A 571753-nucleotide genomic window follows, 5' to 3' on the forward strand; every position below is an offset into this window, starting at 1 on the left:
TGTTTGTTTTGAGACGAAGTCTTGTTCTGTCTCCCAGGCTGGAGTGCAATGGCACGATCTCAGTTCACTGCAATCTCCGCCTCCTGGGTTCAGGCGATTCTCCTGCCTTAGCCTCCCAAGTAGCTGGGACTGCAGGCACCTGCCACTACACCCAATTAATTTTTGTATTTTTAGTAGAGATGGGGTTTTGCCATGTTGGCCAGGCTGGTCTCGAACTCCTGACCTCAGGTGATCCTCCCACCTTGGCCTCCCAAAGTGCTGGGATTACAGGCATGAGCCACCACCTCCGGCCCTGAGATTGTTTTTTTCATCTATAAAGTCAGGAAAATGATACTTTCCTCTGAGGTCTGTTATCAGTATTAAGTGTGATACTTGTAAGAAAAGCGTATGCTCAACAAACGAGTGCTATCATCATTTTATCATGGCTATTTAAACAAATTAATGTAGAGTCTGTTCAGAACTAAAACTGGATCTCACAGCTGATAGCTGTTTTTGTACTTTTCCCACAACATTATGCTGCTTCTAGTCATGAATCAAATCACTGGATGTAAGGGTTTGAACCTGGCATAAACTGATCTTGGTTCAAGTCCTGGCTCCTGGTGCTTGTGTGACCTTGGGTGAGTGATTTTTTACCCCTTGAAGCCTGGGTGTTCTCTACTATAAAACAGATGATAATAATCACACCTTCCTGATGGGTTTTTTATGAAAGTTTCATGGAGCAATGTAGGTAGAGCCTGCAGTGCCGTGTCTGGCACTAGCTAAGCACTCCATGATTGTTTAAGATTCTCTTAATGCTGGCCAGGCTCGGTGGCTCATGCCTGTAATCCCAGCACTTTGGGAGGCCAAGGCAGGTGGATTACCTGAGGTCGGGAGTTTGAGACCAGCCTGGCCAACATGGTGAAACCCTGTCTCTACTAAAAATACAAAAAATTAGCCAGGTGTGGTGGCGGGCGCCTGTAATCCCAGATACTTAGGAGTCTGAGGCAGGAGAATCTCTTGAACCCAGGAGGCAGAGGTTACAGTGAGCCAAGATTGCACCACTGCACTCCAGCCTGGGCGACACAATGAGACTCAGTCTCAAAAAAAAAAAAAAAAAAAAAAAAGATAAAAAGATTCTGTTATTCTTACACTGGCACCCCCACAGTGGACAAAGCAAGTGGCTTCTGCAATTGGCATCCTTACGACAACACGGTGAGGTCAGAATTTTCACTCTCATGGCAGAAGTAGAAGCTGAGGCTTAGTGAGCCTCTGCTCTCGAGCTCAGTGGAGGAAAGTGGATGCTGTTTGTCTCGCTGGGGCTAAGCTTTTTGGAATGCAGAGGCTGTGTTACTCTCCCCAGCCCAGGCTGTGAGCACGGTGTCCTGCCCACAAGCTTCTAAATCCATCAGCTCCTCCAGTCCCACAAGGCAAATCCCCTCCTCAGTTCCCCCAGGGTGAGCCCCAGCATGACACTGGTGCAGGACACTGCCCTTCCGTGCCTCAGTTTCTCCATCTAAAAACAGTTGTGATAATTTCAGCCCTGGCGTTGGTATCAAAAGACCTAAGTGTGAATGTTGAGTTGGAGTGTGAATGTTGAGTGTGAATGTTGAGTTGGAGTGGCCTTGAGCAACTGACTTTTCCTTTTTTTTGAGACAGAGTCTTGTTCTGTCACCCAGGCTGAAGTGCAGTGGCACGAGCTCGGCTCTCTGCAACCTCCACCTCCTGGGTTCAAGCGATTCTCCTGCCTCAGCCCCCCGAGTAGCTGGGATTACAGGCATGGGCCACCATACCCAGTTAAGTTTTGTATTTTTGGTAGGGACAGGGTTTCGCCATGTTGGCCAGGCTGGTCTTGAACTCCTGACCTCAGGTTATCTTCCCGCCTCAGCCTCCCAAAGTGCTGGGATTACAGGCATGAGCCACCGCACCCGGCCTTAACTTCATTTTCTTAGTTTCTGTGTCTCTACCTGGAAGAAGGGGCTAATGGTAGAATGTGATAACAGGATGTTAAGTGAAAAGGGAGAGCCCCAAACAGTAATCAACATGATTCTAACTACATTTTTAAAAGTCGACCTACGTGTATGTGTTTGTATCTACTTTCTCAAAAATACAAAGAAAATCAAAATGTTCCCAGTAGTACTCTCTGGACACTGGGCTCATGGGTGATTTTTGCTTTCTTCTCTATATGACTTTTGTACTTTCCTGGTTTTTCTTTTATTTTCCTTTTTTGGGCAGGGTCTTGCTCTGTCACCCAGGCTGAATGCAATGATGTGATCACAGCTCACTGCAGCCTCCAACTCCTGGACTCAAGGGAGCCTCCTATCTCAGCCTCTTGAGTAGCTGGGAGTACAGGCATATGCCACCATGCCCAGCTAATTTTAAGTTTTTTTATAGAGGCAGGATCTTGCTATGTTGCCCAGGCTGGTCTTAAATTCTTGGCCTCAAGCAATCCTCCCGCCTTGGCTTCCCAAGTGCTGGGATTAGAGGCATGAGCCATAGTGCTTGGCCTAGTTTTTCTATAATGAGTATGTGTCTCTTACAATCAGGAATTAGTAATTGAAGTCATAAATAATAGTTGCCCTTACTGCCCAGGGTTGCCTGAGGATTGCCTGTGGACACCCGTGAGATGGCCTCTGTGAGCAAGCTTGTGTGGCACTGACTGCTTGCCCTGCCCTCCTGGGGTGCTGCCAGGCTGGCATCAGTAGGTCCCACAGGGCTTGCCCTTTGGCTGGGGGCAGAGGGACCTACTGCCCCCATGAAGATATGATCTCATCGAAGCTGAAGATTTCACCCAGAAAGGAGAGGAAGGAAAGAAACTGGAAGCAAATACCTGATTTCTTTTTTTTTGTTTGAGACAGTCTCACTCTGTCTCCCAGGCTGGAGTGCAGTGGTGCGACCTCAGCTCACTGCAACCTCTGCCTTCCGGGTTCAAGCAATTCTCCTGCCTCAGCCTCCCGAGTGGCTGGGACTACAGGCATGTGCCACCATGCCCAGCTAGTTTTTTTGTATTTTTAGTAGAAACAGGATTTCACTATGTTGGTCAGGCTGGTCTCGAATTCCTGACCTCAGATGATCCACCTGCCTCGGCCTCCCAAAGTGCTGGGATTACAGGTGTGAGCCACCATGCCTGGCCACAGATACCTGATTTCTAATGCCAGTCCCCTCCCTGCCTCCTTGGGCCGAGCACTTGGCTTTTCTGGCCTTAGTTTCCTAATCTGTAAAAGAGGATGAAAGGGTGCTTGCCACACCGTTGAGGGAAGGGGGTGCATGTAGCCCCTCGGACCCTCGGCTCATTTGGATTAGGAGTCAGAGAAACCAAGTAAGGAGCGCACCTGGCGTATGGCCAGACCCAGGGAGCCGGTAGCACCGGGTATTCTAAGTGCACTTCAGGGGCTGTTAAGTGATGAGGATCAGATGTTCCTCCCATCCAGCAGGAAGCAGGGGAAGGTTCTGATGCCCCAGTCAAGTCTGATTGGCTGTTGGGGGCGAAAGGTGTGACTGAAGCACTGACAAGGTGGGTGGAGGCAATAACCTGTAACACCCCCTCTGGCTTGGAAAGTTTTGCTTCATCAACTACAGCTGGAACCTCCTGGGGCAAGGCAGAAGGGCCAGAACAGGGAGGTCTTCTACTGAGGGGCTGTCGTCGATGTCCTGAGACATTTGTGGAGCTTCTGGTATACACAGTGCAGACAGTTTCTCCTGAGAAGCTGATTGTCTAAAAGTAACACAAACCCTCTTCCCTGCCACGTGCCCCCGAAACGCCCATCAGAAACCTGAATGGCTTCCCGTTGCCAAATGAAGCATCCTCACCCTGCACATTAGAACCCCCTGCGGAGACTTCATCCTGATGCTCAGGCTTTATCACTTACAGGGGTGAGATTCTGTCGCTGGTGTTTTAAAAATCTCCCCAGCACCTTCGGGAACTGCTGGGGGTGGGGGACCTACTGAATCCACTCAATGAAATGGTGGCTTTGCCTGCATCTTGCCTCCCCCACCCTTGAATCACCTGTGAAAGATGTGATGTCACGTCTTTGATGCGCTTAACATAGAGCTTTGTTGGAAGAGAAATCATTCAGTGTCTTAAATTATCGTCTCATCCTTTCAATAGGCCCAGGGGTTACCAGCAGGTGCTCTGGGGGAGGAGGGGAGGCACTGCTGCATCTGATGCTGTCTACACTCCAGTTCTTCTGACCCTTCTGCCTCCCTCCCCCATCCTGCCCACAGACCCTGCCCTCAGCCAAGACAGCTTCCCGTTTTCAAGTCAGTACTCTTCCCTTTTCCCCATCGTCTGCATTTCACAATATTCTCAGGCTGAGTTTAAATGCCACTTCTTCCCGGAAGCCTTCCCTCCTTCACCCACTGGATCTGGGATTCTGTGCTTTCCCTAAGCTTCTCCTACTCTCAGTCATAATGATCTACTTATCTGCTCATTTCCTCCACTGAACTAAGAGTTTCTTGAGGCCGGAGTGCACATCTTGCCTTTCTCCCTTCAATGTCGAACACAGTTAACAGGTGCAGGTGTCAATGAAGCTTTGCTGAAAGAATGGCTGCATCTCATGCTCTTTGAAGAGACTATGTATTTCTTGCCATCAGAAATAGGCAATCAAAAGTGTAGAGTAACAGCTGTTTCTCATGGGGGCCTGTTCTACAGATCCCCCTTGGGCTCAACACTCGGTGAGCAGGGATCAAGAGGTTATTGCTAGGACATCAGTTTCAGGGCCTAGACCCATCACTCGCTAGGCCAGACCTTCACGTGTGACATCCAGCTGTCAGCAGGAAGAAGTCAGTCTCCACTGCCTCCACAGTGTCTGCTGCCACATTGTCAGCCGTGGGAACAAGAAAAAGCAGCCCCAGAATGTTTCCTGCCATCGTGCATGGATGACACCATTGCACATAAAAGCACTAGTGCTCCATTATTGCGGTTGGGCCTCCTGAAAACCCCTAGAGCTGGACAGGGCAAGGGAGAGGCTTCCCCTGATCTTCAGCTGAAGGGCTAAGCATGACAGGATGCCAGGCTTAGAGCCCAGCTGGCCTGGGTTTCTGACCCATTGAGTCTGCCATGCCACAGTGCTCCCTCACCTCCTTTGATCCTCCTGTATGCTGGGCTGGAGAGAACAGGAAGGGCTACTGACCCATTTTTACAGAAGCAACCCTAACGATTTGAGGAGTGGAGTCTAGCACAGGCTCAGCAGGTGGAGGAAGAGTAAGCTGTCAGGAAAGCAGCAGGGGAGAGTAGTAGGGTCCTGACTTGTCTCAGGGTCTCTGGAAAGTTGGGTGTGGCCTCCAAGGTGAGAAGATAGGTGTGGGCCACCACCAGGCCATGACAGGCGGGCAGTATTGCCCAGGCTTCTCTCTCCAGTCTGTCCTGTGTAGCATCTCCTTTGAGGGTCAGAGAAACCAGAGAGGGAGGCAAGCTGGGGTGGGTCTCATTATAGAAAAGAGAAGACTGGGGCTAAGAGGGGATGTTCCTGCCAGCATGCCAGCCTCTGATGCCACCCGAAAAACTGGTGGCACCACCTCAAACTCAGCAATGGCCTTTTCAAACCTGGCTCAGTACAAACAACTCCCAAACCATACACTTTAGGAAAACTTCAAAAGAGATTCTAAAAATTATTTCTTTGGGGTTATACATTGCTCAGTGGCTTGGAGGTCCTGATCAGTCTGCTGAGAGAAGTGGATGCCTCAGTTAATCAGGTGTTACGGGATTCTGGAAAGCACCAAAGGTGGGGCCTCCAAGCAGGAAGAGGAAAGTTTATGCTCCTCTTCTTCTTGAGGTGCCTCCGGCTGCACCTGGGAGCTCACAGTGACTGGGTTTCACCTGCATGAAGTGACGTGGCGTTTAGCTGATGGAGGCACAGGATGCGGGGGCTGGGTGTGCTCCTGTGTGTTGGGGAAGCTGAGCTGCCAGGCCCAGGGTGGCAGGTGCCCTGTGGACCAGGTCAATCCAGTGGGGGTTACTGAAGATGAGTGAGGAGCTGGGAGGACAGGAAGCTCCTGAATGTTTCCAGAACCCCTGTAGCTCTAGGACTCACCTGGGCCAGGAGGCCTAGAATGAGAGACTTTCTGGGCTGGAAGGAACCTTAAAAGTCTTCAAATCCAACCCCCAATTTGAAGTCCTAGTGGAGCCCTCTGGGTTTGCTTGTTCACCTCCAGTGACGAGCCTGGACAGACTACATTCAAACTGGCACCCCATCCCTTCCACCCGGTCCTGTTTCTGACCCTGGAGAAAAAGAGGGCAGGCCTGTGTCCAGGTCTCCCTGGAGGCCCTGCAGAGATCTTCCTAGCCCGAGAGCTTCTCTGATTGGGTCCTACAGTTCCAGGCCTGGTTCCATTTTCTTCCCATTTGGTGAGAGTCCACCTCAACATTCGGGGCTGGAGTGGCTCACTGGCCTCCCGGTGCCGCATGGTCTGTGCAGAGGGGAGCAGCTCTGCCTGTCTCTTTCTGGACCCTTTGCCTTTGTGGGCCCAGCCCACGTCCTGCCATCCTAACCGGATGGCCAGCCCGAAGTCGACCCCTCAGTCTTGCTTGGATCGTGCCAGCCTTCTCCCATCTTTGTGCCCTGAGGTCTTGGGTGCCAAGGGCAGGGCATCACAGTCCTCTGGCTAGCTCCTGTCTGAGTTGGAGCTCCCTCAGGAGCCCCGCCCACCCTAAGTGCTGGTCTCCACAATGCACTTGAGAAACATCGTGTCGTCCTTCACATAGGCGTGCTTGGGTGACTGCAGTTTGCTGAGGGGAAAGAAGAGTGGGCAGCCACTGGCCACATTGGTTTCACTCTGGGGCCTCTGGAAGGATGCTGAGCTTAGGTCAGGCCGGAAGGCGTCAATGGCGTGCTCACGGTTGTTCTGGTCCAGCAGCATGAAGGTGACCTGCAGGGAAGGGATAGGTGGGAGATCAGGCCCTACAGCAGCAGCGCAGCTTAGAGGCCCAGGCTTGGGCTCACAGCTGTGCTCCACACCTACTGCCTGTGCAGCCCCTCGGACCCTCGGCTCATTTGGATTAGGAGTCAGAGAAACCAAGTAAGGAGCGCACCTGGCGTATGGCCAGACCCAGGGAGCCGGCAGCACCTGGTATTCTGAGTGCACTTCGGGGGCTGTTCCATGATGAGGATCAGACGTTCCTCCCATCCAGCAGGAAGCAGGGGAAGGTTCTGATGCCCCAGTCAAGTCTGATTGGCTGTTGGGGGCGAAAGGTGTGACCGAAGCACTGACAAGGTGGGTGGAGGCAATAACCTGTAACACCCCCTCTGGCTTGGAAAGTTTTGCTTCATCAACTACAGCTGGAACCTCCTGGGGCAAGGCAGAAGGGCCAGAACAGGGAGGTCTTCTACTGAGGGGCTGTCATCGATGTCCTGAGACATTTGTGGAGCTTCTGGTGTACGCAGCGCAGACAGAGGTTCCCCTGAGAAGCTGATTGTCTAAAAGTGACACAAACCCTCTTCCCTGGCACGTGCCCCTGAAATGCCCATCAGGAAGCTGAATGGCTTCCCGTTGCCAACTGAAGCATCCTCACCCTGCACATTAGAACCCCCTGCGGAGACTTCATCCTGATGCTCAGGCCGTATCACTTACGGGAGTGAGATTCTGTCACTGGTGTTTTAAAAATCTCCTCAGCACCTTTGGGAACTGCCGGGGATAGGAGAACCTACTGACTCACATCCAGACCAAAGCGGCACACCCGCCCTGCCCCACCTGTTTCCCCAGACCTGAGGTCTCTATTCTTGACACCCTCCACTCATGCAATGCTGCTGTTTACCCACAGGAAATGCCTATCCCCCAAACCCCTCTATAAGAATTATGGTGTTTTTTTTTTTTTTGAGACAGAGTTTCGCTCTTGTTGTCCAGGCTGGAGTGCAATGGCACAATCTTGGCTAACTGCAACCTCTGCCTCCTGGGTTCAAGCGATTCTCCTGCCTCAGCCTCCCAAGTAGCTGGGATTACAGGCATGTACCACCATGCCCAGCTAATTTTTTGTATTTGGTAGAGACAGGGTTTCACCATGTTGGTCAGGCTGATCTTGAACTCCTGACCTCAGGTGATCCACCCACCTCGGCCTTCCAAAGTGCCAGGATTACAGGCGTGCGCCACCACACCTGGCGAATAATTTTTAATAGATTGTATTTTTTAGAGCAGTTTTAGGTTCACAGCAAAATTGATTAGAAAATACAGAGTTCCCATATACCTCCTGCCCCCACCCAATGCACAACCTCCCCCACTATCAACATCCCCACCAGAGTGGTAGTTTTGTAACAATTGATGAAGCTGCATTGACACATAATTATCACCCAGAGTCCACAGTTTACATTGGCATTTACTCTTGGTATTTCACCTTCTATGGGTTTTGACAAATGCATAAGGACATGTATCCACCATAACAGTATCAAACAGAATAGTTTCACTGCTCCCAAAATCCCCTGTGCCCTATCCATCTCTCCTGGACCCTACTCTTGGACAATCACTGATCTTACTGTCTCCATAGCTTTTGTTTTTGTTTTTGTTTTGAGACCGAGTCTCACTCCATCCCCCAGGCTGGAGTACAGTGGCGCGATCTCAGCTCACTGCAACCTCCACCTCCTGATTTCAAGCGATTCTCGTGCCTCAGCCTCCAGAGTAGATGGGATTACAGGCACACATCACAATGCCCGGCTAATTTTTTGTATTTTTTGTAGAGACAGGGTTTCATTATGTTGCCCAGGCTGGTCTCGAACTCCTGGGCTCAAGCGCTCCACCTGCCTCGGCTTCCCAAAGTGCTGATATTACAGGCGAGAGCCACCACGCCTGGCCTGTCTTCATAGCTTTGCCTTTTCCAGAATGTCATATAGTTGGAAGCATTCAGAACGCAGTCTTTTCAAATTGACTTCTTTTACTTAGTAATATGTGTTTAAGTTTCCTCCCTGTATTTTCATGGCTTGATAGCTCATTTCTTTTTAGCACCGAATAATACTCCACTGTCTGGATGCACCACAGTTTATTTATCCATCCATCTACTGAAGGACATCTTGGTTGCTTCCAAGTTTTGGCAATTATGACTAAAGCTACTATAAACATCCTTGTGCAGGTTTTTGTGTAACATAAGTTTTCAACTCCTCTAAGTAAACTCCTTTGAGTCCAAGGAGAGCAATTGGCTATATCATTTGGTAAGAGTGTGTTTGGTTTTGTAAGATACTGCCAAACTGTCTTTCAAAGTGGCTGTACCATTTTGCATTCCCACCAGAAATGAATGAGAGTTCCTGTTGCTCCACATCCTCGTCAGCATTTCATACTGTCAGTGTTCCAGATTTTGGCCATTCTAGTATGTATTAATATGTAGTGGTACCTGCCTCCTTCCTTTTTCCTGAAAATTCTGCTAGTTCAGGCTAGCCTCACGGCACCTCCTCCCAGAAGTTTTCCTTATTTACCCCACGATGTGAAGGAGGAAGAAGAGTGGGCAGCCACTGGCCATTCATTCCATCCCTCCCTCCCTCTTTCCTTCCCTTCCTTTCTTCCTTCCCTTCCTCCATTCCTTTCTTTCTCTCTCTCTCTCTCCTCTTTCTTTGAGGCAAGGTCTCACTCTGTCACCCAAACTAGAGTGCAGTGCCAAGGTTATGGCACACTGCAGCCTCAACCTCCCAGGCTCAAGCAATCTTCCCACCTAAGCCTCCCCAGTAGCTGGGACTACAGGCATGTGCCACCATGCCCAGCTAATGGTTTTTATTATTATTATTATTTTTATCAATAAAATATTTTTAATGCCTACAATTTCTTGTATACATAAATTGCAAAACTTTCACCTGTATATGCGAAAGTATATTCTCTCGCAGGTCAACAGCACCAGGAAACAAGCTAAGCTATCTAAAGATTTTTTTAACTTGATTTGTCCATTATGTAAAAGACAGGATGCATTTAATAACTCCAAAGAAATCTCTATCTCACTCTTACTCATACACTAAACGTCTGAATATTTAATCACAGCCACTCAGAAAATACATAGTAGTCTAATACATTCAATACATTGAAAATAAAACAACCAGTCTCTCTTCATATATTTATTCTCTTTCCAAACATGTTTTGGTCTCCTGCTATATCTCGGAAATTTACCAATAGCTGTTTTTAAGTTACAAAATACAAACAACAATTTATTTCTTGGAGAAAATCTTGGGGATTACATTAAAAATGAAAATTTGAGTTCCCACATTCTTTTTTTTTTTTTGAGATGGAGTCTCGCTCTGTCACCCAGGCTGGAGTGCAGTGGTGCTATCTTGGCTCACTGCAACCTCCGCCTCCCAGGTTCTAGTGATTCTCCTGCCTCAGCCTCCCCAGTAGCTGGGATTACAGGTGTGCGCCACCACACCTGGCTAATTTTTTTTTATTTTTAGTAGAGACGGGGTCTCACCATGTTGGCCAGGCTGGTCTCAAACTCCTGGTCTCAAGTGATCCGCCCACCTCGGCCTCCCAAAGTGCTGGGATTACAGGCTTGAGCCACCATGCCCAGCCAGATGGTTTTTATTTTTAGCAGAGATGAAGTCTCATCATGTTGCCCAGTGTGTCTCAAACTCCTGAGCTCAAGCAATCCTCCCACCTCAGTCTCCCAAAGTGCTGGGATTATAGGTGTGGGGCACTACACCTGGCCATGAATTTTATTTCTATATAACCTTCAGGAAGATTCCAGACATTTTATCTCCTAGACTCATGGAGCTGGAGGGAGCCCTAGTTACTAGATCTGATTGTTTTATAAAAAGGGAAACTGATAACACAGAGAGGGTGGGGGACTTGCCAGGTCACATGGCCAATTCATTGCCAAACCAGGACTAGGACTCAGGCTTCCATGCTCCCCACCTTACCCCCATCACCTCCACGCCCGTACCTTGTTCCGGAAAGGCCACGGCAGCAGCGCATCATACTCCCCTCGCATGAGCACGATGAAGAGCGACAGGTGGGTCCTCTTTCCAGTGCCATCTCCATTCAGGTACAGCCGCAGGCACAACTTGTAGCCATACTTGGCAGTGTAGAAGGCTGAAACGCAGAAGCCAGAGGCAGTTGGGAAGTGCCGGACTTTGCAGATGTGGGACTGGGATCCAGCGGTCAGGCATGCCCAAGGTCAGCGGCTCAAAACCATGAAAGATGGGGTTAGAGCCCAGCATTCTTCTCGAGTAGGGTGTCAGACAGGAATGGGCTCTTGGGGGTCATCTAGCTCAGTGTCTGTCAGCTGGCCATCCAAGTCATACACTGCCGGGCCCCACCCTCAGAGTTTCTCACTCAGTAACCCTGGGGTGAGAACTAAGAGTTGGCACTTCCAGCAAGTTTGCAGGGGCTGCCAATGCCGCTGGTCCTAGGACCACACTCTGAGAACCACTCATCTAACCAACCTATGTTTTACAGTCTGGAAACCAAGCTGAGAAAAAGAAAGTGGCTGGTCACCATCTCACAGTATGTTGGGGACCCAGCAAGAATGAGGGGCCAGGCTTCCTGCCTCCCAGCAGCGGTTTCTTTCTGCTGCCCTATGCCAACTGGCTGGGGTCCCCTGGAGGCTGAGGGTACATGGGGTGACTCACAGTTCTGCCCTATGCCAACTGGCTGGGGTCCCCTGGAGGCTGGGGGTACATGAGGTGACTCGCAGTTCTGCCAGCCATTCTCAGGTGGCAAAACCCTTTGAGGGCTGAATCATCCCTGGTGAAGATGCACAGAAACCCCCTGGGCAGCTAAAGGGGCCATCCCATGAGAGCATGTCCTCTGGCAGAGCGCCCTTCTGGGAGAAGCTGACTGGGGACATGAATCGGGGGCAGGCAGGAAGTGGGTGGAGGAGGGACAGGCTGGCAGTCTGACTCATCTCTGCCCATTACGTTTTGGTAGAACAGGAAGCGTGAGGTACTGCTTGCTTTTTCCCTCTTTGAAAAGAATTGAGGGGAAAAGGCCTACAAGTAGGGCTCGAGGCCACCGCATGAAGAGAGCTGTCCCAACACAGCGGGATGAGCGCTGCTCCTGCAGGAAAGGGGTCCCAGCCCTGCTCTGGGATTGTGACACACTCCGCTGCCTCGTTTAAAAAAAATTTTTTTTGAGAGGGTCTTGCTTTGTTGCCCAGACTGGAGTGCAGTGGCACCATCAGAGCTCACTGCAGACTCAAACTCCTTAAGCCATCCTCCCATCTCAGCCTCTCAAGTAGCTAGGACCACAGGTGCAGGCCACCATGCCTGGCTAACTAAAAAAAAAATTTTGTGGAGATGGGATCTTGTTATGTTGCCCAGGCTGGTCTTGAACTCCTGGCCTCAAATGATCGATCCTCTTGCCCCAGCCTCCCAAAGTGTTAGGATTATAGACATGAGCCACTGCACGCAGTCTGCTGCCTCATTTTTTGTACAAATATATGCACAGTTATATTAACAGATATCAGTTAAGAGAAACACTTGCCAAGTAATTACTTTATGCAAGACATTGTGCCAAGCCCAGGGGCCCCAGAAATGAGTAAGACACTCATTCACATATGCTAACTGCAATCGTACACAAGTGCATGTGTCTTACTCAGTTCTCTAATCTTATTTCAGACTGTCGGCTCTCTGAGGCCACGGTGTTCACTTGTGAACATCATCATCCACATCCATCTCATCTGCACACACTGTGGCCCACAGCACACTTTCCTTCACATCCCAAACCCATGAAGTGGGCAACAGTTTTGATTCCTATTTGCAGAATGGGACTGACATTCAGGGAGGCGAAAGGGCCTGAATGTCAGTCAGCCTGGGCCACTGCTGTGTGTGGCTGAGAGCCACAGGGCAGAGCACGGTTCACCCACCAACCTCAAGATCCCAGCATGGTTCCTGGCCATGGTGAGTGGCCTGAATGGGCACTGGCCTAAACTGGACACAGCCTGTCTGTTACAGAGCTGGCTGTTTTCACTGCTTGCTTCCTGGGTCCTGTGGGGCCTGTTTCCCCAAGCAGGTCTCTGTGTCCCTGGGAGGTGTTACCTGGGGAGAAGAGGCTGACGGTCCTGCCACAGGCCGACTCATGGCACCGCCTGGTGACGTTGGTGATCTTCCACAGGAAGGTGCCATCGAAGGAGGCCTCCTCCATGAGGCGCAAGCTCTGCTCCAGCTTGCCCAGGGCCTGGTCTTTCTGGGCCAGGGTCTGCTGCAGCTCCACCACCTGTAGGGAAAAGTGTTCAGCCAGGAACACCAGAACCTGGCTTGGGGATGGGATGGGAACGGCGGGACGTGGAGATTGATCTGCCCCAGATGTGCTATCCTGACCACGCCTCACTCAGGCGTGTGTCTGCATCTGAATGTGCTGCCCTCTGCCTGGCCTTCCTTTTCCTTATCCACCAGGAATCCAGCTCATATGGCCCCTCATCTGGGAAGCCTTCAACCACTGTCCTAGCTCAGCTGCTGTCTTTCAATATGTTCTTACAGAGCCCTTACAATGATTTTATGAGACATATTTTTCTACCTTCCCTACCAGATGTTCTCCTCCACCGAAAGCTGGGCCCATGCTCATTTTGTCTTTGTGTCCATGCCTTACATAGTGCCTGGTATGTAAAAGTAGAGCTGGGAAGTTTGTGGATGAAATGAAGATATAATTGTGGCTTTCAGGAAGGCTGCCTTTTAACTGGAGCAAGAGTTACATAAATAAAGGCTAAAGCCTCAGCCACTGCAACTCAGCACCTGGCCCTTCCAATAGCTTTCCCCAATAAAATGGAAAGAATACAAATTTATTCTTGGGTGTGCTCAGGTAGGGAAGCCATGAATGGAAGTGAGCATCCTTAAAGAAAATTTAATCGTTAATTTTACTGATGGGGAAGGTCCTGAGAGGGAAAGTGACTTGCTCAGACCCACACGGCAGGTGGCTCTGAGCACCTGCTGTAACGGTAATTGTGAATGGTGAGGCAGATAATGGTAATGGTGAAGCAGGAACTAAAATCCAGGCCTAACTCAATATGAGACAATGATGTAATGTTACTGCAAAAGAAGCAACATTAGAATGGTGATTGGCTACATTAAGAAAAGTATAGGCCAGGCACGGTGGCTCATGCCTGTAATCCCAGCACTTTGGGAGGCCGAGGCAGGTGGATCACGAGGTCAGGAGTTCGAGACCAGCCTGACCAACATGGTGAAACCCCTAAAAATACAAAAAATTTAGCCGGGTGTGGTGGCACGCGCCTGTAATACCAGCTACTCAGGAAGCTGAGGCAGGAGAATTGCTTGAACCTGGGAGTGGAGGTTGCAGTGAGCCAAGATCATGCCACTGCACTCCAGCCTGGGCGACACAGCAATACTCTGTCAGAAAAGAAAGAAAGAAGGAAAGAAAGAAAGAAAGAGAGAGAGAGAAAGGAAGGAAGGAAGGGAGGGAGAAGAGAGAGAGAGAGAGGGAGAGAGAGAGAGAGAGAGAGAGAAAGAAAATAAAAGTATAAGCTCTAGAATAAGGGAGGAGACAGCCCTGTTGGACCAAGAACTGTGGCTAAGTGGATTATCTGGAGTCAGCCTGGGACCACACTCCAAGCATACAGAATTCCTTGGAGACTGAGCCAGAGCATAGGATGGCAATGTGAAGCAGCATGCTCTGAGGAAGAGGTGAAGGCGCTGGGGCTTTTAGCCTGAAAAGGGAAGCACTCAGGTAGGACAGAATCCAACTCTGCATCCCTGAAGGGCTGTCATGGGGACTAGAAGGTGGATTTGTCTTGTGGGCTCTGAGGGGCAGGGCCAGGAACAATGCAGGGAAGAGACAGGCTGATTTTAGCTTAGTATAAGGAAGAACTTGCTAAGAGTGGAATATGTCCTGCACTGGAATTAGCTGCTCAGGGAGGTGGTGTCTTATGACAAAAGTTCAAGCAAAGGAACCGAAGCACTGGATGGGGGGCCGTGACCTTGACTACAGCTTCTAACTCAGTGCTCTTCCTGGAAGGGTGTAGGGTAAAGGGGAGATACGTTTTGATGGTGTGACTGCTCTAAGCAGGATGAATGATTAGGAGGAAGCCTTTCTGCTGCTCTGGAGACAGGATGGGGCTCAGCCAGGCTTGAAGGCAAACTTGCCTCCCACACTCACCCTCTGCTCCAAGCTCAGGATGCGCTCACGGTCCAGCTGGCTCTGGTGGATGGAGGTGGCCAGGGCCAGGTGGGAGGCCTCCACCTCCTTGTTGAGAACAGCAACAATATTCTCAAACACACGCAGCTTCCCCTCCAGCTCAGCCAGAAGCTTCTCCTTCATGAAGTGCTGCAGGGCCAGCTCCTCCTGGCTCTCGGAGCAGGGTGCCCGGTAGCAATCGACCTCCAGGTCCCCCGCCACTTCCACGGCTGCCTGCAGCTGCAGGTCTGACAGGTTCTGCTCCAGGGCCATGGGCCCAGACTCCAGGCCACAGCCCAGCCGGGCCTTCCACTGTTTCATGAACCCCAGCAGCAGGTTTAGGTGGGAGGTCTGGGAGGTGACCTCATGCTCTTGCACAGACTGTGGGCTTCCCTGACAAGAGAGTGGGGCTGATCAGTGAAAACAGAGGTGGAGTGAGGACAGGGGAGCAGTGGAGTGCCCTGCTATCAAAGGTCACCAAGGAAAGTCAGATTCATTCACCCAGCAAAGAGGGGGGGCTTTCTGTACAGTGGGAGGGATTCAGAGGAAGACCCTGGCATCAGACCTGCCCACGATGAGCCACATGCATTGCAGCCTCTAATTCTGCCCTGCCCTGGAGCGCAAGGATGATTCAGGACCATGGAGAGGGGCGGTGGGGGTGGGGGTCATTTTGGTGATGTTCTGCCTATGCTTAGGTGAGACATTAAGAAGAACTTCCCTGAGTACTATGATGACTTAATAGTAGGCTCTGATGCTTGGGAAAGTCATTAGAGTCATTAGTACAAAGGACATCCAGATGAGTGGACTGATGTTACGGGAAAATCATGGAGCGGCTGCAGTGGGGAGACCTGGAGGTCTGCAACCATAGCGGACAGATCTCCTTTCTCACACTGAGATGCTTACCTTGAAGGAGCAGCCGACACCTGCAAAGGGGCACCCAACTCCAGCCTCGGCCACCTCGGGGTGAGCCTGGAAATAATAATCACATCACTGAATGTTATAGCAATCCCTGTGGCTACCCTGGGGGCTCTCTTCAATGCACCAGGATCCACCAGGGCAGGAGATGGCTTGGGCCACATGACTTTGCACGTGGCTGTTCCCTTTGGCTCTCTCCTTTCCACCCTTCAAGATTCCGCCCTTCCATGACCATCGTTCAAAACAGGACCTGGGCCCTTACTGTGATCCTGGGCAGCTCTGCTATTTCTCCTGTCAGGGCACAGTCCACACAGCTCCGTAATCATCACTCACTCTCTGGTTGCCCCAACTGGTCGGGGGGAGCTCTGTGAGGGTCATGGCTGTGTTCCCAGTGCTGAGGGCAGTGCCTGGCACAGCTGAGACACTCAGAACACACTGATTGCATGAGTAAATGCCTCCCTCCTCCTGAAGTTCATGGAGAATCTTGGGCTCACAATTCCCATCTGCATCGCTCCTTGGTCATCTATCCTTGACTGAGATGTGTCCACTCTGCACCACTTTCCCTTCCAGATAACATCCAGCCCGAGGGAAGGGATACAGGAGGGTCTCAGTGCTATTATAATAGCAATTTGACCCCATTTTAATCTACTTAGGTCTGAAGTGTTTACCAAATGCTTTCACGGCCATAATTCTTTCTAGGGCTCCTTACAGCATGGTGGGGAAGAGAGGGTGGGTTTTTAATTCCTATTTTACTGATGAAAAAACTGAGGCTCACAGAGGGGAAGGGGTTTGCCCAAGGAGGCCGAGCTGGGAGGCAGCACAGCCACAGGGCCCCTCCCACACACATCACTACCTCTTAACAGGAGTCAGCCCAGGAGAGATGGGAGAAAAGTTTTTCCAAAACATATACAGTCATGCAACAGGAATATGTTCTGAGAAATGTGTCATCATTGTGTGAACATCATAGGATGTATTTACACAAACCTGGATGGTATACCCTGCTACACACCGAAACTCTGTGACAGCCTATTGCCCCTAGGCTACAAACCCGTACGGCACTTGACTATACTGAATACTGTAGGCAATTGTTAACACTGTAAGTATGTGTGTATCTAAATAAATCTAGACATAGAAAAGGTACAGTAAGAATACAGTACTATACTCTTCTGGGACCATCGTTGTATATGTGGTCCGGTGTTGACTGTTATATGGCACATGACTGTATCTTCATAAAGGCTTGTATCCAGAATATACAGAGGACTCTTACAATCTAATAATAAGAGACAAATGACCTAATAAAAAATGGCCACAGCCAGGCTCAGTGGCTCAACACCTGTAAGCTCAACACTTTGGGAGGCTGAGGCAAGAGGATTGCTTGAGGCCAGGAGTTCAAGACAGCCTGGGCAACATAATGAGACCTCATCTCTATTTTAAAAAATTTTTAAATTAGCCGGTCTTGGTGGTGTACACCTATAGTCCCAGTTACTTGGGAGGCTGAAGTGGGAGGATCGCTTGAGCCCAGGGGGTCAAGGCTGCACTGAGCTATGATCACATCACTGTACTCCAGCCTGGGTAGCAGAGAAAGACCTTGTCTCTCTTAAAAAAAATAAGTAAATAATGAACAGATACAATCTATGAAAGTATCTTATAAAGTTAAATCATACTTATAAAATAATTTACTTATAAACCATACTTATAAAGTTACCATACAATCCATACATTTCACTCCTAGGAATTTACCTAAGAGAAAGTAAAACATATGTCTGCACAAAGGTGTGTATGTGAATGTTCATGGCAGCTTTGTTCAAAGCAGCCCAAATGTGTCATCAGCTGGTGAGTGGATAAACAAATTGGTCTATATATACTATAGAACAACCAAATGGAATTAAATACCAGCATAAACAATAACACGGATGAACCTCAAAAACATTATGCTAAGTGAAAGAAGTCAAAGACCAAAGACTACATACTACCTGTTTCCATTCTTACGAGCTTCTAGCAAAGGCAAAACTAGAGTGACAGGAAGTAGATCAGTGGTTGCCTCCTGGAGCTGTGGGTGGGGAGGGGATTGACTATGCAGGAACACAAAGCAGCTTTATCCCGTGCAGAAACGTTTGCCACTTGACTGTAGTGGCAGTTACGTGATTATTTATATTCATCAAACTGTATACTTAAAATGAGTGAGTTTTATTGCATATAAATAATATCTTGATTCTATGAGCGCTTTGTTATGTATTTATTTATTTTTTTTGAGAGAATAATCTCATGGAACCACGTGAAAGGGGATTTGGATGAAAGCAGGAGAGGACAGAGGTCTTTCGGACTGAGCAAATACAAAAAGCCACACTAGTTATTATTCTTTAAAAGTAACATAAGCAGAGAGCTGTGGGCTTAATGAGTACAGTTGGGTTGAGACACAGAACACAGCCCAGCAAAGGCCACCCTGCCCCCGCCCCCACCCACCAACTGCCCAGGGCTTCAGGGACAAGTTGTTCCCAATAAATAATAGAAAACAGATGTTCTATGGAAGGCAGGCAGAGGGCAGCCTTGGCAGGGAGACCGTGCTGGCTTCGGGAAGTCTGTGGTGATGAAACCTCCCCGAACATGTAGCTTTTGACATGTGAGAACAGTGGAGGGAAGATGCTATGTGTAGACCTGGCTCCTGGGTGAATATACCTGGGGGAGCCTTTCAGGTCCCACCCCTCCCCACAGGTCCATGATTCCAATACTCTGCGGTTCTAAGGCTCAAAGCTTGGTGGGAGAGTCATAAGAACATGAAAATGATCAAGCTAAGAGTGAAATTCCAGACATCACCCCGCAGGTGGAGGGGATGTGTCTTTCAGCAGTGGAGCTGTCCTGGTGTTGTGTGAACAGCAAATGTCTGTTTCAGGGAGTGAAATGCTATTCAGATGTAGGGACATCCTTCTGTGATGCGTGTACAGATGTGGACTGTGATGAGCCTTGAACAGTTGCTGGAGAAAGGGGCAGGGGTGACTTGAGAGGCTTTCAGAGGCTTCTCCATCATCATTATTCATTCCTTAGAGTGCATCGGAGTTCAGGATGTGGCCTCTGGAGCCAGCCTTTTGGGGTTCAGAGCTTGTTTCTGTCACTTCACATACTAGCTTTGTGGCCCTGGGATAGTTACTAATTCCTCTGTTCTGCAGTTTCCTCATCTGCAAAATGGGGATAATAATAATATCCCCCTTATAGGGTTATTGTGAGGATTAAATGAGATAATACATGTAAGCACTGGTATTAGTTACCCATTGCTGCTGTAACAAAATACCACAAACTTAACGGCTTAAAACAACACAGCTTTATTATCGTACAGTTCTGGAGGCCAGGGGTCCTAACATGGAAACGTCAGTAGGACTGCGTTGCTCCTGGAGGCCCAAGGGGAGGATGGCTTCCTCCCTTCCCCAGCTTCTCAGGGCTGCCTGCACTCCTCGGCTTGTGGTCCCTTCCTCCATCTTCAAAGCCAGCAGTGGAGCATCTCCCCTTCTCTCTGACTCTCGTCTCCCTCTTCTGAGGACCCCTGGGCCTTCTGGATAATCCAGGGTCACCTCCCCATCTCAGAATCCTTCATTTAATCCTGTCTACAGAGTCTGTTTTGCCATTGTTATGGGCTCAGCAACCCCCACCCAAATCAGATGTTGAAGTCCTAACCACCAGTATCTCAGAATATGGAGATACGGCCTTTAAAGAGCTAATTAAATTAAAATGAGGTCATTGGGGGTGGGCCCTAACGCAATGTGACTGGTATCCTTTTAGGAAGGGGAAATTTGAAGAAGGACCACATGAAGACATAGGGAGGGGACAGCCATGTCAAGGCAAAGAGAGAGGCCTTGGAGGAAACCAACTCGCCAATACCGTGCCTTGAACTTCTGGCCTCCAGAACTGCGAGGAAATACATTTCTGTTGTTTACACCTCCCAGTCCGTGCACTTTGTTATGGCAGCCCTGGCAAATGCACAGAGCCATGTGAGGTCACATACTCACAGGTCCTGGGGATTCACATGTGGACATCTTTGGAGGACATTATTCTGCCTAACACAGTGTTCAATAAATATGACCCATTATTACTACTAATAAATTAATAATAAATTATTAGAAATAATGGCTCATATTTATTGAAATTATTCAATACTACTACTGAATACTTGTTGAATAATACTGCTACTAATAAATTAATAATAAATTATTAGAAATAATGGCTCATATTTATTGAAATTATTCAATACTACTACTGAATACTTGTTGAATACTACTGCTACTAATAACACTAATAATTCTAATAGTAGTAATACTACTAGTATTACTACTAATTAGTATTCTTATTCCTGTGGATTAAGCACTGCCCCGGGACATCTCCCAGTCCCAATCCCCCAGTGGCTGTCATATACATGTATCTCATTTAATCCTCACATCACAAACTCTTAATAGTGAATTCTCTAAAACTCCATTTTCCTACTGGATTTCCTCAAGGTGGTAAGGAACATTCCTAAATGAACAGGACCAAAACGTGTTTGAATGTTGTCCCATAGGATCCCTGTGACAATCCTCTGAGGCAGGCAGGACTGTATTAGTGTCACCTTAACACCGGCAAAAACAGAGGGAATGGCTTAATGTCATGCTGAGCTTGTGAGCGGAGGAGCTGGGCATGCCTGTGCGTTCTCTCTCATAGTTGTGAGCCCCTGCACGGGCTTGCTGCTCTCCTGGCACTCACGTAGACACTGTCCCATCAGATCCTCACAGCCATGAGGGGGAGGTTGGGGCTTTAAGGTTCTGCTTCCCTAGGGTAGGTGGAAAAGCCGAAGCCCAGGGGCGATCAGTGACTTGCAGGACGCAACGGGGCAGGTGAGGGGAGCCCAGGAGCCTGGAGTCTGTGTGCAGGCTCCGTCCTCCCCACCACAGTGTCCTTGCCTGGGGTGGCCTCACTCGAAGGCCAGGGACCAAGGCGACAGGAGAGGGAATCAGGAATCAGACTGCATTGCAGGAGAAGAACAGAGGATCTGTCCCGGGCCAACCCTGTCTGATGTCACAAGTGGCCCCTGTGTGAGTGGCCTCACTGCTTGCAAATTGCTAAAAATAAAGTGTGCAGTGGAATTTCCTCCGAGGAGGAGACAGAAAGAGAGAAAACAGATTTCCAGCCCTGAGGGAACACTCGTTCTTCTGTCTGGGTCTGAGGAGTCTCTGCGTGTGTGGTGTTTCCGGCCACCCTGGCTACCCAGGCCCTTTGTGGTGGGGTCACAGTGGGCCCTAGTGGGGGGCCCCATTCTGAGACCTGGGGCCTCCGGGAATGTGACTGTTAAGAGGGTGCTGGGAGCATGACTGCCACCTCTGCAGCCCCTGCACAGAACAAAGAGGATCTGAGCAGGCCAGGCACTGCCTACTTCCACACTGGGCTGAGGTCAGGGATGCCCAGAGGGGCTGCTGTGGCTCAGGTCTCAGCTGGTGCTGAGGGGGTGCTCTACAGTCACATGGGGAGCTTGGTCAGTCTGCCACTGTCCGCCCGTTCCTGCCCTCCTCTGTAACTGGGCCAGCTTACTCTCTGTCAGCCTCTGCTCAGCTCGACTGTTGCCTCCTCCAGGAAGCCCTGCCTGATTCTCCTGGTTGAACATAGTCTTGCCCATTCCTGTTTTTCCCACAGCACTTGGTGGACTCCTGCACTAAAGCCTGACTGTGTTATTTAAGCAGGTATGAAACATTTAGGGGAGGATTCCTTGTGTAGAGGCAGCATAGAGAAGATGCCACCAGCTCAGGAGCCATGGGTTAGAGCCTGGCTTTACCTCCCACTTGCTGTGTGACTTTGGTCCAGGCACACCTCCTCATGGAGCCTCAAAATATTACCTATTGGTAAAATACGGCTATCACTACCACCCACCACACAGGATGTCACAGGATTGGGGCGATTACAGATGAACACTGTCAAGCTCAGAAGTATAAGGTTTGGGGGTTTATTCCCAGGTATCACACTTCAAGGAACACAGATAAACAGAAGCGCATTTACCCTAAATGCACAGAGACTGGGGAAAGACTGCTTCCCATGTCTCCATAGAAAGTGTCTTTCCATGGAGGCAGGACTGACTCCAGGGATAGGAGGCTAAGTTGCCTTTTGTGACCTCAAGGGAGACAGACTTCAGCTCAGTACAAAGAAAGAGGAGAATGTTGCATCAGTCAGAGGCTCCCAGGGTAGGTGTCGTTGTTTCATGGAGTAATGACCTCTCTGCCATTGGAAGGACATGGAGCCACATAGCATGAATCCAGTACAGAACAGAAATTGGACTAGACAGCTTAAACCCTTGTCACTTTCTGACTCTAGAAAAATTAAGGCTTTACTGTGAGCTACTGGCAGTAGTTGTCAGCTTGCCTTTGACCTTCTTGAATGGGCCTCAGGAGGAAGAGAGTGGGAGAAACAATCCCATTTGCTGATCCTCAGCAGACAGGACTGAAGATTATCTTCCAGCCCCGCTGGCCGTCCCCTCCTTCACTGTCACTTCTACAGGAAGATCACACCAGGCAAGTATCAAGTCTCTAACATTAATCAACATTAGTCAACATTAATCCTTCAATATCTGCTTCTTACATGAGGTAATCAGTCCATGGCTCTGGGCACTTCTTTGGGAGATAATCATCTAATGAAGTCAGAGTCTGAGGACAAACTGATAAGCAGATGGCATGGGAAGTGTTTGCAAGGAGGGCTGGTCCTCAGCCCTCTACCCTGCCTCCATTTCCCAGGTTGCCCCAGATGTGCAGGCAAACTTAGGAATTACCACACATGCAAAGTGTTGATTTATCATCAGCCACTTTCCTTTGGTCAAAAGTCCCCCAAAGTTCCCACTGGGGCAAAAGTCAGAGGAGTCCCTGGTCCTTCCCCTATGTGGCTTTGTGTAAGTAATCAGACCATGACTTACCACCCCTCCCCACCCCAGCTTTTCACCAGGAGTCCATGACTCCACGAGGTGGGGAAGCCAGCAGGGAGGGGAGGGGGCTGATGCCTCTCAGAGGTCTGCCTGCGTTAAAGAAGCCTTCTTTGCTCCCAAATACAGGCAGCTTCCTCTCCCATCCTACAGCCTGTTAGGGTGCCTGTAATTCTACCATGAATTATAGTCCCTTCACTTGGCTTAAGGCAGCAAGTTTCAAACTGTGCTCTGCAGGGCCCTAGGAGTCCCCAGAACCTCTTAGGGGCTGGGATAGGAGAAAGAAATGGGGCAATTAACAGGTCGGGGCTCCAGGGTCCCCCTCCATCAGAATGCTTCTACTTTCATCTGATTGAAAAAGATGAAAAAAAGCCATTGGATTAGGAGATATTAAAATATCTATGTGATCTAAGATTTACACAATAAATGTATATTAATTTTGTTAAGAGGAAAGAATAAAACAAGCTAAAAACAACAGTCCTAGAGCATTCAAGCAGGTAAGGGCCTTTTGCAGGTGAGGCACAGTGGCTCACAGAGTTGAGGGTCTGCTTGTGTCTCACAGCCCATCCACCAAGAGCCAAACAGGGAGGCTCAGGGAGTTACTCCACGGAGCAGCATATCATATTAACTCTTACCACGTTGCAGAGTGTAAAGTTCCAAGAACATGCATTTGATCCTTACTCTTACTCTCTGAGGGCCTGCCGATGGAGAGGCTGCTGAGAAGCAGATGGGAGAGTGCTCAAAACCAGCTCTGGGTGGGAAAGGAAATTCCCCGAACTCTCTGAATGAGAGGGACCACCTCAGAGAAAGCAGAAGGAGGTGTGGACACTCGCCTGCCTCTGGTCCAACGATAGGGGGATAGCTGCCCTGCCAGCACTGCTATCACGGTCTGGACATCACAGATCCTGGAAAGGCCTTGCAGAGCCGACTTAATATCCTCATTTTACAGATACAGAAACAGGGTCTGGGAATTGTTGCTAGCCCAGCAGAGAATTATGCAGAACCACCCCTGGACATCAGGCTCCTGATCCCTGGGCCACAGTTTGCTGCAAGAAGAGGGGTTTGGCTGAAAGGAGCCAGGCACCTCTCAGTGGAGGTAGAGAGGGTGGCCGAGCAATGAGACTCCTCTGCAGGTCTCAGGGCCCCGTGTGTAAACAAGAGGATTTGATTTTGAGCAGTGACTCCTGCCTGTTTGGATTCGTGGACCAATACGAGTGTGTTTTTTTAAAATTGAGAGATTAACAAAGAGATTGCCATCTTTTTAATTTTACTTAGCAAAGGCTTTGCCAAAAACTATCATCTACGATTACATCCTTTCATTTATATAAAGAAATGCATAGGACAGACACAATCTCAGAGTAAAGGTTGGTTTTATAAATGGAAAGAATTTAGTTTACATAAACTGATTTATAGAATTGCCTTATTTTTATCATTTTGTCATGAGCTGGTGGGAATGGATCAGTTCTGGACAGCACGTGGAACATCTGAGCAGGACATGTAACCTATGAGGGTCCTTCCAGCTTGGGAGGGCCAGGGTTCTAAATTGTAGCTCCTGAAAATGTCTCTCTGGCCTATCACACTTCCAAATGTGTCTCTTATTCCTAGAAGCACAGTTTGGCAGAGCTCAAGAGGTAAGCTGATAATGGTCTCTCCCCGCCTAAAGGCAAACAGAGGCAGACAGAACCATCTAGATGAGGAGTTTGCTAACCTTTTTTTTTGTAAGGGGCTGGATAGTAAATATTTTGGGCTATGAAGTCTTTGTTGCAACTACTCAATTTTATATAATTTTCATGTGTCCCAAAATATCTTTTTTTGTTTTTTTGAGACAAGGTCTCATTCTGCTACCCAGGCTGGAGTGTAGTGACACGACCATGGTTCACTGCAGCCTCGACCTCCCCGGGCTCAGGCGATTCTCCTACCTCAGCCTCCACATTAACTGGGACTACAGGCACGTGCCACCATGCCAGGCTAGTTTTTATATTTTTTGTAAACATGCGGTTTCATCATGTTGCCCAGGCTAGTATCAAACTCCTGGGCTCAAGCTCTCCACCCACCTCGGCCTCCCAAAGTGTTAGAATTACAGGCATGTAATTCTATGTAATTCGAATTCTAACACTTCAGAATTACAGGCATGTTTGTCATATACCAAGGGGTTTATATTTGTTATTATAAGAACTTTTTTGATTATTATTGATTGGGGCTCATAACAATCCTGTGATGCAGAAAACATTTTTGCAGACAAGCAAGCTGTGGCTTGAGAACACTAGCAGCGCAGCAGGCCACACAGTGAGAGAGTGGCCTCACAGCCTCGAGAATTACAGGTCATTACGCATGGCCTATCATTCTTCTGATTTGTTCAACCATTTGAAAATACAAAAACCACTCTTAGCTCGTTGCTTAGGTGGTGGGCCAGATGTGGCCCATGAACTGTAGTTTGTGGACCCCTGGTCTGGACTGTTCTCACCCTAAGTCTATTGCCAGGTGGCTTTAGGCAAGACACTTCACCACTGTGAACATCAGTCTCCTTACTCCTTATAAAGCGAATTCAGTCTGGACTCGGTACTAGTTGAGAGGTGCCTACCAGGGGCGGAGTGGGCAGCTGTCTACTTGGCCTCAACCTGGAAAAATCAAGACAACGGACAAATGCCTTTCCGTGATGTGCCAACGTACCTTCTCCTGAGTTCGAAGACGGCTTCCTGGGCTTATAGACTGGAGGTCTTCCCCTCTGCATTTGGAGCAGATCTGATCCTCGCCGTTCCTGGGGAAACATGGACAAAGCCTTGGAGAGAGGCACTACAGTTCCCTGCACCATCCACTCTCCTGACAGCTCCAGAAGCCTCAAGGATCAGCAGGGTGGTGATCATGTAAGTCCACAATCCCAGAGCCACAGTTCCTAAATCGCAAAATTGCCGAGCATCCCACATTTTTTGGTAGTTTGCAGCGAGCTTCCTGGGCTGCCAAACCTGCCCTGACTGCACTGACCGGAAGCTATTATAGCCCTTACTTGCCCCACTTAGTGTGAATATATATATGTTTCATTGCAGAAACATTAATGTGCTTGATTACAGGGTGCTGCCGCATTCCCTGCCAATTACATGATGCCCTGATTTGCTTTTCTAAAAAAAATTCTGAATTACAAAACACATCTGATCTCAGGGGTTTAGGCAAGAGATTGCTGACATATGACTATATTTGCTCTTCTCATTTGGTCCTCCATTTGGTTTTGGTCTTATATGTTTAGTAATTACAGAGGATCATGGCCTATTAGGACAAGAAAGGGCCTCAGAGAACATCTGGCCTGGAAGTTCTTAATCAGGAGTGGGTGTCAGATTCTAATGGGTAACACCTGGGTACCTGTGGTTTTTTGGTCTGTTTTTTGGGGGTTTTTCTTTTTTTGAGACAGGGTCTTACTCTGTAGCCCAGGCTGGAGTGCAGTGGTGTGATCTCGGCGCACTGCAACCTCTGCCTCCCAGGTTCAAGTGATTCTCATGCCTTAGCCTGCCAAGTAGCTGGGATTACAGGTGTGCACCACCACGCCCAGCTAATTTTTGTATTTTTAGTAGAGATGATGTTTCACCTTGTTGGCCAGGCTGGTCTCAAACTCCTGACCTCAAGTGATCCTCCTGCCTCGGCCTGCCAAAGTGCTGGGATTACAGGCATTAGCCACTGCGCCTGGCCAGCAACTGTGTTTTTACAAAGCTCCTGACCTGCTACGCTACAGAGATAGCCTATTTTACAAGTGAGGGAATGAGGCCCCAGAGGGCATGTGGATTGGTCAAGGTAGAGTGAGTCAGGAGCAGAGCTGAGTAGAAGCTCTTTAGGACTTAGGCCTCAGGCCTCAGCCCTCCAACTTCCAATCAGCTCCCTCCTCTGCCAGGTTTTGGAAGGAGGGAGAGGGGAAACCAGGAGACCCACCACCAGAACCTGAGCTGAACCCTGACAATCCGCTTGATGGTAAAACCAGTCAACCTCTGCTCCTCCACCCCCCGGCTGGCCTTTCCACCGCCACAGCCTCTCCTCGCTATTCTCACAGCCTCCTCCTTTGTCATCATGTTTGAACTTCTCACTTGCCTGATTCAGCTTTCCCACCTTCTTAAGCTGTAAAACCGCAAACAAAAGGTCATCACATGAGGCAGTTTAAGGGCATATTTGCCAGGAAACTGACCAAAGCTGACCTAATCTATTAGGCCTCAGTGTTCTCATTTGTAAAATAGGATCATAATAGTATCCACCCCTCTAAGCTGTGCTGAGGACCCGAGGGCAGAGCATTTGGCACACAGTAGGTGCATAATTGCTTAAAGAGGGATGTCCACGATAGTACTGATGTCATGCCTTTCTGGGTTATTAATATTTTAAATATCATTAAATACACAAATATATATCGATCTCTTTGTCCCCTCCAAAAGGGTTCCCAGCAAACACAGTCTGAGGTGATGAGCAATGCTGTGGAAGGAGAGATATTCGTCTAACAGTTTGTCATTCACCAAGAGGTTTATATTTGTTATTATAAGAACTTTTGTGATTATTATTCATTGGGCTTCATTAACAATTCTACGACACAGAAAACAGCTTTACAGACAAGCAAGCTGTGGCTTAGGGACATTAGCAGAGCACCAGACCACACAGTGAGACAGTGGCCTCACAGCCTCGAGGCTCTCCTCAGTGTGGATGGCTTTCCCCTGTGGGAGCTGACACCTTTCTGTGGCTTCCTCTCCTTCCACCACAGCCAGAGGGGCAGTGTCAGGGAGTGTGAGAAAAGCGTGTGGAAACTGAGGCCCAGACAGGAAAAGTCACCTGCCTGAAGTCACAGGCTCCTCTGCCCCTCACCTCCCATCAGAGGTCCCTCCCTGGCACCCACTTTCTGCCCACCCTCCGCTCCTCCATCACCTCACCTCGGGTTCTCAGAGAGACAGCCTGTACAGCAGAGAGCCCTGGGCTCCTTTGGGTCCTGGCAGACGGTGGGAGGGCACCCAAAGGGAAACTCATTCTCATCAGGGGCCGGGCGAGGGCTGCTGCCTGAGCTGGAGGCCATCTCAGGGTTCCAGGCTGGCCAGAGGGCCTGTTTAAGTTGCTCCAGGGCAGGGGACTAGCCTTGTGGAGTCCTAGCCTGGGCCTCACTCTCTGGTGAGTAGGAGCTCTGATGACTTTATCTTCTTCTCTCTGGCTTGTGTGGTTCAACGTCACAGCTGAGTCACAGCAGGGATGGAGCAGGAATTACCCTTTGTGGCGATAAAAATCCCCTGGATGGTGACTGAAGGCTTTAGGAGTGTCCAGTCATTTTTTTTTTTTTTTTTTTTTTTTAGAGTGAGAAAAAGCAAGAGAGCAAGTCAGAGAAAATGACCCGTGTCACAGACTCTCAGAAAGCACAGTGAGAGTTCCCCAGGCTGAGAATCGCAGGCTGCCGCTGGCTTCCCCCACCTCCCTGGGCACTTCGGAGGAGAGGGCCACAGCTGGCCCCTGGTCTGTGTTCCCTGGCACCTCTGAGCAGCCTGGAATTCTCAGTAGGGGTGCTCACCTTCCTGGTGGAAATCCCCAGGGTGTTGGAGGCAGGTCCAAAATTTCAAGTTCTAGGCGCTTTTGCTCTGCTCTGAGTGTCTGGGTGACCTCAAGGAGAAGTCACTTCCTCACAGTGGGTTCTGATGACTCCATCTGTAAAAAAGAAGTTGCAACAGGTGGCCTCTGAGCTATAAGATTCTGGGACCCTATCTTGCCTGGGACTGAGGCAACCAGAAGGAGCAGGAAAGCCCTGATGAAATCCAAGGCCTAGGACCACAGACTCCTCAGGGCCCTCCCTGCACCACCCCACTCAGGAAGTCATAGGTGGCTACATGCTCCGGTCAGGTGCCACCACTTGGCTGCCTCAAGGAGAACAAAGCGCTAAACAAATACAAGATCACAGCAGCTGGTCTCAGCAGCCAAGTGGGATGTAGATCCACGTTCGCAGGAAAAGTGCACTGTGGAAACGATGGCTCCTGGCATGTGTACTGTGTGCTGAGCAACAGTTTCCCTCCAAATCCTTACAACAACCTGCAAGGAATTCTTCTGCAGCTGTATATAGGGTCAGAGAAGCAAGATGCCTGGTCCAAAGTCACACAGCCTCTGGTAGTGGAGTGGGAATCACACCAGAGCTGTGGGGCCCCAAGCTCTGTGTGCTTGGGATGGAGATCAGAGTACCCAGCTCTTGCCTCATCTATCAAATGGAGAAGACGATCCCTACACATCTTTCCATCCTGCTCAGCTGCTACAGAGGTTTTGCAAACTTTCACAGTGGTTTCAGATCATGGGTTTTGAGGTCAGACAGAGCTCAGTTGAAATCCTGGGTCCACCACTTACTAACTGTGGGCCCTGGGACAAAGTCCTTAACTTCCCTGAAACTCAGATTCTGCATCTGTAAAATGGGACAATAATACCTATTTCACCCAATTGTTGTGATGACTAAATGAGATTGTGGGTCAAAGTGTGGTGTGTAACCCAAGTGAAGTACTTGAATGACATTTGGCTCAGATGGTGACTACAGGCCTTCCAGCTCCTCAGAGAAAAGGATTCAAGTGGTGCATTATGCTTATACTGTGTTTTCATGTCTATCTACTGGAGCCTCAACAGGTGGGCAGGGCAGGTCATCTGACCTGAGATACATTAAACTGCCCACCTGCCCTGGTGTAACACCAGGGCTGCCACAGGCTGGTGGCAAAGACAGCACGGCATCTTACGGCCACGGTGTACATCAGGACCTCCACCCCCATAACAAACGACCTCCAGGCCTGCATCAAGACTATCAGAAGACACTCCCTTTTAACTGTGTACCCCATACCTGCAAACTTTCCTGCAGCCCTACCTGTTCCCTCCTTCGCCTGGTTTGGGATAAAACAGGCACCCAAGACTTCTCTCCCCTCCGGCCTCAATACCACCCTCTCTACCTGCTCATTCCCACGGACATCAAAATGTGCCCAAGCTGCTCTAATAAGAAAAGGGAAAAATAGTACTACTTTTGGGTATTGTCTTACGTAATTTTACAGACATCATCTCATCTAATTTTCACTCTGTGAAGCAGGTATTGCCATCATCATCCCCCACTTACAGATGAGAAAACTGAGGCACAGAGAGGCTAAGCGACTTGCTTAAGGTCTCACAGCTAGTGAGTGGGGACTCCTGAACCCAGAGCCAGTCCTGTAACCACGCACGCTTTTGAAACACTCTTTATTCTCGTCTCCAATTTCTACATCTACTCTCTCCTCACTTAACGGTAGAACTTCTAGAAAAGATTGTCTATACAGGCACTTGGATCTCCAGGAAATCATCTCTCCAAGTGTATATGCATGTCGGGGACGCCAAATGCCCTGGGCCCGCCCCAGTTTCTATCCAACCAGTCCTCCTGCCAGCACCTGACCCGGCTCTCAGCCCTTCCTTCCGGAATCCCTTCCTTTCCCCGGCTTCCCGCATCCTCTGCGGGGAATTCCCCCCGCGTCTCTGGTGGCTCCTTATCCGTCTCCTTGACCCCTTTCTCTTCCACACTGGGCCTCCATCGGCTCCATCCACGAGGAGTCTCTCTGCGCCGCGTGTCCCCATCTCCCACTCGTCCTTCGGGGCGCCCCTGCACCAGACCCCACTCCCATGGGAAGTCTCCGTGGGCCGCCCCATGATGAGGCTGGGCGCCCCGCTCTGTGATTCCTCGCGCCTGCCGGCGCCAGCACAGCCCCCGCCGCCCGGCTCTGCAGGCTGAGCCCTGAACCCGGTCCGTGAGCCCGCCCGAGGGCGGGGGAGTGTCGCGTCGCCACCTCGACATATCCAGTTGCGAGCTCAGCGCTGGGAGCCAGGCAGCGCCGGTGCCCGCGGAAAGAGGAATGAGCCCCTGGGGGGCCGGGGCGCCCGCGGCTGGGCTGGGGGCAGTGAGTCCAGGGGCGGGCTCTGCAGCCGAGGTGCCAGGTCCCCGGTTGCGCCCGGGGAGTCCCCGCCTCAGCGAGCGGGAGCTGGAGAGGGGCGTTCGGGGCGAGGAAGGGGGCCAGGGAGCCACCCTGCGGTCCTGGGGCAGGGGTGCAGGGCAGCCAACCTCGGCACCGCCTCCACCACCTCCTACCGGCGGCCTGGCCGGGAGCTTCCGGTGGAGTGTGAAGGACGCAGCCGCGCGGGCGGAAACCGGGAAGGCAGGGCCGGGGCCGGGGGCTGCTGCTTCCCAGACTGCCGCGGGGCGGGGCGAGCGATCCCCATGCGGGGAAACTGAGTCAGAGGGCCGGGTCTGCGGCGCCACGGGCACTGTGCGCCCAGTTAACTGACACGCGTGCACGCTGCTCCTCCGCGTGCGGGGCTCCTGGCACCTGGTGCAGCACCTGCGCGTATTTAGCGCTCAGTAAAATGCCCCCTGAAAAAACAAACACAAACCGGGAATTGGAGCCCCCACCCTGGTCCCCTGCCTGCCCGAAATCCGAGTAGTGTGAAGGCGAAGAGGAGTAAAACCGCAGTCTTACCGTTCTTGGATTTCTCCAGAAGATCCTAGCACAGTGCCAGGCTCGCCCAAGCTTATTGGGCTGGAGCAATCAAGTGATAGTACTTGATAGTACTTGATGAAAATGATAGTACTAAGTGGTTCAAGGCACTGTGCTTTTACTGGGTATTTTAAGGAACCGTTTCTGTTTTCGTCTAAACACACACACACACAGTCGCTAAATCCTTAAGAATATATTAATCAAAATAGTTATGGAACTTCGTGTTGGGGTAGAATTTTAGATTAAAAGCTACACAACCTTTATGTTTGCGAACTACCAATTTGACAAGGGCTCCTTCTCTGTCAGATGTCTTAACCTTGTAGGACTGATGGTGGAGGGAGGGATGAGGCTGCCCACCTTGTTGGTTTGTTTTAACACCTCAAAATCTCTTTATGTGTTAGGGTCCTTTTTTTTTTTTTTTTTTTTTTTTTTTGAGATGGAGTTTGGCTCTTGTCACCCAGGCTGGAGTGCAATGGCCCAATCTCGGCTCCTTGCAACTTCTGCCTCCTGGGTTCAAGTGATTCTCCTGTTTCAGCCTCCTGAGTAGCTGGGATTACAGGCGCCCACCACCACGCCCGGCTAATTTTTGTATTTTTAGTAGAGACGGGGGTCTCACCACGTTGGCTAGGCTTGTCTCGAACTCCTGACTTCAGGTGATCCTCCCACCTTGGCCTCCCAAAGTGCTGGGATTACAGGCATGAGCCACCGCGCCCGGCCTAGGGTCCCTTTTTATGTCCTGACTCTCAACTGGATTGTAAGAGCAGGGAACGATCTTTTACTTGTTTTTTAACCTGGCATGCGTGTAAGTCTCTCACTTATTGGAGGCAGAGCTGCTGTCCTCCAACTTCTGCTAGACAGGCGGAAGCTGCAGAACACAGGGTACTCTAGTGACAGGGGGACCTCAGAGGCCCACCTGGGAGGGAGATGCTGCTTGTGGACAAGCAGGGGATCTCAGGGGCCTCTAAGAGAGAATTTCTGCAATCTATGGGAGGTTGTCCAGATGTGGCCTCTGTGGGGCCTTTCAATTATAGGGGAAAAGGATTCAAAGAGTTAAGTGTCTATTAAACATTGATGGACTCGGCCGGGCGCGGTGGCTCACGCCTGTAATCCCAGCACTTTGGGAGGCTGAGGTGGGCGGATCACAAGGTCAGAAGATCGAGACCATCCTGGCTAACACGGTGAAACCCCATCTCTACCAAAAACACAAAAAATTAGCTGGGTGTGGTGGCGGGCACCTGTAGTTCCAGCTACTCGGGAGGCTGAGGCAGGAGAAGAGTGTGAACCCAGGAGGCGGAGCTTGCAGTGAGCTGAGATGGCGCCACAGCACTCCAGCCTGGGCGAGAGTGTGAGACTCCATCTTGAAAAATAATAATAATAATAAAATAATAAATAAATAAATAAATAAAAATTGATGGACTCTGAGTCAATTAGTCTGATAGTTTTCGCATCATCAGAAAACATGTATTTATCTTTGACCTTGCCTTTTCCTGGGTGTTGTGAAGTTAGAAATAACATTCCAGCAAAAATTTGGGAAGAAATCTGGGGTTATTTGTTGAAGGGAGTTTCTAAGTCTAGTGATTCTCCCTAACTCAATAGGTTTCCGGATTTTAAGAAAAGAAACAAAGCACCTCTGAAGTTATTTGAATTCTAGGCACCAAGCAATCCCTGGGGTTTTTCTAGTTGTTTATGGGACTAGCCACTTTGAAGGCGCAATGGGGATTTCAATTTCTGATGGAAGTGCCAGTGACACTCATGGTCAGGTGATGTGGTTCAGGGGAAGAGCTTGGCAGATGGATCAGGGACATGCTCTAAGATGCTAATGATGAGGAAGACATTGATACTAGCCAGCTCACTGCCTCTCTTTGTCATCTGTAGCTACCCATGTGTCCTGTTCTAAGAGACTGGTTTTTCTGTGTGGCAATTCTTTCTTTCATGGACTCTGGAAACAACGACTCTTCCAAAGGTGGGCACACTGCACAAGGGCCTTTTGAAGAAAAGTTTCTCAAGGATTTGGGGCCTATAAAAGCCATTCTCCTCTGTCCCACCCACCCCTTCCTCTCTGCCCTAAGCCAGTGTAAGTGAAAAGAGCAGGCAGTCTGACCTCACTCTCTTCATGTGCCACATCCTGTTTTCAGATTAATGAGCTCATTTGCTGGAAATTTACCAAGGGAAATAGTTTAATTTTGGAAAGTACCAAAAACTTATCTGTAGTCATTCAGCTTCATTTGGGGGGCTCTTGAAATGGAGGGGCATCACCAGAGGACCTCTGAATGCCCAGGGAGCAGCAAGGCAACAGAAATTGAAAGCCGAGCCCAGTGAGGCTGAACCTGACTCAGAAAGGAAACAAAATCTTTTGGAGGCCACTCATGTCTACCCAGTTGAATTTTTTTTTTTTCTAAAAATAACTTTAAAAAGAGAAATAGTTCATCTGGCCAAAGCCTCATATCTGGTGGTCTGACCATGGAGCCATGACTGAGGAACAAGAAAGTGAACACAGGGAAGTGGGCAGCGTTTGAGCCTCCGCCCTCTACCTTCTTGTCCATGTATTAATATGTTTGGTTTGTTCTAAGAGGCATGGGGAGGCTTTCAGTCTCCAGTTTTGCCCCAATCCCTTAGCAATCCGACCCTTGACATTGAAGTTGTCTGCCTAACCTAGTAGCCTTTGTGGCTCCTGCAGCCAGGGGGATTCTAGATAATTACAGATTTGCAAGCCATTCTGCATTGGAGATGATGAGATGATGGAGCACAAGTGATGTGCACCCTAGACTTTGCCTCTAAGCATCCAATCACCTCCTGGCCTGCACTGTTTCCCAGAGCAGAGATTTATAATCCATTCTAAGCAGAATGAATGGAACACGTAAGTGAATCCAGCTGGCTAAACACAGCCATTTGGGCAGGCTCCTATTTGTCAACAGCCCTTAAAATGTGGAGCCCAGAATGGTTATCACTCCCTCAACCCCAGTCAGCCCTTCAGTGCCTTCTTCTCATTACCAGCAGCACGCCTTGTCTCTGTCATACGGCTTGTGTTCAGTAAAAACAATTAGTGAACAGCTTTTCTGTTAGCATCATTTTAATCTGCTCTGATAACTTCTGATTCCTGAACCAGGAAATTTAATTAAACAGATGATTACAAGCTGTCAGCAACCTATCAGATTAGAAGACCAAATGGTACTGGGTTCTTCAATCCAAATTCAGTATCTCCCTTTGGTACATTACACAGAACTGGTATCAACAACAAAACAAAGAAATAAAACATGATCTTATAAAAATGATAGCATAACACGTGTACTTTTTGCTATGGTCTGATGATTAAAAATGTCCCAAATTTCCTTCTGTTAATCTCCATCTTGGTTCTTATTACACTTATAATAACTAGCGTTTTTTAAAACGTGCCTGTTTACAGGTTTTTTTTCTTTCTACCACAGAATTATGAATACATGAAATTGTAGGAATATATGAAAATCTGTATAGGAATATATGAAATTAGATGAATTAAAACCATGAAAGTAAAGCTGTATCTGATTTCATTGTTGTTTCCCCTGGCTTAGCATGATGCTAGGTACATAGGAGACATCACTAAATATTTATTCAATAAATGACTAATATGCAAGATGCTATTAATACAAATTTTTACTTATGGTAACAATAGTTAATGATGATTTCCCCACCACCAGAAAACATTTATTAAGTATCTTCAACCTGGCCTTTTCCTGCGTGTTGTGAAGTCAGAAATATCATTCCAGCAAAAATTTGGAAAGAAATCTGGGGTTGTTTGTTGAAGGGAGTTTCTATGTCCAGTGATTTTCTCTATCCCAAGAGATTTCCAGATTTTAAGAAAAGAAACAAAGAACCTCTGAAGTTATTTGAATTGTAGGCACCAAGCAGTCCCTGGGGTTTTACTAATTGGTTATGCACTTTGAAGGCGCAATGGGGATTTCAATTTCTGATGGAAGTGCCAGTGACACTCATGGTCAGGTGATGTGGTTCAGGGGAAGAACTTGGCAGACGGACCCTTTGATAGGGACATGATCTAAGATGCCAATGATGAGGAAGACATTGATACTAGCCGGCCTACTGCCTTTCTTTGCCATCTCTGGCTACCTATGTGTCCTGTTCTAAGCGACTGGTTTTGCTGTGTGACAATTCCTTCTTTCATGGACTCTGGAAACAAAGACACTCCCAAAGGTGGACATGCTCCCCCAGGGCCTTTTTGTGGGCTACGGAATTATTGCTCTTTCTTCACACTCACCTTTGGGAGGCTTGGGTTCCCTGGCCACTGGCTAGTATAGCACAAGAATAACGTGGTGCTCGAACTCAACAGCTGTTAACATCCGGCTGAGGAAGGGTACAGTGTGGAGGTTCCCATCTCACTCTATCTTGAGGACTCAGCCTAAGAGAGAAAAATCAAGGAGTGGGGAAACGTGTTACTCAGAAATCAGAAGATTTGCTCTGATGTTGGAGGACTGCGGGGGAAAGTTCCTCCCATCCTTGAACCTTATTTTTCTTACCTGCAAAGTGGGAGAATGACTTCAGGGGAATCCTTCAGCATGAACCATTTAATTCTTTAAACTTTAATCATTCAAGCCCTGGTCCTGGGGAAGGGGCACATTTTCCCACCTGTCGAGGGGCTGTTCTCCCCACCTGTACTTGGGGTGGTACCAGGAACCCCTATAACGGATGCTGGAAGCTTCCACTAGAGGCACGGTCTTTTTGGACTCCAAACATTTTGTGCGTGTTTTTTTTTAAGGGAAGCTATGTGAAAAACCTCCTCTGATGGATTTCTTTCAGAGCTCAGGCCAGGCGAATTCCCAGCACAAGCCAAGGCTTGGGAGTAAGAATATGTCGCAGAAGCAAGAGGCTAAGAACCAGGGTGCAGCCCTCACTCTCTCAAAGAATGCACAAGCTGGGGGTCGGGAGGGTTGTGAAAGTGGGGTTGATGTTTGCTCATCTCTTCTGACCTCCTTTTCTTACAAAAGGGGAAATGGGGGCCCAGAGAGAGAAATGAACTTGCACAGTCAGTCCAAGGTCCAGAAGCCTCTTCCTCTGTGTTCTGGTGCCCTGTTGTCTTAAGAAATCTTAGTAATAACTCTGTCCTTTTATTCCTGCATTCGTTTCTCCTTGGATATGTCTCCACAAGACTGAGTTTCCTGAGGGCCAAGAAGCAGGGCACAGACATCTCTGTAGGCTCCTTTGTGCCTAGCCTGCATCTTATACACAGAGGGGGCCCAGTAATTATATATTAAGAGGGACTTCTTTGCCGTCATAAGAGGATTCAGGGATGCCAGGAAATATTAACCCTACCTTTCACACCTGTGGGTTACCCAGATGTATTTAACAAATATGTGTTTAGCTTCTACCATTAGCCTTTTTGCAATTTTTTTTTTTTTTTTTTTTTTTTTTGAGATAGAGTCTCACTCCGTTGTCCAGGCTGGAGTGCAGTGTTGTGATCATGGCTCACTGTAGCCTCCACCTCCTGGGCTCAAGTGATCCTCCCACCACACCCTCCCAAGCAACTGGGACTACAGGCATGCACCACCACGCCTGGCTAATTAAAAAAAACAATTTTTTTTTTTTTTTTTTTTAAGAAACAGGGTCTCACTATGTTACCCAGGCTGGTCTCAAACTCCTGGGCTTTAGCAATCCTCCTGCTTCGGCCTCCCAAAGTGCTGGGATTATAGGCATGAGCCTATAATCTTTTTGTAAATTTTAAAAAGAATTCTAGCATATATATCTAGCAACACTTTCTGGAGATCATTGTCTTAATCATTTCAGATCTGTACTTGTAACATTTTAAAATGCAAGATCAAATAGATAAGAAAAGCCATTCTGTCTGACTGCCATCCTTGGTTATTATCTTCTGTAATCAGTGCCCAGCTGCACAGCCAGAGAGCTGTGGGTAGGGCCCATGGCTCTCTCTGGCCCCTGTGATTGCTGAAACTGGAACTGCTTGGGGAGCCCTGGGGCCCTGGCTCCAGCTCCTGCTCAGTCCTGCTTCTCCTTTCACAAGGAACATGTCTACACACCAGCTCTCCTGAGCAGCCTTGGAACCCCTCCAAGGACAGCCCTGGACACTGGCCAAGGGGGAGGGTGCCCCTGGGAAGGACATATCTATCAGGAAGCAGAGACTGTGGCAGGCAGGCACACACATGCACATGCTCGCAGGATGGCTGGCTTATCCAAGATTTCAAAAGAAGTCGGAAATCTGGATTTTTATGTGAAACGACTTGATTTTTAGAACACCCTATAAGCCAAAAAATAAACCCAAACCAAATGAGCATCCCTATGAACTGTGTCTGTGGGCCACTATTTGTGACCTCTGGTAGAGCCTGGCACTCCATAAACACAACAAAAGCAGATGTGTGAACATGCCCACATGTAACTCACCCGGGCTGTTCACATTGTTCATCCAGATGTGGACCCTGCACACACATAATAGAGACCTTCATTGGACATTGACACACACATAGTATCTCCTGGGATGTGGTTTTAATATTTGCACTTTCCAGCTAAGGAGACTGAATGTCAGAAAGATCTCTAAGATCATGTCAAAATCTAGGCTGCCTGACCACAAAGCCAGTGTTCTGAACCGCTGCACAAACCAACACCCAGATGCCTGCACTCTGAAATAAAATTGCCTGTTACTTTGCATCCTTCTCTAAACTAAGCTTTATGAATTTAGAGACTGTGTTTCATTTGCTGGTGCAACCCATCACCTGGCACTATGCCCAGCGGAGCACAGAAGGCGCTCAATACGTACTGGTGGGATTGTACCCACAGGCTCATTACAAACGTGTACAGACAGGGCACATGTAAACCCACATAGCCCCACCATGCTGAAGAACACGTGCACACCGACGTTCCCACATGCACACCGCCCACCTCCATCTCCTACCCGCCACAGCATTGGACCCTAAGCTGGGGCAGCCCAAGTTTCCCCTGCCAGCCCCCTGCCAGCCTTGCCCAAAGCCTTCAGAAATAGTTTCCTGGAAATCTCAAGGCGGCTGTGGTGTTCTTTTTCCTAACTCAGGAGACAACTCAGCAGTTTTGTTTTTCAAAGTCTGGGACTCATAAACCTGGAATCCTTTCTTCATTTTTTCCACTAGAATTTTCCTTGGCCTGTTGCCTTCCCCCAGGGCCTTGGCTAGGAGGTTACACTCGGAGCGCCCTCTGCCGGGCACTGTCCTCCCAACCTTGTGGGCAGTTGCAGATGGGACCTGCCCCAGGCTGCTTTACAGATGGGAACCTAAGTCAGATGGTGGTAGTGGGGAGAGGTTAGAGGATACTGGCCCATTGCAAGTGTGTGTCAGTGTTGTTACTAGCAAGGGGTCTTTTGTGTTTTTTTTTTAATGTTTTTGAAAATAAAAGAATAAATAGCTTCAAGAGCTCAGATGAAGGCCCTCTGCTCTCCCAAGGGCCTCTGTGTGGGGCAGATGACAGAGGTTTAGGAAAATCACCTCATTCAACTTTATTCTTGGGTCTCCATCACATTTAATAAGTGAGGGAATGGAGACACAGAGAGATTTTGGGGGAAGAGGTGCGAGGAATATTTATTGAATGGCTGCTATGTGCAAGGTATACTTACAAATCTCTGTCATTTCATCTTGGCAAGTAAACCTGTAGGGTAGTTGATTTTGTTTCCATTTTACAAATTAAGACATAGAGGCTCAGTGAGGTCTCTCAAGGTCAGAAAGGGAAGAGGAAGAGCTAGGATTTGAATCCAAATCTTCTTTTTCTTGGCTTCATAGCCTCCTGGATTTTTTCCATTTGGCTGCAGGTCTGAGTTCAGTGGGGCCCAGGGTGGAGCCTTTATGGCTGGACTCATCAGAGGCCAGGGTTCCTTGGCCCTGCTGCCCAGAAAGGCAAGTCTTTCTCCTTGTACGCTACCAGAGAGCAATCTTCGGGGGACACAGTCTTTGGGGGACACAGGGGAATGGGTCAAGCAGCCCCACCAGGACTCAGAGCTGGGAATAGGCTCCTGGGACTGGCAGCTGTGCTGAGGCCCCTTAACTAACAGTAAAAAACAGGATCAAATGCCTTTATCAACCAAACACATGAGAGGCTCCAAAGGGCAGGGTTTTTTCTGGGAAAGAAAGCAGGTCCTGAAAGGTTTTTGTTTTGTTTTTCTTCCTAATGGGACCCTACATTTTACCAAGAGTTAGTCACTACCCTCCCTAATCCATCCTCCATCCTGCAGCGCTGTCCAGAAACTTTCAAAATGTCTCAGTTCCTTCAGGAAAAAATCCAAACCCTTTATCTTGTTCGTTTTCGGTCTGGCTTGGCCTTATCTTCCACTTGTCTCATATAAGCAAACTGCTTAAAGGTCTCTGTCTGCGCCTCCCTTGAGTCCCACTGCTGGGTATTTGCTCACGTTACTTCTCCTCTCAGAAATAACTTCATTTCAGTGTATCCAAACCTTAGTCATTCTTCCAGACCTAGCTCAGAGGCCATCTTCTCCATGGAGCCTTCTCCACTGCATGCAGCAGAAATGATCCTGCCTTGTACTTGTCTTATAGGCACATGTTGTAGTTCCCCTAATAGACTGAATCCCTTAAGAAACAGTGTTGGATTCATCTTTGATTCTCCTATATGGGTATGAATGTGTGTGTGTGTGTGTGTGTGTGTGTGTGTGTGTATGCATGCACACGTCAACGGTAGTTTGAGAAGGGGAAACATGGTGAGCTTTGTCTCATGATAGCATATACCAGCCACCCAAGAAAACTTAACAATGATATGGGCACCATTTTAGACAAATAAGACAAAGGAGAGGTGGCTCTGCTCAGATCAGCCTCAATTCCTAAAGTTGGTGTGGGCAAAGAACGCTGTTCCCATGGACTAGAAGCAGGCCATGCACAAGAAAGCTGACGTGAAAGCCCTCTTAGTTTTGTCCAGAGGGGAAGGGTGACAAATTGAACGCATTGCTGGATTCCTAGGGCGGCAGAAGGAGTGAACGATGGGATACAGTGCGGTGCAATGAACGTGGAATGGTGAAAGGTCTTTAGAGACTGGGGGAGTGGCCAAGCACAGTGGCTCACGCCTGTAATCCCAGCACTTTGGGAGGCCAAGATGGGTGGATCACCTGAGGTCAGGAGTTCAAGACCAGCCTGGCCAACATGGTGAAACCCCATCTCTACTAAAAATACAAAAATTATCCTGGCATGGTGGCGCACGCCTGTAATCCCAGCTACTCAGGAGGCTGAGGCATAAGAATCGCTTGAACCCGGGAGGTGAAGGTTGCAGTGCGCCGAGATTGCGCCATTGCACTCTAGCCTGGGTGACAGAGCAAGACTTCATCTCAAAAAAAAGAAGAGAGAGAGAGAGTTTGGGGGAGTGTCTAAAAAGCCCATGGACATGCCCATGAAAGAGTCCGAGTCTGCTTTAAAGCCCTTGAAAGCCATCTTATGGTAGTACTGGTCAAGTAAGCTCTTCTGCTCCCCTTTCTTCTACCTTTCCTCCGTACCAATCCCTCTAGCACTGGAGAGGTCAGAAGTCACAGCTTGCACAGCAATGTGAATATACTCAACACTACTGAACTGTACACTTGGGAGTAGTTAAGATGGTAAATTTTATGTTATGCATTTTTAATTTATTACAATCTTAAAGAAAGAAACAGCCACACTAAGCAGCCTTAGTAAGCTGAGAAGGAAAGTCCAGGGAAAGAAGCAGCTGCCCGTGACGCTATTCCCAGCTATAGGGGTCCCACCTGCAGCAAGCCCTGGTTGGGAGAGAAGATTGTATTTTAAATCAAGTTGGGAATTTTGCTTTTGTATGGGACTGAACATCTAATTTATGAATAGAGTTGTTTGGTGACTGAAGTGATCATAGGACTTTTTAGTTCCTAAGAGTGATCACAACAGTCATAAGATGCTTGAGTTTTCCTTAAAGGACAGAGAAAGGACATCTCTCCCTTCCCTTTGAATAAATCTTTATAGGGAGCTGGAAGGCAAAATAAAGTTGACTTATGAGTATGCACAGTGAGTCTTATTTACTTAAGTTAGCAATTATATTTGCTTTTGTAAAATGGGATCTCTTCTTCCATTATATTTTTCTAATTGGTGTTGTTTGTTTCTATCACATCTTCCAAAGCAACTAAAATCCTGGGCTCACCTCAGATAAAGGCACTTAACCATTACCTGAAAGATCAGCTGTGCTTCAGGCTTTAAACCCTTAACTGCTCGGTATTCTCATATTCACAGGTTGAAGGACTCAGTATCAATGTGCCTTTGTTGCAAGTTCTTGTATGACAGTAAAATTATGGTTCTGATGTTCTATTAATTGTCATAGACTTTAATTTATAGCTACCAAGTGTCAGGTCTTGTGCTTAGGATACAGAGAGGAAAAAGATACAGCCCCTGTCTGCCAGGAGCTCACAGTGGGATAGAATGCCATGATAAGAAATCAGTGAGAAGGCTGTGGGTGGCAGGAGCTCCAGCACAGGTGTGTTTCCAGAGAAGGACTTACAGGAGCTTGTCCTGAGAGTACCCTTGATGCTGACACTGTGTCTGGCCCATGATAAGCTTCCTGCCCCAGGCCATGTGCTTCCAGGAAGTTATCCTTGCTTAATTCTATGTCTACTCCGATTGCTTCTTTACTCTATCATCTTGGCACTTTGCAATTCAGCCTTGTGTTCATTTACCCTGGTGCTGCAAATATAGGGAACACAAATAATGTGCAGGATACTGACATGCTGTGTATCTCAGGGCACTCAGAAGAGCTGAAGCTATGATTTGAACCCATAAAGTTTGACATCTGCTTCCCATTCATAGGCAGTTATTACAAAGTGGCAATCACTGCCTTTGTGATGATCATAAGCATTTTTCAGGTTCCTACCTAGTCTTTAAAATGATTCTTTTTACAGGCTGCATAATATTTCATGGAATATGCATTCTGTCATTTACATGTAATTATGAGTAATAATTACAATTTCCCGCTTTTGAACTATTAGTTTATGTCAGGTTTTTTATATCACACAAAGTACTTCAATAAATTACAGTGCATTGCTTTATATACCATAATTCTAGATTCATAGTAATTCTAGGCTAATTCCTACTTGATATCTCCACAAGGATGTCTAAAAGGCTTCTTAAACATAACAAAGCCCTGACAGAAATCCTTCTTCTCTTCTGTATTAGCTTGTGAGCGCTGGGTAACAAAGTGCCACAAACTGGGTGGCTTGAAACAACAGAGATGTATTCTCACACGGGGCTGGAGGTTAGAAGTCTGAAAGCAAAGTTTCGGCAGGGTTGGTTCCTTCTGGCCAGCTCTGAGGGCGGACCCGTCCTGTGCCTCTCTCCTGGCTTCAGGTGACAGCAGTGGTTCTTTGCCTTCCTTGGTTTGTACATGCATCACTCCAATTTCTACCTCTGTCTGCATGCGACCGTCCTCTCCCAGTGTCTGCATCTTCACATGAGGTTTTCTCTGCGTATCTCTGTGTCTACATTTCCCTCTTCTCATAAGCACACCTGTCATTTTAGATTAAGAGCCACCCTATTCCAGTGTGACTTCATCTTACCTTAGCTAATTACACATGCAACAAACTTATTTCCAAATCAGGTCCTACTCTGAGGTACTGTAGATTTGAATTTCAACATATCTTTTTAAGTGACATAGTGTTCAACCCATAACATCTTCTTTCCTTGTTTTCCTAAATGTGTACCTTCTCCTGTCTTCCCCAGCTGTGTAAATGGCATCTGCAGCAGTGCAAGCCAGGAATCCATGAGTAATCCTTGACTCCTCTGCATTCATTACCCCACCCTGATTCCTTCAGCAAATCCTCTCAGCACCACTTCCAAAACTATCCTGAATTCATTCCTGTTTCTTCATCTCCATTTCTTCCTTTCTAGTTGAAGCTACTGTTACCTGTCACATGACAATGGCACCAGCTCCTCACTGGTCTCCCCTGACTCTGTTCTCATCTACAACCTGGTCTCACACCCTTTTGCTTAATACTCTCAACTGCATAGAACCCAAACATCTCACCAGTTCTTACAAAATCCCAGTGATCTGGCCCCTCTCACTTCTCTGACCTCATTGTCCATCACTTGCTTTCTTCGATCCAGCCACGTCAGCCTTCTCGGTGTTCCCTGGACCCCTGGGTCTTTACATGCACCAGCCTGGACCTTCATGTGGTTGTTCCTTCTTGTCAAGAAAATCTCAGCTTAAATGTCACCTTATTTAGTGATATTTGATAAACCTTCCCTAACCATCCAATCTAGAGCAGCCACTGAGTCATTCTATATCATAGAACTTTTAAAAAATTCTCTGCAGAGGCCAGGCGCAATGGGTCACACCTGTAATCCCATCACTTTGGGAAGCCTAGGCGGGCAGATCACTTGAGGTTGAGAGTTTGAGACCAGCCTGGGCAACATGGTGAAACCCCGTCTCTACTAAAAGAAGAAAAATTAGCTGGGCATGGTGGTGCGCACCTGTAGTCCCAGCTACTCAGGTGGCCGAGGCAGGAGAATTACTTGAACCTGGGAGGTGGAGATTGCAGTAAGCCAAGATCACACCACTGCACTCCAGCCTGGGCAACACAGTGAGACTCTACCTCAAAAAAAAAAAAAAAGAAAATTCCTCTGCAGAGAATTTAGTAAATATATTATTTTCCCTCTTTCGGTGGGTATTTATTGTCTTTTTCCTCAATTATAACATAACCTCCAGGAGAGCAGGGACTTTGTTTATCTTGATTACACCATCTAGAACTGTGCCTGGCATGCAGGAGGCACTCAATAAATATTTATTAAATGAATAATTAATCTTCCACAGAAGATCTTTGTGTACCAACTATTTTTTTTTTCCTTTTGGGAATTTATATAAATCATTCAACAGGAGAAGGATTACTGGATCAAGAAATATAAACATATTTTGGCTCCTGAAATGCACTGTCAAATTGCTTGGCAGACAGGTAAGATCAGTTTTCATTTGTTGGGCAATCTTTCAAATCCCAAGTGCCAAGACAGTGATTTCTGGTATGTGGGAGAGGGGGGAAGGGAAGGGAGAAAGGAAGGAGGGAGGTAGGGGAGGGCAGGCATAGGCCGAATCAGAGCTGCTGTCCCTGGTGGGTCAATGGAACTAGAAGCAGCAGCAGCAGTAATCAACCGAGCAGGCCCACCCTCCACGGCGTCTCAAAGGCCCACGCAGGGCAGGAAAGATCTGTTGTATGAACTTGGGTCTGGCCACAGAAGCCAGAGTGAGCAGAAAAGCTGACAGGTGCACCTGCTCTTCGGCTTGCTGTTTAAATCCTTAAGGCTGGGTCAGGGGCCAATGAGCAAGTGGGAGTGAGGACACAAAGTGAGGCTTGGATCTGGTACTGAAGGCTCCTTTGCAGAGGCTGTTTCTGGGTTGCAGCTACTCTGCTTAGGACACAGGATCTGGAACATTAAGTTACACAAGGACCTCTGTCCATAAACCTCCAGGAACACAGAGGCCTCTTCACGTAGTTCTGCTGCTGCCAGGCCCATTCAGCAGCACGCTGGCCCTGTATTCCTTTGCTTCCTGCTCGGCCACTAGAGCAATGGCATAATTTTTAAAAAGTGAAATAACATGAATAACATTTGCTAGGAACATTACAAAAAAGGTGAAGTTAAAAAAAAGAATCCCTAAGAACAAATACATAGAAGCTGAGAATAAATTAATCACACTAAGGTACCAGTTGAGTAACCCTTATCCAAAATGCTTGGAACCAGAAGTGTTTCAGATTTCAGATTTTTTTCAGATTTTGGAATATTTGCATATACATATAATAAGATATCTTGGGGATGGGAGCCATGTCTAAATACAAAATTCATTTATGTTTCATATATACCTTATACACATCCCCTAAAGGTAATTTTATACAACGTTTTAAACAATGTTTCACATGAAACAAAGTTTGTGTTAAGTACTTATGTGTGGAATTTTTCATTTGTGGTGTCATGTTGGTACTCAAAAAGTTTCAAATTTTGAAGCATTTCAGATTTTGGATTTTCAGATTTGGGATGCTCAACCTGTAATTATAAAATGATGGTAATTAGAAGAAAAAAAAGAAAAATTATTAAAACTGTTCAAAAGTTAACAGGATGACCCATCCCAGACCTATAGAATAAGAACCTGAACTTTCACAAGCTCTTAAACAACACTTCTGAAACTTTAACATGCCTATAATTTTCCTGGATATCTTTTTTTTTTTTTTTTTTTTTTTGTGAGATGGAGTCTCACTCTGTCACCCAGGCTGGAGTGCAGAGGCGCAATCTCGGCTCACTGCAAGCTTCACCTCCCGGGTTCACGCCATTCTCCTGCCTCAGCCTCCCGAGTAGCTGGGACTATAGGCGCCCGCCACCACGCCTGGCTATTTTTTTTTGTATTTTTAGTAGAGACGGGGTTTCACCGAGTTAGCAAGAATGGACTCGATCTCCTGACCTCGTGATCCACCTGCCTTGGCCTCCCAAAGTGCTAGGATTACAGGCGTGAGCCACCGTGCCGGGCCTGGATATCTTATTAAAATATAGATCTCTGAGCTCTGCTCCCAAGATTTTCTGTTTCAGTAGGTCTGGGGTGGGGTCTGGGAATTTGCATTTCTAACAAACTCCCAGGAGGCCAGGGACCACACTTTGCATACCATTGTTCTAAGGCTGACAGTCCTGAGGACCAAAAGAGGAAGGCAAATGGGAAAATTTGAGGCACTGGAGGAGGTTGTTTTTTAAGATAGTGGCCTTTTTCCAATTTTTAAAAAAGCACACCAGGCAGTCTCTGTCTATGGTATCTTAGCACAAAGATGCTTTTGGTTTTTAATGCTATGTTTATATTTGTGCAAGATTCTACATTTTAAAATTTCTCTCACTTGTTTGATCTTATTTCATCATCCTTGCAACAAATCTGTAAATTGGGTTGGGGGAAATTCTTTCATTATTTTTAAAAGATAGAACTGAGGCCTAGAGAGTTAAGACAGCTGGAAATCACACACCAGCTGACTGCCACAGATTGTGGGCTCCTGAGTTGGCACTAAGGTGTTTTTCCTAATCATTATAACCCGTTAGGGCTGATAATGTTACTTCCGCTTTCTAGATGGGCAAATTGAGACTTGATGAGGTTCAGGAACTCTCCCAAGGCCACAAGTCAGAGCAGCTCCTCTGTTTCATGGTTCATTGTCTTACTTCTTCACTGTATCACTTCCCCATAGTAACTCCTCCTTTCTCTCTCTGTCAGTCACACACACACAACATAGCCAAACCAATGAGCCCTTTTTAATTTCGACACCCAGCATTTATTTAATGAACAGACCACAGTTTGGCCTTTTGCTTTTAGAGGTGAAAGGAGCAGGCAAGAAGAGGATGAATGACGACCAGCCTTGCCCCAAGGCCCCAACAGACTCAGGAAACCTTTCTGCCTTCTCCTCCAACTCTAAGCATATCTCCTTTCCCTTCCTCTTCCTCTGCTCTCAGAGAATTACAGTCTAGTCCTGGCTCTAATTTCCTAAAGGTTCTTTATTTGGAAAATATATTATTAAGCCAAACAATCCTTTCCTTAACTCCAATTTCTCTTGTCTCATTCAGTTTCAACCCCCTCCCACCGACCGCCCTCCCAACACCAACACACATACACACACACACACACACACACACCCTTCCAGCCTAACAACAACGACAACAAAACCCTCTGATTGCTCCCAACTCATCTGTTAGACATGTTAGCCCTGGGCCTTACCGCCAGGCTTGGGTCTCTGCTTGCCCTGCAGGCAATGTTTCTATTAGGCCCTGAGGAGACACCAGGCTGCATATAGGAAGGCAGAGGAGCCTGGTGCTGCGGGTTCTAGCCCCAGCTCTGTTGTGGAACCCTCTTGGTGAGTCCTGGCTCCTCCCTGGGCCTGCTTCCTGGTCTGTGAAATGGGGAGGCATTGATGAGATGATCTCTAGAGGATCTTTAAACGTCAATATTTTATGAATCTAAGTAGGATGTTCACAGGTAAAAAATTATTGAATTTACCACCTCTAGTGTGCCAGAGAGGTATTATTACCCAGCCACAAGTTACTTTTATTGTGCCAGGCACTGTGCTAATCATTTTATGTGCATTATCTGTATTATCTCATTTGAGCCTTGCAGAAATCCTCTGACTTGGGTATTATTAGTATTTCTGTTTTTCAGATGTGAAAACTTCACCTTTTTATTAAAGTAGTCAAGTACATGTTTTCTTGACTATTAAAAGTCTCTCAGCGCTGAAGGGACATTGAGCCCCCTACCTTGAATTGCCCAGAAACATCCCTGGAAGGTGGCAGCTAGACTCTGCTCAGAGGGCCCCAGCAATAAGGAACTTGGACCTGACTCTATTTTTGAATGGCTATGGCTATAAGAAAATGCTTCTTCACAGGGAGCCAAAACTGGTGTCTCTGTAACTCCTGCTCATCTCGGTGGTGGGAAGAATGCAGTGTTCAGAGGCCTCACTTGGGCTTCTGTCCTGGCCCTTCCATTTATCAGCACCATAATCCTAGACCAGCTGCTCCTCTGGACCTCCATGTTCACAGGCAAAAATGAAGGAATTGGATGAGATGAGCTCTAGGTCCTTTCTGGTGTGGGCATTTTAGATTTGTATAATTCATGACTGTGCATGTAACATACACGTATCTGACTATAATGATGGAAACAGAGGAGGAGTGGACTTTTGGTGGCGGGGGGCCTCTGTCAGGTATGCAGCTGTAAGCATGGTGTCTGTATGTGCATGTTTCTGGGACAGGGGTCTGTGAAAGAGAAGAGTGGCCCTGGACAACTGGCGTGAGGCCTTGGTGTCCCTGGGAGCCATTCTGGTGCTCAGAGCCAGGCTGGGGTGTTCTCTGTGTCTGATGTCATAGAACATCAACAACAGACAAAATGGATCAATACTAAAAACGACTACTCTATAATCATGTTTGAGCAGGATATAAAAACAAGAACATTGTCCAAACCACAAAAATGACCACACACACCCTTTTCCTGGCTAAAGTGAGTAAGTGCTGCTACTTTTCCTCCCAGCTAGAAAAGAAATAAGATACTGGGTCATAGGATTGCCCCTGCTTCCTGAACGCATCCAATCCAGAGTAAAGTTCCACTTCTTTGAGGCTTCTCCCAAATACTCTATCACAAGTACAAATCCTATAATAAGGCTTTTCTAATGCACTCTCACCGAGAAGCCTTATGGTCCCCATGGTGTGTGTTCTCCCTTGTTGCAAAGACTCAATAAACTGAACCTTGTTCAGTTGCAGGTATTCCTGGTTGTCTTGATTGGAGGGAACTGATATGTCTATAGCTTTCATTAGATTCTGAAAAGGATGTGAATGTGGCTGGAGAAAATCCCACAACCCATGCTGATCAGTCCCACTTTAAATTCATGACTAGAAACTTCAAGTGGACCCTTAATATGAAGAAGCAAATATATTACAAGTCCTTAGTTGATTCAGCCTCCCTCTCTTTTAGATAACTGTCTCACCCTTCTTTCCTCCTGTCACACCTCCAATTGCTCCTCCCTATCTTCCATCTCAGGTGATGATCTTGCATCCTACTTCTCTGAGAAAGGGACTTCCACAGACTCTCACCACATCTACCCCTTGCCAGCGTCTGCTGCATGTGTTCAGCTTCTCTGCCTACAACCATGGGTCATGGATCAGGGATCGGTATGCTGCTGCCCAAGGGCTAAATCCAGCCTGCCTAGTCCATGCCCATTCTTTTCTGCATTATCTATGGCTGCATTTGTGCTACAATGAGAGAGTTGAGCAGTTGCAATAGAGACTTATGAGAATTATGGCCCACAAAGCCTAAAATATTTACAGATATTTTAATGCATGGCTCTTCACAGAAGTTTGCTGACCCCTGGCATAGGTGAGCTAGTCATGTTCTTATTTAAAGCCAAGTCCTCCACTTGTGCTCCAGATCCCATCCACTCTTACCTCTTCAAGGACATTACTCTAGTAATTCTCCTTTCTCTCTCCTGCATCGTCAATTATTTACTCTTTACTGAGTCATTCCCTTTAGAACACAATGTGTTATTTCTTCCATCTTAAACTTTCCTTCACTCTACTCCCCTCAATCCATTTCTTTGCTCCTTGAATGAGTTGTCCATATTCCCTGTCTCCAAATCCTCTTCTCCTATCTACTCTTAAACTCACGCTATTCAGGCTATTCTTCCCACTACTCCACCCAATTTGCCCTGTCAAAGTCACCAATGCTAAACCCAATAGCCAAGTCTTTATCTTACTTCTCTCTGAAGCATTTGATACAGTTCAACACTCTTCCTCCCAGAACCTCTTTCTTTTGTTTGGCTTGAGGGGACCTCATCTCTTGTTTTTTCTCCTAATTCAATGGATCCACTATCTCTTTTCTCTAATAACTTCATCTTGGAATGCTCAAAATGTCTATCCTTGGTCTTCTTTTTTTCCCCTCCTCTGTCTGTATTCACATCCTTAGTGATCTTAACTAGTCTAATGGTTTTAGTATGCTGATGATTCTCAGATTTATATTTTTCAGCCCAGAGCTCTCTCCTGAACTCCAGAACTATATGACCAATTGCCTTCCAGACTCCTTTACTTGGATGTTTAAGATTTCTTCTAAAACTCAACACATCCCAAACTGAACAGATTCCTAACTCCCCACAACCTGCTCCATCTGCAGCCTTCTTAATCTTAGGCAACTCCATATTTCCAGTTGTTCAGGCCAAAAATCTTGGCATCATCCTTGACTCCTCTCTTTCTCTCACACTTATTTCTACTCTATCAGGGAATTCAGTTAAACCTACAATATGAGTCCCTTCAATTAAGCCTACTGTATTAGTCCCTTTTGTATTGCTATAAAGGAATACCTGAGGCTGCAAAATTTATAAAGAAAAGAGATTTATTTGGCGCACGGTTCTGCAGGCTGTACGAGAAGCATGGTGCCAGCATCTGCTTATGGTGAGGCCTCAGGAAGCTTACAATCATGGTGGAAGGGAAAAAAGAGCCTAAGTGGCACATGGTGAGAGAGGAAGCAACCAGCTAGAAGGAGGTGCCAGGCTCTTTATAACAATCAGATCTCATGGTAACTAACAGAGTAAGAACTCTCATTACCATGGGGAGGGCACCAAGGCATTCACGAGGGATCCACTCCCATGGCCCAAACATCTTCCACCCAGCCTCACTTCCAACACTGGGGATCACATTTCAACAAGAGATTTCGGGGGACAAATATCCAAACTGTATCATTTACTTTTAAAGTATATCCAGAATTCAACCACTTTTCAATACCTCCACTACTACCACTCTGGTGTGAGGCACCGTCATCCCTCACCTAGTTTATTACAGTAGCCTCCTAGCCGTTCTCTTTACCCTTGCCTTATTTTCAACACAGCAGTTACAGTAGTCCTTTAAAAAGGCAAGACAGACCATGTCACTCTTCTTTTCAAAGCCTTGCAATGGCTCCTTTTTCCTTCCAAGTAAAGCCAAAGCCTCTTCCATTGGCTTCATAATCTGCACCTGCCACCCCTGCTTCCTTGCTTTTCCTGTGACACACCAGCATGCTCCTGCCTTAGGCCGGACACCATGTACCAAGAGTGCCAGGAACACTCTCCCCTTGGCTAGCTATGTGGCTCAATCTTTCACATCCTTCAAGTCTTTGCTCAAATTTCACCTTCTCATTGAAGCCCACCCTGACCTGGCCACCCTATTTAGAACTGCAACCCCTCCCCCGACCATTACCAGTCTCCTTTAGGCTGCTTTTTCTTTTTCCCATTGCTCTTACCACTTTCTGAGATCCAAGACTAATTGCTTAATTATTCTCTTTATTTTTTATTACATATGTCTCCCAGTTGGAATCTATGTTCCATAACAGCAGGGATCTTGGTACCAAGCACCTAGAATTGGGCCTAGCCTACAGTTACCAATCAATACATGTTTGTTGGATGTTGCTGAATACATTAGCATCATAGGGTCTGGAAAGAAAGACTGAATACGACTTTGGTCCAGAATTTCTCACTGAGAAATACGGAGCGAGGCTGCTTGCCTCAACCTTGGCTCACAGACCTCCACATATTTTCTTAAGACAGAGTATCTTAAACGTCAATCACTTGCATGCCAACTGCATGATTTTTGCCCTAAGAATAATCTTACTTTTATTTACTCAATACTTTTTCTTAAATAGACTTACTTCTTGGGAAATAAATTTATTTTGGAAGAAAATGTTATATCATGGCTTTGATGTGCTACTTTTTAAAAATACACGTTAAAATAAACATATGGCCACTAAAGTGAACAATGTGCATCATATCACCTAAGAACATCTTGCTTACCCCTGGGGAAACCTGCCTTAAGCATTCCCCCTTAACCAGAAAGGTCCTCCTGCACCTCCCACCTACCCAAATCCCACTGTCCTTCTCCAGGAAGCCTTGGCAGCTCTTCCAGCTTACTTCTCTGTGCTCTCTCCATACTTACAGACAAAATATGTAAGCCCAGGCCGGGCATAGTGGCTCACGCCTGTAATCCCAGCACTTTGGGAGGCCAAGGGAGGTAGATCACCTGAGGTCAGGCGTTTGAGACCAGCCTGACCAACATGGCGAAAACCCATCTGTACTAAATACAAAAAATTAGCTGGGTTCGGTGGCACATGTCTGTAATCCCAGCTACTTGGAAGGCTGAGGCAGGAGAATTGCTTGAACCTGGGAGGCGGAGGTTGCAGTGAGCTGAGATTGCGCCATTGCACTCCGGCCTGGGCAACAAGAGCAAAACTCACTCTCAAAAAAAAAAAAAAAAGAGAGAAAGAAAGAATGAAATATATAAGCCCAATATTTGGATGCTTATATGCCATTTGGCTTTTTCTGTTTCACATCATAAGATTATAGAACATCTTCTTAGCTACAGATAAAAGAGACATTAAAGTGTCCAATTCCCTTATTTTATAGGCTATCAAAGAGATTAAGAGGCTTGTCCCAAATCACTGCCAATTAGGGCCAAAGCCAAGACTAGAACTTGGGTCTTCTGATTCTCTATACTGTAGGGGAATCCACAAACACTTATTGAGTCCCTATGATGTGCCCAACATTATGCCAACTACAGGAGATACTGGTGAATAGAACAGACTCAGACCTTACCTATGTGGAGCTTTCAGTGTGGTCATGCTAAACTAATAATTCAATCTGATTAAGTAAATCATTGCAAGAGCACAAGTGCCTTGGAGGAGAAGTGCAGGGTTGGGTAATGGGCCCAGCCTGGTTTGGAGGGTCACAAAAGCCTCACTGAGAAAGTATGTTCAAATGCATAGGAGTTAGCTGAAGAGGAGCTGGCAGATATTTTAAATGGTGCCAGGCTAATTCACAAAAGCTTCTTTGATATTTGACAGCTGCATTGTGGGTTAATTAGGCCACTGTGGCCTGCCCTATTTGCCAAAGTGCTCAGGGAAAAGGCAGTCAGACTCCTGTGCCTTCGAAGCAGCACCAGTGGTTCCCTCCTCCCAGCAAGGGAAGTGACAGGAGACACCGAGAGGCCTGCTCTGGAGGAGGTTTCCTCACCCCTCGCTGACAGGGAGTGTGGGCATCTTGAACATGACACATTGGTTGTTTTTGCCAAGGGAGTGCCTACAATGTGAGCTTTGACATTAGAGAAAAATAAGTCCTTAGTCCCTGGAAGTGGAAAATCTTAGTGTTATTTACAAAGGCACACTAAAAGGCCTTGTGTAGCTTCACTTAACTAGTAAAAAGCAGACTCTTCAAAAGGAGATGCATTCCATTCTCTGTTAATTACCGTTATATCCGGAGGTCATCTTCATGTTTCCTGTGATAGTTCAGTGGGGCTGGTTAACCTGTGTCTAAGAAACTTCTACTATATCCTGCCTTACTGTTAGAAAATTCAACCCAACAAGCAATATGTAGTGATGTGGAACAGAGATGTATTTAGACTGAGATAGAGTCTTGGGTTTGATTTCCAATTCTTTTCCTTACTAGGATGGGAAAACTGCTTTACTTTTCTGAACCTCAATTTTCTTTTATTTTTTTCTTTTTTGAGATGGAGTCTCACTCTGTCACCCAGGCTGGAATGCAGTGGCATGATCTCGGCTCACTGCAACGTCCACCTCCTGGGTTCAAGTGATCCTCCTGTCTCAGCCTACTGAGTACCTGGGATTACAGGCTTGCTAAATTAGCCTGGCTAATTTTTATATTTTTAGTAGAGATGGGGTTTCACTATGTTGGCCAGGCTGGTCTCGAACTCCTGACCTCAAGTGATCTGCCTGTCTTGGCCTCCCAAAGTGCTGGGATTACAGGCTTGAGCCACCACGCCAGGCCTAAATCTCAATTTTCTTATCTGTAAGATGGGGATGATAATGATAATAATTTCTGAATCTTGTGAGAGTCTTGAGACATTAAATGAGAATATATGCGAGAGCTTTTTAATATGATCTGAAGTGCTGCAAAATGTCACTTAAAAATTAACTTCTGTTATGAATCCTCTTTTATAAAGCTCAAACTGAGGCTCAGAGAGAGACCTGGTTAGGGCTGGAGAAAGGTCTCCTGATCCACCACTCAGTTTCTTTTCACCAGGTTGCTGCACTGGGGCCTGTCTTTTAGTAAAGCAATTGTTGGTGAGAGCAAGTTCCTGGGGGAAATGAATATGTGCCGGGAGGGAGGGAAAGAGAGTAGAGGGTCTCCCTTCAGGGGTATGGAGAGGGCAATGGACGGGGAGAGGGCAGAGACAAACCCACCTACCTTCTCAGTGTGCTGAGGGCTCTGAGGCTAAGCCTGCTCAAGGTTAAGGTTCTCTACTGCTGACTTTCTCCATCTCTCTCAATTTGCCTGTCTTTGTGTGGTTGAAGCTGATCTAGCATAAAATAACAGGCTTTTTAGCACAGTTTGAAAGCAAACTCAGCCTTTAATGATCAGTTTCCTGTTCCTTGGTATTTTCTTTCAAGCAAAGGCCATGTTTTTGTAATACTCCCTTTCAATGGACAGTTCTTTCGGCCCCAGCAAACATTCCTGAGTGGTAGGTTTGAGGAGGTGTTCCAATTTATTGTTTCCGGTGTCCAATAGCCTTGGAGGAGTATCTGTCTTCATGCCCTCCAAGGCCATGTTATTTCAGAAAGTTACACTGTTTAAAATCATTCTCTAATAAAAGCGAGTGCCACTAATTCTAAGTAAAGTGAGCTTTACAAATGAGACCAGCTGTGAATGTTTAAAAAAAGAAGAAGAAGAAGAAAAAAAAAACGAACTTCAACAACAGGAGTCCATAAGTGCAAACTGTATGCAGTCGAACTTCAGGAATTTTAGCATCCATTTAAAAAGATATCTTCGGCAAATTCATCTAAATTAGCTAAAAATGCTTGACACGATGAACATGTTGTGTCTCTAGGCCAGTATTCAATCCAGGTCAAGGAATCTAAAGGGTAGATGTACCTACCAAGAAACAAAGTGTTTGTGAGGTGGCCACAATACAGAAAAGCTGAATTTGATTTCTTTTTTTTTTTTTTGAGACGGAGTCTCGCTCAGTCGCCCATGCTGGAGTGCAGTGGCATGATCTCGGCTCACTGCAAGCTCCGCCTCTTGGGTTCACGCCATTCTCCTGCCTCAGCCTCCGGAGTAGCTGGGACTACAGGCGCCCACCACCATGCCCGGCTATTTTTTTTTTGTATTTTTAGTAGAGACGGGGTTTCACTGTGTTAGCCAGGATGGTCTCGATCTCCTGACCTTGTGATCCGCCCGTCCTGGCCTCCCATAGTGCTGGGATTACAGGTGTGAGCCACCGCGCCCAGCCTGATTTATTTTATAAGAGCCCAGCTGTGGTCAGGTCCCCAGGGGTCAGGCTGTCTGCCAAATTCTTCTGTACCGGCCTCTCCTGGGGAGGGTTCACAAACCCTTAAGGAATTGTGAAGCTGCCTGGGGCTCCCATATTAAAGGCAGAAATGACATCTATTTCAATGACTAGTTTCTAAAAGCAGATAAGACAATGCATATTTATACATTTTCCTCTTTACAAACAACAGTCTGAGAACTATCAAGGGAGCTGGTGTGGTGGTTAGGGGAGGTCCGGTGAGTACTTTCAGATTCATCATCAGGTCCAGACACTCAGATGGTTAATCAGGCAGCTAAGTCCTCAGCTGCCACGATGGTTTTAAATCATTCTTTGTTTGACACTCATATTATTTCATTTATGTTCAAAATGGCTTGTTGGTTAAGAGCAGGGCCATAAGAAACACGTAGTGTATTTAATAATAAATTATACACACTTTTGGAGGGAAGATCAGCGACTGAGAAACATTGGTGACTTACCTGAAACTGAAATTGTATTTTATCTGGAGGGCTTCTTTACCCATAATTAAGTACTGTCTTCCTTTTACCAGCTCAGCGTTAGTACAGGTTACCTTCTTAATGAAGGTAATCTCAGAGTCTTTCTCAGCAACAGCTTCCCCTGAGAGACACGCAAGTCAAGTAAGGTTATAACATTCATGTTTTAATGTCACAATGATAAATTCTCAAGTTTTCTGTTTCCTCATGGCTATCGAGAAGTTCATGGCTAGTGGACAGCAGTGATATCCATGTGGTTAAGGCTTCAGTCTCTGGAGCCAGACTGTCTGGGTTGAACTCTAAGCATGCCGCTTCCTGGCTATGTGACTGGGAAAATGATTTATGTTATCTGTATAAGGCCTTAGACCCTCATCTTAAGACTGGACATGATAATAAAACCTATCTTGTAGAACCATCGTGAGATTAAATGGGTTAATATATAAAAAGTGCCTGGAACATAGTAGGAACTATGTAAGTACTTATTATTACTCTTATAGAACCAGAATTAAAAGAACCTCTCTATAGTTGAACAATATTCATCTCCACATTACATAGTAAAATATAAAATTATTTGGTAGTTGGCAACTGTCAACTTTGTAGAAAAGTATAAGATGTGAAAGACTTGGAAAATTTCAAAGATAATAATTTTGGGATTCCCAAAGAACTCACAAGTAGCCAGTTCCCCTACCTGGAATGCATTCCTCCCCATGTTGGCCTCTTGAATTTCATTTATCTTAAAAGTCTCCTTCAATTCTCACAATATCCAGTAAAATATTCCTGGATGCTCTTTGTTTTAAATATCTTTTGGTCTCCTCCTTACCTCTTTTACACTTGAATTTCTATCACAATGTTTTGTCCCACATCTGTCCTTCTAGCTAGACTAGAAACTTCTTAAGGCATGGACTGTGTCTGATTTATTGCTAGGACTGATATTTAACTATTAAGCTTTGGCAGAGTCATCTTAATTGTTAAGTCCTGAAAAACTTCTGAACCAATTGGCAAATAGTGTATAATAGAAATTGTGTAAATGGTAAACTTTCATTAGTAATATAAATTTCAGTGTATACTCATTAGTTCAAGCTGATTTCTTAGGCTGCCCTGATGGTGTAGATTCCTATTACGTCAATATCTGAGCAACATTACCAGTACTATCTGCCATTTCAGCCTCTGTCGTAGTAAGCAGTGTGGCTGTGTGGGGCCTTACTATTTTTTAAACTTCTCATCATGGAAAATTTAAAGTATATTCAGAAGAGAGAACAGGCAACTACCCTGGGCTTCAATAATAACTAAACTTTTATTCTTCTGTATCCTCACCTATTCTAAGCACTCTGTGCTTTGGAGAAATACCAATTTATCATTATCCTCAAACTACAGTTTGCCCTTGATTCTAAATGGTTTATGGTCACTGTGCCACAATTCTTCTGTAAGTAGTGTGTGGTATTTTTATATGTATAAAAATTCAAAATTTATGTGTTAAAAATGAGCCCAGAATAAGGAGATGAAGTATGCCAATGTTTCTTAAGATTTCCTTTTAAATATCATAAAATGCATCTTTGGATCTACAGGAGAACAAAGAAGAAATGATACTAATAAAAAAATTGTAGCTTGGGAATCATCCGATGCTATGAAAAATTTAGAACAGTCTAAAATGTCTTGATACTATGCAAGAATCAGTATCAAATAAAACAAATAATTTGTATTTCTGGAATGAAAAGCACTTTGTTATTTCAGTAAAAAGAGAATGGCTTATTACTGCTTGTAATATGAATATTGGATGAAAATGGTGCTCAAACGTTGGACTGTAGAAAGATCAAAGTTCTAAACACTTATTTCATTAGAATGGCAACTAGCCTGCAAATTAAAAAATTGTGACCATCAATGAAGAAAAAAACAAAATAACATCACAAATAAATTTCATACAATGAAACTTTCAAAATAACAAAAATTAAAAAAAAAACTTATCGAAGTGTTAATAAAGCAAATACAAAATTGAAAAACATTACTAGGATTTTAAACTCTAGGGTATGGTTAGTAATAATCAAGCTGGGAGGCTAAGGAGAGAGGATCCCTTGAGCCTAGAAGTTTGAGACCAGCCTGAACAACATAGCGAGACCCCGTCTCAAAAGAAAAAAAATCAAGCATTTTCGGACTCGAAATATTTGATAGAATTTCAAAAGAGAAAAAAATTTTGTATAAACATACTATTGCAATTTAGCTTTATGGTCCTACTTATTGCAAAATTTATATCAGTCGAAATGAGGCCAGGCGCGATGGCTTGCACATGTAATCCCAGCATTTCAGGAGGCTGAGGCGAGTGGATCACTTGGGCCCAGGAGTTCAAGACCAGCCTGGCCAACATGTAAGACCCCATCTCCACTAAAATACAAAAATAAGTCAGGCGTGGTGGTGCATGTCTGTAATCCCAGCTACTCAGGAGGCTGAGGCAGGAGAATCACTTGAACCTGGGAAGCAGAGTTTGCAGTGAGCCAAGATCATGCCACTGCACTCCAGCCTGGGTGACAGAGTGAAACTTCATCTAAAAAAAAAAAAAAATGTAATCCCATTCACAATAGCCACACACACACAAAAATCCTAGGAATACAGCTAACTAAGGAGGTGGATGATCTCTACAATAAGAATTACAAAACACTGCTCAAAGAAATCAGAGATGACACAAACAAATGGAAAAACATTCCACGCTCATGGATAGGAAGAATCAATATTGTTAAAATGGCCATACTGCCCAAAGCAATTTACAGATTTAATGCTATTCCTATCAAAATACCAATGTCATTTTTCATAAAGTTAGAAAAAAACATTTTAATATTCATATGGAACAAACAACTTGAATAGCCAAAGGAATTCTAAGCAAAAAGTACAAAGCTGGAGGCCTCCTACTACCTGACTTCAAACTATATTACAAGGCCACAGTAACCAAAGCAGCATGTTACTGATACAAAAAAAGACATGTAGACCAATGGAACAGGTTACAGAACCCAGAAATAAAGCCACTATCCTAAGTGAATTAACACAGTAACAGAAAACCAAATATCACATATTTTCACTTATAAGTGGGAACTAAACACTGAGTACACATGGACACAAAGAAGGGAACACTAGACAGCAGAGCCTACTTGAGGGTAGAGGGTGGGAAGAGGGTGAGGATTGAAAAATTACCTATTGGGTACTATGCTTATTACCTGGGTGACAAAATGATCTATATACCAAACCCCCACAACATGCAATTTACCCATGTAACAAACTTGCACAGGTATCCCCTGAACCTAAAATAAAAGTTGGAAAGAAAAAGAAATTGGACAATTACACAATTAAAAAAAAATTTTGCTGAAGTTTGAGAAAAATGAATTCAATGAGAAATATTTATATGAACATCTTTAAAAAATGTTTCTCCCCAAGTAGAATATAAGCTTTAAAAAGGCAGGAGCTCTGTCTTATTTGAGTTGTATCTTCTGTGTCTAATATAATACCTGGCGGCACATAGTCAGTACTAAATAGTTGTTGAATGAAAGAACGAATGAATGAATGAATTCTCACCAGTTTTGTAGATATCCAGAAGGGTTGCCTTGTACTTGACAAAAACATTTTCTACGGTGATGGATGTGATGCTAACTTTATAAGCTGGTAAAAGACAAACAAAAATGAAACAATTCAGTCTTAATACTATTAATGCTATGTCCAGTAGAAGCCAGAATTTGTCAAACATGAGAAATGAAGCATGGCAAACTATTATAGTTCTTATTTCCTCCAAGAAGCCTTCCCCAATCCCCTCAGTCTGATTCAATCTCTCAATCTATTAGAATCATTAGCCCTGGCCAATGTTATAGAAGAGGCTGATTAGAATAAGAGACATATTTAATAAAATAGCAGAAGCACATAAAACAAACAAACAAGATAAACCTTTGTTAGATGTTAAGTTCAGAGGCTGATCCTTTAAGATGAGTGGAATCATGCCCATGGGCATCTTTTGAAGAACCCCTTCATTCTCTTTTCCATGGCCACAGAGGAGGGCTTATCTCTCATTCAGGTCTACCATGTGAGCTTTCTTGGTTCCTTGCTTTGCTTCCTCATAGTTTCACTGGCTTTAATCTTTGGTTTTTAGGATGATTCTGTTTTCTCACTCACCCTTGCTTGGCAACTACCTAACATGAGCTGCCCACAATCCTGTTTTCTCTTCATTCAGACATCAATGTTTGATGCATAATGTGCTTGACCTCAGGTCTGGAAAGACCAGCTTGAAGGGACCCATTCTTTCTATGTGGCCTCAGAAGAGATTTATTTTATTTTTGCTTTTGATCTTTCTATTTTTTGTTTTGAAATTAGTGACCTAAAAGATTTGTTCATTCTAGATATCCCTCAAGTCTTTAAGTCTATCCCAGATATAGATCGACAGATTGAGAGATAGATAGGTGAACTCATCATGGCAGAACCAGGGGCTATGTAAATTAGTGGCTTAAAATGCATGAAAAGTGTTCTTTCAGATTCATAAGTCTTTATAACGGACATGGGCAATGTACTTACTATGTGGGCCTGGGTAGAGAGATAGAACTACTTAATTTTGTTTCTATTCTGTTATTCCAGTTATAGCTTGTGGTCCAGAAAAAGCCAGCTAAGTCTTTTCTTGAAACAACACAATAAACCCAAATTGCATTTATTCTCTGTGTTAAAATAGATTTCTGATATTTTAGATTTAAAATAGTTCTAAAATGGAGGGAAGAAATAATTTAGTGGAATTTTTGTTTGTTAAAACAATATAGTATTCTCAAGTCTTCATGTATTTAACAAACTGCAGTGGGCCTAGGCTGAATCAGGCAGCTTTTTAGCTTTTTTTTTTTTTCCAAAATCAAGATAAATTCAAAGGAAAAAAATGTTATTAATAATACAAAACTTATTCTGTTGCCTGAATTACTATTAAGAGAATTCAGTAGACTTCGATGGAAAAAATACTGGAGATCAGGATGCATCTTAATTCTATTACTTGCTTTCTGCATGACCTTGAGCAAATTATTTAATCTCCCTGAGCCTCAGTTTCTTCACTGGTAAATAGTGATAATCCTCTGTTACTTTTTTTGACAGGGTCTCACTCTGTCACTCAAGCTGGAGTGCAATGGCTTACTGCAATCTCCACCTCCCAGGCTCAAGCGATCGTCCTGCCTCAGCCTCCGAAGTAGCTAGGGCTACAGACATGAGCCATCAATGCACAGCTAATTTTTATATTTTTTGTAGAGACAGGGTTTTGCCATGTTGCCCAGGCTGGTCTAGAACCCCTGAGCTCAAAGTGATCCACCTGCCTCAGCCTCCCAAAGCGCTGGGACTACAGGCATGAGCCACCGCACCCAGCCCTCATGAAGTTCTTAGGAGACCGTTTCCGTAAGAACAAGAACCCTTTCCATTGCAATGAGAAACTGTCTATGGAAGCTGTTGCTAAACACAAAGTGCCAAATTGGCTGTACTTATTTTTTTAATCTATAAATAACACCCTTCAAATTTCTTTCTTTCTTTTTTTTTTGGTGGGGGGGGACAAAGTCTTGCTGTGTTGCCCAGGCTGGAGCGCAGTTGTATGATCTTGGCTCACTGCAAGCTCCTCCTCCTGGGTTCAAGTGATTCTCCTGTCTCACCCTCCTGAGTAGCTGGAATTACAGGCATGCACCACTATGCTTGGCTAATTTTTGTATTTTTAGTAGAGACAGGGTTTTGCCATGTTCACCCCAGGCTGGTCTTGGACTCCTGACCTCAGGTGATCCACCCACCTCGGCCTCCCAAAGTGCTGGTATTACAGGCATGAGCCATTGCGCCCAGCTCCACCCTTCCAATTTCAAAATGAAAAAAATGATTTGAGATAGTGTACAATATGCTTTCTCTCTCTCAAAAAATGCCAGCAATAAACATCAAAAACTGAATAGAAAACAAAGGAGCTAATTTTATCAGGAACTGAGACAAGGCTACAACTGTACTTGAACACTAATTTAGCTCTAAGCTCTGGACAACTAGAAGGACTGAGATTTGCTTTTTCAAATGGAGAGCGTCTCAAACATGGATTGCAATCTTGAATATATTAAAAATTATTTGGTATTTATATATTTACCCTGAAGAGATTTTTTAAAAACCAAACCCCCTAAACCACCTTTGCCTCTGCCTCTGGTCTATCAATTGGAAGAGTACAGAATTGAAATCTTATACCTCTGTGGCTTCTCAAAAGTTCCCTTTGACTATGTTTTAGTGCCTGTAATTGAAAAAGCTCTATTGCGGGAAAGTATCCTGGCTGGGTATACATGTCACTTCTATTATTTATAATGAAAATCACATTTCTTTGCTGAGGAATAAAAATTTTGCATGTTAGTGCTAAAAATCGATGGCATTTTCCTTCAGGGGATCACATGGAATGTTGTATCCATATAATCACTATATAAAGTTTTTGATCTTTCTAACTGAACACGTATTCATAAAATTTCGTGTTTAAAGGAGCTATATTGAACTTTTGAACTCACCATATGCAATCTCTGGTTTACATGCTGTTTGTTTTCTTGTCTCTGCAGAGATTGTCAGATCCAATTCTTTCTGCATTTGCCCACAATCAGCTGGATTTTGTGAAAATTGGTAAAAATAAGGTTAACGGAAAGAAGCAGACACTCTTTCTAGGAGTAAACACGGTTTCTCATGAGCCCAGAGACAACCCAATATAACCTTACAAATGTCAGACTTCTAAGACCTGCCCATTTTCTTTTCTTTCATAAAGTGAAACATTACATAAAGCAAAAACAAAACAAACAAAAACAAAAAAAATCTTGAGCATGTCACAAGCTTGTCTAACCCACGGCCCGTGGGCTGCACATAGCCCAGGACAGCTTTGAATGCAGCACAACACAAATTCGTAAAGTTTCTTAAAATATTATGAGATTTTTCTTGTGATTTTTGTTTTAGCTCATTAGCTATTGTTAGTGTTAGTGTATTTTATGTCTGGCCCAAGACAATTCTTCCAATGTGGCCCACTGAAGCCAAAAGATTGGACACCCCTGGCATAAGACTTATTGTTAGACTGGGTGGCTACTCCACATTCAGGTCGTTAGAAATGTATGTGGTTCCCTTGATGAAAGGGGGAAATTTTTCCATTTTCAGTATAATCAGAAGTCCTTTGAAGGACCCAAAACGATATGTGACTGATTTATAGCTATAAAATGGCACAATAAGTACCCAGAAAATGTGTAGATATTGAGGATTTTGAAAAAACCAAAACTAACTGAGACCCTCATGGAGCCAGCTGTTGATTACTGGTGAGTTCTGGATCTTTTCCTTGGCCAAGAAAGCTTTCTTCAATTTAGGAAAGACTAAATGGAACTGGACAATAAACAGAATTCATTAACTGGGAAGTATAAGAGAAAAGAAACAGAAGCTAGTGGTTCAGTGCTGAGCCTCTGGTCCTATGTGATAAAAAGACTAGGTGAAAGTAAAATTTCACATCATGTTGCCCCTTTAATATCCAACAACCCTCTCGATGGTGTTTCCTTGCCTCTGTACAGCATGAACTATCAGGTTGTTCAGGAACTGTGAAAATGCAGTTTTACAATGCTCAAGGAATCATTAGCTTTCAATTAGCTGAGATAGCATTTCTACTTCTGAGAAAGAACAGTTTACCAAACAGTGTCCCCCAGATTAACCTCAGGTTATGAATGACTGCTTTAAATAAGCATGCAGCCTAAATATGCTAAATAAAGTTTACCTTCTACACACTTGCACACGGCTCCTTCACAGACTTTCTGAATTTTGATATTGGAAGTGCTATAAAACATGGTACACTGTTTATCTGTGGCAACAAAAGTGTGGTTAAGAGAAGTGGTTTGATTGAAGAACAACACATTTACTAATTGGCAAGTCTCTTACATGGAGCCTCAGAGATTGCTTATTTTAAACCCTTCTTTTTATAGCTAAGGCCCAGGGAGATGAAATTATGAACTGGCTGTCCTGGGAAGTGTTCCGCTACCCTCAGAAAGATCTCCCCTTTTTCGCTTAGTTCTGTGCTTGAAATACTCGTTTCTCAGAAATAAAACATTTGATGCTTCTATAAGTAAGAGTAAAATAAATTATGTTGCATGAGGATCTTTTGAAAGAGTTGGAATTGTTTAGGGTGGACAAGGGAAGAAAAGCATATATCTATGTATCTCTTTATATCTATCTCAAGGGGAAGAGGGACTATGTATGTTCTATGTGATTTCAGAATATAAAACTAGAATGAATGGGTGTCAGAGTTTTGGTTCACTTTAAGAATTTTCTAACAAGTAGAACTGCCCAAGGTGGAGTCATCTGTCTTGTGAACCAATAAACTCTCCAACCACATAACATTCTCAAAAGTGGCTGAATAGTCAAATGTGGGATCACCCATTCATAAATATTTATTGAGTTCACATTCTATACCCGACGCTGCGTTAGATACTAGGGACACAAGAATGAAAACACCCTGGGGTTGATGAGAAAGACATACAAATAATTGAATGCAATGTGACAGCTGCTATAACAGAGCTATCTGCAAAGTGTAACAAGAATATAGATGGGCTAGAAGTTGTTCTGGGGGGATTGAGTTGATTTCTCTCAAAAGGAGAGATACGATTTATCTGTGAACACCATAGATAAAACTGAGGCAAAGAATATTGAAGTTGGAGGCACTTTAATCCAGTTATTTTAAACATGAAGAAACCGAGGACTGAGGTGAAATGGTCTGCTCAATGTCAAGAAGTAGTTTATGTACAATATTTTGTATGCAGTAGTTTGAAAGTTCAAACTGGGACTTTTATGAAGAGTGGTCTCTAAGAGAGGCAATACATAAAATTTACAGGACTCTAGTGGATTTCTAAATGTTCTGGAAAGAACACAAAGTATTCTTCTGAAGAAATGCTAGCATGGAGTTGATTACCTGGTCTGTGGTATTCATACACTGTGAAAGTGGCAGGACTAAGAAACCCAACTTCAAAGAGTTCAAATATCCGGAATCGTACACAAAGGAAATCACGGGAGGGAATCTGTTTAACAAATTCAAGAATTTAAAGAAATGATGGAGAGACGATATTTATAATCTTTTAGCCTGTATATTTTGAATAGTAATAGTAAAGGAAAAATGGTTGGAGGTGGAGCTTACCGAATTCAGTTGCAGAATAACATGTCCGTCTTTGATTTGGTAATCAGTGAATAGTTGATCCACCCCTTCCACAAGCTAAGGGGGAAAAGAGAGAAGCTTGAATTTCATTTCATTATCTTTTTGTTTAAATGCATTCACCTGTTGATGAGATGTCACATTGCAGGGATGTGATCTGTAATTCAAAGAAATGGAAGAGCAGTTCCTCTTCTTGAAAAAGTCTGAACACATTAGCATATAAACTCATATTTTTCAGAGCATGCTAGTGTATGCTTCTGCTTCACTTTGATAAATCAAAACTTAGGTTAATTATGTTTTGAAAAGAATATTCTGGCCAGGCCTGGTAGCTCACGCCTGTAATCCCAGCAGTTTGGGAGGCCAAAGCCAGTGGATCACCCTGACGTCAGGAGTTCGAGACCAGCCTGACTGACATGGAGAAACCTCGTCTCTACTAAAAATACAAAAAAATTAGCCAGGCATGGTGGTGCATGCCTGTAATCCCAGCTACTCGGGAGGCTGAGGCAGGAGAATCGCTTGAACCCAGGAGGTGGGGTTGCAGTGAGCCAAGATTGCATCACACTCCAGCTTGGGCAACAAGAGTGAAAATCCATCCATCTCCAAAAAAAAAAAAACAAAAACAAAGAATATTCTGGGTGATTCTATAAAAGTGGTATATTAAAATGAAAGAAAGTAAAATTGTCTATAAAATAATTCAGAAAAGAAAACAAAGCATTCACAACACGATTTAAAAGAAAACACATACAGCTTTTAAGTCTTCTTCATTTGCACCGATTCCAGTAGGCAAGGAGATGTCCATCACTGCATGAGAGGATCCAGATGATGATTCTTCCCTGCTGGGCTTGTAGCTAAAATAAAAAAAAGGTTAGAAAATGTAATAAATAAGTGAATAAGATTCTTTAAGAAAGGACAGTGTTCCTCAGTAGACCTTAATTTTTAAATTTGGGTCTCCATTTATTTGCTTTTCTACAATGTATGTGTTAAAATCTCTGACTTTAGAGTTGCAAGAGATCTTTGAGTCATCTATTCTCTTTCCTCACTTGATCAATAATCTCAATAGACCAATCTACTGGAACACAGAAGTCATCCACGCCAAGCTAACTAGCTGGGGAAACTCAGGATGAGAGTAAGGCACTGGTTCAAGGTCACACAGCTAATTCATGCAGAGCTGCAGAAGAATCCAGGTCTTTGGATTCTCACGTTAGTTCATTTTCTAATGAAGCATATTCCAAGGAAAAAATCAGTTGTATGTTGAAAAGAGATTCAATGAATATGTCCAGGAAAAGCTGGAAGAAAATACACTAAGGCCAGGCACGGTGGCTCATGCCTGTAATCCCAGCACTTTGGGAGGCCAAGGCAGGCGGATCACTTGAGGTCAGGAGTTCAAGACCAGCCTGGCTAACATGGTGAAACTACGTCTTTACTAAAAATACAAAAAAAAAAAATTAGCCGGGCGTGGTGGGACACGCCTGTAATCCTAGCTACAGGAGAATTGCTTGAACCTGGGAGGCGAAGGTTGCAGTGAGCCGAGATCATACCACTGCACTTCAGCCTGGGAGACAGAGTGAGACTCCCTCTTTAAAAACAAACAAACAAAAAAAACCCACTAAATATTAGTAGCTACTTTGGATGGTGAGATTATAAGCAATTATCTCTTTTCTTTTTCATGCTTTTCTCTATTTTCTAAATTTCCCATAATAGCTACTTTATGTAGAAAATGTTTCAAGGACTATCTTTTCAGTAGGAATTCTGCTAGTAGGAAGTTAAGGAGAAATGCAAAAAGGGCACAATGGGAGGGTTTTGTTTTTGTTTTTGTTTTGTAAGAGAGAAAAGAATACTGAAATGGAGAATCAGGAAACTTGGGTTTATTCCAGTTCTGAGATTCCCACAAATCATTTCCCCTTTCTAAGCTCATTTTCTTATTTGTAAAATTAACTGTGAAGAAGTATAAGCTTGTGTTTTAAATTTATCTTTATAATTCCCAGGCTTTGGTTTTGGGTGGCAGAGGCTTAGAGCTACCATTAAGAAATGTTAGAAGACATAAAAGAGACAGGCTGGCGGGGCTGAGGCTGGAGCAGGGACAGAGAGAGTGTGGTTCTGTAAAAGTTGATTTCAGGTTCCAGCCTCACCTCAAGATGCTTGAAAGGCAGCTGGATGTTTGAGAGTGAAGCTTGGGAGAGCAGTCAGGATTAAAGGAAGAAATTAAAAGACAGCTTCATAAGGGGGAAAATGAATTGATCTCACCTACAGGTATGAATGTTGATGGAAGAGGAGATACTAAGCAAGTTAGTGAGGGGTCAGGGCATATCTTTTCCTCAATGACACCTCATAGAGCATATATAATACAGTCCCAGCTGGGTGCGGTGGCTCACACCTGTCATCCCAGCACTTTGAGAGGCTGAGTCAGATCAGCTGAAGCCAGGAGTTCAAGACCAGCCTGGCCAACATGGTGAAACCTCTTGTCTACTAAAAATACAAAAATTAGCTGGCTGTGGTAGCTCACACCTGTAATCCCAGCTACTTAAGAATTGCTTGAGGCTGGGAGGCAGAGGTTGCAGTGAGCTGAGATCACACTAGTCTGGGCACTCTAGTCTGGGCAACAGAGCAAGACTCTGCCTCAAAAATAAATAAATAAATAAATAAATAAAAGCAGTCCCCATTAGAAGTTATAGATGTAATATTTGCCACAATAATGAAAAGTATTCTAAAATCTCTGACTCATAAAAATTTAACCCTATTCTTCACCAAATTAACAATTTAGAACAGAATATAAAACACTTGGAACTCTAATGTGACATCTGAACATCTCCCTAATTGGATGGGTAGAAGCAGAGAACTCTTGCTCACAGATGCAAACACTTTGTCAGCAGGATGGAAAAGGGCCTCCCGAGTGGAGAGTGTCTATGAAAAGGTTGCTGGAGCCTTGATGACTGGTTGCCATGGAGACCGTTTCAATGGTGGAACAGAAATCCTCCTTTCAAGAAGCCCTTTGCCTACTGCCAAAACCAGCAATCTTCCCCAAAGGCATTTTGTTGTGAGGGAAATGAAATCCTTTTTTTCTTTTCTTAGGAATACAACAGAGAGGTTGTAAAAAGGTAAATACACGAAAGAAACCCTCTGAACACAGAAACTTCATGCTGGCATTTTTTAATCAGGAGAGAGAATATTTGAAGGCAAAGAAGTTCTTACATGAATAAGTACTACACAGTTCCTTTTGGAATTTACCCAACCCAACTTCAGTGTCAACAGAGCCAAAAGCATATTCCACCCGCCTTTCTGGAACATTTTGTCCCCAATTTGTAAAAACCAAAGGATAGACTATTCAAGATTGCATTTTCCTTGCTTTCTTTTGTATATTGATAATCTGGAATTAGGCCTCCTGACAATGAAGTCAAATGAATGAATTTTTGATAACAGCCTTTTTCTGTACGGCAGAATTGTGGACAATTAGAACTGGCAGAAAACTTGAGATAAGGTAGTGCAATATCTTTGCTTTATAGAAGAGGATCGGAGAAGTAAACTGATTTCCTGAAGGTCCCTGGAGTTCTTACTGGCAGAGGCTATCCCACAGGTGTCTCACCCTATCAGAGAGCTCTTCTTTATAGCAAGTCTAGATGCCTCCCTGTAGGGTCCCAGGTACTGATTTGAGCTCTGCCCAGAAGTTTGCTTACACTTCCTTTTGACAACTGTTACAAATTTAAAGGTAATGGTGATCATGCTCCTCCCCAGCTGGTAGGTGCCCAAGGGTAGGAATGGCATTTAGGAGGAAAGAAGCTGCCTGGGAAAGGGTGACCTTACTGGAAAGACGTTAGGGAATGAGGAAAGATGTTTGAACGGGAACAGAGAGGAGGGACTGGCCACAGAAGGAAGTAGGAAATGCTGGAAGGAAGAAATGCTGATGAGGAAGGAAATAGGGCTGAATAGTGAAGGAATCCTAAGAAGCGATTGGGCTTAGGACATACAGAAGACTGGGAAACAGCTGGGAGGGAGGCAGGGAGAAACTATGTGCTGTTCCTTGGGATTAGTGGTCTTAGATTACACTGATTGAAAGACGTGGTTTAGACTGAGCGTGGTGGCTCAGGCTTGTAATCCCAGCACTTTGGGAGACTGAGGTGGGCGGATCACCTGAGGTCAGGAGTTCAAGACCAGCCTGGCCAACATGCTGAAACGCCATCCCTACTAAAAGTAACAAAATTAGCCAGGCATGGTGGCATGTGCCTGTAATCCCAGCTACTCGGGAGGATGAGGAAGGAGAATCTCCTGAACCTGAGAGGCGGAGGTTGTAGTGAGCTGAGATCACACCACTGCACTCCAGCCTGGGAGACAGAGTGAAACTCCATCTCAAAAAAAAAAAAAAGATGTGGTTTAGATACTGGATTGAACATCAGAGGTTGGGGATTTGAGCCCCTGGCTCTGCCTCTAACTCTGTGAGCATTTGGCAGGTGACTTTATATCTCTTTGGGTCTTAGTTTCTTCATTTCCAAAACAAGAGGATTATGATATCATCCCTAAGGTCCTTCTCAGCTCTCATCTTTTGCACAACACTATTGAATTTCCAAGTTATCCACACTGGGTGCATGATTATAAGTAAAATCAGCAAAATGCCATCCATAGATATCACTGTTATTGACAATACAAGAGTTAAGAAAATAGAACACAATAGAAAGGACTGAGGGGTGATGGAAAGAACAGGGAAGAAGTCTGTGTTTCAGTCCTGGCTCTACCACTCTCTGATCACACTGTGTGATCACCAAAGCCAAAAGTATATACATATTTTCAAATACCTACATATTCTTTTCTTTTTCTTCTTTTTATTTGGAGACAAGGTCTCAATTTTTTGTCCAGGTTGGAGTGCAGTGGCATGGTCACAGCTCACTGCAGCCTCAACCTCCTGGGCTCAAGCAATCCTCCTGTCTCAGCCTCCCGAGTAGCTGGGACTACAGATGCGGGCCACCATGTCTGACTAATTTTTAAAATTTGCTGTAGAGATGGGGTCTGGCTATGGTGCCCAGGCTGTTCTTGAACTCCTGGGCTCAAGCAATCCTTCTCCTTGGCCTCCCAAAGTGCTGGGATTACAGTATGAGCCACTGTACCGGGCGAAAAACCTACACTTTCATAAACGTTTTAGGATGGTGGCTGTGATAAGCAGAATAATGGCCCCCAAGGGTGTCCATGTCCTAATCTCGTGAACCTGTGAATATGTTACCTTATGTGGCAAAGAGAACTTTACAGATGTGATTAAATTAAGGATTTGAGATAGGGGGTTATTTGTGTAGGCCTAATGTAAAGACAAGAATCTTTATGAGGAAAGGAAGCAGGAGAGTCAGAGAAGGAGGTGTGATGATGGAAGCACGGGTCACAGTCAGAGAGAGATTGGAAGATGCTGTGACACTGGTATTGAAGACAGAGAGGGGCCACAAGCCAAAGAACAAAGGTAGCCTCTAGAATCTGGAATAGGCAAAGAAATTCTAGAGCTTCCAGAAGGAATACAGCCCTACCCAACTCCTTGATTTTAGGACTTCTCACCTCTAGAATTGCAAGATAGTATAACTGTGTTGGTTTAAACCATTACATTTGCAATAAATTGTTACCTAGCAATAACAGGAAACTAATACAGTGGCCAATTGAGGCCTCTGTATTTAGTCGGGAGAGGGTTTAACATCAATGGTTCTCAACCCTGGCTACCATTAGAATGACCTCTGGAGCATGGGACATTTGGACAGCTCTAAGAGCTCTCCAGCTGACTTCAATGTGCAGCTTGAGTTGAGAATCTAGCTGATAATGGATTTTGTTAGGTAAATGTGATTTTTCTAAGAGAGTAGGGGCTGTTTTTGAGAGAATCTTTTATATTTTTTTCCTAATTTTTTTAAAATCACATCTCTATCCCTCTGAAAGACAGAAAAAATTAATATTACACTGTTTGAATCAGAAGACAAAACAGAGAGAAAACTATTATGAGCAAAACCAAGGCTGTTTTTTATGGTAAGTAGTTATTTAAGAATATATATGTTCTGCATTTTTAAACAATTGAACAATTTTGTATCTTCTGGACATACCAAAATTTGAAAATATGTAAAGAAACAATACGTTAAGAAAAATGAGAACTTGGAGTCTATACTCCCCTTTGTGGAAATAGGCTCACCTGGCACATGCTACTATGCGTTTGTAATCAGAGTTTCCGTAGCCTCTGTAGTGGGATGCTGGCACATAAAACAAGAAAGCAAACAGACAAATATAAGAGTAAATTGTTTTCAGCTGCTTTGGAACCTGTCAGAACAGAATCATTAATGAGCAAATCTCTGAACACACTTAAAAAATGATTTGTGATTTGGAAGTTTAGATACTTTCAGTGGTTCTAATGGAAATTCATGGCTATTGACAATACCAGGAAGTCTTTAAATAATTAATTTAAATAATTAAAGTCTTTAAATAATTAACAGTTCATTGCTCTCAAATAACTTATAATTTAAGGAAGAAATTATTAAAGATAAATATGTATTGGTAATATGTTTGGGGGATGTTGGAGGGAGGAAAAACAGATGCCTTGATTTGCTGGTAGTTGGGAAGTTTCCTGTAGAACAGGCTTCTGAGCAATAGACGGAAAATATCAGGGCAGAGGCAGCAACATTCATTCTGACCCTGGAGGCAATGGGGAGAGGAGGAGGACTGGAGTGTGCAAGTGGACTTGCTTTTGGACCAGGAAGGGAGAACCAACCAGCAGAGGCATGTGAGGGCCTTGGGTTAAATAAAAGGGTCGGGGGTACATTTAAAGAAAGGGTGGTAAGTACAGGAGAGACTAAGTTAAAGATGGAGGCAGAGAAATGTTCATTTTCTGGACCCCTTGGAATACAGAAAGGCTAAGGGATGGAAAACTAACAGGGTGATAAGAGAATTCAAGGTCCCAGATTGGAAGGGTAACACAAAAGTAACAGAAATTCCTGGTTCTGGAATTAGACCTTAATGTGGCTTTACAACTAGTTACACTCTTTAAAAGTAACACAGTCAGTCAAAACAATTTATTGATCGATACCAAATACATTTAGCTTAGTTATTGTTATTTAATATTAGCTTCCGACTATATTAAAAGATTTATCTATTGTAAAAAATGGAAGTAATATTTACTTGGATGTCAACCTGCTAAAGTATTTGATTAAGAAATTTTGCTTTTTGAGTAAGCACATTTTTCCTAATCAGAGAAGCTCTCTATTTATAAACATGATTTATGTTTAGCCAAAATTACAGCGTAAATCCTGCTGTTTTTACCTTCAATATCCTGAGGATCAATTTTCAAATAAAAGCTGCAAACTTCCTCAGAGGTACTGGTTTTGTGAACTACAGTTGTTACCTACATTGGGGACAAGTAAGCAAGAAGATTCTATTTAAAGTGGGAAAGTGAAAAAGGTATTATGGCAACACTGCTGCTGCAGATGGGATACTTGAAGGATCATTTTCATAATCTAGCACAAATGGTGTACATTAGTGACTCATTTTTCCAGCAGCTGGACTTTAAGCAAACTCCATGATCTAAACCTGAGAGGCCCAAAGTAAGCAAAAAATGACTTCTGGCCAGTCAGAATCTTGGTCTAAATTCCATGCAGTCAAACCTGGGCACCTTACTCTACAGGAGAGTTCCCAAGGTTCTTGTTTTGAACCTTTCCACTTTAATTTTACACACAACACCACAAGGCTAAGAAGTGTGGGTTTCTTCCAGCCACACACCATCATGGCAAACAACAAATTATAGCTGTGTATGAATGGGCAGAGGTGCTGCCAGAAGTAGATATATTGACATCAACCAGAAGTGGAAGAAAAGTGGACAATCTCTGCTCCCCCAAATAAATTTACAACAGTCCTTGAAGGAATTAATGTACTAAAGATAAGAGCATGATTAAAATTATTAATAGGATGTTAATTTATGCTCAGAACATGCAATTTAAGAATGCATGAACATACTTAAACAGCCTAGAAAAATTTGCACCTGCCAGCCGGGCATGGTGGCTCACGCCCATAATCCCAGCACATTGGGAGTTCAAGGTGGACGGATCACTTGAGGTCAGGAGTTTGAGACCAGCCTGGTCAACATGGTGAAGCTCCGTCTCTACTAAAAATACAAAAATTAGCCGGGCGTAGTGGCATGTGCCTGTAATCCCACCTACTTGGGAGGCTGACGCAGGAGAATTGCTTGAACCTGGGAGGCGGAGGTTGCAGTGAGCCAAGATCGCACCACTGCACTCTAGCCTGAGCGACAGAGCAAGACTCCATCTCAAAAAACAAAAAAGAAAAAAAAATTGCAACTGCCAAGTGGCTAAAATGAAGAAATAAGTCTTTATGAATAACACATAAATCCCCCAAAATGCTGGATAAATGAGATGGGATAGAAAACATATATATACAATGCACATATGTACACATATATATGTATATACGCATATGCCATATGCCATATGCGTATACACATATATAATCATAAAATTATATATCTCTATAAATATATATAATTTCTATAAGTATACAGAATGTATACATATAAGGATTAAATTTTTGTGTGTGTGTGTGAGATGGAGTTTTGCTCTGTCGCCAGGCTGAAGTGCAGTTGTGCCATCTCGGCTCACTGCAACCTCTGCCTCCCGGGTTCAAGCGATTCTCCTGCCTCAGCCTCTGAGTAGCTGGGACTACCGGCGCTCACCACCATGCCTGGCCAATTTTTTTGTATTTTTAGTAGAGATGGGGTTTCACCGTGTTAGCCAGGATGGTCTTGATCTCCTGACCTCGTGGTCCGCCCACCTAGGCCTTCCAAAGTGCTGGACTACAGGCGTGAGCCACTGCGCCTGGCCAACATTGTTATTTTCAAAAAAATTGTGAGGATAGTTACAAAGATTGCTAGAAAGATTTACATAAGTGAGTCCCACTTTAGTCATGGTTACCCAAGCCCAGATTTCTGTGACTTTGTGGCAAAGCTCCTAACTTTTATGTTACCTAGTACAAATGGACACATAACTCGTTATTGGATATCAATTAAATACTTACATGTACTGTAGCCAAGCCACTGCCAAATCCTGTACTGACAATGAGGTCATCATTGAGAAGCACCTGGAAAGATAATAGAGAAACCATGCTTTCTTTCATCATTTGATAGGGAGGGAGGACAGAGCTATGAAAAGTGGGCTGACACCCACCAGCCTCCTCTCTCAGAGCTCTTCTGAGAGTAACTGGATGAGACACTGAAAATCCTATGCCCATGGCAGGTGCTAAACAAGGCTGGTATTTCCCCTTTCCCTTGTACATGTAAATAAGATGTCTGAGATCTCCTGAGTGAACCAACAAAAGCAACATGTCAGAGGTCACTTCTGGTTACATTTTCATTTACATATGTCCATGGTAAATCTGGATCTTCATCTCCTTTTGTCAACTGAATAAATTCCTTTCTGTGCCTGGCTCAGGAATCAGCATCCTGTGTGCCAATGGAGATCGTTTTCATTAGAACCCAGAGCAGGGAACCTCCACACAACTTGAAAGCGGGTGCATCTATCTTTGGTCCTCTCTGAGATCCTCCTTTGCACCCCTTTTCCATCTCTTGATGATTTATCTTTTCCACTTGTCACCACCTTTGTTTGTGGAAACCCCTGGTACCCACCCCAAACCACTAGCACCCTACTCGAGCCTGCCAAATCCTTAGTTGCTGCTGCTCTTCTTCCCACTCTGCTAGGAGGAAACTGAAGACATAAATGGAGTTAAGTCATTCTCCTCTCCAGGGAAACTCTGTCATCCAAATGCTCCCTAATTTGTGGAAGGTAGAGGAGAGATAATTTTGAGCCTGAGGAGTTGGCACTTCCTTTACTCCAACTCTCCCGTTTCCTTTGCTTAGCACAATAATGCAAGAGGGATTGGGCATATGTTAAAGTTTCTCAATCCTTCCTTCAAATTTTAGTAAATGTAGGAAAGTAGGTCAACATTCTTGTTCTCCCTGATAGAATATAGCAGCATTTGCTGGAAAACAAGTGTCTTGAGATACTGCATGTGAAAAGCACGCATGACAAGTAAGTTTTGGAAATGCTGTGCACTGTGCCCTGCCTCTGCCCCTTTTCACGCCCAGAGTCATCACACTTAATCACATACATGTTACAGAACAGGGAAATTCTGGATTAAAGAACTTGTTTAACTTAATTTAAGCTAGAGTTTCTCATGCACACTCAACCACCTAACACTCTTTCATGGAACACATTTCAGGAAATGCTGGAGTAGAAAATTCCACACTGGATAATAACAGCCCAGGTTTTACATGGAAGCAGCATCCTGGGCTGAGGTTTAAATTTTGTTAGGATGACAAGAGGCCTCTTACAGCATTATCCCTATAGAGAAGAATAATTCCAGCTACCTCAGGTAGCTGGACTCTAAATGATCCCAGGGAAAGGAGACATATTCCCAAACTAGGGACCACAAGCACAAATGCCTGCAGAGGCCCGGGCACAAAGCAGGTACGAACCTAAATGCACATGCATACATCCTGTGACTGGTGGGGACTGCAGTAAATTGTAGAAGCCATGCCAATGCCTGGTGCCTTGCTGCCAGGTCTTTTGGTTTATCAAGGGAAGTTGGGAATCAGGTTTTTATTTGAAATATCTGGATCCTTAAATGTTGGCATATATCTATGTCTCTGTTTATATCCATATCCTTTTTTTTTAGTATGGGCTACCAGTTTGCAGTTTTTGCATTAAATTTTATTTCTCTGCTGGGCGTGGTGGCTCACGCCTGTAATCCCAGCACTTTGGGAGGCAAAGGTGGGTGGATCACCAGAGGTCAGGAGTTTGAGACCAGCCTGGCCAAATGGTGAAACCCCGTATCTACCAAAAATACAAAAAATGAGCCCGGTGTGGTGGCAGGCGCCTATAATCCCTCCTACTTGGGAGGCTGAGGCAGGAGAATTGCTTGAACCCAGGAGGTTGCAGTGAGCTGAGGTTGCGCCATTGCACTCCAGCCTGGGCAACAAGAGCGAAACTCCATCTCAAAAAAAAAATTTTTTTTCATGCTTGTTTACTTTTAACAAACACCAATTTGTGAAGGATGTCAACAATGAGGACTATTTCCAATTACTGTACATTTAAATATACTTTAAAATAATGCAAACACAGTAATTAGAAAAATATGTATCAGCAGCTATATGTGGGCAGCTAATATTAATATAGAACCCAGTTTTTCCAACATGTCTTGTTCTTTGTGAAATTTTCATAAGCCATCAAAGTTACCACCTTTAAAAATCCAGCAGTAGCAAAGGACATGGGGCAAGGAGCTGGGGACCCTAAAGGCCAACTCCAACCTGGCCACAGTCTGCATGTATGACCAGGGCTAGAAGGGACCACCAGCAGCCTCCCAGACATGCCTTCCCTCCTACCCTCACTGTACTGCTCTGTGTGCTGTTATCTATGTCTGGAATGTTCTTCCTTTTTCTTCACTTGGCTAACTCATTCTGATTTTTTCAGATTTAACCCACACATCTGGACACATGTGACAAACTCCTTCCATCTTTCAGCCAGGATCAGGAGGGCCCCTCTGTACTTCCATGTACCTATCAAGACTCTTATTTTCCACTATCTGCTTAAATGACAATCTCCCTGCACTACGCTGATTGTTTGTGTTTTATTTTTGAATCCTCAGTGCCCAGGATATAGCAGGCATCCCTGTTTAGGACATAGCTGACACTCAATATATGTTTAAGTAGTGAAGAGATAGATTTATAAAATAAAGAGTGGAACAGATGATTTCAATGGTCTCAGCCAATTGTAAAATACTACACAAAGTTCTTCATTTACCTCTACTGGCCTCCCAAGGAAATTCTTGTCTGTCATTTTATAATTATGTAAGGCACCTTTATGCTTGTAAGAAACATCGATGTCCATATTCAAGCGGAGTTGTTTAACCAGGAGTGAATATTCCGTCAGGCCCTCGATGGCATTGATTGTGTCCTGTCAGCAATCGGCAAGGCATAAAAATATGTTTAGTTTATTTATGTACTCCCTATTTACAAATGCCCTTTTTATGAGAGTGTAGGGCAGCATTGTCTGGAGATGAAACTCCAGCTGACTCAGTAAGACTGGTTAAGAGCCCCATTGTGGAGGTGGAAGAAAGGTCTCTCCCTCCTCAATAAAGATGATGCTGTTAGCAGGGACAGGAAGGAAGTGTGGCCTCAGATCTGGGTCCTCTATATATTCTGCAAATGTAACCTCAGGCAAGTCACTGTTTGCAGAATTCGTCTGAGTCTTTGCACAATTATCTTTTCCTCATCCTTTAGTCTGAGCTTAAGTATCTCCACAACAAGGCCATAAACTCACCTTTCCCATTATTCTCTGTTTTAATGTTCCCTTTTTGCCCTTTCTAGCATTCATCTTAATTTTTAATGCTTTTATTTATAGTTTATTGTTGGCCTACCCCACTGCAATGTAAGATTCGTGAGGCAAGTAGGTAATATATTTTTCTTGGTGCCTGCTGTGGTTTGAATGTGTCCCCCAAAGTTCATGTGTTGGAAAGCTTGGTCCCCAATGTGGCAGTGTTAGGAGGTGAGGCCTAATGGGAGGTGTTTGGGTCATGGGGGTACCACTTTCATAAATGGATTAATGCTGCTTATTATAGAAGTGAATTTGTTATAAAAGGACGAGTTTATACCCCACTCCCACCAACCCTCCACTCTGCCTTCTCTTTGCCCTTCCACCATGGAATAATGCAACAAGAATGCCTTCACCAGGTGCAGCCCCCTGACTTGGACTTCCTAGGACCCAGAACCATGAGGTAATAAATTTCTGTCCATTATAAATTATCCAGTGTGTCATTTTTTCTGTTACAGCAACACACAATGGACTAACGCAATGTCCATTGCATTTAGTAGGTACATAAATATTTGTTGAAGGAATAAATGAATAAACTTTATCTTTCTGGACCTCATCTTTCTCATCTATAAAACTGAGAAACATGGCTAGATCAGAGATGTTAAACAATGTGGCCATTCCCTCTGCCTATATCTATGGCGGCAAATGCTAATCAATAGGGCAGTCTTTTCTGCTAACCCTATAATTGTACCCAAGATAAAACACATTACATGGTCAGTAAATTAATACTGAAGGCCCTCTCTACATCTAAATTACATATATATAAATATACACACTCCATCATTATCTAAACATCCAGGCAACACGGAAGATATTAACATTCAATCTAAACTTTGAATATAAACATGTATTATATGACTACATAATAATTGGTTGTAATAAAAATACATACTCAAATGAGTTTACATTAAATAGCTAGATAGATTAACATATAACAATCAGTATTTCTCCCACTTTTTATTTATTTCGTTGTGGAGAAGGAGCATCAGTACCTTTGTCTACATGGCAACCACTATTTATTACATAGGATATGATATAATTGCCAATAACCTTACTAGCCTTTCATGGTGATTTAGAATCATGAAGGAAGTACTGGGCTTAAAGTCAGGAGACATGAGTTCTGATTCTGGGTCTGCCATGAATTCCCTGAGTAAAACTCCCTGGGCTAATTTCCTCTTCTGTATAATAAAAGTGTTGATGCAGATAACCTCTAGGGGTCCTTCAATTCTAGGCATTATTCATATCTTTTGCATGCTCATTTGGTGGACAAAGGCATGGAGGCCAGATGAGTGTAGTGTGGGAGAAAATAAAAATGTCTACAGGAAGATGAAACAAGACAAAAAAATGTTACCTGGGTTGAATAAAAGCCACCTCCATACCTCTGCTCTTCTGATAGCCATTTGATGATTGGGTTAACATAATTTATGTCTTTCAAGTTCAGACTGGCGAGTAAAGCATAGGCAGTTGTTTCTACCATACGTGCCGTACCAGTGTTAGGTACAGAGCTGTCTTTATGTTGAAGATCGTCTTTCCAAAAACGATAAATGGGTGGATTACCTGAACATCAACAAATTCCATTCATTAATATGATTAAAAATGTGAATTTGACATAATAATTCTACCAGGTGTATTATGGCCTTCCAGTTTCTAGAAGCTACTTACTTTTTCTTGTTAGAGGAACTTCCTGAAGATGACCAATGCAAAACGAGATCCCTTAATATGATGCTACTTGTCTTTACACATTGAGCATCCCTAATCTGAAAATCTGAAATATGAAATGTCCCCAAAATCTGAAAGTTTTTGAGCTCTGACATGATGCCACAGGTGGGTAATTTCACCCCGACCTCATGTGATGGGTCACAATAAAAATGCAGTCAAAACTTTGTTTCATGCACAAAATTATTGAAAATAGTGTGTAAAATTACTTTCAAGCTGTGTGTAAAGTATATACGAAACATAAATGAATTTCATGTTTAGACTTGAGTCCCATCCCCAATAAATATCATTATGTATATGTAAATATTCCAAAATCTGAAAAAAATCTGAAATCTGAAATACTTCTGGTCCCAAGCAGTTCAGATAAGGAACACTCAACCTATTTTTTGTTTTTGTGTGTGTGTGTTTTGAGACAGGATCTTGCTGGCACCCAGGCTGGAGTGCAGTGGTATGAAGGTAGCTCACTGCAGCCTCAATCTCTTGGGCTCAGTGATTCTCCCACCTCAGCTTCCTGAGTGGCTGGGACTATAGGGGTGTGCCACCATGCCCGGTTATGTTATCTAGCCTGGTCTCAAACCACTGGGCTCAAGCAATCCTCCTACCTTGGCCTCCCAAAGTACTGGGATTACAGGCATAAGCCACTGCACCCAGCCTCAATCTGTATCTTAAAATCAACATAGCACACATATACTAGGAAGGGGCAGTTTAGTAGAGTGCAATAAACTGGTATTGCACCCAGCTTCTAGTCTTTCTTTTGTTGCTAACTTACCATGTCACTTTGGGCAAATTCCTTTAGTTCTGTGTGACTCAATTTCCTAATACCTATAGTATAGATAATACTTTCTTCCATGCAGTGAAACTCAAATGAAATACTAAAGTAAAAGATTTTGTAAACTAGAAAGCACCATGCATATATATGGGATTATTATTATTATTATTATTATTACTGACACTAAAAAATAAACTGGAGAACCTTTTTCCTGATAGGAAAATTTACATCCTGGAAATTATGAGATTAAACCTAAAGCCTTAGTTCAGTCTTTCATTATTTCTTTCCAATTTAAAGCACTCAAGACAATTTCGTACATGCAGTACTTTTCATAAATTAGGCTGTAAATTATATTTGTTATTTAAACCTGTAAACCTCAAATCCTTTTTGGAACAAACTATTTGTTTTAAAAAAAGTAATGTATATTTGGAAATCATATTTGAAGGTTAGTAAAAATTTTGGTGTGTATGTTTATAATTCATAACTACATTATCTGCATGACTTTGAAAATGATATTGACCCTTCCTCTCAGAGTCTCAGATTTGCTGTATTTAAAATGAAGAGTTGAGTTTAGGATTTTAAAGAAACCCAACTGGAACAACTCGTGGATTATTAAGTTCCCTTCTAGATCTTAAATTTTTTGATTTTATGATCCATATCTCACAATACCCAAGACATTTCTTTTGTGTTATTTTTGAAGTATCATACAAGTGGTTTTGAGGCATATGTTAAAATATAGTAATTCTAAAATGATGGCACAAATCATATTTTGTAGATGGTCATAAACCTCAGTAAGATTTATAAAGCCTTAGCTAGAAGAGGACTCCAAAGTGCCCAATCATGCTAATAATCACTGCTACTCTCTTTCTATTTTTTGTCTCTTGACCTATAGGAAGCAATATGTTTATTCTTCAAAACCAAACACATACTTTTAGAGCAAACCTGGTAAAACATAAGCCAGGTCATGCACTCCTTTGCTCAAAATCCCCCAGTGGCTCCCCTTTTCACTCTCAAAGCTGAAATTAAAGTTCTAGGGCTCCTTCTGGTCCCCACAGCACATTGCTGTGGATAAGACATGGGCACTCCTTGCTCTAGGTGGAAGCAGCCCTAAACTAGGGTATGTGGCCGGGGGAGTGGAGCACAGGCTAGATTTCAGCCTCGATTCACTTGATTGCTTAGGTGCTGTGTCCACTGCACAACTGTTTACAGAAGCCCTGAAGAGTCTCTCTAATGCCTTAAATGACCTTCCCTTGCTCCCTCACCTTTTCCTTCCCTGACCTCATTTCCTACTCCTCTTCTCACTCCTCTGCAGTCACACTGGCCTCCTTGCCATTCTTGGAGCACCAGGCATGCCCATGCCTCAGGGCATTTGCACGTGCTGTTCTCCACCAGGTATATCCTTCTAGATAGCCACAGGACTTGCTTCTTCACCTCCTTTCAGCTCTTGACTCAAACACCGTCCTCTCAGTGAAACTTAAGCCCAGTCAGCTTGTCTAAAATTACAATGCATCCTCTCACCTTATTTTCTTTCCCTGCTCTACTTTTCTTCATATCAGCTATCACCACCTATTCATAAAGCTTTACTTATTTATCATGTTTGTGTCTCCCCAGTTAGAATTTAAGTTTCATGATGGCCTGGATTTTGGGGAGCCTGTTTTGGTTAATTCTTTATTCCCAGAGACTGGAATAGTGCCAGGTATATAGGGGGTGTCCAGGGTATCCATAGGATACTCAATGCCTATTTATTGAATAAAGGAATAAATAGAGGACAGGTGTGGTGGCTCATGCCTGTGATCCTAGCACTTTGGAAGGCTGAGGCAGTAGGAGTGCTTGAGCCCAGGCATTTGAGATCATCCTGGGAAACACAGTGAGACTCGTATCTGCAAAATATAAAAAAAAGTAACTGGGTTCAGTGGTGGGCACCTGTAGTCCCAGCTACTTGGGAGGCTGAGGTGGGAGGATCACTTGAGCCCAGGAGATCGAGGCTGCAGTGAGCCACGATCATGCCACTGCACTCCAGCCTGGGTGACAGAGCGAGAACCTGTCTTAAAAAAAGAAAAAAAAAAGAATAAATATTTGCTGAATGAATGCATGAATAAATGAATGAATAACAGCACACATTACATCGTATTGTGATGCTTTGTTCCTTGAGGACAGGAATTGCATCTTACTCAAGTTTGCATGTCACCACCCACTTCCCATATTTAGCAGACTTTATGTCTTAGTGAACACTCGCTGAATAAATGTATGGAAGAAGTTATACCTTTAACCAAAGCTTCTCTCTTCAAAGCTGAAACAATTGAACGAAACTGTGGGTGAGTTTTATCTCCCAGGGAAAGAGCATAGGCAGAAATGGCCAATGTAAAGGTGCTCTGGGCTGGCAGTGTATTTTCAAGCAGAAAGTTGTCAGCTTTAATTAGAGCTGTGTCGATTTTCTGGAAACAAGAGAAGATACTTCAGTTTCTATGTCAAGCAACCACCTATCAATTGATACGAACTACCCTTAGACCCCACTATCCTGGAGCAAGCAATACGGGGGTGAAAAAAGGACTGACCTAATGGAAATGGATGGCTTCTCAGTGAAGCAAATCCCTCCGAGAGAAGAGGCAGAGCATAATCTTGGAAGGGACAATGAGGTTGTCCAAATCAGGTTAAGCTTTTTGCCTCTGAATTCTCACTTTCCTTTTAGAGGTTTTGTGCCTTTAGTTTCTGATTACACCATCAGACCTAGCCTCCAGGAAGAAAAGGCACCCAGCATAGACACAACTTTTTTTTTTTTTTTTTTTGAGACGGAGTCTCGCTCTGTCCCCCAGGCTGGAGTGCGGTGGTGCGATCTCGGCTCACTGCAAGCTCCACCTCCCAGGTTCACGCCATTCTCCTGCCTCAGCCTCCGGAGTAGCTGGGACTACAGGCGTCCCGCCACCACACCCGGCTAATTTTTTTTTGTATTTTTGGTAGAGACGGGGTTTCACCGTGTTCGCCAGGATGGTCTCAATCGCCTGACCTTGTGATCCCCCCGCCTCGGCCTCCCAAGTGCTGGGATTACAGGCGTGAGCCACCGCACCCGGACCATAGACACAACTTTTATTGTTCCTTCTCAGAGTAGTTGCAACAGGCACACAGGTTCGAAAGGAGTTACACTTAAAAAAATAAATAAATAAAACAATAAGTAGCAGAAAGAAACCCTAACTGCCAAAGTACTTTTAGATCCTAAGAATGCCTGGGTAAATAGTCCCGATCACTAGTCCTGACACCACCAAAATGGTTGTGTTGGACAACAGGGCCAGGAGAAAGCCTGCTGCAATGCTGCTAACATCCTGCCTGTCTCCTTCTCTCCCAGCTCCACATGCATCTCTCACCCATGTGGCCACTAGGTGCCTGGGAACTAGTCTTCATTGATTATTTTGTTTTGTTAAGCTTTTGAAACAAACTGAAAACAAATGGTTTTGTTTTGTGCTTCCAGGTTTGCAAATCCACTTGAGATTTTCCATCCCAACCTTGGAAATCTTCTATGTTGATTTACTTAGGTGGCTCATCACTTTTCTCCCCTGTTTCCAAGCAAATGTTGTTTGGAAGGATTTGGAGGATACACATTTGCTGTTGTGTATCCTCAGTACTTGCATGACACAGAATGCTTTCACTGTAGGATAACAGTAACTTATAAAGCAGGATTTAGCAAAGATAAGACAGAGAAGCTGGGGGCACTGGATCATTCTTCCATCACAGTCCCAGCTATCAGTTTTAGACCCAGCTCTACAATTTATTAGCCTGTGACACTGGGTAATTGAATTCACCTTACTTACAGTCCTCAGCTTTCTCAACTATTGATGAGTAGGTTGGACTAGGTGGTCTCTAATATCTATCATTGTTCTGAAATCTTTCAATTCTGGAGTTTAAGTTATTTTCAAGTTATTGGAAAGAAGGAAAAGAAGCTTTTGAAACAAAAGTCTTCTGATTGGTGGCTCCTCCAGTATATAGTACAGAAATAGATGATGGGTGTGAGAGAAAGAAAACTCTTACTTACCGCCAGGGGGCATATATCAAAAGCCTTTCTAATTCCAATCACAGTAAAGGCTGTAAGATATAAGCTGTTCTCTCGGGCTTCAACAGGCAAGGTACCCTAAAAAGAAGCAATGTTTTAAAAGGGGAGTGAAATGGTGTCTTTAAAGTGAAATGACCTGGTTCTACTCTGTTTTTTTTTTTTTTTTTTGAGATGGAATCTCACTCTGTCACCCAAGCTGGAGTGCAATGGCATGATCTTGGCTCACTGCAACCTCCACCTCCCGGGTTCAAGCCATCCTCTGGCCTCAGCCTTCTGAGTAGCTGGTACTACAGGCGCGCAACACCACACCCAGATAATTTTTGTATTTTTAGTAGAGACGGAGTTTCACCATATTGATCAGGCTGGTTTTGAACCCCTGACCTCATGATCTGCCCGCCTTGGCCTCCCAAAGTGCTGGAATTACAGGCGTGAGCCATCACGCCTGGCCTCTACTCTGTGTTTTAAGCCTTATCTCCCACTCTTTCCCTTCCTGCTTCCATTTCTCAATAAGCCCTGGGTCTGTCTCGCTTGAGTGCTTTCACTTACCCATCTCTCTCCACCCTGTTAAACAAGAGGTCTAAGATATCACTTCTCTGATCTCCAGTGAACTGTCTGAAGATCGCTTCACTTCAGATATGGGAAAGACCTTTGTATTGTTTGCTTGTTCACAAAAGGAATTTCTTGCAGAATTACATTTTTTTTCCTTCTTCTTCATCCTCCCATAATCGGATGAGAATAAAACTCAAACTGTAAATAAAACTATTGCTAATTTGTGCATTTGGTTTCCTTACCTGTAATTTTATTGGTTGATACTGTGAATTTTCCTTGAAAGATCCATTATCTAATTGATAATTCTCAACTAGCCACAATAAAGAATTACAAATTGAATTTTGGTTCTGCTCTACATATTTATTTACTTGTCCAAGTACTCTTAAAGCAAAGGCTGTTAACCTTTAAGACAAAATCAAATAAATAAATATTTAGAAGGCTGAATCCCTTTTGGCTTTCAATTAGTTTATACAACTTTATTCTTTAAAAGAAAATAACATTTTAAAACATACAATTCCAAAGCAAGTCACTGTTTTACAAAGGAAGGGAAGATTTTTGGAATACCTCCAAAATATTTGGTAAACAAATGTGAACAGCACATTTTCTGTGATTACAACATTGTTAGCTAGCACACAAGCTAAAAATTGATTCCTGATGATAAGAATTACACTCTGAAGTTGAAGATAACAGAGATAAAATAAATAGTTTTGAGTCAAGGCATTGACCTATGAACACGAGACATGAAAGAGTAAACCAGGAGGCCCCACTCCCCAGGTCCTCAAATGTCTGAGACTCAGACCACTTGACTTGCTCTCCCACTTTCCCCACTTAAAAAATTTGTGTTTCTTTTTCATTTTCATTTTTAAAATGCATTTTAAGCATTTTTTTAAAGAGGTAAAACCCTCACATGATTCAAAAATCCAAAAGTGAAGCCTGGGCGTCATAGTGAGACGTTGTCTCTACAAAAAATGCAAAACATTAGCCAGACGTGGTGGCATGCACATATAGTCTCAGCTACTTGGGAGGCTGAGGTGGGAGAATTGCTTGAGCCCAGGAGGTAGAGGCTGCAGTAAGCTGAGATCTTGCCACTGCATCCAGCCTGAGTGAGAGAACTTAAAAAAAAAAAAAATCCAAAAGCACAAAGGGATATATAATGAAAAGTCTCCTTCTAGCAGTCCCTGTCCCCCTCTACCTCCCAACAGAAGATGACCATTGTTTCCTGTGCATTCTTCCAAATAGCAGATACAAGATATAGCCTTCCCATCTACCTTTCCATCCCAACCACACCAAAATAGTGGGAGAATATTTACATTATCCTGTACTTGGCTTTTTTTCCATTTAGTAATATGCCTTAGAGATCTATATTAATACATAAAGTTTCTTTGTTCTTTTATAAGTGATTTTATACATTGAATTATAGTATTTTGGTACAGATGCACCAAAGCTATTTAAGCCATTTCCCTTTCTGTTGACATTTAGGTTGTTCTCAGTCTTTGCTCTAATTGATTTAATTATTTAAAAAAATTTTTTTTTGATATTAATTGGAACTTGCCCCTCCACAACTAGGTGCCTTTTCCTAATTCTTTCTCTAGAAATATCAGAAATTTATTTTCTATTCTATTGACTTTTAGGGGGTAAGAATTGAGAGCTCCTCTCTTTTTAATCCTCCCACACTGCTCTCAAGGAGGAGAAATACTTCTATGGATTGCTCAGGTTCAAGAACACTCACGTTTTCAAAGATTGGCCCACATTTTATATTGGGTCTCTCTTGGGATTGGCTTTTGGAAATCTCTCTTCTTTTAGCAGGCTAGAAAGGCATATGAGTGCAGTTATACGGCCAGGCTGCCTCTTCACTTATCTATATAGCCAGGCTGCTTCTCCACTTACCTATAAGGCCAGGCTGCCTCTCTACTTATCTATTTGGCCCATGATGTACCCTCCCCATGCTTTAGTTACATCTTTGAAAAAAGGCAATGGCAATAAATAGAAACAATGGACTCATCCTTTGGGATCAATTATAAAGATTAAATATATGAACATACTTAAAATAGTTCTGGATTTATAGTAAGTATTCAATAGGTATAAGCTCTTACTTCCTTTTTTTTTTTTTTTTTTCAGACGGACTCTCGCTCTGTTGCCCAGGCTGGAGGGCAATGGCGCAATCTTGGCTCACTACAGTTTCCGCCTCCCAGGTTCAAGCGATTCTCCTGCCTCAGCCTCCTGAGTAGGTGGGACTACAGGCACATGCCACCACGCCAAGCTAATTTTTGTATTTTTAGTAGAGACAGGGTTTCACCATGTTGGCCAGGCTGGTCTCAAACTCCTGACCTCAGGTGATCCACCCGCCTCAGCCTCCCAAAGTGCTGGGATTACAGGTGTGAGCCACTGCACCTGGTTTTTATAAGCTCTTACTCCTATCTCTCTTTCTCTTTGGTACTCTTGGGTGTCTCATCCCTGGTGTCCTTAAGGAGTGAGAGTCTAGACAGCACTTCCCTAAAGGTAAAGCAAATACAACTCACTCTAGCTTTTTGCATTCTCCTCTTCCCACTGACCTGTCCCTTGGAGACTGCCCTGAAATTCAAATTTTAAGTGTGACTTGGAGGAAAAAAAGAAGTAGGCTATTTGATCTGCTTTTGTTCCAGACCCTAGGCTACCTCTACAAGTGCTTAATATGGTCTAGTTTAGTTCCTCATGTTTTACAGTAGAGTCTGGGACTAAAAATTTAGAGTGGAAAAGAATTTTTTAGTCACCTTGAAGAGAAATCTGGCAAAATCTGATGAAACTGTAAATATGCATGCCTTATGTTCCAGCAATTCTATCTCCTGGGATATACCCTAGAGAAACTCTCATACATGTGCACAAAGAGACATATGAAGATGTTCATTATCACATTGTTTGTAATATTAAAATTTGGAAATGGTTGTCCATCAAGATAGGAATAGATAAAGAATATATACTATGTGATATATTTGTAAAATAAAATACTGCATGGCAATGAAAAGGAGTGAGCTATATTTACCTATACTACTAGATCTAAAATAACTAAAAAGTATTAAAAGAAAAAGGTAAGTTACAGAATGATAGGTATAGTATGATACTAGTTATAATCATTTAGAAATACAAAAAGGGACTGTAAACCCATCACTTCATTTTGGAAGCAAATAACCATTCTTTCTTTTACAATGCTTAACTTTCTTAAACAGTGCTTGCTTAAGAATTCCAGGAACTAGCCATGAGATAAAAATCAAGGTTGCGAAATCTCCCCTGAAGAAGAAAAATACTGAGCAGTTAATCTACAAACCTGTTCCAGTCTAGCTGACCACTAGATGGCCCATTACTCAAGATAATAATCAGAACAAGACATGCTGACCTGTACGTAGCTAACTCTTGTACATAGTTTTCCAAGCCCCTTCCTCTTTAAAATCCCTCTGGCCAGCCTAGGGCATTTGGGATAGTTTCGTGACTCTAGTCTGCCATCTCCTTGGGTTGCTGGCTCCTGAATTAATCTGCTTTTCCTCCCACCAACCCTAGTCTCTTGAGTTTGGCATTTGAGCAGTGAGCAGCCAAACTGGAGTTAAGTTACATCTATATGATTTCATGTGTATGTATATTATATAAAATATTAAAAATGTTCTGGAAAGATGCATAAACTCATGATAGTGAATGCCCTTGGGGGAAAGAAACAGAAATAAGATGGAGGCTTGTAGTTAAATAGAAAACTTCAATATCCACAATGTTCTTTTTTTTTAAAAAAAAAAAAAGACAAATACAAAAAATGTTCATCGTCATCAATTTTGGGTTTTGCTAATATGAATGATATTTGCACTTTAAAAAATCTGCTTTGTATTTCTCAAGAAAAGTTTGAGGGTATTTAGGTGCTGGACCTTTTCTTCTATGTCTATTCTTTCTTTCAAGGAACTCATGGAGTTGGGTCTATGTTTCAGTCTTGCCCCAAACTCTTGAAAGGCTCTGAGTGTTTACTGAGAGGCTGTTGCACCTTCCTGTGGGGCTTTCTGCTCTCCAGGCATCTATTTCCCAGGTCCTGCTGTGTCGGTTTCCAGTCTTCATTGACACTCACTCCCACTCCTGCATCCTGGGTTATCCTCTGGTTGGTGTTCTGCAGGGGTCTATGAGCCTTTTATTTATTTTTTTATATTTTTATTGTTTTATTAAAGACAGGGTCTCCCTATGTTACCCAGGCTGGTCTTGAACTCCTGTGCTCAAGTCATCCTCTTGCTTCAGCCTCCCAAAGTGCTAGGATTATAGGTGTAAGCCACTGCACCTGGCCCTGTGTGTCTTTTAAAGTGTGTCACCTATACATAGTCGACCTAATTCTAAGGTATAATCTATGGAACTTGGTAGATGATCAGAGATAAAGCCAAAAGGAAAGGAAGAAATCAAAAATCAACTGATGATTCTGACTTGATTAATGGGGGACAAAGGGCAGGGTATTGTTGTGCACTGAGCAAAGAAACAGAGAAGTGTACTTGAGGAGGAAAATAATGAATTTGGCACATATTGTGCTTGAAGGACCTTTGGCTCCCAGAAACCTAGAAATGTGGATCTAGGACATTTCCTAACTTCTTAGGGAAGAAGTTAGGCCTTGAGACATTGATTAGGGGGCCATTGGCCTAGATGTTATGGAAGTCATGGGCAAAAATGAGATTGTACCAGGAGAGATTACAGAAAATAAGAGGGCCAAAGATAAAATTCTGGGAGATCTCAATAGCTAAAGAAAAAAATTGGCCAGGCACGGTGGCTCATGCCTGTAATCCCAGCCCTTTGGGAGGCTGAGGTGGGTGGATCACAAGGTCCGGAGATCGAGACTATCCTGGCCAACATGGTGAAACCCCACCTCTACTAAAAATACAAAAATTAGCAGGCGTGGTGGTGCGCGCCTGTAATCCCACTTCTCAGGAGGCTGAGCCAGGACAATCGCTTGAACCCAGGAGGCGGAGTTTGCAGTGAGCCGAGATCGTGCCACTGCACTCCAGCCTGGGGACAGAGCAAGACTATGTCTCAAAAAAAAAAGAAAAAAGAAAAAAAATCTAAAATTATTCTAGGTTGTAAACTCCTTAAATATGTTTCATATAGAACCTACAAAGCAGCTGGCACACCGTTTTTATTAAATATTTTGTCATAGCACAATGGTTTTTTTGTTTTGTTTTGTTTTGTTTTGTCTTTTGAGACAGAGTCTCACTCTGTCACCCGGGCTGGAGTGCAGTAGCGCGATTTCGGATCACTGTAACCCTCGCCTCCTGGGTTTAAGTGATTCTCCTGCCTCAGCCTCCTGGGTAGCTGGGACTACAGGCACGTGCCACTACGCCCAGCTAATTCTTGTATTTTTAGTAGAGACGAGGTTTCACCATGTTGGCCAGGATGGTCTCGATCTCTTGACCTCATGATCCACCCACCTTGGCCTCCCAAAGTACTGGGATTAGAGGCGTGAGCCACCATGCCCAGCCAGTATTTTTTGAAAATAGACTGCCACATGGACTCTTAATTAATTCAGACTATCTTTCCCTCAAATCATCAGAATTTTGGAAGTTATGTTTCATTGAATAAATAATTACTGAGCATCTACTATGTGCCAGATAGGTACCAGGCACTAGGGATACTTAGGACTTCCCACATGGAGCTTACATTCCAGTGGGGGAGATACACAATAGTGGAATAAGCAAGAACATTAGTAATCACGCTGAGGAGAAAAGAAATGATATGAGGTGTTGGGAGGGGAGTGGATTGCAATTTTAGACATTATGATATAGCAGAGGCCTCCCTGAGGTGACATTTGGTAAAGACCTGACGGAAATATGAGAGCCAATCATGCTGATACCTAAGGAGAAGTATTCCAGACTGAGAAAATAGTGCAAAGGCCCTGAGGTGGAAGCATGCCTGGTGTGTTTGAGGAAGGCTAGTGGGGCTGAATTGGAGGGAAAGAGAGTATAGGAGATAAAGTAGGAGACATGAGGTGAAGCCAGATCATATAGAGCTTTGTAAATCACAATAAAAATGTTGGTTTTTACTCTGGGTAAGATGGGAAGCTCCTAAATGGTTTTGAGTGGCATGATCTAACATATGTTTTAACAGGGTCACTTCAGTTGCTGTGTTGAGTATATACTGAAGAGGATCAAGGGCTGAACCCAGAAGACTAACGGAGACTAGTGCAAGAATCCAGGTGGGAAAGGAAGGTGTCTTGGAACAGGATAGTGTGGTGGAGGTGGTGAGAAGTAGTCAAATTAAGGATGTATTTTGAATCCATATCTGCTGGATCAGATGTGAATTGTAAGAGAAAGAGAGGAGTGAAGGATGATGAGGCTTTTAGCCTGAGCAACTGGAGGAATGGAGTTTCCATTATGGTTATTACTCTTTAGTTAATTAACCACTATATGAAAATGCAACTCAAAATCTTCTACTTACCAAGTGCTAGCACTTCCACCCTTCCACACACTGTAAGAGTAGTCAGCATTTCTGTAGGACATAATGCTCAACATCCCTAAGAGGCACAAGAAAAAGAACACGGTGCTTCACCGACCTCCGTTTCTACTCAAAGAACACTTTATCAGCCCCTGAGAATGGTAAGCTTCCTTTGGCACTGGGCAGCAAGCATATGCTCTGTGGCCAGCATTGAACTTCTCAAAGGAAGTATATGAATTGCTCGAATTGGGAATTATCAAGTAGAACATTCTGATCTCATTCAAAAAGGAAGGAAGTGTTCTGTAGTTTGGAATGCAGGTGCCTTGCCTCTCATCCAGGCATTTTGGTAAGTTGAGCCAAAATGCTACAGAAATAATATTTATTTATATAGTAGGGTCCATCTCATGATTTTTTTGCTAAAATTCTCTCATAAAGTTTTCTATAATTCACAACTTAAATATTAGTTTAATAAAAATATTAGTTTAAAATCACCCAATTTTTATGTGAAATACATTTTTTTACCTTCTTTTAATTTTTTCTTCAGTTTCTGCTTTTCAATTAATGTGTCAGAATGAAAAATGTTCCAATGGTTTCCTGTTTCCAGGTAGTGAAAAACATAGAATACTGGGACAATGCTCATCAGCTCCGCCTCTGCACTCCCTTTGGGGAGGTGGGTTAGGATATTGATGCCTTCCTGACTTAGAACTGCAGACAAGATCTCACCTACAAGCAGTCCTGAAACAAAAAAGATCAAAGTAGACACATTGCTTTTTATTAACTTCTAACAGTATGTTCTCAAGACAGAAGAACAACCATCTAGAGATGGTTCTTCTCTTTTTATCTAGGCAGTTGACTGGCTTCTCAGAAACGGGGTGAGAAAAAAAGATCTGGTTAGGAACATGAATTTGAAAGAAACAAAAAAAAAGACTTTAAAAATCACTAAAATATGGTGATAGGTAATGTAATACAGTGGACTGATTGCTGCAAGAGAACATGGCAAATTAGTTGTCATTCAACCTGATAGCTTTAGACATTATAAACCATATTTACCAAACCCTTCCAGGAAGCAAAGCAAAGAGCCTGAACAGGGAGTGCTGACATGACTCTGTCTATAACTCACTGTGCAACCTTGGACATGCCACTTTCTTTTATATCCAACAACAGGGTTGCACATGATCAAAAAGATCCTTTCCGGTACTAACATTTTGTGATTCTAGGGTTTTATCTGAGATAAAATGTAGTCAGGACATTCTATCATTTGGTAATATGTTATTGAATTGTAAAGCCTGGAGACTAGGGAAAACCTAGTCACTTGTGCAAATATCACTGCTGCAAATGTATCCGAGGGGAGGAGAACCCCTGCTATGGTTTGAATGTATATGTCTCTCCAAAATTCATACACTGAAGCCTAATCACCAAGGTGATAGTATTCGAAGGTGGGGCTTTTTGAGAGGTGATTAGGTTATGATGGCTCCACCCTAATGAGTGGGATTAATAATCTTATAGATGAGGTGTGAGGAAGTTGTTCACCCCTTTTTGCCCTTTTGCCTTTCCACTTTCTGCCACAGGAGGATACAGCAACATATGGTCTCATGAAAACAGAGAGCAGCCCTTGCCAAACACCCAATCTCTTGGTGCCTTGATCTTGGACTTCCCAGCCTCCAGAACTGTGAGAAATAAATTTGTATTATTTATAAATTTTGTTATTTTGTTATGGCAGCATAAAGGGACTAAGACAACCCCTCTGGGACCAGTACTTCAGCAGAGCAGTGCTGTTCTCTCTAGGCCATGTGCAGGCCATAGGCCTTCTCTGGAGCAGGACTGGCCACTAAGACCATGGAAAGTTCTTTAAGCCTAGAAGCAACTGGACCCCCATTTTAGAGACATCTTTGAGCCAATGACAGTCCCTACCCTCCATTGGAGGAGAATGAATCTCCATGTAAATCAGGCCGTTGGAAGAAGATAGTGGGAAAAGTGATCAAAGGTTTGAAAGTGGGGGTGGGTAGGGGTGGAACACTCCTAAAGGTAGATTTGTGTGTGCTACTGAACACAGAAGTGGAGAAACAGAATAATCATGAGGATATTTGATTTTTGTTTGAAGCACCAAGTGAAATGATAAATAAAAATGGTATTTGTTAATTTACCTTTTACACTCAAAATCCTTTTGATTTCTGTTTTGGGGACCAAATCTAATGGTATCCTGTATGGGAACTCCTTTCGTCTGCTAATGGTACCTGTAATTTAGAAAATTTGGATTTATACAGAGTTTCCAGGGGAAGACTATTTGCAGATTATTTATAATGTATCTACTTTCAAAGAATATTTCAAAATAAAAGACTTACAATTAGACTATTAAAATTTTAAAAGAAAGTTAAAAATCATCAAGGACTTTAATCAAACCCTAGGCTTGTATAATCTTATTAAATAAAGCATTAAATTTGGCTGTAAGCTTCCTGGTCATTATAAGATGTGAAATAAGTAGGTTATATAAATCTTATTCACCAGCAAAATATAGCATGCCAGCTTGCCCAAAGAGAGAAAATTGTTCCTGGAACTGAAAGCTAAGAATAACTAACATGTAATTTCTTAATCAACTATATCTTGAACATTAGCTCCACAGGGAAGTATGATCTGAAATTCTTTCCACCTTCCCTTCCCAGTCTAGTTTTGATACTTTTTAATCTATGAGCAAAACAACAGAGTTTTAGCACACTGGTGTCAGATAATTTTTCTACTGTGATCACTGGTTTATGTCCAAAAAAAGGTAACATTGATCATTCTACTGATAGAGTACCAAGCATGCTACTAAGCTGTTTAAATGAATTATTGCATTGGATTCTCACAAGAATCCTCTATGTTAGGTCTATTTTCATTATTTTAATTTTATAGATGAGGAAATTGAGGCTTAGAAAGTAATGCGTTCAAGGCCCCAGAGCTAGTACAAGTGGAGCTGCAATCTGAACTCCAGAAATTTTGCTGCAGAGCCCATACTAGTCACCACAAAGAGAATCTACTTCCCATTGTCCTGCTAAGAAAGCGCTCTGGGGGCAGGAATCATTTCTCATTCCAGCTGTAGTCCCGGCACTTAGCACAGACCCTGGCATATGGAAGATGCTAAAGAAAAATGAGTCACATTTTGCAATTTAATGGACAAGGCACATGGCTTTCCTAAAAATGCAGGAACATTCCTCATAAAACGTCTTTCTTCATTAACCCTTGATAAATGCAGAGGATATATCAAAATAAAACTCAGAGAAGACATTTAAGAGGTTTGCAGTTTGAGCGAAAGAGCGTGAAGTTCAAAAAGAGCTTACTATGTATGTGACGCTGGACAAGATACAACCTTTCTTAGCCTCAATTTGTTCATCAGTTAAATGGAGATAACAATATTTTCCTCAAAGGATTTTTGTGGGATAAAAATAATATAGACAAACAGCCTGGCATACAATTCATGCTCAATATATGATACTTATTACAGATAGCCTTGAGATTATCTAGATTTGCTCCTTCACCATTTTCTCCATTGAAACCTGCTCTTGACTATTTCAATTCCATTGGCAACTCTACTACCAGGTGGAAAAGGTAAAGAGAAAGTTAAAACTAAGAGAAGTTAATTTTACTCCTCGTCAGTGATCACGGTAAAAGACTCATCAAGACACCACATAAAAAGGCAGGTTCCAGACAGATTAAAACATTTTAAAGTCAAATCTATAAAATTAACAGAATAAAATATCCAGCAATGTCTTTGTGAACTAAGAGTAGAGAAAGACCTCTTAAAGATTACCTCAAAAATATATAACCATAAGATGAAATTATGATGGATTTGACTACATCAGAATAAATAATTCCTTTTCAAAACCCATGAAGGCTTGTCGTTGCTCAAAGAGGTACATCAGAGACAAAATCAAGAATAAATTTTAAAAAGATAACCCAAATAGAAAATTTTAAAAAGTGCAAAAGATATGAATAGGCAATTGACAGATGGGAAACCCAAATGGACAAGTATATGAAGAAATGCTTAAAATCATTAGTAACCAGAAGAATCCAAATTAAAACAATAATGAGATAGTGCTTTATACCTATTAAAAATGCCACATTTTAGAGAGGCAAGTGTTGGTGAGGTTGTGGAGAGACGAGAACCCTCGTGCACTGCTAATGGAAGTATAACCATTCTGAAGGGCAATATGACAGGACTAAATGGCATTAAATATGTATATACCCTTTGACCCAGCTCCTGGATATGGTCCAGGTAAATGCTAACATGGATTTTTCAAGGGAAATATATTGTATATACAGTGATGGATAAAATGGTGAGGGAACATGCTCTGAAATTCTACGTAAGAAAAATGAATTAAGTATACCCATAACAATACAGTTATATATATATATATATATATATATTTTTTTTTTTTTTTTTTGAGATGGAGTCTCGCTCTGTCGCCCAGGCTGGAGTGCAGTGGTGCGATCTCGGCTCACTGCAAGCTCCGCCTCCTGGGTTCATGCCATTCTTCTGCCTCAACCTCCCGAGTAGCTGGGACTACAGGCGCCCGCCACCACGCCCGGATAATTTTTTGTATTTTTAGTAGAGACGGGGTTTCACCGTTTTAGCCAGGATGGTCTCGATCTCCTGACCTCGTGATCCACCTGCCTCGGCCTCCCAAAGTGCTGGGATTACAGGCGTGAGCCACCGCACCCGGCCGAGATATTTCTTTAAAACTAAGCCTTGAGTGTAACAACTTAAGACAGAATAGGATCTATAGCGCAATGTTACATATACATAGATTAAAAAGGTACATACATACAAAACAACATTACCTTTCTATTCAAAAGTATATAGCAAACACATTTGAGTGGGTACATTTGGAGGAAGGGGAATGGGAATGGAGTCGGGGATGAAGGAAAAAATAAAACGAGAGGGGCCTGCCTAAACCAATGAGGATGGTGTGTCAGGAAATGAGGGAGTGAGAAACTTAACTCTCTGCATTTGAGATATGAGATGAGTTGGGAGAAAAGGGCTTATCAGGGACAGAAAGTAGAAACTAAAGACTAGAGCTAGTCTTAAGCATTGAGTCTCTGTGTTTAGTCTTTTTTTAGCTGTTGTCACACAATTTTAATTACTATATACCGTTTGTTCTCCCTCATTGATATATTTTTTCAGATTTCCATTAACATTATAGTCCATTTATCTTTCCAAACACTTTTTAGCATTTTTTTTAACTGAACCCTGTAAAGTATCATAGTTGTATAGTGATTTCAATATATAAATATTAGAAGTAGGCCAGGCACAGTGGCTCACGCCTGTAGTCCCAGCATTTTGGGAGTCCAAGGCTGGTGGATCACTTGAGGTAAGGAGTTCCAGACCAGCCTTGCCAACATGGTGAAACTCCATCTCTACTAAAAATATAAAAATTAGCCAGGCATGGTGGTGAGCGCTTGTAATCCCAGCTACTCCAGAGGCTGAGGCAGGAGAATTGCTTGAAATCAGGAGGTGGAGGTTGCAGTGAGCTGACATGGCGCCACTGCACTCCAGCTTGGGCAACAGAGCGAGACCCTGTCCCCCCGCCCTGCAAAAAAAAATAATGAATATTAGAAGTATTTAATAAAATATCTGAAATAAGCTGAACAGAATTTTTATCTTTTCCCTCTTTAGCTCTCTAGAAATCAGGAAAGCTGCCTAAATCCAAGTTGCCTAAAATGTTAAGGGAAAAAAGTCATATGAGAAGATTGGAAAGAGGCATAGATTTTTGTTTTAACCCAGATTTTCTCTACAGAGATTTATTCCCAGATAAAAGATTGTTCCTATCCTGTGGCCTTGATGTTCACACCTAGGATGAGTAAGGGAAGACTGCTCTGGAAAATTGTTTGCAATAATGTCAGCAGAGGAAGCATCTGTGGTGAAAAAAAAAGAGAGAGAAGCCAAGGATACAGTGGCTTTTGAGGCTTGATATAATTGCATGAGGCTAAAACCCTCAAAACTTGTAATATCTCTACCCATAGATCATTCACAATGAGCAGGCAAGGAGGAGGTCTGTGTGAAGAAAAAACTGGAGAAACAAGTAAGCATGTGGACACATGTACATAGATGGATTTTACTTTTTATTACTCTACTGAAATAACACTCCTCAGTTCATGATACTCTGCTGAATTAGAGTGTAAAGGATATTAATTCTTTACTTTCCCAGAGGAAATGACACTGATGATAGTGATCATGATCTGTAAGTAAATTTTTTCCCCATTGTTATATCACTGAAATAAAACAAAAATTATTGATACAACATTAAGATAAATTGTAAGCATTTAATAAGAACTACAGTAATCTGTCTTCTTTAGTTGAAAAGAGAATGGTTAACTGGCCACATCCTAAATTTCATAAATACATGTATATGTATTTAGACCTTGATTAAGTACTCAAATGTTTGCAAAATTCTAACTTTGAGAAGATTTGGAATATCTCAATTGAAGGAAAAGTAGGGAAGCAGGAGCAACGAGGAATGGGTTTGTTAAGTGATTAATCAGCATTATTATGTTTTCAAATAATGCATGTTAATTATGTAAATGACTTTTTCTTAGATGTTCTTTGGACTGTTGGCTCAATAATGATATATTATAAATTATTATTGTGATGGATAGACAATGAATAATATATAAGGGAAGTAATGCAATTGTTACTATTTCAAGGCCTTGCATTCAAAATTAATGGAATTATTATTGTTGTGTCTCAGTCATTCAGATTATAGTAGTTGTACTATAATGCTATCAAGAAAGACAGTGATCTAAGAAGTGGATACTTTTTTTTTTTTTTTGACACAGTCTTGCTCTGTCGCCCAGGCTGGAGTGCAGTGGCAGGATCTCAGCTCACTGTAACCTCCACCTCCCAGGTTCAAGCTATTCTCCTGCCTCAGCTTCCCAAATAGCTGGGACTATGGGTGCCCACCACCATGCCCAGCTAATTTTTGTATTTTTAATGGAGGTAGGTTTCACTGTGTTGGCCAGGCTGGTCTCGAACTCCTGACCTCAAATGATCCACCCACCTTGGCCTCCCAAAATGCTAGGATTACAGGCGTGAGCCACTGTGCCTGGCCAGAAGTGGATACTTCTGATTCTAGACAATTCACATTCTGAAAAATAGTGTTTTAAGTTACATACACACTTTAACTTCTAAAGCAAAAGATAACATATAAAATAAAAAATTATTTTGCCTACCATAAATACCCCTAGGATCCAAAGTAACACCAGAATAGCTTTCCCTTTTGACACCTTCTGGCTAAAATAAAGGCAGAAAACATTCAGTTAAAAACATAAGTTTATATAACCTGAATTCCCTGGATCAACTTTTCTGGACCACTTTTCAAACTAAAAAATTATTTTTCTTGGAAAAGGCAAACTATGTGTAAATACTTACATGGATATAAGCAGCAATAAGATTTTATGGCTAGTTGCATATTGACCAGAGCAAACACTTAAAAAGAAGTTATTTATAAGCCAGATAATTGTTCTAAGTGCTTTATATGTGTTAACTCATTTAACCTCTAAAAACCTCTATGAGGTTGGTGCTGTTATTACTCCCATTCGACAGATGAGGAGACTGACACACATGGAAATCAAGTAACACTATCACACTGCTAGGAGGTGATGGAGCCAAGATTCAAGGCCCAGCAGCCTCGCTCCAGAGACTGCATGGAACCACAGTGCAAGGATGCATGGGAATGTGCTTTGCACAAAATAAGTCGGTACATGTTTACTGAAGTGAATTTCATAGCTGAAAACAGAGAGTGAAGAGCCAGGAAATCCAGTCTGTCATTAATTGGCCATATGACCCTTAGCAAGAATCTTAGTCCTTTAAAAAGTACTATTATTTTTAATTGGTAAATCATACTTGTATAAAATATTAAAATTATATAAAAATATTAATGTTAATAACATGCATACAATTAGACTGTAGGTAAATTGTACTTAACAAATGATACTTTTCTTCTTTTTGGGGCCTGTTTATTTGTTTATACAATGGAAAGTTTTCTAGACTGTAAGTTCTTTAAATTCAAGAGCCATGTCTTATTTATTGTTTTATCTCCAGTTCCTTGCATGATGTCTGGCACATAGATTTCAAGACACATTTTCTGAATATATTAAGGGGAAAAAAAAGCCTGTGTACCAATTGTACCTGTATACCAAAAAAAGACGCGTACCAATTGTTAAAATTAGATATCTCTGGGTATGGGAATTATTGATGATTTTTATTTATCTGTCGTTTTTCAGTATTTTATATTTTCTACAAAATAAATGTTATTGTTTTATTAAAAATTTTTAAGCACAATTTCAGACTTATAGAAAAATTGCAAGAATAGTACAAAAAAAATCTAGAATAACCTCCATCCAGTTTCCTTAATGCTTAATGTTTTGTTACATTTACACTATTGCTTCCCTCTCCCCCTCTTTCTGTGTCTCTCTTTTGCAATAATTTAAGCATAAGTTATTGAAGCATGTTTTTCTTACCACCACTCGTAATGTTTTTACTAAGATTTCTTTTCCAAACGAAGTCTCCAGTGAAAAACTGATGTTGTGAAGGCCAATTTCCAGAGGAAGCACAGTGAACGTCACCAAGTGACTGGAGGAGCCCTCTACTTTCCGGTGCACACATTTGGAGGACTTTGTGCCCTGATGATCAATGGCTGGGCTTTCAGAAGTGCAGATTCCCTCCACAGCAGACATTTTAACACAGAACTGAAATACAAGTGAAGAATTATATCAAAATACTTGTTTTTTTTTTGAGACAGAGTCTTGCTCTGTCGCCCAGGCTGGAGTGCAGCAGCATGATCTCAGCTCACTGCAACCTCCACCTCCCGGATTCAAGCAATTCTCCTGCCTCAGCCTCCCGAGTAGCTGGGATTACAGGCACACGCCACCACACCCAGCTAATTTTTGTATTTTTAGTAGAGGCACAGTTTCTCCATGTTGGCCAGGCTGATCTCGAACTCCTGATCTCAGGTGATCCGCCCACCTCAGCCTCCCAAAGTGCTGGAATTACAGGCATGATGCTGTAATCCGTGCCCAGACTTGAAATACTTTATCTCTAAAAAAGTTGACCTTGATTATGCTTGTCTGGACACAAACTCTGCACTTTAACAATGTTAAAATAATCCCTTAGATTCTAAGGCACAGAAGAAAGTTCATTTCAGATTTCCTAACATAGACATACAAGTCGCTGTAGAGTTTAGCAATGCAAAGAGATGTCTAGAAAAGTCAACTCTGTCTCAGAAACATCTTACCTTTCTTAGACTGTTAGGTACTAAATTAGGTACAGAGCTCATGCTGTTGTGATAGCACTTATTACCCTGTCTCTTTACATGTTTGTGTTTCAGATAGTGGGAGCCTTAGGCTCAGGTACTTTTTCATTTTCATCTTATTCATTTTTGTATCTTTTAGCTCAGCCTCTGGTATTCAATAAATGATGAGTTTCATCAAAGACTGAAATTTCCCTATATCGGCATTCAAGGCCCTGCCCATTATGTCCCCAGCTTACTTTTCTAATTTTACCAACTTCCCATTTGTACCCCATTTTACAACTAAACTCTGGCTCCAGAAAGACCTGGATTCAATTTTTGGCATTCCTCTTATTAACTGGTGATGGAAACTGGTTGCATGAACTCTCTAATCCTCCATTTTCTCATCTTTGTAATGGGAATAATAATAGTGCCCACTGACTTCTGGCTCAAATAGTGAACATTTTTCATCTTCCCTCCAAATTCTGGTGAACTGATAGAATTGAGAACTACACCCAAAATAATAAATCCGTAAAATCCAGAATAAATCAAGCAGGTAAACAAAAGAGAGCACCAGCTATTCAACCACTAATTTTGAGGAATTTCTTGAAAATGGAAAGTTCCTTTTCCCTCTTAACTGTCTTCTTGGGAGACAACCACCAGGGTGGGAGAAGCCAGAGCAAAAGACTATTGGATCACCTGTGGCCAATGATTTCCTTAGAACAGCAGGGGAGGGTGGGGAAGGATAGATATAGAAGAGTCATTTAATACAATTCAGCATAATTGCATTACAAAAACTCTTAGTAAATTGAGACTAAAAGGAACTTTTGAAACTGATAGAAAATATAAAAAAACAGTGGTTCTGGTTTCAGTAATAGCAAAATAGCTTATATTGGGCAACCTTTCTGTAAAAATAACCACAAACTCTAGACAAGATATATATTAAAACAAACAAACTACCTGCAGATACTAGAGAGTGGGAGGGAAAGTGACACTTGGGAGAAGGGAATGACACTGAATAAGTGTCCTGCTTTTTATAGCTTTACCCTGAGGGCAGGTCCCATTGGTGCCTTGGATGGCTAAAACCCCAGTAGATCCTGACATCATACTGGTTTAGGAACTAGAGGACAAAGTAGGGAATAATTACCACAGCTGAATAGTGAAGGAACTCCATGTTCTGTGCATAATCCTTGCTCAAACCTGGCTGACCTTGACCTATGCACAGCACAGATTTCTAGCATCCGGCTAAGGCTAAAAATACTGAACTGAGATTTCAGAGTTTAGAACTGAATCCAGCCAACTGCCTGCTAACACACACACACACACACACACACACATATAAAATCTTCAGAGGAATGTAATAGAATCCAGAGTCTTTATAATATTTTTATTAATAAAGTCCAAGGTTCAATCCAAAATTACTAGATAAAAAGAAATAGGAAAGTGTAACCCACACTCAGGAGGAAAGGTAATTAACAGGAACTAAGCTCAAAATATCACAGATGTACTTGTTTCTTATTTTGATATGATGGAAATGCACTGATAATTTAAAGATTAAATAAAATATGGCAGTATAGTGATATGCATGACACTTTAAAATGCTGTCAAGTTGGCTGGGCATGGTGGTGTGTGCCTGTAATCCCAGCTACTTGGGAGGCTGAGGGAGGAGAATCGCTTGAACCTGCCAGGCAGAGCTTGCAGTGAGCAGAGATCTTGCCATTGCACTCCAGCCTGGGCGACAGGGTGAGACTCTGTCTCAAAAAAAAAAAAAAAAATTGCTGTCAAGTTATATATAATTGTGTCATTGCAAAGGACATACAAAAGAGATGGCAGGCTAGATTTGGCCCATGGTCCATAAATTGCTGACCCCTGATTTAGTTCATAAAGCAAAAGGATAAAGAGATGTAAAAGATTCAGTATGACAAGTCAATTTCCCTTATATTAATTTATAAATTCAGGACAATATGAAAACCCTATTATAATTTTAAAAAGAGAATTCAACAAACTAATTCCAAAGTTTATCTGGCAGAGTAAATGTGTAAGAATAACATCAAAAACGTTTGAAAAATAAGAATACCAGAGAGTACTTGCCTAATAGATACACAATATAACCACAAATCTTTGGTACTTTAAATCAGTGTGATACTGATGTAAACAAAACAGAGGAGAGAATCTATAAATAGATCCACATATATGGAAATTCAATACATATGGGGGCAAGATGACATTTTAAATCAGTTGGAAAAGTATGAATTCCTTAACAAATACTGCTGGATCATCTGGCTATTTGGGATTAGATCCTTATTTCAGATAAAAAAATCTAAATGCTCACAAAAAACTATAAAAGTACTATAGAAAATATAGAAAAAACAGTTTTTTAGAAAAACATTTTAGGTTCAGGGGCACATGTGCAGGTCTGTTGTATAGGTAAATTGTGTGTCGCAGGGATTTGGTGTGCAGATTCTTTCATCATTCAGGTAATAAGCATAGCACCTAATAGGTCATTTTTTGATCTTTACCCTTCTCTCACCCTCCACCCTCAAGTAGGCCCTGGTGTCTGTTGTTCCCTTCTTTGTATCCATATATACTCAATGTTTAGCTCCCACTTATAAGTGAGAACATGCGGTATTTTGTAGAAAAACGTTTTTAAAACTTGCAGTGAGAAAAGATTTCCAAAAACACAAAACTCAAATGACATAAAGGAAAAGATCTACAGATTTTATAACATACAAATTAAAAACACTAATAACAAAGTTAAAGACAAGTAGCAGATTAAATACCAGCAACATTTATAATCAATAAAGAATTTATAGCTCTAACATACAAAGTGCTCCTGCAAACAATAATAAGTACATTTGTTGAGTACTCACTATGGGCCAAGTACTATATTTATATGAATTAGCTCATTTAATCTTCAACTATGAAATAGATACTATTATCATCCCATTTTTCAGATGAGGAAACTAAGCGAGAAGAAGCTAGGTAACTTACCCCAGAAAAAAGCAACTCAATGGAAAGCAAAAGAAAGGATATTAAAGTAGTATATAGGATATCATAGAATACATGAAAGAAGAAATACAAATGGCCAACAGACAAATGAAATGAGGTTCAACATTGCTAGTAATCAGGGTAGTGAAATAGAAACATCAGTGACATATCACTTGTGTCTGTCAACTTGGCAAAAATTTTATGTATATTAACAAACAATATACAGCGCGGTCTTTTATGTTTTTAAATATTATGTAGTTGTATTCATTGTGTATATATATTATTCTGCAATTTGCTTTTTTCAGCAATGTTACATTTTTGAGCTTTAATCAAAATGATGCATGTAGTTATCTAGTCCATTCATTTAAATTTTTGTATAAGTGTTCATTGTATCAATAAAAGAAAAAATGTTTATTCCCCCAAATTATAAGAATATGAGGGATCAAGGCTACCTGCATACACTTGGTAAGAATGTCAATTGATGTAGTCCTTTTGGAAGATAATTATGGCAATATTTATTATCAGAAGGTAAAATGTCCATGTCCTTTATCCCAGTTAGTTCACTCCAAGACAAAACATCTATCCTACAGAAATATACATGTAGGAAGATATGTATGCATAAATGGAGACTTTGCAAAATCAGTTATAATAGTGAAAACCTGCAAACAACCCAAATGTCTTTAATAGAAACATGGTTCAACCAATTACAGTATACCCACCACGTGAATTACTGTGCAGCCATTAAAGTAATGAAGTAAATCTGTATATACTGATATGAAAGGATGTCTCTGATAATATTATTGGTGGAAACACAAATTGCTGAGGCAGTGTATATATATATATATATATGTGTATATATATATGTGTGTATATATATGTGTATATATGTATATATATGTGTATATATGTGTGTATATATGTGTGTATATATGTGTGTATATGTGTATATATGTGTATATATGTGTATATATGTGTATATATGTGTATATATGTGTATATATATGTGTATATATGTGTATATATATGTGTATATATGTATATATATACATACCTACACAAACCGATTTTATATGTCTAAGACTAGGTGAGCAGAGGAGCCCCTGCTGATCTCAATCCTACAGTTGAGCAGAGTTTGGCTGTGGCCTCTGTGCCTTACCCATCTGTTATGCCCACCTATTTATGTGTCTATCTTAAATTACAATTTACATGGTTTAAGAGTGACACCTCCTTAATCATCTACCAAAATCCTTTGGTAGCCAAGATCAGTGTGAGTTATAAAATTATGCTCAGTCTGTTTTGATGAGATGGTCTGACTGTCTTAGTGTCTCAGTTTCCAAGCCTCAAGCCCATCTTGAATGGGGATTTTGAGACATGAAAACCACTACAGGAACCTGATGGAGAAATGGCTTTTGGTATCTCTATCTGAATTATGATTATCTTAAATTCATGAAGCATTCTGTCTGCAGAAAAGCTAGTGGGTTTGAAAGAAATAATGTAAATGCAACTTTACAGCTTCTTAATCGAGGTCCTTCTCCAACTCTTCACGTTGTATTTAGGGTGGTGGGGGTGGAGCCAAACGAGGGAGGGCAATTCCACAGGGCTGAAGATGGTGGCATGATTCATAGGATTTATGCAAACCCTGTGAGTAAATTCTAAGGAAGAGAAATAAGTAACATTTTGATTTTATTTCTGTAAACATAAGATAATACTGGCCGGGAACAGTGGCTCATGCCTGTAATTTCAGCACTTTGGGAGGCCAAGGTGGGCAGATCACAAGGTCAGGAGTTCGAGACCAGCCTGGACTACATGGTGAAACCCTGTCTTTACTAAAAATGCAAAAATTAGCCAGGCGAGCTGGCACATGCCTGTAATCCCAGCTACTCGGGAGGCTGAGGCAGGAGAATCACTTGAACTCGGGAAGCGGAGGCTGCAGTGAACCGAGATCATGCCATTGCACTCCAGCCTGGGTGACAGAGCAAGACTCTGTCTCAAAAAAAAAAAAAAAAAAAAGATAATACCATCAGTATGGTAAATTCTGATTACTTAAGTTTATTCCCCATTTACATCCTGTGGCCAAGTAAAATTTGTGTGTGCATTCTCTGATATTTAGTGTTACCTGATGAAACAAGTTTATATGGAAAAGTTCATTTTTACTGAAAATTAAAATTGTGAAAAAAAGAGTGACATTTCTTAACATGATTTGAAGAATGAAATTGGCATTTCTATGACAAAGAGTGAGTCTGATTTTTGCTGATTATTTTATCAATAAGGACTGATTTTTCCAGCTAAATTATATGACAAACATATTACATAAATTGAATAAGCTAAATGTGAAGCTCCAAGATGTAAGATTAAAATATATTGATAAAGGGGTAATAAAATTGACAATATTTTTATTTTATCAACCTTCCTGATAATATTGGGTTAAACAGCAATGACTACCTCTGTAAAAATGAAAAATAAGAATAGAATTTATGCCAAACCCTCTCTCATTTCTAACAATAAATAACATTTATCCATAACTATTAAGCCAATTGAGAGAAAAATTTCATTTATCTAATGAGAAGATAATTTTTTTTTTTTTTGAGACGGAGTGCCGCTCTGTCGCCCAGGCTGGAGTGCAGTGGCGCGATCTCGGCTCACTGCAAGCTCCACCTCCCAGGTTCATGCCATTCTCCTGCCTCAGTCTCCCGAGTAGCTGGGACTACAGGCGCCCACCACCAAGCCTGGCTAATTTTTTTGTATTTTTAGTAGAGATGGGGTTTCACCGTGTTTGCCAGGATGGTGTCGATTGCCTGACCTTGTGATCCGCCTGCCTCGGCCTCCCAAAGTGCTGAGATTACAGGCCTGAGCCACCGCTCCTGGCCGAGAAGATAATTTTTAAATAAAATTTTTACATTTAATAACTTTAGAAATATATGTTATTTTATCAATAATATACTAATAATAATATTTGTAATGATACCTAAAGCCACATATCATTTGATACTTGGAATTTTACAATCATGAAATTTTAAGATATTTCATTTTCAATGTATGTGCATATTTTTGTTCATTAAAGTATAATAAGGTGATCAACAGAAAAAATTCAAGCATAAAATATATAACATTAGGGGAGTAAAATGGAAATATGAATTCATTGAGGAAAAGGAATGATATGTAATCTGTTGCTAAGAGCTTATTCGAGCCCAGGAGCAGTGGCTCACGCTTGTAATCCCAGCACTTTGGGAGGCTGAGGCAGGTGGGTCACTTGAGGTCAGGAGTTCGAGACCAGCCTGGCCAACATGGCGAAACCTGTCTCTACTAAAAATACAAAAATTAGCCAAGCATGGTGGCGTGTACCTGTAATCCTAGCTACTCAGGAGGCTGAGTCATGAGAATCGCTTGAACAGGGGAGGAGGAGTTTGCAGTGAGCCGAGATCGCGCCACTGCACTCCAGCCTGGGCGACAGAGCAAGACTCCATCTCGAAAAAAAAAGCTTATTTGAGCATTTAAAAAATTAATTGCTATGGTATTTGGAGTCTGCTATACATAAGTTTGATAAAACAGTTTTATTTTAAGATATCAATATTTAAATATTTTAAAAGTAATAGATTGCCATCTTTTAAAAAATGTATGATAAAAATTTTAGATGCCAATTTTAAAATGTGTCAGAGGGCAGAGCGAGACTCCGTCTTAAAAAAAAAAAAAGTGTCAGAGGGGTACATAGTTTTTCCAAAATAAGAGGGTATGTAAGCAAAATTTTAGGAAACCACTGAAATTCTAATCTCTAAGAATAAAGTTAGTGCTTTTAAAAAATATAGCTAGAATTTTGGAACACATTGAATTCTCATGCAAAGTTTTGTGACTGTGATTTTCAAGTCAAATCAGTCAGCCTATTATATAATTCTCTTTAGGGGTGTGCTGGCAAAGAGAAGATAAATGGTGGGTCCAATCATGGTTAGAATTGTGTCCTGGAGTGAGATAGGATCCAGGGAGTTGGCATAATTTTAGTCAGTGTGGTTTTAATGATGGCTGGTGAATTCTAATCTGAACAAGGAGTAAAGTAAAAAGAGCAGGGAAGTAATGGATAATAAAAGGGATTGAGTCAATGGACTGAAGGTTTCAGTGATGCTACTGACCCAGAGCTACGGAACTAATCTGGTTAATGAGTTAGGAGGACAGGAAGGAGGTTGTCACTGGATGGTGAGATGTGAGATGTCTGAAATCAAGATTTCAAAGAGGATGATAAGATCTATAAAGTGAAGATGAGTATGAATGGCTAAAATGGAGGAAAGGGTTGTTAGAATCAAGGAAATCAAGGAACTCTGAGTATAGGCAAATAAAGGAACTAAAGATGAATTCATCCTTCTCTGGACTTCCACAGCACATGGATTATCTTATGCAATTTATTCTTTCAATTGAAGTTACATGAATACCTACTTGTCCTTCCTCCTTTCTTCATCCCTTTAATTCACATCCCTACACATATAGTACAATGCTCATTTTAAGTGTTTGGTTTCTATTGCTGAACTGAGTTGAACTTTTACTTTTTTGTGTATGGTAATTCCACTAATAGAATTCTCAGAAAACCAGAGAATGTTTCCTTTATCCCATAAATATTAATACCTACTTACCTGCATCCCAGAAGTCCTATAGTTGTAAACAGTTCCTTTCAATTGGATCTGTTCTCCTCGTACAACAGAATATGGTATATTCATTTCCACGAAGACATCTTTGAACACCTTTGCCTTGACAGTATCAGCAACACATATACCTTCAGCCCAAAGTGGAAGCAAAGTAGAATCATATTAGGAAATTCCTATAATGCTTTATTGGTATTAAACTTTCTCACATTTGCTTTACTTCAAGGAAAAAAGAATATTAGATCATTTTTTTCTCTGAACTCTCACCTCATGTCCTTGAATTTTCTATTTATTGATCTTAATTTCAATCATAATTAGTATTAACAAAAAACTTCGTTTATTCAACAAATAGTTAATTCTATTTAAGGCATGAGAATGTTTATCAACTAACGCACCAAATCTTTTTAGATATTCATTATTGGCTCCATTTTTAATGAGTATAAAATTTTGATTGTGGAAACCAAGATTTTGAAACAAAAGTAGCAAACAAACAAACAAAACCATTCCTGAAGCTATTTGGAAAGCATCTGCACTTAATCATCATAAAGATCAGCCCAAGAGAGGTCATTTATTTGTTTCTAACTCTACACAAGCTCCCAGTCAGTGAGAAAAATGAAGGAAAATAAAGACTTGAGGCTGGGTGCAGTGCCTCAAGCTGTAATCCCAGCACTTTGGAAGGTGGAGGTGGGAAGGTTGCTTGAAACCAGGAGTTTGAGACCAGGTTGGACAACATAGCAAGACCCCTTCTTCATTTACAAAAAAAGGAAAAACAAAAAAAAAAGAGAGGAGTGAAAGGAGAAATCAACATGTTCAAAGATGTGGGTATATCCAAGTCTTTTGGTAATACATAAAAAAATAATATTTTTAAAAAATTGCTACCATTTAAGTCCTGGGTAAACTAAATAGATACTAACAAAGAATTACATCTTGCTAATCAAATCACTATTTAAATGCACATATCACTTAAGCCTGCTTACCACTGTTTGAAATGCCAACACCTTGAATTTCCCAGGTGGTTAGAGAATCAGGTAGGGCAAACTGCAACTGTTTTCTGGAAGTTAAAATGTTGATATTCAAATACAGTGGAATATTGATTAACCCAACTTAACAGAGACATCCATTAACAGAATTTTTGCTTCAAACTACTTTAGAGAAAGAAAAAAATTCACGAAATGAAATCACATCATTAAGGAAAACCTCACCAAGAAAAATATATTCAGTAACTCCCCTATATATTGCATGCTTTTAGACATTGCACCTCTATGATGAGAATTCAAATTCAGAAGAATGCCTTTGAAACATTGCAAAATCCAAGCACACAAAACAAAGAAAAAGATATGTTTGTTGTGAGTATACTCTAAAATAGGGAAGCAAAGTGATGCATGTTAGCACTGCTCAAAACAAAGTTGACATAACTAAAAACTGCTGATTATGATTAAGCTTGTATATTTATTTACAGCTATTGTCTACCAACTTTGTATAAGGTATAGTGCTGAGTACTGAGTAAACAGCACTGATAAGATACAGTCCTGCTCTCAGGCAGTTTACAATCTGGTGGAAGAAATAGTTGAGTAAATAAATTACACTACACTGTAATAATTGTACCAATAAGGCATTATAAGAGTTCAGAGGCAGTGTGCATTCGTTCAATACATTTATTTTCGGTATCCTAGGCCAAGTCCTGGATATAAAACAGTAATCTGAATTTAGTTCACGCCCTTGAGGTATTTACATTTTAATGTGGAAGACAGGAAAGTAAACAAGTCATTATAATACAATATGATACACACAACAGGGTTAATTGAGGGTGTAATTAATCCAATCACTGGTAGGGTGGGGAGCAGTGGCCAGAAGGTTTACTAGAGGACATGCTAGCTAATGGGTAATGTCAGATGAAATGGACAACAATTGTGTGGAAGAAGGATTAGAGAAGACAAGGGTAGAAATAAGGAGATGCATGAGGAGACAACTGCAGGGCTTTGAACTCATTCCTTGCCTTCTCATTGGAAAACCAGTGCTTTAAGCCCATCTAAGAAGAGTGTGGCTCAAGGACTCAGCCCATCACTGTTTTCAGTGGTATAGAGGAAGTGTTTCCTTAAAATGTATTGAATAAAAAACTTTAAAAAGAAAACCTTTCTTCCTGTTTATTAATGTTTGTTTTATAGTACAGATATTTTAGGATAAAAATAGTGGCTTAATATAGTGTATCGTACATAGTTGTGTGTAGTAAATGCATACTGAAGTCAAACAAAATTAAATGGAATAGCACCCTTCTTCATTCTGACCTGGAGCCAATCACCAGTACGATGTATATTAAAAAAATAAAAATTTAAAAAAGCAAAGCAAAACAAAACAAAATTTGATCAAATTGCAGAATCATCTTAACTCCTATGCAAGCTATTGGGAAATGGGTAGTTTCCAGATTTTTAGCCATAATACTTGCATTACCCACATTTCTTTCAAGGAAACATGAAAGAAGTATAATACCTTCTGGGAACAAGATGAACTTCCCATAACCAGCTTTCTGGAAAATAACTCCGAATTTCTGGCTGGCTTACTGGTAACAGGGTCTTCATGTCTGGACAAAAAAATCATATTCAATTATGGAAAAACAATATAAATTCTACTTATAGGTGAATTTTAAAATATGGCCATTAATCTGCAACTTAAGCATTTTCTGAAAGATAAATAAAACACTTTGTTTAATGCTTCCAAAATAGAACTATAGGCAGGGTGCACTGGCTCATGCCTGTAATCCCAGCACTTTGGGAGGCCGAGGTGGGCAGATCACCTGAGGTCAGGAATTCAAGACCAGCCTGGCCAACACGTTGAAACCCCGTCTCTACTAAAAACACAAAAATTAGCTGGGCATGGTGGCCGGTGTCTGTAGTCCCAGCTACTCAGAAGGCTGAGGCACAAGAATCACTTGAACCTGGGAGGTAGAGGTTGCAGTGAGCCGAGACTGCACCACTGCACTCCAGCCTGGGTGACAGAGCGAGACTCTGTCTCAAACAAACAAACAAACAAACAAACTATAAAGGCCTTAGGATTTTTCCACTAATAGCATTGGCAAAACAAAGCATTAAATATCTTTAATGATTTTTTTTTCTTAAATTGCTAAATGTTTAGTATTCCTGAGATTATACAAGATATTGATCAGTCTATAAAGTTATTTGCACTTATATAATTGTAATAATTGTGTTTATATTAGAAAAAAAGGAGGCTTTATATGATTCTCTGCCTTCTTGAACTTGGTAATTTGTTTATATTTACTTTAATAAAAATGGACAGAACTTCTGTTTTCATCTAAGACGCATTAATAGAAAACCAAACATGACATGCAAAATAACAGTTTTCAGACATTAGAGCATAAGCAAGACTGTGATCTCTGAGAGAAAGGAAACAATTAGGTGAAACCTAAAATTGCCCCAGCTTACTGCCTAGAGGCAGTTTACAAACTAGGGCAGGGAGAGGAATACAAGCAGAGCCTGATGATTTTGAAGACTTGTGGCAACACTGATGGGAGTTTTGCAAGGCCAACTTGTCTGGAATGAGGGAGAGTTTCAGGAAGGAGGGGGCTGCAGAGATAGACTTCTATCCAGCTGAAGCCAAACCAGATGATTATAGTTGAAAAATTGAAAAATGAGAAAATGTATGAGAGGGGAGAGCAAGATGGCTGAATAGAAGCCTACACCATTTGTCTTTCCTGTTGGTACACTAAATTTTAACAACTAACTACACACAAAAAGCACCATCACGAGAACTGAAAATCAGGTGAGCAATCACAGTACCTGGTTTTGACTTTACATCACTGAAAGAGACATTGAAGAGGGCAGGAAAGATAGTCTTGAAGCACCGATGCCACTCCTCCCACATCCCCTAGCAGTGACTGTGCAGCATGGAGAATCTCTGTGTTGGGAGAGGGAGAGTGCAGTCATTCTGTGGCTTTGCATTGAACTCAGTGCTGCACTGTCACAGTGGAAAGCAGAACCAAGCTGTACTCAGCTGGTGTCTGCCCACGGAGGGAGCATTTGGACTGACCCTAGCCAGAGGGGAATCGCTCATCCCAGCGGTTGGAGCTTGAGTTCCAGCAAGCCTCCCCACCATGGGCTGGAGTGCTCTAGGGCCCTAGGTTAACTTGAGGGGCAGTCTAGGCCACAAGGACTGCAATTTCTAGGCAAGTCCTAGTGCACTGGAAGTCCTAGCCAGAACAATTAGACAAGAGAAGGAAATAAAGGTCATCCAAACTAGAAAGCAAGAAGTCAAGTTATCCTTGTATGCAAATGATATGATCATATATTTGGAAAAACCTGAGGACTCCACCAAAAAACTATTAGAACTGCTAAATGAATTCAGTAAAGTTGCAGGATATAAAATCAACATACAAAAATCAGTAGCATTTCTATATGTCAATAATGAACAATGTGAAAAAGAAATTTAAAAAGTAATACCATTTACAATAGCCACAGATAAAATTAAATACCTAGGAACTAACTTAACCAAAGAAGTAAAAGATTTCTACAATGAAAACTATAAAACACCAATGAAAGAAATTCAAGAGGACACACAAAAAAATGGAAAGTTATTCCATATTCATGGATTGGAATAATCAATATTGTTAAAATGTCCATAATGCCCAAAGCAATCTGCTGATTCAATACAAACTCTATGAAAACACCAATAACATTCTTTGCAGAAATAGAAAAAAAATCCTAAAATGCATATGAAACTACAAAAGACCAGAATAGCCAAAGCAATCCTGAGCAAAAAGAAAAAAACTGGAGGAATCACATTACCTGACTTCAAATTATACTATAGAGCTATAGTAACCAAAACAGCATGGTACTGGCATAAAAGCAGACATATAGACTTATGGAACAGAATAGAAAACCCAGACAAATCCACACACCTATAGTGAACTCATTTTTGACAAAGGTGCCAAGAACATACATTGGAGGAAGGACAGTCTCTTCAATTAATGGTGCTGGGAAAACTGGTTATCCATATGCAGAAGAATGAAACGTGACCCTTATCTCTTGCCATATACAAAACTCAAATAAAAATGGATTAAAGATTTAACTCTAAGACCTCAAACTATAAAACTGCTACAGGAAAACACTGGGAAAACTCTCTAGGACATTGGTCTGGGCAAAAGTTTCTTGAGTAATACCCCACTACACAGACAACCAAAGCCAAAATGGACAAATGGGATCACATCAAGTTAAAGAGCTTCTGTACAGCAAAGGAATCAATAAAGTAAGGAGACAACCCACAGAATGGGAGAAAACACTTGCAGCTACCCATCTGACAAGAGATTAATAACAAGAATATATAAGGAGTTCAAACAACTCTACAGGAAAAAATGTAATAATCCCACTTAAAAATGGGCAAAAGATTTGAATAGACATTTCTCTAAAGAAGACATACAAATGGCAAAAAAAAGCATGTGAAAAGGTGCTCAACATCAGTAATCACCAGAGAAATGCAATCAAAGCTACAATGAAATATCATCTCATCTCAGTTAAAATGGCTTTTATTCAAAAGACAGGCAATAACAAATGCTGGAGGGGATGTGGAGAAAAGGGAACCCTTGTACACTGTTAGTGGGGATGTAAATTACTATAACCACTATGGAGAACAGTTTGGAGGTTCCTTAAAAAACAAAGAATAGAGCTACCATATGATCTGGCAATCCCACTGCTGGGTATATACCCAAAAGAAAGAAAATCAGTACATCGAAGAGATATCTGCACGCCCATGTTTGTTGCTGCACTGTTAAAAATAGTCAGGATATGGAAGCAACCTAAATGTCCATCAACAGATGAATGGATAAAGAAAATGTGGTGCATATACACAATGGAGTACTACTCAGCCATGAAAAGAATGAGATCCTGTCATTTGCAACAATATGGATGGAACTGGAGGTCATTTTGTTAAGTGAAATAAGTCAGGTACAGAAAGACAAAATTCCCATGTTCTCACTTATTTGTGGGTGCTAAAAATCAAAACAATTTAACTCATGGAGATAGTAGAAGGCTGGGAAGGGTAGTAGGAGGATGAGGGGGATGTGGGGATGGTTTATGAGTACAAAAAATAGAAAGAATGAATAAGACTTAGTACTTGACAGCACAACAGGGTGACTATAGTCAATAATAATTTAATTGTACATTTAAAAATAACTAAAAGAATATAATTGGATTGTTTATAAAACAAAGGAGAAATACCTCAGGGGATAGATACCCCATTTTCCATGATGTGATTATTACTTATTGCATTCCTGTATCAAAGTATCTCATGTACCCCGTAAATACTATTTACCCACATAAATTTAAAAATAAAAAAAAATTAAGAGAAAAAAGCCAAATCCTCCCTCCAAAAAGAAAAACAACATATGGACTAGATTGTTTATTAAAATTCTGCTTATAATAAGCAAATATTATTAGCCAGGCATGGTGGCGGGTGCATGTAATCCCAGCACTTGGGAGGCTGAGGCAGGAGAATTGCTTGAACCCGGGAGGCGGAGGTTGCAGTGAGCTGACACTGTGCCATTGCACTCCAGCCTGGGCAACAAAAACAAAACTCCATCTCTCAAACAAACAAACAAAGCAAAACAAATATTGGAAAACAACCTGAATCTTAGACACTGTACATCTCAATGAATATATTTCTACAAACATAAATTTTGTGACCATTTACCAAAATTATGGTTATTAGATATTGCTTAACAATAGGGCTATGTTCTGAGAAATATGTTGTTAGATGATTTTCTTGTGTGACCATCATGGAGCATACTTACAACTAATCTAGATGGTATAACTTACTACACATCTAGACTATATAGTATAGCCTATTTCTCCTAGGCTACAAACCTGTACAAGCATGTTACTGAACAGAATACTGCAGACAACTGTAATGCAATGATAAGTATTTGTGTATCTAAGCATATCTAAACACAGGAAAGGTACAGAAAAAATATGGTATTATAATCCTATAGGATCACCATTGCATATGTGGTCCATCAGTGATGAAAATGTCATTACGCAGCACACATAAGTATAAAACAGAAGCTGTCATTTTGCTTTTGTTTGTTTTGTTAAAGACTATACATAGGCTGGGCACAGTGGCTCACGCCTGTAATCTCAGCACTTTGGGAGGCCGAGGTGGACGGATCACCTGAGGTCAGGAGTTCGAGACCAGCCTGGCCAATATGGTGAAACCCCGTCCCTACTAAAAATACAAAAATTAACCAGGTGTGGTGGCAGGCGCCTTTAATCCCAGCTACTCAGGAGGCTGAGGCAGGAGAATCGCTTGAACCCAGAGGCAGAGGTTGCAGTGAGCCAAGATTGCACCACTGCACTCCAGCCTGGGTGACAGAGCCAGATTCCTACTCAAAAAAAAAAAAAAAAAAAAAAAAAAAGACTATATATAAAGCCTAAAAGTTCTGAAAACATTTTAATGAGAGTTCTGTAAATTCTGGAAACATGTATTATGGTTGAAACTGAAATAAGACATCAGCTTTTATATAAGTAAACTTAACCTTAGGCTAGATTTAGAAATCTTCTCCTCTATTTCGTCAATGTAGATATAGACAGAATTTTTAATGGTTGTAATATCACAAAAGCGTAGACTTGTAGAACTCACAGGCATATTGGAGAAGATCTGGTCAAAGCTCCTTGCATGAGGCTGAGAGAGGATAAATAATCATTCAAGTTTATGGGATGACTTGGCTTTAACGTTATGCCAGGTCTTAACTCTGGCCTAGTGTACTCTGCTCTGTACTATACCTCTTCTGATGCCCAAAAATGAAGGATTTTTTTTCTTATGGACATTTACAAGTTATCTTTTCTACTTTCAATTCTAAATAGATCATGAAAACTGCCTTTCTTAGCAGCATAAAATTACACAAAATTCCCCATATTGAGCAGAATTCTGATAGAAAACGTCATACTTACGTAGCCTTCCCAATTGCATGTCTTTATGAGAATTATTAGCACGGAGCTGGCTTGCGACGACACAACATTCGGTGAAAGCTTTGACGCATCTTGGCCCTATACTAATCCGTGCAGCTCGCTGCTCACAGGTTTCATCATTATTAACGCGGGCTCCATCGTAACAACATTTCTTCACTACTGAATGTTTATATTTAGCAGCTGAAATGGTAATAATGCAAGTGCTCTTGATCACGCAGAGTCATAACATCTCAGGCTTAGAAGGAATCTCAAGGGATACCTGGTTTCTATTGCTATATGACCCCCCTACCCACAATAGTTACGGCTAGCTGACTGTCCAGACTCCCCTTGGAACTATTCTAAGAATGGGGAGAATGTGACCTTACCAAATGGTCCATTCCAGCTCACACTAAATGGTTAAAGGGTTTCCTGAAATTAAGCTAAATACTAACTCTTGAAACTGGAACTTTGGGTTCTGCCGAAAATAAGCAGAAAAATATAGAAAAAGAATAGAAAATATTTTTTAAGAAAATAAGTTAAATATTCAAGAAGCCTTCAAATATTTGAAGATGGCTATCATCACTATACAAATATTTCCTTCTTCAAGCTGAATATCCTATTTTTCAAAAACTTCTTATATAACATGGTTTGTGGACTTCACCTAGTAGCATTATCCTTCATTGTTAAGTGCTCAGATTAGTCAATGTCTCTTTTCATATCATTAGAACTTAGAATAAAGGTTTGAATTAAAATAACTCATATACGAATGGAAGAAACTATTATATTACCATAGGCATGATATTAGTTGAACTCAATTTGCTGACTCCCAGTTTGATATTCTTTCTACAGTAACATGGCCAATTATCATAACCATTTAAATAATTATTTTAAAATAATTCTCACAAGATGTATTTTCCAAAGAATAATGCTACTAACAGTTAAATATATGAAATAGAAGTAATAGACTTCTAGGTATATCCCCAAAATAGTCAAATCATGCATTTTGTCAGAATAAAATGGAAGGATATGATTTTAATTGCTAGATGAAGTTATCAGAGATAAAATATTTATGACAAATAAAAGCTAATATTTTGGATTTTAGAGCTTGAAGTAATAAAGACCTATTTCCTTAGAGTAAGGCTATGGCAAATGAACTACTAGACTTTATTTGGATTAATCTTTCTGAGAGAGATAAGCTAGACCTCCATACATATCTTTCTTTTCATTCATTCTATTTCAATTAGGGAAATTTATATAACATTTAATTTTGTCCAGTTTTTGAATGATATGACTACAACCTTTTTACAATCACATGAATCTTACGGTACCTATTTCTTCTATCTTCTTTTGCAGCGTTCTTCTTGGCCTGAGAATTTCTTTACAAGGTTCATCTGGTTTTTTTAAACAAACGATAAAGCAGAAGGATAAAAAGTAGATAAAATCTCAAAAAAAAAATTCCATGAAACTATTTAAGTATTTAGAGCCTTCACAAGTCATTCATTAACAAATATTGAGGGGCTGCTTTGGATTAGGAACTGTGCACCATACTTCTTCATATGACTTGTTTTATCTTAGTGGAGTTCATGATCTAGTGTCATATCTTTTGACTTATTTTATCTGAATTTGGTTTTGAATCCTTCAGCCTCTCTGATCCACTGATTCCAGAGAAATACCTAAGCATTTAGAGTGAGTGATGCTTTTGGTGGGTATGCTATTTTTATTATTTGCTCTTTGTGCTATATTATTGCAAATATAACTATGAATACCATAGTATCAAGTATAATTATGAACAATTTTAAAACCATAGAAAGAAGATGATTAAGATATGGTTACTATCCTTAAAGAGCTCCTGATGCAGTAGGTGAGACAGAACTTACAACTATATGTAAGAATGTGCAATGACACAATGCTGTTCTATTACTTGTAAATAGATCTAGTCCCTGCAATAGCCTCCCTATTAAAGGAGGACAGAATTATAAATTCTATGTAGGGAAGAGGTCTTGTAGAGGCGATGATTCTTACATTGCTTCTCCAGGCTAATGAAGGGGAAACCAATCCCAATAAATAAAGGCCCAAAGGTGCAAAATAGCATAATGCCACCCAAGAACTCCACTTGGTTCTGTAGAGCTTAAACATAACGTAAGGCGCAGCAGGGTAAGAGCTAGCTGGAGAGAGCCAGGGAGAAGACCATGGAAGGTTTTCAGTACTACACTAAAGAATTTGTACTTTATCTTGAAGGCCAGTGAAACATTTTATACAGGTGAGTTATGTAGTCTTGGCATTCTAACATCATGGTACAGAATATTTGGGAAGAAGGATAAAAATGAGATCTGGGGGGCAAATGATCAATGGGATTTTCAGTAATAAACATGCTGAGCATTTTACCATTTTCTTGGGAGTCATCTGCATTTGCATTAGTGAGGAAGGTAAGTCCAGCTAGGTGGAACACATTGGCATTGTTGAGGCCACCACCTGCCCCACAGCCCAGATCACTCTTCTCTAAGAATTGAAATACCTGTCCAGAAAGGCAAAATGTTGAGCGCATTGAGATGTATAAATCATTCCTCTAAAGAACTAAAAGGTACTAATTGTTACATGGTTATCACAAACCAGTGAAATACACAGATAATATTTTTCAAATGATCAAAGACAAAATTTCCCAACTTTGTTTCTAAGTTTGTCCTTTTGTATTTACAAATACATAACTATTCAAAGTTAAATCAAGAACTAAGTCTTAAACAAACAGCTTTGATGAGGAGTTTCTTAGAAACTGATGTATAGTGTTTTGTACATAGAATGAATGCTGCAATCAATATAATGTTCCAAATAAATAAATAAACAGGTATGAATGCATGAAGGACTGAATTAACATAGAAATTAATTTTAAGTTGCTTTAAAAGCACCACTTTGTGCATTTTGGTGGGGAGGTCCCTAGGTTCTAAATGGGTGAAGACTTGTTTGGACAGGCTTATTCGTTCTCCGAACATTTTTTAATTTTACAGTTTCTCAGTCCTTCCTTCCTTGTTCAAAGAAATTCAAGCCTAGAAAATAATAGCTGAACATAATAAGATAAATAGGAACTTATGAGAATTGAATGATTTTGAGATTCTTCTGTGCTATGGATTTCAATGAGAGTTAAAAAACAAATCCAAACATTACCTATACAGGTTTTTCCTGTGCTGCTACTAGCTACTATAACTGCCATCAACACCCTACCCCAAACTTCCAAAGTATTCTGATAGTAATTTTTCCTCCATGTATATAATTGCTACCATGATCATATATTCTTAAAGTGCTTACACTTACATTTGAAAAACAAAAGAGGATTGACCTGTGCTTTGGGAGCTGACATGAGGATGGTTTACCTTCCTAAAAATGAGTATGTCGAGTAGATTATAGAAAAGCAGGCCTAGTCTTCCCTTAGTTCTTCCCCCATATCCTAGCCTGGTGGCCACACTTCATGCAACACTGCAGTGAGACATGCATTACTTAACTCTTTCCAAGGGCTTTTTGGCTCTTCTTTGGATGCCATACACAGCACTGTCCACTGCTGCTAATGCCACCCAGGAATCCATTCCAGTTGCCATATTAAGAGACACAGTTTGGCCTGGAGAATATGCATCTGCATCAGGAGACAGATGAACCTAAAAGTTCATTTGAAAAAGAAAAGAAAAGATCATTTGTATGAGACAAGACTTTTCAGAAGCAGCTAAAACTTTGGCAGCCTCCTTCATTGAAAAGAAAATTCAATTGTGACTTATAATTTGTGGCTTACCTGGAGCTGGTTGCCACATTTTTCTTCAATATTTAACCAGACTGAATCAGACACTAATTCTGCTGTCTGCTCTCCTGTGACAATGTAATAGACCAGGAGTCGGGATGAAGGAACCATGTTCTGTGTTACTGGAATGTTTATACTTTGATAAGACGCATCTGAAAATTTCTCCCTCGTGCCAAAGTGGATAATTTTGCCCTTGGATAAAATCTAAAAATAAACAGCAGCAGCAACAATAAGTAAAAAATAAACAAACAAAAACAAAACCTGTGCTTTAGGATGCAGCCTGGAGCTCGAGCAGAAATTATGTTAAAGAAAAATAAAGTTAGGCTGGGCACAGTGGCTCATGCCTGTAATCCTAGCACTTTGGGAGGCCGAGGTGGGCCGAGCACTTGAGGCCAGGAGTTCAAGACCAGCCTGGCCAACATAGTGAAACACCATCTCTACTAAAAATACAAAAGTTAGCCAGGCATGGTGGTGCATGCCTGTAATCCCAGCTACTCGGGAGGCTGAGGCATGAGAATTGCTGGAGCCTGAGAGGTGAAGGTTGCAGTGAGCCGAGATCATGCCACTGCACTCCAGCCTGTGCAACAGAGCAAGACTCTGTCTCAAAAAAAAAAAAAAAAAAAAAGAGACATACCAATTTTGGCTGGGCAGGGTGGCTTACACCTGTAATCCCAGAAGTTTGGGAGGCCAAGGCGGGCGGATCACCTGAGGTCAGGAGTTTGAGAACAGCCTGGCCAACATGGTGAAACCCTGGCTTTACTAAAAATAGAAAAATTAGCCGGGCACGGTGGTGGGCACCTGTAATCCCAGATACTCGGGAGGCTGAGGCAGGAGAATTGCTTGAACTTGGAAGGCGGAGGTTGCAGTGAGCCGAAATCATGCCACTGCACTCCAGCTTGGGGGACAGAGTGAGACTCCACCAAAAAGAAAGGAAGGAAGGAAGGAAAGAAGGAAGGAAGGAAAGAAGGGAGGGAGGGAGGGAAAGAAAGAAAGAAAAAGAAAGAAAGAAAGAAAGAAAGAAAGAAAGAAGGAAGGAAGGAAGGAAAGAAAGAAAAAGAAAGAAAGAAAGAAAGAAAAAGAAAGAAAAGAGTGAGTTAACATTTATGGGCCTACTATGTGCCAGGAACTTTAACATTTATTTAACTCCTTTCATTCTCAGAATACATCAATAAGAGGAATATTATTCTCATTTAAGAAACTGAGGCTCAGGAACTAACTAAAAGTCATACTGATTTTAATTCAAAATCACACAACTAGTAAATTAGAGAGCCAAAATTTGAACCCAAAAACTGTTCAAAGTCATCACACTGTCACTAAAACCCCTTTTGTTTCACTGATTAAAAAAAAATAGATGAATAAGTGGAGTGCATCTTATTTGGGGATTTAAAGCCAGGGTTTAGATTCTAAATTGAAGGTTTAAGATTAAAAAAAAAAAAATCACGTGAAGCCAAAATGCCCTCAGAGATCCCTTAAATTGTCCTTAGAGACCAGAACTGCATACATGGGTTTGGTATCTAGTCCATAAAGAGTTTCCCTTTATCAGTCAATATTTTTCTATGGTCCTCATTACTGTTTTTTCAATTTCTTCCTCAAAAATGTTGAAAAGCCAACAGCATGCATTTGGCCTGGCCATCAAAATAATTCATTCCATTTCTTTGGTGATTGTCAGGAAGCTCTTAATATTTTTTGTAAGTTTTTTTCTTGGTTTCACCAACAGGTTCATCAATCCACCTCTGTTTAATATAAATGATGCAATAGGGATGTTGCTGAGCTATGGAATTGGAACAGGCAAGATAGGATTCAACTCTCAGGAGAGGATTTTGCTTCCCCGTTTTTTGACAACAAAATGCACTTATCCGAACTGGGTCTAGGCATATAATCTTTGGCCATGAAAGAGAGCATGATTTAATCAGGTTCTCACTTTGGAATAACTAGGCTCTCTTTGGTAAAAAGTGTTATTAGAACAGGAGTCAGAGTCCTCAGCTCAAATCAAAATCTTTCTCTTCCCAGCTGAGTGACCATCATAAGTCTTTTAACTTCTCTGTCCCTCAGTTTCCTCATCTGTGAAATGGTCATGAAAATCATGCCCTATTTCAAAGGTTTTTTGAGAAACTGATGTTCAAGTTAGATGATGTTCTTGAAAGTGCTTTGGGAATAAAAGTATAAAGGATAATTCTAATGCCTCTCTAGAGGCAAAGGAAAATGTTCCAGGTAGGGGAATAAGATGTAAATCCATCATTATGTACTTACCAAGTAATTATAGTGAGTTATTTTGTCAATATATGGGCTTTTGGGGGTAACAATAATATTCAGATGTTCTCCCACTAGCAAAGCCTTATGGTTATCAGTCCAATCAATATAAAGGTAACTTTGGCTGAGAGATGAGTATGCTATTGCTCGGTAATCTTCCCTGGCCTGATTTTCTTCTGGAAGATCTGGAGCATCAGTTTTGACCTGAAAAGGGAAATTTCAAAAAGACATGTATACTGTGATGTAATGCTTTCTGTAAAACATACCTTTCAAATTATTTTCCTTGCTTTATAAATTTCTAAATTTCACAATACCAAATGCTAAGGGGGAAAAAAAACCTCCATTACTTCAGTGTTTATACAGCTGTGGTATCAAGCAACTTTACAAAGACTACAGACAAGAATGAAGGGATTATGGGCTATGACAGAGAAGTCTGAAATGAAGAGAGAAAGACGCTCCAGGAATAAATATTGGTGGTCTTTCTGAAATGTCATGGTAAGCTGGGGACTTCTCTTCGCATGGGATGATTACAGAGAGATGCCTAAGCATTTAGGAAATGCGGGTAGGAGAAGGGAAGTAGTGGGGAGGTAGCACTAACTCTTGAGGACTTGGGGACAGGAGCTATGAATGAACATCTCCGAGACTATCTGGCCCAGTTTCATTGTGAAGTAGAGGCAGAGATGGGTGCTTATAAATATGAGGTGGAGAAGAAATGATATCATGGCAGCAATATCTACCCTCAGACAGCAGAAGTGTTATTAGCTCATGCTCTGGAGTCAGGTACACACTGGTTTGCATACCAGTACCACCACTTATTAACTCTGGATAAAATTAGTTAATCAAAAGAGAGGTTAGAAGCCTCCATTTCCTGAGCCACACAATGGCAAAGATAATATTCTAACTCATCTTGCTAATTAAATGGTGTTTCGTGTATTCTTCATAAAGCTCTTAGCATGATGCCTAGCACTTAGTAAGTGCTCAATAGATGACAGTGAGTATATCCATGCTGCAGTCATTGGCCTATGTTATTATGTTACTATGTTATGGCTCATATTTTATTTGAGATTGGGAACTTAAATAATATTTGCTGTGAGAGAAGACTATTAAGTGGGCTCTAAAGTAGAATGGTTTCTGCACTTAGAAAAAAGGGAGGCTTCCATATTTTTGACCCTTTTGTGGCCCTTCAGGGGATTAAAAGTGAGGGGGGAAAACAGGATATTCCTAACACTCATGTGCACCGCTATACCTATTCTGAAGCTTCTGGAGTCTGATATGGTCTTAATGGTATAAGATAAAACAATTAACTCCCAAATAAAAAATTGATACATTTATCTTCCTCAAGGACCATTCAATGGATTAGCAGATTGTCTCTGGGACTCATTTGTCTTGGATGTAAAATTATGGAACTGTTCACTGGACTCATGTGTAAAATCTGCCGCCATCTGTTCTGCACACTAGCCAAAACACATGGTCAAGAGTACACATTGTCCTAGAAAATACAACAGGAGAATTCAGCTCACATTAAACTCCAGCACCGTCACTCCAGATGGGAGATTAAGCACAAACGAAGCTACTCCATCATCAACACGTGTTATACTTTTGCTTGGATCCAAGTCAGATGTCTCTTGGTTTACATCAATTGTTTGTGCATTCAGTGTTACTGGGACCCCTCCTACCAACTGGTCAAGCGAATCTTTAACCTGCACCTGTTTGTCAAAACAATCCAAATCTATTTCAACAGCTCATCACTTATTTTAAAGCACAACAATTCTGAAATAATTTTCCTTCCTCCCCACCAAAGTATAAATTATTTATGTATTTTTTTCTTAATTTTTTTTTTCTGAGACAGAGACTTACTATGTTGCCCAGGTTGGAGTGCAGTGGCTATTCACAGACACAATCATAGCGCACTGCAAACTTGAACTATTGGCCTCAAGCCATCCTCCCACCTCAGCCTCCCAAGTAGCTGGAACTATTTAGGCATGCACCACCACACCTGGTTTACTTATGTTTAATTTAGTAAAGAGAAGTGTATTCTCAGCTTATAGGAAGATTTAATTCTATTTAGTTAAATCATTCTTGAATAGATTCTCCCATAAATCAAGCAAATTCAAAACATAAATATCATTCTATTAAGTCAGTCAAGGAGTAGGTGTGATAAGGTCTTCTGCTATCCAACTTCTATATTTATTTGATTGGTTTAGGACTGGATAAAGGAGAAAATGAGGCAATCCCTTCTGGGAATAAATCCCTTGAATATGAGAAACAAAAATAGACATACCTTTTTTCCTTTAACATCTACCTCTCACTGCCATATATATATATACACACACAATTCCACACAGACATAGTTTATTTTACTTTTATATAAAATATATTTTAAGCTTATGTTCTATATATTGTTATATTTATATATTTTAGTATATATATAATACATTACTGTATATGCATTATATGATATTTTGTTATATATTATTTTCTATATATAGTATATATATGTAAGAACCTACAAGCATGTCCAAACCTTGCTTTGGGCTTGGTAAATCCTTTTTTTTCTTAAAAGCCCATGACCCACAGTAAATAATAAATAACACATTTTGATTGTACTTAAGTTGATCTTAAAAAATAACACATTTTCAAAGAACAAAAAAAAATTTTGCTCTGGCTTTCTAAATTAAGGGCAGGGAATAAACATTTCCATTTAATCAACATAATAAAATATATTATTTATAATAAAATATATAATGATAGATAAAAATCTAAAAACCACAGGAATGTTTCAATTCTATACTGTCAGCATTTAGAGGAGGAAAAGAAGGTGAAGGAGAGAAAAATGAATGCAGAGGAGTAAGCAAAAAAGACAGAAAAAAAGAGATTCAGGGACAGAAAGAAGCAAAAATGAAAAGAACAGAGAGCAATACAGAGACAAGAGATTGAACAGAGTTATGTACAAAGACAACACAAAGACAGAGGGAAACAAATGAGACACACTGGGGGCAAAAATATAGTGAGAGAAAGGAGTCTATTTTCAAGGAATGATATCTCCATCTTAAGGCTTTTTAAGAATTTGCCACCAAATAATTTTAAATGTTTGTACTTTTTGAACTAGAGTCTTATGAGATTTTATTTACATATAATTTAATGCAATGCTTATTTAGAGATGCCTAATACAAGGCTATCTTGCCCTCACTTTTGAAGTCATTGCCAAGGCTGCAGCTGACCTGCAATTTCCCATCCCTGTCTGTGTCCACCAGGAGGGGCAGGTTTCACAGAATAAGCTCCCTCTGTGACTTCACGGCAACATTCTTACCCTGTTTACCACCCACATGTTTTCCATGAACAGAACAAGATGATCATATGTAGCAATATCTACCCCCTCACCCCATCTACCTTGATGGAATATGGAATCCCAGGCTTCAGGAAAAGAGGAGTAGCAACCAAATTCAGTTTGTAGGGAGAGAGGACATATTTGATGCCAGGTATTTCTGCCTCTTCAGAAAATCCACCTAAGGAAATGGCAAGCATCATGTTGACAGTTTTTAGGAGTATCATGATCTGTATGGATATCCATTTTGTCTCTATATGTCTCCACAGACTTATTCATTCACTCACTACGTTCTTGCATTCATTCATTTACCAGTAGTAAGTAGGACATAGGTCTTGCTTCAGAGGGACACAGCAGAGAAGAGTTTAGACCTCAGGAGTTTCCAAGGCCTTATGCACAAGCTCGTATGTAGAAAAGCCCTTGCAGAAGTAGAGCTATAGGACTGGACTGAGGAAGGATTGTAGGAAGGGACACCACTTTTCATCAGTGGCCTGAGTTTCAGTTGATTGTATTCAAGGGATTGAGGAGAGAGGGAAGGGTCAGGCCAGAAACTGAGCCTTACAGAGGTGGGGGTGGGGGATGGGGGTTGGTGTTCCCAGAGCATAGATACATAGAGAGAAATCAGAAAAAGGGAGCTTGATGTAGAAAGAACCCTGAAGGGGAGTTCGAGACCAGCCGGGTCAACATGGTGAAACCTCGTCCCTACTAAAATGAAAAAACAAAAACAAAAACAAAATCAAAAACAAAAAAAGTGCCAGGCATGGTGGTGTATGCCTGTAATCTCAGCTACTCGGGAGGCTGAGGCAGGAGAATCTCTTGAACCCAGGAGGCGGAGGTTGCATTGAGCCGAGATTGTGCCACTGCACTCCAGCCTGGGAAAGAGAGCAAGACTCCATCTCAAAAGAAAAGAAGAGAACACTTGAAGACCTACTGGCAAGAGCCCAATAATGTTACCCTCCAGGTAAAGATTAAGTTAAACTATTAATTAAAAGGCACAGACTGGCAAATTGGATAAGAGTCAAGACCCATCAGTGTGCTGTATTCAGGAAACCCATCTCACGTGCAGAGACACACATAGGCTCAAAATAAAGGGATGGAGGAAGATCTACCAAGCAAATGGAAAACAAAAAAAGGCAGAGGTTGCAATCCTAGTCTCTGATAAAACAGACTTTAAACCAACAAAGATCAAAAGAGACAAAGAAGGCCATTACATAATGGTAAAGGGATCAATTCAACAAGAAGAGCTAACTATACTAAATATATATGCACCCAATACAGGAGCACCAAGATTCATAAAGCAAGTCCTTAGTGACCTACAAAGAGACTTAGACTCCCACACAATAATAATGGGAGACTTTAACACCCCACTGTCAACATTAGACAGATCAACGAGACAGAAAGTTAACAAGGATATCCAGGAATTGAACTCAGCTCTGCACCAAGCAGACCTAATAGACAGCTACAGAACTCTCCACCCCAAATCAACAGAGTATACATTCTTTTCAGCACCACACCACACCTATTCCAAAATTGACCACATAGTTAGAAGTAAAGCTCTCCTCAGCAAATGTAAAAGAACAGAAATTATAACAAACTGTCTCTCAGACCACAGTGCAATCAAATTAGAACTCAGGATTAAGAAACTCACTCAAAACTGCTCAACTACATGGAAACTGAACAACCTGCTCCTGAATGACTACTGGGTACATAAAGAAATGAAGGCAGAAATAAAGATGTTCTTTGAAATCAACGAGAACAAAGACACAACATAACAGAATCTCTGGGACACATTCAAAGCAGTGTGCAGAGGGAAATTTATAGCACTAAATGCCCACAAGAGAAAGCAGGAAAGATCTAAAATTGACACCCTAACATCACAATTAAAAGAACAAGAGAAGCAAGAGCAAACACATTCAAAAGCTAGCAGAAGGCAAGAAATAACTAAGATCAGAGCAGAACCGAAGGAAATAGAGACACAAAAAACCCTTCAAAAAATCAATGAATCCAGGAGCTGGTGTTTTGAAAAGATCAACAAAATTGATAGACCACTAGCAAGACTAATAAGGAAGAGAAGAGGGAAGAATCAAATAGACGCAATAAAAAATGACAAAGGGGATATCACCACCGATCCCACAGAAATACAAACTACCATCAGAGAATACTACCAACACCTCTATGCAAATAAACTAGAAAATCTAGAAGAAATGGATAAATTCCTCGACACATACACTCTCCCAAGACTAAACCAGGAAGAAGTTGAATCTCTGAATAGACCAATCACAGGCTCTGAAATTGAGGCAATAATTAATAGCTTACCAACCAAAAAAAGTCCAGGACAAGATGGATTCACAGCCGAATTCTACCAGAGGTACAAGGAGGAACTGGTACCATTCCTTCTGAAACTATTCCAATCAATAGAAAAAGGGAATCCTCCCTAACTCATTTTATCAGGCTAGCATCATCCTGATACCAAAGCCTGGCAGAGACACAACAAAAAAAAGAGAATTTTAGACCAATATCCTTGATGAACATTGATGCAAAAATCCTTAATAAAATACTTGCAAACCGAATCCAGCAACACATCAAAAAGCTTATCCACCATGATCAAGTGGGCTTCATCCCTGGGATGCAAGGCTGGTTCAAAATATGAAAATCAATGAATGTAATCCAGCATATAAACAGAACCAAAGACAAAAACCACATGATTATCTCAATAGATGCAGAAAAAGCCTTTGACAAAATTCAACAATGCTTCATGCTAAAAACTCTCAATAAATTAGGTATTGATGGGATATATCTCAAAATAATAAGAGCTATTTACGACAAACCCACAGCCAATATCATATTGAATGGACAAAAACTGGAAGCATTCCCTTTGAAAACTGGCACAAGACAGGGATGCCCTCTCTCACCACTCCTATTCAACATAGTGTTGGAAGTTTTGGCCAGGGCAATTAGGCAGGAGAAGGAAATAAAGGGCATTCAATTAGGAAAAGAGGAAGTCAAATTGTCCCTGTTTGCAGATGACATGATTGTACATCTAGAAAACCCCATCGTCTCAGCCCAAAATCTCCTTAAGCTGATAAGCAACTTCAGCAAAGTCTCAGGATACAAAATCAATGTGCAAAAATCACAAGCATTCTTATACACCAATAACAGACAAACAGAGAGCCAAATCATGAGTGAACTCCCATTCACAATTGCTTCAAAGAGAATAAAATACCTAGGAATCCAACTTACAAGGGATGTGAAGGACCTCTTCAAGGAGAACTACAAACCACTGCTCAAGGAAATAAAAGAGGATACAAACAAATGGAAGAACCTTCCATGCTCATGGGTAGGAAGAATCAATATCGTGAAAATGGCCATACTGCCCAAGGTAATTTATAGATTCAATGCCATCCCCATCAAACTACCAACGACTTTCTTCACAGAATTGGAAAAAACTACTTTAAAGTTCATATGGAACCAAAAAAGAGCCTGCATTGCCAAGTCAATCCTAAGCCAAAAGAACAAAGCTGGAGGCATCACGCTACCTGACTTCAAACTATACTACAAGGCTACAGTAACCAAAACAGCATGCTACTGGTACCAAAACAGAGATATAGACCAATGGAACAGAACAGAGCCCTCAGAAATAACGCCACCTATCTACAACTATCTGATCTTTAACAAACCTGACAAAAACAAGAAATGGGGAAAGGATTCCCTATTTAATAAATGGTGCTGGGGAAACTGGCTAGCCATATGTAGAAAGATGAAAATGGATCCCTTCCTTACACCTTATACAAAAATTAATTCAAGATGGATTAAAGACTTAAATGTTAGACCTAAAACCATAAAAACCGTAGAAGAAAACCTAGGCAATACTATTCAGGACATAGGCATGGGCAAGGACTTCATGACTAAAACACCAAAAGCAATGGCAACAAAAGCCAAAATTGACAAATGGGATCTAATTAAACTAAAGAGCTTCTGCACAGTAAAAGAAACTACCATCAGAGTGAACAGGCAACTTACAGAATGGGAGAAAATTTTTGCAACCTACTCATCTGACAAAGGGCTAATATCCAGTATCTACAATGAACTCAAACAAATTTACAAGAAAAAAACAAACAACCCCATCAAAAAGTGGGCAAAGGACATGAACAGACACTTCTCAAAAGAAGACATTCATGCAGCCAAAAGACACATGAAAAAATGCTCATCATCACTGGCCATCAGAGAAATGCAAATCAAAACCACAGTGAGATACCATCTCACACCAGTTAGAATGGCGATCATTAAAAAGTCAGGAAACAACAGGCGCTGGAGAGGATGTGGAGAAACAGGAATGCTTTTACACTGTTGGTGGGAGTGTAAACTAGTTCAACCATTGTGGAAGTCGGTGTGGCAATTCCTTAGGGATCTAGAACTAGAAATACCATTTGACCCAGCCAACCCATTACTGGGTATATACCCAAAGGATTATAAATTATGCTGCTATAAAGACACATGCACACGTATGTTTATTTTGGCATTATTCACAATAGCAAAGACTTGGAACCAACCTAAATGTCCAACAATGATAGACCGGATTAAGCAAATGTGGCACATATACACCATGGAATACTATGCAGCCATAAAAAATGATGAGTTCATGTCCTTTGTAGGGACATGGATGAAGCTGGAAACCATCATTCTCAGCAAACTATCACAAGGACAAAAAAACCAAACACCCCATGTTCTCACTCATAGGTGGGAATTGAACAAAGAGAACACATGGACAGAGGAAGGGGAACATCACACACCGGGGACTGTTGTGGGGTTGGGAGAGGGGGGAGGGATAGCATTAGGAGATATACCTAACGCTAAATGACAAGTTAATGGGTGCAGCACACCAACATGGCACAGGCATACATATGTAACAAACCTGCACGTTGTGCACATGTACCCTAAAACTTAAAGTATAAAAGAAAAACTATTAAGAATAACATTTGAAGCTTTAATATCCCCAAACTCCTTTCCAATATTACATCTCTAATACTCTCTATACATATCCTATATTTTAGCCAAACTGGATGATCTGCTGTCCTCAAAGATTAAGCTTCACCATATACTCTTCTTCATCTGCCCTCTCTACGGAGGGTTTCTGTTTCACCCTGTCTACCAACTCTGCCTCAAAACCCTAATTATTTTTCAAGACTGATCATCTTCACAACACTGTTCTTGGTTGCTCAACAATCATCTAGAAGCTCACCTTCCTCTGAATCCTATTGCATTAATATTTTGCTTAAAGCTCATATGGAATTCTTTCTTGCAACAGTTCTTTCTTCACCTGTCTTATACCTGATGCTAATTTGTAAGCCACTTTAGTGCTGGCATCATACATCATTAATGTTTGCAAGCCTGTGTGTTTGGCAATACTTTAAATATCTCATAGATACTGCTTAAACTGAACTTATTTAAAACAAATTGAGGAAAAAATAAAAAGATGAAACATTAAAATAATGTTGAAAACTTTAGGCTTTAGGAAACATTCAGTTTGACTCCATCATTATGTAGACTATAATAATGATAATAGTAATAACTTTTATTTGTATAGTACTTTATCAAATAGTTTTACATACATAATCTTATTTTGGTTTTGATTTTCACCAGGTGAGAACACTAGGGTGCCAAATGGTCAAGGCAGAGAGCCTGCAGAACTACTTTGGATATGAAATGGGTACTGTTTTCCCATTTTTGCAGAAGTGGAGGTAATAGGGACCCAATGGCTTGCCCAATGACTAAAAAGAAGCAGAGCTCTACTGCCTTTTCATAACTATATAAAAGTCTACTTCTTATAATTATATTTAACTATGAAAGAAAATAAAATGTGAAATCATTATAGAAATTAGAAATTATTTATACCTTTAATATTCTGTCTAAATATTTTTCAAAAGAAAGTACACACACACACACACACACACACACACACACACACACTTACCTGTAGACTCTATGACTGTTACAGCAACATAAAGGTACTTGTTGTTTACATCTTCTAAACTGTAGTATGACAGTTCTTTGACTGCTGTTTCAGAGTCAAATGTGATTTGAGCAATTCCATTTATCAACTTTTTAAAAGGAGAAAAAGGAGGAGTTATTTCAGAGAAGAACTTATAAGGAAAAGTTAATAAAATCTGCTTTTACTAGCCTCTAAATTGAAGGCAAATGTCAGAAGAACGGTTTAGCATCAAAAGTAAAGTAGATAACTGAGTCCACAATTAAGCCGAGGATGTTATTTTCTAATTATTTGTATAGAATTATAGAAGTAGAAGAGTCTTGAATATCACATGGTCCAACAGGTCTTTTTGGTAATAGCTGACAAACACGCCTTCTTCCAATTCCTGCGTCATCATTCATCTTTCTAGGCCTCTTGGCGTACTTCCGCTCTTAACTGAGAGTTTGTCGGTTTTTATAATATTTAATTTGTACTTCACTGCTTACAAATTTAAATACTAATTTTAAAACACACAATGAGTAAAGGGATGTTGGGTTAAGTCATATTATATTATTTAATTATTAACACAACAGTAAAATAAACTTTGCCTTATTTTTTCTTATAAAATTGAGTGACTTGAGGGCAGGCATTTTTGTCTTATTTAGCTTTAAATCCCAGTGTCTAGCATAGAATTTTGCATTTAAAAAATGCATTTAATTTACATCTTGAATTAATAAGATTGTAGAAGATAAATGATTGATGATGCAAACCAAATGAATATGCAAAAGTGAGCAAAAATGACATGAACACATATCATCTGTGGTATAATGTAAAGAACGCTGAATAAGGGAAAGGGAACCAGAGCCCTAATCTCAGTTCCAGCAATCATTAGCCTTAAACTATGGACAAATAACTTCACGAATATTTCCTTGCAAGAAACTATGCTGTCTCTGGGCATATAAGGGAAATGATTCAGACTCACAAATAGTTTAATATTGAAAATGATAGATAAGTCAACAAGCCATTCCAATAAAGAAGGGTTTCTCAACCCCTCAGCATTATTGACATTTTGAACAGGATAATTCTTTGTTGTAGGGGCCTGCTCTGTGCATGGTAGGAATTTAGCAGCATCCCTGGCCTCTCCCTAGTAAATGTCAGTAGCAACCACAAATGTCTCTGGACATTGCCAAATGTCCCCTTGGGGATAAAAAATCATCCCTAGTTGAGAACCACTGCAATGAAATGTGAAGAATGTGTTAAGAAAAGAGGCTATACAGCCGGGGCAGCTAATCTAGTGTAGAAGAGTCAGGGGAGGCTTCCCAGAGAAAGGCTGTCAATGTTGAAACTTAAAGAATGAGAAGGAATTAGCCAGGCAAAGAAGGGGCAGGAGGGGACAATGGGAAAGAGCATTTTCAAGCAGAATAAATGATATTGTAAAGACCTGGAGGCAAGAGAGACTTTGGTCAGTTAGAGAAATTGGAGTGATTAATACAAAGGGGAGGGAGGGAGGAAAGGGCATGAGATCAGCTGGCAAGGGAGGCTGATGCCAAGGAAAATGAACTTTACCCTAAAGGCAAAGGGAAGCCAATGGAGGATTTTAAGTTTCAACCTATCTAAAATGGGGGATTGGACTAGATGGTTTTTAAGTAACTTCTCATCTCTCACCTCTGGATACATCTGTAGGTGTGAGTGACTGTGTCTTAACATCTTACCATTGTGTTTTGCATTGCTGTTTGCATCATTTCTTTTTGATCATCTTTTAAGTCTTCTCTTATTCCAAATGTGATATAAACGTCAGCCTCAGTGACTACTTTATTATAAAAATATCTGTCAGACAATAGCATAAAACTGTTTTATTAACATGGTTACAATAACAGGATTCAGATAAAATGTAACAATTTGAAATTACGTAAAGCACTTGAGGCACTTTAAAGTGTCTTTCATCCTAAGCAAAAAGAACAAAGCTGGAGACAACATGCTACCTGACTTCAAACTATACTACAAGTCTACAGTAACCAAAACAGCACGGTACAGGTACCAAAACAGATATATAGACCAATGGAACAGAACAGAGTCCCCAGAAATAACACCACACATCTACAACCATCTGATCTTTGACAAATCTGACAAAAACACGAAATGGGGAAAGGATTCCCTATTTAACAAATGGTGCTGGGAAAACTGGCTAGCTATATATAGAAAGCTGAAACTGGATCCCTTCCTTACATCTTACACAAAAATTAATTCAAGATGGATTAAAGACTTAAATGTTAGACCTAAAACCATAAAAACGCTAGAAGAAAACATAGGCAATACCATTCAGGACATAGGCATGGGCAAGGACTTCATGACTAAAATACCAAAAGCAATGGCAACAAAAGCCAAAATTGACAAATGGGATCTAATTAAACTAAAGAGCTTCTGCACAGTAAAAGAAACTACCATCAGAGTGAACAGGCAACCTACAGAATGGGAGAAAATTTTTGCAATCTACCCATCTGACAAAGGGCTAATAGCCAGAATCTACAAAGAACTTAAACAAATTTACAAGAAAAAAACAACCCCATCAAAAAGTGGACAAAGGATATGAGCAGATACTTCTGAAAAGAAGACATTTATGCAGCCAACAGACACATGAAAAAATGCTCATCATCACTGGTCATCAGAGAAATGCAAATCAAAACTACAATGAGATACCATCTCATACCAGTTAGAATGGTGATCATTAAAAAGTCAGGAAACAACAGATGCTGGAGAGGATGTGGAGAAATAGGAATGCTTTTACACTGTTGGTAGGAGTGTAAACTAGTTCAACCATTGTGGAAGACAGTGTGGCAATTCTTCAAGGATCTAGAACTAGAAATACAATTTGACCCAGTGATCCCATTACTGGGTATATACCCAAAGGATTATAAATCATGCTGCTATAAAGACACATGCACACATACGTTTATTTTGGCATTATTCACAATAGCAAAGACTTGGAACCCACCTAAATGTCCATCAATGATAGACTGGATTAAGAAAATGTGGCACATATACACCATGGAATACTATGCAGGCATAAAAAAGGATGAGTTCATGTCCTTTGCAGGGACATGGATGAAGCTGGAAACCATCATTCTGAGCGAACTACCACAAGGACAGAAAATCAAACGCCTCATGTTCTCACTCACAGGTGGGAATTGAACAATGAAAACACTTGGACACAGGGCGGGGAACATCACACCCTGGGGCCTGTCATGGGGTGGGGGACAGGGTGAGGGATAGCATTAGGAGAAATACCTAATGTATGACGAGTTAATGGGTGCAGCAAACCAACATGGCACATGTATACCTATGTAACAAACCTGCACGTTGTGTACATGTACCCTAGAACTTAAAGTATAATAATAATAAATAAAATGTCCTTCATGCACTATTACATTTCATCCTTATAAAGCCACATTAATAAAGCTATGCGCTACATGAAAAAAACTGACCTTGGGGAGATCACAAGACTTATAATTAGGGCCCTCTCCTATACGCCAAATTACTTCCTTGGTAATTTTGATGTCAGCTACTCCCTGTTTTCTTTTATGTCTTTGAAAGGTACATGTCCAATCTCACTGTTATATGAGATCTAGTCTTCATAAAAAATTCAAGCTGCATGTTTCCCTTTTTAGTTTAGAATTAAAGTAAGAATAAAGTAAACTTTCTACCCAGCAAATAATACTATAGCAAGAGCTAACTTTCCGTATTTATGGTTTGAATAAATAGTTCCCATTATAGGAGGTCAGTTTCTATAATTTTCTCTCAAGTGAGCCTTTTATGCTGGTTTAGACCAAGTAATAAACACTCTATTTTCCAAATAAATGCTAATAAGAGAGTTAGCATAGGATTATGTTTGAGGCATGGACTCTGGAACCAGACAGGCTGTGCAACTTACTAGCTGTGTGATTTTGAGCAAATTATTAAACATTTATGTACCTCAGTTTTTTCACTTGTAACATGGGAATAGTAACAATATCATTGCATACAGTTGTAAAGATTAAATGTGCTAATATATGCTGAGTGCTTAGAAGAGTACCCCACACATATAGTTATATAGATTGGTATAACTACATTATATTGTAATTTTAAAATGACCTAAGCTTTTGTGATAGGTTGCTTGCAAAACTAACCCCCAATTCTCTACCTCCCCATGTATCCATGACCTTTGCACAGTTTCTTGTGTCCACAAAGTGTGGGAGGAGTCTATTTCCTCTGGGCTGACCTTGTAACTTGCTTTGGACAAAAGAATGTGTGGAAGTGATGGTGTGCCAGCACCAAGCCTAGGCTCAGGGGGACTTTTTATGCTTCCATTCCCTCTCTTTGAGCATTGCTGCTGCTACAAGCTAGCCTGCTGGATGATGAGAGGCACACACACTTTTAGCCCCATCCAACTGCCAGACATATGGACAGGACCTTCCTAGACCAGCCAGCCCCCAGCTGACCTACCAACTGGCTGCAGGTACATGGGTGAGCCCAGCTGACACCAGCCTGGCCCAGATCAGCAGAACTTCCCAGCTGACTCATAAATGGTGGGAGTTTTAAGGTACTGGGTTTTGAAGTAGTTATGCAGCATTAGCTGGCTGATTAAATCATTAAAAAAAAGATAGGAAGTGAATCCTTCATATCTCAGTCCCAATATTCTAAGTCACCCTAGTTTCTAAACACACACACCAAACTTAGATCTTTGGCACTTTTCTTTGTTTTTGCTGTTGAATAGCCAACAAAGCTAAACTCAGAATCAGCTAAAATCAGAATAAGCAAATAAACTATCAGCATGATGTCTCCTTTATCAATTGGTCCCCAAATCATGGCAGACTTTGATAATAAATCACAGATCTCACTTTGGGCAATTATCGTCAACAAGAGTTAATTTGAAAAATAAAAATAAAAACAACAACAAAAAAACAAATGTTCTTACCTTGCTTTTATAGTAATTTCAAAATTCTTAAAGTTCTTATAACCAATGAAATTACATTCCGGTTCAATTGAGACAGAAAAATGTGGCAAGACTGAAAATAAAAACAAACAGGTAATATTACCATTTTGATTAGAGCAGACTTTAAAGCCTAGCAAACAGCTAGACTTTCTGGTATAGTTGGACAAGCTGTAACATCAACACAACATCCACCTTATCATCATAATCATCATCGTCATCATCATCATCATCAACAACAATCTCTGCAGAACCTTCCCACTCCACCAATCAGAGGTCAATCCAGAAGCACTTTGCCTATATTTTGATTACAGCATTTATTATAGGCAATAGGTTATTTCTTCCATTACAGTATAGGTTCCTTGAAAACAAAAAAACTTTTCAATAGTGACATAACATAATGAAATTTGCATTTCAAGATTATTTTGGCTAATACCAAGCAAGATAGCTTGGAAGCAGAGACGTCAGTTAGGAGGCTTTTGCTGTAGTCCAGGAGGGAGAGTGCTGATGAATTGATGAGAGTGGCTACAGATAGTAAGAGGTGGGTGGATTCTAGATATACAGAGAAAACAGCAAAAACACTTAGAAGAAGGGAGATGGGTTAGGATTATATGTTACAGAGAGCCTGTAATCTTTAAGGTTGAGTTTCATCATAATGAATTTGTTTTGTCACTGTTTTTCTTGTTAATTGTTAAAATTTGTGTCAGTATTTATTCTTCTCCATGTCATTATGAATCTCTTGAGGGAATAAAAAATGGCTTCAAGCAGAAGAAAGTTAAATTTGATAGCAGAGCACACAGAAATGCTAGTAAACTACTATAAGAAATGAAAGATTAAACTATTTACATTACTTGTTAGTCTATTAATATAATTTATTTCAAAATAAGAATATCTTAAATAATCAAATTAATATATTAAGAATTTAGGAGCCAGAAAATAGTGTTGGACTAGGGGTAAGGAAACCTAATTGTTGTTTTTGTTTTGTCATTAATTGGTTTTAAGACTCAAGTAAATCATTTATTGGTTTTACTGGGTTCCACTCACCTCATCTATGACTATTTAAGTTTCTCCTAATAATAATCACAATTCCAGAAAGGATCTTTACTAGTCAAGCTCTTCAGGGGACTAGATCTCTTCCAGCTCTCTGATGGGGAACACAAGTCCACAGAAGTTGTTCTGCTTGATCAGGGTTAAAGGCATGCTGGAACTAGAATCTAGGCATTCAACTACCACTCTTCCCTCCAACCTCTAGCCGGTACTTCTAGCCATACGAGCAGGCTGCCTCATCTTCATCTGGGAATAATTTTGCATTAACTACATTATTAAAAAGAATTATTGCAAAACACTAACTTTTTATAGAAAAACTTTTAATTGGCTGGGTGCAGTGGCTCACACCTGTAATCCCAGGACTTTGGGAGGCCGAGGTGGGTGGATCACGAGGTCAGGAGTTCAAGACCAGCCTGGCCAAGACGGTGACACCCTGTCTCTACTAAAAATACAAAAATTAGCCGGGTATGGTGGTTGGTGCCTGTAATCCCAGCTACTTGGGATGCTGAGGCAGAGAATTGCTTGAACCCAGGAGGCGGAGGTTGCAGTGAGCTGAGATCGTGCCACTGCACTCCAGCCTGGGCGACAGAGCGAGACTCCATCTCAAAAACAAAAAACAAAAAACAAAGAAAGAAAAACTTTTAATTGTCAGAAATTACCATATTCTTTAACTTCAAAATATGTGGTTCCAGTTGTTGAAAAGTCCTCTTTATATTTAGCCTTGATCGTCCACATACCATATCTGTGGAAGCAAAATATTTAAAATTATAGATGTCATCAAATGTTTTTAATTTACTCAGAGGAGATCTAATAAATTCCTGTTTTAAAGAGGGAAGAATACACAAAGATATATGAAACCTAAGTAATATATTTTATTTGTGACTGATTTTTAAGCAATAAATAATTGAGCATTTTTAGGATAATAGATAATAGATATTGTTTAGTAACTAGTTTTTCACATATTGTGTTATTTTTCCTGGTATTTTATCTTAATACAGTCATTAGTTTTGATTTGAAGAACTTATTATTTCTGAGAGTTTATTTAATCTTGGAGCCTAATTATGCTAACATAATACTAAAATCCAAAATATAGTACAAAATCCATAATAATGTCTCCAGAAACATGTAATACAAGACAAGCTTATACAGAAGATAAAATTTACACCTCACAAAAATGAATTTATGGTTGGAAACAAAGCATGGTTTTTAAAAGATGAAAATGATCTGGCTTTAATTAATAACCTTTATTCAAAAATATATACTAGGCCAGGCACAGTGGCTCATGCCTGTAATCCCAGTACTTTGGGAGGCCAAGGCAGGAGAATCGCTTGAGCCAGGAGTTCGAGACCAGCCCGGGCAACATGATGAAACCCCATCTCTACAAAAAAATACAAAAATTAGTCTGGTGTGGTGGTACGTGCTTGTAGTCCCAGCTACTTAGGAGGCTGAGGTGGGAGAATTGCTTGAGCCTGGGAGATCAAGGCTGTGTTGAGCTGAGATCATACCACTGCACTCCAGCCTGGGTGACAGAGTGAGACTCTGTTTCAAAAAAAAAAAAGTGTGTGTGTGTGTATGTATGTATATATATATGTGTGTGTGTGTTTGTGTGTGTGTGTGTGTATATATATATGTGTGTATATATATATATATATATATATACTGAGCCTACCTTGCAGATTGGCTATGCAGTCCACAAATGTTAGTAGTATTATAATAATGATTATTACCATCATCATCAATTCAATGAATATTTATCAAGGGCTTATATGTTGAACTGCTGGTGTGCAACACAGACAAGGCCCGCCTTAAAGGGTTTATAAGCTAGTGGGGAATAAAAATGCCAGCAAGCAAGTAAAGAAATGATTATGACATTGAGATAAGTGTCATGAAGAAAATAAACAAGATGCTGAGATAGGGAGTAAAACAAAGCAAGAGATTACATTAGATCATGCATTACATTATTTCATGAGATTACATTATTTCATCCAGGAATAGCCTTTTTGTAAAAGCAGCTTCTAATCTGGGTCATAACAATGAAAAGAAGCCAGGCTTATGAAGAGCCAGGTGAAGCCCATTCCAAGTAGAGGGGATGACATGTGCAAAGGCACGGAGGTAGGAAAGCACTGGACATGCCAGACCTGCATGGCTGGCACATAATTTGCCATGGGGCAAGTGGCACAAGATGAAGTCGGAGAAATGATAGCAGTAATAAAATAATAGGTTTAATTCCGCACTATGGAACATGTAGTATTTTCAAGAATGTACACAATTTTAAAATTATCCAAGTTATTTAAAACCTCCAAATTCAATTTAAATTTTTAGAAAAATTTCAGTCAGTGAACTAACTGTGAACTCCTCTCTAGAGGGCAGAGGAAAAATGACCATAAAAAGATGTTGCTCTAAAATTATAGTGCAGCCATGTATAGGTGCACTTGTCTTATTCATTCTGCTCTATTATAAATTTCTTTCTTTCTTTTCTTCCTTCCTTCCTTCCTTCCTCTCTCTCTCTTTCTCTCTTTCTTTCTTTCTTTCCTTCTTTCTTTCTCTCTTTCTTTCTTCTTTCTATCTTAGTTGGAGTTTTGCTCTTGTTGCCCAAGATGGAGTGCAATGGCATGATCTTGGCTCACTGCAACCTCCACCTCTTGGATTCAAGCGATTCTCCTGCCTCAGCCTCCCAAGTAGCTGGGATTACAGGTGCCTGCCACCATGCCCGGCTTTTTTTGTATTTTTGGTAGAGACGGGGTTTCACCATGTTGGCCAGGCTGGTCTCAAATTTCTGACCTCAGGTGATCCACCCACATTGGCCTCCCAAAGTGCTGGGATTACAGGCATGAGCCACCGCACCTGGCCTATTACAAATTTCTTGAAAGCAGGGACTGTGCATTCTTTATTTTGTATCTCTCCTTCCTATTGTGATTTGCACATACCAAGAATGTGTTCATTGAATATTTATTACATTGAATCCTGTTTAAACTTTTTCTTAAATCCTTTCATGTGAGGCCAAATAATAGACATAGCTCTGAGAACTCCTTCCCTCTTGGACTTTGCCTTCTGGTAGTTTATCCAGGCAAAAACTACAGATGACTATATTTTATAGCAACCAGAGCAAGGAACAAGACCACACCAGCCTTTTAAACCGACAATCTATTAGATACTTTGAGGGGCAGGAGTTGATGGTTTTTATGACCAAAAAAACCTGGGTACTATTTTTTTCTCTTCCCAATTTTTATTTCTATATGTAAAAAGAATGGGTGAGAAGTATTGGAATTTTTTTTGCCAAGAACAGAGCTTAAGTTCTCACTAGACTTCAAAAGATTTTGCGTATCCACCTATGTGACACCCTTTGTTAACAGTAGGTGGCCCCCTTTAACTGGTTATCTGCTTCTTCACCAAAAGTTCCATACGTGGTTTTAGAGAAAAGTTTATTAACAATTATTTTAACATACCTAGGATTAGATGGAATCTTGAAGTCAGGAAAAGAGATAATTCCAATATGATCAATTTCTTCTACCATATCAACTTCTGATCCTTCAGGATCCTGTGAATAAAAACAAACACCCTCAAAGGCCAGAAACTACCTTTTAAAAAATTTAACTGATTATACGATCTTTGATGTACAAAATATTTGTAGATCAAATATTTGAAGACAAATACCCATGTCTTCAAATTAAATATGAATGATGAAGATTAAATGTTATAGAAGAGAAATATGGTTCATTTCAGCCACTTCCCTTCTTCTTTTTCCAATCTTCCCCATCTCTCCTCATTATCTTGAAGAGACTCAACTCTCTGTTGTACATCTAAAAGATGAAGTGTAACCACACATAAAAACAACAACAAACAAATGAACAAACAAACAATGATGTTTTGATAAACTAAATGTGAATTTGGCTGGCTTTATAAATACCAGAATCTAATTTTTATATATGTTCATTTAAAGCTTTCAAAAGCAAATATTCTATAAACAATACTTTTTAGCCAGATGTTTTATAAATGTATAGTATGGGCATTTTTCAGCTTGGTAAAATTCTCAAATGGTTAAACAAACTTGATAGTTCTCGTAAAGCTTCCCCATAAACTTAATTTTGTGTTTGGGTTAGAAAATAATTGAAATGAGGTTTTGACTTTCTTTGGACTACACATGGGGGTCCAATTCAGCCTTAACTCAACACATAAACATAGCAGGCAACATAAGTGAGGCTCCTATCTGTACAAAAAACTTTTTTGAGACAGGTATCTTGCTCTGTGATCCAGGCTGGAGTGCAGTGGTGTGATCATAGCTCACTGCAGCTTCAAACTCACAGGCTCAAGCAATCCTCCCACTTCAGCCTCCCAAGTAGCCAGGACCACAGGGACACGCTACCATGCCCAGCTATTTTTTTTTTTTTAATTTTTAGTAGAGATGAGGTCTCTGTGTTGCCCAGGCTGGTCTCGATCTCCTGAGCTCAAGCAATCGTCCCATTTTAGCCTCCCAAAGTGCTGAGATTACAGGCATGAGTCACTGTGACCAGCCTACAAAAAAATGTTTAAAGAGTTAGCAGGGTGTGGTGATGGGTGCCTGTAGTCCTAGCTACTCAGGAAGCTGAGGTGGGAGGATGGCTTGAGCCCAGGAGTTTGAGGCTACAGTGAGCTATGATCACACCACTGCACTCCAGCCTCGTTGACAGAGCAAGACCCTGTCAAAAATAAACAAACAAACAAAAAACCCAAAGCAAAAAATCTCAGCAGCACCATTTACCATGACTGAAATGCATAGTTGGATTTTAGAGGTTTTATTTCTTAATTAATTGTAAAACTTATAGAAGCCTATTTTGAACAAGAATTATACTTGTAGCTGAATATTTTTATGGCTCTACTTCATCGCACTATCCATTGTGCACAATTCTTCTAAGATCATCTTTCTCAGGTACTATTTTGAGGATACTTCCTCTATATTAACTCCTTAAGGCTCTGGGATCAGCTTCCTCAATCTTTTCTTCCTGGGGCAGCTCTTACAAGGGATGACTGACATTTATTTTTTTGCAGGTTATGCCATGATTCTGCATCACTTAAGTTCAACCATGAAGACGTTGGATAAAGAGCATACGTCCACACCCCTATCATTCCCGATAGAAAAAGGGCATTTGAGCCGACATTGCTCTCCTTAGTTCTCTTTCAGACATTCTATCAGCCAATCAGTTTATTTACTAGCTTCATTTTTTTTTATTTCTTCTTGCCCCCATAGCTTAACTCACACTGCTTCTTACATGGATGGTCTTCACTATTTTTAAATAATTTATGTCAATTCCTTTCATTAACACCCAACTCAGGGTTCCCTTTATCTAATCCATTCCAGAGAAGCATGTGTATCACCCCCACTCTCACCTCTCATTGGTCTTCCCTCTGAGCTCATGGTATTTGTCCTACTGTATAATTTATTTGGTTTATATTTTAGTATGGTTTTGTTCTGTGGTGTCTACTCTTTTGCACCTGCATTCTGATAAGTTTTTATATTTATTTTTTGTTTTTTTTTTTGAGTAGCAGAAAAAGTGCTGCAGCCTATATTGAAGGACCATTAGTAGTATACCTACTGTTAATAACTGAGCAGTTATAACTAGTTGTATTATTTTATTTCCTCACAAAAGTGTTTGAGGTATGTGACACAAATTAGATGAGATCGTGGGAGTTCAATGTACGGTGTCTGTTACATATGTCATATCTGATGAATGGTGAATTACTGCCAATCTTTAACTCATGATTTAGCAAGATTTTTTGTGTTAGTATAATAGTTATTAAACTCTAAGTCCCTTAAGAGTAAGTACCATTAAATATAGTTCTTTTGCACGTAATAAATACATAATAGATATATCCATTATGTATATCTTATAGTTAAATGTGTATTCAGTCAATTCTTAGTGATTGGTGGGTGGTTTTTTGCTTTTTTTTTTTTTAGATTTTTTTTTTTGAGATGGAGTCTCGCACTGTCACCAGGCTGGAGTGCAGTGGCACAATCTCGGCTCACTGCAAGCTCTGCCTTCCGGGTTCAAGCAATTCCCTCACCTCAGCTGGGACTACAGGCGCCCGCCACCACACCCAGCTAATTTTTTGTATTTTAGTAGAGACGAGGTTTCACTATGTTGGCCAGGTTAGTCTCGATCTCCTAACCTCGTGATCCACCCACCTCGGCCTCCCAAAGTGCTGGGATTACAGGTGTGAGCCACCACACCCGGCCAGTGGGTGTTCTTTAAAAAATAAATCAGCAAGATTGTACTTAAATGGTTTAGCTCAAAATCCTTCAAGTTGTTGAAATTTAATTTGTATGAGCCTTTCACATATGTGTATTACAGAGGTATAGATCTATGATTCTATACTTACTGCAGATGTTCAATAACCATTTATGGAATATTGAATGATTTAGTGTAGTGTGAGGACAGGGTTATGAAATGAGATTCTTGTCCTGAAAAAATGAATTAAAGTATTATTTAAATAAATAAAATACTTACTATGAAAGTTAAGACAGTTTCTCTTTTGGCTGGCTTCAAGTCATCATTCAACGAATAAACTCTAACTTTTACTGTAAGAATAATTGATATCATCAAAAACTCTGCTAAAAACGAAGATATTTTGATTTTTTAAAACAACCATCCTTAAAAGAGATGAATCTTACTTTAAAAAACTCAATACACAAAAGTCCATATTTGAAAAAAAGAAAAATTAGTTTGCAGACATATACATTACTAAAGATTCTCTTATTTAAGAGAATCCTCAGGGATTCCTTTAAAGAACTATTTATCTTAGTGGATTTAAAGTACAGTTCACTTTCTTAAAATACATTTACCTACAATGTTTTGAGAACACATCCACAATATGAAATTAATTACATCTGTAATTAGGCCATTATTTATTAAGAATTTCATAGTAGCAAAATAGTGACGTCACCATATGGTTATAGAGGAGCATAATATATTGTCTCAGAGTTGAAGATCTTAATGGAAAATTGGGAGCTTGATTCAGACATACACTCTTCCACTTATGAAAACCAACAAGGCTCCAAATTAGCTCTTATTGCAAAAGGCAGCTTTGGATTGTACGGTTTTGTTCTATTTATTGAGCCAGATCCTACACTTGTTCTCTCATTGTTAAAAGAGCAACGGCAGGGGCTCAATAACTGTTAGTTCTCTTCCATTTCTTTCTGTCAGTTAATAGATCCCTACTTTTTAAACAAAAGCATCTGTTTCGCTTTTAACTCACAGCTGTTTGAGACACAGTGATCTAATTTCTTCCAATGACATACTTAATTTCTCTAGGGTATTGCTGGTGCTCAAATCATTTCATGGCCAAAACTTTACCCACAAAATAAAATAGAACTGGCACCATAAACCTAGTATCTTTTAAAAGATCAGTATTATGCAAAGCTCTACATAAGAAGCCACATTAACACTGGTTTTACTAAGTTCACAAGATAAAAACAATGTGCTCAGTAAATGCCCCACCTCTCTGCTGTCTCCTTCCCCTCACACCTGTCTCCCACCACAAATCCTATCTCCTGCTTTTTGGACACACCCAGTCTAGGCCTGAGTATCACTGGGAAGCTGCCCAAGTCAGAAAGTCACAAAAGTTAAGAGCACAGGCCCTGGAATTAAACACTTTGGTTTCACTCCTGCCTCTGCCACTTTCTAGTATGACCCTGAGCAGGATACTTAATCCCTCTAAACCTTAGTTAACTCACTTGTAAAACAGGAATACTAGTGTGTGCTCATGGTGTCCTTGTGAGAATTAAATAATGCAATGCTTTTGCATAGCCTGACACATACTAAGTAATCAATAAATGTTTATTTTATTATTATTTCTGTTACTATTATTTGGCCAGTTTTTAACCCAGTTTGTGTTTAGGTTAGAAAATTAATCTTGTCTTCACAGCGATGGTACATTGGAGGCAAGATCTATACAATTTTTTGTATAAAAGATGTGGCTTATTGGCCGGGTGCAGTGGCTCACGCCTGGAATCCCAGCACTTTGGGAGGCTGAGGTGAGTGGATCACTTGAGGCCAAGAGTTCAAGCCCAGCCTGGCCAACATGGTGAAATCCCATCTCTACTAAATATACAAAATTAGCCAGGCGTGGTGGCACGCACCTGAATCCCACTTACTTGGGATGCTGAGGCTGGAGAATCACTTGAACCTGGGAGGCGGAGAGTGCAATGAGACAAGATTGCACCACTGCCCTCCAGCCTGGGTGACAGAGCGAGACACTGACTAAATAAATAAAAATAAAAATAAAAGATGTGGTTTATTAATTTAAAAAAAGTTTGAATGCCAGGCTGGAGTGCAGTGGTGCAATCTCGGCTCACTGCAAACTCCACCTCCTGGGTTCACGCCATTCTCCTGCCTCAGCCTCCCGAGTAGCTGGGACTACAGGCACCCACCACCACACCCGGCTAATTTTTTGTATTTTTAGTAGAGATGGGGTTTCACCGTGTGAGCCAGGATGGTCTCGATCTCCTGACCTTGTGATCCGCCTGCCTCGGCCTCCCAAAGTGCTGGGATTACAGGCGTAAGCCACTGCGCCCAGCTTTGAATGCCTTCTAATGTGCCAGTCGTTATGCTAGGTACTGAGATACAGTAGTGAAACAAATCAGACATGGACATCTTTTAATGGAGTGGAGGAAAGAGGCAAACACAATTATATGTAAAATTCTAGGATGTGAAGTGCCACAAAGGATACTTGCCTGGCCTTATGAACATGTAGAAGAGGGAGATTTGAAGAGGTCAGGGAAATCAGGGAAAGCTGCCTTTAGAAGGGTCTGTGATGACACATGAGGGTGAAGTAGGAGGTAACAAGGCAAAGAAGGGGCAAGAATGTACCATGCAGAGGCAACGGTATGTTACACAGGCCTTAATATGGATGGGGAAACAGTGTGAGAAAGCATCTGAAAGGAGGTCAGTTTGGCTTGTGTGTATAGAGGGTGGGGCCGTAGTAGGTGATGAAGCTGGGGAAGAAGTCAGGACACAGGCTTTATGAAATTGAAGGATTTTGGGCAATATTCTAAAGTCATTTATCCAGTAAAGCCTTGAAAATTTAAGCCTTTATCCTAAAGATGCTTACAGTAAAAATCCCTCAAGAATCTTCAGATTAAATGTGTTGATCGGGACATTATAGCTATAAATAACAAGACGATTAAAAAATACTTTTAAGTAATTCTTTTTCTTTTCTGTAAATATGGCTTTGTGCTATTCCACAGATAATAATGGAAAACACTTTCCTAGTGCTTACTGTGTGCTTGGCTCTATCTTAAGTGCTTTACACATACGAATTCAGTTAATTCTCACAACTCTATGAGGTAAGTTGTATTATTATCTCTATTTGACAAGTGAGGAAAGTGGGAGTCTGAGAGTCTGAGTGATTCACACAGGGTCATACAGCTCACAGCAGCTCCAGCTGTGACTTGAACCCAGACAATCTGACTCCAGAGTCTGCTTTTAACCAATTTACTTCACTATCTCGCAGAAATGGGCCAATATTTATAGGAAACTTCTCTCATTTTCCTCTACGATTAGAATGGATGAGGATATTACATCGTCTTCTTTTTTTTTCTCTTTTTTTTTTTTTGGGGACAGTCTTGCTCTGTTGCCCAGGCTGGAGTGCAGTGGCGCGATCTCACTGCAACCTCTGCCTCCCACGTTCAAGCAATTCTCATGCCTCAGCCTCCCGAGTAGCTGGAATTACAGGCGTGCACCACCACACCCAGCTAATTTTTGTATTTTTAGTGGAAACAGGGTTTCACCATGTTGGTCAGGCTGGTCTCAAACTCCTGACCTCAAGTGATCCACCTGCCTGGGCTTCCCAAAGTACTGGGATTACAGGCATGAGCCACTGTGCCTGGCCAGATATTACATCATCTTGCAGTAAAGTCCTGATAGAGAAATAATACATAAAGCCTTTTTTTTTTTTTTTTTTCTGAGATGAAGTCTCACTCTTTCGCCCAGGCTGGAGTGCAGTGGCTTGATCTCAGCTCACTGCAACCTCTGCCACCTGGGTTCAAGCAATTCTCCTGCCTCAGCCTCCAGAGTAGCTGGGATTACAGGCACCTGCCACAGCGCCTGGCTAATTTTTGTAGTTTTAGTAGAGACAGGGTTTCACCATCTTGGCCAGGCTGGTCTTAAACTCCTGACCTTGTGATCCACCCACCTCGGACTCCCAAAGTGCTGGGATTACAGGCATGAGACATGAAGCCATTCTTAAGGAAAGCCTTGATAACTGAGGAAGGTCCCAGCCTCTGGATATTACACTGCTTACTGGACAAAGACTGATGACCCTAAGTTGTGGGACGTGTCAATAGGATCCAAGCAATAAAGAATCCTTCAATATAGGAGGAGGACAAGAGAGATGATATGCTTGTTTCTAGGTATGATTATGTGTAAAAGGACCCAACCTTTGTGGGCAGAGACTATTTCCTTGTATACCAAGTTGTCTCTTGGAGAAAAAAGATGCTATTATTCTGGCGATTTTATTCTGGCCAAGTAGATAGCAATATCTCCAACCCCTTTAGGCTTTTCCTTTCTGAGCTGATCATAACAAATGCTCCTGCTGAAATGGTAATGGTTCAGTCCAGTTCCACCCCACTATTCTCATCATCAACATCAACCAACATTTAGCAAGTATCTACTGTGTACAAAGTTTTTCAACAAAGTCAGATGGTCCCCACTTCCTTTCTCTGTCCTGCTCCAAGAATATCATTAATGAAATTCCATAGCCTCTCCTTCCCACATATACATTTCTAATATTCTATTTCTGATGTACTTTAAAAAGTCAGTGATGATGAGAGGGAGAAATGGGGGAATGGAAGGCTTTGCAAACACATGAATATATTGGGAAGCATTCACACTTTTCTGTGTTTTACTTTTGGTTCATTGGGAATAGGTCCAGTCATTCCTATTCACATGATTTTGATTGGCTATTCTGCCCTTTTGCCTCTAACAGAAGAACCATGAATGTTAAACAATGTTCTAACAGTAACTTTCTTAGGTAGATCCCCTTTGAAAATTAATATCCATACATTTCTGTGATCTAGTTTATTCTCTGCTGAAATATCTCATCCCCTAGGGTTAGATTTATTTTTCCAGTTTGGGGATTAGCTCCAGACCCAGTGGAATTTTTAATGAACATGGTTCTATAATAAATTATATTTTCCCATTGCCAAATGATATATATTTGCAATTAAGTCTTATATTTGTTTAATAAATAAGATCTAACATAACATTTTACAATTTTGAAGAAGCATTTTCTACTTGGAAATAAATGATGGGGCAGGTAATGTAATTGTTGGTTTTGTAATTTATTTAGCACTTTCTCCATAAATTTAAAATTAAAATGCTATTAAATATTTGAAAGTATAGATGTCTTTGGGAATTGAGAGTCTCTTGAGCAAATTAGAAAGAAACCGATCTCCTCTCAATTTCAGGTATTAAAAATCTCTACAATTAGTGTCAATACCGTCAAATCCCCCCAGAGAAAGAAATATCTTATAATCTACCTGACTGGTCCGGAGTATAAACAGGTTTGTCTGCATGAATGAAGAGAAATCCATTGTCATAGGTTACTGGCATTTTTTTTGATTTTGAAAAATGCTTTGATACAACTTCCAAATACACATAAGAAACTGGGTTTTGTCCTCCAGGCAATTGTTTTGGTTGTATCTGGAAAATAAATTGTTGATGGAAAAAGTATCATAATTCTAAAGTTATTAAACACATTAACTTTCTAAATACAACTGTAATCTCATTAGAACAATGAGTATGTATATGTAAACATTTAAAAAGTGATACAGGAGCAAGAAGAGTAAATAAATTTTGCCCGAAGCCCTTTAGTGTCTAATTACATAATAAAAATTTAGGTTTAAGCAATTGAAAGTCTCTTTGGTTCCATGTTTCCTAAATTTTATATACATTTAGTGAAACTACTACTATAAAAGCTTTAAGAAACCTTCACTCAATTAGTTTGCTGGGTTACCCCATGCTCCCCATTCCCTTTGTGAAACCTCCTGACTGATTCTCTGGACCCTTAGCTTTTTTTTTTTTGAAACCGAGTCTTACTTACTCTGTTGCCCAGGCTGGAAAGCAGTGGTACCATCTCAGCTCACGACAACCTCTGCCTCCCGGGTTCAAGTGATTCTCCTGCCTCAGTCTCCCAAGTAGCTGAGATTACAGGTGTGTGCCACCATGCCCAGCTAACTTTTTTTTTTTTTTTTGCATTTTTAATAGAGACGGGTTTCACCATGTTAGCCAGGCTGGTCTTGAACTCCTGGCCTCAAGTGATCCACCTGCCTCGGCTTCCCAAAGTGCTGGGATTACAGGCATCAGTCACCGTGCCCATGTGTCCAGCATCTCTGGACCCTTAGTATCCAGCATCTCTGGACCCTTAGTATTACCTCACATACTTCTGCTCCCCTGAGTTGAGATGCTCATTTTCCAATTTATGTTTGTAATTATCCCCTTTACATTCAATGATATGTAAATTTAATACATGAAAAGTGATAAAAAAGAAAAGTGTATCTATGAAAATTTAGGCTTTGGAAACATGGGATGAAAGTTAATTACAAAAACCAACTGCTGTAGAATTAGCTATGCGAAATTATTGTAAAAGTTTGGAAAACAAGAAAAATCTATAAATATTCTGCACCCAGATTGCTTTGTAAGTGCCTTTAAGTTCTGTCTCCCCTTTTAAGAAACAGAAACTATAGAACAGGCTGGGCACAGTGACCTATGCCTGTAATCCCAGCACTTTGGGAGGCCGAGGCGGGTGGATCACCTGAGGTCAGGAGTTCGAGACCAGCCTGGCCAACACGGTGAAACACCTTCTCTACTAAAAATGCAAAAATTAGCCAGGTGTGGTGGCGCACGCCTGTAATCCCAGCTACTTGAGAGGCTGAGGTGGGAGAATTGCTTGAACCTGGGAGGCGAAGGCTGCAGTGAGCCGAGATTACACCACTGTCTTCCAGCCTGTGTGACAGAGCGACACCCTGTCTCAACAACAACAACAAAAACAACAACAACAACAACAACGAAAATATAGAACAAAGATGATCCATTAAAGTTGTAACACGTAATAAATGAGATTTGACACTGCAATCCATAGACCCACACTTAAAGGACCTTGGTACAACATTAAACAATTGGCAAATAAAGATACATGATATTGCTACGATAAAATTAAATGGTTAAAATATGTACTGACTATGATTCCCCCACCTTAATCTAGTTTTTCAGTTAATCATATAGGTCAGCACTGTTCAAAGAACATTTTGTGATGACAGAAATATTCTATATCTATGCTGTTCACTATGGTAGCCCCTAGCTACCTGTGGCTATTTGAACACTTGAAATGTTGCTAGTGCAATTGAGATACTGCATTTTTAATTTCAGTTAAATCTGATAGATTTAAATTTAAAACTAAGAGCCACAAATACATTGTATCAGATAAAAGAGTGTCTTTTGAAAGTAACACTTTTTTTTTTTGAGATGGAGCCTCACTCTGTTGCTTAGGCTGGAGTGCAGTGGTGTGATCTTGGCTCACTGCAACCTCCACCTTCTGGGTTCAAGCGATTCTCCTGCCTTAGCCTCCCGAGTAGCTGAGACTACAGGCATGTGCCATAAAAGTAACACTTTTAATAAATGAATTTTAATTGTTAACACACCTAATAAGTGGAAGAATTTGTTAAGAGATGTGAGCATTTACTGCTAAGAACATTAATTAAAGAATTCCTATGTTTGATTAGAAATTTTTTAGATTAGTGTTTCTTAAACTTGAGTAATATGCATAGCCCTTTTAAAGGACAAAAGTCATGGAGGACCCTCAGCATTGGCTTTTTATTATTTATAACATAATCAAAATAATTTTTGTTACAAAGATACTTAAATATATACAAACTTAAAATGGTATAATCTTATGCTTATGATTTTTGTATAATTAAAAACTCAAAACAAATTTATAAAATAAATTCAAAATGTTACAAAATCAATATAATTCTAATTTTAAGCTCTTTATTAAATTTCCATTTTTAATTTCTTTATAAATAACTCACTTTAGAGAAACTCTGGTCTAAATGAACTGCAGAGCCCATTTTACGTCTGATATTCTTTGATTTTCTTTATTAAGTATCAGAATTTTTAGTAAAAATAAGTTGCAAGTATGTCTCTAAGCAATCTATACTACAATATCTTAATAGGAGAAAGAGTTATTTGATCAAGGTTGTTCTTTCTATTAACTGCAGGTTGTCAATGAGAGCTAGTCACTTTAGTAATCACAAATTTTTAGTTTTTGAAACTATAATTGTACAATATTAGAGTTCAATAGAATGTTCAATAATATCCATGGATTTTTGTGGGCAATGTACTACACATAAAATCATATTCATATTTCTCAATTTCTTTCTAATAGTAATTTTCACAGCCAACAAGTATTTTCAATTATCTCCAAATATTTTCACATTAGTACAATTTTATTTTCCAATAAGAATGTGAAAATTGACATGCATTGCTCAAAAAGTAGACATAACTCTTCTGTTTAGAATTTTCTGTTTCTGTTAGAATTTTCACTTACATTATCATTAGTGACTGACATCATCTAATAATCCCACAGTGGATGTAAATGATTAAATCTATATGTTATCAATATTCAAACTTTGTACATATTTTTATTGAGAATATTCTGTATATATATATATAAAGAAAATAAAGGATAAATACATACTGTTAAGATTGCAGAGTTCTGGAATTTATTCTCTGAGGATAAATGAACATGGCCTGAGGAGTAACTAAATTTTTTATCAGGATAACTTTTAATAGAGATTGTTGCATCAAATGCTTCAGTGTATCCATAAACTTGAATCACAATATTTTCAGATGCTCCAACACGGAATATTTTTGGTGCTGAAATGACATATCTGTTGAAAAAGGAAAAGATAAGGCTCAGTGTCTTTATATGACATATTTTCTTTTACTTTTGATTTTTTTCTCTCACTTGAGAGATTCCATTTAAAATACATATATTTCCTCACTTAAAAATGATATTAGTAAGTCAAAATGTACTTGTGACCCACCATAACTTCGGCATAATTTCTAAGCAGTTTGGAATTAAGACCTGAGAAATGAAGCTGGAGGTTTAGTTTACATTTAGAAAGTTAAGGTGATAGCAGCACTTTCTCTTAGCAACTGTAGCCAAGGAAGACTTTTAATCATGTTGACCAGAACATGTAAATGGGGTCAATATTTTTTGCTCAGTGAAGAAAAAAGCAGTGATTGAACTCCAGCTGTGGCATCTGCTGGCTGAGTGACTGTGGTTAAAGTCACTAAGTCTTTCTGAGGCTAAAATAACTTACTGTGAAAATAATCACCTTCTTTACCAGGCTCTGGTAAAGATTAAATAAGAACATATATATGAAAAGGTCTAGCACTCTTAGTACTCAATATATGTTAAGATTTATTAATCTCACTAAATTAAAGGGAGTGATCTTAGAAATACTATGTTATACTAGTAAATGGATAATGGAAAGGATAGAATATGAGTGAGCTGGGAAGTGCATTTGGAAATGGAAATAGTGATGATGGTTCTTTAAGAGCAAATCATCATCTTCCAACAATAATGGTAATTAAGTACTTGCCATATATCAGAGGCTGTATCAGCACTTTACATACAGCTCTTGTTAATTTTTACAATAAGCCAATGATGCTGGTACTATCATTATTCGTATTTTGCAAGTGGTAAGAGGCTAACTTGGCTAAGGTTATATGGTTTGTAAGTAAATGGGGGAGGACTTTATATCAGTTCTCTCTCAGTTGTTATGTCTACAGTTGAGGTCAAGTTTGTATGTTATTCACAACCATAGACTGTTCTCTTATTTTTATTTTTCATGTGATTTATACAATAATGGAAGTGAATCTATACATGTTTTTGAAATGCAAATTTTAAAATACATGATTTAAAAAAATTATTGTATTTAAAAACTTGCAAATATAAACTGGATTACTAACTATATATCACAAAAGTATCTAATTTGAATAGTAAGAACTACATATGCTATTACATAGGAAAAAAAGAGTTTTAACCCAAAAGGGCATAGTGATCGACTAATTCAAGTGGCCCAACAAGCTTGGAGAGCACCCACCCCATCTGGCAGAATTATTCCAGGCTTCTGCCAACATTATGACATTTTAAGAGTCTGGTAAAAGCAGGAAGTTTTTAGTAACAATGGAATTAATTTATCAGCAATTAAATCCTTTAAAGCATCTGGCAGTTCTCCTACTTTACAATTAATTTGGATCCACTTATAGGCCAATTACAAAAGAGAGGAAAGAATTTCCAGATTTCCAACCATCATCTGAATTCCCCTTCCCCACATGCCTAGTAGGAGATAGCAGAAAATGAGAGGAGTTCAGCTTTTATGATAATAAGATATATTTACTGAAATTTTACCCTGTGATAAGGCACTATTCTGAATACTTTATTTGTATAAACTCATTGTGTCGTTACAACCACTCTGTGAGGAACTATTACTCCAATTTTAAGGTGAAGAAACTGCTAATTAATTTTCCCAAGGCCACACATATAGGATTTATGAATTCTATAATTCACAAATTATAGAATTAGAAATCGAACCTGAGTAGCCTGTTTCCAGAATTAACATTTTCAACTGTTATACTAAATGGAATCTATAAAGAGTTTTAATTAGAAAAATTTAGGGATATAAAGCTACTTTAATTTCAGTATTTATAAAAGCTTTATGTTTTTCAGTTTAGTATTGCTTTAATTTTGAATTGTGTATGGTAGGGGTCCCCAACCCCTGGGCCACGGACCAATACCAGTCCATGGCTTGTTAGGAACCAGGCCACACAGCAGGAGGTGAGCAGTGGGGCAAAGGAGCATTACCACCCAAGCTCTGCCTCCTGTCAGATCAGTGGTGGCAATAGATTCTCCTAGGAGCGTGAACCCTATTGTGAACTGCGCATGCAAGGGATCTAGATTGCAAGCTCCTTATGAGAATATAATTCCTGATGATCTGAAGTGGAACAGTTTCATTCTGAAACCATCCCTACCCCAATCCTGGTCCATGGAAACACTGTCTTCCACAAAACCTGTTCCTAGTGCCAAAATGGTTGGGGACTGCTGGTCTATGTGATGGTAGCAGTCAAGCATAAAATACACAGTGTTTAGAAGCCCCTAAAAGAATATTCTTGAACCACCCTTTATAAAGATTTTGGTACTTATTGACTTATCAGTAGCATAATCTAGCCATATAAATAATGTCATAGTTTTCTTTGTCTTTCAATTGCTGCAGAGGATCAGGTTACTGAGCTTGCAGAGAGGCAAGAATGTTATTTTGGCCTCTATCTGGAATGCTCTTTCCTCAAATATTTGCATGGTTTGCTTCCTCACTTCCTTCAGGCTCTGTTTGAGTGCAGCCTCCTTAAGAGAACCTTTCCTGGCCACATTTTAAAATAGTGTCCCATAATTTTTTTTTTAATTCTCATACTCTGCTTTATTTTTTTCTTCATAATACTACCTGCCTGACCTTACACATTCTTTCATTGGTTCATTCATTCATTACTTGCTTCTCCCACTAGAATGCAAGCTCTAGGAATTGTCTTACCGTTTGCTATATCTGTAGTGCCTATCATACGGTTAGGTGCTCAATAAGTATTTGTTGAATCAATCATTCAACCAATTAATTAAAGTGATTGATTGCCATGTTGTAAATGGTACACTCTGACTTTTTCAGAAAAAGTGAGGAAATAATTTTTATTAAGGGATAGTAGAAAGAATTCAGAATAAGTCTGGACAAGAATCATGGAACCCGGGTCCTAGCCCTAGTTCTGCCACCAATTTGAAGTCACTTAATTTCAGTCTCTCTAAGCCTTAGCTGCTCGTCTTTCAAAAAGAAATAATAAAGGCAGGATGCTAAGGTAGTTAAGTGTTTGTGGCCATGTAATAAGATCACAGATCAGAAATAGGAGGATGCTAAAAAAGAATGACATCCTAAGTATGTGTTTATATATAATATATTCATATGTACACACTTATGACAAAATGAAAAAAAATTGAAGTGATAAACAGGAGACCTTAATAAAAATCCTGTTTCTCTCTCTCTAGAACTGTGACCTTTGGTCAGTCACTTCTCTTATCTGGACTTATCCTCATATATAAAATGAATAGGTTTGATTAGATGATCTACAGTTACTTTTCAGTATTAAAATATTTCTAGATATAAGATCATTATTTTTAAAACATTATTTAAAATGCATATTATCTCAATAATGACACTAAAAATTGTGAAAAATCAGCTCATAAATGTATGATAGAAGTCATTACAACAACAGATTTTCAGATCACAGTATTAGATTGACTCCTAAACAACCCTGGTTTAACTGTGTATCGTCTACGAAAAACACAAAGAAAACTAAACACCAAGTTAAAATAAGCAAAAAATGTCAAGAAAGTTTATTATCTGGAGTTTCTTTTGTGCTTTTTTGAAGAGGAATTTGAATAATCACGTAAATTTTAATAAATAACAATTCCATAAAAGCTGTCATGTTGTTAGCTACTCATCAAATCAAAATGCTTCCATGACTTTCTCATTCAGAGATGATACTATTCACTTGGTGTTCTCAGAAGTAGCAAGTTATTTTCAAATTAACAGAATCTGTTAAATTTAACACTTCATTCGTCATAACTAAGATGCATTGAAAAATGAAGATAGCTTGTTTTACTTACGTTTGCTCCTGTCCCCAAGTTTTCCCCAGGAAGATTAAAAAACAAAGTATTCCCAAAAGGCCCATGGTTGGAGGTAGCAGGAAAACATGGATATAACCCTTTTGAGGATAGTCTCCTTTTAAATAAACTGAACTTGAAGAATTCAGATAATCTGGTTAATTATTAATGTCAGAAAGGTGAACCTCTAAGTGGGAAAACTAGAATTGGAACTAAAACACCCTTTCATGCCCAGGAATACAGATAGGGAGTACTTTACAGGAACTTACACCCAGGGAATTTATTTTTATTAATACAAATAAAGGGACTCTAAAATGGGAATTTGGCACTATGAAGAGTGGCTCAAAGCTAGAAACCAGTAAGCCCATTGCTTTGGCCTTTCTTCTCTTGCCCAGGGCATTTGCTTTGATGTTGCATCATCTGCAAGCACACATCTGGCAGGTCCACTCTAATAGTGATGAAGACCCACCTGGACTCAGTTTCAAATTGAAATGATTTTAGAAGGGGCCTGGTTTAGACAGGGCTCACAAGATGATCTTTTTTGGAGACCTGAATGGCAGTGTCCTTGGTGCTGCAAATGGTCTGAGCATAACCTAGCTCTGCAAAGGAGGTCTAGGGAATTGTTCCTTGGTCTGTCTCAGTCTAGAGAACATTAGGTGGAGGAAAGTTGTGACTGGCAATGAAAACGCCATGTGGAGGATGCTGTCGTCATTCTCTAAGTATTGGAGAATAGATATGCTCCAATATTTATTAAGTCATATACCACTCATTCAAAGTTTGTCTTTATTTAGACATAGAATATCTTTCTTTTAAAGAAAACACGTTATACTTTTCAGTGAGGATTTTAATAATTTTGATATAAGAGCTCCAGAAAAACAAAGCTTCCTATAACAATTGAGTCTAGTAATTAATTCACAATATACTAAAATTTTATCTTTATACTTTTTTTTTTTTTCTGAGACAGAGTCTCTTTCTGTCCAGGCTGGAGTCTAGTGGCGCTATCTCAGCTCAGGGCAACCTCCGCCTCCCAGGTTCAAGGGATTCTCCTGCCTCAGCCTCCCAAGTAGCTGGACTACAGGCATGTCCCACCACATCCAGCTAATTTTTTGTATTTTTAGTAGAGGCAGGATTTCACCATGTTGGCCAGGCTGGTCTCGAACTCCTGACCTCAGGTGATCCACCCACCTTGGCCTCCCAAAGTGCTGGGATTACAGGCGTGAGCCACCATGCCTGGCTGATTTTTAATTAAGTTAATTTTTATGATGTTTTATCTTCATTAGAATTTTTTTATTTACTACCTTCTCTTTTTTAGTACTATTTTTACCTTAATATATAATATGTACTCTTCTTTAAAATAATAAAACAGATGTCTCTAAACATATTTCTATAATGAGATATTTATGATACATAAATGAGATATTTATGGTCACATTGGCATTCTTTGCTTTGAATTAATAAATGATAAACCAAAAATATTTACAAACACTTTAATGCTGAATTCACTGGGGAAAAAAAGGAGCACAAAGGGAAATTTGATATACAAATTTCACTAAAGGTATCTCTTGCATATATTATTGAAATGACAAACATTTGCCACTATTGTCTGATCATCTAGCCCATTTATTTCAAAAGGGAATCTGTGAAATGATTAAGCTGGGTTGCAAAAGATGGGTCAAGTTAAAACAAACAGTACTTTTGCCATCATTTTTGGGAAATGAAATTTAAGAGAGAACAAGAACACTCGAATCAAGGTAGGTAATATTTGCATTTTAAGTGCAAATAAGTTTGTTTGCTTGAGCTATAGAGTAAATACTGATAACCAATATTTGCAAGCCATTGTCCTGTTTCTCTGGTAGAAAACATTTAGAAAATGATGGATCTCAAAGATTCTCAACAGAACTGAAGTTTAACAATTTAGATTCTCAACTGTGCTTAGTCAAAATTTTTATCTACCTTCTAAATGTGGCTCACAGATGAACTTTTGAGTCCAGGCACGCTGGCTCACACCTGTAATCCCAGCTCTTTGGGAGGCCGAGGTGGGTGGATCACCTGAGGTCAGGAGTTCAAGACCAGCCTGGCCAACATGGTGAAACCCCGTCTCTACTAAAAATACAAAAATTAGCCAGGCATGGTGGCGGGTGCCTGTAATCCCAGCTACTTGGGAGGCTGAGGCAGGAGATTCACTTGAATCTGGGAGGTGGAGGTCGAGCACAGATCACGCCACTGCACTCCAGCCTGAGCAACAGAGCCAGACTCCATCTCGGAAAAAAAAAAAAAAAAGATGATTTTTTTTCTTTATAATTTAAAATGTGACCTTTGGTGAGCCTTTCATTTTTATACAAATACTGCATTTCTAAAAGAGAAGAATCTCAGATCTGGCAGAAAGTTTGGTGGTCACCTGACCTTCCTGCTAATGCTGCCTCAATTGTCCCCTTATGATTGAGCCCAAATGACCTAGCCTAGTGCACAAGGCCCCTCTTGAGCCCTGTTTAGTTCTCCAGTCTCAACATTCCATTCTTCACTCCAGCCAAGGAGCTGAATTACCTGATTATTCCCTGAAGTGACCTTGACACCAAGGTGCTCCTAGCAGGATAATAATTTTGTATCTTTCAAATGGATATTCTTTAGTTATTTTGTACTTACTTGGTAAAATATGTCTGGACACCAATTTTCTATTAATACAAATTACAGAATTCTTTTTTATGTATAATAAAGGATTTTATCATGTATAATTTTCAAAATCAGATAGCTTATAGGGAGGTATATTAATGGGTTGTAAATTTAGAGAATAAAAAATAAGCGACATTTTGTTTGTTATTGTTTTCAGAAATTCAGCTCATCAGATTGCAAACTTCAAGTGCCTGCTGGCTGGCTAGAGTAAGAGAGCTGATGTGACCCATAACTGCCTCAGGTAATTTTCATGTGCCTGTTCCATGTCCAGAGGCCAGTGGAGAAACAGAGGCATCTCCTCAGAATTAAATTATTCTAAACGGAGACATGGGAATCATACAAGTTTTGTTCAAGAGTGGTAGGCTGGCACTAGGCAGATGGGTTATTCTAAGTAAAACCCAATATTGGTCCCTCTGACTGCTTTTTGGCTCAAGCCCACAGTCTCATGTTCTAATCCTTTAGGAGAAAGGCTCTAATAAAAGGTCAACTGAAATCTAAAAAGAACTACTTCAGTAACTCTCCATGGGATATAGAGGAGAAAGGCACTGGAGGCTTCGGTACCGGCAGTTTAAAGACTGACTGCAGAGAGGGCGGAGGTGGAGCAAGGTGGCTGAATAGAACCCCCCCAAAGATAGTTCTCCACACAGGAACACCAAATAGAACAACTATCCACGCAAGACAGCACCTTCATAAAAGCCATAAAATCAGGTGAGTGATCACAGTGCCTGGTTTTACCGTAATGATAAGGAAAGAGGCATTGAAGATGGGGTGGGGGTAGGGGTGAAGATCTCCCTGCATTGCCTACACCATCCTCCTCCAACCACAGGCTGCACAGTGGGAAAGAGAATCTGTGTGCTTGGAGGAGAGAGAGCAAAGTGAGTGTGGGACTTTGCACTGGAAGTCAGTGCTGCCCTGTCACGGTGGAACATACCACAGGACAGAATTCTGCAGGCGCCCAGAATTCTGACAGCGCATTTAGGCAGGCCTTGGGACAGAGGAGAATTCTCTGCTCCAGAGGGAGAAACCCAGGTCATGGCTAGCTTCACAACTGGCTAACTAAAGTTGTCTGAGGTCCTGAGTCTATTTGAGTGGCAGTCAGGACACAAGGACTAAAGTGTGTAGACTAAACATAAAATGCTAAGCACCCCCAACTTGCCCCCTATTGACTGACTGAACTCCCACTTGGCCAAAGAGACCCCAGAAACATCTTAAAAATTGAATTCCTGGCCGTGATGGGAAGGGAGGTTAGACATGCCTTGTTATACCCCTCCCTTTGGAGTTTAGGCACAACTGACCAGCATTCAAGTTAAAAGATCATAAGACGGACAAAACAGACTCTGTGGCGATAAGATACCAAATTATAAACAAGACCTCAGGCCATTCACGCAAGGAATCACACCCTACAAACCATAAAATATCATTAAATGAGTTTTAAAAGTTAACCTGGTATAGTCCGGGCGTGGTGGCTCACTCCTGTAATCCCAGCACTTTGGGAGGCTGAGGCAGGCAGATCACCTGAGGTCAGGAGTTCAAGACCAGACTGGCCAATATGGTGAAACCTCGTCTCTACTAAAAATACAAAAATTAGCTGGGTGTGGTGGCAGGTGCCTGTAATCCCAGCTACTCAGGAGGCTGAGGCAGCAGAATTGCTTGAACCTGGGAGGCAGAGGTTGCAGTGAGCCAAGATCGTGCCATTGCACTCCAGCCTGGGCAACAAGAGCAAAACTCTGCCTCAAAATAAATAAATAAAAAAAAATAAACCTGCTGTAATATGACTTACTTTTCAACCTGACTCTGATATAGCATCACATGACAGATAGCAGACCCTGCAGGGAATAAAAATATTTTACCTCAAAATATATTTACTTGACATATTTTGAAATGGCCCTGCAAAACTATCTTTTGTGGGGGAGATTTGCATCTGTAGATAATCTCCATTAATGCAACCAGGACTTCCCTTTCTAGGCTTTTCCCAGGTCTAGCAGAGTTGAACTGAGAGTCTGACATCTCAAAGGTCTGCAAATTGATTCTCTCTGAGGGCTGCTACCTATGAGGATTCATCTACATAACAAGAACCTTGGACCCCACAACCTCCTTTAACTCAAGCATTACTTACTATTGACTTTAAGCCTTTAGACAATAGCTTAACCCTCTCAACCAATTGTCAACTAAAGAATCCTTAAGACCCACCTATAACTACTAAGTCCCTCCTTGGAGATGTCCTGCTTTTTTGGGCTGAATCAATATAGACTTTCCATGTATCGATTTATGTCTTCGACTGTAACTCTTGTCTCCTGGAAATGTATAAAACCAAACTATAACCTACCTGCTTCAGGCACACTTCCTCAGAACCTCTTAAGACTGTTCCCAAGACCATGATCACTCATATTGGCTCAAAATATTCCACTCTGAAATATTTTACAGATTTTTTTTCCTCTGTTAGCAAGTCCTTGGGCAAGGTCTAGTACTGTCCTGGTCTTGGAGGCAGTGGATTTAGGGTGCAACACAGTTTGACACTAGCTGTGGCAGCCACAGGAGTATGTATGTCACTCCTTCCCAAACTGCAGGTACTGATGCTTGGGGAGAGATTCCTTCTGCTTGAGGAAAGAAGAGAGAAGAGCACAGAGGACTCTGTCTTGCAACTTGGGTATCAGCTTAGCCACAATACGATAAAACACCAAACAGATTCCCAAAGCCCCCGATTCCAGGCTTTGTTCCTGGATAGTGTTTCTAGGACCACCCTGGGTCAGAAGGGAATCCACTGCCCGGTTGGTATGGACTCGGTCCTGGCAGGATTCACTATCTGCTGACTAATGTGGCCTTAGGCCTTGAATAAACATTAGCAGCAGGCATAACCAGGCAGTAGTGGCTGCAGGCCTTGGCGAGCCCCAGTACTGAGCTGGTCTGGAAGGCCGTGGGCTTCAGGTATGACCCAGTGTGATGCCGGCTGTGGCCAGCATAGTGTCTGCATCACTCCTCCCCCAGCTCCAGTTAGCCAAGCCTGGAGAGAGATGCCTTCTGATTTGGGAAAGAGAGCAAGAGACTTTGCATGGTAACCCAGGGAATTCTCCCCTATCTTCCCAAGTCTTAGATACACCAAGGCTGTGTATCTAAGAGTCTGTAAGAGTTTCAGTGTTCCTGGGCTTAGGGCACCCCCAAGTGCTGAGATGGCTGCAGTAACCACAGGTTTAGGCCACAAAACTCAATCCCCTTTGAATTCTTGGAAAACCTTCTCAAGGACAGGGACAAACAAGCCTGGACTATAAAGATGGGAATAAATACCTAACTCTTCAAGGCCCAGACATGGACGAATATCCACAATTATCAAGAACATCCAGGAAAACATGGCCTCACTGAATGGACTGAATAAGCCACCATTGACTGATCCTGGAGTGATGAAGATACATGACTAATCAGACAGGGAATTCAAAATAGCTGCCTTGATGAACTTCAATGAACTTCAAGATAACAGTGAAGAAATGCAGAATTGTATCATATAAATTTAACAAGGAGATTGAAATTTTTTAAATCAAATGGAAATTCTGGAGCTGGCTAAAATATAGATTACTAAGACAAAGAAGTGTATGGCTACATTTCTTCCCCCAATATTTGTGACTATGTATTATTTTATCCATAAAATATGAAAATTTCTTTTAAAAAATCTTGGAGATAGAAAATTCAATTGATAAACTGAAAAATGCATTGGAGTCTCTCAATAGCAGACTTGATCAAGCAAAATAAAGAATTTGTGAGCTTGAAGACAGGCTATATGAAAATACACAGAGGAGAAAAACGAAAAAAACTAAAAAGAAAAAAGAATGAAGCATGCCTACAAGATCTAGAAAATGGCCTCAAAAGAGCAAATTTAAGAGTTACTAGCCTCAAAGGGGATGTAGAGAGAGAGAGAGAGAGAGAAATTGGGATAGAATGTTTATTCAAGGAAATTATAACAGACAACTTTCCAAACCTAGAGAAAGATATGAATATCTAGGTACAAGAAAATCAAAGAATGCCAAGCAGATTCAACCCAAATAAGACTACTTCAAGACATATAATAATAAAACTCTCAAAGATCAAGGATAAAGAAAGGATCTTAAAAACAGCAAGAGAAAAGAAACAACATAAAGGAGCTCTAATACATCTGGCAACAGATTTCTTAGCAGAAACTTTAGAGGCTTATGGGATGACATAGTCAAAGTGCTGAGGAAAAGAAACATCCAAGCTAGAATATTATACCCAGCACAATTATTTTTCAGACATGGAGAAACACTTAGACAAACAAAAGCTGAGGAATATTATCAACATTAGACCTATCTTATACGAAATGCTACAGGAAGTTTTTTCAATCTGAAAGAAAAGGCTATTAATGAGCAAGAAGAAATAATCTAAAAGTATAAAACTCGCTGGTAAAAGTAATTACACAGAGAAATACAGAATAATGTAACACTGTAATTACAGTATGTAAACCACTCATATACTTAATAGAATGACTAAATGATAAACCTATCAAAAATGGTAACTACAATTATTTTTTAAGAGACAGACCATGTAAAAAGATATAAATAGATACAACAAAAAGTCAAAATGCAGGAAGGATAAAGTGTAGAGGTTTGTTTGGCTTTCTCTGCTTGTTTTTAAAAACTTTTCTTTGTGATAATAGTTAAGTTGTTATAAGTCTAAAATAATTGTTTATAAGATGTTATTTGCAAGCCTCATGATAACTACAAACCAAAAACCTATAATTGCTACACAAAAAATAAAAAGCAAGGAATTAAAACATACTACTAGAGAAAATCACTTTTACACAAAGGAAGAAAGGAAGAGAGGACCAACAAAACAAGCAGAAAACGAATAACAAAATGTCAGTACTAAGTCCTTACTGATTAATAATAACAAGTAAATGAGTGTAAATGGACTAGAATCCTTTTTTGAAGGCACTGTAAACAGTTTTGTCTCGTTATGGCATTGATTGCCTTTAGTAGATTCCGTGTAACCTACTTCATCTCATAAGCTGTAAAAGGTCTTTGCTCCAAAATATCCTTCTCACTCAGACTTTAAACCCGATGTTGTCTGAAGCATTCTTCTCGCTTCTCAGTAATCAGTCTAGCAATTAAGAAGAAATGCCATAAATGTTAATCACATCTCAATAAGACCTGTAAACTCCACTGCATTTAAACGAGATTTTGAGACTCAGACATACAGGACGTATTCTCAGCCTTTAAGGAGCTTGTCCAAATGGTAACACAATAGCTACCCATTATTAGTTTCCAACATTTATCCGTTATTGTGATAATTAACTTGATAAATTATCTCTCATCTTGACAACCACGCAGAAGGGTGTTATTACCCTCTGGTTACCAATGAGTAAACTAAGGCTCAGAAAAATGTAGTGCTTCAGGGAACACATCTAATAAGTTGCAGAAATTTTGATTTGATTGTTTGGGATCCGTAGAAAAAAGCCAGGAAAGATACCAAACCATGCTGAAGTCTTACCTTCTCTTTGACACCTTCTCCAGATACATATATATATATAATTTTTTTTAGATGGATTCTCACTCTGTCACACAGGCTGGAGTGCAGTGGTACAATCTCAGTTCGCTGCAACCTCCGCCACCTGGGTTCAAGCGATTCTCATGCCTCAGCCTCCCAAGTAGCTGGGACTACAGGGGTGAGCCACCATGCCTGGCTAATTTTTGTATTTTTAGTTGAGATGGGGTTTCACCATATTGGCCAGGCTGGCCTCCAACTCCGGACCTCAAGTGATCTACCCACCTCGGCCTCCCAAAGTGCTGGGATTACAGGCGTGAGCCACCGCGCCTGGCCTTTTTTGTCTGTAACTAATTCTGTATTTTATAAACTCTTAAATAGTTTATATCCCAGTCCACACATTTTGATTCTTATTATATACTATTGTGTATTCTAGGCAAAGGTTCAAATGCACAAGGTGGGAATAAATGTGACATAATTGAATACCTAGTCTGGCTTATGTCTGGTTCTCCCTTCCTCAATAGAGCTGGAGCAAGACTGGCTGAAATGACCACCAGGAAGATGGCAGATTGGGAAGACAAACTGAAAAGGTCAGAGGTGGAAAGAGTCAGAGAATAACTGGATAAGCCACATTCTGGGAAATACAGTGGTTCAAATCCACCGTGGATAAATTTGTATTTGAAGATTGAATGGTAACTGGGAAAAATAGAGAAGAAAGCCACAGCTTAAACTATGCGTGAAAGTCACCAAAGCAGTGGGTTGGAATAGCATGTCCCAAAAGGCCACTTCACATCCTAAATAATAATGGAATAGGATAGGATTTCAGATAAGGAAGTAGGGAAGAAGTGGAAAATAATAAGGCTAAGAGAAAATCCAGTGTTAATAATGGAATTCAGTTAAGCATATTTTCCTTACAGGAATCAAAAGGAAACAACATACAAGGAGGAGATGCTCACTCTCCCTTTATCTTTCACAGTTTTGTAACCTCACCTGAATCTGTTCTTTCTATACCCTAGACCTTCTAATGAATCAAGCTCAGCTCATTAACCACCTTCTTTGGTTCCACTGACCCACGCTTTTTCAGACAATGTTGCTTTTTGTTCAGCGTAAGTTCCTTCATCTAATTGTAATACCTGTTACTCATCCAGTAGCTAGATGTGGTAGCCAGACTCCAAGACGGCTCCCAGTGGTCCTTACCTCCCTGGTATTCATGCCTCTGTGTGGTCCCTTCCCATGCTGTACCACACCAATTCATCTGACCAATAGAATACAGCAAAAGTGAAGACGTGTGACTTCTGAGGTTAGGTCATACAAGACATTGCTGTTTCTGCCTTTTTCTCTCTTGAACTGCCTGTTCTAGGGGAAGCCCCTATGTAGTGAGCACACTCAGGAAGCCTATGGAGAGGCTCATGTGGAAGGGAACCACGGCCTCCTGCCCAGAGCCGTGTGAAGTGAATCCTCCAGCCCTAGTCATGCCTTTAGGTGGCTGCAGCCCAGCTGTCATCTTGACTGCAACCTCATAAGAGAACCTAACCCAGAATTACCTAGCTAAGCCATTCCTGAATTCCTGCCCATAAGAACTGGGCAGATAATTAAGGTGTGTTGTTATCTTAAGTCATTAAGTTTGGGGGAATTTATTACATAGCAATAGTAATTTTACACTAGATTAGCTGTTTTCCTAAAAATATAACTTTCATGAAAGCTCCTTACATTCACTACCACCACCAAAATAGTCCCTTGCTCCTCGGTCATCAATGCTTATAATTTGCAAGTGTACTTTAAGTTCCTGAAGAGCAGCAGCTTCAGGACCCTACTTTGAAAGCGCCACCTGCTGGTATTAACTTAATAGCTTCCCAAAGAAAGCTGGAATAATTCGTGCTGATTAAGTCAGTGCTTAGGTGCGACAGCTTTTCATGGTAAACTCTGGCTTCTCATCTTATATTAATAACCCTTCTGAGAACTAGCTTCTTTGCTTCCTTGAGACAACAGCTGTTTTGCCTTCTTCTTAAGAATGCTGAAATGCGATCTTTCTTAGCACTGAAAATCACATAAACATTTATGGAGTTCTTATGATTACTCTTTCTAGGATTACTCTTTCATTCTTTTCCAACTCTTTTCTTTCTGCTTCAATTATTTTTAAAAGAAGACATGCTAAAGTCTCTGTTTTTTACAAGACAAAAAAAACCAGATATCACAAAATCTTTGAATTTTTTTTTCCTTCCAAAATAACTGCCAAATCTCTCAAACACTTAGTCTATCCCTCCCCACCCCACCCAATTGACTCTAAGTAATTTTATTTCCCCCTATTTATCCTGAGCCCCCTAGAATGCTTTCTGGATATCTTCATAAAAGTTATATAGAAAATATTAAATTAATAAAATAATTGCCCAGCAGCAGCAGTCACTTGATGTTGGTTGGAATGATTCAGCATTATACTCATTTTACAGACAAAGAATCTGATAATCAGAAGGTCTGTATTGCTTCATTTAAAAATCCCAGAATCAGGCCGGGCACAGTGGCTCACACCTGTAATCCCAGCACTTTGGGAGGCCAAGGCAGGTAGATCACCTGAGGTCAGGAGTTCGAGACCAGCCTGGCCAACACGGTAAAACTCGTCTCTACTAAAAATACAAAAATTAGCTGGGTGTGGTCATGGGTGCCTGTAATCCTAGCTACTCAGGAGGCTGAGGCAGGAGAATCACTTGAGCCCAGGACATGGAGGTTGCAGTAAGCGGAGATCACGCCACTGCACTCCAGCCTGGGTGACACAGCGAGACTCTGTCTCAAAAATAAAAATAAAAAAAAAATAATAAAAGCCCAGAATCACACACACACAAAAGTAGCTCTGGCGACTTACATAATTTGAGTGACCTTGTGCAAGATAAAAATGTGGCGTCTCTTATTCAAAAAAGCAGGAAGAATGCTGTTAAGGTATTAAAATATAAACATAAAGCCTTTTCCTCTAGCTTGGCCAACTTGGCAAAACCCCATCTCTACAAAAAATACAAAAATTAGCCGGGCGTGGTGGCATGTGCCTGTAACCCTGCTACTCGGGGCGCTGAGGCACGAGAATCACTTGAACCCAGGAGGTCGAGGCTGCAGTGAGCCAAGATCATACCACTGCACTCCAGCCTGGGCTACAGAGCAAGACTGTCTCAAAACAAAAAGCCTTTTCCTTTCATCTGTAGTCTCTCCCTCAATTTGTCATGGTGCTTTTTAAGATTTGCTATTTAACATCATTGTAAATAAAGGGAAATTAATAACTTTAATTATTGGCATGACTTTTATCATTCATCTTCATATTGTGCACCAGTTTAAGTTGCAAATATAAGAGCATTTCATTTGCATGTGGAATTGCCAAAATTACACAATTTGTATGTCATAACTCATACATGTATATATATTCCATTCTTCCCAGAACAGTGGAAATTATGCATAAAACTAGCTCAACTGTTTTTATTTTACTTTTTGATATGTGTATGTTCTACCCACACTGTCCACCTTTGCTTTCTGAGGACAAGGAAAGCCTGAAAGAAAAAGGAACTGTGAATTATCCTATCTTTCCCTTTCTTTCTATGTTGTCGTATTCAAGGTAAATTCAATAGTTCCCTAATACAAGGAAATACCATGAGTAAGAAAGGATACGATAAGGCTCCTTGTTTTTTTGTTGTTGTTGTTTTTCTTTTTTCTTTTTCTTTTTTTTTTTTTTTTTTTTTTAGCATGCCTTCACCATCTTTCTGCACTCAAAACAAGTTCCTGTTCCAATAGAGAATGTGGTCTCTTCAGGCTGTCAGGGCCCTGGCTTGCTCAGCCACAGACATACTTTTCTTAATACTTTGTACTCACTTTGATTCCCACTAAACTTCCGCACCTTGTGAGCCCACTGGAATTCTGTGTTCACAGGGTATTGTGAATGCTCTGTGTGAATGAGGCGGCAAGGAATTGTGGACATAAATATCATGCTGTCAGACTTCATTTACAAAAAACAAGCTCAAAGATAAAAGTATTAATAAATGCAGGACAACAACAACAGAGCATCAGACCAAGTGTGGGGCCCTTCTGCGTGTGGGGTTTGGGGTGACTGCATAGGTTGCATGCTCATGAAGCCAGCTTTGGACTAGCTAAGTCAGGAGTAAACTCATATCTGACTTCAAAGACAAATCTCTTAACACTTCACATGAAATCTCCTCTAATAACACAAGGCAAGGCATTGGCAGAGTAATCAAAGAATGTCAAGAAGATGACAAAATTTTAAGACAACTAGATAACATCAAGCTGCTTCCCTTGGGCTCTGTGATCATTAGTGCTATGGTCTGAATGTTTGTGTCCTCTTGAAATTCTTATGTTGAATCTTGATCACCAAAGTGATGGTATTTATAAATTTTTGGTTGACAGTCTTTTTCTTTCAGCACTTTGAATATATCATCTTTCTACTTAGTAGCCTCTGTACTTTCTGATGAGAAATCAGCTGTTAATTTTACTGAGGATCCTTTGTACTATCATGTGTTGCTTTTCTCTTGTTATTTTCAAGATTATCTCTTCATCTTTGACACTTGACAGTTTTATTATGATGTAGTCAGGTGTGGCCCTCTTTGAGTTTATCATACTTGGAGTTCATTGAGTTTTCTTGAATGTGTGGATTAATGTGTCTCATCACATTTGAAAGTTTTGACCATTAGTTCTTCAAATATTTTTTTCTGTCCTCTTCTCTCTCTCTCCTCTCCTTCTGGAACTCTCTTTATGCATATGTTGATATGCTCGATGGTATACCAGCGGTCTCTCTTTATGTATATGTTTGTGTTTTCTATGGCATACCAGATGGTCTACAGGTCTGTTCATTTTTCTTAATCCTTTTTTCTTTCTGCTCCTCAGACTGGATAATCTCAATTGATCTATCTTCAAGTTCATTGATTCTTTTTCTCTCCCTGCTCAAATCTGCTGTTGAGCGTCCCTATTGAATTTTTTATTTCAGCTATTGTAGTTTTCAAATACAGAATTTCTATTTGGTTCTTATTTATAATTTTTGTCTTATTCTTTGTATGGTAAGACGTAGCTCTTACACTTCTCTTTAGTTCTTTAGATGTGGTTTCTTTTAGTTATTTCATCATACTGAAAATATCTTACGTAAAGTCCATATCTGGGAGATCAAGATTTCCTCAGGTGGTTTTTATTATATCTTTTCCTTGTATGGGCTACACTTTCCTGCATCTTTGCTTGTCTTGTAATTTTTTGTTAAAACTGGAATTTTAAAAATTTAAAATTAAATAATAGAATAGAGCAACCTGGAAAATTTGACCTGTAGGTTAGATTTGAACCGTAATTTAGAAGTGCTTCTATTTTTATGCTGTAGTGGCAATGTGCAAAATGTTTTTGAAAAATTGTTTGCAGCAATATCCAGAAAGGCCATAGGACTGGAATGCTTTTCCATGGAGGTAACCCTTTAACCCTATGAAATAAGATATGATGGTCCCCATTTAACAGGATAAAAAGTTAGTGATTTATTACAGTGAAAATTATAAAAAGGATGCAAAAATGCCTTCCAAAATCTAGTTAACTTTTAAAACTAGTGGTTATTCTGGGGAAAATGGGGAATATTATCCCATTAATGAATCTTGAGCTATTTCTTTGTAAGAAGAATTATATCACTGCTTCTCATGAATCTCACCAGCATTGACCTACGGCCCCCATCTCTTCCATTTCAGTTCTTTTAAATTTTATTTATTCACTTTGTTTTTGTTGTTCTTTTTCTTTATTTTTTGTTTTTTTAAATTATTCTACTTTTTTCCTTTTCCTACTCTATTTCTCATTTCCATTTCTTTTCTCTATAATATATAATTGAGTATGATTATATGTATTTGAGATTTTATGTTTTTCAATCTTAAGTTAACTTCACTTTTTTCATTTGTAGAATAGGAGATACTGTCTACTCTGTCCACCTAACAGGGTTGTTGTAAGTTTTAAACAATACTTGTTATAGCTCCAGAAAACTATAAACTAGCTTCTGTTGCTTCCTAGTTTATTTCTTTGAGTGTTTTTTTAACTTTCATATTGAAACTGTTAACAAAAATACATTTCCTGATAGTTCTTATTAGACCCCAAGATTTCAGTATTTCATCTGTGATGGAATTATTGCTGCAGATTTTCATATGTGATAGAATCTGATATTTTGAATGTCATTTTATACTTTTTCAAACATTAGCAATTTTTGTATTCTCTCATAAATTCCTCAAATAATTTATCAACTTTAATTTTGTATTTCTATCAAATTTTTAAAATTTAAATTCAAAAGCATTGGTAAAATATCAGATCTTCTAAGTTTAACTTCTAAAGCTGAATGTCAATTAAATTAAATTTTAAACATATAGAGTTAAACTTAATTCAAACTACAAATTTGGAATCAAAAATATAAAATAGTCTGGGCACAGCGGCTCATGCCTGTAATCCCAGCTGAGGATTTGGGAGGCTGAGGCAGGCGGATCAGCTGAGGTCAGAAGTTCGAGACCAGCCTGGCTGACATGGTGAAACCCCGTCTCTACTAAAAATACAAAAATTAGCCAGGCATGGTGGCGATGCCTGTAATAAATATCCCAGCTACTCGGGAGGCTGAGGCAGGAGAATCGCTTGAATCCAGGAGGCAGAGGTTGCAGTAAGCCAAGATCATGCCACTGTACTGCAGCCTGGGTGACAGAGCGAGACTCCATCTAAAAAAAATATATATATATATATTCATATATATATTCATATATATTCTCTATATATTCTATATATATTCTATATATATTCATATATATATTCTATATATATTCTCTATATATTCATATATATTCTCTATATATTCATATATATTCATATATATATTCTCTATATATTCTCTATATATTCTATATATATTCATATATATTCTATATATATTCATATATATATTCATATATATATTCATATATATTCTACATATATTCTATATATATTCATATATATTCATATATATATTCTACATATATTCATATATATATTCATATATATTCATATATTCTACATATATTCATATATATATTCATATATATTCAACATATATTCACATATATTCATATATATATTCTACATATATTCACATATATATCCACATATATATTCTACATATATATCCACATATATATTCTACATATATATCCACATATATATTCTACATATATCCACATATATATTCTACATATATCCACATATATATTCTACATATATCCACATATATATTCTACATATATCCACATATATATTCTACATATATCCACATATATATTCTACATATATCCACATATATATTCTACATATATCCACATATATATTCTACATATATCCACATATATATTCATATATATATCCACATATATATTCATATATATATCCACATATATATTCATATATATATCCTATATATATTCATATATATATCCTATATATATTCTATATATATTCTATATATATTCATATATATATTCTATATATTCTATATATGTGCTGTATATGTTCGTATATATGTGCTGTATATGTTCGTATATATGTGCTGTATATGTTCGTATATATGTGCTGTATATGTTCGTATATATGTGCTGTATATGTTCGTATATATGTGCTGTATATATTCTATATATATTCATATATATATTCTATATATATTCATATATATTCATATATATATTCATATATATTCATATATATATTCATATATATTCATATATATTCTCTATATATTCATATATATATTCTCTATATATTCATATATATTCACATATATATTCTATATATATTCATATATATATTCTATATATATTCATATATATTCATATATATATGAAAGTATAAAGTTAAATTTAGCTTTAAATTTAAAAACATTCTAAAGAAATCAGAATTAGCTGAAATCATCCCAGTATAAATTAGTATAAACTGAAAAATCCCCATAGGAACATTCCATCAAAGAGGACAAAAAGATTCTTGATAAAGCTGTCCTCCTTTCAGTTTATAAATTTTGGATAGTCAGGGAGGAGGACATTAATCCATGGATCTACAGCCAATATATTTTTATAGGCAGAGAAAATTGCTGGAAGGATATAAAAATAGTAAACAATGACAATATCTTGGAAAGCAGTTAGGTAGCAGGGCCAAGGGCTTTTTACCTTATGCTTCACATTCCTCTATACAGCATTACTTTTTTTGTTTTGTTTTGTTTTGAGACAGCGTCTTGGTCTGTCACCCAGGCTGGAGTGCAGCAGTGCAATCACAGCTCCTTGCAGCCTCGAACTCCTCAATCACAGCTCACTGCAGCCTCGAATCGCTCAAGCGATTCTCCCAACTCAGCCTTCAGAGTAACAGGGACCACAGGCACATGCCACCACACCTGGCTAATTTTTATTTTTATTTTGTAAAGACAGGATTTTGTCATGTTTTCCCAGCTGGTCTGGACCTCCTGAGCTCAAGGGATCCACCTGCCTCGGTCTTCCAAAGTGCTGAGATTACAGGTGTGAGCCACTGCGCCCAGCCCACCATTACTTTTATAATAAAAACTAGTATAATTTTTAATAAAAGGGTAAAGAAGAAGGATATACCCAAGATAATCAGCAAAAAGCTGAAAAGGATGTAAAGAAACTGTAAGAAAACATATTCAGTAGAAAATGTAAAAGAACAGGAATAAGTACAAATGCAACAAACTTGAATGGGCTTAAAACAGTCTATTAAAAGTTAGACATTTTTGAAACAGCCAAAGAACAAAAAAAATGCAGCAACAGGTTGGGCATGGTGTCTCACATCTGTAATCCCAGCACTTTGGGAGGCTGAGGCAGGCAGATCATGAGGTCAGGAGTTCAAGACCAGCCTGGCCAATATGGCGAAACCCCATCTCTACTGAAATACAAAAATTAGCTGGGAGTGGTGGTGTGCGCCTGTAGTCCCAGCTACTCGGGAGGCTGAGGCAGAAGAATCACTTGAACCTGGGAGGCGGAGGTTGCAGTGAGCCGAGATCATGCCACTGCACTCCAGCCTGGGTGACAGAGTGAGACTCTATCTTAAAAAAAAAAAAGAAAAAAAGGTATACATCACCACCAAATGATATAGAAATACTGAAAATTAAAAAAAAGAAAACCATATGCCAGGCAAGTACTGACAAAATTTAAGCTAGTAGAGAACTAATAACTTTAGGTAAACAGAACTCACAACTTTAAGTGAGCAAAGATAAATATTTAATGTGGAGTATAATTATTATTTACTAAAAAGTTGCAACAGTCATAGCCTTCATGCACTTAAGAACATAGCTTTGGGCCAGTTGTGGTGGCTCACACCTGTAATCCCAGCACTTTGGGAGGCTGAGGTGGGCAGATCACCTGAGGTCAGGAGTTCGAGATCAGCCTGGCCAACATGATGAAACCCCATCTCTACTAAAAATACAAAAAAAAATTAGCCGGGCATGGTGGTGTGTGCCTGTAATCCCAGCTACTCAGGAGGCTGAAGCAGAAGAATCGCTTAAACCTGGGAGGTGGAGGTTACAGTGAGCCCAGATTGTGCTACTGCACTCACTCCAGCCTTGGGTGACAGAACAAGACTCTGTCTCAGAAAAAACAAAACAAAACAAAACAAAACAAAAAACCACATGATCATCTCAGCTGACACAGAAAAAGCATCTGACAAAGTTCAACATCCTTTATTAATAAACAGTCTCAACAGTTTGGGTATAAAAGGAAAATTCCTGGCTGGGCATGATGGCTCATGCCTGCAATCTGAATACTTTGGGAGGCTGAGGTGGGAGGATCACTTGAGGCCAGAAGTTTGAGACCAGTCTGGGCAATGCTGCAAGACCCCATCTTGACAAAAATTATTTTTAAATTAGCCAGGCATGGTAGCGCATACCTGTAGTTCCAGTTACTCAGGAGGTTGAGGCAGGAGAATCGCTTGAGCCCAGGAGGTCAGGGCTGCAGTGAGCCATGATTGCACCATTGCACTTCAGCCTGGGTGATAGAGTAAAACCCCATCTTAAAAAAAAAATGGGCAGGGCGCAGTGGCTCATGCCTGTAATCCCAGCACTTTGAGAGGCCAAGGTGGGCAGAACATGAGGTCAAGAGATTGAGACCATCCTGACAAACATGGTGAAACCCTGTCTCTACTAAAAACACACAAAAAATTAGCTGGGTGTGGTGGTGCGTGCCCATTGTCCCAGTTACTCGGGAGGCTGAGGCAGGAGAATCACTTGAACTCAGGAGGTGAGTTTGCAGTGAGCTGAGATCGCACCACTGCATTCACAGCTTGGTGACAGAGCGAGGCTCCGTCTGAAAAAAAAAAAAGAGGAAAATTCTTCAACATATGAAACATATGATATGGTTTGGCACTGTGTCCCTACCCAAATTTCATGTCAAACTGTAATCCCCACGTGTCAAGGAAGGTACCTGGTGGGAGGTGGTTGGATCATGGGAGCAGTTTCCCCCATGCCGTTCTTACCATAGTGAGTAAGTTCTCATGAGAGCTGATGGTTTAATAGTGTGGCACTTCCCCTCTCCTCCTGCTGCTTCAAAAGATGTGCCTTGCTTCCCCTTTGCCTTCCACCATAATTTTAACTTTCCTGAGGCTGCCCCAGCCATGTGAAACTGTGAGTCAATTAAACCTCTCTTCTTTATAAATTACTCAGTCTCAGTAATTACTTTATAAATTACTCAGTTCTTTATAGTAGGGTAAAAATGGACTAATACAACATAATAAAGGCCATTTATGAGAAGCCTGCAGCTCACATTATCATCAATGGAAAAAAACCTAAAAACTTTTCCGCTAAGATCTGGTACAATGCAAGGATCCCAAACTTAACACTTCTAATCAACATAGATTGGAAGAACTAGCAAGTGCAATTAGATAAGAAAAAGAAATAAAAGACATCAAAAATCAGAAAGGAAGAGGTAAAATTATTTCTATTTGCAGATGACATAATTCTATATGTAGAAAACCCCAAAGATTCCACAAAAATATATGAGAAACTAGTAAATGAGTTCAGTAAAGTTGCAGAGTACAAAACCAATATACAAAAATCAATAGTGTTTCTATACACAAACAACAAATGAGCTAAAAAAGAAATCAAGAAGGCAATCTCATTTACAATAGCTATTAAAAAAAACACCTAGGAATAATTTTAAGCATGGATGTAAAAGACTGCTACAAAGAAAACTACAAAACACTGATGGAAGAAATTGAAGAGGGTACAAACAAATGGAAAGACATCTCACTTTTCATGGATCAGAAGAATCAATATTATTAAAATGACCATACTACTCAAAACAATCTACAGATTCAATGCAATCTCTATCAAAATACCAATGATTTTCTTCACAGAAATAGGAAAAAAATCTCAAAATTTTTATGGAACCACAAAGGAACCCAAATGGCCAAAGCAATCCTGAACAAAAAGAACAAAGCTAGAGGCATCATGCTAACAGTCTTCAAAATATACTACAAAGCTGTAGTAACCAAAATAGCATGATATTGTCATAAAAACAGATAGACAAATGAAACAGCATAGAAGACTCAGAAATTAATCCATGGATCTACAGCCAACTGGTTTTTTGACAAAGATGTCAAGAACACTCACTGGGGAAAGAACAGTCTCTTCAATATATGGTCCTGGGAAAACTGGATATCCATATACAGAAGAATGAAACTAGATCCCTACATCTCCCCCATATAAAAACCTTACATGTGAGTTTATATATATAAAATCAAAATGGATCAAAGACCTAAACGTAAGACAGAAACTATAAAACTACTAGAAGAAAACACAGGGGAAATGGTTCCGGACACTGGTCTAGGAAAGATTTTATGAATAAGACCTCAAAAATGCAGGCAACAAAAACAAAAATAAATATATGGGATTATATCAAACTAAAAGGCTTCTGTACAACAAAGGAAGCAATCAACATAGTGAAGAAACATCCCAGAGAACGGGAGAAAATATTTGCAAACTATCCATATAACAGGGAATAAATATCTGGAATACACAAGGAACTCAAACATCTCAACAACAAAATTGTATAAAAATGGACAAATAATCTGAATAGACACTTCTCAAAAAGAAGACATACAAATGACCAACAAATATATGAAAAAATGCTCAACATCATCAATCATCAGGGAAATGCAAATCTGCGAGTCAAAACTACTATGAGGTATAATCTCACCCCAGTTAGGATGGCTATTATCAAGACAGCAAATAACAAATGCTGGGGAGGATGTAGAGAAAAAGAAACTCTTTTTTTTTTTTTTTTTTTGGTCTCTGTTGCCCAGGTGGCAGTGCAGTGGCATGATGATAGCTCACTGCAGCCTCAATCTCCCAGGCTCAAGCAATCCTCCCACTCAGCCTCCCAAGTAGCTGGGACTAGAGACAAGTGCCATCACACCCAGCTAATGGTTTTGATTTTTAGTAGAGATGAGGTCTCACTATCTTCTCCAGGCTGGTATTGAACTCCTAAGCTGAAGAGATCCTCCCACCTCAGCCTCCCAAAGTACTGGGATTACAGGTGTGAGTCACCTTGCCCAGCCAGAAAAAGGGACTCATACACTGTTGGTGGAATGTAAACTAATATACTCACTATGGAGAACAGTATGGAAGTTCCTCAAAAAACTACAAATACAACTACCATATGATCCAGCAATCCTACTACTGGGAATTTATCCAAAGGAAAAGAAATCAGTATATCAAAGACACATCTGCATCCCCATGTTTATTGCAGCACTATTCATAATAGCCATGACATGGAATCAACCTAGGTGTCCAACAGATGAATGGATAAAGAAAATGTGGGCCAGACTTAGTGGCTTATGCCTGTAATCCCAGCACTTTGGGAGGCCGAGGCAGGCGGATCACCTGAGGTCAGGAGTTTGAGACCAGCCTGACCAACATGGAGAAACCCCATCTCTACTAAAAATACAAAATTAGCTGGGCATGTTGGCAGGCACCTCTAATCCCAGCTACTCGGGAGGCTGAGGTAGGAGAATCGCTTGAACCCAGGAGGCGGAGGTTGCAGTGAGCTGAGATCATGCCATTGAACTGCAGCCTGGGCAACAAGAGCAAAATTCCAAAAGAAAGAAAGAAGGAAGGAAGGAAGGAAGTAGGAAGGAAGGGTGATTATATATATATATATATATATATATATATATATATATATTCTGTATGTGTATATATGTGTGTGTGCACGTATTCATATATATACACACACATACATACAATGGAATACTATTCAGCCATAAAAAAGAATGAAATACTGTAATTCACAGCAACACGGATGGAAATGGAGGACAGTATATTACGTGAATAAGCCAGGAACAGTAAGTTAAATGCTACATGTTCTCAGTCATATGTCGAAGCTGAAAAATGTTGATCTCATAGAAGTAAACAGTAGAACAGAGGATACTAAAGGTTGGGAAGGGTAGCAGGGGAAAGGGAAGGAGAGAAAGATATCTTAAAGGATACAAAATTACAGCTAGATAGGAGCAATAAGTTCTAGTGTTCTATACTTACTATAGAATGAGGATAGTTAAAAATAATATATTACATAGTTTCAAATAGCTAGAAGGAGGGTATGAAATCTTCCTAACATGAACATATGATGTTTGGGATGATGGATATGCTAATTACTCTAACCACTATACATTTATATGTATTAAAACATCACTATGTATCCCATAAATATGTACAGTTACTACATGTCATTTAAAAATAAAAATTAAGGTTGGGTATGGTGACTCACACCTATAATCCTAGCACTTTGGGGGACCAAGGCAAGCAGATACTTGAGGCCAGCAGTTGAAGACCAGCCTGATCAACATGGTGAAACACTGTCTCTACTAAAAATACAAAAAAAAAAAAAAATAGCTGGGTATGGTGTCACACACATGTAATCACAGCTACTGGGGAGGCTAAGGCACAAAAATTGTTTGAACCCTGGAGGTGGAGGTTGCAGTGAGCCATGATCGTGCCACTGCACTCCAGCCTGGGCAACAGAGTGAGACTCTGTCTCAAAAAAACAAAAACAAAAACAAAAAACAAAAAACACCAACAAAAGCAAAACAAAAATAAATGAATAAAAATTAAAAAAAAAATCAGGCTGGGTATGCTGGCTCATGCCTGTAATCCCAGCACTTTGGGAGGTTGAGGTGGGAGGATTGCTTGAGCCCAGGAGTTTAAGACCAGCCTGGGCAACACAGCAAGACCCCATCTTTACAAAAAGTTTAAAAATTAGCTAGGTGTGGTGGTGCACACCTATAGACTGAGCTATTCGGGAGGCTGACGGAGGAGGATCGCTTGAGCCCGAGAAGTCAAGGCTTCAGTGAGTTATGATTGTGTCACTGCACTAAAACCTGGGTGACAGAGTGAGACCTTGTCTTAAAAAACAAAACAACAACAAAATCGCACTAGCCAGTCACAGAAAGAAATGGCAATAATGAAAGCTGCCATCCCTGACTGACAAACTAGTCTGATTCTTCTCTAAAACAAATTCGCAAAATGATTAAACTGGGTTGCAAAATGCTGAGGGAAGTTTAAACAGAATAGCTTTGCTACCATTTGGAAAAAAAAGAACTGAGTAAAAGCTAGGTCACCCTGACGTGGCTAATATTTGTATTGTAAATGCAACTCAGAGTACATTCTTCATATTATCAGATAAAGAAAAATAGTGTGGAATGCAAGAGTTGTCTGAGCTACTTTCGTATTCTCACTTCTGCTTTGGAGAAGGAAGTTCTTTTAGCATGCTAAGAGAGACAGTTAATATTCAAATTAACTGGAGAAAGGTCTCTCCTTTGAAGTCTCTAGCTTCTTTAGAGATGATGCTAGACACCAGCAGAGGTCTGTATGAGTAGGAAAAGGGGGCAACATGGGACCGGTGAGTACCCATCCGCGGCTAACTGGATATGGACTGAAAGATTACCCAAGAGAAAAGTGTTTTGCGCCACCCTCTGGACTTTTTGTGTATATTTGATGGCTACTAATTGATACTAATATGATTGATAATGAACTACACCAGCACACCACGGCTTGATAATGGATCCCACGTGAATACCATTACAGACTTTGAGGGACACAGCAATGAGGTTACGCAATAAATCTAAGTCTCTGGGTACAAGAAACCGAAACGACGGGTGTCAAAACATATGCAAATAGAACCGAAACTCAGCAACGTACACATTCCAAACTAATAAATATCACCTGAACTTCGATTAAAAATGAATGTAATCTCCGCAGGGCGCGCGCGGTGGCTCACGCCTGTAATCCCAGCACTTTGGGAGGCAGAGGCGGGCGGATCACGTGAGGTCAGGAGATCGAAACCAGCCTGACCAACATGGTGAAACTCTGTTTCTACTAAAATACAAAAATTAGCTGGCCGTGGTGGTGCGTGCCTGTAAACCCAACTACTAGGGAGGCTGAGGCAGGAGAATCGCTTGAACCCGGGAGGCGGAGGTTGCATTGAGCCGAGATCCTGCCACTGCACTCCAGCCTGGGTGACACAGCCAGACTCTGTTCAAAAAAGAAAAAAAGAAAAAAAAAATGAATGTAATCTCCTTTTAATTTTAAGTGGAGCTTTTCAAAAATTCTGCGTTTAAACTCCAAGGGCTTCCTTCTGCGTTGTATAAATAGCTGGGGAGAGGACAGCACCATTCACTTAAATGTCAATGGGAATCACAGTTAAGTAAAAGGAAAAGGAAATCAGTAAATCAAAGTAAATCAAAGACACATCTGCATCCCCATGTTTATTGCAGCTTATTCCCTGTTGGACGTCCCCTGAATTTCCTATAGAGGTGAAGCCATCTCTGCCTTAAGGAAAGATGGAAGTGCCTAATACTGCTTATAATAAGGTCCCTTTTCCAGATTTAGCTTCTCCACCCCAGATTTTTGCACGAGCCATACTGAACTACTTCATGTTTCCATACTCATGTTTTGTTCCAGCCACACTGAATTACTTAACATTCAGCACATTGCCAAGCTCTTTTCTCCCGCTTCTGGGGTTTGCACAAGTTGTTCCCTTTGCCAAGCAAATTCTTCCCCACCTCTCTAGTCCTTGCTTAAACTCTTCTTTCGGGCGTAGAAAGAAGTATCGCTTCTGGGTAACCTTTGTCTAATAACGAAATACCTAAGACATATTGAGAACTTACTATGGGTCCTTCACTGTTCTAAGTTCTTTCACATAGATTCACTTTTATAATTATCAGGAAAACTGGCCTTTTTTTTTTTTTTTGAGATGGAGTCTCCTCTGTCGCCCAGGCTGGAGTGCGCGATCTCGGCTCACTGCAACCTCCGCCTCCCGGGTTCAAGCGATCCTCCTGCAGCCTCTCAAGTAGCTGAGATGACAAGCGTGCGCCACCACGCCCGGGTAATTTTTGTATTTTTAGTAGAGACGGGATTTCACCTTGTTGGCCAGGCTGGGCTTGAATTCCTGACCTCAAGTGATCCTCCCACCTTGGTCTCCCAAAAGTGCTGGGATTACAGGCATGAGCCACAGCGCCCGGCCTGGATTCACTTTTATAATTATCAGGAAAACTGTCGTAAGTGTTAATAGGTAAAAGGACCTCATTTCATAGGTAAGGAAACTGAGACAGAGAGAGAGGGAGTTTCTAAAATAGTGTTATACAGGTGGCCTATAAACTCTGTAGTGAAGAAAGGAAATGAAGACAAGATAGAATGATTGCGAGAAAATTGTAAGAACAAGGGACTGGAAGACGCAAGGAAGTTTAGAATTATGCTGGCATAGGGGTCTTTTGAGCAGGCACGCTGCTAAGATGATAGGATTATAGTCAAGGATGGGGAGCGATTGCACTGGGGATTTCTGGAGCGGGTGCAGCCTCTGATGGTAACATGGTCCAGGGTATACCTTCAAAACGGGAGGCTACTGGGTGAAAGGCGTCAATGGTGATAACACTTTAAAAAAAACTTGTGTTTCCCTAGCATCCAGCCCAGTATCTGCTAAATTCTTTAAAATATCTGTCGAATGCATGTCGTGAACGCCGTGCTCATGGGCAAGCCCCAGATGAAGCCTGTGCAAATGCTTCTTGCTTTAACTCCCTTGTAGCAATCAGAGGAACATCCTCTGCCCAGGATTCCCAGGCTCCCTGAACCTCACGCGACAGCTGGAGCCCAAGCTGCGTCCGCTCTGAGGTTCATCCGAGCCTGGGCAGTTCGGTCCCTGGAGGGAATTCGCTTTAGATACGACTGTCAGAGAGAAGTGTGCTGTGAAGAACACTCGCTCATGGCCCGCAGGCATCAGAAGTGGGGGAGGCTGGGGAGGCGCTGCGCCGGTGCCTCAGGCCGTCCTCGGACACAGGCCCTGAGAAGCGTGTCCGTGTTTCAGAGGGTGGCGGCAGCAGCTTTGTCTCAGCGAAGGCCACAGCACTGCGGGCAGCTGCCGCATAAAACCTCTGCTCCCCCTGACTCTGCACCCGACACTTCACCTGCAACGCAATCCGAAGGCGAAGGCACCGCATCCCGTCGGCCCCGCGCGGCCGGAAGCCTCACGACCAAGACTCCCCCGCATCCTAGCGCGCTGGCTGCAAAAGCGGCGGGAAACGCCTCCGCGTCCCTTTCAACAGTACAGGAGCGGGAGAAGGGCGTGGCTGAGACAGGCCCCGCCCACGCGCGCGCGGCCCCTCGGCAACCGGCACAACACAACAAAATGGCCGCCTCGCCGCTGGGCGCCTGAGGAAAGAGCCCGAACTTCTCCTGCTCCACCTCAGCCTGCGGGACTGCTCGGCTCGGCTCCTAGGCGGTGAGCGTCAGACCTGGCCGAGCCCGTTCCCCGGTGTCCGGCCCCAGCGGTGGGGGCCGGCGGCAAAGGCGGGAAGGCCCGGACCGGGCGTGGGGTGGGCCGGCTTGGGATGGATTCGGGGCGGGGGCGCGTGTCTGGGAATTGGGATTGGACGGGAAAGAGGGGAGGGCCCGGAACGGGCGTGGGGCGGTGGATGAAGGAGGGAGGTTTGGATGGAAGAGGTGGGGACGGCGGGGGGCGATTGGGGATGAAGAACCAGAGCGTGGGGACGTGTGGAAGTTAGGGTGCGGCGCCCAGAAGGTTGTGGGTCCTGCCACCTGAGCTGAGGGGAGAGCTGGGATGTGCCAGCTATCTGTGGGGAGTGAGCGGGAGAAAGGACAGTTTGGGCGTTCTGACGGGTTGTCACGGTATCGAACGGAGTACGGTGCGTGGACAAATATGACAGGATATGGGGACGAAATGCTAAAAGGAGGGGAAGAGCAAACACTTCCGTTATATTCGTTAAGGGACTAGGGAATTTTGAAGCCAGACAAACTTGGGTTGAAGCCTCAATTCTGCCACCTTGTGTAACTTAACCAGGTCTGTGACCCTGGGCATGTGTCTGAACCTTCCTGATCATGTTTCCTCATTTGTCCAAATAATTGCGAATCATTTTTGGGTGTTCACTATTTGTCAGATCCAGTTTTAAGCACTTTGCACGTATTAACCTCATTTAGAATTTAAAATAACTTCTATGAGGTTATCATCCCCATTTAAAAAGTGATAGCACTGAGGACCAGAGAGGTTAAGTAATTTGCCTAAGGTCACACAGTAAGTGGAAAATCAGAATTTGAACTCAGGCTGTTTCGTTCCAGAATCCAAGCTTTTAACTGTTCAGATACATTTCCACTTGTAAATGAGGTTAATAATTCTGATCCTATACAGCTAAATCTTTGAGGATTTAAATTTGGTATTGTCTAAGTGTTTAATACAGTCCTTCAGTCAACAAATATTTATTGTTTATAGAACAACAGACAAAACCTCTGCTCTCTTGTAGCTTATAGTCTAGAAGGAGAAACAGGCAACAACCAAGTAGTTTCACAAATAATGGTTATAAAATGCTATGAAGGGGACTGCTTGGTGCAGAGATCATGGGTAATAGGGAGATAAAATCTGCATCTTGAGCTTAGATTCTAGCATGGTAGCATGGTTCTTCCTACATAAAAGTTGCTCAATAAAATTGAATAATTAATGGAAAGAGATGGGAAGCTTGAGTTTTAGGGTATCTGAGCAGAAGAAGAGAGATGGGAGAGGGGGATTCAGGCTTTTAATAGGATGGAGAAGGATATAGAGGCTAGAGTATCAGGACGGAAAGGCAAATAGGCAGGCAGTTCGGTTGGGATGAAGAGGAATGGATGGAGGTTTGAGTATTTTGTTTAGGGAGGGGAGTAATTGGAGGTCAGAGTATTGGAACGCATTAGGATGTCAGGGTATTTTCTGGCATGAAGAGAGATGAGCAGCTTGGGAAGTCTGGATGGATAGAGAAATGTTGAGTCTCTATATGGGGAGTAATAGTCTCCCCATAGAGAAATGGGGGAGACTATTACTGTGTTAGGGAACTGGGATAGAATTTGTGGGAAAATTGGCATTCAGAATGGGATCAAGAAGAATGGGAGGCAGAGGTGGGTGGGAGGCAGAGGTGGGTGGCCAGCACAGAATGGGGGAATTGGCTTTGGAAAGAAAAATGGCTGGAGACTTTGCAGAGGAATTGGAATCAGGATATTTGAAAGAAGGTTAAGGAGTAAAAGTATTTCAGTAGGTCAGAGGGTATGGGATGAAGTAGACTTGGAAAGTACTGAAATCCAATTAAAGGGCTAAGGAGAGGGATATGGGGGTTAATAAATGGGGATGGGTATTTGCATATTAGGGAGTCTGTAGAGAGACAGAAGGAGGTCTGCCTTATTTGGAGATCAAAGAAGATGGGAAGTTAGGAAGGTTAGGAAAGGCTGGATGGAGGTAGAGTTTGCAGTCTGTACTAAGCTGTGATGGACTGAATTGTTAGAGCAAGTATCTGGGTTTATAGGTGGCAGGATGGGTAGTGTTTTGTTGCCTGGACATAGGATTCTGATTATCATGTCATTCCAATGGCTTTCTCTTGCTCTGCAGACAACCTTTAAAATACAACTGTAGCTCTGAACTTTATTTGCTTTTTTTTTCTCTTTATCCTGCTCCTTTACTCGCCCTAGCCTACCTCTCAGTTGTCTTCATTTTTCCATTGCTTGCTTGGTCTTTGTTCATGTGATTGCAAACAACATCCTAGATCAAACTACATCCTCATCTCTCCCTTAAAATTATAATTCAGCATTTACCACCTCCAGGCAGTAGCCTAAGAAATAATGCCAGCCGTTCTCAGACACTGTAAACCCCTAAGCCCACTTCACTGAGTTAGCTATTCTCTGAGACTGATTACATGTATCTTGTTTCAGTGTCCAAGCTTTACAGAAGCTGTGGCAACCAAGGGTTTAAGTCTATGAATGAGTAAGCCTGACTTTTACTAATCAGGAGAGGTAATAAAGGACCTCATGATAGTCTGGTGAGACCTAAAGGGTCTTGGTCATTAGGATGTAAAAACTACAGGCTGGGCACAGTGGCTCACACCTGTAATCCCAGCACTTTGGGAGGCTGAGGCAGGAGGATCACTTGAGCCCAGGAGTTCAAGACCAACCTGGGAACTATAGTGAGACCCCCATCTCTACAAAAAATAAAAAATTAGCCGAGCATGGTTATATGCGCCTGTAGTCCTAGCTACTCAGGAGGCTGAGGTAGGAGGATCACTTGAGCCCAAGAAGGCAAGGTTGCTGTGAGCCATGAGCATGCCACTATACTCCAGCCTGGGTGACAGAGAAAGACCTTGCCTCAGGGGGGAAAAAAAACCCCAACTACGTACTATACATACTATAATAAATGTCATCATTTAATCCATTTAATTAGGAATAAGATTTTACCTAAGCACATGCCTCTTAGCTTTTCTCAAATTTTAGAGTGTTATCCTTATTTAGAAGGAGAATGCCAGTGCAGCTTAGCAGCATCAATAGTATTACTGAGGGCTGGGCGTGGTGGCTGTAATCCCAGCACTTTGGGAGGCCGAGGTGGGTGGATCACCTGAGGTCAGAAGTTTGAGACCAGCCTGGCCAGCATGGCGAAACCTCATCTCTACTAAAAATAAAAAAAATTAGTCGGGCGTGGTGCTGTGCACCTGTAATCCCAGTTACTCGGTAGGTTGGGGGGGGAGAATCACTTGAACCTGGGAGGCGGAGGTTATAGTGAGCCAAGATCACAACACTGCACTCCAGCCTGGGCGACAGAGCGAGACTCTGTCTCAAAAAAAGAAAAAAATAATATTACTGAGACTACAGATTAAACTCAATTTCTCCCACTATACGCTCACAACGTGATTCTGTAGGATTTTCCCCCACACATTAAGCAAGCAGTCAGTTCTGCAGTGGTGGGCACCACAGGACTGTCCTCTAGTTCAGTTCAATTCTGACACTGTCTACCTGGAGACAGTGTCACATCCCTCAGGTTGAAGGCTGGCTCACAAGACTGCCCCCAAGTTCCGATGCCAATTGCAAGCCTCAGTTTTACCTGTGCTTCTGACTGACCAGCTATAAATCAGAATTCCCACAACTCCCTCCTTGGGTTTGATTAATTTGCTAGAGCAGCTCACAGAACTCAGGGAGCACTTACTTACATTTACTGGTTTATTATAAAAGATATTACAAAGGATATAGATGAAAAGATGCATAGCGTAAGGCAGGTGGGAAGGGGCGTAGAGCTTCCACACCCTCTCTGCGTGGATTCCCCTCCAGGACCCTCCCTGCGTCCAGCTTTCTGGATGCTCCCCAAACCCAGTCTTTTAAATTTTTATGGAGGCTTCATTATGTAGGCCTGATTGATTACATCATTGGCCATTGGTGATCAACTCAACCTTTAGCCCCTCTCCCCTCCCTCTTTCTAGTGACCAGCCACGATCCCGAAGCTGCCTAGAGGTGGCTAGCTATCAGTCAACTCATTAGTATACAAAGAGATACTTATGACAGCAAAAGGGACTAAGTATGTATTTCATAATATTAAAATTACTAAAAGACTTTTTTCCATGGCAAAATTGTGTTATAAGTCACAAAAATTGTTTACCGCGCTTGAAATTTAGACCAAAAGCCTTGTGGAAATGGCATAAATAGCAGTTATGTGACTTGGGGGAGTTTTTCTGATCCATATGTATAGTTTAATATGAGAAAATGAAGGAAAAAGTACAGGTACATTTAAGTTCACGGTTTGAAGTACAGGTTGAAGGCCAGGTGTGGTAGCTCATGCCTGTAATCCTAACACTTTGGGAGGTAGAGGTGGGAGGATTGCTTGAGCTCAGGAGTTCAAGATCAGCCTGGACAACATAGTGAAATGCTGTCTCCAAAAAAATAAAAATAAAGTACAGGTTGATTATCTCTCATCCAAAATGCTTGCTATCAAAAGTGCCTTGGATTTTGGATTTTTTCAGATTTTGGAATATTTGCTTTATACTTGTTTATATTTTTTATATTTATATTCAAATATTTTAGATTTTCAGATTTGGAGTGCTTAACCTGTAGTGAATGAGGCTATTGGAATGGGGCATTTGGCTATATTGTAATGTATGTGAAATAATAATCAGCTTTTTAAAAACAAAAAAATGACAGGTTTTTATTTCTTTCAAACTACTCACCTTGAGAGGCCAGATCATGATATCAGAGATCCTTTCTTTGTATAAAATTTTCTGGGTTTCCTTCAGGATTTTTTTTGTTTTGTTTTTCTGAGATGGAGTCTCACTCTGTCGCCCAGGATAGAGTGCAGGGGCACGATCTTGGCTCACCGCAACCTCCACCTCCCCAGTTCAAGTGATTTTTGTGCCTCAGCCTCCCAAGTAGCTGGGATTACAGGCACCTGCCGCCTATGGCATCATGCTAGGCCATAGAGAACAAAGGAAACATAATCTAGACTCCAGGAAACTGAGATAGCTATATGACATGGTCATTAAAAACACGAGTTTTGAATTAAATCACGTTTCAAGTTTTAGCTAAACCAATTAGTTAAGGAATTTTGGGCAAATTATTTAAGATCTTCATCTGTAAAATGGGAAATAACACTTATCTCATAGAGTTGTTGTATTCAATTCTTTCAATATGATGATACACATAAAGAGCTTATCACAACATATATTTGTCTGTCTGTTTTTTAGAGACGGGCTCCCTGTGTTGCCCAGGCTGCAGTGCAGTGGCCAGTCACAAGGCTGATCATAGCACATTGTAACCTGGAGCTCCTGGGATCAAGCGATCCTCCTGCCTTATCCTCTGGAGTAACTGGGACTGCAAGTATACACACCGTGCCTGACGAAATATCACAATATTTGGTGCATGGTAAGCCCTCCGTAAATGTTAGCCACTAGTATGATATTCTTTAGAATTAACTTCAATCATCATCTTTTCATTAAATTTTTGGAAGTAGACAAAATTCATAACCTTACTCAGTCAAGTTTACTGAGTAAGGTTAGTGATCAAATTGGGAAAATAAAAACAAAGTGTACCTGAAACGATGGACCCGATTTTCTTGTGAGACTTAAGAGTTAGTTTGAAAGCAGAATCCAAAGAGGAATTCCAAAAATTGAATATATTAATAGATTATATTAGTGTAATCTCTCCTTTATATACTGTATAAGTTCTGTAGGGGAGGAAAGGGAGTAATTCCTTTCTGTCCCATCATAAAGGTCATGGCCAACACCCCTGTAACAAAGACAGGTTGACAAGAGAAAAGCGTAGCAAATTTATTTGATCAAAGCTTTATGTGTCATGGGAGCCTTCAGAATGAAGATCCAAAAATGCAGAAAAAATTATCCATTTTTATGCTTAGGATCAATGAAGTATGGACAGCTGTGTAGAAATAGGATTGGATAAAATGGGTATGATCTAATGCTAATAGACTGAGTGAGGAAACTCAGCAAGACCTACCTCTCCAGATTTCTCTTGGCCTTTCTGTGCAGCATTCCTTCCTCCTGGGTATTGGGTAGGACCCCTATGGAATGAGAGTCTTAATTTCTTTATGGCCAGCTGTTAGACAGAAAGCCGGGAGTTTGCAGGAAGTTTCTGTATAATCGCAGCTTATATATACCCATATGCTTGTGAAGGCATATTATCTTTTAATAGAGATATGAAAAACTCAAAATGTTTTTCCTACTGCCGTACCACACAGTACGATACTTGTGACATCAGATGTGTAAGGGTTGTTGCCCCATACACCAGATACTTCTTGCAGTGGACACCAGCTGCGTGTCCTCTTAGTCAGTTCAATTCTGACACTGTCTGCCTGAAGATAGCATCAGATCCCACAGGTTAAGGACTCAGTCCCACAAAAGTGCCACCAACTTCAGATGCCCATTACAAGTAGTAGATTGCCACCTATACTTCTGACCACCAAGCTATAAATTGGGACTCCCACTGCCCCCTCCTTGGGTTCAATTAATTTGCTTGAGTGGCTCACAGAACTCAGAGAAATACTACTTACATTTTCCCATTTATTATAAAGGATATTACAAAATAAACAGCCAGAGGAAGAGTTGCATAGGGCAAGGTATGTGGAAAGGGGTATGAAGTTTTCATACTCTCGCCAGCATGCCATCCTCCAGACACCTCCACATGTTCAGCTATCTTGGCTCACTGCAAGCTCCGCCTCCCGGGTTCACACCATTCTCCTGCCTCAGCCTCCCGAGTAGCTGGGACTATAGGCACCTGCCACCACGCCTGGCTAATGTTTTGTATTTTTAGTAGAGACGGGGTTTCAGCATGTTAGCCAGGATGGTCTCGATCTCCTGACCTCGTGATCCGCCTGCCTCAGCCTCTCAAAGTGCTGGGATTATAGGCATGAGCCACTGCGCCCGGCTGAGGATGTCATTTTTAAGGACTAATCAAGTCACAGTGCTAAACCATTCTGAGCCTTAATGGTCATGAACTTTACCTTTCTTTCATATAGGAAAAGAAATATTTTTATATGAAAACATTTAAAGGAATTTGACCAAGGTCTCTTTCATTAACAAATGCTTTAGTTCCTTCTGGAAGATCTATAAATTGATTTTGTAGATAAGAATAGTAGACACTGAAGTTTGAAGTGATCAGATGTTTTTCATATAGCATGAGACAAATATGAATGAATTTCAGAAACAATATTTAACAAAAAGGGCAGATTCAAAAGATATTTTATGGTTCCATTTCTCTAAAGTTCAAAAATAGTTCAAAAATCTGTGGTGTTGGAAGTCAGGATGGTGATTACCCATGTGTGGGAGTTAGTGACTGGAAGGGGGCATGAGAGGACTTCTGGGATTCTGGAAACATTCTGTTTCTTTACCTGGATGCCAATTACATAGCTTGTGTTCACTGTATAGAAATTCATGAAGCTATATACACTTACGATTTATGTACTTTATGTATGATACATTGCAATAAAAAATATGCATACAGAGAGAGAGCACATGCATGAAAGAGCACACTGTTGAAAGTATGGTTTTTAAACAGAGTGAATTCTAGTTATAAGATGTTAGGTGTATTCATGACCTAGACACCATGGAGCTGCTGGGAATTCAGAGATTACTCCTCCACTTGTGGTGGTTACATTCTGAGCAAGCAAAAGATATATAGTAGGTATATTCAGTGTAATAAACAGGGAGGATTCATTCTGTCAGAAGAAAGTAGATTTCTGGAAAGTCTTCACAAGAAAAGTAACATTTTAATTTGTTGAGAGAAAGAAGAGGATGTTTAATTCCCTTTAACAAATTCCCTTTAAGGAAAGGGAATTTCATGAGCAAAAACTCATGATGTGTTCAGGTAATGACAAAAAGATGACTAGAGCAATGGTATGTGGTGGGGAGGCCAGAAAGTTTGGACCAGACTGTGATGAGTCCTGTTTGTAGTGCATGGTGCCAAAATGTTTAGACTCACAGGCATTGGGAACCATTACATTTCTTTTGTTTTTATTATATAAGTGGGTCAAAGGTAGAGGATGGATTGAGGATAAAGCAAAGGAGAATTGGAAGGAAGCTGGTTCCGAGACTATCTTAATAGTCTAAGCAAGAGAGGATAAAAGTTGGATCTAGGGCAGTAGCTGTGAAGATGGATAGACACGAATTTCAAAATATTTTGGAGATAGAATCAATATTGGTGGACGATGCAGAGGGATGACTGGAAGATAACTCTGTTCATTCGTTTATTCAACAAATATGTATTGAGTTCCTGCTAGGTACCAGGCACTATGCTAGACTCGGGAGATACTGTAAACAAAACAGACAGGCTCTCATGGAGCATACAGTTCAGAATGGAGACAAATGTTAAGCAAAATGACATAAATGTGTAATTTCAAACTGATTACGTGAGGAAAAAATACAAATTCATTGAGAGTATAGAACTGGGGACTTCACTTCATCTGCCCTACACTGGAGGCTTTCCTGAAGAAGCAACAGTTGAGCTGATCTCTGAAGGAAGACTACGAATTAACATGGTAAAAAGAATGCGATCAAGCATTATTATTACTGTGAGGAGGCCAGTGTGACTGGAGCCCACAATTGAGGGAATGAATGACAGAGGTGAATCTAGAGCGACAGTGACAGATCATGGGGGACCACCTTGTAGGCCATGGTAAAGATTTCCTTCATTACAGACTGCTGGATTTACTTTTTTTTTTTTTTTTTTTTCCTGAGATGGAGTCACACGCTCTGTTTCCCAGGCTGGAGTGCAGTGGCACGATCTCGGCTTACTGCAGCTTCTGCCTCCTGGGTTCAAGAGATTCTGTTGCCTCAGCCTCCTCCCCTCGACCCCAAGTAGCTGGGATTACAGGTGCATGCCACCACGCCTAGCTAATTTTTGTATTTCTAGTAGAGACGGGGTTTTGCCATGTTGGCCAGGCTGGTCTCGAACTCCTGACCTCAGATGATCCACCCACCTCGGCCTCCCAAAGTGCGGGGATTATAGGCATGAGCCACCGCTCCTGGACTGGATTTACTTTTTAAACAGATCACTCTGGCTATCTGACTGCAATGTAATGATGGAAGAGTAAGGCAAGAGAGCTTGTAGACAGATCAGTTAGAAGCTGTTACAGTAGTTTGATGAGGGCTTGGATTAGAGTGTGTGAGAGTGGAAATGGAAAGAAGCAGACTTAATTTGAGAGGTGTTTGGGAGTAAGAATTAACAGGATTTAGCGATTGACTGAGTATGGGACAAGGGAAGAGGGAGGTGTCAAGAATGACTCCCAGGTTTTTGACTTATTCCAGTGAGCAGTGTTCACTATTTAGGGAACACTGGAAGAGGAACAGGAGAGTGAGAGGAGGAATGGGGTAAATAATAAATTCAATATGAACTGAGGGTAGGATGCCAATGAGATATCACGTAGGCAATTGGAAATAGGAGTCTGGAGCTCAGAGAAAGATTGGATTGAGGATATAAATATCGGCAGGGTGTGGTGGCTCACGCCCATATGTAATCCCAGCACTTTGGGAGGCCAAGGCAGGTGGATCACCTGAGGTCAGGAGTTCGAGATCAGCCTGGCCAACATGGCGAAACCCTGTCTCTACTAAAAGTACAAAAATTAGCCGGGCATGGTGGCAGGCACCAGGAATCCCAGCTACTCAGGAGGTCGAGGCAGAAGAATAGCTTGAACCTGGGAGGCAGAGGTTGCAGTAAGCTGAGATTGCACCATTGCATTCCAGCCTGGGTGACAACAGCGAGATTCCGTCTCAAAAAAAAAAAAAAAAAAATTAAATAGAGTAAACACGTGGCATTGGGAACCATGGGTGTGCATTAATTTGTCCAAGATAAGATTAGAGAGAAACTAGAAGGTACCACTGAGGAGTTCTGATGTTTAAATTACACTGCAAGGAGGAACAAAAGCCAGCAAAGGAGTCCATGGAGTGGCCAGGGAGGCAGGAGGATACCAGGAGAATGTGGTGTCCCAGAAACCAAAGGAAGAAACTTTGAGGAAGGAGAGAGTGCTCATCAGTATTAAATACTGCTGGTTGCCAAATATTCCAGCTTCCTGAATTCTAGGACCCCCTTATGTGGGTAAAAGGGGCCTTGGGACTAGTTTGGTTCAATAAACAGAACAGGAATGACAACACTTCCAGCTGGAGCATGTGTCAATTCTAGCCCCTCTGGAGATCCCTTTTCTTTCTGGCAAGGTCATCAGTGATGTTTGATACAGTGTCTGCTCCATCAGCTTGGAGTAGTATGGGTCCTAGCATTTATAGCCTCTGAGTTTTTAACTTTATAGACCTGAAGGTTCTAGAAATAATAGTTTTGATAACTCTTAAAAATTAATCTTGTTGAATATACTGAAAACTCTTACAGGTTTTGATGAACACCTGGCTTTATTCTTGCAATGAAGAAAGGTTCTCAACAAAAAATATTCTCCAAAGCAAAGATACCATCGTCATCTCACTCTCCTATCCCATCATCTATGTCCAGTATGAGATCTAGGTCACTTTCACCTTTGATTGGATCAGAGACTCTACCTTTTCATTCTGGAGGACAGTGGTGTGAGCAAGTTGAGATTGCAGATGAAAACAATATGCTTTTGGACTATCAAGACCATAAAGGTATCACTTTTTAATCTAAGAATTGGTCTGACCACATACTTTAAGTAGAGATAGAAAATTTTCAGCTTGCATTTTTGGTCCAAGTGTAACATTCTGGTACTAATTTGATCTGTTGTTTTTATTAACAGAAATTGTGTAAGGACAGTGGGAGGATTGAGGTTTCTGGGTGAGGGTAAACATGTCAGTGGATTCAAAGAGGGAGTTTTCAGAAAGAGGAAGCTTTGTGGTAGGAGAGTGTCTTAAAACTCATCCCAAAACTTGCCATCCTCTTTGGTTAAGGGGAGGGAAGATCTGTTCACTTCAGAGTGGAGCGCCTTAATTCAGTAAAAAAAGTTATCCATACTTGGCCTATGCCAGTCTTTTTATTAGCAAACTGCTTATCTGTGAATGGACTGATTTCCACATATGGAACATGTATGTATGTTCCACTAGTGTTTTAGTTTTTTCTTAAAAGTATCTGTTAGTCTAGGAATCTGTTCTCAAAAGTGCATTGTTGGGGGTATAGCTTAGTGGTAGAGCATTTAACTTCAAAAGTAAGTTATTCTTTGGTAAGTCATGAAATAATAGGCATTAAACTCTAATCAGGTTTTATTAGTAAGCATTAACAACATTGAGTTTATACTATATCTTTACTGCTAGTTGGCATATTGTTATTTCTAATTTGATTAATATTTTAGAATATTATCAAATTTAGAATATTAATCAAATATTAATCAATTTTCTTTCCCAGAACAAGCCAAGTTAAATTTAAAAATCATTTTATTTTGAACCAAAATAAATTTAATACTAACTTGTAAATAATCTTAGAGAATCTTTGGCTCACAGCCTGGATCTCAACCCAGGATTAATTTTTTCTGACTCATAAGGCAAGAACCAAGAGATGATTTTCTTTTTAGGGCTACTTTTGTAAAATGTAATATGGCATTAACAGTCTTTGACAACAGTATCTAGGAAAGTTATAAGACCAGATTTGCCATCCATCAAGTAAGTGACTGCTCTAGCTCTGTAAAATATGTTGTGATTTTCTCTATTTAAAAGAGCAACAAATTCAGAGTTTCTTACCATAAAAAAATAGGAAAAGAGGATTTTTAAGAATTTCAGTGTTTCTGAACTTCAGATTGGAATTTTCTAAAAAAACAACAACTAAGTATTACCAGTTTATTTTTAAAAACTAACATGAAAATATTGCTAAAAACTTCATATAGTTAAAAGTGCAAGTTTTATATTCCTCTGACTGGATTCAAGTTCTGGATTTGTGCCTTAATTAGCTGTAGGATCTTGAGCAAATGATTTTTTTTAATAAGTGATGATATTAATAACTTCTATCTCAAAGGTTTGTTGTATAAATTAAATTTTAAAAATGTAAACCACTTAGCCCAAAGCTTGACACACAGCAAATATTTATAGTGTGTATAACCATTATCATCATTATATCATTATAGTTATTACATTACAATACATTATAATATTACAATACATTAATTGTAATATACAATACATTATAGTTATTACATTACAATACATTATAGTATTACAATCATTACATCATTATTTCATTATAATTATGAAATGCTATGAAGTAAAATATTATTAAAGCATTATGATTAGAAATAGCCAGCTTTTTTTGGTATATGCATGGCTTAATTTTTGTTTTTGTTATATAACATCAAAACGACTTGTTCTTTGTGATATTCATGTCTTTCCTCTACTGATGATGATCTGTTTCTGTAATTTCAGGAGCTGATTCACATCCAGGAGTTAGATATATTACAGAAGCCCTCATTAAAAAACTTACTAAACAGGATAATTTGGCCTTGATAAAATCACTGAACCTTTCACTTTCTAAAGATGGTGGCAAGAAATTTAAGGTAGGTTACCAACAATTTCTGAGCATAGATACTGTTTTTAACTTTTCTGTGCTTTAATACTGCGAAAAAAAATTATCCTAATGTCACCTAATTTGTGGCAGACCTTTTATTGTTTCCAGTGAATGTTCTAAATCAGAAGTATATGACATCTCCAAATTAATAAGTTTCTATTACTCAATATTCTCTACGACATTGACTCTGTAGAGAAGGGGTTGGCAAAGTACAGCTTACAGGCCAGATCAGGCCAGCTATCTATTTTTGTAAGTAAAGTTTTATTGGAACACAGTCACACTTATTTGTTTACATATTGTCTGTGGTTGTTTTTGCACTACAGTTGCAGAGCTTAGTAGTTGCCACAGACTATATGGCCTGCAAGCCAAAAACATTTACTATTTGGTCTTTGTATTAGTTCATTTTCATGCTGCTGATAAAGACATACCCAAGACTAGGCAATTTACAAAAGAAAGAGGTTTAATTGGACTTATGGTTTCACGTGGCTGGGGAAGCCTCACAATCGTGGTAGAAGGCAAGGAGGAGCAAGTCACGTCTTACATGGATGGCAGCAGGCCTAAAGAGAGCTTGTGAAGGAAAACTCCCCCTTATAATAACCATCAGATCTTGCGAGACTTACTATCACGAGAACAGTAGGGGAAGGACCTGCCCCCATGATTCAGTTACCTCCCACTGGGTCCCTCCCACAACACATGGGAATTCAAGATGAGATTTGGGTGAGGACACAGCAACACCATATCAGCCTTTTACAGAAAATGTTTGCTAATTCCTGCTCTAGAGTGTTTACAGCTTTATTCATAAACTATACAACATGAACACATTATGATAGACAACTTAATTCCTTTAATTGGAAGAAAAAAACCTTAGATTTCTACCACATATTATTCACAAAATAATTCCAGAAGGGTGAAGAACTAAATGAAAACAAAGCAAAATGAAAAAAGCAACTGACAGAAATGCTATAAAAGTATTGGAAAGAGTATATGAGAATATTTTAAAAATCTTAGAGTGGTGAAGGTCCCCCTAAGCAAATACTAACCCTAGTACCACAAAGGAAAAATATTGACAGATTTAGCATGCATAAAGACTTAAGCATTGTGTTTAATGAAAGATGTATTTTAATAAGTTAAAAGAAAAGCAGCAGCCGGGCACAGTGGCTCATGCCTGTAACCCCAGCACTTTAGGAGCCTGAGGTGGGCAGATTACCTGAGGTCAGGAGTTTGAGACCAGCCTGGGCAACATGGTGAAACCCCATCTCTACTAAAAATACCAAAAATTAGCCAGGCATAGTGGCGGGCGCCTGTAATCCCAGCTACTCAGGAGGTTGAGATAGGAGAATCGCTTGAACCCGGGAGGCGGAGGTTGCAGTGAGCCGAGATCGCGCCATTATACTCCAGCCTGGGCAACCTAGATGTTCATACAGCTGGTTTCTTGTTGTTAAGGTCTCAACTTAGTGAGGTCTTCTCCTTTTTTTTTTTTTTTTTGAGACAGGGTCTCACTCTGTCATCTAGGCTGATGCCCTCTCTTACCACCCAATCACAATTAGTCACCCTCTCCTCAGTCGCACTCTCATTCTTTTAGTCAACAAGTATTTATTTAGCACCAGGCAGTAATGCTAGAGTAGTGAACACAATGGGCAAAATATATATATTTATATATATATTTATATATAAATATAAATGTATACATATTTTATAGATTTTATAGCAAACATTGCTTATATATTTATATATGCTTATATATATGCTTATATAAATAAATATATACATATTTTATAGATTTTATAGCAAACAAGATCTTCAGAAAATAAACAGTGCTAACAAGGAAATAAAGACATCTTGTGACAGAATGCAAGGCACCAACAGGGCAGATTTTGCCCGTTGTGTTCATTGCTCTAGCATTACTGCCTGGTGCTAAATAAATACTTGTTGACTAAAAGAATGAGAGTGCAACTGACGAGAGGGTGACTGATTGCGATTGGGTGGTAAGAGAAGGCATAGCCTAGATGACAGAGTGAGATATATATATAAATATATATATATATATTTCTTTGGAGACAGAGTCTCGCTCTCTCACCAGGCTGGAGTGCAATGGCGTGATCTCGATTCACTGCAACCTCCTACTCCCTGGTTCAAGGGATTTTCCTGCCTTAGCCTCCTGAGTGGCTGGGATTACAGGCACGTGCTACCACGCCCAGCTAATTTTTTTGTATTTTTAGTAGAGACAGGGTTTCACCATGTTGGCCAGGATGGTCTTGATCTCCTGACCTTGTGATCCGCCCTCCTCAGCTTCCCAAAGTGTTGGGATTACAGGCGTGAGCCACCGCGCCCAGCCATATATTTATTTGTTTATTGTCTGTTTCTGTGACTGAGAACAGGAACTTTGTTTTCTTTATTCACTACTTTGTTTCCAGTACCTAGAACAGCTCCTGGCCCATAATCCATGTTCGATAAATATTTGTGGAATGGGTGAATGAATTATAATCTTGGAGAGAACCATTTGATGTGGTAGAAGATATATTGCCTTACCAATACAGGTTGAGCATCCCAAATCCAAAAATCTGCAGTGCTCCAAAATCCAAAACTTTTTGAGCACTGACCTGATGCTCAAGGAAAATGCTCATTTGAGCATTTTGGGTTTTGGATTTTTTGATTTGTGTTGCTTAACCAGTAAGTATAATGCAGATATTTCAAAACAAATCTGAAATCTGAAACTCTTTAGGTCCCAAGCATTTTGGATAATGTATAGTCAGCCTGTAGAATAGGAATGAATGGAAGGCAGAATGAACAAATGTAGACAATTCATGTGAGAACATTGGTGGTAGATAAGGAAGATAAGATGATAGCTTCATAGTAAAACAAGTTTAGTCCTAGGTGATTTATATAGAAGAAATCTGAACATATTGAATATAAGCTCTGGGCAGCAGGGAAAAATTATCTAGTTCATGCCATATTCCCATTACCTGGTACAATGCCTCATATGTAGTCAGTGTGTAATGAATATATGTTGGAAAATGACTGCTTTTAAACTTGAGGGGAAGATCCAGGAGGGAGAAAGAGGTTGAATTTGCAAGGGCATTGGGGGAGGAGGTGAGTGAGATCATGCAAGAGCGTAAGTACTTGATTTAACTTGAAAAAGAAGACATCCTGGCTAACATGGTGAAACCCCGTCTCTACTGAAAATACAAAAAATTAACCGGGCTAGGTGGGACACGCCTGTGGTCCCAGCTACTCGGGAGGCTGAGGCAGGAGAATCGCTTGAACCCGAGAGGCAGAGGTTGCAGTGAGCCAAGATTGCACCACTGCACTCCAGCCTGGCCAACAGCGAGACTTGGTCCCCCGCTGCCCAAAAAAAAAAGAAAAAGAAGAAAGCTATCTCTCTTAGTCTCTTAGTCCATTTTCTGCTGCTGTTAACAGACTACCACAGACTGGGTAATTTATAAAGAATAAAGATTTCTTTGGCTCACAGTTCTGGAGGCTGGGAAGTTCAAGATTGAAGTGCTGCATCTAGGGAGGGCGTTCTTGCCGCGTCATGACATGGTAGAAGGCATCCCATGGTGAGGCAGAGCAAGAGAGCAAAAGCGTGTGAGACATAGAGAGAAAAAGGAGGCTGAATTCCTGTGATAATTAATCCACTCCCAAGATAATGGCATTCATTCATTCCTGAGGGCAGAACCGTCATGACCTAATCACCACATAAAGGTCTCGCCTCTCAGAACTGTCACAATGGCAGTTAAATTCAACATGAGCTTTGGAGGGGACACTAAAACCATAGCACTATCTTTTGGAAGAAAGGAGGGGAACGTGAGGGAGAGGTATAGCAAAACTGAGGTAGAGGGAACGATAGTGCGGGAAATCTTGTTGGATAGTCTTGAGCTTCTTAGTATATAGACAATGTTGTTGTCCACTGAAGGGCAAGGAGAGTTTGGTAGCTTGAGTAGAGTTATTACTCCTAGTCAAGGAGAGCTGCATCAAGGGATTGTCCAGGAGAGCAGTAAGGGTATATTATTTTCTGATGACTGATCAAACAGCCCCTGATGCACATACGTAAATATTGTACTTTATGTCAAGTCATCTGTTGTGTAAAGTATTTATTCATTTGTTTCCAATTAGTATATCGAGAATTTGGAAAAATGTGTTAAACTTGAAGTACTGAATCTCAGCTATAATCTAATAGGGAAGATTGAAAAGTTGGACAAGCTGTTAAAATTACGTGAACTCAACTTATCATATAACAAAATCAGGTGAGTTATATAACGAAATCTTTAGGTAGCATTGCAGGTAGCTTTGTTAGAGAGGTAGATTAATGTTATCCACATTACTGAAAGAATCCTTTGACACAGAAACAGAAGATATTTTTATCTTTATTCATTGATCAAATGAATGTCTGTCTCTTCACATATGGTAGGTAACTGTGTATGTTTTGGCATTACTGAAGTACAGAATAACATCTAGCATTATCAAAGAGAGATATTTTTGAGCACCAAATTATATCTTAATTTCATTTCTGACAGGAAGTTTTCCCAGATATTGTCTATGATTTATTACCTTATTACATTAAGAATGTTGACATGAAGCAGAATGTTTTAACCCTGACATTTTGACCCCCAAGATGTTCTAATCTGTTTTGATTCTAGTGTTCTTTGCTCATTGCTACAAGAAATATGCTCTCAATCCTGTTTCCAATTCATAATAAATATTACTGTGAGAAATAAACATACTAAAACTGACAGTGGGTAAAACTGCATATAGAAAACTTGTTATAGACAAAATGATACAAGAATCAAATCTTGAAATTCTTAATATCTGCATGCTTTTCCCCCAAGTTAGACTTGGTAAATATGATGGCCAAGAAAATGACTAGCAATGGCAGAAGTTCTGATATGACAAAACTGAAATGAAAAAAAATGATTAATGAACCAAACCCTTATTATAAAATTTGTATAAAAAGTTGATTCTGATGAAAATATTTCAGCAAAATGAAAGTGAAAGTAGAGAAGTTTAGAAATATTTACCCAGTGTAGATAGAGGCTCTGAAGTATTTGTGCAGTATAGAAAATTGACCAAAGAATTAAATTGACAAATAAATTATAAGTGACTTGGGAAAAACCTTCATCAATCAGAATTCATCAATATGTGTGATAAATGCTTTATTTAAAAGTTCTGATTAAATTACTTGTATTCCTAAATAAAGTATCGTCTATGGGTTCCCATATCCTGCTGGCATAGCTAATGTTTTTATGATAACTTAAGACAGTAGTTAAGAACATCTTTTGGACAGGAATGTGGCAGATAGCACAGGGTGCTATTGAGTTTCCCAGCTCTCCACTAGCTGTTTGCTAGTACTGTTCACATTAGTCGGTGAGAATGCCACGGACACATTTTTCTTTTCTATGTTATGGAGTTGCAAAGTCTAATAATAAGATTGATAGGATTCCTGGGCATAGTAATAAAAGGTTGGCAGTTTAGCTGTTCTGGTAAATTTGGCTTTAGCTACTTTTCTCTGTTCTCATTTATGAAAAGAGTTGATAAATTATCATTATGAAAAGTAATCTAACATGGAGCTAAGGCTGTTTATTCTAAAAATACAATGGAGAGACTCTATAATTGTACTTACTAAATTTTATTTTATCCTTTGCTTTCCAGCAAAATTGAAGGCATAGAAAATATGTGTAATCTGCAAAAGCTTAACCTTGCAGGAAATGAAATTGAGCGTATTCCAGTATGGTTAGGGAAGAAGTTAAAATCTTTGCGAGTCCTCAATTTGAAAGGCAACAAGATATCATCGGTAAGTTATTCAAAATAGCAGGAATTTTTAGACTTCTTAAAAAATAAAATATTAAAAATATCTAAGTTTTTTAAAAATGGGATTTCTTCCTTTAAAGATTTTGCTCCTTTGACTAAACACTAGATTCAGACATAACCCATGATTTTCTAGATTAATTAAATACAAGCAGTCCTCATTTTGCATGGGTTCCGTAGTAACCTAGAGTTGACCTCTTAGCATTTTTACATTTATCGTTTCATGTAAACCTCATAACATTCTTGTTAAGAAGGCAGTACAAGGATTATTTTTATAACACTATGAGTTAGGTAGTAACAAGTAAGGTCTAGGACAGGTTAAGTCCCTTATCCACATTTTGTGCCAGAATCCAGATCACTGAATGCCTAGAAGAAAGTTCTGGGTTTTTTTTTTTTTTTTTTTTTTTTTTTTGACAGTATTAACTTGCAATTTCAAATTTACCAGTTTATTTTGATTATGATGTTAGGTGTTATAGGAGGTTGATCACTAGCTTTTTATAATAGGGAAACTTTGTTATCATGATTTACATATTTGGATGATGTTGTATATTTTTCTCTGGAATATAGTTTATAATTTTCTTATGGTATTTATTCACAGCTAGGTATTTAATAAGCATTTGCTTAGTAAATATGTTAGTTTATTTACATTTGTATTAAAATTGGGAAAATTGTGCTATAATTTAGTGAACATCAGTTGTAAAATAGAAAATGAAAGATGTGACTTCAAAGATGGGCCTCTATAGAATTGCCTTCCATGACCTTGGAGAATTCTTTAATCCCTCTAAAACCACTGTTTGGGGAAAATAATCCCTATACTGCCTCCTTTACAGGGGTATTATGGGGGCTCAGATGAAATGATAGATGTGAAAATGCTTTTAAAAAAACTTTAAAACACTAAATAAGTCTAAAGCTATATTCTTTAAGCCTTCACCAGTGGAGGCCAATAATAATAAGCAATATTCATTGAATGCCGTGTTGTTAACAATACCTATGCTTTCTAATTTCATCCTGTGACAGTCTAAGAGCCTCAGAGCCCAAGCCCAACCCCATGTTGTACAGCATCACCTTGGGGCTGTTGACGCTATGGGACGATGGGAAGAGGTAGCCATAGATCTAAAATTTGCCATAAATATTCCTGAAGTAGTTGGTCCTTAGATAGTGTCAACTTAGTGTCAGCTGTGCAACAGGAAAATCAATAAATATTTATTTCTAATTTTGTATGATGTCCTTACCCCGTTGATATTTGACATTGGCATTATGAAGAGTGCTGCACATTCACTTGGGAGAGAAGATTTATTTGTACTAGCTACTTGGAGTACTGTTTCTCAGCCTTTTTAGGTTGCGAATGAACTATCTGAATAAACTATCAATTATAGCACAGTTATCTGAAGATTTACCAAAATATTTTTTATAACCATTCTTTTTTTGATTTGTTGAATCAGTATAATGAAAAGACAAAGTTGAGAGTTACACAAACTTGAATTCAAATCCTGTTTCATTCACTTACAAGGCTTTGAGCTTTGGGCAAGTCACCTAACTTCTTTGATCCTGAGTTTCTTCATCTGTAAAATTAAGATGATACTTACATGATAAGTTGTTGTGAGGAGTCACAAATGAAATAGTGTATGGAAAATGCCTAATACTGCCCAAATACACTATAAATACTCATATACTCCCTTTCCTGACACCACTACTTTTGGGTAATTGGTTTCATGAATAGATTCCTTGCCATGTTAAATTTCCTTGATTTGTAACTTCCTTTAAGTATGTTATGATTTTTAAATTAAATTTTACCAATGCTAATGTTATATCATTTCAGCTCCAAGATATAAGCAAGTTGAAACCGCTTCAAGATTTGATTTCTCTGATCCTAGTTGAAAATCCAGTTGTGACCCTTCCTCATTACCTCCAGTTTACCATTTTCCACCTCCGTTCACTGGAAAGTTTGGAAGGTCAGCCAGTAACCACTCAGGATAGACAGGAGGCTTTTGAGAGATTCAGTTTAGGTAAGATTAAATTGAAAAAAATAATAAATTTGGGTGAGGGAGAAATTTATTTTCAGAAATTATCTAGAAATATGTATTATGAACTTTATAATGCTATTAAAATGTACATGGGAAATGGCAGCATAAATCAATTCAACAAATATTTACTGAGTGTGTACTGTGCACCAGGCAACTGGATTTGGCACTAAGGATACAATGGGAAGGAAGACATATGGTGCTGGCGTCCATGCAGGTTATGTTTTGGCAGAGAAGACAGACAAAAGAAAAACCAGATAAAGTAACAGGGGAACCCTCTTTGTGGCACAGAGGAATGGCTCTCTGAGAGAGTGACATTTAACCCGAAAGCAAAGAGAAGAGAGGGTTAGCCATGTGAAGAATGGCATTAAGGGGAGGGAACACCTTGTTCTTTGAGGCTCAAAAGACCCTGTGAGTTTAAGGAGGTGAAAGAAAATCAGAGTTAAATGTCCCTGACTGACAGCTTTGAAGAGAGTAGTGGTTCTCCCAGCACAGAGTTTGAGATCTGAGAATGGACAGACTGCCTCCTCAAGTGGGTCCCTGACCCCTGAGTAGCCTAACTGGGAGGCACCTCCCAGTAGGGGCTGGCTGTGATACCTCATACAGCCGGGTGCCCCTCTGAGACGAAGCTTCCAGAGTAACAATCAGGCAGCAACATTTGCCGTTCTGCAATATTTGCGGTTCCGCAGCCTCCGCTGGTGATACCCAGGCAAACAGGGTCTGGAGTGGACCTCCAGCAAACTCCAACAGACCTGCAGCTCAGGGTCCTGACTGTTAGAAGGAAAGCTAACAAACAGAAAGGATATCCACACCAAAACCCCATCTGTACGTCACCATCATCAAAGACCAAAGGTAGATAAAACCACAAAGATGGGGAGAAACCAGAGCCGAAAAGCTGGAAATTCTAAAAATCAGAGTGCCTCTTCTCCTCCAAAGGAACGCAGCTCCTCGCCAGCAACGGAACAAAGCTGGATGGAGAATAACTTTGACAAGTTGAAAGAAGAGGGCTTCAGAAGATCAGTAATAACAGACTTCTCCGAGCTAAAGGAGGATGTTTGAACCCATCGCAAAGAAGGTAAAAACCTTGAAAAAAGAATGCATGAATGTCTAACTAGAATAAACAGCGTAGAGAAGACCTTAAATGACCTGACAGAGCTGAAAACCACGGCACGAGAACTACGTGACGCATGCACAAGCTTCAGTAGCCGATTCGATCAACTGGAAGAAAGAGTATCAGTGATTGAAGATCAAGTGAATGAAATGAAGCCAGAAGAGAAGTTTAGAGAAAAAAGAGTAAAAAGAAATGAACAAAGCCTCCAAGAAATATGGGACTATGTGAAAAGACCAAATCTACAATTGAATGGTGTACCTGAAAGTGACAGGGAGAATGGAACCAAGTTGGAAAACACTCTTCAGGATATCATCCAGCAGAACTTCCCCAACCTAGCAAGGCAGGCCAACATTCAAATTCAGGAAATACAGAGAACACCACAAAGATACTCCTCGAGAAGAGCAACTCCAAGACACATAATTGTCAGATTCACGAAAGTTGAAATGAAGGAAAAAATGTTAAAGGCAGGCAGAGAGAAAGGTCGGGTTACCCACAAGGGAAGCCCATCAGACTAACAGCAGATCTCTTGGCAGAAACTCTACAAGCCAGAAGAGAGTAGGGGCCAATATTCAACATTCTTAAAGAAAAGAATTTTCAACCCAGAATTTCATATCCAACCAAACTAAGCTTCATAAGTGAAGGAGAAATAAAATCCTTTACAGACAAGCAAATGCTGAGAGATTTTGTCACCACCAGGCCTGCCTTACAAGAGCTCCTGAAGGAAGCACTAAACATGGAAAGGAACAACCGGTACCAGCCACTGCAAAACCATGCCATATTGTAAAGACCATCGACGCAAGGAAGAAACTGCATCAAGTAATGAGAAAATTACCCAGCTAACATCATAATGACAGGACCAAATTCACACATAACAATATTAACCTTAAATGTAAATGGGCTAAATGCCCCAATTAAAAGACACAGACTGGCAAATTGGATAAAGAGTCAAGACCCATCCGTGTGCTGCATTCAGGAGACCCATCTCATGTGCAGAGACACACATAGGCTCAAAATAGAGGGATGGAGGAAGATCTGCCAAGCAAATGGAAAGCAAAAAAAGGCAGGGGTTGCATTCCTGGTCTCTGATACAACAGACTTTAAACCAACAAAGATCAAAAGAGACAAAGAAGGCCATTACATAATGGTAAAGGGATCAATTCAACAAGAAGAGCTAACTATCCTAAATATATATGCACCCAATACAGGAGAATCCAGATTCATAAAGCAAGTCCTTAGTGACCTACAAAGAGACTTAGACTCCCACACAATAATAATGGGAGACTTTAACACCCTACTGTCAATGTTAGATCCACGAGAGAGAAAGTTAACAAGGATATCCAGGAATTGAACTCAGCTCTGCACCAAGCAGACCTAATACAGAACTCTCCACCCCAAATCAACAGAACATACATTCTTCTCAGCACCACATCGCGCTTATTCCAAAATTGACCACATAGTTGGAAGTAAAGCACTCCTCAGCAAATGTAAAAGAACAGAAATTATAAGAAACTGTCTCTCAGACCACAGTGCAATCAAACTAGAACTCAGGATTAAGAAACTCACTCAAAACCACTCAACTACATGGAAACTGAACAACCTGCTCTTGAATGACTACTGGGTACTTAACGAAATGAAAGCAGAAATAAGGATGTTCTTTGAAACCAATGAGAACAAAGACACAACATACCAGAATCTCTAGGACACGTTTAAAGCAGTGCGTAGAGGGAAATGTATAGCACTAAATGCCCACAAGAGAAAGCAGGAAAGATCTAAAATCAACACCCTAACATCACAATTAAAAGAACAAGAGAAGCAAGAGCAAACACATTCAAAAGCTAGCAGAAGGCAAGAAACAACTAAAATCAGAGCCAAACTGAAGGAAATAGAGCCACAAAAAACCCTCCAAAAAAAATCAATGAATCCAGGAGCTTTTGAAAAGATCAACAAAATAGACCACTAGCAAGACTAATAAAGCAGAAAAGAGAGAAGAATCAAATAGACACAATAAAAAATGATAAAGGGGATATCACCACTGATCCCACAGAGATACAAACTACCATCGGACAATACTATAAACACCTCTACACAAATAAACTAGAAAATCTAGAAGAAATGGATAAATTCCTGGACACATACACTCTCCCAAGACTAAACCAGGAAGAAGTTGAATCGCGGAATAGACCAATAACAGGCTCTGAAATTGAGCAATAATTAAGAGCCTGCCAACCAAAAAAACTCCAGGACCAGATGGATTCACAGCCGAATTCTACCAGAGGTACAAAGAGGAGCTAGTACTATTCCTTCTGAAACTCTTCCAATGAATAGAAAAAGAGGGAATCCTCCCTAACTCATTTTGTGAGGCCAGCATCATCCTGACACCAAAGCCTGGCAGAGACACAGCAAAAAAAGAGAATTTTAGACCAATATCCCTGATGAACATAGATGTGAAAATCCTCAATAAAATACTGGCAAACCAAATCCAGCAACACATCAAAAAGCTTATCCACCATGATCAAGTGGGCTTCATCCCTGGGATGCAAGGCTGGTTCAACATACACAAATCGATAAACGTAATCCATCATATAAACAGAACCAGAGACAAAAACCATATGATTATCTCAATAGATGCAGAAAAGGCCTTTGACAAAATTCAACAGCCCTTCATGCTAAAAACTCTCAATAAATTAGGTATTGATGGGACATATCTCAAAATAATAAGAGCTATTTATGACAAACCCACAGCCAATATCATACTGAATGGGCAAAAACTGGAAGCATTCCCTTTGAAAACTGGCACAAGACAGGGATGCCCTCTCTCACCACTCCTATTCAACATAGTGTTGGAATTTCTGGCCAGGGCAATCAGGCAGGAGAAAGAAATAAAGGGTATTCAGTTAGGGAAAGAGGAAGTCAAATTGTCTCAGTTTGCAGATGACATGATTGTATATTTAGAAAACCCCATCGTCTCAGCCAAAATCTCCTTAAGCCAATATGCAACTTCAGCAAACTCTCAGGATACAAAATCAATGAGCAAAAATCACAAGCATTCCTATACACCAATAATAGACAAACAGGGAGCCAAATCATGAGTGAACTCCCATTCACAATTGCTTCAAAGAGAATAAAATACCTAGGAATCCAGCTTAAAAGGGATGTGAAGGATCTCTTCAAGGAGAATTACAAACCACAGCTTAACAAAATAAAAGAGGACACAAACAAATGGAAGAACATTCCATGCTCATGGATAGGAAGAATCAGTATCATGAAAATGGCCATACTGCCCAAGGTAATTTATAGATTCAGTGCCATCCCCATCAAGCTACCAATGCCTTTCTTCATAGAATTGGAAAAAACTACTTTAAAGTTCATATGGAACCAAAAAAGAGCCCGCATTGCCAAGACAATCTTAAGCAAAAAGAACAAAGCTGGAGGCATCACGCTACCCGACTTCAAACTATACTACAAGGCTACAGTAAACAAAACAGCATGGTACTGGTACCAAAACAGAGACATAGACCAATGGAACAGAACAGAGCCCTCAGAAATAATACCACACATCTATGACCATCTGATCTTTGACAAACCTGACAAAAACAAGAAATGGGGAAGGGATTCCCTATTTAATAAATGGTGATAGGAAAACTGGCTAGCCGTATGTAGAAAGCTGAAACTGGATCTCTTCTTACACCTTATAAAAAAATTAATTCAAGATGGATTAAAGACTTAAATGTCAGACCTAAAACCATAAAAACCCTAGAAGAAAACCTAGGCAATACTATTCAGGACATAGGCATGGGCAAGGACTTCATGTCTAAAACACCAAAAGCAATGGCGACAAAACCAAAATTGACAAATGGGATCTAATTAAACTAAAGAGCTTCTGCACAGCAAAAGAAACTGCCATCAGAGTGAACAGGCAACCTACAGAATGGGAGAAAAGTTTTGCAATTTACCCATCTGACAAAGGGCTAATATCCAGAATCTACAAAGAACTTAAACAAATTTACAAGAAAAAAAAAAAAACACATCAAAAAGTGGGTGAAGGATACAAACAGACACATCTCAAAAGAAGACATTTATGCAGCCCACAGACACATGAAAACATGCTCATCATCACTGGTCATCAGAGAAATGCAAATCAAAACCACAATGAGATACCATCTCACACCAGTTAAAATGGCGATCATTAAAAAGTCAGGAAACAACAGATGCTGGAGAGGATGTGGAGAAATTGGAACACTTTTACACTGTTGGTGGGACTGTAAACTAGTTCAACCATTGTGGAAGACAGTGTGTGATTCCTCAAGGATCTAGAACTAGAAATACCATTTGACCCAGCCATCCCATTACTGGGTATATACCCAAAGGATTATAAATCATGCTACTATAAAAACACATGCATATGTATGTTTATTGCGGCACTATTCACAATAGCAAAAACTTGGAACCAACCTAAATGTCCATCAATGATAGACTGGATTAAGAAAATGTGGCACATATACACCATGGAATACTATGCAGCCATAAAAAAGGATGACTTCATGTCCTTTGTAGGGACATGGGTGAAGCTGGAAACCATCATTTTGAGCAAACTATCACAAGGACAGAAAACCAAACACCGCATGTTCTTTCTCATAGGTGGGAACTGAACAATGAGAACACTTGGACACAGGATGGGGAACACCACACACTTGGGCCTGTCGTGGGGTGGGGCTGGGGGGAGGGATAGCATTAGGAGAAATACCTAATGTAAATGAGGAGTTAATGGGTGCAGCACACCAACATGGCACATGTATACATATGTAACAAACCTGCATGTTGTGCACATGTACCCTAGAACTTACAGTATAATAAAAAAAAAAGTAAAATAAATAAAAATAAATAAAACTATCCAAAAAAAGAAGAAAAAGAAAATCAGACTGGAGGACAGCTCAATAAAAGACGTGTAGACATAGGTAGGTGTGAGATGGCACAGGGCCTTGGAATTTTGATTTTATTTCAGGTGCATTGGAAAGCCATTGACAATTTTTTTTTTTTTTTGAGACAGAGTTCTGCTCTTGTTGCCCAGGCTGGAGTGCAATGGTGTGCTCTCAGCTCACCACAACCTCTGCCTCCCAGGTTCAAGTTCAAGCGATTCTCCTGCCTCAGCCTCCCAAGTAGCTGGGATTACAGGTGTGCACCACCACACCAGGCTAATTTTGTATTTTTAGTAGAGATGGGGGTTCTCTGATTTCTCTGACAGGGTCAGGCTGGTCTCGAACTCCCCACATTGGGTGATCCTCCTGCCTCTGCCTCCCAAAGTGCTGGGATTACAGGCGTGAGCCACCGTTCCTGGCTGCCATTGGCAATTTTTTAAAAAGTAGCGATAGGACATCATTTTTGATACATAGTAGAGAATGATTTGGAGCAGGGAAAATGGAGATGAAGGGACCTGTTAGGAGGCTAGCGTAGCAATCTAGGCTGGAGTCTATGCCATACCATCTGAATACATCACAAGATCTTGAAATCTAAGCAGAGTCAGCCCTGGTTAACACTTGGATAGGAGTGATCCATGTTGGAAACGTTGATGGCCTGTAGTTAACATGCTGGATGTGGAAATGAAAGATAGATGGATCAGTTTTGAAGGTAGAAGCGGCAGCATTTTCTAATGGATTGGATAATTCCCAGGCTTTTGGCTCAAGTAAGTAAGTGGCTAGATGGTGATATCATTTATAAAAATGAAGAATTCAGAGTTTTATTTAGGACATATTCAGTTTGAAATGTCTGTGAGACAACTAAGTGGAGGTGTCAGAGTCAGAAATGTGAGTCTGGAGTTTAAAGAGATCTGGACTAGCCATACAAATTTTATGCTGAGTCACATCAGCATAAAAATGACATTAAATTGCATGGAAATCAGCTTACTCAGGCAGTGGTTGGGAGAAGGAAGAAAAGCAGTCCGCTAAGGAAGCTGAGAAAGGCCAGCAAGGTAGGAGAAAACCAGGAAATAGTGGGAAATAGCCCAGAGAAGTTTTCAAGAGAGGAAGTGGTCAACTCTGTTGAATGTTACTGAGATATGAAGTGAGAAGTAGAGAAGTGCTTTAGATTGGCAACAGGTGATAATGATCTTGACAGGAGTAGTTAAGGAATAGTGGGGACAGATGCTAGATTATAATGGCTTGGAGAGTGAATAGGAGGGAGACATTTGGCTGGAGATTTGAAATTTTCTCCCACAATGTCTGTTCTAGTACTTAATAAATAATTTTTTTTAAAAAGATCAAAAATTAAAACTGAAAAATTCACCAGTGGCTTCCAGACCAGGAAATGGGCAGAAACAACAAATGCAGTAAACCTCAAAGCCAGAAAACAAAAAAACAAATGAACAGAATATTCAAAAGTGGAGTGGAGGCCGGGTGTAGCGATTCACACCTGTAATCTGAGCACTTTGGGAGGCCGAGGCAGGTGGATCACTTGAGGTCAGGAGTTTGAGACCAGCCTGGCTAACGTGGCAAAACCCCATCTCTACTAAAAATACAAAAATTAGCTGGGTGTGGTTTTGGGCGCCTGTAATCTCAGCTACTTGGGAGGCTGAGAGAAGAGAATCACTTGAACCTGGTAGACGGAGGCTGCAGCGAGCTGAGGTCATCCCACTCCACTTCAGCCTGGGTGACAGAGCGAGACTCCATGCAAAAAAAAAAAAAAAAAAACCTAAAAGCAGAGTGGAGAAACAAGACATGGCTCAGTTCTTTTGGTTCTTGAGAAGACATGAGAATGAGATTAGAGAAAAAAAGGAAAAATCATCCCTTGGTAGGAGTGACACTTTCTCCTTCAGAAAGGAGCGAAGATATGTGCAGGTGTGGGTAGTTTTGTTGCTGTGGTGGTGGGAAAATAGGTAGTTCTTATTGATGAGGTCATTTTCTTAATTAAAGTTGAGATAATCAGGTGAGAGAGAAAATAGATGAAGGTGTATGGGAAGTTTGAGAAGAAAGAGGAAGGTATGAAATAGCCAATTTAGAGTGTTGGGAAATGAGCCTGTCTGTTCATTTGAAATTAGTTTTAGTCTGTTTTGACCTCCAAAAATGGCAATTTCATATGGTTTGATCCAATACTTGAGAAACGTGGCAAGTTTTTATTAGTTTGGAATCTCCCTAACTCAACATTTCTTATTCTGAAGTTTATGTTTTGGAATCATTAAAAATATTAATAATGCAAAGGAAAGTCATCTAGATAACTTTTGGGCGAAATGGTTAGACTACTTATGGTTCCTTCATGCCTTCAGATGTTAATTAGGAGACTTTAATGTGCTAGGCTCTTAGGATCTAGTCTAGGTGAGCCAGATAGATGTAGTTTCTGCTTTTGTGACGCTTTAGTGGGGGAACGCAGACAGCTAAGCTATTTGATCACATTTTACTACTCCCTGTGTGACAAGGGCCAAGCAGAGTTTCAGGGTAGCATGGGAGTATACCTCAGAATCATCTAACCTGGTGACAGGATAGGGCCTGGGCAGGCTTCTCAAAATATTTTTAAAAAACTTAAGACCTGGAGGATGCAAAATAGCCCAGTAGGAGGTAGAGGAAGACAGTTCTAGGGAAAGTGTGTGAATAAAAGCCTATAGGTGAGAAGAGGCATCACAAATCTGAAGAAATGGGATCACTTTAAGAAAGCTGCAGTAGAGTATGCTTGAAGATGAGGCAGAAGAGGGAGGTTGGGTCCAAATTATGAAGAGCTTTATCAGCTTTTCTCAAGCCTTTTGGATCTTATCCTAAGAGTAGCAGGAAGCCATTGAAGGATTTTAAGATAATACAGAATTTTGCAAACATGTTTGCAGCATCCTTTGAAATGTAATTACTAATGTCTGATAAACTATTGCATGTTTTTCAAAGGTCACCTAGAAAAAAACTCATTTATCAGTACACTAATTGGATTAAATACTTGGAAGTAAAGTGTTATCTTTTAAAAATGTCATTGAAATGATGCCTTCTTGCCTCAATTTCAAGATCAGGATAGTCTTTTTTCCAAAACCATGGTGGCTAATTTTAAAAGTAGAATTGTATTTACAATATTTTTAGACTTTTTTCACTATTGTTTGAGAAATATTCTTACCTTTTTAAAAATAGGAAATATAATGATAAATAAACTATTAAATTTTCATTGGCAGAAGAGGTAGAAAGACTGGAAAGAGACCTAGAAAAAAAGATGTTAGAAACTGAAGAACTTAAGAGCAAACAAACAAGGTTCCTTGAGGAAATTAAAAATCAAGATAAATTGAATCAATCATTAAAAGAGGAGGCCATGTTACAGAAACGGAGCTGTGAGGAACTCAAGAGTGACTTAAACACAAAAAATGAATTGGTAAGTTCATGTTTTACATTGCTTTGGCTGTATTCTCTTAAGACAGATAATTCTTTGCCCTTGGGTCTAAAAATACAACTTCCTGACCATATAATGGGGAAGATGTGGTTTAACAGAAATATGTGGAAAGACTTATGAATTGTAGTTGACTGTATACTAGATAATATGGCTTCCCAAAAGACTAATGCTATCTTGGGCTGCATTATGTACTCCTAGACATTTGTATTTTTTAAAAACAACATTGTAGGTGAGGCTGTTCATTGGCAAAAACATTTAGAATGCGATCTGGCAAAATTATCCCAAATTTTGTGAGTTATAGGTCTTTTTGGACATGGAATCCATCTTTTATTACTAAGATAAAATAACTTTATAATACCTTTATGCTGATTCCCTGGTGCACGTTAGTCAGCCCATTGAAAACCTTGGCAAAATGTCAGACCTTAAGACTTTCCACTATCCCAAAACTATGAATTGTAGTTGCCTAGTTTTCTCTTTTGCTTATTTATAATGTTATTGATATGTTTGTGCTGTGAATAAATGTTTTGTAAACTGTCAGAAGTTTTTGCTTTTTTTTCTATACCTATTTTTGTTAGAAGTCAGCCTGTGCTCTTCTCTGTGTCGTGATGTTATTTTTATCATTAACCATTTAAAAACATGTTTATGCCAGGCGCCATCACTCATGCCTTTAATCCCAACACTTTGGGATGCTGAGGTGGAAGGATCACTTGAGGTCAGGAATTCAACATCAGCCTGGGCAACATAATGAGACCCTGTCTCTACAAAAATAAAAATAAAATAAAAACACATTTATATACAAAATTAATGTGTGTTCATTGTAACAAATTTAGACAACACAACTGTATTTAGCAGAAATCAAAGTCCACTCTTCCCTACCCCATTCCCCAGATATTAATATTTTGTTTTCCATGCTTCTTATACAGTATACATGTAATTACATAATGTATATATAATTAAGCATGTTATACCTTTGAATATTTTTGTAATAAAAAAAGGAATGTTACTGTATACAGTAATTCCTCTGTATCTGTGGGGGATTGGTTCCAGGACACCCCCATGGATACCAAAATCCATGGATGCTCAAGTCCTTTTTGTAAAATGGTGTAGTATTTGCAAGTGACCTTCGTACATCCTCTAGTATACTTTAAAATCATTGCTAGATTACTTATAATACCTAAGACATTGTTAATGCTAATAAATATTATATTGTTTAGGGAATAATAATTAAGAAAAAATATCTATATGTTCAATACAGATGCGACCATCCTTTTAAAAAAATATATTTAATCTGTGTTTAGTTGAATCCACAGATGCAGAACTCACAGATATGGAGAGTCGACTGTATATTATTATTCAGCATCTTAACTTTCACAAAACAGCATACATGGACAACTCTCCAAGTTAAAAAATATATGTACATGCATAGATAAAGCCTTCTTACTCTTTTTAAAGTCTATGTTGTGTTCCATTAAATGTATTCTTCATAATTTAGTTAGCGTATTCCTATTGATGGATATTTAGATTGCTTTCACATTTTTTGCTATTAGACAGTACTACAGAGAAAATCTGTGTGTGTGTGTCTATATATACCTTATGCATTCATACTAGTATTTCTTTAGCATAAACCATTAGAAGTGGAATTACCATGTAATTTGCATTTAAAATTTTGATAAATGTTAATGTACACTTCAAAAAGCTTCTAACCAATTTACATTTCAGAAGGGAAGAAAATACCCAATTTCCAACTGGGTACTATTATTTTGAATTTGTACATATGGTAGAAACAAATGGAATCTTGTTTTAATTTTGAATTTTTATAGTTGTTGGACAGTTGAGTATTGCATATATGTTTATTGGCTATTTTGTATTTCTTCTTTAAATTGCCAGTTCATATTGGTTTTGCCTATTCTGTTAGTCCCAAGGACTATTAGATGCCTAAAATAATTCCGGGTCTTATTCTAAGAGCTTATATTTGAAAAACATTTTTATTATCTTTTGCAGAATATCTAATGATAATGTCATCTGTGATTATGTGAAGTTTTCCAGTTTAAAAAAGTAATTGCTTGTGCATTAGGCCAATTAATGTATAAAAGAAAAGTAGCATTGAAGTAAGTCTTCTGGTGGCCATTTAAACCCTAGTAGTCCTGTCCTGCCACCAACAAATATTAAGCAAATTTACTCTTTGTCCTTTTGCAAATTATTTAATTCCTGTGCTTCAGTTTAGTTATATTTAAAATGAGGATTATTTACCTGTCCTGCTAGCCTCACAGAATTGTGAGGATTTAATGAGGTGATAATGAAAATAATTTGAAATGAATCAAGCTAAGTAATGGAAGGTAGTAAATCTATAACTCAGAATGACAATAAAATATGTCCATGTAAGAATAATGCCAATACTAAAAGCCATGTCTTCCTATGGTAAGTTGTCAGTAAAGAGCAACTTGTATTACTACAGTTTAATTCTCCAGGTGACGGTATCTGTTTGCTTCTTCTTTTAGCCCTTGTCTTGGTTTCTTGCAGGCCCTTTTCTGCTGATTCTTTATTCTTCCTTAAAGGTAGTTCTTCCAAGCCTGAATTGTACACTGTGTTTTTCAGGGTTTGCATGATAACTTGCATTAATATGCTTGCTTACATTTTAAGTTTTGAAACTGGCTTGTCTTCTTGGGAAATGTGGTTGTGTGCGTATGTATTATTTTTTTTTAATCGATGTTTATATAGGAGAGCAAATTTGAATGTGGGGGAAAGAATTATTTTTCTGATTGGTAAATATGTTACCTGTAGTCAACTCTTGATTATCCAAAGCTAATACTGTGACTAGCCTACTTTCCAGTTCATTTGACTTCTATTTTGCTTTTATTCATGCATTTCTTCAACAGACATTTACTGAGTGCTTACAATATGCTAAGCCTGGGGCTTATAAAAGGCACAAAAGTACTTTGAAATGCACAGCCTATTTATTATTATTTGCCTGCAGAGATCAGTTCATGTATTCTCTGTGATTCCAGTCACATTTGCCTGTTGTTTGCCACTATTGCCAATGAGTTTTGAGGAGAGAACCCAAGATTAGTTGACAGTGTTGATTGTGAGTTGCTTTCTTGAGACTCGGAGACTTACGAGCATTCAGTGAAAATATCAATGTGGGTAATGTGCTGGACACCCTGCAGCAGTACATCGAAGGCAGCATGGAAGAATAGGCAGTGTTGGATTTGAAATCAGGAGACTTGGAATTGAATTCTGCCTCTTCCACTACCGGCTGTGAAATTGGGCAAGTTATTTAACTTCTCTGTGCAACTTTTATCATCTTATTGGGTGGTTGTGAAGATTTAGTGCAATAACCTATGTAAAATGCTTAGCACAATGTCTGGCACACATTGAGTATTTGGCTCAATGTTACCCATTATCTAGGCTATTACTTCCATTTTGATGGATAATCAGGAGGTGACTGTGAGCTAAATCATGCACGACTTTGATTTCCTGGGCCTTGTAAAATGTTTGTGTTTGTTTATGTTTTATTTTCTTCAGCTTGCATTTTTATATTAATGAAATTTTTCTGCATGTTTTTTCTTTGATATCTACCATCAGATACTGGCCAAAAAAAGACAAAAATCACTTAGTGGATCTTTGAAATAAACTCAAAGTTTGGTTTAGTAGAAAGGAGCTAGTACTAGTAGTTAGTTAATAAAATATTTAGTTTCTGACACTGATCTAATATGTAACTTTTGACAAGTCAGTTCACCAATCTGAGACTTAATTTCTGTATTTATAAATTCAGAGAATTAGATTGGATCATTTGTCTTCTCCAAGCTCCAAAAATTTCTAAGAATAAAAAGTTATAGTAGAATTACTTTATTACAATTAAATATTACATATTTGGATCTGGTTGAGCTTATTCACATCCCTTATTCTTTATTACAAAGAATAATGTTCTGAACACTTAATACTACAGCAACAACAGTATGACAATTAAAACCAAGCTCTTATTTTCATCTTTCTCATTCTTCTTTATTTCTCTGCAGTTAATGTCAGTTATCATTTTCCCTTATGATTTGAAACTATTGTTAAAGTCGGAAAGTCAGTTTAAGAAATTAGTGCTAATTATTGGAAAATCAGGAAGCAGGTATTTATTAGGCCAGTTACACAAAAATAATTGATACAAAAATATTTTCAGGTTTAACAAATTTAAGTGATTTTTAAAATCATTATTCATTATATCCTGAAGCAGCATATAAACTTCAAAGGTCTTTTACATGATCTCTGATGAAATAATAATTTTTTATTTCATTTTTTATAATTTAGAAGTATGATAAAATGTTCTGAGTGTTGTGCAGCTTACTGTGGAGTTTTTAAACATATATAATTATTACTTATGATGAGAACTTACCATATCATCACACCTTTATACTAACTTACTGATCCTATATGTTGTCTCATATCAAATTGGGCCAATAGCTAAAACAGAAGACCATAGAACTAACACGAGCATGTCAGAAGCAATATGAGCTGGAACAGGAATTGGCATTTTATAAAATTGACGCTAAATTTGAGCCACTAAATTATTATCCATCAGAGGTGAGTTATTTTAATTTTTTAGTAATCCAAAGTTAAAGCCCACATGGGATGGAATGGGGGAGGGCAGGTGGTGAGGACATGTAAGGGATTTCATCAGATATCATTCCACTTTCTTGTTATGAGAGGATTAAACTGTATTTTGGTTCAATCTATGACTTACTTGGCTCAGGGAGTTAGAACAGAATCCTAAAGAGGTAAAAAACTTCAAAAGAATCTTTGCCCATAGTCATATCCATTACCAAAAGCAGTCGTCTGACTCGCAGCTATCTTTCCCAGGTGTATGAGTTGATCAGCTCCCTTAAATCCAGACTTCTGAGAAAAGTGCTTCAGTACCATGGAATAGTCATCTCCTTACATGGTTTGTTCAGTAATTACTGGGTGCAGTATTAGTCAATCATGATTGGTACAAATGCCGTAAATGTCACTGCAAGTGAGGAAATGCCAAACTTCTAAGACCCAGTAATTCCAACCAATATCATATGATATTTCATTTTTAAAAATTCAATTATAAAAATGTATTATACTGATGGCTACACACCATGTATTTGAAAAAAATATTAGACTGAGATTTTACTTATATGAGCCAAGAAACCAAAATAAAACACCCATATTTCTAATTTGAGAGATCAAGCAGTGCTAAAAATCACATAACTGTAGGCAGTTCTTTAATCAATCAGTCCAAACTTTCACTCTTCAGTGGTAGGAGGAAGAATTCTTTTGAGATCATTTTTAGTTCTAATTTCCTTTTTGGTATATTAAGAAGAAGATAAAAGAATAATATATATCTTTCAGCTCCTAGGCATGTAGAATTTATATAAACTTGAGCAATTCTGTGATATGTTTGCCACTAATAAAATGAATAATGTCATTTGACTGCTTGGAGGTCACTTATTAAACCATAAATCTATTATTTTGCTTTTAGTGTGCTGAAATTGATAAAGCCCCAGATGAAAGCCCTTACATTGGCAAATCCAGATACAAGAGAAATATGTTTGCCACAGAGAGTTATATTATTGACAATGCTCAGGCAGTACAGATCAAGAAGATGGAGCCAGATGAACAACTTAGAAATGATCACATGAACTTGAGAGGCCACACACCACTGGACACGCAACTGGAAGACAAAGAAAAAAAAATAAGTGCAGGTTAAAAAAGTTATTTTAAATTCTTTAAAAAAATATATAAAAACATTGAATATGTAGGCCAATTTTGTTTTATAACTCTTTTAATTGAAGATGTTAATGGTATTGTTGTTTCCATGAAAAATCTAAAACAAAAGTAGTGATTATCAAGCAGATTTATCGAGCATTTATTTTGTATTGATTCCTGTTATGGTTAAGAGTGGAGTTTTTGGCAGTAATTTGATAGCAGCATGTCCAGGGGATTCAAGAATGAGTAAATCCCCTCCTTCAAATAAGCGCTGGAACTATAAATTCAAAGTCACAATTAGTAATAACTGAAGCAAGTAAAGAACCACTTGATTGATTACTATGCACGTAGCAAAAACTTAAAGCAATGCTTTGTATAAGCTGGAACAGAGCATTCTCCTCAGGCCTGGGCCTAAGGCTAGCCTCTGACTTTTCCTGACATGCCCCATGCCCCACAATCTAATTCAAGGGATCTTAATACCTTCTGGCAAGTCACATAAAGGAATAAGTGAAGGCAGGGGGGCACTTTAGAGACCCTGCCAATGACAGACTTTGAATCTACTTACCCACTCAGCTGCATGGATATGGAAGAAAGAGAACTCTGACCTGGGTTTGTGCATACCCCCAGCGTTATGGCCCACTGTGGTGCTCTCAATCAGACCAGCGGCTTATCTTTCCTTGACTGGTAGCTAAGTGGAAGACATGGAAGGCAAATAGAGGTTGACTTGGTGAAGGAAGAGAAGAAACTGAGTTATTTATGTCTGCGTATACTATATGCAAGGCTCTGGGGGAAAGCAAAAATAAATCAGATTTTTGTGCAGACTAGCTTTAAAGGGGCTGGCTCATAGTTTTATAGGAGAGAAGGAGAGAGAAATCTTAAATTTGAGGTGGAAAATAATTGATTTGAGATCATCAACAGCTGGGAGAGAGAGCTCAGTAGTGAATTTCTTGATGTTGAATCCCATTGTAAAGCATTTGCCTCTAACACAAGGTTTTATGGGTTATTTTTAATATCCTGAACCTAATTATAACTTAGTAACATGTAAAGTGCATGTTTCCCAATAAAAGTCTTATTCTCTCAAAAGGGTTTACTAGTGTTGAGAATAGCCCCTTTCATGTTAAGAATTTTACAAATAAAAGGATCAATTATAGTTCTATACTATATAATGAAACAGTTTATTCTAGAGATTAATAAATAGACAAAAGCAATCATAAGTAATTACTTTAAAAATTTTTTGTGATGTATAATGACAGTTTAATAGAGCGGGGAGAAGGTTATTACAAAGAAAGAATATCTGGTCGAAATTTCAGAATTCAAGATTTTTCTTGTTTCATATTATGTGAGCATGGTTTTTAAATTTGCAGCACAAATTCGACTATCAGAACTGCATGATGAAATAGAAAAGGCAGAACAACAAATTCTGAGAGCTACTGAAGAATTTAAACAACTGGAAGAAGCTATACAACTAAAAAAGGTATGTAAAAGCAAAGCAGCAATGCTAAGAGGAAATGAAAAATGAAATGTGTTTTTCCCTTCATAACCATATAAAACAATTTAAAAAGCAGTTAGCTGCCTAGTTAATTATGGAATAATAAATTTCAGAGTCAAATATGGTTCTAGAATTTGCCAATTATAATTTTCTTCCATTTATGATGATATCCAATTAGCATTTTATAACGTATAGAAATAAATTACTTAATTTTATGTAAAAAGGTGTAGTCTTGAGAAGTTGCTTCCTGATCTATCTCTTCTATTTTAATTAAGCACTCTCCACCTTTAAGATCCTGGGACTTAGATTAAGAACCAGGAGTTATCTCTGCTATAGCATGAACATTGTCATCAAACACATGCCAAAAAAAAAAAAAAAAAAAAGAGATATGTGGTATACAAAAAGATTGAAGTAACATATTCTCAAAAATTACCGAAGTGTGTTGTAAAGTAAGCAAGTAAGCAGCTCAAATCCATGATGTAATTGCATAGGGGCAAAAATTCAAAAAAAGGAAGTTGCTTGACATTTTAGTTTTTAAGTGGGTAAAAAGGTTTTAGTTATTTATAACTTTTAAAAATCAGTATTTAAAAATTATGATGGTAACTACATTCATACCACAGTAGGTAGAACAACAATGTGAAGTCCAAATTGTAGATTCTTTTAAAAGATACACTGTATCGTTACTTTCAGATTTTATACTAACTAGAAATTGACTCAAGTTTATTGGAACCTTACTATATGTCAGTCACTGGGCTGGGCACTGATTAATGAACAAAATAGACATGTGTCCCTCTCATGGACAGACTTGTGGGGGAAATAAGACAATAAACAAACAAAAAGGAAAAAAATGTTTATTTAAAAAAAAGGAAAAAAGTTAAAAAGCATCAGCGTTGTAAGAAAAAAATAGAAAACTAGGGTAGATGTTAAAAGAGATATACTTTAGATTGTGGGGATTCACAAAGGCCTCTCTGAGGAGGTGACGGGCTAAGATACAAAGGATGAGAAGGAGCCAGTGAGGCAGAGCTGGCGGAAAGTATTCCATGCAGAGGTGACAGTGTGTACAAAGGCCTTCAGACTAGAGATTTCTCTGCAGAATAAGGGAGAGTGCAGAGGAAGATGAAGTTAAAGAGTCATGAGGTTAAAGATCATGCCAGGCTTCATAGGCATTTTTTTATTTTTTATTTTTGAGACAGGGCCTTGACTTCCTGGGCTCAGGTGATTCTCCCACCTTAGCTTCCAGAATAGCTGGGACTACAGGCATGTGCCATCACTCCCGGCTAATTTTTTATATTTTTTTGTAGAGATGGGATCTCACCATGTTGCCCAGGCTGGTCTTGAACTCTTTGGCTCAAGCGATCTGCCCGTCTCGGCCTCCCAAATTGTTCATAAGCCATCTTAAGAAGTTTGAATTTTATTTTGCATGCAATGGGAAACCTTTGAAGGGCTTTAGATAGTTGAGTGGCTGATCCTATTTGTCACTTTGCCTTACTTCATGAAGAGTGAAATGGACTGAGTGAGATGGAAGGGATGTGTGCATCTGTATCTCTCAGGAGGCTGTTGTTCAGTACAGGCAAGAGATGATACTAGCACCAAGAGATGATACTAGCACCAACCAGGAAGGTGCTGGTGGATGTGGAGAGAAAGCCAGCTGATTCCAAGAAACACTGGACAGTAGAGCTGACAGGACTTAATGATGGGTTGAAAGTAGGAGATGAGGTAGAGGGAGCTATCAAGACCATTTTACTAATTTAAAAAGAATTTTTTATAATAGCACTGGCCAAAGCTTTACATAGATTGATAGATGTAAATAATGTACTTAATTTTAAAAGAAATAGATACTTCCAAAATATGCTTGCAAAATAGTTATTTAAATGAGTTAATATTAATAGTTGATAATAGTTAATAGTTAACAATAAAGTTAATAGCCTAAATTTTTGTTTATACTGTTCACTTACTTAACATGCTAACAAAGGTAAGCTTCAGCTGGGTTCTGATTCAGTGAAATAAAAATCTCAATTTAATAAGAGTTTGCTGTATTTTGAAATTATTTAGTGTGAGATGATTGTCCAGTGAACACGGAATTCTAAAATTTTTTCCTGATTATAAAGGTATTGCAGTTATGGGGAATTACATAATAATCATCCATATTTTATTTCTTTTCAGTCTTTTATCTTCAGCTTTTTTACACTTCTATACAGACTCTTGAGAAATTTTTACATTTGTTTAAATCTCTATGCTAAAAACTGTTAGAAATAAGAGACAGAGTATTAAGTTATTACTTCTATGTCAGTACTCAATTTATTGGTTGACTATCTTCATATTAAAACTAATTAGGAAACTAGTGTAGTAGTCAGTGAAATTGTCTAGAGTCACACAGAGTCTTGCTTCCACAAACTCCTAGTATGACCTTGGGCGAGATATTTAAATTTTCCATGATTCAGTTTCCTTATCTATAAAATTGGGATAATTATACTTTTTACTTTATATGTTTTGAGGATTAGATTAAAGGATATAAAGAGGCTGGGCATGGTGGCTCATGCCTGTAATCCTGGCACTTTGGGAGGCCGAGACAGGTGGATCATGAGGTCAGGAGATTGAGACCATCCTGGCTAACATGGTGAAACCCCATCTCTACTAAAAATACAAAAAATTAGCCAGGTGTGGTGGTGGGCGCCTATAGTCCCAGCTACTCGGGAGGCTGAGGCAGGAGAATGGCGTGAACCCGGGATGCAGAGCTTGCAGTGAGCCGAGATCGCGCCACTGCACTCCAGCCTGGGCGACAGAGCAAGACTCCGTCTCAAAAAAAAAAAAAAAAAAAAAAAGTATATAAAGAGTTTAGAACAGTGCATGGCCCATAGTAAGTGCTATATAAAGTCGGCTATTATTAATACTATGTTTATTATTAATAATTTACAAGTTGCCTGTACTATTATAGAATGACAGCTTATTTGTGCTTGCTATTATTAGTTTTCATAAACTTTTATAAAGTATGATTTCCTACATATAATAAGCATAAAAGTATAAAATATGCATGGAGTGCTTAGATAACTCCCACATTTCACTTTTATTTTTAAAAAACTGATAGAATATAGAATACTTATTAAAATTATAGACATTGTCTTAATAAATCAGTGTTGTTCTTCTCTGTTAATTATATATTGGGGTTTGGGGAGATTAGATTTCAGAAGCAGGGAAAGACCTTCTTTACAAGCAGTTGAGTGGTAGACTACAACTTGTAAATAAATTACGCCAGGAAGCTCTGGATCTAGAACTGCAGATGGAAGAGCAAAAGCAGGAAATTGCCGAAAAGCAGAAGGAGATTAAGGACCTGCAAATAGCCATAGATAGCCTGGATTCCAAAGACCCAAAACATGTGAGTAAATTAAGAAATTTTGACTTGTTCTGTCTACATATTACATGTCTCATCATTGTTAGCATCAGAGTCCAGAGTCCTTTCTGAAAGTCTGTTTTAGTTTGATGTACAAATTTAAGTGATATATACATACAGTCAGCCCTCCATATCCATGGGTTCTGCATCTGTGGATTTAACCAACTGCAGATCACATATGTCAGGAAAAAAAACGATGGTTGTGTCTGTACTGAACATGTACAGTTTTTTTCCATTGTTATTATTCCCTAAACAAGACAGTATAACAACTATTCACATAGCATTTATACTGTATTAGGTATTATAAGTAATCTAGAGATGATTTTAATATATAAGAGGATGTCCATAGGTTAAATACAAATATTATGCCATTTTATAGAAGGGACTTGAGCATCGGTGGATCTTGGTATCTGCAGGGAATCCTGGGATGAATCCCCCATGGATACTGAAGGAAAACTATACATATATGTGTGTATATATAATTTATATATGTGTATATGTATGTGTATTATATGTAAATATGTGTGTGTGTGTATATATATGTATACACACACACACACACACACACACACACATATGGAATGTGTATGTCTGAAACAAAACAACCCAGGGCTTGAAGAAGGTAGCTTTCAGTAAATGATGGCCGCATGGTATATTTATTTTTTTTTAAGTGGTTGAATTTCATTGTATTGCAGAGCAAGAGAGATTTGCTCCTTACCTTTCTCTCTCCTTGCCTTTTTTTCATCTTTCTTTCTCTCTCTTTTTTTTTTTTTTTTTTTTTCTCTGTCACCAGGCAGATTGCAGTGGCGCAATCTCGGCTCACTGCAACCTCCGCCTTCCAGGTTCAAGTGATTCTCCTGCCTCAGCCTCCCGAGTAGCTGGGACTACAGGCACCCACCATCATGCCTGGCTAATTTTTGTATTTTTAGTAGAGACGAGGTTTCACCATGTTGGCGAGGATGGTCTTGATCTCCTGACCTCGTGGTCCACCCACCTCAACCTCCCGAAGTGCTGGGATTACAGGCGTGAGCCACCATGCCCTGCCGAAGCGATTCTCCTGCCTCAGCCTCCTGAGTAGCTGGGATTACAGGTGTGTGCCACCACGCCCAGCTAATTTTTGTATTTTTACTAGAGATGGGGTTTCTCCATGTTGGTCAGGCTGGTCTCAAACTCCTGACCTCCTGATCTGCCTGCCTTGGCCTCCCAAAGTGCTGGGATTACAGTCGTGAGCCACCACGCCCAGCCCTTCATCTTTCTTAAGAGCAGAAAAAGCTGAAGGGGGTTCCGAGTCCTTTTTCTACCTCTTCTATTTAATCCTTTATGCAAATTTTCCACTGAACGTATTTGTTTTTTCATATTGTTTTGTTTTGTCCTTAAAAAAGGAAACATTTCTCTGCAATGTTTCTTCCTGAGATATGGCTAGATATGGTCAGGTGGCCGGATACGGCCAGGCTCTTGTCTCTGTCTCTACTCTAAGAAGTTGTACTAATTACTTATATTTTAGCTAATATTCCTAAAATACAAGGAAAAATATCTTCTACATATTTTCCTGGTATATCCTTTTTTTAAAGAACTTTAAGATCTCTGGATTAGTAGAAATCATAGAATTTAACATAGTAAGGATATTGTAATTGCTTTAAGTACTTGACAAGTTGTTTAACTATTCCTTTAAGCATTTTAGTACATATCATACATATTTTTTTGTGGGCCAGCTAATTTCAATAAAGGATAACCTTATGACAGATATAAGGTCTTTTCTAACAAAAGCCTAAAAATTGAAACCAAAGTATTAACATTGAAACCAAAAGTAGTCTTGATTATTTTAAATAATTTTGAGGAAAAATGGGGTATTTTAAGTAATGTATAATGTCAATAATATCTTACTTTATTGCATATGTTTGTTCAATCTCCCACCCATGTAAGGCCCCTGAAGACATGAACTCTATCCTACTGGTATCTGTATCCCCAGGGACCAACCAGCCCTGTGTTTATGAATGCTTGCATCGTAGAAGGGAGGAAGGAAGCAGCTTATAGATCCTACCCAAAACTCCTTTGCTTCCCTTTCCAGTTCTGTGATCTATGAGTCTAATTAGTAGCTGGATTATGTGTTTGCTTTCAACAAATGACTGTTATATTTCTGGCAGACAGAGAGTTCAATTCCCACTGGATTTCTGTAGAGAATTATATATAGAAAGGAGGTAAATGAGACATGGGAATGGCATCCAAATTTTGAAGTTAGCTAAAATCAACCTGTGCAGTGGGGATGAAACATACAAACCAGATTTGAATTTCCTTTTTAATTTTATTAAAACTACTAATAATTCTTAAGTTTGCAGCCTTAGTCCCAGCATCAGAGGACATCTCTTTTAAGTTTATCCAGGGGGAACATCTTTTTCTGATTCACAAAGTTTCATATTGGCTAGTGTTTGGCATCCCATTTTAGGCTACAAAATGTAAGCCTTTAAGCAGAAGAGAAATAATCGAGTGAGATGCCTGCATATTTTTCTATAGGTATAGGTAGACTTTTATTTAATTAATTTTTATGTAATCAAATGAAGTATCTTTCTGAATAGCCAATAGAATTTAAAAGTAAAAGCTTCACTTTGATGAGATATTATAGAAAACAACATATTAAGTGCCCACAATGTGTCGTACATTGTGCTGTATTTTCCATGTTCTGGTGAGGAACTTAATTTAACATCTATCCATTTTTCTTTCAATTTGCAGAGGATGAAAATGTGATATAGAAATATTAAGTGAATTGCCCCCAAGTCATTGTTTTAGAAAGAGGTGGAGCCCTTGCTTATGCTACCACAATGACCCTCTCCTCACAAAGCAATTAAAGGTCTAAAGAGATTATTTTAAAATTAGGTCAGAACTAAGCCTAGGCAGGTTTTCAGCAAATATAAGCATTTAACTAGGTTTCAAATTCACAGACTATTTTAGTTATAAAATTATTCATAGAAGCACAAATTATCACTGGAGCAAACATAATGAAGATTTGTATTGCTTTTCTCTATTGGGAAATGCCCTATTGGAAGCAAAAGGTAACTGTTCGCTAGAGGGAACGAGCTGTAGTGATCTCTTGCACAGTTTGGGCGTGATTGGCCCCCGGGAGCTTCCTGTGTTATGATTTAACTCGCGGAGGGTGGGGCCTGCCCGCAGAGGCTGCTGGTGATTGGATGGGCGGGGCCGCCGCTCACTCTTGGCCAAGAATGTGGTTTGAGGCTCTGCGAAGTTACAGAGGCTCGGAGGCGCCTGCAAAAATGTGGCTGTCAGAGAGGGAAGTGCACATGAATTTGAAGACAGCATTAGAAAGCGTTCCGCCCACAGTTTCTCTGTTCTCAACGGCTCAGGTTTAACAGGATAAATTTTAAGTTAAGGTATGATCATTTTTTCTCTCTCTGTACAAAGGACTTAAAAGGAGGAGGAGTCAGAGATGTAAGTTCCTGTTTTTACAATAACTCTTTTGTGAGCTCCACGGTTGTAAATCGCAGAATCTACTTTTGTTCCCATGTGTTTAATGTACACCACTGGCATATTGAACCAGATTTTTATCCTGCGTATAAAGGTTTCGGTGGAATTTTTAATGATGAATTTTAAAGATTTATTGATATGAGTGCAGTCTTTTAAGAAATTATTTCTTGAGCCATAAAAATCCGAAATTTAATTAGAATGTAAGCTGTTATATGTAGTTAACTTTTCAAAAAGATTTAAAATGGGTATTTTGGGAGTGTAGGGAAAAGAGTTTGCAAAATACCATAAAGCTTTACCAGTAGTAAATTAAAAACCTTCCAATTAAGCTGCCACTCTTTTGTTCATCAGAAATGAAGAGACGTTTCTTTCTTGTATTTGGGGTAAGCAAATACATAAAATTGAGTAAAATTCTTTTATAATTACATGGGTCTTAGACTTGAGATCATTGGTGTTCATTTTTCTGACTGATACTGTTCCCTCTTTCGATAACTTTCTCTTCATTTATTGTTGTATTCCTCTGATCCTGTGGGTACCAACTTAAGAGTCATGAAGGTGTGAGTGGGAGGGCAAAGGTTCTCTGGGGAATTATTTTGTCTCCATATGAACAGTTGCCTCAGGAGACATGCAAGTCATTTGATGGATCTGAAATTCAGTTTTCTCATGTTTAAAAGGAAGGGTTAGACTAGATCATTGGCTCTTGATTTGCTTTCCCTAGCACACCTGAGAAATACAATCCACTCTTTTCAGTTAACAGTAGTTCCCTAATGCCATGACTTCAGGGTGCGGGAGGGTGTGTGGGTGTGTGAAAGCTCTGTTTTCCACCATGGGTAAGTGTAGTTGTAGAGGGGTATACCTCATTAGGGCCCTCCATTTTGAGACTCACCGGGCTAAGTGGTCTTTGAGGTCCCTGTCAGCTCTCAGTTTATTGAAAAGCCAAATGTTTGTTTGTATAAGAGATTGAAAGTAAATTTGAATTTCAAGTATTTTATCTGTTTCATACCTCTATTTTCCTCTAAGAAACCTTTTTTAAAAAGTACATTTAATTTTTTTATTAAAAAGGCATTACTTTTCTACTATAAAAGTTTTTTAAATATAAAAATACTCATTGCAAAAGGAAAAAATCCCCATGTAATCCTTCCCCCCAGGTATAATTCTTGTTAACATTTTGGGATATAGTTTTTAAGTCTTTTTCTATAGATACATGCCATAACCAACTAACTTTGGAAACCTTTTTTAAAAGACACATTTTAGGCTGGGCACGGTGGCTCATGCCTGTAATCCCAGCAATTTGGGAGGCCAAGGCCGATGGATCACTTGAGGTCAGGAGTTCGAGATCAGCCTGGCCAACATGGTGAAACTCCCGTCTCTACTAAAAAAACAATAAAATATAAAAACAAACAAACAAAAACCCGGGTGTGGTGGCCCGCACCTGTAGTCCCAGGTACTTGGGAGGCTGAGGCAGGAGAATTGCTTGAACCCAGGAGGCGGAGGTTGCAGTGAGCTGAGATCGTGCCTCTGCACTCCAGCCTGGGTGACGGAGTCAGACTCCATCTCAAAAAAAAAAAAAAAAAAAAAAAAGAGAGAGAGAGACACAATTTAATGCAACGCAAATAACACTGACCTACCTAGCTGTGCCCTTGGAAAAACCACTTAACCTCTTTGATCCTCAGTTTTCTCACCTGTAAAATGGAAATGATTTCTGTATCAAGTTATCCTGAAATTTAAATGAAAACTACCCATGTGAAAACAATATAGGGCCTGACACAATTAGATGCAAATTATTATATTTATTTTCTATTCTTCCTTTAAAAATGTTGTTAAGGATTATTATTTTTAAAGGAGTTTAAGGAACTTGGAGTTTTGTTGATTTTTTTTTTTAAATTCAGTCCCATATGAAGGCTCAAAAGAGGGGTAAAGAACAACAGCTTGACATTATGAACAAGCAGTACAAACAACTTGAAAGTCGTTTGGATGAGATACTTTCTAGAATTGCTAAGGAAACGGAAGAGATTAAGGACCTTGAAGAACAACTTACTGAAGGTAAGACTTTCAGTATGATTTAAGGTAAATCAGTGTTATTGCTGGTAAAAGAAACATTATAAAGACAAGCATTAATCCAGATAGTAGCTAAATACAGTTCACCTATTAGTACTAGTATTTGATAGGGAAATATTTACAGGATACCCAAAAGTATTTGATGCAATTTTGAGAGTTTTGTTTTTGTTTTGTTTTGTGGCATTGATGCCTAGTGAGTCAGGTCATTCCAGTCAGTAGGCCAGAAGTCAATACATGATCATGATAAGCTCTGGCATGTGATTGTCTATGGCATAAAATCCATTCAGGAGCAAAGCACCCATTGGCATCAGGAAATTCAGTGTCTGGTTATAAGAAGAAAGAGTTTTAGGATCTACTTTTGCAATGCAGATTTAAACTGTGACATATCCATAATAGTGGAAAAGGAAGACAATAGGCCGTAGTGGTTTTTACACATAGGGCTCAGTGTAAAAAGATCCTACTCTCTGTTTTGCTACTGTCAGCTGTGTCACCTTGGACAAGTTGTTTTTATCTCAATCATTAGTTGTTGGGAGAATTAAATGAGCTAGTATTCATAGGCCAGGAGTGGTGGCTCATGCCTGTAATCCCAACACTTTGGGAGGCTGAGGCGGGCATATCACTTGAGCCCAGGAGTTCGAGATCAGCATGGGCAACATGGCGAAACCCCGTCTCTACAAAAAAAAAAAAAAAAAAAAAAAAAATTAGCCAGGCGTAGTGGTACGTGTGCCTGTGGCACCATCTGCTTGGGAGGCTGAGGGTGGAGGATCACCTGAGCTCAGGGAGGTTGAGGCTACAGTGAGCCGTGATTGTGCCACTGTACTCCAGCCTAGGTGACAGAGTGAAACTTTGTCTGAAAAAAAAAAAAAAGAAGAGAGAGATAGTGTTCATAAAGTTCCTGGCACATAGTGCATATCCAGTACTGTACATGGGGTGTGTGTGTGTTTTAAGTGTTTAGGTTACATGTTTATGTTGCCAGTCTTGGATTCATCTTATATACTGGGTGGTTTTGTTCTGTGTATTTAGCAGCAAGAACTCACAGTTTTGCTACATATTTTTTATTTTATTTGTAAAACTTTTTTTTTTTTTTTTTTTTTTTTGAGACGGAGCCTCGCTCTCTCACCCAGGCTGGAGTGCAGTGGCGTGATCTCGGCTCCACTGCAACCTCCGCCTCCCTGGGTTCAAGTGATCCTCCTGCCTCAGCCTCACAAGTAGCAGGGACTACAGGCACGTGCCACCATGCCCGGCTAATTTTTTGTATTTTTAATAGAGATGGGGTTTCACTGTGTTAGCCAGGATGGTCTCGATCTCCTGACCTCATGATCCGCCTGTCTTGGCCTCCCAAAGTGCTGGGATTACAGGCTTGAACCACTGCACCCGGCCGAAATTAACCTTTTTACAGCATGAATCAGGCATTTTATAAGCATTGCCCCCTAAATGTACTATTTTTATTTTATACGTGCTTAATAGTCCTTTACTATCTATAATAGGAAGAAAATTTAACATTATGTTTTGAAAAAGATAAATGATAGGAAAGAATTGAAAGCTTAGAATTTCACTCTTGGCTTATAACAAAATGCTGAGGAGACAATGCAGTAGTTTAAAAAGATATATTATTACCCTTTTTGCATCTTGCTTAGGCCAGATAGCAGCAAATGAAGCCCTGAAGAAGGATTTAGAAGGTGTCATCAGTGGGTTGCAAGAATACCTGGGGACCATTAAAGGCCAGGCAACTCAGGCCCAGAATGAGTGCAGGAAGCTGCAGGATGAGAAAGAGACATTGTTGCAGAGATTGACAGAAGTCGAGCAGGAGAGAGACCAACTGGAAATAGTTGCCATGGATGCAGAAAATATGAGGAAGGTATGATTTTTTTCCTGCCTATTTTCCTTAGCTTCATAAGTAGATAATGTCCAAATTAAGTTAGTTGGAGGAGGTAACAGTACATTTTTAAGTGGGAAAAAGTATTAGTGGCTATATGGTGATTTTTTTCTTTTAACAGTTGGGCTTTTTTTTTTTCTTCTTTAGCTGTGATACATTTGGAATTATTATTTTTTCTTTGCTCAGAAAAGGAAGATTATTTAAGCTGCATTTCTATCCCTGAAAGGTATTGTTGCCAAATAACTCTAAAGAATATGAAATGGTAGCTATTACAAATACTGTATTAAATGTTCATATTTTATTTGTGCTGAAAAATTGAGCACAGAATGGTTTTTCTTATTCTTGTTACTGGATAATTTTAACATTATTTTATAGCTAACAAGACAGACATATTGTTTTAAATTATATCCTTATGAACCTGATTTGTTACACATTCGTTTGGAGATTTCCCTTGCTCTATTTTAGTTGTTTGGAAAATGTTATCTTACATGAGAACTAGAGATTTCCAAACTTCTTGCTCAGTAGAGCTGGCTCCAGAAATTGAATTAATATATTTTAATATTATGAAATATCTCAGGCATATTAAAAAAATCACAAATAATATTTAACATCATGTACTGACAACCCAGCTTAAGAAATAAAACGTTATAGATACATTTGAAATCCTCTGTCTACTCCCTTCCAGAAGTAACAAAGTTCTGAATATGGTTATTATTTCCCTGCACCTCTATTCTTTTATTATATATGTAAACATCCATAAGCAATATATAGTATTGTCCATGATTTTAAGACTTACACAAAATGTATCATAGTGTACATATTTGGCCACTTTCTTTCTTCCTTCATGTTTATGTTTTTGTTTGTTTGTTTTGGTTTTTTTTGAGACGAAGTTTCGCTCTTGCTGCCCAGGCTGGGGTGCAATGGCGCAATCTCGGCTCACTGCAACCTCCGCCTCCTGGGTTGAAGCGATTCTCCTGCCTCAGCCTCCCAAGTAGCTGGGATTACAGGCATTCACCACCTGCCTGGCTAATTTTGTATTTTTAGTAGAGATGGGGTTTCTCCATGTTGGTCAGGCTGGTCTCGAACTCCCGACCTCAGGTGACCTGCCCGCCGTGGCCTCCCAAAGTGCTCGGATTACAGGTGTGAGCCACAGTGCCTGGCCTATGTTTTCGAGAATTATGCACACTGATAGATGTAGTTCTACTTTGTTCATTTTTACTGATATATGTACCATCCTGCTTTATGGACATACCACAAATTTATTATTTACTTGTTCTCTTTTTGGGGGGCATTTAGGTGATTTCCAGTGTTATGCTATTGCTGAGCATAACATTCTTGCACACATCTTGAACACATGGAGACTATGCTCAGAAGCAGAACTGTGGGTCAGAGAGTATGTCCATCCTTCATTAAGTTCAGTAGATATTGTCAAATTACTTTTCATAGTGAGTTTATCAGCTTCTACTCCCACCAGCAATGTGGGGGCTACCATTCTGCCACATCCTTGCCAATGCTGTAGTGTTGTCCAACTTTTTTTTAAAGCTTTTATTTTGAAATAACTTCAAACTTGCAGGAAAGTTGCAAGAGGAATACAAATAACTCACATTTGCCTTTCACCCAGAGTCACCAATTACTATTTTAACACGTTTGCTTTATCTCCTCATATAATTTTATACTATTTTAACATATTTGCTTTATCTCCTCATATAATTTCATGTAATTTCTACATGATTTTATTTACTTATATATTTTATATATGTAAAATATATTATAAAATATAAAATATATATTTTATATACTTATATATTTCTCCTCATATAAAATCATGTAATTTCTACATGATTTTATATACTTTTTAATTATTATTGTACTTTAAGTTCTAGGGTACGTGCAGATTTGTTACATAGGTATACATGTTTCACGTTGGTTTGCTGCACCCATTAACTCGTCATTTACATTAGGTATTTCTCCTAATGCTATCCCTCCCCCAGCCCTCCACCCATGACAGGCCCCAGTGTGTGATGTTCCCTGCCCTGTGTCCAAGTGTTCTCATTGTTCAATTCCTACCTATGAGTGAGAACATGCGGTGTTTGGTTTTCTGTCCTTGTGATAGTTTGCAAAGAATGATGATTTCCAGCTGCATCCATGTCCCTGCAAAGGACATGAACTCATCCTCTTTTATGGCTGCATAGTATTCCATGGTGTATATGTGCCACATTTTCTTAATCCAGTCTATCGTTGATGGACATTTGGGTTGGTTCCAAGTTTTTGCTATTGTGAATAGTGCCGCAATAAACATACATGTGCATATGTCTTTATAGTAGCATGATTTATAATCCTTTGGGTATATACCCAGTAATGGGACTGCTGGGTCAAATGGTATTTCTAGTTCTAGATCCTTGAGGAATCACACACTGTCTTCCACAATGGTTGAACTAGTTTACAGTCCCACCAACAGTGTAAAAGTGTTCCAATTTCTCCACATCCTCTCCAGCATCTGTTGTTTCCTGACTTTTTAATGATCACCATTTTAACTGGTGTGAGATGGTATCTCATTGTGGTTTTGATTTGCATTTCTCTGATGGCCAGTGATGATGAGCATTTTTTCATGTGTCTTTTGGTTGCATAAATGTCTTCTTTTGAGAAATGTCTATTCATATCCTTTGCCCACTTTTTGATGGGGTTGTTTTTTTCTTGTAAATTTCTTTAAGTTCTTTGTAGATTCTGGATGTTAGCCCTTTGTCAGATGGGTAGATTGCAAAAATTTTCTCCCATTCTGTAGGTTGCCTGTTCGCTCTGATGGTAGTTTCTTTTACTGTGCAGAAGCTCTTTAGTTTAATTAGATCCCATTTGTCAATTTTGGCTTTTGTTGCCATTGCTTGTGGTGTTTTAGTCATGAAGTCCTTGCCCATGCCTGTGTCCTGAATGGTATTGCCTAGGTTTTCTTCTAGGGTTTTTATGGTTTTAGGTCTGACATTTAAGTCTTTAATCCATCTTGAATTAATTTTTGTATAAGGTGTAAGGAAGAGATCTGGTTTCAGCTTTCTACATATGGCTAGCCAGTTTTCCCATCACCATTTATTAAATAGTGAATCCTTTCCCCATTTCTTGTTTTTGTCAGGTTTGTGAAAGATCAGATGGTTGTAGATGTGTGATATTATTTATTTCTGCAGTCTCTGTTCTGTTTCATTGGTCTGTATCTCTGTTTTGGTACCAGTACCATGTTGTTTTGTTTACTGTAGCCTTGTAGTATAGTTTGAAGTCAGGTAGCGTGATGCCTCCAGCTTTGTTCTTTTGGCTTAGGATTGTCTTGGCAATGCGGTCTCTTTTTTGGTTCCATATGAACTTTAAAGTAGTTATTTCCACTTATGTGAAGAAAGTCATGGGTAGCTTGATGGGAATGGCATTGAATCTATAAATTACCTTGGGCAGTATGGCCATTTTCACGGTATTGATTCTTCCTATCCATAAGCATGGAATGTTCTTCCATTTGTTTGTGTCCTCTTTTATTTTGTTGAGCTGTGGTTTGTAGTTCTTGAAGATGTCCTTCACATCCCTTGTAAGTTGGATTCCTAGGTATTTTACTCTCTTTGTTGCAATTGTGAATGGGAGTTCACTCATGATTTGGCTCTCTGTTTGTCTATTATTGGTGTATAGGAATGCTTGTGATTTTTGCACATTGATTTTTGTATCGTGAGACTTTGCTGAAGTTGCATATCAGCTTAAGGAAATTTTGGCTGAGACAATGGGGTTTTCTAAATATACAATCATGTCATCTGCAAACTGAGGCAATTTGACTTCCTCTTTTCCTAATTGAATACCCTTTATTTCTTTCTCTTGTCTGATTGCCCTGGCCAGAAATTCCAACACTATGTTGAATAGGAATGGTGAGAAAGGGCATCCCTGTCTTGTGCCAGTTTTCAAAGGGAATGCTTCCAGATTTGCCCATTCAGTATGATATTGGCTGTGGGTTTGTCATAAATAGCTCTTATTATTTTGAGATACGTGCCATCAATACCTAATTGAGAGTTTTTAGCATGAAGAACTATTGCAGTTTGTTGAAGGCGTCTTCTGCATCTATTGAGATAATCATGTGGTTTTTGTCATTGGTTCTGTTTATGTGATGGATTATGTTTATTGATTTGTGTATGTTGAACCAGCCTTGCATCCCAGGGATGAAGCCCACTTGATCATGGTGGATAAGCTTTTTGATGTGCTTCTGGATTCAGTTTGCCAGTATTTTATTGAGGATTTTCACATCTATGTTCATCAGGGATATTGGTCTAAAATTCTCTTTTTTTGTTGTGTCTCTGCCAGGCTTTGGTATCAGGATGATGCTGGCCTCATAAAATCAGTTAGGGAAGATTCCCTCTTTTTCTATTCATTGGAAGAGTTTCAGAAGGAATGGTACCAGCTCCTCTTTGTACCTCTGGTAGAATTCGGCTGTGAATCCATCTGGTCCTGGAGTTTTTTTGGTTGGTAGGCTATTAATTATTGCCTCAATTTCAGAGCCTGTTATTGGTCTATTCAGAGATTCAACTTCTTCCTAGTTTAGTCTTGGGAGGGTGTATGTGTCCAGGAATTTATCCATTTCTTCTAGATTTTCTAGTTTATTTGCATAGAGGTGTTTATAATATTCTCTGATGGTAGTTTGTATCTCTGTGGGATTGGTGGTGATATCCTCTTTATCATTTTTTGTTGCGTCTATTTGATTCTTCCCTCTTTTCTTCTTTGTTAGTCTTGCTAGCGGTCCATCTATTTTTCTTTTCAAAAAACCAGCTCCTGGATTCACTGATTTTTTTGAAGGGTTTTTTGTGTCTATCTCCTTTAGTTTGGCTCTGATCTTAGTTGTTTCTTGCCTTCTGCTAGCTTTTGAATTTGTTTGCTCTTGCTACTCTAGTTCTTTTAATTGTGTTGTTAGGGTATCGATTTTAGATCTTTCCTGCTTTCTCTTGTGGGCATTTAGTGCTATACATTTCCCTTTACACACTGCTTTAAATGTGTCCCAGAGATTCTGGTATGTTGTGTCTTTGTTCTCATTGGTTTCAAAGAACATCTTTATTTCTGCCTTCATTTCATTATGTACCCAGTAGTCATTCAGGAGCAGGTTGTTTAGTTTCCATGTAGTTGAGTGGTTTTGAGTGAGTTTCCTAATCCTGAGTTCTAATTTGATTGCACTGTGGTCTGACAGACAGTTTGTTGTGATTTCTGTTCTTTTACATTTGCTGAGGAGTGCTTTACTTCCAACTATGTGGTCAGTTTTGGAATAAGTGCGATGTGGTGCTGAGAAGAATGTATGTTCTGTTGATTTGGGGTGGAGAATTCTGTAGATGTCTATTAGGTCTGCTTGGTGCAGAGCTGAGTTCAAGTCCTGGATATCCTTGTTAACCTTCTGTCTTGTTGATCTGTCTAATATTGACAGTGGGGTGTTAAAGTCTCCCATTATTATTGTGTGGGAGTCTAAGTCTCTTTGTAGGTCTCTAAGGACTTGCTTTGTGAATCTGGGTTCTCCTGTATTGGGTGCATATATGTTTAGGATAGTCAGCCCTTCTTGTTGAATTGATCCCTTCACCATTATGTAATGGCCTTCTTTGTCTCTTTTGATCTTTGTTGGTTTAAAGTCTGTTTTATCAGAGACTAGGATTGCAGGCCCTGCCTTTTTTTGCTTTCCATTTGCTTGGCAGATCTTCCTCCATCCCTCTATTTTGAGCCTATGTGTGTCTCTGCACATGAGATGGGTCTCCTGAATGCAGCACACAGATGGGTCTTGACTCTTTATCCAATTTGCCAGTCTGTGTCTTTTAATTGGGGCATTTAGCCCATTTACATTTAAGGTTAACATTGTTATGTGTGAATTTGGTCCTGTCATTATGATGTTAGCTGGTTAATTTTCTCATTACTTGATGCAGTTTCTTCCTTGCATCGATGGTCTTTACAATTTGGCATGTTTTTGCAGTGGCTGGTACCAGTTGTTCCTTTCCATGTTTAGTGCTTCCTTCAGGAGCTCTTGTAAGGCAGGCCTGGTGGTGACAAAATCTCTCAGCATTTGCTTGTCTGTAAAGGATTTTATTTCTCCTTCACTCATGAAGCTTAGTTTGGTTGGATATGAAATTCTGGGTTGAAAATTCTTTTCTTTAAGAATGTTGAATATTGGCCCCTACTCTCTTCTGGCTTGTAGAGTTTCTGAGAGATATGCTGTTAGTCTGATGGGCTTCCCTTTGTGGGTAACCCGACCTTTCTCTCTGGCTGCCTTTAAATTTTTTCCTTCATGTCAACCTTAGAGAATCTGACAATTATGTGTCTTGGAGTTGTTCTTCTCGAGGAGTATCTTTGTGGTGTTCTCTGTATTTCCTGAATTTGAATGTTGGCCTGCCTTGCTAGGTTAGGGAAGTTCTCCTGGATAATATCCTGAAGAGTGTTTTCCAACTTAGTTCCATTCTCCCTGTCACTTTCAGGTACACCATTCAAACATAGATTTGGTCTTTTCACATAGTCCCATATTTCTTGGAGGCTTTGTTCATTTCTTTTTACTCTTTTTTCTCTAAATTTCTCTTCTTGCTTTATTTCATTAATTTGAACTTCAGTCACTGATACCCTTTCTTCCACTTGATCAAATTGGCTATTGAAGCTTGTGCATGTGTCACGTAGTTCTCATGCCATGGTTTTCAGCTCCATCAGGTCATTTAAGGTCTTCTCTACACTCTTTATTCTAATTAGCCATTCGTCTAGTCTTTTTTCAAGGTTTTTAGCTTCCTTGCAATGGGTTCAAACATCCTCCTTTAGCTTGAAGAAGTTTGTTATTACCGACCTTCTGAAGCCTACTTCTGTCAGCTCATCAAAGTCATTCTCCATCCATCATTTGGAGGAGAAGAGGTGCTCGGTTTTTAGAATTTCCAGCTTTTCTGCTCTGGTTTCTCCCCATCTTTGTGGTCTTATCTACCTTTGGTCTTTGATGTTGGTGACCTCCAGATGGGGTTTTGGTGTGGATATCCTTTTTGTTGATGTTGAGGCTATTCCTTTCTGTTTGTTAGTTTTCCTTCTAACAGTCAGGCCCCTCAGCTGCCGGTCTGTTGGAGTTTGCTAGAGGTCCACTCCAGACCCTGTTCACCTCGGTATCACAAGTAGAGGCTGCAGAACAGCAAATATTGCTGCCTAATCCTTCCTCTGGAAGCTTCTTCCCAGAGGGGCACCTGCCTGTATGACATGTCAGTTGGCCTCTACTGGGAGGTGTCTCCCAGTTAGGCTACACGGGGGTCAGGGACCCACTTGAGGAGGCAGTCTCTCTGTTCTCTGAGCTCAAACACTGTGCTGGGAGAACCAGTGCTCTCTTCAGAGCTGTCCAACAGGGACGTTTGAGTCTGCAGAAGTTTCTGCCGCCTTTTGTTCAGCTATGCCCTGCCCCTAAAGGTGGAGTCTACATGTAGAGGCAGAGGTCTTGCTGAGCTGCGGTGGGCTCCACCCAGTTCGAGCTTCCTGGCTGCTGTGTTTACCTACTCAAGCCTCAGCAGCACCTCCCCCTGCCAGGCTGCTGCCTCCAAGGTCGATCTCAGACTGCTGCACTAGCAGTGAGCAAGGCTCCATGAGCATGGGACCCGCTGAGCCAGGTGTGGGATAGGATCTCCTGGTGTGCCGTTTGCTAAGACCACTGGAAAAGCACAGTATTTGGGCGAGAGTGTCCTGTTTTTCCAGGTACCATCTTCTGTGAAGGTACGGCTTCCCTTGGCTAGGAAAGGGAAATCCCCCGATCCGTTCCATTTCCTGGGTGAGGCGATGCCCCGCTCTGCTTCGGGTGGCCCTCCGTGGGCTGCACGCACTGTCCAATCAGTGCCAGTGAGATGAACCAGGTACCTCAGTTGGAAATGCAGAAATCACCTGTCGTCTGCGTCGATCATGCTGGGAGCTGCAGACCAAGCTGTTCCTATTTGGCCATCTTGGAATGGGATTCAGTTTTATATACATTTTTATACAGATTTTTTTTCCTGAACCATTTGGAAATCAGTTGTAGACATCATGCTCCTTTGCTCCTAAATATTTCAGTATGTATTTCCTATGAACAAGGACATTTTCTAACATAAACACAGAATAATTATCAAATTTAGGAAATTCAGTATTTTATCAGACTTCATGTTTGCCAGTCTGCTGAGCTTTAAAGGCCTTCTTTCCATCTTTCTATTGTGAAGATGTTTACAGTTACAAGAAAGTTGAAAGAATAGTTTGGTGAACATCTGTGAACCCTCTTGGATTCAATAAATATTTTGATTTATTTATTTTCTCTTTCTCATAGACACATACTTTTTTCCTTTGCTCATTAGAAAGTTGCAGATATCATAACATCATCCCTTCAACACACATCTTTTTAAGAGCATTTTCCTGCATCACTACCATATCATTATTACACCTAAGAAAATTGACGGTAATTCCTTAATGTCCTCTAATATCTTTTTTTTTTTTTTTTTTTTTTGAGATGGAGTCTTGCTCTGTCACCAGGCTGGGAGTGCAGTGGCACAATCTTGGCTCACTGCAACCTCCGCCTCCCAGGTTCAAGTGATTCCCCTGCCTCAGCCTCCTGAGTAGCTGGGACTATAGGCGTGTGCCACCACGCCTGGCTAATTTTTTTTTTTTTGTATTTTAGTAGAGATAGGTTTCACCATGTTGGCCAGGATGGTCTCAATCTCCTGACTTCTTGATCCACCTGCCTTGGCCTCCCAAAGTGCTGGGATTACAGGCATGAGCCACCGTGCCCGGCCCTAAGGTCCTCTAATATCTGAACCATATTCAGATTTTCTTGATTGTCCCAAGAATGTGTGTGTGTGTGCATGTGCGTGTGTAAAATCCGGGCTGGTATTCTGTAGATTGAACCACGTTCTGGGTTTGACTGATTGTTTCCTCATGGTGTGTTTAACTTGTATCTCTGTGTTCTATGTAAAATAGTATCTTAAGTTAACTGCGTTTTCCCCTGGTTACTGGAGAGGCTGATCACCTTTCATTTGCTGTTCAGGTCTCCTCTTGAGTGATTTCCCTATTCATATTCTTTGCCTATTTTTTGTTGAATTGTCTCTGCCTTTCTTAAAGATTTGTAGGAATTCTTTACATATTCTGGATAATAATCTTTGGTTGGTTATATGTAGTATCTATATTTTAAACAAGCAGCCCAAATGATTGAGTTGCCAAGTGGTTTTTGGACAATTCTTTTGTAGAAGTTCTCATCGTAGACTCCTCCTCTTTAATCTGTACTAGTTTGATCCCAAGTAAATAGATGAAAGAGATAAGGTTTAATCACAAAACACAAATGGACTAAAATGAATCAGAACCATGGTATGCTAATAAAGATGTACTTATATTCTTGATAGCACTCATTTAAGGTACTCTTATCATCCTTAATATTAGAGAGTGCTGGTCCCATTTTGTTCTTCTGATAAATGAACATGCTATGGTTTAATAGAGAGAGTACAGGCTTTGGAGTCAGAGATCAACATTTGTATGCTGATTATCCTTTTTCTAGCTACATAGCCCTGTGCAATTTACTTAGATATTCATTCTACAGTTCCTCATCTATAAAACTGCAAGTTGCCTTATACAGTTATTGTGAAGATACAATGAAATAATGAATATGAAAACATTTTGTCCAACATCAGATGAAAAATAAGCATTAAATCTTATCCTACTCTTTTTTTCCTTCCTTTCTCCCTCCTCATGTTTTTAGACTCATAAGTATCACAGAACTGGTCCCTTTGAAAAGCAGTACGTTGGGAGCTTACTGACTTTCTTGATTACATTTAGCCAGGGTTTTGTTTTCCAACCAGGATATGCACAGCCTGAGTCTTCGTCATATTGCTACTGAAAACTTTGTGGCAGGCAGCAGTAGCTGGCCAGCGTTTGGTTTACAGTGCTCAAGTTACTTATAATGCCTTGCAAATGCTTAAGCAGCACAGTGAGGGTTCCATAGTTAAACCCACTGAATCTTTCTAGGAGCTTGCAGAGCTAGAAAGTGCCCTCCAAGAGCAGCATGAGGTGAATGCATCTTTGCAGCAGACCCAGGGAGATCTCAGTGCCTATGAAGCTGAGCTAGAGGCTCGGCTAAACCTAAGGGATGCTGAAGCCAACCAGCTCAAGGAAGAGTTGGAAAAAGTAACAAGACTTACTCAGGTAAGTAGGAGCATGAAGCCAACTAGAAACTAAGTACCCTGTGCCTTAAGATATCATCCTTCTTTTATTTATGTCTTAATTTAAAATTAAGCGTTTTTTCATACAATATATATGGAGTGATGAGAAAGGCAGAATTTTGGAGTCAGACATTGTGAGTGCTAATAACTACCCCTGTGTGAACATGGGCAAATCGGTTCATAGCTCTGAGTCTCCCAGCCTTTTCCTCCTCTGTAAAATGGCTTATGGGGAAGATAAATGAGATAATGGACATGAAAGCATCTGACAGTTGATACTCAATAAATGCTAGTTTTTCCTTCTTAGAACAGGTTTAAGGACTTTTTTTTTGAGACAGAGTCTTGCTCTGTTGCTAGGCTGGAGTGCAGTGGCATGATGTTGGCTCACTGCAACCTCCGCCTCCTGGGTTCAAGCGATTTTCCTGCCTCAGCCTCCTGAGTAGCTGGGACTACAGGTGCGTGCCACCATGCCTGGCTAATTTTTTGTATGTTAGTAGAGATGGGGTTTCACCATGTTGGTCGGGGTGGTCTACAAACTCCCGACCTCAGGTGATCTGCCCACCTCAGCCTCCCAAAGTGCTGGGATTACAGGCATGGGCCACCGTGCCCAGCCGAGACCTCTTTTAGGTTGATGATAAGTTGTAGTTTGCTGTCTCCTTTTAGGGTTGGTTGAAAGATCCACTAGTTTAAATTATACTTTCAAGTTACAGAAAACATATCCAATAAATATTTATTGATCGGCCATTGAGGGCCAGGTACTGTGGATTCTCTAGGGAAAGCACAGACATGGTCACCATCTTGTGGAGCTGACAGATCTCTGATTGGTAAGCTAGTCCAGCAGGTGAAACAGGTATGGAAGAAAGAAAGGGACAGGATTCTTTGGCCAAGGGGGAAGTAGTCAGGGAAGACCACCCTACAGAAATGATGTTTCAGCTGATGGCTGATGGATGAGTAGGATTTGGCCATGCAGAGGGGACAGGGTGAAAGGGATAAAGGTAAGGTATTTGTATTCTAGGCAGAGAGGTGAGGAGAGAGAGCATATAGTACATTTGAAGTGCTGAAAGTATGCCTCCAGGATGCCAGGAGCAGGGAGAGGAGTGAGGAAAGAGAATGAGAGGTAAAGGCAGAGAGGCAGGCAGAGGCCAGTTGTAATATATTCTTTATCAGATTAAAAATACAATTTATTAGCCAGATGAGCTGCATCTTCTTTCAGGAAGCCCACCTCAACCTTTCCTTTCTGCCTGCTGAAAATCTGGGTTCAGGACTCTACTTTGGTTTTCCTATAACCTGTGCACAGTAAAGGTATTTATCATGCATATGATGATCATCTGTTTAGATGCTCCTAGATGATCTGTTTGTTTTACCCCAGCTAGACTCAGAGCTCAGTGAATGCCCAGATTGTACCTGTTTCTGCTTTTTCAGTGCCTGGCATATGAGAAGCGTCAATATGTGCTTATTTGATGAAAATGAAATAAATAAGATATTTTGAATCTCAGGAATGCATGTAAAAATAATTCATATGATTAGAAAAGGAACTAGAAATATATCTGGTTTATTATAGTAATTATATATATTCCTTTACTTATGAAATATCAGATCATCACTTGACAGTTGTCAGGATTGTATTTCTCAAGAGTACCGAGTTTTGTAGAAGTATAGTTGACAAGATCAGAGTCTCAGAAATCAGGAGGTTTTAGGAAAACAATTAAAGTAACAGTAAATATTTTAAAATAATAATAAATAAAATTTCTAGATGGCATTTTCCTTAATAAATTCTCTTTTCAAGTCAGACTGTACTAGCTTGAAATACATTGTCCTTTGTACTTTGATTGGCTTTTATTTTCTTCTCATAAGTCTTGACAAAATTATTTTAAGAGCCTGGCCTTTTCACTGATTCACTTAGTATTGAAAGGGACATTCCCCCTCCCACAGCACCAAGACTGCCAGGATTGGTCTTCAAACCACACGTTGAGATATGAGGCATAACAGATCTCTTGTCTCTGATCTGAAGATCTACAGATCTCTGATTGGTAAACTTTAGTTGCATGAACTCACTTGTGATGCTTGATAAATACAGATTCCTCGGCCCCACCCACCCTAGAGATTCTGATCCAGAATCTCTTTTCTGAGATAGAGTTTAGGTGTCTGCATTTTTAACAGACATACCTAGTGTTGATACAGTTTTTTTGAGGACCACAGTTTGAGAAATACTAGTCTAAGGGAAAGGAGAGCAGTAATTGTTGGATCACTTGCAGAACTTTTAAAGGTAGGTGCCTCGGTCCACCCCTGAAGATTCTGATTTGGTGTATTTGGGCTGAGCTGATTCTGATGCTTACTCCTTCTTAAGTGTTAATAATAGTTTAAGGATTGTGTGAAAAAATTATCTTTGGTTTTTAAATTTGGGAGTACAAACATAAAACTGAGTTGTAAAACTATAGCTAGCAAGGGACTGTGTATATATGTAAATTTATTTGTGCCTTTTAAAATCATAAATTATTGCTGTTTTACACTTTCATGTCATTGCTTCCTATGGTGACAGTTAGAACAATCAGCCCTTCAAGCAGAACTTGAGAAGGAAAGGCAAGCCCTCAAGAATGCCCTTGGAAAAGCCCAGTTCTCAGAAGAAAAGGAGCAAGAGAACAGTGAGCTCCATGCAAAACTTAAACACTTGCAGGTAGAGATTTGTTGTTTTAGATTACATTCTTACACAGAACACCCAAGGATGATGATATCTTTAGTCAGGCACTTAGCAACCTGCTCTAACATGTAGTAAGCAACTTGAATTACTAGAAAAAAGGGAATTCTGGGTGGAGCAGCACCATAGCCCCTGTTCTCTTGTGACCATTGTTTTAAGATTATTATTTGTGAATCTCCTTTTGTTTTTACGATGGTGCAAAGAGATAGAGGCAGTGTCAGTAGTAAACAATATATTGTGTAAACTCATGGGCAAAAGCAGTATCTTGCTTTTCTTCTAAAAGCAGATATGTCACCAGACCAAACTAAAATGATCAGATTGGTGCATCCTCTTCCACTGAAATGTCTTTGTAATTATCCAGGAATTTAACTAGAGTGAGTTGCAGTGGGATTTCTTATCTGTAAATAGTTTTCACTGTCCTCTTCTCGGAAAGGATGCTATTAAAAATGTAATCATTTTTTATTTGTGGGAATGTATGTCAATATTTTTATAGCTGTTCTCACAGTAATCTGCTGAACAAACTGCAGGAAAAACAGGTGGATAGGATTTTTCAGATAATTAAACTCTTGAAGAAGACAGATGTCTGAACAAACGAGTACCTGAATCATCACTCAGGTCTCCAAATCTGTGAGGTTGGGGGCCTCTTGGCTGGCTGAGATGGTAGCTGTTATCACCAGAAATAAAAGGGTAGAGTTTATGTGGCTTGGAGGAATGATTCCCAAAAAAACTACGTAGGGGGATTTGAGAGAAATAAGACTAAACTCACCCAAATGTTCTCTTCTTCTAACACTTCAAATATTTGTTCCTCGAAGTTTAAAGAAATCTAATAACCTAGAATTTAATTTTTACTGCTCTCAGTTCCACTTCTGAAGCAAATATCATAAAAGATATACATGTTTTCCATTACTATGTGAGGTGTGTGTGTATGTTGGGTCTTCCTTGAGTTATCATTTTCCATTTTTAGTATAGAAATTTGCATATAACACAAAAACAGAATAGCTTATGACCCTTATTTACCCATTGCCCAACCTAAACAGTTGACAACATTCATTGTTTCATTTTGTCCACCTCTTTTGTTGCTGGAATATTTTAAAGAAAAATTTCATACATCATTCTTTCACCTGCAAATACTTAAGTGTACATCTCTTGCAGAAAAGGACTAATATAATATTCTTCAGGGGCCTTCTCCAAAGTAGAAAGTGAAGTCAACTTTCTAGAATGCTGACACGTGTTGTGGGACTACCTTAATTAGAACTAGATTCTTTGATTACTTGGCCAGCTAACCTCCTGAGTACAAGTTGAACCCACTCTACATGTCTTTGTCAGAAATCATTTAGTTGCAATGAACCAAAACCTACTCACACTAGCTCAAGAAAGGAGACAGCTTGCTAGGAACCAGAGCTGCTCTGCCTTTCATGTTGATATAGGGGCTCTTTCATTTCTCTTTTTCCATCTCTCCAAGCATTGTATGTGGCCCAGCATAGACCCCAGCCCTGAGTTAACGTATTTTCAGGTCCAGCATTTATATAGGCTTGCTGTACTGAATCTTGCTTCAAATTATGGAGAGAATGAGAACCTGTTTTCTGGCTAGTTGATGTGTTGACTGGCCTCAAGTCAGATGATCTATGGCCAGGATTAGATAGTACTACAGAAAGGGCTGCCTTGGGGCAATGGGCATGGGCAGTTTACAGATAAAGAGGACTCCAGATGGAACAGGCACTTGAAAACATGTTAATTGCATTCTAAATTCTTCATTTCAGTTAACATTGTTACACTGAGTTTGAAGTAGATTAATCATACGGAAATTTTAGGAATTTCTACTTGAAAGAGGCATTGTCTGAATTTAGTTCTGTGGTCTAGATATGTTTGTTAGTTCGTTAGTAGTGAAAATATGCTGGCATGTAATAGATAATCCCTATTTCATCCCCCTCCATAGGATGACAATAATCTGTTAAAAGAGCAACTTAAAGATTTCCAGAATCACCTTAACCGTGTGGTTGATGGTTTGGTTCATCCAGAAGAAGTGGCAGCTCGTGTGGATGAGCTAAGAAGAAAACTGAAATTAGGAGCTGGGGAAATGAAGTAAGGAAAAAGCAAGACCTCCAAGTCTAGAGTGGGCCTCACAACTTGAGAGTTGTGAGTGTGAGGTTCAATGATAAACTCACCTTTCTAAGTTCTGTTAATGGCAAATTTCTTTTGTAAGGTTCTCCTTATGATGTTTTCATGACTGAGACAAAAGATTGTTTAATTTATTTGTCTGCCACTGATTGTTTTTACATTTTGGATCTTTTTTTTTGGTATTTAAGAGTAATTTTTGGTATTTAAGAGTTATTGTTTCTTGAAAGTTAATTATATATGGTCAGGAAGTAGAGCCACATTATACATTTTAAATAGAGAAGAAACATCAAAAGAAAACATAATTATTTCAAATATATGAAATGGACATTTATTCTTGGAGCAAATATTGTTAGCCTGATATGAACCTATGTTTTCAGAGTGGCAGCAGTCATTTTGATAAAGCAATAATTTGTGCTTAGGAGATGGTCAGTAAATTGCTATAGATTGACACCAGTCCCTCCACACAGCTTTTTACTCTGGAGCTAAAGTTAATAGCATGTTTGCATCCAGCATCAAAAATTAAATGTCACATTTATACCATTTTTCCCCCTCCTTACTAGCATCCATAGTCCTTCAGATGTCTTAGGGAAAAGTCTTGCTGATTTACAGAAACAATTCAGTGAAATTCTTGCACGCTCCAAGTGGGAAAGAGATGAAGCACAAGTTAGAGAGAGAAAACTCCAAGAAGAAATGGCTCTACAGCAAGAGAAACTGGCAACTGGACAAGAAGAGTTCAGGCAGGCCTGTGAGAGAGCCCTGGAAGCAAGAGTAAGACAAGGGCAAGAGGCACCTGGAGGGAAGTGTTTGGCAAATATTAATGTTTTTCAGCAAATTACAATGCTTCCTTTGTCATGCAAATACAACATAATTGTTGTTATCTTCACTTATAACAAGTCAAGCAGGGTGTGACTAAAACTCAACCCTGAATGTGGTTATAATGTCAAAGTCAGGCTTGTTTGTGACATTGTGTTTTCCTTGATTTAGAAGCAAAGGCAAGTTATTTTATAACAGGCAGGTAAATAATGCCACATTCCTAGAGTATGGTGTGTTGCCAGAATCTGGTATTTTTTGATGTGATGATTTTAATGAAGAGGTAAACATTCAAATGACTCCTAGAGATCGTTCAAGATAAAACCATTCGTGACAACTCATTAGTAAAAAATTAAGTTACAACCTGTTGTAAAATGGGTGATAATTCTATAAAATGTTTTTATTTTGCTTAAAACATATTTTGCCTAAAAATCATTCTTGAAATTGTATTTCTTCACAGATTAATTTTGATAAGAGGCAACATGAAGCAAGAATCCAGCAAATGGAGAATGAAATTCACTATTTGCAAGAAAATCTAAAAAGTATGGAGGAAATCCAAGGCCTTACAGATCTCCAACTTCAGGAAGCTGATGAAGAGAAGGAGAGAATTCTGGCCCAACTCCGAGAGTTAGAGAAAAAGGTAGGGGAGGCTTAGAAAATGAGGCACATAAGTACCTGCTGCCAGTGTCCTGCCCACTGGCAACTAGGTCAGCTGAGATGGGTGCGATCTGTAGTCACCTCTGGCTGCATTGCTGGCACAGTGCTGAATCTGACCCAGGTGGGACCTGGATGCATGTCATTGGATCAGGAAGCTAAGACCATGTGTCGTGGTAGATGGAAACGAGAATTGAGAATGTAAGGAGTGACTTTCGAGTTAATTAGGTGATACTTAACAAATGATATTGGGAGGAGTTTGACTCCTTTGAAACCTCTTGTCCAGTTGGACACATCCATGGGAAATTACTTTTAAACTCCTCATCATCCTTTCTAATACCCCTGCCTCTCTTTGACGGCTTTTCTCCATTCCACCTCAACCATCTACTCCCATTGTCACATTCTGGACTTTGTCAAGTTTAAAAATTGCACCCACCTCTGAAATTACAAACTGAAGTGTCTTGCTCTGATCATAACCGTTTATCTTGCTGGTATCCACACACTAAAAATTTGTCAGCCTTATTGAGCTTCCATTTCATTAGCCTCACCCCCACCTTTGCTATCTGTTAAGCCCTTGTCTTTCCTTTCTTACTTGTCCAACTTAAATTTTGTGGTCTACCAACTATAACTTTTTTTTTTTTTTTTAACAAATATCCTCAAGTTCCTTGTCCTTTTCTACTGTTTTATTTCCCTGACAAAACTGAAGCTTTCTGCTTTCTTTGGGCCTGCACTTACACTGGGTGTTCCTGGAGAAAAAAGTCACCATCCAGTATTGTGGTGTCATTATAAACTTATAGTTACCAATCTCAAATGGACAATATGACCCTTTTCTGTGGTGAGCTTCCTCTCCCATGCCTCACTGTTTCACACCTTCTCATTCCTCACACCTGCTGTCTGCTTTCTCCCAGCCTCAGTGAATGCCTTGCTTCATCCTTCACTGAGAACTCATCAGTTTCCAAGTCCTATTGAATCCATCTCTAAAATATATCTGGAATATATGTCCTTTTTCCTTCTCTGATGCTAGACCGTTGTGCTGTCATCATCTCTCTTCTGGATGACTACTGTGGCTGTCTGATCGATCTGTCACTTCTACTCATGACCCTGCTCTCCAGAGCAGCCAAGATGCTCTTTCTGAAATGTCAAGTGGCTGTAATCAGTCTCCCCTCCTGTAGCTTCCTTTGTTCTTAGGAGTAAGACCAAAATTCTTAAGCCTACGAGGCCTACATGATTTGCCTCTGTTTAGAGCTCTCCTTTTCTCACTGTGCTCCTCCTTTCAGTTTCTCAAAAATGCCAAATTCTTTCACCACCATCCTATGCCCAGGGCCTAATTCAGTGATTTCAAAGGCAGGTTCATCCATGCCTTGGTGGTAGTGCTAGGAAATGTTTTTCCAATGAATGGATGAAGTTATGACCACTAAGATTCTTGACTGAGAAGACCTAGTCCAAGTTTCTCACAGTTTTGAGATCTATTATTTATTCATTTGATATATGTGGAGTACCTCCTGTGTATCAAGTATTGTTCTAGGCAGCAGTGAACAGAGTCCCTACCCTCCTGGAGCTTACGTCTGAATTCATTCCTGCCAAATGATTCATCTGTTTAATTAATGTTTCTTTTATTTTAGAAGAAACTTGAAGATGCCAAATCTCAGGAGCAAGTTTTTGGTTTAGATAAAGAACTGAAGAAACTAAAGAAAGCCGTAGCCACCTCTGATAAGCTAGCCACAGCTGAGCTCACCATTGCCAAAGACCAGCTGAAGTCCCTTCATGGAACTGTTATGAAAATTAACCAGGAGCGAGCAGAGGTGAGTTCACATGTACAGAACAGGTTTCCATCAATGATGCTGCTGTCAAAAAACATGGCAACTTGTATTATTGATCTTGCTATAGACATTGGTTATTTTATAAACCACTGTAAAGTTGTCTGTTTTTCTTAAGACCTAAAGATTATATTTCCCCCATCACAACCCCCAATAATTTATTTTGTGCTTCCATGGATACTGCGTTCTACTGAGCCCTGAAAGGAATCATCAAATAAACATGCTATCTCTACCTTTAAGTGTAAGGATCTGCTTAGGGAGGTAGCTGTCGATATCTACCTGGACAAGGGTTCTTGAAGGATTGTCATATAATCCCTCTGAATCTCAAATTTTTCATCTCATGCAATCATATGAAAATGTTACTTCATAGTATGACTCCTTACTGAGCTAATGTCTGTTACTGTGCTTTATAGGATGCAAATGCTAATGAGATTAAGATAGCAGATCACAGGAGACAAAAATCTAATGATGAGAGCCCAGAGAGACATAATCATGGAAGACGGTAGTAAAAGTAAAAAAGTAAAAAAATTAGCCTTTGTTCTTTCTGATGCCGCACCTTGGGGTTGGGGGCTGGGCAGGCTGCCCAACAATGGGAACAACACAGGAGAAGGTGGGGCTTGGGTGTCCCTTTTCATGGACAGCCTGGTAGGCAATGTGATGAAAGCGGAAGAATCAATCCAAGAGGAAGAAATGAAGAAAACAACCTGTGATAGCAGTGGTGCCTTTCTCATACTTCTGTCCCAGTAGGAGTTACAGGAAGCAGAGAGGTTCAGCAGAAAGGCAGCACAAGCAGCCAGAGATCTGACCCGAGCAGAAGCTGAGATCGAACTCCTGCAGAATCTCCTCAGGCGGAAGGAGGAGCAGGTCAGTGTTGGTACCCAGAGACCTCCTCTTTATCAGATTCTTAACAGTTCCTAAAAGACAAAATTACTGTAGGTGATGTCTCAAAGAATTCTGAAGTGCAATCAATAGTTAATCAGTACTTTATCCTCTACTGTGTGCCAGGCTTGGTGCAGTTCCCAAGTAATGCAGTTTCCTCACTGGGAAAGTGTAAATAAATATAGAATCATAATCAAGTTGAAAGGATAAATGTGTTTGGGAAAGAATGAATTCATTGGCAACTTTGTATGTGTGATTTTTTAAATAGTTTCGACTTGCGATGGAGAAAACAGGTGTAGGTACTGGAGCAAACTCACAGGTCCTAGAAATTGAGAAACTGAATGAGACAATGGAACGACAAAGGACAGAGATTGCAAGGCTGCAGAATGTACTAGACCTCACCGGAACTGGTAAAGTATTGGGCTTTGATTTTTGGCAGTGGTTTTGTAGTCATAAAATTAAATCATCTCATTTGTTTTTTACCTTTAACTGTTACAAATCAAGTCCATGCTTGATTTAGAGAGCTGTGGTAATTAGCTTAATAAGTAAAATCAAATAAATCAGATAATTTTAAAAGTATTTTCTGTAATTGTGTTACTGGGGGACTTGGTTGCCAAGATAAGAGTTTCGTATTTGTGGGTGGGCGCAGTGGCTCACGCCTGTGATCCTAGCACTTTGGGAGGCTGAGGTGGGTGGATCACTTGAGGTCAGGAGTTCGAGACCAGCCTGGCCAACATGGTGACACCCTGTCTCTACTAAAAAATACAAAAATTAGCTGGGCGTGGAGGTGGGCACCTGTAAACCCAGCTACTCGGGAAGCTGAGGCAGGAGAATCACTTGAACCTGGGAGGCGGAGGTTGGCAGTGAGCCGAGATTGGGCCACTGCACTCCAGACTGGATGACAGAGTGAGACTCTGTCTCAAAAAAAGAAAAAAAGAGTTTTGTATTTGTAATTTCAAAATAAATAATGTTTACAAATCAGTTTGCTTTTTTTTGACTTACCAAAGGGCAGACTGAAAGTCAGCTTTGAGGAACTGATAAAATTAATTGGCTCTCATAGAATCTCTTTTATATTTTGAGAAAGGAAGTAAATGATTTCATATCAATTTCATAGAATGACTTTTCTTTACAGACAACAAAGGAGGCTTTGAAAATGTTTTAGAAGAAATTGCTGAACTTCGACGTGAAGTTTCTTATCAGAATGATTACATCAGCAGCATGGCAGATCCTTTCAAAAGACGAGGCTATTGGTACTTTATGCCACCACCACCATCATCAAAAGTAGGAATTCTGTGGTGTTGGGAATGTATACTGAATTTTCTTGAAGAAAGTGTGACATTGTCCCCTTCCCCAAATTTATGAGCAGGTACCAAAAACAACATTTCTATGCTAAGCCGTGCATTGAGGTTCTATAGTGTTTTTAATATTTGAGATGAAAATAGGGCCTTCTTGGGGAAGGTGACAGTTGACTGTTCATACTCAGGTGGTATGTGTTAGGGTCCTTGAATGCGGATGCTGTAAGGAGAAAAGGTGATTTGAGCCCAGAGAGCCTGCTGAAATGGGCATAGAATTGTGCAGAGCCTCTGACAGAAAAAAAGGCACCTGGCTTTCATGTCCTTTTAATGAACATTCATTCAGTGCTTACTGAAGCCTAGGCCAAGTGCTAGGTAGTGGTGGGGCATCACAATGAATGGTAAAGCCCCTGCTCTCAAAGAGTTCATTGGCCATGCCAGCATAATTGCAAAATGGTGACATACCTATGACAACAGACCTGACCTGTATTCTCTAGTTGCAGAGAGGTATTAAGGATTCATCTGATGGGAAGTTCAGGAAGGAATGCTTCACAAGCAGGGATGTGAAGTCAGCACTTAGCAAGCAGTGAGCGATGGGCTTTTAGGAGGGAGGAAACAGCTCGTATGGAAGAGGAGAGTTATTGGCTTAGCAAAGACAAGTAGCTTTGTGGGGCTAGAGGGTTTATAGGAACAGTGTCAGATGAAGCTGAAAAGTAGATTGGGGGTCCTGCTTTTGTTTTTGTTTTTGTTTTTTGAGACGGAGTCTTGCTGTGTCCCCCAGGCTGGAGTGCAGTGGTGTGATCTCGGCTCCTTGCAACCGCTGCCTCCTGGGTTCAAGCGATTCTCCTGTTTCCGCCTCCTGAGTAGCTGGGATTATAGGCATGTGCCACCAGGCCTGGCTAATTTTTAGATTTTTAATAGAGATGGGGTTTTGCCATGTTGGCCAGGCTGGTCTCAAACTCCTGACCTCAGGTGATCTGCCCACCTCGGCCTCCCAAAGTTCTGGGATTACAGGCGTGAGCCATCACCGTGCCTGGTCTGGGGTCATGCTTTTTTTTAAAGGGCTTTAGAATCTCTTACACTTAATTATGTAGGCCATGAGAAATGGGTTGTGTACTAAAATGATCAGAGCTGTAGTTTAGGAATAATATTCTGCCTAGTATAGAGACTATACTTATGGTAGGGTGAGCTTTCCGTGGGGCTCTTTGAACTGATTCAGGTAAAGAGTAGAAGCCAGAACTAGATCAGTGGAGCTGGGAAAGAGGAGATGAGATTAAAGGATGTTAAAGAGAAATGGTCAGGGCCTGGGGCCTGAATGTGGGAAGTGAGGAGAAGACTGGGGCCTGAATGTTGAAAGTGAGGAGAAGACTATAGGCTGTATTCATCCAAAGCAGAGGGGCCTGGTGCCATCCTGCTAGAATCAGCTGATGAGCAATAGTCAGGGAGAAGCAGCTCAGACACACTAGGATCCCAGGGCTGTGTAGACTTAACCAGACCCCTGAATAGCAGAATCTTAGATTCTCCCAGCAATCCTAAAGAAAGCCAACTCCTTGGTACAACCAGAGCTGGAGGTGGAAGCAGTATAAATTAGAGCAACACATATAAGCCTGAGCTGGGTGAGGGTTTAGAGGATGTACCTACAGACTGAGAAGGAGAAGGAGGGTAGCAGAGTAGAGCTTTAAAGCCATGCCAAGCTCCCAGGACCACAGAAGACTGGTGACCCCAGATTTCTTCGAAGTTCACTGGTTTCCTTTGCCTCAGTCGCTGGGCCATCAAGGATGAGGTTAAAAACAAAACAAAACAAAAAACCACTAGGAAAAATGACTACAGAGAGAACAGAGGCTGACACCCGGGACTCTGATCACTATGAGAACTTATTTTCATTTCTCTCTTGGGGAGTTAAATTAACCCAGTCAAACAGCCAGATAACATGCTTTTTCCATTTTGGTGTGGCCAAGGACTTGTGATTTCTAGAAAATTGTACCAAAAGAGAGGATAGGAGATGGATGTTTTAAAATGGCTTTTGAAAGGATAAATAGACATTAATTTGTTTGCTTTCACCACACTTCGAGCCCTTCACTTTCACAGACCAGTCTGATGTGACCCCAGCCATTACCCACATAGCCGTCCTTTCTGCATGGCTTCCCTGACACTGCCATGTTGATCAAGTCCAGAGGGATGTTAATAAGCTGAGTTGTGTATGGAACTGCAGTTTATGTGACCATGTAATCACCTCACTTCTGTGAAAAATAAGGATAATGAAAAGAAGCTAAGTTCTTTCTCAACCTTGCTACATCTCAACTTTGCTCTAGACTTTGATGTTTCTTAAAATCAGCCTTTCCATTTATAATAGATAGTGTGCTCTGCTGTCATTTGTTTTAGGTTTCCAGCCATAGTTCCCAGGCCACCAAGGACTCTGGTGTTGGCCTTAAGTACACAGCCTCAACTCCTGTTAGAAAACCACGCCCTGGGCAGCAGGATGGGAAGGAAGGCAGTCAACCTCCCCCTGCCTCAGGATACTGGGTTTATTCTCCCATCAGGAGTGGGTTACATAAACTGTTTCCAAATAGAGGTAAGTCAAATCACATAGGAAAGTTGCATTTCTCTTGCCCGTTTAATAACCTTTTACTGATTCTCTGAAACCCGTAAGACACAATCCAGACTCCTTAGCTAGCTCCATGAGGTCTTCTGTGATCTGGTCTTGGCCAGTGACCTCTTGTCGTTGTTTTAAACCCTGTCTGGAATGTCCTTCCTCCTTCCCCTACCATGCTGATGCCTACTCATCCTTCAGTGAGACCTAGGTCCTCAAACAGTGCTCCTAAAGGGAGCCTTCTTCCACCCTGCTTCACCCAGGCTGACTAAGCAGCCTCTTTGACTGTACTGGAGCACGGTGTCTTGTGTCCTTGCATCACGGCATTAATCTCATCCTCCTAAAAGGAAGTGTTACGGGTCTGTCTTCCAAAGCTCCAGAGGAGGAGTCAGACCTGAGTAAATCTTTTTCACTTATTAGCTGTGTGGTCTTAGGCTAATTATTTAGTTGCTGTGAAACTGTTAATCTGTAAAATGTGAATACTACCTTCTGAGAATTTGTTCATTCAGAAACTTTTTTTTTTTTTTTTGATATGGAGTCTCGCTCTGTCACCCAGGCTAGAGTGCAGTGGCACAATCTTGGCTCACTGCAACCTCCGCCTTCTGGAATCAAGCAGTTCTCTCTCCTGTTTTAGCCTCCCGAGTAGCTGGGATTACAGGCGTGCACCACCATGCCTGGCTACTTTTTGTATTTTTAGTAGAGATGGGGGTTTCACCATATTAGACAGGCTGGTCTCGAACTCCTGACCTCAAGTGATCTGCCTGCCTTGGCCTCCCAAAGTGCTGGGATTACAGGCGTGAGCCACCGTATGTGGCCAGGAAGTGCTTATTGACTGCCTGCTGTGTGCTAGGTTCTCTGTTGTCAGTGATCAGCAAACATATTTCCTGGTTTTAGGGCAGACAAGTTGGTAAACTATCACGTTGGAGAGTGTTATATGTCATGACAGTGGTAAACACTGAGTGCTGTGAGATCTTGTATGTAGCATGAATTAGATACCCAGATGGTCACTTAATAAATTAATGAATAAATTAACAAATGAGAAACAAACCAACAGATAAACATAAGAAAAATTCAAGTATCAGCCATAGAAAATACTTTGAATCCATGTTTTGAGCTGCTTTTCAAAAATAGTTTTGACCTTTTTTTCAGAGTTTTATTCTCACATCTCCAGTATCTTGGCTTAAATGCTGCTGTTCTCTACTAAATTTGTTTACCTGGTAAACCATGGGGGTAAAACACTCTTTTGTTTAATAAACTCTTCTGTTTATTTCTTTGAAGATGCAGACAGTGGAGGAGATAGTCAGGAAGAGAGTGAGCTGGATGACCAAGAAGAACCCCCATTTGTGCCTCCTCCTGGATACATGATGTATACTGTGCTTCCTGATGGTTCTCCTGTACCCCAGGGCATGGCCCTGTATGCACCACCTCCTCCCTTGCCAAACAATAGCCGACCTCTCACCCCTGGCACTGTTGTTTATGGCCCACCTCCTGCTGGGGCCCCCATGGTATATGGGCCTCCACCCCCCAACTTCTCCATCCCCTTCATCCCTATGGGTGTGCTGCATTGCAACGTCCCTGAACACCACAACTTAGTAAGTGGAAAGACATACAACTCTCTTTCCACACTGCTTCCATGGGTGACTGATAAGGTTATATACTTAATGAGTTGACCTATTTATGACTGGATTATATGGCAAAAGTGTGTTTGTAAGGCTGATGTTTAGAACTGTGCAAGCATTCTCATATTAAAATTCTCTTATAAAAGCAGTGGCATGTGCCTATAGTCCGAGCTACTCAGGAGACTGAGACAAGAGGATTGCTTGAGCCCAGGAATTCAAGGCCAGCCCCAGTAACAGCAAAAAACAAAAACCAAAAAAACAAAAATACCTTGTACAGGAGTTAGGGTCTCAGGCCAATCTACAAACCTGGGTTAGCCATTTAATAACAGATGTTTTCAGTCCAGAAATTTACCATTTTTACAAAGCTTATGTATTTTTCTATTGACAAGTGTTATATTAATGTGTATGTATATATTCACTTACTAGTGCCTGTGCTTACTTGTACACATACATATATGTATAATATGAGTGTATACACATACATATATGTGCACGTGTATGCACACAGGTATGGACAGCATACAGTAAGGTTTTGGTGGGGATTATCTCTAGGTGGTGGGATTTATTATTTATTTTCGTAGTTTATATTTCGGTGGGGATAAGGTTTTGGGGATTATCTCTAGGTGGTGGGATTTATTTATTATTTTCATAGTTTATATTTTATTGTACACAATATTTTGTATTCTGTTTTTCCTACTTAATGTTATAAGCATTTGTCCATGGTTTTACAAATGTCTTTAAACAATATTTTAATGACTGTACAACATTTCTATATTTGTAGGTACTGTAGCTGACTGTAAATTCTTACTGTATCTCTTAGGCTAGATTCTAAGAAATAATTATTTCCTAATCACTAGATTACTTCCTTTTTCTTTTTTTTTTTTTTTTTGAGACGGACTCTTTCTCTTTCGCCCAGGCTGGAATGCAGTGGCGTGATCTTGGCTCACTGCAACCTCCGCCTCCCGGGTTCAGGCAATTCTCCTGCCTCAGCCTCCCAAGTAGCTGGGATTAGAGGCATGCGCCACCATGCCCGGCTAATTTTTATATTTTTAGTATAGACGGGGGTTTCACCATGTTGGCCAGGCTGGTCTCGAACTCCTGACCTTGAGTGATCGCCTGCCTGGACCTCCCAAAGTGCTGGGATTACAGGCATGAGTCATGCGCCCAGCCTCATTAGATTACTTTCTGACTTTTTGGTTCTAAAGAAATAAAATGCAATCTAAGCTCCTCCTTCAGACTCAGAACACCTGGAGTTTTTTCCTTCCTCTCTTGGCAGATTGAGTGGAAGATAAACTAGGACATATATCAAGTCACCAGTCCCATTGTAATAGGTCAGACTAGGGTCTGTGTGCATTTACAAGTTTAACTGTAGTAGTCACTCACATTCTCTTGCAGCTTTTCTTGCACATTGTAATTTGTAACAATTTCTTTCTATTCAGCATTTATCTATAATCTCTTAAACGGGTTCTTTTACTCTCCAAACTTACCTGGCTGTTTATATAATTTCTCAGGTGCACGTTTATACTTCCCTTCGTTTGCATATGTTACTTCTTCAGCCCAGGTCTTTCCCCTTCCATTTGTTCTTCAAAACCCAGGCAAAACACCTCTCCCTCTGGGCAGCCTTCTCAGAACTTTTCTCCCATGTGTCCAGAGGAGGGAGAGACTTCTGTCTATCTCTTCTGCTAGACCCCGAACTCTTTGGAGGCAGAGGTTATCCACAAGAGGCTTGGCAAATGTTTCTCAGTCATAGTCGGACTGTTTGAAAAATTAAAGTTTCTATTTGTCCATCAGTTTCATCCGTGACATTTAACTTTTTATACCAAAGTCTTAGAATCTACCATCATTTTTTGGGCCATTGATACCACTTTAACCACAGTTAATTTCAGCTTTTGGGAGGAAAGAGAGGAAACATCCTGTGATGTTTCAGCACTGCATTTTTTTCCCCGTCTTCATTCAGGAGAATGAAGTTTCTAGATTAGAAGACATAATGCAGCATTTAAAATCAAAGAAGCGGGAAGAACGGTGGATGAGAGCATCCAAGCGGCAGTCCGAGAAAGAAATGGAAGAACTGCATCATAATATTGATGATCTTTTGCAAGAGAAGAAAAGCTTAGAGCGTGAAGTAGAAGAATTACATAGAACTGTCCAGAAACGTCAACAGCAAAAGTAATTAATATATTTTTTATAATTCAGACAAATACGATATTGGTTCATTAATGCTGTCGAACAGAACTTTCTATAATCTTGGAATGTTCTTGATCTTCTGTCCACAACAGTAACCACTAGCTCAGTGTGGCTGTTGAGCACTTGAAATGTGGCTGATGGAGCTGAGGAACAGAATTTAATTTCAATTAATTTAATAGCCACATATTGAGTACCATATTGAGCAGTACAGGTCTGAGTTCTTTTGGCCAATAATACAAATCAGCTCTTCTTGTAGTCCCTCTTGGAGAGTGGTATAACCATTTCCCCTCTCCAGTTACCCTAGCTAAAAATACGGCAGGGGTTCTCAACTCTTTCTCTTCCGTTACTCTCCTATGCTTCCAGTTGTTCTCTAAATCCTGCTGACTCTGCATCCAGAGAGCTCTCAAACTGGTCCCTTTCTGTCATCTCCCCTTCTCTAGCTTTTAATTAGTCTCTTCCTAGCGATTGTAATAGTTTCCACACTGGCCTTCCATGTCTTCTCTCTTGGTCTATGCTGTATCTTGACACACTGCAAATCTGACTGTTCTACTTTCCCATGTGATTCTCATTCCCATCAGAATATACATGACCCTTCTCCATCTGAAATCCACCCGTCTTTTTCTTTTATCACAGTATTTGGTCTGGCTCACTACTTTCCTGTGGTTTCCCCAAACACCACATTTTCTCCTGCCTCTACACCTTTGCATGTACTGTCTTCTCCCTGCTGACCTCCTTGCCTAACTCCAGCTTGTCTTCAAAATAAAGGTCAGAGATCCCCTCTCTTTTTTTTCTCATTAAAAGCCTATTTCTTCTCAGGTGCCCACAATTCAAGGTTAGCAACCTTGGTCATAGCACTGTTCACACAATGTTCTGGGGAGCTCAGGAGCTCCTTGAAGGCAGTAGCTGGACCTCCATCTCTGTGTCCCAGTACCTGTCATAGGGTCACTTAGTGAATGCAGCATCTGTTGATTGGGTTAATTATGCAAAAGCCAATCTTTTGCAGTAGTCCATGAATTATGACAGTTCCCCAGTTTTTGTCATTTAACCCAGGCTGGCCCAGACCCCAGGGTGGTAGGGAGGCCTGCAGAGGACACAAGTAAGAAAGACGTGGTCACTGCCATCTAGCAGCAGACATGTGACTAATAGTCCTGGCAAGTGAAAGCAAGGGCCACACCTAAAAGATAGGGGCTAGATGTTTGAAAGTTAGGCAGATGGTTATATCTGTTATTTTTGTGGGTATACACATTGGGGAATGGAATTTTTTTACTTTGAGGTTTTTGGAGGGAGATGATAGGGTGGTAGGATTGCCACTTCTTTTCATAGTTATAAAAGTGTAATAAATACTATTCTAGGAAGTTTGGATAACACAAAAATGTTCCAAGAAGAAAGTAAAAATCATATGTATGCCTTCATTTAAAGAGAAAAAATCTGTTAAATGTTGAATTTATTTTCCTGTCATGCAGTCATACATAGATAATCTAATTTTCAAATAATTTCATCATGTTAGCCTTAAGATATTGAATTGTGTGTCACAGTTTTTGATGTGTCAAATGTTGTCACCAGAGTTTTACTTTGGCCGAATGGAATAAATCACAAAATCAGGTAGTCTTCAAGGGCAGCCTATGAACTGTCCTTGAAGGACAGTTTTGAGGGAATGGATGAATATTGTGGTAGTGGTTTGTTTTATTTTTATACCTCAAAAGAATAGAAGTATCAACATTTTCTTGGTCAAGTGCTGACAACACAATAATCTTTGTTGTTATATTTAAAAGGGCAAACAATTCATGTCATGCATTTTACATATTATGCATTTATTGCCAATAATAATTCCATGTTTAATAAGATGGTAAACCTAGACCTTGAACAGAATCAAATGTAGCAGTCTTTCTTATCTATTCTCATATAAAATTAGAAAATCATTGTAGATCTTTTTAGTAGTTAGGCTACAAGTATCTATATTGTCTACATTTAAAATTTTTTAATGGGTGTATATATTATTTTTTAGGGACTTCATTGATGGAAATTTTGAGAGTCTTATGACTGAACTAGAAATAGAAAAATCACTCAAACATCATGAAGATATTGTAGATGAAATTGAGTGCATTGAGAAGACTCTTCTGAAACGTCGCTCAGAGCTCAGGGAAGCTGACCGCCTCCTGGCAGAGGCTGAGAGTGAACTTTCATGCACTAAAGAAAAGGTATGTCTTGTTGTGGTTTGGGGTGTGAGCTCAATGTGGGTGAGTCAGCTTACTGTCCACCTGAAGGATTAGAAAGAGAATGTGTGTGATAAGAGGACAGTTGTCCAAGTCAGACAGCCACGTTCCAGGCTGGACTCTGTTAGTTAAGATGTGAGAATTTGTGCAAGTCATATAAGTCCCCTGGCTTTGCTTTTCTTATCTATAAATTCAGGCTAAGAATATGTAGGCTTTTCGGCATGGATTAAATTAAACAGCATATTTAAAATTCCTGAAGTTACTTAGTTCCTAGCACACCCCACCTCCTTATCCTGTGTGTATCTTTTATATTTAATTATTTGGGTTCTGCTACCTGTGTTTTTTAAATAGGTCAATCTTTATATTCTTATTAAGCTATAATGGACCTCACAAGTATTACTTTGGTCTTCAGGTTGATAATGATACAAAATATTTTTTGGTCAGAGATAATTTTCTTTTTTTTTTTGAGATGGAGTCTCGCTCTGTCACCCAGGCTAGAGTGGAGTGGCGCAATCTTGGCTCACTGCAACCTCCACCTCCCGGGTTCAAGCGATTCTCCTGCGTCAGCCTCCTGAGTAGAGACGGGGTTTCACCATGTTGGTCAGGCTGGTTTTGAACTCCTAACCTTGTGATCCTGCCTCAGCTTCCCAAAGTTCTGGGATTACAGGCGTGAGCCACTGCGCCTGGCCTGATAATATTCTTTAGACCATAACACAGAGGGAAATTGGGGAGAAAAAGGAGTTACCTTTTATTGAGCCACTGCTATGGCTACACATGGCCATTTTGTAAATGTTTCATTTAACCTTCCTGGCAATCCTGTAAGATGATGTTAGCTTGGTTTACTGATGTAGCTCAGAGAGGCTCATTACTGGCCCAGAGTCACATAGCCAAGGGCTCTTTTAGTTAGATGAGAATTCCAGGATGAAAAGAGTTCCTTACCCACATGAAACACCTCAAGAACTATTATTTATATTTTGCTATTTCAACATGAATCTATTTAAATTAAAAGCAGTCTATTACCTAGGAACTAAATCATTTATTAAAGAAATTCTGTGAGTAATTAAGAATGGAAAAAGTCCTCTTTTCAGATGAGCTGTTGCTTCTGTTATATGTTGAATTACTATGAGAGAAAATAGATGTGAGCAGAACTAGAGGAAAAAAATATCACTGGTATAATATATAATAAGACATATTATTTTGATGATATATCAAAATATCACTGGTATATTTTGATTATAAATTTTGGTATATTTTGGTTATATATTAATATATATAGGTATAGATATATAAAATCATCAAAAGAAAATTGATGGCAGTGGTAGTAGGCAGAGGTAGTAAGTGAACCAAGGCTGGTAAGTTCTTTCACCTTCATTCTCCCAAAATGACTCAGGGAGGCAGCTTGGTAAGAAGGAGGAGGAGAGAGAAAGTAGTGGCGTTTTGGAAGGAGTGTGCCAGACATGTTAAAACCTGACATAGAAGGAGACAAAAAACTATTTGGTGGCTTTTCTGGAATGCATAGGCAGTTTTGTCCAGTGCTTTGCTGGTGAAACTGACAGAAACAAGCTATCTGAAATGGAAAGACGTATGGTAAAATATGTAGCTCTCTGGGAGCTTGCCAACCCTTTTGCATCCACACAGATATTTAATAGACAAATTTAACATACGGACTCCTCTGGCTTTAGTACAATGGCAGACTTCAGTTTTTTTTTTTTGGCTGAAGGTGAGTCACTGCTCAACCAAGTGCAAACCACACTCTATTTTTGGAACTTTTGATGTCATTGTTTTAAGCATCTTATGTTAGGCAGAAAAAGAAACCAAGTTGATTAAAAAAAAATTGTGTTTTTACCAAATCTTATATAGGAAGATTTTAAACATTTGCAAAGTATTTAATGTTTGTGTTTGTCAGCCATAATTACATTATCACCAGATCAATGCATTTTTACTTCACTTGATAATAACTATAGAGTGCAGCAAGAATTTCTGTGTGGAGGGAATCTTGGTAAAATCACTTCATTCCCACTTAGTTGGGTAGATAGTTTTAATATTTAAAATGCTATAATAGTATTACAGATTATTTTGAAATAAAAAGCATCTTTAGTTCCACTACTTTCAAATGACTATTTATTTTTATATAGTCTTTCTGTCTTTGTTGACACATGTAGTTTTACATAGTTGCTCTCACAGTGCTTATACCATTTTAAATTTATTTTTCTCAGCCAACATAATATCATTAATATTCTTCCATGTTGCTACATTATCATCTGATTATTTTAAAGGCTGCACAGTATTCCACTTTTTTAATGCATTATCACTTAGCCTATTATTATTTGTCAGGTCTTATATTATTATACATTGAGCATTTTAATGTAGTAGTTCTCTGCTTCTGAATTATTTACCGAGAATTAGAGTTACAGTGAATGGACATTTTTATGTCTTTCTGTATCATCTTCTTTTCCAAAAGTGCTGTACTGGTTTACATGGCCAATAGCTGTGAGTGAGTATTGTAACTGAATGGCTTTTAATGACAGTTTCTTTTCTAGACAAAAAATGCTGTTGAAAAGTTCACTGATGCCAAGAGAAGTTTATTGCAAACTGAGTCAGATGCCGAGGAATTAGAAAGGAGAGCTCAGGAAACTGCTGTTAACCTTGTCAAAGCTGATCAGCAGCTAAGGTAGGTGGATTCCCTAAGCCGTTGATGTATACATTGAGATGAATGAAAAGTTTGCTTCTAAGGGGATAATAATTGGTTTATGATAAATAATGCATGGCAAGTCTACAGGACCTGGGGGGAATAAAGCAATGTGCTTTAGATTGCTGCAGGCTGATGCAAAGGATTTGGAGCAGCACAAAATCAAGCAAGAAGAAATCTTGAAAGAAATAAACAAAATTGTAGCAGCAAAAGACTCAGACTTCCAATGTTTAAGCAAGAAGAAGGAAAAACTGACAGAAGAGTAAGTAAGGCCTCTCTCTGTAGGGCTACAAGGAGTTTGTGCTGGAAGACAGCTCTGGGGTTCCGAGTCCCTTAGGATCTGCTCTAGTGTTGCTCGTGCTTTGTAGGCTTCAGAAACTGCAGAAAGACATCGAGATGGCAGAACGCAATGAGGATCACCACCTACAGGTCCTTAAAGAATCTGAGGTGCTCCTTCAGGCCAAAAGAGCCGAGCTGGAAAAGCTGAAAAGCCAGGTATGGCAATAGACGCCTTGAAAAAACAACTGACACAGCACTTTATGATTATAAAAGTAATACATGTTTAATTGTAGAAAAGAATAAATGAGGCTATGTATTATAGTTGTTAAGCATAAAGTCTGAACTAAATTTGAATCCCAACTCAATACAATATTTTTGAATAAAAAAACTGAGTCTCAGAACATGGTATACTCTATGAGATCATTTCTGTTAAATGCCTTTATGAACACTTATGGTTGTATTTTTAGTCAATACCAAAGTACAAAAGTGGTCATCTGATAAGGGGGGATTTTGAGTATTTTCTGTTTTCTTCCTTTTGCATATCTGCATGGTCTTCTCTTTTTTTGTAAACAAATATGTATTGTCTTTAAAATTGCAACGAATTTTTAATTTTAAAAATGAATACATTTTAAAAATCTCTGACTAACTTCCATCACCAAGGATGTCAAAATGGAATTAGGGTATAAAAATAAAAGTTCTTGGAAAACTATAACCTGAGGGATAATCATGATTATCATATTGCTCTTACTGTGATCACTGTGATTTGAGTGGTTTTAAGTATGTGAGCTCAAGGTTTTCATTTGGCATTTCACCCTTGCACTCCTTGCCTGGCTTTTCTGACTCTTGGGGGCTAGGATATTAGCTCCTGATTTTACCTCACAACTAAATTATCTCCAGGTTAGCACTGAGGGCTGTATGGCCTTTGTCAAACTTACTCTTCCCTTTTCTTTAATACAGGTGACAAGTCAGCAGCAGGAGATGGCTGTCTTGGACAGGCATTTAGGGCATAAAAAGGAGGAGCTGCATCTACTCCAAGGAAGCATGGTCCAGGCAAAAGCTGACCTCCAGGAAGCTCTGAGACTGGGAGAGACTGAAGTAACTGAGAAGTGCAATCACATTAGGGTGTGCTTTTTATTAGGGTTTTCTGAAGAGTCGTAGGACAGTGCTATAGGTTTACTTTGATGTATTTTCATTGCTTCTCCCCAAATGAAAATATAAATTCCTGAAATCTTGCCTCCTCTGTAAAATCAATTTGGTGTTGTTACGTATCCATGCAGTGGCTGTCATGTGTAGTTCCCCCTCTGTCGTTTTCTGGATATGCTCAAAGTTCTCCTGCCCCTGTACCTTTCTCATACCATTTCTTCTTCAGGAATTCCCTTTCTCCCCTATCACTAGCCAGATCCCACCTGTTTCTCATGGCGCAGCTTCATGCCACCTCCTCTTAGAAAACTTCTGGCCGGGTACAGTGGCTCACATCTGTAATCTCAGCACTTTGGGAGACCAAGGCGGGCGGATCACGAGGTTAAGAGATTGAGACCATCCTGGCCAACATGGTGAAACCCCATCTCTACTAAAAATACAAAAATTAGCCAGGCATGGTGGCATGCGCCTGTAATCCTAGCTACTCGGGAGACTGAGATAGGAGAATTGCTCGAACTCGGGAGGTGGTGGTTGCAGTGAGCCGAGATTGCACCACGGCACTCTTGAACCCAGGAGGCGGAGGTTGCAGTGAGCCGAGATCGCGCCACTGCACCCTGGCTGGTGACAGAGTGAGACTCAATTTCAAAAAAAAAAAAAGAAAACTTATCTGACCTTTTTCTTTCTCCTGGAAGAAGGAGTTTACTTCTTTTGAGTTTAGAAACACTCTATCTGCATGTTTCCTAGGGCATGAAGGCCTAGCCTTTTGTGATCATGTTTATGTTCCCTGCCTTACCACTCAACAAGGTACTAAGCCCCTCCAGAGCAGGAGCCATGTCTCAGTCAGGCTTTTCTCTCTATAGCACATTGCTTTGCTTACGGTAATGTTGCAAATATATTTAGATGAAGAGAATATGTTACTTTCTTCTATTATATAGAAATAGGTTTCTGTAAAATATAATGCTGTTCTTGACATAAAAGGCAAAAATGAGCTTGTTTCCAAATTAGAATTTCTATGAAATAAAACAATAAATAACAGAACTTATTTTGAAGTAATTTTCATTTACAGTCACAGGAGGGAATAACTTTTTTTTTCAAACACAGGAAGTAAAATCTCTTCTGGAAGAACTGAGTTTTCAGAAAGGAGAACTAAACGTTCAGATTAGTGAAAGAAAAACTCAACTTACACTTATAAAGCAGGAAATTGAAAAAGAGGAAGAAAATCTTCAGGTTGTTTTAAGGCAGATGTCTAAACATAAAACCGGTAAGTTTAAAGGAAAACAATCATACAAAGTTTGAGGTTGGAAATGTGTGTATTACAAGTCACAGAAAAAATAACAAATGGCCAAAGAAACTTTAAAGTTTAGCCTTACTACTAATAAGCAAAGCAAGCAGGTTATAAAAGGAATATGATGTTATTTTCTGCCATTTTAATTGATAAACTTTATTTAAAAGCAAAATAATCATGCTCATTGCTGATCAGAGTGTGCTGAAAGAAGAGCACTCACAGTCTTATCAATTGAGGTATAAACTGGAACAATCTCCCAGTGTTTCAAGACTCTTAAAATTCACACCCGTTGAACCAGTCAGCCCATTTCTACTCCTCCAGAAAGGGCAAGTATGTACATCGCAGCAATATTTATAATGACAAAATTTGGAAACAGGCTGGGTGTGGTGGTTCATGTGTATAATCCCAGCTCTTTGGGAGGCTGAGGCAAGAGGATTGCTTGAGCCCAGGAGTTCAAAACTACCTGGGCAATGTATGAGACCCCATCTCTACAAAAATATTCAAAAACTAGCGACGCACATTAATGTGCACCTATAGTCCCAGCTATTCAGAAGGCCAAGCAGGGAGGATCCCTTGAGCTCAGGAGGTCAAGGCTGCAGTGAGCTATGATTATGCCACTATGCTTCAGCCTGGGAAACAGAGGAAGACCCTGTTCCACTGCACCCCCCAAAAAATTGGAAACAGATGACCAATTTAAAAGCCATATTTTTAACCTTTAATGACATGCAAACATGCCCATGAGAATGAAAAAAAGTAGGTAAACAATGAATATGGAGCACAGTCCCAGTTTATTTTAAAATATGTGAGAGTGTGTGTGTGCGCGTGCACGCGTGCATGCGTGCACGCGCACACACATGCATTCTTAGAAGGAAATACATCAAAATGCTATTGTAATAGTGATTTGGGGTGGTGAAATAATGGTGGGTTTTCTTTTTTTTCTCTTATGCTTTTTTTTGTATTTTCCAGCTTTTCTACAGTAAGCAAATATCTCTATAATCAAAAAAAGTTAATATTTAAATATCTGTATTTCAAAGGCCAAAAAATTGTTATATAAATCTCAGTCTGTATTTCAAAGTATTTTTAATTTATTTTGATCAATTTTATATAAAATGCTTTTAGTTGATTCTTTTATGTAGAAGCAAATGCTTTGGAACCAGATCTTTGTTAATTAAATGTTTTTGTTAAAATGTTTGTCTGTTTATTTATTTATATAGAGATGGGATCTTGCTCTGTCAACCAGGCTAGTCTCAAACTCCTGGGCTCAAGCAATCCTTACACCTCAGCCTGCCAAATGGCTGGGATTACAGGTGCGTGCTGCTGCACCTGGCTTGTTAAAATGTTTTTAATAAATTAAATAGTATTTAATGATACTTTTAGAGAATTTTTTATTAAAAATAAAATTAGCACGATTAATTCAGCTCAACAAAATTTTTAAAATTATCTTGTATTAGTCAATAACATTGTTTTCTGTTTCATTTTGTAAATGTTTTCCAAGTTCATTTAATATCATGGACCATGCTTTTTTTCTATCCCTTAGAACTAAAGAATATTCTGGACATGTTGCAACTTGAAAACAATGAGCTACAAGGTTTGAAGCTACAACATGACCAAAGGGTAGCTGAATTAGAGAAGACTCAGGTGGCAGTGCTAGAGGTAATGAACAAAGCCAATGTACCCTTAAGAAACTGAAGTCTTTCTCATTTAAGATGTTTGAGTCCTCTTTTATCTGATTTAGGAGAAACTGGAGTTAGAGAATTTGCAGCAGATAGCCCAGCAGCAGAAAGGGGAAATAGAGTGGCAGAAGCAGCTCCTCGAGAGGGATAAACGAGAAACAGAACGAATGACTGCTGAGTCCCGAGCTTTACAATCGTGTGTTGAGTGTTTGAGCAAAGAAAAGGAAGATCTCCAAGAGAAATGTGACATTTGGGAAAAAAAGTTGGCACAAACCAAAAGGTGAGAGCAAGAACAAATAAGCTTGCAAGATCACTTCTTCAGGCCAAAGCATTATAAACACGCTATAAAAAATTTGGAAAATAGAGAAAAGGATAAAATACACCACAAACTTGGTATCATAATACATTTTGCCAGTTGCATTTTTTGGAGAATTTCCTTCTAGCTTTTTTTTTTTTCCCTCAAAAGCATTTTTTTAAAATCTATTTTGGTTTTTTTAAGTAAAATAATACATGCTGGAAATAAATGGAGATATATATCTTGTTCATGGACCAGAAGACAACATTGTGAAAGATTTAGTTCTCTTCAAATTGATCTCTAGATTCAAAACAGTTACAATTAAAATCTCAATAGCCTTTCCTTGTGGAAACTGACAAGCTGGTTCTAAAATTATATGAATCTAGAATCAAATTATTCTAAGACCTAGAATAGAATTTATACAATTTTTTAGGTATGACACCAAAACAACTTTTAGAAAGTAGAACAAAAATTTATGACTAACACTACCTGATTGTAACACTTTTATAAACCTGTAGTAATCAAAACACTGTGGTATTAGTATAAAGATAAACACATAGATCAATGGAACAGAATAGAAAGTCTAGAAATAAACTGACATATATGTGAACAACTGATTTTGATAAAGATAACAAAGGCATCTTTTTCAGTAGAGAAAAGATGGTCTTTTAGAAAAATGTTTGCTGAAACAGTTGGATATACAAAACCAAAAAAAGAACCTCAATTCATACCTCACTATGTATAATATATAAATATTAATTTAAAATGAGGCCAGGCACGATGGCTCATGCCAGTAATCCCAGCATTTTGGGAGGCCAAGGCAGGAGGATCATTTGAGCCCAGGAGTTTGAGACCAGCCTAAGCAACATAGAAAGATCCTGTCTCTGCCAAAAAAAAAAAATTAAAAATAGCCAGGTTGGGAAGCTGAGGTGGGAGAATTGTTTGAGCCAAGGAGATCGAGGCTGCAGTGAGCCATGATGACACCATTACACTCCAGCCAGGGTAACAGAGTGAGACCCTGTTTCAAAAATATATATATATACATATTTATTTTTATATTTATATATAGGACCATAAATATATATGTAAAACCTAAATATAAAACTTCTAGAAGAAAACATAAAACATAGCAGAAAACTTTTGTGACCTTGGAGTGGGCAAAAATTCTTGGTATGACACCAAAAGCATTATCCATAAAATAATAAATTGATAAAATTAGACTTCAAAATTTAAAACATCTCCTCAAAAGACACAAGGTAATGAAAAGATACGTCACAGGTTGGGAAAAAAATATTTGCAACCCATGTATCTGATAAAGGACTTGTATTCAGAATACATATATAAGGAGCTCTCAAAACTCAATAAGAAGACAACCCAATTATTTAAATGGGCAAAAGATTTGAACAGACATTTCATTACAGAAGATAAATGGATGGCAAATAAGTACATGAAAAGATACACAGGATAATTCATCATTAGGGAAATGCAAATTAAAACCACAGTGAGATATCACTACACACTTATTAGAACAACAACCATACCAAATGTTAATATTAACCAGGAACTTTCTTTTTTTTTTTTGAGATGGAGTCTCGCTCTGTTGCCCAGGCTGGAGTGCAGTGGTGCTATGTTGGCTCACTGCAAGCTCCACCTTCCGGGTTCACGCCATTCTCCTGCCTCAGCCTCTGGAGTAGCTGGGACTACAGGCACCCGTCACCACGCCTGGCTAATTTTTTGTATTTTTAGTAGAGACAGGGTTTCACCGTGTTAGCCAGGATGGTGTCGATGTCCTGACCTCGTGATCCACCCGCCTCGGCCTCCCAAAGTGCTGGGATTACAGGCATGAGCCACCGCATCCGGCCGGAACTGTCATATATGATTGAGGGGCATGTAAAATGGTATTAAGTAACTGTTAAACTTTGGGAGACAGTTTAACAGTTTAGAAATCAAACATACACCAAGCGGAAGATCTAGCCATTCCACTCCTAGGTATTATATTTATTCAAGAGAAATGAAAGCATATTTCTACACAGTATATATGCTAATGTTCATGACAGCCTTATTTGTAATAGCCAAAAACTAGAAATGACCCAAATTGTCTATCACCTGATAAATAGATAAACAAATTGTGGTATATCCACACTGTAGAATACTACTCAGCAATAAGAAGGGAATGAAGTATTGATATACACAACATGGATGAATCTCAAAGTAACTACGTTGAGTGAAAGAAGCCAGACCAAAAGCAAGTCCACACTGTATGACTCCCTTTATGTACTACAATACATGCTCATGCGTGTCTGCTATATGGACAGATCCTACTGTACACACAATTGTTTTCTACTCTTTGGATTGTCACAGCTCCATTTTTATCAGATTTTTGGAATTCTGAATGTTATCCATGTTTTTAATCCATGATTTTTATAAAACTTCAATTTAGTGAGTCAGTTTTTGAAAAAAGTCTCCACTTAGAAAGCTGATAATAAGATTCTGAAAATGAGTTGAGTCTTGAATTTTGTGAAGATTTATAATCATTTATACTTTCCATAACTGTATGTTGTGAAAGGATAACACTGTTCCTCAGTTATCTCCTTTGTGTGCTTGTATATTTGACAGTCTGACTTATTCTCTGTGGTAGGGTTTTAGCAGCAGCAGAAGAAAATAGCAAAATGGAGCAATCAAACTTAGAAAAGTTGGAATTGAATGTCAGAAAACTGCAGCAGGAACTAGACCAACTAAACAGAGACAAGTTGTCACTGCATAACGACATTTCAGCAATGCAACAGCAGCTCCAAGGTATAAGGCAGCAAAACAGTGAAAGTGTGTGATTTCCTTGCCCTTCATTAGATTCTTTGATTTTTCTTATGACAGAAGTAATTCCTGCTAATGAGCATGGAGTTTCTTTCTAAAATTAGATTGTGGTAATGGTTGCACAACTCAGAATATACTAAAAGCCTTTGAATTGTAGACTTTAAATAGGACATGATATGTGAATTTTATCTCAATAAAGTCAGTTTTTAAAAAAAAAAAACCTAATTCATGTTCCTTAGAGAACAATTTTAAAACATAGCAAAAAGAAATAAAAATTGCTGTTGACCTCACTCCTCATAGATTCCTAGTAACAGTTTGGTGAATATCCTTCCAGATTTTTCCAAGGGGTGTGTATCTAGTTTGAAAAACAAAAACAAAGATGTAAATAATGAAGATTTTAAAATTACCAAATGTTTATAAATATGATTATTTAGAAGAAATTGCTGAGTAATTCTAGCTAATAATATACTTGTTGAACATTTTTTATGTCCTTGGTATTTCATTTTCTCACTTAATCCTCATAACATTTTTATGAGATAAAAATTATTTTACTCATTTGTAAACAAGGAAACTGAAGCTTAGTTTTCTTGTGACTGCTTAAATGAGAAGTGACTTGCTAGAGGTCACATAGCTAGTAACTGACAAAGCCAATATAGATATAAAATTTATTCCCAAATTGCCTTTCTGAAAGGTTAAGTTTCTATTTCTACCAGCAATGCAGAAGGTAGCTGTTTTTAAACACCTAACATTAAGTATTATCTGTAATTTTTTCATTGTGAGATTTTGAACATGAAAATCTTTAAAAACCTGAGCTCCAAGCCCAAATCTGGATTGTGCATGTAACTCTCTTTTGGCCTTTAATGAGATAGTGTGGCATAGTCATATATGTAACAGAAGTAAGCTTAAAACAACTTCTCTACTTTTTGGGAATGCTAATGGGAATCTGTACAGTAAATACGTATGTATTTCTTATTTCATGAGAATGTCATTTCTGTAGAAAAACGAGAAGCAGTAAACTCACTGCAGGAGGAACTAGCTAATGTCCAAGACCATTTGAACCTAGCAAAACAGGTAAGGTTAACAAATGTAATATTCTAGTAGTATACTGAGGGTATGCAAACCATTGGTTTAAATAACAAAGAAATCAAGTAGGCTGGTTCCTCTTCACAACAGCAGATACCATAGGGCCATTTATGTAACATAACCATCACATAAATAAAAGTTTTGGTGGCGGGCAGTGGTTTGCTAATTCATTTTAGCCTTAGAACTCTTGATACAAACAAAGTTTTACTCAAAGCTAGTAAGTAGGGTGGTGGCTAGACCAGAGCCCAGCAGCAGTCTCTCAGCAGCCCTTCTTGGGGCTTCAGGGACCAGATGGGCCATCTCTAATCCATGACACAGATGAGGCCTCTAAAGGCTGGGCTTAGATTTGATTACTCCTTGAGCCATAGAGTACCCGCCAGATCTGGGCCTCTATCTTGTCAGATATTGAATATAGCAGATTTTTGACCCTCGTACTTCTAATGATTTTCTTAAAGGTAATTCAGTGTTGTCCTGTGAGACTAGTGCTGTAATTCAAAGCACTTCAAGCAAGTTCTAGACCTCAGTTTCTATTATGTAAATTAAGAGTTATGCCAGGTGCAGTGGCTCACACCTGTAATCCCAGCACTTTGGGAGGCCAAGGCGGGCAGATCACCTGAAGTCGGGAGTTCAAGACCAGCCTGACCAACATGGAGAAACCCCATCTCTACTAAAAATACAAAATTAGCCAGGCGTGGTGGCGCGTGCCTGTAATCCCAGCTACTCGGGAGGCTGAGGCAGGAGAATCGCTTGAACCCGAGAGGCGGAGGTGGCTGTGAGCTGAGATTGCACCATTGTACTCCAGCCTGGGCAACAAGAGCAAAGCTCTATCTCAAAAAAAAAAAAAAAAAAGTTAACATTAGACACAGGCTGGGTATGGTGGCTTACGCCTGTAATCCCAGCACTTTGGGAGGCCAAGGCAGGTGGATCACTTGAGCCCAGGAGTTCGAGATCAGCCTGGCCAACATGATGAAACCCCGTCTCTATGAAAAAGACAAAAAATTAGCTGGGTATGGTGGCATGTGCCTGTAGTCCCAGCTACTCGAGAGGCTGAGATGGGAGGATTGCTTGAACCTGGGAGGCAGAGGTTGCAGTGAGCCGAGATCATGCCACTGCACTCCAGCCTTGGCAACAGAGCAAGACAGACAAAAAAAAAAAAAAAAAAAAAAAAAGTTGGATTAGACATCTAAATTCTCTTGTACCTGTAAGTTTATTGAGATAATAAAGGAAATAAACTTTTATGCCTCTCGTTCTGTCAGACTTAGTAGATACTGGATTGGCACTGGCCACCTCTAATCAAGATGGCTTTATTAGTAGTTTCCACTTGTTCTTTCACCTAAAGGACCTGCTTCACACCACCAAGCATCAGGATGTATTGCTCAGTGAGCAGACCCGACTCCAGAAGGACATCAGTGAATGGGCAAATAGGTTTGAAGACTGTCAGAAAGAAGAGGAGACAAAACAACAACAACTTCAAGTGCTTCAGAATGAGATTGAAGAAAACAAGCTCAAACTAGTCCAACAAGAAATGGTACTACACGTTTATGATTTTACGTAAGAAAAGCACTTTGTGGCTTTTTTTTCCCTGGTAGAAGACTGCTGAGAAATATCCCCCATGGGACTATGTGTCGCTTAACTGTCCTGTGTAGCCATGGGTAGCGTTTATACCAACTATGTGACTCTCTTACAGACCTTTAACGATCATAGAATATCGGTCCTGTAAAGATACTTAGCAGCCACGTGCCATTTGCTGCTTGAATCCCCTCCTCACATGCTGGCCAGATAGCTTCCCAAGCCCTCTTGATCACCTCTGTAATGGAATTGTCCCTGTGGGCTGTCTTCTACTTTCTTTTCAACTGGAACCTGTCTCATGTCCCTGCAGGTTCTCAGGGACACTATTTGTTGTTTTATGACTAATCAAGATTATTCTTTATTAAGATGTTTCAGAGACTCCAGAAAGAGAGAGAAAGTGAAGAAAGCAAATTAGAAACCAGTAAAGTGACACTGAAGGAGCAACAGCACCAGCTGGAAAAGGAATTAACAGACCAGAAAAGCAAACTGGACCAAGTGCTCTCAAAGGTGCTGGCGGCTGAAGAGCGTGTTAGGACTCTGCAGGAAGAGGAGAGGTGGGGTGAGAGCCTGGAGAAGACGCTCTCCCAAACTAGTATGTATTCTGGAACTTCTCACTGGGAGATGGGGTATGGGTTGGCTCTGCTGGTTGTCTTGCAAAAGTATTTAAAGAGATTTAGACCCCAGCCAGAGCCCAGGAGAGGAGGCAGGAGAAATAAAGCAGGAGGTATGATAGCCCTGTGAAAGATGAGGAAGCAGGTTCGGAGAAGAGATACAATCCTGAGACTGACCAGCAAGTCCTTCCTTGCTCGTATTGTCTCCTTTGAGAATGCCATCTCAAGAAAGTGGAACATTCACGTGAATAATTGCCAAAAGATACTCTTAAAGTATATTACCTATGAGCTTTGGGAATAATGATCTACTTCATTTCAAGTGTCAAAAAAATCATATTAACAGTTCTTCTGTCCAGATTTGGCATAGTGAATGGTACCAGAATACAGGTGTTTGCTTTTAGGTCAGTTTATTCTCTCTTGAACCATATATAAATGAAGTTGACATGGGAATCCAGGGTAAATGATTGTTCTCACATCAGTAAATGGTTTTTCTCTTTCTTAGGCTCCAGGGTTTAATAATGCTTGGAAAATGTTGTGGGCTTGGGGATCTGAAAGGGTTATTATTCCTTTTTCCCTGGGAACTCTTGATATACCCAGACCCAATCATTTCATTATGAAAATGAAACTTAAAAAAATATGTCGAGTTCTGATCATGCCAGAGTTGTTGAAAAGTAAAATCTGGGCAGGGTGCTCCTCTAAATAGGGTGATAAGAAAAATATTTTTTAAATGTCACTTTTATTTCGTAAGCATTATCTGTTGAGTACTCACTATGTACCAGGCGTTTGCATACATGATTCCAATTGAACATCAGGAAATGTATTCCTCATCTATAAAATGGGGCTCATGCCAGTGTAGGAGCCAGCTCCAAATCCTGTGCACTTTCCACTGCACTGCCTCCTGTGGAAGGAAGTAGTACTGGTGTGTCTCTTTATGAAAATCAATGTTTATAAAAAACATTTCAGCTGTTCCACACACTTCAGGATTGGTGCTGGGTTTCCTCTCACTGGTCTCAAAGACTTGAAAGAGAAGATAGTAGCTATCTGTCACTCTGGGATCAGGCCCTCCAGGAACCAGTTACTTCAAAAGGCACCCTTATCTGGGTCTTTTTCTGGGCCTTTGGTGTGGGTCAGGGTAGGCTTGTACGACTTTGTAATAATGGAGGAAAGCACCTGCATGGGTAGCATATCACCATTATGGATCTGCCACAAGGGAAGGAGAGCTCTGCCCACAGCTGGTTCGGGGTCTTTGGCTAAAGCTACTGAAAATGCTCATTTCAGAACGGCAGCTTTCAGAAAGGGAGCAGCAATTGGTGGAGAAGTCAGGTGAGCTGTTGGCCCTCCAGAAAGAGGCAGATTCTATGAGGGCAGACTTCAGCCTCCTGCGGAACCAGTTCTTGACAGAAAGAAAGAAAGCTGAGAAGCAGGTGGCCAGCCTGAAGGAAGCACTTAAGATCCAGCGGAGCCAGCTGGAGAAAAACCTTCTTGTGAGTACCTGCTGCCGTGGCAGTTTGTGAGGAAATGATAAATTTAAAATTTTAAACTGCAACACCACTTCAACATAGAGAAAATAAATTACCCATCAACCCAGTCCTGAACCCAGCTGTTGTTATTGGTGTATTTATGCATCATTTGTCCTTGAAGCTGATGGTAAGTTTTACCTGGGACGGGTGCAGCCTCAATGGAGCTCTGGCTGGCTGGGGAGACTGTCGTGTGAACAGCCATTATCAGCACAAAGTAGAGAGCATGTTCTGCCAGCAAGCCTCAGTTTACACCTCCACTGGCAGGGAGGAGGGAGTGTTGAAGAAGCCTTCTCTAGACGGTTTTTTTTTAAGATGGCATCTTGCTTTGTCTCCCAGGCTAGATTGAGTGGCGCGATCTCAGCTCACTGCAGCCTCTGCTTCCCGGGTTCAAGTGATTCTCATGCCTCAGCCTAGCTGGGACTACAGGTGTGTGCCACCACGCCCAACTAATTTTTGTATTTTTAGTAGAGATGGGGTTTCACCAGGTTGACCAGGCTAGTCCTGAACTCCTGACCTCAGGTGATCCACCTGCCTCAGCCTCCCAAGGGTGCTGGGATTACAGGCATGAGCTACCGTGCCCGGCTCATAGACAGTTTATTTTTATTTTTATTTTTAAGACAGAGTCTTGCTCTGTCGCCCAGTCTGGAGTGCAGTGGCATGATCTCAGTTCACTGCAACCTCCACCTCCCAGGTTCAAGCCATTCTCCTGTCTCAGCTTCCTGAGTATCTGGAATTACAGGCACGTGCCACCATGCCTGGCTAATTTTTGTATTTTTAGTAGAGACGGGGTTCACCATGTTGGCTGGGCTGGTCTCGCACTCCTGACCTTGTGATCTGCACGCCTTGGCCTCCCAAAGTGCTGGGATTACAGGCGTGAGCCACTGCGCCCGGCCAGTTTTATTACACTGCTGTAGTCAGTGCCTACAAATTTTTCTCATTCTGCCCTTTTTGGCCAACATTAGCTTTAATCATTATCCTAAAACCAGGAAGCTCAATCTACCATGCTTTCATCCTTGAAATAAATTTGGGAAGTGACACTCAGGTCAGAATAATTTATGGTGGATGGAGACAGGTGAGCAGCAATGGAACTGTCAAGGGGGTGGATTTTTCCACTACCCTTTGGAGGGGTTAGTGGAGCCCTGTTGTATGAAAGGAACTTTTAAACCATGTGTGTCTCTCAAAGGGGATACACTTATAACTAGTGATAGGCAGATCATCATAAAGATGGAATATAGATGTCTAAAATTTAATCCTACCAGTAACCCTGTGATGACGGGTATTATTATTCTCATTTTACAGACAATTAATGAAGACTCAGAAAGGGATAGTAGCTTATTATCAAAGGTAATGCTAACAGACTCTGATGTGTATATACTTCCAGCTGTATTTGATCTGCCCATGAAAGGCAGATAGAATTATCCCCATTTGACAGCTAGAGAAGCTGAGGCCCAGAAGGGGAATGAAGTTATAGAGCTAGTGAGTGTGTAAGCCAGCAAACCACACCTCCACGTGTTAGATCGCAGAGCTATTTTCTTCCTCCTGTGCTAGGAGCAAAAACAGGAGAACAGCTGCATGCAAAAGGAAATGGCAACAATTGAACTGGTAGCCCAGGACAACCATGAGCGGGCCAGGCGCCTGATGAAGGAGCTCAACCAGATGCAGTATGAGTACACGGAGCTCAAGAAACAGGTGTGTGCCCAGGAAGCCCAGCTGGCCAGCCTGGGGAGAGAGGACTCACTGAGCTCAGGCAGATTGTATTGTTTTTAATATCCCTTCTATAGTAGTATAGAAAAACTGATAAGAATGTTCTTTAAGTCAAATCTGGTTTTTTAGCCTTAAAATTTAGAAATGCACCTTGACTATTTAAAATATACTTATAAAATTCTCTTAAATTTGACAAGCTCTTAAAATGTTAGTTTTTCAAGGAAAAAAGGTAATTCTTGAGCATCATATTTCATGTCCCAAAGAACTATGTTGAAATGTTAGATTTTATGCCATAAACAACTCTATAGGAGCCAAAACCTCCCCTAACCCTTGAGCAAGAAAAGATGGTCCAGGGGGAAACCTTTGATATCACATAATGTAGCCAGGCAGAGAGTATTAAACCAGTCCATGCCTGGACTGGTAGAGTCTCTAATCCTTGATATCTCTGGTGTCCTTTAGAGCATCTGGGCCATCCTTGAACTCTAGTCGGGCTGCTGTGGCCACTCATTTGGCCCTGCTATACTTAGTCCTTTGGATGACCCCACGTGGCCTTTCTAGTTTCATCTGTGCTTCCAATCCCCTGATGCCCCACATATACCCACCATTTAATTCAAGAAAAAATAACTAAAAAAAATTATTTAAAGACCACAAGCCCTTAGTGATTTTGCCTTTGCAAATTTGGTAAGGCAATTAGCAGTAGGTATAAATTTCATATTTCACTAAGCTCTATATGGGGTAGAGCCACATAGAGTAGTCTCAGGCATCAAATGAAGTTGGTAACACTTTAAGAAACCTCTAGGCTGGGTGCGGTGCTGCATTCCTGTAATCCCAGCGCTTTAGGAGGCCAAGGTAGGTGGATTGCTTGAGCTCAGGAGTTCAAGACCAGCCTGGGAAACATGCCGAGACCCCGTCTCTACTAAAAATACAAAAAGTAGCTAGGTGTGGTGGCGTATACCTGTAGTCCCAGCTATTTGGGAGGCTGAGGTGGGAGGATTGCTTGAGCCTGGGAGGTTGAGACTGCAGTGAGCCAAGACTGTGCCACTGCACTCCAGCCTGGGTGACAGACCAAGACCCTTTAAAAAAAAAAAAAAAAATGTATATTGCTAAGCCACCAGATTCTTCACTTATAAGATTCCAGCATTAGCATTTATAATCCAGATCACTTATGACTTATTTCAGTAAATGGCCCTTTTCTCATTTGTGGCTTATTTACTCTAGTTGCCAGTTGGGTGCCACTGAGGTGCTTCATGTAAATTCTCATGTAGTTTTCACATTTCTGAGCAGAAGGTATTTATCTCCATGTATAAATGAGGTAATGGAGGATCAGATGTTAGCCAACTTGCCCTGTCATACTGGTAATACTGGAAATGAGATTGGTAACTAGCTTTGTCTGACTCCAAAGAGATTGTCTTCTATAGAGTAATTTACCTTCAAGGAACTTTATGCACATGGCTTTTCTAAATGAAAGTTTTTCCAGTGAAAATGCCAATAAAATAATTTATTCAGTAACTTATAGATTTTTGAGTATCTGAAAAAATCACAAGTTTTTACAGTTCTAATAATCATAGTCGTTGATATGTATAGATCTTTAAATACATGGCACATCATACAGCTCAATTCCAAGTAAGTCTGAAATTTTATACAATGATATTTGACACCAACTCACTGTTTAGATGGCAAACCAAAAAGATTTGGAGAGAAGACAAATGGAAATCAGTGACGCAATGAGGACACTTAAATCTGAGGTGAAGGATGAAATCAGAACCAGCTTGAAGAATCTTAATCAGTTTCTTCCAGAACTACCAGCAGATCTAGAAGCTATTTTGGAAAGAAACGAAAACCTAGAAGGAGAATTGGAAAGCTTGAAAGAGAACCTTCCATTTACCATGAATGAGGGACCTTTTGAAGAAAAACTGAACTTTTCCCAAGTTCACATAATGGTAAGGGTTTATCCTGCTATTCTCTGGGTTCGTAGGATTGACCGCCTCCCCCAGCTAAGCTAAAACACAGATGTGGGGGTGCTGGGGTAGGGGAGAGAAAGGCTGGTTGGCTTCCACTTGTAGCAGCAGATGATTCATGATATCTCCATTTTCCCTCTGAGAAAGGATGAGCACTGGCGTGGAGAAGCACTCCGGGAGAAACTGCGTCACCGGGAAGACCGACTCAAGGTTGCCCTTTAAAACAAACAAAAAATCAGTATGAGATACTGGGCACATTGGGGAGGGGAGGGGAAAGTTACATTTACCTGATGCTTTCACATCCATGCTGTTGCAGCCCTGCCGGCAGTGTCAGGGATGGCATGTCTGAAGCTTCGAGGAGTTGGTGTCACACAGTAAATGGCAATGAGTGTTCAAAACCATGACTTCTTGTGTTGACTCCAGTGTTCTTTAACCTATGTAATGCTGCTTTACCTCAGCTAGAACTGATAGAATCTAAGTATTTGGGACAGGAAGTAGAAACACAGTGATGAACTATAAGGTTATCACAGGCCAGTGGTGGCAGGAAAGATTTGGGATACTGGAAAAGTAGGCTGAATGTCAGATAAGGAATTGTTTGGCTCAGAACATGTTGACTTTGAAGGCCTTGTGAGATATCCAGGGAAGGATATCTGTCTGTAGGCAGCCAAAAATAGGAGTCTAGGATTACTGATCAGTGTTGACCTAAAGATTTGAGAGTTAAGAGTATAGGTGGGAGGTTACATTTATGTGGGGGGAATGGCTATGTAGACAGCATGGGATGAGACAGTGCAGTGCTATAGTATTGAGTGGAGCCCTTTGATGTCCAACAATAGTCTCCAGCCATGTGTGGTTATTTAAATTTTAATAAATTATAATTAAGTTAAAAATTCAGTTATTCATTTGCCACATTTCAAGTGCTTAATAGCCACATGTGTCTAGTGGCTTCTATATTCATAGCCAGAGGTAGAACATTCCCATTATTGCAGAAAGTTCTGTTGGACAGCACTGCTACAGACTTTGAGAAAATAATTTGATTATAGCAGGGGCAAAAGCCAAAAATTAGTATGAAGTTGAGGATTAAGTACCTAGTCATTTATAGACAAGAAACTAAGACTTAGGAAAAAAATACATAATCAGGAGACAGTCCAGTTGTCAAGTATAAACTGATCTTCTCAGTCATAACAGAAAAGGAAAAAGAGATGAGGCAATAATTTAATGGAGAAGCAAGGGATACAGAAATCCTAAGCACTGCTAGCATGGAAAAAACGGGCCAAGTGAAAGGCCCAGTTAATGACAACACAGAAAAGTAAAGGTTTATGCACACTAAGTACCCACCTGGCACCTCCTACAATTCTTTTTAAAGATGAGCATTTTCGACAGCCATTCCTACTGTTAGCCAGATTTGCCTATCAAATGTATGTGAGGAAGCTGAGCAGTAGTTCTGATACATTTGTTCTGTGTAAAACCCTAAGTCTTATAACACTTTTCAGGCCCAACTCCGACACTCTATGTCCAAGCAAGCAGAAGTATTAATTAAAGGAAAGCGGCAGACAGAGGGCACTTTACACAGTTTGAGGAGACAAGTAGATGCTTTAGGGGAATTGGTCACCAGCACCTCTGCAGATTCAGCGTCATTACCCAGTCTGTCTCAGCTGGAGTCTTCCCTCACAGAGGACTCTCAACTTGGACAAAATCAGGTAAGCAGCAGCTCTTTTTAAAAACTAAACAATAGCCTGAGGTTGTTTTTTGTCTTGAGTCAAGATCTTGCCCTACCGCCCATGCTGGAGTGCATTGGTACCATCACAGCTCACTGCAGCCTTGACCTCCCAGGCTCAAGTGATCCTCCCACCTCAGCCTCCCATGTAGCTGGGACTACAGGCACACACCACTTGGCTTGGCTTGGCTACTTTTTAAAATTTTTTGTAGACATGAGGGTCTTGCTGTGTTGCCAGGGCTGGTCTCAAACTCCTGGGCTCAAGCGATCCTCCTGCCTCGGCCTCCCAAAATGCTGGGATTACAGGCGTGAGCCACCATGCTGAGCCAAGAGGAAACTCGTAAGAAAGTATTTAATATATTACATAGAAAGTACTTAAAAGCCGTGGGGTGTATAATCTAGAGGAGATTCAGAAAGATATAAATTATGCCACCTTCAACTCTGAAAAACTTGTCTTAGCAAAGACTTGGTAGAGGTAGATAAGCTGATGGCTTAGGAAACAGACTACAACTGCAGACTGGATGACCTGGCAGGGATATAGTTAATTCTACTATTCATGTCCTCCACTTCTGGATTTCTTTATTTCCTACTCCGTCAATATAAAGAGCTTAGACCTGTGAGGCCAATATGAGTCCTAGTTTAGTATGTCTCCCTGCATTTTGTAACTTAACATTTACAAAGTTGGAATTCAGACCTCTCAACCTAGGGTCTATAAAAATCCTGAATTTCACAAAGGTTTTCTGTGTGAGCTTAGACAAGGTTAATAAGCATTTAAGAGGAACATGAAATATACTCATGGAACTGGTAAGTAGTAGCACACACAACTGTCAGAGATAGGTAACAGCTTCCATTTTCGAGTGCCTATTGTGTGCACATACAAAACTTTATCATCTCATTTAATTTTTACATCCTTGGAGGCAGGACTTATCCTTTTATATAGATAAGGAATCTGTACAAAATGATAAACAATTTGGTCAAGGACATAGCAAAGGACAACAGCAGGACTTACGGGCTAATCTGTCTTTACCACAGAGCAGTATATTTTAATGGTGGAGCCACAAGGAGCTTTCAAGGACAGTTGCCTCTTTAATATGCCCAAGGTGGGCAAGTGACTTACCTAGGTCACACAGCTAATTAGCAGCAGGGCCATTAGCAGCAGGGCCATCTGAATATGATTATCTTAACACCATCTGTGGTGGGACCCAGTCAGGTAAAGGCCAAAATCATCATGGGCCTCAGGGCAGGGTTCGAGGAGGAGTGTGAGAGACTGGGCACTGAATAGGGAAGGTTTGGGGATAAGACAGCCCAGAGTAGTGACAGAAGAGTGCACAAGGGCTTAAAAGCCAGGTTCAATTACCAGCTCAAGGTGGCAGCCAGTTATTTAGTTGCTTTAAAGGCAACCAACGCACAATGGGTAGGGGCAAGACTGGTAGAATTATTTAGAAGTCTGGGGTTGTAATCCAGGCCTATGTGGGATAAAAGCCCGAACTAGTTAACAGTTAGGGGGCTGGCTTCTGAGCGTAACATTTTATTTCCCTTGTTTTCTCGTAAGAACAGATACTACACTTGATCTTAGCCAAAAGGCTGAGAGCTCCTTCCAACAAGTTCTACAAGGTCCATCAGAACCACTAGACAGTTACTGACACTGATGCCATCCCTGCTCACAGGATAGATGTTACAGATTTTTTTTTTAAACTAGAACTTTTAATTGGAGGATCTTGAATTTTAGCAGTTTTAACAATAACCGTTTAATTTTTTCTCTCAGAATTTTATACACTGGTTCATCTTAAAACATTTTTCCAGAGAGGTACTCAAGTATGTAATTTACCTATAAGCCATCATGGCATCATTTAGTTAAGACTGTTTTTACTGTTTCAAGAATTTGATTTATCCTTTCTTTTGTCTTACTGTAGGAAAAGAATGCCTCAGCCAGATGAGGAATACTGTCTTGTGTAAATATATTCAAGGAAAACACCTCCACTACCTCACTGACTTCATAATTGGAATGTCACATGGTTTTTTTAATCAAGATGCAGTGAACTGAGATTCTGAAACTCCACTGTAGTTTACTTTGCCTGTACCATTAATGCCAATGTTTTTATAAATCACTTATACATAGTACATATGGGAATAGTTGCATATGGGAATTTAAACCAACATGTGGCTGAGCCTTTTTTTTTTTAATCTTCGTAACATGTTTTTTTAAAAAAACCAGTGATTTTAACTGCATATTTGAACCTACAAACTGGTAAATCTTATTAACAAAAAGAATGTACTTAAGGCCCTCTTTATTTATAGTGTCGAGTTATTTTTGAATTTTGCTTAAAATCTATTTTTCATATGAAAATAAAAGATAACAATCAACTTGGGTCTGTCCTCTGACTTTACACTTCACAGGTCATTCTATGGAAAAGCCATCAAATTTTTACCTTAATTCCAAGTAAGTAATCTTTCAGGTGGTTTTCTTTTACCTGGAGGCTGAAGTACATTATACTTATCAATGAAGGTTTCATCATTTGGAAATACATCAATTATAAAACTATTATGCTTCAGATGCCTTTCCTTAGCCAACATATTCTTTGGTGGAAAATCAGGAAAACTTTGTACCTTGGAGAATCTGACCCAGTGATAAATTCAAATTGTGTTGCCTTTTAAAATTTTGAACTACCATAATTAACAGCTCAACTCCATGATGTATACATTTCTTTAAAAACTAGAATAGTAACTGCTCTCACAGTCTGGCATAATTATTCCCAAGGGGGAAGCATGTAATAAGTTTTAAAATATTCTCAGGAACTCTTTTCTAGATCACTACTAGACAGCTTTTGAGTCACAACAGGTATGTTACCCTGTTACTATAATACAGAACAGCACAGTGCAGTAATCCCTCACCCCCAAGGTTTTTTATTCCAAAACAGTTATTTGGCTAGAAGTAGACCATTAAGATACGGGATCAATGGAGTTACAATAAAGACAATTAAAGTGACAACTTATTAATACACAGTAAGTTCTAGAAGGCATCTACTTTCAAAACAAAACGATTTCTTTTTTATTTACATTTTTTGTTTCAAGTCTTAGCAAAATGCTAAAAGGCCTGGCCTAGTCACAATTACTGACATCCTTCTGGGACACAATTTTCTGGGCCTGTGTTGAATGAAGATAAATTATCTTTTCTCTAAAATGCCACATGAACCCTCTCTATACTCCCACATGAAGAGGAATGGAAGGTAATTATTTGGTCTTTCTTTTCTTCTGTTTAAGGGAATGAACTGAACCACTCATTTTTTTTAAAGTCACACTTAAAACAGCAGACACATAGGCAAAAAAGTTCCCCAAAACTACTGTCTTACGGAATTTGAGAAGGGAGGTAATGTATGAAGCTTAACAGCTGGCTTCAAAAGACATCTTTCCAAAGAAATTGTACTACCTCTATTACGTGTAAACCACCAACCAAAAAAAAAAAAAAGAAGTTACTCCATCAAACACGTTATTATCCATAAAAAAGACTTCAACATTGTACTGGAAGACCTATTTAAGGATAAATAGTACTAAGCACCAATTACTAACCTGAGGGCCTCCTCACAGGTCCAAGGGCAATGAGTAACCTTGAGAAGCAGGTGACTGCACAAGCAGTAAGCTATGGATTAAAAATTAAAAGGATTTCACATTCTTTCCAAAGTGTACTGCCCAGTGTCTGGCACACACATGTTACAATATGACAATTTGCTCTATTTGTGAGCACGTGAGTTTACTACAGGGGATTACACATGCATATGATAGAATCTGGCTCCCAGTACAGTCAAAGGAGAACAGCATCAGCCACCAAATGTGCTGATCTTACACTGAAAAAGGTTGACTGAAAACATTTCAAGGGTAATGTAAACACAAGAATAAAACCGTGGCTCTATTACTTAGTGATGTGGTTTTATATGCTACATATGTAGACCTCTCTTTATACAATGAATATGGACAGTGCTGCAAGAAAAACTGATGACACATCAAATTGTTCACCTAAAGAAAAACCCTATTATAGTTCAGAAAATAATGCAACCAATTTTAATTTAATCTAGATACAGGTACTTTATTTACAAATATTTAGATTAATAGCATTTTGTTACATCAAATGAAGAGTACAGCAGTCTGAATAAATCCTTCGGTCACAAAAACAATAAAACCCACTGTAACTAACTTTGGGAGTCAGGGTATTGCACCTCAACAAGCCGCAGTCTTTAGTTTGTGATTGCTACCTTATATCCCAATGGGTGGTTGGTTTGTTTTGTTTTTGTAAATATACACACACACCAGCAGGTCATGGTCCCTGGGTGAGTCCCTTGTGATGCAACAGTGTAAGCAAAATGGATCACTGTATGTCTTTAACAGAATATACCAATCTACTCCAGAAATCTTATTTTTAAAAAAGTTAAACAAAGACAAAAATAAAAATAAATCCACAAATCAACCAAAGCCTATTTTCTGCACATTCCAGTTTTGGCTTTTATTTAACATTGACTATACAATACTCTGGTACTACCACATGTTTACAACCCAGAAAGATGTACTTTTATGTTAGTGTCTGTAAAGAGGGATTTAAAATGTGTATTTTAAACACAGCAGTTGAGCTGAGTGCATTTTCTATAGTACGCTGAGGTGTTACCTGTTCTACTTCAAATAAATTCTCAATTCCCAGCCACTGAATCATAAACGCAATAAAAAAAATAAACAGAAATGAAGAACTTAATAAAACATGTTTGTTGTCCAAAGAAATAAGATTGTTTATCTTGCTATACAGTATTAATTCAGTGGCCAAACCACCTGGTGCAAAGTAATAACTTTTTGTATCAGCACAAGCACTGAAACACCTTTAAAAACACTTTCCCTTTTACGAAACAATTTATGCCAACATGACATAAAACAGCCCCTCATACTGTGAACACAGGGATATCTTATTTCACTGTAGGGTTAAAAATGCACAATTTAAAATCCCTTAACAGCAGACCTGTGGTTCTGACTGTCCAGTTCAGAATCTGACCATTCCAAGAAGATAAAGGTATAAAAGCTTAAAATGTGCAATAATAAACCCAGCCTTTTTTCTTTTTCTATACAGTAAGGCAAGAATGCAGCCTGTAATGCAAAAACGTTTACAAAAAGAGAAAAGCAGGTTAGCACATTGTCGATTGCACAAGAACAGTTAAGAAAATCAGCAGGTAAGCAACAGTGCAAAGATGGAACAGAATCTGCTAGTGTTAATCCTCTGATGCTAGGAGCTCTTTCCAGCATAATGTCCCCAAACACTGCCAGCACCAAGGGGTGGAGCCAGTACTACTTGTGAACTGCAGTTGTGTCTATTTCTTTGTGTGAAATGGAAGGGAGTAACATGGTCACATATAGGTCATACTGTACAAACTGGTATTTTATACTGTTCCAATGCCAGTAATCAATTTATTTTCTTCATTAAAATAATATACACAGAATGTATTGTTAGTTCGATTCCTTCAAATTTTATACATATTTACTTTCTGTTAAAGAGAAAAGGATAAAATGGTATAAAAAAAGATAAAGCTATTAATTAAGCACGAGAGAGAAGATAAATGGATATTTTCCCTGTGCGAGGCTAAGACAGAAGCAAACCTTGTCAAGAAAAATGCCACCCACACAACAGGAAATTTATCCAAAACAAAACAAAAGCAGTTATAGAACCCCTTCTCTACCATCAGAAGTCATTTCACAGCAATAAAACTTATTGGTTACAACAGACATACTTGAACAGTTAAGGATGGGAAGAAAGGCTTAAGATATCACCAAATTAAACCGTACAGTGAGACAAAGCCTTGCCAAAGGGAGGGTAAAAATCATGAAGTCCAGCATCAGTGCTCAGTTTAAATCATATATTGGTGACATACTTATCACGAGGACAAGGGGGAAAAAAAGTCTAGATTTACCATGCAGGAGAGATTTATTACTCTACTTGCCTTTGATAACCTGATTACATCTAGTTGTTTAGCAGTTTAGTATTGTGTTAAACTGTTTTTACAACAGAGTTTTTTCTTTTTTTTTTAATTAAACCCAGTAAGATGTACAGAAGACAATGAGGCAGTAAAAAGTACTGCTTCCAACAGACAGAGGTGAAAGGTCAAATGAGGGGCCACGGCAAAGAGGTCACTAGCAGCCACAGCCTTCTCTCTGGGGTTGGGGTTCACTGGTTAGCCGGCCTCCCTGCGGGGCTGAAGGTTTGTGTTGTACACCAGACTCAGCAGCATTCAGATCCAAGCTTCCATCCTGAATGTTCTGATAGATTTTCTTGGCAGCCTCAAGGAAGGCATCTTCTACATTCTCTCCCCTAAGAGGCAATTGATAACTTTACTGGAGAACCACAGTTTTCTACAAAAGACAAGACACTGACCTTTTGCTAATCTTTAGTTAACTGCCATGATGTCTTCAACTTAACCACTGTCATCTAATAAGAGATTACCAGAACACTGAGCTAAGAGAACATGAAAAACTATTTTCCTTTTTTTTTTGAGACGGAGTCTCACTCTGTCACCAGGCTGGAGTGCAGTGGCCCAATCTCAGCTCACTGCAACCTCCACCTTCCCAGGTTCAAGCGATTCTCCTGCTTCAGCCTCCTGAGTAGCTGGGACTACAGGTGCACACCACCAAGCCCAGCTAATTTTTGTATTTTTAGTAGAGACAGGGTTTCACCATGTTGGCCAGGATGGTCTCGATCTCCTGACCTCGTGATCCACCTGCCTTGGCTTCCCAAAGTGCTGGGATTACAGGTGTAAGCCACCACGCCCGACCGGAAAACTACTTTCTATGGAAAGCATGCATACATACATACATGTACTGAAAACCCTTTCTACAAACCCTATTTGGACAACTACATGTGTTATATGCAATCATTAAAATACTGTATGTTAATACACACCATGACGATTGAGATAGGTCATTTCTGTGATAACCGAGAGGATACTCCAAACAGAAATGAAATCTCTCCAAACATGCTGAAAAGAATTCCAAGAATAATATAGTCTGCTCAGCCAAGCATGAACTGAGCTGTTTTTAGTCGGGTGATGGTGACATAATCATGCTTAGCCACGTTAACACCTCCATTCAGTTTTCTTTGGACTAATAGCACAGCTGAGACTAAACGAAAACAGGTTAGCCTCTCCTCACCACAAGAAATTTTTGGCCTAATAAATGAAGAACAATGATGGGTGTACCACAGTTCAATAGCAGACATGGAAGAACAATTAGAAAATGTTCACTATACTTCTGAGTAGACACTATTCCCTTAAATCATGCTTTTTAATGTGATCAGAAGTATTACAGGAAGAACAGATTGACCAAGCTTATGTCTGAGATGCCAAACTCAACCTCACTTGTGAAAAGTCAAACACTGTCATTTGTGAAAAGTCAAACACTTTTGAAATGTAAACAAAGTTTCATTTATTAACCTGGGTTACCAACAGGCATAATCAAGGTACAATCTTTTAAGTAACAAAAATTCATATTATTTTGAAATGTAAAAAAGGAAGCAAGGAGATGTTTGCTGTTCTTCCTGCAGTAAGCATTACACATTTATAGATAGTACTTTATATGTGTATATACATTATATACTTTTCATATATACGGTTCTACTTTGAGAAACTTGAATATAATTGAAATATCTATATTTTGGTCACACTTACGTTTTTGCACTCGCTTCGAGGAACAATAAGCCTAAAAATAAAATTCAGACTATAATTAGGACACTTCAAACTAACTCACAAGTGCATTTCTTTAGTAACATCTGAAAAAGTTTCCCATAAGTTTTTAGTACTCCTCCCATAGTATTTTATGAAAAAGTATGTAAGTTTGAGGTGGAGAGTATATTTGTCACTAAATAACTGTACTGCTCCAACATAAATCACACAGAAATAGAAACACATTTTGTTACTTCCTCATTCTTCAGATTTCTGAGGAGTCTGCATTAAAAAAAAATGCAAAAAAAACCCACAAAACTGTCAATCCCACCTTTCCTTAATAATTCTCCCAATTGTGACCATTAAGTCTTAAAGAAACCCACCGTTTTCTTCAGCAAACTGTTTGGCTTCTTCATATGTAACATCTCTCTGTGCCTCCAAATCTGCTTTATTTCCTATGAGAATTATTACCTAATTTGTGATCAAAAGAAAGACACCTTATAACAAAAGCAGTAATTTAAACCAACCATGCATTCTGAAATCCAAAAATCCTGACAGAAAAAATAACTGGGCCTAAAAAGAAAACCAAGTACTAGCAATTATCCACTAGACAGGGCTACAGATTCATGAAGTCATTACTACAAAGGACCTTAGCAATGATCTAGGCCAGGGGCTGACAAACTTTCTATAAAGAATAAATAGTATATTCTTCAGGTTTGTGGGCCTCATATGGTCTCTGTTACATGTTCTTTGCTGGTTTTTTTTTTGTTGTTTTTAACAACCCTTTAAAAATCTAAAAATCATCCTTAGTTCACAAGCCAGTCAAAAACAGGCTGTGGGCTGAATGTGGCCCATAGGCCATACATACTTTGGTGACACCTGGTCTAGTCCAAAGATTACGATATAGCTGAGTAAGATTATTAAGGGTTCATGGACAAGCTCCAGGGGATCTGTAAATACCCTGAAATACTGTAAATACTGTAATTGTGGGCATTCCCTAGAGGAGAAGATTCATGGCTTCCATCAGATTTTCAAACAGTTCTGAGATCCTCAAAAAGTTTGAAAGCCACTAGGTTCAACTCCTTTAGGCTACCAGTGAGGAAATTGAAGCTCAAATAAGGCAAAAGGACTTGCTGAAGGTCACTCAGTGAGTCAGTGGTAGGAGGACATTAGATCTCAGGTAGAAACCCAAACTGTGATCTTGAGACAAATACTATCCTATCCCACACTATCCCTAGACAGGATTGAGTTTATAGTTAACAGTAACTGATAACAGACGTCTATGTGTATATACAAGGGGCAGCTGGGAGTAGGGGAGGGGTTTGGGGGCACATATGCAGTAAGTTCAAATCCAAGGCAAAATATCACCCACCCACCTATATCCACCTTGGAACCACTCATACAAGTGAAGTTAGGCCAAAGTTAAAGGCAGCTCTGCAAAGTTGTAAGAAAAAAATATGTACCCTTGGGAAACAGCAAAGGGCTTTGGCCTTTACCTGGGGTGGGGAGGGGGGTTATGGATAAACTGTCTTTGTACATTTATGAGCTTATTTGACACCAATTGGTAAAATCCTTCCCTTTTTCTCCCTTCCAAACAAATATGGTAATCTAGATATGAACACTTTAGGAATGGATGGTTTCAACTAAAAGGCACTTCAGCCATTAACTTTTTTTTCATGTAAAATTACAGCTCCTGGCTCTTCCACTTTCAAAAATGTGTGTCCATAAACCAAATAATCATTTTGATCTGAATGTAAACCTCATGCAAGGACAGTTAAGTAGTACAACAAAAGTGAGCATTCTTTAAACAGTGTGGACAAAGTGCCCACTGTGAAGGGGAAGAAACTTTCATACACTATCCATTAATCTTTTAAAAGAATAAAATAATGATACTTAAAAAGGACATCAATTTATAAAAAATCAAGTCTGGTAAAGCCACAATGACTAGCATAAGGCCATTATAAGATAGGTACTCAAAACAAGAAATACTGCCCCACTCCTGATTCCCTATGAATCTCCAAATAAGGCTTCTTATCTCCCTGAAAGGGAAGACATAAAATGGCATGCTAATTACAGAGATACAAAACATGCCCACAACAAAATGGTAGAGAATACAACTTCTACACAGAAATCAAGGGCAATTTTATAGAAAATGAAGCACTTAAGAAAAACTACAATTTTTTTCTCCTGATCTGGTTCTATTTCAAAGTACATAAATGAGGCAGGAAGGACACAGGGCGGGAAGGTTAATTTTATTATACTCCTCCACGGGCCCTCTACAATGAGTTTTGTTTTTAATATTTTACTTGAAAGAGCTATAGACTCACAGAGGCTTACAAAAAATAACAGTGAGGTCCTGTGTACCCTTCACCAAACTTCCCTAATGGTAGGATGTTATGTAACTATAATACACTCTCAAAACCAGGAAACTGACATTGGTACAATCCCCAGCCCTTACTCAGATTTCAGTTTTTACACATTCTCAGGCACATGTGCGTTCGTGCACAGGTGGTTGTATGTAATTTTATCTCAGGTGCAGATCTCCATCATCACTATCAGGATACAGAACTGTTCCATCACTACAAAGAAACTGCTTCTGTGCTGCCCTCTATGTCGTCATACCACTACCACCCTCCACCCCCTTTGCTAATCCCTGGCAATCACTAATCTATTCCCCATCTCTACAATTTTGTCATTTTGAGAATGTTTTCTAAATGAAATCATACAGTATATAAACTTTTGAGATTGGCTTTTTTACTGGGCATGATGCCCTTGAGACCCAACTCAACTGCTGCATATATAAAGAATTCATTCCTACGTACGGCTTAGTAGTACTCCACTATAGAGATGTTCTGAACTGTTTAACCATTCACCTGTCAATGGCCAGGTTGGGAAACACCTAGGTTTCCAGTTTTGGGCTCCTGCAAATAAAGCTGCTATGAACACCCATCTATAGGTGTGTATGTAAACCTTGGGTTTAATGCGATAATGGAAATGAAAGTTTCAGGCACAGTCCCTAGCATGATAGGCAAACAATGTTAACTGACTCTCAATATGATTAAACCAACATTTCCTGATAAAAGCTAATCTTACCACTGATTACACAGTTCTTGAAGGAGGCCTCTACCAAGTGTTGGGGGTATAAAGCCAAGTGAGACACAAGCCTTGTTCCTAAGAAACTCAAGTCACAGCTCAGTGTGTCTTTCCTCACATTGTTCCTGGCATACCCTCAACAATATCTACTGAAACTTCACTCACCCCTCAAGGACCAGCTCAAACTCTGTAAAGCTGCTTTCTCTCCAGACGGCACTGATCATCCTAGGCTCTCCAGCACTGTGCCAGTCCCTCTATTTCTAATTCATGCTTCAATCTACTTTGCAGCACAGTTACCTGCATACCTGCTGGTTCTCTCCCTGCTAGACTATAAGCTCTTTGGGACCAAGGATCCATGTTTATCTTTGTATACTGCAGAGTCTAGCATGGTGGCTGGCCTTTAAAATCTCAATAAATATAATCTCAGTCTGGTTAAGAAGCTAATGTTTTAACACATATAGAATCCTTTTTATTTTTGACTGAAATTTTTATCCTTAATTCTCCTCTTGTAGTTGAAATTTTTATTGAGGTAACGCAGATTCACATGCAGTTGTAAGAAACAGTACAGAAAGATCTCTTCTACATTTTGCCCAGTATCCTCCAATGCTAAAGTTTTATGAAATTAATGCAGATCCCTTTTAAAATCATAATTTCAGATTTCATAGTCTTCACTTCACATGAGATCACCACTACATTCATAATAGTAATGACAAACATGAACAAAAAACCTAGGTATAATAAAATGCAAAACCTGGTTTAATAAGAACTGAAAAATAACTGTTAGGTTTTCTTCAACTAATTGAAGAATACAATAAAAATTCTCTCATTCTTAGTACCTGAAGACAAAAATCTCACCAGTAAATGGCTTCCCTTTTTGGGTTAGCTTAGTTCTTAAATTTTCTGCATAATAAGATGCCATTTAACTTACAGTATTTGGATTGGTGAGATTCCTTGCATCTGTCAACCAGCTGCTTAAGTGGTTATATGTACTTCTTCTGCAAAAATAAAAGTTTAAATTTGTGACTGCCATATAATTATAGAAAAAAAAACTTCAATATTTAAAATACATATTTAATCAACATATCCTAAAATAATAATTTTGCTTTGACCAGTTACTCAGAACAGTAGTTGTGAAATACAACTGCATACTTTTCAAAAATCTAGCCAAACCTATTATTTTTAAATAAACAACTCAACAACTTTGATAATTACAGGTCAGGAGTAAATTGTTTACTCCTAAAAGCATACCGTAAACAGACCAATAAGCAAGCAAGGAACAACACAGTAAATTGATAGAAACGCCAATGTGGAGTCAAAACTCAAATTACTTTGAAATCATACAGATTTTCAATCACAAAGCACAAAGTTGTATCAAAATGCCTAACCATGACACATTTAATGGAAGACACTTTTGCTTGTCTTTAATATTTCATTAAAAACCAAGTCACACTATTATAAGCTGGCATACAATTCACCTTTCCTTAATAATTTAAAGAGCAAGCTAACCATAACAGCATAAAATTGACTTTGAAGACATCTGACAAGAATTCAAGTCCCCAGATATCAGTGAAAAAGTTCGTCCTAACTTTGTACTCTTATCTATCAGGCAGCTAAATCATTCTGGAATTCTAACTGTCCTATTTTTCTACTTTCTCCAAGCAAGAGTTTAAAAACTCATAGGCTCATTTGCACTAGCCAAGTAAGCTCTAAGATAAGTAAACAAACCCAAATATTTGTAATATTATACACAGTAGAATCTACCAAAGGGGTCAAAGATAATAACATTTTTGAGGTTAAAAATGTTTCTGATTTATAGACTCACAGAATATTAGTCTATCTTACTTGTTTAACATGTGAGGAAACGGAAGCCCATAAAGACTTAACTGGTGTCAAAACCAGGCCTAGAACTCTTTTACAAATACCACATGTCCTTTAAGTGTTTCTAGTTTAGTCCTGTGAATATATTTCATGATCTCTACCTGCCAGTTCTCATAGAAAATTTGTTATTCAAAGTATATAGTTCTTTCCCAATGAGAACTGAAAAGAACTCCTTAGTCAGACTTTTATTGTGTTACATATTATTCATAAATCACCACTTAGATGTCAAAAAAAGTCATATATATCAAAATAGCCCCTTTCCCCCCAATGTTTTAGAATTTTCTAAGTAAACAATGATAAAATATCATTTTTAAAAAGCACAAGCCTTATCTGTGTTTGATATTTGTATTACTGGCATACCCTGACTTTACACAACAGGTATGTTTTACTACTTCATGCATAAACCTTAAACAAGTCTGAACATTTCTACTGACTTTGATGAATTTTAAAATTTCAAAGCTGACACGGAGAGTGAAGTACACAGAAAAGCCTAGTACCAAGATCATATAAACCATATTACTTACAAGTACCATAACTTCTGCCAATGATTCTGGTAATCGTTATTAATTTAAAATTCACTATCATTATAATTTTAAATCTATAAATAAATATTATTCAAATATTAATTGGTGGTACTAGTACTAAAAAAAGTGCTAAAATACTAGATATGTCAAAATGTTATAGCAAAACAATTGTCACGACTGGCTACGCTGTCAATTTAGAAAAGCACCCTGTAACAATGAGAGTTAATGACAAAAATAAAAAGGGACTTCTACGTTTGTAAAATGTCAAAGAGTAACAGAAAAAAATTGGTGTCATGACTGCAACATCAAAGTCACTATAAAGTATCACTTTAGCACCTGACTAAAGCCTGGGGTACTACCTCTTTTCCAGTAACAGTTTTTATTACAATATAATGAACATATCATAAAGCTTATCCTTTTAAAGTATGTAATTTAGTTGTTTTAAGGATAGTTACAAACTTGCGCACTGATCACCACTATCTAATTCTAGAACATTTTCATCACCCCAAAGAGAAACTCTGAACTCACTTAGAAGTCACTCACTCCCCATCCTCTGGCAATCCACTTTCTTTCTCTACAAATTAACCAGAATATAAATTCTCGATATTTCGTAAATGAAATCATACAGTATGCGTCTCTTAATGTCTGGTTTCTTCCACTTAGCATAATGTTTTCAAGTTTCATCTATGTTGTGGCATGTATCAGTATTTCCTTCTTCCTTATAGCTGAGTAACATTTCATTGTATGGATATATCACAGTGTTTATCCATTCATCAGTTGATGTACGTTCTGATTGTTCCCAGCTGAAGTACTTTTTTTGATGACTTGAATAGACACAGATTTTACCAAAAGTTAACTATGCTTAAAAGATATGCTTAAAAGCAAAAACAATATTCTTAGCACACATCACCATACTTAAATTTTATTGAGTTTTTAATTATGTGAAGTCCTCAGAAATGCATTCCTTATAAAATTAGACAGTTCTGTGTAGGCAGCCAGGTTTATTAACAGTCTTCCCATAATACTCTTGATCATATCACTGATTGCCTGGCTATAATGAAGGGCATTAAGGCTTGTTTCCCTCTGAGGCCACCCAATTCTAGAATTTACTGAAAACTTTAGGCACTATAATTATAATTAGTCAGTATCTTTATTCTAAGGCAGCATTTCCCAAAGTGTGTTCCTCAATAAAATAAGCTTAGGAAACACCAAATTAAATAAAGTCATACAGCAAAGAATTTCTTACTGCAGAACCTCCCGGAGTCTTAATATGCTAATGCACATTATGACACATCAAGAGGAAACCTTATAAGGCATTTTCCGAAAGGAAATATGCTTTAAACTCTTAATTATCACTTAGTCCCACTCACCCATCTTTACCCCCAAGAAACAGTCACATTGCTTTTGACTGGCACTTTACATCAACACGAAAGGGGATCCAGTTCATTTTCTAGCTTACAGTAGACAAACAGTGCAGGGTCTAATCAAGTGGCACAGTTTTCCATGTTCTCCAAAGTCAAACCTTTATGTACAGTAGTTTTATTACTTTACATCAAGTGCTTTGGAATTCCAGAAACAGTCATGTTGAAATAAATTTAAACCTACTGCATGTAGTATTTGAAGTCATTTCTATCCATTTTAAGAGAAAAAAAAATAAGTAAATAAATACTCAAACACCTTCAGATGCAAGCATAAAATTTTTTATAATCTACCATGCTGGATTAGCAAAACTCTTTGCTTGGCCTTCTTTTGAGAGGTGTAAACTTTAACACTAGAGACTAAATAGAGTAAGTCCCAAGAGTGAGTTGCTTGCTTTCTACTTAAAAGAACATTTTATATAAAATATTATTTCTCCTCAAATCATTCAACTGAAGATGCTTTTCAGAACTGTATGCTTCTATTAGCTTCACCCGATATCTCCCTAAATTTTTCTTCAGTCATAAAAACTTTCGGAAAATATCAATGTGTTATATATCAAGTTTTACATGGCAACTTAAGAAACCATAAAAAACAAGTAAGTTCATTCACAGTCATACAATTACAAACTAAAAAAAATGCCTAAGTCCATTTTTTTAAAAAATGCCCAAAGTAGATTTATTTTCCCCATATGAAGGTTGAAAAATTATCTCTTACCTAGTGATATCATAGACCATAAGAGCTCCCGCAGCTCCTCTGTAGTAGCTCCGTGTAACAGCCCTAAATCGCTCCTGTCCTGCCGTATCCCAAATCTGCAGTTTTATTTTTTGGCCACTAACTTCGATTATTCTTGTACCAAATTCAACACCAATTGTGTGAGGACAATCAGCCATAACTGTTAGGGAGGAAAAAAAGTAATAGCCCAATTTTCAGAAAACTTCAAATTAAGCCTAGAGGGGGAAAATCCACTAAATAAGCAAATGGCTTACTAATACTTACAGGCTATAAATAGACTAAAGCTACCGCTAAAAAAAAAATTAACAAACACTCAGAAGTAAGAAGTCAGGGAAATGTGACTGTACTAGAATCGGGGTCAGCAAACTTCTAGAAAGGACAAAGCAGAAAATATTTTAAATGTTGCAGGTCAAAAGGTCTTTGCCACAAACTACTCAACTCTGCCACTGAGGCATAAAAGCAGACAGAGACAATATGTAAAACAGGCATGGTTGTATTCCAATAAATTTTATTCACAAAAACAGGCAGTGACTGGATTTGCCCCACTGGCCACCGTTTGCTAACCCCTCGACTAAAATAATCTGCTAAGTAAAAAATAAGGATTTTAATTAATTCTTCACAATATCAACATTGTACCATTTAGCCTTGTTACAATCATTATCTGTAACAGATCAATCAATGGTCTTGGTACCCTAGTTGTTAGTTAAACAGATTCTTATCCCAGAAAATATCAGTGTCTCAAAGAAAATCAGCATGTTTTATATATATATGCATATATTTTAGAGACAGGGTCTTGCTCTGTCACCCATGTTGGAGTGCAGTAGCACAAGCATAGCTCACTGTAACCTCCAACTTCTGGGTTCAAGCAAGCCTCCCACGTAAGTCTCCCAAAGCACTACTGGGATTATAGGCACGAGACACCACACCTGGCTAACATATACTACTTATTATACGATGACAAGTTATATATGTCTAAGCCAATGAACAAATTTATTAGTCCTTTCCTTATAATGAGGCCACTTAAAACCTAAACCCACCATTCTCCAGTACAAGGACACAGACTGCTGGGCACTTCATAAAATGTTACATCAAACCTCTGTGGTAAGCAGCACAAAAATGTCAAAGAAATAATTTCAACTATACAGAAACACTTTCAACTATATTTAGCATATCAGTTACAACACATTGGTCCCTTCTATCGCCCAAGAAAGAGTAGAAAGAATTCCATTTTAAGTATTTCAAATCTGTTATTTAACAAATGATACATGCAGCAAATTTCTCCTAATAAGATAATTAATTCCTGTAACAGAAAGTCAGAGAATAAAAAAATTAAGTTTGACATTATTTTATGTATTTTTAAAAATTATTTTAACATCAAGAAATCAAAACAAGCGAATCACATTATATAATGTGTATAAAAATCAACACTAAAATATGCTGGCATATTTCATTTTGTCTGTACCCATTTAAAAAAAAGTACAAATATAGGGAAAGGTTATATTTAAATGCATGAAGTACACTGAAAATGACACTTTCTAAAAAGTAGAAACATGGTGATAAAGAAAACTATTAATGTTTACCTCATGTATTGAACTTACATTTTTTTTCTGTAAATTGATGAAGCAAGCAAGATTTTCCTACTCCCATGTCCCCTGTTTAAAAAAAAAGAAGTTTCAGGTGGCAATTACATTTCTCAATTTTATGCAATGACTGCTATATTCCTTACCATATAACATATCACAAGTTTCTGGGACACTTAACAAATTTTTATTTTCCTACTTTATAATGATTCAAAAGTTTTCACTGTGAGACACAAATGGAATATTATTCCCAAATCTTCAGCAGGGACAGAATTTGGCTGTAAATTATTACTGTTAATAAATAGCCACCAGCTGAGAAGTGCTTATTTTTTTAATGGAATTTTTTTACTTTGAGCTGTTTCAAAATTTTATGTTTTTGTTTTGTTTTGTTTTTTTCCTTTAACTCATGCATAGAAACAAAAAATTTCAAAAAGTGACAAATGGGGTAGCATGTAACAAGCAGAAATAACAAACTGAGTTCTGGAAGCTTGATTCACTAGGTCCCTGTCTTATACTTCTTGTATTATTCTATGAAAGAAAAGAATTTGCATTACATGAAAACCCCAGGAGAAAAGATGTCATCTCTGACTGTACTATAGCAATGTTAACCCTTGATGAAGGAAACATTAGAAAGGACACATTAAGTTCAACATGAAAGCAAATTGTTCTAATGTGAACAATTCATTGAAAAACATGTACTTTCAAGTGTAGTTTTATGTTTGGATAAATAGCATTAAGACTTAATTTGAGCAAAACCTTCTTGAAACTTAAAAAAAATACCAATTAAGAAAAATACTATATTTTATATATATTACACAATTGATTTGGAATCAAACAATATTCTCTACCAATTTTTCCTTATAACGGAAACCCAGGGGCATCTGAGAGCTTTCACAGTATTTTAGGAATGTTTCTACACTCCTTGAAACACTGATACTTCCTAGCATCAACAAGCTTTCAAGCAGCCTTCAAGAACAATGAACATCACTTCACAAGGTACCCACCAGCACTGTACCACAGAAATATCCATGGCCACAATGCAAAAGCTGCGTTGCTAATGCAAAAATAAATCTTATAAAAGGAGTTTTAGTTTTACAGTAAGAAAATCACTCACTCCTGAAGTGGTACTGTTTAAGTATTAACATATAAATATTTTGTATGTTAACCTTCTTTTGGGAACAAGAGTGTAAGTTAAATAAACTTACCAATAATAATATATTTAAAGATGTAAGAGTAGTTGTATGGTGCAGTTGCCATGGTGGCACTAAAAACAAAGAAATCTCTGTTACTTCAGAAGGGAAGCATATACAAGTAATTCAAACAGATCACTGTATCCTTTAAAGGTAGAAAAGGACACTGAATACAAACAAATGTTGGTTACAGTAAGTCAAAATAAAACTGCATTTCATAAACTGATCAAATACACAAATTCTCTTGGATGAATGATGCTTACACATTCTCATGTGCTATCCACAGAAATATAAGAAACCATTTATACCAAAACTCCAATATTTCACTTAATATCCACTAGAACTTAAAAGTATAATTTAAAAAAAATCCAATAAGTATTAATCTGAAAATTGTCAAACAAAAAAATCTTTATGTATTTAAGTTAAACATCACTATAAATAGTCTCTTCTCCCCTTAAAGTCCCCTTCCCTGTTAACTGATCAAGTAAGTTACTAATGATCTACTTGTTCAGAACTCTGATTTTAAACAGAATGGTATATAAAGGAACCACTTAATTTATAAACACAAAACAACGTTTTTACTCTACTTTAAATCAACAGTTAGCAGAGCAAAGAGCAATCGTATGATTTCCAAATCAATGTTGGAACTAGACTGAATCACATGAAACTGTTCTTCCTATAGATTTTTCAAGTCAATGTTTATTGGCATTTTCATACAGCTCAACCTAATACAGGACTTGCACATTATCTCACACACACACACATTTTTTGAAGACCAGGCTGGTCTTGGGTCTTGAACTCCTGGCCTTAAGCGTTCCTCCCATCTCAGTCTCCCAAAGTGGTAGGATTACAGGCATGAGCCACTGCTGGGCCCAGCCAGATTAACAACATAGTAAGTGCTTCCCATACACTATTCTAGGGACTGAAAGAAATAATGTCATAAAATTGTACTTATGGTTGCAAAATTTGAAAGCTTGTGTATTAGAAGATATTTCAAAAGATCACAGCCCATTTCTTACCCTCAAATAGACTTAACCTAAAGAATTCTAATTTCTCTTCTACTTAAAAAGAAAACAAAAAACTTTCCAATTTATTCAAATGAATGATCTGAATGTGTAAGACACAGTGCTAGGTCCTAGAGAGAAACAAGGGGGTGAACTGTAAAACTGGTAATAACTTTCAATAAAGTTTATTCTCAAACCAGCTTTCAGCTTAAGACAAAAATTATTTATACATATGAAGATTTCACCCATTTAAAAAAATCTGACTTACAGTATTTTTAAGCCTGGTTTTAGTGTTTCTGTCAATGTCACATTACACAAGCCAGACATTTAATATGACTGGAGAAATTTATTTACTGAAATTACCACCTTACTATATACAATATTTCAAGCAAAAGTTCTATATAATTAATAACATTTAACCCATAGAAACAATATATATTTAAAACAAGTGTATTATTATAAGGGAAGAGGAAGTTGTTAATTACAGTAAAGTATTAATCACTTCCACACACTACAGTCTTCTCACTTAGCTATCTGTATTACATTTAGTGAAAGTAGAAGCCTTGTTACCCATTCCAGTTTGGCATGTTCTAACACATTTATAATCAGTCTCCTGCATCACAGAAAACTCCCTTAACCAGTTCTTTCAGGAAAGGGAGTTTTTCTAGTTAGATTAACTGATTTTGAACATCACAACAACTTTATTCCCTTTTCCAGGCACTAGGGACTCAAAACTTTTAAGAATGAACTTGGTCCTGAGACTAAAATTGGTCTGGATTATTTACCTGATCTCTGAACCAGATGCCAAACACAAGGGGGAAAAGTAATCTCTTACATTAAAAATATTTAAAGATTATTAACTTCTTAACCTGAATTCTTCCCAGACTCTTCTAATCAATTTTTAATTATTCTAAATTCTTTCCCCATTCAAACCTGGGTAAAAGTAATCACTAAGTCACCTTCAAATTACTGTCTCTTCTGTGCTCTTCTCCCTTGATTTTCCTAATTTCTTTCCCTCTTCTAACTAAAGGTTGTAGCTGTACATACTTTGCTCCTTCTATTTTATGTTAAAGCTATGACTTCTAACAATCCCAAATTTCTACTTCAAATGCTTTAAAGACTATCATAAAATTGTGACCCAATTTTAGTTGTACTAATTTGTGTACTTGCTAATTATCATACATTCATTAAATGTGAGATAACTAATTTTGAAAATGTATCTTAAAATTACAAACATTCATATAGTAGAAACTACTTCCAAATAAAAGAAATGATCACTATTTCAGATTGAATACCAGGGCTCTGCCTCACCACACCACACATTTTTCTTGCTCGTTTCTTTAAAAATTACAAATAAAAACCATAAAAGCAGAATTAAAGGAAAACTACTCAAACTTGCTAATTTCAGTAAACAAAGGCAGAAAACATCTAACACTGTAGCCACCAACACTCACAACAGGTCTTCCCTTTCTTATTCTAAGAAGACACTGTCTAGATTTAAATATATTTCCATAGTTGACTGATACTAATACATTTCAGTCAAAAGTATTTGCAGTAGAATTATATTCAAATAATAAATATGCTTAATGTTGCTTTAACAAAAGATTTCTCAGTCTCATTTCTTGAACATGAAACATACCATTGTTAAGGTGAGGAATATATTTTTACCTAACTTTGGAAGGGAAAAAATTCTTCCCCTATTATTTAACAGTACTTTTGTTTTAGAGAACTCTTGAGTCTAAAAAAAAGGAGAAATGCTGGTCTAGTTCAAACTCTGAAAACATGAGCCCACTTAACATTACAATCCCCATAAATGAAAAAAAAAAATCTTGGTAATATTCTATAACTTATATACAACTACCGGGACAATTAAAATTCACTTTATTCCACACTTTACAAAAAGTATTCGAATCAAGTTCATATGTAAGTAAAAGATCTTTATTGCCTTTAAAGGAAAAAAAGTACTACATATTTAGACAACAGGCATTTAACACATAATCAACAATTTGCAAACTAATAAGAAATACAATTGTTAGTTACTATTTATTGGGTACTTGACATATGCCAGGCAATTTGCTAAATATTTTACATACAATTTCATTTAATCCTTACTACTATCCTATAACATAGTTAATTATTATCCTCATTTTACAGATGAGGACACAGACTCAAGAGGTAACATGCCCAGGTCACACAGCCAAGTCTGTACTGAACCTAGGACTGTTTTAACTGCAGAGATCTCCCCTCTTAACCACCACACCATCCTGCCCTCTCCACCGTCGTGCCTCCTCCACATGGTTATGAGATGTACCATGTAGCTCTGCAGTATTCACTCGCTTAATTATAATTTAATATTCTGAATAAGATACATGAATTACATTCAGAGGATGCACTGCAGTCAGAATTTATAGATATAAATGACTGGTAATACTAGTAATACTAACTTATAATACTATAATTCATCTACTTAGAAAAAGTTTCTTGAGGACACTTGATAGTAAACCATGTAATGATCTATACTACTTTTTATAATTCTTACTTAATTCTCACAACTCTGCAGTCATTATCATTATGTCCATGCAAAAAATTGAAGAAACTGAGGTTTGGAGAAATTCACTCATTTGGCCAGTGTTATAAAGTTTGTAAATGGTAGACCTAGAACTTGAACCCAGGCCTGATTCCAAAGACCATGATTTTCTCTAAGGTATTATTAGCTTATTTCAGGCATGTAGAGGTAGACTGATAAAATAAAAATCAGAGAAAGAGGAAGGATATTAGTGCATGTAAAATTTAGCTATAAACTACCCTTGCCGCCAAGAGAAGTATTTACTAAACTCATAGTAAACACTAACAATTGTGCCATGTATTCAACTGACTCCTTAAAAATATTAATACGCTTAATATTGCTTTAATAAAGGATTTCTCAACCTCATCTCCTGAACATGAAACACACCAGTTTTCACCACTGTGGAAACATACCATTTCACCACTGTGAAAACATACCATTTTTCACCACCATTTTCACCACTGTTAAGGTGAAAAATGTATTTTAAAATGGGGTATGCCATCTTATAAAATTCTGCATATTTCTTTCACTCAACAAAATCATAGACATGTCAGTACATTTAGATCTAAATGGCTACTGAACACATTTTCATGTCAGTACATTTAGATCTAAATGGTTACTGAACACATATTAAACACTAATTATTGTTGTGACAAAAATAGAATGCATGGTTTCTATTTACTGAATCAGACACCTTTCTTAGATTACACAGACATATAAACGACTAGTTTTGAAATGTGTAGGTACACATGTGAAGGTACCTACATACTGCTTGTGGAGCTCCATACATACCGCTTGTGGAAACGTGCCAACATTTTGGAAAGTAATCAGTATATTTAAAAATCTTAACAATAATCCAAATCATCCTTTGGCCCAGAAAGTATCCTACATATACAAAAGCTTCAGCCCGTAAGGCTACAGGTATTAGTGCATTTAATGCACCATTTTTACAGCAAAAAACTGGAAATAATCTATCAGCAAGGAAATGACTGAATAAAGTACATCTATACTACAAAATAATATCCATCTAGTTTAGAAACCATTTTGATCGATATGCACTAACCTGGAAATACATCCGTGATTTTGTTAAGTGAAAAAACACGCTGCAGAGTTTTATGCAATAGCATACCCCACTTTCAAACACACACACACACACACACTCAACCCTATATTCATATAATATGGAATACACACCAAATTGTGAAAAACACATGGACAGGAGAAAAAGGGAAGAGAGGTATTATTAACTTTTCTTTATATATCCCTGCACTGACTTATTATAATGAATTAAAAATAAAATGTTCTCTACCGATAAATAATTCAAAAGCACTTTTCTATGTAATTTTAATACAGGTTAAAGAATACCCAAACAAAAACAAACAAATCTCCCACTCATAACATTCCCAACATTATTTCCGCATTTACTGATAATAAGAGGAATATCTTATGAAGCCAATAATACGACTGGCCTCAAAATAAAAAAACCAACACTCAATAGTAGAGGGCATATTTTTGGGGTTTTTTTAATAGCTTAACTACTTACTGTTTGCTCTGATTTTAAAAACTGTTATACAGCTATTCTACTCCTTAGAACCTATGATGTTACTGTATAATTTTTACATAGCTGATCCAAGACATAACAAGGGAAAAGCAACCCACTAAATATTCCAGGTAATTTAATTCTTATCCTTGGTATTTCCATTGATAAGTTTTTTCTGTTTGTTTTTTAACATGCACGACGTTTTGTTAAAAATACTAGAGCTGAGACGGACTGCTTCTGTGGTTCCAATATAAACATATCTGTTAAGTATCTACTAAGCACAAAGCATTGTGCCAGGCTTTGGCAAGATAGCGATGATCAAAAAAGCCAACACTGTCTCTGCCTTCGTGGAACTCAAGAACAGAAGCATGCTGACTTGCTTCAGAGGCCCACTAAAATGGACCACTACTACCTGATTTGTCAGTCAGGTGGATAAAACTTCTGTAGTTAATCTAATAATCTAATCTAATAAAAATAAGTGGTCAATTTCCTCAACAGTAGTACAAATAGCCCACTCACTTAAAAAAAAACCTAACTTTTGACAATATACTTAATGTCACTTTTATATAAATAATGTGAATGATTTTAAAAAGCTGGATTGCTTAATGTGGCAAGAAAAGTAACTTCGATGATCTTCTATATACAGGAAATAAAGTATTCTAATACTGGATCTCTGTTCACAGAAAGAAAGCACTTAACAACCAAAAAGCCAAAAAAAACCCCTGCACTTACTGCTAAAGTTAAAAGGATTAATAGTGAAAATTTTACTACTGATATTGTGTCTGAGATTTGCTTCAAAATAATTTGGCAGGGAGGAGGCAAGTGTATATTGATGAAGCAAGACTGATCACTGTTGACACTGGCTGATAGGTATATGAATGCTCAGTATGCTACTTTATTTTGTATATATTTAAAATTGTCTACAATAAGCAGCTTTTTAAAAGTCAAGTACAGTACCTCTAATACTTCTATTTGTCAAACTGTTGTCTTTAGCCATGCCTGGCATTTTTTACCACATAAAAATGTTTCGAGCCTCTTTTAAAAAACATGAAACATCTCTCAATAGCCCAAGTTTTCACATTTTATTTACCTTAATCAAGTTTCCTCCACTAGCACAATATCTTACTGTAACTATGCAAAGATATTTGATAGTGATAAAAATGAACACTCCAAATTCTGTTGCAAAGTTGAAGTATGCAACAATGATAAAGTTTAACTGTAATACAAAAAAAGCAACAACTTTATAAGATGTAGCTTTAATTTCAAGGAATTTTTAAATAGCTATTATAATCTAAGGTTTTACGTCTTTACAATAACTGCCATTTATTGAGGGCCTAACACATGCCAGCTACTTTATAAACAGTCTCTAATCCTAAAAACTCATTTTTCAAATAAGGAAACTGAAGTATCTACCCGTGGTCATACTACTACTAAATGGAGAGCTAGAATTAAGGCCCAGGTTTAACTCTACATGTAGCTCTCCAAAGCTATGCTCCTCTCTCATTCATTCAAAAGATATTAAACACCCACTATGTGCCTGGCACTGTTACAGGCACTGATCTACTATATGCCAAGCAACGTGCTAAGGGCTTTCTTTAAACCTCATTTAATCCTAGCAACAACTCTAAGATGCAGGTCCAATTATCCCCTTTATAGATAAGGACACTGAGTCCGAAAGGTTAAGTAACTTGCTTAAGATCACTTAACTAGGAAGTGGCAGTAGTGGAGGGGGAACCCTTGACAGTATGACTCCAAAACTCTTAACCACGACATTCCTCTAGGCATGATCAAGTAAAACTGCCTAAACAGAACTTGGAAGAAAAAATTTGGAAAGGCTTGGGGGAATAAAGGGGTAGGAGCTGGATTACTGCAAGGTCAAGTTTGTCCTCAACAATCAAATCTAAATAAAAGGCAGCTGTTCCTCTACAATATTTACCTTAGAAAAATAAAAGAATTTTTTTAAGGCAGTTGGGATAGTAGCGAAATGAGCAGTAAACTTTGCAAGAGTTCAAATCTGGGCTCTGACCCTTGCTGTGGGGTCACCAGGAAGGCACCTGTCCTCTTGGAACCCGTTTCTTCTTCAAATATGAAACTGAAATCCTGGCATCTCTCCTTTGGGGTTTGTAAGCATGAGGATTTGCCAGTGTAGTGGTTGACTTTATGGACTTTAGGTCATAAAAGGGTAATCAGCTGTCATCCAATGCGAACACAGTAAAAAAGGAATTAAGTTGTAACTACATTATAAATGGTCATGTCTGTAACCCTAGTCTAATTTTTGAGTGTAGTACAGAAACCACCAGCCACAGTGTGAGCCGAAGCCAGTTTGTAATGTACCATCATCAGCCAGACACACATCACAACTTTAGGCCTCAGTTTCCTCACTTAGGAAGTGGAGACAACTTATCTCCGAGGGCTAGGCGGGGCAAGATAAATACGTATAAAGACACCTAAATATGTACCTGGCCCACAGTTAAAATGCTGAAAACACTCCAACTCTTGTCGTCTTCTCTTAGATTCTAGAAATGCCACAACTTTCTCTTATTTCTAGATGCTCTGTAGGTTCAGGGCCGTAGAGGCTGTCCACGGGCCTCATAGGAACGCACCAAAACCAGGACATCGCAAGCACAGGCGCACAGACCCAGACCCCGGCCCCGGCCCGGCTGCAGGGCCGGGCTCCCCACATTGACAAGGACACCGGAGCTGCCCCGAGACGCCGAGAGGGCTGCGAAGAGCTGCCTTTGTACTCAGAGCCAGACGCGGCCTACGGGACGGGACCGCCACGTCTGGGGCTTGCGAGCTGCAGGGCGGCGAGACACGCGTAGGTACATCCTGCGGGGGCGGGCTGCGGTCGCGGGGAACAGCGGCGAGGAGAGGGGGGCCCGCGGGAGATGCGCTTTTGCCCAGCCGCGCCGAGAAGGCGGGGAAGGCGAGGCCGGAACACACCCTTCCCTGAACGCCTCGGAGCGCCCCGCCGGTTGGGAAGGGCAGGAGGCTCTGGCCGGAGCCGCGCAGGGGACACCTCCGCCCCCGCCCGGGAGTCCTGTCAGGCCGGCGCCGCGGCGCTCACCGCCGACCCACGGGCTAGCCACGGCCTGACGGGGCCTGGCCCCGGGGCGCCGCCCGCCTGCGGCCCGGTCTCTGCCGTCGCCACACACGCCCCTCTGAAGGACCCGGCGCGAGGAGGTATCAGCCGGCCGGACACTGCGGAAGGCCCGGGTTACCTGGGGGGTTGCTGGTGGCTGGGCAGCTTTCCGGGCGGGAGGGGGGCGTCAGGACCAAGAACAGGAGTGCGGACACAGCGGGAGAGGGGGCGGGGGCGGTCGGCCGAGGCCCCGGCAGGTACACTGGCAGGCCGAGAGGTGCAGACGCGCCGGCAGCAGTAGCGGCAGTAGCGGTGGCAGCGGTGACTGCTCCTGTGGCTCCCTCAGGATCTTCCTCGGGCTGGTCCAAGATGGCGGCGCTCCCTGCACAGGGTTTCCTGTCACCCTCGCAATGGGCCGGACCACAAAAGAAGGGGGAGAAGATGCGCGCGCAGCTGGCGGAGCCCGGAAGAGGGTGGCCGAGGCCGGCCCGCTAGCCACGCCCCTTCCTCAGCCCTCACCTCTGGACTTGTCGCGCCGCCGCTGAGGCCCGCCCCACGGGCGCTCACGCCTGGAGGGAAGGTGGAAAGCGCGTATACGCAAGCGCAGTCGCGTGTCCTCGCCTCTTGGGGGAGCTACTGCGCAGGTCTGCGTGGAACCTGGTGGGGGGCGCCTGCGTCTTGGAGAACTAGGGTTGTCGCTCATGGAGACTTTTGAACTATTTTTAAAGCCAACTTTTACCACTTATTGGACGCTTACCGTATACTGGCCACCATGCTAAGCATGCATTTACTGCATTCATTCAACGTCTATTTATGGGGGCATTTACTGTATATACTGCTATATGCTTCGTATATACCGGCCCTGTCCAACAAACCTCGGAGGCACGCATCCCCATTGTATCCATGGCGAAACTGAGGCTCAGGTTGGTCAACTCGCTTGTCCAAGATCACGCAGCTAGGAAGTGACCCTGCATTTCATCTCTATTTTGACTTCACTTTGGGGGTGCCTTTGACGGGGAGAGAGAAATGTTATATTTTTCACAATTTGTCTACCACCTGCCGTCTTCCAACTTGCTATGCCATTATCACTGCCCCAGAAGGTTTCGTGCTTTTCGGGTGCAGGGACACGTTTTGACTTTCTTGGGCCCTGGGCACTTTTGCCTTGTGGCTTGTACATTACACACACACATATATTTCACACACAAGTAAGTTAATATATGTATAAATATTTAACTTATATTTTACAACTGCGTTGATATAAAGATGACGTATCAATATTATATAACAAAATATTTTCTCTGACCTAAAATTTCATTTTTTTCTTCTGACTTTAAAAGAACGTAAGCCGGCCGGGCGCGGTGGCTCACGCCTGTAATCCCAGCACTTTGGGAGGCCACGACGGGCGGATCACGAGGTCAGGAGATCGAGACCATCTTGGCTAACACGGTGAAACCCCGTCTCTACTAAAAATACAAAAAAATTAGCAGGGCGTGGTGCCGGGCGCCTGTAGTCCCAGCTACTCGGGAGACTGAGGCAAGAGAACGGCGTGAACCCGGGAGGAGGGGCTTTCAGTGAGCCGAGATCGCGCCACTGCACTCCAGCCTGGGCGACAGAGCGAGACTCCGTCTCAAAAAAAAAAAAAAAAAAAAAGGAATGTAAGCCAGGAGGGCTGGTATTCTGCGCGCCTGTAATCCTAGCTACTGGGGAGGCTGAGGAGAGAGGATCGCTTGAACCCAGGGGTTCTGGGCCGTAGTGCACTGTGTCACTAGATAGAGTGTCTGTACTTAAGTTCAGGAGGGAGGGACCCCCCCAGGTTGCCTAAGGAGGGATGAACCGGCCCAGGTCGGAAACGGAGCAGGTCAAAACTCCCGTGCTGATCAGTAATGGGATCATACCTGTGAACAGCCACTGCACTGCAGCCTGGGCAACATGGGGAGACCCTGTCTCTAAAATAAGTAAATAAATATTCATTTTTCTTGGCCCCTAAAAGTATTGGAGGCCCTAAGCACTGTGCATACTGTGCTGTGCCTAATGGATAAGGTGGCCCTGCCTTAGTCCCCTACCCCCAAATTAAATCAATCTTTCTCTTAGCATTCAGGACCTTTTATGAACTGGTTCTGCCATGAACAAGTGAGATTTCACTGGAAAAGTGTGTGACAGTTTGTACATCTCATATTTTCTGAGAGATCTGGGTTCGAATTCCTGCTCTATAATCTAATGGTATGCAGTTGTGTATGTCACTTGATTTCTCAGATTGTCAGTCTTTTCTGCAATATGAAAATAGTAATATCTCACATGGATCTTTGTGAAAATTAAATGGGATAGTATATGCAAAATATCTGGTATATAATAAGAAATGGAAATGATTATTACATGATAATCTAATCTAAGGTGATATTGAAATCCTTTTGCAACCCTAGAGGTCTAGACTTCTATTTCCACATTCTTTAATAAGTACAGTTTGTTGTCACACTTTAACATTTTTGAAATTAAGAAATTTGCCTGTGCCAAGTAAAGGAGAAAACTGTGAACCAATGATCATTAATTGCCCAGGTGTGAACTTAGACCTGGCTAGTAAGTTTCCTTATAGCCAATTGTCACCTGAAGGGAGATCTTTATGTAAGCTGATGTTTATTCAACACTTACTATGTACCAGGAACTGTCCTAAGAATCATGCATATTTTCTTATTTAATCCTTACCATATCCCCATGAAGTCAGTACTATATTTACCCCGTTTTATGAATGAAAAAACTGAGCGTCATACAGATCTAAAGTCGTTTAGGTGAAAATTGGGTGGGACTTGAATCTGGCCACATGTAACCTCAGGGCTGTACTAAGCCTTATTCCATTTCCTCCCTTATTTGTGCTTGTTTCACAATAGCCAGCTTAAATGCAAGGTCCCTAACTGCTGCTTTCCTATGTGAAAGACATTACACTTTGATGCAGCTTTGAACAGAAACATTCTTGTGGATGCAGAGTGCCTATCACATGCTAAGGAATGCAATTAAAAAACAGTAGGAATGGTCAATTCTTGTAATAAGTCCCAGAATTTTCAAAGTTAGGAGAGTGTATGTGACCAGTTGCAGCATAATTAAGAGGGACTGTCCATTGGGTGCCAAACATCCATTGGGGTTTCTACTTAACTTTTTTAAAAAGTTGTTTCTATAAGAAGAGATGTATACATGGAATATTCACTGCAACACTGTTTGTAATAACAAAAAACTAGAGACAAACGAAATGTCTATCACTAGAAAGCTGTAATAGTAAATTATAGTACATCTATATTGTGAAATACTATGCAGCCATCAAAAAGAATGAGGCCCATGTATATGTCCTGATATGGAACAATGTCTAGGAAATACTTGGAAGGAAAAAAGCAAGGTACAGAAAACTAAATAGTATGCCAACATTTGTTAAACTATAAGAGGAGGGCAAAGAAGACATGTATGTTTATGTAACTAGACATTGAGAGGGGTTTATTCCATGTATACATCTCTTCTTACTGTCTTGGATCTGTTGCTGAAGCCCAAACTTGAAAACAAAAAGTCCACAAGGAGCTCACATTCTACACTGAAAGAACTGCCAGTGGCTGGGGCCAGCTACCTTCTAGCAGGGCATTTGAAGAGCAGTTGTTGAAGAAGCGAGCTCTTCCACTAACTTCTACCTCCACTCCACTACTCCCTCACCTATTCCCCATTTCCAACCCCGTCCCCACAGACACACCATCACCAGTAATCTGTGGAAAGAAAGATTGGAGACATGGGAGGGAAGTCAGCCTTTAGGGAAATTGTAATGTCATGGAAAGAGACCCCTTCTTTCTGTCCCCCCATGGAGACTGTGTCCTCATCTAGAACCAAGGGAGAGGGGCTCCAAAAGAATCACTAGTGAGGATTGGGTGTGCCTGCAGGAAGATGGGACTGACAACTCCCTGGATATCTATCTGTTTGGGCAGCACTGATCTGCTCTGCCCCATTGCTTCCTGTACAAAGGAGAACACAGATGGAGAGAGACAGCACTGGAGGGGCTTTGGATGGTGTAGGGAGAGCCTTAGATGAAGACGGGCTGAAGTTGCTTCCCCTTATCCCTTCTTCCCACCTTGACTTTCTAGTCCCAGATTGGAGTATGGCAAAGAAGTGTCCATCAGAGAGGAGTGTGGCATCATGACACAAGCTAACCATCTGCTGGAAGATATAGCAAATGTGTGAGGGGTCACCTATTCCTGGGAAGATGCCTGGAATCCTCCAGGTGTGCAGGTTGTTTGTCACCTGCTCTGGCTTCATTTCTGCTTGTATTTTTATAAATTGTTTTGTAAAAGTAGATGTTATTTTATCCTTCATCTCTTCCCAGAGCCTAAACAAAGTCATTTTCAGATCTCTGTATTGTGTTTATTTAAACAAAATTAATTCATCTCCTTATTCTAGGCTTAATTTTATTTGTTCATTTTCCTCTTATGCTTGTGAATTTTGGTTCATAGGCTTATCTTGAATTGGAGATTCCCCCCTACCCCTATGCTCACATCTTTTTTGCGTAGTGGTTTTGGAGTTGCCACCAAACCACACTCAGACTTTAAAATACTGGTGTCCCAGTTCCTGAAGCAGTATTGAAGATTTAGAAGAACTAATACAATTTGTACTCTAAATTTTATTACCACATGTGTGTTCTACCTAATTTAAAAAACTAATATATTTTATTGTAGTTGATTAACTTCCAGAAATGGTCAAAAAAGCTAGTTTAACCAAAAAAAGTTGAGATCAGGTGCGGTCATGGTGGTATGGCCATCGACAATCACCAAAAAAGAAACGGCAATTAATATACTTCAAAATTTAGTAGGTTGACAAAGAAATAAAAATCAAGGGCATGAGACTCATTCGTCTCTGGGTATGAAAAAGGATTAGATTCAGCTTATCACACTAAAAAAGGTGATGCATAAATGTAATGATAAGTACATTCTATATTCAATTGTAAAAGAAATTGTGTGTCCATTGAAATAGTGCCCTTTCATCTCCCCATACACCTTATACCACCCCCTCCCAAAAAATATCCTCTCGTGTCATAGCTTATGAGGGCATGACATTCATAAGGTAAAAAGCATGCTTGAAATTTTCCCAGGAAAGCACCCCACCGGAGACTCATTTATTGTCATTGAAGCATTCCTTTGGCTGACGACCAGAAGTGGGTGGTTTCGATTTAAGAGGCCATGTTACATGAAAAAGAAATATCTTTGAAATTTGTTTGTTTGTTTGTTTGTTTTGAGACTGAGTCTGGCTCTGTCACCCAGGCTGGAATGCAGTGATCTTGGCTCACTGCAACCTCCACCTCCCAGGCTCAGGCCACCCTCCCACCTCAGCCTGGGACCACAGGCATGTGCCACCATGCTTGGTAAACATCTTTCAACTTTAGATTCACACTCAGTGGGGCATAATGACCACACCGGGAGATCCACATGGAAACTGAGACCTACTGAGAAAACAGATTTAACTCTTTCATTGCATGCTTACTCCAAGGCATGCACTTATTCAGAAAAAGGGAAGAGAGATTGATATCTAAATTATTTCTTTATTGCTTTTTCTTACTTTGTACATTTAGTTGAAATAATGCGAGTTAAAAGCATGTGTGATGTAACACAACTGAATTAAAGTGATGATGAAGGTGCTGTTGAGAACTGAGACTTTACTCTACTTGCAAGCTAACAAGCCAGCCTGCCAGTTTCATGGATACAGGCAGAAGATGTGAGACTTCTGAGTCAAAGACAGAGGTCTGTATTATTCACAGCACAGCAAGCAGCATGAGCATCAGCATATGTGCATCAGTTCTCTTTGTGCCAAAGACCCATAGGCAGTGATATGAAGGGGTACCAGCACACACAGTGGATTGTATTACAGAAGAACCCTGAGCTTAGGGAAATCACATCTTTTATAATGGGAAGTAATTATATCTATTTTTGGTGTAGAGGGAAACACTATCTCTATCCTCCAAGCCTGCCCTACAAACATCCTTGAAAAGACAGTCTAGGACAAAGGGCAGTCAGTGCCTATGCTCACAAAATGTACAGAAACATGAGACCCCTGGAAGGTCATCTCCCAACAGGGGCAGGATTTTTTGTCTTGTAGAATATAGTACTGTATTTGGTGGAGGGAGTTAATGAGTAAATGGTATGCTATGGAGGAAAATATATGGTTTTGAGACTCAAACTGACTTCAGTTTCATTTCCTGTGACCTTAGACAAATCACTTAACTTCTCTCTCTTTTTTTTTTTCTTCCTGTCTCACTTTGTCACACAGGCTGGAGTGCAATGGCACGATATCAGCTCACTGCAGCCTCCACCTCCTGGGCTCAAGCAATACTCCCACCTCAGCCCCCCGAGTAGCTGAGACCACAGGTACATACCACCACATCTGGCTAATATGTGTGTGTGTGTGTGTGTGTGTGTATTTTTTGTAGAGACAGAGTTTCTTGATGTTGCCCAGATTGGTCTTGAACTCTTGAGCTCAAGGGATCCACCCACCTCGGCCTCCCAAAGTGCTGGGATTACAGGCATAAGCCACTGTGCCTGGCCCAAATCACTTAACTTTGCTGAGCCTCAACTATAAAATGAGATAATAGATTTTCCCCTCGCCCATACACACACGGAATTGTTGTTTAGATTAACTGGGAAAGTGTAACTGAAAGTGTGTGGTACAATATCTAGAATATTCCACGCATTCAACAAATGCCTGGTCCTTCTCTCCTACCTTTATTCACTGATTCCCTCATCCATGTGAATCAGGCACACACTTAGGTTCCTGCCAGAGCCCTGAACCCATTCCCCAGTTGGAAAGCACTTCCTGAGTACCTGCTTAGAATACATGGGTTCAGATGCTGCAAACAAGAGACTAAAAAATGACAGTGGCTTTCACAAGATAGAAATGTATTCTTCCCTCACATGGAAGTCTGGGTAAGTAGTACAGAGGTGATATAGCAGCTTGAAGGCAGCAAGATGTAAGTTCCTCCTTGGTTATGGCACTGCCACCCCCAAATCATGCCTCTATATCATGGCTCAAAATACTTACTCCAGCTAACACCAGGAGAGGGGAGAAAAAGAAGTAGATAGCACGTGCCTTCCTGTTAAGTGTATGACCCAGAAGTTGTACCTATTGCTTTTGCTGACATCCCATTGGTAGGTCACATGGTCACACCTAGCTGCAAGGGATGCAGAGAAATTTAGTCTTTGTTCTGGGGAGGATTATTACTAATGAGGGAAGAAAAGAATGGATACTGAGAAACAACCAGCTATTTTTGCCATACCATCCTTCATTGCCTAAAAGGGGGGCAGGTGTTAGAGCACCTTGAAGGTCCAGGGAGGCTGACGTTAAACCCTGAGGCCACCAAGGTGAGGACAGGGACCATCAGTGGACCATGAAATCTTTCCCACCAGAGCAGTTCCCTTTGGATCCCCATTTGGGGCCCTATGCAGGACTCAATAAATAGCATTCCTTTGCCTTGTCTGACTTCTGAACAAGTTGAGAAATTGACAAAAAGATGCAGAGGAAGGCCAGAATATTTTCTTTATTAGTGATATTGCCAGGTTGGAGAAGAAACTTTTAGGGTTGGTAGCTGAAGGGTGCCACTAATAGTGAACCCCAGAAGTGGGCTGCAAAGACTAGGGCAGGCCTCCTGCTGAAGGGAGCAGGGCTGAGGAGCAGCTCCCTCCCTATCAGAAGAAGTGCTGAGTTGGGCATGACCAGGTATTCTCAAATGTACAATCCTTCATCTTTCCAGGAATGGATAAAGCACAGAGAGGAACCAGGAATGTGCTCAGAAAAAAATCCTTCCTCACTGAAACCAGGACTAGGGAAAGGAGATTCCCCTCTACCATCCATGGTGAGCAAAGAGTGGGGCTTAGAATTAGCAGCAAGGGGTGGGGAGGGGGGAAGAAATACCAGTGGAAGTAAGCATAATAGTGCCTACAAATACATGAGAGACCCAAACTGACAAGTCAGAAATCATCCAACACTGTAATTGGATTTCAGTCCCAGCCTTGCTTCTTAGTAGCTGTGTGGCTTTGGAAAGTTACTTAAGGTCTCTAATTCTTCATTTCCTTGTCTCAAAAATCAGGAAATAGCAGCATTTAATACCTATGTGAATTATTAAGAGAAAATGAGGCAGAGCATGAGAAGCTCTTAGCATAGTGCCTGGTAGGGAATAAACACTCAGGAAATAGAAGCTGCTAGAATTATTTCTAAGAGCCAATACGTAGCTCCTGAAAGCAGTTTCCCCAAGTAAGTTAGGAAAGAAGAAAACCTTTATCTGCTATCATGGAATTCAACAGAGATCAGAAAGTTTTCTTTAGAGTAATACAAATAATTGGGGAGAAGAGATGAAGAATGAGAAACAGGCCTCTCTACATAGCATCTGGAACAATCTGGGCTAGGCCTTCACTTTCTCATATTCTCTGTGCCATGAACACACACACACGCACGCATACACGCACCATAGACCAGTCAAGATTCATCTAGAGCTGATATAATAAATCCCTGCTGTCAGGAGACGATATTGCCTTTATAGATATATTAGTTAGGAGAGGCTAGGTTTTACTATGTAAGAAATGACTCCAAAATCTCAGTGGATTTAAACCTTATCACAAAGGTGTGCTTCTTGCTCACTCTCTGTGTCCATAATGTGTCAACTACTTCCCTGTTCCACACCATCTTCACTTTAGGACTCAGGCTGATGGAGCATACTGCCTCTCTGTGTCTCTCCCTTTCTCTCTCTGGAACGTTGTCAGATGTCACGGCGGAGGGAAAAGAGACCTGGTGAGTGACGTGCTAAGTCTTCAAGCTTCTGCTCCAAAGTAGCACATGTCACTTACGCTCACATTTTCTTAGCCAGAGCAAGTCTTATAGCCTCATATTGATAGAGTTGGGGTGCATAATTCTCCTTTGGGGAGGTGAATATAGCTGAATGTAACTCAGTCTACCACAGTGGACTCCCCAAGAGCCAGAGAGACAGCCACTAAGAGCTGCTAATATCTGGCTGATCTGGGGCCTTCTCTGCCTCAGTTTTATCCTCTGTGAAATGGAGATACCAGCACCCATCCTGTGAACCTTACAGAGAAGGGCTAGGAACCCACGTGGGATCACCGACATGCATGTGGTTTGGAAACTGTAAAGTACCACACTTGCATGAGAGGGTTTCAATACCAGTATGAGTGCATTGGAAGGGATAAGAACACATTATAAAATATTTCACCCCCTCTCTGCCCACAGGAATGACTTGCCGAGCTTTTTAGCCCATAACCAGGCACTGTGTAAACCACTTCACCTCATTCAGTCTTTGCAATTATACCACAAGGTAAGTAATGTTATTAACTCCACTCACAGATGTGGAAACAACTGAGTGTCCATTGAGGAATGAATGGATGACAAAATGTGATGCATGCCACATTTGGGGATATTGTTGGTAATAATGGGATGTTATTCAGCCTGAAAAAGGAAGGAAATTCTGACACAGGCGACAACAAGGATGAACTATTATGCTAAATGAATTTAGCCAGTCACAAAGAGACAAATAGTATAGGATTCCATTTGTATGAAGTACGTAGAATAGTCAAATACAGAGACACAGAAAATTGAAAGGTGGTTCCCCTGGTAGATAGAGGAATGGGGAGGTATTATTTAATGAGTACAGTTTCAGTTTGGGATGATGAAAAAGTTCTGAAGATGGATAGTGGTGGCAGTTATACAACAATGCTATTAATGCTATTAAATAGTACACTTAAATGCTATTAAATAGTACACTTAATAGTGGCTATTAAATAGTACACTTAATGCTATTAAATAGTACACTTAATGCTATTAAATAGTACACTTAAAAGTGGCTAAAATGGTAAATTTTATATTATCTATATTTTACCACATAAAAATAGTACACTTAAATGCTATTAAATAGTACACTTAATGCTATCAAATAGTACACTTAAAAGTGGCTAAAATGGTAAATTTTATATTATCTATATTTTACCACATAAAAAAGCATATGACAGCAAAAACAAACAAAACCGAAAAAACCCACAAGTCTTAAAATGCCTTGAAACTTTGAGCAATTTGGCTCACACAACAGATCCTTTAGCCACTATGTAAGTAGGTGATGGCATTTGAGTAGTCTGATATTGCTTATAAATACTTCCAGGTGTAAAATCTGCTATTAATAATTAATTGGGGATCTGGCTGGGATAAGGGTAAGGTGGATAAAGCACTGAACTGGGAATGAGAGCTTGAGGTTAGGACTTAGCTGAAACCAGCTGTGTGACCTTGGCTGGGTAGCTTCCCCTCTCTGGGCCTCAATTTTCCTATCTGGAATGTAGAGAGGTTAGTTGATCTTTTCAGTTCAATTTTATTTTTCAGACCAAAGGACCACAGTCTTGCAGGGCAGTTCAAGTAGATGGGGCTCTATCCCCTCTTCCATTCTCTCCCAATAACCACCTCCCCACCAAAAGAAAAAACCCATAGCAAAAAAATATATTTTTTGAAGGGGTTTATGAATTGGACTTCTGTTTAAAAACTTTAAAAACAGCTGGATAAGGGAATCTCTGAGGGCTCTGATATTCTGTATTTGCTTACTGGTGAAGCTGTGAGATTAAGGAGAGGCCGCTGGGTTAACCGTGCATTCATTCATCAATGACTAATGATTGGGCTCAAACCTGGGCTCCTGTCTCCTCCTGTCCACTGAAGCCCTTCAGTGACCACCTTCCCGTTTTTCTGTAGAGGCCCTTATATTGGCCGATGGGGAAGAGACTATGGATACCTTTTAACTGCGCCCTCATAATGCAGATAAAAAAACATAACAAAACAGATATCCCAGCAGGTACACAAGCAAGCATTTTCAGAGCTGAGACTGGAAACCAGACTCTCTAATCCTTATCAGTTGTTTCTCCAAGATTTAAATTCCAACTCTGCAGTTTATTAGCTCTGAGACTTGGGCAAGCATCTTAATCTCTCTGGGCCTCAGTTTCCTCATCTGTAAGATAGGTATAGCGGTCCCTAGTTTATTGGATTGTCGTGAAGGTTATAAATGTGTGTAAAATCCCCTCCACCGTAGCCCTCTATCATTTCCCACCCTCTTCTCTCCCTGCCAGGGAGTCAGCGCCCTCCTGGAGGAGGCTTACAATACAGCCTTCAAGGTTGACTCTGGGCATTGCTTCAGTACAGATTAGAAATTATTTTAGAATCCCCAGAGCATGGTATCTGTGACAAATTAAGCTAGACATAATTTTAAAGTAAGTCTTTCGGTCTCACTCGTTGGACTTTTTTTTTTTTTTTCTTCTGAGACAGAGTCTTGCTCTGTTGCCCAAGATGGAGTGCAGTGGCATGATCTCCACTCACTGCAACCTCCTACTCCCTGATTCAAGCAATTCTCCTGCCTCAGACTCCCAAGTAGCTGGGACTACAGGTGCGCGTGCCACCACACCTGGCTAATTTTTGTATTTTTTTTTTTTTTAGTAGAGTAGGGGTTTCGCCATGTTGGCCAGGCTGGTCTCGAACTTCTGACCTCAAGTGATCCACCCGCCTCGGCCTCCCAAAGTGCTGGGATCACAGGCGTCAGCCACCGCACCTGGCTCTTGCTCTTGACAAAGATCTTTTTCCTGTCCAGAGATTGGACGGGAAAAGGCAGCGTGAAGGAAGGAGAATTTCTTCCTGCCCATATATTTATTTTGAATGTTACAGGTTTAATGTCTGCCCTCCCTCACCCTGAGCTGAGTGGGAAAGGTACCATTTCTGGTGGGTTCACTGCTCGATACCCGGCCTAAGTATATACAAGTTATAAAATCAGAAACAAAATATAATTAGTCTCATCAATAAATGAACCCAGGGCAGCTGGGCTTCACGGAGGAGTGACAAATGGCTTCAAGCAGTCTACATTTTAGGACAATAGCTGGGGTCACTGGCTTCCAAAAACTATTGGGAAAACCACTTCCGGCTTCCTGTATCCCTTGGTCTATTCTGGTATCGAAACGAGAAATCCAGAGGAGCCGATTCAGGCGTACTCCACCAGAGGGCGCAGCAGGCCCACGCCAGGCTCTCTCGACTGCCAGAACTCCCAGCCTGTGGCTACTGCTCCCATTTGTGTTGCTCACGCACACCTGGCTTGGCAGCATTGTTTCCTCAGTCTCTTTGTTAGTTCCTCTGTTTTCCCAAGCCAGAAGAAAGTGAAGAAGTTTGCAGTCAGGTGGGCTTGGATTAAAATCCTGACTCTACCATCAGCTGAGATCTTGGCAAATTAGCATTGTGAGCTGTTGTATTAATATTAATTGGTGACTTCTTCCCAAGGCTGGGGAATCACAAAATTATAGACTCTTGGCATAAGAAGGGGCCTTTGAGATCAGCCTTTAGAGCCCCCACGTGTCATGGATGGGGACACTGAGGCTCAGGCTAGACCAGAGCCCAAGTCTCTCAGCACATGGGCTGGTGTCCTCTCAGCTACACCCAGCTGCCTTCTTTCCAAAATCCATAAAATGATAAAGAGCATTCGTCAATGAATGAATGAATGAAAAGATTAAAACCCTTTCAACCCACGAGCTCATACCTTCTTTTAGAGCAAGGACTTTGGATCCAGACAAAAGCACAGACTGCTGTATCCCTCATCCAGCTTCAGCAATTACTTGACCTGTTCAGTCTCAGTTTCCTTATCTGAATGGTGCAGGGCATACTATGGGGATCATAAAAGCGCCTACCTCACAGGGTTTCGTGAAGATTCAACGAGTGCATGCCTAAAATGCCAGCTCAGGCACCTAGAAGGCATTGAGAAAATGCTAGTTCTTTTTTTCTCCCTTCTCTCCTCCTCCTCCTCCTTTCCTTCCTTCCTTCCTTCCTTCCTTCCTCCTCTTCTTCTTTCTTCCTTCCTTCTCCTTCCTTCCCTCTCTTTCCTTCTTTTTCTCTCTTTCTCTCCTCCTCCTTCCTCTTCCTCTTCTCCTTCCCCTTCCTCTTCTCCTTCTCCTTCTCCTTCTTCTTCCTCTTCTTCTTCTTCCATAAGCCAGAAACCAAAGGGTACATGTTAGTTCTACATTTTAAAATCTAGGTTCCATAATCTTTCTGAGTCTCAGTGTTCTTGTCTATAAAGTGGAGAATTTTCAAAGCATTGTGGGAGGATTACATGGCACTACATATATAATAAAACCCACAAAACAGGGCCTGGTTCATGGTAGTGTATAAAATACATTAATAATAAATACTAGTTTATCCTCTTTCATGAAGTAAGGAATGACTGTTTCTAAGAACAAAGAGGGATAAGGCTGCATTCCTACCAATTCCAAAGACTTAGCAGATAGCATTCCCAGGAACACATCATTTCTCCTGAGTTATCCTATGTCATATTCCTACAGAGCTCTTGTCCAAGGTCTCACAAGCTAACCCAGTTTGAAGCCACCCCCAGGAGCTACTGCATTAGTCAAGTCCTTATCTTTTCTCTTCTGGATCTCTGTTGTAGCATCTATGCCTTAGATGGATGAGCGATGCCACCTGGCTGGAGATGTACCTCCTGGGAGTACCTTACTGGGCTGCAGCCACTTGTTAGGACGGAATATAGGCTCCTCGTTGTATGAGCTTCCTAGGGCTGCTATAATAAAAGTACCATGAACTGGGTGGCTTGCAATAACAAAAATGTATTCTCTCACAGTTCTGGAGGCTGGAAGTCCAAAATCAAGGTGTCAGCAGAGCTGTGCTCCCTCTGAGACTGAGTAAATCCTTCCTTGCCCTTGCCCAACTTCTGGTGGTAGCTGGCAATCCTTGTTGTTCTTGGATTCTGGCTGCATCACTCCAGGCTCTACCTGTCATTGTCACATGGCTATCTTCTCCCTGTGTTTGTATCTCCTCTTCTTATAAGGGCACCAGTCATATTGAATTAAGGAACCCCCCCCCCCCACTCATATATGACCCATCTTAATTTCCATCTAAATTGCATTTGCAAAGACCTCATTTCCAAAAAAGATCAGATTCAAAGGTACCAGGGGTTAGAACTTCAACATACCTTTTTTTTTTCTTTTTGTTGGGGGACACAATTCAACCCATAACATTGGTTAAAAGATCTCTAAAACACCTGAAAATTGGCCGGGTTGGTGGCTCACACTTATAATCCCAGCACTTTGGGAGGCCGAGGTGGATGGATCACCTGAGGTCAGGAGTTCGAGACCAACCTGGCCAACATGGTGAAACCCCATCTCTAATAAAAATACTAAAATTAGCCAGGTGTGGTGGCGAGTGCCTATAATCCCAACTACTTGAGCGGCTGAGGCAGAAGAATTGCTTGAACTCAGGAGGCGGAGTTTGCAGTGAGCCAAGATCACGCCACTGCACTCCAGCCTGGGTGACAGAGTAAGACTCTGTTTCAAAAAAAAAAAAAAACCTGAAGATTTTAAGAGCTCTCCAATTTACTAGTATTTATAATGTACATGTAAATCAACCAATAGAATCAACATGGTTATGTTAATTTATTAGAAAATTATAATGTTTACGATTAGAAATTATATTACAAGCCATATATTTCAAGTATCATATAAATAATAATTATACCTATAATTGTTTGTAATTTATTAACTGTTAGAATAGTTAATTAATTTTGAAAAAAATAGCTGGGTGAGTGAAACAAAACATTTCTGTGGACTGAAAGGCTCTTAGGCCATCACTTTTCTTATTTATTTATTTATTATTTTTTTCAGCCTCTGCCTCCCGGGTTCTAACGATTCTCCTGCTTCAGCCTCCCAAGTAGCTGGGCTTGCCAACAGGCCTGGCTAATTTTTGTATTTTTAGTAGAGACGGGTTTTTGCCATGTTGGCCAGACTGGTCTCAAACTTCTGACCTCAGGTGATCCACCCGCCTCAGCCTCCCAAAGTTCTGGAATTACAGACGTGATCCTTTGCACCCAGCCCATCACTTTTCAACTCCTGCCTCATGGACCGTCAGAGTGATCATTCTACAAAGCCAATCCAACTATGTCACTCCCATGCTTAGTAACTCTCCATTTTGGCCAACAGCTATCAGGAACAGCTGACAAATCAAACTGCCAACAAACACCTCCAGCTACATCTCCACCACTTCCTGAAGCCTGTACTCAGGGAAAACCTTGCTGCTTTAATCTGACACAGGACAGACATTCACTGGCCAAGACTTTGCTTGTTATATTTCCCCCAGAAACAGTCCCTAACTCTCCCACCTGCCTGCTTTTCTCTGTTTCTTATCCTTCATGGCCCAGCTCAAAAGCCACTTCCTCTGTGATGCCTGCGAGGCCTTGTAATATCCTCCTACCCCCAGGTTCCGTAGTACCTTGCTTCTGTATTTTGCAGGACTTCTTGTTTTCTTGGTATTATAGTGAGATTATTCTATTACCCACTTCTCCCACTAGGCTGGGAGTTCCAGGAAGACAGGAATTTTACCTTGGTCATTGTATTAGTTTGCTAGGACTGCCGTAACAAATAGTACAGGCTCAGTGGCTTAAACAACAGAAAATTATTTTATTCTGGAGGGTAGAAGTCCAAGATCAAGATGTGCAAGCACTGCATTCTTCTGAGGGTTGGTTTCTTCCTTGGCTTGTGGATGGCTGTCTTCTTCCATCATGGTCTTCCCTCTTGTCTGCCTCCTGATTTCCTCTTCTTTTTTTAGTTCTGGGTTTTGTCCCCCACTTTATTTAGATTTTTAAAGTATTTTTCTAACTTAAGGAGATTTCTTTTTTAAAATTCAACTTTGGCCGGGCACAGTGGCTCACGCCTGTAATCCCAGCACTTTGGGAGGCTGAGGCGGGTGGATCACGAGGTCAGGAGTTTGAGACCAGCCTGGCCAACATGGTGAAACCCTGTCTCTACTAAAAATACAAAAAAAAATTAGCTGGGTGTGGTGGTGGGCGCCTGTAATCCCAGCTACTCAGGAGGCTGAGGCAGGAGAATCATTTGAACCTGGGAGGCGGAGATTGCAGTGAGCCAGGATCGCGCCATTGCATTCCAGCCTGGGCAACAGGGCAAGACTCTGTCTCAAAAGAAAAAAAATTAACTTTTAAGTTCAGGAGTACCTGTGCAGGTTTGTTACAGAGGTAAACTTCTGTCCTGGGGGTTTGTTGTACAAATTATTTTGTCACCCAGGTATTAAGTCTAGTACTCATTAGTTCTTTTTCCTGAGCCACTCCCTCCTCCCAACCTAAACCCTCCAATAGGCCCCTAATCTCCTCTTCTTATAGAGATACCATTCATACTGGATTAGGGCCCACCTTAGTGACCTCATTTTAATTTAATTACCTCATTAAAGACCCTGTCTCTAAATACAGTCACATTCTGAGGTACTGGGGGTTAGGACTTCATTTCAATTGGGATGTGGCTGAGTGGCACAATTCAGCCCACAACAGCCATTTCTTTAAATTTTTTAAATTAAATTTTTAAATATTTCAAATAATATATGAATATATTATTATTATTATTATTATTATAACCTCAAACAAAACAAGCCCTCCTTTTCCTGCTCTTTTCTACCCAGCTGTTAATACTGCTACCAGGTCTGTTTCAAGCTTTTGCGTATATAAGGGTACATACATAAAGATATAACTTTCGTGTATGTTTCTCTTTTATATAAGTATGATCAAATTGCCCATATTGTTTTGCATATCCTGATATTATTCATTCTTTTTATGTATATGTATTTTGCAGGAGTCTACCTCATGTCCAGTCTACCTCATGCCCTGAATCACAGTTTAGCTATGATTAAGCATGTTCAGAACATTTATTGAGCTCTTAAGAAGGATGGTCATGGAGTATAGGTCTGCTATGAATTGTCTGGCAGTCATTTAATATTGTATTATATTTTAGGTCTGTCAACCTGAAATAAACAGCAGAGAGACCAGTTCTCCAAAACAAAGACTTTATTTGGGAATAACAGGGAATTGCGATTTTGGGTGCACATGCTATGGTGGACCATAGGTGCACCAAAGGGGACGGGGCAAGAGGAAGCTTTTAAGAGAAAGGAGGAGAGACCAGGCTCGGTGGCTCACGCCTGTAATCCCAGTGCTTTGGGAGGCTGAGGTAGGCGGATCACCGGAGGTCAGGGGTTCGAGACCAGCCTGGCCAATATGGCAAAACCCTGTAACTACTAAAAATACAAAAATGAGCCGGGCATCATGACGTGCACCCGTAATTGCAGCTACTCAGGAGGCTGAGGCACGAGAATCACTTGAACTCGGGAGGCGGAGGTTGCAGTGAGCCAATATTGCACCACTGCACTCCAGCCTAGGTAACAGAGTGAGTCTCTGTCTCACAAAAAAGAAAAAAAAAGAAAGGAGGAAACGTACATGTAAGCTAATTTGAAAAAAAGACCATTGGTTACAGGAGCTTGTTGCAGGAGTTGGCATTAGCTTATTGGTGGAGACAGCCACTGTTGGACAAATGTCCCTGTGCAAGCCAGGTGGCTTATGTGGAATTTCTTGGATAGTTTCTGTTATAGGCATACATGCATGAGGACCCTTCCTTCGTGGCCTCCCAGCTCCATTTTGTGAGAGTTTAGCCTAAGTGACTCCATTTTGTTATTGGCAACTTTCACAAGTTTCATTTTTCTTGTATGTAAAATGGAGGACAATAATATTCATCTCCCAGGGTCCTCAAATGATCTGGTATTTGGAGGTTACCCTACCAGTTTTGTCCAAGCATTCATCCTGCATGACACCTGAAGTCTAATATCTTTATTCAGTTTCACTTCCTTGATGTTTCTCAGAGTCCTGGGGATGCTTTGTTGATGCACAGATCCACCTGGTGGGGGCCAACTCCTCTGGCCGGGCAGTTCTGCCGGGGCTCTGTATCTGCTGCTGCTGCGCTTGCTGCTTCTCTTTACCCGGTCTCCTGGCTCAGTTCCCCAAAACACACCAAATACCAGAAGGTTCAAGTTAGGGGATTTTTTTTTTTTTAAATAGAGACGAGTCTCACCATGTTGCCCAGGCTGGTCTTGAACTCCTAGGCTCCAGTGATCCTCCTGCCTTGGCTTCCCAAGGTGTGGGATTACAGGGGGGAGCCACAGCACACCACCAAGTTAAGGGATTTTTACCAAAGCCTTCCTGATAGCATTGAGACAGGAATGATACAGCGTTGACCCAGGAGAACAGCACATTCCAGGCAGCAGTTTTATATGACTAGCAAAAGGCAACTGTTAAAATAGCTGCAGAAGCTAGGGGCTGAGAAGACCCTGAAAAACCACGGTGTGGGTCAAGCTGGCTAAGACCAACTAGACCCAACATGGCGCTGGATTTGACTTAGGTCTCACTTAGGACCTCATTATATGGTCATTAATATACTCAATCACACACCCACCAGTGCCAGGACAGATCCTGGAACACCCATATTTGGTGTAAAAATGAGTGGCACCAGAATTCTGAGAAATCTTCACATTTTTCCAGGAACCTTCATGAATATTCCACCTCTTGGTTAAAGAAACCCATGTAGATGGAAACTGCAAACTTCCCTTTCTTTTTTTTCTTCTGCAAACTTTCCCTTTCTTTCCCACACTCCCCTTTCTTTTCTTTTCTTTTCTTTTTTTTTTTTTTTTTGAGACAAAGTTTTGCTCTTGTTGCCCAGGCTGGAGTGCAATGGCACGATCTCGGCTCACCGCAACCTCTGCCTCCCAGGTTCAAGTGATTCTCCTGCCTCAGCTTCCCGACTAGCTGGGATTACAGGCATGCGCCACTGCGCCTGGCTAATTTTTAGTATTTTTAGTAGAGATGGGGTTGCTCCATGTTGGTCAGGCTGGTCTCAAACTCCCGACCTCAGGTGATCCACCCACCTCGGCCTCCCAAAGTGCTGGGTTTACAGGCGTGAGTCACTGCACCCAGCTCACACTGCCTTTTCTTGTGTGTGTACTTTTTGTCTTGCAATAACTCTCCAAACTTTCACTATTTTCTGATTTGTCATTTAATTCCTTCCCGCAATGGCGTCAAAAGCCTGGACACCGGCTGGGGCCGAGGTCCTACAGGTATTTGGAGACCTCCCCTAGCCCACTGGTATCTGCATCATTAGTATTCTTACTATTCTCACCTCAGAGATCACAGTAGGTGAAGCTCTTCCCATACTTTCTGTCACTGCATACCCCAGAAGCCGAGGGGGTAGGTTCTGTTAACACATCCATTTTGCAGGTGAAGAATCAGAGGCTCAGGCAGGTTGAGGAACTTTCCCAAGGTCACTCAGCCAATGGGTGGGAGAGCAAGGTCCCGTCCAAAGCATTTTCCAAGGTTTGGCTAGAATCAGTGGTGGAACCACAGCTAATTTCAACTGTTTCACACAAAGACATTAGGTAACTAAACCACCTAGTGAGACAGTTATTCTATTTTCAATTATTTTCCCTTCCTTTTGATTAAATCAAGGAAAGTTTCCAGTTATTTCTAATATGCCAGTAAAAGTTCTCTAACGCAATTCCAATCTCCCTTTCTAACAAAGACAGAACAGGCAACCGTATCTAGCCAGAACTTAATCACGTTGTTTTGTTTTCCTTGTATTTATTTTTATGGAAATGAAGTTGATTTTCTATTGATGTAGCAATAGAAATTTTCTTTAAAAATACCAGTTGTTAAAAGTGAATAGATGTACAGAAAAATATTAAGTAAACAATAGTGTGATTCGTTTATTGAAATGTCAAAAATTGTGAGATCTGGGGCCTCAGGCTTGGCAACAGTGTACGTAATAAAGAGGAACTTAAGCCTGGATGGCAGACTCCATCTCCTGCCCTCTTCAGCGCTGAGGGGCCGCCTCTCTCCCTCATTCTGGCAGAGACCCCGAGGAGGGGCGCCTCGGCCCAGTCCAAGAAAAGCCAGTTAACATCACAAACTCAGCCTTTCCATGATGCCACTTTATTGTCCGAAACTTCTCCATTTGAAGGGGATTTCCATCTCCCTTTACATAACAAAAGTCCCCTGACCATGTTCTTCCCAAAATAAAAAAAAGAGCAGCCTGTTTTTCCTTCAGACGCAATTAAATGGCAGCCTGCTTTGCAAGGGCAGTTTATTGAAGGCCTGATCTTCATTAGGTCTTAAGAGCAGCCCCAATTCCCAGCCCAGCCCCCAGAAGGAGAGAGGTAAACTCCCTGATCTAAGTGAAGACTTTCTACAGTGCAGCTTTGATGGTGCCCTCTCCCATGCTAGTGTGCCATGTTTCTCTGGGATATGTTTCTCTCCTTGGCTTGGCATTCAAGGCCCTTCACAATCAGCCCAATACGGAGAGGTAAAAGAGCATTGGACCAGAACCCTGGACATCAGGGTTCTAGTGCTAGAGTGACCCCAATTTGCTGTGTGCCCTCTGCCGGTTCCCTCCCCTCTTCAGGCCTGTTTTCCCATTCATAGAAAGAAGAGATGGGATTAGGTGGGTCTCTTCCAGGGCTGATATTCTCTGGGCCACAGCGAGAGTCTGAGCTAGTTGACCAGCACACAGTCAAAGAGGCTGAGCTAGCCAGAGCTGAGGCCCAACTCTCAGGCTTGACCACCTCAACCTGGCCACTAAGACGACTTTGATGCTCTGCCACTTTCAACTGATTTTATGCCTAAGTGTGTTATGTCAGAAAAAACAGGTCTGCTGGGAATTAAGCTGGCCTGCCCTGCTTCTTAAGGGGTCTCCTTGATAAATATCCAAGCCCTACAGAGTGAGGAAGCTGCTCACATCTGACCCCTCAACACTCTCTCCTCCCATCCCAAAGGACTGGTTCCAGCAGGAAAGTCTCCTGTTCTGTCTTTTAAAAGGGAGAATAGGTGGGTTTTTTTTAAGTTGCTATAAAACAGATGCCCAGTATACAAATGTTTGGATCATATGAAATGTATAAAGAAGAGAGTAACAGGCAACTGAAATATTTTCCACCCGCCTCTGCCACGATGCCCTTTATAAACATTTTTGTGTTCATTCTTTCAAGTTTTCTCTAAGAAATAGACAAACATCTTTTTAATGAAGATAGGATCATACTAGAAATACAGTTATAATTTTTAAAAGGTAAAATCATGACTCTTAAAGAAATATAAAATGAGTGCTTGTCAAAGATTTTATTTTACTCGGTTATTAATGAAATAATATATTAAAGCCAGTTCAAAGGAGAATCTGATTAACAGACAAGTATATATAGGCAATCAAGAATGCAGAAATAAATTTGATACATGAAAAATTGGTTATTATTTTTGGGGCAATAAAATGCGATGTTTGGAATTGTCTCTGTACATTTATTTATTGTACATTTATGGGACAAAATTTGCATTTCTATGGGCAAGGATAATTTGCATTACAATTACCTCTAGGGGGCGTATCTGAGTCCCACGGCACCAAAGTATGTTAGCAGTGGTGAATCCACATGGATCTGCATCAACCTCAATTCCTGCCTCCTCAGGAGAAAGAATTTTTCTGAGGTGTTTAAGGCAGAGTAAGAGACTGAGGCAAATTTTAGATCAGGAGTAAAAGTTTATTAAAAATTTTTAGAGCAGGAACAAAAGGAAGTAAAAAGTTACACTTGGAAGAGAGCCAAGTGGGTAACGTGAGAGAGTCCAGTGTGCGGTTTGACCTTGGACTTGGGGGTCTTACACAATGGCATGCTGCCAGGGTTGCGTTACTGTTCCCCTGATTCTTCCCTTGGGGTGGGCTCTGTGCGTGCACAGTGGTCTGCCAGCACTTGAGAGGGGCGCATGTGCAGTGTGTTTACTGAAGTTGTACACATGCTCACTTGAGGCATTTTTTCCCTTACCAGTCCGGCGTTCCTACAGGAAGGACATATAGCAGTTAAACTCCGCCATTTTGCCTCTGAGTGCGCATGTTTGAGCCCACTTGCCCAATTCCTGAGCTCTTATCAGGAAGCTGCTGTTCACCGGCTTCAGGTGTTTTCTATTGGGAAACTGCCTTTCCCTAGCACTGGCTTTGACCAATTCTCATTTTAGAGAGATAGTATAATAACCACCTGATGATCACCTAACATTCTGAGTGAGAGGGGTCCTTCTCCTGCCCTGCTCATGTCTGACTACCTACCTACTGTAACATTACTATTACTTTTCTAGAACTCATAGAGTTGTGAAATAGCCTAGTGTGAGACAGGAAAAGACTCCTATAGAATCAGGTAACCCCCAAAGAATCTAGACAACACACAGCATGCCATTAAAAGGACACCTGATAAACGTTCACAATTTGTCACTGAAATATATATCATGGTTACAATAGCTAATATTTGGGGAATGCTTACTCAGGGAGTGTCAGGCACTGTTGTAAGTACTTTATATAAGTATTATCTCACTTTTTATAGGTATTGTTTTACTTATAAAGTACTTTATAAGTATATTATTATTATTTTGAGACAGAGTCTCACTCTGTTGCCTAGGCTGGAGTGCGGTGGCACAATGTCAGCTCACTGCAAACCCTGCCTTCTGGGTTCAAGCCATTCTTGTGCGTCAGCCTCCCGAGAAGCTGGGATTACAGGCGTGTGCCACCACGCCGGCTAAATATTTTTAGTAGAGACAGAGTTTTGCTATGTTGCCGAGACTGGTCTTAAACTCTTGGGCTCAAGTAATCCACCCACCTCAGCCTCCCAAAGTGCTGGAATTACAAGCATGACCGACCGTGCCCAGCCTGAGAGTTTTTTTGTTTTTGTTTTTTAAGAGAATTTCCCTACATCTTTGCCAATAATAAGTAATATCAATCTTTTCAGTATTTGCCAGTCTGATAGGTTAAAAAAAAAAAAGGTATCTCGGTGTTGTTTGAATATACATTTATTTATTTATTTTATTTTTTTTTGAGACGGAGTCTCGCTTTGTCGCCCAGTCCGGAGTGCAGTGGTGCGATCTTGGCTCACTGCAACCTCCATCTCCCGGGTTCATGCCATGCTCCTGCCTCAGCCTCCCGAGTAGCTGGGACTACAGGCACCCGCCACCACGCCTGGCTAATTTTTTTTTATTTTTAGTAGAGACGGGGTTCCACTGTGTTAGCCAGGAATGGTCTCAATCTCTTGACCTCGTGATCTGCCCACCTCAGCCTCCCAAAGTGCTGGGATTACAGGCGTGAGCCACCGCGCTCGGCCTATACATTTATTTTTATCACAAGAATTCTTCAGGACTGTTTTGCAAAGATAATTATCAGTGCCAGAGATTACTTCGTTCCTCTTCCTCTCCCCCTGGTGGTAGAGCTATAAACTCAAAGTAAGGTACAAGGCCATCCTGCAGGTTAGGGGCAGAACTAGGATTCTCCCCAGGGTTTCTGGCTTCTTCCTGAAATAGAGCCTTTCCTGTGGGCTTTCCTGCTACCAATGTCGCTTTTAGTCTGAATACCAGTGGGAATGACTGGGGACCCATCAGTAGTAAACTTGCCCTTCAGTTGGTCAATCAATGGAGATATGATTAGCTAGGCTACCTGAAAAGAAAAAAAAAAAACAAAAGAAAACTGAATTTGTATGTATCACTAATGGGCCAAACACTTAAAATAAATAAATAAATAAATAAATAAATAAATAAATAAATTTATTGAGACAGGGTCTCGCTCTGTCACTTAAGCTGGAGTGCAGCGGCACAATCATGGCTCACTGCAGCCCTATTCTCCTGGGCTCAAGTGATGCTCCTATCTCAGCCTCCAGAGTAGCTGGGACCACAGAGGCATGCCACTACGCTGGATAATTTTTAAAATTGTTTGTTGAGACGGGATCTCCCTATGTTGCCTAGGCTAGTCTCGAACTCCTGGGTTCAAGTGATCCTCCCACCTCAGCCTCCCAAAGTGCTGGGATTACAGGCATGAGCTACCATGCTCAGCCAAATGTAAAATAAATAAATAGACTACAAGAAAAATGAGTAAGTTAGTTCTATAGTTTCTTCTATAATTTATAAAACAAATCATAAATGAAAGTTTTAACCAATTGGACTACAAAATGCTTTAAAATGTCTACATGACAAAACAAAAACAAATTTTTTTGTAAAAAGTAACTACAAATGGACTTGAAAGACAAAAGGAGAATTCACCCCCGATCCCAGTCTTTTAAACACAAAAGCGCATATCCGAAATCATTTATGCATTCACCACTTGTCAGGCCAATTATAGGATTAGCAAAGATAATGCCCGTGAGCCCGGGCTGTTCAAAGGCATTTTGCATCAGCCTAGGCACGGCTGTTAGAGCTGTCATTATGATCTTTGTGATTTCCAGCTCTGCAGCCAAAATGTGTCTGGAAAAAGCATCGGACATGGATACAGGTGTGAAGGGGGAGGTGTCCATTAATCACTTTTCCTCCAAAGTGGAAAAGAACTCAGGTTTTCAAACTAGCCACACCCAGATTTGAATCAGGTTCTGCAGCATTTGCCTTTCCTTTGATGAGATGTACACCATCTCGAACGCTTATCTCCTTGCTTGTAAAACGGGTCTATTGAGACCTGCATCTCCGAATGTTTTTGAGGAATGAATAAGATGATTAGTGTAGACTGCCCAGCACACAGCCTCACACTTATTTTGTTTTTTCTTTTTTTTTTTGGAGACAGAGTCTTACTCTGCTGCCCAGGCTGGAGTGTGGTGGCACAATCTTGGCTCACTGCAACCTCCAACTCCCAGGTTCAAATGATTCTCCTGCCTCAGCCTCCCAAGTAGCTGGGACTACCAACACCCGCCACCATGCCTGGCTAATTTTTGTATTTTTAGTAAAGACGGGGTTTCACCGTATTGGCCAGGCTGGTCTCGAACTCCTGACCTTGTGATTCCTCCCGCCTCAGCCTCCCAAAGTGCTGGGATTACAGGCATGAGCCACTGCGCCCGGCGGAGCCTGGTGCTTATTAGACAATAAAAAAATGTGTACTCCCCTCCCATTGCCTTCTCTGGGAGCTCACCCAGACTCTTCAAGTCATTCCTCCATCAATATTGGTTGGGCAACTATGCATGCTGGGTACTGTGCAGGTGCTGCAGAGACCAGCATTAGCATGGGAGAGGCACTTTCTGCCTTCCTGGAGCTTACAGTCTCACTAGGACATCAGACACGGGACAGATAATTTTACAAAAACAAATTAGTTAGAATTGAAGGAAAGCTATGAGGAAAAGCAACCCAGATTGTATCAGGAGCCTCTTGACTGAGTCATAGGGGATGAGGTGGCAGGAAGGTGTTCAGAAAGGTCCTCAGAGAAAGGGACCTGATGGATGGGGGAATTTGTGTTTGTTGGAGCCGTCCAGGCTGAGAGAAGACCTGGTAATGTCTGAACAAGATGGCACAGGGTTACCTGGGGTAAATTAATAAGAAATATAAATATTGGTCTCTGCCCCAGTCCCTGGCACAGAGCTCCTAAAATTCTTACAATTTCCTGAGACATAGGTGAGCTAGGAGCATCTTTTATTCTAGTATTTGATCTTTGACCCTGGCTCCTGACACAGAGCTCCTAATTCCTTGGAATTTCCTAGATGATAGGAGTATCTTTGTTTCAATAAGGCAACTCTTATTGGGCTCCTGGATGGGGGCTGGTCACCAGAAAGGCCAAGCCACTGTTAGAAGCTTGGAGCTTTCAGCCCCACCTCCATTCTCCAAAGAGGGAGAAGGGCTGAAATGCAGTTAATAATTGATCATGCCTACGTGATGAAGGCTCTATAAATATCCCTGAAATATGAGGTTCAGTGAGATTCTGGGTTGGCCAACACATCTGAGTGCCAGGAGGTGGTGCACCCCAACTCTATGGGGACAGAAGCTCCTGCAATCAGCACCTCTCCAGACGTTGCCCCATGTGTCTTTTCATCTGGCTGTTCATCTGTATCCATTATTTTAACTTTTATTAAGACACTGAAGGCTTGGCATGGTGGCTCACACTTGTAATCCTAGCACTTTGGGAGGCCGAGGTGGGAGGATCATCTGAGGTCAGGAGTTTGAGACCAGCCTGGCCAATATGGTGAAACCCCGACTCTACTAAAAATACAAAAATTAGCCAGGCGTGGTGGTGCGTGCCTGTAAACGCAGCTACTAAGGAGGCTGAGACAGGAGGATTGCTTGAACCCAGGAGGTGGAGTTTGCAGTGAGCCGAGGTGGCGCCACTGCCCTCCAGCCTGGGCAACAGAGCGAGACTCCATCTCAAAAAAAAAAAAAAAAAAAAAAGACACTGGTAAACGTGTTTCCCTGAGTTCTGTGAGCCTCACTAGCAAATTAATTGGACCCAAGTTGGTGGTAGTGGGAGCCTCGATTTATAGCTCATCGGTCAGAAGTGTAGATGATAACCTACTACTTGTAATGTGTATCTAAAGTGGGGAACAGTCTTGTGGGACTGAGCCCTTCACCTGTGGAATCCAACACAGTCTTTAGATAGATAGTATTAGAATTGAATTCAGTAAGAGGACACCCAGCAGATGTCCCCTGGAGAATTGCTTGGTGTGAGGGGAAATACACCCCCACATTGGTGTCAGAGTGTTGTGTTGAGTGGTACGTGAGAATAGATACACACTTCAGTTTTTTGGGTTTTTTTTTCTATATTTATTACCTGGGGATACCAAGCGAAGGCCAGTGTGGCTGGAGCCTGGGGAGGGCAGTTGCCACTCAGGCTCAGCACTCCCAGCTTAGGAATTCTGGCTCCAGCACCCCACATGGATTCATCCCAGCTTCAGCCTCCCACATGGATTCATCCCAGCTTTAGCCTCCCACATGGATTCATCCCAGCTTTAGCCTCCCACATGGATTCATCCCAGCTTCAGGCTGGACATCCTGGGGCCAGGAATGCACTACTTCTGGGGTGACCTGGTCCATATGGGGGCTAGTTAGTGTGCCCAGAATTTCAAGTGCAGCCTGCTGGCTGCTGCACCACTGCAACGAGGAAGTGGACACCCAGCTGCAAGTTCTTGATCTTAATGGTGATGCAGTCACTCACTCTCCTTTGCCAAGGCTCACTTTCCCATCTCTGATATTTATCCTGTGTTGTAATTACCTACTCAAATGTCTACCTCCATTATCTTAGGAAGCTAAGGAGAAGGAAGTATGCCTTCCTCCTCCTTCTGTCCCCAGCTCCTAGCACAGACCCTGCACACCCGAGGTGCTGCAGAGAGCACATTTGTCGAATGAATCATAAATGATACTTTGCAAATATTTACTTATTTGCAAATATTTACTTATTTGATCTTAGATAACTGTTACCCCCCAGTTCTATGTTTTGTTCTATGTTTTGTTGAGCATCTACTGTGTGCTAGACACATTACGTATGGAATCTCATTGATTTATATATATACATATATGTACATATATATATATATATATATTTTTTTTTTTTTTGAGATAGGGTCTTGCTGTGTTACCCAGACTGGAGTGCAGTGGTGCGATCTTGGCTCACTGCAACCTCTGCCTCCCAAGCTCGAGTGATCCTCTCACCTCAGCCTCCCAGGTAGCTGGGACTACAGATGTGTGCCACCATACCTGGCTAATTTTTGTAGAGATGAAGTTTCACCATTTTGCCCAGGCTGGTCTCAAACTCCTGGACTCAAGCGATCTGCCTGCCTCAGTCTCCCAAAGTGCTGGGATTACAGGCGAGAGCCACTGTGCCCGGCCCTTAGCCCTTTATTTTAAAGAAATTCAGATAAACAGACAAGTTGAAAGAACAGTACAGTAAACACCCACACATCCTTCATCTAGATTCAGTAATTTTGCCACAGTTTTTAAATCTCTGTGTGCATGTATGTACACACAGACACACACGCACACATACACACATGCTCACTTTCTTTCTTTCTCTTCCTGAACCATTTGAAAGTTGCTGATATTAAGACTCTTCACTCCTAATATCTTTAGCAAATATCTCCTAAGAAGAAGGCCACTTTCTACATAATCATGATGCCATTGTCACAATCAATAAACATAAGACACAAAAGTAGTGTCTAAGAACAGCCCATGTTTGCATTCTCCTGTTGGCCTGATATATCCTTTATAGCTTTTTAATTTTCATCCAGTAGTATAGAGAGCACATAATTGTCATAACTCTCAAGTCTCCATTAACCTGGAACAGTTCCCTCCCCCTACTTTTTCTTCAGTCTTTCATAATGAAATTAAAAATTTTATTATTGTTATTTTTTTTGAGACAGTCTTGCACTGTCGCCCAGGCTGGAGTGCAGTGGCATAATCTCAGCTCACTGCAACCTCCGCCTCCTGGGTTCAAGTGATTCTCCTGCCTCAGCCTCCTGAGCAGCTGGGACTGCGGGCATGCACCACCACACCTGGCTAATTTTGTATTTTTAGTAGAATTGGGGTTTCGCCGTGTTGGCCAGGCTGGTCTCAAACTTCTGACCTCAGGTGATCCACCCGCCTCAGCGTCCCAAAGTGCTGGGATTACAGACATGAGCCACCATGCCCAGCCTCATAATGAAATTTTGAGAAATCCAAGCCAGTTGTTTTATAAATGTTCCACAATTTAGGTTTGTCATTATAAGATTAAGTTATACATTTTTGGGCCAAAATGCTATTCAGGTGATTCTATGTCTTTCCAGGGTGTCACACATGTTGTCAGCTTGTCTCATTACTGGGGATGCTAAGTTTGATCGGTTGGTTAAAGTGGTGGTTATCAGAAATCTTCATTGTAAAGTTACCCATTTATCTTTGTAATTAAGTAATTTCTGGGGAGACACTTTGAGACTATGTGGATCCAACAACTTCTCACCCAGTGTTTTAGCATTCACTGATAATTTTACCTGAATCAATTATTTCTATCGTGGTTGCAAAATAGTGTTTTTCTAATTTCATCTACACTTTTTCTTTTTCTTTTTGATTAGAGTATCACTATATACTCATGGATTCTTTTTTTACACACTCATGGACTGTATAAATTCAATGTGTAGAAATCCTTTTTGATTCAATGTGTAGAAATCCTTTGAGTAGAGGGATATTTTTTAATTCAATGTGTAGAAATCCTTTGTGATCATTTTTCATTTTGATGTTCAAATTGTCTCATATTTGACCAGTGTGAGCTGCTTGTTTGAGCTGGCTGCCGTGTGCTTTGATGTGGCTCCAATAGCTTTGAACCTTCTTTGTTTTCTGGTACAAGATATTCCAGGCTCAAATTTTACCCTTATTTTATGGAGGAGGAAAAGGAGGCTCAGAGAGAGAAAACGGCTTGCTTTCTCACAGTGTTTGGGAGATCCTGCTCAAGCTCAGGACATTCAATTCCAAATTTTTAGGAAAGTAGCTAAACTGGAAGGCCAGGCAATCCTATAGTGCAGAAAGGACCTCATGAAGAGATGTAGCTAAATCCTTAGCTGTCTGCACACAGAGCTTGCCCAATAAGATGGAGACATCTGGATGCTAACTTTGAACTTAGATAATTAGTAACACATTTCAAAGATATTTTATTTATTGAGGAAGTTGTAATGTGGGGGAGAAGAGCCTGGGTTTTGGAGTAAGGAAGAACCAAGGTTTCCTTTAAGACTAAAGCAGATTCAGCCCTTGTGTGTCTCTGGGTAAGTTACTTCGCCTTGTTGAATCCCAGACTTTTTCTGTTGGTAAAATGGGGTACTCATACCCACCTCATAGTTAAATGGGTTCAGTCATAGAAAGTGCCTAGTGTAGTGTCTGGCACATGCTGATGCTCAATAGACAAAAGCTACCTTTACCATCAGTGCCGTTGCTATTATTATTATTAAAATCTGAGAAAATCCTGTTATTCAGTGGGTTAATGTGATAGAAAAAGCAATAGATTTAGATTCTTAAAGACCCTCGTCCACCCTCTGTGACCTAGGATAAGTCCTGTTCCCACTCTCGTGAACTTCATTTTATTCACACGTAAATCAGTGTTCATAATCTCTTCCCTGCAAACTTCACAGCGTCACTCAACAGATTTCATGAGCACTTACTACGTACAGGGTAATCACATCCCTAACGCTAAAACCAAAGGGTAAGCATCGCTGTACTCCTCCTTTAATACGTGATCAATTGGCAGTCCAGGGCCAACGAGAAGCAAAGCTGGGATTCCATCAGGCTCTCTCTGACCTCCATGTTTGTCCTTTTCCATAGGTCACACTGTTCAGAAGGAGAAAGAAGAGCTCGCTGTGAAAAACGCTCCGCAAAGCTGCAGAGCCCTGTGAAGGTGAAAGAGTACTATCATCAGCAAATGGCATTCCTTCCGTGGAAAATGTCACTGGGAGGAAAGCAGGTGACTTTGGATTTCTTTTTTCTTCTTTTCTATCCTTGTAAAGGATTTCCTTCTTCTCTATCTTTTGATAACCCGTGAAAGCCTTAGGTTAATATTATCTACCAAGGACTCCTACAGTTCAAACAAGAACTGGGTGAAGGTAGCGGAGATCGAGCCAGCCCAGAACCAACTGCCTCAACTGAAGAAACTGATCAGAATAGCCCTTTGAAGCTGTAATTCACTTCAGACATGATTTTGAAGAAGAAGAAAAAACAAAAAACAAAAAACAGTAACGTCTGTGGGTATCAGAACTCCAGCCAATTCAACTGAGAGCTGGGAAGAGGGAAGAGAAAGTGCTGCAAGTTTTCAACAGAGTGACCACAGAGTCCTACAGTATGAGCTCTCGTGGTGATGTAGCAGGCAGGCTTCTATTGTTTTAAAGATGGGGAATCATGAAAAAGAGAGAGAGAGAGAAGGGAAAGATGGGAAAAAATTTGAATCTTAAAAATATAAAAGCAGGCCAGGTGCAGTAGCTCACACCTGTAATCCTAGCACTTTGGGGCGCCGTAGCGGGCGGATCGCCTGAGGTCAGGAGTTCGAGACCAGCCTGGCCTACATGGTGAAACCCCATGTCTACTAAAAATATAAAAATTAGCCAGGCATGGTGGTGGGTGCCTGTAAATCCAGCTACTTGGGAATCTGAGGCAGGAGAATCGCTTGAACCCAGGAGGCGGAGGTTGAAGTGAGCTGAGATTATGCCACTGCACTCCAGCCTGGGTGACAGAGCGAGACTCTGTCTCAAATATATATATGTATATAAAAGCATTTGCAGCTGTTCCAGATTAATATGGGAGGAAGTGATGGGAAAGACCAGAAGATTTGATAATCCCAAATCTAACTTGTTATAATGTGGTACAACGTAGACTGGTTTTCCTTGAGGTCAGGAACTGGACCTGCTTCATGACTGTCCAGTGCTGAGCACAGGGTGTGGCATCTGGTGGGATCTTAGGAAACATTTATGTGATGAGGAAATCTAGGGAGATTGAAGAAGATTGAAAATCTTTTTGACACCTTAGGGCCCTCACTATGATTGCAAAAATTATTAGTCTGTATAGATTAAAGCCAGGCTTCTGATTTATTTGGTGGGGCTGGTTAGTCAGTTATCCCTTTTTCACTGCCTCAGGCACTCTTGGCAGTTACATAAGTAAAAAGCCATGTGTGTATGCATGATAGGGATGAACGTATCAGTTAAGGGGCAGACTCCAATTTTGCAACCTCTTTAAAAAATATATTTTATTGTGGTTAGAACATGTAACATGATAACTACCCATTTAACAAATTTTCAAGTGTACAATATGGTATCATCGACTATAGATGTAATATTGTACAGCAGATCTATGGAGCTTATTCAATCTTGCTATCCTGAGCCAAGAAAATAAAAAGTATTTGTGTTTGTGAAATTGATTGGAAGAACTCTGCCTAAGGAAAGGCAACAGTTAGGTCTCAGGCAGGCCGGAAACCAAAACTCCATGGATCATAGAAGTAGAGACTTATGGGCACTTCCTTTCAAGAACCTCCGCTTTCCTTGATGTTTGCTTTGTGGCTGAGGAGCCAAAGTGGCTGGATGGCACTCTCAGCTTACAATTCAGAGGAACCATTGTTGAGTCCCCTGATAGAAGCTTTCATCCCTTGGGCTTTGTGGTGGATTAAAGACAGCTACAAATTCCCTATCACTTCTCTGTTGAGAGGGGAAATGTGTTTCCTCAGCCCTTGAATCTGGGTTGGCCTGAGACTGCTTAACTAACAATATGTGGTAGAAGTGATGCTCTCTGTCAGCTCTGAGGTAGGCCTTTAATAAGACTAACAACCTCCTCTTCCTCCCTCTTGGAGCCCTGAGCTGCCACATAAGAAGTCCAGGCTAGCCAGGTGCGGTGGCTCACGCCTGTAATCCCAATACTTAGGGAGACTGAGGCAGGTGGATCACAAGATCAAGAGTTCAAGACCAGCCTGATTAACATGGTGAAACCCCGTCTCTACTAAAAATACAAAAAATTAGTCGGGCTGGTGGCATGCACCTGTAATCCCAGTTACTCAGGAGGCTGAGGCAGGAGAATCTCTTGAACCCAGGAGGCGGAGGTTGCAGTGAGCTGAGATCATGCCATTGCACTCTAGCCTGGGTGACAGAGCGAGATTCCATCTCAAAAAAAAAAAAAAAAAAAAAATCCAGGCTCTTCTGCCAGACACACAGAATAAGACCACTGAGGCACAGGAGGTCAAATAAAGATGCTATCTTTGATGTTCAGTCCAGTTAAACCTTCAGATGTTTCCAACCTCACCTAGCAACTGGCTGCAACCTCATAAGAGACTCCAAGCAAGAACAAGTGAGCTGAGCCCAGCCAACCCACAGAACCATGAGAGATAACAATATTTTACTGTTTTAAGCCACAGAGTTTTGGAGTGGTTTGTTGTACAGCAACAGATAACCAAAAGAGACCCTAAAACCTATAGTAGCAAGGCCTAGAGTCTCAGGACAGGAAGTCTGACATTTGGAGAGCAGATGTTAGGTGTCACCTTGAGCAATTCCGCCCCTTTGTTCCTGAAGCAATTGTTTTGATTAGGATTCAGTTTGCCTTCATTGAGCAACAGAAAACCCCAGACAATAATGCCTTGAACAAATCGAAAGTTTCTTTCTCTCACAAAAGTCTGGGTAAGTGATCCAGACTGGAATAGTGCTCTAAGATGTCAGGGACCCTGGTTCTTCATGTTTTTTAATGCAGTGCATGACCTAAGCCTCGTGGGTCAAGATGACACTTCAGGCAGTAGGACAGAGGAAGGGATGCAAACACAAAGGGTGCTTTCTCCTGTAGAAGGTTATTTAAAGCCACCACATGTCGCTTTTTCTTGTATTCCATTGGTTAATATGTATCTCATGGCCGTGCCTAGCTGCAAAGGAGACTAGAAAATGGTATCTTGATTTTGGGTGGCCACGCATCCAGCTCTAAATTCTACTACTTGTAGTAAGAAAGGCTATTGGGAGACACTTAGCAGTGCCTGCCTCACTGCTACATCTTGAAAAGTAATAGAGAGACACAGGAAATGGTATCACATATGGGATGCTGACTCACAGCACCGATCCCTTCCAGAGGGGAGCAAGCAGTTATCTCCCCATGGGCACTGTGAGCCTCCACAAGGCCGTTCTAGTCAGGTCAGAGAAGGGTGAATGATATCGTTGGCAGGAATGGTAAGAGTAGGAATTTGAGTAATTGAGCCATTTCTACCTTCTCCTCCACCTGCATGTTCATATATAGTGGCTAAGTCTGTATAAGTGTAACCTGGGAAGCCTTGTCAACCAGGAACCTCTTCTCTGGCTGTAGAAACTCCTTGAAGTGCTTCAGTAGACGAACTCATATCTGTTAGGATAACCAATACATGTTTCTCATATTGGTACGCCAGAAATTCGGCTGTGGTTAGTACCGGGTGAGGGATGACAATCCACCCAATAGTTGGGTCATTAGCCAAGTTCAAAAACAGGCAGATGTTGTCCATTGAGCCATTTTCTTCAACACCAGATTTGAAGAACCAGGCAGTTTCCATGTTTACATCCCTAGCAGCAAATACAATTGGAAAATTTTCCTCAGTGTAGTCTACATCTTTGGATTCATTTAGCAAACCAGTCTGGTGGCAGATTTGAGCTGCAATCTTTGTGTAGTAACCCAGCAGCAGAGAAGATAAAAATTTTCTGCCCCGGCAATACTGTTCGTACCAACTATGGCTGAAATGCTGGTCCGAATCATGTCCTCTGGGTAGATTTGACGTTGAGGATTGGTTGGCCATCCCATGATATCAAAGAAATCTTCAGCCAGTACAAGAGGACCTCTGTCAATGGGTTTTCCCGATCCAATTAATACCCAACAAAGCATATCCTCAGACACTGATGTTTGGAGAATATCCCCAATCCCTTGAAATACCTGAACCACTGCCTTGGAGCCACCAACTTCTAGAATTTGCCCATGTCTCTATGCCATCTAGTAATGTCCAGTGGACAATCTCAGCATCTATGGGAAACTTAACGTGATCTAAGATCACTAGTAGACCATGGACTCTTGATACTGTGATGTATGTAAGGCAAGGCTGGGAGAGGTAGTTCCGACTAACTGCCAGCACCTGCTCCTGAACTCCCATCACCAGCGGGCTTGGGTAGTTTGGGTGTGGCCCATTCATAACCCCACACATTGCCTGCAGCGCCATCATCTTGACATAGCATTTTCCCTGTGTGTCTCCACATTGTCTTCCCTCTGTATTTGTCTGTTTCTGTGTCCAAATTCCCCTTTTTAAGTGACATCAGTCACATTATATTACTATTAGGGCCCAGCCTGATTATCTCATTTTAACTTGATTATTTCTGTAAAGACCCTATTTCCAATTAAGATTGCATTCAAACATCCTAGAGGTCAGGACTTCAACACTGTTTTGTGTGGGGGTTGGGGATTCAACTCATAACAATTCAACTCATAACAAAGTCTGTTGTCTGCAATCAGCTCTTGGGTGCTGATATCTGTATGCTCTGTAACAGAAGCAAACCTAAGCAAAGAAAGAGAATGTACTGGAAGTATATTGGGTGGCTCCTGGAACCAAAAGAGAACTTCAACAAACAGGCCTCCGGAGAGGCAAAAATTCCTGGACATCGCCTTAGGGCCTGCCTTCCAGATGATTCTGTGTCAATATCCTTCTGGCCAAGTATCCTTTTTCTCAAGATACAAATTCTTGGAAGAGTCAGTTGGGTTAGCCTGTGGTGGAACCAGGACCTGTTTGGGGCTTGTGAGTGGGATCAACTGACGGACAGTCCTGCTAGAGTCTCATGGGGTACAGGAGGGGCAGTTCTCCAAAAGAAAGTGAGGGGCGGCTACTAAAGATGGGGGAGGCATGTGTTGTGCAGATGAAACCGCAGGAGTTTGCTACACATTGTACTTTGTTTAAGAAAGACTTCCAGCTCAGGCAGCTGTGTTTCTAAATGTTATGGCACTTAAAGGAGCCATTTAGTCATCTGGAAAATGCAGAGTTGTGGGGAAATGCAGTGTCATGTGTTAAAAAGAGCACTCTTGGTGAAATCAGGAGAGCAGGTTTTGTTTGGCTTTTTTAAATATTTGCAGATGGTATAATTCCATCTTGAAAACAAGGGAATCAACTGAAAAGCTCTTGGAAACAAGAAAGTTCAACCAAGTATCAATTTACCAACTGGAAATAAAAATGATGCCATACAGATCAATTAGAAAGAAAGCATAAAAGAACCAAAGACATTATTCAACTTAGCTACAAAGGCAGCTTGTAAAAGAATAAACTTGGAAAGAAGTGCAAAGGGCATCTATTAAGAGAAAACATCAGATTCTCCTCGGAGGCGTAAAAGACAAAGGGTAGAAAGACTTGGGATAATAAAGATGCCATTTCTCCCTAGATAAATGGATTAATTCACTGAAAGATTTCAGGTGAGCAAACAAAATCAAATCTGAGCCAATCAAAATCCTAATCAGGTCTTTTAACTTGAAAATATGAGTCTAAAACTCATAGGAAGAGTCCCTGTCCGTGGATGTCAGATCCTCAGCCAAAAAGCTTCCCCCCAGGTTTTGATTTTTGGTTTTGTCATTTAATGATCTGTGAGACCTTGGGGCAGGTAATGTAACCTCTTTGGGCCTTAGTTTTTTTTCCTGTGAAGAGGGATAATCTTATCTTTCTGCTTCACAGAGCTGTAGCAATGATCATGTGAGAGAAAGTATTTGGAAGTGTCTCATAAACTGAAAGCACGTTTCATGCTATAGTTGCTATTTTTATTCTTCCATGATGCCAGATAAATAGGAAAAATCACAATGCAAAAGGAGTCCATTGCTCTGCAAGAAGATAAACACCTCTTATTAAACTCGGATACATGATGATTTGTAAATATTTGATTCCTGTGAAGGAGAGAAAAAAGCTAATGCAAGCTGTTTGCTGCTCAGTAAGTGAGGGCTCACTCTCTGGTTATGGAACTGAGCAAAATGCTTATGGCCTCCCCTCTGTCTCCAACCCCAAACCCCTGTGTTGTCATTTGTAGAGTGAAAGGTTTTGGACTTCAGGGTGTTTGACAGCATGAACTTTGGAGTCTCTACAGATCTTGGTTCAAAATGTAGTGCCAGCAATTACTTTGGACAACTTATTATTTCTTTTCTTGGATTCCAAAATCCATCAGACAGGCATGATAATAATCTCTATTATTATATCTATTAGTATTTCTTAAAGGGATGATAATGATATCTACCTCATCAATCTTCAGGAAGACTTGAGAGTTAAATGGGATAATAAATACTAAGTGCCTGGAATCTAGTAAAAGCTCAATAAATGAGCATTATAAGTAATTAACTATCATAATTACCATCATTATTATTACTCTAAGGGCCTTTGCAGCTTTAAAATCTAAGATAATATGTCAGAGAAAAGCTAAAACAGGGAGGAAACAGAAAAGATTCCCTTAATAGGGCTTGAATCAGTACTTGCAAGGGAGAGATTTTTCTGGAAGATGGCTTGTGTATTCATCATAAGGCCTCATTTAACCTTGGTGACTCACAGAGTTTGGCTGGGCCTGCTGTCCTCTGGAAAAGGGGGATAGAGGAGTAAGGAACCAAAGGGGGCTAGACAGGGGAAAGCCGTGGCCTGGAGACCACAGTGGATGGTTCCTTAGAGAGTCTAGTCCAAGGTTTTTAACTTTTATAAAATATATGTTAAACTGAGGAATTTCTTTTTCTGCAAATAAGTTTTGAGGTAGGCACTGTTGGTTGCCAAACCAAAGCTATGCCCTTTTCATTCCTTGACAGCGCAGCTCTGATAATTGTTCAGGATCAGACAGCTGAGTGGCTCAGGAGAGAATGGTGCAGCCTCAGGACAAGGGGCAGGAGGAAGCCTGATTATTCTGGCCAGTGATTGGTTTAGACATGGGCATGTGATACAATTCTGGCCAATGAGATATCAGGGGATGTAAGGCAGGTCATCTTTTCCTTAAGAAAGAGGAAAATTTTCCTAGAAACCCTGCCTGCTCCTGGGCTTCTGGGTAAATTTTCCTCATCCTTAAGGAAAGGGTGACTGACGTACCTACATCTCTGGCAGGAACATAAAACAGCACAACCCCTATGGAGGGTACATTAGTTTCCTATCACTGCTGTAACAAATTACCATAAACTTGGTGACTTAACACAACACAATTTATTCTCTTAAAGTTCTGGAGTTCAGCAGTCTCCCTGGGCTAGAATGAAGGTGTTGGCAGGGCTGTGCTCCCTCTGAAGGCTCCGGGGAGAATCCACTTCCCTGCCTTTTCTGGCTTCTAGAGTTTCGCTCCTTGCATTCCTTGGCACATGGCTCCTTCCTTCATCTTCAAGGCCAGCCATGTAGCATCTTCCGATCTCTGTTCTGTCTTCATACTGCCTTCTCCTCCATGGTAAAATCTCCTTCTGCCCCTCCTTTATAAGGAAAGTTACGATTACATTTAGAGATCACTTCGATAATTCAAGACACTCTCCGCATCTTAAGATTCTTAATCACATCTGCAAAGTCCCTTTTGCCATATAAGCTAACATCGCAAGGTTCCAGGAATTAGGATCTGGTTATCTGTGGGGGCCATTCATTAGCCTACCACAGAGGGGATTTTGGTACTAACTAGCAAAATTACTTGTACATTTATTTTTTTCAAGGTCGGGGTTATTGAGGTATAATTTACATATAGTAAAATTCATTTTTGACGGGGGTGGGAGCAGTGTTTTGCTCTTGTTGCCTAGGCTGGAGTGCAATGGTGCAATCTTGGCTCACTGCAACCTCTGACTCCTGGTTTTAAGAGATTCTCCTGCCTCAGCCTCCTGAGTAGCTGGAATTACAGGCATGCACCACCATGCCCAGCTAATTTTTGTATTTTTAGTAGAAACAGAGTTTCACCAGGTTGGCCAGGCTGGTCTCGAACTCCTGACCTCAGGTGATCCATCTACCTTGGCCTCCCAAAGTGCTGGGATTACAGGTGTGAGCCACTGCACCTAGCCATATTTTTAGTGCACAATTGTATGAGTTTTGATCAGCACATATAGTTGTGTAATTATATCACAATCAAAATGTACACTAGTTTCAAGAAATTAATTTATGTTGCCCCTTAGTAGTCAAACCACCCCCTTGGCTTAGCCCCTGGCAACCACTGGTCTGTTCTCTGTCCCTGTAATATTGCCTTTTTGAGAATGTCATATAAATGGAATCATAGCATATGTAGCTTTTTAAATCTGGCTTCTTTCCCTTAGCACAGTGCATTTGAAATTCATCCATGTTGTAGTAGGTCAGAAGTTTGTTCCTTTTAATCAGTGGGTAGCAATTAGATTAAATAGATGTATCACAATGTATTCATCAGATGAAAGAAACTTGAATTGCTTCTAGTTTTTGGTGATTATGAATAAAGTTTCTATAAATGTTCAGGTACAGACAAATGTTGTGAAAATATGTTTTCATGTCTCTTGAGTAAATATGTAGGAAAAGGATTGTTGGCCATTTTATAAATATATTACATGTTACATTTTATAAGGGACTGGCAAAATGTTTTCCAAAGTGGCTGTGCCATTTTGCATTCCCACTAGTAATGTATGAGAGTTCCAGTTGCTCCACGTCCTCATCAGCATTTAGCATTGTCAGTTTTCTTTCTCTTAATTTTAGCCATTCTGAGAGGTAGGCAGTGGTGTAGTGATCCCATTTCTAGATAGCTATCACAGATATGCAGTAGCAAAAATATTAAAAGGTGCATGTGCTGGGCTAGCCACTGCAGCTCCATTTGTAATAGCAAGATAATGGAAACCCAAATTTTAATCAATGGAAAACTAATTGAATAAATGATGGTACATCCCCCAAATGAAGTATTATGCAGCTGCTACAAGGAACAAGAAATTACTCCACTACTATGTGTGATCTCCAGGATATATTTTTAAGTAAAAAGAGAAAAGTATGTATATAGTATGCAATCATTTATCTACAAATAAGAGAAAAACTATAAAAATTTAATAAAATATTACCATAGCAAAAGGGAAGGAATAGAAAGGAAGCTACAGGGATGGAAGCTAGGCTTCTAAAAATATAGCTTGCATTGTAGATTTAACTTTGGAACAATGTAAACATTTTGTGTAATTACACACAAAATTAAGAAAAAATCAAATTCCTAGGAAGTAAAAATAATGTTAAATTAAAATGACCCTGTGTGTCCAGTTGATGACATAACCACACAAAGAAGACTTTAGTGACCTTAAATCACTATCATTTGATTCCATACTCCTAGAAGACTATATCTGGCAAAAAGAGCTGTGTATTACAGGATTAAAATAATAATTATGTTGATATCCTTAAAATTAAGATATTTGGCATAGTTGATAGGAGATATAAATCTGAGATTGATAAGATTGAGTAAAAACTCTATAATCCTCCACTTCAATTGGAAGTATCAGTATGGATGCATTATACCTTCTCTTTCTTTTTTTTTTTTTTTTTGAGTCAGGTCTCTCTCTGTCACCCATGCAGGAGTGCAGTGGCATGATCAGGGGTCACTGCAGCCTTGACCTCCCGGGCTCAAGCAATCCTCATGCCTCAGCCCCTCTAGTAGCTGGAACTACAGGTGTGCACCACCATGCCCAGTTAATTTTTAAAAAACATATTATTAGAGACAAGGTCTCACTTTGTTGCCCAGGCTGGTCTCCAACTCCTGAGTTCAAGTGATGCTCCTGCCTCGGCCTCCCAAAGAATTGGGATTATAGGCATGAACCACTGAGCTTGGTCCCTTTTATCTTTAGAAAACAATATACATCTCCTAGCTATGCCTACTAAAAATAATTGAAATTCAAGTAAACTGTGAAAAGAAAAACACTTTTTAAAAAAGAGACAAGGTCTTGCTAAGTTGCCCAGGCTGGAGTGCAGTGGCTATTCACAGGTGCAATCATGGCTCTCTATAGCCTTGAACTCTTGGGCTCAAGTGACCCTCTTGCCTCAGCCTCTTGAGTAGCTAGGACTACAGATGTGTGCCACCATGTCCAGCTTGAAAAACACATTTTAAAGACAACCAGAGAAATATAAATGTTATAGTATATTTACTGAAACTCAGAAATGATTGTCAATATGTTAAACTGTGATAATGGTATTGTATTTTTTAAAAAGAACTTGTACCTTTTAGAGATATGTTCTGAAATATTTTTAGAAGAAATAATATGATATCTAGGATTTGCCTCAAAATTATCTGAGGGCAGGGGAAGGAAAGGTAATGTGAACACGTAGATGATTCAGGATGAGTATTTAGTGGCAATTGTAAAAGCTGGATGGTGGGTACATTAGGATCATTATACTACTCTTTCTACATTTGAGTGGTTTTAACATTTTCCATAATAAAAAAGATTTTTTTTTAAAAAAAAGGAGATGTGAAGAAAGGAGATGTGAAGATAGTTGTCTGAGGATGCTATGCTCAGAGCTGCTGCAGTCACTTTGTGAGAATGAAAGAGCAAGCTTAAGGCCTAAAGCATCCAATTTGATAGATATTCCATTTCTGTAAATTCAAATTTCTTAACTTAATTATAAAGCTAGTTAATGCAAAAATGAGGCAATTATGATGGACACAAATATTGAAACTAGGGTTTATCCATGTATATTCATGAGACTTTTTTGGTTGCAACTAATAGAAACCTTAGCATAGTTTAGGCAAAATTTGGAGATTTATTATGGAGATTCAGAATTCTAGGACAGAAGTGCCACCAAGACTCATGAAGAACATAGTTCACAATATCAGGTCCCTCCATATCCTTTCTCCAGCTCTCATCACTGCTCTTCAGCATTACCATGACTGTCTATCACCACCCTCTCATTGCAGACCAGCTTCCTTCATTTTCCAGCCCACATCATGGAAAACTTGCACAAGTCCAAGTTCAGCCATTCGGATAGAGACAGATTTTTTCCTCCAGACCCAGTTCCAAAACTTCTGGAAGAAGAGCTTGATTGGTCCGGAAGCTGAGATTGTCCCATCCAGTGGGGAGGGCCCACTCCTAAGTGAGTCATGGCCAGAGTTTAAGGCGTGTGTGACATGGCTGCTCCTGTGGTTCCTGTGGTGTTCCTGTAGGGAGAAGAGCAATTCCCAGAGACGTGTAGGTGGGAAGTGGGAGGCAGACAAAGCCATAGGTATCTATGTAGTTGAGTCAGGCCAGATCATGAGTTCATGAATGGGTGCAAAAATTGCTGAGAATGATGCCTTGGGCAGGTTGAATTTTGGTTGACTGGGGAAAGCCAGCCAGCGGGGCAAGGAAGACTCGGTTCCCAGCTTCCTCGGTTCTTGGTTCCCGGTTCCAGGGTGCTCACAGGGGCTTGCTCAAGTTCAGTGGTCATTGCAGCCCATGGATAGTCAGGAACCAGCCAGACCAGAGGTGCTCCGGCCTTGGTGCTCAGGGAAAGAAAGGCTATATCAGTGCTCAAGGGCCCATCTACTCCCACGCAAGGGAGCCCCCACCACACTGCTGTCTGGCATTTGTCCCACATTGTTCCACTTCTTACAACACCATCAGGCTTAAAAATACAACGCAACAACTGTAGCCTTCCAACCGTGCAGCCTCTGACTTCCACCTTCCATTCTAGTGACATAGTATTGAGAACATCCTGACTCTCACCCATAAGTAGTTGCAAACTGAAATCGTTTTTCTTCATCTTCCATTGCAATGTCAGTCAGGCTTTTAAGCTACTTTTCAATTAAACTGATCCAGAAGCTTGAGAGAGAAGTGAGTAGAAAATGTTTTATTTGAGTTGAAATCACTAATCTAGCCAATAGCTGTGGGTATTCTGTAGTATTCATTTGAATCAGGAGGAAAAGAGCATCCAAGATTTAAAATAAGTACAAAAAGCATTCAAAATAGAATAATCAAATCACCAAATCAAATAATCAAATTGACTTAGTTGTTACACTGGGATCCTAATGAACCCCAATGTTAGCCCTACTTGACTCACAAGATTCTGGTAATGGGTCACTGATAAAGCCCAGGTAAAGCAACCTCACCCCGCCACCACCTCCAGTGCCCACCACACCCCGCCACTGCAAGGGAGTCTCACCAATGAAGGCCATCCACGAAAAGGGGCAGTCTTCAGTTCATTAGGAGAATATGTATATTCTATGCTATGTATTTGCATAGAAATGAATAAGGTGCTTCCACATTCTCTCCTTTATTTGATCCCAACAAAGGGAGTTAGATAGGACAGATGTTATTTTATAAAGGAGACGACTGAGTCTCAGAGAAGTGCTATAAAGTATCCCCGTTAGCCAGTGATAAATAAAGAAGAAAACAATTGTTATAACTTCAAGCCCTTGACTCTTCTTTTGGCAGAGAGGGGGGCGGGACAGAGTCTCACTCTGTTGCCCAGGCTGGAGTGCAATGACGCGATCTCAGCTCACTGCAACCTCTGCCTCCCAGGTTCAAGCAATTCTCCTGCCTCAGCCTCCTGAGTAGCTGGGATTACAGGTGTTCACCACCACACCCAAGCCCTTGTCTCTTTCCTTAATCCTCCCTCCCTCTCTTTCGTCTCCCTCCTTCTCCCTTCTTTCCTTCCCTTCCTTCACTTCCCTTCTCTTGCCTTCCTTCTTTCCTTTTTCTCTCCCCCTCTCCCTTCCCCCTCTTGTCCCTCCTTCCTTCCATAAGCATTTATTGAGTCTTACTATGGGTCAAGACCTAGGCTTGAAACTGGGGGTTTGAAAATACGTGAGATCTGGTTACTGCTCTGAAAGAACACAGCGGGGGAACAGATGTATTCAAAGCTAAAAATGGATACACTATGGAGGCATTCAGAGGCAAGGAGGACATTGAACTGGGCCTTGAAGGATAAGTAACACGACCAGGTAGAGATCGTGGAAATGGGAAAGGCATCCTAGGCAGAGGAAACAGAGAGAGCAAATGCCTTAGAAGACACACAAGCATAGATTGTTGGTGGGGCGGGCAGGGCAGAAACCCTGGTGTCTGGGAAAGAAGGCAAGTAGGTGAGGCTGGTGCTAGATCAAGGAAGGCCTTGGAGGCTGTGCTAAGAGGTTTGGAAGGTGATGGGGGCTGTTGAAGATTTTTAGGCAGGGAAATGACAGGGTTATGTTTTTAAGAAAGATCATTTAGAGGCATGATGTAGTGGATGATTAGCACGAGATGAGATTGGGGGCACTGAGGCCAGTTAGGGGACTCTTGTGACAATCTAGATGTAAGATGATAACATAGGAGCTGAGGCAATGGGAGATGGTGAGGAGGGGCTTATTTCAAAAGATTGAGGAGATAGACTTGATAGGACTTGGCAACAGAGGTGCAGGCAGGATGATGTCTAAGGAGATGCAAGAGACCGGGTGTGGTGGCTCACACCTGTAATCCCAGCACTCTGGGAGGCTGAGGCGAGTGGATCACCTGACTCCAGGAGTTTGAGATCATCCTGAGCAACATGGTGAAACCCTGTCTGTACAAAAAAAAAAAAATTTTTTTAATACAAAAATTTAGCCAGGCATGGTGGCATGTGCCTGTGGTCCAAGATACTCGGGAGGCTGAGGCAGGAGGATCACCTGAGCCCAGGAGGTGGAGGCTGCAGTGAGCCGTGATCGTGCCACTGCGTTCCAGCCTGGGTGACAGCCTGAGACCCTGTCTCAAAAAATAAAAAATAAAAAAATAAGATGCAAGAAAGTAACCATGAAGTGGTTCATGCCACTTAATTCCTTCCCAAATAACATGTCCTTATCATCTCTTCTTTTCAGAGGATATATTTCTATTTATCTATTCTTTCTCTCTGACACGACTTTCTCAAGACTGGTTCTCCTTCTTTCTGGTTTGGGCAGCAATATTTTTTTCCACTTCCTGTTTTCTGGTGTCTGATTCCTCAATAAACAAGGTCATGGTGAGAAATAGCCACATGTATACCTGGGGACTTTCTGCCCTGGTCACCAGTGACTGGACCAGGTGGGCACCTGAGCAAGCTGGGCCAATCAGAGTCCTTCTCTGTGTTCTTGAAATTAGGGAAAGAAAATGGCTGCTGCTTTCTTGAAAGAAATGGAAACTAGGTGGCTTTGGCTGATGATTCAAGTGGCTGTTTCCTGAGAAGTAAAAAAGCTGGTTTTTAGTGAGTGAGAATAATGACATCTATGCTCAGGGAGAAACAGATGAGAGAAGAAAGAGGGCTGTGTGGTTCCCATAGAACTTGGAGATGATGCTACCTTATCCTGAAGCCAGGATGTGAGTCTAGCCTTTGGCTCCCTGTTGCTTGAGCTAGCTCTGGTCATACTTTCATACATTTGTCTACAGATGCTGTTACAAAACTCACACACCAATGACTGTATCTTCTGGAAGTACCTTTGCATTTGTGCAATTTACTCTCTAGATCCTTCTCTTTTTTTTTTTTTTTTTTTTGAGATGGAGTCTCACTCTGTCGCCCAGGCTGGAGTGCAGTGGCGCAATCTTGGCTCACTGCAACCTCCACCTCCTGGGTTCAAGTGAATCTCCTGCCTCAGCCTCCTGAGTAGCTGGGATTACAGGCACCCACCACTACACCCAGCTAATTTTTTGTATTTTTAGTAGAGACGGGGTTTCACCATGTTGGCCAGGCTGGTTTCGAGCTCCTGACCTTGTGATTTGCCCACCTCGGCCTCCCAAAATGGCATGAGCCACGGCGCCCAGCCGATCCATCCCTTTTTGGCTTATCACGCCTGTTTGGTGTGTGTGTGTGTGTCTGCTTTGAGATAGGGTCTGGCTCTGTCACCCAGGCTGTAGTGCAGTTGTGTGATCTTGGCTCACTGCAACCTCTGCTTCCTAGGCTCAATCCATCCTCCTACCTTAGCCTCCCAAGTAGCTGAGACTATAGTCATGTGCCACCACACCTGGCTAATTTTTTGTATTTTTAGTAGAGACGGGGTTTCACCATGTTGGCCAGGCTGGTCTCGAACTCCTGACCTCATGATTCACCTGCTTCGGCCTCCCAAAATGCTGGGGTTACAGGTGTGAGCCACCACGCCCCTCCGATCCTTCCCTTTTTTGCTTATCACGCCTGTTTGGGGGGGGTGTGTGTGTGTGTGTGTGTGTGTGTGTGTGTGTGTGTGTGTGTGTGTGTGTGTGTGTGTGTGTGTGTGTGTGTGTGTGTGTGTGTGTGTGTGTGTGTGTGTGTGTGTGTGTGTGTGTGTGTGTGTGTGTGTGTGTGTGTGTGTATGTGTGTGTGTGTGTGTTTTGAGATATTAGCCTCCCAAGTAGCTGGGACTACAGGAACTTGCCACCATGCCTGACTAATTTTTTGTATTTTTTTTTGTAGAGTTGGGGTTTTGCCACGTTGTCCAGACTGGTCTTAAACTCCTGAGCTCGAGCTATCCTCCTGCCTTGGCATCCCAGCATGCTGAGATTACAGGCATGAGCCACTGCACCCGGCCCTGTTTGTTTTTTAAGTAAATTTTTTAATTGAAGTATAACATACATGCCGCTGATGTTCTTTTTTTTTTTTTTTTTTTTTTTTTTTTTTAGCGTTTACCCAGGCTAAAGTGCAGTGGCATGATCTTAGTTCACTGCAACCTCCGTCTCCCGGGTTCAAGTGGTTCTCCTGCCTCAGCCTCCCAATTAGCTGAGTTTATAGGCACCTGCCACCACACTTAGCTAATTTTTAATTTTTAATTCTTTTCATTTTTAGTTGAGACAGAGTTTCACCATGTTGGCCAGGCTGGTTTCGAACTCCTGGCCTCAAGTGATCCACCCAACTTGGCCTCCCAAAATGCTAGGATTATAGGCGTGAGCTACCATGCCCAGCCTGATATTCATTTTTAAACAACTCATTTGCAATTATTTTTAAAATCATCATTCTAAATTAAATATAAGAAATAATATTGTTATATCGCCTCTAAACATTGACTGAAAAATGTGCTGATGCTGGTAGGTAATGGACAAATGGAAGTGTTGAGGGTAGGTGAATGGGTGTGGAGAAAGACATACAAATGGCTGGGTGCGATGGCTCACACCTGTAATCCCAGCACTTTGGGAGGCCGAGGCAGGAAGATCACCTGAGGTCAGAGTTCCAGACCAGCCTGGCCAATGTGGTGAAACCCTGTCTCTATTAAAAATACAAAAAAATTAGCTGGGCGTGGTGGCAGACACCTGTAATCCCAGCTACTCAGGAGGCTGAGGCAGGAGAATCACTTGAATCCGGGAGGCAGAGGTTGCAGTGAGCTGAGATCATGCCATTGCACTCCAGCCTGGGCGACAAGAGCAAAACTCTGTCTCCAAAACAAACAAACAAACAAAAGACATACAAACAATTCAAGTATAATTTGAAAAATTAGAAGCATTTATTCAACAAATGCTTATTCAATGCCCACTATGTACCAGACACTGTAAAAAAAAATGCCAGGAAGTCAGTCCCATGGAACTTAAGTGTTGATGGGGGTATATAAAAAGAGATGTGGCCAAACCAGGAAGGGTCAATTCATTTTACCCCAGGGATAAGAAATGGGGAAGGTAGCATTTGAGCTGGGCTTAAAAGGAGAAGTAGAATTTTGACAGTTGGAGTAGGTAGAAAAAGGGCATTATATGTTCAGAAACCAGCGTGAGCTAAGGTATGGGGGAGTGATGGTTCAAGGACACGCTTGGGGAGCTGGGAGAAGACTCCTGTGGCCAGTGGTGGATTATGAGTTTGGGAAGGTGGACAGTGGCAGGAAATGAAGCTGGAGGGGCTCCAGGAGGCAGATTTCAAAAGATCTTGAATGCCACATATGACAGAGACATTTACTGTTCACCAAGTATCTATCTACCTACTTTCCACATTTCCTAGTCTTTTGGCAGTTGGAGGAACCACATGACTACTTTCACCAATGGGCTATAGGCAAAAGCCACACATGTTAGTTCTGGGCTAAAGCGTAAAAGAGTGAGTGTGAGCTCTGCCTTAGCTTTCCTGCCTTGCTGTAATGAACAAGGCAGCCACGTCTTCCAAGTGCAACTTTAATATGGTGGCCCCTGCATCAGTCTGGGGTCCGTGAGTGATTATGTGGAGCACATGCATTGGATATGTGTCATGAGCAAGAAATAAACTTTTGCTGTATTAAGACACTAGGATTTTGGGGGGCCAATTAGTTACTATAATATAACCTAACTTTTCCTGACTGATACAGCAGAGTAAGAAATTCAGAATTTACCCTGGAGGTGGAGAGTAGCTTGTCTTAGTCAGTTTGGGGGGCTATAGGAAAATACCATGAACTGGATGGCTTATAAACAAAAGACATTTATTTCTCACAGTTCTGGAAGCTGGAAGTCTAAGATCAGGGTGCCAGCATAGCTGGGCTCTGGTGAGAGCCCTCTTCTGGGTTGCAGACTACCGGCTTCTCATTGTGCCTCACATGGTGGGACGAGAGCTAGCTGGGTCTTTAGCCTCTTCTTATAAGGATACTAATCCCATTCATGAGGGCTCCCCTCATAACTGAATTACCTCCCAAAGGCCCCACTTCCAAATAGCATCACATTGGGGTTAGAATATCAGCCTACAAATTTTGGTGGTCACAAGCTTCCAGTCCATTGCATAACCCTTGACAGGTTTTAAGCAGGTGAGTAACGTTGTCAGATTTGGCAGACAACTGCCATCCAGATTGTCCCTATCCATTTGTAACAGTGGTGCCGTTAGCCATTGTCTCCTCTCAGGAGGGTTTGAGCTTGTTCAGTTCAGCTCCCATATTTCTTGTTATCTTTCCCTTACCAAGTACAGAGGCCCAGAGCTTTCTTTTCACCACTGCTCTGGGCCCAGAGCCCCATTCCACTGCTACGAGCTTATGGGTTTTGTCCTGCAGCATTATGTATCAGCAACCTGGAGTCACGGGACAGGTTCATCTCGAAGTTATATGGTATGAGTGGGCATCTCTCCAGCTTGGCAGGCATCAGTGTGTTCACTGCTAATGGAGTGACATATTTACCAGCTGCCCACAGTGGAACAAAGTGCATAGATGAATTTGGTGCAGGAACAGGCAGTTCTGTCTGTATTTGGTGCAGGAACTGGCGGTTCTCTCTCTGGTTATGGCTGAGAGATCTGTGACAATGACTCAAGTCTCATCCTGCTTCTTGTTGCTCAAACCATGTCCCTTGAAGCCCTTCTTTGCTGGTTCCATTCACCTGTCTCCACTGAGCTTCAGGTCCTCTTCCTTTTTGGTAAACTACCCTACATCAGCTCCCAGGCTGGCAGAGCTCTTGGGGTGACCCTCCCTTCACTTTCTTCTCCTCCTTTCCTCTGGTCTCCTACTGTTTTGAGAAAATCCTTCTTTCTCCTTTTTTGGCTTCCTCAACAGTACTTCCTTCTTTCTCTCTACCAGTTCCTCTGTTCTCTCGTTCTTTAGCAGAAGACTTGATGACCTATTAGATCTAGAGTCTGGATCATCAGCAATTAAAACAAGCCAAAAAAGAAAAAAGATAATTTCCTTTTCCTTAAGTGGTCAGGAGCGCTCAGCCTTCAAACTGCATAATACAGTTGGGGCAAAAATTGTGGCAGGTAGGCAAAGAAAGGGAAGCAACTACAAAACAGCTCAGCTTTGATCCTAAACAGTTTTAGCCTCCACAGCCTGCTACATGCGTAATAGCAAGACTTGGCTTCCCGTGAAACAAGATCACCTGCTCTAAATGCCTTCGGCTTTATACCATTTACAGAGTCTCTCAGTCCTGGGTTTCATTCTTATTTAAATTTAAGTTATTTCTCTTCCCTTTTCTCTCTCCCAAGTTCCTGCTCCCTCAAACTCCTGTCTCCAGGGTCCACCACACAGGAGGAAAGAATTATTTAAAAGCAGAGCCTCTTTACGTAAAGAGGTCATGCTTCTCTTTAGGATGATTTTAGCCTTTCTTCTCCAGACCAGGCTGTGGTCTTTGGCTTTGCACAACCAAAAGACCTTTAGAAAGATTCTTCTCTCCCCTAAAAGAGCAATTTTCTCCCAAAGATGAATTCTTCTGCTAGCCCTTTTAGCAATGAGCACACATAGCAATATGTTTGTGTCTCCACCACATGTTTTATTTCTAATATTATTATTATTATTTTGAATAGCTAATACATATATCTAGTTTAAAATTCAAAAGCAACAAAAGGATATACACAGAAGAATCTCCTTTTGCCCCACCTGCCAGCTACCTAGTATTCTCCCCAGGGGTGACCAGTGTTACCAGTTTCTTATATACCCTTACAAAAGTATTTTACGTAAGTACAAGCAAATACATATATCTTCATTTTATTTATTTATTTATTTGTTTGTTTATTTATTTTGAGACAGAGTCTCTCTGTCGCCCAGGCTGGAGTGCAGTGGCGTGATCTCGGCTCACTGCAAGCTCCGCCTCCTGGGTTCACACCATTCTCCTGCCTCAGCCTTCCGAGTAGCTGGGACTACAGGCACCCGCCACCATGCCCGGCTAATTTTTTGCATCTTTAGTAGAGACAGAGTTTCCATATTAGCCAGGATGGTCTCCATCTCCTGACCTTGTGATCTGCCCGCCTCGGCCTCCCAAAGTGCTGGGATTACAGGCGTGAGCCACCGTGCCCGGCCATTTATTTGTTTTTGAGACAGGGTCTCGCTATGTCATCCAGTCTAGAGTGCAGTGGCACAACAGTCAGTGCATCCTCAACTTCCTGGGCTCAAGTGATCCTTCCACCTAGTCCCTGAGTATCTGGGAGTAGGCGTGTGCCACCATGCCTGGCTAATTTTTGTATTTTTTATAGAGACGGGATATCACTGTGTTTCCCAGGCTGGTCTCAAACTCCTGGCCTCAAGTGGTCCTCCCGTCTCAGTCTCCCAAAGTGCTGAGATTACGGGCATAAGCCACCATGCCTCGCTCATGTATTTATTCTTTCCCCTCTTTATTTTTAACACATATGCTGATATTCCATGCACATAAAAATACAGATATAGCTTGAGAATGCCCCTATTTTACTACATAAGGATTTCCCCATTCTTTGTTTATAATGGAATGGCATTCTACTATATGCATGTATTATGATTTATTTAAATAAATTTATTTATTTAAATAATCCTCTTTTGGTGAACCTTTAGGTGATTTCCATTATTTTGCTATTGCAAGCAATGCTTAATAACTTGTAAATATGCCATTTTGCCCATTTGAGTACATCTGTAGGAAAAATTCCTGGGAGTAGAACTGCTGGATCATAGAGAATAGCTGTTCCAATTGTCCTTTTTCATCTTGCATCAATTTACACTCTAACTAGACATCAAGAAATTCTGTTTTCCCACACAGTGCTTTACATGATTTCTAGAAAAATCCTTCTGGGATCATGAGGGAATTGTTTGGAGGGAGAGGACCTAGAGATACCTATGAGAGAGATGGTGAGTTCTCGGTAAAGTGGGGCGGGGGGAGATCTACTCTCTTCAGGGGTCAAAGGAGCCTTTTTAGAGGAAGATATTTTGAATTGGGTCTTAAGAAATCAAGAGCTTACTAAGCAAAAGCGGGAGGGGAAGGCTATGTGCCTGTGCTGGCTCTTCTTGGGAGTTTAATCTGTTTAATCTGAAGAGATTTTCTTTTTTTGAGAAGAAAAACATTGTATGCCTGAGGATATACCTTGCAGAAATTACCTATAGGATTAAGGAGCCAAAAGAAAACATGATGTATATATGCACTTGAATATTATTTAGCCATTAAAAAGAATGAAATTTTGTCATTTGCAGCAACATGGGTGGAACTGAAAGTCATTATGTTAGGTGAAATAAGCTAGGCACAGAAAGACAAATATTGCATGTTCCCACTCATCTGTGAGAGTGAAAACCATGGGTCTCGAGGATGTAGAAAGTAGAATTGTGGCTGGGGAGGGTAAGGAGGAAGAGAGGATGAAGAGAAGTTGGCTGAAGGCTACAAAAATGTAGTCAGACAAAAGAAATAAGTTCTAGGCTGGGCTCGGTGGCTTATGCCTGTAATCCCAGCACTTTGGGAGGCTGAGGTAGGTGGATCACCTGAGGTCAGGAGTTCAAGACCAGTCTGGCCAACATGGTGAAACCCCATCTCTACTAAAAATACAACAACAACAACAAAAATTAGCTGGCCGTGGTGGCAGACGTCTGTAGTCCCAGCTACTCAGGAGGCTGAGACAGGAGAATCGCTTGAACCCAGAAGGTAGAGGCTGCAGTGAGCCGAGATCGTGCCACTGCACTCCAGCCTGGGCAAAACAGAATGAGACTCCATCTCAAAAAAAGAAAAAAAAAGGAATAAGTTCTAGAATTGATAGTACAGTAAATTATAATTAACAATAATTTATTGTATATTTCAAAATAGCTAGAACAGAAGATTTGTAATGTTCCCAACACGAAAAAGATAAATGTTTGAGGCAATAGAGATCCAAATTACCCTGATTCAATCATTACACACATTACACATTGTATATGCATGTGTCAAAATATCATATGTACCCCAAAATACGTATAACTATTATTTATCAATTAAAAAAAAGTAAGAAACAGGAAATCATTTGATAAAGGTCAAGTAATCATTATATATGTACTCTATGGAAAAGAAAAGTATGATAATTAATAGTAACTATAATAATAGTAGCTATAATTTATTAAGAGCTACCATGTGTCAGGCATTAGGTTAAATATTACGCATACATTTTAAAAAGCCCATTTAATCCGCATACCAATTCTCTGCATAAGGCACTATAATTTCCAGTTTGCAAATGAGAAAATCGAGAATCAAAGATGATAAGTAACTTCCCAAAGTTAACCTAACAAGGAATTTTCAGAGCAAGGCTTCCAAAAAGGTATGTGACCCCTGAAAGCCTGTACTCTCACTTGCTAGAATAACCCCTTCCATTAGCTCATTGAACTCTCAAGAATTCTAGGGGAGGTTTCCTGGAGATGAAGTGATTACAGGTGAGAAAACTGAGGCTCAGCCAGATGTGGTGGCTCCCGTCTGTAATCCCAGCACTTTGAGAGGCCAAGGCAGGCAGATCACATGAGGTCAGGAGTTCGAGACCAGCCTGGCCAACATGGCGAAACCCCATCTCTACTAAAGATACAAAAATTAGGTGGGCGTGTTGGTGTGCACCTGTAATCTCAGCTACTCAGGAGGCTGAGGCAGGAGAATCACTTGAACCTGGGAGGTGGAAGTTGCAGTGAGCCAAGATTGTGTCACTGCACTCCAGCCTAGGTAACAGAGTGAGACCCTGTCTCAAAACAAAACAAAAAAATGAAACAAAACAAAAAGCCAGAGGCTCAGGAGGTTAAATGACTTGTTCAGAAAAAGTATAAAGAACATATTGCAACGTGGAAAAATGTTTGCTTAATAATGTAAGGAGGAAAAAACGATTGTCTATAATTGCTTAAATGTGATGATGACAACTATGTAAAAATAGAAACATCTGTGGGTGTGCTGACTACCCATCCGGAGTATTCTAGGGCAGTCCTCGGTTTACAGTGTCAGACTGTTGTCAATCCTATATCTGGTGCTATGCTCTGATTTCAGGGAACTTGGGGAAACATGACTACTTTACGTAAAGATAAAGACTATATTGAATAAGAGGCTGAGGAAGGCGGATTACTTGAGGCCAGGAGTTCAAGGCCGAGGCCATCCTGGCCAACATGGTGAAACCCTGTCTCTACTAAAAATACAAATATTAGCTGGGCGTGGTGGCGTGTGCCTGTAATCCCAGCTACTCGGGAGGCTGAGGCATGAGAATTGCTTGAACCCAGGAGGAGGAGGTTGCAGTGAGCCGGGATTGCACCACTGCACTCCAGCCTGGGTGACAGAGTGAGACTCCTTATCAAAAAAAAAAAAAAAAAAAAAAAGACTACATTGAAGATATTTAAGTAGTTACTGATTTTTTTTTTTTAAATATGAAACTTGGAAAGACTAAGGGGTGATATCTGATACAAATCTAGAAGATTGCAGAAGCAGACATTTTGAGAAGGTATCTTAGCCTTACTAATTAACGTAAATTGATATCAACATCTTGCCTACTCATTAAAAGGTTACTCCAGTTATTGGATTTCTGTGGTGATTGTTTTTTAAAGGTTAGCCTTGACCAATTCTATTATAAGTTTTTTTTTCCCCAGCAGCATAAGTGAGCAGAATCAAGAGAGGAGACTGATATTTATTTCAAATAGTAAAAATAAAAAATATCAATTAGTTTCTTCAGAAAGGTTACTTGGAATGTCTTTATTTGATCGTCTGTTCATCCTGCCTTCATGTTAGTTCATCTCTTTATTCATTTCATTCATCCATTCATTCATTCAACATTTACTAGTCTCCTAATGTATACCAAATTCTGTGTTGGGCACTGGGAGCATAATAGTGAACAAGACTTGGTCCCTGCCCATGAGGGATTCACTGATAGAGCTAGAAACATAAACAGGTAAGTATAACACAGTGTGATAAGTGTCGTTGCAATTCATTCAATTCAGTGTGTATTGAAGGTCTGATCTGTCCAGGGTGCTGTGCTGGGCATTTTTACAGGAAGCAGAGATTGAGATATCTGGCCCTGCCCTCAGGGAGCTCAAAGTCTAGTGTGGGAGATGGTAAACAACCCAGTAATGAAATCATTACAAATAACCATCACTTACAAGGGAATTAAGCAGAGTTCTGGAGTGGAGAATAACAAGACAGGGGAGCCTATTTCAGCAGAATGGTCCGGGAAGTACTATGATGGAGGCATGTGCAAAGAACTGTGGAACCACAGAGGGGCTGCTAATGTAATACACGCTGGAGGAGACAGGGAAGGCTTTGCAAGGAGGGTGCTCTAAAACTGAGCCTGAAAAAATAAAGGAGAGTTAAACAGGGGGAAAGTGTCAGGACAGGCAGTCCCAAGAAAGAGAGCTGGGGTGCCAAGGCTTGAAGGTTTTGGGGTGATACAAAGCATGGCTTGCCAGGAACCAGCAGGATTCTGTGGCATAGGGGCATGAGGTTCAGGTGGGAAGGGGATGAGATGAGGCTGGAGGGATAAAGCAAGGCCAGATCATGTGTGGCCACCAACGCCAGGCTAAAGCAGCTCAGCGCTTGTCTGGATTAGTGATAAAACATAGAGCTTACCAGCCCGTGACTGTTGGCACTGGGGATTCCCAGAGCCTTTCATGGGTCTCATGAAGCCAGACTACATCTGCTGTATTAATATTTTATGCCATGATCAAGTAGTATACTTTAAAATAGAGATCACAGCTTGCTGCTGAAGATTTAACTGCTTTTCTTTTTCAGCTCTAGGGAAAAACAGGCTTGAAAGTCTTTCTGGGGTACTTCACCTTAAACTGTTTAAAGGCTCCTCCCCCATCCCTACAGGGGGACATGTAGGGCATCTGGAGACAAGAAAGAGGGACAGGTATACAAACAAATTTGATACAAGATTTCTAGCCAGCTAAGACTTTGGAGAATGGCTGTGTGAGAAGCTGAGCCTAAGTCTGGACTAAGCATAGAGGAAGCTGGACAGCTCCCTGAGACCCCGGGGGGGCTCACCTAAGGACCTGAATCTGCAGGGTCATCTGGCTGAGGTCAAGGTCAAAGCAGCAAGACTGCGCCAGGGAGAAAGCAAAACTCTAGACTGCCTGCTTGGTGTGACCAAGGGGTTCAATGGGGGATGAACCCCTTTTCGCTGGGACTGCCTCAGCCTCAGAATTTGGGGAGCATTCAGGAGGAGAGGAAATCTCCATCAGGGAAATGTGCTTCTTGCTCATTAGATACTGGTTTCTCAAGTTGGAGGTTTTGGTTTGAGAAAAAATGAAATGAAGTGATTGCATTTGCACTGTACATTTTTGAAGACATTCTTACAGATTCCAGATGTAAAGTAAGACAACCTAGAGTGACTTGACCTAAGAGCTAACGTTTTGAAAGGCAATTGAATGGATCTTATGAAACAAATGCTCTCTGGTTCTGCCTGGGACAGGAAACCTGTGCTGGGGCTAGTGCAGCACAACCAGGGGCTGGAAAAGCTCCTGGTTTTATGAGCCAGGTATAATCTCTCTTGGAGGTACTTTGTTCTATTGTCCCAGTTTGTCGATGACACAAGGGAGACTCAGAGGAGTGGATGACTTGCCCAGGGTCGTTTGCAAGGTAGAGGAGACACAGGGTGGAACTCGGATGTTCTACTTCCCTGGGCAAAGCTTTTAGAACTTCACAGCAAAGTCTGCTATGGCTGACAACAGTGATGAGAGAGGAGAAAAACCAGGAAAAAGAAACAGAAGCTCAAAAGAACAGGGAGAAGGGAATGTAGGAAGGAGAAAGTGGAAGGGGAGGAGGAGAAAGGAGGGAGATCAACTTTGGACTAAAACTTTAATCCAATCATCAGTTTTTTTGTTTGTTTTAAGTTTCTCTAAATTCCTAAGAAGGTAATGCATTGCTGGCCCGATTGTGTTTCAACTCCAAGAAGCAGCACAACATTTGAAAAGCCCATTGTTCGGTGTTGTGATAATATAACTCTCTGTAAATGGTGCAGTCCACTGTACAAAATACTGCCCCCTCCCATCCCACTGGTGACCTTCGGGGACAGCTGAATGCCTTCTGGTCCGCTGAGCCCAGAAGAGTGGGGCTGGGCTTTCAGAAACAGCTGGGCTGATTCATCTAGAACAAAAGCCAGCTCTTCCTGCTAAATCCCTGGCAGGCATGGGCTGTTAGGGCTGTGGGCCCCTGTGCCCCTCCACAGGAAACGTCTTGATTTTGCTCCAACAGTGTCAGTCTCCTGTGAGAGCCTGCGACAGCTTCCTCCTGCCCAGTGCCTTCAGCCCGGCATGCTCCCAGCCCCACATGAAAAGCAGTGGCTTTGGAGCAAAACCTGGGTTCCAGTCCCAGCTCTGCCATTCCCTAGTTGTGAAATGTAAATAAGAGATTTCACCTTGCTGTGCCTCAGTTTCTCGATCTATGAACTGGGAGTGAGAGTAGTTCCAACCTCAGAAATTTGTTGTCAGCTTTGGAGGAGATAATGCCCAGAGCAGGCACCCATGAATATGGTTTCCTTCCGTTTTTTATAAGACCCATCCATCTTGCCATCTGGCTTGGTCTCCCATAACTCAGTGGATGTACCCTGTATCCCTGACACACTGGCTCAAGCTCATTCACCTTAAACACCTCTACGCCCGTGCCTAGGGGGTTCCCATGATGACACCAGCCACTGTTGACAGAGCCCTTTATATGCCTCAGGCCTTGACATAGAGAATTCATTTAATTTCCCCATAATTCTTTGAGTGGATATTATTATCAGAGGAAGAAACCAAGGCTCAGAGAGGTTGAGTAACTCAGGCTGTCCTGTCCTTCAAGGCCTCTGAGTACAAAAATAGCACCATCTCCAAGATTTTTTTGGTGTGGGTGTGTTTAAGGGATTTTATGAATTACTTTTTGTTTCTAAAGCACAACAGTTCACAATCTTTCTGAAAGTAGTTCCACATTTCTTGAACAGCTCCAAATACCTTCCATAGAAGGTTGTTCCAAAGAAACAACGAGTTGTAGTCAACCATTATATGAAGTGTACAGAGAGGGGCCTAACATCAGACCCTAACATTGTCGAGATGAAATTAAATAATTGTTGATCCTGAGTAGGTAGCATGGAAAAGACCTTACCTTTCCCTTGGCCTTCTTTCACTCTGGCTGTAGAAAGAATCTGGGCTTTGGAGACAGACCTGGATTCAAATCCCAGCTCTACCACTCACCTAGCTGTGGAAGCTTAAGCAGATTACTTATCCTTTTTGAACCTATTTATTTTATTTGTAAAATTGGAGATAAGAATACCTAACTTAGAGGGTAATTGTCAGGCTCAATTGAAATAATAAATTGACCAGCATAGAGTAAGCACTCAGAATGTGGTAGTTATAATTATGCTTTTAGTTATTATTTTGCATGCCACTGTCACAGGGCCAGCTCTGTTAAGCTGTAGAGGAAGAACCTCCAGGCAGTTTTGCTCTTTCCTGAAAAATCTAACCTGGGAGGCTGGCTAGCTGGGAAATCCTCTGCTGTGTAACAGTGAAGTCACTGATGCTTATGCTGTTTAGCATCTTACTGGTATTTATTGGGCATAATTACAGAATCATAGCTGCTAGGAATCCAAGACTTAGGGCTGAGCTGGCAGTGCTTTTATGGAACACATAGTTTTAAGTTCTCATTAAAATAGTGGGACAAACACATTCCTGCCTGGGGCATTCAGAACATGTCTAGATTAATGGCTCTTGAAATTCAAAGAGCAACCCTCTCTTGAGTCCTCCTTTAGTGTCCCCAATCACTCTATCTGACCAAACTCATCTGTGGTCACTTTCCTCATTCACCAATTCATTAATCCAATAAAAACGTGCTAAACGTCTGCTCTGTGCCAAGCACTATTTGACACTGGGATGATGTTGGAAAACCAAGCAAACACATTTTCTCCTTCCACTGAGCTGCCAATCTAATGAGATATACACATAAATGTACAATCTGAATGCAGTGACTCGAATGGGGGAAGCCCAGGGTTTTGAGCAGTGGTGTGCCGGTAAATGTTAAACGACAGGCTCTTGGTGGGAGGGAGAAGGAAAACCCTGATTTATATCCTTTCGTGATCTCCATGGTGTAAATATTCCCACCGTGGGGACTGGGCTACCAGCATGATGTCACTGAGTGTGGAGTTGAGAATAGAAATGCAATTGCACACAATTATACAGTATTTCTACCATATAGATAAATGGTGAAAATAACCTTAAGAGCACAGATAATAGTGAAATACAGTAAAATAATTATGAAGTACAAGTTTTGAGAATTTATTACCTCTATTTATGTATTAGTCATTTTCACACTGCTAGAAAGACATACCTGAGACTGGGTAATTTATGAAGGAAAGAGGTTTAATTGACTCACAGTCCTGCATGGCTGGGAGGCCTCAGGAAACTTATAATCACGGTGGAAAGGGAAGCAGGCAAGTCTTACGTGGTGGCAGGAGAGAGAGTGTGTGAAGGAGGAACTGTCAAACACTCCTAAAAGAATCAGGTCTCGGCTGGGCAAGGTGGCTCACGCCTGTAATCCCAGCACTTTGGGAGGCCGAGGCCGGCGGATCACCTGAGGTCGGGAGTTTGAGACCAGCCTGACCAACATGGAGAAACCCTGTCTCTACTAAAAACACAAAATTAGCCGGGCGTTGTTGCGGGTGCCTGTAATCCCAGCTACTCGGGAGGCTGAAGCAGAAGAATCGCTTGAACCTGGGAGGTGGAGGTTGCGGTGAACCGAGATTGCACCATTGCACTCCAACCTAGGAACAAGAGGGAAACTCCGTCTCAAAAAAAAAAAAAAAAATTCAGGTCTCGTGAGAACTCACCATCATGAGAACGGCATGGGGGAAACTGCCCCCATGATCCAATTACCTCCCTTCCACTGGGTCCCTTCCTTGACACTTGGGGATTATGGGGATTACAATTCGAGATGAGATTTGGGTGGGGACACAGAGCTAGACCATATCAATTTATAATTTACTTAATTATAAGTTTATGTAGATTGTTATTGAAGGCTGTGCTTAATACAGCTGTCTGTAAGAATATATGGAAATTTGGCCAGGTGTGATGGCTTACTCCTATAATCCCAGCACTTTCGAAGGCTGAGGTGGGAGGATCTCTTGAGCCCAAAAGTTTAAGACCAGCCTGGTAATATAGAGAGACTTCATCTCTACAAATAATATAAAAATTAGCCAGGCCTGGTGGGATGTACCTGTGGTCCCACCTACTTGGGAGGCTGAGGCAGGAGGATTGCTTGAGCCCAGAGGTCAAGGCTGCAGGAAGCCACATTTGTGCCACTGACTCCAGCCTGGGTGACAGTGAAATCTTGTCTCAGAAAAATCCACAAAAATTCATGGAAATTGAGCAATCAGTTCATAAGAAAACAACACTAAACACACTAAATCAGTTCTTAAGAACACAACACTAGTTCAACACTAAAGGGGACGGAGGCTGGAGAAAATAACAGTCTCCTTTCCTTCTTCCAGCTCTGTCTTTCTCTGACCTCCACACCTTTGCTTATTCTGTGCTCTTAGCAGAAGATGCTGTTCCCTTCCTCACCTCCACTCTTATTCTTTCCACCCTTTCAAGGCTGACTGAATCCAAGCTGTTGTCTCTGCTAGGCTTCCCCTTCCCTTTTCTCTGGGAAGTGCACCCCCTCCACCCACAGGTTACAGTGGGAGCAGCCAGGTTTGTGCAGTGGGACCCTGTCACTCGGGTCAGAGTTAATTAGATAAAGGGTAGGCATCTGATCCAACTTAGAATGTGGACCACAAACAAAGATTCCAGCTTGCTGCTGGTAAAAGCCATTTTCTGGAAAGCAGAAATGCTTGTGTGATGTGAGCAGACAGGCAGAGATGAAAGATGGGGGAGAGAGTACTTTCTGGGTTCCCTTTAGTACTCAGGTCCTGCTTGTGGTCTGATCCTGAGGCCCAGCTGCACTCCTGCCCTAGTGTTCCATGGGATATTTCAGGATCTCCTGAGAGTGTTCTCTCAAGTAATCCCTTGTACGAAATCCCTGTCTCATCCTCTGCTTCTAGGGACCTACTACAAGGCATTCGATGCTCAATAAATACTTGTGCTGATAACTTCTCTTTCTGAAGCCAGCTCCAGGAGAGGTCTGTAATCAGAAGAGCCCCTGAATCCTGAAGCCTCCCGGGCTGGCCAGCCCCCACATCTCCTCTGTGAGTTTCTCCACACCCTTCTAGTCATTTAACAAGTCTCACTGGCTTTCTCTGTGAATACAATGGAAGATGGTCACCTCAAAATGGTGGCCTTGGCCTTCAGAGATCATCAGTCCTCACATGCCCAGTTAATTAACCATGATTGTCATGTCTCAACTTCCAGCTCCAAATTCTAATAGTCCATCTTTGTTCTGCCATCCACTCCTCATGCTGTCAACTGTGTTGTGGGGGAAGGTTACAGTACAAACCTGGGTACAAGTGAGGGCCATCTTGTTGGGTGGGAAGAGGCGTTCTCAGAGGAGGGAGAAGGCACCCCCAAATTGTCTAATGCCTGGCCTGTGTGTGGCCTTCATTTCTCCCCAGACTCACTCTGGGAAGGAGGTGGTCTTCTGGCAAAAGAAGATATCATAGTTCTTCCATCAGAGGAGATCCTTATCAGCAAGACATTCACTCTGAGGTGAGGATCCAGGACAAACAGGCCTTACCGGTGCCTAGATCCAATGGAGGGAGAAGTACAAAGAGGTATCTAGAAAGGAATGAAGACAGGATACCAAGAAGACTTCTAGGCATCCATGAAAGGCAGACTTGATATATCCTGCCAGCTATAAAATACACATGTTGAGGCATAAAGCAAAGCACCAGGAGATTTCTAGAAGTGTTCCTAGAGGGGTACTCCCATGTAAGTATTGGTTATCATCATCACAATCATCATCAATCAATCATCATCATCATTATCTTCATTATCATTTTTATGAATTCCTGGTGATGCCCGTTCCCATGTTCCTCTCCAGCCACCAAATGGAGCAATTACAGGGTTATGGGTAGGCATCTGATCCAACTTAGAATGTGGAACCTTGGATCCAGCTTAGAATGTGAACCTTTCTGCTTTCTTGGCCTCAGTTTCCCCATCTCTAAAGGGAGGAGTTGGACCAGACGTTCTCCAATGTCTCCTCCATCTTGATGTGGTATTCTCCAGTTCTATGGGGACACAGATTCAGAGTTCCACCTCCCTTTGTCTGAGAGCAGTTGCTGGGGCTGGAAATGATATGTTAGATAATTCAAAGGCATGTGTACGCCGGGGCTTATAATCAAAGAGTCCAGAGCCAAATAAGCCTGTGTTTTTGCTTTTCTCCCCAGCAGCCTTGCATTGGGCCCCAGGCAGCCTCTGGAGAAAAGAGAGTAGCAGAGATGGTGTGAGCCTCCCTGGGGGGTGGATACCTTGCTTCAATTCTCAGAGAAAGTGGAACTGGGCAGAATTTCCCAAGCCAGGAAAGGTGGCAGAGTGTGACATAAGACATTGAGCAAAGAAGCGAGGGCCAAGGACTCAGGCATAGAAGAGCAGACTGCACAGTATCAGTAGTGTGACCTCCAGAGAGTACTTAACCCTTTCTGTGGGCTTGGCTTGCTCATCTGAAAAATACACATGGCAATGCCTCCCTTGGGAGGCCAGGTAGGGAGGTGAGAATGAAAGTCGGTAATACGTGGGAAGCCCAGAGCATGGCATGAGGCATTCAAGAAATGATTCTTGTATTTACTGGTGTTGAGCAAAGAGAGAGTGGCAGGAGGAAGAGCCAGGGCGAGATTCCCGGGGTCCTGTGGCTTCCCTGGCTGCTATTCAATGGAAAAACCAGGGAGTGAGTTTTTCCGCTGTGCTCTTGGATTCTGTGCTACTTAAACAACAGCCTTTTCTGCTCTGATCCCCAGCACCCGGCAATTACCGACTCTAGTACATTTTACCTTGTGTTAAGAGGGAGCTTTACCCTGGCTGAACATGGGGCTGCTGCCAGCACCCAGGCTGGGAATGGACATCTCTGTCATGTGGTGCAGTCTCCTGTGGAGTGTGTGAATCCTTCCAAATTGGAGTCACGCGGCAACTCCAAAAGCCCTGGGAACTCATGTGTTCACCAGGACTGTTGGGAGGCCGTCTTAGCCTTGCTGCATTATAAATGGCTATCGTCTCAAATGCATATGAGATGCTGTTGAGATCAACAAAGTATTACATTTGTTTAAAAGTGACCTTGCACTCATCTTTCTACCCAATGTGGATTTCCTCAATCTCCTAAAACAATATCTGCCATGACACTAATAAGAACATCCCTTCCGTTTATGCAGAAGCCACAGTCCCTATCATTGTGCTGAGAGTCTTTTTCTCACTGAGTCTTCTCAACCGCCCCATGAAGAGGCAATTCAGGATGCCCATTTGACAAACGAGGAAACGGAGACTTAGATATGTGAGCTCGCTTGCCCAAAGTTACAGGACTAGTCGATGTCTGGGGTTTCAAACCAGGCCTTCTGACTCCGAGGCGCCTGCTTAATGGTCCACTTTAAGGACCAGGGATGCACTTGGCATTTTCGTTACTTCATTCGGAATGAGCTGGGAATCGCTCTTCCTCCTTATTCCCTTCTATGGGAGGGAATCTCCCCTGCTTTGCGTGCAGCCTATGTCGCTCTTCGAGGGCTTTGCCTCCTGAAGTCCGTTCTCTCCAGGGCTGAAATCTGCCTCCGCTGGTGCTAGTTGAGCATTGCTCGCTTGCCCGCCCCATCTGAGCTCTTTGGCCCCAGCCCAGCTCAGGAGCTGCCCTGGGTCTCCTCCCCGACCCTAGGCCTCTTCAGATCTCCCTTTCGTGCTCTGGGCCTCAGTTTCCTCCAGGGGAAAGCAGAGGGCTTGGTACCTTCCTGCGAGGTGAAGCGAGGGGTCGCCCTGGATGAAGGCGAGCTTGGAGCCACCCGCCCTGCAGCCGACCGGAGGGCCTGGCGCTCCTCCCCCACCCGCCGGCCGGGCCGCCCCGCCCCGAGGGCGGCTCCCGCCCGCGCCCTGCCCACCCCGGCCGCGCGCACCACAACGCCCCCGCCCCGCCGCCCGGAACCAGCTGAGCACAGCTGGACCCAGCAGCCTCTGTCTCCAGCGCCGCAGCAGCAGGTAGGGGAGGCGCGCGGCCCCGGCCCCGGGCATCTGGGGGTCCCGGGCTGATTTGAGTCCTTCCTCTCCCTTCCTTCCTGGTCCTGTCTCGCCCGCGCCTGGAGCTCGGCCCGGCCGCGGGGGCATCGCTGGAAAAGGGCTTCCTCGCTCACTTTTCCCGTCTTCCAAGGGACCAAAGAGTGTGGATGGGAGCTGGGGGATGGGGAGACGCCGGAGCAGGAGAGGAGAGGGGCCAGGCCTCCACCCCGTGATCCCACTGTGCTGCTAGCACCTGAGCTCCTCGACCCCGCCCCCGGGATGGGGGAACTGGCCTGGGGTCACCCCTGCACTTGGGGTGTCTGACCCGGGCATGCAGGGGACCACCAGCTACAGTCTGGGCGGTGACTCCGCTGGGGAGTCCACTCAGAGGACCCTTGCCTCCTGGACGATACCTGTGCCTGCTCTCCTCTCCGGCTGCTTCCTCTTTCTGGGGACTGTTAGAAAGTTCTTCCTTATACTGTCTGAAATCTTCAGGCGCCTGCTACCTGTAGGTGCTGGCTCCTCCCCGGCCCTGCAGTGTTCCCTTCCCTGACTCACACGGAAGCTTCTTCTGGAGTTGAAGACAGTGACTGGAACCCCTTCTCCCTGAACCCCCATGTCTTCTGGGGTCCAGCCCCCCAGAACCTAAATAACAGCAACTTCCCTCTGGTCCAGTGCAGGCTGGCTGGTCTGGGCAGTGCCCAGGGGGAAGCCCCAGTCCTTGGAAGGCTGGGGGCTGGGGGTGTGGGTGAGCAGGAGACATTGGCTTTCTTCCTAGCTCCTTGTCTGCCCAGACATCTGCCACTTTATCCTGTCTTCACACCGTCCTCAGAGCATGGAAGGGACCTTTAAAACACCCAGAACTCATTCTGGGCTGTCCTGAGGGTAATTGGACTTTGTGGAAGGCGGGGCCTCTGGGGAGGTGCCTCTCGCTTTTGTTTGGCCTCTGGGGACTTTTCAAACACTTAATCCTGTGTGTCCTGTTCTCCCAGGACCACATTTCTGACCAGGGCACCAGGACCTCTCACCGCTCTGCCCTTCACAGCGACCATAGCTTGCTAGAATCTTACCCCATCTCCATTTCACAGTTGAGAAAAGTCAAGGACCCAGAGAGTTTATGATGGGCTAATCGTCACACAGTGAGGCAGGGTAGGGCGGAGATCCAATTCTGGTCTGCCCTTTGCAGACTCCTTGCTGGGAGGGACTCTAGCCTCCTTCTTGGGTGTTCCGTTTACTAAAGGGACAAGCATTCCCCACCCCCCTGTACATACACACTTGGGGGTGCTGGTTGGTGTTTCTTGGGGCTGTTAAGGGGGAGAGGCTTGGAAACAGAGGAGGAACGATGGGGGTGGGAACGGTCGGCTTTCAGCTCCTTTGAAACTCTATTTTTCTTTCTGGGGCCTTGCTATTTATAAATGCCAGGGAAATTGTAAACAGCCAGGGAGCTTGGGTTGGCACTCGGTGAGTTACACAGCAGCAAAGAGGGTTTCTGTGTGAATCAGGGAAGGAAAGTTTACTCCAGAATTTTCCACAGTCCTTTTATTAGGGACTAACATGAGCCTGGAAACAGGCTGCTCCCAGGAGGGGTGGCTGCAGGGTTTGCCTGGCATGGCATTTCCTTCCTGCCTCCCTCCTTTCAGCACTTCTCTGGGCCTGTATTCTGTGCCTTGCCCTGTGAGGGGCCCAAGAGCCTCGGAAGAGGACAGAGCTCTCTGTCCTCAAGATGCTTGCCATCTGTAGTGGTTGACACTTTCGTGCCATATTAAGAGTGACTTCAGCCTGCAAGAGGAGTGACTAATTTTGTCTAGGTGAGCCAGACCTCAGAATGAGTAATCATTTACCAGGAGAAACAGGAGTTGGGGGAAAAGACATTCTGAGAAGCAGGAACCACTTGTGCAAAGGCACTGAGGTTTTCTGAGCCATCCATGTGGCTAGCGTGGAGGATGGGAGAAGGGCGGGGTGGTGGGAGGTGAGACTCTAAATGAAAATGGAACTAGATTATAAGCTAAGGGTTTGGACCTCATCCTGAAGGCAATGAAGAGCTGAGAAAGGGTTTTGACAGAGCAGCGATTTTTAAAAACTCATTATTCTGAATGGCTGATGTAGGGGATGCATTGAACGAGGCTGATCTGGAGGCAGGAAGGCCCTGAGGAGGCTGTTGCATGATTCAAGTGAAGTAGAATGCAGGCCTGAACTAGAGCAGTGGCCACTGGGATGGGTCAGAGCAGCAGATTCTGGAAGCCCAGCTGAAGGTCTCAGAACCTGCTGTAAATTTCATCTAAAAGCAGACAACAGGCTATACCTACTGGAGAAGGCTGCTAAGGTATTCAGCATTGTAATTTTTTTTTTCTTTTTCAGGAGTTTTAAAACAAACAAACAAAAATTGTTAAAGAATCCCTCCAAGCCCTCCTCTTTCCCCAGAGGTCACCACTGTTAACAATGGTGTGTGCACTCCTGCCAAACACATTGATTGGATGTCTTCACTCTTAGCCATCCAGTGACAGTGGGTCACTTTCCCCTACTCCATGTGAATAGTTTGGGTCATTTGTGACGTGGGTTATAGAGATGATTTCTGCTTGGTCTGTGGTACGTTGCTGAGACACTGATCTCTGGTTTTCTTTAAGAAAACTTTTACATCCTATGTCTACGGCCTCTGGGTGTGTATATTTACTTATCAGAGACCACAGGTGTGAGAGAAGTTAGAAGCACTGACTTGGAAATGGACCCCCAGTCTTGGTTCTTTGGGTGACCTTGGGCAAATCCTATCTCTCTGAGCATCCGCTTCCTCATCTGTGAAATGGAGAGATGTTGGTTTGCATGATAATAATAACAAGCTATCTTTTAACTGGGCATGGTGGCTCGCACCTGCAGTTCCAGCATTTTGGGAGGCCGAGTTGGGTGGATGGCTTAAGCCAGGAGTTTGAGACCAGCCTGGTCAACATGGTGAAACCCTGTCTCTACTGAAAATACATGGTGGGATGCGCCTGTAATCCTAGCTACTTGGGAGGCTGAGGTATGAGAATTGCTTAAACCCTGGAGACGGAGGTTACAGTAAGCCGAAATCACGCCACTGCACTCCATCCTGGATGACAGAGCAAGACTGTCTCAAAACAAAGAAAGAAAAGACAAAAAAAGCTATCTTTTAATATACCAAGCACTGGAACATTAATTACTTTATTGATTCCTTGCAACCATTCCTCTGAGGTAGATACTAGTATCTTCTTTCACAGATGAGGAAACTGAGTCTGAGGCTGAATAGCATGCGCCGGGTTGTGTGGCTATTGGGTGATGGTGCAAAGATTCCAGAGGTCTGATGACAGAGCCATAGCTATTAATGACTGCACTAAACATTCTCTTGAAAATTCTTTCTAGTCCTGGTATTAGGAGAACTGGTAAGGGAGTTTGTTATGCTTTTATGAGGGGTGGGTGTCGGTATGCAGAGCTTGGAGGGCTCAGCCCTGCAGCAGAGAGGCCTGGAGGGGCCTCCCAGGGCTATTTGTAAACTCATACTTTCCTGTGCCATCCACAGGACCCTCGAGTGCAGGTCAATCTCCCCTCCATTTCAGGGAATCCAGGCTCCAAGAGGACACAGGACTTGCCCAGCAAGGTCATGTGGTGAGGTGAGAGCCCAGCCAGGACTGGTCCCCCCTTTTCATCAATCAAACCCATGCTCTGGAAATCTATCTGGCGAAGCCAGGAAAACTGGACACCCTCCTGCTCCTTGGTTATTCCCTGAGAAAATGCCAGCAGAAGCAGAGAAAAGCACGTCCCAGGGGTTATGCATTTTTGGGAGGAAGGGAAAAAAAGAGACCAGTGTTTAGGCAGCCGGGGGATGCTAAGTAAAAATATCTCCTCGCTTTCAACTGAGTGAGCGTGTGTCATATTTCAGCCTGATGTGGTTTGTGAAGTTGGAGACCACAGGCAGGCTAAGTTCCTGCTGCTGGCCAGCTTCCCCTCCCCTCTCTCCCTCCCCTGCCATATGCCTGCTCTCCTCTGCCCTGCCTGGGACCACATCAGCAATTTAAGAATAGGGCAGAGAAAAGCAGTGGGTGTTGTGGGCAAGGGTGGACAGCTGAAGGCCTGGGCTTGGGTCCCGGCTTTGCCAGTGACAAAGTGCTGGGTGACTTGGGCTAATGCATGCCTTTCTCTGGGCCCCATTGTCCATTCTGCACTGTGGAGTGGACAGCATAATGTCACCCTTCCCAGCTCTGATGGCCTCTGAGTTGGAGGGCTTTATGCTCCTCACATGAACTTGGGTCCGGCATGTCTGAGACACAAAGTGAGCCCGCAGTGGTGCAGCTGGTGATTCAGCTACTGTTCTTGAATTTAATCTTTTTAGACTGAATTGATTGCCCCATTTTGCAGATAAGGAAGTTGAGGCCTAGGATTCATTTATGTATCCCATTCCCTGCTCTACAAGCAACAATAATAAGGGCCACCATATGTAACACACTTACTATGTATGTTCACCTTTTGCTTTCACTGTCTTCTTTAATCTTTTAACAGATCTACGAGGGAGAGATATTGACTCCATTTTACAGATGAGGAAACTGAGGCTCAGCTTAGAACAATGAAAGGACTTACGTTCTCTTCTTTGAGTCTCACAATAGTCCTGGGGTTGTCATTATGTGACCTATTTTACCAGTGAGGAAACTCAGGCCTGGAGATGTGAGCTCCCTTGCCCAGGGGTCCCCAGGGGCCACACAAGGCCTGTCAGTTTCCTTCCCAGGCCCTCCTGCTCCTCCCTCCTCCCTTGCTTGCTCTGCCTCATAGGGAGCCTCTTCACCTCTTGCTTTCAGTGCCTGGGTTAAGGGATGAGAACAGTTTTCTTCCTGGGCTATAAAGTATCCCTGAAATTGACTCTTCCCAAAAGTGATCCAGAAAGGCTTTAAGCCATGGAGCCTTGCAGGGAACTCCAGCGAAGGGGTCGCACCAGTGGGAGTGGATTCGTTTATTCTGCTGAGCTGGCTAAGCAAACAGTCCTGTTATTTTCCAACCTCAATAAGAATATCATTGGAGCCAGACTTATTTGCAAAGAATATCATCGGAGCCAGACTTATTTGCCAAGCAAAGTATATGTATTCTACATATGTGAGCCTTCAGGGTGGGGCTTGGCCCTTAATTTCCCTGCTACAGACGCTGTGGCTGGGCTGGGTTTTGGTGGGTACTAAGTAAATACTAGTTAACTTCTTGGGTGTATGTTGATGATGTGGGTGGCATATGTACTTTTTTCTCCCCACCTCCAAGGACCTTTTCCCCCCACCCTTATTATTTCTATTTCACTTGTGATAGAAAATTTAGAAAATAAAGTATATATAAAAAAAGAAGTGTTCATAACTAACCAGAGAAAATCACTGCCAACACCTGGGTGCCCTTCCTTCCTGATATTTTCAGTGCATTTTTTTTACCCCCACACAATTATCCTATATTTATAATTGTCTGTTCTGACTTTCTGTTTTTTCTCAACATTATATCATAAGTATTTTTCTCATGTTATTAAGGATTCTTTTTAAATTTAATTTTTAAAAGTTTAAAAATTTTTAAAAGTTTAAAAGCATACTATACCTAAGTAGATAAATGTTTATTCTAATTTAAATCTTTTATTCCAGTAGTCCAGGGGATTAAAAAATGAAATAATGCTTTTTATTTATTAACAAAAAGGCTGAGACAGGATTTGCCCAAGATCACCCCAAAGAACCAAGACTGGGGCTCCCCAGGGCTGTAGTTTGCATCCATAAATACAGAGAGAATAATGTTTATAATCTCAAGTACAAAAACTTCTGGTGAAAAGGTTGATCAAAGGCTAGCTGTATTTCTCCCCCTTCCAATGGCTTTCTACTGAGTCTCTCTCGCCTACAGGACCCTACTTTGCTCCATAATTAAGCAGCAAAGTATTTCAAGGGCTGTTCAGATTCTAGAAACTCATAGCTGCAGATGAAATAGACAGATAAGTCAGATATCGAATATAGACATTAAAAGATCTGGGCACTAGGCTGTACCCTGTTATTGTCACTGGCTCTTTAGCCCTTAAACAAGGGACTTGCCTCCTACTTTTTTTTGTTACGGTAGAAATAAATGCCCACCCGAGTTTTCGTCACTCACTATTATTCTATCTTTGGTGTGCATATACCATGTTCCCTTAACGATCCTCAATTATGAAACATTTAGGCAGTTTATAAACAATACTGCAATGAACAACCTAGTGCATGATTTTTTTTGTGTGTTCTTCTTTTATTATTTCCTAGAAGTGAGCCCTAGAAATGGAGTTCCTGAGACAAAATGACACATTTTATAGCTTTTTCATGTTAAAAAAAAATTCAGTGACACTTGTTAAAACACGGTAAGGAAGTCTTTATTCAGGACCATCGCCCTGGGTATAGGGACCACTGCAACAGGGTCCTACAGTGAGGGGGAGAGTTTGGGCTCAACTCCTAATACAGCATGGGCGAGTGGGAATTGATAGCTGCAGAGCAGGGTGGGGGTCAGCGGATGGAAAATTACTGAAAGGAAGCTCAGGAATAAGGGGTATTCTTGCTAAACTGACCTAACAAAATTATTGATGAAGACAAACCAGGGTGATTCAAACATCACTGGGGGCATGGTGGAGGATGAGGGACCTGATCAGATATCAAGGATGAGGGGTTCTGGCTAAACAGACTTAGCAGGATTCTTTTGCTAAAACTGGATTTTACAAGGAAGTGCACAGTTGGGCCTAGGAGAAGGTTCAGAAGCCTGGCTAAAGTTTGGCCAAGCAAAGAATCTGTGTCATGCTAAATTTTGCCAAATTTCTGCTCATAAAGTTTACAGTAGTCCTTATTCCTACCAGCCATCCATGAGAATGGCAGCATTCTTTCGGAGCATCTGAAGCTGGTTATAAAAAGCTCAGCTGTCCTGTTATAGAGTACAGTGACCATTTTCCCGAAACGTTACATTTCATTCATTCATTTGGCAAATACACTTGCACAATTCAGCAGCGATAAAGCATGACAAGTTAAGATCCCAGGCCGAAGAAGCGGAGAGAACTTGATTCTCCTTCCGGTTTATGTTTTGCACTTGCCCTAAGACCTTGAGGACATCACCTCACTGAGTTTCATTTTTCTCAGCTATACAGTTAGGGCTTCAATACCCACTTCACAGAATTCTACAAAGTACCTAACACGATGCTTGGCCAGTGCAATCATGTGGATGCTGGGAATTTGTATTATCTCATCTGATTCCAAAGAGCCCTGGGAAGGAGGCAGGTAGGGACAGATCCTTCCCGTTTCACGGACTCAGAAAAGAAACGGCCATATTTCTTGGTGTCCTGAGCTTCACTTCAGGAAGTGGTAGTCCAACGGAACTGTGTCGTTCAGAACGGAGGTAAAATGGGCTTTTGTGGGCTAGCCTGTACCCATCCCCCTCCCACCTCCCCTCCCGCCACAGTACCTGTTTCTCTTGGAAGGCAAGTTCCCAGTTCCAGTGGCAGCGAGAATTCTTTCTATGCTCTTTTAGAAGGTGGGAGATGCCTGCCTAGCCTGTTCAGTGGTCTTAAAAAAAAAGACCATAAAATTCATGGTTGCATAAAATATAGTTTTCATAGATTTAAATTGCATTTTAAATGCACTAAGTCTTCATCTTTGAGCTTTTCAGAAATGTGGGATTTCAGACTCCATCTTTAGGGTTGCCTTATTTAGCAAATAAAAAACAGCATGCCAGTTAAGCATGAGTATGCCCCTTGGAATGTTTGGGGCATAATTATACCAAGACATCTTATTGTCTTTCTGACATTTAGATTTAACTGGGCATCTCATGTTTTATCTGGCAACCCTACCCACCTTGGGCCTACTGAATCCAAATCTGGATTTTCACAGGATCCCCATGGAATTCGTGTGCGAATTCAAGTGTGAGAAGCATTGCACTGGGAGCCTCGCCATCAAAGCCCAGAATGAATCCTTTTTGTAACGAATCTGTTGGTAAAATAGAATGCACTGTTTATAAAGAGCCTGATTATTCCCAAATCAGCCATTTGCACACATCTGTGTGTTCATATGTTAGGTTTTCTGAATACAGCGTACCCTTGCACTGTTGTCAGCTGAAGGGAAGAATTCTTTGCTTTGGTAAGAAGCCCTAGCCCCTCTCAAGGACCTATTTTCCTCATCTGTAAAATGGGCTACATCCTTAGCATCCGTGCCAGCCTGTGATGACCAGCTGAGGTGGCCCCAAGGGGATGCATGGCTACAGCCCACGCCAGGTCCCTCCTCAGCCTCCTCACAAAGGACCAAAGGACTTGGCTCTGTGATCCCATCCCCCAGAGACACTGGTGTGACTGTGGTGACCCTTGGCATAGGGCACCCCCCCGACTGCCTCCTCATCTCAAAACTTTCCAGACTGTGACTTTTATAGCAGGGCTTTAGGAATCACCTGGCTCTACCCTGTCACTTCATGGCTACAGATACTTGTGCCCTGAGAGAGCAAGTGAATTTCCCAAAGCCAACAGCAAGCCCTCTGATTGCTGCTCTACCAAACCAAAATGATTTCAGTTCTCATGAAACCTAAGGCCTGACTAAGGAAGATTAAGAAACCTGGTGGTGGTTGGGACCTGTAGTGGGGTGGAGGGAGGGGGGAAGGATAGCATTAGGAGATATACCTAATGTAAATGACGAGTTAATGGGTGCAGCACACCAACATGGCACATGTATACATAGGTAACAAACCTGCAGGTTGTGCACATGTATCCTAGAACTTAAAGTATAATAAAAAAAAAAGAAAGAAAGAAAGCTGGTGGTGATCATACCCCTAGTTTGTCTTGGTTGTGTGGTCTTGGGTAAGTCATTTCTCTCTCTAACCTATTCCCTGCCCCCGTCCCTCCATAATATGGGGAATAGCACCTTTTCCTGTTCCCCCTAGGTCTACTTTCTACCTGGTTAAGGTTTTATTTTAAGATCCAGTGGTAGATCTTTGTCTGTCAATTGGTCCTAGAGTGGAATGCTTTATGAAGTCACTGGTAAGTGTGTTAGGTCAGAGACTTAATACCATGACATCATGAAAGATGGCTTTAGACCCTTTCTCTCCTCATTGCTAACAAAGATTTTGTGAACTGTGTTTCAGCTGGACAAAAAAGATGTTCTAGAGCATTCTAAGATAGCCTGGGGCTTTTGTTAAAATGCGGACTCTGGTTCCGCAAGTCTAGGGTGGGGCCTGAGGCTCTGCATTTCTAGTGATGCTGATGTAGTTGGTCCAGAGATCACACTTTCAGTTGTAAGATTTGAAATCAATCTGTTATTAATGTAGAATCAATACTTATGAGATAAGGGACTTAAGAGGCAAGTCCCTTGTTCAGGGCTAAAGAGCCAGTGACAGTAACAGGGTCTAGCCTGGAGCCCAGATCTTTTAATGTCTTGTCTTCGATTTCTGACTTATCTGTCTATTTTATCTGCAGCTATGAGTTTCTAGAATCTGAACAGCCCTTGAAATACTTTGCTGCTTAATTATGGAGCAAAGTAGGGTCCGTCTTTAAGAGAGAGAGACTCAGTAGAAAGCCATTGGAAGGGGGAGAAATACAGCTAGCATTTGATCAACACTTTCACCAGAAGTTTTTATACTTGAGATTATAAACATTATTCTTTCTGTATTTATGGATGCAAAATACAGCCCCGGGGAGGCCCCAGTCTGTTTTTGTATGCCTCTGAGCTAAGAATGGTTTTATAGTTTTAAAGTGTGGTTAAAAAACAACAATAACAAACAAACAAGGAAGAATATGCAACAGAGAGGGTGTGTAGCCTTTGGAGCCTAAAATATTTACGGTCTGGCCTTTTACAGAAAAAGTTTGCTGACCCATGATCTAGAGTACCCAAAGATTTGCATGTTCTTTTTTTTTTCTAGTCAGCAAGAGGCCCAGCCTTACAGCTTTGAAATATAGTGAGGTCAAGATGTAGGGGAGGCAGCCTGCGTTGGTGGGAACTGCCCAGACATCTTAGCTGTGTGACCCTGAGCACATTACTTCACCTCTCTTGTGAAGCTTGTGTCCTAGCTTTGCAAAATGAAGACAAAGATTGCTGCCTGGTAGAGTTATTACAACGATGAGACATGATGCCTGTAGAGTTTAACGCTTGGAAGGTGCACAGAAAATGATAACTATTGTTATTAGGGGTGGCCATTTGAACCCTTATGGCATTAATGGACAGATATTATGTTACTCCCATTAGGTCTGAAGGCCCTCCCAATGAACTGGGAGCAGTCTTTTAGGAGAGAAAAATACTCTGCTCCAGCCTCCCCCCATCCCGTCCCCAGAGCAGAAAGCTCCTTTTTAGCCAGCTAGACAGACAGGGTTCCGTGGTGGCTTGCACACTTTCATCGGGCAAGCTCTCTCCCCAAAGACTGGCCTTTCCACAGCTGAGACTATTAGAAGGCGTCTTCTGTTCCTATGTCCTAAGATGTGATTCAGCAAACAGGCACGTAGTGAGAGCCCCAGGCTGGGATTGTGAGTGCTGGAATGAAACCCTTCTCTTTATGGCTCCAAGTGTGTGGGCGGTGGACTAGAGTCAGTGGTTTTGCCGACCTGTTTTTAAGCTGCTACAGCCTTAAGGTCCAAAATGGAAAGTAGACCAACTTGGAGTCAGCTGGGGCTAATTCTAAACCTGGCTGAGTTTGAAAACTCGGAGGCTCCTGGGGTGTGTCTGAATCTCAGGGAGAGTGTAATGCTTTTCTTGCCCATAGATGGCAGCATCTGCACTCTTAGCCGGTTCTGCGAATGTGTGTGTGCACATGCACGTATGTGTTACACACGTGTGCACGCATGGGAGTCATAGTTTCTTACTCTGGTAAATCTTGAGCTGCGGTGGTCCCAGCCCTAGGCCAGGCTCTGGGATACACGGGAGCAATTGGGGAGGCTGACTTGCAAATAGACTATTACAGTAGAGTGTGACCGGGCAGACTAGGGGGTGTGGAGGTCTGTACGGAGACTACATGGAGGACTCAGGAACAGAGTGCCGTTGCATCTGGCTGGAGCCCGGTGGGGTATAGTGGAAGACAGGAAGCCATGAGGGCCAAGGCTCAAGGAGTTGAAGGAGACAGGTCATGAAGAATGTGGAGAGGTTTGTTAAGGATCTTGGACTTTATCTGGGGCAATAGTGGAGCCATGGTAGAGTCTGGGCAGGGGAGTGGCATGGTCTGGGCTTGCTCTGAGGAGGATGCATTGTAGGAGGGAGAGGATGCAGGAGGATCAGTTAGGAAGGTTCTGCAGTCATGCAGGCGAGAGGTGATGGGGCTATGGACCCAGATGTTGGCATTGGGGTGGGGAGAAGGGGGGACACTCTGGAGGCAGTCAGGGGTTGAACTAGCAAGACATGGTGGTACATTGGAGGGGAGAGTGACAGAGCAAAAGGGGTGAGGTGGTGTGTCGAGGAGGGTCAGGGCCTGGTGTCTGGACTGGTCCACTGGGTGGATGGTGGATGGTGGATGGTAGTGCTGTTTGCGAAGATGAGGTGCAGTGGGGGAGGAGCACGTTGCACTTGGGAACAAATGCAGCACCACCATGTGCATCTGAGGATGAGAGTGCAATTTGGGGTGTGTAGAAAGAAGGGGGGCTGGATTCGAAAGGCTCATCCTCACACAGAGTTGACAGAGTGCGGGAGGTCATTAGTCATTTGCAGAAACAACAAAACCCAACTCTGCTTTGGTCTGTCCCTTGGAACCAGGAAGTTTCTGCCATAGTCTTTGAGAAAGACCCACAGAAGTGGGCACCAGGTCCTGCAGCCCAGATAAGTGTCTGGCCTCTGACCTCTCTGGTTTTGGGTACCGTGACTCCACTTCCGTGGCTGCGTCCCGTATCAGTCACAATGCACAAGTCATCAGGACTGTCTGAACCATTTACTGTCAGCCTGAGAACAGGGCTTGTTTGTGTCTTAATCCCAGGAGCCTGCACGGCCCTGCCATCTTCGGAATCTTGGACTCTCCCCTCGGCTTGGGGAAGCTGGTTTAGGCAGAGAAATTTTCCAGTGTGGGCAGGAGCCAGTTTGCTCAGCTTCCCTCTGAGTGTAGATGACTGGAATTCTTAGTGGCGAAGAAGGGTGAAGATCCAAGTTGTCCCTGAGAGGCGGGATGACTAAGCTGATACTCCATGATGAGCTGATGTGGGATGGTCCTTCATCCACTCATCTAGCATATGTCCACTGGCACTGCTATTTGCAGGGCACATGCCATGCTGAAGCTTCAGAGGTGAAGCAGACAGAATCCTTGCCTCCAAGGAGCTTACAGCCTAGAGGGAGAGACAGTCCTATCACCAGACACTGATAATGCAGTCTTGCTCAGCAGTAGTGCATTAGAACAATAATAGACTGATGCTGAGGCACAGAGCTGCGAATATGACATATCAACAGGGTGGGTCCCCAAACCGCACATGTGCAGGATGAGAAAGATACAATTTGCAGGCAAAAGACTTAGAAATTTAATTAATAATCAGGGTAATAATTAGAGTAAACATATGCCTTGTGCAAAACCCTGAACATGTTTTATCTCATGGTAGGTTCTAATATTATCCCTCTTTGAACAGAAAAGGCAACTGAGACTCCGAGAAGTGATGTAGCTTGCTCAAGTTACACAGTTAAGTGAGGGCCCAGTTTATATAACTTCAGAGTACTAAAGTATAGCTCTGAAGTTGACTGTAAACTGAATTCAGCCATGCAATAGGGCTGCCTTAAATGCAAATGGGATTTTAGGCTCAATTAATAGAAGCATGATATCTCTAATGAAGGAGGTGAGAGTCCTGCTCGCCCTGCCCTGGGTAGAGCTTGACTGATTGTCTAATTCTGGGTCTTGTGCTGTCAGTAGGGACAGGGTTCATCTGGAGCAGATCAGGGAACAGGGTGAGTGAACTGGAAACCCTGGTCTCAGGAAGAGGTGGAGGAAAGGGGGTGCACAATTTGTAGAAGACTTGAGGGGCCCAGGATCACTGTCTTCAAATCTCCAAACAGCCATCAGGAAAGCGGGGGACAGACCTGTTCTGGCTGACCCAGGAGGAGGCAGAGCTAGTACCAGCAGGTACAAGGCATAAGAAGAGAGAGATTTTAGTGCATCCTTAGGACAATTCCTTTACCCAGCCAAACCCTCCAGCAGCAGGTCTTGCAGCGTTGGCAGGTAGTGAGTGCCCTGTTGCTGGATGTGTGCAAGTACTGATTGTGTAACCCCTGGTGGAGGGGAGGAAAGGAGTTGAAACATCAAATGGGGATTTGACCAGATGACCTTGAACTCCCCCTGAGGCTGACATTCTGTGCCCTTTGTTTACAGGTGGTGCTCATAGCTCTCTTTGTCCAGTGCTTCGGCCTTGGTCCCAGCGCCTTCCCACGGAGCAGCACTCTTCGCCCCGCACAGCCTTGTTAGGTAGGTAGAGCAATGCAGACACCTATCCTCCTCTTAAACCCCACCCTGGCTGCCCAGGGAAGCCTGGAGGGGACTTCAGTGGTGGAAACAGCCGCTGTAGCCACAGTGGATTCAGTGGGAGTCCCTGAGGTCTTCCTAATAAGGCTCAGAGTGCGTCTCTGCTCCTTTCTTGTCCTTGAGAGGGAGGTCAGGCGAGAGTGATCTTGTGGGGAGGAGGCCGGGAGTGGGCTCGGTGCCTGGATGCCTGGCCCCCACCCTGGCCGTGCTGCTTGCTTGCTGTGTGACTTTAGGAGAGTTGCTTTCCCTCTCAAGGCCTTGGTGGCTCTTCTGTAGAAGAGTAGAGTCCCCATAAAGAGGAGGTACAGGAATTCTTCCCGGAGGCTTTGGAGAGGTGAGAAAAATGGGGGTCCATTTGCCAAGTCTCCAGACTTGTTGACCAGAGGAGGAGCACCTGAGGTGTGTGAGTCATGGGGAAGCGGATGAGTCATGCCCGCTGGGGCCAGCTGGCAGGGTGGGGCCCACCTGACTATCAGATTCACAGGTGACCTGCTGAAGTAGGCAGAGAGGTGGGGGGAGGAGTGCAGAGTCCTGGGCTGGAAGCCAGGAGACTGGCTCACCTCCCAGCTTCAGCCTCGGTTTCTCCACCTGTAGGATGGGTGCCTTGGTCTCCCCCTACCCACCTAGCAAAGCTGCTGTGTGGACCCAATGAGCTTGTAGATGCCAAAGGGCTTTGTGACCAGTAAGACAGGAAGGATCACTACTAGGGAGAATTGCCCGGCTTCCAACACCCAAACAGAAGTGAGTTTCTAATGAGCAATTGTGCAAGAACCCAGGAAAACACCCCTCCAGCCCACGCCATCCCTTTTCTGCCAAAAGGAGAAGGGGATGAATGAATACAGGACTTTTGCGTCTGCTGTGGCCCAGCTGGCTTCCAGATGGTGACATGAGCCGCCCACAGCTGGAGCTGTTCCTCTTTCCCAAAGCTCAGGTGAAAGGGCTTTTTGATGGTCCCCAGGATGTTGTGCCCCAAAAGCCAGGGATTCCCAAAAGGCCTGCCGGGCCCAGAAAGGTGACTCGCCCCATCAGCCGCTACCCAAAGGTTCTACTGACAAAGAGGTGGCCCTAGTGCTGCCCTAATAGGCGGACTTGAGGGCCAGGTCTTGGCTCTGATGCGTCTGCCTTTGAGACTGAGCCCTGATAACTCCAAAAGCCAAGTTGCCTCAAAGTGATCTGTCAACAAAAAGAATGTTATGCTCTGTTGATGCTTTTGGTAACTATGATACAGGGGCCCTGTCTTCTGCAGACCCTGCAGGGCCAGGCTGGCATAGGCCCAGCTGAGCACCCATCGCCTGAGAGCTTTGCTTATTCACCACCCTTTATTCCTCTGCCCCCTGCAATGTACCAGCCCTGTGCTCACCTCCACGGAACCTTGGTTCAATCAGGGAGGCCCCAGTGACCTCCTCGTTGTCCAGTCCAGTGTTCTTTCCTCAGGACTCCGTGTTCCAGTCTCTAGTGCAGTTCTAGAAACTCCCTCCTTTTGCTTCTGAGAGGCTGCACTGTCTGATTTATTTCCTCCTCTCTTTTTAGTTAGGGCCCTGTTTTTCCTCCTGACTTTTTGAGTTAGGGCCCTGGTTTTTTTCAGTTAGGGCCCTGTTTTTCCTCCTGTCTTTTTTAGTTAGGGCCCTGTTTTCCTCTTTCTTTCCTTCTTTCTTTTTTTCTTTTCTTTTCTTTCTTTTTCTTTTTTTAGACGGAGTCTTGCTGTGGTGCCCAGGCTGGAGTGCAGTGGCACGATCTCAGCTCACTGCAACCTCCTCCTCCCAGGTACAAGTGATTCTCCTGCCTCGGCCTCTTGAGTAGCTGGGACTACAGGCATGTGCCACCATCCGGCTAATGTTTGTGTTTTTAGTAGAGACAGGATTTTACCATGTTGGCCAGGCTGGTCTCAAACTCCTGACCTCAAGTGATCTGCCTGCCTTGGCCTCCCAAAGTGCTGGGATTATAGGTGTGAGCCATGACGCCCGGCCCAGGGCCCTGTTTTTTCTGCCTCAGTGTTCCCTAGGATTCTGCCCACCTTCTTGTCTTGATTTATGTATATAGATTCATTCATTCATTCATATATTCATTCATTTGAGAGATATTTAGGCTCTGAGCTGGGTGTTGGAGAATCAGCAAAAAATAAGACTTTCCCATTCTTCATAGGTCTTCCGGTAGATCATTATTTACACTGAAGATTAATTCTTGCTGTGAAGGAAACGATCAGGTTATGGGAGTGTGTGGGATTGGGTGGGAGTGGTGAGGTCTTATCTGGACAGATCAGGGAAGCCTCCCCTAAAAAGTGAGACCTGAAGAGGGAGAGGGAGGTGGCTGAGTGAGCAGGGAATGGAGGAGCCCCCTAGGCAGAGAGGCGGCCTGGGTAAGGCTTTAGTGTGGGGGAGTCCTTGAGGAACTGAAAGAAGTGAGGGAGGCTGGCCAGGGAGGGGGTGTGGCAAGAGGAAGGCCTGGGGGCCAGGCAGCACCTAGGTTATGTGGGCCCTTGAGTTTGGATTTTATGCTAGACCTCTGGGAACCATTGGAAGTTTTAAAGCAGGAGGGTGACTTGCCCAGATTTCGTTATCAGAACCCTTGAAAGAGACAGACACAAGGACCATCCTGATAAGCCATGAGGGTGCAATTTTTGGTTCTTCCACAGCAGGGTGTCCTGATGCTGTGCCTCGGTACAGGGCTTGTCATTGGGCAGTCCTGGGAAACGTGCACTTTCCCAGGATTCTCTCGGCTCTTTGCAATTTTTAGTTTACCCAGCCAGCGCTTGCTAAGCTGCTGCAGTGGAGAGGGAGGTGAAGCAGACACCACCCGGCCCTCGGAGATCCACTCTAATCCAAGACGGAGACAGTGGAAGTTAACGCCCAGAGTGCTCTGTGATAAGTGCCAAGGGGCTCAGGGAGCCAAAGAGTGCTTTTCCTACTTGAGAGTCAAACAAGGCTGAGAAGGGGGAGTTGGGCATTCCAGGCAAGAAGGCCCCGTAGGTGGAGGCTTGGCCGCTGGAGGAGCCCGCTGTGCCTGGCGGCTAGTGAGCAGGAGTGTGAGGGTTGAGGTGGGGAGCTGGTCAGAGAGGTTTTGAATGCTGGGTTTCTATCCTCTGGGTACCAGGGAGCCATGGACAGGTCCTCAGCTGAGGAGTGACTTGATCCATGGGATTTCAGAACAATCAGTCCATGGCAGGCAGAGCAGAGGGTGGATCAGAGGACGGCAGCGCTGGGAGCTGGTTGGAGAGAATGAGTACCATTGCTGAAGCCTTGTCACTCCCCCCACCGCACACACACAGCAACATCCTCAATGCCCCTTTCTGTTCCATACCTCTGTTTGGTTATCCCCGCATTGGCCAGCCAGCCTGAGCTGTTCAAAGCCCTTTCACAGCAGCACTGGGGTGTGTTAAACCCTGGGCTCCAGAGGCAAACAGGTCTGGGCCTGAAACATCACTGTAGCCTTGACTTGCTCTGTGCCCTTGGACAAGTTCCTTACTCTTCTCAGCCTCAGTTTCCACATCTGTGAAATGGGCATGATAAGAGAGTTGGTAATGATTAAACAATGGGGAAATCGAGTCCTTAGCTCATGTCTGGTGTATAACGATGGCTGTGTTAGCTTTGTGTCCTTGTGGATTGTAATGGCCCAGTCGATGTTGTAATCTGCCCCTCGGGGAGTTCTTGTCTTTGCACACAAATCTGAATTCTCAACTAGAAACAAGATGTCCCCAGCAGCCCCAAAGGAAGCCTCTAGTGGGACACTGAGAGGGTTGGACATGCTGTTACCCACTGGGACCCAGCACAGGGCTGGGCACACAGAAGCCTGGACTGGGTTTTATTTGTCCCTTTATCCCCAGCACTCAGCACAAGGCTGGTATAGCATGGCCAGCTGGCTGGGTTCTCAAAAATACTAAACAAAAAAATGAAATTAAAAAAAAATTATTGATCTTGGACATCATCCCCCAGCACCTTTATTTTATAGCTGAGGAATCTGGGGCCCAGAGAGGAACAGTGGCTCATCCAAGGCCACTCAGCTCCTCAGTGGCAGGCCCTGGACCTGTTCATTTCTCCCTGCTCACATGTTTATTACAATTCTAATTTTTGAAATCCTGGTAAGTTAAAAATGGCATCATGTCCCACCTCCTTAGTTTACCTTTGGGGAAACTGGGGCCCAGAGAGTGGTAGTGACTCCTTCAGGTCCTCAGAGAGGGAGAAGCAGGAGAAGGGCCTCCTCTCCACAAAGCATACCCCCACTAATCAGCAGTAGGCAGGCAGGTTCTTCCCCCCAAAATTGACTGCCTCGTGCTTAAGGAAGCAAAGCGGAATGTGAACAATAGTTTCCTGAGGAAGTGTTGGGTTTTAATTGTGTTGAGGAGAAGAACCATTTCCGGAACTGTGTGTGCCTGTGATGCCTGTGGAGTTGGCTTGGCACAGCTATTTCCAGACTAATCCTGAGTCCTATTTATAGGCTGAGATGATTAGGTTGGCCTGTGTCAGGAGAGGCCCACATAGCTCCCCCCAGCCTCGCGATGGCCGAGGAAGAAGCCCTCGGGGGCAATTCTGACCCATGGGTGAGTAGTACGGGTTCTGGGGTGGTCCCCGAAGCCAGCTCAGAGGAGGGACGCCAGGGAGACCCGAGGGAAAGTCCCGCTCCTGACTCCTAGTTCAACCACCAGCCAGGCCCTCTGCAGAGATGAAACCAGTCCCGATCCTATTCTCTCCCTGCTTAAAAATCCTCAGTGCATCGGATCAGGCCAGGACTCTGTAGCAGTCAGACCCCTTCTCCCTGAGGTATCCACTGTCTCAACCCCAGCCATGCCTCTTCAAACTGTTTACGCTTCCTTGTGCGGGCCACACCCCCGAGCCTTTGCTTCTGTTGTTCCCACCTCCCCAAAGGGGAAACTCCATTTTCCTCCAAGGTTCTGCCCCAATGCCCCTCCTCCGTGGCTCTGTTGGGCCGTGGGTGCTCCCTCCTTTGTGCTCCCAGGGCCCACAACTGCTTGAATGACTATTGGTGTTCCTGTTTGTATGCCCACTGGGCCGGGAAGTCCCAAGGCAGGGCCTGACACAGAGAAAGAAAGGAGACAATTTGTGATTGAACAGCCACTATGACCATCATTCTCCTTACCTGTCTGATGAGAGCTGATCTTCAAGCCACTGTGTACAGTAGGTATTTTTTAAAGGTGTGTAGAAGTGAGAGTCAGACTTCGGACTTCAGAGTCAGACAGCCCTGGATTTCTAATGGTGTAACCTTGGGCTGAACTGCTCTGAGCCTTTGTTCCTCCATCTATAAAAGGAGACAATGCCAGCCATGGGTTTTGGGAAGGATTCAACAAGACAATGCTTATAAAGTACTTATCATGTGGCCTCATCACAATGGGCTTCTATGAGCATAGGAGGTGTTATTTGCAGGTGGGGACATTCATTCTGGGGACATCCCTGTCTAGGGCCCCACACAAAGGAGTGGCTGAGACTCCAAGTCTTGGAGCCTCCGACTCCACCCTGTGTTCTCCCTCCCCTCCCTCTCTTGGCCCCCTGGGCCTATTCTGTTCCCCAGATCAGGGAAAGCTTTGTTTGGCGATTGTTTTTCCTAAGAAGTTTCCTCTGTGGGGCCTCTGGGTGACTCAGAGCCCTGAGTCACCCGGAGGCTGAGGACAGGGGGAGGAGTGGGAGGGAGGCGGAGGGAATGGAGAGACGAGAAGAGGAAAAGGCTCTAATTCTAGCTCTGGCTCTCCCACTGTTCGATCAACTGGGTCTGACCAGGCCCCCCTCTCCTGCCTAGCCTCAGTTTCCCCAAATGTGAAAGGAAGATGTGGGCCCAGTCCTGGCTGAGCCTCAGAATCACAGGTTCCCGGGCCCCACCCTAGACCTACAGACTCAGAGGCTAGGGGTGGGGCCTGGGAATCTATTGTTTCCTGAGCTCCCTGGGTGATCCTGCTGCACACCTGGTCCACAGAGGTGTTAGGGAACCGCTGGGTTCAAACCTGCTCCCAGCTGGGCCTCAGAGCAGCTCGGCCTCTGGTTGAACTTCACTGACCCACAGGGAGCGCCCTTCGCTTGCAGAATGCTTTGGCAGAATAGTGCACAGGAAGCACGTGGGCTTTTTTTTTTTTTTTTTTAGAAACAGCTTTATTGAAATATAATTTACATGATTTATTGGGGTAAATTTACATATAATTTACATACACATAATTCACTCAATTCAATAATGTTTAGTACCTTTACAGAGTTATGCAACCATCATCACAATCCAGTTGGGAAGATTTTCATCATCCCCAAAAGGATCCCTCATGCTTGCTTACGTTCGTCTCTACGCACACCCCATAGCTGACCACGCATCTGCTGTCTCTTTGTTGTTTTATTGTTGTTGTTTGTTTCGTCCCCCAGGCTGGAGTGCAGTGGTGTGATCTCTGCTCACTGCAGCCTCAAATTCCTGGGCTCAAGCGATCCTCCCACCTCAGCCTCCTGAGTGCCTGGGACCACAGGCACACGCCATCACGCCTGGCTAATTTTTGTATTTTTTGTAGAGATGGGGACTTGTGGTGATGCCCAGGCTGATCTTGAACTCCTGAATTCAATGGATTCCTCCTGCCTCAGCCTTCCAAAGTGCTGGGATTATAGGCGTGAGCCACCTCGCCTGGCCTGCTTTCTGTCTCCCCGAAGATCCAGAGCTGTGTTCATTCCAGCTGCAAATTATTGCCCTTCCATTACTCCTCTGTATGAGAGGGAATAATCCTACCCTCCCTGTAGGGGGTTGTTTGAATTTCACTAATGTGCACAGTGTCTGATGCACCCGAGGAGCTGGGCACATGGGAGGCTGGTACGCAGGGCACAGGACATAACACAGATGCCCAGGCACGGTTGGCACAGGCCTAGCAAACATTTTAAAGCACTCATTCTGTGCCAGCTTCTTAGATTAAGCATCCTACATGCATTACCTACTTTAATCCTCGGTGAATGTGAGGATCAGTTCCATTTTATAACTGAAGAAACAGGCACTGAGACGGGAAGTCACTTTTACAGACTCACATAGATGATAGTTGATAGGGCTGGGAGTCCATCCCAGAGCCTGTCCTCCCTAAACATCATCCTGTCCCCTTCCTGATGTGAATCACCAAGCAAGGGACAATACAATTCATAGATCCAGGACAAGGTTTATGGCACATACTTCTAAGGGGTGGGACCTGGTATGATGAACACGGCATTCAAGAGATAGTACATGGTATAGAGTCTGTCATGAAACAGACATGACATGGTGCATGAAGCATGACCCAGGGGTAAGAGGCATGGGATGCCGCAAAAGGGAGACACACAGGACAAAGCAAGAGGAACGCAGGGCCTGGTACGTGGCACAGTCACAGGGTATGTGACACTGGGCATGACACACTCTATGATGCAGAGACATGGTACTTAGGGTTTGAGACTTGAGCTATGGCAACTGGGCAGGCTCTTGGCCACAGTGGGACCCTTTGTCATCAGGGATCCTCCATTATGTTGGTGCCTGTGGCCCCAGCAAGCAACGGCAGGAACCAAGTTTCTCCTCCTCACAAAGGCCTGTTTTTTTTTTTACTTTTTTTCTTTTTTTCTCCCTCCTCCTCCCTGTCTCTTTGGATGCCAAAGAGTGGGAGTGTCCCAGCGGAGTGGTGGCCAGAGTAACCCCCTGCCATCCCACCAGCTCAGACAAGGGTCAAGGCTTGGGGCCAAACCCACGGCTCAGGAAGGGTTTGCCAGGCCCCCAGATCCCCTCTCTCTGAGATAGCTGTGAGCACCAATGTTGGCTGGGGCAAAAGCCAGGTAATTTTCCTCTAAGCTGTCCTCCCTCCGCTCCCCTCCCTGCCTGCTGGTGCTGGCTGTGAGCACGTCTGCATTCCGGAGCTTAGGAGAGAGAGAACCTGCTGCTGTTAAGGTTGAGGAAGTAGATTGCTAACAGCTGCTGTAGGAGGGGGTGGATGTGCGGAAGAGGAGGCCGTGAATTGCAGGCTAACATTTCTTGAGCCTCTTGGCACCTGGCACTCACTACCTCATCTTGTCCCATTTGCACAAAGCCCCAGTAGCCCGGTGAGGAGACAGGCCCAGAGAGGCAAAGAACTTGCCTGAGGTCACACAGGGAGGCAGAGCCAAGGCTAGACCGTCTCCCGGAGGCAGGCAGGGGAGGTTGTATAGAGGCGATGGCGCAGGGGATGTTGTTGGGGGGTTAGTGGGCAATGAGACTGCAAGGGCTTGTGGGCCCCAGATCACAGAGGACCGAACTCAGGAGTCCTGACTTCTTTCTGTCTGCACCGAGGTCCATGGAAGGGATGAGGCAATCTGTATGAGTGACAGGCCCAGTGCAGGGAGAGTTTAAGGGAGTGAGGGAGCTGATATTATGATCCCAGGGAAAAGATGGGGACACCAAACCAGGACAGTGGCTGGAGTGTGGGGGTGAGAAGTGGGTATAAAGTGGGGAGGAGGTGAGCTTGGTCTCTGCTCTGGTCTCAGCCTTTATGTACTGTCTTGGTGGGATGACTGTGATTGGGTCCTGCCTCCAAGGGTATCCCAGAGGGTTCTAGAAGCTCCCACATGGACAGGCACTTGGAGGATAGTGCTGGTGACTGGGCAGGTGCCTGGATGGAGGTGAGGCCTAAAGCACACCCGGGGACAGAAGGCAGCACCCACACAGGAGCCCAACTTCGTGCCAGGGACTGTATTTTAGGTGCTGGATCTTGTTTAAATCTTCCAGCTGGCTATGATTATCCTCTAAGCTGGGGAAGGAAGAAAAGCATTCCAGTACTATACCTCTGTTTGGGTTAAAGGAGGGGAAAGTATTTTAAATAAAACCTATTAGAGTTAAAAGGATGAGTAGCAATAAAAATATCTTTGAATCTCTGATGGTTCTATTGTAGTCAAAAGTTTTAGATAAATTGTGAAGAATCTCTAATCATGCTATGTGGAGTTTTTCTCTTTTAAAAAATACAAGTTGTTGTATATACTTAAGGTATATAACGTGATGTTATAGAATACATTTAGATAGTAAAAAGGTTACTATAGTGAAGCAAATGAACATATTCATCATCTCAGTTGGCACAAAAGTAATTGCGATTTCTGCCATTACTTTCAATGATGAAAAACACAATTACTTTTGCACCAAACTAATCAAATCTCATTTAGCATGAATCCCAAAATACAGTACAGCTTATTCCCTGCAGTCCTCATGTTGCACATTAGTGCTCTTTTTTATTTTTAAATTTTTATTTTTGTTATTTTTAATATATAGAGAGACAGGGTCTCACTATGTTGCCCTGGTTGGTCTTGAACTCTGGGGCTCAAGCGATCCTCCCTCCTCAGCCTCCCAAAGTGCTGGGATTACAGGCACGAGCTCTCTAGACTTGTTCATTCCACGTATCTGCTACCTTGCGCCCTCCATATCCTCATTCGTGGATTCAACCAACCACAGATCAGAAATACTAAGAAAAAAATAAATAAAAAAACAGTAAAAATAATACACATTTTAAAAACAGTACAGTGTAACAACTGTTTACATAGTTTATTGTTACATAGAAATTTACATTTACATTTTTATGTAACAACTACAGTATAACAACTATGTAAATAGCATTTACATTGTATTAGGTTTTATAAGTTATCTAGAGAGATTTAAAGTATAATACATGAGAGGATATATGTAGGTTGTATGCAAATACTGTACTATGCCATTTTATATATTGGCGTACTGCATTTGCAGATTTTGGTATCTGAGGGAGGTCCTGGAACCAACTGATCCCCCGTGGATAGGGAGGGACAACTATTCTCTGATATGTCTCCCCACTGGACTTTTTTTTTTTTTTTTGAGTTGGAGTCTTGCTCTGTCGCCCAGCCTGGAGTGCAGTGGCGTGATCTCGGCTCACTGCAACCTCGTGGGTTCAAGCCATTCTCCTGGCTCAGCCTCCTGAGTAGCTGGGACCACAGATGTCCACCACCATGCTCGGCTAATTTTTTGTATTTTTAGTAGAGACGGGTTTTCACTATGTTAGCCAGGCTGGTCTCGAACTCTTGGCCTCAAGTGATCTGCCTGCCTCTGTCTCCCAAAGTGCTGGAATTACAGGTGTGAGCCACCGTGCCCGGCCCCCATTGGACTTTTTCTCTAACTGATTTGTACTTGTATCAAGTTCTGGTGGGCCCGTGAGATAATATGGCCATCCTATGCCTGTGGACACTGAAGCTCAGAGAGGTTGAGTCACTTGCTCAGCGTCACTCAATTGTAAGTGCTAGGACTGGGATCCAGAGCCCTCACTTTTTTGTTTTTTGTTTTTTGCTTTTTTGAGTCAGGGTTTCACTTTGTCACCCAGGCTGGAGTGCAGTGGCACAATCATAACTTACTGTAGCCTCGACTTCCCAGGCTCAAGTGATCCTCCCACTCAGCCTCCCCAGTAGCTAGGACTACTGGTGTATGTCATCACCCTGGCTAATTTTTAAATTTTTTGTAGAGACAGGGTCTCACTCTGTTTCCCAGGCTGTTCTCAAACTACTGGGTTTAAGCCATCCTGCAGTGGGCTCCCAAAGTGCTGGGATCTTAGGCATGAACCACTGTGCCCAGCCAAGAGCCCTTGTTCTTTTGAGTGGGGTGAAGAACAGGTGAAGTCAGAGAGGAGGGGAGGGGGTGTCATTAGGAGTCTCATGGAGGGGATTGGGTAGCAAGGCTGGCTCTGTAGATGTTGGCTTGAGGCCCTCTCCTGAGATGCATCCCCATCCCTGGTACCAGCCTTGTTTGGAACCCTCCCTGTCTCCCTCGCTTTGTATGCAAAGACACAGAGGTAGAGGGGTAGATATGAGGTAGGTGTAGGGCAGGTATAGGGGCCAGTGAGCTGTATGTGTGTATAGGGTCTGGACACGTGCTGGAGGTCGTCTTTGGATGTTATGCTTGCTGAGCACCTGCTGTGTGCCAAACACAGTGCCAGGGGCTCCTTCAGTCCTACCAGACACCCCACCAGGTTGGCATCTTCACCCCATTTTACAGAGGAGGAAATTGAAGTGCCGCAGAAGGTGCCCCTGGCGCAATTTCCCTGGTGGTAGGGATTTGGGCTCTGTCCAGATTCATCCCTGTACATTGCCTCATATTCCTTAGGTTGGAAGGTCACTTGTCCTCACCCTGTTGGTCATTTTTGGTATCTCCAGCCCACAGAGACTCCGCAGGCACTCCTGGATCCCATTGTCTTTTCCCTCTTCCCCGCACCTGCCCCCTTTTGTCTTTCTCAGGGAGTTCTCCCTGCAGAGTGCCTTTGCAGGGTATGGTCCTCAGATCCCTCACATTTATGGTCTCATTTAATCCTCTCTACTAGCCTTCAAGAAAGGCACTTTGAACCCTGATTTTCCACATCCAGACAATGGGCTCACACTTCCTGCCAGAGCCCAGCAAGGAAGAAATCTTGGCCATAGTTGGTATGGGCCAAGTTGGGGACACAGTTGGGGACATAGTTGGGGACACAGAAGGGCTTTGTTTGGAGCCAGCAGCAGGAGGGATGTGGCACCATCATCTGATGCCCTGCATCATTCATTGTCCCCATCGGGAAGTTGGTTGGCCTGGGGAAGCTTCCAGCATTCCTGGTAGATCCCAGTGAAGGATGAATCTGATCCCTAGGCAGGCAGGAGAGGACCCTGGCCAGATGCACAAACTTGTTTGCTTTTTGCTGTGTGTCTTTTAGCATCCTTGAGTCCCAGGGCCTGAAGAGTTCTTAGACATGGGCCAATTTTCCTGTCACCTGTGTCCTCTCAACCTCGTCACCACTGGGCAGCTCATTATCTCTCTGGAAAAGGGGAAGGAAACCAGCATTTGTCTTTCCATTTTTTTTTTTTTTTTTAACTGTGGTAACATACACACAACATAAAATTTGCCATTTAATAGGCCGGGCGCAGTGGTTCACACCTGTAATGCTAGCACTTTGGGAGGCCAAGGAGGGCAGATCACTTGAGGTTAGGAGTTCGAGATCAGCCTGGCCAACATGGTAAAACCCCGTCTCTACTAAAAATACAAAAATTAGCCAGAAATCACTTGAACCTGGGAGGCGGAGGCGGCAGTGAGCCGAGATCATGCCACTGCACTCCGGCCTGGGTGACAGAGCGAGACCCCATCGCAAAAAAAAAAAAAAGAAAGGCATTTTTAACCCTATCTTACATGTAAGGAAATTGAGGCTCAGAGAGATAGAAACTTATCCAAGTCTCTCTTTTAACATTAAAAGCAGCCTCTCCTTTATATGTGCTTATTCGGTACCAAGCACTGTGCTAAGCCCCAAATGTTCTTTACCTTATTAAATTCACACAACTACCCTAGGAAAAAAGTATTATAATCCCCGTTTTATAGATGAGGAAACGGAGGCTCAGAAAGCCAGAGCAACTTGCTCAAAGCCACACTGCTAATAAGTTACAGACCGGGGACTTAAATGCAGGCATTTCTGGTGGGAGCTCTTTCCACGATCACATACAGAAGGTTGCTGTCTTTGTTTTTCTCCCTCTTGGAAAGTCCTTCCTCTGCAGAGCAGGAAGCTGCCTCCTGTGGCTTCTCCTGCTCATTTTGGCTTGGGTTGGGGCATTGTAGACCCTGCCTTCCCCTGCAGCTCTGCAGAGCCCATGTCTCTCCAAAGTCTTCTGCTGGTTCCACGGTCCCATCATCTGCAGCCAGGCCTCCCCATCTTGTTGTGGATTTGCGTTTGTGCCTGGGCTTCCCAGGGGTGGGTGGTGAGGTGCTAAAGGGGCTAGGACACAGTTATTTGCAGCCCTGGCTACTGAGCCACCACACCTCTCAGGGCCATTTCCTCCCCAAGAGAAGGGGAGACAGACTGCTGAAGTGAGTCCTAGCAAGAAGGGCCCAGAGCTCATACCCATGGCCAAATCTGGCTGCTTCCAGGACATGGAGTCAGGAAGTAGCAGGGCCAGGCCCCTCCAGATGTCCAGCCCTGGGTCCCAGCACTAGGTGGGGCTGGCTCCGGAAGCTGGGAAAGGACCATGGCTTTGGTCCCTGAGACAGTTGGTCTCTTGGAGTTGGCTTCAGCCAAGCCCCGCTGGCCATCTCCCCAACAGCTGGCCACTCCCAGGATGGACTTGGCCAAAGCAGTAGGCCAGCCAGCCCCGATGGGGAGCACTGCTGTGTCATGGAGACCCAGGCCTCAGTTCTGGCCTGGTTGTTGAGAGACCTGAGTTCTAGATCTACTCTGCCAGGCACTTGTTTGACTTTGTGACCCTGAAAAGTCACCCTCTTGTTCTTGATGTGATCATCTACAAAAGAGAAGACAGACTAATGACCACTGCTGCTAGTAAGTCCTGCTCTGAACAACATACTCCAACAGTCTCACTTCTGTTCCCCCAAAAGTCCTGCAACTGGGCATCACTGTCCCTGTTTACAGATGAGTGACCTGAGGCTCAGAGAAGGAGGGTAACTTGCTCCACCTTACACAGCCCAGACCTGAACTCTAGCGTCTCACCGTGAAATCTGTAACCTTTCTCCTGCACCATCACATACCGAAGGCAGGCCTCTGTGCAGAAAACAGGCTGCTCAGAAAGAAGAGTGCTTACTTTTGGGGAGCTCCTGTACATCACATACTGGGCTTCCTCACTGCTGCATGCTCTAGGTACCATTCTCCCCCTTTAAAGATGAGGAAACTGAGGTCTGGATTGCAGGATCTGAGTCCAGATTCACAAACCTGTCCACAGGGCTTGCCGAAACTTGTTCAGGCCCTGTCCAGTTCCACTGGGTTTCATAACTGGCTTCTCTGTTTACTGACCATTGTCCCAATTAGCAAAATCCCTGGTCAGAAGGGCGGGTGCTCCCAGGAGGACCCAGAGAACAACAGTGAGCCAAAAAGCAAATAGACTCCAAGAGAGGGCTTTCTATGAGTGGCTGGCTGCCTGGAAAATCAAGAACAACAGTGTTTGGAGTGAAGAGAAAAGAACAGGGTGGTGTCTTCCAGGCCCAGCCAAGGCCTTTTTGTACACTGTGGCCGGGGATGGAAGCAGCGGGGGATGGAAGGGGCGGGGGAGGCCACCTCCTCTGGTCTCTGGTAGGGGGTCCCGCAGACATACAGAGACCAAGGTTACAGAGGAAACGAGGGCCCAGAGCTGGTTGTGTTGTGGAGGTCCTGGGTCAACTACAGGGGAAGGAGGGGTCCCCCAGGGGGACATGGGCTGTATAGCCCCCATCCTGTGGCAGACACAGAGAATCTGCCTACTGTGTGCCTGGAGCTGGGCAGAACCCAGGAATAGCCGAGATCAGAGGTCAAGGAGACCTCCGAGGTGCACAGAAGCACAGAGACCAGGACGTGCTCATGTACTGAGTTGGTAGCAGAAGGGCTGCCTCCAAATCAAAGAAACCATACCAGACCTGAGTGCCATGTGGCCCAGAGTGCAGGTGCCACAGCCAGTCCTGCAGTAAGTGGCCACAGCCTGGGGATCTTCCAGGCCTTTGGCCTGGGCACTCACATCAGGTGTGTGAAAGGCTGGAGGGCTTTCCCGGTGTCACCTCCTGCCCTGGCCTGGGAAGTGTCATGGGGACAGCTGCCCCGGAGACTCCTGGCTGCCAGGCTTGACTTGGGCTTGATTGATTTAGCCTGTTACCTGGAAAGGGCACTGCTGCTCCCTGCCCGGGTCAGGTGGTGCTAGGAGCTCCTGCTTGGTCTCCGCAGACAGAGCCTGGGCTCTGAAGCCAGTCAGACTTATGTTTGAATCTTGGCAACACCTCTTTCCAGTTGAGTGACTTGAACCTCCCTGAGTCTCAGTTTCCCAGGCTGGGCCCAGAGATGAGGTGGCATGCTGCTATCAGTGACTGCAGTGCCTCCTTCCTCAAGTCAGGGGCTGTGGACTGTCTGATCCAGAAGGGCCTGCAGAGGTGACCTGGCCCAATGTACCCATTTTACAGATGGAACCCTGAAGCTCAGAGACTTGTAGGTCCTGGATTTGCTTGTACAACCAGTATCTGGGAGTGCTCGGGCTAGGAAAGAGGTTTAGAGTCAGAGCATCAGGCCGTACCCTGTATTTTGCATATGAAGACACTGAAACCCAGAAAGGTACAGTGACTTGCCCAAGGTCACCAGGAAGTCAGTGTCAGCGCCAGCCCTGGCACTCGGGCCTCTTCCTTTCCACTTAGTGGTCCTTCTCTTGTACCTGAATTCCCCCATTCCCTTGAACTCATACATCTTCTTCCAGGCTGGAAGCAGAGTAAGACAATGTTGCCCCCATCGTGGTCCCCACTCATCAGTGCCCTGTAGCAAGGGCTCCAGGGTCTGTAGTGAGGGCTCCCAGAGGGCAAGGGTGGGGTCTGTTCACCAGCTCTCCCTTATATGGCAGGCAAAGCTGCAGGCCCTTCGTGATCATTAACGTGGTCCCTGGGCTTATGGTCAGTGGCCTCTGGGGCCAAGGTCAAACCACAGCAGCCCCTCTATTAATCACCAACTATGCAGGTCAGAGTCACACTGCTCTGGAAGGGGCCACTTAGCTGGGCAGTTGCTGGCCCAGGTTCAGTCTGGGGGCTGGGCGGCTAAGAAAATTTCTTCCTACTTGTCTGAATTTTCCAAATTTTCTAATGAGCAGGCATCACTATAAGCATATTTTAAAAGTGATTGTTTCTAGATTTGTGTTTTATAAAAGAACAAAACTGTATTGGATATACACTTGTAAAGTTTCAAACGCTTATACAATTTTTTCCGCTAGTATATTGAGGTATAATTTACATATCATAGTGATTCACTCACTAAGTATACATATAGTTCTATGAATTTTAGTAGATTTAATTGGTTGTATAATCTTCACCATAATCTAGTGTTAGAATATTTTTATCACCCCAAAAAGTTCCTTATGCCAGCTACAGTGATCTAGGCACTTTCTCCAGCCTCAGGCAGCCACGGCAATGTTTGAGGATGAAATTCTCCTCCTTCTTCCCTTTCCAGCAAATGGCCTTAACAGTTTGGTGCGCTTACCCTCTGATTTTTTAAGGGTGTATGCAAAAACAGGCACCATTGTAAAAAGGAGAAGAGGAGATATACTATAGCCATTGTTGTGCAATTGCTTTCTGCACTTGGAGATCTCCCTGTGTTTATTGAGTGCCTACTATATGCCAGGCACAATCAGATGTAGCTCATTCTTTTTTTCACAGCTGCATAGTGTCTATTGTATGGTGGCTCCATCATTTATTTAACCAGGACATTTGGGTCTTTTCCAGTTTTCTTCAAACAATGCTTCAGTGAACATGCTTGCACATATATTTTTGTGTTTGTTGGTAAGTAATTCTGTAGAAAGTGGAACTGTTGTTGCATTGTGTGTTTTGAGTTTGGACAAATTTTTTATCTAGAGAGGTGAAACTGGTTTATGCTTCCATTAAGAGCCTATGGGAGCTGTGGGGTTTTTTTAAAAAAATATCATCCTTCACATGGCTAGGGGGAAGGGAGAGCTCTCTGAATTTAGGCCAGAGCTGGCCCACTGCAGGCTGGGCAGGCCCAGGCCTGGACTTGGAGCCCTGAGAACTCAGGTATCCCTCTGGGGCCCCCCACAGACACCGAGACAAAGTTCAGACTCTTCAGTGTGGCACACAGGCCTCGGTGACCCCTGCTGCCCTCTGCAGCCTCCTCTGCTCTTGCTCCCTGTGTTTCATACTGGACCCCTGGTAATTCACTGGATAAGGTTATGTTTGCCTGCCCTTTGCCTATGCATCCCCTCCCCCTGGAATGTCTTTTCTTCTTAATCTCCATCCTCCCTGTCCTTCAAGGCCTGGGTCACAAGTCCCTTTCTCCACGAAGCCTTCTTAAAATCTCTCCAGCCTGAATTGTCTTCTCTGTGTTCCTTTAGCCTTTTATCTGAACCACATCCCCCCTTAGGTGGGAGCAGGTTGTGGGTGGGAGAGGGCAAACTTCAGCCTCATTAGATAGAGGCTGGACTTCCGGAAGAGCTGGGAAGGGGGACCATAGTTTCTGGGGACAGGTGGAGAACTCACATTTACCTAGCTGCCGGCCAGGCTATTTTCTTACCCACAGACCGATTTAATCCTCAACTACTGTACTCATTTAGTAGATGAGAAGAATGAGACATTGAAAACTTGCACAGTGGAGGTGGGAATGAAAGCCAGCTCTCCAACTCTCCAGTCCTCTTTCCTGTCACTGCATCAGGCTGCAGGGTGAAGGGGAGGTCTGGGATACAAAGAGAACTTAGAGGTGGAGCAGCTGGATTCTGCGCAGTGCTAGGAGGGAGGAGAGGGGTTGGAGCAGGTGGGAAGCAGGCCTCCTTCAGTTTGGATAGCACTTCCCCTAACCCAAAGACTCTAGTGGGAGGGTGGAGGGAAGGGGATGGGAAGGGAGCCTGGGAATGAGGAGGAAAGGCAAACTCTCTCTTCCCCCAGGGAAGTCAATGAATAGTACCTCAAATGGAAACCAAACAAAACAACTTCAAGAAGTAACAAGGGCTTGCTTAGAGACATGAAGGTAAACCCTGAACCATCAGCTAAAAGAGGTAGATAGCAGTGGTTGCCCCTGGGGAGAGGTAAATGTGATGGAGAGGGAACAACTGTGTACAAACATGTGACTTTACGTTTTGATCAAAATAAGACTTTCAAAAAACGAACACTTTTTAAAAAGAAGGAAAGAAAAGTAGGAGGGGCTATCCCAGGAGCTGAGCGTTCTGCCACGCCCCTTTGAGTCCTGCTGGCTTCACCTGCCCACGGGAGCCAGGTCCCCTGCCCTGCTGCGGTGCATGCTGCCTGGTGGGGGTTCTGCCCAGGCCCACTACTGCCTGAGTTGAAATCCAGGCAGCACCATTTACAAGCTGTGTGCAAGTTGCTTCACCACTCTGCGCTGTTCCCCCCTCTGTAAAATGGGTTGGCTGTTGTACCCTCTCTGAAAAGGATGTGCTGATGCCTCGGTGAAAAGCTTTCAAAAATTGTTAGTTCGTGTTATTTTTTTGCTGGAGGTGTGGAGAGGCGAGGGGGCTCGCGTGTGTCACAGGAGGCTCAGCTGGGCTCGCCGCCGTTCGTGCCTGCGCCCATTTAGTGTGCACAGAGCTAGCGCCTGCTGTATGCCAGGCCCGGTGCTGGGTCCCCGCCCCGGAGCTGGGGTGCAGGGGCTGCCGCGCCCGGTCGGGTCGATCCGGGTGGGAACCCAGATGTCTCCAAGATCCGAGACAGATCCCCGCCCCGCGCCCTCCCTGCGGGGCGGTCCCCGGCTTGGGCGGGATGGGCGGGCGGCTACTTAAGGTCGGCGACCCGAGCCCTCGGCTGCCGACTGGGTCCCCTGCCGCTGTCGCCACCATGGCTCCGCACCGCCCCGCGCCCGCGCTGCTCTGCGCGCTGTCCCTGGCGCTGTGCGAGCTGTCGCTGCCCATCCGCGCGGCCACTGCGTCGCGAGGGGCGTCCCAGGCGGGGGCGCCTCAGGGGCGGGTGCCCGAGGCGCGGGTGAGTTCCCCGGGGGGCCCCGGGGCTCCCGGAGTAACTCTCTATTGTAAGTTCTTACAGATACAGCGCTAGGAAAAGGGGAGTAATTCAGGTCTAGAATGGAAAAACTGTTTTGTTGCTTTGTAAGTATCTCTTGCCGCTTCCGGGGCTCTGGCTCGCAGACGAGGGTGGGAGCCTCGGGGGCCCTGGCTGTTCCTTCCCAGGAAGCTAACCTCACCTTGGCCGGATTTCTTTTCCCCTGTCCCCCTCTTAACATCTTACCTCCTGCCTCCTGATTTCTCCTTTTCCTTCTCTGATTTCTTCTCCCCTCTGCCTCACTTCTCTCCTTCCCTCTTCTGATGTCTTCTTCCATTTACGATTCCCTGTTTTCATTTGATCTCTCTCCTCCAATATTTCCTTCTTTCTTGGATGACCTCGCCTGTCTGCTTATGGTCATTACTATCATTTCTTCTCTCATTTCGGCTGTCTTCCCTGCCCTGTCTGGTTTCGTGTTTTTCCACCCTTCTGCCTGAGTTCTTCTCCCCACCTCGTTTCTCTGACTTCTCCCCTCTGATTTTTACTCCCACCAGATCTCTTCTCCGGCCGGAGGTGACCTGCACCTGCTGATTTTTGTCCTCGACTCCAGCCTAACCCTCCTGCGCCCTCCCCGGCCCCAGCCCCAGTGCATGTGTAATAGCCTCCCCATTTTTAACCACCTCATCTCCAACAGCCTCCTGCAGACCCTGGTGCATCCTCTTCTCCTCTTCCAAGAAATGAAATTTGGGGGTGGGGTGTTGCGGGGCAGGAGGGAGGAGGCAGACAGCGCAGGAGGCCACTTGGGCTCAGCCATTTGGACCCTTCTTGGGGGTATGATGGGGATGGGTGCAGAGAGGAGAGGGGGCTCCTGTGGATCACAGGAGGCTCAGGTGGGCTCACCTCGGTTTGCAAGTGCACCCACTTAGTGTGCACAGAGCTAGTGCCTGCTGTCTGCCAGGCCCCGTGCTGGAAATCTTTCCACTTCCAAAGAGCAAAAGCAAACAGGCTGTGTGACCTTCGGTCAGTCCCCTCCTCTCTTTGAGCCTCAGTTTCTCTATCTGCAGATTGGGGTTGGAAAATGAGCTCTCAGAGGGCCCTTTAGTTTTAAGAGCCATTGAAGATGCTGGAAAGGAGCAAGCTGAGGCCCTGGGGACCCTTAGATTTACTATTGCCATCTGAGGGGTCTACCCATAGTCCCAGAGCTTGTGATCTTGGAGCCTGGGGCAACCCCTGCTATGCTGTTTCCTAGCTGGAGGTCCCTGGCAGAGTCCTTTCACCTCTCTGTGCCTCAGTTATCACATCCAATTGGCAATAAGAAAAGAAGGGAGGCCGGGCGTGGTGGCTCACGCCTGTAATCCCAACACTTTGGGAGGCCAAGGCAGGTGGATCACCTGAGGTCAGGAGTTCCAGATCAGCCTGACCAACATGGCAAAACCCTGTCTCTTCTAAAAATACAAAATTAGCCAGGCATAGTAGCGCATGCCTGTAATCCCAGCTACTCAGGAGGCTGAGGCAGGAGAATCGCTTGAACCTGGGAGGCAGAGGTTACAGTGAGTCGAGATTGCACCATTGCACTCCAGCCTGGACAACAGTGCGAAACTCTGTCTCAAAAAAAAAAAAAAAAAAGAAAGAAAGAAAAGAAAGGAGCAGGGAGATAGAGCCCTCTGTACCCTCCATCACCAGAAAAAGCTGAAGAGGGGCTGAGTAGGAGGGACAGATGCTGGCCAGGGCACAGGATTTGAAGCATAAAACTCTTGCCCTGTTTGCTGACTCACTGAGACAGGGTGCTCAGAAGGGGACAGACTTGCCTGGGGCATGGGGAGAGCAGGAGGCTCAAGTGAGATGCTCTTGGTGCTAGAAACCGCCCTCCCTCGTGCCCGGGGTCTCTCCCTGCCAGGACCCTGCCCCGCTTAGGCTCTGCCCTGTCTCATCCCAGCCCAACAGCATGGTGGTGGAACACCCCGAGTTCCTCAAGGCAGGGAAGGAGCCTGGCCTGCAGATCTGGCGTGTGGAGAAGTTTGATCTGGTGCCCGTGCCCACCAACCTTTATGGAGACTTCTTCACGGGCGACGCCTACGTCATCCTGAAGACAGTGCAGCTGAGGAATGGAAATCTGCAGTACGACCTCCACTACTGGCTGGGTGAGGCTGGCCCTGCCCAGCCCCTGCCCCAGCCCCCATTCTGAACAGTGCAGACCTTTGGGGCATGTACCCCAGGGAGGGAACTGATTATTGAGCACCTAGTATGTGCTGGGCCCTTGACTGGTGGTTCATGTCCTTAGACTCTAGAGCCAGCCTGGCCAAGTTCACACCCCTACTCTGCCCCTGACCCATGTTCTGTCCTTTGGCAAGTCACTCAGTGTCCCTGTGGAGTGGACATGATGATAGCCCTGCACTACCTCACAGGAATGTTGTGAGCGTTAAACACCTTACTGTGACACTCAGAACTGTGGGTGAATTGGAGACCCTGGACCTCTCCACAACTTCTCTGGCCCAGCTCCAGGCACTCCCCAGTTTGCCCTTGAGTCAGGAGCCCGGAGTCCCTGCCACACCTCTGCTGTGGGATGCTGTAAGTTCTGCCCCCTTGCTGAGCCTCAGTTTCCTAATCTATGAATTGATCTGATGCTCCCAGTCCTGAGTTTACGCTCAGGAGGGCTGAGAATGAACATAAGGGAATATGACAGAGCTGGGAGGACATTTAGAGAAAAATGAGGTCCATCGTCCCATTATACAGATGGATTAACTGAGGCTCACAGAAGGCAAGGGCTTTCTCAGCTTCAACAGCTAGGTCAGGGCAGTGCTGGGGTTCCTCCTCCTCCTCCTCTTCCCTAGGGGTCTGGGATACTTCTGGAAAGCCAGGCTCATGTTGCTCTGATGTCCCCTAGGCAATGAGTGCAGCCAGGATGAGAGCGGGGCGGCCGCCATCTTTACCGTGCAGCTGGATGACTACCTGAACGGCCGGGCCGTGCAGCACCGTGAGGTCCAGGGCTTTGAGTCGGCCACCTTCCTAGGCTACTTCAAGTCTGGCCTGAAGTACAAGGTGGGTTGGGCCCCACCTTGCTTGAGCGGTAGGGACAGATGCACCAGTAACAGGGCTCACTCAGGCCCATCTGTCTTTCGGCCTTGTGAGGCAGTGGGCAGACCGATCAGAGGTCAGGCTTTGGAGTCAACCAACATTGTGTTTAAATCCTGGCCTCTTTCTAGCTGTGTGAGCTTGGACAAACCACACTGCCTTTCTGAGCCTCTGGTTCCTTATCTTAAAATGGGGAGAAGAAAATTCCCCGTAAGTTCATGGTGTTGTCTTCCTAGCCCCAACGGTGAGGAGTGGGCCAGAGGTGAAAATCCAGTTCTTGCAGGCCCCGGGGGGCTTTGGCCTAGTCCCGTTCTGGTACCCCTTAATTCTAAGGCTTTGCCAACAGAGTGCCCTGTGTTAAGTATGTAGTAGGGCACTGTTAGTCACATCCCTCTTTCTGTTCACTAGAATCCCCTTCGAACTTGAACTCTTCAGAGTCTGGACCAAGACAGAGCTCTTTTCCCAAGCTCCTTGCCAGGTGGGGCAGAGCAAGGCCAAACTGGGAGCTCCAAGAGGCTGCACCCTAATATGCTGGTGACTTCCTGCAAGCCACTTGACCTCCTTGAGCCTCCCTTTCCTCTCTAGTTACCTGAGAGCCAGTTGTACCTGCCCTACAGGGCTCGAGAGGATTTGGTGCGGGGGTGGCTGGGAAATGCCTTGCGTGGGGCTTGGCCATCTGGAAGGGCTATGGAAACACTGTAGTTTTACAAAGCTGCTTTCACAGCCAGGTGGGCCTTAATGTCAGAGTCCAGATCTCATTTTACCAGGGGAGAAGGGGAACTGAGACACAGAAAGTCTTAAGCAATTGGCCCAGAGTCACACAGCGAATTGGTGCCAGACCCAGGACTAGAACCCAGATGTTCTGACTCTTAGCATTCTTTCCACTAAACCAACATACTTCTAATGACTAGGGTCCTAGGGTAGGGTCCAAGCCTGTCTGTGCTGCTGATGTGCTGTGTGACCTTAGAGAAGTCACTGTTCCTCTCTGGACCTCAGGATCATCTATGTCAATGGAGTGGTGACCTTGTCTGCCCTGGTGAGGCACAAGAGATTGAATGATGGGAAAGCGCCAATGAGACTCAGATAGCAACGGGCAGGGTGTGTCCTGGGAACCCGCAGTCCAGGGCTGGGCAGGGCTGGGCTGGATTCCCTGGAGCCCCCTGTGTGCCAGTTTCCCTTTGCACTGAGCTCCTCCTGCTGAGGTGTCCAGCTCTGCCTTCTTCCCACAGCCCTTTCTGGGGCCTTGATACCTTGCAGAAGGAGAGGTAAGAAGTTTGGGAGCCAGGACCCTGAGCTGGAGAAGGACCAGGTCTTTTTGCAACTTCTGGAGTAAGAAGTGGAAAGAACACTTGCCCAGGAATCAGAGAGATTGGGATTCAGGTCGGAAGGCTACCGGTTGTAATTGCCGTGAGACTTTGGGCAAGTCTTGTATCTTTGGGCGGGTGTTCTCAATCATCCTTCATTCATCATTCATTCAACAAATATTTACTGGGCCTCAATAACAGCAGCACCAGCTCATTGTTGCTACACTGTGGCAGACATGGTACTGGGAATGTAGGTTATCTCGTTTCAGCCTCACAACTGTCCTGGGAGGTAAGTAATTCCAATTCCATTTTACAGATGAGACTGGAGGCTCAGAGAGGGTCACATAAGCTATATTCAAACCAGGCTTGTGTTCCCTTAACTCTGCCAGGCCCTGTGATGGGTGCTGGGGTGCCCAAGTGAAGAAGGTGGGTCCCTGCCCTTGAGAGTGTCCCAAGGAGTTGGGGAGACTGGCAGGCTCACGAAGAGTTAATCCATTGCCTCCAGGTGGGGTGACGTGGGATCCCAGGGAGTGCTCAGCTCTGAGAGGGGTTCAGGGATGAGATAGATGAGTAGGTGTTTGCTAATCTATCTTGTCCTAGTCACCGTTTCTTAGGGCATAACCTGACAGTCTAACATGGTTACAAAAATGAGAGTTCTCATATACACAGGAAGGGTGATTTTCCAGGTCAGAGAATGTTGCAGAGCAGGTCATAGGCTCCCCAGATTTTTAGGAATAAACAAGGATGATAAGAACTCTTACCGTGTATTAAGCCTTGACTACAAGATCTCATTTAATTCTCACTGTAGCCTTTAGGGTGGATGGTAATGCTCCCATTTCATAGATGAGGAAGCTGAGGCTCAGAGGAGTAAACTAACTTGCCTAAGTTCCCACAGCTGGTAAAAGGTGCTTATCATTGAACACTTATCTATTACTTTCTGTGTGTCAGGGACTCTTCTGGGTGCTTTACTCATTTAACTCATTTTACCCTACCAGGTAGGGTATCTGTTAGCACCATTTTATAAATGAGGCTACTAAGGCACAGAGATGTTAAGCAACTTTTCCAAGGTCACACAGCTAGTAAGTGATTGGACTAGTGTGCAAACCCAGGTGTGAAGGGCCTAGCACAGACCTGGTTCAGAGTAGACATTTGAAGGCTCCCTGATCTTTGATCCTCGCTCGGATATGGCCTGGGATCTACTTGGATAGCCAGGTTCCCTGGCCCCCCGATGATTTTCCGGGATGTTCTTGGATCACACTCGAGGAAAGCTCCAGCTGGGCCCAGATTTGGGGCTTCCGTCCTGAAAGGCGCTGGCTCCTGGTGCGAATGGGAGGCCCAGGGCTGGTCCTGTTTACCACCTTCTGCAAGTCCTCAGGCTGCCCCCGCACTTGGCAGGTCCAGCCCAAGGTTCTCGCCCCGGCGCCCTCATCAATTATAGATCCCGGAGGAGCAGGGCTTGTTACGCAAGACTTGTTCCTGTGAAAGCCTCTTCGTCTGAGCCAATTCTGTCCTTGGAGTGTGAGAAGGGGCAGGGAGGGGACAGCGAGCCACTAGAAAGGGCTGACATGGGGCTTGGCCCTCTTGTTCTGTGACCCCCAAATCCTTAGATCACTGCCCTGCAAGAGAGTTCAGAATCCCTTGATTCTCCGCCCCTCCTCCTCCCACTCTGCAGACCCCCATTTTTGGACTGAATCCTGGAGACCCCCTGGGGCTGGGTTATTTGAAACCCATTGTTCAAATGGAATCTGGGCTAGGCAGAGACCTAGGAGCCCTTGGACCTGCGGAACACAATTAGGAACCCATAGAATCACTGGAACCTTTCTGTCCTCCCTCCCTCCTATTCCTTAGATAAGGAGCTCTGAGTTTAGAGGGTGGAGGGGACCAAGCCTGATCAATTCATTTTTCTTTGTTTTAGAAACAGATTAACTTTTGTTTTCATGTAAATCTTCATTGCTTCTTTTCCTCCTTCTTCTTGACTACAAGAGTAATATAAGCTTATTGTAAAATGTCAAACATTACAGAAATATAGGTTCTAGAAAATAAAAGCCCTCCCAACATGATTCTCCCCTTGGAGATATATACCATATAGTCGCTAATTTCTTTCTCTCTCTCTCTGAATGTATATAGGTAGACAGACACATATATATGTAATCACTTTAATTTGGAAAGTGGCTTTTAAAACAATTTATCCTGTAGAATTTTGTTCAAATAATTTGATGCCAATCTTGCTCACCTAATGATTAGACCATAGAAAGCAGCAATCAATGCTAAAGATTATAGTCAAAAACAGGAAAAACTTCAAAAAACTTCTTTCCCCTGCCCTTGTAGATCCACTAATGTCTTCTAAGAGCTTGCTTTAATTTATTTTTGTTAATTAATCTTTCCAATTCTAATTTCCTAGACCAGTAAAATTAGAGGAGTTAATTAATCAGGAAGCTCATGGCTGCAATAAAATAATTCAACATCAAGAGTTATGTTATAAGGCCGGGTGCGGTGGCTCACACTTGTAATCCCAACACTTTGGGAGGCCGAGATGGGTGGATCATTTGAGGTCAGGAGTTCGAGACCTGCCTGGCCAACATGGTGAAACCCCGTCTCTACTAAAAACACAAAAATTAGCCAGGCATGGTGGCGGGTGCCTGTAATCTCAGCAACTCAGGAGGCTGAGGCAGGAGAATCACTTGAATCTGGGAGGCAGAGGTTGCAGTGAGCCGAGACTGCGCCACTGCATTCCAGCCTGGGCGATGGAACGAGACTCCGTCTCAAAAAAAAAAAAAAAAAAAAAGAATTATTTTATAAATGAATACAGAGAATTTTTAAGAAGTGAGATTTATGACATGAAGCAACCCTTTTCCTTTTTAAAAAATAGGGTAAAGATTTTAATAACAAAAATGAAAGGCATACTTCAACAAGTAAAATATTTAGAGGGGTAAAAATTTTTTCTTTCCTCCCGTTTCCTTGTCTCCGAGGAATCAATAGAAACAGTGAGTCCTTCTAGCACCTTTTGGAAAAGGTTTGCACATCCACTCTCTCATTATGTCCAGCTGAATGAAGTCCCCTGGTTAGGAGTTCCTAGGCTGACAGTTGAATGAAGCTGGGTCCCTGGAAGGGGGATCTTGGGGACAGAACCCAGCGCTGCCGCCCAGCACTGGGCTCTGGACACAATGCTTAATCTCTTTGAATCTCCGTTTCCTCGCCTTTGAAGTGGGATAATTATTAATAGTTCCTGCATCAGGGGCTTGTTGTCAGAACTTCATTGCATGCAATTAAAGCAGGTGCCCCAGCTTTGGCAAAGCTCGGTAAGTGGCAGCCACTGTGCTTGTTTCAGGTAAGCACAGCTGAGCACAGGTGAGCGCAGGGTGTTGCATTTTCTTCCCTGGCTGTTCTTCCTCACTTGTTCTGGGCAGGCTTGGTTACATCGGTCTCAGAACCCTCCTGTCTTTCTGCGCTTCCCCTGCATTGCCCTGACCTATGTCCTTTGCACTCTGCCTGGCTCTCCAATCCCAGGCCTCAAGGCCGTCCAGCCCTCGGGCCCCCTCAGTTGTGACTGCAGTTGTGACTGCAGCTGGTCGGTCCCTCACCCCAGAGTCCCGACTCACTCCTTCCTGATGATGGAAAAGTTACTGTCTTGCTTCCCAGTTTTGGGCAGCAAATTCAGGAGCAGAAGTCACAGTCTTACCCCTTGCTGCACACTGAGGTCAGTCATAGCGTGGCCAACCCACAGCTCCCTTGGAGGGACCTTGGAAGCAGGGTGGAAGACAGGTTGTCAGCTCTGTGAGCACTGGTCGCCCTGCTAGTTCCAAGGGACTCTTGAAAGGCCTTAGCTGAGACCAAGAAGGGACACCAGGGGGTCCTCCAACCACTGGCAACCCAAAAATATCCATTACTTGAAAGAGGGCTCTGAATAGTGGCTTGTTCCTGCCTCCCATCATGGATGACTGAGTGATCTTTTCTCTAAGAAAACCTGATATTGGCTGGCGCAGTGGCTCATGCCTGTAATTCCAGCACTTTGGGAGGCCAAGGCAGGAGGATCACATGAGGCTTGGAGTTCGAGACCAGCCTGGCCAACATGGTGAAACTTCATCTCTACAAAAAATACAAAAATTAGCTGGGCGTGGTGGTGCACATCTGTAATCACAGCTACTTTGGAGGCTGAAGCACAAGAATTGCTGGAACCCAGGAGGTGGAGGCTGCAGTGAATTGAGATTACACCACTGCACTCCAGCCTGGGCAACAGAGTGAGAAACCTGATATTGAGAGAAGAATGTGGATCTTACAGATTCAGACATGCCTGGGTTTGAATTCTAGCTCCACCACCTACCATCTGTATGATCTTGGGCAAGTCCTGTCACCTGTGGGCCCCATTTTGCACGTCCGTGCAATGGAGCAATGATGCCTCCCTTGCAGGCGATGTGTGAAGAATGCCCGGCACAGTGGGCATCATCATTTCGCAAACACGTATATTGCTGACTACAGAAAGACATAGCAGGAGCCCAATATACACAGACTCCCTTTGCCCCTTGCCCTCCTCTACGCTTTGTGGCTAGAATTAGACTTAGCACAGTGGGCTGAGGGGCCCTGGATGGGGTGGCTGCATTGCTGGCCTGAGTGGAAGCCCTCTGCTTCCACCCCATGTGTCTCCGGAGCAGGGAGATGAGCACCTGATCGGGAGGAGGAAACAAGGTTTCCAGCCTTGGCTTGGCCATACACTTGCTGAGCGCCCTTGAGTAAGTCACTTCACTTCTCTGGGCTTCAGTTTACTGTGGGTAAAGTGGGGTGCTGTAGAAGGACCTTTCCAACTCTGATTTGACAACTCTGGGCGTGGAGCTGGGGACTGCTCACAGGAAAGCCCAGCTGACTTTCCTTGGCTTGCTCCTGAGTGAGGGCAGTTGTGACTGCAGCAGGGAAGCTCTCCTGAACACCCTGCTCTGGCATGCAGTAATGATTACAGAGGGTTGGAGAGCAGGAGCTTGTGTCTCCACTTCAGAAAGGAGAGGCCTGAGGCTCGGAAAGGGCAAGTGACTTACCCAAAGCCATCCAGCATTGTTGTGGTAGGGCACCTGTCCCTTACCCATAGCTGCTCTGAAGGGACTGCTGGGTTGGAGTTGCTGCGGTACCGTAGGGGAAAGCAGAAGGGTGGCATGGGCTGGAACAATCCAGAAAGACTTCTCAGAGAGCCTTGAAGGATAGAAAGATTTGGATTTGTACCTCTCAAAGTGGCTTTTGCAAAATACTCAAGCCGGAGGCAGGATATGGTGAAGAAAAGTGGTTCTTGGGCTGAGTTCAGTGACTCACTCCTGTAATCCCAGTGCCCAAGGATCTCTTGAGGCCAGGAGTTCAAGACCAGTTTAAGCAGCATAGTGAGACCCCATGTCTACAATAAAATAAAATAAGCTGGGCACTGTGGCTCATGCCTGTAGTCTTAGCCACTCAAGAAGCTGAGATGGGAGGATCATTCAAGTCCAGGAGTTTGAGGTTACAGTGAGCTGTGATTATACCAGTGCCCTGCAGCCTGGGACAGAGTGAAACCCTGTTGAAAGGAAGGAAGAGAGAGAGAGAGAGGAAGGAAGGAGAGAAAGAAAGAGAGAAAGAGAGAAAGGAAGGAAGGAAAAGAAAGAAAGAGGGAAAGAGAACAAAAGAAAAGAAAGAAAAAAGAAAGGGGAAGAAAGAAAAGCAGTTCTTTGTTCAATAAGATAGGGAAATGCTGTATAAAACAAAAGGCAAGCAGGTGTATTCACCATAGGATTGACAGAGCCTTTATTATGCACATGTGTGTTGTATAACAGTCAGGGAGGGTGAGTGAGAAGCATTCCCTATGCTTATTTGACCATGGAACTCTTTCCTTGCAGAATGTCTTAGGGGACTAGTGTGCCTTTGGGAAATGCTGGTTTTGAGGAAGGAATTGTTGCAGTTTTTTTGATTTAGAAAGTGGCTACAGGGGTCCTTGTTAGTGGAGTATGGGATTCAAAGGGATGGCAGAAAGATGCAGTGGGCAGGGAATCTCTCACTTCTTAGCTGTGTGGCCTTGGGCAAATTTTATTCCTTTCCTAAACCTCGGTTTCCTACTCTGAAATGGGCATAAGAATGTTCCAGTCTCAAACAAGATAATGGGTATGAAAATCCTGTGTTAACTGAGAATCACTGTGTTGCTGGAAAGCCACTGGTCCGCAAGCCGGAATTTCCTTCACCTCAATTCTGTCCCCTTCTTCCATATCTGCTTCCCTAGGCCTTCTCCCCTGGGCTAATGCTGTCTCTTTGGCCCCACAGAAAGGAGGTGTGGCATCGGGATTCAAGCACGTGGTACCCAACGAGGTGGTGGTACAGAGACTCTTCCAGGTCAAAGGGCGGCGTGTGGTCCGTGCCACCGAGGTACCTGTGTCCTGGGAGAGCTTCAACAATGGCGACTGCTTCATCCTGGACCTGGGCAACGTGAGTCCTGCTTTCCTCTTTCCCAGGAGCCACTGAGGTGCTCCTTGTCTGAACAGGGACTTGGGTACATCCACATGAACAAATGCATAGACGCAGGTGGGCAAACCACAGGGACCAGCATTGTTCCTGTACAGATATGTCTGTATGCAAAGACTCCCACAAATGTAGACTCACACCATGGGTATAGTGCGTACGTGGACTTTGATTGACATATAGACTTCCTGGCACCTTCTGTTCATATGTACATCTTGTGTCCTTTTTCACATGCTTATCAATATGTAACAGTCATGGGCAAACACTCTGGGCTTTTGCCCACCAGGTGTGCACATGTGCACCATCATGAATGCCCACACATGTATACTCGGGTATGTTGTTTAAGGTCCCGCATGTGTATATCATACATTTAGTTGCACATGCCCATGATCTATGACAATGTGTGTGGGATGCCCTTACCCAGGCCCACCTTATAGATGTGTGATGCTTTGTACACACTTGTCTCACAAATCCCTGTGAGCGCAGACCTGCAAATGGACATGGCCCTTCTACCCCAAAGCTCATATGCTTATACACCTGTGATATAATGTCCGTGCAAACATGAGCACACCCTGATTTAGTGTAAGCTTTTTATTAAAGCGTCATAGGCACACAGAGGAGTATGTGAATCCTGAGTGTACGGCTTGGTGGATTACACAGAGCGAACACACTCACGTAACACTGGATCATGAAGCAGAACCTCACCAGCCCCTAGAAGGCCCCTTTTGCCCCCTTTCAGTGCCCTCACCCCAAGGGCAACCATCATCCTGAACTTTCTCAACAGCATAGATGAATTTTGCCTGTTTCTGAACTTTGTAGACATGGAACCTTGTTCTTTTATGTCTGACCTTTTGCTCAACATTACATTTCTGAGATGCATCCGTATTGTTGCATTTAGTTGTAGATTGTTCATTTTCCTTGCTGTGGAAGATTCAGTTGTATGGGTGTACCACGATTTATGTATCCTTTATGTTGTTGATGGGCACTTGAGGTGGCTCCTGGTTTGGGGCTATTACAGACAGTGCTACTCTGAACATTCTTGCACAAGTCTTTTGGTGGACATACCACGTACTTCTGTCAGATGTATTCCTAGAAGGAGGATTGCTGGGTCATAAGTAAATAGGTATATTCGGCTTTAGTGGCTATGGCCAAATGGTTTTCCAAAATGGTTGTGCCAATTTATATTCCTTTCAGCAGGCAAATATTTTTGCACACATTCTAGATGTAGTTGTACCTGTGAAAAAATTCATATCCTCGGACATGCACTCCCATCCCCTGGTGTGTGCAGATCACACTTAATTGTACGTGAATAATGCACGTGTGCAGACTGTGCCAGCCTTCACCTGGGCAAGTGCAGAACAGGGTGAGCCTGCACACCACACGCCACACTCCCCAAGCCCTGTCACTGGGTGGGGCTTATAGGAAGGCGGGGCACTGACTTCCTGGGTCTCTGTCTTCCAGGACATCCACCAGTGGTGTGGTTCCAACAGCAATCGGTTTGAAAGACTGAAGGCCACTCAGGTGTCCAAGGGCATCCGGGACAACGAGCGGAGTGGCCGGGCCCGAGTGCACGTGTCTGAGGAGGGCGCTGAGCCTGAGGCGATGCTTCAGGTGCCTGTGGGGTGCGCAGTGGGGTGGCCATGGGGACACGCTGCTCATGAATGTCTTCTGTTCAGTAGGCAATTTGAGGCAAATTTGAGGAAAAAAAAACCTTCCGCTCTACCCCGCCTTTTTATTTTTAAAATACTTTTTTATTTTAATTTTTGAGACAGGGTCTTATTCATTGTTGCCTGAGCTGGAGTGCAGGGTCATGATCACAGCTCACTGCAGCCTTGACCTCCTGGGCTCAAGTGATCCTCCTGCCTCAGCCTCCCGAGTAGCTGGGACCACAGGCGAGTGCTACCAAGCCAGGCTAATTTTTGAATTTTTTGTAGGAATGACGTCTTGCTATGTTGCTCAGGCTGGTCTCCAGCTTCTGGGCTCAAACCATCCACCTGCCTCAACCTCCCAAAATGCTGGGATTATAAGCATGAGTCACCATGCTGGCCCTGCCTCACTTTTGAGGCTGTTTTTCCATCAAACCTGATCACTTTAGGGAGCAAGGGAGATCAGTTTCCTGCACAACTCCCAGACTCCCCTGAGAGGTGGGACTGGAACCCAAGGCTGTGCTGGGAGTGTGAGCTGCATTCTCCAGTGGGGAGGGCCAGGTCCTCTGCAAAGCTAAGGAGAACAGTCTCTTAGCATCCCCAGAGGGCCAGTTTTGTGCTAGAACAAGGTCAGAAAGAGACCACTGAGCCCCAATCCCCTCAATTCTCTTCTGACTATTCCTGGTAGTTTTTGGCCCATTTAGTCACATGATGGGATTGTCAGCCATTGTGCTTTGAGGACATATCAATAGAGGCAAGATTCACCAGGAAAAGGAGGAGACCATGAGCTCTGCTCCATGCCACTTGGTTCCTGCTTTTCTGGGGGCATCCAATTCCAGCTTTTGGAGAGAGTAGAAGGGTGATTATTATTATGGGAAGGGATCTGGATACCAACCATGGCTTGGGAGGGACAGTGGGAGTGAAAATAGGCTCTGAAGCCACAGGGATGGAGGTTCAGATTCTGGCTTAGCCACCTAATAGCTGTGTGAGTAGGTGACTTCATCTCTCTGGACCTCAGATTCCTCTTCTGTAAAATGAGAGTGATAGTCTGTGCCTCCTGGCCTGGGTGTGAGGATGCAGTGAGATCTTTTAAAGGTAGGCGGTAGAAGGTGTTCAATAGCTGTAGTTATCACGATTAGCCGGTAGACGAAATATCTGAAGAGCTATCTGGAGGCAGAGGAGCAGGAGTGTTCTCCTGGAGTTTCTGAGTCAGGGAGACAAGGTGGAAGGGACCTCTGATGAACAGATCTGGACATGTGAGCAGATGCAGGATGTCTCTAAAGGAGGTCAGACTCCATGGGGAGAGTCACAGTGGATGCCCTTGTGATCCTTGCCTGCCTGGGAGCTATCTCAGGGCCTGGCCCCTCCCTCACAGCCACCCTTCCTCTCCATCTCTCCATCTCCTACAGGTGCTGGGCCCCAAGCCGGCTCTGCCTGCAGGTACCGAGGACACCGCCAAGGAGGATGCGGCCAACCGCAAGCTGGCCAAACTCTACAAGGTGGGCACCAGATGCACTGTCTGCCTGGGCATGGGGTCACGACAGGGTGGTGGAAGACCTGGTCTTCCCCACTCCACTGCTGTGGGACCTTGAGCAAAGCAGCCCTTTGGAGGGGGGCCTCGGCTTTCTCACGTCTCCAGTGGACGCTCGTGTACTTCCTTTGCTTTCCTGCACTAGGAGCATGCGATCAACTCCGGACACATCTGTGTCACGCTCATACATGAGGTCTCTCTTTCTGAGTCTCAGTGTCCTAGTCTGTAAAGTGGGAAGAAGAGCAGAATGGTCGACTTTGCAGGATTTCTGGGAGTCCACAGATAAAATGGATGTGAAAACAGCTTAGAAAATACTTGGGGAAATACTACAGAAATGGTGTGTATGTGGGGAGGTTGGGGGTGTGGATTATAGTTAATGACTTTATTCATGATTTCTTTCTTGTGATTTTCACAACTGAATCGAGGCTTGGCTCCAGCTAGGGAACTCTCTTGGCTGAGCTCTGGGAGAAAGCTCAGTCATACTTACATTGTGCCCCAAGTATTTTCAGTAAAACAACAAAATGGGGATGTTGATTCTCACCACCGCCAAAGAAGAACTACTACATTACTGATTTTTTTCTGATTATGAAGTAATACATGTTTATTGTTAAAAAAAAAGAACAGTATTCAAAATATAAAAAGAAAATAAAAGTCCATGCAATTTCACTAGTTTAAAAAACCAGTATTACTTTTAAAATGTGTTTTAATTACAAAAATGACAATACCCAGTTAAAAAATCAGCCTCTCCTCCTCACGAGAGAACACATCTTTGTCCAGCCACAGCTTTCTGTGCCTAGTTACTTTTCCATTTCCATCTTATTATTTTATTTTGAGATAGGGTCTTGCTCTGTCACCCAGGCTGCAGTACAATGGCACAATCACAGCTCACTGCGACCTCTGCCTACTGGGCTCAAGCGATCTCTTGCCTCAGCCTTCTAAGTAGCTGGGACTACAGATGTACGCCACCACACTCAGCTAACTTTTGTATTTTTTGTAGAGATGAGGTTTCGCCATGTTGCCCAGGCTGGTCTCAAACTCCTGGGCTCATGTGATCTGCCCACCTCAGCCTCCCAAAGTGCTGGGATTACAGACCTGAGCCAACGCTCCCAGCCATTTCTATTTTATGTAACTGGATCCAAACTATTCATGCTGTTGTGTGGTCTTTTTTCCACTCAACATGGTCAGGAATATCTTTCTATAATAAATCTCAACACAGCCCTTTATAACAGCTGTATAGTATTCTATTTTATGAATGTAAGAATTTAAGCAAATCCTAATTGATGGACATTAGGATGTTCCACCTTTTCCAATTACAGACGTCCCTCTTGGTGCACTTGTGCTAAGTACAGCACAGCACTAGGGCAAGTTCCTAGACAAGGAACTGCTGGTCACAGGCCGAAGAATGAGTTAGTGGTTGAAAATACTGGTTCTGGGCCAGGCGTGGTGGCTCACCCCTGTAATCCCAGCACTTTCAGATGCCGAGGTGGGCGGATCACCTGAGGTCAGGAGTTCGAGACCAGCCTGGCCAACATGGTGAAACACCGTCTCTACTAAAAATACAAAATATTAGCCAGGCGTGGTGGTGGGTGCCTCTAATCCTAGCTCTCCTCCTAAGGGAGGAGAATCACTTGAACCCGGGAGGTGGAGATTGCAGTGAGCCGAGATCGCGCCATTGCACTCCAGCCTGGGTGACAAGAGCGAGACTCCGTCTCAAAAAAATAAATAAATAAATAAATAAAATAAAATAAGAAAATACTGGTTCTTGGGTCAGGAGTCAGACTACCTGTGTTTGAATTCCAGGTCAGCTATTTCTAGCTGTGCAAGTTCCTTAACCACTCAGTGCCTTGGGTTCCTTGTGACTGAGACAGGGATAGTAACAGAACTATCATATGCAAGGATTAAAGGGGTTCTATAATTATATAAGTTATAGAAATTGCTTAGAACAGTGACTGGCACAGACTAGTAAGTACTCAATTCATATAGAATAATTATTATTTAAAGGACTGCTACCTCACAGTCAACTGTACTCTGGAACAGCTCCCAAATTACTCTTATCAGAGATCTTAAATGCCAGTTTACCCAGAGCCTTGCCAACTGGATATTGTTAAACTTTTGAATTTTGACTCTTAAGATAGACTTTTTTTTTTGAACTTGGGTGAACTTTTTATTTTAGAATAATTTTTAAGTTTACAGAAAAATTGTAAAGATAGTACAAAGAGTTCCTATATACCATTCACTCAGCTTCTCCTTAGCATCTTAGCATAACCAGGAACATTTGTCAAAACTAAGAAATTAACATTGCTTCAATACCATTAACTAAACTATAGACTTTAGCCAGATTTCCCCAGTTTTTTATTCTAGGTTCCAATCCAGGATACCAGATTGCATTTAGCTCTTTTTACTTTTATTTTTCTTTTCTTCTCTTTTATTTACTTATTTATTTTCGAGACAGAGTCTGGCTCTGTTACCCAGGCTGGAGTGTAGTGATGCAGTCACAGCTCACCATAGCCCCGACCTCCTGGGCTCAAGTGATCCTCCCACTTCAGCCTCCCAAGTAGCTGGGGCCACAGGCATGTGCCACCAGGCCTTGCTACTTTTTGTATTTTTTGTAGAGATGGGATCTCGCCATGTTGCCCAGGCTGGTCTCGAACTCCTGGGCTCATGCCATCCACCCACCTGGGCCTCCCAAAGTGCTGGGATTAAAGGTGTGCGACACTGCAACCGGCCTCTTCTCTTTTTTTTAAATAGTAAAGTTGAATACATTTTCAGCAAACTATGCAGTTCCCCTCTGCCACCCAGTTCCCCAAATTTTATCCCGCGCTCCCTTCCCATGTGCAATTTGTGTTACCCTGGAGTGTAGGTCAGCAGATGTGGTTCTGCAAAGCAGAAAAGGAAAAAGAATGTCGAAATGTGTGCGAGAGGAAGCCCAGGTGTTACTCTGCAGGGCCATTTGGGACGGGGGGGTGGGAGGTGGGGCAAGATGGTGGAAGTCTCAGGGCTGGGCAGCCACAGACACTCATGTGCTGGTTCCTTCTGCTTCCTCCCCTCAGGTCTCCAATGGTGCAGGGACCATGTCCGTCTCCCTCGTGGCTGATGAGAACCCCTTCGCCCAGGGGGCCCTGAAGTCAGAGGACTGCTTCATCCTGGACCATGGCAAGGATGGGAAAATCTTTGTCTGGAAAGGTACTGGAGACAGGGGAAGGGTCCCAGCTGGCCTGTAGGATCTTGGGTGGGATGTCCTGCAGCTCCCAGGAACTCAGCTCCCAGGGAGCGTGGAGTGTGCCTGGTGCAATGGAAATCAGAAGTCTTGGACTGAGGCCTTGGTTTTGCATTTGACATACTGTGTGATCTTGGGCACTTTACTTACCCTTTCTGGGCCTCAGATTCCTGATCTGGGCTAAAATGGATGTTTCCCAAGTGCATTATAACGTCAGTTCTCTGAGAGGCTAATTGGCATCCTGTAGAAATTATGTAGAAAACATCTAACTGTATGGTCAGATAAGTTCATGGGCAACAGCAGATTTAAAAATGTTCAAGTTTGTTTACTGTAGGACTTTTAACTTGTTCATTTACAGGGGGGCTTTTCGTGAAGATGATCTGGTTTGGGAAATGCTAAGCTAGAAGTTCATAAACTCTTTGGGTACTATCTTGTGGGAATTCTCTCGGAAACCGTTGGCCCAGATGTTTCTCAGAGGCCCTGAGATGTTCTGAGAGGACCCATCAATATCCTCCCGTGATTCTCTAAGGCTCCTCTTGGGGAAGAGGACAGAGGAGAGGGAGGCAGTGGGAGGACAGAGAGAAAGGGAGAGAGTAGGGAGAACGAGAGAGAGAGAGACTATTATAATTATTACTCTCTAGGCCGCCTGGGCCCTGGGCCAGCTGATCTGGACCTTGGCCTTGGCAGTGAGAAGGCTGGGACTGAGGGCCAGCACTGGCTGGCCAGGAGCTCCTTGGCACGGGAATGCCCTCAGGGTGGCAGCTTCTCACTCACTGAGTAACCTAGGTCAAGTAATTTAATCTCTCTAAGACCCTAGCTTCCTTATAGATATTCAGGAAAAGATTAGCAACTTTTTTTTATTACTTAAGACTATTCTGTGGATTAAATAATCTATGCATAGTTCTAAGCACAAAATACATGCTCACTAAATGGACCACAATAGTGTTGTGATTGGTGTCACTGGTCAGCCCCAGGCTGGACTCCAGGAGCTCTAGTGAGTGGTCAGCTCTGGGGGTCTCTGGCCTTGGCTGTCCACAGTCTAAGAAGAGTAGGGAGGGAAGTTTGGCAGCTCCTTCTCCTGGACTGTTGGAAGTCAGGATGCAGCAGGATCCCGGGCCTCTAACCCTCCATCACTTCCTCTGGCTGCCAACAGGCAAGCAGGCAAACACAGAGGAGAGGAAGGCTGCCCTCAAAACAGCCTCTGACTTCATCACCAAGATGGACTACCCCAAGCAGACTCAGGTGAGTCTTGGAGGCCAGGTAGGATGGGAAGGGGTGGGGCCTGTTTGGAGGGGATGGGCTGGAGTAGGGCGGGTGTCCCACCCTCAGTGTGGATGGGGTATCTGAGGCTCCCCTGGGGACCCCTGCTGGGCAGCCCAGCCACATCCTGCTCCTCTGCCTCCCCTCCCCAGGTCTCGGTCCTTCCCGAGGGCGGTGAGACCCCACTGTTCAAGCAGTTCTTCAAGAACTGGCGGGACCCAGACCAGACAGATGGCCTGGGCTTGTCCTACCTTTCCAGCCATATCGCCAACGTGGAGCGGGTGCCCTTCGATGCCGCCACACTGCACACCTCCACTGCCATGGCCGCCCAGCACGGCATGGATGACGATGGCACAGGCCAGAAACAGGTACGTTTAGGGCGTGGGGTGGGTGTGTCCAGGCCCCTCCCTCACTTTCCCCATGCACTGCCTCTTGCTTCCCCAAGGAGGTTTCTCTCTGAGGTTTGCACAATTTTGGTAGCTGAGATTCTTTGGTGTTACTTAGTTTTTACAGCCAATGCACCCTGTGTATCAGGCCCTGAGCCAAGTGTCTTGGCCCCACCTTGCCCCAAGGAGTGCCTGGTCTGGGAGGGGAGTTGACCACAGCCACAGACCTGTGTGATCAGTGGAAGATGGGAGGGAGCACAGGGGATTGTGCGGACACAGGAAGCAGCAGGGGTGGTTGGTCAGGGCAGCCTGCGCAGAGATGAGAACCCTTGGGTGGGGTCTCAGAGTAGGAGTAGAGCTTTGCTGCCGGAGAGGAAGAGCAGAGAGTGGTGGGCATTCCAGGAGGGACTTGCTATGTTTGGAAAGGAGGGAGCTATCCCAGGGGGCTAGTGCTGATGGCATCCCCAGGGAGGGGCCTTGAATGCCAATTTCAAGGGTGTGGACTTGATCCTCTAACCAGTGGGTGCTAGTGAGGGGTTTTTCTTTTTATTAAATCAGAAATGCAACAGGCTCAGATCTATGCTTTATCTTTTTTTTTTTTTTTAATAGAGACAGGGTCTCGCTATGTTGCCCAGGCTAGTTTCAAACTCCTGGGCTCAAGCAATCCTCCTGCCTTGGCCCTCCAAAGTGTTGGAATTACAGGCATGAGCCACTGCGCCTGGCCACGTGCTTTAGAAACTCACCGTGAAAATGGGTTGGAATATGACTCCAGGATATCATTAGAAGAAAAAAATCAGTCAAAAAATAAATAAAAGAAAAATAAAAAGAAAACTAAGAAAATGGATTGGAGGCAGGAAAATGAAGATAGAGAGCTTATAAGGAGCTTGTTCTAATAGTGCAGGGGAGAGATGATGACCTTGAGACTAAGAAGGTCACAGTGGAGAAGGGGAAGAGGGGTGTGGGGTTCAGCGGTGTTTAGGAGGTAGAATCCGCCTCAGGCAAACTTGATTCCATTCCTAATAATAGGAATAACAAACGTGTTCATTTTTATGTATTATTGTTTTTAGTTTGGTGTTAGCATTCATTCGTTGCTTCAGTGGATAGGGAGAATGCATTGAAAATATTTCGGGTGGGGCAGTGTGGTAAGACCCCTTGCAGCCTGACTGTGAGACTTTGGGCAAGTTACATAACCTCTTTGAGCTTCACTTTCTCACTTGTAAAGTGGGGTTTCATCCCACTCCACCACCTTCAAGAATGTTCAAAATCCAGAGATTCTAGGATTCTGTTTCCCAGGACTTGGACGACTCCGTGTCTTCATAGCTCCACCAGGTGGCGCTGCCGGGCCTCGTGACCACTTGGAAAAAGCGGTGTCACCAGAACGCTGCGGAGACCTGCCAGCAGGGGTCACGCTGAGGTCGCCTCGTGGTGCCCCTGCCTCTGCAGGTGACCTATGAAATTCCTGGCAGGCCCAGCACGGTGGCTCACGCCTGTAATCCCAGCCCTTTGGGTGGCAGAGGCGGGCGGATCACCTGAGGTCAGGAGTTCGAGACCAGCCTGGCCAACATGGTGAAACCCCATCTCTACTAAAAATACAAAACTTAGCTGGCCATGGTGGCAGGCACCTGTAATCCCAGCTACTCGGGAGGCTGAGACAGAACAATTGCTTGAACCTGGGAGGCAGAGGTTGCAGTGAGCCGAGATTGCGCCATTGCATTCTAGCCTGGGTGCCAAGAGTGAAACCTCGTCTCAAAAAAAAAAAAAAAAGAGAAAAAAGAGAAAAAAAGAAAGAATCCAGGCAGCTCAGTAACGATAGAGATAATGGTGATATTAGTAAGACAATAATAATAATTATGATAATAAGAGCAGCTGCCACCTACAGAGCAGTCCCTTTGTGCCGGGCCCCATGCTAGACTTTCATGAGTAAACTCATTTGAGCCTCACAGTACTTTGAGGTAGGTACTATGATTATCCCCATTTTTCAGGTGGGAAAACTGAGGCTAAGAGCGGTTAAACCAGTTGTCTGAGGTCTCATGGCCCAGAAGGGGATGAGGGGTCTGATTTGGGGTCTGTGTCTGGCTCTTCCCCTCACTGTACTGCATTCCTTTGGAGCTGCCTTGACGATCCTCAGCGAAGGACAGACGGGCTGGGGCAGGGCATGGTATGAGGGGCCCGGGCAGGAACCCTGACCCAGAGTCCCAGCCCTGCCTCCTAGTGGCTCTGTGAGTTGGGCAAACCATTTAACTCCAGTCCGAGCCCAAGTGATTAAAAGTTCATCCCATGGTCTAACCACAACCTACCACGCTGCAGTTTCCTGGCTTGCCTGAGCTGGGGGGTGGGGGTGCTGCACAGCATCTGACCCCAGCTTTGCTCCTGCAGATCTGGAGAATTGAAGGTTCCAACAAAGTGCCCGTGGACCCTGCCACATATGGACAGTTCTATGGAGGCGACAGCTACATCATTCTGTACAACTACCGCCATGGTGGCCGCCAGGGGCAGATAATCTACAACTGGTGAGGTTCTGGGGCCATCGGTGTGTGTCGTGGGGGTACTGGCTGGGCCCTGAGCAGGGCTGAAGACAGACTGAGGGTGTGAGGGCCTGAGGTGGGACCACCACTCCCTGCTGGGAGAGGCTCTTGTCCACAGGGCAACACCATTTGCTTATTTCTCCAAACAACTTTGAAACTCTTCTTACCAAATGATTATACATCTATTGTAGGATATAGTGAATGTGGAGAAACAAACAGAACATCTCCCACAAATCCATGACAAGTACTATGCACACCAGGGTTTATCCTCCCACACATATTTTTCAAGCCAAAAATTTTTTAAATTTATATTTATTTATTTATTTATTTATTTTGAGACAGAGTTTTGCTCTTGTTGCCCAGGCTGGAGTGCAATGGTGCAGTCTTGCTCACTGCAACCTCTGCCTCCCAAGTTCAAGCAATTCTCCTGCCTCAACCTCTCTAGTAGCTGGGATTACAGGCGCCCGCCACCATGCCTGGCTAGTTTTTTGTATTTTTAGTAAAGACGGAGTTTCACTATGTTGACCAGGCTGGTCTTGAACTCCTGACCTCAGATGATCCATCTGCCTCAGCCTCCCAAAGTGGTGGGGTTACAGGCGTGAGCCACCACACCCAGTCCCAAAATTATTTTAAACAGAGAATACATTTACATGGTTCAAAAATCAAAACAGAATATAAAGGTATTTATTGAGAAATCTTATTCCCACCCCTGTCCCTCTCTACCCCATTCTCTAGACCCCACCCCTTCTTGGGTAACTGCTTTAATCTCTTGCATATCCTTCCAGTAACTCTTCCTGAAAAAAAATACATATGCAAATAATTTATAGCCTGGTCCCTCTGTATATTGCCCTGCACCTTGCTTTTCTGACTCCATTCTTCCTAGAGATCAATAATGTCAGTACATAGAGACATAGAGAGCTTCCTCATTCTTTTTTACAGTTGCATAATAGTCCTTTGGATGGCTGTACTATAGTTTATTTAACAAATTCCTTGATGATGCGTACTTGGCTTGATTCCAGTCTTTCTCTATTACAAACATTGCTGTGATTAGTAACCTTAAACAAATATCATTTTGAACATGCAGAGAAATGCCTCTAGAGTAAGTTCCCAGAAGTGAGATTGCTGGGTCAAAGAGTAACTGCACTTGTCATTTTGATAGATAGCCCCCAATTTCCCTTCATAGTGTTTGTAGCATTTTACATTCCCACCAAGCAACCCGTGAGAGTCCCTGGTTCCCTATAGTCACACCTGTGGATTGTGTGGTCAAACTTTTGGGTGTTTGCCAATCTTATGGTTTATAAAATGGTGTCTCAGAGTATTTTTAACTTGTATTTCTCTTACTATACAGTCTAAAACTTTTTGTCTGATTATTGACTGTTGGATTTTTTTCTTCTTTTTTTTTTTTTTTTTTTTGAGACAGGGTCTCACTCTGTTGCCCAGGCTGGAGTGCAGTGGTGCGATCTCTGCTCACCACAACCTCTGCCCCCGGGGCTCAAGCGATTATCTTGCCTCAGCCTCCTGAGTAGCTGGGACTACTTGCCACTACTCACCACCACGCCTGGCTACTTTTTGTACTTTATGGATGGGGCTTTGCCATATTGCCCAGGCTGGTCTCGAACTCCTCAAGTGATCCGCCTGCCTCAGCCTCCCAAAGTGTTGGGATTATAGGCATGAGCCACCACGCCAAGCTGGATTCCTTCTTTTTTAAACTTATTTTGAAATAATATTAGACACTTGCTGAAAAGTTGCAAAAATAGTACAGACAGTTCTCGTATATCCATTACCCAATGGAGTATTCACCTATGTTCACATCTTACATAACCCTTACATAACCATAGCACAATTAACAAAGCCAGGAAGTGGACATTGACGCAATACTACTTACTAATCTATAGGCTTTACCTAAATTTCCTCAGTTTTCTCATTACTGTTTTTTTTTTTTTTTTAGACAGAGTCTTGCTCTGTCGCCAGGCTGGAGTTACAGTGGCATGATCTCGGCTCACTGCAACTTCTGCCTCCCAGGTTCAAGCAATTCTCCTGCCTCAGCCTCCCGAATATCTGGGACTACAGGTGTGCACCACCACACCCGACTAATTTTTGTATTTTTAGTAGAGACGGAGTTTCACCATGTTGGGCAGGCTGGTTTTGAACTCCTGACCTCAACTGATCTGCCTGTCTTGGCCTCCCAAAGTGCTGGGATGACAGGCGTGAGCCATCGCGCCCAGTCCCCACTACTGTTCTTTTCCTGATCGAGGATCTAACCCAGGATCCCACATGGCATTTACTCATCATGTCTCCAGAGTCTCTGAATCTATGGCAGTTGTCTGGTCTTTCCTTTTTTTCACGCCCTTAACACTTTTAAAGACTACTAGTCAGTTATTTTGTAGAATGTCTCTCAATTTGACAACCCCAGACATTTAAAAACAGCTTAAATTTTTTTTTTTTTTTACTAGATAATACATACACCTGGTACAAAATTTGTGAGAAGACTGTTTAAAAAATTAGATGCATCAGCACATTAATAGGTCAGATTTTGTTTGCTTCTATGACGACATATGTTGGTTACGGAAAACTTAGACAATATGCAAAGAGGTGGGATAGAAAGGCAAATTCCCCCTAAATCTTCCCCCTAAGGGCAATTACCATGGACCTTTTGGTGAACATCTGTGCAGACCTCTCTGCACGTGTTCATGGGGGGCTTAATCACTGACATCTTTTCCTACAAATAGGCTCTCGTAACACTTGCTATTCTGCGACCTGCTTTTCTGCCCAGAGAAATGTCCTGGCCACTTTTCTGCATCTCAGATTTGAGTCTCAGAGCATCTTCTCTGTGGCTGTTCAGCATGGGATGACCCAGCCAGTCTCCTGTGGGACACATTTAGCATAAGGAGATCCATGCGTTGCACTCAGATCTCTGTAAGCGGGCGAGATGCTAGGCTGAGAGTGGAAGTGTTGGTGTGGTTCCTGGCTCTCATTGTTCTGAGAGTCCCCTTCCCTCTCTATCTGTTTCATTACTGGTGATGGGGAGATGTGTAGGTTTCTCATACTCAGGGCAAGGGAGAGGCTCAGGGCTCTGTGTGTACCTGGATGCTGAATCTCACTTCACCTTCCAGGCAGGGTGCCCAGTCTACCCAGGATGAGGTCGCTGCGTCTGCCATCCTGACTGCTCAGCTGGATGAGGAGCTGGGAGGTACCCCTGTCCAGGTGAGCCCAGCCCACCACCTCTCTGGGCTGCAGCCTGAGCCTTGTCCTTCTCTTCACTCATCTGTCTGACTCTCATCCATCCATTCGTTTGTCCATCCATCCATCCATCCATCCATCCATCCATCCATCCATCCGTGGAACAGGTATTTATTTAGGGCTTCCATGTGTTCCACACTGCATCTGTAGCCATGGACACACAGACACACTGCCCCTGCCCTAATGGACTTTGCTGTCTTGGGTGGTAGTAGACACTCAACACACATGCACACCAATGGCTATGACAGATGCAGCGAGTGAAATTGACAAGACCTTGGGAGAGAGACATGGGAGAGGCGATATGGCTGAGCACGGATGTGAAACCAGCATGCTTTGGTTTGAATCCTGTCCTTACCTCTGGGCAACGTTGGGCAAGTCACTTAGCCTCTCTGTGCCTCTGTGTCCTCAAAATAGGGGTAATAACAGTACCGTCCCACAGGATTGCTGTGAGGATTAAGAGTTAACATTTGTAAGCATTTAGAGTCATGCCTGGCATATAAGAAGTCCCCCCTTATACATATGTGTTAAGTACGAGGACGCAAATCCTAGGTAGGATCCTATTGGATTAGAAAAGCCCACCCCTGTCCCAGGAGGGGACTGTTCAACTGGGACCTAATGCACGTGTAGGAGTTGCCCAGGCAGAGTGAAGGAAAGCACATTCTGGGTAAAGGGTGGTAGACGTGCAAAGGTCCTGAGGTGGGAGGGGGCGTTGGGTGTTAAAGCAAGGGGAAAATGCCATGATTTGAGGCTAGAGAGATGCTCAGAGGGGCCAGACCACCAGAGGCCATGGTGACGATGTTGACCTTGATGCTGAGAACAACAGGAAGTTGCTGAATGATAAGTCTGAGGTGTAGGGATTTCTGGCTTAAAAAGTCACTCTGGACAGGTGCTGGAGGGCAGCAGAGCTGGTTTGTGGAGATGTGGGGGAAGCGGACAACAATTGTGCCTCCTCCATCCTATGGTGGGAGTGGGCAGGGCTCTAGATTGGCATCGGGGGTTCGTGCACTGACCTTTGACTATGATAGACTGGGTGCTGGGCACTAAATGAGATAATGACCATCTTAGCTCAGTGCATCCTGACAACAGCCTCGGGGGTAGCATCCTTGGCTGCGTTTTTCAGAGGAGGAACTCAAGAGGTTGAGACACGTGCCCAAGTTCTCACCATCAGGGTGCAGTTGGGGTCTAAGCCCTAACTCAGCGGTGGTGGGTCGTGGTGGGAAGCGACTGCCATACGTCTGACGTACATGTGAGGTTTTCTTCTGGACATAGTTAGCCGGGGCCACGGTAAGGTGCTGCACACAGGGCAGGAGCAGCTGTGAGGGTGTACATCTTCCCTGCCTCACTCCCACCACCAAGCCCCTGACTGCTGCCTGCATCTGGGGTGCACTGGCTGTGCAGGAGGGGGTTTTCTGGATCTAGAATGCTCTGTTCTTACCACTCCACCAGCAGTCATGCCCAGGCCTGACGTCAGCATTCTGGAAGAATGTCCACCAGCGGTCCCTGTGCTTCTATTTAAGGGAACATTTGCAAACACAGGCTCTCCTGGTTCTTGGACCAGGCTGAGGGTCAGAAAGGCACGTCCTCATGGAGATGGAGAGCAGCCCAGCAGCAGTGCCCTGGGGACCTCAGACAATAGCACTGTCTCCACCCTTCCTGGAATTCTGGTGTCCGTGCCTGTGTGTTTTCGGGTCACATTCCATGCCACACACAGACACAAGCATGATGGCTTCGTCTGGAGGGATGGGCCCAGTGCGACATAGAAGGACTGAAGCCTGCCCCCAAGGTCCCTGACTCGCTCCCCTGTCTCCCTGCCAGAGCCGTGTGGTCCAAGGCAAGGAGCCCGCCCACCTCATGAGCCTGTTTGGTGGGAAGCCCATGATCATCTACAAGGGCGGCACCTCCCGCGAGGGCGGGCAGACAGCCCCTGCCAGCACCCGCCTCTTCCAGGTCCGTGCCAACAGCGCTGGAGCCACCCGGGCTGTCGAGGTAATTTCCAGGTCCTGGAACACAGAAGGGATTGGCCTCCCTGAAACCTCCCAGCTCAATGGCCAGATCTCCAGGCACAGGAACAGGGGCGGGGGGAGGTGAGTGAGGGGGTAAGAAGCAGCTTTTTGTATTTTCCTGTCCTGGCCACAGGGTTGTCTGTCTTAGACTTCCCCCTGTTTCAAGGATACCCAGTGTCCCTTGCACACTTTGTATAGTGGACAGCTCACTATCTACCATTCTGTACATCAGGATGTCATTCTTGATTACCTTCCAGTTGTCTACTCTCCCTTTCATGGAGGAAGGCATAGATCTGGACATGATTCCCAGGATGGTCTGAGCAGCCTAGAGGGGAATGGGACTCTCACCTCCTTTGTTCTAGGCACTCAACTTCTGTTAATGCAGCCCTGAATTCTAGAATCATGTTGGCTAGTCACGGTGCATTAGTGACTCATGGGAGTCAACCAAGGCCATCAGGGTCCAAAGTCTATGCCCTCAGCTCTGATGGGCTGTGCTCCTCCAAGTCCCCACCTGAAAGCTACTCCTGCTGCAGGGTCTCCTGGGCTGTGAGGAGGGGGCTGAGGGCTTTTTGTCTGGTTCCTGATTAACCAAGCTGTACCCTCCCAGGTATTGCCTAAGGCTGGTGCACTGAACTCCAACGATGCCTTTGTTCTGAAAACCCCCTCAGCCGCCTACCTGTGGGTGGGTACAGGAGCCAGCAAGGCAGAGAAGACGGGGGCCCAGGAGCTGCTCAGGGTGCTGCGGGCCCAACCTGTGCAGGTGGCAGAAGGCAGCGAGCCAGGTAGGAGCCGAGGTGGGGGGCCTGCTGCTCTCCAGATGCAGCTGTTAGGTTTCCCTTCTTTCCTGTGGCTTGGGGGCTCTAAATCCTCCCCTCTACCCCGCCCCAGGGCCTGTCCCCTAATGTATGTTAAATAAAAGCAGTTGCATTAAAATGAGGGCTATGGTCAGAGAGAAGGAGGTCTCCAGGAGCTAAAGAAAGGAGAGCCTAGCCTGGGCGTGGTGGTTCATGCCTGTAATCCCAGCACTTTGGGAGGTTAAGGCAGGCGGATCACCTGAGGTCAGGAGTTCAAGACTAGCCTGACCAACATGGAGAAACCCCATCTCTACTAAAATACAAAATTAGCCAGACATGGTGGCACATGCCTGTAATCCCAGCTACTCGGGAGGCTGAGGCAGGAGAATCGCTTGAACCCGAGAAGTGGAGGTTGCGGTGAGCTGAGATCACACTATTGCACTCCAGCCTGGGCAACAGGAGTAAAACTCTGTCTCAAAAAGAAGAAAGACAGAAAGAAAGAAAGGAGAGCCCAGTGTGGGAAGGCGCAGTTGGGCTGTGGAAGGAGGCGGTCCCTTGCTGGGAAGCCTTGAAAGGTGGTAGGCAGGGCTGATAGCATCAGAGGGGCAGTGGTCTCCTTATATCTCTAGACTCTCCATGGACAGAAATGCCACCAGCCTGCTCTGTTTCCAGAATGTGGGCCGGGCAGCTCTTCCTTCTGCCAGCCTGCAGTCTTTATACTGTTACTTTGAGTTCATTCACAGCTGCTTGATGCTTAACAGAAATGGTGAAGAGTGACTTGGTCTAAAGCAGCTCTGTCCAGCAGAACCTTCTATGCAGATGGACATGTTCTGTATCTGCCGGGTCCAATTTGACAGCCATTAGTCACGTGTGGCTGTTGAGCACTTGAAATGTGACCAGTGGGAATTAGTGGGAATGAAGAACTGAACTTTTAGTTAAATTTAATTTTAATGAATTTAAATTTAAATGGCTGCACATGGACAGAGCAGGTATAGTGGAAAGAGTATAGGTATTAGAATCAGACAAGATTTGTATCCTGGTCTTAACACTTACCATCTGTGTGACCTTGAGTGAGTTGCTTAACCTCTCCGAGCCACAATTGCCTCTTTAGCTGAGTGGAGCTAATGATCCTCATCCTGCAATGCTGTCGTCAGCCTCAAGCCAATAGTAGTCCTGGCTGTGTGACTACCGCCAAGTCTGCCCTCTCTGGGCCTCTATTTCATCACCTTCCAATTCACTCAGGCCTCTTCCCTCTGGATCTCCTGGGATTTTTAGGATGGAGGGAGGAGAGGGAGAGCAGTTGGTTGCGCTTGGGCAGGGCTGGTCCCAGGGTCCGATGAGATGGGAGAGAGGGATGATGGTATCCCTTGGCAACTGGCGTGGCCTCCCCTCACAGATGGCTTCTGGGAGGCCCTGGGCGGGAAGTCTGCCTACCGCACCTCCCCACGGCTGAAGGACAAGAAGATGGATGCCCATCCTCCTCGCCTCTTTGCCTGCTCCAACAAGATTGGACGTTTTGTGGTGAGCCCCTGCGGAGGTCACACCTCTGCTTTCCCCTCGGGAGGCGAGTTCCACAGGACTGGCCAGCAGCAGGGGCAGGAGAAACAGTTCTGACGGCATGGCACAGAGGAAGGGGCCCCCTGCCAGCTGCAGTCAGCTGTGCCACTCCCTCAGGGGGCAGATAGAGGAAGCCCACCCAGGGGAGGGAAGACATCTCGCTGATGCTCTTTCATTCCTTCCCAGATCGAAGAGGTTCCTGGTGAGCTCATGCAGGAAGACCTGGCTACGGATGATGTCATGCTTCTGGACACCTGGGACCAGGTGGGTGAAGGATAGGTGAAGGCTCTCTGTGCCAGAGGGAGTGGGAGAAACTAGACCTCCAGTTCTATGATCAGTTGCTAGAAGGACCTCAAAGAGGCAGTGCCAGGTGTTGCCAGAAAAGTCTCTAAGGGTACTGGAAGTCACTTCTTCTTTCGGAGCTTCCATTTCCTCATCTGTAAACTGGGAGTGGCGGTACCTCCCTTACAGATGCACTCACCTTGAAGGTGCAAAACGCCCTACAAAGGCAAATCACATGACCTTCATCATTCTCTCCCAGACCTTGCGGGAGCGTGAACTCTTCCTTTAAATCTGTTGGCGGAGGAAGTTGAACTTAGCAGCATCGTGTTTGCAGGCATAAACTGTCCAGTGTCACCTAGAGGCTCTAGAGGGCTCCTGCTTTTGGTTTGAGGGCTCTGGGCTCTGTCTCCACTTCGTCTCCTAGAGAAGGCCATTATGTAGGACTTGGCAGGGGAAGATGCCATTCACTCACTCAACCAATATTAATTGGGCACTGCTTTGTGCCAGGTGCTTTATGTTTGAGATGCTAGGGATAGAGCAATGAATAAAGTAGGCATTTTCCTGCCCTCCCAGGGCTTACGTTCTCATGGGGGTGTCAGGTCAGTCACCTTTCCTATCAAGGTGGCTTCTCCCAGAGTCCTCAGAGTTATGGAGCGGCTGGCCACGAAGGCATAAGACTCTACACTACCCACAGTGCTGCTCGGAATCCCCAGTTGGAAGATCAGGACCAAAAATGGTTGCAGCTTGAGCCATTCAGCAGTTGTCATTGATTGATCCATTGGCTGCTTAATCTGTTTGTTCATCTGTTAGGGATTCAGTCAGCCAACATTTATTCAGCACCACTGTCTTCCAGGCAAAATGCTGAGTGCTGAGAATCCTATGATGAGCAAAATAGATAGAATGCCTGCCTTCGAGGGGCTTCCACTTTAGTTGGGAACACATTTATAAATAAGTAAGAGAGGACCAGACACGGTGGCTCGCGCTTGTAAACCCAGCACTTTGAGAGGCTGAGGTGGGCAGATCACTTGAGGTCAGGAGTTCAAGACCAGCCTGGCCAACATGGTGAAACCCCATCTCTACTAAAAATACAAAAAAATTAGCCAGGCTTGGTGGTGGGTGCCTGTAATCCCAGCTACTTGGGAGGTCGAGGCAGAAGAATCACTTGAACCCAGGAGGCGGAGGTTGCAGTGAGCTGAGATCACACCACTGCACTCCAGCCTGGGTGACAGAGTGAGACTCCGTCTTAAAAAAAGTGAGAGAAACCAAGTCTGACATTTTATTGTGTAATGCCATTTTATCAATGCTAGGTGCTCTTTGAAGTAATATTTTAGATATGCATAAAAATAGATGATACATAAAAATCAGCTAAATAATGTGTAATAGAACTTGTAACAAGACTCAAAATGGCGATAGTGGTGGGTGAGTTATTTTTCTTCCAAGCCTTAGGCCCATTTTGACAAAGATGCACACAGACAGGCACACAGTAGACTCTCAGTGCATATTTGTTGGATGAATAAATGAGTGAGAATATGTTTGGCCACTCATTTGTTGAACGAGTGAATGCTGTTCAAGAGATAACTCATGGACCTTTAGAGAAGAATCTCAAACTCAATGTCTGATGGCACCTGGTTGGCAATGTTAGCGAGTGAAGCAGGCTGGGATAGGGAGACATGAGGAAGCAGTGGAGTCTGAGGCAAACTAGAACTGCTCATCTCAAAGGGGCGGCTCCTGCACAGCTTGACTCAAGTGAGGTTTGAAGGCCCAGGCTGCTAGATCCTCCAATTTTTTAAGAGAAGTTGGAAATCTAGATTTTTATGTCATCAACGGTTTAAAAAGACATTGTTGGCCAACACAAGGTAGTGGGTGAGCAAACAAAACATGTTTGTAGGTTGCCAGTTTTCAACCTCTGTTCCAAATCCCTCCAGTCTTAGTTAATGGGCTCTGTTAGTAAGGGGAGGGCTTTGTCTGGTCTGACACCTGGCCCCTCCCCAGTCTTCCTCCAGCCGTGAATTTGATCAGCACTCCTCATGTACCTTTCATGTCTCATCTCACCTCCAGGTCTTTGTGTGGGTTGGAAAGGATTCTCAAGAAGAAGAAAAGACAGAAGCCTTGACTTCTGGTGAGGACCCAAGTCCCTGGGTGGGGGGGTCCATTGCTTGTGGGGTGGTGGGAGTGGCTCCTGTACAGGTATGGGAATGAGCATCTTTCCAGGGGACTGATGGACAAGATAGGGTGGGGACTTCCTCCTCTGTGGGCCAGCCCCTCATAAATCCTGCGTGGGATAGTGAAGAACACATCAGTTCCTTCAGAAACCCTGAGGCTTCTGAAAGAAGCCTCTCCTCTGTTCCAGGAGAAGGAAGGAACAGATGAGAAGTCACTTCAAGTTCCCAGAATACTCAGGAGCTGAACTTGTCAAGGTTTAGATGTGGCAAAGCAGGCCAGGCATAGTGACTCATGCATGTAATCCCAGCATTTTGGGAGGCCAAGGCAGGAGGATCACTTGAGCCTAGGAGTTTGAGAGCAGCCCGGGCAACATAGTGAAACCCCATCTCTAGAAAAAATACAAAAAAATTAGCCAGGCGTGTTGGTGTACACCCGTGGTCCCAGCTACTCAAGAGGTTGAGGTCAGAGGATTGCTTGAGCCCAGGAGTTCATGGCTGCTGTGAGCCATGATCGCACCACTATACTGTAGCCTGGGTGACAGAACGAGATGGTGTCTCAAAATGAAAAAAAAAAAGAAAAAGAAAAAGATGTTGCAAAGCAGATTCCTGGTAGCTGAATAGATCTGATTTATGAGCTGGGAGCCCAAAAGTTGGTTCTCATATCTTCCAGTAGGTGACTGCAAGGGAAATAAGCTTTATGAAGCAGGAGGTTAAGCCGTAGCCCTGTCCCTTCCTGTGTTCCTGAGCAGGGTGGTGGAGAACCCACGTGGGTATCATGCCTTTAAAGGAGGATGGGGCCCAGGGCAGGGGGTGGGCAGTAGGGACAGTAGGACCATAGACCCTCTTCTTTGTCAACTCCTGTCCTGAGTCACCCTCTCCCTGGTGTGGGAGGCACTAAGAATTACTGGGGTTTCCTTTTCTTGCACGTGTGTCTGCAGCTAAGCGGTACATCGAGACGGACCCAGCCAATCGGGATCGGCGGACGCCCATCACCGTGGTGAAGCAAGGCTTTGAGCCTCCCTCCTTCGTGGGCTGGTTCCTTGGCTGGGATGATGATTACTGGTCTGTGGACCCCTTGGACAGGGCCATCGCTGAGCTGGCTGCCTGAGGAGGGGCAGGACCCATCCATGTCACCGGTCAGTGCCTTTTGGAACTGTCCTTCCCTCAAAGAGGCCTTACAGCGAGCAGAGCAACTCTGCTATGAGTGTGTGTGTGTGTGTTTTGTTTCTTTTTTTTTTTTTTTTTTACAGTATCCAAAAATAGCCCTGCAAAAATTCAGAGTCCTTGCAAAATTGTCTAAAATGTCTGTGTTTGGGAAATTAAATTCAATAAAAACATTTTGAAGTGTGTACTCTAGTGTGGCTCATTTCCTTGTGCCCATCTGACAGTGAGAGCCAGCGTCTTCTCTGCCTGTGTCCCTGGTAATTCTGAGAATGCCCAGAGAGGTGCCTAGCATTTGCCTGTAAACTAGTAGAAAAGCTACATCCACCCTGTGCGTGGATCCTGGTGCCCTGAGAGGCGATGCCACAGTGAGTTGAGAGGTGTGTAGATTGTCCTGGGGGATACCTATGCGAAAGGAAATAGGGAGGGGCTAGGCGCGGTGGCTCACACATGTAATCCCGGCACTTTGGGAGACCGAGGCAGGCAGATCACCTGAGATCAGGAGTTTGAGACCAGCCTGGCCAACATGGTGAAAGCCTGTCTCTACTAAAAATAAAAAATTAGCCAGGCGTGGTGGCACATGCCTGTAATCCCACCTACTCGGGAGGCTGAGACAGGAGAATCTCTTGAACCCAGGAGGCAGACGTTGCAGTCAGCTGAGATTGCACCATTGCACTCCAGCCTGGGTGACAGAGCGAGATTCTGTCTCAAAAGAAAGGAAATAGGTGGGGAACCAAGGAAGACTGGGAGAGCCATCAGACCCTCGACGCAAGTCTGACCCTAGGTGGAGAAAAAAGGGAGAGAAGGTTGTGCGGAAGTGTCTTAGTGGTCATTTATTTAATCCAGGAAGATTTGGCAAAGCTTGTCGGCAGTCCCAAAGCCAAATTCAGTGTTCTTTTTAAATTTAATGGTATAGTCCCATTTTTGTTGTTTTTTATTGTGGCAAACTGTACATAACAGAATATTTATTTTAACCACTTGTGTGTATTTCAGTAACATTGCATATACAGTGTTGTGTAGCCATCACCACTCTCTGTACCCAAACCTTTTTGATAATCCCCAATATAAATACTCTGCCCATTACATACTAATTCTCCATTCTTCCCTATTTGCCAGCCCCTGGTAACCTGTATTTTACTTTCAGTCTCAGAATTTGACTATTCCAGGGACCTCATATAAGTGGAATCATACAACATTTGTCCTCTGCGTGTGGCTTATTTCACTTAGCAGAATGTTTTCAAGACTTTTCCTTGTTGTAGCATATATCAACTTTTCACTCCTTTTTGTGGCTGAGTAATATTCTACTGCGTGTCTATACCACATCTGGTTTATTCAGCCATCAATGGACTCTTTGTTATTTGTGCCTTTTGGCTATTGTGCATAAGGCTGCTATGAACACGAGCATCTGTTCGATTCAAAGTGTTCTTGAGCCAGAGTCAAAGTCAGCCAGCAAAGGAATCGTGTGTCTCTCGTAAGCAGGCATGCCTTATCTGCCCCCTGCGCTCAGTCTTTGGGAGGCCTGACCTTGGGACACATGTGGGATGAAGTTCAAAGCCAGCAGCCAGAGCCCTTATCAATTATATGCCCTGCAGTAGAAAGCGGGCAGGGTGCATCCTCATAGCTGCCACATCCTGTAGCAGCTGCTTGGACCTTCCTTGCTACCTCTGGTTCCCACAGATTCATTCTGCTGCCCCAAAGCTATGTGGAGAAATCACTGCAGCAGCTGCCAGCACAAGAGCCGCCCCCGGATGCTCTCAAAGTTTGCGGTCTTCAGGGTATGGGAAAGGGACTCTTCTGTGCCTTCTTGGTCCCCTGGGTCCTGACTCTCTACTCATGCTCAGCATGTCACACAGTCCCTCTTGGATATTTCTATGTTGTTTCATAATCTTTTCTCCTGGGAGACTCTAAACCAGTCCAAGGAACCTGCTGGAGGACATTCCCCAGTCCTCCCCTCTGTCCATTTGGTCTCTTCTCACCTTGTTTTCCCCGCTCTTGTTCTGTGTTGCCTCCCACCACCATTCCATCCGGTCTCTTCTCACCTTGTTTTCCCCGCTCTTGTTCTGTGTTGCCTCCCACCACCATTCCATCCCCATTGAATTATGATGTGAAAGCTCCCAAGCATATGACTGTAAAAGAACAGAAACCAGCATGAGGCCTTAAATGATGGGCAGGCTGTGTGTGTGTGTGTGTGTGTGTGTGTGTGTGTGTGTGTGTGTATGTGTGTTTACACTGTTGTCTCCAAAGCTGGCTGATCACCCAAATTGCAACTTTTTAAAAGCATGGATTCCCCAAGGGCCGTTCCTCCAGAGATTCTGATTCATCGCAGAAGTGTGGAGGGTAGTGGAGAAGGAATTTTCTGGGTGAAACATGGAGGGAAGATCAAGTCACTTTCAGGCAGAGAGTGCAGCAAGTACAGGCAGGGGGCTGTGAGGGGAACAGCGTGCTCAGGGACAGACAGCAGCCTGGAGTGGCAGGCCTCTGAGCTGAGAAGCAGGCTGGGGCTTTGAATGCCACACCAAGGGTTTGGACTTGATCCCATAATGCCTGCCTTGCCTACCCCCAAAGGTTTGCTTTCATGGTGAAAGCAATCAACTTGACAAAGTCCTGGTACAGAAGTGGCATTTACCACCCAAAGCTTCTAGGGCTTTCACGAGAGGCAGGTAGAGGCCTGTCTAGACAGAGCTAGCTTCCTTCCTAGAAATTTGTGGGAGGTAAAATTTCAGGTAGACCTGCCCATTAATTCTTCATTTCAGTTTATGTCGGCATTCAAGGGTATGGCTGTGGCCTCCGAAGAGAGTTGTGCAATGCTCTGAGAAAGAAAATAGCCTGGGGCCACTGAGATGCTGACTTCTTATTTTTCTCTCAAAGGCAGAAAAGCCAATCAGGAGCACTATCACTTCAACCACACATCTTATCTTTCTAACAGTCGCAGACGTCATCATCTCCTACCATGGAAAAATCATTGTGAAATAATGAGACAGATGCCAGAGGCACAACGCTAGGCTTGGATCCTGGGTCCAATCTTGGGCAATTCAGTTGAACAGATATTTATTTTGTACTTACTTTGTGCAAGGCATTATAGATATAATACTTAAAAGAAACTTTTGGAGCCTCAAGTTACCTACCTGCAAAATGGTAATGTTGTATTAATACCTAGCTGGAGGTGGTATAGTATAGTGGCTAGTAGCTGGCTTTTGGAGTCAGACCTGGGCTCAAATCTAGCTCTACCACTCATTAGCAGTGTGATCTTAAGTTCTTTGCCATTTCCTTAGCTGAAAAATGGGAGTAAGAACAGTGTCACCCCACTTAGAATTCTCATGAGGATTAAGGGAGGTAATGGTTAGCACAGTGTCTGGCCTATAGTAAGTGCTCGAAAATGGTTAAAAATAATGAAAGCACCTAGGCCACAGCAGAACCTAGTATTCAACCACGGAGGCAAAGGCCTAATGTACTGTGGATCAGAAAGGATGTTTTTGGCTGTAAGCAGTGGAGAGCTAACTCAAACCAAATTAAACTGTAAGCACACTTATGTGCTCTCATACATCATCAGTTCAGAGTTGAGGGGGCCTTCATGGTTGACTAAACCTAGTGGGCCTGAGTTTCCTGCTCATTCTCTTCGCCCTCGCTAGTCTGGTAGTAAAATATCTGTAGGTGTTCTGGTTGCTCCACACCCATGAACAGCAGTGCCCAGAGGAAAAGAGGACTGTTTCTAGAAAAGTTTTCAGAAAAGGGAGGAGGAACTGCTCCCAAGTCCACGGAAAACCTTTCCTCAGGTCTCAAGAGCCCATGTTGGGTCACATAATCATTCCTGATGGAATCATGGGCTAGAAGGATGGAATTATTCATAGGCCAGTTAGGTTCATCCTAGCAGGTGGGGGTGAATTCTTCTCCTGAGGTCAGAGCTCTCAGGGGGAGGTATCTGAACAAAGTCATGGCTCCTAGGAAGGAGGGAGGAGATAAATGGATGCTGGGTAGACCGCCCTTTTGTTGGAGACTTCCGGGGGCCAGATGCGGAAAATTAAAAGTAATGGCTCCTTACAGTTCTGTGGCATCCAGTAATTTTCAGACTGCTCAATTTCCAGTCATTTTCCCCTGGAATCTTTTAGGGAAGATTTGCAGCCTACATTATGATTACTATGTTTCTAGAGTTTATTGTAAAACCACAGTTTTAACAGCGGCTTCAATTTCCTTTCTCACTAAACTCTTCTGGCTACAGGATAGATTGAAAGGGGCTGTATCCCATTAGCAAGTATGACTGGTTTAGGCAAATCCTAGCTTGATCTGAACCTGGGTCTGCTGTAGACCTGATGTTAACAACATCACAGGAGGAGATCATCACTAATATCCCCGGGGATTTTCCTGGGGCCTGGTCAACACAGCCAAATGAGATTATGAATGGACATGAGAAAAGATGTGTAAAGTGTCTTGCACAGTGCTGGCATTCAACCCTGGTTCCTTTTGCCTTCTTCTTGGTTCCTATAAAAACTCTTCAGGTAACTGCAAAGCTTTGTAGTTGGATCTTAGACATGATCTAGCCCAGGATTTCTTAAGTCTTTGGATAGGTTTGGGAGTGGGGCCGGTGTACCCCCAAAGGATCCAAATTTGTGTTGTGCACACTATGTGCAGTTTTCAGACGAAGCTCTGTAGCTTCCAACACATTCTCAAAAGGTCTGAGACCCAAACAGCTGGACTATAATCTCCTTGTTTTACAGGTGAGGAAAATGAGGCTGAGAGAGCATATGACTTATCCAAGGTCACATTACAAGATGGATGCTGTAGCAAGGAAAGCACTCCAGAGCAGTGATTTTCAAACAGAAATATGTAGAATTCTATGAGGTGCTTCTGTGATTTTATAAACATTAGATTCAAATTCCATGTTTAAAGTGGTAATAAAAACAGACAAGCAAAATGGAGAAATCGAATGTAGACTCTGAATATAAGATTGAAACTCTTTCATAACTCTAATATTGTTTTTCAAAACAGCCTCATTGTTCTCATTGAGTTACTTTATATTCAGTAAATGTTATAAATGTGAACTCAAGAATTTATCCTGGCAAAAGACACTGTAAACCTTTTACCAATGCAGTTACCTTTGAAAAAAGGGGTTTGCTGCTGAAAGTAAGGGGAAGGGGCACTTGATTCACTATTTACTAGCCAAGTAACTGTGAGACCAGGTTTGTGAGTATCACAAGAAATGATATATTTTAAAAGGCTACATAAGCTGAAAGTCTATGGAACACTGGTTTCCTTCTGCTCAGGACACTGTGTTATGGCATTTGTGGTTACAAATGCCCAATCGGGCCGGGTGCAGTGGCTCACACATGTAATCCCAGCACTTTGGGAGGCTGAGGTGGGCAGATCACCTGAGGTCAGGAGTTCGAGACCAGCCTGGCCAACATGGTGAAACCCCGTCTCTACTAAAAATACAAAAATTAGCCGGGCGTGGTGGCATGCGCCTGTAATCCCAGCTACTGGGGAGGCTGAGGCAGGAGAATTGCTTGAAACCAGGAGGCAGAGGTTGCAGTGAGCCAAGATCACACCACTGCACTCCAGCCTGGGTGACAAGTGCAAGACTTCCTCTCAAAAAAAAAAAACAAAAACAAAAACAAATGCCCAATTGACTCTCCTCTTTTTATAATGAACTTTGGCTGAATCGGATGGCCCAAAACGAAAGTTTAAGTTTAGGGCCTGGTTAGGTGTGAATGTAAAGACAAATGAACTTTGATAGTCTTGGGAAAAGTTGTGCTCTATCTACAAAATGGTGGTGGTGGTGTGTGGATGGGGGCACTAGAGGCAGGCAGTGTCACACGAAGATACACTGATACACCTCACAAGTCTTCGGCATTAGATCTGGGTTTGAATCCCAGCTCTGTTCCTTTCTAACCATGTGACTTTGGCTGTTTTAACCTTTGAGCCTCAGTGTTCTCATCTACAAAATGGTGATAATAAAGTGTCTATCAAACCATTTTGAGATAAAATGATAGAATGTACATACACGTATTTGTGCACAGAGCTGAGTGACTGGTGCTCCCAAATGGTAGCCACTAATTCAAGACAGTTCTGTCAGATGTTGCAGGTAAAACACATTGGTTTTTTACCATTATTTGTTTCTTTTTAAGTAAAGGCTATGTCTATGTGATTAACCGGGTGACAGCAAGAAGTGGGTTCCTGTCCCGTTTGGAAGAAGGCAAAAGAAAATGAAGTCAGTTAAAGCTTTGTGGTGGTGGAGGGTGTGTGTGGATCTCTAAACTCCCCAGGGAAAATGTGTGGGCCAGTGCACCAGAGGGTGCCTGGACCTGGGAGACAGCAGATGGCCCACAGCAGCCTGTCCCCTTCCCCTGGCCCACAAAGCACACGAAGAAGCCAACCAGCCAGCTCAGAACCGGAGGATCTAATGTACTACTTCTGAAAACGGAAATCCATATACGTTCAATACAGGCTGAAACAGACTCTCACCCCAAAAATATTAGTGAAAGTGCATACACTTTATTATGTACATTGTTGGAAAGGGAGGCCACCTGGAAAAACTTCTGCACTGGCACTGTGTTCCTAGAGCTCCTTCTATGCATCCCTCCCAAGTGATTTAATTTCAACCTATTGGACTATGAATTCACAAGGCAGAAAAGTCAAGGTCATTTGGTATCTGGAGACAGGAGAACTCAAGGAACCAAAAGTACTGTTACTCTAAGTCTCAGAGAAGATTTTCAGTCAGGATATGGAGCCTCCTGGTCCTCAAGGGTGAGCCACTTCACACAACAGATAAAACCATCATTTTAAAATTCAAAATGTAAGTGCAACTTGAGTTTAAGTTGCACTGCTCCATACCTCTAATAAACTCAGCTAGGAGCCAGGAGACATGGTAGTTCAAGGCTTCCTAAAATAAGCTTGAAATTGGGGTACAGGGGAAGGGGCATCCATTGGCTGGATGGACAGAGTGGTTGAGCTAAGGAGAGCTATATAAAGGCTCGTGCTGGGAAAGAAAGCTGTTATGCTTAGACTTCTCTAGGTGAACTCAGAGTCTCAAAGAGGAAATGTTACAAATGTCACCCGCTAGCTTTCTGGCCAGTAAGCAGAATGCCAGGTTGCTCAGATTCATAGACATTTGCAAAACAGAAGATGTCTCCTAATATTATAGACCAAGAATTTGTTGTCCAGAGGAGCTGACCAGTTCCTCTTTCAGCATCAATATACATGATAGAAGAATGACTAGGTAAATTTAAAAAGACCTACATCTATATAGATATTGTAAGTTTGACAGTATCTGCCCAAGATCATTAGACACTATATAGTGAATATATTGTGAAGTCCTTACACTATGTAATGAATGGGTTTGTAATCAACATATTTCACAGTGTACCACAGTTAACAGCATGCAGTTAGTAAAATATAATGGTTTCCTGAAGTTATCTCTTAAAAAAGTATTTTAGTCCTTAAGCTATTCAAATGGATATATAACAATTGCATATAGAACGTAGAGAAAATTTTATTACAAAATTAAAACTATTTAAAACCTGATATATGAAAATAGGCAACAGTTAGAAAAAAGCACTTTTGTGACAAATATTTAGCTGGTTTGAAAGACAGAACAAAGAGGAATCATTTACTCATAAAGAAGGCTCAAATAAGTTAAAACAGGGATGTATTTTTAAAATGACCACTATAGTAGTGAATTTAAAAGTCTTTGAAGGGTTAGAGTAATCCTTTTCATTAGTCTTGGCTATTTCCTCTAGTTCTGACAAGTACAGGCAAGAAAATGGCTACTCTCAAGTAAGGATTATTCTGAAACATGGTCTGGATTTAGAAAATAAACGAACATTAGAGAAATTTCCTTAATTAAGCTCTCCAAGCCAGGTGTGGTAGCTCATGCCTATAATCCCAGCACTTTGGGAGGCAGAGGTGGGTGGATCACCCAAGGTTAGGAGTTCGTGACTAGCCTGGCCAACATGGTGAAACCCCATCTCTATTAAAAAAAAAAAACCACAAAAATTAGCTGGGCATGGTGGCATGAGCCTGTAATCCCAGCTACTGGGGAGGCTGAGGCAGAAGAATCTCTTGAACCCAGGAGGCGGAGGTTGCAGTGAGCCAAGATCATGCTATTGCACTCCAGCCTGGACAACAAGAGTGAAACTCCATCTCAAAAAAAAAAAAAAAGACTCTCTGGAGGTAAGGCACATATGACCTAGAGAAGCTGGTTGTGGCGTAAGGTCATCACTTTCTGCAAAGCATTTATCCAGTCAGCGGTGTCAGGTGGCAGTTACAGCCCAGGTTCTTGCCTCTGGCCTGGGTGCTTAGGGGGTTCAGAATGAGTCAGTGGAAGTCAAAACAAGAGGGATCTAACCTACTACATAATAATCTAAAAATACAAACTTTTAACTATTTTAAGACTAACAGATTACCTTATATAAATCACCAATCTCTCAGTATTTACAAGCTAACAATTCTTTCACCTGTTTTTATAACTGCTATACATTCTGGGAACACCACAATTGACATATGGAAAAGGAAAAGCCCTACCCTCTCTTTGTGAGTTAAAGGCTAATTTGGTCCCCTACTTCATGCTTGGAAGGCTAGCGCTCATCTCTACACTAGCCTAGATGGCTGTGTTTTGCCCCTATGATTCCTTGCAGCATATCTATGGGCAGAGGGAAGATAATTGTTGAGTTTTTCTCAGCAGCAATGGTGGTCAGTGTCTGCAGGTACCGGAGCTGAAGGGCTGCAGGAGACTCAGTGATGACCATGGAGGCTTCTTTCAGAGCCCTGGATGCATTCATTTCTCCTTCAGCTGCAATAACCTATGGACAGGTGAAAGGAGGGGTTGAACTGGAGAAAACCACATGGGGACACGCAGCACTCAACCTGGGGTATGTATACCTTAGGTGGTCCACAAAACTTTCCAGGGTGTATGCCAGAATAGTTTCAAGGAAATCAGTTTCTACATACTCAGTTTCCATATGCTTCTTTTTCTAAAACTGACTTGCCTGACTAGTGCCTGGATCAACACATTCTCTTTTACTATAGCCTTTCTCCCATTTTCCAGGGTAACAAACAAAGGGATAATTCAAAATACTGTGCAGGATTGAGAAAGCGAGTAACTTTAATGACTGCAGGCAAATCCTTTTGCAAGTTAGCAGGATTTCCAATTCTCTGATGAGTACCTTACTAAACTGAAAGCTGACAGGTCATTATAAATATTTTTTGATGAAAGACTGTGATATGATTTTTTTAGCACATAAATTCAAAGGGAGTACTAAGAACTGTATGATACTACTTTAAACAAAACTTCCATTTCCATCTACTTATTTATGTAAATAAGGTTTCAAAGTCCTTATAGCTATAAAAATGAAAAATAGGAATAAAATTGATGCTGAATCCTGTCTCATTCTAGCATTAAACAACAGCCATCTATACTTGTACGATTTAATTCTCATTCATCTTATGAAGACAAGCATTTCCAGTAAAAATTGACTTCTGGTGCTGGGTGCAGTGGCTCACACCTGTAATCCCAAAACTTTGGGAAGCCAAGGCGGGCAGATCACTTGAGGTCAGGAGTTTGAGACCAGCCTGGCCAACATGGCAAAACCCCCTCTCTACTAAAAGTACAAAAATTAGCCGGGCGTTGTGGCAAGCACCTGTAAACCCAGCTACTCAGGAGGCTGAGACAGGAGAATTGCTTGAACCCGGGAGGTTGCAGTGAGCCGAGATCATGCCACTGCTGGACTCCAGCTTGGGTGACAGAATGAGACTCCGTTTCAAAAAAAAAAAAAATTGACTTCTTATTTAGGAGAAATTCTGAAATGTTTGTAGAACCTTGTTTTTAGTTACAGGAAATTTTTAAAAATTAATTCTAACTTATGGACTAAATATGTTGCAGTATGTTAATAAAATAATTCATGACAAAATATATGTTAGGAAAAGAATCTGGGGGAAGTGAAGGTGCAATAAAAAACTTAAGTTGAAGAAGAAGAAGAAAAAAACAATAAAAAGCTCCTGACAGTTAAGAGTTTACTTACATATTTTTAATGGATAACTAAATCATTATTATTTCTCACTTGGTACATTTAAAAGAATGATGTTAACAGTTTTATTTTAAAATGTCAATATTTACAACATGCCAGGAATTATATTCTTGGCAAATACATAAATTCAAGATGAAAATTTTTACATGCCAATTTAAAACGTTTGATGGGCTTTATAGTTTTTCTAAATTCTGTAAGGGGTTTCACAGGCAAAAAAAGTTTGAAGGTCACTCGAGTAGTGGACAGAACAGGAGCTCTGGAGTCAAATGGACTTGAGTTCAAATCCCAAATCTAACATTTACCAGCCGAATGTCCTCAGAGAGGTTACTGAACATCCTGAACCTCAGTTTCCCATTCTTAAAGCAGACTAACATGTACTTCAGAGGACCACTTGCGAGGAAGACAGAGAAAGTATATAAAGTGCTAAATGAATAAAGGGGGCTATTATAGAGGAATGGCAAGTGACAAGACCTGATTTTTGGGTCCAACTATGCTTTAATGCACAAAAGATTCAAGGTAGTTACTTTAATTCATAATCCTAGAAGAAGGAAAGGTATTAAGATACCATAATTATCAAGATTAAAAGTACAATTTCTCCAGGTTATTATCTTCACTTGAATCTCAAATAATTAATGGTCCATAATACTCCATGAATATCAGAATTGGAGGTGATGGTCTTCTGCCCAGTGAAATTTCATTTACTTACACAGCAAAATTTGGGGGCCTTCTAGGTGTTAATAAGCCCTGTGTAGGAGAAGCTAAGGATAGAGTGGAATCCCTAGCCTTCTTCAGCTCCTGGTCAGGTAGGGAAGGCAGACAAGGAAGTAGATCATTTCTTTCTAGTGTGATAAATGCTGACAGACATATGTACAAGGCACAGTGTTAGCACACAGAAGAAAGCAACTTTTCCAGAGGGTGATGTGGTGAGGTTATAGAAGTTGAATATTAAATGATAAAATGTTTGCTGTTTAGAAAAAGATGAGGAAGAATATTTTGGGCAGAACACATGAAACGGTACTGAGGTATAAAAATGGTATATTCCAGAAAACTGTCAACGGCTGAATACTATGGCAGGAAGAGGGGGAAGGTGGGGGATGAATGGGGCTGGGTTCTGAAGGGCAGTGAGGGCCAGGGTGTTTGGTCTTCATTCTGTAGGCAATGGGAAGCTGCAGAATGATTTTAAGCAGATAAGTAATCTCCATCAGATCTAGTTTGAAAAAACTCTCCAACGGATGTCTGAGGTTAGAAGAGAAGGCAGTGAAAGCTGCTAGTGGAACTGCTTTGGAGTGGCTGGTGCAATTCACAGGTGGTGGGGACAGAGAATGAAATGGTTTGGGGAGCTATTCTCCCTCCCCGAAGGACAGTGAATCAATGGAATTTGGAGACTAGGTAGGAGGAGGAAAGGGGGACACAGGCTGAGACCCAGGTTTCCAGGTTTTGGTTGCATAGGTTAGTGCCATTAATGGAGATAGGATACAGAATATGGTACTTACTGAGAAAAAGGATCTAGTTTACAGGATAAAAACCTTAATTTATCAAAGTCACCCACCATGTCCTGCCTAGGTCTGTGAGAAGGGACAAGTGCCAGCTTTGCTCAAAGAAAACCACAGAACTGTATTCCAAGGTAGGCACTACAGAGAATACATCAGAAATCCCCTGCTGAGAGCAGTGGGCTCTCATTTTTTCCATATCTTCTCAGATGTCCAATTAGGCACTTTTTTCTCTGGACATGGACCAACTGAAAAGATATCTCATTTCCCACCACCAATCAATACACAATCGCTTGGCTGAGAAGCCAGACCCACCGGGCTGGGCACACATTTTGTTCATAGAAAAGCCACACTGAGCAAGCTGCCAAAGATGTAAACAACACCACCGGCTTTGTCCAAATACAGGCCAAGTACACTCCGTTGATAGGATCTTAGAGAGCAAAGCAAGCTATTTGTGGGTGTGCAGGGCTTTTGTCGAATGTGCAGTAATTTCATAGCAATCAACATTTCATATTTATAGAACATCATTTTAAAGTCTGGCATTTTCATGTATGTGAAATTGGTTCTACCTGTCCGTTCTGTAGACCAGGCGATCTGGGCAGAGGAAAAGGCAGAGAAAGGTGATCTGTATTTCTGCACTCCACCGTCTCAATTAATAGACTTCTACACCCAGAAACATGAGCCCAAAAGCATGTGCCAGGTGTTTTTCTGAGAGTTATGAAAAGGAAATAAAAGCTGATGCAAACACAAAAGATATTACATTTCAGGCCACTAAGAGCTGGTCTAAACACTTTAAAAACCAAACCTAACATACAGAGAAACACATGGGAGAATCTGTCCTCTTCTGTGACTGGCTTCTTTCACTCAAATTATGTGTGTGAGCACTTACATTCATTCTCTTTGCTATGTAGTAAGCCTCCGTGTGAATAAAGCAGGCTTCATTCATTCAGCTAGGAATGGACATTTGGGTATTCTACAGTTTGGGTCAATGTGCTGCTGTGAACATTCTAGTACATGCCTTTTGGTAAACATATGAGTACATTTCTGTTAGATTCATACTTAGGAGTTGGAGCTGCTGGCTCATAGGGTATACAAATGTTCAGTTTGAATAGACATTGCCAGACTATTTTCCAAAGTGGTTGTATTAAGTCACACTGCCACCAGCAGAATATGAGAGTTCTAGTTCCTCTCTCACCCACACTTGGTTCTTTTCCATTCTTTTCAGGCCATTCTGATCGCTGTCTAGTGTGACATCTGCTTATAATGTGAATTTGCATTTCCCACATGGCTAATCAGCCTAAGAAATTTTTCTATAAAGTCTCTTAATCTTTAGATTATTCCACTCTATCTCACCTTTCCTGTGCAATTTATTTGTTGAAGAAACTGTGACCCCCTATTTTCCATGAGAATTTCAATACAATAAGCCTATGGTTGTTGCAGGGTTATCGTATTTTACAGAAGGGCTAGGCTCATTGTGATTCTATGTGTGAACTCCAAGACACGGTGCCCAGGTTCATGAGACTCTGCTTCTAAACTAACCCTACAGCCCTGTCCAAGTGGGAGCATGGCAATTCAGAATTCTAAGCAGTTTCTTCTACCTTTTCTTACTGTTATAAAGGGAAGATAGAAATTTTCTTTCCAAACTCTTAAGAATGCTATGGAAGAGGCTCATAGCCCATCCTGGGAAGTCAGTACTAGAGGAGGCAGTGAGGAGCAGAGGGGAATTCTAATTTCCACTGCCACTAATCAACTGCGCGAACTTGCGGATGTCACTTAACTTTTCAGGGCTTCAATTTTTCCTTTGAATACCGGGATGGCAAACAAGTTTCATTTTTTTTTAAGTTTTTATTATTTATTTAATTTTTTATTTAATTTAATTTTTTTGAGAAGAAGTCCTGCTCTGTCGCCCAGGCTGAAGTGCAGTGGCGCAATCTCAGCTCACTGCAACCTCCACCTCCAGGGTTCAAGCAATTCTCCTGTCTCAGCCTCTCCAGTAGCTGGGATTACAGGCGCCTACCACCACGCCGGGCTACTCTTTGTATTTTTAGTAAAGACGGGGTTTCACCATGGTGGCCAGGCTGGTCTTGAACTCCTCACCTCAGGTGATCCACCCACCTCAGCCTCCCAAAGTGCTGGGATTACAGACATGAGCCACTGTGCTTGGCCTCAAGTTTTGTTTTTTAGAGCTTACTCTAAGCAGTTGAGGGTTGTTACCTGGAGTGCTATAGAAGGGTTCTGAGGCCAAGTCTAAGCTCAGTGGAAAACAGTGCTGTGGTTAATTACTAGCATGGGAATAGCAGGATGGAGTGGTAGCATCTGGGCTAGGTATTTGCCACCTATGGAAGATAATCTCTGAGGATCCTTTGGACTCTGACATTCTACATAGTGTATGTATGGTACATTCTACTATTCAATCTGGTTTGGAAATGAGGCTTTTGGCTAATAACATATTCTAGTTAAAAGCAATTCCTAATTTTCAAAATAAGTAGATGATAGGGCACATTTAATAACATCATAAACATAATTTAATATTCTAAATGTAATAGTTTTGAAAGAAGGTACTTGAGGGTTCTGCAGTACTATCAGGTTATCATCACAAAGCAACAATGATCATATTAGGCAAACCTAAAAATTCTGGTTAATACAAAATTCTGAAGTCGCATGTCAAATGAGCTACTATCCTATTTGATGCTGGCTAAGAAATTATAGTGACCGGTTTGTGGCTTAAAGAGCATCCTAAGAAAAGAACAGGGTTCTGTGGTCAGCCAATGACCACCAGCTACGACTATTTTCTAACAACAACAAATTGGTTTGCTCCTTGTGTCTTGGGAGATTTGTCAAGTCCACAGCAACTCCTCCTATGAAAACTGCTCCTCTTCTTCAACCCATTCACAGGCATAGGGCTGTGGAACCATATTATTATGCTATCTTTGCACTTTGACCAAAGTTGGACCAAAAAGAATCCCTCTTCTGTGAATGTGGAATTAGGGCTGGTCTGTGTTCTTTAGTGTTCACCTGGCAGACATGTAAACCTGGGAGCTAGACATTCTCCACCACAAGCTATCTACAGTGAGATGTGGCACAGGAAAGGGAATTCCTGTTCCTGTTCCAGTTCCCTGAACTGCCTTCTGGTTCCAATTTTGGTGAGACTTGCCCCTACTTCCTACCCTTGGGTTTGGTGAGATATCCCTGAACTTTTACACATTATCATCTTTAAAGATACTCTTTTCTAGGTTAGGTTAACAAATATTTCCTCAGTGCCTCCCAGAGGAGCCATGCCACCCATGCAGGGTTAAGACATAGGCAGATGATGATGAAAAGAAGGAAGAAAAAAGGCAGATGTCAAAGTAAGAGAATATAAACAGGAGGAAAAGAGAGAATGAGGAATAGGAAACAGTAAAAGGGAAAAAGAGCCTGAGAAAAGAAACAGAACAAAAAAGAAGCCAAAAATAAGTAAGAGATGGGTGGTAAGGATGGAACGATGACCCACTTGCTCTGAAGTTGGAACTGTTAATTTGACCTTAATATTGAATTGGGAGAATAAAGTATGGTACACACAGTCATAAAAGAATGAGGTAACTCTACATGTACTGATATGCCCATAGATATTAATATTAAATGAAAAAAGCAGAGCGCAGAACAACATGTACAGTATAACCCTACTTTTGTAAAACAAACAAGCCAGTGATCCAAAAACATGGTCAAATAAAATCCAAATACACTCAACTGTTAAGAGTGGTGACCTCTGGGGGAAATATGATTTGAAGTTACGGGGAGGGCTTTCACTTCTACTAACTTTACCACTTCAAGATTATTTCAATTTTTTACAGCAAGCATGTTTTACTTTTTTTATAATTATTAATAAAAGAGAAAACTCAGTAAGAAAAACAAGTTTAAAAAAAATGTTACCTTGGCGCGGGCCTCGCGGGACGCTTCTGCTTCTGCAGCCATAGCTCTCTGGAGCTGCACAGGTAGTTTCACATCCTTAATTTCCACACGCTCTACCTTTATTCCCCAGGCATCAGTGGCATCATCCAGAGTAGACTGTTAGGAAGAGAGAAGGCAAGTTAAATCTGCTCAGCCCAGCCCAGATGCCGACAGAGGCTGTATTCATTGGGATTTTGAGGAGATAAGGTGCTGGGGAGAGTTGTGGAGAGACAGTTACTCCACGGTGGAACGAATGGTGACGCAGGGGCTGGCTCACTGATCCTGATTCTGTTGCTAACAAGCTAACGCAGGGGTTAGCAGCTTCTTCTAAAAGGGCCATATAGTGATTGTTTATTTGTAGTCTCTGTCTCAACTATTTAACCCAGCTGTTGTAGTCAAAAGCAGCCATGGATAATATATAAATAAATGGCTGTGGCTATACTCCAGTCAAACTTTACTTACAAAAACTACAGCCTGTAGGCTACAGTTTGCCAACTCCTGAGCTAATGTGACTCTGTGTAAGCCATATTACTCCTTTGTGCTTCAACTTCCTCCCTTTAGAATGTCAGGAATGAAACCACACATCTATTTCATAGGTTGTTGTGGATATCAAATACGATCATAGATTTTACCCATGATGAAGTCTATACAAATAATAAGAATCCAGAGTTATAGCACTTTATCTTTTTTGAATAAGCTATGCTTAACTGAATATCTGTTACTCAAGAAAGACTGGAAAGCACAATAGTTATAATTCATGGGACTCACACACAGAATAAAGCTTTAGGAATACCGACACTATCTTGTAGAATAGACTCTGTTCTAAACAAAAAGGTTATTACTGATTCTGGAAAAAAATACACACTGAAGAAAATTTTTAAAAAATGTATGCATGAGTGTTATGAACTCATGAACTGCTAATGTGAAAAATATCCCCTTCTGCCAAATTTGAAAAATTTTACTATGAAGAAAAAAACACGGTCACAACCATTGACTCTTTGCTTCATTTTTCAGCTTCTGGGGGGTAACAGCATCGACGCACTCCCTACCTGCATGTTGTGTGCAATTTCTTCTCTGTCAGAGAGGATCTGAGAAAGGTTCTTGGTGCCCAGAACATTCCTCAGAGTAGTTTGTGCCAAAAGACGGGTTGCTGAGTCAGCGTTGGTGATATTTGCCACAGCCAGGGTTGCATTCTGAACGCGGTAATAGACCACACCATCTACGCTAATTGTCACTGAATCCTTTGTGAGGATCTACAAGATGAAGGAAGCAATTTTACATCTGTCAACGACTTTTTTTTAACATAACTGTAAGGAATGTTATTCTACAGAATATCTTATAACACTAGCTGATTTTCTTTAGTAAGGCATCAGAAAGTTAACTGTATCTTTGAAAATTTAATAAAATAAATTATTCAAGTCCATTAATTCATTCAGTCATATAAATAATATTGAGATATCACTCAACAGCAGCCACTGTACTAGGTATCAGGGATTAAGGTAAGAAAAAACTTGGTTCCTACTTTGAAGGAGGTTAGGGAATCAAAGGAAGCTCTTAGGGTCAGCTGTGGGTGGCAGGGGTGATACCTGAATTGAATCTTGAAGAAAGGAATACAATTTTTCTGAGGGTGTCGGGTGGAGTGGAAGAATATTCAAGAGAGAGGCACTAGAGAGTCAAGGTTTGATAAACTACAAGTTCCACAATATGACTGGAACAAAAAGTGCATGGGGAATGTTTTTAAAGGGCAAGGTCAGCATAAAAACATATTTTGCTGCATGCTACATAAAGATGCTAAACATGACATATTTTTGTTTCAAGCTAAGAAGTTATCTGAGTGAGAGGCTCCAGGAAAACAGTTACATCAATCACTTAAAACTCACTGGGACTCAGTTTTGTCATTTGTAAAGTAGAGATTAATTATAGTACCTACTTTGCATTCTTGCTAGAATTAATGCGTTAAATACATTCAACTGCTCAGAAAAGTTCCTGGCACATAAGAGCTGTCTTATTAGTTCATCTTGGATAATGGTGGTAACTTTACTGAATAAAACACTGACTTGATTAACTGTAATAAGTTAATTTAGACAATAATAAACCAGCTGGGCATGATGGCATACACCTGTAGTTCCAACCACTCAGGAGGCTGAGGCAGGAAGATTGCTCCAGCCTGGGAATTCCAGCCTCTCTCACTCACAACATCAGGCTGGCACATTTCTACTGATCATTTAAATGTCCTTCTCTCTGTGAAACTTCCTTGACTTACTTGGCAGAGTTAAGCACTCTTCCCTTGCACATCCACTGCACCTTACTATAGTGACATTATTTATTCACATTTCTACTTCTCTCTTAGACTATGAATTTCTTAAGGGCAATTCTTTGTAACTCTAACACTGGCAGAGTACTTGAAACATAGCGGGTAGTCAATAAATGAGAGCTGAACTGAACTGAAATGTGGTCCTGAGAACAGTGACTGATGAGGAACACAGCAGTGAGAGTTAGGAGACCTGAACTGAGTCCCAGCTCTGCCTTCAGGTCCCTGGATGGCCTCTAGCAAGGCTTTTAACCCATTTGACCAACAGATTCCTCATTTGTGAGATGGCGCTAATAATACTGCCTAATCTATCCAAATTTCTGTGAAGATCAAATAAGAACATACTTGTGAATGAAGCCCTTTTGAAAGAGTAAACAGCTATGAAAATGGAAGGTAATAACAACAATGTTGTAACATGGCTGTTCAGCCCTGCCAGACATCAAAGCAGTGATCCTTTTTTAGTAATCTCAAAATACTTCTAACATGGAAGAGAAGTGGAGGATTTATAAATAAATGTACAGTGTATTACCATCTTGTATGAAAACTAATTATTTCCCATGACATGATGGGAAAATGTGTGTCATTCCCAAATTCTTGCCACTTTGACTTTGCCACAGCTTCTTTCTAAAGCTACAGCTTCTCTGCCTACTGTTTATCATCAGCAAGGGTTTATCTCCCTTCACAGAAACTTCACAGGGGATCAGAAAAAGGATTGCTGCCAAGTTCCAATCTGCTTTGCATTCAGCAGCTTGCAGAAGAGGAGAGAGCCACTGGAAAGCAGAAGCTTAAACAGCAACTCTGCCAGATGTCTGTAATGTTTATAGTGGAAAATGCCAGAATGTCCAGCTACCCTGAAAGGGGCTCCTTCTGAGACTCAATCTTCCTTAGACGATGGGAAAACATACAGAGAATACAGTGATACTCTCAGTCTTGTTCTTATGAGTAAAATGTGGGCAAAATGATTTCTGGCATCGCTAACTGGGTGGATTACAAAGTCTGACCTCACCCACTTCTTGGATCAGTACCAGCAAGGAAGTTCCTGAGCTGGTTTCTGGTATTTGTGACATGAGAAGGCAACATGGCCAGGCTCCATCACCATGCTGAGTATCTGGCCTTTGACCAGGAAACACTGACAGCATTCTTCTGTCCTTCCCCCTTCATGATGTTTTTAAGTTTTCTGTATGCAACGGTTATTAAGCCTCCTAAGGACATGGTTCCCAGGATGGCCATCACTTTTTCGGGGGCTATAAGGGAGCTCATGTACAATGCATTTAGCATGGAGCTGTGGAAAAAACAGCACTATACAAGGAATTCAAAGAGCTCAATTTTAGTCTTGGCTCTGGCACTGTAATCTGGAGGAATTCCTTTGTTTCACTGCAACTATATACTTTCTAGGGATTCTGCCGTGAGTTTCATCTATGATAATATTTGTGAAGTAGTTTGAAAAGGCACAAAATAATCACTAGTATAAAATATTATGTTTTATCTAAAATGCCCAACAAGCAGTTTCTAATTCTTTGGTTTCTAACCAATTTATCTAGAATAAAGCCTTAAGAAAAAAAATAATGTACTAATAGGGTTTTCTATCAGAAACCCATAGAAGAGAAATGTGGTAGTAAAAATGGTGATGGTAATAACAATGATGATATTATTATACTTACATTAGCATTACACTATGTTTTGTAATAATCATCCCTCGGTATCTGTGGGAGATTGATTCTAGGACCCCCAGAGGATACCAAAATCCAAGGATGCTCAAGTCTCTTATATACAGTGGCACAATATTTGCATATAACTTATGCACAACCTCCTTTATACATTAAATCCTTTCTAAAGTGCTTATAATACTTAACACAATGTAAATACTATGTAAATAGTTGCTATACTATACCGTTTTTAAAAATTTGTATTATTGTATCATTGTCTATTGCTTTTTTCCCCAAATATTTTTGATCCATGGAGCCAACCATATAATCTATGTACATTTTCCTGTACACTTTAAATCATCTCTAGATTACTTCTATTATCCAATACAATATCTACACATCACTTTATTCATGTGGATTCAATGACATGCTTAATGCATGGCAAATTCAAGTTTTGCTTTTTGGAACTTTGTGGAGTTTTTTCCTAATATTTTCGGTCTGTGGTTGGCTGAATCCCTGTATGCAAAACCCATGCATGCAAAGGGCCAAGTGTAATAGTAACAGTAAGCACTTAATATTTATCAGCCATTGCTCTAAGCACTTGGCACATATATCTCACTTCTCAGAACCACCTTATACAGTAGTTCTTACTATTACAATCTCTATTTTCTGGATGAGGAAACTGAGGCACAGAAAAGTTAAAGAACTTGCTTAAGGTCACTGAGCTAGAAATGCTGAAGGCAGTCAAGGTCTAAAGCCTCTGGCAGGGCACGGTGGCTCATGTCTGTAATCCCAGCACTTTAGGAGGCCAGAACAGATCACCTGAGGTCAGGAGTTCAAGACCAGCCTGGCCAACATGGCAAAATACCATCTCTACTAAAAATACAAAAAAATACATCTCTACTAAAAATCCCATCTCTATTAAAAATACAAAAAAATTAGCCGGGCGTGGTGGCGCACATCTATAGTCTCAGCTACTCAAGAGGCTGAGGCACGAGAATCACTTGAACCCAGGCAGCGGAGGTTGCAGTGAGCCAAGATCGCACTACTGCACTTCAGCCTGGGTGACAGAGCAAGACTCCAATTAAAAAACAAACAAACAAAAATTTAAAATAAATAAATAAGTAAAGCCTACACTCTAACTATTCTGTCCCTCATTGTAAAGCACTTTCATATATGATATCTCAGTTATTCAAAGAAAACCTTACCTCCTGAGGAGGAATATCAAATGAAATAGTTCTCATGTCCACTTTGATGAAGCTGTCAGTGCATGGCAGAATAAAAAACAAACCTGCAACAAAGATACACACATTATACAGACACCAGCAACCTAATCAGTTCACTTCTCCATTCAGTTTTAAGAAAATCAACATAGTGAACTGAAAAGTCACCAGTTCATCTTCGTGAATGAGCCAGAAGCCAGGAATGACAACTTTGATTCCTCTTGCTTACTTCCCACATTTGACTGTCCCCACTAAGGTCTGCGGAGTTCATTTCCTTAATCCACTGTTGCTATCACTCTTCCCCCCACCGCCCCACTGGGACCAATGCAATCGTTTCCCAGGCCATCTTTCTATTTTTTTGTAGTTTCTCTCCTATAATCTATTTCCTAAGCTGCAAGCAGAGCAATTCCCCCTAAAATACAAACCCTCCCCCACGCATGGTCCTGCATAACCCGCCTTTGTTCCCCTCTTCAGCCACTTCCCCTCTCTTCACACCCTGCACTCTTGCTGGACTGATCCACTTGCAGTTTCTTGAATCTGCAATACTCTCCTCTTTGTTGCTTTGGGTATGTTGCTATTTCCGCTGCAAACACCTCCTGTTGGTTAACACCTTTTCAGACCTCAAGACTCAGTGAAGATGTAACTTCCAGAAAGCCTTGCCTCAGCCTACTACTAGTTCAGATCAGTAACACTTCTCTGGTTTTCTCTTTTCCCACAGCTCTCTGTGAGTACTTGATCATAATACTTATCACATAGGATTGTAGCTATCTGTTTTCCTTGTTGGTTCCTACCACTAGATAGGAAGATCCTTGAGGGTAGGGACTGTGTTTTAGTCTCCCTTGAATTCCCAGAGCCTGGAACACAGTAGGAGCTTAATTGAAGTTTGCCAAATGAATGACTGAAAGTCTTTCTTTGGTAGAGATTCTCATGCTCAAACTTGTATAGCTGTACTATTCTTGGCCTAGGTGGTAATCTTATCAGCTCAAATGGGAAAGGGAGGGGAAGGGTAGGAAGGAAAGGGTAACAAAAGATTGGCTAGAACCACTGCTATTGTTATACAACTCCTGCTACATGAACTCTTATCTAAGACAGAGTAGAAGAGGCCCTCATAAGGGAAATCACATCAATAAAAAAATTTTAGGCTGGGCACAGTGGCTCACGTCTGTAATCCTAGTGCTTTGGGAGGCTGGGGTGGGATGATTGCTTGAGGTCAGGAGTTCAAGGGTGCAGTGAGACATGAGCATGCCACTGCACTCCAGCCTGGGCAACGGAATGACACCCTGTCTTTAAAAAAACAACTACATAAAAATAAAAATAAAAAAAGAACTTTAGTTTTCAGATAAACAATCTAGAATCCCAGTACTGACCAGGTCCTTTGGCTCCTCCTTGTAAAATGCGACCCAATCTAAAGATGATGGCTCTTTCATACTCTTTTATAATCTAGAATAAAAACATGAGTGATAATTTAACATGAAGAGTACAAATATTTACATGCATGGCTTCTTAAATATACATTTCTGCTCTCTGAACAGATTAGATGCCTCATCTTTTTTCTTTAGAACCAGATCATATCTATAAATCACATGTCCAATGTTTACCTTCTCAAAGCTTATTTATTATTTTCTTACTGATTACAAAAGCAATAGATATTCACCGTATAAATTTATGAAGGACAGAATAGTATACAGAAACAAATCCATAACCTCACTCCTCAGCTGTTAACATTGTTATTCAGTTACTCATGCAGGCCAGGCATGGTGGCTCACGCCTGTAATTTCAGCATTTTGGGAGGCCAAGGTGGGCAGATCACGGAGGTTAGGAGTTCAAGACCAGCCTGGCCAACATGGTGAAACCCCGTTTCTACTAAAAATACAAAAATTATCCAGGTATGGTGGTGGGTGCCTATAATCCCAGCTACTCAGGAGGATGAGGCAGGAGAATCACTTGAACCTAGAAGGTGGTGGTTGCATTGAGCTGAGATTGCACCACCCACTGCACTCCAGCCTGGGCCACAGGGTGACTCCGTCTCAAAAAAAAAAAATAATAATAATAATGATAATAATAATCCCAGCTACACGGGAGGCTGAGGCAGGAGAATCGCTTGATCCCGGGAGGCAGAGGTTGCAGTGAGCCGCGATTGCGCCACTGCACTCCAGCCTGGGCGACAGAGCAAGGCTGGCTCAAAAAAAAAAAAAAAAATTACTCATGCACTGTTAATTCAGAAAAACAAAAAGCTGAAGTCTTCACAGTTTTTCTTCTGATTCCCTTATGAATAAATTGATCTGAAAATGCTTGGAGCATATTTCATCTTCTTAGAAATATGTAAATGATAGTCATATATCAAAGTATTAACAACTTTGTAGAAAAAATAACCAGCACTGAGGGTATTTATGACGTGCCAGGCATTGTGATAAGTACATTTAGACACATAATTCATTTAATCCTCGCAACACTCCTATGAAGTAGGTACTGTTACTTTCTCCCATTTTACAGGTCAGGAAACAGCAAAGGTCACACAATAAATAGTAAAGCCAGCAGTCAAACCCCATCACCCTAACTCTGAAGAACTTGTTCTCTCAGAACCATCTCACATCCCTGGCCCCAGGAAATTTTTGATGGTGATCCTTACTTTAGTCCACGGGGAAGGGCAATGGCTGAAAAGAAGTTTTAAGGTTCCATTTTAATAGGTGGGTAGAAGAATAAATTTTCCAAAAGAAAGATGAAGAAATAAGACTTATGAGAGAGACAGTCTGTCTCTTTCTCACACACACACAGGCACACACGAAGTAGGTTTATGGAGGTAGGAGTTGACCCCTTCCCAGAAGTGAATGAAATGTTCTTTACCTTTATGCACATCCATATTGAGATTGGGAAAGTTATAACTGTGAATAAGAATGAGAATGCCACCAAAATCCATCCACAAGGTCCAAGGCCCTTACTGGGGCTGTCTGTTGAAAACAAAAAATATACAACTCTCACAACTGTTTAGCATAATCACCACCATCTTCATCCTTACCATTTGCTGAGTACCTATGTGCTTGGCACTACACCAGCTGTTTTACATGAATTTCCCCATCTAATCCTCATACAGCCCTGAAGTGTAGGTACTACTTTCCCTTATCTATGTAATGTCATAACACAAGTATATTTCCACATTATTCATTACTTTATTCAGCAAACATTTATTAAGCATCTACTATTTATTAGGCCTTCTTCTTTGTACTGAAGTCATAACAATGAGTAAGACCCAATCCCAGCTTTCAGGGTTAAAGTTTAGTGGGAAAGTCAGACAAACACATAATTATAATATTAGGTGGTAAGTACAGATATAGAGTATCTGTTCAGAATATTTTGAAGACACAGAATGAGTTAACTCACGCAGTTAGGATGGAGGTGAGAATGTAATGGGGTGGGGAGGTGATGGTGGCTGTCAGAGAGTTTCCTGAAGGATGTAATAGTAAGAAAATATCAATGAAAAGAAAGTGGAGGCTGGGCGTGGTGGCTCACGCCTGTAATCCCAGCACTTTGGGAGGCCGAGACAGGTGGATCACTAGAGATCAAGAATTCAAGACCAGCCTGATCAACATGATAAAACCCCGTCTCTACTAAAAATACAAAAATTAGCTAGGCGTTGTGGCGAGTGCCTGTAATCCCAGCTACTGGGAAGGCTGAGGCAGAAGAATTGCATGAACCCAGGAGGTGGAGGTTGCAGTGAGCCAAGATTGCACCACTGTACTCCAGCCTGGGCAATAGAGGAAGAAGATACTGTCAAAAGAAAAGAAAAGAAAAGAAAAGAAAAGAAAAGAAAAGGGAAAGAGGGAAAAGGCATTAGAGCATTTTAGCTAGGAGTACAGTATGAATAAAGGTGAAAACCATATGATATGAGTACAAAGTTGTTTAGAGCCTCTTTTTAAAAATTACACCTGTAAAATATTTCACTAGGTTTATGCAGCATCATTTATTGCCCACTTCCTGATTACACAGGTTGTTTGATTTCTTAGTGCTATAAACAGTGTTGTAGTGAACGTCTTTGTACATAGTTTTCCTCTCACATTTCTAATTGTTTCCTGTTCCTGTAATATGAAACAGCTTTTCCGTCTGATTACAAAGGTAATAATGCAAAAAATTCACAGAAGTATAACAAAGGAGGGAAAAATTACTTTAAATTCAGAGGTATTTTGGTATATTCTTTGAAAATTTTCCTTGTGTACACACCATATTTTTAAATGATTTATTTATTTATTTATTTTTTGAGACAGAGTCTTGCTCTGCTGCCCAGGCTGGAGTGCAGTAGCACAGTCTCACCTCACTGCAACCTCCACCTCCTGGGTTCATGCGATTCTCCCGTCTCAGTCTCCTGAGTAACTGGGATTACAGCCACCCACCACCACGCCCGGCTACTCTTTGTATTTAGTAGAGATGGGATTTCACCATGTTGGCCAGGCTGGTCTCGAACTCCTGACGTCAAGTGATCTACCCACATGGCCTTCCAAAGTGCTGGGATTACAGGCATAAGCCACTGCGTCCGGCCTTAAATGATATTTTTAAAAATAAATAAATAAATAAAATGTGTAACCAATTTTTCTTCCCTGTAGCTATTCTCTTTCACCTTCTTTTTTGGCCTTCGTGGCTGTGCATTTGTGTTTTTGAAGTTACGCTTGCATAAAGTTTAAAAAGTCAAACCATTCTATAAGATTAGTACAAAAAAGGGCATTCCCATGCTCACCTCTTCCAATTTCCTCCTCCTCAAAAACATTTGCTATTTTGACCATTTTGATATCTACCTCCTTGTTTCTAAATAATATGCTTTGCGGCTGCATGCAGTGGCTCATGCCTGTAATCCCAGCACTTTGGGAGGCTGAGGAGGGAGGATCCCTTGAGCCCAGGAGTTTGAGACTAGCCTGGGCAACATAGGGAGACTCTGTCTCTACTTTAAAAAAAAAACTAATAATAATAATATGTTTCTGCCAGGCATGGTGGCTCACGCCTGTAATCCCAGCACTTTCGGAGGTGGAGGTGGGAGGATTGCTTGAGCTCAGGAGTTTGAGACCAGCATGGGCAACCTAGTGAGACTCCCATCTCTACTTGAAACTTTTTAATAAAAATTAGCTGGGTGTGGCGGCACACACCTGTAGTCCCAGCTACTGAGGAGACTGAAATAGGGGGATTGCTTGAGGCTGGGAGTTCGTGGCTGCAGTGAGCTGTGATGTACCCCAGCCTGGGCAACAAAGTGAGGAAAGAAAGAAAGAAAGAAAAGGAAGGAAGGAAGGAAGGAAGGAAGGAAATGCTTGTTTTGTTACTTCTTGCTTTTTCAGTTTTGAGGACTATTAACTTTCTACTACAGAAAAAGATTTAGTTCTCTTTCCTCCCCATTACCCCCACCACATACTTATACCCAGCTTTCCGATATAATTACATCATAACTTCATTTAGATTAATATGAGATTTTATATTATGAATTTGTAAGTGCAATTTAAAGCTAAGCCAAGTAGTGAGGTATCACTGGTTTTCTCTTCCTGTACCATTTTTGTTTTTTCTGGAGTTACCGTCTTATTTTTTCCCTTTGTTTGGTTTTCAACGTACTTATTGATCCAACCTTTAAATCAATTGCCTAAATTTCGTCTCAAAGAGGTCAGGTATACTATCAATTTTATCTTGTGGAAGAATTCTCTCTCAGAGCCTTGTGTGGACTTCCTTCATCTGGTATGCACGGCTATCATTCTGCGATTGCTTTCACTATCATCCTGGGAACTCCCATCACCTCAATGTTGTGTTCCTATTTTCTGTATCCAGTGTCATCCTCATTTTTAGTTTGCTTTTCCTTTCTGTAGAGGACATAGGGACTGAGAAGGCCAAGGGATATAGTAGGTTTTCTTATCAACAACTTGGAAGGCTTCTGCTGTATTTTCAGGAGCTATTTCAATGACAGAGGGGAGAAAAGGTGTCAGGCACATGTTACTGCTCAGAAGAATGTGCAAAATGGCAGTAAGATGGGGCTTGGAATAAATAGGAGGCCAAGAAATAAGCAGAGTGTTCAGGCTGGGAACATGGGAGAAGAGAGACACATGTTGACACCCAGGTCAAGTGCTCTAAAACATAGGATGAAAAATCAGAAATATAGTGAGTACTTGGGTTGTATGTGACTTTGTGGTTTTCTGATCCTGTGTCATAGTGTGAGGTAAATGTCTTCATGTATACTTAAATAAAATGATCTAAAGTAATCCTGGAGGTTTCTAAGTTATAATTTAGGGGTACAGACATATTCATTGAGAGAATATTCAAAGCAGGGCCATAGTACTGTTTGTGAAGAAAGCTTTATCTAGTATTACCATAACTGATCATAAAACAACAGTGGCTGTTTTGAGGGGTTGTCTATACCCCAGGCATTTTTTAAAGTTACTTTAGACACGTATCTCATCTAACTCTTACAACAGTGCTGTGAGGGTATTTTTAACTCCCTTTTACGAATGAGTTAACTAAAGCAACATTTAACTTTCCCAAAGTCACACAATGGAAGACCTGGGACTCAAATATGGGTCATCTTACTCCAAAGCCCGTGTTCTAAATTTACCCCTCAATTAAAAAAATCCTCATTAAGAATGTTTTCACGGTTGAGCACTTTCTCAAGACAGTATCCAAACTGGGAAAGCATGGCTAGAGTTGTGAGAATGAAATCTGATATTTTTACAGAGGAAGTCCTCTTAATGCCAGCCATGCCTATTTATAGCAAAAGACAGTTTCAAGGCTCTGTGACAGACACAGGTCTAGGTTTCCAGGGTGAAATGAATTCCAAACAAGGACAGATTGACCACAAATACTTATTTATCTGACAGCATTTGGTGCCTTTTCAAATACTGTCCAAGTCTCCCATAACATACTAGAGTAAAAACTCCCTGAGGGCAGGGATGTTGCTTATTCACTTTTATATTCTCAATGTCTAGCACAGTATCCTGCATAGTAGAATAGATATAAAATAAAATACTCCTCAGCAAGTTTTCTAGCTAGATATGTTTTTTTCTTTCCTTTGAATCTCGATAGCATTTTTTGAAAATTCTTATGGCACTTATATCTTGTCTAATCTTTTATTTTTTATTTATTTTTAATTGACCTTCCAATGTAGGATTTTAATCTTTTATTATTTTTTAATCTAATATTTTAATTTCTTGTGCATTTATATCCCTTATTACACTGAGATTCCCTGAGAACGAGGAGTAACTATGTTTGAATTTCACTTCTGATACTTCTTAGTTGCATGATCTTTACCTTTGAACCTTAGTTTCCTTACTGGTGGAAAGTAAAGATTATTAGGCTGGCCTTGTAGAATACAGATAAAATGATCAGTAAATGTAGATGATAGTTTTCTGTAATCCTTCTATTATTTTACTTAAGTGTTTGTATCTTCATGAAGAAAAATGGGAAAATAGCACTTACCCTTTTTGATCAAAAGCCTCTTAAACAATTTAATTTGCCCTTTGCTTCATACCTGCCCCAGTCTGGCTAGGCTGGGACATTCAAAGACTCTCAAGAAGTTCATTTTTGAGGACAAGCCAAAAAGTTCAGCCCAGTCTTTTTTGTGTCAGTTCCCACGTCACATTGTGTTTTTGAAAACCCCAGATGTGTACATGGGATTGCAAATCACCAGGAACAAGGAATTAAGTACACATTTTGAAAACTGGATTTGGTCTTTCACATATCAAACGCTTGGCTAGAAATAATCAGTGTATACACTGGGAAAATGGCACTTTCATATTTTTCTAATGCCTTTAAATTGAAAGTATCCTATCTTCAACTCTCAAAATTCTTCCCCACCTGGTTACACCTCAAAAAAGGTACACAGTATCTAAGTTGGGAATGCATCACTAGAGTTCTGAGAATGAAATCTGATGTTTTTACAGAGGAAGCCCTCTTAATTCCAGCTGTGCCTATTTATAGCACGTTGTGCTATAAATGCATAGCTCAGAGGTGAGGCTTAAACTCTAGCAGGCTTATAAATGAACCCTTAGCCAGCTACCACTTCTGGGAATAAGAGAAAAGAAATTCTCACTCACTAAAATCTCAGGAAATTCATTTCCTTCAAGTTTCCCACGTATTACTTTAGGACTGAATCCTTCCTACCAGTTTTATGGGGAAAGGGACAAATAGTGATGTTTTGGTTAATACACTTGTGGACTTTTTTTTTTTTTTTTTAGACATAATCTCACCCTGTCGCCCAGGCTGGAGTGCAGTGGCGAGATCTCGGCTCACTGCAAGCTCTGCCCCCCGGGGTTCACGCCATTCTCCTGCCTCAGCCTCCCCAGTAGCTGGGACTACAGGTGCCCACCACCATGCCTGGCTAATTTTTTGTATTTTTAGTAGAGATGGGGTTTCACCATGTTAGCCAGGATGGTCTCGATCTCCTGACCTCGTGATCTGCCGGCCTCGGCCTCCCAAAGTGCTGGGATTACAGGCATGAACCAATGCACCCGGCCACGTGTGGGTATTTTGCTGGTTGAGAATGTTCCTAAAAATTAGGGATCCTATGACACTCGGTTGTGAATACTACTTTGCCATAGTTTAGAGCAATGGTCCCCAACCTTTTTGGCACCAGGGACCAGTTTTGTGGAAGACAATTTTTCCACAGGAAAGGGTTGGGGAGCATGGTTTTGGGATGAAACTGTCCCACCACAGATCATCAGGCATTAGGTTCTCACAAGGAACACACAACCTAGATCCCTCATATGTGCAGTTCACAACAGGGTTTGTGCTCTTGTGAGAATCTAATGTTGCTGATCTGATGCGTCTGTGGCCTGGGAGTTGGGGACTCCTGGTTTAGAGCATTTTTTTTTCTTTTATTACCAAAATGGCAGTAGAATAAACTTTTAACTAATCAAAGAAGGATCTGAATGTGGACATAAGCCTGTACATTTGCATTTTTGTACTGAACATTCAAGTTGGGCTTACCTCCAGGAAACTCACATACATTTTCTAAAATTGCTTTTTTACTTTAAAAGCAAAAGTTACTATAAAAATTAGAAATGATAGCTCAACAAACAGAAAAATTATCTATACTTTATCTCTGGATTTTTTTGCCTTGATATACGTCTTTTAAACCTTTTCTAGCTTGTGTTTTTTCAATAACGAAAGAATGGTATACACAGTGATTTAAAATCTTCTCCCTCCCATCCATGTTATGAACATTTTTTCATATCAGCACATATTCTTTATCATTATTAAAGATTAATTAATTAATTCCATTGTTTTATATGATGACATTTGTTGTGTCCAAATTTCTCACTTAGAAACTGCTGCATTGAATATATATTTAGCAGTGTTTCTGTACCTGCTTATTTCCTGTGTAAGTTAATTTTTCTGAAAAGATGACATTATACAACTCAAAATTCTCTTATTCTGAAGGTATCTTTTGTTACTACTCCTAATAACTACCATTTATTAATTCCTATAACATGTTAGCCACATGTAGCTCCTCCGTACGTACATGAGTATTTATAATGTTTACAAAAATCTGTGGAGTAGGTGTTAAAATATGCCTCCTGAAGTTCTAAAGTAATAAGGCTAAAGACCTTGTAGGAAGAAACAAAAGAAAACCAAGCAAACCATGAAACAAATGAAATTTGTTGTGTAGTAATTTTTGTGTAAGTTTCTGGAAAGGCAGTTAAACATTCTTTCCAAGATGACAACACAGGCTGATTAGTCCAGAGGGCTGTAGTTGTCCCCGTTCCCCATCAGCTGATTTACTTTCAGATCCATTAACCTTAGCACTACTGGAAATCATGTGGAGTAATAAATCCACTCATCACTGAGATTTTATTATTGTAAAGTTCAAAAGATAACTGGATTTCCTCTGCTGAGAATCTGAGTGTGAGTCATAAGCCTTATCCTACACAATAAGAAAGGATGGGCTAAGGAATTACTGAAATACCTAAACTGCAACAGCTAACGGACACTTTTTTCCTTCTGCCTTCACAGAGTGCAAATAAAACACTTCATGTTGTAAATTGATGAGAGCAGTCCTGCCTGGGTGGGGCAAGACAGAAAGGCTGGAAGTTTAGTCTCAAAAACACATGCTATTCAGTTGTAGCAGCACTTTTTAGGGGTAACAGTAGGTCAAACTGAAAAGTCTTGGCACTTTTTGAACTTTCTTCTTAAAAACATATGTATTCAGGATTAAGTGTTACTTTTGGCCACTACGATTCTTCATCAGTGATTCTTTGTCAGGATTGGCAAACTTTTCCTGTAAAGAAGCAGGAACTAAATATTTTGGGCTTTGCAGTCTGTTGCAACTACTCAACTCTACATTTGCAGTGCAAAAGCAGCCATAGATACTACCTACATAAACGGCACAGCTGTTCCAATAAAACTTATGGACACAAATCTGAATTTCACATAATTTTCGTGTGTAATGAAAAAGTATTCTTTTATCTTTTTAAAATCATTTAAAAATATAAGAACTATTTCATAACTTGTGGGACATACAGAAACAGAGTCAGCTAGATTTGGACAATGGGCTGTTACACGCTGTTCCTGTTTTATGTCAGCCAACTATTTATTTGAGGAGGAAGACTTGCATAAATTAAATAATGCATTTGATCTTTCTTCCAGCTATTCAAATAAGGGTACATTTCCCAGCTTCTCAGTTTCTCTCTTTTGCTTTTTGAAACAAGGCCTTTATAAGGCCTGATAAACAAAAACTCCTGGTGAAAATAAGCAAAAGGGCAGGTAGAGTAAGTGAATATAAATTCCTCTTCAATTAATCAAATTTTTACTATAACTAAGTTTTTCAAATGACTGGAATTTTAGGAGAAAAAGACAAAGAAGGGAAGGACATAACAGAAGCGAAGGAAAATAAGAGAAATAGAATAAGTAAAAATGGGAGAAACAAAAATGAAGACAGAATCTTACAAAGAGAGATAGATTAAAAAAGCTAGAAGTGAGAAAGAGGCAGAGTTTACCACATGGAAGGGTCTCGATAAATATACGTTAAAAAATGATAATGTTTCATTAGAGATCAAAACTTGCAATTCATTTAAGGCAGAAGATTTCAAAGCAAACAAGCACACACTATAGCCTGCCTTTCAAATTAGTATTTTAATTAGGCACGGCTTAGTTGTTCATAGAGAAGAAATTATTCTCGGGGCTAGAGTAGCTACAGGCCAGATGGTATCAAGTTAAAAACCATGACTGAAGACTGTAACTTTTCCTCCCTGTTAAAATTCATCTACAGTTATAAACGCTAGATCAAAAGAACTGATACTGATGAAGCACTATGTGGTTTGAATTACAAAGCTTAAAATGTGTTTACTATGAAATACTAAGGAAAACAAATGGACTAATACTTCTAAGAAAGATTCACAATAACAGTTATTCTTTGCTTAGCTCAAAAAGAATAAGGAAAGTAAATAAGCATAAATGTCTTATTTCCTAAATATTTTAAGAATTTTCTGTAGTTTTCCTGCATTCAAATGTTTCAGGCCATACAAGAGGAAAAAAATAGGTGAGAGCAACAGCAATAATTTTAAATTTGGACCTCTCAGTCTAAAATAATGCTGCAATAGCACTTTACCCTTTTAAAACAACATTTATCACACTTGTAATTATTCTATTCAGTTGTCTGTTTCATGAGATTTTGGTTTTATGAAAACAGTATAGCATAATAGGTTCACAGATGGCTCTGCCACTTACTAGCTGTGTGATCTTGAGAAAGTACCTTATTACTCAACTGTGCCTCAGTCTACCCATTTAAACACAGGGCTAATAAGAGTACCTCCTCAGAGGGTTAGTGTGATGAGTAAATAAGCTAATATGGAAGATACTTAGTGTATAACAGGTACTCAAAAAACATTTGTTAAATAGTTGCTGGATGAGTTGAGTGTGTTGTTTCTTTGGGGGAAAAGAAAAAAAAAAGACTGCCTCTTACGTAAGACAAACTGAAACAGCAGACAGGATCCTGGGATACAGTACAGAACCATCTCCTGCCCCAAGTAGTTGTCAACTGCTTTCCCTCAGTATTTTCTTTTTTACAAAAAAATCAGACCTTTTCCAACCGTGAGGTTAGAGAATTCAGGAAAGCAGAAGGATGGGCTGAACGTGGCCCATGTCTGGAAGCACCAAAACATTTATGTTCAGGAAAATTGGAGAGAAAAACAATTTCATAATGGGTATTAAGTTAATTAAATTTCATCTAGGCCTGAAATACATGAAAACAGAACAAAAACCTTCCCACTTTTTACGTTTTTTTTTTTCCAGCTCTTTTACTTGAACATCTTAAAATTATTCACAATTAAGTTTTTCGCATATAAGTCTTTGGAGGGTAACATCGTTTTCATTTAAAAATGGGAAATGGAAGCAGAAGAAAACTAGATGATAAAGTTCTCAGTTCTTCACTGTGATTAACAGCTAAGCAGTGGCTAAAAGCTTGCATTTTTGGTGTTAGATTCCAAATCTACCACTAAATTTTCTTATCAGTAAAATGGGGAAAAGAACAGTACTTATTTCACTCAGTTGTTGTGAAGATAAAATGAGAAAATATGTAAAGGGCTTGACACTTAGGAAGTATTCAACAAGCAGTAGCCATTATTATTACCACAACTTTAAGATCACTATTGATAAATTTAGAGGAAGAAACTTTTTATGAAGTGAATTACCTTTTGGGATCTGGGCACTATGGAGAAAATATCAACTAACAATCTGCTTGGGGATTCTATCTCTGGAGGAGAAACAGACCACACTTGGGGCAGTAAGTCAGAGTTCTAAATGTTCTTGGACCATCCTTCATACAAATCTCTTAAGTGATGGTAGGGTGATCTCAACCTAAATCTTTTAATTCTAAATTCCACTCTCATTTCACTATACTCTACTACCTTACCATAGTGCTCACTTTAACTGGACCACAAGTTCAGTATAGTTTTCATTGTCTGAGACTTTAGGACTTTATTGGTTGTATCTTCAAGGATAGTCTTCTGAAATGTGAGACCAAATGCTTGGAGTTCAAGTTTCTTTACTAGTCCCAGCAAAATAGAGAAAGATTAAAAAAGAATGTAGCAACAAGTGTGTGTCAATAGAAAATTATTTTAATTAAAATGATCTATTTTAATTATCAACAAGTGTGTGTCAATAGAAAATTATCTATTGACACACACTTCCTTCTTTCTACTAACCATGACCTCTAACTTCTCTTTCCATGCTTTAATAAATAAAAGGAGATTTCTTATTAAGGACAATATATTATCTTCGCAATTATAATCCTTTTATTGATAATATAAACCCAGACAAATAGTCTATCTGTAATAATATATAATAAACACAATGGCCATGCCCTAAAATCAACAACTTAGGTTATAACAAACTTAATAAAATAAATGGCAAACAGAAAAACTGCTCCACCAACATAAGGCTAAGGCAAACACTTAACAATGTTATTTACTCCACGGGGATTTTTATCTCCCTGCCTGCTTCCTTTTTCTTTGAACAAATGTTTTTGTATACCTACTACGTACTTGATACTGGGCTACTACAGTGAAGGACACAACCTCTGCTTTCAAAAGTGTGGTCTAAAGGCCAGTCTTGGTAGCTCACGCCTGTTGTCCCAGCACTCTGGGAGGGTAAAGTGGGATCGCTTGAGTCCAGGAGTTCGAGATCAGCTGGGGCAACATAGTGAGACCCTGAGTTTTAAAAAAATAAAAGAATTAGCTGGGTGTGGTGGTGCACACCTGTAGTCCCAGCTACTCGAGGGGCTGAGGTGGGAGGATCACCTGAGGCTACAGTGAGTTATGACTGCACCATTGCACTCCAGCCTGGGCGACAGAGCAAGACCCTGTCTCAAAAAGAAAAAGTGTAGTTTAATTATGGGAGGGGAGGGGACAGATGAGTCAAACTGATAAATATGTTATGTAATACACATTATGATAGAGATATGCACAGGATACCAGGCAGATGCAGGGAAAGGGTATTCACTTTTTTTGTAGTTACAATAGTTTTCAGGAAATTGCTTTTCCATGTCTTCTTAAAAAAACTGATTTTGAATTCCAATGCACTTTATCAACATCTTTAATTTTTTTTTTCCTCAAAGCTGACTAGGAATCAGTGACTGTCTTTTACTACGTAAAATTTATACCATCAAATGGCACCAAAAATCTATTTAATCATGAATAAATATGCCAGTTTTGTAGACTTGGTCTTCCATAAGTTAATTTATGACCACTGATGGAATAACTCAGATTAATTATTGAAGAAGTTACAAAGTTCTCTCCAATCTGATTGGCTATAATGACTGAAATAAACAATCAGTCTCCCAAAGGGTTTTATTTGTTGACATGGCTCTTAATTACAGTGATACATTCTTTGCAATTACTTGCATTAGTTCATTACAAAGTGAATGCACTGCCTTTAAGAAAAACTAGTCTTGCCCTAGGCCTGGTCCTATTTACCTACCTAGGACTAATTCTCAGTAAAGACAAAGAGGCAGAGTTTAGGCTTTTATAATTCCACTGCTTCTTTCACAAGCAGCCTTCTGTAAGTCATCACTGAAGCTGTGTTCCTCCAGGCTTTTTTAGTTTATTGTCTCTCAACTTAAGTACTGAAGTTAGACAAGGTTCTACATTTTGGTATCCATCTCTGGGATAGGGAAAATGGTTCAGAAAATCAGATAGCTGGGGTTTGAAACAGCGCTGAAAATTTTAGAAACTGTGATTTTACCACGTGAGCCTCAGTATCCTTATTGTGAAATGGTGAATAATGACTTTTTCCTTGTAGAGCTGTTACAGAATGCAATTAGATAATGTTTGTAAAGCACTTAAACTGTGTTTTGGCACAGGTAAAGCATTCAATAACCTCTATTTAATAAATTCCAGCAATAGCTTTCCTAGTAGTGTCAAATTTCTTAGGTTTACATTAAAAAAACACAGACTATGCAAAATTTTATTTGTATGTCTAATTTTTGAGAGGAAGTGGTGGTTTTCATTAGATCTTGAAAGATTTCTGTCTAAACAGTAGTTAAGTGTAGAACCAATAAAAAAAACTGGAAGTTAAAAACTCATCTGTGACCACTTGTCTGTAAATAAACATTAAGTACAAAGATCATGTTGATTCTCAAAGAACTCCAAGCAGATTTGCCACTGCAGTTTCCCACCAGGAGGTCAGGGTATTGAGGAATGCATGCTAATACCCACCTTCTTATCTAGGAAAAGACAACTAACTACCGAAGAGGCAGTTACCACCCATTTTTTTCCTATTCAAGTTTTAGAATCAGTCAAATCTAGATTTAAATACAAACTATGTGACTTTAAGTAATTTAACTTCTTTGACTATCAGTTTCATCAAGTATAATATGGGGATAAGAATACCTACCACATCATCTGTTGTGAAGATTCAATAAAATAATATATACATAAAATACGTGGCACTGGGGGGGTCGCGGTGGCTCATGCCTGTAATCCTAGCACTTTGGGAGGCCGAGGCATGTGGATCACTTGAGGTCAGGAGTTTGAGACCAGCCTGACCAACATGGTGAAACCCCGTCTCTACAAAAAATACAAAATCAGCTGGGCATGGTGGTGCACGCCTGTAATCCCAGCTACTTGGGAGGATGAGGCAGGAGAATCACTTGAACTCGGGAGGCGGAGGTTGCAGTGAGCGGAGATCACACTCCAGCCTGGGCAAGAAAAGCGAAACTCCGTCTCAAAAAAAAAAAAAAAAAAAAAAGTGGGTACAGGCTTTAGTTTCAATTTTTCTTGTTGTGGTTGCTATTATTCTCATCAATTCCTCCCTGTTACACTCTCCATTTGGGAAGATAATCCTGCAACGTTATTAGTAGAGAAAAAGTGAGGAATAAAGATTTCTGTAATTCCTTTGATGCTCCTGGGAAGGAACTGAACACATGGATCCCTGGACAAGGGAAATGGAACTTATAGCTAAGATGCTGTGGATAAAGCTGGCTTTAGGGATAATCAGAATAGATGACTCCAATGTCATGTTCTTTGCGGGGTCCTGGAAAGGAACACCCAGCCCTCTAAATTGCTTTCACTGCCACCCTGCCTGAAATTCCATCTTTAGAAACACTGTAATTCCTCTGGGTCACTAAGAGCTCCTGAGTGGATACCAGGACTCCTGAGAGGTCCACCATCTCTCTTTATTGGAACCCCCTCCCCAGAGTACTAGTTCCTCCACAGGGGAACGAGACTGAGCCACTCGCAGCTCCTGCCTTGAAGACTGGGAAGGGAGGGTGGGGTGAGGGTGGGAGAACTCAGGGTTCCTGGCGAGGAACAAAAGCCGGGAAGGAGAGTTCTTCAAAACGCAGAGGAAAGCGGAGGGGGAAAAATGGGGCAGAAAGTGGAGCTAGAAAGAGAGGTGAGAAGAAAGCCAGAGAGACTTCTTCCTTCTGCAAATCGGTCTAAGTTTCGGGAGGTGGGGTTGGGGGAGGAGGGGGTTCAACCTGGGGCCGGGCCAGGGCTGGGTGGAGGAGGCGGCCTTCGAGAGGGCGAGTCGGGAAAGAAGGGGAGTGGGCAAAGGGTGAGATGTGGGGGTCCCGGTCCCCGCCTCGCTGGCTGCCAGTTCCCTCTGCGTTTCCTTGTCCGCGTGCGTGACACGAGATAGTGCGGCGCTGGCATGGGGCCTGGCATCTGGCGGCCGCGAGATAACCCGAGCCCGCGTGATGGGAAACGTGCCGTTGGCACCCCGCCACCCCTCCATCGTGACCCCAGTCTGCCAAACAGGGTTCGTGATGCTCAGTTTACTAGGGAGGAGCCGCAGCTTTGAGATCTCGCCCAGTCCGAAGCAGCGGAGACTGGCCAGGAGTCCGGCTGTCAGACCTCGGAGCGCACGCTGCGGGCGGGGGCTCGGTCCACGGGGGAGGGTCAGGGGACGCGGGACTCACCCCTGAAGGAGTCGGGGAGCCGCTGGGCTTCGGAGTCCGCTGTGTGCCGCTTCTCGGCCATGCTGCCCGAGACGCAGTCGCACTCCCCAGTCCTCGTCGCCAAACCCGGAGCCGCCGGGAATGCCCTGAAGAGCCAGAGACTCAAGACCCAGATTGCCGCCCCGCTCCCAATCGAGGGCCCGCCCTCGCGAGAGTTGGCCAATCAACTCCCAGGATCGAGGAGGCCCCACCTCCCAGTCCCCGCCCTCCGGTCCCTCCACAGCGGGGCTGCTTCGCAGTCACTTCCCGCTAGTTCTGTGGGCTGAGAGGCGTGGCCTGAGGGGCGAGAGCCCCCAAGGCTGTGGGTGCGAGGCCGGGGTCCTGCACCGGAAGGGAGGGCGGAAGCCACGGGACGTGGAGCGGAGGGTGAGGATAATGGGGAGGTAGCCGCAGAGGATGACCCGAGGCAAAAGTGCAAGTGAGGAAAAGTCGCCCTGCCGAGCCGAGGTACCGGACCAAGGCGCCTCCTCTGGGCTGAGGAGTTAGAGGGAAGAAAATGGCGCCCTGTCATGAGGGCGTGAGGTCCGAGTTGAGGGGAGAAGACTGAGGGGCACAGAAGTGGCCGAAGTGAGGGCACTGAGGTCAGCCTGAGCTGAGAGGGCCGACAGATCACGCCGCAGCCGAAGTGAACGAACTTGAGTCAGGTGTGTTAAGAAAATCAAAATGTATAAATTTGGAAAAGGAGAGGAGGCCGGGCGCGGTGGCTCACGCCTGTAATCCCAGCACGTTGGAAGGCCGAGGCGGGTAGATCACCTGAGGTCAGAAGTTCGAGACCAGCCTGGCCAACATGGTGAAACCCCGTCTCTGCTAAAAATACAAAAATTAGCCGGGCGTGTGGAGCGCGCCTGTAATCCCAGCTACTTGGGAGGCTGAGGCAGGAGAATCGCTTGAACTTGGGAGGCGGAGGTTGCAGTGAGCCGAGATGGCCTGGGCGACAGAGCGAAACTCCATCTCAAAAAAACAAAACAAAAAACAGGAGAGGAGACTTTATTTCTTGTAAGGGGTTACAGCCTGCAAGGTGGCCATTCCGCAGGCTGGAGAATGGCCAGGACTAGAGACAGGCACTTCGTCGGAGAAGGGGTTGGAGTAGCGGCTTTATGCTGAACAGCTTGGGTAGACATGCATATTCAGCAGGTGACAGGAGGAGCTATGAATATTCATGAGGGTGGTCCTGCTGCATGCCCATTGAGCAAACATGCATGTAACATACAACCCATGTTCATTTTGGAGTGAAGAGTTACCATTTAAATGTTAAATGCCTGGCCTGCATGGTGACGTCCCCATCTCTACAAAAAGTAAAAAAAAATAGCCAGGTGGGATGGTGTGTGCTTGGGGTCCCAACTAGTCAGGAGGCTGGGGCGGGAGGATCACTTGAGCCCCAGAGGTGGAGGCTGCAGTGATGTATGATCAGATCACTGCACTCCAGCCTGATGGACTCTAAAAAATAATAATAATACGTGTATTACAGTTACACCCCATGCGTCAAAAGCTCTTTTCAGGACAGGGAGGTGTGCAAGTATGCAGTCTGTGTAAACTAGCCAGAGCCAGTCCATGGTCGGTAGTCTTCCCATGAGGAGAAAGTTACTGAAATCAGCGTCTTGTCCAATTAAAGCTGTAGTGATGGCTGGTGGAATAGGGGTTCCATTTGGCCACATCTGGTGGAGCTGCAAATTGTTTTAATATTGCTTATCTCGAGGCCAGTGCTTGTTAAGCTGCTAGAGAAAGAGAAAAACCTTGTGGCAGTTAGAACACAGTTTATTCTCTAAGTGAAGGGATGTGTGCCTTAACCTTTGCCCGGCATGACCTTAGGTATAATTTGTTTATAATTTGGTATCTTATTGTCACAAAGAGTCTGTTCTGTCAGTCTTATGATCTGTGTTTTAACATTAATGCTGGTCAGCTGTTGTGTCTAAACTCCAATACGATGAAGTTACAATGAGGCGTGTCTGACCTTCTGTCCTGTCATTGGCTGGGAACTCAGTTTTAAAGTTTTCTGGCGTCTTCTTGGCTGCAAGGGAGTCCATTCAGTCGGTGGGGTCATTTATTCAAACAAAATCTTCTTGGAGCATCTTCCATGTGGCAGGGAGTGTGCTAAGGGCCTCGTGGAGTTTATCTTATACTCTAGTGGGGAAATGGGCAACAAACAAGTAATTGAATCATTACACATGGTGAAGGGAGCTGTGAAAGGAGTGGAATATTCGGAGAACAGCAAAGGTTAGGACAGGGGAACACCTCTGTAAGGAAGGGGCTTTGAGATGTCGCCTGAGAAATGAGAAGGAGCCAGCCTGGGGAAGGGGAATAAACGGTGCAGGAGGTGGGAAAGGGTATCCCAGGTAGAGGGAAAAGCATGTGCAAGGGCATTCCCAACCTCAAGCCTTCTCTTGGGTTGTGGCTGAAGACCTCACATTTGGAAAGTAGGCTGTGTTTGCATTAGACTTGTTCTATTGCACAGTGTTCAAAGTATGTTAATGTACACAAGGTGCACTTATAAAAACATTTGATTTTGAAATAAGTACAGATTCACAGGAATTTGCAACAACAGTACAGAGAGGTCACATGTCCCCTCTACCCAGTTTCCCCTAATAGTTAACGTCTTACTTAACTAGAGTATCAAAACCAGGAAACTGACAGTGGCACAAAATGTATTTATAGTTCTGTGCCATTTTAACATGTGTAGATTGATATAACCACAGTAATTGATACAGAACTATTGCATTACCACAAAGATCTCCCTCAGGAGGAGCACTTTTTTCTTCTATTTTAATGTGCTCAATATTTGGCTGTGTACTGCCCAACACCATGTGGCGCTTAGGTCATATGAAATGGTAGACTTTCTCTCTGATTTTATAGCTCTGGAGCTTTGTGACTATCAGGACAGAAACTGGAGCAGACACAACAGGTGTTAAGAGAGGCATTAAGATGATCTTTGCTTCCAGGAACAGGCTCCAGCATGTGATCAAAACCTGACTCAGAGCTTGCAGTTGACTTCTAGTCAAATACTGGCCAAGAACTGTTTGTATTCCTGGGATGGAGTGCAGCTTGTGCAGTCACTTTGTTAGCCTTCTGGAGAAGATAAGGAGGGGAGTACAGTAATTTAATGATCCCTTCTCTCTAAATCATCCTTGAGAAAGTCCATAGCTTCATTTTTCCATTCTGTAACGAATAAGCCCTGGAGACATAAACTTCCCGTTTATCCTGTCATTCCCAGGAAAGAGGAGCAAATACACAAAAAGCTAATTAAACCCTTCAGTAGAGGAGGCCTTGATTACAAATTGCATATTGTGAAAAAGGATTTAGGTTTCATTTTTGTTGGAAAGGAAAATGGTATTTCAAAATGAATTTAATATGTGTACCCCTATCAGTTACCTAAGCCCGAGTCTCAAGACAATCTTAACAATGTAGTGTCCCTTCTGGAGAATTAGAAGTGTCTCCCTTTGGGGCAAAGACTTTGGTAAACACTTGTTGGCTCTGGTTTGAGATTGCGTCAGTTCTAAAACTAATTCCTGGCCCTAAACTAAGAACAAGCTTTGACTTGATTTTTAAACTGCTTTTAGAATAGAGTTTCCAATTTTTTATTTAAATATGCTTACTCTCACTTGCCCATGAAATTGGTGTATTCTGGCTTTCTCGTGCATATTCTGTTATAAACGTATTGATTAAATGTACTTTAAAAATAAATTTCTCACTGTTAAGATTAGAAAAAAGCAAATGTAAGTACATCCCTTTCTCCTTTTGGAGGATTTTTAATCTTAAATTTTCTCCCAGTAATGATTAGAAGTTAGAATGATTTTTTTTAAAGAACATTCTGGCCAGGCGCAGTGGCTCACGCCTGTATCCCAGAACTTTGGGAGGCCGAGGTAGGCAGATCACTTGAGGTCAGGAGTTTGGGACCAGCCTGGGCAACATGGTAAAACCCCGTCTCTACTGAAAATACAAAAAATTAGCCGGGCATGGTGGCGCATGCTTGTAATCCCAGCTACTTGGGAGGCTGAGGCAGGAGAATTGCTTGAACCCGGGAGGCGGAGGTTGCAGTGAGCAGAGATCATGCCACTGCACTCCAGCTTAGGCAACAGAGTGAGACTCCATCTCAAAAAATAAAATAAAATAAAAAAATAAATAACATTATGCTTTTTAAATGGAGACATATAAAATTGTGAGCACTTTGAAGACAGAATTTCTTATCACCTCTAACAATACTGCTATTACAATTTTGGTGAATTTTTCCTCTAGTTGTTATTTGAAGGATACTTATATATAGTTTGAAAATCAGAGTAGATGTTCCATATTTCCTTTATTTTTATTTATTTTATTATTTATTATTATTTTTTAGATGGAGTGTTGCTCTGTCACCCAGGCTGGAGTGCAATGGCACGATCTCGACTCACTGCAACCTCTGCCTCCTGGGTTCAAGCAATTCTGCCTCAGCCTCCCGAGTAGCTGGGACTACAGGCACCTGCCACCACGCCTGGCTAATTTTTTGTATTTTTAGTAGAGACAGGGTTTCACTGTGTTAGCCAGGATGGTCTCGATCTCCTGACCTCGTGATCCACCTGCCTTGGCCTCCCAAAGTGCTGGGATTACAGGCATGAGCCACGGCGCCCAGCCGTTCCATATTTCCTTTATGTTTTATTTTGCTGTTATTTTCCTAGCATATTCAAGGTACCAAATTAAGTATTGATTGATGGTAATAGTGATAACATTAAGACTTGGAGATCAGGTTAAAGACAGATATGCACCATGAATCCGTAATTGAATAAGTCAGAAGGAAATTTAATTAGCCTTTTTCCTGTGTCCATAGCAGTGCTTTAACAAGCACAACAGAAAAGTCTTTTTTTTTTTCCCTTTAAATTGCTAATCCAGGATGTTTTCGATGCTTTTATGGAAGTCAGCTAACTAAATACCTTGAGAGAACAGCAATACCATCAAATTACATCTGTCTGTGACATTTTCTCTAGGATGGGACTAACAAATTTGATCTTTTTTTTTTTTTTTAATATGTATTAACTCACACTTATTGCATTACAACAAGGTTCTTCTCTTCTTAGCTCTTCTCTTTTTCAGGAAATTACTCCAGGATTTGAATCATCACAAGAGATTCACCGGAGGATTTTATACACTTGGGCTGTGGCAGCAGACTAATTACACCACAGCACTAGGTAAGATACCGGGAGTCCGGATCCTCAGGACTTATGAAAATAAAAAGCATTACTGTAATATTAGTGCTATTTATTGGAGTTATCTATGAAAAGAATCTTATTAATCTGCTTTTTTATTAGTTCACTTAGCAAATATTTATTGCATACCAACTATGTGCCAGGCATTGTTCCAGGTGTTTGGGCCACATCAGGGACAAAAAAGACCAAAATTCCTGTCCTCATGGATCTCACATTCTAGTATTCCTTTCCATATGCATTAGCTTGCTAGGGTTTCCATAACAAAATATGACAGACGGGGTAGCTTAAACAACAGGAATTAAATTTTTTTTTTTTTTTTTTTACACTTCTAGAGGCTAGAAGTCCAAGATCAAGATGTTAGCAAGGTTGGTTTCTCCTAAGGACCATGAAGGAAGGATGTTCCAGGCCTCTGTTTTGACTTGTAGATAAATGTCTTCTTCCTGTGTCTTCACATTGTTTTTTGTTTGTGTGTCTGTGTCCAAATTTCTTCTTCTTAGAAGGATACCAGTCATATTAAATTAGAGTTCATCCTAATGACTTTATTTTAACTTAATTACCTCTTTAAAGATCCTTTATCCCAAGATAGTCACATGCTGAGATATATGGTGTTAGGACTTCAACATGTGAATTTTGGCAGAACACAGCCCATAGTATCACATATGATTACTGTGTATCCATATCTTTGTATTGTCTGTTTTTTCCTATCCACATCCCTGAGATATCCAAAGCCATTTATGTTTACTTGCAAAATGTGTCCAGTGACCTGTAATTATGAGTGATTACTTTTCTAGGTATGACTTATTATTTTGAAAGTTTTACTTTTTAATTGACATATAATAAAGGTATACATTTTCAGGGCACATGTGATTATTGAATACATTTGTATAATTTGTAAAGGTCAAATCAGTGTAATTGGGATATCTATCACCTTGTTTGTTTTTTATTTATGTTAGAAACATTTGAATTATTGTCTTTTCGCTATTTTGAAATATACAAGACATAATTTATTTTTAAGCTACACTAGAAAGTTCTTGGTTAGGAAGGATTATTCTACTCGGAATGATGCTCCATCTAGTGTTCACCATATTCTACTACTTTTGTTAAAGTTTTAAAAATGAATAAAGGGGAAACTGTGTTGAAGAAGGGGTCCTCTATTTAACAGTTAGGTTCTTACTCACAGAGCACTATGGATTCATAGTAAAAAAAAAAAAAAAAAAAAAAATTGTTTCAAATACCATATGTGGGAGGAAAGAGCGGTCTATATAAGACATTACTTTCAATAATTCAAGAAATATCGTTACCATCATTTACTGTCACCACTATTTACAATGTACTTTTATCCTATGAGGAGACTGAGACTGAGTTTAGTCATTTACCCAAAATTTCACAGATCTTGGTCAGGTACAAGTCAGTGATGGAGGTATTGTTTGCCCTACATACACTGTGTAATTCCTGAATTAGAACTCCTAATTATCCAGAATAAATAAAAAGAGACAAAAAGACAAACTTGTCCTGATGCACTTTTTAGATACGAACACATGTAAGCATATACCTAACTGGGTACTGAAGTTTCCCTTCAATTTTAGTACATTTTAATCCTTGTCTTATATTGAAATGTTATCTTTTTGTTCAGTATTTTATCATTGTTGATGTGCTGTGTCAATATGTGTCTGTCCATCTTAGATAGTAAATTTATAAATGACAGGACCTAATGCACAACCAAATCAGCATATTATAGTTTATTTCATTGTATATCTTGAATTAAATTGAAAAATTTAAATAACTGTTTAAAAGTTTGGACTTTCCTCTTTGTAGTTTTAAAACATAATTTTTGTTTTTCTCTTGTACAAATTGAATGGGGCAGCTTGACTGCTTGGAGGCATCAGGAAAGGCTTCCAGGGAAAGACGAGTTTAGTAGGATAAACATGGCTTACAACAGGATGCTTCAGGAATACAGAAAAGTCCTTGTAAATTCATAGGAGTATGTCAGAGCTTGACACTTTTGGGTAAATGTAAGTAGTAACATATGCAGGCAGTGGTGTTAAAAAATGACAGTGGATTAAAAGGCATAGCCTAAACTTAAAAGGTAACTACGAAGCTGCTCAAAGAGCTTAACAATGGGAGTGGAATGAACATATTGGACTTATCAAAATACTATATAATAGACAATCTAAATAGGCTTATATATATTAAATAATTGAATTAATAATGATAATTTCTAGAACAGAAAGCACCAAGCCCAGATGGGCTCATTGGCAAATCCTACCAAATATTTAAGAAAAATATTGTACCAATGCTCTATAATCTTTCAGAAGACAGAAGCAGAGGAAACATTTCCTAACTCATTTTATGAGGCCATAATTACTCTAATATGTAATACCAAAATCAGACAGAGACATTAGAAAAAAAGAAAACTACAGACAAATATGTCTCATGAACATAGATGCAAAAGTCCTCAACAAAATATTAGCAAATCCAATCCAATGATGTATAAAGATAATTGTGCATTATGACCAAGTACAGTTTATTTTAATAATGCAAATCTGGTTCACCATTTGAAAATCAATTAATGTAATCTGTCATATCAACAGGCTAAAGAAGAAAAATCACATAATCATATCAATAGATGCAGAAAAAGCATCTGACAAAAACCAGCTCTCATTCATGATCAGAACTCTCAGCAAACTAGTAATAGAGGGGAACTTACTCAACTTGATAAAGAACATCTGCAAAAATCTTTCAGCTAACATCGTACTTAATGGTAAGAAATTGAAGCTTTCCCACTAAGATCAGGAGCAAGGCAAGGACGTCTCCTTTGACCAACCCTTTTCAACATCATATTTATTGGAAGTCCTAGCTAATGCAATAAGACAAGAAAAGGAAGTAAAAAGTATACAGATTGGGAAAAAGAAAATAGAACTGCCTTTGTTTGCAGATGACATGATTGTCTATGTAGAAAATCTGAAAGAATTGACCAAAAAAAACCCTCCTGGAGCTAATAAGCAATTATAACAAGGTGGCAAAAATAGGTTGATATACAAAAGTTAATTGCTTTCCTATATGCCAGCAACAAACAAATGAGATTTGAAATTAAAACCAAAATCCCATTTACAATAGTACCCCCAACTTAAATACTTAGGCATAAAACTAACAAAAATATGTAAGACCTTTATGAGAGAAGTTATAAAACTCTGATGAAGATATAAAAAGCTAAATGAAAGGAGAGAGATTCCATGTTTATGGATAGGAAGACTCAGTATTACCAAGACATCACTTCTTCCCAACTTGATGTATAGATCCAAGGCAGACCAAACTGAAATCCCAGAAAATAATTTCCTGGATGTTAACAGATTCTTTTTTTTTTTTTTTCCTGAAACGGAGTCTCGCTGTGTTGCCCAGGCTGGAGTGCAGTGGCGCCATCTCGGCTCACTGCAAGCTCCGCCTCCCAGGTTCACGCCATTCTCCTGCCTCAGCTTCCTGAGTAGCTGGGACTACAGGCACCCGCCACCACGCCTGGCTAATTTTTTGTATTTATAGTAGAGATGGGGTTTCACCCTGTTAACCAGGATGGTCTCAATCTCCTGACCTCGTGATCCCCCCGCCTCGGCCTCCCAAAGTGCTGGGATTACAGGCGTGAGCCACCGTGCCCGGCCTATTAACAGATTCTTAAGTTTATAAGGACAGGCAAAAGACCTAGTATAGCAAACATAATATTGAAGAAGCACAAAGTTGGAGGACTGTCACTACCTGACTTCAAGACTTACTATAAAGCTACAGTAATAAGGACAGTACGGTATTTGCCAAATAATAGAAAAACAGATCAATGGAACAGAATAGAGAGCACAGGTATAGACCCATACTATCAACTGATTTTTTTATAAAGGAGCAAAGGGAATACAATGGAGAAAAGATAAGTTTTCAACAAATGGTGCTGAACAAGGGGATGTTCACATGCAAAAAGATGAATCTAGACACAGATCTTAAACTTCACAAAAATCAGCTCAAAATGGATTATAGACTGAAATGTAAAATGCTAAACTATGAAACTCCTAGAAGAAAACATAGAAGAAAATCTAGATGACCTTGGGTTTGAGGTGAATATTTTAGATCCAACACCAAAGGCATGATCCATGAAAGAAATAATTGATAAGTTGTACTTCATTAAATTAAAAACATTTAATCTGTGAAAGCACTGTCAAGAGAATGAAATGACAAGCCACAGACTGGGAGAAAATATTTGCAAAATATATTTGATAAAGGACTGGTGTCCAAAGTACTCTAAAAACTCACCAAAGAAGACATACAGGTAGCAAATAAGCATATGAAATTGTCGACATTGTATGCCATTAGCAAATTGCAAATTAAAACAAGATACCACTACATACATATTAGAATGTCTCAAATGCAAAACATTAACAATGCCAAATGCAAATGCTGGTGTAGCAAGAACTCTTCATTCATTGCCGGTGGGAATGCATAATGGTAGAGCCGTTACACAGTGCCAATCATAATCCGAAAGACAAAATCCCAAATGCCATAATCTCAAATGCCTATGAAGTGTTCGGTTGTGTTTTTATGTTTCTCAAACAAACCTCCCTTTACAAATGTAAGTAAATGTCTTTAAAAAATCGTTTTTTAATTATCTTTCCAGAATTATATTGTGATTTTGGTCTATCAGGATCGGGATTTTTGGGATTTTAGACTTTAGGGATTTTGATCTTTTGGGATTTCAACATTTGATATTACAGCATTTGCAATTGTATCTTTCAGGAGTATGGCCCAAACCCCAGCCATGTAGAAAACAGTTTGATAATTTCTTAAAAAACTAAACACCCTGCCACTGTTGAAAACAGTTTGTCAATATCTTAAAAAACCTAAACATACTTTTGCCATACAATCCAGTAATCATGTGCCTTGGTATTTACTCAGATGAGTTGAAAAGTTATGTCCACATAAAACCTGCATGCAGATGTTTATAGCAGCTTTATTCATAATTGTCAAAAATTGGAGGCAACCAAATTGTCTCTTAGTAGGTGAATGGATAAATAAACTGTAGTACATCCAGGCAATGGAATATTTTTCAGTGCTAAAAAGAAATAAGCTATCTGCTGGGTGCAGTGGCTCACACCTATAATCCCAGCAGTTTGGGAGGCCGAGGTGGATGGATCACTTGTGCCCAAGAGTTCGAGACCACCCTGGCCAACATGGCAAAAACCTGTCTCTACAAAAAATACAAAAATTAGCCAAACGTGGTGGCATGTGCCTGTAGTCCCAGCTACTTGGGGGACTGAGACAGGAGGATTGCTTGAGCCCAGAAAGGAGAGGCTGCAGTGAGCCATGTTTGTGCCACTGCATTCCAGCCTGGGCAACAGAGTGAGACCCTGTCTCAAAAAAAAAAAAAAAAAAAGAAAAGAAAAGAAAAAGAAGCCATCAAGCTATGAAAAGACATAGAGAAATCTTAAATGCACATTGCTAAGTGAAATGAGCCAATCTGAAAAAGCTATATACTATATGACTTCAACCATATGACATTCTGGAAAAGACAAAACTATGGAGACAGTAGAAAGGTCAATGGTTGTGAGAGATTGAAGGGAGGGAGGAAAAAATGTGAAGAATGTAGGGAATTTTTAGGGAAGTGAAACTATTCTATATGGTACTATAATGGTGAATGAATGTCCTTATGTGTTTGTCAAAACCCATAGAATGTACAACACCAAAAGTGAACTCTAATGTCAACTATGGACTTTGGATGATAATAAAATGTCAATATAGGCTAGTTGATTGTAACAAAGGCAAGAGGTGTTAATTGTGGGGAGGCTGTGTGTGTGTGTGTATGTGTGTATGTGTATGTATGTGTGTGTGAGGGAGCAAAAGTCATAAAAGGAAATTCTCTGCACTTTCTGCTCTATTTTGCTGTGAACTTAAAACTGCTCTAAAAATAAAGTTGATTTTTTAAAAAAGCATGCTATCAGTAAGCCACCCAGACTTCAATCTGTTTCACTCTTGAATGAATTCACATCAGGCATCCTTTTTACATAACTTTAGATTGATTTTTTAAAATGAGATTTAGAATATAACACTGATGATCCTGCCAGACAAAAAAGCTTCTTGTAAACATATATACCATTAGGAAGCAAAAGAAAGGAGGAAGTTAAACAAATAAAAGATACATAACAAATAGCTTCATATTTAATGAATTGATCCCAGTATGTGATTTGGGACTAGCTGACCATAAAATATCCTCCTACTACCCTTGAAATATTTTTTCTTGGGTCTTCAGACATAATAGCTGTGGAGCTACTGGGTCCAGTTACTGTATCATTGGGTGTTTTATGGGTGCTATTTGTACACTGTATCTTTATTTTAAAAACCTATTTTGGCTGGGTGCAGTGGCTCACGCCTGTAATCCCAGCACTTTGGGAGGCCAATGTGGGTGGATCACTTGAGGTGAGGAGTTGGAGACCAGCCTGGCCAACATGGTGAAACCTCATCTCTACTAAATATACGAAAAATTAGCCAGGCATGGTGGCATGTGCCTGTAATCCCAGCTACTCGAAAGGCTGAGGCAGGAGAATCGCTTGAATCTGGGAGGCAGAGGTTGCAGGTAGCTGAGAGTGTGCCACTGCACTCCAGCTTGGGTGACAGAATGAGACTCCAATTCAAAAAAAAAAACAAACCAAACCAAAACAAAAAAAAACGTGTTTTGAGAAGTCAGCAATGGTCAGTTCAATATTGGCCATTAAGTAATTCAAGCATTGTAATGTAAGGTTTGATTATTGTATTTGTGTTACCTATCGTTTTACAGTACTAAATTCCCATAAGCCATGACAAGTTACCTTTACAAGTTACATTCATGTTTTACCTTTCTTTATATTGACTATTCTTCGTTTATAGAGAAGAGGTGAATGAGTGAAATATTAGCTACTATAAAATAATAGCTACCATGTCTATAAAATAATAGACTACCTGGTCTATTAGATGCCAGTAATCATATTAATAGCTTTATATAATTATCTCCTTTAATCTTTGCAAAAAGTCTGCATGATAGTTCTCAGCCCTCTTCTAAATTGAGGGAACTAAGGTTCAAAGAGATCAACTAATTTGGTCAAAGTCACACAGGAAGGCAGTACAGAGTAATGGTTAAGTGCACAGTCTTTGCAGCCTAATTCCCTTTGTTAGTATTCTTGTTCCACCATTTCCTAAATCTGTGACCTTAGGCAAGTTATCTAACTTCTTTAATGTCATTTTTCTCATCTGCAAAATGAAAGACTAAGTGAAATAATTCATGTAAAGTGCTCAGCACAGTGACTGGTACAGAGTGAGTCCTTCATAAATGTTAGTGGTTATTAAAAGTAATTGTATATTACACAGTCATTGTATATTCTTTTTATTATTACAAATAGGTGACAACATGGATTTAAATTTAAGTCTCCCTGGCCCTGAAGTTCCCTTCTTTTCCTTTATTCAACTCTCTCTGTGTAAATTTTTAGTCATTGCTGAAGAGAGAACTGATTCTCCTAAATGGCTTTACCTCTGTGAAAAAACAGATTTGCCAATTTATCAGTCAGTATAGGCTAGGTTTGCTGCATTAGTGAACAACTTTTATACATCCTTAGTTTATCATGAAAAAGTTTATTTGTCATTTCCATTTTATGTCCTATGTGGTTTGACTGGGAGACTTTTTTCTATAGTCACCCAGGAATCTAGGCTGATGGATGCTCCATTTGCCGTATGTTTTATCATGGGCAAGGCAGAAAAAAAGGGATATGGTGACTTCTGCATTGGTTCTTAAATATTTCTTTTTAGAAGTGACGTGTCACTGCTGCTTATAATTTCATTTGTCAAAGCCAGTAGCATGACCAGGTCTAACTTCAAGGGCTTTAGGAAAGACAGGAGAATTAGACATAAGTGAGCAGCATTAATAACTACCACAGCAGCCAGGCACAGTGGCTCACGCCAGTAATCCCAGCACTTTGGGAGGCTGAGGCAGGTGGATCACAAGGTCAGGAGATCGATACCATCCTGGCTAACACGGCGAAACCCCGTCTCTACTAAAAATACAAAAAAAAATTAGGCAGGCGTGGTGGTGGGCGCCTGTAGTCCCAAAAACTCAGGAGGCTGAGGCAGGAGAATGTGGTGAACCCGGGAGGTGGAGCTTGCAGTGGGCAGAGATCGCGCCACTGCACTCCAGCCTGGGCGACAGAGTGAGACTCCGTCTCAAAAATAAAATAAAATAACTACCACAGCAAATTGAACTTTTTGAGTTTCCTAATTTGATATTTCTCTTTTTGATTTCTAAATTTCTTCTTATGTGTATAGATTCATTTGGTAAAAACCTAAAGATAACTTCATAGAAATAGTTCTCTTTCAGAGAGGTCCATCGGAGTTATCTGGATACATTTTCCAAAATGATGTGCCCAGGCCCCACTCAAGACTTAATGAATTGAAATATATGAGAGTCAGGCTCTGGGCGTGTACATTTTGAAAAAGGTCCTCGGATGGTGCTGGCTTGCACTCTGTTGTGTTTATGCAATAGTAAACTGTTACGTGTTTTCAAGGATCTTGCTGAAGACAGATGGGAGGAAACAGCTGAAAGAATCAGAAAGAGGAAGGGACAAGGCAGAAATTACGACTCAAGTGTGGCAGGGTTCTGAGCTCAGACTTAAGCTGTACTTACCTTAGAAGTTCACATTGGGAGATATATCTGGGCATGCCTAGATGAGTGGTGGGTCAGTCATCAGGGTTCCCTTTTTATAAGGGAACATGGATCCTCCTGGGAAAAACTTCATCTTAAATTGAGAGACTTTTTTCCCCAACATTTAATTGAAAAATTTTTAATCATACGGAAGGTTGAAAGAATTTACCTACCATTTAGATTCGATAGATGCTATTATTTTGCTGTGTTTGCTTTATTTGCTAATTTTTATAGCCACTGATGATCATTATCTGAATCAATTATTTCATTGAGGAGTGGGCATTGGCAAATGGTGATTTTTCTGATGTATCATTTCTTCTACATTTATTATCTACATTCTTCTATTAAAAGAGAACTTCCCCCTTATCAATTGGAGATGAAGTAAATTTTCCTAAAAAGACATCATAAATGCTTCATTATTTTAATTTGGAAAGAGTTTTCAGGAACCTATGTTTGGTTTAAGGACAGTTGACCTACATTGTAGTGAACAGATGAGCTGAGTATAGCAGAGGTTTGTGCATATTTTTCTACAGCCCAACCCTCAGAATGCTAGAGCAAGGTAGCTGCGGTGAAAAATAGTGTAGAAATTACAGTGGCTATATCACTGAGGACATAAAGACTTGGCAGCGTGATCAGAGCTCACTGCAACCTCCGCCTCCCAGGTTCAAGCAGTTCTTTGCCTCAGCCTCCCGAGTAGTTGGGATTACAGGCGCCTGCCACCACGCCTAGCTAATTTTTGCATTTTTAGTAGAGACGGAGTTTCACCATCTTGGCCAGGCTGGTCTTGAACTCCTGACCTCATGATCCACCTGCCTTGGCCTACCAAAGTGCTGGGATTACAGGCATGAGGCACTGCGCCCAGCCCAAAAAGATCCTGTCTAGGTAAAGGAAACGCATAGGCGTAAGTGATGGATAGAGTTTGAAAAGCAGAGAAAAGATGGCAGGTGGCTCAGATTGAAAGAGAAATTCCAAATATACTAGTTAACTAGTTGAGGGAACCAGAGAATCTCTGGATATTTAATGACAGGCTTAAATAAGCTAATCTCTGATGGAAGTCAGCATTGCATGAATGGTTGAAGGGCCAAAACCATGATCTATCTCTTTATTTGTTCAAGTGTTTTTTTTGTGCTTCTCAGTGCCATGTGATGTTTTTTATGATAAATACTGAGATTTAACAATATATAAATTAAATGTTTATTCTTGATAAAATTAATAGCTCCTGAAAAGTTAAAATGATCTAGAAATAAGAATTCTTTTAATCTATACTGAATGTAGGGGTTGTGGTTACTAAAAATTAGTCAAACCATATTTGGGAATTAAAGAAATAATGATTGCTGGTGGGGTGTGGTGGCTCACGCCTGTAATCCCAACACTTTGGGAGGCCAAGGCAGGTGGATCACTTGAAGCTAGGAGTTTGAGACCAGCCTGGCCAACCTGGTGAAATATATATATATAAATTTGCTGGGTGTGGTGGTGCATGCCTGCAATCCCAGCTACTTGGGAGGCTGAGGCATGAGAATCACTTGAATGTGGGAGACAGAGGTTACTGTGAGCCTAGATCGCACCACTGCACTCCAGCCTGGGTGACAGAGCGAGACTCTGTCTCAAAAAAAAGAAAGACTGCTTTTTCCCTTTCACTTACCCTTTTTTTTGGAAAATTGAAACAAAGTGACTTTCTTGTTATCTCTTGTTTCTTGTAAACAGTGAAAATTGTTTCTTAATTGGGAGAAAAGAACTTGACAGCTATTGCTGTGGTTGGTTATATTTTTATTATTTATTGGCTAAATGTACATAGACTGAAAGGAAAATTAAAAGACAAACTATACACTAAATCCTGGAAAACAGTATATATTATAATCTGCATTTCATAAAATTAAGGGATAATTTTATACATATTTCCTCAAACAGTAATATAATTAAATTATGCTTAGTATTCAACAAAGTGATTAGAATTCAGTTGTAGTGGTACTTATCTTTTTAAAAAATATAAAAGTTACCATGTTTTTACAGAGTGGAAATACAGTAATTAATAAAAGTGTTCGGTTGTGTAGGCTATTTTCTTTCCCCTGAGTGAAGCTAATCCGTTAGTTTTGTGCTCCATATGCAGTCGTTGGATCATTTTTAAATGATCAATGATCATTCTTAAATGTGTCAATGAAAAGCGCCAAACTTTGTCAAATATTTGAAGAGATTTATTCTGAAACAAATATGGGTAACCATGGCCTAAGGCACAGTCTCAAGAGGTCCTAAGAACATGAGCCCAAGGTGGTTAAGTTACAGCTTGATTTTATAGGTTTTATGGAGACATACAACATCAATTATTACATGTGAGATATACATTAGTTTGGTCCAGAAAGGTGGGACAACTCAAGATGGGGAGGGGAAGGAGGGAACTTCCAGGTCATAAGATTTTCTGATTGGCAATTAATTGAAAGAGTTATTATCTAAAGACCTAGAATCAATAGAACAGAATGTCTAGGTTAAAATAAGGGGTTGTGAAGACCAAGGTTTTATCATGCAGATGAAGCCTCCAGGTAGCAGGCTTCAGAGCTCTTATCAGACCTGAAAAGCTGCTACACTCTTAATTAATTTTCTCCTGGATCAGGAAAAAGACCTGGAAAGGAATGGGAATTCTCTATAGAATGCAAATTTTCCCAAGAGACAGCTTTGCAGGACTACTTCAAAATATGTCAAAGAAATACATTTTGGGGTAAAATACTTCAATTTCTTTCAGGGTCTGCTATCCATTATGTGATGCTATACTAGAATCAGGCTGGAATTTGGTGTCCTATTGCTACAAAAAGTCTGTTTTGTCAGTCTTAAGATCTCTGTTTTAGTGTTAATGCTGGTCAGCTGTACCTGAATTCCAAAGCAAGGAGGGTATAATGAGGCATGTCTGACCCCCACTTCTCATCATGGCCTGAACTGGTTTTTCAGGTTAATTTTGGAATGCCCTTGGCTGAGGGGAGGGTCCATCAGCTGATTGGGGAGTTTAGAATTTTATTTTTGGTTTATAATACTAATTATAATAAATGAATATAAAATTTTAAATAAAATATTTAAAGCTGGAATTTCTAATTTGTTTTGAAAATTTAATTAAATACTGGTAAACATCTTATAAAAATAAAATGAATTATGACTCTAGAATTAACACCCAAATGTCAGTATAAAACTGGGACCCCCAAACTCACTATGCTAAAGAGAATAACTTGCTTCATACTTATTACACCTAGACATATACACGCATAGATTCAAGAATAAGTAACATGAGCTGGGCATGGTTGGCTCATGCCTCTGATCCCAGCACTTTGAGGGGCCAAGGAGGGAGAATCATTTGAAGCCAGGAGTTCAAGATCAATTCTGGTGTTACTGGAAAAGGGTCCTGATCCAGAACCCAAGAGAGGGCTCTTGGATCTTGCACAAGAGAGAATTCAGGGCAAGTCCGTAGAGTAAAGTGAAAGCAAGTTTTACGAAAGTAAAGGAATAAAAGAATGGCTACTTCTATAGGCAGAGCAAGAGCCTGAGCTCTGGTTGGCCATTTTTATGGTTAATTCTTGATTATATGCTAAACAAGGGGTAGATTATTCATGAGTTATCCAGGAAAGGGGGGCAATTCTTGGAACTGAGGTTCTTCCCCCACTTATTTATTTATTTTTATTTTTATTTTTGAGACAGAGTCTTGCTCTGTCACCCAGGCTGGAGTGCAGTGGCACCATCTCAGCCCTCTGCAACCTCTGCCTCCCAGGTTCAGGCGATTCTCCTGCCTCAGCCTCCCGAGTAGCTGGAACTATAGGTGTGTGCCATCATGCCCGGCTAGTTTTTGTATTTTTAGTAGAGACGGGGTTTCACCATATTGGCTGGGCTAGTCTTGAACTCCTGACTTCGTGATCTGCCCACCTCAGCCTCCCAAAGTGCTGGGATTACAGGTGTGAGCCACTGTGCCCAGCTAGTCCCCTTTTGGACCATATAGGGTAACTTCCTGATGTTGCCACGGCTTTTGTAAACTGTCATCATGCTGGTGGGAGGGTCTCTTAGCATGCTAATGCATTTAGTTAGTGTATAATGAGCATTGAGGATGACCAGAGGTCACTCTTGTTGCCATCTTGGTTTTGGTGGGTTTTGGCCAGCTTCTGTACCACAACCTACTTTATTGGCAAGGTCTTTATGACCTATATCTTGTGCCGACCTCCTGTCTGATCCTGTGACTAAGAATGCCTTAACCTCCTGGGAATGCAGCCCAGCACGTCTCAGCCTTATTTTACCCAGCCCCTATTAAAGATGGAGTCACTCTGGCTTAAACGCCTCTGACACTGGCAACATAGTGCGATGCAGACTTAAAAAAAAAGTATCAGCCAGGCATGGTGGCTCACTCCTATAGTTCCAGCTAGTCAGGAGGCTGAGGTGGGAAAAGCTCTTTAGCCCAGGAATTTGAAGTTGCAGTGAGATATGATCATTGCCGCTACATTCCAGCCTGGATGACGGAGCAAGACCTTGTCTCTACAAAAAATTAAAAAAACATTTTTTAAGTGTAATATGAATTGTTTAATATTATAGACTGTTTCTCAGCTACCATGTATAACAGTGCTGAATAGTATACCAATCAGTGATTATCACTGGATATTCCAAGTGAAACCTGAAAAGAAGCCAAAAAAAAAAAAAAAAAAAGGGACATTTGACACTCTGAGACATTGGTAAAGTGTCTATTTCATTCATGCTCTCAGAGAGGAAGGATTTGTCAAACTATTTGTATTTTCTCTTACCAAAGTGTTTCTACCTTTGTCCAAATTTTCTCTGTTGTCCAAAGCACGGTCTCGGACAGCAGAGGCACAACTCACACACCTACATAGCATGCCAGGGTAGTCACCTTTTTTTTTTTTTTTTTTTTTTTTTTTGAGACAGTGTCGTTCTGTTGCCCAGGCTGGAGTGCAGTGGTGTGATTTCAGCTCACTGCAACCTCTGCCTTCTGGGTTCAAGTGATTCTCACGCCTCAGCCTCCTAAGTAGCTGGGATTACAGGGGTGCACCACCACACCTGGCTAATTTTTGTATTTTTAGTAGAGGTGGGGTTTCACCATGTTGGCCAGGCTGGTCTCAAACTCTTGACCTCAAGAGATCCGACTGCCTCAGCCTTTCAAAGTACTGGGATTACAGGCGTGAGCCACTGTGCCCAGCCAGTCACCTTTTATTTTGAGCAAGAGCTGTGGAGAAACATTTACTTGGAGCCTAAATGAAGTTAGTGTCACAAAAGGGAATATTTAAGGTTATAGATTGCACTGTGGCAGCTCTGAGTGCTTGATGGTGAGTTACATATACCAGTGTGTTTTTTCATAAGTTGATAGCCCTCTCTTGATGATACATAGGGCCCTGTAATGTGTGGGACCTAGGCGCCCAGTTCTAAGGTTGGCATTGAGTCTTAGCATTAAGTGTGCACATGTTCAGATCATGCTCCTGTTTTCCAGTAGAGTAATTATTCCCACAGCTGTTTCTTTTTCTTTTTCCTTTTTATTGAGACAGGATCTCATTCTGTCACCCAGGCTGGAGAGTGGTGATGTCATCAAGGCTCACTGCACCTGGGCTCAGGTGACTCTTCTGCCTCAGCCTCCTGAGTAACTGGGACCACCGGTGCATGCTATACCTGGCTAATTTCTTTTTAAATTATTTGTAGAGACAGGGTTTCATCATGTTGCTCAGACTGGTATCAAACTCCTGGGCTCAAGCAAGCCTCTCACCTTGGACTCCCAACGTGCTAAGATTACAGGTTTGAGCCACCGTGTCCAGCCACATGGCTGTTTCTATCATTCTGTATTCCAGAGATCACCAGTTCTAGTCTTCTGCAGGGGTGGTTGCTCAATGTGATGAGTAAGAGAGGGGAACTACAGATCTACCTCCTTTTAAGTTTTGTATTAATTTTTTTTAATTTTGAAATAATTTTAGATTTATAAAAGAGCTGCAAAGATGGTACAGAGAGTTCCTGTGTACTCTTTATCAAGCTTCACCTGTTGTTAACATCTTTCATAATCATGGTGCATTTATCGAAACTAAGAAATTAACATGAGTATGATGCTATGAACTAAACCATAGACTTTATTAGGATCTCACCAGTTTTTCTGCTGACGTCTTTATTTATTTATTTATTTATTTATTATTATTATTATACTTTAGGTTTTAGGATACATGTGCACAATGTGCAGGTTAATTACATATGTATACATGTGCCATGCTGGTGCGCTGCACTCACTAACTCGTCATCTAGCATTAGGTATATCTCCCAATGCTATCCCTCCCCCCTCCCCCCGCCCCACAACACTCCCCAGAGTGTGATGTTCCCCTTCCTGTGTCCATGTGTTCTCATTGTTCAATTCCCACCTATGAGTGAGAATATGCGGTGTTTGTTTTTTTGTTCTTGCGATAGTTTACTGAGAATGATGATTTCCAATTTCATCCATGTCCCTACAAAGGACATGAACTCATCCTTTTTTATGGCTGTGTAGTATTCCATGGTGTATATGTGCCACATTTTCTTAATCCAGTCTATCATTGTTGGACATTTGGGTTGGTTCCAAGTCTTTGCTATTGTGAATAGTGCCGCAATAAACACACGTGTGCATGTGTCTTTATAGCAGCATGATTTATAGTCCTTTGGGTATATACCCAGTAATGGGATGGCTGGGTCAAATGGTATTTCTAGTTCTAGATCCCTGAGGAATCGCCACACTGACTTCCACAATGGTTGAACTAGTTTACAGTCCCACCAACAGTGTAAAAGTGTTCCTATTTCTCCACAGCCTCTCCAGCACCTGTTGTTTCCTGACATTTTAATGATTGCCATTCTAACTGGTGTGAGATGGTATCTCATTGTGGTTTTGATTTGCATTTCTCTGATGGCCAGTGATGATGAGCATTTTTTCATGTGTTTTTTGGCTGCATAAATGTCTTCTTTTGAGAAGTGTCTGTTCATGTCCTTCGCCCACTTTTTGATGGGGTTGTTTGTTTTTTTCTTGTAAATGTGTTGGAGTTCATTGTAGATTCTGGATATTAGCCCTTTGTCAGATGAGTAGGTTGCAAAAATTTTCTCCCATTTTGTAGGTTGCCTGTTCACTCTGATGGTAGTTTGCTTTGCTGTGCAGAAGCTCTTTAGTTTAATTAGATCCCATTTGTCAATTTTGGCTTTTGTTGCCATTGCTTTTGGTGTTTTAGACATTAAGTCCTTGCCCATGATATCACATTGTATTTGGTCATCATGACTCCTTAGTCTCCAATCTGTGCCCGTTTTTTTGGTCTTGTCTTTCATGGCCTTGGGGATTTTTGAAGAATAATGGCCAGGTATTTTGTAGAATGCCCCTTAACTTAGATTTGTCTGATATTGGGATTTATCATGATTAGATTGGGAATATGGGTTTGGGGGAAGAATACCACAGAGGTGAACTGCCCTTTCCATTGCATCGTATGAGGGGTGCATGATATCCACGTGACTATGAGTGCTGATGTTAACCTTGATCACTTGGTTAAGGTGGTGTCTGAAAGGTTTCTCTAGTTACTCTTTTTCCATACTTTATTCTTTAGAAGCAAGACACTAAGTACAGCCCACAATCAAGGAGTGGAGAATTTATTTTAAAACTGCATTCTACCAATCCTTATTTAATACTCCCCCACCCCCACTTCCAAAAGTCCACTTGGTTCCTGAGCCTTTAGAAGATTCTGTGGTATATATCAGCTTAGTTTTTGGCTTTTCCTACTGTATCCTAAGTCATTTTTCTGTTTTCCAGTCTCCACAATTTTGTTGCTGTTGTCTCTTTTTTCTCTCTGTATTTGTAGGTTTGTGAGTTTTTTTTTTTTAATCCCTTTACTGTAGCTTAGTGGGGCTTCAGAGAGATTAAAATTGGATTTTTATGTTCAATCTGCCTTCTTTATTTGGAAGCTCTGGGAGAAACATTTTTTTTTTTTTTTTTTTTTTGAGACGGAGTCTCATTCTGTCACTCAGGCTGGTGTGCAGTGGTGTGATCTCGGCTCACTGCAACCTCCACCTCCCAGGTTCAAGCAATTCTCCTGTCTCAGCCTCCCGAGTAGCTGGGACTACAGGCACATGCCACCATACCCGGGTAATTTTTGTATTTTTAGTAGAGACAGGGCTTCACCATATTGGTTAGGTTGGTCTCGAACTCTTGACCTCAGGAGATCCAAACCGCCTCAGCCTCCCAAAGTGCTGGCATTACAGGCATGAGCCACTGTGCCCAGCCAGAGAAACATTTTATCGTCATCAAAATTGATATTTAATCTGTGTTTAGATTTGCCATTTCTGCTTGTCTTAATTCTGCCATTGATATAATACATGAAATTACTGAATACTTTTTGGGCACCATTGTTGTTTTGTAAAGCATTGTGATCAGTCAGAAATTCAGTTCACAGCTAGAGAAGAAACTCTTCTAGTATTGGCTGGTGTTACTGGCCCTGATTTTCAAAGGTAAATTAGGGTTACTGCTATAAAGCAGGGATTACAATGGGGTGCTTCTGTATACTCCAATGCCCAGTTACTAAGGTTACCAAAAAACAAAGTGGGATTGGGCACCTCAGGAGTCAAAGTTTGAGTCAGTTCACCAGGCAAAGAACCTTAACTGGCGTAAGCTAGCCAAAGGCAACCTAAACTTGAATGGGTTGAGGAGGGGAGTTACAATATCCACTATGGCTTCTTGACCAGTTACATAAAGGAGGACTGTAGCTCTCTGTGTATCTGCTCTCCTTTCTCTTTCACCTTTTGTTTTCCTACAATTTTATAGAGTGTTTTGATGTAAGATATGTTTACCATTTAGTGACTGAGTTGCACTTTTTTATTTTTTATGCATTTTAATAATTTTTATTACTTTTTTAATAAAGATAATATATCTGTTACTACATCTGTGTAATACATCTGTGTGGCTTATAAATACCATTCTATTCTGTACTCAGAACAGCAGATACTGTTCTGTACTCTGCTTTCCTCGCTGCATGATATATATTAGTGCATAGGAAGAGTCCTTCTTTTTTTCAGCTCTGTAGATGTACCAATGTTTCTTTAACCAATGCCCTATAGAAAATGTCTTGGGTTTGTTTCTCATTTTTTGGCTTTACAAACAATGCTGCAGTGAATAACTTCATATGAACCTCATTGTGTAGGTTTGTAGGTATATTTGCATAAACATTCTCAGAAGTAGCAGAGTATCAATTTAGTATTATAATGTATCTAGAGTGGGATTATCTATCATCTGTTTTAATACGGACAATCAGGAAAATAGCAATCATTTCTAGTACTTACAACAGGGAAAATTTAATGCAGGAAAGTGGTTACCAGGTGTTGGAGGAACTGAGCACCTAATGGAGAAAGGGGAGCAATTCAGATATTAGTAACAACAGAAAACCATTGCCTGTAGCCTGGAAAGACAAAAGAAGACAACAATCACTGAATTCTGGAGCTGGAGGTCATTTACTGGAGGCTAGGGCCTCTATGGACCTGTGTGATGAGAACTGGAGCCGCTGAGGAGATGCAGTCACTGCCAGAGAAGTGACTGAGTTAGAAGAGGAAGGGGGAGAAATGTGCTGGTTTATTCCTTCCCTCCTCATCCTCCAATCTTTCAGAAACCAGCTGATATGAGTCTGGGAATCGCAGTCAATGGGTCAACCCCTTGCGATACAAAGCAGAGCAGGGAAGGGCAAGGACTGCATTTGAGGACAAATGGACTCAGAAACCATATTGTTCACCCCTTCTGTTACCCAGCATTCAAGTTCACCCTTCTACTCATGTTTAATACCTTCATACTTCTGTCTGTCATACAAACAAGAGGAGAGACACCAAGTCCCATCAATCATTGTATTCACCTCAAGTTTGGGATCTACTGGTGATCCTCATTCCTTCCCATCAGGTCTGGATGTGTCTTTGTGGCCTGGTGACCTACGAACTAGATTGTGAATTAAGCAACCACTGACACTTTCCATGCAAAACTGTGGGGGAAGGGGAAGGGGACAAAATAGAAATCATTGGTTAATAGATATATAACAAATACACATGAATGCTACAATTCTTTTTGCTGTAAAAAGTCACAAGGATGAAGTTGATTTTTATCATTTCCTTTTTCTACCACTTATTCCGTATTTCCTTTGTTTTCAGCTAGGACTGCAAATGGTTTGGGTTCTTTACTTGCAGGATGATTGTATCAGTCAGGATAAAGCCAGAACAACAGAAACCACACTTGGTATTTCAACAGAGATAATTTAACATAAGGAATTGGCTACGGAGTTTTGGGGAACCAAAAAAGCAAAATAAATAAATAAATAAATAAATAAATAAAAAGGTCGGGGCAGATATTGAACATTTGAACATAGATCTAGTAACTATAGGAAGAAGCTACCACTCCTATGGCTGAGGACACACAAGGAAGTTTGCACCAAAGGAAGCTTAAAGGAGAGGCATCTCAGACTTCTGAGGAGGGGCCACTGTCTAACTCTTGCTGGCTCATTGATGAGACATGTTGAGGCTGGTTCTAGGAATGCCAAAAAAAAGTTGAATATTATAAATGATAGCCACTTGTCAAGAAGGAAGCATATCCTGTCTCACTCCTTCTGCCTTGAAGAACTAACAGGAAGCCAACTGGCAAAGTAGAAATATAGTTCTCATAGTCCCAGCCCTGTGGTCATAAAGAAGAGTATAAATGTGTGAGTTTGGACTGAGAGACAATGGCATAACAACTGGGACAGCTCATTACTTTGCTTACTCAATATTCACACACAACTTTCTCTGTATATTTGAGCTTTCCATACAGCAATTTAAAAATGGCAGCTTTTTCTTTAACAAGATACAGCTATCCTTTGTAGAAATTGACACTCTTGGCCGGGTGCAGAGACTCACTAATCCCAGAACTTTGGGAGGCCGAGGCAGGTGGTCACTTGAGCCCAGAAGTTCGAGACCAGTCTGGGCAACATGATGAAACCTCATCTCTACTAAAAATAAAAAAAATAAAAAAATAGCTGAGCATGGTGGCACATGCCTGTAATCCCAGCTACTCAGGAGGCTGAGGCACGAGAATAGCTTGAACCTGGGAGGTGGAGGTTGCAGTGAGTGGAGATTGTGCCATTGCACTCTAGCCTGGGTGACAGAACAAGACTCGGTCTCAAAAAAGTAAATAAACATGAATAAATAAATTGACACTCTCACCCTTTCCCCATAAACGGTTGATCCCAAATTACATTAATCTCTGGATTTTGTGTTAATTACTCCTCAATTCAGTAAAGTCCCTTATGAACCTTCTGTAACCTAAAGATGAAATTGTAAAGTTAACAATTGCCATTAATTTTTAAAATTACAGTGGGAAAGGAGAAGAAAAAAAGTTAATATATACAGAAATACATAAATACACACATATACATTAAGCAAGTAAGAAATAACGCTTAGTTATTAGTCTTTATTTCTGTCTAGTCATGAGCCTGTGGTTAGTGTCCCTTCCTCCCCAGCTCATTTCATGCTTCCTGTACTCTGAGCCAGCATATACCAAGTGGTGTGATCCAAACTGTCATTCCTGAAGGGTCTGAATCGTCAGCAGTCCTGTCTTTTCTTGGTTATTGTAGTTTACCATTAACTTTTACTGTCAGCATTGGGAATATAGGGGTGCCATGTTGCCATGAATGACGGCATCCTCATATATAGTCCTTCCTGGCCTCACTTTGTAGCAGCAACCCAATGTTTCTTTAGTTGTCAGGATCAATCACTCCAGCCAGTAATTCCCTTCTTTGCCCATTGGTTCAGTTGCACATGGAATCTAAAACGGCCATTTAGCTGTTAGAAATTCAGTGGAAACTGTCTTGGGAATAAAGCAGAGTTCAAATTATGGGAAGCGGAATTCTGTGAAGTATAACAGTGAGAGAAGCCACTTTCCCTTCTACTCCTTGATTATGGACTTGTGTATTGAGGCGTTGGGAGAAATAGTGCCATACGTTGGTCAATGGCTCAAAGCATATGTTGTTCTTTGAAGACAGTCCCAACCTTACAAAATGTTTCTCAGCTCATGTTGTAACTGAGTCTGTAGTAGGCCATTGCATTGTTATATCAGGCCAGATATTTCTAGATGGTGGGGTGTATAGTAAGGCTAGTTATTTCCATGATTTGCAAACTCTAATTACACTTCTAAGATGTGTTCCTTAGAAGCTGTGTTGAGTAGGATACCATGATATTGAGTAAGGAATTATGTGGTAGTGTTGGCAGAAACACGATGGGCAGGAGAGGCAAAACCATACACAGAATAGTTGTCTATTCTAGCACAAACAAATGGCTTTCATTTCCATGATGGAAGGGGTGCTTTATAATCAACTTACCAACACACAGTTGGCTGATCCCCTTGGGAAATGGTGCCATATTGGAGACTCACAGTTTAGATTCTGTTCTTGGTAATTTGGGAACTCAACAGTGCCAACAGTCAGATTAGCTTGGTGAGGGGAAGTCCACTTTGTTGGGTCTGTGCTTCATTTCTGCCACTATGGCCATTTTGTACACAAGCCTATTAAAACAGAAGATGAGGAAAGGTGCTGACTGATAGTCCCAGAACAAGTCACTTTGTTCACCCCTATTATTGAGGCCTCCTCTACAGTGGATGTACCTTGTAAGCACTCACACAAATTCCTTCACATTTAGCGCTCATTCTGAAAGATCTGTGCATGTGTCTCTTCTTCAGTCTTCCTTGTTATCAATCTTCCAGGCTTGTTCTTTTCAATTTCCTGACCAGGTGACCAAAGTATTATTCACTGTCCACAGATGAGTGTACACCTGTACCACAGGCCACCCCTCCTTCCTGGCTGAGGGGACTTCAAGGTATACTGCCAAAACTTCTGCCCTCTGGGAGGGTTTTCCCTCACCATTCCCCTTCAGTGGCATCTCTGAGTGAGTATACTGGTACTAGTGTAATGTGGACACCCTTCTGTGAACCAGGCCCAAGTTGGTTTAAAAATTTTTTTAAATTTTTATTTAGAAAATTTTATATTGACACATAATAATTGTACATATTTATGAGGTACATAGTTATGTTGGGATATATGCAATGTATAGTGATGAGATCAGGGTAATTAGCATATCCATCACCTCAAACATTTATCATTTCTTTGTGTTGGGAACATTCAATATTCTTTTTCTAGCTGTGTGAAACTATAATATATTGTTAATTATAGTCATCCTATAGTGGCATAGAACACTATAACTTATTTCTCCTATCTATTTGTTTCCTTTAACAAAGCTCTATCTCCCTCTTCCCCCTACTCTTCTCAGCCTTTAGTATCCTTTGTTCTACTTTTTACTTCTATGAGATCAACTTTTTTTAGCTTCCACATGTGAGTGAGAACATGCAGTGTTTGACATTATGTTCCTGGCTTATTTTACTTAACATAATGTCCTCCATTTCCATCCATGTTGCCCTGAATTACAGGATTTTATTCTTTATTGTGGCTGAATAGTACTCCATTGTGTGTGTGTGCATATATATATATATATATATGTATCTTTGTGTGTGTATATAAATATATATATTTACCACATTTTTCTTATTCATCCATCTGTTGTTGGACACGTAGGTTGATTCCTTATCTTGGCTCTCCTGAATAGTGCTGCAGTAAACATGGGCATGCAGGTTTCTTTTCAATATGTTGATTTCATTTCCTTTGGATAAATACCCAGTAGAGGAATTTCAGGATCATACTGTGGCTCTATTTGTAGTTTTCTGAGGAACCTCCATACTGTTTTCCCTACTGGCTGTACTAGTTTACATTCCCACCAAGTGTATGAGAGTTCCCTTCTCTCTGCATCCTTGCCAGCATTTTTTTTTTTTTTTGTATTTTTGATAATAGCCAGCCTGACTGGGGTGAGATGTTATATCATTGTGGTTGTGATTTACATTTTCCTGATAATTAGTGATATTGAGCATTTTTTCATATACCTGTTGGTCATTTGCATGTTTCCTTTGGAAAATGTCTGTTCAGATCACTTGCCCATTTTTAATCATATTGTTTGTTTGTTTGTTTGCTGTTGAGATATTTGAGTTCCTGTGTATTCTGGATATCAATCCCTGGTCAGATGAGTAGTTTGCAGATATTTTTTCCCATTCTGTAAGTTGTCTTTTCACTGTGTTGATTGTTTTCTTTGCTGTGCAGAAGATTTTTAGTTTGATATAATCCCATTTATTTTTGCATTTGTTGCCTGTGCTTTTGAGGTCTTGTTCATAAAGTCTTTTCCCAGAGCAATGTCCTGAAGCATTTCCCCTAAAAGCTTTCTTCTAGTACTTTTATAGTTTTGGGTTTTACATTTAGGTCTTTGATCCATTTTGAGTTGATTTTTGTGTATGGTGAGAGATAGGGGTCTAGTTTCATTCTTCTGTGTATACATACTCAGTTTTCCCAGCACTATTTATTTATTTATTTATTTGAAACAGGGTCTTGCTTTATTACCCAGACTGGAGTGCAATGGTACGATCACGGCTTACTGCAACCTCAACTTCCCAGGCTCAAGTGGTCCTCCCAACTCAGCCTCCCAAGTCACTGGGACTATTGGTGCATGCCACTGCACCTGGCTGTTTTAAAAATATATATTTTGTGTGTTTGTAGAGAGGAGTCTCCCTTTGTTGCCCAGGCTGGTCTTGGACTTCTGGGCTCCAGCAATCCTCCCTGCTCACCCTCCCAAAGTGTTGTGATTACAGGCATGAGCCATTGTGCCTGGCCCAGCACTGTTTATTGAAGAGATTGTCCTTTCCCCAATGTATGTTCTTGGTCCCTTTGCCAAAAATCAGTTGGCTGTAGATACATAGATTAATTTCTGGGTTCTCTATTCTGTCTCATTGGTCTATGTGTCTGTTTTTATGTCAGTGCGATGCTGTTTTGGTTACTGTGCTTTGTGGTATATTTTGAAGTCAGGTAGTATGATGTCTCCAGCTTTGTTTTTTTGCTTGGGTTTGCCTTGGCTATTCAAGATCTTTTGTGGTCCTGTATAAATTTTAGGATTTTTTTGTTTCTATGAAGAATGTCATTGGTATTTTGACAGGGATAAGGCCCAAGTGTATTTTTCTCCCTCTTTCAACAGGTCATAAGAACTCCCCATGAAACCACAAGTGCTAGTTGAGGGAGAGGCCGAAAGGCATCAGAAGTAGGTGCTGTGGGGGCTGGGCCACCTGCTGGTGTAACTCGCTTGTGCTCTGAGCTTGCTTGAGTCTGATCTTGCACATACATGTCTATTTGATAATGGATTGCTGCTGCACATTATTATAGCTAGGTCTTGTTCATAATGGGCAAGTTATGTCATGTAATCGTTAGGTCATGTAATAGGAATTCCATGGTTAAACAGTTTTTACCAGGGCATAATAGTGAGCTATGAGCTGCTTCTTTAAGGGAGCAGAGGAGCGTATGGTTCTTTCAGCTAGCTATGTGTTGTGTCATTTTCCTGTCGAGGCTTGCCAGAGGAGCCATGCAGCACTCTTACCACAGACACTCGGAGCAACACTGGATAGACAGACTGGAATGGCACTGCCTCGACCCACTGTAGAGCCTTCTCTTGCTTCAGGCACCACTCAGAAGTAGCAGCATTACAAGTTACTTGGTGTAACCGGATCAGAGCAGAGCATCCACTTGTGGTTTGTGTTGCCTACAAAATCTAAAGAGGCCCACGACTAGCACAATAATCCTGAACTTGGAGAACAAAGACTGCGTAACATTACCTATTGATATAGCGGCCAGATGTGACTTTGGTTGTTTTTCCTTCATATGTGGTTGTATATAAAATAGTACATTTTGTTAAGTGGGAACTTTTTTGGATTTGTATTATGGTAAGAAAGGTGTATGTGTGTCCTGTAAGCTGTCTGAATATTTCTTTCTTTCTTTTTGGTCTACATAGCATCTCTTGGTCTGGGCAAACTTCCCTTCCCAATTTAGGTGGTTCTGATGAGTAAAGGTAAATTACCAGATAGCAAAGCAAGAGGGCATTCTAGAAAATAAGATCAGTGGAAGCAAAGGCCTATGGGCATTGTGGGTTCTGGGAGCAGTAATTAGTTCAGTTGAGTAGTAAGTAGCACTAGGGGTGAAGAGTATGAAGAGTGGAGTGGTGGAGATGAAATTGGAAATGTTAGGTAGGGCTATACTGGAAGGAGCTTCATGTACCATATGAAGAAGGTGGACAAAATCCTATGCTGAGGGGAAAGTAGTGATGATTTTTTTTTTTTTTTTTACAGGGCTGTGATGTGATCACCTCACATTGGTGTGAGATACTCCATGAGGGAGAATTGGAGATGAGCAATACTAGGGGTAGAACTATTATTTAAGATTACCTAGTAATTCTGAATAAAATGATGAGACATGAGCTAAGTAAGGTAGTGTGAATTAGAGGAGAAAATGAATTTAAATGATACATAGGAAGTGGAATTGACGGACTCGGTGGCTGACTATATGTCGAGTGGGAAGAGAGAACAAGAATTTATATATGTGGTTAAAAATTTTATACTTGTGTGACACAATCTGGTTTGAGCTTGAGTGGGGTTCAGAGAGATCTGGGCCTAGTATAGAGTGACCAGCTGTTCTGGTTTATCCAAGATTAAGGGATTTCGATTTCCTGGGATGTGAGACTTCCAATGCTAAAACTGTGAAAGTCCCCAGCAAACCAGGACAAATTGGTCACACTAGCCTAATATGAACGGGCAGACAGATTAGTGACAGGAGCTTATCGGCATAAGCACTGAAACACCTTCTGGGATAACCATGACCTGGCAAGAGAGCCTTTAGTGGTGCAAAGAAATGGTGATCCTTGATGATGCATGGTACTTGCCATTCAAATCTACCCCCCAATGGATCCAATCTGGGGTTCCACGGAGAAAGGAGGTTGGAAGTAAAATACGAAAGAACTGTTTCACTAATCTGTGACCCCGTTTAACAGAGTGTAACTCAGAGGGGACAGATTCTTTCTCACCGTGGACCCCACAGCTCTGGAAACCTGAGGGCTTTAGTACGTTGGGAAATTCAGTTAAATACAGGTTGGGGGAGTTGCAAGGGATGGAAAGGGTGGGGGAAAGGTAGAAGGAGGAACTGGTAACCAGTACTAGTACAAGAAGAGCTAAAATACTTAGCAGAGCAGAATAACATCTGTGCAGTGGGGTATAAATCAGTGAAATATGAGTTATTACAGCAAAGGTAACATCGGCGGCTTTTCTTGAAGCAATTCCTTTCAGAAGGAATGTGTTGATTACTTTCTTTGTTATGTTGCACCATCTAGTGGTAACTCTCAAGTACTTTTTTCCTAGCTAGATGTTTAAAAGGCAGATGAATTAAAAACTTGAGAACTGTTTCCAAAGTCGTCATTTAGTCATTCATTCATTCATTCATCATTCATTCATTCATTATTCATTCATTCATTCATTCATTCACTTCACAAATACTGAGGGAGTATGTATACCTTCTATATTGCAGTTACATTTCTAGGCACTGGGGTTACAGCTGTGAACAAAACTGAAAGAACCCTGAACTCATGGAAGCTTACATTGATGAAAGAGTACATTTCATTTTTTTCCTATGTGAATGTTCTATTTTCAAAGCACCATTTACTGAAAAGATTATCTTTTTTTCTTTAGGACTCTGCAGTGCCGTTACTGTTGTATATGAAGTGTCCATTTATATGTGAGTCATTGCCTATCTTGGTTATGCTCCATTGATTTATTTGTCAATTTCTGTGACAATATCATCTTGTCTTTATCATTTTACTTTATAATCATTGTTAATATTTAGTACAGCAAGAAATCCCACCTTATTTTTTAAAAGAATGTTTTGTGTAGTCTTGGCCTTTAAATTTTCCATAAAGTTTAAAATCAGTCTGTAAAATTCTGTCAAAAAAAACCGCTATTGGGAATATTTATTGGAATTGAACTGAATCATTAAATCATTTTAGAGTGAACTGATATTGTTATACTGTTGAGCCTTCCAATTCACCATTTACTTCAGTTTTCCTTAGTGTCTTTCAATAGACATAAAAGTCTTATATATCTTTTGGTGCACTTATTTGTAGGTACTTGTTTTTTTTAGGCTAAAAAGGCATCTTTAAAAAATTATTTGCTAACAATTTATGGCTGGTGTTTGGAAATGTAACTACTTTTGTCATATTGATTATTCATCTAGGGATTTTGCTAAATGCTCATATAATTTGAATAAATCTCTTTTTCCTACATATACAATTTATCATTTGTATATAATTATACCATTAATTTGTTTTTCTTATCCTTCATGTACTAGTTAGAAGCTCTAGTACAACATAGAATAGAAATGGCGATATTAGGCACCCTTTAATTGTTCCTGACTTTAGAGGAAAAGCTTTTGACATAAAACATTAATTTTCTTTGGTTTTCTACAGATAATTTTTGTTAGATTAGGAACTTTCATTCTATTTCTTTTTTCTTAAGGGTTTAAAAATCATGAATGGATATTAAGTTTTATCAAATGCTTTAGAAATTTTGCATCTATGTAGAAATACTATAACTTTTTTTCTGCTTGAATCTCTTAATGTGGTGAAGAACTGGTACCAATTCTACTGAAACTATTCAAAAAATTCGAGGAGGAAGGACTCCTCCCTAACTCATTCTATAAAGCCAGCATCACCCTGATAGCAAAATCTGGCAAAGACATAATGATAAAAGAAAACTACAGGCCAATATCCCTGATGAATATATATGTAAAAATCCTCAATAAAATACTAGCAAACCGAATTCAGAAGCACATTAAAAGTTAATTCATCATGATCAAGTTGGTTTCATTCCTGGGATGCAAGGTTGGTTCAACATACACAAATCAATAAAAGTGATTCACCACATAAACAGAATTAAAAACAAAAACCATATGATCATCTCAATAGACACAGAAAAAGCTTTTTATAAAATTCAACATCCTTCATGATAAAAGCCCTCTAAAAAAATAGTCACCAAAGGAACATACCTCAAAATAAGAGCCATCTATGATAAACCAGCCAACATCATACTGAAGGGGCAAAAACTGGAAGCATTCCCCTGGATAAATGGAAAAAGACAAGAATGCCCGCTGTCACCACTCCTATTCAACATAGTAATGAAAGTCCTTGCCAGAGCAGTCAGGCAAAAGGAAGAAATAAAAGACATCCAAATAGGAAAAGAAGAAGTCAAACTATCTCTCTTTGCTGATGATAGGAATCTATACATAGAAAACCCTAAAGACTACCAAAAGTTTCCTAGAACTGATAAACAACTTCAGCAAAATTTCCAGATACAAAATCAATGTACAAAAATCAGTAACATTTCTATATACCAATAACATTGAAGCTGAGAGCCAAACCAAGAATGCAATCCCATTTACAATAGCTGCAACAAACAAACAAACAAAAATGAAAAAATGCTAAGAATACAAGTAACGATGCAGGTGAAAGATCTCTCCAAGAACTACAAAGCACTGCTGAAAAAAGCCATACATGGTACAAACAAATGGAAAAACAGTCCATGCTCATGGATTAGAAGAATCGATATTGTTAAAATGGCTAAAAGCAATCTACAGATTCAATGCTATTCTTATCAGGCTACCAACATTATTTTTCACAGAACTAGAAAAAACTATTCTAAAATTCATATGGAACCAAAAAAGAGTATGAATAGCCAAAGCAATCCTAAGCAAAAAGAACAAAGCTGGAGGCATCACATTATCAACTTCAAACTATACTACAAGGCTACAGTATCAAAACAACATGGTACTGGGACAAAAACAGTCGCATAGACCAATGGAACAGAATAGAGAACCCAGAAGTAAAGCCAAACGCCTACAACCACCTGATCTTTAACAAAGTCAGCAAAAATAAACAATGGGGAAATGACTGTCTATTCAAGAAATGGTGCTGGGATAACTGGCTAGCCATATGCAGAAGACTGAAACTGGACCCCTACCATTCACCAAATACAAAAGTTAACTCAAGATGAATTAAATATTTAAATGTAAGACCTCAAACTATAAGAATCCTAGAAGAAAACCTAAGAAACCCATTCTGGACATCAGTCTTGGGAAATAATTCATAACTGAGTCCTCAAAAGCAATTGCAACAGAAACAAATTCACCAGTGGTACCTAATTAAAGTAACAAGCTTCCAATTAAAGCTACCAATTAAAGTAACTATCAACAGAGTAAACAACCTACAGAATAGGAGAAAATGTTTGCAAACTATGCATCTGACAAAAGTCTAATACCTAGAGCTATAAGGAACCTAAACAAATCAGCAAGCAAAAAACCAATAACCCTATTTAAAAAATGAGCAAAAGACATGAACAGACAGTTCTCAAAAGAAGACCTACAAGTGGGCAACAAATACATGAAAAAATGCTCCACATCACTAATTGTCAGAGAAGTGCAAATCAAAACCATAATGAGATACCATCTCATACCAGTTAGAATGGCTATTATTATTATTATTTTATTTTTATTATATTATATTTTAGATGGAATCTCACTCTGTTGCCAGGCTGGAGTGCAGTGGCACGATCTTGGCTTGCTGCAACCTCCGCCTCCTGGGTTCAAGTGACTCTCCTGCCTCAGCCTCCTGTGTAGCTGGGTCTACAGGCACACACCACCATGCCCAGCTAATTTTTTTATTTTTAGTAGAGATGGGGTTTCACCATGTTGGCCAGGATGTCTCCATCTCTTGACCTCGTGATCCACCCGCCTCAGCCTCCCGAAGTGCTGGGATTACAGTAGTGAGCTACTGCGCCTGGCTGGCTATTATTAAAAAATAAAAATAAATAGATGCTGGCAAGCCTGCAGAGAAAAGGGAAACTTATACACTATTGGTAGGAATGTAAATTAGTTCAGCTACTGTGGAAGGCTGTTTGTTGAGTTGTGTGAGTTCTTTATATATTCTACACACCTAACTCATCAGATAAATTATTTGCAAATATTTTCTCCCATTTTATGGATTGTCTTTCCACTTTGTTGATAGTATTCTTTGATACACTAAAGTTTTGTATTTTGATGAATTCTAATTTATTTTTTTCTTTTGATTGTGCTTTTGGTGTCATATCTAAGAAACCATTGCCAGCTGTGCATGGTAGTGCACACCTGTTGTCTCAGTTACTTGGGAGGCTGAGGCAGGAGGATCCCTTGAGCCCAGGAGTTTGAGGTTTTAATACTGTACTATAGTGAGACAGTGTATTATAGTGAAACAGCATAGTAAAACTTTGTCTCTAAAATAAAAATTCTTTTTAAAGAAATAAATCTTTGCTAAATCCAAGATAATGATGTATTCCTATATTTTCTTCTAAGAGTTTCATAGTTTTAGCTCTTATATTTAGATTTTTGATCCATTTTGAGTTAACTTTTGTAAATGGTCTGAGGTAAGGGCCTAGTGTTATTTTGCGGGACAATTTTCTTCTTGTGTCATTTGTAATTTTATATTTTTCTAAAATAATTTCTATTTCATCCATATATTCAAATTTATTAAAGTTGCTTATAATATGCTTTGTTAGCTTTTAAATATCTGTATTAATGGTAACAGTAGCTCCCCTTTTATATATGATACTGTTACTTGTGCTTTCTTTTTTTCTTATTTAATTTTGCCAGTGGTTTGTCAATTTTATTAGTCTTTTTAAATAGAAACCACTACTAGCAAAGAAATAGAACATTGTCAGTCTTTCTTCTTTTCTGGGCACTGATGATGCTGTAGACCTTGGCCTGATAACTAGTTGGGTTTTGTTTGTTTGTTTGTTTGTTTGAGACAGGGTTTCACTTTATTGCCCAGGCTAGAGTGCAGTGAGTGCACAACAGCACCTCACTGTAGTCTTGACCTCCTGGGCTCATGTGATTCTCCCACCTCAGCCTCCTGAGTAGCTGGGACTGCAGATGAGCACCACCACTCTCAGCTAATTTTTACATTTTTTTTTTGTAGAAACAAGGTCCCACTATGTTACCCAGGCTGGTCTCAAGCTTCTGGACTCAAATGATCCTCCTGCCTCAGCCTCCCAAAGTGCTGGAATTACAGGTGTGAGCCACTATTCCCAGCCATAACTGGTTGTTTTTGCTATGTATTACTCAACTACATATTACTCAACTGATGTTTTTGCTAAACATTACTCATTCATTCAATACATATTTTGAGCACCTACTATGTATTGAGGATACATCAGTGAACAGACAGAAAATTCTGCTCTCCTGAAGCTTACATTCTGGTTGGGGAGATAGATAATAAATAAATAAAATAAGTAAATTACATAATATTTTAGTACCTTAGAAGGGATTAAAGGCTGTGAAGAAAAATAACTAGGGAAATGGATAAGGAGGGAACAGACTACTGGAATTAAAAAAAAAAAAAGGTAGACATGTAAGACCTCATTGAGGGTACGTATTTCTTAAAAATTAGTTTGAAATAATTATGTGTTTACAGGAAGTTACAAAGATGATTCAGAGAGTTCTATTAGCCTTCACTAGTTACACCTAATAGTTGCATTCTTGTGTAACTATATAGTACAGTCTAAAAACCAAGAAAGTAGCATTAGTATAATGTGTGCATATAGTAGTATGCCATTTTATCCCACATATAGATTCCTGTACCAATACCACAGTCAAGGTACTGAACTAGGTTGGGAGCAGTGGCTCACACTTGTGATCCCAGCACTTTGGGAGGCTGAGACGGGTGGGATCACTTGAGGCCAGGAGTTCAAGACCAGCCTGGCCAACCTGGTAAAACCCCGTCTCTACTAAAAATACAAAAATTAGCCAGGTGTGGTGGTGTGTGCCTGTAGTTCCAGCTAGTTGGGAGGCTGAAGCATGAGAATCGCTTGAACCCAGGAGGCGGAGGTTGTAATGAGCCGAGATCGTGCCACTGCACTCCAGCCTGGGTGACGGAGCCACACTCTGTTAAAAAAAGAAAAGATGCAGAACTATTCTATCCTCATAAAGATATTCCTTATGCTATGTTATAACACAAAGGTATCTTTATAGTTCACCTTACTCCCCTCACTTCTACCATCACTAACTCCTGGCAACCATTCATCTATTCTCCACCTCTCTAATTTTGTCATTTCAAAAATGTTATATAGATAGAATCATACAGTATGTAACCTTTTGAAACTATCTTTTTTCACTCAGCACAATGCCTTTTTGGTCTATCTGAGTTCCTTTATTTGTGTATTCTATGGTGTTAGTATACCACAGTTTGTTTAACCATTTACCCATTGAAGGACATTTTGGTTGTTTCCAGTTTCTGGCTATTACAAATAAAGCTGCCATGAGCATTGATGTGCAGGATTTTGTGTAGATATCAGATTTTTCTAGGGTAAATACTAAAAATGCAATTCCTGGGTTGCATGGTTGTATATATTTAGTTTTTTAAGAAACTGCCAAAATATTTTTCAGAGTGGCTGTACCATTTCATCAGTAATGGTGGGATGAGAAATGTTGTTTCTCTGCATCTTGCCAGAACATGGTATTGTTACAATTTTTATTAATATTTTAGCTCTTCTAATAGAACCTGGCTAATCTGAATTTATTTCAGAAATGAAAGCTTAATTTTGATTAATAAAACCAATCAATATAATTCACTTTATTAAGAAATACTGGAAAAAACTATGTGATCATCTCCATGGACACACAGTTTGATGAAATTTACCAAATATTCAAGATAAAAATTCTTAGCATACTAGAATAAAAGAAAATTTCCTGCCAACTAGGTCAGGATAAAAATGAAAGAAAAAAAAAAGAAGAAAAAAGAAAATTTCCTTGGTACAATAAAAGGTATGTACAATGTAATACCTAGAGCAACCACTTAAAAAATCTATATGAAGAGATACACTCGAAAACACTATCAATAAATCAAAATGGAATTCTGAAAAATGTTCAAGTAACCCACAGAAAGGCAAGAAAAGAGAAACAGAGAAACAAAAAAACAAAGGGAACAAACAGAAAAGAAAAAATAAAATGTCAGACCTAAGCCCTAACATATCGGTATTAATAATCAGTGAGCCCTAGACTCCCTCCTTTATCCCGTTTGCCCCTCAAGGTTTTCAAAAGCACCACTCATTCTCTTAAAGGACTTTTATTAAATAGGTGGATGGCCCCAGGGGAAAGGTCATCTCAAATGCCAGGCTAACCCTCCTGAGCCTCTCTCTGTCTTTCTGGCTCAGTAATTACCCTCCTGGCTAAGTAATTCCAAAGAGTTATGATAGATTTCTGATGTCACAAAGAAAATTCTTAAAAAATACTTTTTTCAGCTTTGTTTTAGGGCCTCAGCCTTAGGTTGTATTTCCTAGTGCAGTTTTTCGGAAAACATTGGTGACCTCTCTCATCTAATGCTTTCTCTGCTCTTGTAGATGCTTTACTTTTTCCCTGTCATTTTAATGAGATTTGGGGCAAGACCATGGAAAAGGATGTAAAGATGGTACAGGCTTATTATTCCCTGAGCTTCTATCCTCTTAGATCCTGGGCTGGGAATTCTACATAATCTTGTTAGCTCTGTGATGTCCTCAATTGGTAAAAGATTTGGATCTTATTGCCTAGACTAGAGATTGACAAATTATGGCCTGTGGTCTGCCTCTGTTTGCATGACCCATGAGCTAATAATTTTTTTTTTTTTACATTTCTTAAACTTGTTTTTGAATAGTTTTAGATTTACAAAATTTTGTGAAAATAGTAGAGTTCCCATATGACCCACACCCAATTTCCCCTATTATTAACATCTTACATTCGTATAGTACATTTGTCACAATTAATGAGCCAATATTGATGCATATTATTGACTCAAGTCTACACTTTTCATTTCCTTAGTTTTTAGCTAATGTCCTTTTTCTGTTCCAGGCTCCCAACCAAGATTCCTCACTACGTTTAGTAATCAAATCTGTTGAGACTCCTCTTGGTTTTGACAGTTTCTCAGACTTTCTTTGTTTACGATGACTCTGACAGTTTGAGGAGTGTTAATAACTGCAAAGTTTTGAGGGCCTACAGAATGTCTCTCAGTTGGGATTTGTCTGATGTGTTTATCAAGAACACACTAAAGTTATGGGTTTTTGGGTGGAAGACCACAAAGATAAATTGCCTATAGTAGACTCCTGAGACTGTCATAACAAAGTACCACAAATTATGTGACTTTCAAATAACAGAAATTTATTCTTTCTCACAGTTCTGGAGGCCAGAAGTCCAAAAGTGTTAACCGGGTTGGTTTCTTCTGACAGCTGTGAGGAAGAATCTATTTCACACCTCTCTCCTTAGCTTCTGGTGATGACTGTCAATTTTTGGTGTTCCTTGGCTTATAAATACATCATTCTGATTTCTGCCTCTGTCTTCACCTAGCTATCCTCTCTGTGTGTCTGTCAAAATTTCCCTCGTCTTATAAAAGACACCAGTCATATTGGATTAAGGCCCACCTTAATGACCTCACCTTAACTAATTGTAACTGCAAAGACTATTTGCAAATAAGGTTCCATTCACAAGGACAGGGGTAGACAAAACTTGAAAACAGAGACTCATTTTCTTCTAAAATGCTTTCTCTGAAAGATTTTAAAAAGAAAAGCGTGGAAATTTGAAAGAAAAATAAGTCTCAGGACCCCAAAAGCAGTAAGCCAAAGGTCAAGCTGGGAACTGTGTTAGGCAAACTTGCCTCCCATTTTATTCCTAAATAAGATAGCTACAAAGATTAAAAAAAAAAAAAAAAAAGCTACATACCTCCCTCACAATTTATCCACAAGGAAATTTCTTGTGGGCCTCAAGATCTTTACCCTAAAACAGTTCTGTTGAATTTCACCCTGGCAAAGTAAATTGGTAGCTTATCTTCACAGGTGCAGGTCAAAGACATAACTCAAAGTGATCCCTCTGCTCACCTGAGACAAACGCACACCTGATTGCTTCCTCTGCCCTGTTGTTTATGTAAAAATGTAGATTCACTAACCCAGACTAAGGCATAAGAGATTATTCCTTTACCCTCCTCTCACATGTAAATTGTGTATTCAGTGAAAGGCTAATCAGGCTCAAAAGAATACAGCCTTTTCTCTCTTATCTACCTATGACCTGAAAGCCGCCCTCCTTCCTGCCCCTTTGAGTTGTCCTGCCTTTTCGAACCAAACCAATGTACATCTTGCACATACTGATTAATGTCTCATGTCTCCCTAAAATGTATAAAACTAAGCTGTGCCCCAACTACCTTGGACACATGTCGACAGGACCTCCTGAGGCGGTGTCGCAGGTGCATCCTTAATCTTGGGAAAATAAACTTTCTAAATTGGGGGAGAAAAAGAACTTCAGCACATCTTTTTTTGGGGACACAATTTAACCCATAACAGTGCCATTCTCGTCACATCATATGAAGGACACGAGCTATCAACATGGCTTATCACTGTTGATGTTAACCTTAATCACTTGGCTACGGTAGTTTTTGTCAAGTTTCTCCACGGTAAAGTTACTCTCTTCCCTCCCGCTTCTGTATTATTCTCTTTGGACAGAAGTCATTATGTTCAGCCCACACTTACTAAGCCAGAAGGATGGGAAATTATTCTCTACCTCCTTGAGGGCAGAGTATTTACATCAATTATTTGGAATTCTTTTGCGATCATTCATTTATTCATATCTGTGTGGACTCATGGATGTTTGTTTTATATTTTGAGTTAGAATTCAGTTCTACATTATTTATTTTGTTGCTCGAATTGTTCCATTGGAAGCTCTTTTAGTTGGCTTCTTTTTGCCTTTGGCACACCCTTATCATTGTGTTCTTTTTGAGAACTTCCTTGCTTTAGGACTAGAATATACTCCAGGATCATCGGCATGGGTAGGGAAAATGTACAGAAACGGTATGAGAATATGTCCCCCTTTTGTACATATTCCATACCCAACCTCTGGAATCAGCCATTTCTCCAAGGAGCTGTGGTTCCTTTTATTGGTGAATGGTGTTAAAAACCAACATTTTGGTTCTAGGTCTATTTGTTGCTACTGGAGTGTCATTGTTTCTAAGCCCCTCTCAGCTGACAGAACAAGGAAATATATGTTTCTACTAACCTGTGTATCCACACATATGTTTATAAACATTTCTACATGTATTCATTTGTATTGATACTAAGCTAAACATGAGTTCATACTGATGTCTCCAACACATCATTACTCATCATGTGGTAATCATGCATTACCACATGGATCATTCTGGCCTCCTCCTCTGGTGTGTCTGTAATCTCACATTCCAACAGTAAGAAACATGGCTCCCACCATCCACCATCCATTTACTTAGCTGTTCAATTCCAGTGTGTCCATGTATGGTAGTTTCAGAATTATTAACCTGTACCCCCACGGAAACAACAATTTGGCCAACTAGAGTCCAGCACTTACGTACAGTTCCTTTTCGGTCTTACAGTCTCCACTCATTTCCAAAGTTAGGTCAGGATGTTTTCCTCACAAACTCTTCAGTGAGATCATTTCATGCATTTGTAATACATTTAGATTATTTTTTGTCACACTCTATATTCTGTCCTGTGATCTCCTGACCCCCTATATGATTTTTCAAAAATTTGCATACATTAAGATGTGGTTGGTGCTGTAAAATTCTATGGGCTTTGACATATGCATAGTGACATGTATCAACCATTACAGAATCATACATAATAGTTTCACTATCCTGAAAAATCCCCTGGGCTTCACTTATTTAGCCCTCCCTTCCCCAAGATCCTGGCAATCACTGATCTGTTTACCATCTCTATAGTTTTGCCTTTTCCAAAATGTCATGTAAATGGAATCATACATAATCTGTGATAGTCAATTTTATGTATAAACTTAAATGAGTTAGGGGATGCCTAGGTAGCTGATAAAACATTATTTCTGGGTGTGTTTATGAAGGTGTTTCTGGAAGAGATTAGCATTTGGATCAGTGAGACTGAGTAAAGAAGATCTGCTCTCACCAATGTGAGTGGGCATCATCCAATTTATTGAGTGTCTGAGTAGATCAAAAAGGTAGAGAGAGGGTGGATTTGCTCCCTCTTTGAGCTGGGCCATCCATCTTCTCCTGCCCTCAGACATTGGCGCTCCAGGTGCTCAGGACTTAGTGTTTGAACTAAATTACACCACCAGCTTTCCTGGTTCTCCAGCTTGCAGATGGCAGAGTGTGGGACTTCTCAGACTCAACAGTGTGAGCCAACTCCTGTAATAAATTTTCTCTTTCTTTGTGTGTTATCACTACACACACACACACACACACACACACCCCACAGTTGTTCTTAGTATCCATGAGGGATTTGTTCGAGGACCCCTGTAGATACCAAAATCTGTGGATGTTCAAGTTCCTTATATAAAATGGCATAGTATTTGCATGTAACCTACACACACCCTGCTGTATACTTTAAATCATCTCTAGGTTACTTATAATACCTAACACAATATAAACACTATGTAAATAGTTGTTAGGTTGTATACTTTAGGAAATAATGACCAGAAAAAAAAGTCTACTTATTCAGGATAATTTTTTTTTTCTGAGTATTCTTGATCCTTGGTGGGTTGAATCTGCAGATTTGGAACTTGGGGATATGGAAGGCTGACTGCATATATGTATCTCCATCCTATTGGCTGTTTCATTGGGGCACCCTGACTAGTACAGTGCATAGTTCCTCACCTACTTTTGAGGCTGTGGTTGCAATGGCAATATAGGTTTCAGAGCCTATACAGAGCTATTCGAGTCTTCTTTGTTCACTTTGTTCACTGAAGCTCCTGCTTGATTCTGCTGATGCTTCCTGCAGGGGTGAATGCACTTTCTCAGGCCTGGTTCCACTAGGTGAGGTGTGGGAGATTCCAGGCCATGGGTCAGTGAGTGCTTCCCTGAACCTGACCTCTGGGCTGGCCAGTGACAGTGGGGCTCTTGCTTGATCCCTGCTGGTGTTACCTGAGGGCGTGGAAGGTGCTTTCCTGCCCTCCCTAGTGCCAGCTTATGGGTGGAGGATGCTGGGGCTATGGATAGACAATAATTCTCAGGGCCTGCTCATCAGGTCACTTGGTGCTGATGAGCTTCCTTACTGCATCTCTGCTACTGCTGCTGAGGTGGGAAACATCTACCTGGGTGCCTTCTGCCACTGATGTTGGAGGGAGAGTGTCAGGAAACAGTGGGCGTGGGTTACTCTGGGTCAGGAATCAGCATGGCTTGGCTAGATCTTCTGCTTCTGTGTTTCTCACGAAGCTGTAATCAAGATGTTGGCTGCCAGTAAGGTCTCATCTGAATACTCAACTGGAGAAAGATCTGCTTTCAAGTGCCCTGATGTGGTTGTTAGATGTATTCAGTTCCTTAAGTGTTATTGGACTAACAGTCTCAGTTCCTTTCTGGCTGTCGGCTAGAGGCTGCCCTCAGTTACTTGCTGAAGGAGTCCAACATGGCAACTTGCTGCATCCAAAGCAGCAAGCAAGCAAGTCCAGTAGCAAGACAGAAGTCACAATCTTATCTAACCTAACCATGAAAATGACACCTCATTACCTCTGTCATATTCTTTTTGTTGGAAGCAAGTCATTACATTCAGCTCACACTCAAGGTTAGGGAGCGGGGGAAGTAGATTACACAAGGACATGAATACCAGAAGTGGATCATTAAGGACCATAGTAGAGTCTGTCTGCCACAGTCATCATCAATATTCCTTACAATTTTAGAGTTTTAGTGGCCAATAATAGTTACCATTTGTAGAATACTTAGTAAACCTCAGTTTTTTCCATTTTTTCTCTCATTAAAGGGGATTAAAATATAACTAATTGTGACTTTAGAACCTCCAGTTCTTATAACATCTTTCTTTCTTTCTTTCTTTCTTTCTCTCTCTCTCTTTCTCTCTCTCTCTCTTTCTTTCTTTCTTTTCTTTCTTTCTTTCTTTCTTTCTTTCTTTCTCTCTCTCTCTCTCCCCCTCCCTCCCTCTCTCCTGTCTCTCTCTCTCTCTATCTCTCTCTTTCTCCCCTTTCTCTCCTTTCTCTCTCTGTCACCCAGGCTGGAATGCATTGGCATGATCTCAGCTCACTGCAACCTCTATCTCCCAGGTTCAAGTTATTCTCCTGCCTCAGCCTCCTGAAGTAGCTGGGACTACAGGCACACACCACCACACCGGGCTAATTTTTGTATTTTTAGTAGAGAAGGGGTTTCACCATGTTGGTCAGGTTGGTCTCGAACTCCTGATCTCAAGTGATCTGCCCACCTTAGCCTCCCAAAGTACTGGGATTACAGGCAGGAGCCTTTTTTCTTTTTTTGAGACAGGGTCTCACTCTGTCACCCAGGCTGGAGTGCAGTAGCATGATCACAGCACACTGCAGCCTCAGTCTTCTGGGCTTAAGCAATCCTCCTACTTCAGCCTCCTGAATAGCTAGGACTACAGGTGCACGCCACCACACCTAGCTACTTTTTTTGTTGTTTTTTGTAGAGATGGGGATCTCACTATGTTGCCCCAGCTTGTCTCCAACTCCTGGGCTCAAGTGATCCTCCCATCTCAGCCTCCCAAAGTGCTGGGATTACAGGCACGAGCCACTGTGCCTAGCCTTCTTATAACTATGCTATGATGCCTCACTAAATTTATGAAAACATAATTAGTATGATTACATATTCTTAAAGAGGCAAGTGCTTCCTTTCCTGAACCATCCTAGCATTTTAGTTATGTCTTCCTTGTGATTTTGAGCACTTTTAAACTTGCAAAAGAAATATTTGTGAATAGTCTTCTCTCCCTTGCTAGACTGTAGGCTCTTTGAGGATAAATTATTATTTGAGACAGGGTCTCACTCTGTCACTCAGGCTAGAGTGCAGTGGCTTGAATAAGGCTTACTGCAGCCTCGACCTCCTGGGCTCAAGCAGTTATCTTACCTCAGCCTCCTGAGTAGCTGGGACCACAAGTGCATGCCACCATGACCAGCTAATTGTTGTATATTTTGTAGAGATGGGGTATCACCATGTTGCCCAGGCTGGTCTCCAACTCCTGGGCTCAAGTGATCTGCCCACCTCAGCCTCCCAAAGTACTAGGATTGCAGGCATGAGCCATCACACTCGGCCTGACAAATTATGGTTTTTAACATTTTTTTATACCTGACTGCACCCAAAAGAGTACATTTACTGTGGAGTTCAGTAAATATCTATTTTAAAAAAAAAGTCCCATAGCATTTTTAAAAATATGAACTCAACATCTCTTTGTATCAATAAAAGTAAGATATATATTTGATTTAGAAATCTCTAGCTCACCTAAGTTCACTCAGATACTAGACAGACTGAATACTAATTAAGGAGATTAATCACAAGCAATTTATATCCAAACACTGAAAAATGTAGTAAATATCTGATGTATGAGTTGATGAATATTCATTTTTCTCCATATATATATATATCCCTTTGACATAGTCTCTGTGCATGTTTTTGTGCATGAGTGTATGTGCATGTGTGTGTATATATAGACACACGTATATATACACACATACATATATACATATATGTTTATATATGTATATGTTTTATATATACATGTGTATGTGTATACATACATATATACACACACGTATATACTCATGTATATACACACACATATATATGTTTCTGAGCTAGAGTCTGGGTGTGTTTCTTCGTAAGAAAATTTTATGCCTCCAAAGTATTTCCACATTATTTATAATAATATATAATAACATCACATTGTATAAGTAATAACATTAAATTATCATCCATTTATTCTTTATCCAGCATAGGTAGAATTAGATGGTTCAAAATTGCAAAGAGAAACATAATTTATTTTGGAAGATTGTACATTTTTGTAAGTTTCTAAAAAGCTAAAAACTTTCATGAATTTTGTACTTGAGAAATTATTGTGATTCCTTTGTTAATTCATAAACCTAATGGGATAACCATCACCTTTCTGATTGCCATGCTATCTTAACATTTTTAATTTGGGGAAGGGTTCTAAACTTTGTATCCCAATTATATTCTTGTGATAACAGCTTAGTAGGTTTATTGACAAAAAAATATATGGTTAGGTAGCTTTCATATAGGCTGTTAAGTTTATTTGTGGTGTCCTGAACATTTCCTTTCTGCTATTCTTTAATGAAGGTTACAACCTCATGGGGTGTACCACCAAAAATTGCACTATGGTAATAGAAATCTCCTTGTCCAAAGGGGATTAAAGCTGCTGATTTAGGTCTTCTCTCATAGGGGAAATCTTTAGCATTTTTCAAATACCACCATGCATGGAGTTGAGCTACAGATGTGCCCAGGATTTCTATTCCAAAGTCGTTCTTGAAGATCTGGTTTACAGACATAGCGAAGAGAAAGTCGAATTCATGCTGGATGTAATCTGTGATGTACCCATTTAAGTTCTTCATGTATATGAAATTAAAGTCTTGCCATGTGAGATATTTTACTACAGTAAATATTTTGCATGTCTGAAGGGGACCTAACTCTATTTGAGGTAGCTTGTTGATGTCATTCAACAAGATGTAAAAGATAACATTGTAGCCAGTCATAAATTACTTATTAGCAGATTGTATGAACTCTTTCAGGTACTGATTTATAAATCTTTGAAACTTAAAAAAAACCAAAAAATTATTTTGCTAAAAACTGTCAGGAGAATATATGCCATTTAAACATGCTGTCTCACATATGTGTCAATGACATTAAGCAAGGTAAGTATAGAGAAGTTGGTCTATAGCTTCAATTGCATTGGTTAGTGAAAGAGAATATAGTATGTTTGGGGACCTGAAAAAAAATCATAAAGTTTAACCCTAAAACTTAAAGTATAATAATAATAAAATTAAAAAAAAAAGGTGTGAGAGAGTTAAATGGATATTAATGAAAAGACTGCTGAAGTGGTGTTAAGGACTCAGCCAAGGCTGGAGAAAATAACCACTGTAAATAATTATACAGGACAGCCAGAAATAATGATTAGGATTAATTATGAATAGATCTTTAGACGTAGAAAATCCATGGGTACTCATCCATATTTTTCCAAAATAAAAAAGAATGACTATTAGTAGCACCTACTTTCCAGCAGCAAATACAGTCAACCCTATGGTAATGTTCAGCCTCTTGTAACGTATTTCCAAGGCCTGTCTGTTGTAAGTTCCTTCCCATATGACCAGAGCAAGCCAGTCAGTTCTTGTTACAACATCTGGTCGTTTTCTGTTGAACAAATGGGAAACAAATTAAGCAGATAGCACTTTATTATGACTGTACAAGTTGTTGTCCAAGTGATAATGGCTAATGATTATAGAGTACTTACTGTGTGTTTAAGTGTTTACATAACTCATTTAATCCCTGCAATGTCCTATAAGGTAAGTACTATTATTATCCTTATTTTTCATGAGGAAACTTGAGCACGAATTGATAGAGTAAATTTCTTAGTATCACATGGCTAATAAATGGCAGATCAGGATTCAAGACCCAGCCGGTCTGACTTCAGAGTGTATACTTTAGTTGTTACATGATACTGCCTTTTGAGCCCAGGGATTATTTTCTTTGAGTTCTGACTGCAGTTTAAACTTAGGTAACCCAATGTCTGAACAGCTCTATGATTTTTGCTTAAACCCAACAGTAGCACTGTGTCCTCATGTGTTCTTGGTTTTTGCCTCCTCCTTTTTCTTTTTCTTTCTTCCTGAAAGATCTATACTACTACTCCATTTTTACCTTTTCCCTAGTGCTTTAAACCTATTGATGTAACCTGGAAGAAAATTACATTAGTCTCAAAAGGGAGAAAAAACATTAGATTTGTTTCTAATAATAACAAAATGACAGCAAAACTAGCAGCATTAATAATACGAATAGTTTGGCTGGAGGCAAGGCATTAAAGGATTAAAGCAAATTAAGACCTTCATTTTGAAAGGAATTGAATACAAAGTGAGATGCCATTTTGCTTTTGATGGGTGCAAATTTTAATTATAAATCCAGACCCAGACAAAGTAGGATTTGGCAACCTTTAATAGTATGTTAATAGTAGTCATCATCATAATAATATAATAAATAATAAATCCTTCAAAAGTATTCCCTCTTACTGTTTTAGTACTTCTTTAACATACAATTTTATTTGTTTGTTTTGTTTTGTTCTGTTTTGAGACGGAGCCTTGCTCCGTCTCAGGCCAGAGTGCAGTGGTGCGATTTCGGCTCACTGCAACCTCCATTTCTCGGGTTCAAGTGATTCTTCTGCCTCACCCTCTCGAGTAGCTGGGACTACAGGCACGTGCCACCACACCTGGCTAATTTTTGTATTTTTAGTAGAGATGGGGTTTCACCATATTGGCCAGGCTGGTCTTGAACTCCTGACCTCGTGATCTGCCTGCCTTGGCCTCCCAAAGTGCTGGGATTACAGGCATAAGCCACTGTGCCCAGCCAATTTTATTTTATTTTTTAAATTCAGTTATTTAAAACCCCTCTGTCTCTATTTTTTTTTTTTTTTTTTTTTTGGAGATGGAGTTTCGTTCTTCTTGTCCAGGCTGGAGTGCAATGGTACAGTCTTGGCTCACTGCAACCCCCGCCTCCCAGGTTCAACCGATTCTCCTGCCTCAGCCTCCCAAGTAGCTGGGATTACAGGTACCTGCCACTATGTCTGGCTAATTTTTGTATTTTTAGTAAAGACGGGTTTTGCCATGTTAGCCAGGCTGGCCTTGAACTCCTGGCCTCCAGTGATCTGCCTGCGTTGATCTCCCAAAGGGCTGGGATTACAGGCATGAGCCACCGCTCCTGGCCAAAACCCTTCTCTATTTTTAGAATTTCTAGTCATACACTTCTATTTGACTCACAAATCTCAAAATCCATCTTACAACTAACCCAATGTATCCTTGTGATAGTGATGATGCTTATAAATTAGTCATGCTACAGATGCAAATTGGTACCTATTTGAGAAGAAGAAAGGGTTTGAGGATTATCCCTCTTTCCTCATGAGATCAGATTAAAGGTTTGCTGCCAGAATAAAAGAAAAAGAGTCTCTGAAAGCGGAAGGCAATTAAAAACTCCTGTTAAGAAATTGTTTAATAGGCTGGATGCGGTGGCTCACACCTGTAATCCCAGCCCTTTGGGAGACCAACGCAGGCAGATCACTGGAGGCCAAGAGTTCGAGGCCAGCCTGGCCAACATGGCAAAACCCATCTTTACTAAAATTACAAAAATTAGCCCGGTGTGGTGGCACATGCCTCTTAGTCCCATATTCTGAGTACAGATTTGCTTTACTTGTCTGCAAACCTGCCAGCTTTGTTGACTTGCAGAATATCTTACTCATTACTATGGTATCACACACAACATTGCTTTACCCAAGGTACACACTTTATGGTGAAAGTAGTGTGGCAGTTGACTTATTTCAATAAAATTATTTGGTCTTACTGTGTGCCTCTTTGTTCAGGGGCAGCTGGTCTGGTAGAAAGTGGAACAGCCAGCAGAAGTCTCAATTTCAGTGCTGATTCAGAAACCAATTTCCTGAAAGGTTGAGGCACTATCCTATAATATGTCATCATGTGTTGAATCAATGACCAATGTAAGACACTGTTTCTTCCAAAGCTAAAATACACAGTCCATAAAGCAAAGTGGATGTGGGAATGTTCCTGCTCACGATTACAGCTCATGGAATGTTTGCTTGCTATTGTTATGAACTTGGGTTCCATGGGTTTGGAGTTCCTAGTTTCTAAGGGAGGAATCTTCTTTTAGGGAACAAATTCATGGTTCTGTGAAGCTTAATGGCAGATCATATGAGGTTCCTCATGCTGCTGAACTAATAGGCAGAAATAGTGTTAGTGTACTGGCTGGGGCAACTGATCTTCATCATCAAGGAGATACTAAGTTTCTACTACACAGTGATGGCAAGGAGAGCTGCATATAGAACCCAAGGAATTCTCTGGGGTGCCCCTTAGTACTTCCATTTCCAGTAATAATGGTCAATGGGAAATTGTGGCAACTCATTCAGTAAGGTGGGACCACTAAAGGACTCAGAAATGAGTCTTAAGGAATGGAGGTTTGGGTCACTATCGGTTAAGAATATAAGGAAACCATGAAACAGTGGCAATTAACTATCTCCTTTTATTATCAGCCTCCTGAACAGCTACAGAGATGGGACTTAGTAGTGATGTATTATGTTAATTACTTTCTTCCCTTTCACTGCTACCTTATCTAGAATACCAGAGGGTTAGTGTTATAGTTTAGGTTCCAGTGGGAATATGACTGAATTGTTATCACCTCATGATGATACAGCAGCTGATGGAACTTTGTGTTTCTCCTTTTTTTGGAACATGAGATTCTTCATCAAAGTAAAGTTTGAGAAATGATGCTGAATGGAAAAAGGGGTGGATTGTGCTAGTCGTTCTCCATTTACTTTCCCCCTATCCTTAGCCTTTCTCTGCCTGGCTGTATATCTTAGGAACAGACTGATCACCCAAGGTCCCTTGAGTTATGGCTTCCAGTGGGTTCTGCTAAAGGGAGGTACCAGCATAAGATGAGAGAGCAGGAAGATAGAAAGATTGAGTTATCTCTTTTTCTGCTTTCTCTCTCCAGTTTGTTGAGATATAGAGGGTGGCCATGTCCTTCTAAGACTACAACTTCTGTTGGGTGGCTCTTCTTTCATGCTTCCAGCAATCTCTGGTCTCTGGTAATGCCATTCTTTTCCTTGCCCCTTTAGGCGTAGGAGTGGTCACAGCTTCCTGCTGTTGCAAACCCCTGGGTGCCTACATATCCTTTGTTGAGTCTCTAAACCTTGCCCAAATCTCTGCAAACAATCCCATAATTGAAGTTACCGCATATTGCTTGAGTTGTTTCTCTTATATCCCTACAGATTCAGTATCTGAGAAGGTTAGAAAACACCATGAGGCCTGAGCAGATTATGTTCAGCAGGACACAGGTGATCTGATTATGACGTATAATATTTGCAATGAAAATTTCCAGAAAGAAAGTATACAGATAAAATGCTAAAGTTTCATGGTACCATACTGTGGAGTATTATGATATAGAATGAAGCATAGAGGAGGGAAATAATATATATGGCCTAAGATATCCATATGTTTGGTAAAGAGATAACAGGTATTAAAATGAATTTGAAATTTCAATGCTAGAAGGTATCACTAAGATTTAATGAGATACGATTCATGATAATTGTGGAAGCGTATAATTTGTTCAAAAAGTGTATCTGAGAGAAAGAGTGGGATCTTCTCGTGTAAATCAAGGCTATATTGACCTATATTTAGATCTAGGAAACTGAGCATGTATCTAAATGGAGAAAGAAACAAGTGATATAGGAGGACTATACCATAAACTGATAGAACAGTACTAGAAAATTCCAGGGTATTTGTTATCCACATCTGTTCCGTCAGTATATAATTTCTTCACCTCCTGTCTTCCTGCCTGGATCACCATTATTAGTAGCCTAGTTTGTGACCTTTAATTTTTTTTGTATATTTATGTGATTCTATAGATAACATGTACAATATAAACATATACATATATACATATATGTGTATATATGCAGTCATTTAAAATCTTATTTATTTTACAGTAATGAAATAATGGACACTTTTTTGTATCTGCTTTTCTCACTCAATGCTACTTTGTGAAATCTCCCCAGGTTATCTAAAATAGTTCTTATTCATTATTTTTAATGGCTATGTAATATTCTAAGATGTGGACACTTTGTTTAGCCATTTCTTTACTAATGGACATTCATTTTATCTCTGGAATTTTTGTCACTATGAAAATAAATGCAATAAATTTTCTTAATCTTATGTCTTTATGTATTGGTGCTGTTATTTTACTGGATAATCCCAGGAGTGAGATTGCTGGGCCTAAGGGTATATGTATTGTTTATTTTTAATAGATAGTACCCAGTTATTTTTTAAAGACTCTAATACTTCACATTTCCACGAGCACTTTTCCTACATTTTTAAATTTTAGATTTGACATTTTGCAGTTTGAAGGGTATAAATAACAGCTCATTATTAAATTATTTTACAATTATCTGATCTGTAGTGAATTTGAGCATCTTTTCTTTACTTTTTTTTTTTTTTTTTTTTGAGATGGAATCTCGCTCTTTCACCCAGGCTGGAGTGCAGTGGTACAATCTCAGGTCATTGCAGCCTCTGCCTCCTGGGTTCAAGCGATCCTTCCACCTTAGACTCCTGGGTAGCTGGGACTACAGCCGTGTGCCACCATGCCCAGCTAATTTTTGTATTTTTAGTAGAGAGGGGGGTTTTACCATGTTGGCCAAGCTGGTCTCGAACTCCTGACCTCAGGTGATCTGCCTGCCTCAGCCTCCCAAAGTTCTGGGATTACAGGCGTGAGCCACCGTGCCCAGCCTGAGCATCTTTTCATAAGCTTTTTAGTCATCTTGATTTAGTCTATTATGAGTTTCATATTTTTTGTTGCATTGTTAAATTTTTCTCAGCAATTTATGAGTGCCTTGTATTTAGATAATTACTCTTTCATTTGTATTACAAATCATTTCTAACCAGGTGGTTTTCTTATCTATTAATTTTTTAAGCAAATAAAAATTTAGAAATTTTTGTATATTCAAATATAGCTTTTTAAACAGCTATTAGGTTTCTGGCATTAAGATCTTCTTGGCTGGGCCTGGTAGCTCACACCTGTAATCTCAGCACTTTGGGAGGCTGAGGTGGGAGGACTGCTTGAGGCTAGCAGTTCAAGACCAGCCTCAGTAACATAGGGAGATCCTGACTCTACAAAAAAAAACCAAAAAACAAAAAACCTAAAAAGTTAGGCCAGGTGCGGTGGCTCACGCCTGTAACTCCAGCAGTTTGGGAGGCCAAGGCAGGTAGATCACCTGAGGTCAGGAGTTTGAAACCAGCCTGGCCAACATGGTGAAACCCCATCTTTACTAAAAAAATACAAAAATTAGCCAGGCATGGTGGCATATGCCTGTAATCCCAGCTACTCAGGAGGCTGAGGCAGGAGAATCACTTGAACCCGGGAGACGGAGGTTGCAGTGATCCGAGATCAAGCCACTGCACTCCAGCCTGGGCAACAGTGCAAGACTCTGTCTCAAAAAACAAACAAAAACAAAACAAAACAACCTAAACAAAAAACTCTAAGATCTCCTCCTTACCTAGATTTTGCATGTTGTAGATTTTTTAACATAATTTTTATTGTTTTATTTTCTACATTTAAGTCTTAAATTAAGTAAATTTATTAAGTAAATAAAATTCAATAAATATTAACATTAAATAAATCCATCAGGAATTTATTTTTATATATGGCATAAGATGGAGGCCCACTTTTTTCCACTTGGATTGCCAGTAGTGTAGTGTGAGTAGTGTAATTTATTAACTAACCCATTCTTTTCTCACTGATTTAAAAAATACTATTGTTATATGTTAACTTTCACGTATACTGTGGTCTAATTTTGGATTCACTATTCCTCTAATCCATTCCTTGTTGGTTTGATTACAGTAATGTTATAGTATGTTCTGATATTTGTTGAGACAAAATCCTCTTTAACTTTCTTGTTTTTCACACTTCCCCTGGCTGTTCTGAGACATTTATCCTTTCATATTTACTTTAAGCTTATAGTTTTTTCTTTTAATAAGAACTGACAATGAGCATCTTCCCTAATATCTCACATGCTAAAGAAGTCATTTCATTTCTTCTCTATGTATCTTAAATTAAAAGCTAATATGATTCTTAATAGTAAAACACAAGCTTTCCAATTAATACCTGTTACTACCAGTATTTCATTGTTCTGAAAGTGCTAGTCATTGCCATTAGACAAGAAATTATATGCATTTATTTATCCTATAAATATTGAGCCTCTACTATGTGTAGGCACTTTTCTAGGCACATTCTAGTTAGGAGAGACAGATAATAAATGAATAAACAAATATATAGTGTGTCAGATGTTGATGAGTACAGTGGAGAAAAATAAAGCTGGGTAAGAGAGAAAGAGAATGGGAGTTTGTGTCATTTTATACAGGGTGGGTGGAGAAGGCTTCACTGATAAAGTAACATTTGACAGGAGTCTTGAAGGAAGTGAAAGAATGAACCATTTTGCTATTTGGAGGATGAATGGTTCGTGCAGAAGAACAGAACGTGCAAATGCCCTAAGGTGAAGCGTGCTTCATGTATCTGAGGAACATCAAGGAGGCCAGTGTGATTGGAGTGGAGTGACGGAGGGAGACAATAGTTGAAGATGAGGTCAGAGATAAACGTTGGACAGCTATTTTATTTATAATTGAGAGAAGACATTTATGGTATACACAGCTGACAAAGGATTAGTATCAATAATATATTCTTTTTTTTTTTTTTTGAGACAAAGTCTCACTCACTCTGTCACCCAGGCTGGAGAGCGGTGGTGTGATCTCGGCTCACTGCCACCTCTGCCTTCCAGGTTCAAGCGATTTTTCTGCCTCAGCCTCCTGAGTAGCTGGGATTACAGGTGCCTGCCACCATGCCAAGCTAATTTTTGTATTTTTAGTAGAGATGGGGTTTCACCGTTTTGGCCAGGCTGGTCTCAAACTCCTGACCTCAAGTGATCCACCCACCTCGGCCTCCCGAAGTGCTGGGATTACAGGTGTGAGCCACCGTGCCTGGCCTCAATAATATATTCTATAAATCAACACAGCACAAATAATTCAACAGAAATGGGCAAAATATATGAAGACATTTCACTAAAGAGGAAGTACATGTGACCAACAAACACATGAAGAATTGTTCCGCTGCTTTAGTAATTAAAGAAATTCAAGTAGTTACTGGAAAAAAAAAAAAAAAAAGAAATTCAAACAGCTACAAAGAGATAAATTTTTCTGCCCATTCTATTGGCAATACAGAGTGTCCGAGAGCATGCACATAAATAGGATCTGTTCTCCTTTGCTGGTGAAAATTTAAACTGGTGTGTCTTCTTTGAAAAATAATGTTGGCACTATCTCATAGGTTGAACATCCACATATTTTACCACTCAGGGGCTCCTCATCTACCCAAAGAGCCATCGATAAGAATATTTAAAGCAGCACTGTTCATAATAGCAAAAACTTAGAAACAATTGGAGTACTCATTAACAAGGCCGTGGATAAATAAACTGTGGTATATTTTCACAGTCAATTATTATGCAGCCATCAAAATGAATTACAATGATGTACACTTTCTGGATGAATCTTCACAATCTAACATTAAGGAGAAAAGTAGGTCCTTGAAAATTACATGCAGTGTAATATCCTCTTTATAAAGTTATAAACAACTACAGATTAAAAATGGACTTTCCCCCCAGAATATAAAGGATATAAATTTATATTTTAAAACAGAAAGCAAGGGAATGATAAACCAGGGTTCATGATGGGGGCTGTTCCAGGGGGTCAAGTGAGGACAGAGGAAGGGTATTAGCAGGGATACAGGCCAGGCACAATGGCTCATGCCTGTAATCCCAGCATTTTGGGAGGCTGAGATGGGTGGATCACTTGAGGTCAGGAGTTCAAAACCAGCCTGGCCAACATAGTGAAACCCCGTCTCTTCTAAAAATACAAAAAAATTAGCTGGGCATGGGGGCGGGCACCTGTAATCCCAGATACTTGGGACACTGAGGCAGGAGAATTGCTTGAACCTGGGAGGCGGAGGTTGCAGTGAGCCGAGATCAAGCCGCTGCACTCCAGCCTGGGCGACAGAGCAAGACTTCGTCTCAGGAAAAAAAAAAAAAAAAAAAAGAAAGGATACAAAACTAGCTGTTGAAGCTATTGAAGGTGGTAATTTTTGTTTCATTAAAAATATACAAGCAAGCAAACAAATAATATATGGATTTTGCGTAAACCAATGATGACATGTCATGAACCAAGGATTATTCTAATTCTGTGCACCTGCATCCCACTGAAAAATATAAACATGGAAAATTCACAGAAGATGAAATACAGATGAATAGTAAACATATAAAAAGATGCTCAAACTCAATAATAATTAGAGAAATAAATGTTGAATGCAGATATTGTAACAGTTTTGCCAATAGTAAAATGTTTGATATTACTAGACATATCAAGTAGATAAGTAAAATGACAAAATAAATAAAATATTACTAGCATTTGTCCACTGAAGATGAGAAAATAAATGGTACAATTACTAAAGGGCAATTTAGCAACATGAAACAAAATTTAAAAACTATGTCCTTTTAACTCATGAGTTTACCCTAGGAATTTATTTTACAGGTAAATTTACACAATGATGTACAAAAATATATGTACAAGGATATTCACTGAAACATTAATTATAACAGCCCCCAAACTATAAACAATAAAAAAACCAATAGAAATGGGCTAAATAAATTCATATATAACCATAAAATAGTATATTAATTAACCATTAAAAAATGAAGTTCTCCCCTGAGTGTTAATGCCCAAAGCAAGAGGTCATTAGTGGCATTTTCAGGCTGCCTCTGAAGACATGTTTTCTTTCTCCTAATAATACCATGAATGTTAAACTAGATAGAGCATGACAGCTTTGTCATTATAACCCTTAATTGCCTTGATAAATTGATTCTTGATAAATAGACCCTAGGTTAATGTGTAAAATAAAAGTAAAACCTCTAAGTCCTAGAAACATCCCAGATTAGCCAAAATTTGATGACGGAAAAAAATCTTCCTCTTCAAATTGATGTATATTATTACTGTCATTATTTTGTGAGCAGAATTTTTTGTTCCTACTTGGAATTAAACCAACTTGAGAGAGCGGAGGTACTTCTACTTGATCATTCCTGGGTACAAAGAGAAAATCAAGTTAAGAGCAATCCACTCACTCAACAAGTATTTGTTGTGCTCCTATATATTTTTTTATTTTTTATTTTTTGAGATGAGGTCTTAATCTGTTACCTGGGCTAGTGTGCAGTGGCATGATCACAGGCACTGCAGCCTCGACCTCCTAGGCTCAAGCGATCCTCCCACCTCAGCCTCCTAAGTAGCTAGGACTACATGTGTGCACTACCAAGTCTGGCTAATTTTTTGTGTCCCTATATGATGACAGGCACCGTTTGGTACTGATTCTACAACTGTGAACATTTAGATCTAGCTCCTGCCCTCAGGAAGCTTATAGACTAACAGGAAAGACAATATTAAACAGACAGTTACAGAACAGAGTGACAAGCGCTAACAGGCAAAAGCTGAGCTCCATGGGAGCATATAAGTGCAGCATCCAACATAAATTTGTGATTAAGGGAAACCACATGAAGAAGAAATATGCAAACTGGGTCTGGAAGCATAAGGGCTAGTCCAGGAAAGAGGTGTATGATAATGAGGTCATGGCTAAAGGCAAGGTATAGTTCTTGGGAGGGGAATATGTTTTAAAAATTAATAGAGCAGGCAGAATAATGTCTACTCAGACAAAAACGGAAATTTAACTCATTTCTCAATCATTAGTGGCTTACTGTGTGATAGGTACTCTGTTATGTGTTGAAAGGATGGGGTTGGAGTAGAGGTCCAGATATGTCTTTGATTTTCACTTAAAGATAGGATACACCTGAGGTTTTGTTATACTTTTAAGTTAATTATTCAACTAACAATGTTATTAGCCAACTTTTCTTGTGTAAACCTTGATGGGATATTTTGCAAAATAAGAATAACTTTAGCTGGGCATGGTGGTGAGTGCCTATAGTTCCAGCTACTTGGGAAACTGAGGCGGGAGGATTACTTGAGCCCAGGAGTTTGAGTCCAGCCTGGGCAACATAGCAATACCTTGGAAGCAGAAGGAGGATGAGGAGAAGGAGGAGGAGGCGGAGGAACTTTATACGCTTGTGCATCCAGAAAGATGGAGTAGTCCTAAATTTCCTTAATCCTCCCACTAAGTATAGCTAAAAATCCATGATACAATACAAACATAAGAAGACTCATACATAAAAAATGATGAGTTCATGTCCTTTGTAGGGACATGGATGAAATTGGAAATCATCATTCTCAGTAAACTATCGCAAGGACAAAAAACCAAACACCGCATGTTCTCACTCATAGATGGGAATCGAACAATGAGAACACATGAACACAGGAAGGGGAACATCACACTCTGGGGACTGTTGTGGGGTGGGGGGAGGGGGGAGGGATAGCATTAGGAGATATACCTAATGCTAAATGGCGAGTTAATGGGTGCAGCATACCAGCATGGCACATGTATACATATGTAACTAACCTGTACATTGTGCACATGTACCCTAAAACTTAAAGTATAATAATAATAATAATAAAAAGAAGACTCAGAAAGGTAGAGAAGAAGGCAGATCAGTTAGGGACCTAGGAACCCAAGGATTAACGTCATGGTTCGTTCCCTGGGTTATTTTTCTGCAGTATATAATCTCAAAGTAGGTGCTGGAGAAGTCAGCAAGCCAGCAATGCCAATGGGCACAGAACCAAAAAAATCCCTAAGAAAAACCTAGTCTTTATAGTTAAGGGACCAGGAAAAAGGCAATGCAGTAAGACAGAAAACTTTTAGGCACTAACCATTCTACTCCAGCCAAATAACACAGAAACACTGTGGCTTCCACCTCTACTAACTCCAGCAAAGGTCAAGTAAAGAGTCTAAACTTCCACTCTTGCCAGACTGTAATGAGGCTCCTTCTCCTCCTTACTGGTGTGGAGTCGGAGGAAATTAGTAGACGTTAGAACGTTGACCACTGCTCAGCAACTGAGGCCACCCCGCTGCAGTGTTAGTAGAGATCGTGTAGAGAGTCTGATCTCCCATTTCCACTCATCAGTAACAAGGAGTTCCCCACTCTAAACTCCCACCCCTGGTTTCTGTGGAAGCAGAGTGGAGAACTTGGAATTTCACCTCGAACTGTTGGTATTGAGGCAGCATCATCTCATTTCCCAGCTGGAGCAGTGTCGGAGGACAGTTGAGAAAATACAGGATTTAAATTAAATTGAGAGGCTGGGCGCCATGGCTCACGCCTGTAATCCCAACATTTTGGGAGGCTGAGGCGCGAGAATCACTCGAACCCTGGAAGCCGAGATTGCACCACTGCACTCCAGCCTGGGCACAGAGCGAGACTCTGTCTCCAATAAATAAATAAATAAATAAATAAATGAATGAAGGAATAAGTAAATAAATAAATAAAACTGGGAGTCTCATGATACCCAAAATGTTCAGGTTTCAATTTAAAAAATTATTCATCATACTAATAACAAGAAAGATCTCAACTTGATTTAGAAAAGGCAATCTGCACATGCCAACATAACACAGACACTAGAATTAGCTGACAAAGATTTTAAAACAGCCAGTGTAAAAATATTTCAATGAGCAATTACAAACACACTGGAAACATATAAAAAAATAGAAAGTCACCACAAAGAAATAGAAAGTCTTACAAAAGATATAGAGGATATAAAAAAGTAGCAAATGTAAACTTTAAAACTTAAAAATACAATAAAGAACTCAGTGGATAGGTTCAACAGCAGAATGGAGAGGACAGAGGAAAGAATCAATGAACTTGAAGATAAAATAGTGGAAATCACTCAATCTGAAGAAGAGAAAAGCATACTTTAATAAAAAAGATCAGAGCCTTAGGGACATGGGTACTAAAAGTACAACATACATATAATTGAAATCTCAGAAGGAGAGGAAAAAGCAGGTGGGGCTGAAAAAGTATTTTAAAAAAATCATGGCTGAAAATTCCTCAAATTTGGCAAAAGACAAATAGATTTAAGAAGCTGAATGAACTCCAACCAGAATCAACCCAAAGAATTCATGCCAAGGGATTTGATAATCAGACTTCTGAAAACTAAAAAGGAAAAATCTTGAAAGCAGCCAGAGAGAAATTATCAAGTATAAAGGAAAAACAATTCCAGTATAAGTGGATTTCTTTTCTTTTCTTTTTTTTGAGACAGAGTTTTGCTCTTGTTGCCCAGGCTGGAGCACAGTGGTGTGACGTCAGCTCACTGCAACCTCCACCTCTCGGGTTCAAGCAATTCTCCTGCCTCAGCCTCCCAAGTAGCTGGGATTACAGGTGCCCGCCACCACACCTGGCTAAGTTTTTGTACTTTTACTAGAGATGGGGTTTCACCATGTTGGCCAGGCTGGTCTCGAACTGCTGACCTCAGGTGATCCACCCGCCTTGGCCTCCCAAAGTGCTAAGATTATAGGCGTGAGCCACTGTGCCTGACTGTAAGTGGATTTGTTATAAGAAATAATGGAAGCCAAAAGGAAGTAGCACAATATTTTTCAGGTGCTGTGAGAAAATAATTGTCAACCAAAATGTTCCTGGTTATTTTAATTTTGAAGCATCCATTTGAGGACTACTACACAGCAATAAAAAGGAGTAGACTATTAATAATACTATGACCTGGTTGGATCTCAGTGGCATTATGCTGAGTGAAAAATTCATCTCAATAGGTCATATACTGTGTGATTCCATTTATAAAATATTCTCAAAATGACAAAACTATAGAGACAGAAAATAGATTAGTAGCGCTATCGTTTGTTCAGGCGGGTCTAGGAGAGTGAGTTTAATGAGACTTTTTTTGGTAATGAAATAGTTCTGTATGTCAATTGCTGTGGTGGTTACTGAATCTATACATGTGATAAAATGACATAACTATATAGGCACCTTATCTCAGTGTTCATTTCCTGATTTTGATTATTATTGCTACAATGATGTAATATATAACATTGGGGGAATTGAGCAAAAGGTAAACATGACCTCTCTTTGCAACTCTCTGTGAATCTATTATTATTTCGAAATAAAATGAAAGAAAAAAATGTAAAGAGTATATCTTTTGTGATATTTTCAGTGTCTTTAGCCAAAGATATTTCATTATGGGATTCTCCAGGACTGGTGCTCTTCCCAAATCCAAATTGTCCACAACCTAAATTCATTAAAAATATACAGTGACAAATGGATAACTTTTAAAAAGTTCATTATTCTGAGAGTTGATTGGTTTCACTAATTTTGGGGTCCTACACAATAATCAATGGTAGATAACATGGTTAACTAAAAGGGCTTATCATAATCTAAAGAAAAATATTATCCTGGACAGAGATAATTAAATAATAGCAAGGATAAAACATATGTTCCCTGTAAGCAGGTGAGTGTGAGAGCAAAATTTGGAAATGTGCACATACACATGTTCATATAAACTCATATACATGTATATATGCATGAGCATAGAATATTTCTCAACTTATACTCAAGAAATTTATCACATGATTGCCTCTAGGGAATTCAGTATAGTTTTCTGTTCTTTCTGCCTACCATCACCATTAGAATCCATTTGACTTCAGCCAGTTTGCCCTCAATGGGTAACAGACAGATTCTTACCAGCAGACATATATCTTCTGCAGGTGATTCTTTATTCTTTAGATAAATGAAAAACGTTATTTTAGTTTTGAATTAGAATAAATGCTTATTGTACTTAGAATAACAAAAAATGTCTGGAATTTAAGTTCATTCACTCACTCATTTGTTAGCCATATAATTACTAAATGCTTACTAATTATACCAGGCGTAATGCTATAGTTCTGGAATACTTGACAAAATCCAGGCCTGCCATTAGCTTATGGTCTGTTGATTCCTTTTTGACTAAGATAACCCTTTATTACCTTCAAAAAGGTAGTACTAATACTATTACAACTGGCCATGGATCCTTTCTGTTAAGGTACATTACTCCTGGAGGGCAAATAATGTGTAGAACATGATACCAAACCAATAGGATAAATTTTAAAAGCTCTCACAATATAGCTGCTTTTCAAATAGCATTCAGTAACATTGCATTGCTTACAAAAAAGACCATAGAAGAGGGCATTGGGAGGTAAGAATCTGAATTATTCTATATGAGAAAATTTTTAACACATTAAAAATTTGTTCCCCAATACGGCCATATTTCTATAGCAGGTTACTTTGAGTCTTGTTCATATTAGATAGAAATTTGATGTATTTTAAAATTTATCTAAAATAGCAGCCCCAATCTATCCTCTTATCTTGCCTTATTTCTTTCTTCATAGCATTGCTATACAAAATATACCATCCCTGACATTATATACTTCTTGTTCATTGTCCATCTTCCCCGCTAAAACGTAAAACTTCTTAAGAGCAGTAACTTTGGGTCTTTGCTATTTTTCCAGCACTTAGAACAGGGCCTGGCATCAAGAAAGTGACAAATAAATATTTATTGAATGTTGAAAACGTGAAAGAATTAATGTATATTTCCCCCCAAGAAGGTAATTACTGTTCATTTAGGAGTGTTATTATCTTTTGAACAAAGCTCAGCATTTTAGATCAACTTTGCCAATCACTAAAAATGACGATTCATCAGTATTTTCTATTTACCTGAAATGATGCTCAATCAATGTCAGTGATAAAGCAAACAAAATCATTAACAGTACTTTTCTTTTAGATAGCATTCTCTCCTAGAAAAGGAAGAAAAAAAGGGTTTTTTCTGAAAGTAAAAAATTACTTTCTTATTATAGTCTAACAACAAATTTATGGAAATTTTACCACCATTCTAAGTGTCTGATTCTTGAATGCTCAGCCTTAGGAAGAGGCATACTTGGATCAGGGATACCACATATTCTGTTTAGAGTGCCTGGAAATCACCCTTAGGAGGGCAGCTGATCCTTTTTAGACTAGATGCAAACTGTATGACACTCCTTTTGCATTCCTTCATCAAAGTCCACCCTGCTTGCATAAAAGAAATTCAATAAAACTCTCCTCCTATTTCACTTGTGCTTCTGCGACCATAGAATGAGATAATTATGAAGATGTCTTTGTCCACTTGGATGTATTCTGCCCCAAACTTGATTTTTATGTATTTTTTTCTTCACAAAGATAGTAAGACTGATGCATTACTCAAAGACTATAAGACTATGAACCTAAAAATATATGAGCTCTTTCAAAGGTGCATCTTTGTAAACAGTGATAAAAATTCTAAATTAAAGGCATTAAGCTCTAAAATGGAATCTTTGGCTCCAGCCAATGCATCGAGCTTGTGTTGCAGGTGTTAGATATCTGCTTACAAGTGTAAATTGGCTTTTGGTGGACATTATCCAAGAGGAGGTCTTGCTTTTGGGTTACGTATTAGAGTAAAATAGAGGTCTCTGATACTTAATTTTTGAACCCTTAATTTGTAAGTGAAATGTTTTAGACCTGTTCCTTCTAACACAGTAGCCATTAGCCACATGTGGCTAGTGAGCACATGAAACATGGCTAGTCCAAATAGTGGAGTTTGAAGATTTAGTATGAAGAAAAGAATTTAAGATATCTCAATAATTTTTTATATTGACTAACCTGTTGAAATGAAATTTTGATTGTCGTGAGTAAGTGTATTTGATTAGTGAGTAAAATGTATTATTAACGGACATTTTATCTATTTCTTTTTACCTTTTACAGTGTGGCTCCTAAAATATTTAAAGTGACAAATATGACTTGAATTATATTTTGGTTGGAAAGTTTTTGTATAGGTAATACCATACTGGGCAGGCTTAAATTGAACCCAATTTTAGTGTCCCAGCAATCAGAAATGATGACCTTTTAAAGTCAAGATCATTTGAAATACCATGTGAATGAGGTAAGAGTGTGGTTCATCTTGCCAGATTATTTTCTGACAAAGTGCCCTCAATGACATTATTCTTAAAAGCCAGTAATAATGTTGATGTGCCACCCATTATTCTGTACAATATACATTTAAAACCAAAGTTTGGGGATAATCCCTACCTATGATTTTGCCATAATTATCCAAACATTTATATAGTTCCTTCCTAAGAGTCACTTTACCTTTAGTTTTGGTGATGTAAAGAGAAGTGCTAGGACAGGCGTTTCTCAAGCATTATATTTTTGGGTCTTTGCAAAAATCATATATTGTGTATTATTCTCCTGCTGTTTGAGTCTTCTATTAATGGTGATGTCACCAGACTCTTTTCATGATGAAAGCATTAGAAAGTCACTGTCATAATGATTGGTAGCAAGTTCTCATTGCTACCAAACAATAGAACTTTGTCCTATTTGAAAAATTAAAGGATTTTTTTAAATGTTCTGCTTTTAGTTTTCTTTGTTGCACTTCCTTAACTTTCTTGATCTTGCAGAAATATATTTCAAATGTTGTGTTGTGTGTGTATTTGTGTTTTTCTGTGTGTATGTTATGTTATATATGTATGTATGACAGAGAAAAAGTGCAATGTTGCTTCTTTTACATCCTCTTTTAGGCATGGTCCAAGGATCCCAGGCAGGGCTAATCCCTTCTTATTCTTTCTTAGAATGTTTGTAAAGTACCTATTTTTGTAATTATAGAAATAAAACGTTTTATGTTATAAAATGTGTCAAGTGCATAAAAGCACAAAGAAGAAAATGATAACCAAAGGTATCACACTATCCTGAGATAATTGCTCTTTGAGTGTTGAATAAATATTTGGTTTTATTTTTTATCTTTAAAAAATCACATTGTATTTTATTTTAAGTTCTGGGATACATGTGCAGGATGTGCACGTTTGTTACATAGGTAAACATGTGCCAAGGTGGTTCGCTACACCTATTACTCATCACCTAGGTATTAAGCCCCACATGCATTAGCTATTTTTCCTGATGCTCTCCCTCCCCTGGTCCCCCGACAGGCCCCCATAATCACTGTTTTTCGTTTTTTACTAATATATATTTTTGTACGTATCTATGGGGTATGTGTGATATTTTGTTACATGCATAGAATATATAATGATCAAGTCAGGGTATTTAGGATATCCGTTACCTCCAGCATTTATCATTTCTGTGTGTTGGGAACATTTCAAGTCCTCTCTTCTAGCTATTTTGAAATATACACGGTTAACTGTTGTCACCCTATTCTGCTATCAAACATTAGAACTTATTCCTTCTATTTAACTATGTTTATATCCATTAGCCAACCTGTCTCCATCCCACCCCACACACCCTTTCCAGCCTCAGGTAACTATCATTTTGCTCTCTACCTCTATGAGATCAACTTTTTAAATTCCCACATATGAGTGAGAACATGCAATAATTGTCTTTCTGTGGCTGGCTTATGTCACTTAACGTAATGACCTCCAGTTTCATCCATGTTGCTGCAAATAATAGGATTTCATTTTTTATGGTTAAATAATATTCTATATTCTATTGTGCATATATAGCACATTCTCTTCATCTGTTCCTCCACTGATGGGCACTTGGGCTTATTCCAAATTTTGGCTGTTGTGAATAGTGCTGCAATAAATGTATCCCTTTGCTCTACTGATTTCCTTTCCTTTGGATAAATATCCAGTAGTGAGATTGCTGGATCATATGGTAATTCCAGTTTTTACTTTTTGAGAAATCTTCATACCATTTCCTTAATGGCTGTACTAATTTATATTCCTACACGCAGAGTATAAGCATTATCTTTTCTTCACGTCTCACCAGCATCTGTTATTTTTTGTGTTTTTGATGATAGCCATTCTAATGGGAGTAAAGTGATATCTCAATGTGGTTTTGATTTGCATGTCCTTGATAATTAGTCATTTTGAGCATTTTAAAATACAGCTGTTGGACATTTGTGTGTCATCTTTTTTTTCTTCTTCTTCTTCTTTTTTGAGATGGAGACTCGCTCTGTCACCCAGGCTGGAGTGCAGTGGCTGCAATCTCTGCCTCCCGGGTTCAAGCAATTCTCTGTCTCAGCCTCCTGAGTAGCTGGGATTACAGGTGCCTGCCACCACGCCCGGCTAATTTTTTTGTATTTTTAGTATAGACGGGGTTTCACCATCTTGGCCAGGCTGGTCTTGAACTCCTGACCGCGTGATCCACCCACCTTGGCCTCCCAAAGTGCTGGGATTACAGGTGTGAGCCACCGCGCCCGGCCTACATGTCATCTTTTGAGAAATGTTTATTCAGATCCTTTGCCTACTTTTTTTTTTTTAACAAAGTCTTGCTTTGTTGCCCAGGCTGGAGTGCTGTGGTGAGATCTCAGCTCACTGCAATCTTTGCCTCCCGAGTTCAAGAGTGCTGTGGTGCGATCTTGGCTCACTGCAACCTCCACCTCCTGAGTTCGAGCAATTCTTCTATCCCGAGTAGCTGGGATTTCAGGCGCACGTCACCATGCCTGGCTAATTTTTATATTTTTAATATTTGTATTTTAATAGATTTTAATAGAATAAATTTAATAGAATAAATTAAATAATTTAATTTATTAAAATATTAAATAAATATATTTATATAATATTTTGTATTTTTAATAGAGACAGGGATTCACCATGTTGGCTGGGCTGGTCTCGAACTCCGCCGACCTCAGCCTCCCAAAGTGCTGGGATTACAGGCGTGGGCCACCGCACCTGGCCCTTTGCCTACTTTTAATAGGATTATTTAGGACTTTTTGCTTTTGAGTTGTTTGAGTTCTTTGTATATTCTGAATATTAGTGCCCTGTTAGATAAATAATTTGCAAATATTTTTCCCCATTCTATAGGTTGTCTTTTCACTCTGTTGATTGTTTCCTTTGCTTGTCCAGAAGCTTTTCAGCTTGATATAGTGCCATTTGTCTATTGTTGTTTTTGTTGCCTGTGCTTTTGGGGTCTTAGCCATAAAATCTTTGCCTAGAACAATGTTCTGGAGTGTTTTTCCCAATGTTTTCTTCTAGAACTTGTATAGTTTTGTGGCTTATGTTTAAGTATTTGATCATTTTTAGTTGATTTTTGTATGTGATAAGAGATAGGGGTCTAGTTTCAGTCTTTTTCATATGGACATCCAGTTTTCCAAGCACCATTTATTAAAGAGACTGTTCTTTCCCCAATGTATATTCTTGGCACCTTTGTAAAATATCAGTTGGCTGTAAATACGTGGATTAATTTCTGGGTTCTCTATTGTGTTCCATTGGCCTATGTGTCTGTTTTTAATGCCAGTAACATGCTGTTTTGGTTACTATGGCTTTGTAGTATATGTTCAAATCAGGTAGTGTGATGCTCCCACTTTGTTTTGCATAGGATTGCTTTGGCTATTTGGGGTCTTTTATGGTTCCATATGAATTTTAGGATTGTTTTTTCTACTACTGTGAATAATGTAATTGGTATTTTGATAGGGATTGCATTGAATGCGTATATTGCTTTGGGTAGTATTGTAATTTTGACAATATTTATCCTTCTGATCTATGAGCATGTGATGTCTTTCCATTTGTCTGTGACCTCTTCAGTTGCTATTATCAGTGTTTTGTAGTTTGCCTTGTAGAGGTCTTTCACCTCCTTAGTTAAATTTGTTTCTAAGTATTTCATTCTTCTCGTAGCTATTGTGGAGGGGATAGCTTTTTGATTTCTTTTTCAGCTAGGCTATTATTAGTGTTTAGAGATACTACTGCTTTTTTTAACTTCTATTTTAGGTTCAGGGGTACATGTGCAGGTTTGTTATATAAGTAAATTGTGTGCCATGGGGATATGGTATACAGATTATTTCATTATGCAAGTAATAAGCATAGTACCTGATAGGCAGTTTTTCAGTCCTCACCCTCCTTCCACCCTCCACCTTCAAGTAGGCCCTGGTGTCTGTTGTTCCCTTCTTTGTGTTCGTGTGTACTCAATGTTTAGCTCCTACTTATAAGTAAGAATATGTGGTATTTGGTTTTCTGTTCCTACATTAGTTTGCCTAGGATAATGGCCTCCAGTTCCATCCATGTTACTGCAAAGGACATGATTTTGTTCTTTTTTTATGGCTGCATGGTATTACATGGTATATATGTACCATATTTTCTTTATCCAGTCTATCATTGATGGACAGTTAGGCTGATTTCATGTCTTTGCTATTGTGAATAATGCTGTGATGAACATATATGTGCATGTGTCTTTATGGTAGAACAAAATTTACATTTCTATGGGTAAATACCCAGTAATGGGATTCCTGGGTTGAATGGTAATTCTCTTTCAAGTTCTTTGAGAAACCACCAAACTGCTTTCCACAACAGCTGAACTAATTTTCATTCCCACCAGCAGTATATAAGCTTTCCCTTTTCTCTGCAGCCTTGCTGTCATCTGTTATTTTTTGACTTTTTAATAATGGCCATTCTGACTGGTGTTAGATGGTATCACATTGTGGTTTTGACTCACATTTTTCTAATGATTAGTAATGTTGAATATTTTTTCATATGGTGTTGGCCACATGCATGTCTTCTTTTGAAAAGTGTCTGTTCATGTCTTCTGCCCACTTTTTAATGGAATTTTTTTTGCTTGTTAATTTGTTTAAGTTCCTTATAGATTCTGGGTATTAGACCTTTGTTCGATGCTTAGTTTGCAAATACTTTCATTGATTCTGTAGGTTGTCTGTTTACTCTGTTGATAGTTCCCTTCACTGTGCAGAAGTTTGTTAGTTTCATCAGGTCCTATTTGTCAATTTTTGTTTTTGTTGCAATTGCTTTTGGAATCTTTATCATGAAATCTATGTCCAGAATGGTATTTCCTATGTTGTCTTCCAGGGTTTTTATAGTTTTAGGTTTTACATTTCAGTCTTTAATGTAAGCGTTAAACTCAATTTAATCTTGAGCTGATTTTTGTATGTGGTATAAAGAAGAGGTCCATTTTCAATCTTCTGCATATGACTAGCCAGTTATCCCAGCACCATTTATTGAATAGGGAATCCTTTCCCTGTTGTTTGTTTTTGTCAACTTTAGCTAAGATTAGATGGTTATAGGTGTGCAGTATTATTTCTGGGCTCTCTGTTCTGTTCCATTGGTCATTGTGTCTGTTTTTGTCCCAGTACCATGCTGTTTTGGTTACTGTAACTTTGTAGTACAGTTCAAAGTCAGGTAATGTGATGCCTCCAGCTTTATTCTTTTTGCTTAGGATTGCCTTGGCTATTCAGGCTCTTTTTTGGTTCCCTATGAATTTTAAAGTAGTTTTTTCTAATTCTGTGCAGAGTGTGATTGTTAGTTTGATAGGAATAGCATTGTATCTGTAAATTGCTTTGGGTGGTATGGCCTTTTTAACAATATTGATTCTTCTTATCCATGAACATGGAATGTTTTTCCATTTGTCTGTGTCATCTTTGAGCAGTGTTTTGTAATTCTCATTGTAGAGATATTTTACCTCCAAGGTTTGCTGTATTCCTAGGTACTTTATCCTTTTTGTGGCATTCTGAATGTGGTTGTGTTCTTGATTTGGCTCTTGGCTTGGACGTTGTTGGTTTATAGAAATGCTACTGATTTTTATACATTGACTTTGTATCCTGAAACTTTGCTGAAGTTGTTTATTAGATCTAGGAACTTTTGGGCAGAGACTATGGAGTTTTCTAGGTATAGAAACTCTTCACAGATGATAATCTGTGAAGAGAGATAGTTTGACTTCCTGTTTGTATGCCTTTTATTTCCTTTTCCTGTTTGTATGCTTTTTATTTCTTTCTCTTACCTGATTTCTCTGGCTAGGACTTCCAGTACTATGTTGAATAGGAGTGGTGAGAGAGAGCTTCCTTGTCTTATTCTAGTTCTCAAGGGGAATGTTTCCAGCTTTTGCCAATTCAGTATGGTCTTGGGTGTGGCTTTGTCATAGATGGCTCTTACTATTTTGAAATGTGTTCCTTCAGAACCTAGTTTGTTGAGGGTTTTTAACATGAAGGAATGTTGAATTTTACTGAAAGCCTTTTCTGCATCTATTGATATGATCATGTGCTTTTTCAGTTCTGTTTATGTGATGAATCACATTTATTGATTTGTGTATGTTGAACCAACCTTGCATCTCAGGGATAAAGCCTCCTTGATCCTGGTAGATTAGCTTTTTGATGTACTGCTGGATTTGGCTTGCTAGTATTTTGTCAAGGACTTTCGCATCTATGTTCGTCAAGGATATTGGCCTGAAGTTTCCTTTTTTGTTGTGTCTCTGCTAGGTTTTGGTATCAGGACAATGCTGGCCTCATAGGATGAGTTAGGGAAGAGTCTCTCCTCAATTTCTTGGATGGTTTCAGTAGAATTGGTACCAGCTCTTCTTTATACATCTGGTAGATGTTGGTTATGAATCTATGTGGTCCTGGGCATTTTCTGATTTGTAGGCTTTTTATTACTGATTCACTTTTGGAACTCTTTATTGGTCTATTCAGGGATTCAATTTCTTCTTGGTTCAATCTTGGAGGTTGTATGTTTCCAGGAATTTATTTGTTTCTTCTAGGTTTTCTAGTTTGTGTGCATATAGGTATTTATAGTAGTCTCTGAAGGTTTTTTTTTGCATTTCTCTGGGGTGGGTGGTAATATCCTCTTTCTCTTTTCTGATTGTGTTTATTTGGATTGTCTCTCTTTTTCTTTATTAGTCTAGCCTGCAGTCTATCTTATTTATTCTTTCAAAAAAACAACTCATCATAGATTCACTGATCTTTCGTATGGTTTTGTGTGTGTCTCAGTTTCCTTCAGGTCAGCTCTGATTTTGGTTATTTTTTGTTTTCTGCTAGCTTGGGGGTTGGTTTGCTTTTGTTTCTCTAGTTCCTCTAAGGGTGAGTTAAGTTTTTAATTGGAGATCTTTCTGACTTTTTGATGTGGGCATTTAGCACTATAAACTTCCCTCTTAACACTGCTTTAGCTGTGTACCAGAGATTATGGTATGTTGTGTCTTTATTCTCTTTAGTTTCAAAGAATTTTTTGATATATGCCTTAATTTCATTGTTTACCCAACAGTCATTAAAGAGGAAGTTGTTTAATTTCCACGCAATTGCATGGGTTTGAGCAATTTTCTTCATATTGATTTCTATTTTTATTGCACTGTGGTCCAAAAGTGTGGTTGGTATAATTTCTTTTTTTAATTTGCTGAGGATTGTTTTATGATCGATTGTGTGGTCAATTTTAGAATACATGCCATGTGCAGATGAGAAGAATGTATATTCTATTGTTTTTGGGTGGAGAATTCTGTAGATGTCTGTTAGGTCCATTTGGTCAAGTGTCAAATTCAGGTACCAAATATCTTTGGTAGTTTTCTGCCTTAATGATCTGTCTAACACAGTCAGTGGGGTGTTGGTCTCCCACTATTATTGTGTGGTTATCTAAGTCTTGTCATAAGTCTCTAAGAACTTCTCTAAGACCTTGCTTTATGAACCTGGGTGCTCCTGTGTTAGGTGCATATCTATATTTAGTATAGTTAGGTCTTCTTATTGAATTGAGCCCTTTATCATTCTGTAATGCCCTTCTTTGTCTTTTTTGATCTTTGTTGGTTTAAAGCCTATTTTGCCTGAAATTAGAAGAGCTTACCCTGCTTTTTTTCTGTTTTCCATTTTCTTGGTAAATTTTTGTTCATCCCTTTACTTTGAATCTGTGGTTGTAATTGCATGTGAGATGGGTCTCTTGAAGACAGCATACAGTTGGGTCTTGCTTCTTTATCCAACTTGCCACTCTGTGCCTTTTATTTGGGGCATTTATCCTGTTTACATTCAAGGATAATTTTAATATGTACAGATTTGATTCTGTCATCATGTTGTTAGCAGGTTATTATGCAGACTTAATTTTATGGTTCATTTGTAGTGTCAATGGTCTTCATATTTAAGTGTGTTTTTGTGGTGGCTGGTAATGGTCTTTCCTTTGCATATTTAGCACTCCCTTGAGGACCTTTTTTAAGGCAGGTTTGGTGGTAATGAATTCCCTTAGCATTTGTTTGTCTGAAAAGGATCTTATTTCTCCTTTACTTATAAAGTTTAGTTTGGTTGGATATGAAATTCTTGGTTGGAGTTTCTTTTCTTTAAGAATGCTAAATATAGACCCCCAGTATCTTCTGACTTGTAGACTTTCTGATGAAGGGTTTTCTGTTAGCCTGATATGGTTCCCTTGTAGGTGACCTGCCCCTTCCCTCCAGTTGCCTTTAACATTTTTTTCTTTCATTTTGACGTTGGAGAATCTGATGACTATGTGTCTTGGGGATGGTCATCTTATGTAGCATCTTGCAGGGGCTCTGTGCATTTCCTGAATTTGAATGTTGGCCTCTCTAGTGAAGTTGGGGAAATTTTCATGGATGATATCCTCAAGTATGTTTTCCAGGTTGTATGCTTTCTCTCCCTTTCTTTCTGGGATGCCAAAGAGTCATAGATCTTGTCTCTCTACATAATTCCATATTTCTCACAGGTTTTGTCCATTCTTCTTTATTCTTTAATTTTTATCTGACAGAGTTATTTTGAATAACTAGTCTTCAAGCTCTGAGATTCTTTCCTCAGCTTGGTTGATTCTGCTGTTAATACTTGTGACTGTGTTATGAAATTATTAAAGTGAGCTTTCCAGCTCTATCAGCTCAGTTTGCTTCTTTCTTAAAATGGCCATTTCATCTTTTATCTCCTGTTTCATTTTATTATATCCCTTAGAGTCCTTGGATTGGGTTTTGACTTTCTCCTGAATCTTGATGATCTTTTTTCCTATCCATATTCTGAATTCTACTTCTGTCATTTCAGCCATTTCAGCCTGGTTAAGAACCATTGCCAGAGAACCTAGTGTAGTCATTTGGAGGTAAGAAGACACTCTGGCTTTTTGAGTTGCCAGAGTTCTGGAAATGGCTCTTTCTCTCCTGTGTGGGCCATTGTTTCTTCAGTCTTTGAAGTTGCTGTCCTTTGGATGAGATTTTTTGCTTTTATCTTCTTTGATGCCCTTGGGGGTTTCATTGTGGTATAAGGTAAGTTCAGTTGACTGATTTCATTTCTGGAAGATTTTAGGGGCCAAAGCTCAGCTCAGTACTCCTAAGCTGCATGCTGTAACTCTAGGGGGCTGGCAGCAGGCCCCGGCTTTGTTCTCTGGCCCCTTAAGATTAGGAATCTGCTGCACTGGGGAGGGCCAAGGTGTTCCTCGTTCTCTGGACACAACACTACAATGGGTCTTACTGGACAGAGTGCTTCACTGGGGTGGTGGCAGTGGGATCTGTGCTCACTCACTTGCATATGACAGCAGCTGTGGGCAGCATGGTGGGGTGTACACATGTCAGCTGGAGCAGGGCACCAATAGGAGCAGGGCTGGTGTGTTCCTGTGTGCACTTGCACCAGCAGCATGGCAGAGGTGGGGTGCTGGTAGGAGCAGATTTGCCAGTGTCCATGCTCGCACTCATGCTGGTGGTGGCAGGGGAAGGGTGCCCTGGTGGGCATGGGGCTGCAGACCTCTATGCATGCGTTTGCAGAGGTGGTGACATTGGAGGCAGGGCTGCTGGCATCCATGTGCATGTACATGCCAGTGGCAGCACTGGAGTGGGGCAGGGTTGCTGGTGTCCATGTACAAGTTGATGCAAGGAATGGCAGCACAGCTGGGTGCCCACGCATCAGAGGGGTGGAGGGACGGTTGCCAGGTACTTTCACACCCGCAGCCATGTGTACACATGTGCCAGTCAGGGAGGGGAGGTAAGATCCAACTGCTCATGTGTATCAGCAAAGCATTGGGAGGGTGGGCATGAGTGAGTGCATGCCAGAAAAGCAGTGTAGAGGAAGCTGTGGTAGCAGGAGGATGCAAGTGGGCTGCTATGTGTCAGCAAAGGTTGTTCTGCTGGAGCTCTTCGATGGTCAGGTGCAGTCCGCTAGCAAAGGGGCTATGATGAGGACCCCCAGGAAGGACCCTGGTTGGGCATTCAAGGCTATGCTACAAGCAGGCATGGCCAGGTTAGTGGCCCCAGGAGAGGCCAGCAGACAGGGGGACACTCAGATCAGACTGGCCCCATATCATAGGCAAGATCGCCTTGCTCGGTCCAGGTCCAACAGCCACCCTAAGGCTAAAGTCTCATGAAGGAAAATGGTGAGGCTTGGGAATTGGCATCCCTTCCCATGCTCCACTGCAGACGTTCCCACATCAAACCCTCTGGGCTTCACACATCCTGGAGTCCTGTTCCTACTACCTCTCTAAGCAGTTCTCCTTGTCAGCTCAAGTGTCCATGGGGGTCATGGGATCTCAGACTGCCAGGATACTAGAGGTCTGTGGTAAGAGTGGGCCACTTCTCACCTGTTCAACTCACCCCTTCCCCAGGAGTCACTGGGGGCCAGGAATGAGTGCTGGTGCTCAGTAGCACCATGCAGGGTTCCCAGCTTCCCCTCCTTTCAACCCAGCATCCATGTCTTCCCTCTGTCCACTCTCAGTGTCTTCCCTCTGAAGATCTGCTTGGAGTGTGCCAGTCTTCCCAATGTCCTGGTGTCTCAGTGGCAGATGTTACTCCTGGCTGTGTCAAGTTGGCCTTCTTGGTTCCTACACTGCTACTGATTTTTGTATGTTGATTTTGTATCTTCAACAAGGACTTACTACTCCCATTTTGTTGTTTATTTTCTAGCTATTTTGTGGTCTTCTCTTCCTTCCTGTATTCCTTTTTTCTCTGGTGGTATGTTTTAATTTCTTCCGTTTTATTTTTTGTATATCTGTTGTAGGGTTTTTGGTTTGTTTGTTTATTTGTTTGTTTGTTTTCTGTTGCCCTGGCTGGAGTGCAGTGGTGCGATCTCAGCTCACTGCAACCTCCACCTCCTGGGTTCAAGCAATTCTCATGCCTCAGCTTCCTAACTAGCTGGGACTACAGGCATGTGCCACCACGCCTGGCTGATTTTTGTATTTCTAGTAGAGACAGGGTTTCACCATGTTGGCCAGGCTGATCTCAAACTCCTGACCTCAAGTAATCTACCCATCTTGGCCTCCCAAAGTTGTAGATTTTTGATTTGAGGTTACCATGAGGCTTGCAGATAACAACATTATTTTAAACTGATGACAACACTAAGTTCAAAAACAAACACACTAACAAACGAGCAAAGAGAAAACTAATAAAACCTTTAAACTTTAACTTCATCCTCTTGCTTTTTAACATTTTGTTGTTTTTTTTTTTTCAAGTACTCAATATATATTTATAGAGACTTACTTACATTTAGAATTCTCTAAGACCAGTAGTACCAGATGATCATTATAGTACAAATTTTAGCCATTCAGAGTACTTGCTTTCAATTCAGTAAAACATTTAGTATTAGTTCCATAATTAAGTAAAATCTGTATCATTATAAATAGTTAAAATCCATTTACAGACATATATCAAGCTCATTATGTTCAGTTTTTTTTTTTTTTTTTTCTTTTATTATTATTATTATTATACTTTAGGTTTTATGGTACATGTGCACAATGTGCAGGTAAGTTACATATGTATACATGTGCCATGCTGGTGCGCTGCACCCACCAACTCGTCATCTAGCATTAGGTATATCTCCCAATGCTATCCCTCCCCCCTCCCCCCACCCCACAACAGTCCCCAGAGTGTGATGTTCCCCTTCCTGTGTCCATGTGTTCTCATTGTTCAATTCCCACCTATGAGTGAGAATATGCGGTGTTTGGTTTTTTGTTCTTGCGATAGTTTACTGAGAATGATGATTTCCAATTTCATCCATGTCCCTACAAAGGACGTGAACTCATCATTTTTTATGGCTGCATAGTATTCCATGGTGTATATGTGTCACATTTTCTTAATCCAGTCTATCATTGTTGGACATTTGGGTTGGTTCCAAGTCTTTGCTATTGTGAATAATGCGGCAATAAACATACGTGTGCATGTGTCTTTATAGCAGCATGATTTATAGTCCTTTGGGTATATACCCAGTAATGGGATGGCTGGGTCGAATGGAATTTCTAGTTCTAGATCCCTGAGGAATCGCCACACTGACTTCCACAAGGGTTGAACTAGTTTACAGTCCCACCAACAGTGTAAAAGTGTTCCTATTTCTCCACATCCTCTCCAGCACCTGTTGTTTCCTGACTTTTTAATGATTGCCATTCTAACTGGTGTGAGATGGTATCTCATTGTGGTTTTGATTTGCATTTCTCTGATAGCCAGTGATGGTGAGCATTTTTTCATGTGTTTTTTGGCTGCATCAATGTCTTCTTTTGAGAAGTGTCTGTTCATGTCCTTTGCCCACTTTTTGATGGGGTTGTTTGTTTTTTTCTTGTAAATTTGTTGGAGTTCATTGTAGATTCTGGATATTAGCCCTTTGTCAGATGAGTAGGTTGCGAAAATTTTCTCCCATTTTGTAGGTTGCCTGTTCACTCTGATGGTAGTTTCTTTTGCTGTGCAGAAGCTCTTGAGTTTAATTAGATCCCATTTGTCAATTTTGGCTTTTGTTGCCATTGCTTTTGGTGTTTTAGACATGAAGTCCTTGCCCATGCCTATGTCCTGAATGGTAATGCCTAGGTTTTCTTCTAGGGTTTTTATGGTTTTAGGTCTAACATTTAAGTCTTTAATCCATCTTGAATTGATTTTTGTATAAGGTGTAAGGAAGGGATCCAGTTTCAGCTTTCTACATATGGCTAGCCAGTTTTCCCAGCACCATTTATTAAATAGGGAATCCTTTCCCCATTTCTTGTTTTTGTCAGGTTTGTCAAAGATCAGATACTTGTAGATATGTGGCATTATTTCTGACGGCTCTGTTCTGTTCCATTGATCTATATCTCTGTTTTGGTACCAGTACCATGCTGTTTTGGTTACTGTAGCCTTGTAGTATAGTTTGAAGTCAGGTAGTGTGATGCCTCCAGCTTTGTTCTTTTGGCTTAGGATTGACTTGGCGATGCGGGCTCTTTTTTGGTTCCATATGAACTTTAAAGTAGTTTTTTCCAATTCTGTGAAGAAAGTCATTGGTAGTTTGATGGGGATGGCATTGAATCTGTAAATTACCTTGGGAAGGATGGCCATTTTCATGATATTGATTCTTCCTACCCATGAGCATGGAATGTTCTTCCATTTGTTTGTATCCTCTTTTATTTCCTTGAGCAGTGGTTTGTAGTTCTCCTTGAAGAGGTCTTTCACATCCCTTGTAAGTTGGATTCCTAGGTATTTTATTCTCTTTGAAGCAATTGTGAATGGGAGTTCACTCATGATTTGGCTCTCTGTTTGTCTGTTATTGATGTATAAGAATGCTTGTGATTTTTGCACATTGATTTTGTATCCTGAGACTTTGCTGAAGTTGCTTATCAGCTTAAGGAGATTTTGGGCTGAGACAATGGGGTTTTCTAGATATACTATCATGTCATCTGCAAACAGGGACAATTTGACTTCCTCTTTTCCTAATTGAATACCCTTGATTTCCTTCTCCTGCCTAATTGCCCTGGCCAGAACTTCCAACACTATGTTGAATAGAAGTGGTGAGAGAGGGCATCCCTGTCTTGTGCCAGTTTTCAAAGGGAATGCTTCCAGTTTTTGCCCATTCAGTATGATATTGGCTGTGGGTTTGTCATAAATAGCTCTTATTATTTTGAGATACGTCCCATCAATTCCTAATTTATTGAGAGTTTTTAGCATGAAGGGTTGTTGAATTTTGTCAAAGGCCTTTTCTGCATCTATTGAGATAATCATGTGGTTTTTGTCTTTCGTTCTGTTTATATGCTGGATTACATTTATTGATTTGCGTATATTGAACCAGCCTTGCATCCCAGGGATGAAGCCCACTTGATCATGGTGGATAAGCTTTTTGATGTGCTGCTGGATTCGATTTGCCAGTATTTTATTGAGGATTTTTGCATCAATGTTCATCAAGGATATTGGTCTAAAATTCTCTTTTTTTGTTGTGTCTCTGCCAGGCTTTGGTATCAGGATGATGCTGGCCTCATAAAATGAGTTAGGGAGGATTCCCTCTTTTTCTATTGATTGGAATAGTTTCAGAAGGAATGGTACCAGCTCCTCCTTGTACCTCTGGTAGAATTCGGCTGTGAATCCATCTGGACCTGGACTTTTTTTGGTTGGTAAGCTATTGATTATTGCCCCAATTTCAGCTCCTGTTATTGGTCTATTCAGAGATTCAACTTCTTCCTGGTTTAGTCTTGGGAGGGTGTATGTGTTGAGGAATTTATCCATTTCTTCTAGATTTTCTAGTTTATTTGCATAGAGGTGTTTGTAATATTCTCTGATGGTAGTTTGTATTTCTGTGGGATCGGTGGTGATATCCCCTTTATCATTTTTTATTGCATCTATTTGATTCTTCTCTCTTTTTTTCTTTATTAATCTTGCTAGCGGTCTATCAATTTTGTTGATCCTTTCAAAAAACCAGCTCCTGGATTCATTTATTTTTTGAAGGGTTTTTTGTGTCTCTATTTCCTTCAGTTCTGCTCTGATTTTAGTTATTTCTTGCCTTCTGCTAGCTTTTGAATGTGTTTGCTCTTGCTTTTCTAGTTCTTTTAATTGTGATGTTAGGGTGTCAATTTTGGATCTTTCCTGCTTTCTCTTGTGGGCATTTAGTGCTATAAATTTCCCTCTACACACTGCTTTGAATGCATCCCAGAGATTCTGGTATGTTGTGTCTTGGTTCTCGTTGGTTTCAAAGAACATCTTTATTTCTGCCTTCATTTCGTTATGTACCCAGTAGTCATTCAGGAGCAGGTTGTTCAGTTTCCACGTAGTTGAGCGGTTTTGAGTGAGATTCTTAATCCTGAGTTCTAGCTTGATTGCACTGTGATCTGAGAGACAGTTTGTTACAATTTCTGTTCTTTTACATTTATTGAGGAGAGCTTTACTTCCAAGTATATGGTCAATTTTGGAATAGGTGTGGTGTGGTGCTGAAAAAAATGTATATTCTGTTGATTTGGGGTGGAGAATTCTGTAGATGTCTATTAGGTCTGCTTGGTGCAGAGCTGAGTTCAATTCCTGGGTATCCTTGTTGACTTTCTGTCTCGTTGATCTGTCTAATGTTGATAGTGGGGTGTTAAAGTCTCCCATTATTAATGTGTGGGAGTCTAAGTCTCTTTGTAGGTCCCTCAGGACTTGCTTTATGAATCTGGGTGCTCCTGTATTGGGTGCATATATATTTAGGATAGTTAGCTCTTCTTGTTGAATTAATCCCTTTACCATTATGTAATGGCCTTCTTTGTCTCTTTTGATCTTTGTTGGTTTAAAGTCTGTTTTATCAGAGACTAGGATTGCAACCCCTGCCTTTTTTTGTTTTCCATTTGCTTGGTAGATCTTCCTCCATCCTTTTATTTTGAGCCTATGTGTGTCTCTGCACGTGAGATGGGTTTCCTGAATACAGCACACTGATGGGTCTTGAGTCTTTATCCAGTTTGCCAGTCTGTGTCTTTTAATTGGAGCATTTAGTCCATTTACATTTAAAGTTAATATTGTTATGTGTGAATTTGATCCTGTCATTATGATGTTAGCTGGATATTTTTCTCGTTAGTTGATGCAGTCTCTTCCTAGTCTCGATGTTCTTTACATTTCGGTATGATTTTGCAGTGGCTGGTACCGGTTGTGCCTTTCCATGTTTAGCGCTTCCTTCAGGAGCTCTTTTAGGGCAGGCCTGGTGGTGACAAAATCTCTCAGCATTTGCTTGTCTGTAAAGTATTTTATTTCTCCTTCACTTATGAAGCTTAGTTTGGCAGGATATGAAATTCTGGGTTGAAAATTCTTTTCTTTAAGAATGTTGAATATTGGTCCCCACTCTCTTCTGGCTTGTAGGGTTTCTGCCGAGAGATCCGCTGTTAGTCTGATGGGCTTCCCTTTGATGGTAACCCGACCTTTCTCTCTGGCTGCCCTTAACATTTTTTCCTTCATTTCAACTTTGGTGAATCTGACAATTATGTGTCTTGGAGTTGCTCTTCTCGAGGAGTATCTTTGTGGCGTTCTCTGTATTTCCTGAATCTGAATGTTGGCCTGCCTTGCTAGATTGGGGAAGTTCTCCTGGATAATATCCTGCAGAGTGTTTTCCAACTTGGTTCCATTCTCCCCGTCACTTTCAGGTACACCAATCAGACGTAGATTTGGTCTTTTCACATAGTCCCACATTTCTTGGAGGCTTTGCTCGTTTCTTTTTATTCTTTTTTCTCTAAACTTCCCTTCTCGCTTCATTTCATTCATTTCATCTTCCAGGGCTGATACCCTTTCTTCCATTTGATCGCATCGGCTCCTGAGGCTTCTGCATTCTTCACGTAGTTCTCGAGCCTTGGTTTTCAGCTCCATCAGCTCCTTTAAGCACTTCTCTGTATTGGTTATTCTAGTTATACATTCTTCTAAATTTTTTTCAAAGTTTTCAACTTCTTTGCCTTTGGTTTGAATATCCTCCCGTAGCTCGGAGTAATTTGATCGTCTGAAGCCTTCTTCTCTCAGCTCGTCAAAGTCATTCTCCGTCCAGCTTTGTTCCGTTGCTGGTGAGGAACTGCGTTCCTTTGGAGGAGGAGAGATACTCTGGTTTTTAGAGTTTCCAGTTTTTCTGCTCTGTTTTTTCCCCATCTTTGTGGTTTTATCTACTTTTGGTCTTTGATGATGGTGATGTACAGATGGGTTTTTGGTGTGGATGTCCTTTCTGTTAGTTTTCCTTCTAACAGACAGAACCCTCAGCTGCAGGTCTGTTGGAGTACCTGTCCGGCCGTGTGAGGTGTCAGTCTGCCCCTGCTGGGGGGTGCCTCCCAGTTAGGCTGCTCGGGGGTCAGGGGTCAGGGACCCACTTGAGGAGGCAGTCAGCCCGTTCTCAGATCTCCAGCTGCGTGCTGGGAGAACCACTGCTCTCCTCACAGCTGTCAGACAGGGACATTTAAGTCTTCAGAGGTTACTGCTGTCTTTTTGTTTGTCTGTGTCCTGCCCCCAGAGGTGGAGCCTACAGAGGCAGGCAGGCCTCCTTGAGCTGTGGTGGGCTCCACCCAGTTCAAGCTTCCGGGCTGCTTTGTTTACCTAAGGGAGCCTGGGCAATGGCGGGCGCCCCTCCCCCAGCCTCGCTGCCGACTTGCTGTTTGATCTCAGACTGCTGTGCTAGCAATCAGCGAGACTCCGTGGGCGTAGGACCCTCTGAGCCAGGTGCGGGCTATACTCTCCTGGGGCACCGTTTCCTAAGCCCGTCGGAAAAGCACAGTATTCGGGTGGGAGTGGCCCAATTTTCCAGGTGCCGTCTGTCACCCCTGGAAAGGGAACTCCCTGACCCCTTGCGCTTCCCGAGTGAGGCAATGCCTCGCCCCTGCTTCGGCTGGCGCACGGTGCGCTCACCCACTGACCTGTGCCCACTGTCTGGCACTCCCTAGTGAGATGAACACGGTACCTCAGATGGAAATGCAGAAATCACCCGTCTTCTGCGTCGCTCGCGCTGGGAGCTGTAGACCGGAGCTGTTCCTATTCGGCCATCTTGGCTCCTCCCTATCCATTTTGTTGTTTTTATTTATATCTTGCTATATGCTATGTCTTGAAAATTTGCTGTAATTATTATTATTTTTGATAGGTTCATCTTTACATCTTTCTATTCAAGATATGAATAGTTTATATACCATAGTTACAGTGTTATCATATTCTGTGTTTTTCAGCATACCTACTATTACCAGTGAGTTTTATACCGTCACATGATTTCTTATTGCTTGTTAACATCCTTTTCTTTCAGATTGAAGAACTCCCCTTAGCATTTCTTGTAGGACATGACTGGTGTTGATGAACTCCTTCAGCTTGGTTTGTCTGGAAAAGTCTTTATTTATCCTTTTTGTTTGAAGGATATTTTTGCTGGATATACTTTTTTTTTTTTTTTTTTTTTTTTTTTTTTGAGGCACAGCCTCACTCTGTCACCCAGGCTGGAGTGCAGGGCTGTAATCTTGGCTCACTGCAACCTCTGCCTCCCGGGTTTAAGCGATGCTCCTACCTCAGCCTCCAGAGTAGCTGGGATTACAGGCTTGCACCACCATGCCCATCTAATTTTTGTATTTTTAGTAGAGACGGGGTTTCACCATGTTGGCCAGGCTGGTCTCAGACTCCTGACCCAAGTGATCCGCCCTCCTCAGCCTCCCAAAGTGTTGGAATTACAGGCGTGAGCCACTGCGCCTGGCTTGGATATACTATTCTAATGTAATTTTTTTTTCCGTTGGCACTTTAAATATGTCATGACACTCTCTCCTTGCCTATAAGGTTTCCACTGAAAAGTCTGCTGCTAGATATATTGCAGCTCCTTTGTATGTTATTTCTTCTCTCTTGCAGCTTGCTTGATCCTTGCTTTATCCTTGACTTTTGGGAGTTTGATTATTAAATGTCTTGAGGTAGTCTTATTTGGGTTGAATCTGCTTGGTGTTCTATAACCTTCTTGTACATGAATGTTGATATCTTTCACCAGGTTTGGAAAGTTCTCTGTTGTCTCTTTGAATAAACTTTCTACCCTTATCTCTCTCTGTACCTCCTCTTTAAGGCCAGCAACTCTTAGATTTGCCTTTTTGAGGCTATTTTCTAGATCTTGTAGGCATACTTTATTTTTTTATATTCTTTTTTCTTTTGTCTCTTCTGACTGTGTATTTTCCAATAGCCTGTCTTCAAGCTCACTCATTATTCTTCTGCTTAATCAATTCTGCTGTTGTGGGCCTCTGATGCACACTTCAGTATGTCAATTAAATTTTTCAGCTCCAGAATTTCTGCTTGATTTTTCAAAATTATTTTAATCTCTTTGTTAAAGTTATCTGATAGGATTATGAATTCCTTCTCTGCGATATTTTGAATTTCACTGAGCTTCCTCAAAGCAGCTATTTTGAATTCTCTGAAAGGTCACATATCTCTGTTACTCTGAGATTGGTCACTGGTACCTTATTTAGTTCATTTGGGAGGTCATGTTTTCCTAGATGGTGTTGATGCTTGTGGATGTTTGTCAATGTCTGGGCATTGAAGAGTCAGGTGCTTACTATAGCCTTTGCAGTTTGAGCTTGTTTATACCCTTCCACCTTGGGAAGGCTTTCCAAGTATTCAAAGGGAATTGGATATTGTTATCTAAGTCTTTGGTTACTGCAGCTGTATCTGCATTAGGGGTCACCCCAGCCTAGGAAAGTAACACTGTGATGCTTGCAGACTCATAGTTATACCATCTTGGTGGTCTTGCATAAGTCTGAGAGAATTTCCTGGATTACCTGGCAGAGACTCTTGTTCTCTTCCCTTACTTTCCCCCAAACAAATGCAGTCTCTCTGTCCATGCTAAGCTGCCTAAAGCTGGGGTAGGGGTGACACAAGCACTCCTGTGTCCACCACCACTGAGACTGCACTGGGTCAGAACTGAAGCCAGCACAACACTGGGTCTCACCCAAGGCCCACAGCAACCACTGCCTGACTACTTGCCAGTGTTCACTCAGGGCCCAAGGGCTGTTCAGTCAGCAGGTGGTAAATCCAACCAGGCTTGTGTCCCCCTCTTCATGGCAGTGAGCTCCCCTCCCCAGCACAGGGAGGGCCCACAAATGCTATCTGGAAGCCAAGGCCTGGAGTTGGGAACCTTAGGAATCTACTTGATACTCTATTCTACTGTGGCTGAGCTGGTACCCAAGCCACAAGACAAAGTCCTTCTTACTCTTCCCTCTCCTTTCCTCAAGTAGGAGTCTCTGCCTATGGTCACCACCACCTCCGGCCCATGGCAAGTACTTCCTGATGTTCACTCAAGGCCCAAGGTCTCTTCAGTCAGCTTGTGGTGAATGTTGCCATGCCTGGGTCTCTCCTTTAAGGGCAATGGGCTCCCCTGTGGCCGAGGACATGTCCAGAAATGCCATCCAGAAGCCAAGGCCTGGAATTGGGGTTGCCAGGAGCCCACTTCGTGCTGTAACCCACCATGGTCAAGCTGGTACCCAAGCTGCAAAACAAAGCCTCCTTTACTCTTCCCTCTCCTTTTCTCAAGCAAAAGGAGTCTCTTCCCATGGCCACGACAGCTGGGAATGTGCTGGGTCACACCTGAAGCCAACACTAATGGATCTTACTTAAGGCCCATGCAGAGTACTGCCTGGCTACAGCTAATGTTTATTCAAAAACCCAAAACTCTGAAAACTAAGGCAAATGCAAATTAAAACCACTATAATATACCACTACACACCTAGTAGAATGGCTGAAATTAAGAACACTAACCATACTAAGTGTTGGTGAGGATGCAGAAAACTAGACCTCTCATAAGCTGTTGGTGGGAATGTAAAATGACACCACTATTTTGGAAAAAAGTTTGACAGTCTCTTAAGTTAAGCATACACTTACCATATGACCTGGCAGTTCCACTCCTAGGTATTTATCTGAGGGAAATGGAAGCTTATATCCCTAAAAAGACCCATACATGATTATTCATACTTGCTTTATCAGTAATAGCCAAAAAGTGGTAACAGCCCAAATGTTCAGGTGAATGATCAAACAAATTATAGTATAACAAGACAGTGGAATAATACGAGTAATAAAAAGGAATGAAGTACTGATACATGCTACAACATAATTAAACCCCAAAATGATTATTCTTCGAAAGAAGCCAGGCAAAAAAACAGCACATATGGCATGATTCTTTTTATATAAAATTCTCAAAATATCCACATAGGAAGGAAGTCAAAAAATAAAATACAATTCTTAAAATGTAAAACATGTAAACTATATAGTGCACATTTTTACATTTTGGCTGCCCAGAATCTGAACACCCTTTTAAAGGAGGAATCCTAAATTTGAGAGGCAGCAATATCCTTCTGTCCAGAATGGAAGTTGAAATTTTCTCTTCCCACTTCTTGCAGCTAAAACACGGGCACAGGACCCAAATTACCTGGCATGCTAAGGCCATGCTAATAAGATGGTACTACCCAGGACTATGTAAACTACCTGAGACTTTGACCCTTAAGGGGGTTCAGTTTGAGGTTATTTGAAGTGGAGTCAAGGATTAACATTACAGCAGATGTTTCCAAGAGTATGGAGGTCAGTAGTGAGATATTGAGTGTCAGGGTGATGGGGTCAGAGTTGGTGTTCAAACAGATTATTCCTATGGCAGGATCTTATCTGTGCATTTCCTCCCTCAGACCCTATTTCTCTCTCTGCAACTATTTGTAAACACTGTAAGCCACTTCCTACTGTTCTGTAGTAGACATTACTATTACTCACCACTATCCAGATCTCTCTTCCTTCCTAGCAGTTGGTAGACTACTTACTAGCCCTCTTGGACTTGGGGAGGTGCATGTGATAAGTCCAGTTGAGGCACTGAAGAGCCCCTGCATGATTCTCTAGTGTCTCTCCTGACATGGTGACCAGCAGCATTCCAGATAGTGGGGCTTCCATCATTCTGGGTCCCCAAATGACAATATGGAACAGAATTCCTGCCCCCAACCTTCACTGGCTCTGTAGGATGAGTAAGAAACTTTTCTTATGTGTGTTAGGCCACTAGTATTTGGGAGTTTAATATTCTGATCTAATTAATATTCAAGAATGTATCCGTTCCATAAATTCTTTCTGTTTAGATGAATCAGGATTGGTTTCTGTGCCCTGACAAATTCAGGTGTTGGTACTATAGTGAGAATTGTAGGTAGCATGGAGATAGGAGGAATCTAGAATTGGTTATCAGGCCATGTTTGGAGATAAAGGCAATTTAAAAATCATACTAGGAGCAAAGTCACCAAAATGGCAAAGAAGAAACAATCTGGCTTTACTGTCCCCCACAGAAAACCAAAAAAAAAAATCCATTGCCAAGATTATCACTGGCAGTATCTCAGAACTCAAAGTTGAGGCTTAGACAATCCGTAGGGCCACAGGGAAGTGAAAAACTTCGAGTATACAGTAAGAGAAATAGGCTTCTCCATCCATGATACCCCTCCCGCAGTCTACCATGCACCAGGTATGGAACGTTCCTCCCAGACTCATGGTTTCTACACTGGAAAAAGTGAGATTGAAGCCGGCAGCCAGCTTCACCATCACGTTGGGTTCCCTTGCAGGAAAATCATTCCTGCCTCATCTTATGGGAAGCATTGCGAGTGCCTGTAGGGAGAAAAACTCCTGAGGGCAGCTAGAAACAAAGAGAGGAGGCAGGAGTACTAACCTCAGCCCTCAAAATTCTGCTCTTTATCTCAGCCAAAGGAGATGCCAAATCAGAGTTGCTGTTCAGCAGCACCATGCTGTGGGAGGCACGTGCTCCACAGGTCTTCTGGGCGCAAACCCTTAGCCAGCCTTCCCACACATCTGGGGTATTCCCTTTAGAACCCTTTGCTCAATCTAGGACCAGCAGTGCTGTCTTAGTCTGTTTGTGTTGCTATAAAGGAATACCCAACGCTGAGTAATTTATAGAGAAAAGAGGTTTATTTGGCTCATGGTTCTACAGGCTATATAAGCAGCGTGGCACTGGCATCTGCCTCTGGTGAGGGCCTCAGCTACCACTCATAGCAGAAGGAGAAGGGGAACTGATGTGTGCAGAAATCACATAGCAAGACAGGAGGCAAGAGAGAGAGGTAGGGAGGTGCCAGGTTCTTTTTAACAGCTGGCTGTATAGCTTTCAAAGGAATTAACAGAGCAAGAAATCACTCATTACTATGAGGACCGCACCAAGACATTCATGAGGGTTTTGCCCCCATGACCAAAACACCCCCAAGTAGGCCCCATCCCCAACATTGAGGATCAAATTTCAACATGCGGTTTGGAGGGGCCAAATATGCAAACTATAGCAAGTGCTTTGAATGTTTGTAAAAGCCGAGACAAACCTGGGTTTAAGGCACCATCTTCTAGTCCTAAAAAGGAGGCAATGATCTGGGCTTAGGGAACTCACAGGCAGCTGCAAAGAACCTCTAAGGAAACATGCCATAGAGAGACCAAAACAAACCAAACAACAAAGATGGGAATAAATATCTAATTCCTCAATATGAAGCCATAAACATACATTTATAAGAAACAACAGCAAATGAAATCATGACCTCCCCAAAGGAACAAAGCAAGGAGCCAGTGACCAACACTTACAAGAGGGTAATGTGTGAGCTTTACTATTAATTCTACTCAAGCAATTCCAAAGAATTGAAGAGAAAGAATACTTCCAAACTCATTTTACAGACCAGGATTACCCTGATACCAAAACCAGACAAGGACATAACCAAAAAAAGCAATCTAGAGGCCAGTATCTCTAATAAACATACATGCAAAAATCCTCAACAAAATGCTAGCAAACCAAATACAATAACACATTAAAAATATCATTCACCATGATCAAGTGGGATTTATCTCAGGGATACAAGGATGATTTAACATATGCAAATCAATAAATATGATACATAACATTAACAGAATCAAGAGCAAAAGGAATATGATCATTTCAATAGATGCTGAAAAAGCATTCAATGAAATTTAACATTCTTTATGATAATAATTCTCAACTAACTGGGTATAAAAGGAACATACCTCAAAATAATAAAGGCATGTATAACAGACATACAGTTAACATCATACTTAATGGGAGAAAATTAAAAGCCTTTTCTCTAAGAACACTGTCACCTTTTCAGGAGTAGATGATGCCTTAAGCCCAGGTTTGTCTCAGCTCTCGCAAACATTCAAAGCATTTGCTATGGTTTGGATATAGCAAGGATGCCTACTTCCACCACTTTTATTCAATACAGTACTGGAACTCCTAGCCAAAGCAATTAGGCAAGAGAAAGAAATAAAAGGCATCCAAATTGGAAAGGAAGAAATCAAAGTATCCTTGCTCACAGACAACATATCATATTTAGAAAAACCTAGACTTTACCAAAAAACTGTTTTTGGCATCACACTACCTGACTTCAACATATATACTACAGAGCCATAGTAACAAACACAGCATGGTACTGGCATAAAAACAGAAACATAGACCAATGGAACAGAATAGAAAACTCAGAAATAAATTTACACGTTTATAACCAACTTATTTTTGACAGACACCAAGAACATACATTGGGGAAAAGGACAGCTTCCTCAATAAGTGGTGCTGGAAAAACTGGATAACCATGTACAGAAGAATGAAGCTAGACCCCTAACTCTCACCAAATAAAAAATCAAATCAAAATGAATTGAAGACTTAAACCTAAGACCTGAAGCTCTGAAACTACTAGAAGAAAACCTCAGGGAAACACTTGAAGACACTGGTTTGTGCAAAGACTTTTTGGGTAAGATCTAAAAAGCATAGGCAACAAAAGGAAAAATAGACAAATGGGACCACGTGAAGCTGAAAGCCTCTGAACAGCAAAGGAAACAATTAACAAAGTGAATAAACAACTCACGGAATGGGAGAAAATAATTGCAAACTATGCATCTGACAGGAGATTAATAACCAACATATGTAAGGAGCTCAAACAACTCAATAGCAAAAAACCCAAACAATCCAATTTAAAAATGAGCAAAAGATCTGAGTAGACATTTCTTGAAAGAAGACATAAAAATGGCCAACTGGTATCTTTAAAAATGCTCAGCATCACCAATCATTAGGGAAATTCAAATCAAAACTACAGTGAAATGTCATCTCACCTCAGTTAAAATGACTTATCAAAAGGACAAAAAATATTAGATGCTGATGAGGATGCAGAGAAAGGAGAATGCTCATACACTGTTGGTAGGAATGTAAATTAGTATAGCCACTATGGAGAATAGCACGGAGGTTCCTCAAAAAACTAAAAATAGAACTACCATATGATCCAGCAATCCCATTGCTGAATCCAAAAGAAATGAAATCTTCTTTTGAATCCAAAAGAAAGGAACCCAAAGGAAAGGAAATCTTCTTTTGAATCCAAAAGAAAGGAAATCACTATATTGAAGTAATATCTGCACTCCCATGTTTCCTGCAGCACTATTCACAATAGCCAAGATATTGAGTCAACCTGTGTCCAACAACAGATGAGTGGATAAAGAACAAGTGGTATAGATACACAATGGAATATTACTCAGCCATAAAAAAGAATGAACTCCTGTCATTTGCGGCAATGTGGATGGAACTGGAGATCATGTTAAGTGAAATAAGCTAGGCACAGAAAGACAAATTTTACATGTGCTCACTCATATGTGGGTGCCAAAAAAATGGATCTCAGGGAGGTAGAGAGTTGATTGGTGGTTATTAAAGGTTAAGAAAGGTAGGGGTGTGGGAAGATGAAGAAAGATGAATTAATGAGTACAAAGTACAAAAGTACAATCAAATAGAGGTAATAAGATCTAGTCTTTGAAAGTACAGTCGGGTGGCTATAGTCAAAAATAATATATTGTATAGTTCCAAATAGCTAGAAGAAAGTAATTGGAATGTTCCCAACATAAGGAAACATGTTTGAGATTATGGATATCCCAGTTACCCTGATTTGATCATTATACACTGTATGCATTTATCAAAATATTACACATACCCCCTAAATATGTACAACTATTATGCATCAATAAAAAATCATATCAGTATTCAAAAATAAGTATCTAGAAGCCTAAGGAATATAGTAGTAAACAGCTAATTAAATTATCCCTGGAGTCACATGAATAAGGTCATTATTGAAGCCAAAGACTTTTGGCATGCTGTGGTTTGAATGTGTCCCCCAAATTTCATGTGTTGGAAATTTAACCCCCAAATTCGTATGTTGATGGCATTTGAAGATGGGGCCTTTGGGAAAAAATCAGGATTAGGTAAGGCCATCAGGTGAGGCCCTCTGATGAGAATGGTGGCTTTATAAGAAGAAAAAGGGAGGTCCGAGCTGGCAAGCTCTTGACCTCTTGCCATCTGATGTCCTCCACCATGTTATGATGAGCAAGAAGGCCCTCACCAGATGCCAGCCCCTCTGCCTTGGGCTTCCCAGCCTCCAGAACCATGAGCTAAATAAAATTCCACTCTTTACAAATTACCCAGTCTGTGGTATTCCGTTATAGCAACAAAAAATAGACTAAGGGCAATTATGGTTCTTGCTATAAAAATATACAATGATTATGACAACAATGATAATGACAGCTACCACTCATATAACTCTTACTATGTGCCAGCCACTGTCCTAAGAACTTTGTATATATTGACTTAGTGAAATAAAGGACATAAATAAATCAACAGCCAACAGACAGATTAAATGGCTGCATCTAATGGTACTAGAGAGCTTAAATAAAAAGCGCAAATCTGAAGTCAAAGCGTCCTTTGCAGAAGCTGCATCCTTCATGTCTTTTGGCCTTCCTCTGCCCCTCTAGCCCTAGGGATGGTTGCAGCTTCTCAGTTTCTTCACTGTCCCTTTTAGCTTCTTATCAATTCCATCATCTGTGTAACCAATTTTCACATGAGAATCTCTCATTTGAAATACCCATATTTTCCTGGTTGGACCCTTATTTGATATAGTTTCTAGTACTAGGAGTTTTCTGTTATCAGCCTTTGATGTATAACAAACCACCCCAAACCTGAATAGGTTAAAGCAACAATGCTTTAGCATTTCTCATGAATCTATGGGTCATTTGTGTGGTTCTGTTGATCTGGGCCAGGCTCAGCTAATCTCAGCTAGGGAGCACTCATGGTAGGTCGGTTGGAGGTGTGCTGGTTCATATTCACATAACTAGCTGTTGGAAAACTGTCATCTGGGGGCAATGCAAAAGGCCATGGATAATAATGGCCATTTATGCAAACTACCAAAAGCCCTGAGGAATAGACCCTCATAATAATTCTGGGATTGCTCACCTATTTGAGTTGGAATACCATGAAACCTCCTTAAAAAGTAGAATAGGGTGACTAGAAATGTTTGGCATGTAATAGTAGCATAGTTATTGAAATTATCTTATCACCTGTAGTTGCTTGGGAGGAAATGTCAATTGAAGGAAAGACTTTGCGACATTAAGTAGCTTCTGTACTCCATTGTGGTTATAATGAGTGCAAGGTCTATAGGATGGAATTGCTGCTTCTGATTGTCCTAGAGAGCTTATATAAGTAAAATAACAAGTCTAGAAATTTAAACTCTCACCTCAAAGCATGGACACAGAACCAGATGACTTTTATGGTGCCATTTTATTTGCGAGTGTGTGTGCAAGTCCCTTTCAGCTCCTTAGCAATTTCACAAGGAATTCCATGTGTGGCCATAGTCACACATGGCTAAGGATAAAACCCAAAATATACTTGTGTGATGTATGTAAGTAGAATGAAATTTGAATATACAAAATATTCTATATTCTAAAAATCTCTTTTGTTAAAGTTAGAGAATTGGAAAAGACTAGGACCCTCATGTGGGATGAGAACATTTGGGTGGATTCAGATGAATCTGAGAACTTGAAATTCTAAATCTCAAGGTTCGCTTGTCAGTGGAAACAACTCCTCCTGATATGCTGAGGAAATAAGTCTTTCCCTGCTTATAGAGGCTCTTATGACCCCATCCAAGATAGCTGATTTATAGGGTGATGCCTATTTTCTTTACTTGTAGACTTAATACCTAGAGTTAGACACAGCATGCCCCAGGGAGAGAATTCAAGATCCGCTCCAATAGTACATTAAAAGAATTTCAAGCTCTTGCTGATTTATATTAGTAGGGAAACACATGTGGGAATGGATTATAAGACTGTTAGACCAAGATAAATGGAATATAATATTGAATTGAGCTGAAGTTACTAAAACAGGGAAATTTACCTGAGATTCTGGATTTAGTATGTTATCTTACTAGTGGTTCTAAGCATTTTCTTGGTTGTTAAACTAAAATTCGAATTCAGTGGTAGTCCACAATAAATGAGACTGAGATGCCATAACTTCCCAGGCATTATGTGAGAAATCCAAAAGTTTAGTTAGGGAGACAGGAATATTGGAGTGACTGAATTTATTATGTTCAGTCCATTCCCCTTCCCTCTATGTCCTTTGGTTGGGGGTGAGACTTAGAGGACATTTTTCTTCACCAAGTCATTAAGAAATGAATCAGTGTGAGGAGATACTAAAATAGACTCTGATTTAAATAAAAATGATATGTTTCTATATTACTGGAAAAACTCTAGGCCTGGTCAGCAGAAATGTAACTTGAGTTGCCACAATAAGTTGTGGTCTCTTGCTATGTTCCCACACCTAAGTCAGTTTACAGAACTTGAATCCCTTGGTTGAAGGGAGGCTATGTCACCTTGAGGGAGGACCTGTGGTTATTTGCTAGGACACCTATGTCCTTGGGGGAAATGTAGAATGGACACTAGTTCTGAGTTGACAATAATTTCTAGGGGCTAGAAATGCTGTTGTGGTCTACTGAAGAGAGTGAAGACTTATGGAGAATAGGGGATAAATTGTGCCCTCAGTTTATCTCACAGTGACCCCAGTATATAAGAGCCACCGTGTGGTTTTTGCTCTAGTTCCTGAATGTATGGTTGGAATATTTATCCTTAGCAACTGGTCAAGTATTTACATCTGAACTTGACCTATGGAGAAATGGTTAATACAGTAAAAAGGGCCAAATGGAAGCCAATGGAAAAGGCTCTCCTACTAAAACAGCAAATCAAAATTAATAGCACCTCCCTGTGGAAATTGTAATTGTGAAGATTAGTGCTATCATTTAAAGACTTGAATATTGTGGGCTTTTGGTTCCTAGCACTTGCCTGCTTAGCCAATATAAAACCCAGATGGAGTCAGAGAATGCCTGTGAATCACTGTAAAGTAAATTAAGTGCTGACCCCAATGGCAGCTACTTTTCCAGTTGTATCTTTGCTGGAGCAAATTAGCATAGTCCTTGGTATTTGGTATGCAGCTGGCAAATGTGTTTTTCCCTATATTGATTAGTGAGGATTATCAAAAGCAGTTTGCTTTCACCTGGCAGAGACATCAGTAAACTCCAGAGGTATGTGAACTCTCCTATGTTGTTGTAATACAGTCCACAGGGTCCTTGATCATGAGAACAGCTCATAGGATACTATTGTTAGCAACAAGCTGATTGGACCTTTTGAGCAGAAAATAGCAAGAGTCACAGTTGTTATTCTAACACAAATGTATACAAAGAGGTGGAAGAAAAACCCCATAGAAATTTAGGGGCCTGACAATCAACACTGTGTCTAAGGAGCATGTAGACATATTGCTCTAGACAAGCAAGTTCCTGTGCCTTGCACCACTTTCAACTAAATCAGAGGCACAATGCTCAGGGGGACTCTGGCTATTGGAGGTGACATATACTGCATTTGGGTGTGCCACTCTTATTTGTTGAGCAACTGGTAACCATTCCAATTTTGAGTGAGGCCCAAGACAAGAGAAGGGTCTACTTAAAGTCCAGTTTGTAGAGAAAGGTCTGTGCCACTTAGCAGACTCAAGTGGCAAATACAGACACTGGGTGAGGCATTTTGCATGACCCAGGTAGAAGATGAATGCCTGATACATAAGAAATTTACTTGAGCTATGTCTCTTCTAAACACCATGAACTTAATGCTGTCTGATCCAACAAACTAAAAGCTTGGTGTATGCATCTGCAATCCATGAAATGGAAGTGGTTTATATGAGATTTGATTTGTGCAGATTGGTAAATTGGTGACAAGAAAGTCTGAGATCCTTTATGGGCTTCTGAAATAGGCAGAGTGTGAGGATATATGTATCACATAAAAATGCTCACCAAAGAGCAATCTCAGCAGAGGAAGCTCTCAATAATCAAGTTGATGAGATAATCTATTCTGTGACTGAGTTCAGTCAGCCTTTTTCTACAGCCACCACAGTATTTGCTCAATGGGCCTATATACAAAGTGGCATTGGTGCAGGGATGGAAGCTGTGCCAAGGCTCAGTAAGATAGATTTCCTCTCATCAGTGATGATCTGGCTATCCCCACTGCTAAATGCCCAATCTGCCAACAGCAGAGACCATGGTGGCATATTGGTTACCTTGAATCTTTTCCATTATGTAAAAGTAAGAAATTTGTCCCCCAATAAAAATATGTTTGGTAGAGATTTGCTTTCCTTTCTTACAGTTCTTCTGCCAGGACCACCATTTGCAGCTTTATCCATTGCTTCAGACTAAAGAGGCTTTATCCTTTGCCTCAGACTAAAGAGATATATTTTGCTGTGAAGTAAGTGCAACAGTAGACTCACACCCACGGAGTCCATTGCTCTTACCATGCAACTCATCACTGGAAGCAGGTCACTTTATGAAATGGTGAAATGGCTTGCTGAAGATTCTGTTACAATGTGAGCTGTGAGACAGCACTCTGTGTGGTTGGGTGCTGTCCTAAAGTATGTGGGATATGCCTTAAAATAGTGGTTACTATGTCATACTGTCTTCTCCATAGCTACAATGCATGAGGTAGAGGCGTGAGGCCCTCTTTTACAATTACACCAAATAACACAATGGCATCATTTTTGTTTCCATCTCTGCAAGCTTGGGTTCAGTGGGTTTGGAGGCCCTAGAGCCTCAGAAAGAAATGTATTCACCAGGAAACAGAATCATCATTCCGTCGACTGGAAATTGAGACTTGCTCTTGGACATTTTGTATTCTCATCATGCTGAATCAACAGCCAGAGGAGTTCTCTGTATTGGGTCAGGGGACCCAATTATCAAGGGTCCAAAATTATCAAGAAGAAAGTTGGTTGCTACTATACAATAGTGGAATGGGGCTATATTTACAGCTCAAGGTGTTCGCTGGGGGCCTCCCACTACAATTTTATCCAATAGCCATTGTTAAGGGAAAACTGTGGCAATCTAATAAAGACTCACCAAAGACTCAGGTCCCATAGGGAAAACAATTATGCCATTCCACCAGGTAAAGAACAGTATCTAGCTGAGCTTTTAGCAGAGGGGAAGGAACATGGAATGGGTGGTGAAAGAAATGTGATAAATATGAACTTGACCTTGTGACCAGTTATGGAAATGAGGACTGCAGCAGGCATGCATATTCTTCTTATTTATATATTATAAACATAAATATATATTTCTATATATTAGTCAATTATCTCTTTTCTTTTTTCTTCTCTTATTTTAAAATGAGGAATGTTAGTTATTTTTGTGAAAGTTGTCAGGATCAGAATGGAGTCACTTGTGTCAAACCCTAACAACAACAAAAATAAAGCCAGAAGGCCGACAAGAGAAGGCCCTCATGCACACATGCCTATGATAAGAATGATTACAAAGACTCTCTGAACAGCTCTTACACACAGTTTGCTATATGAGTCACAAGGACAGCTAGCCAGATGCACAAAAACACTTGTCTTACATACCAATAATGAACGGGTATTTACTCCTGCAATAAGCCCCTGTAACCAAAGTTATCTTTGTTTCAGAACAAATTATGTATACTTTTCCCTTTTACATTTAAAGGCATCCCCTTGCCTCAACCTCTTTCGATATGCCTATGGGCTCCATAGCCTACATATCCCAGATTTGCAAATGCTCTGCATACTCCTGAAAAAACTTATTATCTGTGGAGAATCTCTCTCTGTTATTTACACTGATATTCTTTTATTAGTTTAGATCAGAGTTCACAAAACTGTGAGGAGCCAAGTACAGTTCTGATGGAGAAGAACTCACTTCATGTGGGCTTCCTGGACATGGTGAGAGACACTATGACAGATGGTATTTTGTGTTCCACCTTTTTGGGAAGAGAGTGGCCATTTGTGCAAAAGTTAATTGAATTCTAGTAGGTGGAAGCACTGTCATTTTATGAAAGTTAAGTATGGATAGAAGGGTAAAAATGGGTGCTTTGTGGCACAATGATTGGACTGTAGTAGCTATTTGCCTGTTTACTCTTGAATCTTCCATTTTTTCCTGTGCTCTGCTCAATGTGGCAGAGGTCCATATTACCCAGACTCCCTTGCTCTCTGATGATTGCTGAAAAATACTGACAGAAGAGAGGAGGGTAGGAGGAGCAGAAAAGCCTGGATGTCCCCTCCACACCCTCACTATGGGTACCATATCAATTAGTAGCTGAAACTCCTCTCTGTTTTGTGTCACCTCATGCCAGGTAACTTCTGCTAGGTTCTAGCTCTTTCTAGACATCCTACATTTTTCTCCTTCAACTTTTAGGATATTATTGCTTTTATTTAAAAATAATTTTTATTTAAAAATTATGGGTTGCCTCTTCTCCCTTGTATCTCTCCCAAGCTCTTCTATCACCTTCATGTCCAATTCCCTATATTAAATCCCCACTGTTTGAAATACCTAGAATAGTAGTTTCTGCTTCACTAGCTAGACTCTGACTATTGATAAGATGTGTGTGTGCATCTACAACCATCTGATCTTTGACAAACCTGACAAAAACAAGAAATGGGGAAAAGATTCCCTATTTAATAAATAGTGCTGGGAAAACTGGCTAGCCATATGTAGAAAGCTGAAACTGGATCCCTTCCTTACACCTTATACAAAAATTAATTCAAGATGGACTAAAGATTTAAATGTTAGACCTAAAACCATAAAAACCCTAGAAGAAAACCTAGGCAATACCATTTAGGACATAGGCATGGGCAAGGACTTCATGTCTAAAACACCAAAAGCAATGACAACAAAAGCCAAAATTGAGAAATGGGATCTAATTAAACTAAAGAGCTTCTGCACAGCAAAAGAAACCACCATCAGAGTGAACAGGCAACCTACAGAATGGGAGAAAATTTTTGCAATCTACCCATCTGACAAAGGGCTAATATCCAGAATCTACAAAGAACTTAAACAAATTTACAAGAAAAAATGAAACAACCCCATCAAAAAGTGGGTGAAGGATATGAACAGACACATCTCAAAAGAAGATATTTATGCAGCCAACAGACACATGAAAAAATGCTCATCATCACTGGTCATCAGAGAAATGCAAATCAAAACCACAATGAGATACCATCTCACACCAGTTAGAATGGCTATCATTAAAAAGTCAGGAAACAACAGGTGCTGGAGAGGATGTGGAGAAATAGGAACACTTTTACACTGTTGGTGGGACTGTAAACTAGTTCAACCACTGTGGAAGACAGTGTGGCGATTCCTCAAGGATCTAGAACTAGAAATACTATTTGACCCAGCCATCCCATTACCGGGTATATACCCAAAGGGTTATAAATCATGCTGCTATAAAGACACATGCACACATATATTTATTGCAGCACTATTCACAATAGCAAAGACTTGGAACCAACCCAAATGCCCATCAATGATAGACTGGATTAAGAAAATGTGGCACATATACACCATGGACTACTATGCAGCCACAAAAAAGGATGAGTTCATGTCCTTTGTAGGGACATGGATGAAGTTGGAAACCATCATTCTGAGCAAACTATCACAAGGACAGAATACCACACACCGCATGTTCTCACTCATAGGTGGGAATTGAACAATGAGAACACTTGGACACAGGAAGGGAAAAAATCACACACCGGGGCCTGTCGTGGGGTGGGGGTATGGGGGAGGGATAGCATTAGGAGATATACCTAATGTAAATGACGAGTTAATGGATGCAGCACACCAACATGGCACATATATACATATGTAACCTCCATGTTCTGCACATGTACCCTAGAACTTAAAGTATAATAATAAAAAAAAGGAAAAAAATAAAATAAAACTGGGTCGCAATCCTTGTACCATATACAAGAACCAACTCAAGGGATTAAAGACTTAAATGTAAAACCTAAAACTACAAGAACCCTGAAAGACAACCTAGGCAATACCATGCAGAACATAGGCAAGGGGAAAAATACAAAGATGCATCTTTTTGGCAAATACAAAGATGCCAAAAGGAATTGCAGCAAAAGCAAAAATTAACAAATGGGATCTAATTAAACTGAAGATATTCTCCACACAAAAATAAAATATCAATAGAGTAAACAGACAACCTATAGGATGGAAGAAATATTCTGCAAACTGTACATCTGAGAAAAGCCTAATATTTAGTATTTATAAGAAACTTTAACAACTTTACGAGAAAAAAACCCATAAAAAAGCAGGTAAAGAACATGAACAGACATTTTTTGGAAGTAATAATAATAAAACAAGTTTTTATTATTCCTTCTTTGAAATGGAGGTAAAATACATATAAAGAAAAGCACAGATCTTATGTATTTGCTTGCATGAGATTTGACAAAATGTACATGTGATTGCACAACTCCTAGATGAACATATGGAACATTCATTTTACCTTAGGCTCCTTTCAAATTCAGTTCCAGTTCTTCAGGGGTAAATGTTATACTGACTTCTAGAAACTCATACTCACCTGTTTTTAATCCTTATATAATAAAATTATGAAATAACATAAAATAAATAAATTTTAGGACTGCTTTTCTATTTCTGTGAAGAATTTTATTAGTGTTTTAATAGGGAATTACATTGAATCTGTTGATTGCTTTGGGGAGTATGGACATTTTAACAATATCGATCCTTCCACTCCATTAATATGGAATATCTTTCAAATTTTGTGTTCCTTTCGATTTTTCTCATCAATGTTTCATAATTTTTATTATAGAGCTCTTTCACTTCTTTTGTTAATTTCTAAGTATTTAATTCTATGTGTGGGTATTGTAAGTGGGATTACTTTTTTTTCAGATTCTTCACTGTTGGCATGTGGATATGCTACTAATTTTTGTATGTTGATTTTGTATGCTGCAACTTTACTGAATTTATCAGTTCTAATCATTCTTTGATGGAGTTTTTAGATTTTTTTCAAATATAAAGTCATATCATCTGCAAAAAAAGAAATTATAGCCATAAACTTTCCAAATTTGATTTAAAATAAAATTATAAACTTACGGATCCAAGAAGTTTAGCAAATCCCCTGAGAAATAAAAATACTAAAGAAACCGCACGTAGGAAACCACAAGGCAGATTGCTGTATTTTGTGCCAGTGGTTCTCACACTTTGCTGCATACTATTATAGAATCACCCGGGAAGCTTGTAAAAATCCCAGTGTCCAGGCTTCACCCCATGCCACCTGACTTGGAATCTCTGAGTGGGGCCCCAGGCATCAATATTAGCTCTCCAAGTAATTCTAGGGTACAGCCAAGTTTGACAACCAGCATTTCGTGCCCCCTATCTCTGAGAAAGAGGCATTAACTCCTGCAAGCAATGTCCCACACATGTGGGTGTCCAGCTGCTTGCCATTTACCTGATAAAGGTAAAATAAGTGAGCTTTTAGTGGGACCCTGGACAAGCTCTTTACCTGGTCCAGGCTGCCACAGCCCTTAAGACCAGTCATACTTTACATAGTTCAATGGGTCTGAAGTAGACTGGAATGGTGGTTGAAGAATGTGGCTAGCTTTGATTGGAAACTTACAGCAGAGGCCCACTGAATTCCAGAGCAAGGAACCATCATTTTCCTCTTTTAAATAGGAGTTACTACAATTTTCCGTTCTCTTTCTTCCTTGTTTCTCACTGTAGTGTGTTTGGATATGAGCTAAACTTGCCATTTATGTCACAGATTGCAGAACAGTCAGACAAGCTGTCTAAAGGATCAAAGGAGAAATGATTACTATCTGGAGAAGCAGACTCTGAGTAGCCTGGCCTCTGACATTATCTGTGGATTCAGTGGTCTGTTAGGAGAAGGGGCTGTGCTGGAGTAGTATATAACATTTTTGGATCACGGTAGAAGGGAATATTTTGAATGTATGGGAAGAAGTGATTGACAGCCAGACAGCCATAAGTGGAAAGTGGTAGATACTTTTAGAGGGTAGATACCCAGCTCACAACAATATGTGCTTCTCTGAGAACTACTCATAGTGTAATCATTCTCCAGTAAACATACTCCAGGACACAGCTGCTGGGAGCAGGAGTGGTGCTGTGACGTTTGAGTTTTCTTTCCTAGGAATTTAGAATTTTGAAGGAAGAAACCCTGAGACTGGAGATGGTTGGAACTGAGTCATATTAATGGCAGACCACTAGGGAGAGTCCACAATTTTCAGTTGCAGAGGCCCCTAAGCTTTCTTGGTTCTTACTCATGGCCTGGTTGCAGTGATATACTGGTAAATTTTTAACAACTGACACTTTAAAAAAAGAAAGAAAGAAGGAAATTAAGGAAAGGAAAAAGAGCCCTGGTTTCTAGTGTTTGTTTACTCCCATGGTTTAAATACTCCCACCACGGCCTATTATCACAGTGATGTCCCTGAACAGGGAGTTGGGAAGTATTGCCTATAATAGACTCTCACAAGCCAGTATGCGCCGGCTTTAGCACACCCCTGCTCCCCTGTCCATTCTCCCTTGTATTCACAGAATTCTCCAGTAGCCTCCCAGTAAACTCCTTTTGGGGTTTAGATAGCTAAGGCTTATTTTAACTAATTGTTAAACTCATTTATTTTAACTAATAAGGCTTTTTTTTATAGCCACATCCTTTAAATATTAATTGCCATTTTCATTTGTATGCAAAATTGACATCTATTTCTACAAATGTGCAGAGTCTTCACCAGCTCCGGAAAAGAATATTTTTAATCGCTTCAGTCGCTTAGGATAACAGGGTTATCTTTGGAAATTCCTGCCCTCTCGTGTCCAGTATAGAGAACTGCTTTTGTGTTCTCTAAAGCTGTGAATGTTAGCGGACAACCAGGAGGTGAGTTAGAGGCTCTTGATGGCAACAGGGGACTATTCCCAGGGTATAGACGGGCGAGTGTTAATGTTCCCAATGTTTGTTTATTAATGAAGTCCAAGAAACTCGGTACTAATGACATGTTGAGCTAGATAATTCTTTGTTGTAGGATGGTTTTTTGTTTTGTTTTGTTTTGTTTTGATTTTGGAGACAGTCTCTCTCTGTCTCCCAGGCTGGAGTGAGTGCAGTGGCACAATCTCAGCTCACTGCAACCTCCGCCTCCTTGGTTCAAGCGATTCTCATGACTCAGCCTCCTGAGTATCTGGGATTACAGGTGCCCACAACCACACCTGGCTAATTTTTGTATTTTTAGTAGAGACAGGGTCTCACCATGATGGCCAGGCTGGTCTTGAACTCCTGACCTCAAGTGATCCGCCTGCCTTGGCCTCCCAAAGTGCTGTGATTATAGGCAGGAGCCACTGTGCCCGGCTGGTTTTGTTTTGTTCTGTTTTTAAGACAGGGTCTCACTTTGTTGTCCACGTGGGAGAGCAGTGGTACAATCATAGCTCACTGCAGCTTTGAACCCCTGGGGTCAGGTGATCCTCTCACCTCAGCCTCCCGAGTACCTGGGACTACAGGCACAGGCCACCATGCCTGGCTAATTTTTTTCTTTTTCTTCTTGTATTTTGTGTAGAGACACGGTTTCGCCATGTTGCCCAGGATGTTTAGCAACATTCCTGGCCTCTACCCAGTATGTAGATAGCACCCACCCCTCCACCAACTGTGACAACCAAAAATACCTCCAGACATTGCCATTGCCAAATGTCCCGTGGGATGGAGAGGAGAGTGATTCCCAGGCTGAGAACCACTGCTCTATGCTGATGAAGCAAATTTATTTTACACATGGCTGACCTTGAAGTAGCACTGAGTCCACCAGCTTATGGCACCAAGTTGGAGCTTAAGCCTACAGCCCAGGCTGTAACTCCTGAGTTCCCGTACTCCTGAGTTCCCATACTGTATACTACAGGAGGAAAAGTTCCAGGTGCCAGATATCCAAACACTTGCTTTTTAATAGGACACATAGTCTATAATAAAAAATGTAAAACCTTCCAACTAAAGCAAAACATATCAAGGCATGATCGGAATAGATGTTGGTGCATTCATTCATTTGTTCAGTAAATATTTGTTAAGGAGTACTTCTGAAATAGGTGATGCAGTAGGTGCTAGAGCTGATGCAATGGCAGACTATGGCCCTGCCTTTAAGGAGCTAATCATCCTAGAGGAGTTCAATGGAGATATTGTCAGTTATAAGTAAGAGAGTCCAATTCCAGCTGGTTTAAACAATCATGGGACTTTACTGGCCCATGCATTTGAAAAGCCCACAGACAGTGCAGACCTTAGGTAAGGCTGGATCCAATGGCTCAAAGTTGTCACCAGGGCCTGAGTTTCCTTCAGTGTCTCTGCTCTTCCTTTCCTATTGTCAATTTCATCCTAAGGAGGACTTCCCTTGTCCAGCAGCCCCTATTTTTACACGTGTCCTCATTTCTAGTAGAAGACTCGAAATTCACTTTGTTTCGACTACTTTAGGTCACCTGCCCACCCTTGAATCAATAGTTGTCACCAGAGAAATGGAAAGTCCTGATGGATTGATTTAGCCAGGAGTACTTGCTTCAAGCATGGCACCAGTTTCCATAGAAATCACATAAATTCCCTGAAGGAGATCAGGAATTGCTGGGAAGGGAGAGAGAGCACCAGAAATGCTGGGTGAATATGGGGTGGTCAGCCAGCCCTTTTCACACAGGCTCTGCCAGGTGATTTCATCCGGTCCCAAAGCACCATTCCTGTGGATTTCCATGAAGGTATTATTGTAGCACTTTGGGCTTCATACCTGCTGCTTGCCCCTCTGAAACCTCATTACATCCACTGTTCACAGTGACCCCTTCTCTCCTTTCAACGCTCAGTTCAGAGTCAGATTATCTGAGGCTTCTTCTACCTTCCTGAGCCATCCTTCTTTCATACTCCCTTAGCCCTGGTACTACCTATGCCTCATAACTGGTCAGGTTTCATGTTCCTGCTTCTCCAATTTTAGACTTACATTTTGCCTTTAAAGAGTTTGGGGTCTCCTAAATCCCCTCTCTTTAATGCCTAACAAAGGCATTGAGAGCGTTGATGTTGATTTCTTTGGTGTCTCCTATTTCAACAATAAGATGGTTAAAGTGTGTGTGTGTGTGTGTGTGTGTAAAACAGCGTGAGAAAGAAGTATGGAGCTGTGGAAAGAGCACAGGATTTATAGTAAGATAATCTATAGGCAGACAGTCCTGGGTTTAAATCCTGGATCAGCACTCTTTCAGATCTCAGACATTCACCAGTGGATCCCTACTTGACTCTTTTCTTTCCTTAAAAGGTATGTATAGTGTGTTACACATTCACTTTCTATGACTTTTCACGCTTGTGAATATGCAATCATGCCAGTGTTATTTGTTTACATTAGGCACATTTAACAAACAGCACATTAAATAAGTGCTTATAAGTACTGCCATAGTTGAGGTTCCTGATAGTGGTGGCTTTGGCTAAGAGAGAGCAAAGAGGGACAAAGAGAAATCCTTCAGGCCTTGAACAAATTTTTCCCCTTTTGGCTGAATGTGGTTCCCAGATTTGAGGTGGA

At 41.3% G+C, this 571753-nt stretch overlaps 8 protein-coding genes and 2 pseudogenes across 53 annotated transcripts; 3 read left to right on the plus strand and 7 right to left on the minus strand.

The window, feature by feature from the left end:
- Positions 1-4533: 4533 nt before the first annotated feature.
- On the minus strand, positions 4534-35578 carry TRAF1 (TNF receptor associated factor 1). Of its 4 annotated transcripts, none has more exons than XM_063649872.1 (9): positions 35564-35578; positions 28350-28483; positions 27727-28092; positions 25505-25592; positions 15904-15969; positions 14983-15393; positions 12912-13089; positions 10817-10965; positions 4534-6843 (listed from the first exon to the last, which is right to left on the minus strand). In XM_063649872.1, exons 3-9 carry the CDS (start codon positions 27864-27866, stop codon positions 6625-6627), a joined length of 1251 nt encoding a protein of 416 aa, XP_063505942.1. In that variant the 5' UTR covers positions 27867-28092; positions 28350-28483; positions 35564-35578; the 3' UTR covers positions 4534-6624. The 4 variants fall into 4 exon arrangements, with proteins under 4 accessions (XP_063505942.1, XP_054357831.1, XP_063505941.1 ...); XM_054501856.2 differs by lacking the exon at positions 35564-35578 and adding an exon at positions 31297-31312; XM_063649871.1 differs by lacking the exon at positions 35564-35578 and adding an exon at positions 30217-30901 and having other exon boundaries at positions 27727-28053.
- An 18542-nt stretch (positions 35579-54120) lies between these two features.
- Positions 54121-181518, minus strand: C5 (complement C5). 5 transcript variants are annotated; one of them, XM_054501277.2, is made up of 42 exons: positions 181094-181179; positions 163145-163249; positions 151463-151655; positions 148248-148410; positions 143218-143288; positions 140182-140273; positions 137395-137477; positions 135674-135764; positions 132435-132549; positions 130729-130855; positions 124823-124938; positions 122953-123138; positions 121433-121636; positions 119177-119386; positions 118896-119045; positions 117787-117916; positions 116730-116792; positions 115405-115602; positions 109940-110030; positions 108430-108503; positions 107444-107583; positions 99073-99300; positions 97783-97843; positions 92724-92813; positions 91102-91314; positions 90583-90658; positions 84405-84564; positions 83596-83691; positions 81835-82006; positions 78438-78643; positions 76517-76669; positions 73737-73799; positions 71973-72054; positions 70852-70909; positions 65455-65557; positions 64695-64769; positions 64473-64578; positions 63285-63368; positions 62056-62145; positions 59105-59188; positions 55535-55673; positions 54121-54661 (listed from the first exon to the last, which is right to left on the minus strand). In XM_054501277.2, exons 2-42 carry the CDS (start codon positions 163147-163149, stop codon positions 54532-54534), a joined length of 4971 nt encoding a protein of 1656 aa, XP_054357252.1. In that variant the 5' UTR covers positions 163150-163249; positions 181094-181179; the 3' UTR covers positions 54121-54531. The 5 variants fall into 5 exon arrangements, with proteins under 5 accessions (XP_054357252.1, XP_054357250.1, XP_054357251.1 ...); XM_054501275.2 differs by lacking the exon at positions 163145-163249 and having other exon boundaries at positions 181094-181518; XM_054501276.2 differs by lacking the exons at positions 163145-163249; positions 181094-181179 and adding an exon at positions 155480-155573.
- CNTRL (centriolin) lies at positions 180591-282976 on the plus strand. 22 transcript variants are annotated; one of them, XM_063649877.1, is made up of 46 exons: positions 180591-181407; positions 186659-186836; positions 191802-192049; positions 193787-193917; positions 198042-198172; positions 199575-199716; positions 201550-201736; positions 210997-211190; positions 215658-215777; positions 216700-216922; positions 218291-218400; positions 221594-221788; positions 227167-227320; positions 228973-229193; positions 239181-239357; positions 241911-242045; positions 244003-244148; positions 244745-244952; positions 245455-245634; positions 247271-247450; positions 248213-248329; positions 248613-248754; positions 249477-249625; positions 252019-252208; positions 253505-253818; positions 255803-256011; positions 258035-258227; positions 260783-260913; positions 261053-261193; positions 261300-261426; positions 262168-262332; positions 263452-263611; positions 264850-264942; positions 265173-265288; positions 265371-265588; positions 268242-268399; positions 269412-269485; positions 270837-271025; positions 271433-271658; positions 272956-273161; positions 274497-274541; positions 274746-274886; positions 276575-276841; positions 277007-277069; positions 278350-278556; positions 280487-282976. In XM_063649877.1, the coding sequence occupies exons 3-46, from the start codon at positions 191833-191835 to the stop codon at positions 280508-280510; spliced, it is 7116 nt and encodes a 2371-aa protein (XP_063505947.1). In that variant the 5' UTR covers positions 180591-181407; positions 186659-186836; positions 191802-191832; the 3' UTR covers positions 280511-282976. The 22 variants fall into 22 exon arrangements, with proteins under 22 accessions (XP_063505947.1, XP_063505950.1, XP_063505949.1 ...); XM_063649880.1 differs by having other exon boundaries at positions 262168-262305; XM_063649879.1 differs by having other exon boundaries at positions 247274-247450.
- LOC129044836 (U2 spliceosomal RNA) lies at positions 280004-280166 on the minus strand (annotated as a pseudogene).
- Positions 282628-305287, minus strand: RAB14 (RAB14, member RAS oncogene family). The gene is made up of 8 exons (XM_054501280.2): positions 305003-305287; positions 296687-296745; positions 295500-295553; positions 293884-294061; positions 290277-290343; positions 286639-286726; positions 286262-286292; positions 282628-284910 (listed from the first exon to the last, which is right to left on the minus strand). The coding sequence occupies exons 2-8, from the start codon at positions 296736-296738 to the stop codon at positions 284733-284735; spliced, it is 648 nt and encodes a 215-aa protein (XP_054357255.1). The 5' UTR covers positions 296739-296745; positions 305003-305287; the 3' UTR covers positions 282628-284732.
- Positions 303766-336373, plus strand: LOC134737942 (uncharacterized). The gene is made up of 7 exons (XM_063650138.1): positions 303766-303900; positions 304355-304599; positions 311146-311243; positions 312623-312724; positions 313563-313656; positions 314110-314194; positions 334796-336373. The coding sequence occupies exons 1-7, from the start codon at positions 303766-303768 to the stop codon at positions 334832-334834; spliced, it is 798 nt and encodes a 265-aa protein (XP_063506208.1). The 3' UTR covers positions 334835-336373.
- Positions 336374-338114: 1741 nt separating this feature from the next.
- Positions 338115-339161, minus strand: LOC129043539 (V-type proton ATPase subunit B, brain isoform-like; annotated as a pseudogene).
- A 28180-nt stretch (positions 339162-367341) lies between these two features.
- On the plus strand, positions 367342-432057 carry GSN (gelsolin). 18 transcript variants are annotated; one of them, XM_063649897.1, is made up of 21 exons: positions 367405-367461; positions 371046-371099; positions 380743-380835; positions 385324-385426; positions 397036-397092; positions 401204-401408; positions 402152-402306; positions 409911-410072; positions 411567-411716; positions 413161-413250; positions 416333-416465; positions 417653-417741; positions 417912-418127; positions 420522-420655; positions 423784-423874; positions 425726-425896; positions 426521-426695; positions 428104-428228; positions 428451-428528; positions 430605-430665; positions 431647-432057. In XM_063649897.1, the coding sequence occupies exons 4-21, from the start codon at positions 385385-385387 to the stop codon at positions 431814-431816; spliced, it is 2304 nt and encodes a 767-aa protein (XP_063505967.1). In that variant the 5' UTR covers positions 367405-367461; positions 371046-371099; positions 380743-380835; positions 385324-385384; the 3' UTR covers positions 431817-432057. The 18 variants fall into 18 exon arrangements, with proteins under 18 accessions (XP_063505973.1, XP_063505965.1, XP_063505969.1 ...); XM_063649896.1 differs by having other exon boundaries at positions 367409-367461; positions 371009-371099; XM_063649898.1 differs by lacking the exon at positions 367405-367461 and adding an exon at positions 369591-369802 and having other exon boundaries at positions 371009-371099.
- LOC129043927 (putative uncharacterized protein GSN-AS1) lies at positions 380832-381446 on the minus strand. The gene has a single exon (XM_054501287.2). It carries the CDS (start codon positions 381321-381323, stop codon positions 380832-380834), a length of 492 nt encoding a protein of 163 aa, XP_054357262.1. The 5' UTR covers positions 381324-381446.
- Positions 432058-438333: 6276 nt separating the features above from the next.
- STOM (stomatin) lies at positions 438334-469498 on the minus strand. The gene is made up of 7 exons (XM_054501288.2): positions 469350-469498; positions 455327-455430; positions 453850-453922; positions 452468-452550; positions 448352-448555; positions 447285-447419; positions 438334-440661 (listed from the first exon to the last, which is right to left on the minus strand). The coding sequence occupies exons 1-7, from the start codon at positions 469408-469410 to the stop codon at positions 440455-440457; spliced, it is 867 nt and encodes a 288-aa protein (XP_054357263.1). The 5' UTR covers positions 469411-469498; the 3' UTR covers positions 438334-440454.
- Positions 469499-571753: the final 102255 nt, after the last annotated feature.

The sequence above is a fragment of the Pongo pygmaeus genome, chromosome 13 (assembly GCF_028885625.2).
Source record: "Pongo pygmaeus isolate AG05252 chromosome 13, NHGRI_mPonPyg2-v2.0_pri, whole genome shotgun sequence".
In the NCBI taxonomy this organism is placed as follows: Eukaryota; Metazoa; Chordata; class Mammalia; order Primates; family Hominidae; genus Pongo; species Pongo pygmaeus.

Excerpts from the sequence above, each read along its gene's own strand:
- LOC134737942 (XM_063650138.1), top strand. The coding sequence starts at position 303,766 with ATGAGCAGTAAACTTTGCAAGAGTTCAAATCTGGGCTCTGACCCTTGC. Across the intron at positions 303,901-304,354 it reads CCTGGCATCTCTCCTTTGGG|AGGCTGTCCACGGGCCTCAT; the intron begins GTTTGTAAGCAT and ends TCAGGGCCGTAG. Across the intron at positions 312,725-313,562 it reads ATTCCCCTCTACCATCCATG|GACTCAGGCTGATGGAGCAT; the intron begins GTGAGCAAAGAG and ends TCTTCACTTTAG.
- LOC129043927 (XM_054501287.2), bottom strand. The coding sequence starts at position 381,323 with ATGACTCATCCGCTTCCCCATGACTCACACACCTCAGGTGCTCCTCCT.
- C5 (XM_054501275.2), bottom strand. The coding sequence starts at position 181,176 with ATGCGGGGGAGTCTTGGTCGTGAGGCTTCCGGCCGCGCGGGGCCGACG. Across the intron at positions 130,856-132,434 it reads CAGCAATGCAAAACACAATG|TTGATAAATGGAATTGCTCA; the intron begins GTAAGATGTTAA and ends CCTTTTAAAAAG. Across the intron at positions 121,637-122,952 it reads TGACGGTGCTGGAGTTTAAT|GTCAAAACTGATGCTCCAGA; the intron begins GTGAGCTGAATT and ends TTCCCTTTTCAG.
- STOM (XM_054501288.2), bottom strand. The coding sequence starts at position 469,410 with ATGGCCGAGAAGCGGCACACAGCGGACTCCGAAGCCCAGCGGCTCCCC. Across the intron at positions 452,551-453,849 it reads AGGAGGAGCCAAAGGACCTG|GTTTGTTTTTTATTCTGCCA; the intron begins GTCAGTACTGGG and ends TCTTTGTTGCAG. Across the intron at positions 448,556-452,467 it reads TTGATATTCCTCCTCAGGAG|ATCCTCACAAAGGATTCAGT; the intron begins GTAAGGTTTTCT and ends TTCATCTTGTAG.
- CNTRL (XM_063649877.1), top strand. The coding sequence starts at position 191,833 with ATGAAGAAAGGTTCTCAACAAAAAATATTCTCCAAAGCAAAGATACCA. Across the intron at positions 227,321-228,972 it reads TGAAGAACAACTTACTGAAG|GCCAGATAGCAGCAAATGAA; the intron begins GTAAGACTTTCA and ends CATCTTGCTTAG. Across the intron at positions 265,589-268,241 it reads AAGTTGGCACAAACCAAAAG|GGTTTTAGCAGCAGCAGAAG; the intron begins GTGAGAGCAAGA and ends TCTCTGTGGTAG.
- RAB14 (XM_054501280.2), bottom strand. The coding sequence starts at position 296,738 with ATGGCAACTGCACCATACAACTACTCTTACATCTTTAAATATATTATT. Across the intron at positions 295,554-296,686 it reads CTTTAAATATATTATTATTG|GGGACATGGGAGTAGGAAAA; the intron begins GTAAGTTTATTT and ends TTTTTTAAACAG. Across the intron at positions 286,293-286,638 it reads ACAGTTTGCTGAAGAAAACG|GCTTATTGTTCCTCGAAGCG; the intron begins GTGGGTTTCTTT and ends TTTTATTTTTAG.
- TRAF1 (XM_063649872.1), bottom strand. The coding sequence starts at position 27,866 with ATGGCCTCCAGCTCAGGCAGCAGCCCTCGCCCGGCCCCTGATGAGAAT. Across the intron at positions 15,970-25,504 it reads GTCTTCGAACTCAGGAGAAG|GCTCACCCCGAGGTGGCCGA; the intron begins GTACGTTGGCAC and ends TATTATTTCCAG. Across the intron at positions 13,090-14,982 it reads TCCTGAGCTTGGAGCAGAGG|GTGGTGGAGCTGCAGCAGAC; the intron begins GTGAGTGTGGGA and ends TTTTCCCTACAG.
- GSN (XM_054501281.2), top strand. The coding sequence starts at position 399,034 with ATGGGCGGGCGGCTACTTAAGGTCGGCGACCCGAGCCCTCGGCTGCCG. Across the intron at positions 402,307-409,910 it reads AGTCTGGCCTGAAGTACAAG|AAAGGAGGTGTGGCATCGGG; the intron begins GTGGGTTGGGCC and ends TTGGCCCCACAG. Across the intron at positions 430,666-431,646 it reads GACAGAAGCCTTGACTTCTG|CTAAGCGGTACATCGAGACG; the intron begins GTGAGGACCCAA and ends GTGTGTCTGCAG.